Source organism: Chamaea fasciata, unplaced genomic scaffold (assembly GCF_029207755.1).
Source record: "Chamaea fasciata isolate MVZ Bird 193981 ecotype frontalis unplaced genomic scaffold, bChaFas1.0.hap1 SCAF_10, whole genome shotgun sequence".
NCBI classification, from domain to species: Eukaryota; Metazoa; Chordata; class Aves; order Passeriformes; family Sylviidae; genus Chamaea; species Chamaea fasciata.
In genome coordinates this window covers 14,357,457-14,934,172 of record NW_027094095.1, presented here as the reverse complement: position 1 = coordinate 14,934,172, position 576,716 = coordinate 14,357,457, and the positions used below count along the sequence as shown (strand labels likewise).

The 576,716-nt window shown below is 39.2% G+C and overlaps 2 protein-coding genes and 4 long non-coding RNA genes across 15 annotated transcripts; 2 read left to right on the top strand and 4 right to left on the bottom strand.

Moving 5' to 3' along the window:
- Window positions 1-32,258: 32,258 nt before the first annotated feature.
- On the top strand, window positions 32,259-78,989 carry PTBP2 (polypyrimidine tract binding protein 2). 7 transcript variants are annotated; one of them, XM_066192395.1, is made up of 14 exons: window positions 32,326-32,403; window positions 33,971-34,001; window positions 46,301-46,376; window positions 57,015-57,187; window positions 57,607-57,750; window positions 61,309-61,473; window positions 61,550-61,660; window positions 68,417-68,612; window positions 74,446-74,585; window positions 76,001-76,034; window positions 76,480-76,572; window positions 76,953-77,169; window positions 77,268-77,345; window positions 77,484-78,989. In XM_066192395.1, exons 1-14 carry the CDS (start codon window positions 32,396-32,398, stop codon window positions 77,611-77,613), a joined length of 1,596 nt encoding a protein of 531 aa, XP_066048492.1. In that variant the 5' UTR covers window positions 32,326-32,395; the 3' UTR covers window positions 77,614-78,989. The 7 variants fall into 7 exon arrangements, with proteins under 7 accessions (XP_066048496.1, XP_066048492.1, XP_066048491.1 ...); XM_066192394.1 differs by having other exon boundaries at window positions 77,481-78,989; XM_066192393.1 differs by having other exon boundaries at window positions 74,431-74,585.
- A 10,053-nt stretch (window positions 78,990-89,042) lies between these two features.
- On the top strand, window positions 89,043-94,796 carry LOC136294924 (uncharacterized). Its single transcript, XR_010722529.1, has 3 exons — window positions 89,043-89,224; window positions 93,285-93,365; window positions 94,601-94,796. It is a non-coding gene; the product is annotated as an uncharacterized lncRNA (long non-coding RNA).
- Window positions 94,797-141,401: 46,605 nt separating this feature from the next.
- Window positions 141,402-484,925, bottom strand: DPYD (dihydropyrimidine dehydrogenase). Of its 3 annotated transcripts, XM_066192389.1 has the most exons (23): window positions 484,845-484,925; window positions 463,011-463,121; window positions 436,395-436,477; window positions 390,740-390,827; window positions 378,231-378,392; window positions 368,920-369,116; window positions 364,934-365,015; window positions 362,451-362,538; window positions 325,024-325,131; window positions 321,794-321,963; window positions 319,980-320,190; window positions 311,724-311,908; window positions 304,225-304,440; window positions 273,576-273,740; window positions 251,994-252,062; window positions 249,488-249,571; window positions 231,038-231,158; window positions 230,052-230,171; window positions 205,889-206,031; window positions 186,968-187,147; window positions 155,042-155,185; window positions 145,470-145,610; window positions 141,402-142,818 (listed from the first exon to the last, which is right to left on the bottom strand). In XM_066192389.1, the coding sequence occupies exons 1-23, from the start codon at window positions 484,881-484,883 to the stop codon at window positions 142,648-142,650; spliced, it is 3,078 nt and encodes a 1,025-aa protein (XP_066048486.1). In that variant the 5' UTR covers window positions 484,884-484,925; the 3' UTR covers window positions 141,402-142,647. The 3 variants fall into 3 exon arrangements, with proteins under 3 accessions (XP_066048486.1, XP_066048487.1, XP_066048488.1); XM_066192390.1 differs by lacking the exons at window positions 436,395-436,477; window positions 463,011-463,121; window positions 484,845-484,925 and adding an exon at window positions 414,031-414,092; XM_066192391.1 differs by lacking the exons at window positions 141,402-142,818; window positions 145,470-145,610; window positions 155,042-155,185; ... (13 more) ...; window positions 364,934-365,015; window positions 368,920-369,116 and adding an exon at window positions 372,783-374,766.
- A 17,212-nt stretch (window positions 484,926-502,137) lies between these two features.
- LOC136294561 (uncharacterized) lies at window positions 502,138-541,624 on the bottom strand. 2 transcript variants are annotated; one of them, XR_010722450.1, is made up of 3 exons: window positions 541,486-541,624; window positions 503,136-503,270; window positions 502,138-502,547 (listed from the first exon to the last, which is right to left on the bottom strand). It is a non-coding gene; the product is annotated as an uncharacterized lncRNA (long non-coding RNA). The 2 variants fall into 2 exon arrangements; XR_010722449.1 differs by lacking the exon at window positions 541,486-541,624 and having other exon boundaries at window positions 503,136-505,794.
- On the bottom strand, window positions 515,048-529,850 carry LOC136294560 (uncharacterized). Its single transcript, XR_010722448.1, has 2 exons — window positions 529,678-529,850; window positions 515,048-520,606 (listed from the first exon to the last, which is right to left on the bottom strand). It is a non-coding gene; the product is annotated as an uncharacterized lncRNA (long non-coding RNA).
- A 38-nt stretch (window positions 541,625-541,662) lies between the features above and the next one.
- LOC136294562 (uncharacterized) lies at window positions 541,663-544,958 on the bottom strand. Its single transcript, XR_010722451.1, has 3 exons — window positions 544,623-544,958; window positions 541,945-542,059; window positions 541,663-541,808 (listed from the first exon to the last, which is right to left on the bottom strand). It is a non-coding gene; the product is annotated as an uncharacterized lncRNA (long non-coding RNA).
- Between the last annotated feature and the right edge of the window lie 31,758 nt (window positions 544,959-576,716).

The window sequence follows — 576,716 nt, the reverse complement described above, 5'->3', positions numbered from 1 at the left end:
TGTCCGTCTCCAGATTTCCACAGTGCGACACTGGTGTTTCTCATTAAAATGAATCCTGGAGGCACTTTGTTATTGTTTAGACTGTGAAAACCACGGGCGGGTTTTATTTCCCCCTCTGTATGTTTTGTAAGTGCTAAACGCAGGAGGAATTTAGCACATTCTTTAAAGGACTGCACATTAATAATGCATTCTCGACCACAAAAAGAAAGTCAAACTGCTAAATGGTAGTTGTTTAAGTCAACAGCACACAGGAAAAGGCACTCTCCCTTTAATCTTTGCTACAAAGGGATGCCCTTGTAGTTGAGACAGTATCATCTACAAGTCGACCAACTCTTGCTCGATGCACTGCTCTTGTGCCTTTTAACAGTGCTTTAGGGGGTTATTTCAACAGCATTGTAGATGACAAGGCTCGGATTAGCGAAACTTTTAAATTCCATCTTTGTTTTTGAAAAGGCTGCCTGCTATATGAGAGCACTTGTAAGGCCTTTTTGTGCATCTCAGTCTCTTGCCATAGATAATTATTTATTAATGTAAACCCTGCAAGAAAGATTGACTGTGTCAAGAAGAGAGCAAGGAAATAATAACCTAATAAAAATCTACCCTGATGCCCTTGTCTGATTTCAGGATGAGAGTCAGTAGTTCCGTCTTTTTGCCACATTGCATCAGCTAATTCCCAAATTCAAAAGCAGTTCTGTTCAGTAGTGCTAAGACTGTACCAAAACAGTCCCATTATTGGGATCGTGTTCCTGCCAGCTGATCAGGGTTGATAATGTCAGTGCTGCTCTGCCTCTAAGCCTGTGGCAATGCTGCAGTATTTACACAATACAGGGGATTAGGGTTTGTGGAGCCACTGGTGCTAGTCTGAAATCAGCAGTCACATGGATCAAATGAACAGGGGAATACATGCTAGGGAAGTGGTTTGCTTTGGGTTTAGGTTTTGTTTTCACTCCTAGCCCCAACAGTGCTGTATGCTTCTCTCACGACTTGCTTTGATTTCAACGCTTTCTGCCTTGTACTTGGACAGGCAGCACTGCCCCTGCTGCACATTGGTGCTCCAGGCCCTGTCTCTGGGTGTAGAAGCAGCACCCTGGAACATCAAATCTTGGGGCTCAGAGGAAGAGGCTGGAGTGGTCCTCACTGCATTTGGCAGTTTGCTTAATTTCTGATTACCTATACGCTCTGTGAGTCATGACCTTCTGTCTGGGTTCTGACACAGCTGTTTAGGGACCTTGTTGTTCAACAACACGTTTGAACACTTCTGGCATCTGTTGACATGGTCCTCCTCCAGGTTCCTGTGGCAGCACCTCTCACAGGTTTGCTGCTCCCTGTCTGAGGAAGTGCTTTCTCTCACCTCTTGTGAATTAGTCTTCATATTCTGCAAGATACTTCCTCATTCTCACACCACAGGGATAAATTCCGACTAAAACCAGGATGTTGCTTTGCACTTGTTCCACTCACAAGCAGTAGACAGGCTTTATTAAAAACTAAATTTAAATCTTACAGCTCTGTGGAGAGTGAAGGTAGAGCGAGGTTTGCACAGGCTCCTGGCAAACGGAGGTTTTGAGCTGTCAGATTTTGAACAGGCAGAAGTTTTACAAAGGCTCTTAAATTACTTGTAAATGTTCAGTTTCAAATGACTCTGAATATAGCTTCTTTTGGTCATTTTAGGGAGGATTGCTACGACCACACAAAGCATCAACTTCCGAATTTTGTCTTAAAATAACTGGCAAGTCAGCTGTCCCCTCAGTCAAGCTATGTGGCAGAGGGACAGTGTGGCTTCATCGGGTAAGGTTTCTCTTATGCAGAAAAACTTTGGGTTAGTTACAAAGCAAAACTTCATTACTTCCTTCTTTGGTTTTTGATTTATTTTTTATATTTTCCCCCAATGGCAAAATGCCCAGTGCAAATCAAATCCTTCAATTCAGTTTCCAAAAAAGAAGCAGCTATCCTGTATGCCTGAAATATTAATTAAAAAAGAAGCAAAAAGAGAAAGATTTGGACAGATCCCAAACCAGCTACTCAAATATAAATGTCTGCAACTGTCATATGAACTTCTCAGTAAATGAAACTGTAATCCTTCCTTCCTAATGTGGAAATACTACTTGATTAGCCCAATTAAGACCAGATTTCTGACAGAATATTACTTTAGGGTATCGTTTCCTTAAGGATGAAAAGATGCCAATTTAGAAACAACTGTACGTTACTCTTGTTAATAAAAAATAGAAACAAGGAATGGCATAGTAAATTAACCATTGGAATTACACATTGGCTTTGGTAAATAAACATACTCGGTTAAACTTTGTATTTGCACAAGTAGAACACAGATGTATTTTGGTTTGTTTGGTGGTGTGTTGGTTGGTTGGGTATACTATGGTTGGTTTTTACCACTCTATTTTAAGAAACAGTTCACTTGAACAAAACCCCTTATTTGACCCTGGAAGCCTCTATTTTTTTTGTATTATTTTCGTTTGCTGTCATAATGGTCTGTTTGTTGACAAGAGTTGTTTTAGGAGGCCTGTATTTAATTGTGATGTCCATGCATGTGCGCATCTCTGAGCTGCCCATTTACACTCTTGACTGCATGTGATAGCCTGGGACCCTCACTTCTCCCTGGGTTGTGGCTTATTTTAAACACTCTGCTTAGCTGCTCCATGACCAAGTCAGCCTGACATCTCCTTGCGAGTATCTGTGAGTTCTGCACACGGTGCAGAGAAAGTGGGGGAGCTGTGCTCCTTGGAATGCCCCTGGGCAGTGCTGCAGGGCTTCGAAGGCTCCCTTTGGGGTGAGCAGAAGGCTGTGCCAGCGGGCTGTGCCAGCGGGATGTGCCAGGCCGTGCCAGCAGCCTGGGAAGTGCCCGGTAGCTGTGGGGTGAGTGCCAGAGGGACACGCTCTGCTCTCGCCCCAGGCATGGCCATGCTCCCCTCAGCATCTGACACATGGGGAACCAATTTCAAAACCTTTATTGTTTTGTACAATACAGTGTAAATATTTAGCAGGGTTGCTTAAAGTTCTTTGTGTTTGCTTAACTGAATGAAGGCAAGGAACATCAATTTTCTGGGAAGATTTCTGCTCCGCACGATCAACGGAATTTCATATTGAAAGATAGTTTATCCATGCAGTCACGCTTATTTTCCAGTTGCCCAAATTAAGACAATCTATAAAGAAATGTTCATTTATTAGCAACTGGTGTTTGACAGTTTATTTCATGTAAGCCTCCAGCTTTCCTTGGCAAGCTTATTTGCATAATGTGTTATTATGTCTAAATGGAAAACTAAATGCCTCCATGTGGTCTTTAAATGACAAGTGCTTGTCAGCTTCATGCAATATTCAGAAGTAATAGATCCAAATCACAACAGCACTCACTATGATCTACAAGGAGAAAAAGAAACAAAGCCCAAGAAACTTGTTGCGTATCCTTCCCTGACAAATTTACACTTTGGTACAGAATTGTCAATTAGAGTTTTCATTTGTTAAACAGTTGAGTTCAACTGTGAAGGCATTTACTGAAGCTTTATTCTGCACTGCTTTTGAATTTTGAATTACAATTCACACTCCTGTTTTTTTGTTTCCTTCATTTTTTTTGCCCCCTTTCAAACAATGCAGCTCAGGGAGTAAGCTTCAGAAAACCTTGGCAAGGTATACCCAAGAATTTCTGCCTTAATTACTTCTTAATTACTTGTGAAAACATGAATGCTCCCTGACAATAGTTACAATAGCTTTAGAGGATCCATTATGAAGTTAACATCTGAAAGAGTCCTTGGGTCTTAAATTTGTACAGTTATGTATTAATAATTTTTTATATACAGAAAAGTGGTGTGTTTTTGTGTGGTTCCAGGTTATTGGAGGATTCAGTATGATGAAAAGTCACAGTGCTCATGTAAACGTTGTCTTTAGGCCCTTTCCTTGCATGTGTCTGGTGTGCTGCTCTGTCCCTCACAGCCCCTGTACCCTGAGCACACCAGAAACATCAAAGTGGCTTCCACCAAAGAAGGAAAAGTTAAAACTCTGCTTTTACACCAGGGTGGGATGTGGTGTGCTGGCACAATGAAGGGCTGGGGTTCATCCAGGAAAAAAAACTGCTAGCAATTAATGTGACAACATGATACTGTCAAGAGCAGTTGTGACCTTTAGCAGTGCCACATCTCCTTTCTGATAAATGCTATTATTTCCATCTCATGTTAAAGGTTAGAAAAAATACACAGTATTTTACATATAAGATTAATTTTTAACTTTTAAAATAGGTTGTTGTCTTGTTTCCTATTCTTTGTGCTGCATGGAGTATTTTCAGTTGGATTTGACATTGTCAAGTTCTTTTTAAGTTGGCATTAACTGAATGAAATGGTTTGGAGCAGAGGTTTGAGGGTTTTTTTGTGTTACACAACAGAAGTCCAGAAAGAAGATAGGGAGGAAACAGAAAACATTGGAAGGAATATGCTGTCTCCTGGGTAAATCTGGTGCAGGGAGAGAAAGAAATGGCCAGATGCTGCACACAATTTTAGCACTAGTCTAACATCCAGGAAAAACGTACTAGAGTTGGACTGTTGAGTTAGTTGCTTTTGACTGTCCTTTTGGTGTTGCAGGGCAAGAAGACAAAGAGATGTGGCTAAAATGGACAGAAGGAAAAGAGAGGAGACATAAGCTGATGGAAGGAAAATAGCACAAGGGGTAGGGCAAGTAGCAAGGACTCGTGTCACAACTCATAGGCTGGCTTTGGGGTCAGACTGCTTTTAGGTACCATCAGTCACCACCATCTGATCACTTTGTCTTTTAGTAGCTGAACAAAGAAGGCTCAGAGAGATGCCTGATGGTGTAGGTTTTACACTTTGGGAAGTGATGGAGATAATAAGCAGGCAAACAAAAAATTACACCCGTTCTTCTCATGTGCTATTCTTTCTAACCACTGCTAAGCACTGTGGCCAAACAAGTCATCATCAGCCACCCACTGTTAACATAAGTTACTAAAAAGTTTTTTGGGGTTTTGTGCCTGTTCTCTCTGCACGTGCTAGGTCACCTTTGTGCATTGTGTTCAATAAAAAGGGGCCAAATTCTGGTTCCAGAAGCCAGGAGAGGCTGGAAGCACTCTGGGTTCAGCCTGATGTTGGATACCTGGCAGTGGTGAGCTGCCAGGGGCTGGCAGGCTCCTGAGTGAGCCCTCATTAGGGGAGCAGCACCAGGAGTTGCAGTTAATGAGGAGGTGGGAGCTCCGGGCTTGGGAGTGTGTCCGCTGTGAAAGAAGATGCTGTGCTGGTAATTCCCTTTGGGAGGTCAGGGTCAGACATAAAGTAAGGGAACAGTTCGTCAGTGTTATTAAATGATGTTTCAGTCCTAGGCCATGGCTTCCCCACATGATTTCAGCAGCAGCTCTGCTTGATGCAATTGATGCAATTAAAGTAGTTGTATCACTTGCAGCAGACCTGGTGCCAGTGGGACAGGAGGCGTTTCCAGCAGTGATGACCTGTGCCTTGTGCTGCCTGTGGCTGCCTGAGCTGAACTGGGGGCTGGTGGAGGCTGCTGTGGCTCTGCTCACTGGGTTTTGGGACAAAGCTACTCACACAGGGGGCATGTAATGCTCCAGTGACCCACCCTGATGAGGACACTCATTTCCTCCACCTCAGGTTAAAACTTTCACTCACGCAGTGAAAGAAAGCACGACACCAGTTGCATACAGCAGGATGGTTATGTTGGCTTTGACCCATCCTGCCCCAGGCTCTCTCATTAAACCCCGGCAGTGCCTCCCCAGGGCAGGCCCCAGAGGACATGGAAGGCTCCTGCCAGGGGCTCCCTTTGGGCTGGGATGAATTGGGGCTCCCTTGGCTGGCCCAAGTGTGTCACAGGTGCTGGGCAGGCAGAGCAGGCAGCTGATTGGCACTTTGGCCAACAGGAACCATTAGGGGAATGCTCAGATTTCCTGAATAGCACATAAGTTATCCGGGAAAGTCCAAAGACTTGCTCACAAATATGTAAAAAGTAGCCAAAAGGGTATTAAAAATGAGTAATTTCATTTGGTGCATGACCATGCAAATAACACTATTGCCGTAAAAATCAGAGGTAGATTGCACAGACTTGACAGCAGGTGACTTGCATGCTCCATCTCCAGTTGCTCTTTTAGATTCTTTGGCTCAAAATGCTGTGCAGCATCATGTCTTCTGCATCTTATAGCCCAGAGTACTTTCAACAGTTGTTGCAAAGAGTAACATAAGAGTTATCATCTCATCTTGGGATGAGTGGTATTTGTAGGTGCATGAAAATAAGGATAAACTCTGCATCAGTATGTACTTTTTCCCTGCCAAAAGAACAGATAAAATTAACTGAAGGAAATGGCAATCAGACTGGATCTCAGAGTAAAGTGTCCAACAGGGTGAACTTTTCAAAGTACCACCTCTGATTTTACAGCTATTAAAACCCAAGGGCATTTCTTTAAAAATCCTCACCTTTTTTGTGGTACCCTTATTTGAGATTAATTATGTATGTAAAATTCTCAATGAAGAATGCAGCATTCGAGGAACTCATGTTGAGTTTCAGCAGTTAGTCCAGTGATATTAAAATGAAACAGGACCAACTTTGTAGGGGGCAATTATAACACATTACGGTGTGAATTGCACACTGTGATTAAACTCATAGGAGGTACTCAGCAGCAGCATTTGCTTTGAAAGGGACACTGATTACCATTTGTACTATGCATTTTGGTAATCAGAAATCATTATGGAAAATATTACATCAACTAAACAAATACCCCCTTAGCAGCATGAAATATACAGATTTATTTTTTCCTAAGTAGCCTTTTGCATGTAAATAAATACTTTTTTTCTGCATGGGACTAGCACTTGATCAGCACATCAAATTAGTATGCTGTCAAGCTACAGCAGGGCCATGAGCTGCAGAATGAATGGTTTTAACTTTAAACACCTCCTGGGGTTGGGTTTGTCTTCATGACTTAACTTTAGGCTGGTTGCAATGACACTCTAAACCATCACTTACTTGTGATTTATAAAAATAGCCTTGTGAAAGAATTAAAACTAGCAAGAGGTGTTAACGTTCACTTTGGAAGTCCTGAGTTATTTCTATTAAATGGCTTTCCCTAGGATTTAAGATAGCGGAGTCTTAAGGATCTTACTACCCATAAAATACTAATGGGCCTGTGTTGCAAAGGTACTATATTTTTCTGGCATGTTTTGACACCTAATATTTTAAGGGATTTGAAGAGAGCTCTTGTCTAATGGCGTTAACCAGTTTTATTAAGGCATTTTTGCCACTGACTTCTGAGAGTGCTTCAAACAGTCATATGCAGCAGCACAGGGCTTTTGCATCCCCCCTGAGCCTCCTGACCCAGCGCCATGCAAGGGTTTCAGTGCACAGCAGAAGAGAGGGGTCAGCCTGGCAACAGGTCCCACCCACGACGACTCAAAGCAAAAGTGTCAGAAGCTAACGAACCAAAGAGCTGCTCCCTTCCCCTTCCCCTTCCCCTTCCCCTTCCCCTTCCCCTTCCCCTTCCCCTTCCCCTTCCCCTTCCCCTTCCCCTTCCCCTTCCCCTTCCGTAATATAGATAAAGTATAATGCTAATCCTGTAACATTTCTGGCAGTTGGGGACTGTGTGTGATTGCTTTAAAGATGTAAACTCATCTTCACTGTATTGTGATCATTTTCCCCCCTTCTCTTTCTGCCATACCAGTCTGATTGCTTAACATAAGGTCTAATGTCAAGTAATAATAAAGCAATTACAAGAAATACAATTCATTCTAAAGTGCATTAAGCAAGAACTAAATTAAGGCACATAATTAACAACAACCAAAAAAAAATACATTAAGGACAAAATGTTTTAACCCCTATATTTCTTCCAGCATTAACTACCTTGGCATTAACTCAAAACTGGTAGGGAAAAAATATAGATTCTGTGCAGACACAGTAGGGCTTTTACTGATTTATGAAGGGAGATTCACAGATCTGTCAGGCGTGATCCTTTCTATATAGTAATAGACTCTGTTTAAACTGTCATGCTAATTTTTTTTCCTTGTCCATCTGGTCCAATTATTAGAAAATTGTACTCAAGAAGGCTCCAATAACAAACATGAAACAGCTCAATATTTCAAGTTGCCAGTATTTTTCTCATATTTGTTCTTTTTAATTAGAGAGCATACCAAGCTCCAACCACAGGACCCAGGCATTTATTAAGTGATAGAGAAGCAGCACTATTTTATTGACTAATTCCCCAGGCTTTTATTATGTTTCCTAGCAAAATGTAATTTATAGGAAAGTTAATAAAGGTATCCTCACCTACTGCACCTGGAGACAGGACATCTACAAGGGGCAGACATTCAGACTAATAACTGAAATCACAAATCTGGAAGCTGAAATTGGATTTTATTTCTGTGAGTGCAGCAAAGAACAGATGCAGGCTTGGGCATTTAACATCTCTATTCTTAACTGGCTTTGACTATAAAATGAATGTAATAGTTTTTCTAGATTTTCAGAAACATTATGCTAACTAATGATAGTACTTAATTTTTTTAAAGTTTAAATGCCAAAGAAATCATTAAAGTTTTGTTTCCTCTATAACACAACGCATTTCTCCCTCACAAATGTCTAAGACTTTTTTTCTTAGTGACTGCATTCCTGAAATGAAAGAAACAATTTGAAAAGTGTGTTATTCCCAATTTCTTGTCATGCTTTGACTGATTTTTTCTCCCTTTTTATGGCATTTCCTGTATGATTTGTCCACGAAGGGAGCATTGTGCCATGGAGGCATTCTGTGTGCTCGGCTGATGCCTGAAGGGTGGCATCAGGACAGAGGCACACTGAGAAGCTTGGCCCTGGTACATACATCCGTTCCAAACTCAGCTAGAAAAAAAAATAGTACAAATTGGACAAAGGCAATTTAAAATAAATGCATTGATTCTGATTCTTAATAAGGTTAGGCATGCAATTGTGTGATGACTAATTTGTGTGCCTAATTACCATGATTGTATGTGCAAATCAAGTAATTATGGAAGTAAATAACCATAATCATTTATTTTCATGGGTAATTATTCAATTTTATGCACAATGGCAATAATTGGGTGTGCAAATTAAGCATGCAATTGTGCATGCATATTCAACACACACTTGTGTGTCTAATCTTTTCATAAATCATATTTTTTCTGATGATTTTACTTGTTTCCTATCCTTTACTCTGGTGTAGCATTACTGGGACACTCTTGCTCGAGGTAAGGATTTGAAAACTCTTCTATTCCAAGCCTTCCTGGCTTTTTAGTGGTTAATAGTTCACTGCAAATGGACTGCTCTCTTGAAAGATGGCTTTTCATTCTTGGTCTCAGTGTTTTCTTTTCCTAATTAGGCAGGGAATTTCTAAAAGGGAGAATGAAATAGATACATTCCATAATTTCCTAAAATTTCAAATATATAATTTTGCAACCTATTAAGGACATTTCATAGAAAAGGGGGTTTTTTTGCACATGTATACACAAGTTCCTTGGGGTTTCAGACATAATAGTGCCTTTGTCATGAAGAGGGACTTCATACTGCACTGCATTGGAGGAGATGTCCCTAAGCTGCCATTAAAGGCAAGGAAAACATTGTACCTCTTTGCTTACCACACAGGTCTGATTTACAAAAGCACTTTGGCACTGACCTAATTCAATTCCCACTTAAGACACGTAGAAAGAAATCCCATTGACCTCAATACAGGAGAAGCTGAGCGCTTCTAAAAATGTCACCTCACTTTTCTGTCCTAAGACCTGAATTTGTAGGCACATAATTATCTTTAAGCATATATGCTGAAACTCTTGTAGCTGCAGGAGCCTGAGGAATGTTGCTGTCAGCAAGGTGCTGACCCCCAGGGTCAGGTGGGTTATTCCAGTGTGGCTCCAGGGAAGGTCTGTCCCACACAGAGCTGCCGGGCTGCTCCCAAGCCATGCCTGTGGCCGGGGTACAGCGCGTGCAGCTTAGCCCTGTCTGGGTGGCTGTTTAGGGTCCTGTCTGTACATCACCCCATGCCATAGGGGCTGTAGTTTGTCACTCTTTCCTCCCCACCTCTTCCTGAAGCAGGGAGGCAGAGGAAGCACCCTGGCTTCACTCTGCCTGGGGAGGAGTGGCTCATTGATCTGTTTAACCAAGGGATTTAATTTCCATTGTTTGTCTTTTGTGTCCCTTTTCAGTCAGATAGATTTCCCCAGTCTCATTTATGCAAATCTCATTGTTCAGGAATCAGCAAAGGGTAATTGGTCTCTACAGTAATGATCTCTCTGTCACAAGATCATAGCCTTTCATCACACGCCATCTCAGATGTTTTCTAACTAAGCCCAGGTGAAAAGGAGCAGAACTGTTCCATGAAGTTCAGTGTCAGCTGGGAGGTCTGCACGGTGCATGGGAGCAAGTCCCACCACCCAGACTGGGGCCTCCAGCCAGCAAAGCCTTCCAGTCCCAGCCCCACCTGGCATCACACCAGAAAGGATTTCCTAATGGTCAGAACCTGACCTTCTGGGTGGGTAAAAAACCAAAAGTGACAAGACCCAAACCCCACATCCTCAACCTGTTTTGGTATTTCAGAGGAGAAATTAATTATCTTTTTAGCTATAAAGGATTTTTTTTTCTCATTGTGGTATGGTTTCCTATAGCAAGAGGTTGTAAAGGTCAAAACCAGAATATTGCACGTTTTTATTGAGATAAAACACCTTGCTCATGTAGCAAAGCATTTCTCCCAGCTGTTTCATTTCACAGGGTTTAAATTTTCGGGTTTAAAGCATTCAGAAGTGAAAAAAATGAAGGACTCAAAAGCAGAGCTCTGTATAAAACAAAGCTGTTTTGCTGAGTATTCTCCTGGCAGCAGTGTCAGACCTTTGTCACAACTGGGCTACCCAGCTTGGGACGGGACCTGCTGCCTTGGGCAGAGGTGTTGCACACTGTGTCCCTGTCTCTGGGGCTGAGCCATCTCGGCTTGACATGGTGTCACACTCTAACATGCCTGTTTTCTCACAACCATGAGTCCTTTCTGAGCTCCTTCTCTCTGCCAAAGAGGTCCAGATGTTTCTTCATGTGCAGTCTTTAATTGACAGACTAACTTGGCTTTCTGCTGCAGCCCATCCGACGGTTGCATGCTCAATTCTGCATTTCACATCATTGAAAAGCTATGTAATCTATTCTTTAAAAATATAAAGAACAAGAAACTTTCACTTCAGGAGAAGTTTAGGTACACCTTTAGGAAAGGGCTGTTATGGTTAAATGTTATGTATCCTACCCATAATATTGTTACCTTTATATATACATATACACACACAAAGCCATTTTGAATTATAATGTCTAGGAGAAGATAGTTTTCAAAATATCCATAAATGAGGATAATTGAGCAGGGTTCCTACATAGTAATATGGCCACTGAAGTTGAAGTGGAAGGATAAATCACTAATTATAAACAATAAACACTGAATGTTGTCACTTTACAATTCTGCTGACTTCACAGGGCTGCAGCTGCCTTCTGGAAAGTCTCACTAAATGTTTCTTTGTGTAAGAACAATTCTGCTTATATAGCCTATATTTTCCATATTTCCGTATCTTTATTCTGAGTTACTGGAAACATTTGCATTAAAAAAGTATCTTTGTTTCTTAAGAGTTCATCTGCTTTCCTGCTTATCATGCACATGCTGAGAAAATGAGCTCAGCAGCAACAAGAAATGCCTGTTTCCCCAGGTCAGAAATCCTTTTGCCATAATGAACAGGAGTGACTTGGAGAAAACACCTGATCCGCTTTTTCAGATAGATTCAGTCAGAGATCCTGCTCCAGTCTGACAGTATGTGACCTGGGAGAACTTTGGAGAATACAGGACAAACTGAAAATCCAGGTTATTTATTTAGAGTAAAAATTTCCTCTGGCCATTTACAGAAATATTCCTGCTGGAGAGGTACTGGTGTCCAAAAATGGCAGAATAAGCATCTGAACAAGAATCCTAGAAAGCCAGTTGGTTGCTTGACAGGGTTGAACACTAGAGCTTGAGAAGCATCTCCACCTGCAAAAAGGCTCAAAATAATGCAGTTGCATTAGTTATTTCCCTGCCTGGAACAAGTGCCTGAACAGAAGATGGCTTTGTGGTGAGCTGAACTGCAAAGGCAAGTGATCTCTCCTGGTGAGATTGGAACCTTTTGTTTCTTTGTAGCTTAACCAAGTGGAAACAAGGATTTGGTAGAGAATCAAGGATGCTGCCTTGCATGTTTGGAAACAGAACACAAAATAGAGCATTCTCTAGGAAACAAAACCAATGTTAATTTGGTAAAAATATTTTTAAATGCCTTTTTATGGGAGGCAGCTAAATCCACTAACAGTCATGTGTCTTGAAAATTACCACTAATCAAATCATGCCCTTCTCTTCTCCAGTAAAATGCTTTGTGCCCTGCTGTTCGTCACACTTGTCTTGTTACTCCTGATTATACCTGTTTGAGACTTATTCTTTGACTTAAATAGAACAATGCTGTTGTCTCAGTCAGGCTGTTACTTGTTTCTTGTGACCACTTAAGGCCATCCTGCAGAGCGAAATCATTCCTTTGTTTGTACTTTGTTCATCTTGGCTTATCTGATACTGGAACTTGAATAAGTGATGATCTGGGCATCCTGTTTCATATCAGCTTTGTGCTGTTCTCCTGGCAATGGCAAGAGTATTCATAAGGCAAAAACAGGGCTTGGTTGATAAACAGTGTCTTGGGCAGCAGAGAGAAGGGTGACCACTGAGAGAACCCAGCTAAGACCAGTTGGTACACTACAGACAGTGGGTTTCTACTTCACAAGCATTTGAGAAGTTCCCCTCTGCCAGCAGCTAATTGTGCTACCTACTTCTGGTTTTGTGTAAATGAGCTCTCCACTCAGTGGCTGTGTTTCACAGTGTCTCCTGTACTCTTGCAGGGACAGAGGCTGCGCAGCAGGGCTGCAGGTCTCCAGGAAATGCCCCAAAACAGCAATGGGAACAAGTACAGTGCAGGGCAGGACAGCTGCAGAACTCTGCCTCCTGCTTCACCAGGCACCTGTTTGTTTCCTCTGGGTGCCTTGGAGAAGATCCTGGGTCTTTAGCAGTGAAAGCTAGAGCATCTTTCCCTTGTTTCTTACCCACACAATAAATTCAGAGTGCTGCTTGCACAGTAGTATTGGTAAGGCAATGAGGAGACTCTGGGACCATTTGCTTGAGGACAAGATTTGCATCTGTATTTGTCTTGCGATCATTTAGCTATAAAACACAGGAAGTAATCTTTTCCTATGTCATAGGCATGATATAGGCTGTTCAATTAAAGTTTATGAAGCATGATCTGAGATCCTTTTTAACTCAGAGCTTTATAGATATGCAAACCAAGACTTTCAGTTATTCTTTACTGTTTACGATACTTCACACCTTATTTTTTTCAAGTAGAACAGTACCCTGACCAGGAAATAAGTCTGATTTCATGGAAAAGAACATGATTTGAGGAGATAAATATGGTAATTATTATGTATTATACCTTCCTGGCACATAATTTCACCCATATACATGGACTGGATGGTAGGACTTTATGCTACGATTTCTCTCCTTCAAAATATGTCATGTTCATGTATCCTAGTCTGTGGAAATACGTTTGGAAATATTTTGGGATGTAGCATCTGATTTTTCTGTTGACAGTGATCTGCTTGTGGTCATATAAAATACCTCCTAGCTTAGATCTGACAAGGAACACTGAGGATTTGTTTGCGAATGGTTCAGAAAAGAAGATTTACTTTGCTTTGAGGGCAGCTGGGAAGACTCATTTTATTGGATTACAGAAAGTGAGAGCAGTAAATAAAACCTGATCCCCAATATTTAATATATGAGAGCCATGAAAGAACTAAAGATTAACTGTCATGTCAAGATGCAGTAACTGTAAGTCTGCTGGTTAGCTATTTAACTGATAGAATTAAAGGAGGAGCAAACAGAACCCATCTGCCCACTCTTTGTTTTTCAGAAGACCGAGAAATGGGAGCTTTGAATTCTAACAGGCAAAAGGTTTTCTGATCATTTGCCAGCTCTTTCTCATCTCACTGATTTGAGTGATCCTGCCAAGTTACATGAAAACAGTATCTTTAAACTGTCTCAAGATACTCTGTTAGATCATTGTAGCTCCAATATTGTAACAAAAGCACATAATTTTCATCATCAGACCACTGTTCTTCTTTATTTATGTTCACCATTAAACCAGGAAATCCTTATCTAATGAATTTGGTTGCATAGCGCTCATGGCATTATTAGGAGCAGGTGAAGCATCTCCAGTCTAATTCACACCCCCTAAATTGAATCTGAGTTTTTTTGGTTCATACTTTGTACAGATTGAAATGCTAAAGCTTTTTTTTCCTAGCTTCATTTGAGCCTCTATCACGGCCCTAAATCAGTTGTGGAGCACCCATATCAATGAATAAGGTAAATTATGTACATGGACTAAAAATAACAGGGCGATACACTGTGACCTGTAACAGACTCTTTTTGCATTTGTGTGAACCAAAATACATTAGCAGTGAATAACATCCTATTATGGAATCCTTAGAAGTGATACAAAACCAGTTTTGTTGGCACATCACAGTAAGAACTCGAGTCATGACAGCCTATTTGATGGAACAGCAGATACAGTGGAAAAGTTCAGCATTGTGCCTCAGAACCTGCTGTTGTTTTCCTGAGATAACCTAACATCTGTGGCTTGAAAAACCCTCAACATTTCAATCTGCCTTTGGCTTATATCAGTAAGTCCTGTCAATAAATGAATATTTATTTTACTTAAATCCCAGGCAATTACAAAAAGCATGTGAGCATGGTCATAATTACATTATAACTACATTTTCTCTGTCATCTTTTCTTGGACTCTGTGTCAACAGTCTCCATACAAAAGAACTGCTAAAGGCACTTTGGTTGTAGGCTCAGTGCTGCCACTTCAGATTTCTGGCTTTTGAGCTAAGATTTAACCACAAAGCCTCAGCTGAACTTTGTGGCTATGTACTTAAAAGATGAGCTGGCACCTTTAAATCAGTTCAGCCCATGGGCCCAGAGGAGAGAAAAGTCAGCTCCAGAGTGCACACAGATGCACTGAAGCTTTTTCATCCACATGTGGGCAAACTTTTATGTTGAAGCTATATTAAATTGCTAAAGGCAAACAAAACTACTTTGCTAGGTAGTCTTAAAGTTTATTTTTACCTGATGATGACATTTGCATTGGGAGTGAGGTACAGCAGCAGAAAGCCCACAAGGGCAGCATCAATGGAACAGATATTGAAAAGAACAAAAAAACCACCTCTTTCTTTTTAAGTCCTCAATACTTGTAAATGTGAGACCTATTGCTGTGATAAATGAAAGGGTCATGAGCCAATGCACTAGAGGAGGATGAAATAGCACAGCTGTATGGAATACAATACTGACTATCCAAAGTTTTGTTTAAAATCAGGGCAGCCGGTCCAGCCCAGTCTGGCTTTGCCTGGGGTTCACCAAGGGGAAGGTGCACATCGCACTGCCCTGGGCAGCTCTGTGGTTTTGCTGTCTGTGACAGTATTTCTATAATGAGCAGTGTGTCACTCACTGTGTATCTCACAGCCTGCCCTTCCTTGGGGCCTGAAGCTCTGGCTCCTCATCCCGTCCCATCCAGTCTGGCTGCCATGTAGATGGAGCAGGTTCTCCTTCCCTCTTTCAGGCTCAGGTGGTGTTCACAACCCAGTACAAAACCCTGATGTGGATCCCACTGTTCAGGGCTGTCCATGGATCCCACTGTTCAGGGTTGTCCATGGGCTGAGGGGGCCTGTGCTGCTCCACTGCACTCCAGGGGCACCTCTGGAGAGGGGGACTAGGAAAAACTGGGAGCAGCAACGGATGATTAGCTGCACTTACAGGGCTGCTGCCAAAGCGTCTGAAAAGCTTGTTTTAAAAACCAATCTGATTGTGAGTAGGAGTAATTTCAGTGGTCTGCACTTCTTAGCTCTTATTTTGTGTATTGCAGTATGTGTCAGTGAGCAGAACTTAATAATACTTCACCCATATGAACCTTGGTGATTGCATGCAGCTTCAGCAGAATAACAAAATTAATTCTCTGATGACTTCACAGTAGTTTTGGGGAATAAGAAGATGACCTTTTGCATTTATTTTGTACATAGAAAACACTTCAAATTTATTAAAACAGGGATCTGCAGATTAATGTTTCAAGTATTATTGAAAGCAACAATTTTATTTATAAAGATTTAAAATTCTACCTATTTGAACCTCTTAGAGCACATGATTTCAAACACAAGCATAAAAATGTCATATAAGATTCAAATATTATAGGCTTCAAAAATGTACATGCTCTGAATAGCAACTCCAAATAATGTCAGTGAAGAATACAGGTGATGTAAACCTTTACTGGCTTCAATTCTGACAATAAATCATACACCAATCACTGTAAGCCTATTGCCTCATTTAAAAATCAGTTATGTAGTTGAATCATGTTCACTTTTAGGTCATTCTTTTAATGAGTAATTTCACTGGTGTATCACCATACAATGTCGCAGTATTATAATCAATTAAAATAAAAACAACTCAATTATTTAGTAGCTAAACATAACAAATGTTGTTCTGTGTATATCAAAACTTCATTTCCACCAGAACTATAGTAGAGCCTTGTCCTAAGAGCTAGTATAATTTCTCATTTTCAATATTAAAGAATTGTTATAGCTTGAGAGAGAAATTTCATAGAGATGTGAGTTCCATCACTTGTTATAATCAACTGTACAGTCTCCCCTGGAATGTTCTGGTCCTCAAAGCGGGGATTATGGCCAAGGCTTGTACTATGATCTACATTGCTTGAATTCTCTGGCCCACTCTTTGTATTAGAAAAAGGTCCAAGTACACAAAAGAACAGTCTGTTTGTAAGACAGGAAAACTTGTCAGGAGGTTTGCTGATAGCAGATTTCATTTAGCTAGTTTTACTATAAACAACTTAGTCTACAGGTACATTTTGCATTCAAATTTTTTATCAAGATCTTTTCCTAATAATATTAAAATGTGTTTATAAAGCCTGTAAGTGGTTTATATAATAAGATTTTTAATGAGTTGGAATATTAAATTAAGTTGGGTAGAAGTGCTTCAGGTGTTGATATAACTAACTTACACCACCGTACGTCATTAACTTTATCATAAAGGTTAGCTTCTCTTCATGCAACAATATAGTGCTCTGCAGTAGTAATGATCAGCTACTTTGCACTGCAAATTGTGTTTTGTTGACTGTTTAGCAGGATTTTCTGTGGCTGGGATACCTGAGCCCCGCTGCCAGAGTCATCTAGCTGCTCAGCCAGCCCTGGGTGGTCTCAGTCTGGATTCGTTCTCGGTCCCTGTGCTCCTTGCTGCAGGACACAACTGAGAGCAGCCCAGTGTCACCGCAACCCGGTCTGCTAAAGTCCAGCTGAGATCAGCTCTCTCTCCAGTGGAAACTTAAGACAGTCACATTTTCATTCCTCTGCTTGTAAAGCTGAGATTCCTTGAAAGCAAAGCCGTGGAAATAACCCCCTGCGTTTTTTGTGTGCACGGACAGGGCACACCTGATGAAGCATGTCTTAAACTTACTTTGCAAATCTTAACTTTGATTTACCTCGTTTGTATATCAGAATGAGATACGGATTACGCAGCAAACAGAAAGCCAGAGTTTTGCATTCAGTAGTTAATACTGAAGTGTCTGACATTACATGTGCGAGTTAGATTGTCTTTTCATTACCATCTACTGGTTTTATAGGAAACTTATGCTCCTAACTTTTAAAAAGGAGGGGTTTCGCTGCTCAGGGGAAACCTACCTCAGGGCATTCCAGAGCAACTAATCTTCCTTGTGAGCTGCTGCACTCTTTGCTGCTAGCAAAAAAACTCATGTGTCACTGCATGATGTCATGATGTCGTATGACCAAATTGTCTCCCCCATAATGGGGAAAAATTTCTCTTTACCTGGTGGATGAGGGTACAGGGTGTGCTCCAGTGTTTGAATAACTGGCCAACAGTAGATGAGGAGTGAAACAATCCTCTTGGTACTTAATTTGCCAGAAGTTGCCTAAAACAGATTATATGAGAGCCTCTCTCAGAGGTATCCTCATTAATTTATAGGTATATGGTAGCTTTCTCTTTGTTGTCCACATTTTGCTTCACTACATATACTCTTCATCTGCCTTCTCACATTTTGTTCATCTCTCTGAGGTTTGTCATATTTCAAAGTGGCAGGTCACTGAAAAATCTCTCAGTGAGTTGCAAGTTTAACATGTTTTGTCTTGATTTTGATTTTGGCTTCAAGAAGCTTGGGATGGTGTGAGAAAAGCTCCATTTATCCAATACCCTTTGCTGGCCCAGTCACAATAGCTTACCCTGTCTCAAGTCCTTGAGCCACCAAATGATGTTAATGATAAGTACCTCTGTCAAGTGCTGCGAGAACAGCAGCATTATAAATAAAAACAAAGCAGTGTAGTGCTCCATTACAAAAAAAATAGCACCTGGCATTAGCTGAAATTTCTTACTCTGGGGAACCGAGGACCTGCTGGCTATGCAGGCTTGGAAGTGTAACATTATCTGTCAGTCACTCTGGCAAGATCTACATCCTAACCAGAGAACAAAATAGCTAGAAGCACAAAATAGCGCAAATCCCTTTGTGCCATAGAGATGAGTGGCAATCTCACTCCAAACAAAAAAGAAAATAAAATATTTTTTTAATTGATAACATTTGGTTAAGGTATAAGGTATTTATTGCCATATACTCTTAATTAAAAGATATTAAATAGTGTCAGTGAATTGATAGTGCTGAGGAACACAGAGCTGCTGCTGAATATTCAGCAAGGTTAAGTGCAGTTATTGAGGCACCTACCATTGCAGCAAATGGGCTGCAACATCAGATTTTAATATATAGGGCCAGTGCTCTCAAACTGTAGTGTAGCTCAGCTATTCTGCCTCCCTTCATGAGATTGATGGGGATTCTGCTGTGCTTGCCACACTCCAGCGCAGAGCACTGGAGGGCATTCAGCATGTTGAGAAAGGTCAAAACAAGACTACATCAGCTTCTGAACCTAAAAACTCTGAACTCTTTGCTACCTATTAGGACGAACGAACAAAAGCTGTGTTTTGATGTGTGACATCCCAAAGAATTGCTTGAGGCAGATGAGAAAGTTACTGCTACTTAAAGGAAGGAGCAGTTGTCTGGAGCAAGCTTCATCCCTCAATGCAAGCACCACAGCACAGCTCCAGAAAGTTTCAAATTAAGCTATGTCCTCAGTGAACTGGCTGTAGGTTTGGTAATGAAGTGCTCATTCCAGCAGTCATTAACATTTTGATGTCCTTTAATTTGGTTAACAGGAAAAAAATTAATTGTTTATTTTCAGGTACTATGGAAGCTGGGATAAATAATGCTTAAAGAAATACACAATAAGCTGGCATGTGCTACCAGTAGATCACAGTTGCTGCATTTTCAAAACTTGTAATATGCCCTGTTGCAGTATGTTAAGAGATATGGGAATCTCTCTTGGCAGAACATTGAAATAAACCTAAAATAAAGATGGCTCGGTGTGCAAACCCTGATCACAGAGCAGGAACAGCAGCAGGAGGGAAGGCAGCATCTCCCAGGCCTGGGCTGGGTCACAAAGCAGCTGCAGGGAGGTTCTCCTCTGTTTGGGGAAAATACTAATTAAGTAGCTTGTTTACTCCTAGCCAGACACCCTTTCCTCTCCTCAGAGCCGAGTGTCACCACAGGGCTCCAGTCTCACCTCTGTTATCATTTGCTGGATGAGTCACTTCACTCTCCAGCCCTGGCTGGTTCTTTCCTGTGCCCAGGACTCTGGAAGGGACCCCTCCTTGACTGTGAGCCTGGGCACACACTTCTGGCACTGCAGTGTCAGCTTCTGTCTATGCAAAGATGGGTATTATACAGTTTTGACTTACACTGATTTGTAAATATTTTAATTTTTTTGCAGGTCACTAACTACCCTGTTTGACTTTGAAAAAATATTTTTTGTGTATTCCTTCCTCACATAACAATGATATTCTGTACCCTGGCTTCTAGTATCCTGGCTATTATGCTATCAGCACTGATGGGTTTAAAACTAGGAATTAAAAAAGCAAAATAAATGTTCAGCTTTTTGCCTATGACCTCATCTGTGCACACTTATTAATTCAAATATACAAGCTATTTTTTTCTATTTATATTAGAATAAATGAAAGTTGCTCAGAGGATAAGAAAGACCTGTGCTAGTCTGTGAGGAATGTGATGCATAACAAGCAAGGGACTGATCCTCTTAATGTCATGCTGCTATTGATGATGTGCTTAAGTGCTGCTTCTTTCTTTATATGGATGTAGGCTGAGGCAGGGCAGCCAGGCCCTGTGACTCAGGGAACAAGTATGTAACTAAAAGCTCACTGCACCACTGTGGTCAGTATTACACCCGCCAGGAATTCCTTCTGGCTGCTCTACCAGGTTGTGAAAGAAATACTGTGGAAAGTTTCTGTTCCTCAGATTTTCCCCTCATCAGATCTGAAATTCCATTGCAGAAATGTAACAGATTCATAAAGGGGCTTCTATAGTTGCTTTTATTCTTGGTCTTTTCAGGAATGCAGTTTTCTAGTTTTTGTTAAAATTTTAATCAAGGATGAATTAGTACAGTGTATAATGTTTTTCAGTTACAAGTTGTGTTAGAGTTTCTCGTAGTTTAATTACATTTACGTTAGGTAAAAACCTGGATGTAGGAGCAACTCTCCCATCTTCAGACTACATTTACTCTTGTGATGTTTAACAAAAGTCCTATAAATCCAGAATTAAAAACAACTGAAATTCTGCAGCCAGATCTGTGAAGTCAGTGCTGCTTTGCTGAAACTTCTATATCACTTTCAGCTTAATTAAAATCTGCCTGCTTTTATTAATTGACAATTGCAAATGTAGAGACTAGACCAGAATGTAGTTATTTTCTGGCACACTTCTCTCTCCTTTCTGCATATTCTGCTGTCTACATGGCTCACGCAGGTCATCCAAAGGAACTTCTTGCGTCACCATTGCCTAAATTGCGGAGCTAATACAATACCAGATCTTTAATGCTTTCAATACCTAGAGAAATGGAGAGTGGGCATTCCAAAAGGGTTCCAGTAATCTGGATTTATGGATCATTACAGCTACGGACATGGAATGGTGGGAATTTATCCACTAACCTTGAAATCTTGCCCTTAACGGAAACCATGTTAAAGTGATGCATTTCTTTACAACATCCAAAATAGAACAAGTTACAATGGCAGGTACAGAAAGGGAAGTACACTGTCTGAAAATCAAATTTAATTCCTTGTCCTTCCTCTCTGTATGCAGCTGACTAATGAATGCAGGTGGCTAATGAATCCATGTTGTTGGGTAAAGCCTTCCCTCAGACCCTGGGCTGCAGAGAGCCACCAGCTGACACCCACTAGCCAGCTGCCTTTTCTGCCCTCTTCCCTCTTTCATGGATTGCTCAGTGGCCCATTCAAAAATCACATCTCTCTTCACCTCATGTGTTACTGAGTCTTAGCTAATTTAGGAGGCAATTTCAAAGTTGTTCCGGGTGATCAAAGGCCCCTACTTTTTTTGGAGATGCCTACTTCCCTTTGGTAGACTTGGCACTAAAATCCCCTGTACTTAATAGGCAGTTCAAAACTCATTGGCCATTGAGAAGCGATTTACTTTTGTGGTAAGATAATGTCCAAATCTGCAAATCTATACATGTGTCATACTTTATACAAACCTATAATGGATATTAATGCTTGTGGCTTATTATTGACTCTTGATAGGTGCCATGCGTGATTGATTGATTTTTGGATCACTTTAGGATGATGATAAATTTGGGGTGTTTCACTTCACATCATCTGTTTTAGAGATATGCTGATAGTCTCTAAATCAGTTAAAAATCTTGATACTTGTATTGCTAAGTTGACGTTTGAGATGAGTTTAGTAAGGCAGCTCACACACTTTAGACAGCTTAATACATCAGACTGGCTGCACCTCCAGAACTGAAATGGTTTAAAATTTATCTTTCTGACCATTGAGACCATTATATTATTTACTGAAAATTGATCATACAGTATGTAAAATCACCACAAAGGAAGGAGCCTGTAGCTGATCAGAATCTTCTGGAATACTTGGAAATTCAAAATACAATTTTTTAAAGTCCCATAATTCATTTTTTGAATGGGGTGTTTTATTGTTGCAGATAAGAAATTCAAATGCATGACTGTCCAGTTACCAAGGACTTCCACTGTGTGTATTACAGTTTGGAAGATAACATTGTGGTTACATTGGTAGTTTTGGATTCAACCCTAAAGCTCTTTTTCTTCCTCAGCTACTGCACTGGTGTTCTCATGACTTGAAAGTATCAGTTTGTCCAACAATAAGAATATATTATTATTATTATTATTATTATTAGTCTTATAGAGGACAAGTTAGACTTAATTTATACTGGTATGGTATTTGTGATATTTGGATGAAAGCTTATGTGTTAATAAAACTTTACATCCTGTTGTAAACCTCTCCAAAATATGCTTCAGACAAACCTGCTGGGTTTGCTTGTGTCCTTAAAGAGAAAATAACAGCAAAAAGAAAACAGAAGACTGTGAAAATCAATCCTGAAGTTTTTGTTGGCTTTGTCTTTTTGTTACTCTTAACGTGCACAATTAATGCATTGTCCAGCTGAGTATGGTTTCAGCAGAGCACTGGGGAAGGATGATGCAAGTAAGAAGCAGCTGAGTATAGACACCGTGGACATTAGAACGACAGCCTGGTGCTTCACTGTTTCCTGGTAATAAAAATATGTGGTGTCTGAATAAGAACTCTTGTGTACTAAAATTTTCACTTTAACTAAGCATGAGTGACTGCTGTTTCCCTACTATTGAGAACTTGCCTTTAGCAGTGTTAGACAATCAAAGTGCAGAGTTTTTAGGGTTTAGGTCTGTTGGTCCCTGAGCTTGAAGTCTGAGATTATCTCAGCAATATTCTGAATGCAACTGTGAGTGAAAATTAGTGCAGGACAATTCCTGCCTGAACTAAAATAACATAGCAAAGCTGAAAAAAGGAGTGTAGAGATAGGCAAGCAGAGTCTCTACAGCTTTTAGAACCATGTTTGTGCAGAGCCATATTTTGTTCAGCAACACAGGCCTTTAATCGGAGCGAGCTGCATTGCCTCAGGTTGGATTGGAGCTGGGACATCTTTTGTGCCTCCAAATACCCGGTTCATCCTGACTAGCACTTGTATGTGTCAGTGGCCTTGATCCCTTCTCACTCCTGTCAGTGAGTTCCTGTGCCCCGAGGCCAAGGCTTAACTCTGCCTGCCCTTGTGCAGAAAACAGGAGGGATATGACTACCCTGGCTCAAATCCCCTAGAAAACCTGCACCAGGACTGCAGCAGGATTTTGATTACTTACTGCAGGATGATGACTTCTACTTTACATGCACTGTGCCTACAGTGGTTGTAAACTATCAGTTTTGCCCTTTTAAAATAATATTTTACATCTGCTAAGTCACCACATTAGACAGCAAGCACAATATTGGACTGAGAGCTGAACTAAGAAATGTGTAAAGGAATATAGACATGTAAATTTGACACAGGTGATTGCTATAGTCCAAGTCATGAGTAATCAGCATATCACTGGTTTGCATCTCATACTGCTGATGGTATTTATTAAAAGTTGCTGCTATTCATGGTAGAAGTTGAGATGATAGCTGCTGTTTATTCTGAAAACGCAGATATCTTTGTTGGGTTCAGATGTTGCAAAAGGTTAATGAGACATTATGTCACAAGTGGCCAGAAATTCTCTGAAATTTGCAGGCAGACTGTAATGCAGTGTGACAAGCTGCTCTTGTTCTCCAGCTACATCAGCACTCCTAAAGGACAGTAGACTACATAAAAGATTACTCCTGAAATTATAAAGTAAATTAGTTTGGGGGATGGCAAATTGATTTTTTTTTTTTTAAATAATATCCACTCTGGATACAAAATGAATTTAGGAACAGAACGATTTCTGACTTCCATCTCAAATCTGTTGCTCTTCTACTCAGCACCCATTTTCAAATTTTCAGTGGGTGGATGTGCCTTTTACCACTTAACATTTCTGTAACTGTTTATGCTACGTATGAAAGAAAACTGTATCTAATTTGTATAGATTTTTAAACAGAAAATATAACTTAGTCTAGAGAAGAATATTTGGAACCTCAGAAACACTGGGATTTTTCTATTATTTCCAAATTAAAAAGACAAGAGTTGGGTTGACAAGGAAAATTACTGAGGTGCCTTGATCTGTTGCCCCTACTCCACCGTGACGGAGATTTTTGTTTGCTGTAGCAGGTCAGCTTTAAATTACAGCTGACATACCATGAAGTTCCTGTGGAGCATGAGGAATAGAAAAAAAAACCCTGCAAAACATTAGTTTATGGATTTTTTTTTTTGAGCTTTTTTAACCTTGCAGCCTAAGGCATGACAGAAGTCACTAATTCTACTTGTGACAGTGATGTCTCAGTTTCTGATTATTCAGGCACTCATCTACCACACCAGAGCTGCAGGGGTATGCACTTCTCCAAAAATCTCATTTGGAGCATGGGAGTACATGTACCAGTCCCAGCTTCAGCAGAGCTTTGGTATTTCCTCAAGGATTGATGTGAGGCTCTGGCTACACTGCCGGGATAGTTTTAACTGCGGAAACGCTCACCAGTTGAGGTGCCAGGCTAAGTCAGCCCTGGGGGCTGTGTGCTGGCCGCAGGGGTGGCAGCAGGGAGAAGAACACTGCGCTGTCCCCAGCATGGGCTGCTCTGCTCCGCTGCCCACGAGGGCCGGGCTCTGCATCTGCTCGGGCTCCGTGGCTGGTTCAGGAGCAGCCTGGTTCAGGAGTTTCAGGTTTGAGAGGCAGTGCTACAGAAAGGTTTTTATGTGCAGCTATCTGGGCAGATCGTCTTCAAATGGTCTCACAAGGTATTTGTATCTTTCACTTAAATTTTCTGAGCATTGCCAGCTGCATTGACTGCTGTATTCAGTGAGTGAAAAGACTGTAATAGCAACCGAACGTGGTAGTTGGTCCTTGCAACCTGGATTTCTTTTCTGCTATAAGCTAAACCACTATTCACATCCACCTTTTAGCATGAAAGCAACTTCTACTGTTTGTGGTCATTGTTTTATTTTTTTCTAAAATGCAAACCCACATCCCAGCTATAAGCTATTATTGAAGAACTTTGTTGTATAAGCTGTGTCAGTTGGGTCAACTTTGCCTCCTTTGCATACATATTGAATCTACCAGTACTGCACACCATAGAAATCACACGATGGTGAAAATGATATGCTAAAAACTACTGGAGCTGAGTAGTTCTGAAAGAATAATGTTATCTACAATATTTAATACAGAAAGATGCTTAAGTGATCTTAGTTAAATTTGCTGCTAGATAAACAGACCAGTGGGAAAAGTATGTACAGTAAAGCAATTAAAAACCAGAGTTTCACAATGCATCCCCTTAGCTACATTTTCCTAGGGGTATTTACGAAACCCAAATCCTGAAGTGAAGAATGTGTGAGGACAGCATGAAAATATTAATAAGGGAGAGTGGAGGAGACACTATGTTGTTGAATGTTTTTGAGTGGAGAAGCAGTATGAAGGTGGTGGTACTATTGTAGGTTCACCCAACCAAGAGTAGATGACTAAAATGCTGCTTCCATGAGTCTTGTGGATAAGACACAAAGTGGCCACTCAGGCAAGCAAATATGCATTTTATCTGCTAATTTCTGAAATTCTTAATTAAAAAAAGACTGTCTCCCCAGGAGGCTTTAAATTCCAGCACCTTGCCCTGCAAATAATTCTGGCTTGCTGTTGGCTTTGGGTCGGCTGCAGTTCACTCACAGTCCAACAGCTTGCCTAGCACCCCAGCAGTCAGCCTCTTTAAATGATGATAGAGATCCACCCCCCTGCATTCCTCGAGGAAACACTTCAACAGCAGTCATCTTCAAGGCCATGACATTTCAGTGTGGCAAAATGAACACATTGTCTTTTCGTTGTTTCCTTTCTAAGCTATATAGAGTCTATTTACTTTGCTTGTTACAACTTTGCATCTATAGCACTTCCCTGTAAAGCTTTTGACCAGCAAACACTCCATGGAATGTGCTAGTTGGAAGACATCTAAATATAGATTTCCATCCTGTAGAAGTAGTCCAGATTCCAAAAATCATACAATTCTTAACTGGAAAAACATACTGCAAAGCTGCTATTTCCTGTTTTGTAAGAAAAGAAAAAGGCAACTCAATGGGAATATCATTCACAGAAATATTTCCACCAAGCTCCACTCCATGGACTTTCTTACTTACCTCTTCAAAAATGAAGAATTTATTTTTAAGTCAGCAACTGCCTGCCCAGTGATGAAAGAGTATGCTGCCACCAATAGTATTTATGGATTAAAATATTGTAATAATGTATTTTAATAACTTCGTGAAGATGATAAGGATTTTAAATAAGAAATAATTCCTCTTGTATGAGAAGAAGCATTGATCACCTCTATAGTTAACAATGGTGCAGTTATTTCTCTCTTTAGGAACACCCTATACTCTCCCAAGGAAATACTGCTTTCAGTTTTAGGAATGGTTTATTGCTTTCAAAGTTTTCAGATCATTTAAGAGATTTCATTTTCAAAGATTCTCACTCTGGAGGAATGCCCCTTTGAGGATTTCCTCACAGAAAGAGGTGTCTGCTTTGAAGATTTTCATTTCTTAAAAAACAGTCACATTGCTGGGGTGTCCTCTTTGAAGACATTTTCTGTATCACTTAAAAGGTTTCCATTTTAAATATCTTTTGCTTTCACGGGCAGCATCCACTTGAAAATATTTTTCCTCTGTGATATTCTTTTTGATAATTTATACAGCCTTGTAGGAGTTCATAAAATAATCCCTATCAAAAAAGCCCAGGAGCATAATGCCGTTCCTACATGAGGTGCTAAAGCATGAGGAAGAACTTAGGATAGGATAGTATGAGAGCACAGTTTTGGAAAAGTTGTACAAAAATAATTCCATTTTCTAGCATCAAAGGGTAAAGTGGAAAGGTGAGCTCATCTGTCACTTATATGGCCTTTTAAAAATTACTGTGAGACACTTTTAACTCCTTTTAAATTATTTGAGTTCAGAGTTCAAGTTCTGGTATTCTTGAAATCAATAGAAAAAGTCCCATTTCAGTCCAGCTGTGCAAAGAATATTCTTTGAAACTGATATGAGTTTTCATTTTTTGTTTGAGAATGTATTGCTTTAATTTACTACTATATTATTGGAGATTTGGAATCTTTTCCTTGTTGGTGTTGAATTTTTAGAAAATGTGTTCTCCATTACTTCTTTGGTCACCATTTTAGTAATCATAGTTACCAATCTGCAAAACTAGGCAACCTCAGAGCTTGTACAAAACTGGGCTCATTGTGTATATTACATAAAGTCTTCTGTCTGATGTTGGTCTGTGAGTTAGATAGAGGGGAAGTCAAAATTCACCTGAATACAACCTTAAGTTAGCATCTAAGCCTAGTTTGGGGATATTTACTCAGGCTGTGGCTGAAACCTCTGCCGTGTGCTTGCTCCTGCCTGCAGGGCATAGAGCAGGAAAGGCTCCTGGACTGCAAATGAGCAGCTGGAGGCAGGAGGGCTGAGGTCTTGGGGGTTCTCCTCTGACAAAAATGACTCTGAGTCTGTCTAGATCTCTTCAATGTAAAGTCAAACCAGAGGAGTTTAGATCACCTGCAGCAGTGGATCTGCTTGATTTGGCAAAAGAACAGAGGAAAGTCCCCCCCACCAAAGGAGGCTTATTGGGATGAGGGGGTTAATGTTTGCCACTGCTCAGGCACTGTTCAGCACATACTTATTGGGACAGACTGGGCTCCCATTTGTACAAAATAAGAGATTCCAGGGCATTACTGGACTAAATGTTTCAGCTCTGTTAAGTTAGTCATACCCTTGTATTTGTATCAATAGCCAAAATTTAGGCAGCTTCACTTCAGAACAAAAATAAAAATCATCTTGAAGTCCCTAAATTTATTCCTTGTCTGATTGTCAAATGCCAAGAACCTTTGTTATCTGAATACTGATTGGCAAAAGCTGTCATAGTAATGAAGGACTCGCTAAGAACTAAAGCCAGGGTTTTTTTAATTGTGGGTCTTTCACGTAACCCACTCATGAAAATAAACATTATGTATTGATTTTGAAAATGCAGTGCTTAGAGACTTTTTTCCTGGGTTTTGTGACTGCCTGGCAGGTGGGACAGCTCTGCTGTCTGCAATATAATCATCTAGCCTGGTAAAAGCACCACCATTAAGGGAGCAGTCCTCATCAGAACTGTCCAGCCACATTGCAGTCAGGGAAAAACTAGGTTTCAGTGCCCATTGACTAAATGAATTTACTAATGTACGTGGAGAACAATCACAGTTTTGGTGTCAGAATATTTCACTCGTGTCTTGTAGAGGGCCGGGCCAGCACTTAGATAGCCACTTGTGACAATAGAAAGATTGCTACATTTTTTTAGATCAAGAAGCAGAGAAGTTCTACCCTTTGCTTAATAACATCAACAGACACTTTTGCACAAAAAAAAAAAAAAAAATCATTTCATTTTTTTCCCCTGACAGAAAACAGCTGCAGCCATGGGTATACATGACCCACAACATGATCTTTACTCCACCACTTCTCCAAGACAAAACCAAGGAAGCCCTATGGAATAAAAGACGTTTGCAATCACCGTGGCATATATTGTTTGTAATAAGAAGTAAAACTGATCTCCAGTCCTGAAGAAAGTAAATGTACATGTATTTAATACCAGTGATAGAAAAAGGTGAATTTGCTACAGAAAATAAATTTCCAGGTGGATATACTAGAAGTAAGAGAGGGAAAGTGGCCAGACAGATAATCTGGTTGTCATGAGCAGACCTTTGGACCAATGTTCAGTGAAGTACAGGATGAGCTATGTCACATGTTTCAGTGTTTGAAATGGTAGAGAACAGCAGCACTCCCATCCTGCCCAAGACAAGCTGTCTTTCTAGCAAGGATGAAAAAAAATCTAGAAAAAAAATGCTGGAGAGCAGCCTGTGGGATTCAGGCCAGCAAGACAAGTTCTGACCTGAACTTGAAAAAGAGACATTTATTTAGGGTATTGTGCTTGTAAGATCTACACAATAGCTTCAAAACTTAGTTTAAGAAAACAAAGTAAATCAACATAGACTGCTGGGAAGAAATGTTGATTAAGGACATTGTTTACAGGAGCACAAAAAGATGAATTGCTACTAATAAATGTTGGGACTTTGCTCAAAGGCATCTGGGGAATTTATGAAGATGATAAGGACTGGCTTAAGATAGAATAATGTGGTTTAATATAACAAAGACTGGTAAACCAAATGATCAACCTTTTCCCATAATATCCCGAGGATCTGTTGTTCTAAGCAACACCATTTAATGACACTACCATTAACAATTTGGGGAAACTGAAGGACGAGGCTGTTTGGAGATAAGGACAAATGAAGAGTTGTTACTGTGTAAGTGCCTCTAACAGTAAGAAGCATCGTATTCTTTGAAGGAGTCACTGAGTTTTAGCACAGTCTGATTGAAACAACATGATGACATTTTCTTAAAAAAGAATTGGTTGAAATTCTCTGCCCAAAGCTCTTGAGAGAAACTAAGCTGACACAAGATTAACAGGTACATTCTTTGATACATTAATAAATTGTTAATTATTAGTTATTAATACTAGATTAATAAAAGATATTAAATGAAGGACAAGAAAAATGCTCTATTTTGTTACAGTACAGGGAGGTCATTGGTAGTGTACCACAGGGACCTGTGTTGTTCAGCATATTCTTAAATGATCTGGAAAAAAGAGTGATTATTGAGGCGACCAAGTTTGCTGATGATGCTGAATTATTCATGGTAATAAAAACAAAAGCTGACCATGAAGAATTGTGGAAAGCTCTCATGATACTGTGTGACTGAATGATAAAATGGAAAGTTAAATTCTGTGCTGAAAAATGGAAGTAATATGTGAGAGAGCAAACAAGCCAAAATATACATGCAAAATCCTGGAATCTAAATAAATGGCTTTCACACAGCAAAGAGTGCTTGAGTTGTGGGGGTTTCTGTGAAAACACTAGCTCATGGCTCAGTAGGATTCAAATATGCAAATGAGATTGGTATTATAAGAAAGAAAAATATTATAAAACCAGAAAGCATTTATTATGCACCTATATAAAGCTGTTGTGTGTGTAACTTGAATAATGAGAACCATTATGGTCTTCTAGAATAGGATTATGAAAGGTAAAAAAAACCCCAAAACAAATCATTGAAAAGAGGAAATGACTTCTAATAGAGGAAACATGAAATTTACTGGAACTGTTGAAAGAGAAATGAAGACAGTATGATGAAGGTATATGCATTCAAGGACAGCAAGTATAGGCACACAGGAAAAATTATCCATCTACTTTTTTAAAAAAAAAAACCTAGTGGACATCAAAGGAAATTATCAGGCAGTGCGCTTGACACAACGAAAAGAAAATATTTTTCAGACAGTGATTTCCTAAATCGCAAGACTTGTTGTCCTAGAATGCTGTGGGTGTCAAAAAGTGCTCAAGCAAATTCTCGGACAAGCTGTTCTCTGAGAGTGTGGATGCTGTTTTATCCCCAGCAACTCCAGAGACTCAGTCTGGGACAATGTACAGCAGCAAATATCTTTGTGTGCTTTCTAACTCCTACAGTCTTCCATGAAGCAAAAGTTTTTAACTACTCATCCTGCTACTGAACTACACAGATGGTTGTTTATTAGCTGTTCTTGAAATAAAACCTAAACAACCAATCAAAGTGAAACATCTAAGTGCATCAATGATCAAAGGAAATTATATAGGAAAGCAAAATATTGCTGCAGCAGTAAGATTACTGTGATTTTAAGAGTATGGAAGTTTTGAACTGCTGATAATAGTATCTGCACTTAAATTTTAGTTAGAATAAAATGGATAGAGGACATAAGCCTGTATGCTTTGTAATGTAGCAACTGAATGTGGAGGGTTTGCTCGAGGTATTTTACTTAATGGTTGTCTCTTACTGGACATTTCAGCTACCTTCAGAAACATCTGATGCAGGACTCCAGCAGAAAGTTGACAGTTCCTAAGGACAAGAGGGTGTTTTCTGGCAACAATTTTTTTCCTGACTTTCTAAAACATGAGAAAGACAAGGCAAAAACACACTCTAGCAACAGAGAAAACAGATGACCAGATAAACAGATGATGCTATCACAATGTTCCAAATATGGCAGACATTTCACAAGGCATTCAGAAGTGCACAAAAATGATCTAAATAGTATAAAAGTATAAAATAGTATCATAGTAGAAAAAGGCAAAGCTACATGAACAGGAAAGTGAAATACCATACTGCATGAACAACTGATCAAGAGGGTGCCATGGCATTTTATTAGAAATGCACCTAATGCTTCTAACTTTTTTATCCTTTCTCAAATTAAATGCTCTGGGTAAAGTCCTGATTGATTATCATTTTTATTGATGCTTTGTGGGGGACCAGAGTTTTGCTGTATAAAGTCACATCCATTATTTCAACGGGATTCGCAGACTCAGTTCCAGTCTCTTTTCTGCTACACTCAACAGGTACTTCTCAGCCTCCTTTTTATGGAGGAGCTTCTAACTTAGAGGATAAATTGAGTAAGTATTAGCCAGTTCCTTTGTATGCTCCCCTTTGTTATTTTTATGTAGTGTTAGTAGTCAGCTATATAGTCAACAGGTTGTTTTCTGGGAAGTGACTGCGTAGCCGAGGGCAGCGAGCGATGGGGACAAGGCTCCTTGCCGGGGCTGGACCCGCGGCGAGAGCGGGGGTCGCGGGTCCCTCTGAACGTTTTCCCTGAGGAGAAGGGCCGGGCTCCCGGCGCTGGGGAGCGCAGGGACCAAGTCCGGAAACTCTCTCCCTCCAAGAAGTGGGGTCCGGGGGCTCAGCCGCGGCCCGGGCGGGGCGGCAGGGAATGCCCACGGGCTGAGGAGCCCCGGTCCTCCCCCCCAGCTGCCTTCGCGCTGTCCTGCGGCCGCCCCCCGCGCCCCTCAGAAGCGAAGTCAGAACAGGGCAGACGACAAACGCAGGGCAGGCAGGAGGGGCGGGCTCGGGGCCGGGTGGAGAACGCGGCGCCGCCGCCGCTCCCGCCCCCGCCCCAGGCGGGGCAGGCTGGCGCCGCCTCAGGGGCCGGCTCGGGCCGGGCAGCTGAGGGCAAAAGCTTCACCGGTGGCAGGGCGCATGTGCCTTCGGCCGGCGCGTGCGCGGTAGCGGAGGGGGACGCGAAGCGGAGCCCGGCACTCGGCAACGCTCGGCGGTTTCCGTGCAGGCCAGGCCGCCATTTTCTCTCAGCCTCCCCGTGCGCGGCTCCTGTCCCGCTGCCCGCGCTCTGTCCTGCTCGGCGATGGACGGGTGAGTGGGCACCGGGGCGCTGGGAGCGAGCGCACTGCCGCGCTTTGTGCTGCCGGTCGGCGGTGGGACCTGTCCCGGTGCCGGGCGCTCGTTGGCTGCCGGCGGGTGTCTCCGAGGGTGTGGGGAGCGATGAGCTTCCCGCCGCGGGACAGCTGAAGTCCCCGCACAGGCTGGGAGCGGGGCAGGAGGGGGCTCAGCCTCCCCGTAACGCGGGCCCTTCTGTAGGGTCTCCCGTTCAAATCGCCGAGGGCCTTGGGCCGCCCCCTCCTTAAGTGTAGTGCCCGAGACGCCACGTCTCGATGTAAAGAAGGAGCGCGATCTAGCCCCATCCTTGCTCCCCAGAGCCTCTGGCTCCCTCCATCTCCCCCGCCTTTGGCATCTCTCCCCTGGCCCGGGGGTGAGGAGGGGCGCGCTGCGGGGCTGGGGTTTGTTTTGGAGCTGGCTGGAGGGGAGGAGCGATGCCAGCAGGAGCCAGATGTCGAGCTCTTTTGTTTTCAGAAACTGCCTAATAAGCCCTTCGGCTTCCCCCCCTCCCCAGGTGAAAGATGCCTTTGTATATGCAGTGGAGTGGCTGTAAAAACCAAAGAAGGGAAGGTTGGAAGGAGTCGGCCATATGGGACAGTAAGGGCTGGGATGGGCAGGCACTAGACGCCAGGCCTGCTTTTTGTTGGACCTGGAAAATGGGGCTGCTCGCTGTAGCCTTTGTCAGTGTAAATACAACAGTTTTCAGCTTCCAGATCTCCTATTAGGTTGTTTATTCAGTTTCAAACAGAGAAGCCATCTCTTTGGTATGCTTTAAGCATATAATCTTTCAACTGTGAGAGTTCCAAAGGCTTTTTATGGTTGTGATTATAATGGTAGGAGTTAACAAATCCTGTCTGAGAACTACTGCCATTAATGAGTACTACACTGTGGAATGCTCTCCCATATTCTTTTGTGTGTGTGTGTGTGTGTTTTTGGACTAAGGTTTCTTTTAAGATTGTGGTATACACTATGATTGATGATGTTGCAACCTCTAAGTAAAAGATGTACCTTGACATACCTGTTGAAGCGTTTTTCATAGGTGTATCTCATTAAATTTCATATACGTGTAGCTACCAATGCATTGGGGTTTTTTTTCCCAGGCTAATTAAAATAAAAAATTATTGCTTACTGCTGTTCAAAGAGTAGGTCAGACAAAGGTTCAGCTATGTTGCTGAACTAGCTGTTAATAGAGGTGTGTGAGAAGTTTTGTACTTACTTTTAAATTACTCTATTTCCACCCTGTAATCTCATGTAGTCCAGAAACCCGAGTTTCCTAAATAAATTTCCTGGCAGTGCTGCATTGGAGTAACATTTCTTTGAAACTTTGTACTCTTTGGAAAGGCCTATGAACTATGGGTGCTCAGTGGCTTTTTAAAGTTTCTTTTGTATTTCAGACCTATATGTTCTTTGAACATAGTTTCTTGCTCAGGGAAGTTGTTTCCTGTTGGTTTCCTCATTATTTGGTCCTTGGAATACATTGAAAAGTTGGGTTTATGAGGATAAATTGGTTGACTTATGTTCTTGTTCTTTTCTTTTTTTACAGCATTGTAACTGATGTTGCAGTTGGCGTGAAGGTAGGATGTCCACTTAAAAAAATAAGGGGGTAGAGTACTGATACAAAATGAACTACTTTGAGCGTCAGTAATTGCATGTTGGAAGATTTTAACTGGTCATTGTGAGCTGATATCTAGTCAGCCGTATATGCTTTATTACGCAAAAATCCCTAGAGGTAAATTGGAGCCTCTACACAAAAGACTTTTCTAGGCACTGAACTGTAAACAGTGGTTCTGGATTAATGTAGTGGTGTCAGCTTCTTACTTTAAAACTTGATTTATCATACTTTTTTTGAAACGAGACTCCTGCGTTGTTGCATGGGGCCTGTAAAAGTAATTCTTTCTTCTGTCCCTCCCCCTCCTTTTTTCAAAAGAGTTTCCACTGGAGTTAAAAAGGAAGTGACTGTCTGTAACAGGACAAAAAAATGGGAGCTAGAATTTATGTAGACACAGAAGTGGGTGTTTGCTTTGCTGTACTTTTAATTTCTCAAGTTCAGTTATGAATTTATCGTATTTTTATAACAAGGAAAGGGCTTCCAAATAGCTGTTAATTTACTATTTATTTTGCATTTTTTATTCAAAGCTGTCACAGGAATTAGACCAATACTCCACAGTAGCAGAGTGAGAAATAATGGTAATGTAAAGGGATATCGGGCAAGAGAACTTTATTGAATGCATGAGAGCAATTCTATTTCACTGGCAGAAGCAGAAGCTTTCTAGTGCATACCGTCAGCTCTTCCCATTTGTTCGGGGACTTTGCAGCTTTTGCTCTACACCTGCCTTTTCACCTGGAGCTGATCAGTGTTAACTGTTGCTAAGCCCTGCTTTGTCTAGCAGGGCCCAGTTGCTCAGACTCAGTATTGGTCCTGCTGGACTTGGACTAGTTCTGATATAATACAGCCAGTCTGTAGATACAGTAGCTGCTCTGTCAGATGTACCTGTGTAATGTTTCTGGCTAAGTTTGCTTCTAGGAAGAGCTGTGAGAAGTCAGGCACATAGATTGTGGACTCATCCTGCTCCATATGTTCATGCAGTATTGGAGACAAGCTTAAAATGGTTCTCTGAATCCTGAGTAAAGTGTAGTTATTAAGGTACTTCTGTGGGAGCAAATTACAATAGAAATACGAGCTGACATGATTATTTCTCTGTTGCCTGGGAGGACAAAGTGTTAGCTCATTAAAACATAGCAATGTATTTAGTAGTTTGGAGGGATACCTGAGGACGTTCCAAGTCTTTCAGCAGCAAACTGTGCTCCATGTGCACAGCTTCAGGACAAAAATATAAAGTTATAAATTACCTGTAGTAATTTTTCTTCTTTCTAGTGAAGAAGTAGTTTCAGCTTGACCATGTATTACTTGGATCTTAAATTCTGACATGTCTCACTTCAGGAGAAGTAAATTGATTCAGGATCCCTTTCACTCTTTACTGTGGGCAACTTCAGTCCATGAGAATTTGAGTGTTACGAGTTATGTTCTAAGTAGGTAGCGTGGTTTTGGAGCCGAATTTTAAGGTACCAGCCAGACAATGAAAGATGTTTCAGATGGTGTAATTGCTTTCTTCTGTTGATTGTAGAAGTTATATTACGACTATAAGAAAGAAGGCAGGTGTATTGGAGGCGGTGATTAAAAAATACAAGGAAAGGCTCAAAAGTATCAAGAAGTTGAGCTCTTTGCTTGTAAAAATGGACTTGCTGTCTGGTTTTTAAAGGAAAACAGTCTGTGCATGAAAGTAGTGCAGATAAATAAGGGTGATGATATCCTGAAGAAAACTGGTAAATATGGTAGGAATTAGCTGGATTGTATTCTGGAGCTTCTTTGATTATCTCAAGATACTGGTAAGAATGGAAAATGGGATTTCTGTCTAATTGAGGTGTACAGTGTGCGTAGTGGTGGAATGTCAACTTCACTGGTGTTTTGTGGAAGGACATGTGAAACATTTGTCCTTACAGTGGCTGTCCATTGCTCTTGATGGACTGGTGTTTTAAAGTTGAGGAATGCTTAGCCTACCAAGTGTATATAAACAACTGGGATCAGTCATTTGGCCTTCCCTTGGAAGTTTTCTTTTTCATGGGGTGCCATGGGAATGTGTAAGGAGTAAGTTTTGAATGCAAGGAGTTGCATTAGCAGTTTTAATGCTCTTGCAACACTGCTTTTATTATGACTGAATAGTCATAGGATGTGGGCAGGGATTTACCTGTGAGAAGTCACCTTATCCACCTTATTTTTTTTACTTGATGCTTTCTGAGATTTTTCACTTACAGTGTATATGCTGATCACCTGCAAAACATATTTGTGATATATTCAGTTATACTTGGAGAAATCGATGGTGACATATGACTCTTCTGTTTGGAAAATTTGCTTTATTTTGTCATCATCAGTCATGTCAATACAAATTTAAAAGTTATATTAACTGTTGTCTGGCTGGTTGTTCTCTTAAACAGAAAAGTGAACATGTTATATTTTTAAACCCATTCATAAAAAAGTAAGAGAAGTTAATTACTGTAGGCACTATTGTCTTCCTATTAAGGGAGGGCTTTTTTGCTTTGGGGACTGCATGTGGTCAAGGCAAGTATAAAGTAAAAGGAGTGCTTCCTTATAATACTTTAATAACAGCTTCATAATCAGAGTTATCTATAAATTAGGGATAAATTTGAAACTTTTACCATTTATTTGTGTTATATACTTGATTTGATTTAAAACATTTTTGTTCATCTAGTGTTCAGTCTTCATTTGATTTGCATGTTGAGTCACCAGAAATTAACACCAGAAACCACTACAAAACATAAAACTTAAAATGGAGGTGGAAAAACTGATTAATACAACTTGAAAACTTGGTTTACAAAGAGTAAATGTGGGGATTTATACAACTCAAAATATGCAGTGGGGACACGCTTCCTAGCTCAAATCGAGGAGCAGCGTGCTTTAATTTCTGAAAGCATTAGAACATGTCACAGCCCAGTCATCTTGTAAATACAAATAACTCATACTTGATTTGGTCTGTAATGTCTTGTTTTGTTTACCTAAAATTCATGAAGGGAGGGAAATGTCACTGCACACAGTTCACCCCTTACATTCCATTTTGCAAAATAATGCAAAAAGGAATGAGCTTTAGCTCTCTGTCTGATGCTGATTTGTGAACTTGCATTGTATATAAGTGGTTTGTGCGAAGTATACTTGAATAAAAGAGATTAGGGATTCCAGTAATGGTAATATTTACATAGTTCATCAGTTAAAAAAAAAAAAAGATCAGTTCCTCGGAGAAATTCTATACATTTTATAAATTTCTTTGTGCTTAGTTTCAAAAAATTACCATATTATATAAAATGTTTGCTTTTTCTTTTTAAAAAAGTACATTTGAGTTGCTCTGTTCTTACTACATCAGATCCTTAGTTAGGCTCTGGTTATATAGTTTTGAGCATCAGCGTCTAATAACTGTACTTTGAAGTGGTCTCTTGTGTTCTCTTTAGATTATAACATTTTAATCTTGATAACTGATTTGGCACTTGGTGTGATAGAGCCTTTTTCAGCCATTGGATGTATGAAGTATATGATGTATTCTTTCCTCAGGAGTAATTAAAAGAATCTTTGGAGGGATATAAAACATGGTATAAGGAATACATGTCACACAGGTATGGGGAATAACTTAGGTGAACTTTGGGTGCACATTGAAGGTGATCTCTCCTGCTGTATTTAAGTGTGTCCCACTTCAGTCTAACGGATGATCTTTCTCCTGGATGGGATGGGTAGCTGTGCAGTAAATGAGGCTTGAACCATTGACTGACTCACTTTGTGTATGTGCATTGTGTGTTTCACAATGGCTGAGGTGTTCTTCTGACAGGAGAGAGGAACCAGTCATTTCTTCCTGGATGCATTATTTGGTACACAGCATTGGGGAAATTTTTGACCTTTTTGACAGTATTTTGGATACTGGCCAAAAACCAAGCTTCAGCTGCCAAGCATGGACAGCCTCAGTTATAGCTAGGAGGGAAAACTCGTTCCTGTAAACACAGTTTTGTAATGTTTAAAGATGTGGGGATGGCCGCCTTCCCCCCAAAGTCAGGGCTTCGGCCTTTGCAGTGCACTTAACAGAAGAGGGAATTGGCGGTGTGTATTTAGTTGATTATGTTTGGGATGGGTAGAAAATGCTAAGAAGCACTGTCCTAGAACTTTCTAAGTTTTCCAAACAGGAAAGTGTCATCTAGCTCCCCTTCTTCTTGGTCGCTGAAACTTAACAAGGAGGAATATAGTAGTGTGGGGGAGGGACAGTAACTAAAAACTGACAGAGACAGGATCTGATGGAGAGGGGGGAGAGTGTCTGTATGTACTCTTGAAGCGTTGTCCACTTCAGTTTTTTGACTAACTCTCAGCCTTTTTTTGCCAGTAATAACAGAGTTTTTTCATAGTGGAAACAAGTAGATACTGAAGACATGGTGTGACTTTTTTTCCCACTGTACACTGTATAATGAAGATAGGATTGAAAGTCATATTCTAGCAAGTTGTCAGAAGATAAATTTTTCCGCTTGTAAAATTCAGTCTAAACTTATTTCACAAGCCTGTTCCTTTCAGTTTTTTACTCTCTCACTTTTTTTGCCTTCATAGTTGTAGTTTTGGCTACTTAAAAAGAAGAGAGTGATAGTATAAAAAATGATTTATTTATACAGACAAATGACATGTGATAGCCTGTTGTATTTAAAATGTTGGAATTAGAGTTCTGGGCTAACCTTGCATGTCTAATATAATTGCTAGTAAATTAGACGAAGACACAGTGATAAGAGAAAAATGGGTTTTTTGTGAATTCGAGGTGTTTTAATCTTTCATTAGCTGTGATAATGTCTTTAGACAACCTTTGTATTCAGTAATATTTAGTTGTGGTAGCAGCAGTAAACAGCAAAAAAGATGTGTGGAGCATTATAGCAGTGAAGTAAGGCTGAAGTCTGACCATGTTTGAAAGTTTAGAACTGACATCTGGATTTGTCTTTCCAGCAGTGGCATGGGGAACATGTCCATAGTGACAAAAAATAACTTCTTACAATGAAAGATACCTGTTAACAGTAAAGATATCTGGTAACAGTAACTTCAGTAAATTGACCCTGTTGGAAATGACTTTCGTATTTATTCTCAGAACAGCTGACTCCAGTTCTTTTTTTCTTTGTACTTTTGGGTTTTTTTGTAATGCTCATTCTGCCACTGTAACATATGTGAAAAAGTAAGGAAAGCTGAAAATGGAAAGAAAGGAAGCATGTTGAAACTTGGTTTGTTCTCTGTAGTAAGTATGCAGCAATGTAAGGAAGCTTCAGTATACTTGTTTGGTAAGTTTTGATATCTTTCATTAAGTTGAAATCACATAGTTTTCATTTGTAGCAGAACACTTAGGTTTTTTCTTAATTGAGGGGTTGTACAAAGAGAAATGCAATTACCTGCACCATCTCTGAAACATGTACTAATACCAGTATAGAAGTACTCTTCCCATTTCCTACAACTTCAGGCCATGTTTTCACAAGCAAATCAAGCTGCACTTCATTTTTCTGTTGCTGTAATACTTGTGCAACAGATGTTTGGGTAGCCAATTCATAAACCTTTTGTGGGAACTTAACCAGGATAAAGCTAAGCTGTCACAACAGTGAGCTCCATCTTTTTACTCAGATTTGTACCAAAGCATGTGGTTGTGTCAGTGCTTATAACAATACAGAATTAGGAGGACAGAGCAGGATCAAGTTGCTGGGGTCAAGAAGGTAGGATTCTTGCTTTTGGTGGTAGTTGATTCATATGAGGTTGTGGTTTCACAGGCTGTTAATGGGACTGTGATGTTAGATTTAGGGGTTTGGGTATTTTTTACAGCTGCAAGTAAGTGTAGCCATGTTTAGCTTTTCCTAAAATCAGTTTTTCTGTGAATGTGTAATACGAGTATTGAGTTATAGACAAAATAGCATTAGCATTTTAATTTACTAGTGAAAAATAGGAGGTAATTGAGAAGAAAATACCTTCCATGTGGATGACATTTTGAGGTGTAGAAACTGCTACTGAAGGACCAGATCTACATCCAGATGCCATGGTTGTCTGTCTGGAAGACAAAGAATGCATCCAGGTGGTAGCTCCAGTGAGTTGTTCTCATCTGTTATAATTTACTACCAGTAATATTTGAGTGTAGTACTTTCTTTCCTGGTAAAAGTGGAATCGAAAATCTGAAGTGCTGGAATAAATTATTTTGTTGGTGTACTTCTCTTGGATATTTGAAGCATTGACTTATATTAGAAGAGGTTTTTGCCTGCGGTCTTTCACTACAATTGAGTTTGGAAGTTTCCAAATGAGGCTGTGTGACACGGTGTAAGTTGAGATTTAGTTCTTTACTCTTTGGCTTTTTGTTTTAATAGTCCATTTTGATCTTCTGGTGCTTTGAGAAATTTGTTTCTTTTCAACATTGTATTTTGGAAACCTGGACATTTTTCAAGGAAATCGCTTAGACTTTTCAAATTCCCTTGATTGCTCTCTCAATTTCTACAAAATTTGTGTTTTTATTAATGCTTTAATAATTTTCTCCTAGCTCCTTTCTTACTGAAAAATTGAACATGTTAAAATGACATAGTTGTTAGGCTGTATAAACAATTTATGCTTGGCTGAGGAGAATATGAAAATAATTGAAGTAGGGTAAAAAGGAACATACAGAGAGAGTGAGTATGTAAATGTAAAGGCAGTCATATTGTATACAGTTCATACTGAATGAAAAGCAAGTGATGTTGTAAGTGAGCTATTAAGCACCCATGGAGTTCAGGACCATAACTGATGTGATGCCAGTATAGTTACATGGTGTGTTCTTTAAAACGATTCAAGTAGGTGTACTCCATGCATGTAAGGTTCTGGTGAAGTGTAGCAAGCTTACAGTTAAATTGTATGCTTTGTGAAATAATTAAGAACCTGCATGGAGTTTCTTTTGAATATATAGACTTGACTTGTCCTGTGCTGAATGGACCTTCTGTGATCCTGTACATATGAGAGGTGTTACAAATTCCTTAGGATGGTTTGGACTGTGTTCTGACTGTTGTGAGTGTAATCGGAGCATAAGGCAGATCAAGTGTTTTTTCTTCACGAAAGATGATGTGAGGGTATATTTATGCAGTGTTTCATATAAAACTTTATCATGTTAAAAATGAAGCATCCTGATCCCATGTAAACTGAACAAAGTTTATAAATGTTGTGTTTGGGGGTTTGAAGTGTGTTGCTCTGTTGTTTCAAACAGCCAGTCCCCAAAGTTACTTCAGATATTAAAGCAATGTGTTTACAAGGTGTAACTGTTAAAGGGGAATGTTTTAATGTCTGGGTTGGAACTGTCATGTGCTTATTCCTCTCCCATACCACCAGGTTTCTGGTTCTTTCCTTTAAATTGTTCCCAGATATTGTTAGAAATAAAGTGTTTCACAATGCTGTTGGATTTCCTTAAATCACGAGATCTGTCTCCTGGCTTGTCATACCCCTGGGGAAATTCATGTCTGTAGGCTGAGAATAACTGTGGTAAATGTGCAGTGCTGCTGAAGTTCTCTTACTTATCTTTCCTTTGGGGGATGGGAGGAGAGAGGGAAAAGGGAAGGGCAGAAGCATCCTGGTTTTGGGAGAGGTTTGTAATATCAGCAAATATAAATACCACAAATGAGAGTATTTGTAAAAAAATGGTTTTTTTCAATATCTTTGAGTGCTGTCTTTGTATTTTGTAGGGGCAGTTTAAGAAATTTTATAGTTGATACTGTTGACTTTGGTTGAAAAGTTAACTGTTTCTACGAGTATAAGATCTCTGTAATACACTGTTAGGTTAGGTTTAGCCATAACTTCTGATCAGAGTCTCCATAGCCCTGAATTATTGGGAAAAAAGCCGATATGTCTCTGATGTAAACAGTTGTCAAAAAGTATTTTGATGCATAAAAGACTAAACCATTGGATGTAATAAAATCTGGGGAATGTGCAAAGTGTTTAAAGCCTGATCTGGAATGTGAGGAAAATAGTTGGCAAAGACTTCTAAATAGTATATTTTTGATTAGCCTGGAAGCATAGTATGTAATGACTTCCTAAAATTACAAAGCTACATAATATAACCTGTGGTAGCATGAAGTTTTATAGTAGTCTTTTGTGGGGGAAAAATCTGAAATTCTGCTATGTAAGTCCACCTTGCATAATGAGGGATTCTGAGTTGGCTAAAACTTAAAGCAAGGAACCTAGGACATTCATTTGCTGAGCTCCAGGCTTCTTCTTTCTCTTTGTTTAATTGATTTTGTAAATTGTAGTAGTGACAAGTATATATATGTGGTAGAAGTATATGAAATAAACATTCACTTAAGGAAATTAGCTAAAATATCAAAAAAGTGTCTTTACAGTATGTAAAATAATTTTTGTATATATATAAAACTTTGAATTTTCACTTAAATATGGACTAAAAGTCTGACTTGGTCTATTTTTTCTATTTTTTGACAGTGGTCTTACGTGTCAGTTTTACATAAATCCATTTATTGTAGCCATGCATTATACATGCTGTTTTCCCACCGTGCATGGAAATGCTTTCATAGGGGTGTTAACATGGGCTTCAGTGAAAAGGTGGTAATTGACTCTGTGACAAAGTCAGGCTTCACTCACTGCGCTATGTTAGCTTGGCAATTCCCTTGTTTGTTTTGCATACTCATATTTTGGTCGATGCTGGTTTCATGAAGAAATGGTCTAGATAGCTCTGATCTGAGCAGTTGTTAGTTTTTGTGGAAGATTAATTTAGATTAATCTCCTTGACATTGGTAGGAGTAGAAATACGGCGTCAAAAACTTGTGCTGTTGAGGACTAGATGTCAAAAGATGATCTATTAATAGTATATTATAATATACTGTTAATTAGTCTAGTATATTGTACTAGTATATTATAATATACTGTTAATATATAGTACCATATATTAATAGCAGTTTGTACTTATTTTGTTCTTCATAATCTCTTTGCCTCATGCTCAAATGGATATTCAGTTAGTCTCTACCGTGTTGCTATTACATTAACTTTCCTTCACAGTTTATGGTGGAGTACAATAATTGTAGTGGTTTTTTATTTGTTTGTTATTTTAACTTAGATGTGAACATTTTTGCCATCTCTGTATTTGTGATGTTCAGTATTGTTATACGATCTCAAACTTGCTTTGATTCTTTAGAACAGCAGTTTGCACAGACAGGGAAAAGAGTTAAGTGAACGTTGCTCTTGGATCTTCCTTCCTTGAGTCTGATTCTCTGTTCTCTTCAAAGATCTGAGTTTGGTTTCCTTAGCTCTGAAGCATTCAATACAATTAACTAATTTAAAGGTTTGTACCATTTGACTAGAAAAACTAATTAAATATTCAGGCTGCTTGTAAAATTGGTTATGATCCTGAAATTCATGTGTGACATAGCAGAGTGATGAAAAGCTTTGCTCATAGAGCATGGTGTCAGTCCTTTTTGGCTTAGCACCCTCTAAAAGAAGATGCACATAAAACCAAACCCAAGCACCCAAACGACAAATCAAGTAAAGCCTTATCTCTGCTAAATAAATGTAAGTAAAATAAGTTTTTATGTCTTTGTAATTCGGGAGGGATTGTGTTACACAGTAGTGCCAATCTAAGAGCACACATTGGCTTACTTGAGATGCTTATATGTAATTACATGACTTAGACAGCCAAGATCTTCAGATAACCCTTTTGAAGTAAATCACAATAACCAGGCAGGTACTGCTTTTGATTTTGTAATTTAACCACTCTGTGTCCAAGTCCATCATGTCGTTTGTGGCAAAGCTGGTTTTAAAGTTACACATGGAATTGAAGTACAGGAGGGTCTAGGCTCCCTAAGAACCCATTAGGAAAAACAGCCATGTATATCTAATAAGATCATTACTCACAGAGTAAGAGAGGTCTTTGTCTTTGACCAAAAGCTTGGGAAATATGTATGGAATTGAGTTAGTAGAGGTTTGCTATACATTTGGGATTTCATGGGGCAGTTGCTAGAACATTCCATGTATGAACGTGGACATCTATGAATCGACTTTTGAACACTAATTTATACAGATAAGTGAAGTATAGACTTTATGAAACAGGCCAGTGCAAGAAATTCACATTTAATTGGTCTTCTGAAGCAAAAATTTTAAAACTTTCAAATGTAATGACGAAATCTTGTGACTGACTTATGAAGGTATTCATGAAATGTAAAACGATACATTTGTAAATGAAGAGAGAACTATTCATGGAACACAAATGCAGGAACTGAATATCCACTCTGCTGAGTAATTTGTGGTCCTTTTGGATTTGTCTGCTGTGGATTAAGAAATTAACAGCTTTTTGAAAGCCTGATTTGCTAGAAACCAGAAGTTTATATAATCATTCTTGTATTGTTTCATTCAGCAGTTGCTGTTGTAAGTAACTTTCTGAACTGAAGGCAAGTCAAATTTGAGATATTTCAGAATTGTAAAGTTCCTACAGGTTTTGAGAAGAGCCTTCATTTGGTACTGGGGTTGCTTCAGCTATTTATGTAGTAATTGGTGTACCATTGCAAATTAGTGCCTGTCAGGGGGCAGAACATGCTACTGAATGATCTTAATCAGCCGAACTATGAACAGATTCAGTGTCTGCTGCTACTTCAGCCTGTTCAGCTGAGCTGGCCAGGCTGCAGACAGGGACTGTCTAGATGGGTTCTGCAAGCAGAAAAAGTTTCACTGACCACTGAGTCACCTAATACTGCTAGTAATCTTCAACTTTGCAGCATTCAACCCTTGTCAGTATTATGTTAGAAAAAATAGAACATGAAAAAGAAAGAATGTATATGTTTCAACTTACACCTAGTACCTGCATAGTAGTAGAAGGCAATGTAGTTAGAATAACTGAGTTTCTATAACTTACCTATGTTGTCTCTCAGTTCTATCTAGCTAAATTTTTGTAGTTATATCTGATTAGAAATGCATCCTTACATTGAAAAGGATAAGACATGGTCCTTCTCATAGTTCTACGTGATCTTGGTATTAGGCATGATGCAATCTTAAGGCAACGCTTGCTGATTTGATAGACACAGCTATGTTGATCGCTATGTACACTTACAAGCTTAGAGCATTCAATAAACTGTATATTCTTCAGAACTGATGTTGAAAACCAAGTAAACTTTAATGGCTCTATGTGTGCCATATATAAACTTTATATAAACAGATATAAACTTTAGCATGCTATTCTTTGTGTGGACACAGATATAGTGCAGTATGAGAGAAAGGTAAACGGGTTTGGTTTTTATAAGTCTTTCAGCTGTGCTGTCGGTGAAGGTAATAGTCTCAGATTAATTTATTATGAAGTACTGAAGTTCCCTGTAAAACATATTCATTAACTATTCTTGATTCTCTTGTAGTGTCCACAACAGAATTAAACCCATTTATTTTAATAAGGTTGAGTAGAAACTGGTTTTTTTTCCTCATAACCATTTTAGCAGTGACCTGGATTAGTCTTAAGGGTGCTGCAGAAGTACTTTTGAAGTGGGAAAGAACCTTTAAGAAGTTAAAGATATTATTCAAAGGGTGGTTTAAGTACTTTGTTTATAGAAAGAGCACATGAAGATTTTGTAGGCTTTTTGCGAGATGAAGTCTTGAGGGTGAAGAGGGTTGGGGCATAAAAGGAAAAAAGAAACAACAAGGTGTGAAAAGAAGCGCCTCTTCAGCTGTGTCAAATGCCCATCTTCCAAACAATTTGTGGAAAGGGTTATCTTGTATGGTTTCAGTATAAACCCTCCTGATTTTTGCCGCCCACTTTTAATTGTCATTCATTAACTGATATTTGTCATGTTTTAAGAACTACAATGAAGGTGTAATTCCTTGCCCTAAATTGTGTTTTGCAGAACAGATGAATGTTCCCAAAATGAAAACTGATTTCATTTCCTGTGAACATTAAATCTTCTTTTGTTTTTTAAATAGGGGTGTTAAAATTGAGCTAAACTCCGTATTTCTGTTTGCGTAGATTTCCCTTGTAGTTTCAGCTAGATATAATAGTTTAATATATATGTGTATAAAAATACTAAAACTTAAATTAAATGTTACTGAAGTAGAATAAGTATATCTAATTATATTTTAATTTGAAATGCTGGACAAAATTATTGTTCAGCAGTTCTCATTGTGTCTAGAGATGGCTTCATTTCAATGGTGGGTTAAACAACTGTGCTTAAGCTGCTCTCATTTCAGAATGCCATGTAAATATTCCGCTTTACTTAGATTTCAAATTGTTGCACTTATCTGAAAAGAGGAAGTATCATCTTTAAAAATCACAAAATAGAGGAAAAAAAAAATCTCTTACTGTCTCTTTCTTTTTAGAGAGGATCTGACGAACTTCTTTCAGGCAGTGTACTCAGTAGCCCGAACTCTAACATGAGCAGCATGGTAGTTACTGGTAAGTGATGCCCTTTCAAAGGAGAAATCTATAATTTGTACTTGGACTCATTTCCTGTTTACAAGGGGAGAAAACCAGAACAAGAATCCGTTGTGCTATAGAGGGATAAACTATTGGCTTGTATTAGAATGTAGTGACTTTGTATTTCCTACAAACCTTGGGTGTCTGAGGAGAGTAATCCCACAAAACAGGCAACTTTCAGACATCTGCACACTAAATTGTGGGTGGGTGATGGGATGAAAAATTACAGTTGTCTTGTACAGCTACCTTTAAAGTAAGGAATTTCAACCTCTAGGCAAAGGTAAACAGCCCAACTCCTGTGTGACACCAACTTCTCTACACGTGGACATCTACAAGTCTGGGATTACAGGGAAGACCACTGTGCCAGTTTCATAATACAGTGTGGATTCAGGAGGAGAGAGTTCTGGTTCACTGCTAAAGCAGGAAGCTTTGCTTTGGTTCTTCAGTTTGAGATTGCAGTGGTAGAATCTCAAAATATCATAGCAAAGTGTCTGTGGCTGTTCTCAAATCAGTTTTCTGGTGATGCTAGCTAGAAAGGTTTTCACACCAAAATGCCTTCTACTGCAGCTTCTGTATGTTGAATGTGCATTGAGTTCTCTTGTCAGGCTCATTTCAGAGGCCTTGCTTATTCTCTTTTTTCTTTTCAAGCATACCATCAATTTTAGTGGGTTTTTTGTCTGGTTTTTTTGTTGGGTTTTTTTTTTTTCTTTTGCCTTAGAGATGTGGAGGAGTTGATTCATGGCATCAGAGGGTTGCTGCACTTTCCAGTCAATTGTCTGGTTCCCTGTTCTACTGTGCCTGATTTTCTGTAGTCATAGGGTCAGCAGTATAATCACTGATTTTAATAGTAGACTCTTCCCATTTTAATTTATTAGCAAGAGGTTGGGATTCAGGGTGCAGTTTCATGTTACATTGAGGGTGCTGTGGTGACAGCTCTTGCCAGAATGGGTCGCTCTGTGCTTTCTCGTCCTACATCTTTAGCATGAGCACAAAAACCTCCAAATCCATGTTTCTGCTACATTCTCTTGTGTTGAAGTGCTCAATCACTTACGGAGTAAGTTAATGCAGCATTAAACTATTCTAACAAAATAAAGTAGTTTATCCTTGGAGCAACTTACTGATCATTCATGTGATTGATTGCATAGTTGCAGACACTGTGCAGTGCTGAGTGGAGGAGTGTGGCAGCAGTAGAAAACCACTTACAGTGGCAGTTCTGTAACAAAGGTGAAGAGGTAGTCGTACTTTGGAATAAGTCAGTAGTGCAGTGTATTGCATTCATATCCATTCTGGAGCCCCAGAACATTCGTTTCTCTTCCCTGTTTTTCTTTCTTCTGGTTCTGAAAGAGGTCCCTCTTGTTTTCATTTTCTTAGTGTCCTCTTCAGTCCAGGATATTAATTAGTGCTTCATCAGTTTGCTTTACTTAAACAAGAAACTATTATGGAAAGGACTTGTGTGCGTGAGGATTTGGGCGTGGGCAGTGAACATTAAGACAGGACCAAGTCCTAAATGTTACCAAATTTTCCGTATATTTTTGGAAGATACATGGATAAAACTTTAGTTCCAGGATATTAAATGCAAGTTAATTTAGCAAAGAAAAAAAAAGTAAAGGGAAAAATTGAAAAAAAGAATTATAATTTTGAGGTTTCAGAAGAAGAAATACAAAAGCTTGTCTAAGCAGCCCTTACATAGAAATTCTTCCTGAAAAATTCTGAAAATGGAAAAGCGTGTTTTGATCTCATTTGGTTGATGTATGGGGTGGAAGTTTGATGTATTTAACAGAGATGTTGCGTCCCATTTTGTTTTTATTTCCACCCTCTTTAAGCTGATTAAGGGTTTGGGTTTTATTCTTGGGAGTTTCTTTGTTGTGTGTGGGAGGTTTTTTTGGTGTGGGTATGGGTTTTCTGTTTGGGTTTTTTTTGCATCCATAATCATAAATGACTACTCAAGAAATGATCTCAGTTAGCAGCACTTGTCAGAGTAATGGTCTGGCTCTTGTAGTATCAGATGCCTGTTATTAAATGTTTCACATAAGTTCTGTTAATATGTAAAGATGGTTGGTGGAAAAATAATCCCAAACAAACAAAACCTCACAATCTGAATGCAGTGCTTTAATTCAAGTAACTCTCTATAGCAGTCAGTGAAAGGGGGGCTAGTTTGTTTGGGTATTCTATTTTTTTAAACATTTTCTTGGTATTGTATTCAAATTTCATTCTGCCTGCCTTTCTTAAGTAGCACAAAACCCCCCTGTAGAGTAGGATAAATCCACTGTTCAGCTTCTGAATATATCCTTCCACAGCTGTTTTGTTTACTGTGGATCAGGAAGTACTTTTTCCAGACTTGCACAGTTTAGAAGTTCAGATTGTAAACTCCAAAGTAGTTGCATATGAAATGGAAACCTGTGTGTGAATTTTTCTATAACCATATCCTGAAGCCAAATGAGTTCAAGTATTCTTTCTGTCTGAATTGATGTTCTTCTTTTGCTTCAGTTCTGCTATTACTTTGTCTCTTCAGAAGAGTTTAAAACTTTAGTAAATTAAACTTTTTTTTTTTTTTCTGTAGCCAAGGTATGGTCGTGATCAGTCTTTTGCAATTTTTGTAGGCCTTCAGGGAGCCTGTGATCATTTATTAAGTCTCTTGTAAATGAGTCGTGTTGTAGATATCTGCCCATGTAAAACTAATACTTGTTCTTGGCCTTTCATTCTTACAGTTGGGAAGTGTCATGATGATATGAGACTTGGCCATTGTTTTATGGAGAATATAGAAACCTATTATGGTTTTGACTGTGATATTTCCAATATCTGATCCTGTGATATTTTTCTAAGTAGATAGCTAGGAGAACAGAAGAAAGAGATGGTTTGTCTTTGTAATCTCCTGAGCCTTTTATTGGTGAAAGTGTACACAGTCAAAAAACCAGTTGACAATAGCAGTGCCTTAGCAGGCCTAAACTTTGAACAAAATCATGTCAATCACAGCCTCATTTCTTTCTCTGCTGTAGAAATATTAACCTAAACCAAAATGCCTAAGTTGTCAAAAAAACCTGCCTTTTCTTGGAAGGAAGGGGTTTTGGTGGATCAGGGCTGTGTCATTATGGGTGAGACTGAAGATGATTTTTTAAAATGAACATCCTACCTTTTTATCATGGGAACAGTTCCGTTAGTGTGGGTTTTGTTCTGTTTTGTTTTTTATTCGGCTGCCATTCAGTGAGGATACTGTAGTACTTTAATGCTTTTATGAATACTCTTTCTCTAATCTTCTCTCCCAGGGAAAGGCATGAAAGAGGAATGGTTTCTCTGCCCCATAGGGAGTCTTGCAGATGAATCCTTTCCTATTTTTTTGTGAAAGAAATTTGTGAAATTGGTGAGCAAATGTTTGATTTGCATTCTTACTGATAGTTTGAACCACTAGTAATTCTCTAAAAAAGGCTAGCATGTTGGACATGGCTCAAAATACAAGGCCTGATCCTTGGGCATTTTCTTAACAGTTTTGTCATCTGTATCCATCCTCCAGACTGTGTAGGCAACAGTGTGTTACATTAACATCCACTACTGGTGAAGTTATTGTTTTAGGTACTTTCTGTGTCCTTCGTAAAAGACAAGTCTTAACAGAAATCTGGATTTGGATTAAAATTACTTTTATCTCTTAATTCTGAACCCTGTTTTGGAAAAAAATGATTACTGTCATTTTTGAGGAATTTCATTTCAGTTAAGCATTTATATTTAGATATACAAGATTTATTTTTGTTCCTGAACTAGGTTGGACAGTATGGCAGAACATTATTCTGTAAACGTTGAGGGAAGGATCCCATCCACTGGATTAGAATTTGTAGCAAGGGAGAACAGCTTGTAAAGTACAAGATCAGCAAAAATCTTAGCTTTTTTTAAGAAGTTCTTTTTTTATGTTACATGTGTAAGTTTCTGATGTTTTTAACACTAGCTGACGTGAGTATATTAAAGTTGTGTTGTCAGAACCATGGGCCTTCTACTACTTCTTAAACTACTGCTAGTTTTCCTTCAGCTTTTTTGAAAATATTGTCAAAGTCTATTCTGATTTTCTGCCATATCTTGCTTGATTCTGATTTCTTTGGAGAGCATAATCTTCTCATAAAGATCTGTGAGTTATTTTATTTTTGGGTTGGTGCACAATGACTAGGAAGACTCTTTAGGTAAGCTAAAATATGATCTGGTAACGGGATTCTTAGAAACCAGACCTGAAACTGGGACCTTTAAATATTGCTGATTCTTACATTACTAATGTTTCTGAAAACATTAGTGAGGCAGATTGCAAATGATTATGTAACTTTTTTTACCTTTCAGTTCAGTAAATACATAGCTACAGTTGTTTATTCTGCTGATTTTAAATGAAAGAAAAAATTCCCTTATTTTTAAAAACTGGAAAACGAAATTCCTCTGTAAAGGGGTTACTTTGATGCTGAACTTTGTGTGAGGCTGTTGCTGTTCAAGATGGAGGATTGCATAAATGGAAGTTGTAGGATGAGTTATCTGTATAAAGATGCTCATGCCATGAACTCTGTTGCTGAAATCCACACACAAAAAAAGTAAAAATTTTAAAGGATGTACTTAAAAAGTGAAGTATGTTGATGGAAGTTTTATGAAAATTGGCTTGTCAAAGTCAGGAAGAATTGGCAGGTTTTCTTGTTACGGCTGCCATCGATTTAATTGTTCACATTTGTGTGTTTAAAGTTGATCAGTAGAAACATTCCAAAATAATTTTGCAGCTGAGCTCACCAAACTCCTGGAGCTTTGAATGATACTGTTGATCCTGTTTTTGCTTAACTAGCAGGGAATGTTAGGAGTGACTTTGGTAGGTAATTCATTGTATTAACAGAATACTTAGCACTGAGGCATACAAGCTAATAGTATTTCAAGTGCTGTATTTAACTTGGGCAGTAAACATAGATGTGCCATAGATGTGCCATTTTTGCTAGAGCATTAAGTAAAATTGGTTATTAGTTAAAATTAATGGTGCCTAAACATAGGTAATTTACTTCTGAAGTTTGCAAATTGATTACAATTAATAATAATTGGAAAGATTTTAAGAAGTACATTACATGTGATTGGAAAGTATAGTAATTTAATAATACTGTATACTTTACGTATTTCTACAGATATGCAGATTTAGAAACTTGAAAAAATAAAACAATCTCAGGATGGGAGAAATAAAATGTGGCGATTATTATTAATTTAGGTAATTTCTGTCTGCTTCGCTACGCCATGGTAACTTGTTCTACTTCAGTTGGATTTCACTCTAGCCTGGGGTATTTTTACATAGTTTTGAGGACTAAATTGAAGTGCATTAGTTTTAGACTGCAATATTTAACAGCCACTCTACCATACTGTAAATGTGTTATCATAGTTTCTTAGAAGACTCAGTGCTCAGTGCATTTTGAAACAGTTGCAGTCTGTGTGCAGATGTGCCAATTAAAAGCTATAGTTAAGTTTTCTCTGCTTCGCTATGTTTACTTGTTTAAGCTCAAATTCCTCTTAAGCAATAGTCTTTGTAGTGTAAGATAGTTTTAATATTGATTGGTCAAGAATTTCATATGCACATGGCCCAGGTCTGTGATAAACAGCAAAAAAACCCTAATAACAGAATTGTAATTAACGCTGACCATGTAACATGACCTTCAAGGTTAACAAATGTGCACTTCAGACAACTCCATATTCTGTGTGTTTTTATTGTATTTTTGAGTGTAGTATCTCCTTTTCTTGTTCCTTCAAACATTTTGAATTCCAGATTTTTTCTTTAAGTTGAGCTTTTGAAGATTTACATACTAAAGCAAAGGTCCTGTTTATTTGCTTTTGGGAATCTGGGAGGGGTCACTGGATCAGACAACAGCTCTCTTCCTACATTCCATCACTTATATCAGGGTAGGGTACATACAGGAAAACTTTCTTTAAGAAAAGAACTTTCCAGAAATGAGACCACAGTGGTCTCTGTTACACAGTTTGTGATTGTCTGCAGTTTGTTGCTGGTTGGTTGAGGCAGTTGATTGTGTTCAGTAGCCAGTGGAACATTTTAAAGTTTCTGCTGGTCATAACCCACAACTGTAAACTAGATATCTTCAATTGCATTGTCCTTGTCTTAGTCACTTATTTCCTTTCTGGATACATGTCCTATAACATTAAATTACATACATTTAGCCAAGGTAACGAAGGAAGTGCTTTTTACATAGAACAGAACTGAATACTACTATTAAACTTCTTGTCTATAGTATATACAAACTGAAAGTTCCTTTTTTTTTTTTTTTTTTTTTTAAGTTGGTTGTTGGTATGTACTGGCAGCTGTGAAACAGAGTGATTTCTGCAGAAAGGATGTTTATTCATATATTATTTCACTACTGCAGATACACAGGGATTTGTAGCCAATATCTTGTGGTCATTTTTACATTTTTTCCCTTCTTTTCATGAACCAATGGGTGAAAGCAACTTTATATTGTATCCAGATTTTTTTGCCTGTACCCACATAGTTACATTTCTGTATTAGGAGATTGTGTGCTTATGAAAAAAGTTTATTGTACAGAAAAATTATGCATCTTATATAAAGGTCTCAGAACTCTTAGGTCAGATTTATATATTTCTCAAAACAAAAAAAAAAGTGCAGAGACAAGCTCCTCTAGGATGAGATTTTATTTAAAATATGTTTTCAAAAGCAGTTATCAGGAAGTAAGCTATTCATTCATTGCTAGGAGTTATGCTGAACTTGAAGAACAGTTTTTCTGCAAAAATTGTTGCATTGAATATTCATAGTTTGAATGATTGAATGACTTGGAATTACAATATGCCTTGTGTATTCTGCAGTTCATTTGTTGCCTTTTTTATATGGGTTCCTATTTTTTCATTTAATAAAATAGAAGTTTCTATCTGAAAATGCCAGGACCTGAGTTGCTCAGATTATGGCTGTTTAAAGGCTTTGTCAACCTGTAATCATTCAATTTCAACAAGTTGATTTGTGGTGAATTGAAGGAACTCTGTCCAACAGGGATGCAGCTTATGTACAATTATATTTAAATTGTAGTATCCTATTTGGATGGGAGAGTAATACTTTGAATATTAGTGAAGCATTAGTAAAGATGAGATCTTGTTGCCTGATGTCACGTGGAAACTGAATTTTTCATCTCCTTGGTGGAGAAATGCAGAGGACTTAGATCAGTGCTATGGTTGTTACTTTTTATGGTAGTCTGAATTGAATATAACCATTCCTGGTGTTCAGTGGAACTTGGTAGTGCAGGGTTAATGGTTGCACTCGATCTTAAAGGTCTTCAGCCTAAATGTCTCAATGATTCAGGGCTAGGTTTCTAATTTTGGGGGGTTTATATTTTTTTAAACTACATATTTGCAGCTATAACTTGATTTGTGAATGAACTAACACTTCTAGTCATTCTCCCAGTGCTTCTTAAAACTTTTTCCCAATGTAAATATTGCAGCCTGCTGTTTTCTGTGCATATTTATATTTGTTAAAGTGTTAGCTGCGAGACATTTGAATTGCAATCAGGATTTTCAAGTCCAGTGAAATCCAAACTACCTCATGAAATAGCTACTTGCCAGTAAGTCTCCAGTTTAACAGCAGTTTTAGCAGTAGTTATTAGTCAACTTGTAAGGTCTCCTCCAACATCCCTTGGCCTCCCCCCTCCCCTAGTTTTCAGAAAAAAACCCTCAAAAATTTTGTTTAAAGTGCTTTATAGAGAAGGATCTTTCAGGTTGTTGTTGCTTAGGCATAGACTATTTCTACCAAAAGACCATGTTACTCCTCTAGTACCGTGGTCCCCTTGACTTTGCTTTTAAGCTTTATGAACATTGATTCTGCTAATAGAATTTGTTAGGGAATAAGATTGTTGTTTTAACAGTAGTTAAATTCACCTTTCAGTGGCTCTGAAGTTGTGTTCCTGTGTTGTAAATGTGATTTTCTATTCCCAAGTGCAATTTAATGATGCGTCTTCAGCTGAGAAGTACCATTTATGATGACAAATAAGAGACTACAGTTAGAGAGGTTTCATACAGTGCCAGAATCTCTCAGTAACTCTCCTAAAAGCTAAATTTCATTTGTTCCACAGATGTCATGAGAAGTTCACTTGTGTATGTGCTTGCATATTTAGTGTATGATACACACGTTGTTACTGGAGCAGGAAATTATTGTTAGGAGATGCTGAATGGATAACCAAAAGTAGAAAAGGTGTATATTCTCTTTGCATTCAGAAGCTGATGTGTTAATTTCTTCTGTCTTCCAGAAATCCATTGTTAAATCTTTTGGCGTAAATTTTACTTTAAGAAGACGGGTTTTGTCTTTTAATGAATAGTACCAGTTTGGCTTTCATTGTACAAAAGATGCTTTTGCCTATAAGTACGAAACAGCTTTTGTTGTGGTTACTTGCCCTACTGCTAAAAACTTTTTTGGGGCAATTCCATAGCATTGAGAATGCTTGTTGCCAGTCCCCCCTTCCTGTCCCTCCTGCCCCGTTTTCTGATTACCCTATGTTCTTTCATACCTAATTCTGTATTTTTTGCGTATATTATTGTAATATATTTATCTGCTTTTTTACGTAAATGTTTTTGCACAGGCACTTGTCTACATTGCTTTTTTTTACAGTAAGTAAAAGAAAGTTTAAAGTATAACATAGTTGAGGTTTAAGACAGTGTAAAAAATAAAATTATGTGTATACCTGAATTAAGTTAAAGCTCTTAATTGCTGCATAGGAAAAGTTATATATACATATATATATATATATATATATATATATATATATATATATATATATATATATATATATATATATATATATTTAGTACAGCAAAATACTTCTTTTAAGCTTGTTTTTTAAACTTCCTGTTGAAAAACCGTGGAAAATGCCAGTATTAGGTGGCAATGCTAATAGATGCAGAATCAATTGGGTAATACAATAATTACTAAATTATTGTGTTAAATAATTATTAAAGGAACATTTAATATACACATATGTGGGTGATTATATACTGGCCTGTGATTCTTTTACTAGAAATGTTGGGATTACCTAAAGCCTAATTTAAATAAAAGTATTTTTTCACAAACTTTGGCTGTCTCTTTGAGATAGTGTTATAATGTATAATTTCGAATAGGTGACATCTGGCTACCTGGAAGCTCAATCTCACCATGTTTGCCAAAATGGGAAAGGTTAGAGTCCTCTGTAGACTTCAGATCCTAGATCAGTGTGTATTTTTCAAATTTTATTCTTCTGTGTTCCACCAAAATTTGTCTTTCTCTGCAGGGGACCAAAATAAAATACCTGCTATTTCAGGGATTCTGGCATTGTCAGTTGGAGATACTGCTAGTTGAATTTTGCCCAGTCTTGAATGTTGCGGGGTTTTTGTTGTTTTGTCTGCTGCAGTAAGGTGGAAAACACTTCATGTTCTTCAGTGCAAGAACTTTTTAAAAGCTGAGTTGTGGAAATTCTTTTGGAGGCAGGTTGGTGGTGGTGGTACAGGGTGTAGGTATGGAGTTACTGCATGACGTGCCTCTAAGGCATACTGGTTTTAACTAATAGGATATTTCAAATTTTATACGTAGATAAGTCTAAATACCTTGCTTCTTTGGTAGAAGAAAGGGAAGTCGTATCACTTGTTTCACTAATATATAAGTGCATGATGATTTCCAGCACTGATTAATTCATTAATATAATATCTTAGGACAGTATTTTTCTTTAGCTCTTGACTTTGATGTTAACTCCACTGCCATACTTTTAACCAAAGTAAATAATTTTTTCCTGGCCTTCTTTCAAAAGTGAGATTTCTTCCATCCATCTGGTTAGCTGCATATCAAGCAAAAGGAACTCAAATTGGAATTCTACTGTAATTCCTCACAAGAATTCTGGAGAATATTCTAAATAGTCTTTCTGGTGTTTTGTACATTGATGCTTATTCTTCCCTGATTCTGTTAGGGAAATTTATCTGGGTCTTCCCCCAGCCCTGTCTGTGTTGGCTGCATTGTGTTTATTAGTTGGTTTTTCCTTTTCTGTGAGTGAGCTCATAGTTCGTAATGGACATTTTTCTACTTTGTCCTTAAATTGTTGGTTGCATCTGCCTTTTGTGATTGCAGTCCTCTGGATCATCCCCTTTCTCTGCTCTGATCTTTCCCAGCATTAATGATACTTCCAGTCTTGCTTTGTTACTTTGCTACTTTTTGTGTCCAGTTACTTGGTGTGAGCAGTTCTAAAAATAGGTTTGGGATTTATTAGTGGTTTACCACCATTTTATTTCTTTCAGAAAACTTCTGGGTAGCCACTAACTGTTTTTTACTTCTATGCATGTTGGCATGTTCTTATGTGAACCCTTATGTGAGCTTGTTAGACATCATTAATATGTTAATATTCCATGTTGTATGAGATGCTTTGAGATGTAAAGGATTTGCTGTGGTCTTTGTCAGAGGACTAAGTCTTGAACAGTCTACCTTTCGTGAAACTGGCATTTGTCTCTGCAGAATTTGTTCTGAATCTTTGAACTTGACTTAAACCAAATGAGGTGATGGCTCACTTAAAATTAATTTCATGTTTATAATTAAAAGTGTTTTTAATAAAGCATTAATAATATCAGTAAACTTTTCAAATAGAGTCTGAATATGTCTTTCAGCCAATGGTAATGACAACAAGAAATTCAAAGGTGATGATAAAATGGATGGGGCTCCATCTCGTGTTCTTCATATCAGAAAATTGCCTGGGGAAGTGACAGAAACAGAAGTTATTGCTTTAGGTTTACCTTTTGGTAAAGTAACCAACATCCTGATGCTGAAAGGGAAAAACCAGGTAATTTGTTGCTTTCCATTTTTTAATATGCTTACTGTCTGATTTCCAAGTACATTGTTGAAATGCTATTGAAGTAAGTCATAAAGCAGTAAGTATTAAAGAAAAAAAGAGCTTTTATTCATTTATTTTTTAAAATGAATTTACACCATTTTTTAGTAAATATTTTGGGGATACAGGATGGTTGGCAGCTACATAAAGCAAAAAGCTAGAAGATAAATATTTATTCCTGCATCTTCATAGGTTAATTTTTGGAGATGAAGCAGCTTAGCTAATAAAGTTGGTATGTGTAGAATGACATTTTCTGAAGACTGATATTTGTTAAAATGTGTTATTAAACCTTTCTTTTTTTTTTTTAATGTACGGCTAATATGAAGATTACCTGCTTTGTAAATACTGAAAATGACCTCTTTTAATTGCAGGCATTTTTGGAACTTGCCACAGAAGAAGCAGCTATCACTATGGTTAATTACTACTCTGCTGTGACACCTCATCTTCGTAACCAACCCATTTATATCCAGTATTCCAATCATAAAGAACTAAAGACTGATAACACACTTAACCAGGTATATTTACTGTTCAGTAGTATTACAAGTGCAGACAGTAGAAGATGAGGCATGGCATGTGCTCTTGGCTCATGTGCCATATGTTTGAAACATTGGGTTTTGTCCACATTCTAACACTCCTGTAGTCTTACCTGTGATGGTTCCATTTTGTGACACAGAAAGGGGTTTGCTTGCTAAGTGATCTTTCCATTAGGATAAATTTTCTTAATGTTTCCTTAATGTCAAAAGGCAAAGGTTCTGAAGTGTGTTTTTAATAGTTATTTAAAGTTCTAAATAACTTTAAAGTTTTTGTCTCAGTTTATAGACAATAGGATCGTAGAATTAACTTTCTTGTTCTGACATCTGAGATTCCAGTGCTCTAGTGGTAATGACTAGTGCCAGTGCCCAAGTTTCAGTTTTGGATGATTTCCTTTGGATGATCACTTCCATAGCACTGGTAACCTCAGCTTGTGATCTGCTTTTTCTGGAGAATAATACCATAATGATCACTCTAGAGACAAATGTACTTAATAACAAAAAACCATTTTGCTCTCCATTTTGCCCTTGCCTCTCCTGGACCTATTTAATAATAAAAACAGATACATATGTCTTTGTATGTCTGTTTTTAGTAGAATAAAAGAATTAGCAAAAGTAACGTGATGACCAGTTCATACAAACTATAGAGAGACAAAAGACTCAAACCTCCCAGAAGTCTCATGTCTTAGGTTATTTTAAGATTAATTTCTTACGTTGCCTTTTTGATGATACAAAAATCAGTGTAAGTCCCAAATTAGTTTCTATTAATTGTGTCCTCTGTTAGGACATGTAAGTAGTAAACTTACTACAGCTGTTGCCTTTGAAAGCAATTTCAGAGAAATCTGTTTAAAGACATTTTGGTTCAGATCAAGTATCGTGTTTTTTTCCTGTTGGTCTTTCTAAATAGTCTCGTTCCTTAAAATATTTTGCCCTTTTTTTAATAGAGATTCCCTGCCCTCCCAAATGTCAGTTACAAAGAAAAATAAACACCTTAATTTACCTTTGATCAAGTAGGGAGTAAATTCTGTCTTCACTTACAGTGGATGGACATACTCCCTTAAGAAGTGTTGACTTATGTTGTCCTCTGGTGTCTGCTGATATTCATGTGGTGCTTCACATGTTCACCTTTTCAACCTAGGATGTGCTGACTTTTCAACAGCTTTTATGCCACCATGAATATTACTACCCCATCTTAAACCTATATTCAAAGTCTTCCAGAACTGAATTTTAATTTGAGTTTAATTTAGAACTAAATAATAGAAATAGTTACTTGGCAGTAAGCATTCTGTAACTACTATCTCATGAAGCATTCTATGAAACAAAGATGGTTGGACATTCTGTTTTCTGTAAGAAAAAATAAAGATAGTGCAGGTGTTGCTTGTATTCTGGCATTCTTTTGGGTACTCAATACTTAGCTTTCAAATCAGACAAAAAGTTTTTGTCATCAACCCAAATCCATTTGAAATTGTCTTTTTCTGGCTGTTCAGACAGGAAGATGTGAAAATGTTGGAATGCTAGGATGTATAACTAGAAAGATAGAATAAAAAATGGAGAAATATGCAAGTATATTAGTTAAAAAGAAGACAAGAAAAAATTATTTAGCCAAGGGGTACTTTTAACTGCCAGGTCTTGGTTGGAAAGGTTCCACTAAGATGTGTCATTCTGAACTGATCAGAGATTATTTTTACTTACGTGCTCAGAATGACCTGGTTCTCAATAAACAGTTTTGAAGGGGACCATTTTTTATTTTCATTTCAGTTTTGTAATTCTATGAAAATTCTTTTCCTCTGAGACATCAGAACATGGAGAGGAGCATTTAAACCCTGATAAAAAACAAGTATCTCTTAGTGCATTATCAAGATGCAGGAGAATTGAGAACAGAACGACCTCTACCTGTGCTTCTTTTTAGTCATTATCTTGTCATAAATGCATGAGTTTAGTCCTTCTGCACAGACACTGCAATATTTTATTTATTTAGAAATAAATGTACTTTGGGTGGTATATCTGATCTTTTGAACTTAGTTTAAATTTTTCAAAAATAAGAAAAAAGTGTTACATACTACTTAAATGTCTTCAAATTGGCTACTTATATATGATGCTAGATGTTATTTTGAACTTGTTTGACAAAATACTTATAAGAATTTCAATATTTACCATTGTTTAGTCCTGTATTCCTTCATGTACTCACATTTATTTTAATGGAATGAAATATGTATAAGTATAGATAGTACTGACAAAGGTCGTGTGTTAACACTGACTTCACAAGTTGTAGTCTGTTGGGTTGTACAGTTTAAACTTTTCCAGTCACTGTAAGAACTGCTGTTTAATTAATAGGGCTTACAGAAAGAGTAGGAAATAATTATGTAACTCAGCCAAGTATCTGGCCATCTTGAAAGGTGTGTGTTTCATACATTAGGGAAAAGAAATTTAATCAAAAGACAGTTTTACAAGTTATAGTAATTAATGTTAAATATAAAGGTAAATTTTGTTTTCCCAGTTGGTGTTCACTAGGTCTTTTTTTTTCCCCTACTTTCCTTATTCATTGATTTGTTTCAGTATGAGGAGTATCATGTAAGTTGTGAGACATGAAATTGTGTAGTATCTTTAATACCTTAAAAGTATGCAGTATGCATTAATATGATGGTTATTATTTTTACCTGGCATGCTCACTTGTCTCTCTTGTTTTGTATTGTTTTCCTTCATAAGGCAACTGTAATGAAAGTATTAAATGGAGCCCCTTTCTTCTGCCCTTTTTCTTTCTCAGAAAAAGACATCTAATCTTTCTGATACTGTCAGTTTTGGCAGTGGAAGTAGTTTCATAGATGTGTGTTTTTGTGGTATCATCATGTGGTTACTTTTGAATTTCTAAAATCCTGCTTGTGTTTAAAAACAAACAAAAAACCCCATATATGGAGAGGAGTTTGTTTTTCTTTTTACAAAAGAAGTTGGATAACAGGCACCAGTTTGTTTACCTCTCTGGATACTACTTTCTTGACATTTGCTAGTCTTGTGTATTACTTCATTGTGTTAAAACTGAGAAGTTTGAAGGTGTTAGTTTAGAATTCTTCCTTCCTATTAGAGCCTTCTACATAATTAAAATGACAGGGAAATGTTAGCGGAGATACGTTCAAAAGATTGTAAGATGAGTACATCTGCTTTCAATAGGGTTGGGGATTTTCCTTGGTTGGCTTGTGGGTTTGTTTAGTTTTATTTCCTGTAAAGGAAAGAATCTTGAAACCTTCAAAATCCTCACTTTCTTTATCCTTACTAGTAGAACAATAAGCTTTCTACTAGAAAGACTATTGGTGCCGTTTGAAGCCCCTCCTTGATGTGGCATAAGGATTGATGTTTTCCTTTTTGTTTGCTCTTCTCACAGAGTCAGACTGCATTGCACTTAATGTTGTATTATGTCTGTAGCTCTGAGTTTTCAATAAGTGGTCTATTTTGTGTTTCTGGAGTTAACTATATTAATATTTCTGCTTAACATCAAGCTATTATCTTGAAATATTAAGAAAATGTCTCTTTTGTCATTTTTTTTTTAAGCGGGCCCAAGCTGTTCTTCAGGCAGTGACGGCTGTGCAGGCATCAAATGCTCCCATTAGTGGGACCACTGTTAGTGAGAGTGCAGTGACTCCAGCTCAGAGTCCAGTACTTAGAATAATTATTGACAACATGTACTATCCAGTAACCCTGGATGTTCTTCATCAGGTAAGTCAAATTTCACATTAGCTTGAGCTATGTTTGGGAGAAACAGATGTGTAAAACTGTACAATGTTTTTGGCAGATATTCTCTAAATTTGGTGCTGTATTGAAGATAATCACATTCACAAAGAATAACCAGTTTCAAGCTTTACTGCAGTTTGGTGATCCAGTAAACGCACAGCAAGCAAAACAAGTAAGTATAGTTCTCTTTTAAGGGTAGAGATTTTCCTGTACTCTCAACATTTGTAAAATGTTGATTTAACAGAGTACTGCCATAATGATGCATCATACTCCTCCACCACGTGTGTGAATTTTTGAGATTAAAAAAAAACAAGGTGGAAGTTATTATAGAATACGTTGTTATACTGTGTGAAATCTGGGTTTAATGATACTGTATTTATGGATACTGTGTCTCAAGTGTTTTAGACATCTGTATGAACAAACATTATAGTAAGACTGCACAGAGATGAAATAAAATACAAGACTGCAATAGTAAAAATGTCAAGCAGAAGTAAGAATGTAGGATGTCATGGTGATGCATAATGAATTCACCATAAGCAGCAAATTTAGTAACCCTGTTGGATCGTTGTTGGCAGGTACTTTTAAGCATCCAAACAAAGATGTGATTGATGGGTGGATTAATTACAGATTTGTGAAAGTATTTAGTTATAGTATCCTAAAAAAAAAGGTAAACTTGTAACCATAAATGCCAGAAGAGAGAGTACAATTTACTCATGTGACCAGAGTGAGGAAGCTTTGCAGCAGTGATAGGTGAGCAGGATCTTGCTTTTGTTTTATAGGAAACTCTCCTATCCTGAATAGGAGAGGCAAGAACAGGTAGCTGGTTTTATTCATTATAGCAGGAGAGAGCCTATGGATAAATTATGGCAAAGATCAACAGCATGTCATCTAGACCAGATGGTGTGAATTAATTGAATGGGATATGTTCACATTTGTGGCAGTAGAAAAGTTGAACCAAAGGGGAAGGTGAGATTATTATTATTATTATTATAATTTTCAAGAGATAAATGGAATTAATTTATATTTTCAAACCTTCACATCCAGTCTGAATTTGAGGAAGGCTGATTAAAATTGATGTGCTGGTTAAGTGTTGCTTGGCAGCATAGAAAGTGCTTATTGCCTGTAGATGACAGACTAGCTGAGAACTTCACAAAAGTGAAAAGCTCACACCTCAGGCTAAGTTGGCAAATTTTCCTCTTAATAGAGGAAAGACAAAAATGGGCTTTTAATTTTCTGTTGTAAAGAATGAGGACTATATTGAAATAAAGACTTTGTTAAGTGGTGGTGGGTGATCATTTTTGTCCCTGTCAGCAAATGAAATACAGGGCATTGAGTAAAGAGCTGTGAGATGGTCAAGACAGGGCATCACAAAAAATTTAATATGTTTTCAAAAAGCAATGTGTAAGTTTTCATGCTGTAGAGGAAAACAAGAGAGAAGAGAAGAAACGATTTGCAGTTTGATTTAGGTGGTCCTGTGAAATAATCTACTCCTGAAAAGCAGTCTGGAAATGTTTGTAGATCTTGAACGCTATTTAAATTAGGGATGTCCTTTTCAGAGTTGAAACAACACCAAATATTAGATTATGCCTCAGAGTAGAGAGAGATGCAGATATATCACTGTACTACATAAGAATTTGTATGGATGGGGATCTTGCAGGTTTAAAATAGGGGTACAGAAACTAGATCTTAACTTACAAGTTCTGCAGAAATCACTTGTAGACATTTACGTCTATATTTGAAGTATTTGATAAATAGTTGGATGCTAAATGTGTTTGTTACAGAAGGTTGTAATTCAGGCTTGACCTGTGTTTGGAAAACCATTTTTCAGTAGTAGATGTTACTGCTGCTTTTAAAGTGCTTTTCTGATGCAAAGTCTGTCACAAAAGTGGTATCTTTTGACCTCGTTTTTTGAGTCATATATTATCAGGAAAATTAATGGAAAAATGATGTGTGCAAAATGAACTGTAGTGATATGAAAATTATCAGTGTAATTCTAGGAATATATTATAAAAGGAGTTATAAATGAAAGGGTGAGGTATGTAAAAGTGTGAAAGGAATCTAAGAATCTCTTGCTGTTGTTGGCTTCAGACAAACTGATACTAGCTTGTTGGGACCCTATTGGTCTTAAAAAAAAAACCAAAACAAACCAGCATGCATTTGTTTCTCCAGTTTTGCATGTTTTGATTAGGGTACTTGTTCACTTGTAGTAGGTTGTGTGTGAATGGCTAAAGTATATTGAATAAATGGCATGGGTATGCACAGTTATTGTCAGAATGATTTTGTGGTCTTATTGTCAAATTGGAGTGGTCTTAGGTTTATAGTTTCATGTTTTAACCAATCTATGTGTAAATGTACCAAATGTTAAGAGAAGTACCAACTGCATTTATTAAAGGATGCTAAATTGGAAGGAGGGTTTGATTTCCCCACTACCCTCACAAACTGAATAGAGTAAAATACAGTTCTTATGGTTAAGCCACTGTGATAAAACATGAAGTGCCACCAGAACAAAAATACCTAAAGGAAAGAAGCAGTCAGGTGATACGAAAAAAACCCCTTCAGTTTAAATACATCTGGAAGTAGAAGGAAGATGATGTGGTGGCTACAATTAAGTTGCATGGAGTTCAAGATCAAACACATGGTAGAAGAGTAAAGTTTTCAATTTGTTTTCCATCCAAGTTATTGTAGAAGATAATGGGGAAATTTAATTTTCCGGCAGCCCACTTCACAGGAAATCAGAGAGTGGCCTTAATAGAAATTGAAGACTTATTAAGGAAGTTAAAGAGCAATTTGAAAAACTCAAGTGATGTAAGTACCAAGGAGAGATGCTATGCATTTGAAGGTTCTGAGAAAACAGTGACACTGACAAGAATGTGCAATATGAAGCCTCTAGCCCTGTGGGATCTCTTTTGCTATTTGAATGAGCAACTGGTGAAAAACCGCATTCCTACTCCACTTGTTTTGTAAGAAACTCATTTCCTGTAAAAGTAGATAGTGGCTCCACCGATACTTGTTTCATCACCACCCTCTTGTTGGATCATTATAGGTTCCTTGGGTGAAGACTGGGAACTTCAGATTCTGAGAATGGGCAAGAGTAGAGCACATTGAACTGCTGTGCTTCTGCTAATGAAGAAGGCTTTGTCCGTATGCATATGGAGATACTCTAAGCATTAAAAATAGCCCATTTTCATTGTAAACGCTGAGTACTCTCAGCATAAGGAGCAGACTTAAATATTTGAACACCAGTATTTTGGTGTGCCATGGAGAGATGAGAACGCCATTGTTGCTGTCTGCGAAGCTGGCTAATTCAGAGCCTTGCCTTCGTGCAAATGTACTGGAAGTATTCTTGACAAACCATGGATATTAAGTTATTAATGACTCATCTATCGACAATTAACTGAGGCTCGTATGTAGTGCATGCCAGTCATCTTGACCCAGCATAGGTTAAAAATATCACTAGAGGTTCTGTTAACAGTTGGCCAGTTGATCCTTCCTTGGCCCACAGGTGATTCAAAGATTCCAATGAGGTTAGACTGTGCATGTCATCTTTCCAGTTGTTTTGACTCACAAGTTCAGGGTAGCTCTGTGCTGGTAGCAGTCTGCAGAAGATCTCTACTAATCTGCATTGCCCTAAAATATGTAAGAGAAACTTCAGGTAGTCATTGCAGAATGAAAGAAAGGACATCTCCAGATAGGAGACTGAGCTGCAAGGCTATTATCCTCTATTATTATATTAGGCTTTTTTGGACATTTTTAGTTCTAAGGAGCACAATTTATGCTCAGAAATGATCAATAGTGTTCAGGTAAACAGGAGAATGCTGCATTGCATTGTATCAGAAAGTCCAGGAAGCATAGCAACAGGTGCTTTATATATAAAATATGTTAATCTTTGAGAATGGAATGTATTTACATATGCTTTTTAGCCACAGAAACTTCTTGTATCTAAGACATTTGTCTCAAAAGAGGTTACTTTCATTCAGATGCATATCTGTAGGACGCATCTTGGAACACGTCTCTCCCAAGAGATACTTACCGTATGACCTTTAGTTACTTTGAGGTACTTATTTGAGCTGGAATATGTTTTGTAAGTGTTGCTTCCTTGGGTTTGGGGTATTTTTAAGCCTTTAGCTATTACACCCTTCTAAAAATCTTGGGTTTAGTTTTTTGGGTTTTCTGACACAGGCAAGATGAAGAATGGTACTCACATTTGTAGGAGGTCTCATAACTCCTGAGCTCCTTAGTTTGGCCCATGTGCGGTGTGGTTTGGTTTGGTATCACATGTGAAATAAATACTCTAAAGAGAAGTTTCTTAGCAGTAATTAGAGTTCTTGGAGATGATGTTTGTGTGTACATTCACTAGCTGTGAATGGCTGGTGTAATTTTTTTCAAGATGGCAGAGAGGAGCAGTGTCTGGGTGCTTGTTGCACATTCTTTTTGTTATACAAGTAAATGCTCAGGATGCACATTCACATTTGTGACTTTAGATGTGAACAATTAATCTTGAAGAAAATGCTGGTTAGTGAGAATCTTTCTTGCACTGTTAGAGGTGTATGATGCTGCTGGTAGATAGTTGGGGTGAGGGGTTTTTGGTTCTGGTGCTTGAATCCTTTCCTAGAGTTTGACTACAGTGCTTATTAAGAGTGCATCTCATTCCTTTCTGGTTCAGGATGTTCTTTCAGTCTGTCTGTGTCCCAACTACAAGGGATTTCACTTGTGCAGTACCTTTTATATGTACTTTTGGTCACTTTGATTTTGGTAGAAAGAGGAGTTTTTGGTTTCAGTAGAAGTTTTAGTTATTTTTATATAGCTCCCTTTAAACATTGACTACTCTAGAAACTACAAACACAGATATATCTTGGTTTGCTACTTTTTAAGTCTAAAATATTTCCATCAACTTAGCAGCTTTCTGGAAGCCACAAGTCAGTATTTCTACAGTCTTCACACAGAGGTCAAGTATGAATCTTGATGGATCCTGTGATTTGGACAAAGCTAAAAAATAAAGCCTTTCATTCTTGTTCACACCTGTTTTCTTCATTATGGGAATGGGGTTCTCTTGCTGGGCAGTGGTATTGTATTTGACAGTAAGTAAACTCTGGCTGGATAATTTGGACCTTCCTCTAATCCATATCTTAGTGGATTTTAGAAGGTAGGAAGTCTTCTAAGTGATGGCAGATTCTCAGTATAAACTTTTTTAGGTGTGAGTGTTCAAGTGATAATCCTTTCGCAGATACCAACAGGAGTCTTGGATTCTGCTTTGTCACCATGTATTAAAGAGCTAGCAAATTCTGTATGCTGTAATGGTGGTGCCCACCATCACCCCAGCAATACAGAATTATTTAATTAAGCTTGTGTTCTATGAATAAGAACAGTAAATTTTCCTTTTGCAATATTGTATAAAGCATTTTTAAGCTGAGTTTCAGGCATAGGAGTTTCTCTTTAATTGCTCTTTGTTGATACAATGCTTAGATTTTCCAGTTTCTTTAAGTTTTTGTTCTATATGTTTTTAGAACTTCCAAGCTATGGCAAAATAATTCTATTGCCTTACATATTCTTTTACATTGACTGCTAATGGTGGTAGTTCTTTTAAGTGGTTTCATGAGCTCTGGAGATGTCAGTTGTGATAATACGTTTTGTGGGGATAGCCTTGCTGGCCCAGGCCTAGCAGATCCGGGCCCAGGCCTGCAAGATGTTCAGTTTCCAGATGCATCACTGTATGAAAATGGTAGGCACACAAGGTTTGTGCAGTGCTTAGCTCAGAATACTAAGTCCTTACCAGAACCTGAATGTGTTGGCAAGTACACTGCAGATGTAACCCAGCTAACTGCAAGAGTTAGATCAGGTCCAGAAGTGGTACATTTCAGTCTTAACATTTCAGTTCAGACACTGAAATAAAAGATCTGGTGTGTGTATTTGAAAATTTCCTTTATTTGGTTTCTTCAGCACATATATATATATATATATGTAGGGTAGCTTTATAATTAACATAATGACTTGATTGAATGCTGATTTTTAAGATGAGCTTCACTTCCTAGCATTCCCTAAGAATTAAACTGACTTTGTTACAAAAGTTTCTGTATTTTTAAGTCTCATATTTAACAGGTAGTGCTTTGAGTGTAAGGGAGATGTTCCCAAAATGGACTCAAATCCAGGTATCAACTTGCCTGGTGGATAATGGAGATGGAGGAAACATAAATATTTTTATATATGTGTGTGTGTGTATATATGTATATATATAATGTTGGATTTTTAAAAAGTGTTTTCATAGAGTACTATATGTCATGTTAATAGGCATTCTTTCAGAAGTACCAACTAATTGTGAAAGTGGGATTTCTAAAAAGGAGTATCGGTAATATCAGGTTAGCAATAAAGTTGGTTTTCTCTCAGTTTTGGCACTAATTACCTTTAAGGGGAGAAGGAAAGCGTGTAGGAATAATAGATACATAATATCTATTAATATAATAGATATTATATATTATAAAGTAATAGATAATAGAATATAATAGCCTTTATAGATGACTGTCTAACATGGTAGTTCAGTATTGATTTTTTTTTCCCTGTGTCGATTTTCCACGTAAGATTCTTGATTTTTTTTTTCCTTTGAGAAGCCTATTTGGCATTATGTTTGAATTTAAGCTGTGCTATGGAAAGCGGGTTAATTATCTATATTCAACAGACAAAATTTAAGTTTGACAGTGTTAAAATGTCCTTTGGCACTTTGGTGCATAAAAACAGTTTTTAGGTAAGAAGGGAGCATCGAGCTTCCTGGAATCATGTCGAGAGGTTAATGTATTTTAATTGGGGTTAAGCTAGACTGTAAGACAGATAAATATCTATACACTGACCTTGTTTAAAATAAAACAACCAAAAGCTCCAACCTTCTGCAACCAAGTGGTATTGCGTGTCTTTTAAATAAATTGTGATTTTTTTTCAGGCCTTAGATGGTCAAAATATTTATAATGCTTGCTGTACCCTACGAATTGATTTTTCCAAATTGGTGAATTTGAATGTGAAGTACAACAATGATAAAAGCAGAGACTACACCCGTCCTGACCTTCCATCTGGTGATGGACAGCCAACATTGGACCCAGCTATTGCTGCAGCATTTGCAAAGGAGACTTCTCTTCTAGGTATGATGTTGATGTTCTTCTGTATTGCAAAGCCACTTCATGAAAATACTCATTAATCCTTCTAACAGCTTAAACAGTGTCCAAAGGCCCATTCAGGGTTCAGTCTATATTGTGTTCTGAGTTGTGGGACATAATTATATTGTCTTTAGAAGTACTGCAAAAAATGAATGAGAACTTGCCTGACAAAATGATAAATGCACAAAGTATCAGAAAGTCAGGTTAGTTCAGCTTGTATCCTGAAGTCAGTCCTTCCCACTTTCATGTGTTCCTGTCTATGGCCACCTAGTTTGTCAGAGAGACTTCACATGATTTGCGTGATTTCTTCATGCTAATGGTTATTTATAATTTCACATTATGAAACTAATGTTTTGCTGGTTTCCTTCAAAGAGGAAAGATTATGCTCTTTGCTTAAAATACCCCTATGGTGCTACTTGTAGTTTCTGTGAATAAAAGAAAAAAAAATCTTTAGTTGCAGTTCTAGTGCTATGTTTTATGAGTTCTATATATCCTGTCAGCCTTTGAGTTCATCAGAAGTTGGTGAAATGCTCTGAAAAAGCTACAGATATATCTATCTTCTCACTATTACCAAAATAATCAATGCATACTCCTACTCCTGTCAAACTGGTTTCTGGTGAGAACACCTTTCACTCTTTAAAATGTAATAGCACTCAGATATAGAATCATTACTTTTATAAAAGCTGATTTATTATGTTGTGATCATTTTTTCTTCCCACTTAGTCTTTTTCTTATGTTTTTTCTTTCATAATTTCCCATTTTTCTTCTGAAGAAAACATAAGAACAACCTAGATATCATGGGTTTTTGTACAGTCTGGTCCAAACTGAAGTAAGTTTTGAGTTAATGTAGGAAAGCGGCACCTCTGCTCTCTGTTAGGAAAGATAGGAGGCACTCAGTGAATGATGTGAGCCCAGGAAGAGATAAATATTGTAGCTAGGGCTACTGAATGTTGCGCTGTATTTGCCCATTCTCTGAAATCAGGTTACTTGAAGGACACATTTGAAATCTAGTTGTGAAGTACACACAAAGCCAATTCCCCCAAATCCCAGAGCATTGGACTTTACATTTCCAGAATCACCTGCAGCTACAGCAAAAGTTTTGGGAAGTCAAAAATACTGTAAGAACCTAAAGTCCCATGAAGAAAAGTTTCTTTTCTTTTTTCTCCTTTAATTTCCCATAATTTAAAAATTGAAATATCTCGTTTCATGCTTCAGTTGGGAAGGTGGATGAGTGTTCATGTAGAAGTTTGACACATAGACATGACTGCTGTAGGAACACCCTTGAGGCTCTTAGTAATTCTTTTGTCAGCCTGTAATGACTGGAACACAGACATGGGGCTGCAGTATGAGTAGTAAGTAGACAAAAGCGAAGTAAAGCTGCTTATTAATGAGACCCACAATATTTGAGACTTAGGAGATGAGAGAGTAAAGTTTCATGAGCTATAAAACAGTGCCAAATGCAGTTACTTATGTAACTCTAGTTGTGACATTTTCCTGAATCCTGAGAAGTTGATTTGTAGTCTCAGGCTTACTAATGTATTTCCTTGTATATAATACTTACAGTATGTATCAAATTAACTGGTTTAATTTGCTTGGTATGGTGAAATCACACTCTAGCTAGATGCTTGGATCATTTCATTACTATGGATATATTTAATTTGGGTTACTGTACTTTCTGCAGCTATCCAAGTGACTTTAGTGTACTTTATGATCTAATACTGGAGGTAGTAGACTTTCAGGTAGTAGACTTTCAGGTCTGCTGCTTTAGACCTGAAAGTCACTTAGATACTTTCAATTTTTGTCTGCAAAACCACAGAGTTTTCTAACATTTTGATTTTAATCACTCATTCTTTTGTGTATACTAAAAACAAGTTCTGAAAAAATTGTGAAGATGACAGTCACAATAACTAATTAAATACTTTAATTTGTACTCCTTGGGTGGATCTCCATACATGCACTGTTTTTCCAAGCAGTAGAAAAATAAAAAGTACACAACCTGAGTGGCTTTCCTTGCAGCTGTGAAACATTCTCAGAGCATCAGTGAAGTCAGTCATGTTTATTTTGATGAACAGTGGAGATTCTATGTTGGCTTTTTCTTGTGTAAAAACATTCATTGTTTCAAAAGAGACTTAAGGGAGTTGGGTACATTTTCTAACTCTGCTCATGTCCAGTTGGGTGAGCTTGGTATATTGCTAACTCTTCATCCTCTTGTCAAATGGGGATGGTTCGTATAGGGATTTCTGTTGTTATTGTTCTTTTTTTTCTAGTTGACTTTTTGCTGTTTTTACAGAATTTGAGTTCTAGAGCTGAAAACTTTTTGTAAAAAACTCTGTAGAGTAGTTGGTGCCTTAATCGTTAGGATAATTGTCAAAATGGGAATGGTGCTTATTTGAATATGGAAGAATAGATTCTTCCATATTCTTCATTCTGGGCTGCTTACTGTGTAAAAAGGCACAAAATAAAGAGGACAAAGGATAGAAAAATACCAAAAACCAGAATGGATGCTTGTGCTTACAATTAATAGCTGCATTTATTCAGATACTCAAAAGAAGAAGGGTGGGAAGACTTCAAAGTTCAGAGAGTCACGGAGGTTGGAAAACTCTGATGTGCTAAGTATGGCATGAATGATAACAGCATTCATAAATTATGTATGATAACAGCAACCTCCCTCCTAGTTTTTTCAGTCTTAATGTTTATTTCCTTCTGTTTGATATAAAATTTCTTTCTCTAATGTTGATACGGATGTCTTCAGCATATGCTGGGTGTCTGCTCTGCATTATTTACATGTGATTCTCAGAGGGCATATTTCCCCCAGGAAAGAGTGGAGCTCCGTTTTGAGTTTGGTGTGCTGTTCTTTGGGTTCTTTTGCGAGCTCAAAAAGAGTATCAGAATGGCACAGGTCCATCTCATGGTAAAAATTCTTGCTATAGCTGATCTTTTATATGTATATCGTGAGATTGCCGACAGAAAATGCAATAAGGATTCACTTCTTTTTGCTTATGTTACACTTCTATATGCTGCAAACTTGGGTGCAAGTTTTTGTTGTTGGCTTTCTAAAATTGTACTGTAATCCGTATGTTAAAAGTGAGATTTAGGTTCAACACAGTTTTGTGGTTTCAGTTTTAGTGACAGGATGTAGGTCTTGTTAGTCTTGGTGCTTCATCTGCTCTAATTCTAAACCAAACATATCTTGGTTTCCTTCTGGACGAAGTTAAGGCTCCACTTCAGTAAATGTAACTTTATGATGTAACTCCTGCAGCTTTGCAGAGATGTTAAACTGCTGTCTTTCCCAAAGCTGTCGAAAGCAGGACAGGAACGAGTCAGTACAAGTGATGGTGATTACTTGACACAGAGTCATGAAAAGGGTTCATAGCAGGTTCAAAAACCCAGTTCTTGGTCAATTTTGCTCACCTGCATTGAGATGATTACCAGTGCCTGTGGTTTTCATGGAAGTTCATAATATTTTTTTAGTATAGCTTCAATTTGCCTACTATGAGAATGGCATTAGCAATTTGCATTTCAGAAGTCACACAAAAGGATAAGCTGAGAGGGAATAAATAATGTGACATGTATTTTAACTTCATTGAGGAAAAGGCCTCAAAAGGCTAGAAAGAAGGTATATAATATTTGTATGTTTTCATTTATATCCTGAAAAAGCCAAAAACCTGTTATCTGTAGTTGTTGGAAACTAAAATAAAGCTAGTGACAATGATTTCTAACACTACTTGATCATGTTGTCAAAGTAACTTAACATTTCTAAATGGTTTCATACAAGTCCTAAACAATGTGTTACGTGGTCACTTATTCATAACAGGAACTCTTCTATTTTTTTTTTTAATTAAAAAACTTCTAATTGATTAAATCAGATTGGCAAATCAAAGTACAGTGGAGACTGCAGACTAAGAATTCTGTTCCACGGCTATTTGCTGTGGCTTTATAATTTGTCTGACCTTTTCAAAAAATGAGATCTGTGTGTACTAAGTAATCAGTTAAAAACATATCAATCAAACAGATGATCTAGCCTGCATGCATCATCACTCATTCATCTACTACATCCTCACCTGTGATAAAATAAGGTTTTGGAAATCTTTGAGACTGTAAACTGGACAATATTCAATGAGTGTTAATGTTCCTTGAAAGGAGAAAATTACTAGTGGACGAAATGAGCTGGTTTCAGATGAATTATCAGAGGCAATTTTTTTTTCTTCTGTTTTTTACCTCACATATAAAACAATACATATAAAAGTCTCACTCCTCTTCCCCCTCCTCCCTCCCTCCAAAATAAAGTTACAGATATCACAGAAAAAAGCTTTAGATACAAACAGCTGAATTATACTGAACCACAACAAACAAAGTATTTTATTTAAGAACTACTGAAAATAGCAAATACTGATATATGTTACTCACAATTTAGATACTTGTTTAATATTACAGCTGGAAATACGTTGTTGTGCTGAAAATACCTTTTGTGCTTAGGGGTTGCACAGCTTTATCCCTTGCTGTCATTGCTGTCATTCTTTGTTAGCACTTTCCACTAATGCCCCTTTTTCAGGTTCTTGCTGACAATTTTGAAGGATAATAGTTGAAAACACTTTTATAGGAATGATGTTTAATCATTGTTTTTTAACTTGTTCAGTGGGACCAAAGAATGTCCTTGGGAGAGGCTGATGCTATGTAGAATTTTGCCTTTTAAAGTATGAGTTACTTGGCTGTGCTGTGCCCAGCTATGGGAAGAACCATAAAAACTTCACTGATCTTCTTCAGATTCCTTTATTCCTAAAAATGCTGGACTGGCTTGAAGTTTCTAAGGTTTAGGGAGACATGTCTAGACATACTAGAAGACTGGATATATGCTCTATTAAGACCTGGTAGCCTGACAGTTTCTAAAACTTAGGTGATTGCTATTGACCGAGTATAAAATAAGTTGTATTTCTTTCAGGTGGGGATCTGTCATGCCTTACTGTCCTGGAAAAGTATTTTGATACGTCAGTTCTCTTTCACTGAACCTTGTGTGATGTGCTAATTCAGTGTTGATCAAATACGATAAAACTGTTCCTATATAAACTACGTGTAGTGCATATGTATCACAAGAACCTTTCATGAATCCTGGGAGTAGCACACTCAACTCATATCCCAGTGATTTGAGCAGACAAAATCAGTGTTTCTCTGCAGGGTCCAAGTTTCCTTGAAGAAGAAAATGTAAAAGCACAACGGAAGCTTGAGCTGAGGGTAACATGCTTCTTCAGAGAACTGGATTACTTTAACCACAGAGCGTGTAGAGTCTTGAATTTGGAAGGTTGCCTCCCCACCTCATGCGAAGGTTGTGAGAGATGTGTAAACCTCTTCTCACGTGGCCACCTGTACTGTTGGGTATTTAGTCAAGCACCAAGGTGAAGTGAGGAATATATCTCAAATGATGATGGGAAATAAGGATGTAATGATGCAGAGAGCACAATTAGTGTTTATTCTTACTGATTTAATCAACATTTACTTTAGACCATCTTGATAGACTAGACACTTCAAGCATTTTGGAGTGCACTGGAAACAGTTTTGCTGCACAATAATGGTTAGTTGAATAGAAAGTACTTTTTACACCTCATATCTTTGCAGACTTGATCTGAAAAAAAATTTCTGCATTTCTCTTACATTAATTTACCAACCCATTTCACAGCCCTTTGAATGACTTTACAGTGGGATCATCCGCTGTGTAGAGGGGTGTATGCAACACTAGTTCTGATATAGGAACTTGTTTTTTTAAATGACTTGTGTGTGTTTCGTAAAATATGCTTTATTTTAAAATTAGGGCTTCCTGTTGCAGCTGTTCCAGGAGCTCTGAGTCCTTTGGCTATTCCAAATGCTGCTGCTGCAGCTGCAGCTGCTGCTGCTGGCCGTGTGGGAATGCCTGGAGTTTCAGCTGGTAGCAATACAGTCCTCCTGGTTAGCAATTTAAATGAAGAGGTAAGTGAAACAATTTTCTCTTTTCTTTCCCCCCCTCTTTAGTCACACTTCATTTGTCAGTATTTTATAATTTCTTTGCATTTGGCCTCTTACATTTGGATTTTAAGCTCAAAAGTATTTTTGCTATTTTTTTAATAATCCCCAAGGCTTATTTTAAAACCATTGTTAAATACATTCTTTTTCCTAGGTAGCTAACAACTTAAAATATCCTTTGACAGTCAGCTACCTATTTTCTCTAAGAAAAATTTGGCATCTACTACATTTTGAATACCAACTATTCTTTCTTTTATAACTGCAATCATGTGAACTAGAATTTCTGTTTTGTTTCTAATTGTTTGTTGTTTCATTTCATGCTTGTATCTCACATTTTTGAGTCTTAATTTATGTGAACTACTCTAACACATTTTTCTTTGAAGGTTCTCCCAAAGATCTTGACGAGGCACTCTTCCAGTCTCTCTTAGTAATTTTTTTTTCTTTGCAGTTACTCATTTGTCTTAAAAAAAAAAAAAGTGGTGGCAAAGCATTTTCACCTTAACTGTATCTTTCTTGCTAACTCTGAAATCTAAAGGGATTAATTTAGTTTTGCATTTTTACTGTCCTTTACATTTATTTTGATGGCTGTGAAAGCTGGTATGAAATGTGGGAAGTTCGTATCAGTCTAGCTGTTCCATTTTTAACTGGCCTCTGTCACTGTAAATCATTAAGCTTTTTTTATCATCTAGTACAGTTTTGTCATCCACAGTCTTGCATGTTAAAATGTCTTAGATCAGAGTGCCATTTTGAAAGATATTTTGCCTGCATTTCATAACCAGCCATGCTTACGCAGTTAAAGTTTAAATTTTGAAATTTCTATTGCATGCTTTTTTTAATTTATTTTCATGTTGAGACGAAATGCTGTAGTTTACTCTTGATATGAATGTACTTTACCCATATTTGTCTTGGGTGACTACATTTTACTCAGTTTTTCTTGTACAGTACATAAACCAACCATTTTCTGACCAAATTCCTGCATTTCCTATGTACTGACCTATATTTTATTTTTTTTTGTTCCCCACTTCCTTATTTTTTTTTTCTTCTGCATTGCTGTATTCCCTCCCCCATTTCATCCTTTTCCCTGTGTGTTCAACTTCCCTTTCCTTGTCTTTACCCAAATCCCCATACCCTTCCCTGTCATACCCTTCTCCTTGTCTTTGTCTACGTTCCCTGTCTTCATTCCCTATGTTCATGCTTCTGTGCTTGAACAAAATGTTCCTCGGACCAACTTGCCCCAATTAACCGCCTTGAAACCATGATCCATGACCACCTCACCATTCTGCGGGAACCACCCTTCGTTATGGATGATCTGTTCATCTCCGCTCTTCCTCGACTCTTCTCTCTTCTTGTCTTACGCTGCTTGCTCTTCTCTCCTTCTAAAGATGGTTACGCCCCAAAGTCTGTTTACCCTCTTCGGTATGTTATTGTTAGCACTATACTTTTATTATTGATTTGATTTTGTTTTTATGGTTTTTGTTTGTTTGGTTTTTTTTTGTTTCACCTTAATTCTTATTTGTAGCTAGCACTTTGGCTTAAAGTTGAAAAGTATATCTTTTGCTATTTTTCTTTTGCTGTTTAAATCTCTCCATAGACACAGATTTTCTTTTAATGCATGCTAATATATTTTGCATGGTCTTTAATTTTATATCATTCACATAGCTTTGAGGGTTTATCAGAAATTATTCTTTTCAAAATTCACTATTCAAAATCTTTATCTCCTTTATTCATTTGTGAGTGTGTTGAGTTGGAGTGAGTGATCTTGTTGCTGTCTGAATGTTCCATTGATATGTCAAAACACATTACTTAGATGGCTGGCTTTAAAATGAACTTCTTCTTTTGGGTTACTTTTGACTTTGAAAAGGTGTTTATGGTGATGTGCAGCGTGTGAAGATTTTATACAATAAGAAAGATAGTGCCCTTATACAGATGGCTGATGGAAACCAGTCACAGCTGGGTAAGATTAGTTTTCTGTTTATATTCCCATTAGTCTAAGTACTTAGGCTGTGTAAGATCAGGTGAACTAAATGTGTTTATATTTGTCAATCTGTCTCTTATCCTGGTTATCCACCAGATCCAAAATCTTTTTGCATGGACTTGTGTTCCAGAAGGTCTGCACCTGAATGAATACTCTAAATGAATTCAGCAGCGCAATCAAATGTGATGATCCCTAAATAAAATTTAATACTGACAAAGAGTCTGCAGACCTAGTTCTTGATTCTAGTCCTTTAGCACACTGACCCTTTGATTTGCTTGACCGGTTTTCTTCTTTGCTTGTGTGATGTACCACAACCTATTGAAAAGTAGCACTCAATTGAGTAAACTTGTCTTTTTCAGCCATGAGCCATCTTAATGGACAAAAAATGTATGGAAAGATTATTCGGGTCACCCTTTCTAAACATCACACAGTACAACTACCTCGAGAGGGACTTGATGACCAAGGGCTGACTAAAGATTTTGGTAATTCACCTTTGCATCGCTTCAAGAAACCTGGTTCAAAAAACTTCCAAAATATATTCCCTCCTTCTGCAACACTTCACCTGTCCAATATTCCGTAAGTGTTCACTGTCAGTAAGCTGACAACATTTATGTGAATGACAGCACACTGAACTAATGATTTCCTGCTTATGCTTATTTTCTTCCTGTCTGTAGACCATCGGTAGCAGAAGAGGATCTACGCACATTGTTTGCTAACACTGGAGGCACTGTGAAAGCATTTAAATTTTTTCAGTAAGTAGCTTTCCTGCACATAGCTCTAAAAAAGAATTTTGCAGCATGTCTTAAGGAAAAATACATATCAAGTAGCAAAACATTAGGAGCAACTCCTGTAGTGTTCAAGTTCCTAATTCCATTATTTTGTTTCAGAAGAGATCACAAGATGGCCCTTCTTCAGATGTCAACAGTAGAAGAAGCTATTCAGGCTTTGATTGATCTCCACAATTACAATCTGGGAGAAAGTCACCATCTGAGAGTTTCTTTCTCTAAGTCAACTATTTAAAAAGGCAAATAGAGAATGAAGGTGTTTTGCATTGTTTGGTGTTGTCACCTTTTGACTGTTCAGGAAAGTGGGGACCAGAGTTTGTCTTCTGTTTTTTTATTTTTTTTCATGCTGTTATCATTCCTCAATTGTTTTAAAAAACTAAAAAAAAAACTAAAAAAAAAAAAAAAAGAAAAAAAAGGCAGTAATATTAACTGCCATTCAACTGTTGTTTAGATAAACCATTGTTTTGTTTAAAAGATTTCAAGTTAGTACCACATTTTTTCAACTTAGTTGACGTACGTGCCTTAAAAAGGAAAATTAGTACTGCTGGAATTGCATAACTAGTAAAAAGCAAATTTGGTTGTCTGGGGCACATTGTTACATGATAATTTAAATATGTTTAGGCAGGGGTGTGTAAAAAGGTTAAGTTTTTGTTTTCTCCTGCTTGATAGATTTCTTTATCTGCTGGCTTGTCACTTATTTTCTTTTTAATTGGATAAGATGCATTATGCTGAAAAAGTAAAATTATTTTGATTTTTGCTACTTTTTGCTTTGTGTTCTTTTTTTTAAAAAGGCCTTTTGTATTTCATTGTTCTGGTCTAGATTCAGTTATGAATGTAGGCATTAGTTAAAATTAACAAGGTACAGATTATTAATTTCTTAAAGGACGAAAAGTGACTTCTGTGACTTTGAGCCCTACGTGAAAAGCATTGTGGAATCTTAACCTTTTTGTACACACTCTTGTGGGATGTATCATATAAATGTCAGCACTAAGTAATGTCTTGTTTGTGGCTGAATATTTTTCGTAGATGTTTTTGAAGTTGACATGACTTACGTGCATTTCAATATATATTGCCATCTTTAGTTTGTAATTAAGATATGGAATATGGTTGTGGATTTCTGAGCATGTACAGACTGGTCAGGTTAGTGGAGGAAATGGTGCATGTATTTTTCAATGATGAAGAAAGTTTGCTGCAAATGCTTGCAGGAAATTTTGTGGCAGTTTTCTAAAACTGAAAACCAGGTGGGACCAAAGTTTATGTGCCTTTAGTCTTAATTTACCTTGCATTGTAATATTCAGTTTTAATAAATCTCTTCAAAATATTTTGTATTTAGAAATTGATCTGACTTTACTATAAACATGGCTCAGAATCTGCAGATCCAGTTGATTTGAAAGCAGTTCACTGACAGTCTGAACTGTTACCTTGATTCTGTTTAAATGACCAATACTTTTTGAAATTGATGTACTTAGTTTCAAGATTCATAGATTCTGTTATCTATGTAGAAAAAAAAGGTCATGTATATTTTCTATTAGTTGAGTTTTTACATCTTTAGAATTGTAAAATTCAGTATAGTTTGGAAGTGGCACAATTAAAAATTAATTTTCTAACAAAGTTGGGAGGTTTGATGGTTGTTTAATTTCATTTTGTGTGTACTCTGCTTACCTCTGTAGCATGCTCAATAAACACTTCTGTAGCTCTGTATTCACCTTTTCTGTCTTTCTCTGCTGCTTTCTATCTCTCCTCTTCTTTGTTTTTCACTTCTACTGTGCTTCTAAATTCATGTTTATTCTCTGCCAGGGTGGGAAAAGCATAATATTAAAAACTACTATTTATGGCTTTTTACCATAAATCTGACACTGTGAAAAATACCAACTCTATTTTCAGATAGTTACCCCTTTGCAGGCATATGTGCAAATTAAACATTTCCCACCCTGTTATAACTTACTGCTTTAAAGACATAACTTTTATTGTAGTTTGTTAGCTCTCTCTTTCTATCTTTTTAGTTTTTAAGCAGATTTATGCACTAATAGATCTCTCAGGTTTGCCATGCTCTCTTGCTGCAAGTTTCATCTTTCATTTTTTTTGTGTCTGCTAAAGATTTTCTACTAATCATACAGTACACTCATGGGTGAAAGTAACAAAGGATTTCAAATGAGATCTGTGGACCATACATGTTTGAGAACAGAATACTTAACCTTTTCAGAATCAGGGGTTCAAATGATTAGAACCGTTTGGGCACTTCAGTAGCTTTTCTTTATCTTACTTTGAACTGATTGTTGTGGGGTTTTTTTCTCTTTTGATGAGGAAAAGGATTTTACACATTGCCATTTAAGGGTAACTGAATGATCCCGGAGCATTTGGTAAGAGCTGTCGGCGTTCAAATCAAAGCATTTTTCAGTCACTTTGCCAGTACAACAACCAGTGCAGATACAGTGATGTCAGAATGCTTTGTGAACTGATGTCTTCCTTTGGGTGGCTTTCAAATCAGTAAATAGTGATCAGCTTTTGATGGTCATGGTATAATGTAGGGGCTTGCATTAGTCTTAATACATTCAATAAAACGCATTTTATTACACCCAATATATGATTTAAGCTATACTCTAGTTATTGCAGTGATCACCCAATCTGAAGTGCTCGTAGAATCCTATTCATCCATACTCAAAGCTTGTGAATCAGCATCTTTTTACAACTTGAGCACCCAAACGCACAGATGTGACAATTTCCAATGATTTCAGCAGTAGTTAAGGGTCTGACTGATCTGATATGTGATGTTTTTCGTCTGTACAGTATGATGTCCCATATTTTTCTAAAATAAAAGTGTGTCAGATTTCCTTTTGTGTATCAATGTGCTTGCGTGTGTCAACTAGAAATGTGACTGGAAATTTGCCATTCTGTGTGTTCGGCTTGTGCTGAATTATTTCCACTCTAAAACGTGTATCAGATAGCATACAGTGATTGCCATATGTGTCATTTTGAAATAACTGTAAACATCTGCACTGTCTGATTTGTGTACAAATATAGGGGTTTATAAAAGGGTAACTTCTTGCCAGGCTTATTTCCTTAAACAGAAGTTTCTATACTTTTCTCATTTTGAAATTTTCTGTGGCAAAAACCTCAAGGGAAAGAGTATATATTGGGTTTGACTTGTTATATATTCAGCAGCTTTTATTATGAGGTTATATTTGTATCAACCAAAATTAAAAATAATGACAGTCATAATTGTCATGAAAGCATTTTTTATTAATCTGAAGAAAATCACTGTTCTTATGAATACTTAGTCTTTAAAGTGGTATCTTTTCAGAAAATACAGACTTAGTGATGTCCTAACTTCTAGAACTTTCAAAAACTTGTTTTTCATTACACGGTACTGCATTTTGTATAGCAATTTGTACATTTTTGTTGTTATAAAATGTAAATAAGTTTCTGTATTTTTAGCTCTTCAGAATGTGAAAATCATCACTTTTATTAAAATGTTACTAAAAATAAGATTCACGAATAACTTCTTACACTCCATGGAATGTGAGTCTTCAGATCGTTAGTAAAACTTTACCATAGGCATGGTGATGCTCCTAACTCAGTTTCAGATTTTTAAAATAATTTTGTCTTTCTGTCAGAGGGCAGTTGCTGATTTTTGTTTCTTTGTGAATCGTTACCTTTTTTCTCTGGTTGAGCAATGAAATTGGATGGAGAAGTCCAAAAATGATTCTTTGATCAGATAATGTCCAGTGGCAAATACAGTATGAAAATGAAATAACCCAAAACCTTACAGCAATCTAACTAGAAACTGGGGGAAAACCTTAAGCTAAGTGAATACACTTAAAAGTATTTCTGTATATTGTGATTTAACATGTTATGAAAGGCACCTTTGCCCTGCAGGAATAACAGTTTACACAACTATTTGTAGCTTGCCGTTTTTAAAGTTTTATGTTCAGAATTAATTTGATAAGCCATCTTACAAAAACAGTTTCTTTGATTCATTATCAGTTTCCTTATGTTTTCTAGTATCTTGCAGCATGAAAAGATTAATCAGATCTTTCTCTCTGTGGGATTTAAGGCAGTGTGATTTCAAACTCTGGTTTACTCCAGATAATTTGTCTAATTCTGTGCTTAGATAGCATGTGCTTCTGTCGAAACATTAGAAAAAAGAATTGTGTTTTTTTTCTGCCAACAGGAATACAAATCCACTAGTCCCATCTCAAGACATGGCTTTTCCAATATCAAATGTGTTACAGTGAGCAAGGCTGCTCAGAAGGTTTGATTGTGTTAGGTAGGGATGAAGCTGAAGTCCTTGTTCTGTTCCAGATGCTGGGGCAACTTCTACTTTTGTTTTGCTGAGGTGAACAAATTCTCTTTTAAATAATTAAGTAGAATGCCCCATGTCTTGTCCTGTTGTGTGTAGAAAGGAATATATATATACACACACACGCATGACTGCAGTATTTCTTACCTTCCTGGTTTCTTGGGGAGCTGAGCAGCTGCAGCCTGCTAGTGTGATTTCGACCACACAGAGGCTAAGAAGAAAGAATGATTTTTCTGAAACTGTAGGATTTGGTATAGTATTTCCTACTGACTGGGCCTTGATAAAGTTTGTCAGTCAGTAGACTGCACTAATCTTAACTATAGAGAATGATAAGGCATTAATTATTCTGTTAGTGTACTGACTTGCTAGAGCTAGTGACAAAGTTCCTGCCTTACTGTGGAATTATAGGCCGCAATAATGCAGCTTTAAAGAATTTTTTTTTCCTTTAATGTAAGAATTTATTTAGTATCACCTTAATCTGAGTATTTTGAGGTTTGAAATTCTCTCTGGTGCATGTCTGTGGTCTTGAGGATGGTTAAGAAAATCATATTGGTGAGTTCTGCTTCACCTTAAAAAATTTTACTGCTTGCTATATCTGTTCTTTTCTGCGTTGAGTGAATTTTCCTCTGATGAACAAACTAAATTTGGAAGAGGTTTACATTGCTTTGTTTTTTCCCTTTCAAAGTTTACAGCATGTGATGTTTAAAATCTATTCTTTCTTGATTAGTTCTGCAGACGGGCAGCAAAGGAAAAGTAAAGAACTTTTCTTCCTTGGGAAAAAAAAATGATGTGAAAATAAGATAGACTTAAATGTCTCAAAAGACTTAGCTGAAAATAGCACTCATATTATTGAAGAGTTCTGCATGTTTTATGAGTTTTAGCCCAATTTCATTAGGAAATGAGGTATGTGTAATTGCACCATCTCTGTGTGAATGTGCTGTTCGCGAGATAACCCGTCTCTTCCTTGTCGCTCCTGTACCCTTTGGTTGGTGTCCTGTCAGGCAGAGGGGATGAAGGTCTCCAGTAGTAAGGCATTTCTCTTTCTATCCTCATGATTAGTTGGCTTGCTAGGTCAGAGTCCTTACTTTCAGTTCTGCATATGGGCAAGGGAAGGAGATCTGGTGTCTTGTCTTCTGCTGGGAGTTCTCAAACAGGCTCAGACATGGTTTTCTCCCTCTTAATGGGCAGCAGCTTGTGAGGTGGCAAACGTGGTGGAGCCTGGGGGTACTGGGTACAGGACACAAGAAGTGAAAAGGAAGGGTTATTTTGCAGGAGGAGCGGAGTACTCGACAGAGGAGCATTGAGGGTGTTTCAGTAGCTTGCTTTCAGTTGTTTCATATATAAATAGATGTGAAAAATCTATCTATCTATCTAAAACAAGGTGAGACATTGGCTGAATAATTTTGTAGAGGTATTTTACCAACTAGTCTGAACAAAAGTAGTCCAGCTTGTGGGGTAATTATGATGTATTTTCACTTCAGCTCAACGGGTGCGGGGTGTCGGAGCTTAGCTCTTGCATGCAGACTGCTGCAGAAGCTGGTTTTCCTAGAATGAGTGCTTATCATCCCTGGAAGCCAGCAAGACTGAAAGCCTGAAGCCTCTAGCCCTAGGTTAGGCTACATGTCAGGGTAGTTTAGGATGATTGACACTGATGGCTAACCAAAGAGCTAGATAAAGTGAGCTAGTGGGATCCAGGAAGAGATTTGTTAGAGGATTCATCAGGTGACGCATGTGGGGACTGGCATTTTTTGATGAAAAATACAAACTGTAAAATTTCTGACTGTGTTCCATGGCAGGGTACACCAGTGTCTTTTGGGCTAACCCTATTCCCCCTCGTTCTTAATGCCTGGGGCTTATCTCTGACAGCATCAACGCTCTTTGAAGATCTCAGTTGTGCAGCTGAAATCATGCTGGACTAGTCTGTTCTTTTCTGAAGCAAGAAAGGTTTCTGGCAGCTGTATCTGACAAGCACCAGTGATTTGTTGTGTGTGGTGGGACACCAGCCTTTCCACTTTTAAAATACTGGCAGTCCTCAGCTAGTAAAGAGTCCTGGTGCTATATCAACAAAATACTCTTTCATCATGCTGTGCTTTGTTGTTTGAACAGTAACCTTCAGGTATTGACTTCGATAATTTGAGTAAACTTTTTATGAGCAATGTTTATCTTTCAAAATGAGGGATCTTTTCCTTTTTTTCCTCTCTTTTTAGAGAGAGGAATATTTTCCTGTTGATTATAGAAAATGAACTAGAGGTTGCCATTTTCCAGTTCTTAAGCAAATTTTGTTTGACCTTAACCATTTTGATCAGAAGTGTGTCTAACTTGTTTAAACTCTGATAGCAGAAGTCACACAATTTCTTTAGTCTGTATTACTGCTTTGTCATGCTGACTCCTAGACTTCAGGGGAAAAAAAATCTTGACCTAAATCTTTCTCTGCAATTTAAAAGTCTGCTTTGGTTTTTAGAAAGTGGTCATTCTCAAGTTCCTCTTAGATGGAAAATGGAGCTAAACCTCATCTTCTTTCAAGTGTAGTTACATGAAAATACATGGTTAATAGTAGATAACGTCTTCCTATTTGTGGCTCTTCACTCAAAATAGTTCTTATAAACAGAGGTGTTTGTGGTGCCATCCTGTTGCAATTGAAAAAATTGTGCTTTTCATTAGAGAATGGGAACACCCAGCACTTCCGCCTTGCTGTTGGTGAACTCTAAATAGTTTTTTTCTTGCAGGTGCCATGCCTTGTTTGATAATATGTGCAGCCAGTTTTGGGCCACAGAGGCATGTGCTGACAGTTGTCGCAATGGAAGAATTGCCAGTTAGCATTGGCAAGTGACTGGAGTTGCTCAGCAAAACTGAAGTCTATGGAGCGCAAGTGATCTTGCTAACAGATCAATATTAACATTTATTTGCAACTTTCTTAAGGATACCTGGAAATCTTTAAAAGTAGTTTGCTTTTCAAAGCAAACAGGTAAAGTATCTGAACTTTTTTCACAAGAATGTAGACTGTTGGTTTGTATACGCTATGATCTATAAGTTTTACACAGATCTTCTGAATAAGTTGCCCTAAGGAAAGGGATTCCACATTTTTTTTCATTTCTAATTCCAGCTTTTCCAAGTTTTGAGCCATTTGAAAACTTGGATTTTTGCTGATCTGAAATAATACAGCCTTTCATACACATTTTTTCAGTTCACAGCGGCTTCCTCAATTTCTAAAGATGGGAATTCTGTAAACCAGCTTTTTTCCAGGGTTATTTCAAACAACATATCCATATTCCTGCATAGCTAAAGAAAGATACAAAGATTCTTCCTATGCTGGGAGCAGTTATCCAGCTTCCTTCTTAGGCGTAGAACTGCTTGGTAAGCTTTCAGACAGCCTTATTGGAAAGGAAGTATATTGTGCTTGGTGTACCTGGACAGTAGTACAAGCCCTAAACTGCCCTCAGCAAGCCATCATACTTGAAGCAGAACCTGGTTGTCTCCTGCAGCTGTTAGGTTCTTAGGAATTCAGGCCTTGCAGATTCAGTGTTTATAGGACTCTTCAGCACTTCTGAGATCCTTATGTAACAATAGCAGGTTGCATCCATGATTTCAGAACTGTTGGGGTGAGTACTGTAGAGTGAGATTAGAGCTATCTGCACTTCAGGCTCTTGGATTAAGACTGAGTAGCCCTAGAAAAATCTGGGAACCCTTCAGTTTGTTTTGAGAAAGTTTCCTCATAAGAAGTCATTATATTTTGGAAGTTATATCCATTTCAGCTTCACTTAGGATTTAGCAACCTGCTTGAATCCTGAGTAGCCAATATCCTTGTAACACTCAGAGAGCAGCTCTTAAAATTCTTCATTTTTTAAAAAATATTTTTGGAACTTAATGTTATGCTCTGAATAATGCTTTTTTATATAAAAAGTTTTTCAGACCCCTACTTTGTATTTCTGTAGTAAATGTTACTTACATTCATGTTAGTAGAACTTAATAATAGTCAGTGCACAAGTTGGTGAACCTGCAGGATTACCACTTGGAACAATAGGCATTAGTTTTCTGTGCTGGAAAAAATGAATCCAGGGTTCTGGCGCTTAGGAAGGTGGTATCCAGGCAACTGCTGCTGAATGCCAAGATCCTCTCTTGTGCAGACATCTGCCCTGCCAAAGCCGTGTTCCTAGGGAGAAGAGAAAGTTCATCCAGATGTAGTGACTGAGTATGCAAAGAAAATGAAACTGAGGACAAATCCTGTAAATATTGAATCGGTACACGAGAACTTCAGCTCCCTAGAGATGAGACAAGTAGCTGAAAGCTTCCTCTGCACATACCGTATGAAAGGTGGCTCCTGTGGGGCACGTCCTGAAGTTGTACCCTCTCTCAGTTGGTTTCAGCCTATATCTCTGTACTCCTTTTTATAAGACTTTCTTCCTTTTCCATTTTCAAAAATGAATTTGCAAGATTTCAAGTTGCAGTGTTCTGAGGTTTTTTTAAATCTGTCAAGCAGCATTATGCAGATGAGCTGTGTATCGCTGTGAGGTCAGGTGTGATTCCCTTAAAACTGGAGATAATGTAAGACACTGTGAATATAGCTGAGACTTCACTTTTACAGATTAATAATTGTCACAAATAGAGCTCTGATCTTCGGGCTGCCTTAATCTATAGTACAAAACCTCCTGTTGGATAAGTATGTGTACATCAAGTTGCCTTTCTCTGTCAGGGAACAGAATGCCTATTTGCCACCACTCTATTGTTCAGATTCATTACCCGCTCCTTCTACTGATAAAGAGCTGATGTTTTAAACTGGTTGATTTATGAGTTATCAGATTTGTTACAGACTTCCTTATTCTGTGTTTGGCAATTTTAGAAGTGGTAAAATGTCAAAATATCTTACACTTGTTAGCGTTTAAGCACCTTCTTTTGCAATCATTTCAAGCAGTAAGGAAGATGGAACAGTTGCAAGTTTCAAATATTTTGGGTGTCAGCTTTGTTCCAAATTTGACTTTAAGATACTTAATGCTTGTAAAATTGCAACTAGATTTTTAAAGTCTAACATGTACAGCTACCTGATTCCTTGTACAAAATGTGATGATTTAGCTACACACAATAGACATAACTTTAAATATATTGGTACTAAGAATGTAACCTATTTCTCTCTCCTATCTCTTTGTTAACATGGCTGTCAAGGACGGGACGTATTCCAAATGCTCCTCTTGCACTGCAGAAAGCAGCCAGGAATCATTCAGGAGGTGCTTTCACTTTACAGTTGGGCTGTTCTTAAGGCTTGCTGCTATTCAAGGGATTAGTTCTGCTCCTGCCATTCTTGCTTGGGATCTTCTGCCAGCTCTGATGCCTGTCTTCTTGCCCTTCATCTGCATGATTCAACATGCTAAACTGACAACCAAAAAAGACAAACTTCTGCCTTGTCTTCTCCCTCTCCCCTTTCTGATGTTAGTTTTTGCCCTTTGGTGGACTGATCCTGGTCACTGAATGGTTACAGAAATGCTAAAGGACATAGAGCAGCGTACTCCTGGGAGGAGGGGGGAAAACAACTCTGCCTGCTTCAACAGAAGTCAAATACCAGTCAAAATGTAACAAAATCTCATATTTAGAACACTTTATGCTGATACAGTTGTTCCAGCCCTAAAGGCTGGAACTGTCGAAGATTTTAGATACAGGTGGTAATACTGAGTTACTCTAGAGCTTGAGCTGATAAACAGCATGATGTTTACTCACCGAAGACTCCATATGAATCTCTTTAGTTTCTAGACATTATTAATATCTAGAAAAATACTCTATATTACACAGAGTTATAGCATAAATTAACATAATAAACACATCACTTTACAATGACATCTTATGAAATGGTCTGCCATACACTGCCAAAGACGTGGATTACATCAGCTTCATGGGCTTTGTGAAATGTTCTGCTTAAGAAACATTGTTTAACTTACTGTTTTTCCTCCAGTGAAAAAGGAAAAAATAATTGTAATTATGGATTAATGATCTCTGGGATGCTGTTTATTTTGCATGGGGTTTTTTGGGGGTTGTGCTTTTTTTCCCCTCTACCTTTTGCCTATTGTGCCTCTTTTGTTGTGTTTCTGGCATCTCTGCTTTAGGTCCAAGCAGGATTCACCAGGCACAGCTCTTTTGAAGTCTCTGGTTATTATCTGTATTTTCCTGTTCTGTTTCCAGACACACTCTCTTGAAACAATGTGTTAGTTCCTTGTTAATCATGCTAAGAATTACACTTGCTTTTAAATGATGGAATTGGGCTGACATTTATGCCATAAGTTCCTTAAAGCAAAGCTTCTCTTTGACTTTGAGGTGTCAGACATGTTGTAAAGGCCGTAAGAATTCTCAAATAAACACTTCTGATTTTTGCCCCATCAGTGTAGTATAAGAGGAGAAAGACAAAAAATGGTGCTTCATGAGCCAGGGTTTTACTGCTTTATGATGACAGATAATGGTAATATTTACTACTTATGAGCCATGCACATAAATCTACATATTTATGTAGTAATGAATACAGTAAAATATTGTGGCATTTCTACTTAGAACATAATTGCCATGTATATTAACACAGATCTCGATGTCATAGAAAGTGAGCCAAAAATAAAGCTGTTTTACCAAATTGATTCAGTACTATGGGAATATTTTAAGAAGCTGTAATAAGGGAGGTTCTTCAGAAATTGACTGATGTATTTCTGTTTATATGTAATGACAACGTAAAGGTGATAAGCAGTGTCATTCTTACAGCTGATTACATACTGCAAAGGTAGCTGTAGATTAGTTCTTGTACTAAATTTCTGAAGTGTATTAATAGCTTTGTTCTTTAAAGTCAGAGCAGGTTGAAAATTGAATTTAAAAAAGAAAAAGTTCTGCTAGAGTTGGTTTACTCTTTTCTAAAACTTTGCACCTTTTTTCCCCCTTGCTCTGTCATGTCTTGTTTTCCATTTTCCATTTATCTCAGCCTAGATATACCAAACCTTAAATAAAATTATTGTTTTTCTTTTCTCTACCTTAACACCTGCCTGTCATCGCACCATCTGCCCCAAGTTTGGAGCATTTGCATTATTTAAACTGCTTGGTTTTGAAAGCTGCTGTCCTGATCTGTTCTCCACCCAGCACTGCATCCTTGTACCTTATTGCCCTGACATCGCTGCCTTCTTGTCCTCTGAGCCACCACCCTTTCCCTGTGAATGATCCCCACGCTCTTGCTTTGGGCTCCCTTTGCTTGTTGGAGGTGTAATGGTGCTGTGGCAAACCCAGCACCCAAATGCTGTTGTTGGCCCCCTGCAGGTCTGAGCATGCTGGGAACTCTTGGGTTTGGGAGCAGCTTCAGGAACTCCTTGTCTTCTCCAGCCACAACTGATCTTGGCAGGACTTAATGATTCTAAGCCTGAGCAGAGTGAGCACTGCGTTGTGATGGACCATCTTCATCCTTCATGTCCTGTGTATGGAGCACTGGCCCAGGAGACCTCACCTACAAGTGCATCAGAGACTGCAGTGGAGGACTTGAGCAAGACCTTTTGTCTGTTCAGAACATCACAAGATTTACCCGCAGGATGTACAGGTAATGGTGACAGTCTTATTGAAATGAGGGGTGGTAATGCTGTTTGAAGGTGTGTTTTCTATGGATGTATATACAGGTTAAAATAACACTTAAATCTTACCGGATAGTTACAATGATGGTAGCAGCGATTCTAACCACACAACAGAGCTTTCAATTCTATTGATGTGCAAAGTCAAATGAGGGGGTTTTTTTAAGGTTCTGACCCGGTCCCTTCCCATCTATATGGGCCTGTTTCTCAAGCAAATATACCTATGGGATATGGCAGATATGGATATATATAGGATATGGCAGAATTGCTAGTTGGTTGAGTTTTTTAGATCACTAAATCTGCTGCTATACTAAATGAAGGACTAGTAATGAGAAAGGATCAATTGACAGGAGAAAAGGTGATTGCTGGTGTTGAGCAGGGAAAATGTACGTGCTGCTCTCAGGGTTCTCTAAAAACAGTTTCTATCAGCATGTTCTCTAATGACCTTGAAGGTGAGGTTAATTTGATATTGATCAGATTAACAAATGTAAAATCTGGTAAATAAAAGCAATTAATTGAAAATAGTGAGGAGGTTGAATAAAAGTAAGGGGAACTTCAACATTTGGAAGAACAAGATGCTACAGAACTGTTGATGAAGTTATGCATGAGCTTGTGACTCCTTGTTACTTGCTAGAGAGAGCTTTGATACCAGGGGCCTCTTGTGCTTCAGCATTTGATGCTATTCACAGAGAACCAACCACTGAAGCTTAGCAGAAAATAAGGTCTTGTCTCCCAGGATTTCTAGTCAGATTGCAAGCACCCAGACTTACTTTAGAGGCTTGTATTTAATTAGTCCTAACGTGGCCCAGGAAAGCAGAGGAGATTTTGAGCTCACTGTCCGTGCTATGTTAAAGTACTGTGCTCTTGTGTCATGTTTATGTTTTTAAGAGGTAGAAGGATGTCGAGATTTAACGGATCTATTTCTGAGCTTGGGCTGCAAACTTGGGGGTCAGACACATGAGTATCCCTGTGTTTAGTGTTACTCTTGGTCCTTGTCTCTGACCTTCATGGCAAATGTTCTACCTTCTTGCTGAAGATGCACAGTGTGAGCACAAGATATGGGACACCTGTGCATCCTCATTTCCTTGATTTATGCAAATCCTGATTCATTCCTGATCAGCATATCTTTCCACAGATGCTGACGGGTCATGAGAGTAAACCTAGCATCACACCCCCTGTGCTTAGTATTCACGATCCTCGTCTCTCCCAAAGCAAGCCCTGTAGTCTGTACTTTAAAGCACGTTGTGTTCTGGGACGTGCTGGGGTTTATGGAAAGTTTCATAGTCCTAGCAGGGAAGCTCCAGTTTGTGCACTAACATCTTTTGAGTAGAGGCTTTAGGCAGATGCTTTTTCCTACCATTACTACGTATTCTGTCCTTCACATATAAATGAGAAGACGTGCGAAAATCAGCAAGTGAGCCCAGGCCCCAGGCCTTTTGCTTTCATGCAGTGGGCAGAGAGAGAAAATGAAGTATTGTTAGCTGCTTACCTCACTGCCTCCTTCAGCCCATTCTCATCCCATGAGTCGACTGAAAAGCCTTTCACATTTCTGTACTAGAAATAACATTAGCAGGGAAAAAAACCCAACCACACTCCACTCCATACATTGCAGCTGTATCATCTTTTCCCAGGTGCCTGTGTTGCTTTTAAGAAAAATAATAGAAACACTAGTGGGGAAAGACAGAGTACAAACAATTCCCACTCTTCCCCTTGAAGTGAGCAGTTTAAAAATGGGCTTATTTTGTTAGAATTCAGGGTAAATGCTTTTCAATAGATGAGAGATACTTTTGCTCAGTTCCAATGGACTCCACCAAATCAACCTCCCACTCAATTCAATTAATTCCCTTCCCCCTGTGTGTAAGGAACAAGGTTTGGATATAAAAACACTAAATGTAAGATTAAAACGTCTACAGAGATGATCAGAAGGGAGTCTATTTTAATAACCCTCTCAGATTGCTGTGCATGAGATGTGGAAGTAGGAGGTTTAATCTCAGTGCAGTGCCTTTACAATTATAATCAGAACTGAGCTGAGTATTGGTCAATAGGAAATTTGCTCCTCAGGGTAGGGAGAGGACTGTAACAAGAATTGAATCTCAGGATGTTAGTGAAGGAAACCATCTGAAAAGAATAATCAACTGCAGTGGTATGGATCTTGGGTTCACGGAAAGAATTGTTCAAAATTAAACAAAAACCCAGAGCAAGAAACAGCAGAAAATTCACAGAGACTTAGATGATCATTGTTCAAGCAGGAAAAAAACACAGGTTCCAAGTGCATGATGCTTTCCTTTGGTGATCTTCATGCTTTAAGATATTTACAGCTGGTGTCAGTGCAAAAGGAAGAAGTTATTCTCTCTTTCCTTATATCGAAGATTGGTTCCTATAAATCAGTGCAGAGTGTATGAAAATTGTCACTGCTTTTAGGCAGGTCATGGGCTGGGAGACATAAAATGTGCCAACTGAAACCACCATTCTGTGGGTGCCCACCTCTTTACTTGCTAAGATCTGAGTTTCATTTCTTGGTTTTTTTGCTACCTTTTTGGCAGGCTCAATACTCAAAGGAAAGAAAAAAAATTAATGATACAATTAGGAATTTTAGCTAAAAAATAAATTTGGGTTTATCCTTTGTTCTTGGGGTTTCTCAGGGCTCCATTCTCAGCCCTGTGCTCTTCAACATCTTCATTAATGACCTGGGCACAGGACTGGAAGGGACACTAAACACACAGATCTGTTCACAGGTGATAGAAAACTGGGAGGAGCTGTTGACTCCTTTGAAGGCGGGGAGGCCCTGCAGAGGGAGGGCTGGGCAATCACCAACCCTAGGAAGTTCTACAAGGGAAAGTGCAGCTTTTGGCACTGGGGATGGGGCAACCCTGGCTGTACAGACAGACTGGGGAATGAGAGTGCCAGGGAAAGGGACCTGGGGGTCCTGGACAAGGGAAATTGAATGGGAGCCAGCCCTGGCAGCCAGGAGGGCCAAGCGTGTCCTGGGGGGCACCGGGCCCAGCCGGGTGAGGGAGGGGATTGTCCCCTCTGCTCTGGGGCAGCCTCACCTGCAGTGCTGGGGGCAGTTTGGGGGCCACAATATAAAACTGACACTGAGCTGTTAGAGAGGGTCCAAAGGAGGTAACAAGGATGGTGAAGGGTCTGGAGGGGAAGCTGCATGAGGAGTGGCTGAGGTCACTTGGTCTGTTCAGCCTGGAGAAAAGGAGACTGAGGGGAGACCTCACTGCAGTTACAGCTTCCCTGTGAGGGGAAGAGGAGGGGAAGACACGGATCTCTTCTCTGGGGTGACAGTGACAGGATCTGAGGAAATGACCTGAAGCTGTTTCAGGGGAGGTTTAGGTTGGATATCAGGAACCGGCTCTTCACCCAGAGGGTGTCTGGGCACTGGAACAGGCACCCCAGGGAAGTGGTCACAACACCAAACCTGGCAGAGGTCAAGAAGTGCTTGGACAACAGTGTCAGGCACATGGTGTGACTTGTGTGGTCCCGTGCTGGGCCAGGAGCTGAACTCAATGACCCTGTGGGTCCCTTCCAACTGAGCATATTCTGTGATTCATACTCAAAACAGGAAACGGTTGTAGCAGAAGGCACTTGACCAAAAAAAATTCTGGAATTACAGCACATATTCATGAAAATGTTGGCATTTCTGCAGGTTCTGACCATCTATAGTATTTAGCATTTCAGATTTTCCTGTCAGTGTGTAAATATTAACAAGTCAGGATGCTTTTTATGCCAAGGCAAGTGAGGGGAAGCTGTAGCCTTAATCCTTTTTAAACCTGAAGATTTTCTAATATCGGTCACTAATCACAATTGTTAGTCCTCCATGATTTAAATAGTGCAGGAGAGGTGGCCATTTGTTATGCAGAAGTTGAATGTACAGTGTGGAGTTTCCTTCAGTCAAATCTTAGTCACATGATATGATACTTGAAATTGCCACTTCAGTTTAAAAGTGAATCTTGTTTCAAAGAGCTGACAGTTATGATGTCTTTTCAATATTTTTATCACTGCTTCTGAATAATGAAATTACAGGACTCAATGAAGTAGAATCAGGCCTCGTCTTTGAAGACTGTCTCTGCTGAGGAACAATCTGGCAAGGCCAAGAGCAGCCAGGTAACCCTGTCAGTCATACCACATCAGGCTGGGATTGCCTAGGAAAATATGTCAGAAATACCAGCCTGGGGCACAGAAATCAGCAAAACTGCTACCAGTGGGGGAAAAAGTCATTGGAGGCAGGTTGTTCATTTTGTGGGAGGGTGAGACAGACTAAACAGGGTCAAATAATGGGTAGAGGTATGGTGAGGTATGCAAAGCTCTCTATTTTATTGCAAACTGTAGCAATCACCTCCATATGTAAGACCTGAAAGATATAGCAAAAAACTTGTGAAGCTGAATATAAAATGAATATTCTTGGGTGAAAGTAATCTAATTATTTGGGAGTTCAGATGAAGATGATACTAGTTCTTCTTAAAAATAGCCCTGATGCTCTGGAAATCTTGAACAAGCTATTAAGAAATCACTAGATTACAGGCAAATATATTTTTTAAAAATATGCTTCCAGTGCAAAGGCATATGGTGCCACTGTGTCTCAAGCAATAAATAAGCAGATGTCAGAAATGTAGCCTGTGTTTGACTGAGCTGCCTCTGCCTCCCCAGAGCCCAAAGCTGCAGCACGTTTCACGGTGCCTACCAGAGTCAGAACACCAGCTTGAAATACCACTGAGAGGCTGGGGAGTGTCACAGTGCCATTGGCCTCTCCCATGTGTCCACCAGAGCTTATCTCCCTTCTCGGGAATGAAGATTTCCCTTCTTCAGACCAGAAATCAGACCTGGGCAGTGCTCTTGAGAGGGAGGAAGGGCCTGAGCTATACTTTCAGTCATTCTGACTGTCCCAGGTGGATTATTTGGATGATTGCAGGATCATTTGGTGGCTTTCTCTCATAAGGCATCTTTGAACCTATCCTGCCTTAATCTAGTCCTGAATAGAAGTTAATTTAGAGCTATTCAGAAGCTAATTTAGAGAGGTTTACTGAGCTCTCTTCAAGAGAGCAGTCTTTTAAGAGTCCATTTCTAAATCGTGATTTTTCTTTTTACTGTGGTTACCAGGCTCTGCATCAGAGAAAAATATCTTGGTTACTATTGTAGGACATGAGATGGTGGTGAATGGTGGTTACTTTATCTTTTAAGAAGAATTCTTCTTGAAACACTGATGATACCTTTACACAGCATATGTGGCACATCTGTGTGTCTCTTAACCCCACTAGTACAGACAGAGATACCAACAGCAGCTTGCAGTGACCCTTGGATTGCAGCAAACACCCAGTTTTCTGTGTTTTTTTTTTTCCCAGGAATCTCACTGTTGTCGTTCTCGTTACACACATCCTACCAACTGTTTGTCATCTTGCCACCAAACAAGCTCCTGAGGCCCAGTGCTGCTGTTCAGATGAATCCCTGGCCACCTTGCACCTGGTCCTGCCTTCTCCTGAAGAACACATGGGTATGAACACCATGTCCTAGAAGGATAACAGGAGAGGGTTTACCTAGAGAGGTAACCAGATACTGTTTTAAAAAATGTCAGTATTTCCAATAACAAACCTAGGAGCAACTGGTACTGGGTGTTCTGGAACACTTTTTATGCATTTTAATTGCCAGTTATCTGAAGACTTTGCATGAACCTCATTCTAAACTTCAGGCTCTTGTGTCCTGAGGCCATCAGATGTACCAGATGCTGAAGACTGAGCAGTGAATGCATTTGAGGCTATGCAAGCACCACAGAATTGGCACCTGGTCTGTATGTTGTCCAGCTGGCCTAGGATTTATTTTATGAGGGTAGGGCCTTTGGCCAAATTACTGTATCTCTGATGACTGCATACAACTGCATGAGCTGCGGGGCAGTGTAGAAACAGGCAGAGATGAGTGTCCCCTGTTGCTAAATGATTACCAAAAAAACCCATTTGGGGCATTGGGAAGATTCCTGCTCTGGAGGATTAATATATTTTCTTGGTGGTGCATCAGGGTTTTCTGACTGAAATGACTCTAAAACAAGACTTCTTTAGATAATACGGGGTAAGAGCAGGAAGGATACAGGTGAACCTGAAGGAGGTGAGCTTTAGGGCTTTCCCCCAAAATCTGAAATGTGGCACCAAGGCACCCAGGTGAACCCTCACCAGGCTGCTTCTCTTGCAAGAGAAACCTGCAGCTTAGCCCAGGGCAACCCCCTGCTCAGAGCTCTTTTCCACTTCAGCTGAATTGTATCCATGGCTTAATCCCACCTGTGGAAATGTGGCATGAGCTCTTGATGGAATGGTTCGCATTGACCTTAAACTGTGATATTTTAATTCATATTTAGTGTGAGGAAGAAATAAGACCTTCAGGGCTCACATGACACACCTTTCTGTGCCCATGCAACCCAGTCTAAGGTCTGCCCCTAAATTACAGCTGATTGCAGGAGTGTCAGGTTGGGAGTATGAGTCTTGTTTTCAGAGAGAACTTTTGAAAAAATTGCGGTTGGTGAAGAAGGTAACTCAGGCTAAGATGTTTTCCTTTCTGTTACTCCTTCCAGTCAGATAACTAAATTGATTAAAAAGCTGTTTTTAAAACAGAGGATTACTCAGTCTTTTGTAGTCCCTTTTACAAGAAAAATGTGCTCAATAGAAAGGAGCCTAAGGTTTGCAGTAGAGAGAGCTAGCCCTGTAATCTTTGTGTCTATGTGTGGGAAGTACTTGAAAATTGCCTCCTACGGACAGATTAGTGAATTGTTGGTAGAAGAAAGTTTCTTCAAAATTACGCTTTGCATAAACTTTAAACTGCAGAAAACATCTACTTTCCTGTTATCTCCATTATTTATGTACTATCTGAAACAAATGTCAGGCTGACACCTCACAAATTGTTTGCTACTGATTCTCCTATTACTTTACAGATGTTCCAAAAGTTTTCACACCAGCTTCTCAGAAAATATCTAAAGATGAGGGCAGGTTTCATTCTGTAGCATCATTGTTTTGGCAGGTATGAAGAAAGCTGAGTGGGCTGATCACGTGCTTCCCATCTGTCAGCTCATCACTGTTAATAGGTACTTGAAGGAAAATTGCAGTTATTTCACACAGCACTGGAAGCTGAAAGTTCATATGTCAAGGAAAGATGGACATGGAAATAACAGACTTTTTTATCTACAAAAGACATCCCTGTGCTGCCGTGTTGGGGGTAGTTATCTTGTGTGCACTTGTGATCTTGGTCTAATTTGGACTTGCTGATGCTCACTGAAAAGGACATTACCCTCGGTCTGGCCTGTCTTCCTCAAGACATTGGAATGCAGGGCAGGATTTTTTCCAGTAGCGCTGAAGTCCCCCTAAAAGCTGACAGTGCACAGGTTTTCCTGATTCCTGAAACTATAGCTCATTCCTGAGTGCCAGCTGTTGACACCTCTCTCTCAGCCCCTGTGTGCATTGCTGTTTCTTATCCACAGAGGTAAGGGGACAGCAGTTTCACAGGAGCAGGTTCATAAATCCACCATGGATAAAAGTTCCTCCAAACTTGCATGTTGCGCTCTATACCTTTAGTGGTTTTAATGACTGAACCATAAAATTTCCTTCTCTTGCCTGTCTGAAACCCATTCTAACAACCCAGTCAAACTGCCCACATCTGTGGCTTCCTGGGCTGCAATTTATCTCAGATGATAAATACAGAAAGCTGTGCTTAACCTGGATTAGAGGCATCCTGCAGTGTTGGAAACAGCTCAGTGCTCCCAGGTTTGGGTACAGCATGTTACAGCATGGCAGTAGCATGGCTGAGTTGGTAAAATGGGCAGTTTGCCATTCATAGGTCAGCACTCAAATAAACTTGTATTGCTATTGATTGTTAAGAGCAGCTAAGCAAGCTCTTCAGTGTGATTCATCTCCCCTATATTTAGCTGCCTAAAAATTAGACATCTCATCTGAACCAGTCATCTACCATAGTCTCAAAATTAGTCATCAGAGATAAGCAGCTCAACACTACCTGTGTCAAGAGAGGTTTCTGGCAGAGATAGGGGGTTAAGTCATTTCTGGAGGTAACTGTTTTTCTCCACTCTTTCTGACTTAATTTAGTGACTTTGGACAGCAAGGCAATGGAAGCTCTATTCTTTGCTCTGTTTTCTAAAAGTATCTTTTCCATTTCAGCTCTAAATCCTTTTAATTATGAAAAAAAAAGTCTTCATGTGTAAGCACCACCTGAATTTGCTGCCCTGACTTTAAGTTATTGCCTCTTATTTTCTTACTGTTTCTCTGATTGTGAATTAGAATAATTTCCAAGGCTGGGTGAAAAAGAAGTGTTCTTTATTCTTTATTTAAACACATTTTTCCCAGTAATCAATAGCATAACTGCAACTCTGGGTTTCAGTGCTTTCTCCTTAAAAACATAGATCAGAGTATTGAGAAGCTATACATCTTCCCTGTCAAACATTTAATTTATTGTGCTGTTCATTTATAGCTGGAGACTAGAGAACTATTGGTTGACAAAAGAGGATGGATGACTCTTTTATTGAGTCCTTACACAGCTGGCAGAAGATTGCAAATGGAGGAAGGAGATGTGCAACACTCATTTCCAAACTTCTAATAAATCCTGGATGGATCACAAGGAATTTATGCTAACTTATATAACTTTCCAAAGGATTGGGAATTGACAATCATTTGTCTCCTTCACTGTGGTTAAACTTGAGCATCAAAAAGCAGGTTAAGAAGAAACTTCTACAGTGGTACACAACAGCTAATGTGGATATAGACAAATAAACAGCATGATCCATTTCTGACTCAGTTATGGCTATTGCTTTATCCCTCTAAAGTTAAAGCAACATTGGCATTCAAACAGTTCTTATTTAGTGTTATTTATCCCATTGTATGTCAGTGCTCCTTTTCAAGTAAGGATTTTGTGGTGGTGGCCAAGTGATTTCAGTCCTTCTCTGGGGCTCACTCTGTTGGTGTGTGCCCAGGAGGGTCCTGCTGTGGGAGTGCTTTGGAGCCCCGACGCTGCTGCTGCCTCACACCTTCTGCGTTGTGAGGCACTGGGCATCCCTCAGCCTCCACTCCTGCAATTCTCTTCCTTTGATCATTTTGATGTACACAGAAATCTTACCATGGTAGAAAAATACAGGAGCTTATTGGTTTGAACTAATTTCCTGAGTTTAATATCTTTCTGGTTTTTTGCAATATCAAGTTGTATGTTTTATCTTCAGCTTTGGGGACCTTTGTCACTCTGCTCTTTTGCTTTTTCTTACCATATCTGAATCTGTCTGTATCTCTAATGATGTTCCAGGAGATTTCTTTATTATTTCTTAACTGTGATATTTTCTTCTTGAGGGAAGTTCTGCTATAGCATTTAAAATACATCTTTTTTTTAATGATCTCTTGACTGCATATTATCAGTGGGTATGAGCCATGCAATCTGAACTTCAATCTGCTTTGTTATCCAGCAGCAGTAGAAGTCTTATATCCTCCCTCTCAATCACTGGAGGGGAATGAATCCTATTTAGCCACAGCAATTAAAGAGATTGTGATTGGTTTCAAGTTAGAAATCCTAATGGGTTGCTTGGAATTAAGAGCTGAATTCTATAATTCTCTAACTTTCCTGAATTCCTCGTGTTTCATTTTTCTTCAATTAATCTTTTATTTATGTGTTTTAAAGTTAGTATTACAGTTCATGCACATGTGTGTAGAGTGTGTAAAGCACTGGATAACTACTGGCAAAGAGGATTGCAGAAGCCATTATACTCATAGAAGCTCAACAGAGGTGAATGAGTGCATTCTATAATAATTCTCTTCAGAATCTCAGTGTATATATGAAGTAAATGCAAGGAAAGTGTTCTCTGAGCTTTTAAAAATGAAGTGAAATTCCTGCTCGCAACATCTTAAGAAACAGAAACAGGCTGAGACACATTTCTTTTAGCTGCACAAAAATGAATGGCATTTCAATCAATAAACACAATAGTGAAGAGTAACTGGTTGTATGTAGCTACAAATATCAAATACAGTAAGTATTTAGACATAAATTGAAGAAAACAGGGATTAATGCATATTTTATTTTTTAGAAATATAGTTACATAGTTATCAACACTGACCATCAAATTAACATGGAGAATTAATAATGTGTGATTTATTTTTGAAATGAGTGATGCTTTTATATCATAACCTCATTATGAAAGAGTTGGCCTGATAAAATCATACAAAAAGGCTCATAAATGGGACAGCACAAATCAAAATAATTAACTTTACTCCTATTATATTCAGAAAGATTCCTGTTTAGAATAGGTAGAAGAAAGGAAAAGGAATGCATGGATGTGATATGATGTAACAGAACTCCCCAGACTTCCATTCTACCTGCACATCTGACTACCTTTCAGGGAAAGTACTGGGCCAGACTTTGCTATTTAGAAGCTTTTAAATATCTTGTATTAAAAATTTCATGCACAAAAGGAGAAGACCATGGCACTTTTAACACTTCAAAATATCTGCTGTATACACCCCTGTGTGGAACACTTTTTCCGCCTTGTCTTAAGAAGCCTTTTTACAGAAACTGTTTTCCAGCACAGATATCTTTTCTCCAGGCTTCATGAAACCTTACATATAGAAACAAAGCTCCAGCCTGTTATCCAGAGATAACCTTTGAGTTTGTGGAAGTGCTTTCTGAAAAATATTTTCACCCTTATTCCCCAAAGCCAGAAAAAAATTACCTTGCTAGTCTGTTCTCCACAGCTTTCTCAACAAAGCAGCTTATGAAGCCATTTTCATCCAGTAGTAATTCTGACCCAAACTAGCAGTTTTCAGTTTCCAGTGATGCAAAGTTTGAGGTGTGGGATCACAGTGTCCCCGTCTGGGGCTGTGCTGGTTTGCCCACCACACTTGCTGCAGCGTTGGCACTTATCGCGCTGTTAATGAGCGTTCCTGGTAATTAACATGCTATGAATTAGTTCTGTAGGTAAGGAGTCTCCAAAAGGGCAGGATGGTGTGCACTAACTCCTTGTGAGGACTAGGTGAATTCATCAATAGGCATCATTGCAATAACCATGGGTACCCTGGACCTACCAGGACTATTTGAGGCTTGTACTGTTCTGCATTTTATGACACTTGGTGCATTCAACATCTTCACAAGGAAACTTAGAAAAAAAAAGAGACCCCAGTTACTTCATAGAAACATGTTTGCACCTTTTTTCCCCATTTTCGAAGGACTGTGTTGAGAAAAAATATACAGTTGGGAGAAGATCCATTAGAATTAAACTGCAATCATTGTAAACAACAGTAAAACTTCCAGTATTTCTACTTTCCCTTTTCTGTTCCTTTTATTTTCTCAATAAATAACAGACTTGTTCAATAAGTGAAATAGACTGTTTCAGTAGACCATCATGGATTTTATTTTGCTTGTGCTTTTTATATCATGCTACTTTAAAAAATCCATTTTGCCAGGCTGTTTTTCATTTCAGCTTATTGCAAATTATTTGTTTGTCCCGAGTACATTTTGCATTTAGTGCAATAGCTACCACCGAGTTCTTGATGGCATGGGGAGATAAAACATAGGATGGCTAGATACTCCACAATTAGTTCCTGAAATTCCTGTTAGATCCTCTCCCACACTGCCTCCCTTTTAGCCAGGTTTACATGCATTCTCATACTTTTTTCCACAAGCTAAAGTAAGAAACACACTTCCCATCCTAGATTTCCAAGACACACCAGGCAAAACACAGGAGGAGGTTTTGGTTTAAATAGTCTCAGCAACATTGAGGCAACTGATGTTTTATTACGTTTCTTGGTGAACTCGCTATTTATCAAATGTATCCTAACTGCAGAAATATGCCTAAAAAAATAAGTGTTCAATGATTTATACAGAGGAAAGCCTATAAGGTGTTCACTACCTTTTCATAAAGTTTCCTTGCTTGTCTTACATGCCAGCAAAAAACCCTAATGTTATTTTTCTACCTATCTCAGTATTTCATAGGCTCTCCTGCTGTACCCTTGCTGATCTGATTTCCAGTCTCCAATTAGCATGCAGAGCCAGGTTTTTATGAAGTTCAAGAAACTACATGTTGCTTTGGTGTCACAGTCATTTCCCTGAGTGGGTGATAAAGCAAGTCTGTGTTCATACACCAGATATTGCACCCAGCATTGAAATTTTAGCATGTTGCTGCATGGAGTCTCAAGTACAAGAAACAAAGTAACCCCCCTTAGAGACATTTTATGGCCAGCCCTTATCACACAAAACAATCTTTTCATTATTATAGCTTTTTTCATTATTGATATCTTACTTCCCCACCAAATATCCACTGTGATCTTTTTCAGTAAGTCAACATATTTTTCCCCTCCTCAGCAAAACAAAATAGCAAGAAAATATTTTCTGAAGGTAAGAGAAATACTGAAGTTTGCTACATGTGTTTAAAGCACGACTTAAATTTAAAAGCTTTGTTGAATACATTTGTTTAAATGGTTTTAAAGTTTTAAAGGGTGAGATGGATTGGGCTTTTTTCCATTGCTTTTTGGTGCATCTTCACATAGGGATGTATTTGCCTTTTGAGAAGTTGACAGTGTAAGTGGCCGACAAACTAGCTAATAAATCTGAGGTTAATAGGGTTGTAGACAGCCAAGTACATAGGCGTAGGAAGGATCACCAGCCACAGAATGCTGCACATCTAGAAGCTGTCAATACAGAGTATGAAAAATGCAAAGGACAAAGCAAAAGTAGAAGTTCCAGCTCATTTTTCTGCTTGCTGAAGCAATCTCTCACATCAGCATATCCTGGTCCTCTAGGGAAGGCATGTATTTAGGGTCTGATCTTGCTTCTACTCATGCCAGAAAAAAATCTCTTTTTTAACCCTAAGTGTAGAGGATTGGATTGGTAATGATTGTCCCCTCAGAAAATAAAACCAGAAAAAGTAAAAAGGCCTCAATTTATACCAATATGACATGTCTCTGTAAGAAGTAGTACTCTCTGGTGCTTGTGTAGAAATTAGTTGAATTCATTTAGAGGTATTTAGAGATGGGTATTAGAGCTTTAAAGCTGATTATTCTAGTTCTCTTAATTAGTGGACCAAATGTTTGATACAGCTGCTGTGCACTCATGGTATTGAGGGCAGTTTCCATCCAGAGGGGGGGAAAAAAACTTTTGAAGAAATTTTCTGTGCAGTAAATTAAATCCCTTGAAGAAGCTTGTGGCCAGAAATTTGAGTAAGTCAGCATGGGGCTCTTGGATTCAGCACTGATGGCTGTTACCTGTGATTGTCATTGAACGATGCAATGGAATTCTCTTAGTGCCTGAACAAGGATGAAATAGGAAAGGGTGAAAGGATGTTACCATTCCACCAAAACTCTTCAAATAAATGGAAATTGCTAAAGGATTGCATCTTCAATATACTCTCCACTTGTCTGAAGCCACCATAAAAATAGCTGGCTGGAGACTTAAAGGTGTGCACATCACAGAACTGCCAGGGAAACCCTCCCTGCACTAGGCAGACTGCCAGGCTGCTCAGCTGGGTTCTTTGAAGGTATGATGCCCTGAAGGCTCAGTTTTTCCCCTCTTCTTCCCTGTGAGATGTCTCAGATGTTTTTTGATCATGGAAAGACCTTGCCAAGGGGTTATCATTTCAAAGGGAGCCAGGATGCCACACACCAGCTGGTCTGGAGTAGCCGCCTGCCTCTGTTCTCAGAGGTGCTGTGGGCACCATCCCATCTCACAGCCTCCCACTTGTGGCACAGCAGCAGTAGTTCCTGCTGGCAGCTGCTTACAGCTGGGGAGTCCTTCCCACATGGCACAGAGAAGCAAGCAAAGGGATCTGAGCTTGCCAAAAGGGAAGACCTGGGAGAGCTCTGCTCTGACTGGGAGCTGCACTGAGGTGTTTCTCACCAGCTGGCCATGGCTGAGCCACCACAAAGCCCATCCTCTGTGCCTTTGTGCTGCAAGGTTGAACTAGTGCCCAGAGTTGGGATTTTATCTTTTTTCAATAACTTTTTAAAAAAATACATAGTAGCCACATAAGGCCGTAAGTTCTTATATAAATATAAGTCTTGGTCATTTAGAAGGGTGTTCTGCCAGAAGGTGCTGGTGGGAGGTGTTGTGTAAACACACGTAAGAATGAGTGTGTGTGTTTTAAGTACCAGTTTGGGGGCACTGGGGAATGACAGCAAATCTTGATTCACAGTGTTACCTGAAACAACACCCTTGCCCAAAGTGCTTGGATGTGCCATTGACTACGGCAGGAGTTTTAGAAACCATCTGAGAGCAACTTATCGATGAATAAAATCAGGTGAAATTAAAGTTGAGCAAACAAGAAATATGCTTGGAAGTGTTTGTCTCTGACCCACAGGAAAAGGCATGTTAATAAGCACATGGTTGTATTTTCAATGAAATTTGGTTTGATGCTTAAAGGGGAGATGGATAATTAAGACTTCATCTTCCAAAATATTAAATATTGATTTGTAGACATTTAGCAGCAGGCAATAAAGCTCTTCTGAGAACTGGCTGTAACTGTCTAAAAGGTTATAAAAGATTTTACTTCTCCATGTAGAATTTAGCTTTTTTTTTTTATTTAAAATTTATGAAATGAGAGTAAAATAAATCAGGAGATAAACTTCTAGCCCTCCGAGTGTGTTTCAGTTCTGCTTTATGTGGCCTTGCAGAGTCAAAATGGATATATGGGTTTTTTTAAGGTTTGTATTGGCTTTTGGTTTATTGAAGTGTCAGGAGGTTTATAAGCTCCTCAACTCCAATTTTGATTGTTTTATCCAACTACTGTCACTTCTTATCAGTATTAAAGGCAGAAATCAAAAGCATGGGACCCGTGGGAAGTAGCGTTTCAAATGTACACTGCTGTTCTTTTTTGTCACTGTTCTGAACTGTGCCCCTCTGCTCCTGACAGCAAACCCACAATGAGATAAGGAGGTGAGTTTCATACCTCATTAATTCATTTGTGAATTAAACAAAGATATTTTTAGCTTGAGTGTATATCTTTCCACCTGCCTTGTCCTTTCTTTATGACTCTTGAAAATTGCTGAAGTCCAGCATGTCCCATATCACATAGGGCCGCTTTGCTCTAGGAGCTCATTTTTCTCCAGCCTTTCACTAATAGTACACTGGGAATCAAGCCAGTTTGTTTAAACGGGTGAAAAAAGGAATGTTCCAGCTCAGCTACGTCTTGCAGATGCTTCTCCTAAAGAGAAAGTAACCCAGATTCCTCACCTGAGTTTGAGAGCTTAGCCCTGCATGTGGCATTTTGCTGGTCTGAGCAAAGTTAAGCAGATGTTGAGCTCCCTGGAACGGCGGGGCTGCCCACAGGACGCTGCTCTGCTCCCAAGGAGCCAGGTGTAAACTGGTTTGAAAAACCATCTCTACAGAAAGTGAACACCCCACAGGAAAGGAAAAGGAAGAGTTAATTCTCGCTAGGCAGTGCCTGGGTGTGGTCTTTCCTTAATCACAGCTGGGCTACAAAAATATCTTCACTGAGTAAAACTGGAGTAATTTTAACTATATGCTCAGGTCTCCATGGTCAATCTGTGTAGTAATAGCCAGTCTTGTAATAGCCAGTCTTGTAAATCAAGGACTTTATTCATGGTAAACCATTTGTGCAGTAACTTTTTTTTTTTTTTTAGATGTCTGTGCATTAGAAACTGACATGAATTTTCACAGTCATTTTGTTTGGGTTAACAAGTGTATTGAATTTAAGAAACTACATTTTCTATGCTTTATTTGCAGTAGTTTCAAGTTGATCCAATATATTTCAGAGTGTTCTCTATTTTATGCAAACTCACTTTAAAAAAGTGTAAGCAAAATGTGTTCATTTCACCATTGGATCAATTTATTAGGTTTTAAAAGTGCATTTCCATTCTACCATCGACAGCAGTAAAGGGAAAAAGGGAGGAGCAATGACAGAAAATCTATTTGACAGAATAAATAGTTTCTTTTCACGTATGTATATACAAGTGTGTGGGTTTATATGAGTAAAGTAATGGTGATGGCACTGATGAAGCAGACATGTTTTAGCATTATAATGACAAATTGTAAAAGATGACACTTGTTAAAAAAAGGATGATGTTTATTGGAGACTTGATTGTTTCCTACCTTCACAAAAGAGAAAATTGACTGAGACGATAGAATCCAGCAAGTTAGAGTCCAAATTGAAACACTAAGTCATGTCTACATGGCAAGTAAAAAGTAATTAAAAAAGGAATCACCAGTTTTAGAGGAGGAAAAAGAGAGAAAACACAATTAGAAGTCAATACTCAAATCTTACTTAAACACTGCAATTGCAAAAAAGCAGATATTTCATAAATAAGATTTGCAGTGGCGCAAGCAGGGGGGAAAGACACTAGGGTGAAGCAGGCAAATTGTTCATTTGCGCATTTCTTAGTAAGCATATAGACAGTATATTTTTGCTTCCTTAGGTGTTTATTGCATTCCTTACCTTCTTTCACCATTTCAGCTGGGCTATAGACCCAGGAGGGACATACTGTTTATGTTATTTTCATTTTGACCTTTTTACGGTTAAATGTTGCACAGGCTTAAATTTTTTTGTGCTCAACTTTAGCTACTTGAAGTCCTTTTATTTATCCTGTCATCTGTCATTGATGTAACTGACTTCTGTGACAGTGTTGACAGAATTTATCTAAGAGTTTGCTGGATGGCACATTTCATAGAATCAAATATAAATAAAAGGGTCCATCACCTGGGGGATATGGGATTGGAAGTCAATGGGTGTTGAAGGTGCTCAGTTTCACAAAGACCTGTTCAAGAACTCACACAATCCCATCTTACAGATTTATCTCTTTATATATGACCATGTTCATATTCCCTTCAGGTCAGGTAGCAATATGTTGTTCTTCTATTTTTTTCTTTCCTAAGACCTGGCAGATAATCAAATATGTACCTGCATTTCTTTCTGACATTTCAGAAATGCTAAATATTGTATTCTGGTGATAATGCTTTCTGAAGAAGGTAGGAATGGCCCATTTAATAATGTATACTTCATTTACAGTTTGGAGTGTTAGCCAACTGCTTGTGATGATACTACTTCCAGTCATAATACTGATATATGCAGAGTTCTAACTACATTTTTAAATAGAAAAACAACTGAATGATACATTCAAAATAATTCATGGAGAGGAAATAGATGTATTTCAGCATGAGAGAATATTTATGCATTATTTAACAGCAATAATGTTTGAATTCATACATTATGCAAATGCCATTATAATCAGGAAAATGAAAGAACTTGGACTGCTGCAACATCTTTAAATCTACCATTAGGTACTTATTTGTGCATATCATTTAATACTGCACAATGTTACAGTATGTCACTTGAAGAGAGAAGTTATCAGAGACTAACAGGTTATAAAAAAGTAAAGCTGATGAATCCTGATTGCTACCTTGATGCTAATGTCTATAAATTTATCAGCAAACAAGAGTAAAGGCTTTAATGGTAATTTACATAAACTTCTCTTCTGGAGATGAGTTACTGTGGTTTTACACATGGTTCCCACTTTGCGTTGTGATCCGTATCCATCCCCACCCCCACACGACAGACCGGCACACAGTGTGGGCTGACACTGCCAAATTGTATTTTCTAAATGTATCAGCAGCTATGTTCCAAAACTATCAAAAGCAGCAAGCCTGACCATATAAAACCAAAGCTCCTTCTGCTTCCTCTTATCTTCAAGACAAAACATAAAAAAAAAAAAGAACAGAAAAAAAGAAAAAGAAAAAGCCTGTGATTTGGAGAAGAGCATTCATAGATGTTCCCTCTTAGTATTCAGTTCTGTTTAGACCTCTGCTTACCTTGCTCCATAACCCCACACATTTGCTTATATGTAAGTACCCATGCACTCCATTACAGCATTTTGTTCAGCTGTGTTCAAGTCATTTTTTGGAGCAGTAATCTCATGCTGCACTTACAAGAATGTTCTCTTACAAAGGGGTGCATGGTGATGAAGGGAGAGCTAGACTTTCCCCTCTCAGCTGATGATTGTAACAACATTTCTTCAGAATTACTCATATTGCAAAACTCTTAATTTGTAATAACTAATATTTCTGTTAATTATAAAAATAAGAACAAATGGAACTGAGGAACAACTGGACTGGGAGAATGATCTATTTTCTTAACACATTAAATAAAGCTGGCCCATCACTTGTCCAGGAGGTATTTACAGAAAGGGACAGCAGAGGGAAATTTTCATTCTGATTTCCATGTGTGTTTGTTGTGTGGCAAGCAAAAAAGAATTTACATACAGATGCCATCAATCTGGCACATCTCATAAACACTATATTCCCCTAATAGCTCAGGAATTCAGAACAGATCTTGCAACTGAATGGCATTTGGGCACAGTTTGGGTACTCACCAATTTGAATCCAGTCGACAGTCTGGAATTTTCACTGTGATACAGTCTTCCAGAAATGATTACTTTTTATGTCAGAGTGGATGCAGTAGTGTTTGCTCCCCTATCATAAAGACTGCCAGAGCTTCTGCAATAAAATCTCTACTGCTAACAAGAAATCACAATTCAACCAATACATTGTGCTCCTGGCTAAGAACTGGCATGCAAGAATTCATCCTGGAAATTTTTATTTGCAGAGATTGATAGTAATTTTTCAGAATGCAAAATAATGCATGAACTTCCTTTTGTTGAATATTAACTGCTTTTTTTTTTTTTTTTTTTTTTTTTTAATGGCATTGTAGCAGTCTGTTGTTGTAAAGCTGGTTGGGAAGAGAAAGGGATGTGGGGTGCAGCAGTCACCACAGGTGCAATAACATGTGCCCACTCCAGTGCCAGCTGGAGATCTCTAGCTGATGATGAGGAAAAGAGGACTGCACTAACTGATGTCAAATCCATTCATGAGATACTAACTTTGGTGTGGTTATAATAGTCAATGCAGACCTCCCTGTTTTACATGGTTTGACAATGCCAGCTGGATGCTGGCTATACAAGAAGAAAGTGGGAGATGGTTATCACTGCAATTGCTTTATGGCATTTATGGTTGGATGGTTGTTGTGTTTGTGCCTAGGTGAACCGAAGTTTAAGTTCACCTCAGGTGGATTTCCACCTGAGTGACAAAGCCCAGCCTTAGATAGGACAATGTTTGCATCACTTCAGTGCTTCCTCCTGGCTCGTGTGCTCCTTTTGGCCAAGCAGATGGTACAGCAGTTTGCAGAAGCTGTCCAGTGTGTCTGTGTTTTCTCTGTCATTACAGTTTCTGAGATGAAATTTCAGGAAGTGCCAAATCCAACCAGGCCTCTGTATGACTAACAAGGATGCCATCCCCACCACAGAGGAGTGTAGGAACTGTGGCAACCCCTCAGCAGAGGAGCTTGGAGAGAGCAAGGGAGCCAGTGGTGTGGTTAATTCTGAACTTGTCATGCTGTAGAAGTCATCTCTTCTGCCTAAGGCAGCCCTGTTGTTTTGGCAGTGTGGACAAACTGCAGCTGGAGAAGGTGCCTGCTTGGCTAAGACAATGCAGCTGCCTTCTGCAGAGTGACCAGAAACTAACATCAGAACTTCACATTTCTATAGACTTAGAAGAAGGTCTTCCAAATGATGACCAAAAACTCAATCCAACAAAAAAAAAACCAACAAAGAAAAAAACAAAACAAAACAAAACAAAACAAAAAACCCCCCAAAAAACCCCAAAACCCCCCCAAAAAAACCCAAAACACCAAACAAAAAAAAAAAAAAACCACCAAAAAAACAAAAAACAAACCCAAAAACCAAAGTAACTTCTTTGGCATGTGGAAAAGCATCTCTGGGTTATCTCCTTTTCCCAGAGTTTCCTCAGTTGGAGTAGGATTATTGCTGCCATTACTCCTAATAGTTTCTGATTGCACTGAGGACAGGCTCCAAAAACCACTGAAGTCAACAGAAAAATTTCCTCAGAGCCCAAATTACAAATTTATGTGGTTTTTCTCAATTCAAGATCATCCACTGTCTGGCCCCAGTGTACCAGGGTAGGTCCAGAATACTTGGGTTTTGAAACAGAAAAATTAACTTCAACATGAAACTTGGCACGGACTTCAAAAGGATTATCCCAGTCATCTATGTTCTGGCAATCCTTCCTTACAGCACAGTTTTAGCATATGTTAAATTTTATGCTAGTAGTTTGCATGTCCTTATACTAAATAAATATGTACATTTATGTACACTGTGATGTAACAGTGATTTACATCTCATATGACCATCTGACATTGTTTCTCCTAGGAATAGCTGTATCTCCTCAGCATGATGAGGAAAATGCTATTTCAACCTAGCAGAATATTTTAATTTCAGATAGTCAAATTGGTGTGTCTTTAACATAAGGTTGTCTGCAGTTTGTGGCATGGCTTTTGTAACTTTTCTAATTCCTTTAGGTTTTAATTAGAAGCATTCAGCTACATTTCTCCAAAACATGCAAATGCTGGAGCCCCCACAAACAGTATTATTAAGATGGTTTCTTAATTGATTTTTCTTTGGGAGCAATTTGGTTCACTCCCATTTTATTGTGGCAAACGCTGGCATTTGTCACTTCTTCCAGTAACTGATGCTTTCTACTTTAATAAATACACATATTAGATGCTCCTCTCTTTCTCTCTTTGATAGGTGTATAGTGTCACGAAGAAGAAGGTCGCAATGATGTTAAGTTTTCTGCTAAGCAAAGGATAAGAGTGTAAATGAAATCTTGAAAGCTGGGAAATGAGAATGTGCAAGTGTAAATAATGTATTAATTATTGACAGCTAAGGGACCGAAGAGTCCTGTTTAGTAGTGACATCTTCATTGGCACGCTGCCTGACACTATCTCAGGTATTTTTTTTTTTAATAACAGGTTTTCCCCTCCAAGATAATAAGTATTTCAATTTACCAGTGTAACTATTTATATTTTTCATTTTCTTTGGCTTTTCTTTATCTTACTGCAGTCTAGGTGCTTGGTGTGGGAGGGGACAGGGGAGGAGCTAATCCTTGTCTTTTATTGTGGCAAGTGATGTTATTATTGTACAAAATAGATTTTTTTTTTTTGTAATAAAAGAAAAAAGTACTGAGGTGCAAAAGGAGATTCCACTTCATTGGTTATTTATGGAAGCTAAGATATCATTTAGGAAAAGACATATGATAGTTAAGGGCTCAGTTTTGCCAACAGGCCTTCCCAGCAATGACTAGTGCTTAAAATATGCCAGAAGCAGAATTGGTTTCACCATGGCTTTTTGAGCGAGACACTAGTTATATTAAGGAGAGGTGTTTCTGAAGTAAAAGGCTTTTAATACTCTGTACTTTCCAGACATTGCATAAAGTCTAAGAGTAGCAGTGAAATCCTTATTATTTAAATTATTTTTGTTACAAATTAGAGCAGAGAAAATTCCCATGATCCCAAAAAGGTCTTCGTATATTGGCTGTTTGCATAAGGCTGCTAGATGTAAATAGCTAGGAGCTTTTAAATACTGAGATTTAAACTGAAGAGGAAAAAAACCCACCACAAGTCACCAAACAAAAATAACAACAAAACACCACCACCACTGAAAACACCTCCTGATCCTTCTTTGCCAAATGACCTGTGAACTTTTCTCCCCTCAGCCCCCAGGCAAGGGGCTCCATTGCCCTTTGGCAACCCTGTGCCACCTCCAGAGCTCTGCTGGCCCCTGACTCTTGCTTTAATCCCCTCCTTGGCTTTGCCCATAGTTAGATTTTGTTCCTCCTGTGGGTGGAGCACATATTGGATTGGGAAGGCTTGCAAGGCTTGGGCAGACTCGGAGGAAAGCCATGCCTGGATCCCTGCCTGGATCCCAGCCCTGCCATGTGCCTGGGGGGCAGAAGGTGCCACTGAGGGCTGGGGTTAAGGAAAAAGAAGAGGCAGCTACTTCTGATGCTCTCCACACCGTAATATTGTCTTTGCTTTCACCTTACTGAAGAGAACTGGGAGGCAGTTTTCAGTCAAATCCTCTTTCCCCTGAAAAATGCAGGTTCTGATCTGTGGAATTGCTTGGCAAATTTCTGTCAGCCCTAGTGAATTGATAGGGTTGATAAATCCTGGTATGTGGAGACCTGGGAAAAGTGGAAATATTTAATTTCACTGCTTTCAAACCACTGTTTTGATTTATCACATTGAAAAGATCTTCCATGTGAAAAAGTTTGATTTCTTGGTTTAACAAATATTAACATTTTTACTTAGGTTAGAATAAACGAACCATTTCAGCCGCAATTTGCCACTTTTCAGCTGACTCGGGCGCCGCTGGTTTTGGCCCTTGGTTCCGGGGCAGGGAAGGGCGGTGCCGGGCGGGGTCGGTGTGCTCTCGGGAGCCGCCGCCCGCACCTGCCCCTCTGCTGGTGCTCTCTGTGCGGGCACTGCTGTGTGCAGGGATGTTCCCAGCTTCACCACCCGCTCCAAGGGGATATTTTCAGGTGCTGGCATCAGGAGGGAAAATGCAACTCGCTCTTCAAGTCTGTTGCTGTTTACAGAACATGTGTCCCAAACGAAAAATGCCATGTGTGATGCTGGATATAGAGCCTTCTCCTCTGCCCAAGAATAGAACTTTATCAAAATGAAATTTCCTGCTCATTTGAGCCCGTCTCCATAGCAACAGTACTGTACACCTGTGATGTACAGGCAGAAGCTGTTACAACCTCTGAACCAGGCAGAATGAGCCGTGCTCCATCCCCCTGTGGAAGGCAGAAGTACATCTCTGATGTATCCAGGCACATTTGGCTATATGCTACCTATGTGTGGTCCCTATATGCAATCATTTTATTCAGGATTACCCTACTTACATTTGGTAAATAAATACAAATACGCTACTTACGTGAAGTTGTGCACTTGCAAAAATTCAATCTATTCTTGTCCTGAGGGAAGACTTTACAATGCAAACGTTACACAAAACAAAAGCTCGTGCTCACATTTGCTTCTGTAGGAATTTTCTAATTCAAAAAATTCATAAAATGCCTCACTCGTGCAAATCTGCCTTCCTGTTAATAGTACATCATTAAAAGAAAAGAGCAACTGCATGCTGAATTATTTAAATATTATTTTAATGGTAAACTGGAAATAATTATGCACCTTTGGCTATCCAATATTGCAAATTGCTCCTCACTCCATAACTTTTAGTGAAATTGAACTCACCAATAAGAAACAAATGGTTGCATTTTTAAGCAACCTGAAATTATTTCCCCAGGTCATTCATAAGGTAGATAATTACAGAGAAATGTTTTCTTATGCAAATAAAAAATAGTCTGCTAATGCAATGTAAATTATATTTTAAGCTTCCTACCTTTATTAGCTTATTTAAGAAGAGGCAGACTTCAAAGAAGGATTTTATTTGAAATACACGCAGAGTGAAAATCTCCATAATGATGGCTATTGCTCTCAGATATACTGTATAACATACAGATGAATTGTCTGTTTCTGTCTTCTGACGTTTGCATTTTCTTGTCTTTGCTTTCAGACCTGCCCTCTCTTCCCCTCTTAGCTCAGCATTTCCCATTACTGAATGCAGGGCAAGCTGCAAGCAAAAGGAGTGAAATATGATAGATGATACATACATGTTGGCAAAGTTCGTTGCATCAAGTTGCCTGAATTCTTAAGACGACTCCTAGATACAGTGGATTGACTTTTTTTCCCCCAGTGTTTTTATAACCCTCACTTCTATGCCAGTGAAAGTGGGGCTTCTCTCAGGGCAAAATTTTCATCCTTTTTCAGCAAATGGGTGGAAAATGTTGTTTTTCTTTTGCAGGGCACAGAGGAGCCAGGGTGTGGGGACTCCCCCTCGTGCAGGCTGCAGCCAGCACAGGGCTTTGGTACAGCTGGTGACTGGATGAGAAGGGAACTGATCTTTTATCCACAGCTTAAGGACAGGAGGCAACGATCCCAAATTTTGGTGGTATTTGTAACAGCAATTTATTTTTTCTTTCTCAACTGTGGTTGTTTTCAGATTTTCTACTAGGAAATATCTGTCTTATATAAGCTGCTAATACTCTGCTCTAGGCAGAACATGGTGCTTGGAGCTTATGTAGGCTGATTTCAGGGGAACTAGCAGCATTATTGATTTTCATTGGGCTTATTAGGATCAGTGTAACATGCACTTTTGCTATACTAGATTGTATTTGGCTTTCATCATGAAATCTCATTACACTAAAAAGAAATGGAAACAAGTTATGCAAATAAAAGATTTTGCAGGGTACTCTAATGAAATTACTCTGTATCTGCAAAACCACACTTTGTATGTAGGTCATTCAAACCCTGAATGCTGCTGGTCAGACTGTTCTCATTTGCTTTTGAAAATTAAGAATAGATTCTCCAGCCTTAGCAGAATTATTTCAGATTTATGCTAACATAACTGAAGTTATAGCTTGGTCCTTGAAGTAGTTGTGCTGTCTGAATTCTGATGTTGAGTCAGTGGTTTACTAGGAAAGGGAACTTCTAGTTGTCTGCTTGCAGCAGGATGGTGTTATCACATTATAAAGGTGTGAAATCCACGTGGCTGTGGGCACACTCCTAAACCTCCACCCAGGATGAGGAATGAACAACAAGCTTGTTTTCACCCGTTTTGCTCTTGTAGGACTTCATCTCGTTGTGATTTGCCTGTTGGCATTGGTTGAGGCTGCATGAGCTGGCAGCACAGCAGATCTTCCCAGTGCAGCATCAGAGGCATAAAGTCCTCCTTCCTGAAACTCAGAGATCTGGTTATGACCTCAGCTTCCTTCTCCCAAGACCAGTTCCCTACCAAAGCTCGTATGTCCAAACCCAGACTCTTCACCAGTATTCCTGTAGCTGCAGACAGTGCTGAGACTTCATGATATTCTGCTGGCAGGGAGAAGGTGCAGTTGTGTGGTTCCCACCCTGTGAGTGCCTGGACTACTTGGGAGAGCAAAACTCCTCTGCTGTGGGTGTTCTGGTGCCACTGGAATGATGTGCCCAGGGCTGTGCAGGCTGAGGATGGCAGCAATGCCCTCTTGCCCGCAGTGGGGCAGCAGAATGCCTGGGCCGTATCTCCATGGAGCCACACCTCCTCTCGTGACTTGTCAGCTTGCAGGGTTGAGGAAGGGGGTGTGTGCTTTGTTTTTTGTTTTATCGTCTCATTTTCTTGTCACTTGAAATTGGCAGTAGGAATAACGTTCCTCCAAGATCTGTACTTTGTAAGAATGGTTCAAGACTTCTGAGCTGTCAGGAAAAAATATCCTCCTTTGACAGGTTTTGATGGTGCCTCTAAGAATAGCACATTTCCTAATGGTCAGGATGCTTTTCCTTTCATAGATGTTCTACATCTGGAGGAAGCAACATTCTTTTGAGAAAGAGAAAATGAATTTTGAAGAACTCTGAGAAATGACTCTCAGGCTTCCTTTCTTAATACATTAGTGTATTTCCGACCCTAGAGGGTGAGCTATGTCAGGTACCAAAATTAAATCCAACCTACGGGAGAGATGCTAAGAAGAACCAATTCAAGATACAAAGCTGCAATTGCAAAGTTACTTGGGGCGTACACATTTTGCATTATTGACAAATAATGTGATTAATGTGATTTAATGACATTGCACAGTCAGCTCTTAGGCAGTCTTGAGTCATTCTCTGTTGTTCCAATGAAACTGGACTCTTCTGCTTGGAATTGCCTACTGTTTTTGTGGGGATTTATGGTGAAATTTTGGTATGGACTAGACATGAAGGCTTTTTTTCAGAATTTTTCAAACTCAGCAGCAAAATCCTAAAGGGGAAAGCTCTCCTAATATACATGTGACAGTCTTATTTATTTGTGAAAAGGAGTCTCAAACTGCTGAACACACAGATTTATGGAAAAGAGCTCTCCTGTGTTGCTGACAATTAGTATATTTTTCACTTCCAAAATGGTGCTTTCTGCTAATGCTACGGTATAGTAATCAAAAGCACCTAATCCAGCTGATAAAAAATTCCCTGTTGGGCTTTGCTGACCAAAGGAATACAATTAGTAAGACATTTCAAGTAGGGAATTTCCTGCAAATACTGATATTTGTAGACCTTAAGTTAAACTATGGTATGTAAAATTACATATCAAATTAAGAGAGATTTTATTCCTTGGTGTATCTGAGACCCAACTTGTTGATGTGTGGCAGGAGAGATTTTATTCTGTAAGTGCAGGGAAGCTTTTCACTCAGATCACAGCTTTAGAATCAAATTAATTGTGTGATCAAAGCATTTCTTTTTTTACATCCTCCCAAAGCAACCTAGCAAAAAGTAAGTCCCCTAAGTAAGTTAGCTCATGTAGCCAATGGTAACAGGTGCTATGGGTTGTTGTTGAGATGTTGTTTGTTTAATATTAATCTAAAATAATTTAAATGGCATCATAATAGCCTTATTTTATGTCTCTTATTTTGATTTTAAAAATCAGTGCATTCCCCTTAGTGCAGTTAATAGGGTCATCCTGTGAGCCTGTGCTGGTTACCATGCCTTCAGTCATGTGGAATCCAAACAGCCATTATAATTTGTTTCTAAACAGATCAAGAGCTATTTACCATCTCAATGTTTTGTGCACAGCTGGGTGTCTGGCAAACATCCAATATCCATTAACATTTAAAAATTAGTCCCATAATGCATCTTTTCCGTGGCTTAAGGAGTATACACACTGACACATGTTGGGAACCAATTATATTTGCACCACCATTAGTCTGGCTGCATTCAACTTCCCAGTAAATGAGAGCTAATTTAGTTTCCAGAATGGTGTATCTTAAATTCATGCAATGACCTTAGCAAAAGCAGAGTATCTGAAGATATAAAGAGGAAGGAAATGTTCAGAAAGGATAATGCTTCCTCTTTTTCTGCCTAAACCATAAGAGTTGATTATTATGTGACTGTTTCCAGTATCCATGCCTGGCCTTAAAACCAGATTCCTTTAATTCAATACTGCTACAATTCATGAGCAGACTTTGGTTGGGAAGAAATCACACTAATCTGGTAAACTAGCACACCCTCCTTGCTCAGATCAAACCTGCTAATGGACCTTTTTATAATAGCAATTTAGACCTGCCTGTAGCAGGTCTAACTCTTCAGGTTCCCAACTGATTTTAAGTGTTCTATTTTCCTATCAGCAGGAAAATAAGAAATACAGATTTCACAGTCAGTGCTGTCTACATTGCTTGTGAAATATATTCTAACGATGCCACGGAAGTGAAATGACCCTCACAACTGGCAGTTTGGCATAGAATTTTAATGAAAATGGAGAAAGACAACAATATTTTGAGAAGTATATTTGCCAGATCTCTGCTGCCATAAGAAATTCCTTTAGTAGTATCAGAGGGATGTCTGGCTTGGGGGATGAGTGTGTAACACCCTTCCTTGCAGCATGGGGTCAGCTCAGCTCTCAGTAATCAGGTTCTAGACTGATTGACTTCTGCTGCTGCAGCACACTGCACGAGGCTTCTCTGAGCTCACCCAGTCCGTGGCAGGCTGCTTAATAAAGCTAAATTGCTCCTACAAACACAGCACTGTTCAGCATCCTTTTAGAATTAAGAGCCGGTTTTAAAAGAGTGTTTTTCCTTAACACTCATCTGAACAAGTTAGAAGCTCAAGAAGGCAGGAATTTTCTAAATGGGTATTCAGCAGTACAACGCAGCGAGCCTCCAGGTGAGAGGTGCTTCCTCCTGCAGCTGTGCACATCTGCAGTAACTCTGTCCTCTTGCACAGTTGTTTGCATGGAGTTAGCTGTAGGATTCTGTCTGGAGTGAAGCTGCAGGTTTATAAACAGCTCTAAAGTTTAATGTATAGATATAGTTATTTACATATGTTTAAAATGCAGTATTTAATATGTAAAATTTGTTCTTCTGTTACATCCATATAGTTCAGAGTTAGCCTTTGTCAAGTATTTCCTTATGATATCAGCACCTTTTTCCTTTTAGTTTTTGTGCAAGGAAGTATCTTTCAGTGAAAGGGCCTGTTCTTGATGCTGCCCTTTTGGAAAAGTTCACTGTACAGTCAGTATTTACAGATATTGTTTATACTGTCTTCCTCTCAAAAGACATGGCTTTTTATTTTATTGCTTTCAGTGAAACCCATGCTTGTAGTCCCTGACAATAATACATTTTCATGCATCATTGGCAATACAAGGCTTCATTTAGACTATTGATTTACATTCTTATTGTATTAGGACTTGTTAGTGTTTCATACCTTCTTATTGTTTGGTGATTGACCTTTGCAGATTTACAGTACATAAGCAATTAGCCAGTAATAGGTTAAATTAATAAAGAAGATTCCTATCAAATTTGGGAGATTCACAAATCTATCATGTTGTGGTACTGTCCATTTCTTTATATTCCACACAACTGTAGTTATAAGCTGAATTCCAAGTGCAGAAAAGCCTGCTGAAGGCTCCTGAGTTACGGGCAGGAAGAAGATGATGCATGGCGTGTGTACAATTTGCTGGGTAAGTGCATAGGGATGGGAACTGGCAGAAAGGTGGAACTGTTTTCTCTTTCTGTCTTGATAGTCTCTTTTGTTTTTCAGCTGTGGATTTAACAAAACAAAACTAGAGCTAATTTTAATTTTTAATTAAAGTCAATAGCTTATGTTCATTCTGATGTATTTGGTACAAAGAAGAATAAAAGGAAATACAGAGAGAAACTTGAAAGAGAAATGCATTTCTTCAGCTTAATTATTTAGTTTCCAACTAAGAAACAGCTCTGCAGACGTCGATTATCCTTCAGGGATATCTCAGAAGAAGTGAGCAATTAGCTTGATTTTCTGTTGAATATGTAGCTTGTGACTCAGTATGTGATCTATTAAAAAGATGATCATTCCTTTTAAACCATGTCCTGATGTACATAGAGCCTGTTGATGCAGACAGAAGTCAGTGCAGTAATCCAGTCCATCACCGTGTGAGACACAGCTTTTCTGTTTTGCTACACAACAGACAGTGGTAATTTTAGGTGTTCTAAGGACTGTAAGAGAAGGGTGAAAGAGGAGGGTAATGCTCTCCTGTTAGAAAGTAACCTGGGATACTGCTTAACACTCTTTACAGCTTTAAGCATGCTTTCCCTTGGAAGCAGAGTCTAAAAAAGGGGAAAAAGCCTCCTTGGAAAAAAGTCTCCTTGCACTCATTTCTGTAGGAAAGCAGTGATTGTTCTGCCCCCATCAGCCTGGAGTCATGGATGGGGCTGTGAATGGAGATCAGCAGCTTGGGAAGTTCAGGCAAGGCTGCGTGGGAAGGGCTGTGGGGAGGGGCAGCAGAAGGTCTGCCCCATCCCACTGCCATCCAGCCTTCCCGGGGAGCTCCAGGCCTCACAGGATCAGTACTGGGTCACCACCCACACAGCACCATGGTCCTGGCACAGACTGCACCAGGCACACTGGTAAGAAGAAAGCAGGAACTGGAAGGGATATTTGAAAGAGCTGTAAATAAGCACATTTTATATATATCATCAGTGGTGCAAACTTGTCCATGAGTGCATGGAGTCTGCTGCCACTGCCCTGCTTCCAGATTGCTGCTGCTGGATTGAGAATGCCCAGACTGTTGAGCTGGGGGTTATATGCCTGCTGGCACTTCTGTTGCACAGCTGGCTGGAACATATAAACTCACAAAGTGCCCAGATTTCACACAGGAGAAGCAGAATGCACATTTTTGCAGTTCACGTGTTCAGTTTTTTGGTTGTGGTTTTTTCGGTTGGTTTATTTAGTTTGGTTTGTGTGTCTTTTATTACAGTGATGACATTCAAATTCCACTACAGGGACATACTGGAGGGTTTGAGCTTAAAAATGAACCTTAAGTAAGTTACTTGCACGAGGATGAAGTTTGCAGATGTACTGGGTGTACTGCCAGATTTCCTGTACACCTCAGTGCCACTTTGAGCACCTCCACCTGTTAAACTGTGCTGCTCCAAGTGCACACTGAGCAGATGCTCAGGCCTTGATGGGCCTAAATTAGTAGGCACCTGTTCTTCTGACATTGAAGCTTCCATAGTATCTGAAATCTTGCTTCTGGTCTCGTTTAAAAGTGCCACAGTCCTGTCAGGACTGAGCAATGTGGGTCCTAACTTGGATCTACATCTGCAACAGGAACCCAATGCTTCCATGTTCCATAACAGCAAAGCCTGGGTCTCACCCCTTCAAGGCCAGACTGCTCTGAATCCTTTCTGCACCTTCCCAGCACACTACTGGAAGGGAGGAGCAAACCTGGACTGTGCTCTCTTTCCCAGAATTGTGGCAGGATGTTGAATAACCCCCCTTTGCTTTTCTGCAGCTAAATTCCAGGCCATATAAAAGAGGGCGCTGTGCACTGGTGTGGCTGGGGCTGGTGTGGGCACCGTGGGCTCCCTGTGGCACAGCCCCTCTGCTGCTGGCATGGGTTTCTCCAGCCCACATGTGGTGCACAGCAGCGTGGCCTCCTCTGCCCCTGGGCCCATGGAGCATCCTTCTTTAACTCCCTGTGCTCCTTCAGTCCCACCTGGGATGGGCTGTCCAACCTGGGGAGCCACAGAGTCCATCTGTTTGTCAGATTGGACACAGGTCTTTTTGCAGGATTACAGTTGAAGTTACAGCTCATCTATGTAAGAATAAATGTAAGAAATGCTTCCCCACCTCATCCTTTATTTATCTGCACTAATTAGGCATCATGAAAGCTACTGGTGCAAAACAGTCTGTCCTGCTTAAAGATACATATAAAAGAGGATAATGAAGGTGACACCTACTCACTGCTTACACGTAGCCCAGCAAAAACCTCCTGTGTGGTTTGCAGGGCTAGCTGCAGTCCAGAAGCAAATTAGGTGTTTTCTTGTGGCCAGGAGCCCAGAGTAATAAACTCTGCAGACGTAACTCTTCATACAGATGGGTTGTGGCTTCCTGCATTGTGTTTCCATTTGTATTGAAAATTACCCTGGATCTGGCATCACTGGATCTCTGCCAAGGCTAATCGGCCTATGCAGCCACACACTGACTCCTGAAGAGCTCCTTAAATCCTTCTGGCATTGCTGTCCCCAGTGCTGAGGAGCAGCCCAGCCCAGGGTCCTAAGGTGGTGTGGTTTTCTTGTTTGTTCGTTTGTTTCTGGTTTTGGTTTTTTAGATACTTTTATTTGTATTTGTTTTATTATTTTAGAACCTTTGTGGCTCTGCTGGCTTCGAGAAGGTGCTGTGCTCCACAAATGCAGTGAATGTGGGGTAAGGCAAACATGATGTAGCAGGAGAGAGAAAGTGAAGGACTCTCATGGGCGCCTGGCTTTTGGCCAGTGGCAAACCACGCCACTGATTTTTTATTTCCCCCTTGATTACATTTTAATTGGATTCCAGGAATAAACTTCATTGTGAAAACAGGATAAATTTATTTTATAAACAAAAGTGTTTGGGATAGACAGCTCTAATCCAGGTGAAACAGTGCAACCCTTTCCTAGGTTAACTTCAGTTCAGACCAGATACAAATCAGTAAAAATTTGGAAGATAATTGTCCTGTCCTGTTCATTTTATGTTGTAGATGAAAGAGCTTTCCTTAAAGGTTTGAATTTGACACCCATTTTTCTACTTGCATGTTCTCCTAAGGCTGTGTCCTGCCTCTTGGCCTTCCTTTTATAGCTCAGCATCCAAAAGGCTACAAACTGGCCAAGACAGGGTAACTACTAACAGCACTGGGAAATCAAAGAAGTGACCACATTTTAGATATTGTAGAGTGGTTGGTTTTTTAGGGGTTTTTTTTTTGGTCATCTATTAGGAAAGCAGGTTTTAGTAATAAAATTAGTGTTATGCTTGTTTAGTATGCCTGTGATATTGTGGAAAGAATTTTGGGACTGGTCACTGCAGTTATGCAGAAAATACATCACAAGCACATTGCTGGGCACTGTAATACTTGCAGCTCCGAGTAAGAAATAGTAAGATAGACCTCAGCAACCATCTGTGGCAAAATCAATCAAGTCAGCTCTGTCAGAAGGTTTTGGATCTTCTGCTGGGACTGGCCATTTCATCTGCTGTTTCTTACTGGTTGTTTATAGATTGAAAGGTTGCATCAGGTTTCTTGGCTCTCCATACACGCAGTACTTTAAACATATTACAGAAAAAATTTCTGACAGCACTGACAATGTCATTCATTTTTTTTTTTTTCATTCACCAACTAAATATAATATTATCCACTGGATAAAAATGACTGACATTTCTCAGGCTGTCAGCAGCAAAATTCTTGAATCCCCAAATACCTTAACATAATTAAGTTATCTTCATACAGTTTCTTCAGTGATCATAGTGGTGCTACTACTGAGTTTCCCAAGGAAACTCAATCTAGATACTAATGCTATGGATGTGTTAACTCACAGCTTTCCTCCTTTTGGACTTTTCAACTATACCAACCAATTTCAAATAAGTCTGACAGTAAAAATACCACAAAGATATCAAATTACCACAGGCTCTGTGACAATCTTCGATGCCATCACTCAGGAACAGTGTGTTTTACAGTGTCCCTGCAGCAGCAGGGCGTGTGGAAGGGGAAAAGGCTCCTTTTGCAGCTGCTCCAGCTCTGGGACAGGCTGTAGCTGGAGCACAAGCAGTACCACAGCATCCTGGGATAAGATGTGAACTCAGTGCATAGCTCCTGCCACTCCTGGCATGGCTTGTTCATGCATGAAAACCTTTTTTCCAAGAGACCTTAGTGACTTCCAGAAGCACAGGCCATGCCCACATGGCTACCTCTTGATGCTGGTGTTGCCTCAGTATTTGTCTGGATACAAGTGGGCCCCAGCAAGGAGTTCAGGCTGTTCTGCGATGTCTTTTCAGGTGATTAATGATGTCTTTGTAAAGGCCCATGGTACTGAAGTCATACATTGGACTTAGTAGTGTTTTCAAATTCTTTTGGGAAAGAGAGAATGCATTATAATAAAGTAATCAACTGGAAACATCTAGAAAAATGAGCTGGTTCAGATTAGGTCTTTTATAACTGCAAGTTTTTATCAGTGGTTCAGTTCAGTCGTGATTTTTTTTTTGTTTTGTTTTAAATACATGCAGTAATGCCATGCCCAATGCATGTAGTTAAGCAAGAACAAGGCTTCGTTAGGGTTTCTTTATTATTGAGAAATAGCCAGATTGGCCCAAAACAAAGTATCTCAATAGAACTGTTGTAACAGCTATACTTGTGTGTATCTACCTTGCTTAGATGTGGCAAACTATTCTTGTATATGGACTTCATGTTATACATATATGCAGAAGTGTTTGTGTGTAAAGCAAGTGTGGATGCAAATCTCCCCATTCTACTATAAATACCAAACAGTGTATAAAAAAAAAAAAAAGGTTTTTCCAATTAAAACCCCCCAAGAATCTCTTTTGTTTTGATTTTTTTTTTTAATCTTACAGCAGGTATCATCTTTGATAGAACACGTGAGATAGGGCTGCTTTAGCTTCCATTGTGATCTCCAGCCCGGATATGCAAGACTCTGGATGGGAGGGACGGCTCTGCCCCCCTCACATGCTTCATGTTGCTCCTGCCTTTGGCTTTTTCAGAAATGAGTGTTTCCTACGTAGGTAGGGCTGATGTGCCATCTGTTGGGGGGGATCAGCATCCCCAAGCCACAGCCCTGCAATGCTCCCAGACAATGTAGGAAATGTATGACTGGAGTGTAGCGGCTTGCATTTGCATTTCACACATTCAGCTTTGCTTCACACATTCCCCTCTCTCAGACATGATAAAGGCAAGGAACGCTCTATTTCTTGTCAGCATGGATGGATGGCACCCCTAGAAGAGTATGCATTTGAAGCAATATGTTCTGCATCACTGACGTAAGCCAAGATGCTGTTAAGGCAGGGCAGGTTTGTTTTCCTATTCAGTGCTAGTGAGAGGGGCACTCGGGGACTTGGTGTCCTTGAATTTAAAGAAGATTGAAGTGTTGCATTGTTCAGAATGAAGGGGAAGAGGATGGGAGCAGAATGATGCTGCAGCAGACGGTAAACACTTGACTGCAAGAGCTGAATAGGCTTGGCCTACATTTTGAATCTCATCATGGTCTCTTTTATTTCACTCATTTGTACCCCCAACTCTGCAGTCAGCCCCAGGTTTATTCCTGCTGTTTCTCAAACATTTTTCTTCAGATCCGTGTTGCTGAGTGGGCATCTTGGCAGAGAGCAGCACATGCCAAACTGTTGTTTATGAATGAGGGATGCCAGGGTAGTAATGTCACAAGATAATTTCTCCCTGTGTTTAGTCCTTTTAAGATTGAAAGTTGTCTTCATGAGATTCACCTAGTAATCTCCAAACCTTCATTTCATGTGCTGTGGCAGGGCTTTAATGGTCAGTGTGCAGAAATGTTTCTGAATTTCTAAAAGAAAAATTTTATCTGTAGCAAGCCCTGTCCTTTCCCTTGCCCTACCCACCACGCAAATCCATCACTCGTTCTTCATTTCCCATTCCACCTGGGGAAGGCATCAGTGTAGTGAATGCTAAGTACTGAACTCATTTGCAACTTGCCAGAGCCACTTCTGTTATTGTTTATTTTGTGCTTACCTTGGAATAGCTAACAAACAGGGAGTGCATGGGAGGGGGGATGTGGGGGGGGTAACACTTGCGGAGAGAAGCCATAGTAGTTCGCACCATAATTCCTTTAAATATCCAGATTTTTTTTCAAATCAGTCAGTGGAGACCAAGACATATGGAAATTTACAGTTAAAGGTAAGATGGGAAGAAGAAAATACTGGTGTTTTATATCTAGATGATATTTGACAGGAATGACCAATTCTGATTCTATGCAAATCTGAGTTCCTTGCTGAAGATGAAGGAAAGAAATGGAAACAAATTTGATGCAATGCATTTGTAATAGAGAAATATATTCACAGAGCTTGTTATATTTTTCTCTTACAAAAAAGAACTTCAAATAATAGCTAGAATTAAAGATGCTTTGAGGGACTTTTGAACCTTTGTCTCCTTGTGTCCTGTCTCTATTGCACGGATTAGAACAGGAGCAAACAGTGGTGACTTACTCATCCTTTCGCCCTTTATATATAAACCAAACCATTTTTTGTCAATTTATTCAACACCTTACAGTTGATTCCCAAGGTATCTGATAGATACATCTTTGATTCTCATCATCCTTTAGGATGACATCTTAAAAATATATAAACTAAGATATGTTACTGTTTGATGCATAAAAATGCATAAAACAGAGTATAAAGAATGATGCCTCCACTCTTTGAAAACAACAGCATTTGTCAAACTATTTCTAAATTTCAATCCACTAGTTCTGTAGGACAGGTTTACAGCTAAACTTCCAACACTAATTCTTAATATTTCCCTGGTAATCACTGCCCCAATCACCCTTGCCATTTGTTTGTGTTATATGCAGAATTTTGGAAAAAATTAAAAGTAACTCAGTATAGAGGTTAATAATTCAACTGCTCTCTGATTTTAATTTCTTATGTCATTCAGGGACTGAAGGCTCTGCAGTATTTGCATTTGGCAAAGGTGGAGAAACTCCAAGATACAATTGTGTCCCTGTTAGTGCATTAAAAAACGAGAGGCTTCAGGCAATGGACAGGTGGCATTTGGTCTGTGGATGTGATCCCTGGCTTTGCTTACACCCTGGACATGCCCTGCTTATGGCTGTTTGGAGAAATGTTCCAGTCTGCATCAAACAGTGCGACAATGAGCAGGTCTGAAGGATGGACCTGTGTGTGTGAGGTCTTCCCCTCCTTGTAACGTGCCCAGCGAGATCAGAGACTGCAGTCTACCATGTGGCATTTCCTTTTGCGCCTATTAATGCCACTTGTAACTCTGATCAGGGAGGGAGGGCTTGAGGAAGGTAGTATGAGACCCAAGTGGTACATGAGTCTCTTGCTAGTCAAACAGCTAGAGAAACAAAGGACAGCTGATGGGTTATGGTTGGGATTGCTATCCTTGGGACTAATCATGGACAAAACATCCAAATGTGGGTAAAGGAGGGTAGGGGGTTGTCCTGAGGAGACATCTGATGAGGTGGCACTAGTGTGTGGTGCTGTGTGAGTGTTCACTGCCCCAGCCCTGGGCATTACCCCATGGCACAGATTGCTCAGCTGCGCTTCTTGGTGCCGTGGGTTATGTCTGTCCTTCCAGCTCCTGGGGCTGCAGTGGGTAATATCCTGCATGGCATTAAATCTGCTGGTGATCCCCACTGCAGAGAGCATGTAAGAGCTGTGCAGTGCTCAGGGACCAGCAGCAGGGCAGGCTGGGGTAGGGAGAGACAGGGTTGAAGCACTTCTTTATAGTAATGTTAGAATCACCAAATCTATAGCTTAAGATCAGAGCTTCTCCCAAAGAAACAGGACCTTTCCCTCCTCCCCTTGCTCTTCAAGGCAGCCTTCCAAAGGCCTCAACTTTGTTTCACTCTATGTGTTCATTACTACTTTTTAATGACTGAATTTTTACTCAACCATGAAATAATTTAGGGAAAACTGCATTAACAAGCAGTCTTGCTAAGTTCATAATTAAGGTATTTTCAAATATTATGGTGGAAATTAACTTACTGTACCGTCTGTGGAAACAGTGCAGAAGGCAGCAGGCTGTCTAGTGGAATATTTATGTAATACTTGCTGGTATTGGCTGAGGACCTGGACAAATCCACAGGAACTGAGCACCGAGGGTGTTAGTATTGGTGGAACGGTGGCTGGAGCTGATGTCACAGTGACAATGACATCCCTGAATGGATGTTTTTGACTTTTTCCTCTTTAATTATGTTTCCCCTTAATTGTGTGTCTTCGAAGAGGAAAGAGGGTGTCTCTTTAAGAGGAAACTGGTTCTAGAAGGTCTCTCAGTATCAATACCAAATGTCTTGTTCCTCTGCAGCCTAAACCTTGGGGAACCTCACTTTCTCTATTCCCTCTCCTAGGAAAACTGGGAGTGGGGCTGGTCAGGACAAGGGTAAGGAAAATGTTTGGCAAGAAAAAAGGTGTTTTGCTGAAAAGAAATTGTTTAACAGAAATGGCAGGCTTTTTGATACATTTCTGTTGGATAAACCTATGAAAAACCTAACTTAATGTTTTGTTTGGGTTATTTTTGTTTCAGAGAAGGAGATGAAAATTTAAGTCCTTGAAGAACTGCACCCTGTGTAAGAGTGACCCATGCCACAGCAGTTTTGAGAGGGTTATGTGCCTGTGAGAGGGACTCATGCTGTAGCAGGTGTGGTTTGGCTATTGCTTGTGGGAGTGGAGCCACATCGGAGAAGTTCACAGAGAGCTGTCTCCCTTAGGAGGGACCCCACGGTCTCACAGGGGAAGGACTCCTCTCCCAGAGCAGCAGAAGAAAATCTCAGTGATGAACTGACCAAACCCCCTCCCTGTATCCCTGCACTGTCTGTGGGAAGGAGAGAGGGACTGGGGAAAAAAGGTGTTTTAAGGGCTTATTTTACTTCTCATTTTCCTCCTCTGATTCTGCTAGTAATAAAATTCACTTTGCAACCTTAAGTTGAACCTCTTTTGCCCTTGAAATGTTTTCTCCCAGTCCTTATCTCACTCATGAGCCTTGCATTAATTCTTTTTCCCTCTCCTCTACCCAGCTGTAGCAGAGGAGGGTGAGGGAGCAACCCTTGTGGGTGCCTGGCCTTGGGCCAGTGTCAAACCACAACAAACTTCCATCAGTAAACATGTCCTACATGTGCCAGGCTGGCAGTGGGATGGGGTGTTTGAGCTGAGGTTGACCCAAAGTGAACACAAGCGTTTGAAATCCTGGGAGAGAAAGGACAAGGCAGAGCAGCCGTCCTGCTCCTGCCGTGGGTGGAAAGGTGAAGCTTCCCCTACAGCTGCTGTGCTTGGGGAGAGGTTGAAGAGTCACAGCACTGACAACATCTACCCACTTGGAGCTGTAGTGGACACTCCTGCAGCAGGATTTGCAGTGCCTGTAACTGGATGTGTGTGTGCACGTGGTCCATGGATACACCGGCAGGGAGTCAAAATCTCACTGAAGGGGCTGGTGGCAGCAGTGTGGGATAGTCCCCTCTCACATCCCTGCTGCATCAGTCCATGGAAGCAGAGTGGGGGAGGCACTAGGGAGATGTGTTTTAGGTGCATTTTTGAGATGTCAGTGGAGAAGGGTCTTTCACATGAGGTTATGCTGAGCCTAGCAGGGTTAACCTTAGTCACAAAAGGCGTCCACACTGGAAGTGAAGGTGTTTACAACCTGTCAGTGAGATGTGATGTCAGGATGTGAAAGTTAGGAATGGAGATGTGCTAGGTGACTACAGGCATTCATCTGGTTGTGTTTCTGTCAGGCTGGCTTGTGGGGAGAGCAAGAGTTAACAGCTAAAATTGTTTTATGGCCAGTACATGTGGTAAATAAGATTACTTATAATGAGATTAGCCTTGGACAGACAAACCACTGTTGAGTTCATCCTGGTCTGAGGCAATCCTGAAGCAATTGTAGCACCAGAAAGGATGTAAGTGGTGCTGGCTGTCCCAGCGTGCCAGGGCCATGCCAGGAGGTGGTGGCTTCTCCTTTTTGGGTGGAAATACAGCCGCTGCAGGGAACGGGTTCTGTGAGTAATGCATCTCGGTGTAGGAATATGATGCAAATGAATGTAATGAGCTTCAAAGGATCATCTCTGGTGAAAACTGACTGCGGTTACAGCTGGAAATATTTGTGAGGTGCCACGGTCTGAGCCAGCAATGGGAGGTTTGTCAGCAGTGCTCCCAAGTGCTGGGCAGCAGGGCACACCAGTGGACAGAGGTGGGAGCTTTGTGTTTTGCCTGGGAGCAGCAGGAGGTGGGGCAGGGTGTATGGAGCCCCTCCTGTGACCCAAGGGTATCAGGCACTGACCAGCACATTGGGATGGTGGGCACCTGCTGTGGCCTGCAGCCCCTCGGGGGGGGGGGGGGGGGACTGGCTGGAGGCACAGGAATGGATGTTTTCAGGGGCAGGGAAGGGAATTAATGCAGCCTTAAATAAATGTAGTTGGAACGAGACACCTGACAGCATGTGTTTGTGCTATCCTTGAACAAACAGATTTTGTCTGGGATGGATTAAATTAGATATGAGTTTAAGTAAAAATATACAGGGAATAGAAAAAAGCAACCTGGCAGCAAAGTCATCAGAGGAACAGTCCTGCATTTCCACATTATTTTCTCAGTGTGTTGCATACAGCTTCTCTAGAGGGGCCTCCCACAGAAAACAGCACCAAAAGGCATAAACCCAAGCAGGGATTTAGGAGAGCAGGCCCAAACCTCTGCAGGGTAGACCTGGGGTGTTCCCACTGAAGGCACAGTACCACTGGGGAGAGCTGGACATGCACTGTGCAGACATGGCCTCAGACAAGCTTGTATTTGCTGATGTATTCTAAGTCACTAGTTCTGACATCCCACACACTTAAACCATCCATTAGATCTCTGTGGTCTTATGGTGGTGTAAATTAAATGAAATTCTGTCCATGTAGTGCTGTTGCAATGCAGAACTGATGTGGTGGTTTCATGCCAGCTCAGTGTTATCCATCCAGTCTGTCCCACTGGGAATAGCTCAGATGTCTCCCCTAGTCCAAGGTCTCTGCTACAGTAATGCACAAGGCAACAGCAAATGCCAAATGATCATCATTTTAGCAGACAAAATTTACATTCCTAGACCTTGGATCCTTATTTCCTTGGCCAAATCTCACTGTCATCCATCAACTTTTGATATTCAAAATCTAAATAAATTTGCTATTTTTTTTCCAATCAAATATGAAATGATAATTCTACTTTCAGTAATTAATCTTTTTAACACATTTAAATATCCTTTTAACAGAAGAAAATATGATCTAGAAGTCTTTGAAGCCAACCTACTCTTTTCTTTTCCCATTGCTTTTCACTAAACACAATGTCTGTAGTGCCAGACTAAAATTATGCTGCTTAAACTTGATAAAGTACTGCATCAACAACAAAAAAGGAAACTATGACAGAGAAATGAACAGAAAGAAAAAATAAATTCATAGTACGCCAGGCAGGCTTTTCTTTTTCATCTCACATTATGCAGCGTGCAGAAGTATCCAATTTGAAAAACTGACTCAGAGCAAACTGCTAGTCAGAGAGCAGGCGTGGAGGCAGACACAAAACTGCTCACAGACCAGATTAAGTGAGTTTATTGCCAACCCTCCCCCCAGCACACCAGAGGTTTAAGCAAGCTGTGTCCTCCAGGGCAGTCGAGGCCAGGCCAGCGTCCCCCCTGAGCCCCAGCCTCAGCTGTACCTGCCTCGGCCCAGGGCTGGGTGGGCATCGTTTGCTTTGAAGGCTGCCAGAAATAGAGATGAACTAGATGGAACAGTTCAGCATATTAAATTGTCTCTGTGCAAATTGAGAGTGAGCATATGAAGAGGGAGATTGGTATTTGCTGTATTTCTCTTTCTCAGAAACACTATTAGTGATCTCCCACTTCAGCACTTCACTTGTTGGTTAGTCCCCATTCTCCAAATGCCACTATGTCACAGAGGGAACATCAGCCCAGAAATAATTAGTATGGCAATTTGGCACTCACTCTTCAAATTACATCTAGCAGTTGCATGTAAAATTGTCTGTAGAAATCATCTGGCTCATACCAAGAGTTAGTTTAATAATGGAGCTTGTTTTGTTACTGTCACTATTATGTTGAAGTTTTGCTGGTTAAGAATTGTTTTCTCCTTTTTCTGATGGAAAGATCTTCTAAAAAAGGCAAGAGAAACTAAGCCTTTTCTGCTGCAATCTGCTTTGCTGGAGTGAGGAGTCCTGACCTAATCTCTTTTCAAAATATGTGTTCACTGATTGTGGCTCTCTGGGGAGACCCACCCAAATGTTGGGTTTCATACACATTATAGACTATTGCCCCTCTTCCTCTTATCACTAATTAACTATTAATTGGTGCAGAGACTATAGTAAGACCTCCCACTTCTTATGTGACTACTGAGCCTAAACTGGACTATGATTCTTCCTGGTACAGAGGAGGAAAAGCAGCAGGAAAGACTGAAAGACAGCACTCCAAACCTAGAGAGGAACCAGCTTTTCATTACAGAAGATCCAATGCCCTCAACTTGGATTTTACTCACCTCCATCCTTAATGGATATTTTCATGACACTCATGAGTGAAATGCAGAGTATATTTTTCTTTCTGCCAAACCACCCCCCATCCTGAACCTGAGAAAACTTCAGCAAGGGGGATTTTTGTCCCAGCAGGAACAGTCCCCTGAAAATGTCCCAGTCCAGCACGTCAACATCATCCCAGCAGCAGTATTTTGTCCAGCCTTCCAGCCTTCAGCAGATTACTAAGTGACTTAGCAATCAGCCTTTCCCATGACAGCGGGAGGTTCTGCAGCAGACCTTGCAGGTGGGATTTTAAGAGCAGGAATAATAGATAATGATGGGGCTATGTCAAAGGAAAATACATCCCTATAATGTGGACATTACAGGATTTCTGAAGCTGCTTTCAAAATGGATCCAAAGAATATATCCAGCAGTGCAGGGCCTCTGGAAAAAGAAAACAGGCAGCCAGTGTACCAGCTGGCTCCACTAAAGATGGAGAACAGTAAACAAAAAGGAACGGGGTGGTCTGTGTGTGCATGTGTGTTTGTGCTCGTGCCTCTTAGGCTTTGTACACCCCCAGGAGCTTTTAGAGGACAGCAGGTACTGACCATCAGCTGATTCTCTGCAGGTGGACACACACACATCACTAGTGAATGCCAGGCAGTGCAGGTTGGTTTGGGCACCTTTCCTTGACTTACTCATAGGCTTAGTCTGTGACTATGCCCTTGGTGAAACAGATGATACATGGTTCTGAACATGTGGAGTAATGAAAAGCTTTAAATACACACTGTGAATGTGTCTTCACATAGCAGGTTCTTTGGCTGTGTGCTTTGTGGCTACTCCTTAGATTTCATGTGTTGCATTTTTCCTATGGATTAAAAGTAATTGAGCCTATCATGACAGCTGTGCGGCCAAGGAGCTGGGTGGGGAGGGACAGAGGAAGGTGTGATTTTCACTGTCCATTTATTCCTTGGTGTTAGTGCTTGCTTGAACTGCAGTGCAATTAACCAAACACCTGATGCTTATGCATTAGGGCACCTGATGGTGTTTGTAATGGTACTAAGTTATGAGCACTCATGGAATGGGGTGTTGTTCTAATTGTCATACTTTTCTTCTGGCAGTCTTTAGGTCCCATTGGATTAGTAGCTCCTGTAATGATTATGACTGTCAAATTAAGCCATCTGTAAACACTAAAACTTGCAAGCTCTTACCAAATTCACAGCGCTTGGAAATGTGGGAAATAAGTTCTGCGTCTTTTCAGCTGGCTGTCAGGAAAATTCTTAAATGGTTGGCATGTGCCTTGGTCCCTTTCTCCCAGTGCATCCTCTCCCTGTGCTCTCCCAGCCAGTGTCTCCACCCTGCTGCTGTGGGGGAGGCAGCAGGCATGGGGCTCCTGCCCTGCCACACATGGCTGGGGTGTGCTCTGCCTGCAGGCTGTCAAAAGGCTACCCTGAGTGGCCGTGCCTAGTTTATGGCTGTAAGCAAGTCACAGTGAGTTACAGTGAGCCTTCCCAGCAGTGAGGCAGCCCCCTTGGAACACACGTATCTAACAACTCAAACACCAAGGAGTGACTTATGCCTTAAACCAGGCTCAGTTCCATGTCAGAAACCAAACAGGAATGAAAGGCTGGGCTCACAGGGTGCTTTTCATCCTAATGCCTTGCCGCAATCATGGAAGATGCTACAGAGGCTGCTCAGAGTGGTGTCACCAAGCAAATTTCCCATACCTGTCTGTGGGCAGCCCTAGGCTGTGTCCTTGGTGCCCAGCAGCAGTGACCAAGCTTCCCTGCTCATCTCCAATGCCAGCCCACATTCGTCTAGACAGAGTTCCTGTTGGTAAGCATGATGTGTAACTAATTATGGAAACCCAAGGTGCGCTGTAATAACACCTCGTGTGTTGCTCACACCACACCAGCAATGTTAAATGCCTCCAGGCTGCTCTTCAAGTGCACGGACAGGCCAGGACAGAACTACTGAGGAGAGGAGGGAGAAACCCAACCTCATGGATGGGCTGTTGGAGCTCCCTTGCTTCCTGCCAGGTTTAAAGGATCAGCTGGCTGATGTCAGGATCAGCTGGCTGATGTCATGGGCTTCCCTGTGTGAAAGCTGGGTCAGAAAAATCTGGCATGTGTCATAAGAACTTTTAGTGGTGAGAGTTTTGCTTGCTGTTGTCACCATGGCATGGCTGGCTGAGCAGCTCAGAGCCTGCTGTGAGACAGGGCTGGGGGCTTGGCTTGAAAGAAGCAGAGCTGGGGCCAGCGGTGCTGGCTGCTTGCCGAGGGTTAGCAGAACAGAGGGAGTCATTGAGATATCCTGCCCTGAGACAGCTCAGGGCTTTGAAAATGCTTTAGGTGACCTTAATTTTGATTTGGGGTGTGCAGTAATGAGCGAGTGGTGTGATGAATGTGTAAAGCTGACAGAAGGCACTGGCGTCTGTGAAGAAATAGGATGTGCAAGGTCAGGAAAGGTGTGTAGGGTGAAGTGATGTTTCAGAGGCAGTGAGCATGCCAGGCTGACTCATGAGCTGAACTGTGCAATAATCACAGGTAATTACTGCACACCAGCCAGGAGAAGGATTTGCATACACACCACGCTGGACCACAGGGCCCATTTGGGCTCTGGCACACTCTGCTCACAGCTCAGAGCAGACAGGCAGAGAGATGAGGAGCCATTTCCAAACAGAGCCAATATTCTGTTTGTTTCCCAAACCAGCTTCCAGACATGACATTGAGCCATGATGTGCAAAAGTGAGGAGACAGGGAGCTACTGTCTTCAGAGCAATAAAGGGCAGATGAGTGCCTGTGTTCCCCCTCAAAACATGTCTGCAGGACAGAAATGTGCTTCTGAATCTATAGTGAGGAATTCTCTTGTAAGCCAGTATTTTTTTTACTGAAATAAAAAAATGGAAATCCTGAAAAATAATGAAGCCATGTTGGACAGGACCTCTCAGGCAACACTGGCTGTGGCTTAGCAGTTCAGGGGCAAGGTCACACATCTGCCTGGGTCTCCTTTAACAGAGAAATCCCAAGGGATTCTCATTGTCCCAGGGGACAAGTTTTGAGGCTGTGTCCTTGAAGTAGGAAAATAACCATAGTACCTCCACTCTGGTGCAATTAGGGCCCTTGTGTGATTTGGGTTTAATGACCCCTTCCTCTCCCTTGACCTTGCTCAGACACGTGGCTGAGTTAGTGCTGATGGCAGTGAGGGTACGTGTCGGTATGTAAAGACACAGCACAGATGAATTATATCCCAGAGTGGCTCTCTGAGTGCAGAGAAGAACACAGATTCTCTGTGTGCCTGTGAAGAGCCTTCTTGAAAGCAGAGCAGATGTGCAAGTCTTGTGGTAAAGAGCAGGTATCTTCATGCCCTGGGTAGGGGCTGCTGGCACCTCCTGCCTGCTGTTCCTTGTACCCCCATAGTGCAGTTGCCAAAACCCAGTGGTTACAGACAGATCTTGCTGCAGGGGGCCTCCATCAGTACCTCTAACACCATTTCTCTCCCCAGCTGGGCTTTAAGGTCTGTCTGCTGCAGACATGTTCTTTTGGAGATAGTTTTGGAGGTAACCAGCCTTTATCAGTGTCTCACATGACATGATTAGAAAGAGAAACTTTACTGTAAGCAATAATTAGCATCTGTCTAGACTTATATATGGAATGTGCAATATATAAAGCAGATGTATATACACACCCACAACATATTGCAGACAAGTTTGTATGCCTAAAATTTCTTGCAGCAAAATACAACTTCAGATTAAGTAATACCAAATTGTACTCTTTTGGCTATAATATAGATATTTCCAATCTATTTTTAGCTTTATCTGGCTAATTCAGCCACACTTGGGTAGCTGTAAACTTTCTCTTCTCCTTTTATGATGCTGATTTTATTCTGGTACCCGGAGTCTCTCTGGCAATAGCTCTGCCTCCCATTCCATGTTTACTGTTGGAAAGTTGGAATACACTGTGATTGGTATCACAGCACCCGACTGCATGCTGCTATTCAAGTGGGACAAAAGGAAATGCTACCTAGTCCTGGGAGCTGTGGGGAGATGACCTTGGCTAAATGATTCACTTTTAAGACCTCAAATCCATATTATAGGTAACTGGAATGAAGATAGGCATCCAAGAAAAATGAATCTGTCTCCCTCCGAGCCCCATGGCTGGGCACGGGTTCGCTGCCACAGCCTGGGGTCACTGCTGGACTTGGCATGCGGGAGCGAGGGGACACCAGGAGTGATGTGTCAAACATCTGGGCTGCAGCTCACCACCCCGTCCCCAGGCTGGCAGGAGAAGGGGTAAGGACTGGAGGAACCCTTCCCCTTCCCCTTCCCCTTCCCCTTCCCCTTCCCCTTCCCCTTCCCCTTCCCCTTCCCCTTCCCCCCTTCCCCTTCCCCTTCCCCTTCCAACATGTAGTAGTCCAAAGTCTTACCCTACAGCATCACAATATGTAAAAGAAACTTAATCCTGTATTACTTCTAGACAGCTGGCAGCATGCTTTCCATATACAAAGAGAAACAAAGGCATGAGGTGAATATGGCACCAGCACAATCTGCAATGCGCACAGAGCCTCTGTGCTCAGGCTTTTTCTGTCCAGGGTAGGTCTTTCACCTTGCCAGCTACATAACTATCTCCTTCTGGGTCTTTGGGCATTTCTGAGACAATGAATTGCCTAGGAGGCAGCACTTAAAATTTAATTCAGGTAGGGAAGGCAGTGCACATGAATGATACAGACTCTACTAGCCCTTGTAGACTATATGATTTATACATTCACTCAAACAGTAGTGAATGAACAATATTATAGCAGGCAATATGCTATTGTGCTGTTACTTCTATGCCTTGTCTTTTTAATGAAGGAGTTTATACCTTCAAACTTAATTAACTCATTTCTCAAAATCATTTACACATCTGTTTCCAGTAAAACTTAGTTTCTTAACTTCTGAGTTACATTTAAAAAAACTCAACCCAAAACAAAACTGAACCTCTCTTTGTATCAGACCCGTTACTTCATTTGTAATGAGTTCAGATGTGTAATTGCTAATAATGATAGATTCCATGGGCTGAAATTTGTTGTGTCATTTTGCACTGGTAGCTGCTGGAAGGACAGTCAGATAAACAATGGCCATGAGCCTCTGTTGTACTCAGTGTCCCATCACTGCTGCAAAGCAGGCTCAGTTTGGGGTGTCTGTGGTATGTGCCAGGGCCCTTCCTTCACTGGCAGACAGCAAGCTGGAGCTGAGGGGATCTCCAGTTCCTGGCTACACCTCTGTCACCAGAGCCCCCATGGCTACCTGGCACAGCATGTTATAAAGAGCTTTTCCAGCTGACTGTGGGGTCTGTTTTGGTTACTGCTGGCCAAACCCCTGGCTGCCAGAGCACTGGGTGTTGTGGGGTCTCAGCCAAGCCCCACTTCGTCCCAGGCCTCTGCAGAGTTGTGGAGCAAGCATAAGCACAGCACTGGGAATGGCAGCACTTCAGAAGAGCAATGCGGGCAGGGCTGTCACTGCCCCTGCTGTGCCACACACGGGGAGCAACCCTGCTTCCTTCTCCTGATGAGCAGACATATTATTTTAATTAAACTTTTATTTCAATAACCCTTACGGCATGCGGGCATGGCTTGGGGAGCATTAAACCGAAGGTAAACAAAGAGTGTAGCACTCCATCTGCTTTTAACAGCAACACGACTGTTTGGGCAGCACACAGAGCTGAGTACTGTTAGTATTTACTGTAGAACACCTCATGCCAAATTTAGCCTACAAAGCTGATCACAGGCGTGAGGTTTCATTATTTCCAGTGATTTATTCTCTTCTGATGCGAAGAACACCTCTTCTCTGCACCAAATGCCGCTTGTGAAGTCTGCTTTTCCACTTAAGGGATGCTAAGCAGAAGCTAACCAATGAAATGAAGGTAAATTTAATTACAAAAACCATAACGTTCTTCAAAACCAACAGCTCACTCTCTCTCCAACAAGGAAAAATACAAATAGAAACCCTTTGGCAATGCTGAAGAAATATCTAGGGTTGAGGTGAAAGGGGCACAGCTTGACAAGTATGCTGAAAGCTGAGTGTGGATTACCCGCGAGTGCAAAAATGAATAAATGTGCTTTATTCCATTATATTAATGAAATGGTTAATTTGGTTGCTATAGCAACAAGGAACAGCCATGCTAAAAAGCTAAAGGGCCATACATAATGCCAGATACAAGGTCTCTCTAATTCTAAAGCTGATTTTCTTAGCCACAATAGAAGTGATGTGTATTTTCAATATCACCAGCTTTTGCATCAAATCCTGAAGCTAACGCAATAAAATAGTCTAGTAGCATAAAACAGCACATATGTTGGCACCTCATAAAACTTATGAAAGGGGTTTACCTCTGCACAGTTATACGAAAGGATCCACAGAGTGCAGTGTGGGACACTCCAACGAGGCTGCTCCGTGTGTGATGGTGAAGCAGCAAATGTGTTACAATGGGCAGCTCCGACAGGCAGGGAGCAGGTGCCTGCAGGGGCAACCACTGCAGCACTAACCCAGACACCATCCTGATAGCTATTTCACCTTATGGAAAAGAGACTTTATGTTCTTTTCACCTGCATTTTGTGTGATTTTGAATAAAAATAATTATTCCATAAGGTTTCAATGAGGAATCCTGCAGTGCTTGCTTTTGTTTAACATGAAAGCCATGGAGAGGGTGATGCACGGTCTTGCCAAGAGGCCGAGAACAGACTATAATTACTGAAGCCTATGCAAAGGAAAGAGGAGTATCCACTTTGCCCTTCAGAGGAGCCTGGGGCAGCTCTGCACAGCCAGGGTTCCCTGGGAAAGGAGCTGCTGGGGAGGGTCATGGTGCTGCCCAGCTCCGATGCTTTCTCACCAGGCTGGAGCCCTTCACCAAGCACAGGACCACTTCCGTTCCTTTGGCTACCTTTTGTTACAGTGAGATGTATCAAACACCACGTCACCCACTCTGCCTGTGACAAATACAAGTCAATATAGCATGCTCACAGGAGAAACAGAATTCACTGGCTCCCCTTGTTGAACTCAGACTTACAAAATTCAGCCTCGTACACCTGCACAAGCAACATGGGTGACTTTTATCTACAGGCCATCTGGTTTGCATGAGATTGGCAGTTATGTTCCTGAGAAATATAATTTCTCAGCAATTGAACATAAAGCTTTCTGTGCTGAGGCCTAAAACTGTCTGCAACAGGCAGAAGTAAAAGCTGTGATGATAAGTAGTCTCTAGACTAAACAGGTGAGAACAATGTCCTTTAGGATGATAATTAGCTCCAGTCAGTGGCATGTGACTCTAATCAGCAATTGTGAGTGCGACCTGGCGACAGGAGGCATTTGACACCACTTGCCTCTTGCTGAAATGCAATAAAAGAGAGCTCACCACTGGAGGCAGAAACACTGAGGAGCAACGTTAATTGTATCACTATGCTGAAGTAAAATGTTTGGACTTACAAAAGGACAAGGCAGATCAGTGGTTGCCACTGTTCTAGTCAACCTGTACGAAAATCATTTATTAAGTTTCTCCTGAACCTTACACAGTACCTCAAAACCAAATGAGAAACAGCTTTAAACTGTTTGCTGCCCTTAGGGGTCCTGGTTGCCAATATATGTGGAAAGGCCCACGCGGTGCAGACAGATGAGTTCTGTGTAACCTCCACCTCTAGAAGGTGATGAGGCAGTGGCCCTGCAGAGAAAGCCCTGCCATGAGGTGCAAAGGCAGCTCCCTGCAGAGCACGAGGAATCTTCCTGCAGCTATTGCCCTGCAGTGCTGAGGGTACATGGGCGGGTTTGGTATTTCTACAGCACCACAAGAAGCCCCAGTAGTTCAGAGGTTTGTTAGCATTTGTCACAGGATAGATAAACTGAAGGGCTACAATGGTCAGTTGCTGAGCCACAGCAGAAATGACTTTGTTCTGCTCAGGGCTGAGTCCAAGCTAACTCCCATACACTGCCCCAGCATCCACGTAGTTGTGCCATGGGAAAGCTTAATAACTTGCAGTTCTTTTACAGAAAAACAAACAATTGCATTTCCGCAAGGTAACTTTAGTGTGCTTAAGCTAGAAGGGAATGTACATGTGTGTTTACTGTTAAGATTTGGATAGTTTAGGGCTTTCTTTGTGCAGAGGTGGTAGGTGTTCACTTGCCAAGTTGACCTCCAGCTTCACTGCTTGATAGCAATGAGAAGATCTGCTATCACATCACAAAAATCATGATAGGCAGATTCAGACCTCTGAGAAAGAAGGGATAAAAGCAGGATCTACACTCCTGGGCAAGGCCAGTGTGGATGTTTGCATAAGATCCAACAGACTAACCTGGAAAGGAGTTATTAAAAATTGATCTCCCAGAGTAACAACTGGAAAGATTAATTTCTCAGAAAAGAAAGGAAATGGCAAGCACAAAACCAAAGCAACCCAGATGGCCCATAAGCAGACTAATTATATGAAAGACCCAGAAGCAAGTCTGAAGTTACCAATCCAGCTGCTGAGAGTGTCTGCCAGGTTGCCAGATGTTGCCAATGAAAACCTATCTTCTACAGTTCATCAAAGGAGTGGAGCTGCCTGGTGAAGTGAAACCTCTGCCAATAAAAATAAATATTTTATCTAAAAAATATTTTCTACTAGGAATCGTTGAAAAATATAAATTTTTAACAACATGTCCAACCTGATGTTACAGTAAATAAATAATGAAAAGTACATACAGAGTGCATTGGCAAGATCTTATTGATAGGAAATATCTATGCTTAACATTTTATTTCTAGGGCTATAGTCTTGGATTGTGTTAAACAAAGTTGTTTTATGAGGCATGAGGTTGATGGCACTCAGCTGGGGTTTGGATAATTTGCCTTGAATCTAGCAGTTGCTTTTGCCATCTTGAGATAAAAGGCTTAAAGACAACAAAGCTGGAGGAGCCAAAGGTGACGGTAGTAGGCACTGGAAGGTGGAGAGGCTGCAGAAATGACACTGAGCCACTCTGTGGCTGCCAAGTCACCTCTCCCAGAACTCTGTGTCCTCCAGGACACAACAAAGAGGAGCAGTAGTTCTAGGAGGGTAACTTACATTTTGCTCCTGCCAGATTTTATGAACTGAGCAAATGGATGGCTGCTAAAAAGGCTTCCTTTAGCAATTCTTTAAGGATCTGAGCAAGGAGCAGTATACACGTGTCTGCTGTATATACAAGTCTTCAAACTGGATACACAGGCTGCCCAACAGATTCATGCAAAGGCTAGTTTTAACTTGTTATTGCTACGCGATCCAATAAATATTCCATTTTAAATCAGGAAATGATGTATTTTAAAAATCCTGTGTGATTTTTAAAATGTGTCTATTAATGTTGCCAATCCAGTGCCTTGGACATATTTTGTCAGTTCATCCTAGAGGCCAAAACCCAAACTGCCTGTATGGTCTGTAAGCGAGGCAAAACATCTCTTTTTTCCAATGAACATGTATGGCTGCATTGGGATTCACACAAGCATATTTGGCAGTAATTTTTGGCCTGCAGAGCATCCACTAAACATGGGGAGCATTTTCTGTTCAGGAATATGATATGAATAAGAATGTGCTATTGGAGGATGAGCTATGGCACTTCTATCATAATTTAATTTGTCAAATACAGTTTACAGTATTTTATAATAATAATCAATAGCACAACATGTCTAAAAACTGCAAGGGCTAGGGTTGGAGGATGTCAACCATCATCTCTTTAATAATACATAATTCCTTAAATGTGCAACTAAATCACTGAAATATATGAGCTTAATTTGGAACCTCTTACATTTTGAAAATTCATATCTCTTTTTTAATAACTGGCTACAGAATTTGCAGACTAGACCAGATTTTTCTAATTTTTTTTCCTTGGCTCTAAAATGCACTAAATGGGATGATTCCCCAAGACCAATGTGAAAAACATTTAAACTCCAGGAATATGTCCTTTGTGGCTCTCGCCCCTGACTGTTTACACCTCACCTTCCCTGATGACTTAAGACATTCCTGCAGGAGACCTAAATGTGGCTATTTCTCTGAGTTCCTGCAGCACACAGATTTATTGCCGACTGTCAGAGTTAAAAACAAATCAATTTGGGAATGCATTTCCTGAAACCGTTAACTGACTTGACAGAACAAGAGTGGGGCAGAGGGTGGGTAGTAAGAAAGAGGCCTCTATATCATGACCCATTATTCCTTCTTTGGTAAACAAATTATAGTCTTGATTATAGTTCTGATTCACAAAGAATGCCTTTACCTCTCCACGGATTACTTTATAGCCACTGCCGAATACTGAATGTCCTGTGACTACTGAATATTCTTGGAAAAGCTCTGATTTTGCTGCTACATTCATCAGGTACCTGTGCTTAGATACTTAAATTAGGTCTCTTGGCATTGTCTTGTATGTGAAAGAAACCATACCACCTGATGTGGAACCTTCAGGACAGGAAGATAATTGGGTCTGGGGATGGAGGAACAGAAGACCTGGAGAGGCTGCCCTGCTCAGCCACAGGTGACACAGCACTTCTCACCCACAGGGCTCGTGGTAGGCAGGATGTAGAAAATAAGAAGTACATGGTAACAGCCTGGGAGAAGACAGCTACTTTTCCTTGCATCTGCTGTCTGAGAACATAAAATGTTATTTTCAGACCATCTGATTTTGATGTCTTTTTCTGCCCCACTCAAGGGCGTGCTGCTTCTTAGGCAGCTTCTCAGCAGAGGGACAAGCAGTACATGCAGGGACTCTCCAAACTTTGTCACTGACATTCACAAAACAACTTGTTCTTCCTGTGAGTCCACAGTAGCTCACGTAAGAGAAGAAACTACTGCGAGCCTTAACGAAGTTGCAAGCGGATATTTTCAAAGCAGTATGACTGTCTGTTCCTGTTTCATCTGAGTCTGAAAAATCCACAATGATAAACAGGAAAATTAAAATATGAAGAGAAAACTATTAGTGGAGACACTGGACTTGAGCCTGCCAAGCAAGCCCAAAGCACCAGAAAAACAGTGCTGGTGGAGCAAGGACACTAAATGAAATGAAAATGTTCAAATTTACAAATGTGTGCACCTCTGTGTGTGGGGAAGGAAACCAAAAGGAAGGCATGTCAAAGGCAGACAAAGAGGTGCCAGAGAGGGGCAAAGAGCATGATACGTTCTGCACTGTAGGCAATCAATGGAATAAAGTACATGTGAATTAACTCATTAATGGTTCCTGGAGTGAATCTCAGAGATCATGAAACACCAACTGACAAGGCTCTGCAAAGAAAATCTGTTTAGTAAATGCAAAAAGAAAAATCACAAACAAACCCAAGTTGGTTTCAACATTTATTTATAATTCAGTGTTCAATTCATAAATCAAGAAACAAAAGCCAGGGTATCTTTTTAATCAAAGCTTTTGCTGCTCACAATATATGGCATAAGAAATTGAACTGATAGGTCATTTATTATTGTTATGAAACTAAAGGCTTTATATTCTTAAGTGGAGTAAAGCAGACAGCAATATGTTCATATTAGAAAGTTCCTACTGTGAGTGGAAAATGGATTAAAATTGAGATATTGTTTAGTAAGACAGATGAATCTGTATTTATTTTTGGCTGTGAAACTGCTAGAACTATACACAGCACTGGGGAAAATCACCTTGCCAGTTTGCCTGTGTGTCTGTGTTTGGCAAGCGCAGCCTGCAGGGTGTATGGCCCGTTTGCACACAATCAGATCCCTGACCTGAAACATGTACATTCTGGAACATTAATTGCCACAATTAAAAAGTTATTTAGAGGATGGGCTTGGAGCAAAAAATGTTGTCGCTTCTCAGAATCCTGAAACACAACCTGGACTTCCTAATAAGCTATTTTAACTGTTTGCAGAGATGTTACAACTCTTCACTGAGGGGGGAAAGTAATGATCAAACCACCCATACAACACACAAATCTGAAGAGTCCAACATGTGTCAGTGCAAAGCAAATTTATTCCATAAAGTGACTAGTGTGAAAAAGAATTAGAAAGGATTATAAAAATACACTACCATATGTTGTAGTAGTTGAAAGCGATTAATCCAGTTTTTAAATCCTATTTTAGACTCCCTTTCATTTCTGTCTATAGAAAAATATAAGCCACATCGCTTTGTTTGAATGCTATGTAGTTAATTACATCTTCTAAGAAACTCTTTTAAAACTAAATGTAATGTTTAATTACAAAATGCTCTCCTTGAAAACAGTTAGCTTGTACATTGATTTGTAGTTCATTAAAAATGCTTTCTTAATTATATTTTCAGCCAGAAAATACACAGAGATTAAAGAGTCTATAGAGAAGTTTTGAAATCACAGCATGAATGGTAAGAAGAAGGTTACGCTTCAAATACTGGACAACTGACAGCCACGACCACCTTTCTGTAATTTCAAAACTTAATTGTTGCAAAAACAGTAATTGGAAAGCAGCGTTCATTGTAACAGCTATCAGTATTACATTTTTTCATAGGAGCAGATTTGCAAGGACTAATTAGAAAGCAGATCAATTGCATCAAACAAGTGTGAAGCTCCCCTCAGCCGCGGGGCCGGGCGCTCAGCGCGCGGGGTTCACGGCTAAGGGCAGCCCGCGCTTGGGCTGGTAGGGGGTTGTCCTGGAAACCATGCGGATGCAGTCGATGACAGGGCACACGCTGAGGCACAGGGTGCAGCCTGTGCAGCTGTCAGTAACCGTGGGCAGGTGGGTTTCGGGATCAAACTGGATAGCCTGCAACCAGCAACAAACATTATTGATGTCACGCACAAGAAAGGTCAGCATTGCTCCCGTTCTAGTGTCTGCGTTTCCTGCGCTACAGCACTTGGAGACATCTTGGTGTGATTCTGCACTGCAGCTATAGCAACTGTTCCACTGGCAGGGAATGAAGAAAAAAAAACCCTCTCCAGACACTGAAATTAGAGAGGTGGGCCAAATTACACCTCGGCAAAAGCTCACAGGCCACAGGCGCTGGTTACAAAAGGAGGAGTTTGCTCCACGGTATGTAAACTCCCAGAGGGTATTTCTCCTTGATGGAAATATTTCCTAAGATCGCAATGTGCTGGGGTTATTAGTTTACAAGAGACACCAGACCACACCTGTACAGCTTCAGCACAATGCCCATCACAAGGCATTATTTTGGCTTTTACTTTCAGCACAGCATAAACAGTCAAATTTAATAAACAGCAGAGAAAAACACAGCTCATTGTGCCTTGTGTGATTACTTTCCTTTGCAAATCTCTGAAAGGAATATCAGAGTTAGGGGCAGGCAGAGCTTGCTTTAGTTCTCACGTTCCATGCAGCGAATCCTCATTACCAATTAGGGTGATAAGTGTATTTGAATGTGAAATAACAGTTGCAGTCTCAATGATATAAGCTCCTGCTTATAATAGAAATGGCAATTAAAAGTGAAAACAAAAGCATCACACAACCGCAAAGTGTCAATACCTAAAAAGAAAGACCAGCAAAGTAAAAAAATTTAAAAAGCACCAGAAACACTGAGTATCCACTTTGAAGAGTTTAGGAGGGAAAATCAGGCCTGAAAGTTGAACTCTGGCAAACAAGCAGTGCCTTAGCAAATCCCCCTGACCACTGTCAGCATCTGGAGGCGGCAGGGAGGTGATGGGAGGTACTGGTGCTGCTGCAGGTTGGCTCCTAAGGCAGATCTGCGGCATTTGGAGTTTCAGTAATAGGAAGGCACAGAAGTTGCTGTAGCAACCAGCAAGGGCACAAAGTCTGTAGCAACTGCCCTGGATGTCTGAGTTTTACTTTAGCTTGAGCACAAAGAGAGCTCTGGCTCGTGAGTATTTAAGGAGGACTCCTTTCTTTATTTCTCTCTCCCTAACAACAATGCACATCTTGAAAGGGAGTTCAAAGAGGGAGAGGAAGTCAGGACTACAGTGCTACTTTAAATTAAGGAAAGCTTTTCTGTTGGAGTCATACAAGGTGACAGCTGTGTAGAGCAGCATGGATATTTCTGAAAAAAGGGAAGCATAAAGCAGATGCTGCTTTGAAGGTGAGGGGAGTTGTTGATTTATTTGCAATTAAGAATTCCTTTGCAATTCTGTTCAATTAATTTCTTTTCAATTTCCTTAATTAAATAAGGAAAAGGCATTTTTCTTTTGTGCTTAGAAAACCTTCTGGGTGTTTAAACTTTGGTTCTTTTGGTGCTGATTTTTTTTCCAGTTACAGAAGATAAAATTTAGGTTTGAATCTAAACCCAGTCTCTTGCTCTCTAAGGGTTATATGAAAAATATAATTCTCCTGAGAAATCTGATGGAAGGGGAAAGATGAAGACTGCAATGTCAAGAAGAAATTTAGACAGTTAAAAGGCTACTGTAGTAATCTATTTTGGTACAAATACACCATTAATTTTCTTGTATCAGTGGAAAAAACCTTTGCTCTGACATACTTGTTTCAAATGCAGTTGATTTGCAATGGAAGACTTCTTTCTGTGACTTTATGTAGTTCAAGTCATCAGACCTATTATTGGTTAGACTGAATTAAAGATGAACAAAACCTCATGGTATCCAGAGGACACTTGGCGTTCAATTAAAGTATTTGGTTTTGACAAGCTCTTCTCAAACTGAGATGTATGGAAACATTCATATAGAAAATATTTGCTGCATATTGGATTCCATGGAAGTTACGCTAGACCATATTTTGATTTTCTTAAAGAAAAAGAGTCCTCCTGTACTGTCTTTTTGACTGCAGACCAGTCCATCAGCTCCAGTGGACATGGCATGAGATGGCAGCTAGACATGCTGATATATTTCATTCAGCTTGCTACTGTATTGAGCAATCAGAGAAATACTTTGCTGCAAACAGGAGCCTCAGCTCAAAATTGGGCCATTTTCTGGTCACAATGATTTCTGCAAGCTTCAACCTGCTGCTTTAAAACCCTGGCAGTTATCCTGGAGAAAGGATTTGTAACTCAATCAAGATCAAAACAAAACCCCATCTGCCTGAAACTTGAAGTTGTTTGGTTACTCTGAGGGAACAAGAACTGGGTTTCTTAACAAGCATTTGGCAGTAAGACCAGTCCATGTGTCTCCACATCACCTTGGTGGGAAGGGATGTGTTCTTCCCTTCCTCCATCATGTACCTGAAAACCATCAGAATTAACATTTACTGCCATTCAACTTGGGGGTCCTTCATTTTCTTCCTCTTAAAAAGAACCGCAGTGATAGTGGCAGGGTCTGTGCAGCCCAGCTGTGTTCCAGCATGGCTTGTGAGCCAGAGGCTGGGAGCATGATGGGCTTTGAATTCAACATTTTAGGCATCTGTTTTTACCACCTGCTCATTAACAGAAGGTGAATTCTTACTTCCCAGCAGCAGAAAGATAACTCATCATGCCTTTCTGCTAATTACAGCTGTGCTCTTACCTGGTAGCCAGAATCATTACAGGTCATGTAGCATTTGCCACAGTTGATACACATTTCCTCGTCAATCAGAGCCACAACTTGCTCTGTGTTGCACAGATCACCATATGTTCCAATATACTGCAGTGCTTTTCCAATTACATCCTAGGGGGGAAAAAAAAGTTATTGACTCATTTATAAGATACCTAGTCAGTCTCTGCAGCTGCACTGGAGTGCTCTCTACTACTTTAACCTGGAAGATTTGGTCATGCATTTTGATGATATTCAGGATTTTTCTTATAAATTTCCAAGAGGCTGGCTTTCATACCTCCTGTAAAATACAAAGAATTTTCCATAGAAGCACGTTTTGAATGTAGACAGTACTAGAAGTATACATTGTGTACAAACACATTCTACAAATAGGTTACACATTTAGTACACAATTTTGCATGTGCTGTTGTTTTGCCACGATTGGGTGAAACTTCAAGGAACAAAATGGAATGTAAACAGGAGTGACATGCTATAATCACATAATCTATGGTAATTTCTCACTAGCACAGATTTAAGAACTCACAGCAAGGAAAGAAAAAACAGAGAGAACAATAACCGCTCTTCTCTCTTTAGCAAGATGCACAAATGATATGATTTATAAAAGTATTTGCTTATTGCAAATACTGTACAGAAGGAAGCTTTGGGTCTAATCCTGCAAGATCTCTTAACTTCACAGGTAGGAACTTGCTGCATCCACCTTACACGTCAGTGCTGCAAAAGGTATGTGTCAGCACAGCACAACCAAAAAGGAAAGCTCTGATACATAAATTAAATGCAGAAATGAGTCCAACCTTGTCTTCCTAGTCTGCTAAGAACTTGCAAACCCAGCACTACTTTCTGGAAGAATGAGGTCTACCTGGTCTTCAGCACTTGTACAACAGTATCTTTATGCAAAGAGACAAATTTCTTTATTCACTGGATGCAGTATTAGGATCTATGAAGTTGCTCCTAGTGACTGTTTAGGTAGAAAATTCAACCAAATCCTATGCCCAGGAAGAAAGACTGGCATATTGTACTGTTTCCTTGTTCCAGAAACACTCAAATGTTTTCTCTCTGCCAAACCCCACAGTTTCTGCCATGTGAAATACCTTGGTTGCATTCATTCAATGCTAAAAGCCTTCCAGTTCTTCTCAGCAACATGCAGAGAACATTAATGCTCTTTCAGCATAAAACAGCTATGGCACATTTCTAAAGGCAGCATGATGAGTGTGGACAGATGACTGTGAGCAAGTTATCACAGCTTAATGAGTTAACACTCATCACTTGGGCTGTGCAAGCTGATTTTGTGCACGGTCCAAAATCACTGCAAATTTGAAGTAAAAACTGTTTGCTTAAACTACTGTAAAAGGTCAATTAACTACTACAAAAGTGTTTCAGCTAATGCTTTTTACTAGAACAAGACTGGAACACGAAGCCCTTTACTGTGACTCCACTGATGAACTATGATAACTAAATCAAATGTGATCTAGGAACTGCTTACATCCCCATTTTTTCATTTCCAGTTCTTACTCAGAAACATTAATGGATTTACTGGATTTACAGGAGTTTTCAGGTGTCTGCAGTCTGCTGTGTCAGCTGAAATACTGTAGTGGTAGTCTTCATCTCCAGCTTGTTTCAACTCTCATGTAGGCTTGTCTGTTGACAAGCCTTGTCTTTTGAACCTGCTACAAGTTTCAAAATACACATCTGTGTGATCTAGTGGCCCCAGCAACACTAAGTGTGAGCCTCTCTTGTGTGTATACAGGCCCCAAACATTCCACTGCCACAAATACATGTTCCCCAAAAGTGATGAACTGTGTGCTCGAGAATTAAAAAAAATGAGGTAAAACTTGCACAATATACAATTAAGTAGCTTTCCACTGCCTGCCCATGTTGCAAAAGTATCAACAGGGGGAGATTGCTGATAGCGAAGAGCTTTCCAGTCTAAAAAGCCCATATGTTTAAAAAGCATGGGTAATTTTCTTATGGAGGTTCTAGATTCACACTATTGTTTGGATGTTAACAAAACCCACACAGCTCAAGTGATTTGCAGAGATGTACTTCTCAAATAACCATGGAATGGATTGTCTTACTTATGAGAGAAGACAAAAGGAACCTTACAAGATGTTTAGCCTAGGAAGATGATGGCAGAGCAGGAATATGTCTCTCTCTACAAATATACATCAGGGACGAAAAAGGGCTGTTTAAGTTAAATGACAATGTTGGCACATGAACACACGATTGTAAGCCAGCCATGAATAAATTCAAAGCTGGAAATTAGAGAAGGCTTTTTCAATGGGAAAGGAGTGAGGTGGTTAATGCCCTTTCAGGGAAGCAGCTGGAGGAGATGGGGGAGACAGACCAAGGTTTAGGGTAGCATTAGATAGCTCAGGAAATGGTTGCTTGAAACAACACGATCAAAATTGATTTTCCAGCTACAAATTTACAAAGGGAATAACATAAACAATGCATAAGGCATTGTGATTTCTGCATTTTTAACCAAGTCTCACTTCTCACAGCTCACAAAAATATACTTTTGGGGACTTAGAATCCCAAACAGGGAGCATAATGGCACTTTAGAGGCCTGAAAGTGATTTCAAAAGACTGTGTCAATGATTTACTGCTCATTTACACTCATTGGTGTTGTCTTTTAATCACTTCTTTCTCTCAAGCAAAGACTCTATATTTATTCATTTGCAAAGTTTCAAGATATTATTGGCTAAAAAAACAATGGTACTTAAAAGATGTTCTGCAGGTGCACTCTTTTACAGCATCTCAGAGCTTCTTGTTTTCATCAAATCACAAATGCTTGGAACAAAATAAACAGTGCAGCAAGAAATAATCAGCTTTCACTGTTTAAAGCAATTTTACTCCAAAAAGCAACTGTCTGAAATGGCACTATGGGATTCCAAACTTGGTATATCTCAATGGCCTCTGGATCAAATTTGCACTGTTTACAGATTTTTTTTTTTATTTTTTTTTTATTTTTTTTTTTATTTTTTATTTTTTTTTTTTTTATTTTGCCAACTGCCAGACCTGCAAACAGAAGCCAGGTTCTGAAAGTCAAGCTGTGTTCTTTTTGGCTTACGCATTACCAGCAGCAATTTAAAAAACAAAACAAAACAAACCAAACAAACCCAAACTGGAAGTTAAATTTGGTCTTAAGCTGCAGCTTTGTGACAGCAGGAACCTAGAGCACTCTTTTTGCTTACTGTGGTGCTGTCCTCCTCAACATAACCATACTGAAAAGAACTGGGAAAGGAAAGTAGTCCTGCAACTGGAACTGTCAGGGAATTCAGTTGCTATGGAGAGAATCAGAGCAGAATCCATTAGTTTTATGTTATTAATGAATACAGAAGAAAAATTCTCTTTGTCACTAAGCTAGGAAGATGTGGGTTTGAGTATACACAAGGAGAAGATCTTTTCAGCAGGATATTAGTTTTGGAATTCTACAATAGGTGCATTTTAATGTTTCAAACATTTTATGATGATTAGCTTTTCATAGTCATCATATTACTAAACCTATATTTGTAAATACAATTCATGGTTCAGCTCTGGTCCTTGTAGACCTGCTGTGTCCATCTTCATGCAGATGCTTTTGTAAAAGACACTGTGCTCTAGAGATGATGGACATCACAGGCCTCTCATTAGAAAGCCATAAACAGTGCAGGTACTACATATCATACAGCAACTCAAAGGGAACACACATTAGGGAGGTACCTGCCTTCCACCTGATCTTTTCCAGCAATAAAGGTGAGATACGGTCAGAGACCGAGAGATGAAAAGAAGAAATGTTAGAAATAAAACTATGGATTAAGGAATAAAAAGTCACCAGAATCTGAGGGTACATGACCAAGGTCAATTTACAGTAAAGTAGCTTATAAAAATACATAAAACTAACTTTTCTTGAAAGATTACAGATACTTTGCCAATACTTAAAAAAGGGTATTGAAGCTACTCTGGGATTTAGGGACCTCTAAGCCTTATTTTCAGTATAAAGTTGCAGTACTAACTAAAGAGGGCCTTAGAAAATAATTCAGATCACAGAATCATACCATATCATACAATATGGCTGGAAGGGACCCACATCATTGAGTCCAATTACTGGCTGTGCACAGGACAATCCCTAAAAATCACACTGTATGCCTGTGAGTGTCGTCCATTTAAATAAACCTTTGTAACATAATTCAATATGGTTTCTATAGTGAAAATCATGCTTCTTGTATCAATCAAAATTCTTTATGAAGACTGTGAAGTAATAAATTCAAAAAAACCCCTCTTAAAAAAACCAAAATCCCAGTAATTTTAATGTTTGACAAGGCTTCTGACAGAGGCCTGTGACACAAGAGAGCTCTGAAATTAACTAGCCATGAAGTGGCAAAGAGCAAAAAACAAAGGGCTGAAATGCAACGATCAGTGTTTAGAAAAGGTAAAGTATTAGCAGAACAAAGTGTCTCAATTTTCTGGTTTAGTCATGATGCTGTTTAATATGCTTGAGTGTGTTTCAGGAAAAGCTTTGAACCAGAAGACTGTAGACTTGATACAAGTTTTCATTTAAACTAAATTACAATCCAAGGAACTTGCAGGTATTTTATAAAACTAGATGAACAGGTAGTATCACAGTGAAAAAATGCAGTATGACAAGCAGCTTATCAAAGTTGGTAACTTTTGCTAATCTTGCCAACAGATACATTCTAGATTAAAGAAAGCTGCAAGAGAAAACAGGGCTGGAGACACCACTGACAGCTCATGGAACTGTCCTGAACAGAGGCAAACCAACTAGCCCCCATAACTACTGTAGTGCTGTTGTTCTAATTAATCAGCCATGATGTGGAATACTCAGTCATTCCAGTTTTACCAACAGAAGCACAGTGCCCCGGAGCACTGGGCAATGATTAATGGGATGAAATTTAACAAGTCCAAATGCCAGATTCTGCACTTAGGATAGAGTAACACCAGGCAGAATATAACCAGACCAGCTCTGCAGGAAGGGATCTGGGGGTGCTGGGTGTGGGTCAGCATTGTGCCCACACAGCTCAGAGGTCAAAACCCTGTCCTGGGGTGCAGCAAATGTGCCCCAGCTGGCCTGAAGAGGTGACCATCCCACTGTGTGAGGCTCTGCCACAGCCTCACCTGGCCCCACCAGGCTGCCTGCAGCTCTGGGCCCTTCAGAACAATGGGAAGGTACTTGTCCAGAGCAGGGCAACAAAGCTGGGGAAAGGGATGGAATATTCTGTGAGGAGCAGCAAAGGACTTTGGGCTGGTCTAGTTTGTAGTTTGCCCTCTACAGCTTCTTGAGTGGGGGAAATGAAGAGAGAGCTGGTGATCTCTTCTCCCTGGTATTCAGTGATAGGACATGCAGGAATGTCAAAGCTGTTCTGGGGGAGGTTCACACTGGACATTAGGAAGCATTTCTTTACTGAGAGGTTGGTCATGCACTGGAACAGGTTTCCTAGAAAGGTGCTCAAAACCTGTCAGTGTTTAAGAGGCATTTAGACAAATGTCCTTAACAACATGCTTTATCTTTTGGTCAGTCCTGAAGTGGTCAGGCAATTGGACTAGACGGCCATTGTTGGTCCCTTCCAACTGAAATTATTTTTTTGTCTTCTATTATATTGCTGAGCCAGTTGAGGCAGTCCTTCTACCACAGTCAGAGTGGGGAGGGAAAGAGGAGGTTTGGATTTCTAGGATTTCTCCCCATATCTAGAGACTAAAATTTACCTAACCACTCTATATAATGAGAATATTCTCTGAGGCACGGAGAGGAGAGGAGAGGAGAGGAGAGGAGAGGAGAGGAGAGGAGAGGAGAGGAGAGGAGAGGAGAGGAGAGGAGAGGAGAGGAGAGGAGAGGAGAGGAGAGGAGAGGAGAGGAGAGGAGAGGAGAGGAGAGGAGAGGAGAGGAGAGGAGAGGAGAGGAGAGGAGAGGAGAGGAGAGGAGAGGAGAGGAGAGGAGAGGAGAGGAGAGGAGAGGAGAGGAGAGGAGAGGAGAGGAGAGGAGAGGAGAGGAGAGGAGAGGAGAGGAGAGGAGAGGAGAGGAGAGGAGAGGAGAGGAGAGGAGAGGAGAGGAGAGGAGAGGAGAGGAGAGGATTATGGGCTATCACAGGGGAGATTATTTCTGTGATTGATGTTGGAGTATAAACTTGGAAGAAGCGGCCTTAGAGTCCTGTAACTTAGGGGAGACACGTGCATGGCTCCATCTGAAATATGCAACATCTCCACATTTACAATGAAGATTACAATATGGTCTTTTCCAGGCAGGCAAGCACAAGTAAAACTACTCATGTTAAACACACAGATACATGCCAAGAAATATCCACATGGTACAAAATAGTTAAGGCAAAATAGAGCTGTCCTTACTTCAATATTCCTCACCTCTCAAGAGGCTTTTAGAGATTCAGCACAGCACTGGGCTCCATGTGGCTAATGCCTCCCGCAGTGCTGGCTTTTACATGGGTGCTTACATATCACCAAAAAAAGACTTGCATGTGCAAGTATGTGCAAAAGACCATGTAAATGTACCTGTACAAACAAGGGTGAAAAATATTTCAAACACATATTTTGTGGATATTTTTCCAGCAGGTGGAACAGCATGTCATGCTCTAGCTACGAGAGCTATGCCAGAATGTTTGAACTACCAAACAATTTCTACAGCTAGGCTTCTGGAATAAAGAAAGTAGAAAATAAAATAAGCAGATAAATGGTGACTGAAAATTGTGGTATAGGCCCCAAAGGACAAAGAACTAAATTATTAGGAAGAAAAACACAGGAACATAGAAGGAAAGAAATTAAAGCAATAAGGAAGCAACCTGAGGTAGGCAAATACATCTGTGGGAGCTGTACAAAACTGAAACTGAAAAGAAAAGATCCAGGGCACATACCCACGTAAAGCACAATTTCTAATATTACAGACAAGTGAGAAAAGAATAAACAATTCTGCCAAATATCAAAATAGGCAGTTTCAATTAATGTTGAAAAATAGAGAAAACAAAGCGAAAAGTCATGGGAAAAGATTTTGGATGATCACAGAGGGGTTTTAAATTGACAAATAAATGGCAATTTGACAGTATGTGGAATTTATGTAAGTGTTGGAATTTACATATCACCAACCCAACAGCTAATTAGACAGATGAGGAAATTTTAGGGAGACATCAGGAAATTTGTAACAAAAATAACACCAGACAATGCAGGGGTCATAGCTCTTTCAAGGGCACCTATCTCTTCTTTAGGTACAGGAATGGGGTCTAAGAGTGCTCCCAGAGCCTTCTCTTTCTCAGGTTTAACAACCACAAGTCTCTCAGTCTGCCTACACAGGAAAGGTGCTCCTGCTGTTTGATCATCTTGGTCACTCTCTGAGGGCTTCCCTGTTGTGTCTGACTTTGTCCAGGAGCTACTGTACATCACTGCAGGCCTCCGGGAATTTTTCCCTGACTTCCTCTTTATTGGAGTGCATCACTCCTGAGCTTGGAAAAGGTGATTTTTGGATATTACCAGCTTGCTGGGGCCTCTCTTTCCTCCATGGCTTTATTTCATGGTCCTCTGTCAAGCAGATCCCTGAAGAGGCCATATTCTCACTCCTCTCTGTGCCTGCACTTGCTGGTTCTTTCCCCCTTTTAAAATACATAATCCCAGCGGTGCTGCTGCCACTGCTGACGGGCTTGGCCGTGGCCAGTGGTGGGTCTGTTCTGCAGCTGGCTGCCAGTGGCTCTGTCAGGCCCTGGGGAGCTTCCAGAAGCTTCTCACAGAAGCCACCCCTGCAGCACCACCTCTATCAAACCTTGCCATGCAAGCTCAGTGCAACACCTCTGACTGCTGGTTTTGTCATTACGGTGAGAACATTCCCTTGGAAAGAGATGGTCAGACTGAGAGACTGCCAGGAGTCAGCTTTGGAATGCCTGTCTTCTTCTAATGGCTTCAGTCACATTTAACCAAAGGGGTGAGGAAGATGATACCCTGATTTCTCTGGCTGAGAAACTCCTGGGATACCACGCAGAAGTATTCAACATCTGTGTAAACAAATGTTTGTGTTTAGGGAAATTCATTTTCCTCTTCCCTGCAGTGGACTCTCTTTTCTTTTTTTTTAATCTATCTCCTATTACTTGGCTCTTTTTTTGCTTTTCTACTTGGAGCTAGGCATGATAAATGATTGACTTCAATTTTTTAATGCTTTTGTGGTTTTTTTTTTCCTAGTCTTCATGTCTGTTTTTCCCTCTTGCTAAATTTTTCCCTTCATTCAATTTATTTGCTTTTGGATGGTTATCAGTTTTTTGGTTTTCTGCTGTTTTCAGAAGCAAGCCATCTCATTGAAAATGCAGTTATTGGCTGTTGCTTTTTCTTTCTCTTTTTCCCTACATCAATACTCTCCCTGCAAGGAGAACAGAACCACGAAACCTCTGAGGTCAAACAGGCTTTGAAAATGCTCATCATAGTGAGGAAGAAAGAGTAGATTGCTGTTCTTTGGAACTTTTTGTATATTTATGTAAAGGGAACCTCAGCACAAGAGGAGGGGAGGGATTTTCAAAAGCATGATATAAACCAAAATAAGCAATCCAAAAACCTGAGAGAGGTCTACAGAAGTGGCAAACTAATTAACTTAAACAGGAAGATGATTCAAAAATTCTCCTTGTCTGGTTCTGCCATCCTACCAGCTAGCCTGGAAAACTGGATGTATCGGTGAACTGCAAAATTCTCTTGGGAATTATATGGTTTCCTGAGCCACAGCTCATGTTCTATTTTATGCTTGACCTTATTTCTTCAAGAATTCTTACACGTCTGATCATGGAGATATCTGATATTCTCCCATATATAAAGAAGACAGTCAACAAGGTCAACAGATATAATTTTCATATTGCTTTATAAATGGTCTACATGAGAATCCAGATTTTAAAAGAATTACTTTTCCTATTCAGACTTGAAGTTTAAGTAAGCTCTAAAGTGAACACTTAGAATAATTAGCTCATGCCGTTTCATTTTATTGATATTTATTGACTACCTAAGGGAAGGGAAAAGCTTCAATGTATGGATTATGCAATAGATAAGGGTCATAGGCTTTATTTTTACCTTGACATTTACTCATTGTAGACGGTGGATCAGCTACTTAGACAAACATTCTCCAGCTTTAAAAGTTCAATCTCTAAACCTATGACACAGCTTTTATATGTACTGAACACCAGCCTTTGCCATCGATCCTACATGAGGGATGGAGGCATTTAGCACAGTGCAAGTAATCAAAAGCTATCATGCAAAACAGCTCAGACTGTAGCATTCAAACCGAAAGAAATTCTAAACAGTTCTGCTTTGTTCTTCAAGGCATTACGCCTGCTTGATCTTCAGCTACTGTTCCATTGCCTGAATATCTTCATTCTGAAAAATGACATTAGGGAAATACCTACACATGTGCATCACAAATCATTTCCCATCGATTTTGGTTAAAAGCTAGAAAGTCTGCATAAAGAGTTGTCTTTGATGCCCTCTAACAAGCTTAAAAGCAGTAATAACCAACTCAAACTGCTAGAAATGACTGTGCATGTCAACTGCCTATCACTCCTTATGCATGTATTTTTTGTTACCTTGATTGCTGGAATGGGCTTCTTCGGAACGAAGTGTTTTTTCTCAGCAAGCTCAGCAGCCATGTTCTGTGCCTTAAGTTTAATCTTGTTCTCAGCGATTATCTTTTTGCGTTGCTCCAGGTAAGGCCCAAAGCTGGGCAGTTTCTGAAACAAAAATCAGTAAACAGGATTATGCTTAGTAAGTGGGTGTAGTAAAAAGATGAGTCTGATCCCAAGGGTGAGACCTCAAGTCCATGCTGACTGCAACTTGCTTCTTATTCAGGAAGCTGAAATTGAAATCAGTAAGACTGCACCAGAGTGAGAAGTGAATAAAAATCAAATATGAACATTGGGATCTGACTTGGAAATATATACTGAATATTAAAATATTAATATCTCACAGCAGAAAAATAGCTGAATTGCAGGTCAGCATCCAACAGTTTATTATTTCCCCATTGCATTCTTGCTTATATATAAAAATGTATCATGTTAAATAATTCAAATGAATAACTTTATTTCTGTTTCATTTTATACTATGTGGAAAGGTATCATAAAATTCTCAGTTTACATAGAAAGGTTCAAGCAGTATTTTAGATTATTTGTATCAATATCTGAATAAATCAATACGTATTTTTAAAGCTTACAAACATGTATTTGGCAGTGTGATAACAGAAGGCTGTTTTGACCTGTCAAAGTAAGGCTAACAAACACCAAATGAACTGAAACACATTATAATCTCCTAATTTTCCTCTATGTCCCAATTGCAATCTTTTCTGCAACATTTAGTCCTTGAACCCAATTAAGCAAAGTCCAGAGGAAGACTTCACTGAATTGCAAGACTCATGTCTCACCCTAAAACATGGAAGAGCTGGATCAGATTTCCTAAAACACTCGTCTTCGTGAAAAAAATATTCTGTTGCTTACCTGGAAGAGATATGGACAACTGTAGTGTGCTACAATCACAGATTAAGGTGAGCGAAAAATAGTAGAAAAATGGACTTTTGCTTGATGCAATAGACCATGCCCTTCCTCCCCTGAAACTAGTTCCTTATTCTGCAGAAGTATTTTATCCACCTAACTCAAGCCTGTTCAGAAGCTACAGCAGTACTGCAGAAAGCAGCAGGTAGTAACAGGGGATACATAGCCTGAGCAGCTGCTGGCATTAATTCACGCTAATAATACAACCTCAAAGAGCATATCGAACAAGATACAGTATTGCTGTGCTTATCAATTTTTTAAGAGGGAATTTCAATGTGAATTTTAAACCCCAGATTATTTAAAAATTTACAAATTATTATTATTTTTAAATGAAGTAAATCCAGAGAAGGTTACCCTGCTCTTCTGCTAATCCTTAGGAGAAAAATTCCTCAGTGATCTCCATCAGTCACAATACCCAACCCTGGCACCTCAGGCTTCTTGCTATAACAAACAAAAGCTTTCTTGGCTGCTGGGTTTTGGGCACTCTGAGTATACAGCCTGAGGATGAGGTCCTTGAAACACTCTCCTGCTTCTGAGATTTGGTTTGTGGTCTCAACACATTTTTAACAAGTCAGTTCCAGCCTCGCTATGCCCAGGAGCCCTCCAGAGGTGACTCCTGCAGGCTGGGACTGAAGCCTGCTCTGGGTCACAGCCACAGTCTGAGCAAAAGCAAGGCAGGACTGAGGGTGCTGCACACTCCATGTGTCCCACATGTAGGGGTAGCCTGAGTTTGCCCACTGGCAGAGGGCTCTTATTTTGTCTGTTCCACAGGAACTTTGCTCCTGCATGTCATGTTCGAGGGCTTCCTTACAGGCATCAAACTTTCCTTTCTGTGCAGTTGCTGTACATGAAATGTTCTAGGACATCTTAAAATCAGGCTTTGGGAACTCCAGCAAACAGCAGTAAGGTGGTGGCCTTACATACTGAAGTCAAATAAGGCAGCAAAATGAGTAGAAGGAAGAATTTGTCTAATTCCAATCTAATCAATAGACTCTAAGCACACACATATAAACTCGACTCTCTATATGACTTTTAGAAAACCTAAAAAAATTTGCAGAATTCTAAAAATTACAAATTTTGATAGAAAGTGTTCTTGTATGTCTGCTAGGCTGAATCAATTAGAAATATATTTTTGACTATGAATAAGTAGTAGCTGTGTCACTGAGGAACTATTTCCCCTCCATAATTTATGTGCTGATGCCAACAACTTCGGTTTGAGAGGGCTGGAGACCTGATGACAAAGCGTTTTTGGATTCTTTCCTGTCTGGCCAGGAATTGAATGCTGACTTTGAGAGTAGGTAGCAAAGCTAATTTTGCTGAGGTTTTAACTGAAGTAGTAGAGAGAGGAGACAGCTGTTTACAGCTCGACTGATTGAAGATCATCTTTGGGAACAATAGCCAAATCTTTGCAGAATAAAACCTTTATTTTTCCTTTCTCTTATTATTTGCCAAATCTCCCAATTTCTACAGACAGAAACACTAAGAATATTGAAATTAAATAGGTGATCTAAGGAAGAGTGTGGAAAAAATTTTTGTGTATAGGTGAAAAGTGAATTACAAAGGTTAATTAATTTTCATAGTTGTGCGATGGAAGTATTTAGATTTTTATATCTAACATAGCTGCTAGCTGGAATGTACAGCAGGCATTTTGAGAAATGTGCAATGCCTTCATTTCCATAATTCAGATGTTTTGTAATGACATGCGTGCAGTTAAATGAAACCATATAATCCACATATTTTAAAAATAAATTGTGATTATTCTAGAAAACTGTCATCCAGCCTTTATATTTTCTGTGCACTGCTGTTTCTCAATCAAGAATTTGGCTAAATGGAATTTAAAATAATTAAGGAAACACTCGGTCCAGGCTTGGACACATACACAATGAGCTTCCAGTGACTTTACAAAAGGTGACTGTGTGCCCGTACAAAAAGCCTGCTTATTTTGTGTTTGGGGCCTAGTAGTTCACAAGCAGCCAAGCCAAATTTCATTAAACAACACTGAAAACTAGCAATCTTTTCTATAGCAATAAATAATACATGAAAATGTAGCCTCAGGAGCTTAGGAAGGACTTATTGATGGTTCCCCTTATGAGTAATGCACAGACATATGGAATGTTGAGGAGAGTGCTCATTGTTCAAAGCTGTGGTTTCAAACATTTTGCAGTCAAAGGCCATAAGAAATGGCAAAAAATATTTTAATGAAGTATGTTACTGGATACAGTAAAAGTGGAAAATGTTGAAATAACTGCAGAAGAGATGGATATTGAAGAGATTTTAAAATGAAATCATCTCATTATAGGGGACAACTTCCTAAGCACATGGGGGATTTAACAACAAAATTCCCAATGAAAGCACAAGCACAGAGCTTGGTGTGTTTAACTCTCTTTCCTTTTAAAATCTTTACACAGTACTTTTATTTTTTTATTTTACATATATTCCAGTGTCCCTAAACTCTCCATACACTGGTATCTTTGTCATATCAACATCTGCCTAGAAAAACAATTAATATGTGGAGCATAGCAAGTGCTTAGAAGATTGCAACAAGCAGAGTAATTAGATAATTCTTGTCTACTTATATATCTGTAACAGTGATGTCTATAGCTGCATTATTTGTATCCATCTGTCTCTATATAGACATAATTCAGTGTGTTTCTACTGGAGGGATAACATCAAGAATGGAGTCTAAATAAATATATTAAGTGGAATTATTTCATTGTTTGTAATTGCATTATCACAAAACTGTAAGCTTGAAATATTTTGCTGGAGTATTTAACAGAAAGAAAACAAAAATCCAAATCCTTCCCCCACCTCTGCTTCCAGAAGCTGCCTTGTAACTGATGAACTGTATAAATCTTCAGCAACATTGTGATTTTTGTTTCAGTACTTTCTCCAGGGATAAATCATTGATGAATTGGTTCTTACCAAAAAACCTAAATCCTGCTCATTTAAAGATAAGAGTATCTCCCACTAAACCTGTCTCTATTCAGATATAAAAAGGCATTACCCTGCCAATAGAGAACTGACAACTTAATGAATCAACAATGAAACCTTAAGCCAGAGAGCTTTAAGGTGAGTAAGTCTGTTTTGATTATAATTTATTCACAGATCAATCTAAAGGTAATTGAGCATATTATGAACTAAAAAAGGTGCTTGTTTCCTAATGGCTAAAAGTAGAGAGAATCTTCCACTTCAGATTGCTGCAATTTTTATGGGCACACCAGCAAGCAGCCTAAGCAGTGGAACGGGCTGGTGAACAGGGCAGTGCAACAGGCATCAGATGACCCAGACTTTATTTCTAACTTGGAAACTGATCTGATCCTTACTCTGGGAAAATCCATGTATGTCTCCATGATGTAGTCATGGGTTGCTTATTTGGGATCTGTTAGCTCCTAAGGGGCTGGATGCCATCTACTGTTAAAAAACACAGACTTCAGCTGGCACAGTGTATTGGGTTTGCATGGAAAGGTTTTGGTAGTGGTGGGCGACAGGGGTTTTAGGAGAGGCTTCTCCTGTGTCTGACTGAGCCAAGGGCAGCTGGCTCCAATAGAGGCCTGCTGTTGGCTAGGGCTGAGACCATCAGGAATGGTGGGAGTCCCTCTGGGATAACGTGAGTACCTCTCTAGCAAAGGAATATGAGGGAAAATGTGGGGATGCTACTGGATGGAAAAAGGAACCTTGCAAGGGGTTGCAGAGGAGGCTGAGATACTGAACACCTTCTTTGCAGTCTTCACTTCCAAATCCAGCCCTCAGGAATCCTTAACCCAGGAAAGCAGGGAGAAAAAAAGACTTCTCCTTAGCCTTGGGTTAGAGGATTGGGTTAGAGACCATTTAGTCAAATTTGACATCCACAAGTCCATGGACTCTGATGGGATGCACTTACAAGTACTGAGGAACTGCCAGAGATTGTCGCCATCTTTCAAAGGTCATGGCACTCAGGAGAGATTCCAGAGAACTGGGAGAAAGCAAATGTCACACCAGTCTTCAAAAAAGGACAAGGAGCACACAGGGAACAACCAGCTAGTCAGCCTCACCTCAAACCCTGGAAAGGTGATGGAATGGCTGATCCTGGAGGCCATCTCTAGGCAAGGGGAAGACAAGAAGGTCATCAGGACTAGTCAGTATGGATTCACCAAAGGAAAATCATGATTAACCAACCTGATTGCCATGGCCCACAAGCCTTTTATTACATTTTCTGTCCTCTGTCCAGTTGAGGAGGGGGGTGATAGAGCAGCTTTAGTGGGCACTTAACATCCAGCCAGGGTCAGGTCACCATGCACAGTTAAATGTCATCATAAACCAAAAATAAGCAACAGCCTCCTACAGTACTCAGTGGATTTGAAGTGCATGCTAATGAGATGGCAGCAAAAAGAACACTGGAACACAGTAATTTTAACTAAAGGATTTTTGGGGAAAAGTGGTCACAGGATAAAGGAAGAACTTACATAAATAATTCTAGGGATCACTGGCTAATGGACATTTTGGGTAGCAGTATAATTTAGTGATGAGACAACATATTTAAAAAATACTGTTTCTCTCATGTCAATTTCCCACATTGGATGTAATTATCTCATTCCTTTTATACTTGAGTGTTGTCTCCAGACTAAGGTCTGAAGGTGTGTATGTGTTCATTCTCCAATACCTCTTTTGCACTTTCTGCATGTAAACAATTTTAAGTGACACAATGTCCCTCATGAATCTGGAAATAAAACTGAAGCCAAATTGTCTATTTTCATGTACTTTACATTTTTGAATTGTGGAAGTGTCTACTTGCACATAGCAAAAATAGGTGAGAACAAGAATAAAGACTGAAAAATATCTGACAAACTGAACTGCTCAAAGAGAGTACAAATTGCATTGCTGAAATATTCTCTACTGAATGCAGTAGAGATGCACCAAACAAAGGTCCACATATCTAATAGCTATGTTAACAGATGGATAATTGTCACAGCAAAACTTTGCCACATAGTGGCAAGCATTAGCATGTTTTAGAAATCAAACAAGAGGTTACTCTTCTCTATAGCTTGTTTTTCTGAATAGATCTTCCTCTGAAATGTTTTAACCAACAGCTTTCCCTCAAAGAACAGAATAAAGGAAGAGAAAATACAATTTTTCTAAATGATTGGAAGGAAAAAGGTGATCAATGACCTTGGCAGAATCATAGAGTGGTTGAGATTGGAAAGAATGTCTTGAGGTCATCCAGTCCAACTCCCTGCTCAGAGTAGCATCAGCTACAGCTCCACCAGTTTGTCTATGGGAGGCAGCACTGAAAGCCTTGCTAAAGGTAACGCCTATTGCCCTCTAATCTAGCAAGTCAGTCATTTTCCCCTCCATAAATCCATGCAGACTACTCCTTTCCTATGAAGAACAGCTGATCTGTGGTTGGTTTTACTATCCTCCCCAAATGCCACTTTCTTCTGCAAATGAGCAGAAAAGCTGGGCTTCACCCCTTGGCTGCCTTGGCCTCTGGGAAAGTTTCTCACTGGCTTCAGAGAACTGGGGAGACAAAGAGCAAGGTAGGTAAAATCTAAGAGTGAAACATCTTGGGAGGCTATATAGCCAAGTGACTACCTCAGACATAGTTAAAGGTGTGAAGATTGCAGACACGAATTAACAGCTTTGAGGAGAGTAAAATAGGTGAAGCAGGATCTCTGAATGGGAGCATGGTATGGAAAGGCAATCAGGTAAGGGAAACATTAACATTTAAGTGTGGTAGACAGTTGCCCTGTCCAGGTGCTACAAGAATTTAAATCAGGTTTATATAGGTAATTTCATATGTCCTCAGTACAAAGGTTTTAGTAATGTTTAACCTCCATTTGTTCATGGAAAACTTCTATTTGTGGTGTATAAAGTTTTTCAGAGAAAGGAATTTCAATTTTAATCTTTTCTTCCCCCACTTGATTCTGAATCCTTATTTATGCTTTCTAAAGTCTGATGTGCTCAAAATGGATGCATATAATTGGATTCTTATGACATACTGCATGTATATGTAATACTTGCACATACATATTTTAAACTGTGCTACAATTTCCAAGCATTGGTCTGCCTCCATCCTCTTCCAACTTTACACAACAACAACAACAACAACAACAACAGAAAGATTACTATAAAGTTTCCTGAAAAAGTATCTGTATCGGCTTTCTTCCTTGTTCTCAGAGAATACAGTGAAACATGACTCCAACATTTCCAGAGAGAAAGAAAACACAAGGTCCCAGTAACAAGAGCAGCACCAGTAATAACAACAATCTTGTCACAATGTCAAGGTAGCTTGTGTTCCTTCTGGGAAAATAAAAAAAAAAAACAAAAACCCAACAATAACACCACCAGCTGAATTCTGTTCCTCTGAAGGTGGCAAGTAACACACATTTTCATATTCATAGATATATGGAGAGAATATTTTGCACAATCTTTCCCCATAGGTAAACTGCTTAACTAATGAAAGCTATGTGTGGCCATGGGGAAAGTGAAGCTGCGAATTCTTATTCTGTGAGACATTCTTATTCTTTCAGGCATTCAAAGCTAAATCCTCTTACACAGGTGCTTTTCTCTGTGTCAGTCCCATACACTGCGTGGTCAGAGCCCATGGCATGGAGGAACCATCCAGCTGGCACTAGGGGTTCATGTCAACACCTCTAGCAGGGAACCCTGCTAGAGTCCTCCCCACAGCAGGTGGGCAGAGGATAATTCACTCTATCAGTTTCCACCTGACAGAGAGTTTCTTGGGACAACATCAGTTGTTATAGCCCCCGGAGCTGCTACTGTTGCATTAGCAAGATGCCACAAGGACTTCGTCCCATGCGTTAAAGGGTTCTCATGGCTCTGTTTCTTAGAGCTGAGATATTTCTGGCATCAGTGCCTTTAATGATGTGGGAATGCCATCAAAATAAAGGACAGAACACAACAATTATTCAGAATAAGATGAACTCTGCCTTTCAGTTGTTTTCATTTTTTTTCTTGGAACTTTTATTTGCTTGGTAAACAGCACTGTCTCAGTAATGTGCAATTACTGCCCATATACTTGTTCTGTAACCTCTGCTGCCCACAGTGTGTGTGTATACACCATTGCATTTAGTTACTCGTCTATTCTGCCTGCTCTTTAAATCATGATTATTTAAAGTGGGTGAGCTAACCCCCAGCCCTTCAGTAACTCTGAGACTAGATGGAACAACAATGTGTGTTCTAGGAAAACACACTGCAATGACCTCACCATACAGTGCCATACTTGAATGTGCAGATAAAAATATTATTTAAAATAACAATTATTTCTCCTTTTGTAATTTTTCTAACACTGCCATAATTTTCTCTTCCAGCTCCAAATCAAAAATTAATTACTCTTCATGTTGTAACTCAAATGTTTGGTTTATATCCACCAAGCGAGGGAAAAGATTTCAGGATTATAGGCTTATTATAGTGCAGCAACAACTTACATTCTACCAATGTACTGAAGTAATGAAATATTCATCAATAAAACAAAAAAGAGTTAATATCTGAAGCAAGCTTAGACATTTACAATCAAAAGCCAGGATGACACAGATGATAAAGAAAATGCTACCTTCTTGGGCAAAGAAAAGAAGATACTGATACACATTACTGTGCTACTTCATGAACATCTGGCAGTCTGTCACTTAATAGACAACAACATCTTCTCTAAACAGAAGAGACTTGAATTCATCAGGGATTCCTGTAGTACAGTATGTGCTTAACTTAAGTACCTGCTTTCTGTGATTTCCATAGATTACCATATTCATGACACTGTGGAGTGAAAGCATTCTTCTCACTCTCTAACCAGAACATGGAAAAGAAATTAAAACATTGGCAGGCACTTTGTCTCCAGTTTGTTGGACACGTGAGGAAAGGACTTTCCACCCATTTATGCAGATGAAATTCTGTCAGCGAAGCAGCAGCATAAAGAAGATGTCAGCAGAATGGCTATTAACAAATATCTGTCAGGCAAGCAAATATAACTGTATTCAAATGTGTTTAGGAAACAGGAATCAGTATCAGCTGAGCCTTAGTGTTGGAAAAAACTTTGTTCAAATAAGATTTTTTACTTCTAGTGATACATAAGTAAAAATAATCAGTGCAGTATTCACATTTTCATGTGTATCTATATACCATTTGTACACGTATCTATACATTCAGTTTACGCACTTCTTATATCACTGCTGTAAACTACATGATCGCATGGAAAATGCCATTGCTAGATACTCCTATCCACCTTCTCCAAGCTAGCTGGTAACTGAGCTGTTGAGACCAATGCTAAAATCATGTTTGTTTGGATGTAACCATTCTCTTCTGGGGCTACATGTACTGATGGGATTGGCTCCAGCAATCCTAGAACTGTGTTTTCTAGGCCCTTTCAAAGAAGACTCAGAGGTGCCAGCTAGACTATTAAAAGGGAAGAATAAATCTTTTCTTACAACTATGAGAAAGCATGGACATCCTTGCTGCTACAGTTGTTACCAACTGGCCTCTCAATCACAGATATTGCTGACTCCGCAAGGTGAGCATTAAGCTGAGTTTGCTAATTCCACTTGTGCTAAATGAGCTGGGTCAGGGTACCAGGAACAGCATAGCCCTGTTTCAGAACCGTGAGGACCAAGGAAAGCTGCCTGTATAACCCATTTGTATCTGTTCAAGAGCTCCTTGAGCAACTCAGCATTACCATAGGGCCCAGCAAATTACCCCCATGGCCAGGAGGTGAGGAAAAGAGGAATATCTGCATCTGCCTTAGCTCTTCTACACTCCAATCCAGCATCCCCCTGGTGGAAATACAGCTCCAGAGACCCTGCGGTACTTACTCATTGATAGCCTAAGTGTGCACCGTGGACACAGAAAACATTCACAGTCCAACCAATATTGCCCACCAAATTCATGCTCTCAGGGGAATGGGAGACTAAACAGAGAGAGCAACCAGCAACCTCCTCTTCCAGACACTGGCAGAAATCGAGATTCTAAAAGCCACTCTACAAGGCTTTCAGTACATTGAGTAAAATAACTACTGCTTCCCCTGTGTGCAAAGAAAGTGCATTTCCACCATTGCTGTATGTTTCAGCTGCAAATTTGCCTGTCAAGTACTTTCTGCTAGCAATCAAACCTTCCAAAAGAGGTACGAGCTACACTTTTCCCATCTGCTGGATCCTTTGCCGATTTTTGTTTTGATTTTTGTTTATCCTGTCTTTTTGTTTTGATCTACTTTTTTTGCATGGAAGCTCCAGACTTATTACCAAATGTCTATACTGTAAACAGCATATAATTTAAATATATCTAGAAATTAACTCCACTTTTCCCTGGTAGACTACACACTGCATAACTATACATATATTATTGAACTATTAGATTACTTAAATGCAAACCACTGCTAATAATTCCTATCTAAGCCTTCTTCCACTTCAGATTCATTGTAATCCATCTCTTATGGCAGATGAACTACAACACTTATCCTCCTCCTGCACAGACTACAATACTTTCCCTCATTCATCTCTCACACATGTAATCCTTCCATCTCTACTTCGCACAATCCTAATTTAAATGTAAAGTATTCAGTGCAGACAAAAGAGCTCTTGCAGTTATGACCAAGGAGCCTACTGCTGCCTTTTAGTCTTCAAATTCAATAACACAATGCTTTTCATCATCACCTCAATATCCTAAATTCACTATACCTCATGCTAAGAGCCGTAATACAAATAATTCTAGCATTAATAGCAAGTATTTCCACCCTCAGTAGTCAAAACTCCCACTTCAGTTGGTGAGAGGAAGGATAAGACAACACTGAATAATCTCCTATGAAGAGTTTGGCTATTCTGGTTTGATTAAGGCCTTTGAACAGTTTTGAAAATGTGACAAAACAACACATAACATATGAAATAATAATAATAAAAAGAATATAGCTAGATGAAAAAAATTAGAATGGTGCACTAAAGGAAAGTGATAATAATTTTTGTAACTTAAAATCTATCAGAACTTTCAAACAGATCTGAAAATAAATAAGGGCTAAACACTAAAATTAATATTACATCAAACTTAGGAATCAAGTATAAATATGTTACAAAAGAGAGTTTCACTAAACTGATATAACTGCTTCTTATATCACCATCAAGTAGTGAGAAGACACCAATATGGAGGTACTGAAGTAACAGACACTATATAAAAAACAAATGTATAAAACCAGAAGAGTCCTCCCTAGAGTCCAAGTCCCCCACAGTGCCTCTCTTGTATATTTATCTGTCTTTATAACAGCTAAAGTATCATTATATTCTGAATATGGCATTACAATGGTCATATATTCTAAAATGAAATGCTAATTTGATTAGATTTTCACTCAAGTCAATCAGAGGAAGAATTTGATTTTTAAAAATCTAACATGCAAATAGTTAGAAATACAGATTACAGTCATACATCACTGTACTTTTAAAAACTATCTTGTTTTAAATTACTGTAATAGCTTTAAAATGAGTTCTGATCATCTTGGTACTGCAAGACTTCACTGATTTGTATGCACAGTTAGGCTTATGAGTATATGCATTCAACTTGCCCTCTGCCATTAATTATAACCACAATCACATCTTGCTTGAACAGGCCATTCCCTTTTTCACTGCTCATGTGCTCCTTGCAGATAAACAAAGGAGATACATAAACTTTACCTATAACTTTGCACTGTGTACTCATTGTGGCTACTCTGCAGGTCAAAAGGGCTGAGGTGGCACAAGAAACCCTATGAATGATACTTGCAAAGAAACTTCTGTCCTGATCCTGCAAAGCTTCTCCGTTGTGGCTCAACATGCAGGGAGTCACGGGAGTCACACTGACTGAGGCTGAGCCTCCATGCAGTGTTGGGGGAACCAGGACCACAGCCAATGCCAACTCCCTCGCCTTGGGCATGCACACCTGACTTCATCCTTGGAGCTGCACGGCTCCCAGGAAAAGTGAAACAGAGAGCACAGTGGACACACTGTGCTGCTAGAATAAACTGTCTTGTCTCCAGCCATTCTAACGCAGTTCCAGATAACATAACCACAGGATAACCTCTTCACAGGTGAGTGATCCTGCAAGCCCTAAAGAGTATCGCTACTTGAAAATTTGCCATATTTAAAAATCTCATTGTCGTTTAAATTGTAAAAAAAAAAAAAAAAAAATTAAAAAAAAAAAAATTTCTTCACATAATTCAACTTGTTAAAATTATGCCAGATATTTACAGTCATTCAATCTACAGCTCAAACCCAAATCATCTGTGGCCATTTTGACCATTAAGACAGAGAGGGAAACAAAATTTTCTACTTAGTGCAGCTTTTCTACATTAACGCTGTCTACAACAGCTGTGCTGCTTTAAAGGTCACAGATGACATAATTTATGTTATTATAGATAATCCATGTCATCTGTCTGCCTGACTCTTTCTCTCCATATTTTATAGAGGTGCTGTGTATTTCAATGGATAAAGCTCCTAGGAGAGCTTGTCTGAGCAGCTTCCAAAGGCAGGAGCAGTCACCACACAGGAGAGACTTGCTGCTTCTCCTCAGGAAGGCTGGGCCATTTCTTCCTTCCAGAGAACATGCATGAGCATAGGTCTGTTCCCAAATATCCAGTCCTTCTGTGTGCAGAGCAATTCAACAAGCCATGACACCACTGCAGGACAAACTGCAATTTGCTGCAAGGTGATGACAGTGGTAGCAGTGATGAGAAGTGGACTAGATTTTTGTTCCCAGGTTATTTGTATGAATGAACAAGTCCCAGGCTCCACCATGACCAAATGCAGTTTGGTTCTGGGACTTCCTGGGTGGTGTATCCTGACCACACCAACTGCTTAGCTCTCCTGATTTTGTGTACAGCAGCCTGGAGAAGAACTTGGGGGTGTACATCTCAATCTCTCCCAGGTGCTGAGCAAGGCAGGTTGTTACAGGCTGTGGTTACTGAGGGGGTGCTAGTTCTGGCTTTATAAAATCCTCTCTGATAATTAATGGCCACTTTGTACTCATACAGTTTCCTGCCCTTAGAACATAAGGATTAATGTTTTCACTTGCACACATGACTCCAGTGTATCTGAGCTGGACTGGCCCTACACTGCTGGTAATGTACAAGCCTCCTTGGAGGGGCTGTGCCCCTCGTGTGCCTCACACCCCTGCCCTGCCTTGTGCAATGTAATGGCCTCACCATTTACATGCTGCTGTGCTGCACCGTGGGGTATTAGTACAGCTCCTTTATGCAAGAAAAGACTTCAGCAAATTACAGCAGTTGTATTCATAGCATGTTTTGTTTAGTAATCACCTCAGGAGACTGTACAGATCTGAAAAGTGTGGAAAGGTATTGTGAGATGGTTTATGAATCCCACTAATCTTCAAACTGACATTTTCAGGTGTGGGTCTATCCTGCATGGTTTTTACTTTTTAGGGGCTTGGTAATAGCCTTTAGGAGGTCAGCAATTATCCCAGTGCTCCAGGAGTCAAATGCAATTTCATCTCATTTTATTTCATTTTAGATTTATTGCTTGGTCATTTCAAGCAGGTAGATGAGAATGTAATCATGATCAGCTACAGCTTTTGCTGTTCTGTTTCTGCACCTATACAGCTATGGCAGCGATCCCAGCCAGCTCCATTAGCTCTTGCTGATACTGTTGGCATTCTTCAACCACAGTTTTGATAACAAATTGCATTTTCTTCCACTGGTATCCACCCTAAGGGGTGCTCAAAAGATACTGGGGTAGTTACAGTCTGTAATTCTTACATCTAATACATTTGCAAATATATTAATGTTGCATCAGAAACTGAAAAGACTTTTTTAAGACGGAAAGCATATTACCACCCGCAGGTCGGTGTAATGCCTTGTTAAATTGCTAAAAGACTATGCATATGTACAGCTTCCCATCTTCTCTACAGCTGGATGGCTGCCCATCTGACCTGTGGCTCTGGAAAACCTCAGCAGTGAGACATACGCTCTCCTTACTTCCACTAACCTTAATGCTTTTTCTCTGGGTGCTGAGGACATTCGATCAATTAGGTGCCCTCCTGGCTGCACCGCTGTGTCCATTTCCAGCTCTTCTTTGCCTAGAAGACATCCCAGACCTTTAAAACACCATGGAAATACTTTGCTACCGGGGCTCTTAGAGCATGCTGCCTAGCTCAGCTAAGTTTTCTGACTTTTTGTCTGTAACATTTATGAATTGTTTGCCCAAGTTTCATCACATGCTTCTTTTGTTCATTCACTTAATTTAGTTAAAAGCAGAGTATTTGTGAGTTATCTATACTTCCTGGTATTTTAATTTGTTCAGCTTTTTTTGGCAATCAACATTGTCCTGCTGGTATTTTGATTGTTTCTATCATATGCATTTTTGATCGTTTCTATGCTGTACATTTTTGTCAGCAGTTTTAGACTCCCTGAAAATGCCAACAAAGTCTCTGTTGTCTAGTATTTACTGATATTTTAACTATCCAGCTGGCATTCAAACTCTTCCCTCCTTTAGTGCTGCTGCTCTCAGTTTAAAGTTCATGCTTCTGCAAACGGCACCGAAAGTTTATTTTTGGTCTTGTGTAGTGCATCAAAGCCAGATATGAGTAAAGTTATATTTTCTGAGTCAGTTTGTTTTCCTGATGTGGTGAATTGTTTCCTTTTGCTACTGCAAGAAAGCTTTGGCAAAACAATCTTCTTGCCAACACAAAAAATCCCATATGTGAGACAATTACCAGATGATTTCTCTTCTCTGCTTTGTGCTAATACATTTATGTTTGAACAAAATTTTTCGTTGTCCATGCAAACCCTTTCTGGGCAGTTCAGGGCTTGTCTCTACTCCACTGGTGGCCTCATGCCCAGGAGCCCTGCACTGCTGCCGTGCATGAGCTCTGCACTCATGGTTTAGTTCAGACAAGAACAGATTTCTGATGTGAACCTCTTCTTTGTCCCCACACACCACACCTCATTTCTGATGGCAGCACAACTGCAGAGAGCACAAACTGCATTTTATTTTTGATGAAATGAAACCTGAGTATGTGCTCCAGGGATGCGGCTGAAATGAGCTCCAGCTGCTAACGGGCATTTGGCCCATGAGAGCAGACAAGAGCTAGAAGTCCGTAAGAAAACCTGGGATACACACGGTGTGGACACCGGTCTGCAGCATCAACCATTTCACTCTGTAACCCCGTTCCTGTCTGGCCTATTTGTCTGCACTCCTCCTTAATGTAAACAGAACCTCTGGGTGCTCTCATCTGAACCACTGCAACTTTGTCCCACCTACAAACTCAATTCAGCCTCTGGGATGCAATGAACTCATGGGTTAGCTGCTTTACATCATCGGGAAAGACAGGGACTTAGCATTTTTTCAGACTGTCCGTACTTGGATAACACATATATACTGGTCACATCATACAGAAATATGTATATTGTAGTCACACATTTATGTCATTGCACTATATCCTATTATATCTTAGATATTTCTGGAGGTTTTCTAAAAATTCTGATTGGTTTTCTTGATTTTGGAGCCTCAGGCTGCTAGAACTCTTTTTCTGAGTGCAGTTTTCACTAAGATCTAATAGAGCTCATTTCTGTGTCCATCTGTCCATCTTTCATGCTCAGTCACATACTGCCATTACTTGACTTTTTTTTTTTTCCCTTCAGAGTTTTTTGCGAGACACTCTCTATATCCACAGCAGTAAATCAGTGTCTGGGAATGTTCCTGGGCACAAGGATGTTTTCATCTATCCTAACAAAGCATTACAGCATTTTTTGCCTGCTTTTGGCCTGTGCTGACTATCAGTGTCCCAGGCAATTCCTGGAGAGGCTTTGGAAGTCGGCATGCTCCAGGAGCCATTCCCAGCAGGCAGTCTGCCTGCAGCCAACCTGCTTTGGAGACTAACAGCTTCTGATCATCGGCACAGGCTGCTTGGTGCCAGCTGGCCTGAGCACCTAGGAATATTCCCGGGTACATTTAATTTGGAAGTACAGACATTTCTCTCCTTTCTGAAGTTAGGTGCCTATAGGAATCTAATCACTTCTGATGTCAGTGCCCAGGCAGAATGAAGTAGAACAGTGTAACATCCAACGAGTTTCAAAAACTGCTATTCTCTGTCATAAGGGACTTCCTGGAACTAGAGACAAAGCCTAATGCTAATCATAAAAGGTGTGTTGTGGTATGGAGTTATTTATCTCAGGTATCACTGCATTTTTTAACATTTAAGAACACCTCTTTTTTCTTTCTTTTTTTTTTTCTTCCCCCAAAATAGGAGAAGTACAATTACAGCGTTAAAAAAACAAGAAAATGAACAATGTTGCAACATGAGACAAAGAATGAGCTGTATCTTCAACCTAGTCCTAAAGCAAGTTCCTGCACCAGAGATAAATGGTTTGTCCATTCTATGGCTACTATACACCACATGGGGTTCCTTTCACACTCTTTAAAATGCTGCTGTAGTCTTAATTAGGAAGCAAAGAAATCTCAGGATGCTATAGAGTTTTCTTTTTTACACTTTACTGATATTAGTGACACTGATACTGACATCAGCATAGACAGATCATAAAATCGTATTGTTTTGATTTACTGCTCCTTTCTAAGTGAAATAACAGCTTTAAAATTTTACCGTTGATGATTGCTTCCGGCTTCTTTAATATAAGTTACTATCAATTGTTTATCCCTTAAGAAAACTTTGTTTTAAAGTCTTTAAACATTTTCCCAATAGAAATGAGTAGATTTGAGGGATCAACTGACTCCTTTTTTGTAACAATGAAACTGATTTATGTCAAATACTTGGCAGGTCCCAATGACACTACTGAGAGTATGGATCATATGTAAAGACCAGCCTAGGCACTAGTTTTCCTCTTCAAAAATCAGAAACATCCTGAGAATTATAATGGCTTTTGTTTTTCTGAAAATAATACTAACTGAATATTCACAGGTTGAGTCTTGGGGACAGAACTGTAAGCGTATTTTTCTTTCCTTTCAGTATTTAATTAGGTTCCTTGAGCCTGCTTCTAAGTGTCTCTGTTTCTGTTCCAAAGGAAAAAAGAAACCAGATAAAATGGACACTTGTTTCACTTGTTGCCTTCCCTTGCATCATTAAAATATCCCAGCAGTGTCTCTTAACTGATGAATTCCACCTATTTTGCACGTCTCACCTGCTCTCACATTCTCCTCCTTTGGGTATGGGACAGGCTGCTTGGCTTTGGTTTTAAAGAAGATTTTAATTTCCTTCCTGTAAAAACAAAAGCAAGTAGCAACACAGACACACTTTTGCACAGAGAAGGTAAAGCTGGAAAAGTGCCTTTTACTGCCAGGGGGAAAGGCAAAGGCACTACCTGAGTCTGAGGTCTCGTGAGAGTTTGTTCCACAGCTGTGTACGTGCCTGTAACCCAATCCAGCCATCTTACACAGCACCATCATAAAAAGTGTGCTGCTGAAAAGCCAGCAAGCCAAGGAGTGAATGCAGGGAGTCATGGAGTGTAGTCTTCCCTGGGGTTTCAGCACAGAAGGTACAAAGGATCTTTTCACTGACGGTGCTGAAGAAAACAGCCAAGCACTGTTTGCTGTTCTGTGCCTGGATGGCTCATCTGGGGCTTCCACACCACCACCACCACCACTCCTCATTGCCAGCACATGCAGGGAGCCAGGAGAAAAAGAAAAAAAATAAATGGAGGCAACAAAGGAGGTCAGTGCTTCACCTGAGATGGAAGACAGACCTTTCCTTCAGTGAGTACTGAACTTTACAGCTGAACTGCACTGTTGGAAGATGCTGGAAATCCAGCCTAGAAAATGGAGGGAGGATGGTCTGGCGTGCTCACACCAACTTGAGTCCCTGAGCAGATATGCTGCAGCATTTTAAACAAGCTGAAAATTTCCAGAAGATAATTACAACTGCTGCTACTTCATACTTTCCATTCTTTTACCTCTTAGTAGAAGGTAAATCACAGTAATAAAAAAATCCTTCTATAGAAATGCAAAGCAGAACAAAGAATGAAATTGATGTCGCAATTTTAATTTACTACTTTCATTGCTGTTAATTTATACACAAACACTCTGCCATAAGTTCCCCCTGGAAAATAATCCAATTCCTTTCAAGCATCCCCCATGAGGACCAGATACAGACACTGAGTTTCATGCTGTATTTTAGTATGTCTTAAAAGATTTCCTATTTTTTTTCAAGTTGGAGAAAAGAACATGCTCCTGTAGCAAGACAAAGCAAAGCACATTTCAACCCTTATTTGAAGTTTCTGATTGCTGTGATAAGGGTTGAAGAATAATTTAAGATACATCAGCTATAATAGATCACAGTAAAAATTTCCAACGGCCTTTAAAAAAGTCTTACTGTTCTTATGGATATAAAGCCATGTGGGGACGAAACAAAGTTGAACTTTCTGGCTGAGCTCACTACACAACTCACAGCTTGGTTCCATGTAGATCACTAAGCCACATATTATCTTTCAAAAATTCCTCAAGAACTTAAGCCCAGATAAACACCACAACATAAAATTTTCACGGCTATCCTGCCTGTCACACACAGTGGCCAGAACCCGGCCATGGGGATTATCAGGTGTCCCCACTGCAGGGTTCATGCTTTGGGGCAGAGTTTATGCTGCAGAGCATCTCCCAGATGGGCACAGGGTGGCAAGTGGGGCATGGAGGGCCAGGAACAGCCACGGTGGGGCTATTGTGGCAGAGAAAACCGGGAAATATTTTGGACTTCTTTGCAACCACTTCTTAGAAAGTGAGAGACCATAGGCAAAGCTCAAATGTCTCAAACTCCAGCTCATTTTGGAGGGGAAAAATCCCTGCAAATTAGAATGAGAACTGTACATTTCAGAAAGTCCCGTCTGTGAGAATGTAGGTAAGCTTTGGTAATCATCGAGGCAGCAGACTTCCCTACTGCCCTCCTTTGCCTTCAAGATGATCATTTGGTATATTGTACAAAGACAGCAACACTACTGAGGACAATTATGTTGTATTCTCTGCCAGGTTTTCAGAGAAAGCAGGCACATTTTGGGGCATTACTGATTTCAGATTAAACAAAGTATCTGCAGTTTGCTCACCACCATTATTGCACTATTGCCTTCATTTCAATGCTACTTAATTACTTAACATTTGAATTTGTATGAGTGAACCATTTCATCTCTGATCTAGAAATATCTCCCTAAAATCAAGTAAAACATTTTCAATAGGCAAACACCAGAACAGAGTTTTTTACTGCCTGAGCTAAGAATAGTCTTCAGCAATATAATGAAATTATTTGTTCCAGCAAATGTTTACAAGGACATTGAAATAAATCGGTATATTAAAATCAATCAGTACATTAAAATCAAAATTCTTAATTTTCTTAATTCCAAAAAAATTTCTATTCCTTCATGACTGTAAAAGCCAAGTAGAACCCAAATGCAATAAAACAATCCCTAGCCTAAAATTTTAATCCAGTTTTTCAATAACTTCTATTTCTTTGCAGTATTTTCACTTTATATACTTTTATAATACCCTCAAATATATCTATAAAATTTTACAGCCCTTTTCCAACAGCATTTGGGGTGTGGTCTCAAAAGAAGCACATTTATGAGCTGCAAGACAGGAAGAAAATTAAAGTACCCTTATGGGACTGAGGCAGGGACACTACGGTTATGAGCTCAGATTTTGATGTAATTCTTGTTTTCATTGCAATTGCTTTACGGAATTATCTTGTACTGGACTGATAACAGTGTATAACCTCTCAACGCTAGAAACTGAAAGGAAGTTAAGTTGTGGCACGGTCCCTTTTACAGTAGCCACTGTGCATATCCTGGCTAATGCTTATGGCTGGGGACTTCACCCCTTGTGCTGGAGAATCCTAAAGGGAGCTCACCCAGTCAGACACTTTACATTGAGACCTTTCCCTGTGGATGAGCTGGGGATGGTATGTGGAGTGTGAGAGTCTGACAATAGACTGTGTCAAGATTTCACCTAAATACACCTCAATAAATGCTCAATTCTGAACTAAAAATTATATTCCCAGTGTGTGCTGAATTATGAGCCAGTACTCAAAACAGTGGTCAAAACCAAAGGCATCCCCTCCCAAACTGTCATTTAGGAACTGGACAACTAAAGACAGTCTGAATGGAGAGGAATTTTTTTTTTTTTTTAAATGGAGACAGAGAGGCAGACTTGCAAGCTTTTCAGACTGCACGTTGATCAGCGAGATGTTGTTATAAATACCTTTGCAAACTATTCACACTATGCAGACAAAAATAACTCAGCAATAAACAACGGAGAAATAAATTAGGTACTGTGGAAAAATGTAAATACCATTTCTCCTCCATCTGCTTTATCCTAGTAAATAAGTCCCAAAATCCAGCAGCAGGCACAAAAGCCCACCCACAGAACAGGGACTGAAGGCCAAACCAAGCTATGACAGAATTGATAAGAAAATGGCTGCAGTCTATCAAATGAAAGATGATGACTTTGTTGTGAACAAAGAGAGGGGAGTTCTGAAGTGTGAAACATTTATTAGCCCTGTTCTGCGCCAACCAAAACAGCCCTAAGGCCATGCTCCTTAGGAAATGGTGGTTACAAAAGGCACACTCATGCTACAGTCACCAAAGGATTTCGGTTGCTCTTGTTTTAATTGGTAACTTTAGAAGCTTCAAAATATCAATTGGCCTAATGGAAATGGTATGTGAGCTGTTTACAGTTTGGTGATACATTTTTAGTAAAAGGGAAAATACAGATATGTTTGGGCTTATAGAGCTTACTGTGTTTACAATGAGCCTTCTGGTTGTCAATTTACAAATGGAAAATTTTGAAATGACATTTCAAAATGTCAGAAGTGCTCAGCATTTGAAAAAAGGCTCAGTAAAGGCAAGGAAAAAGAGACTAGAGACACTTGCTGGAGAGACTAGACTCTCGGTCTGGATTTGGAAAATATGCCTTTTGGCAGATATTTAATATTATTATTATTAGTTGTAGTAGTAGTAGTAAATATTCAGAAAATATTAAGTAATGATTAGCAGCTAGGATATAATGCTCTATGCTGTAATGATGCTTAATATAAATAAATATAATTGTGGTTTATAGGTTCTAGACTTCAACTACTTTAAACTCAACTGCAAGACCTTGTCCTGATGAATCTAAATAAACCCCTGTATTTCAGTTATATGTCTGCATTTCTCATGAATCCAGACATAATGTATAAAACTAGGTATTTCATGGCTTTTATATAAAGAAATTGTCAACTTGGAAAGAATACAACATAGCAATACAAAAGAATGTATTAATTATTCCAAGCAGTCCAACAGGAAAGACGCAAAATGTTTAATGAAAGAAAAGATATATAATGTGACATATCCTGACCAATATATGGTTTATATACTGACTTACCTGCGCTGGATAGTTACAAGTGTGGAAATCAAAACCACCGCCATGGTATAAACTATAAAAGGAGCCATTTCATTAAAATTTGTCTGCTGAGTTGAATGAAGGGCAAACAAGGTCTTACCTGCATGAGGATTAGACCCACCTTCTTAATAACAGCTAGGGTTGGTGTTCGTAGATATCCACTACCAGAGCACCCAAGTTCAATCAGCCTGAATGAGATCCCAAGAAATCAATAAAATTCTTGCCAGGTCACTTCAAACTATTACAGAGCCCCAGTGTGGAGCAACAAATTACAGGCTGGCTCTAATTTTTCCCTGGAACAACCCAAACACAGGTTTTGGGCCTTAATGAGTTTTGTTCAGCATGAATAGGTCAGCAGAGTGCAGAAATCTCTTTTTTAAACTTCTCCATGTAGAAATGGTGTGTCACCAGCTCCATTCAGGTACTGGGAACAGTTGTCCTGTGCCAATGTATGGACATGCCAACTCATGGACAATGGAACAGAAAGACATTTTTAGTCCATTTGTCCATAAAAACCTCAGGAAGTACAGCTTTGACTGCTAAGACACCCATGTGGCTGAACCAAAACCACACAAGAGTACAGAAAAACCTTCAAGGGCTTTCTATACCAATAAAAATTAAGTAAATGGGAAAGGTCATAATCATGTTCCTTAAGTTTGATCTTACTCTTTAAACAAAGAGACATTTCAATTGCTTACTATTAGATTCTTAGAGCTCCAGTTAATTACAGTAAGTCACTGTCTGAACACCTTATAAAGATCCAGTGGCTTCCATGGGTAACCCCTATTGTGCAGCTATTATGTTGGAAAGGGCAAGGGTCTAGCTTGTGCAGACAGGAAAAGTCTGCAAGTCCAGCACATAGTCCTGGCAACTCAAAATTTCTCCCAGCAGTACTTCCATTAGACTCCATGCAGTCAAGTTTTAAAAGTCCTCCCCACCTTTAATCTCAGCAGCACAGCAGGAAACCTCCATCATTTCTACAAAAACACTTTTCTCCCAATCAGGATAATTTTTCTCCTGCTTTTCCTGAACACTTTCCCCCCCTCCCCCTCCAAATTCAATTCATCAGACTCAGTTGAGTTTTCAGTCTACATCAGAAAATCCCCCTTTCTTCACTGATTGCAAACTTCAAATATTTGTATATCACTGAGTTCTCCAGCTCTTATGTTTACCCGCATCATTTGGGCAGGACACTTTAGGACTTTTAGCTTATTTAGCCTCTGCCCATAAATAATTCCTTTTATACTTCTCATACATTTGCATGCCACTACACTTGAGGCTATTCTTATGGGCCAAATCTGTTCCTAAGAGAATTAAGATACGTTCTTGCAAACTTCCTCTCAAAACTAGCATAAGAATAAAAGAGTTCTTGGAAAACAGGCTGAAAATAAATTCTAAGTCTGCTGTCTATGACCAATACCACCTACTTAATTTTGCACTTTTCTTGCATGGACATTGTGGCCCACAGAACACCGTGTTATCCAAATAAACAGCTTTCTTAGACGAGAACCTTAAAGGGATAAATGATTCTTTCAGAAGGTAGAAGTCCAAGTCTTTCACATCGGTATGTGTGTCTGTGACTAGTACCATAAACAAAATGGGAAAATATAAATAAAAGCAGGTTTTACTAACAATAGCTACCTGTAGATAGAGAAGAGGCCTTTCTGATTGCACAGATATTTCAAAGCCATCTGGATGTCTGTAGGATACAGCCTGCAACTCCATAAGACTACATCTCATGTAATATCAAGCATTTTACCAGGGCTTAATGAATGAAAAGATGGTTAGAAGTACTGCTTAGAAAGACACAATGTTGTTAATAAATGCCTTCTCTCACTAGGGGTAGATTCTAGGGGAAGATTTTAGTATCATCAGGTTCTCAGACTAGTAATTATAGCTTACATTTTGAAAGCCACAACCTTGCTTTCATGAATGCAATTTGCATCAAAATCTGCACTTACAAAATCAGGCAGAAGAGTTTTGCACACATAAATTAATTGCCAACCCATTTTCTAGTGCTTGAACTGCAGACAATTAGCTATCAATCATTACTGACCTGAGCTTTACTCTGTAAGGACACAAAGAGTAAGGCTCTGCAACTAATACCAAGCCCACAAATACTGCAGCATCCTAAACATCCCCAAAATCTGTCTTCACCTGACAAAGAAAATACTCTTTGGTAGTAAATGTTGGTACAGAACTGAAGGTTGGAGAAAGAGGGAGGAGAGGGAGAGGAAAAGAGAGAGATACCAATTTGCTCTCAATGAATATGAAAAAGCTGATCTCTGCCATTGAGGAAAATTCTTGCACCAGCAAGTGCTGACTGATTGTGATGAGGAATGCTTTATCACCCAGATCCAGACACCCTTTCATATGGTGATTATTATTCCTGTCATGACCCTCTGGTCATCAAGCCACAGTGTCTTTTGTCACGAAACAACTATCCAATAAGGAATAATCTAGGAATAAGCCTGTAGCATAATATCTTCTGCTTGCTTATACACACAGCAGGAGGAGGAAAATCTTCTTCCTGTGAGTTATTACCTGCTCTAATCCACTTTGGAAAATAGCAGTATTTCCTTAATTTTGTGAAGCATGCAAACATGTATTTCACAAACTACAGCTACATGAATAGTTCAGCCCAGAGCTGAAAGCAAATCTTAAAGCTCTCTCAGGTAATAAAAAATAGTCCAGCATCATCATCAAATCCATGGCAGCACAGAAATTATCAAATATTCACATTACACTTGATAAGAACATTCAAAGACTGAACTGCATGCCAGCTTGCCTCTATGTTAATATCGTATTGTCTTCTAAAAGGCTGATGTCTGGCCTAGTTCCTGATGCCATTCTTGGAGCAACAGCTTTGACAAACAGAGGTAACACATGTACCAAACCCCAACAAATGCCACATACTACCTAAAACGTTTGGTCTGGTTTAGTTCTTATACAGTTACAGAGACATTTTATATTAACATTGCCATCATCCACATTCATATTATCCAACTACAATCCGCTTTAGAACTAATTTAACCTTCCACACACTATTTCTCTGGTTTTTCCAATTCAGTTCCTTGAGAAAGGGGCTACTCCTCTGCAGCCACAGTGTACACCACATTGAAAGCATCCAGGGAAGAAGGGCTGGGAACCCTAATCTGGGAGCAGAATGAGAAGCCATTTCTGGCCACACAAGCCAGTTTTTATATCCTTTCTGTCTCTACTGCCTATGTAGATCACCTAACACAAGGGCTGTTTTGAATGGTTTTATCCAGCTAGCAAGCTAATCCTAGGTAACAAATACAACAATACATATACAACTGTACAGAATAAAAAATTAATGGTGTTAGAAAAGGATGATGCACAGAGACATTATGTGTGACACTGGGGAGGAAGTGGGGGTAAGTGTGCATGGTTAATATGAAAAGATGTCAAAAAAAATGAAGCATAATAATAGTGCAATTTATCCTTGCTAAACGTACTGCACTGTGCTATAATTAAATATGAAAACCTAAATTTATCTCTATGTTCGGCTGTCATTAACTTAACAGGGAGTGCACATGTTCTAATCTAATGGCTGATTTTTTTCTCCATGTGCAGCATATTAAAATGTATATTAGCCTCAAGGTGCATAAACACAAAATAATAGACCAAAGGTTTTGGCCTGTGGAGAAAAAAATCCATGCTCAAAGGCCGTCAAGTAGCTGGTGATGCAGGGGAGACACTCACTTAGCCTCATTAAGCCGAAGCTCTCTTTTGCTTGTCTTTTGTTCTGCATGACAGCAGCCTCTTTGTTGTATAATAATTCATTCCAAGTTCGTTCCAAGCTACCGAAACTGGTGAACTGTGGCCATTTTAATGAGCAGTATTGGTGGTATGCATAATCTGGAAGCCACGTGGACCAGGCAATCACAGAGCACTGCAGCCAGCAAAATGAGATACTGTCGAAATCACAAATTTGTCAAGTTGTTTTTGGACAGGGTATTATAATAAGCACTAAAATATGCATCTTATTACTCTGCATCTGCCAGTCAAAGATCACTGTAATGAATGCATGCTGCAGGGTATGACCAGGCCGTTTCCCTAAGTAAAACAAACTGCAGAGTACAAAAAAAGAATTATGTATTTTTGGCAGTGCCTGAATTTTTTTTTTTAATCCTTTTGCATCAGGAGTTGGATTTTCCTGGCTTGATGTCCACTGCCAGCAGTGAATGCACTAAAACTGCCACAGCCAAGGAGTTAACGTGAATACATGGTTTCTTAATAGCCACATTTACTGCCTGTGCATCTGAAACTTTAAACTCCATGCTCGAAGCAAATTTAGCATAGAGTACATATAAACCCCACAAAGATTAAACTACTTTAAATACACTTTAATAATCCTAGCTCCTTTTGTTTTATACATTTCTACTGCAAATGGCTTCGCCATTAGGGAAGATACATTTTACATAACCTCCTCTCTCTGTGAGAAACAGCGCTGTAGGTAATCACAACATAAACTTCCATAACAGAACAATTAGAAAAAAAAAAGATTTTAAAGTGGTCCTTTTTTTTTTCTACAAATTCATCAGGCTCATAATTGAACTCAGCTTGAAAGGCTGGGAGGTTCAACAATGGCAGCAAACCTGGTAAATACGACTTGTGCAGTGGGGTGCAGAGTCTGCTCTGCTGGCGCTCCCCAAAACTCTGCTGTTGATACCCCACAGAGAACCACCAGACTCTCACGTGAAGCAATGCCTGGGGAAGCCTTTCATCACCAGGTGAGGAGCTGAAAGATTAAGCAGGGAGCAGAAAGAAAGGACTTATTTCCTCATCTGCCTGCAGATAATGATGCAGACATATTTTGGCAGAGCCTTATTTTTGGGCAACCCCACAAGCATTTGCAGAGTGTGCTGATGCAAGTTCCCATAATATCCTAAAACTAAGAGGTTTCTTGATCAATACTGCCTTATACTTAAAAGGCTTTATCTGGCTGAAAGCCGTATTTCAGGTCCAAGTTTTAGCTAATGGGAAAGAGGATCAAACAGCTCTACTGGGTTTGTGAGGCCAGGTTTTAGTAGCAGGGGGAGCTGTAGGAGAGGCCTCTGTGAGAAGCTGTGAGAAAGTTCCCCATGTCTGACAGAGCCAACACCAGCCAGAGATGGACCCGTGGCTGGCCGTGAGTCAGCCAGTCAGGAATTACAGTAATACCTCTGTGATAACATATTTGAGAAGGAATGAAAAATTATTGCACAGAGGTAATTGCACTTGGAGAAGAGGGAGAACATGTGAGAGGAACAACTACAGACCCCAAGGTCAGTGAAGAACGAGGGGGAGGAGGTGCTGCAGGTGCTGGAGCTGGGATTCCCCTGGAGCCCGTGGTACAGACCATGGTGAAGCAGCTGTGCCCCTGCAGCCCTTGAAGGTCCATGGGGATGCAGGGATCCACCTGCAGCCCATGGAGGAGACTCACACTGGAGCAGGAGGGTGCCTGAGAGAGGGCACCTGTGAACCTGTAGGAAGCCCATGCTGGAACAGGCCTGCAGACCTGTGGAGAGAGGGGCCCATGCTGGAGCAGGTTTCCTGATAGGATCTGTGAACCCGTGGGAGACCCACACTGGAGCAGCCTATTCTTGAAGGACTGCACCCCATGGAACTGCTGTTCATGAGGAACTGAACCTTCTGGGGATGACTCATGTTGGAGAAATCTGGGGAGAATTGGTCTTCCATAGGAGGGACCCTGCACTGATCCAGTAATCAGTGGAAAGTCTCCTGTGCAAAGGAGCGTATGAAGAACTGATCACAGCCCCATTCCCTGTCTCCCTGTGCCACTAGCGGAGGAAGGAGAGCCCAGAAAGGAGCCCGGGAGTGGGGAAAAAGGTGGTTTTAAGATTTGTTTTAACTTCTCATTATCCTGTTTTGATTTTAATTGGTAATAAATTCAATTAATACCCCCAAACTGAGTCTGTTTTGCCCACGATGATAATTGGTGAGTGATCTCTCTGGGTCCTTATCTCAGCCCCTGAGCCTTACTTTGGTGGGTACCTGGCACCCATCCAAGGTCAATCCACTTGCTCATAACTCCTGGTGCTGAAAGCAAAGTATGAAACATCCATATATATTCCTCTCTTCCTAGAAACCCAAACCTACCAACTGAATACATGGTCAGATTTTTGTTTAGCTACCTGGCATGTATAGCAGCCACTGCATTAAGCATGATGTTTATAGCTGACATTAATGGAAGTTTTTACAGAGACACACTGTACCACTTCTGTGATCACCAGCTGACACCAGTGCATTTCTGGGACATAATCACTTCAGCTCCCTGGATTAAGATCAGTGAGCAACTAATAAAAGAGTCCTGTAACAAACAGACAAGGTGAGACAGTAAGACACACAGGGGATCAAACTGCACCTCTGGGGAATAACAGACCTTATTCAGATACCTAATGAGAACAGAGTTATCTTTATTGCTCCTGGTCATATATGTTCCTGAGAAACTCGTGAACATTATTTTAAAACATAATTCTATTAATTTTGTATTGTAAGGAGACCAACTGTGCCCTTCCTCTGGTTTATGCAGTCACCCTAATAACTTCGGGTTGTAAGAATGTGCACTGCATCTTAACTGTCTTCCTGACTGCATCATGCACTTGATCTCAGTTCTAAATTCATTCTGAGGTAAGTGTGCTTTTACACGAGTTCTTCCTTGAAGGAGTCAGTGAGAAGCACGGTGGTGTCATCTTTACTTTGCCATTCTCTCATCTCAGCATCAAGATCTGCACACCGAGATTAGACCTGAGACAGGCTGACGACTTTTATTCCATGCAAAGGTGACTCAGAGTTGATATTAATGACAGACATCTGTGCCAAGGTTTCAAGTGTCAGGTCCTCCCACAGAAAAAAACAAACCCAAACCCCAACTCAATAAACCACCTGAAAAGCAATGAGGAAGGAAGCCCAGAGCTCTGGCTTTGGCCACCTTTGTAGCCTGACACAGCATCTGTGCTAGGACTCTCTTCGGAGCTGTTATGGATATGGTTACAACCACAGGAAAGAATGAGTAAAATTGGTGGAACTATGGAAAACAGTATCATCCTCATTGGAAACCAACGAGGCTGGCATTTCTAAGTGCCAGGAATCTCACTCCTGTTATAGGCAGTGTAGTACCACAGGTCATATGCTGAACAGTGGCTCCAGCAGCAACTGCTGTGTTAGCAAAAGGGAGAAAACTAGTGAAAAGACTATCAGAAAATAAATATTGCTGGCTCAAAGATGATAAATTTAGGGTCTACGTACAAAAATAAATATTCTGCAACAGTGGAAAACAGAAAAAGAGCACTCAAGTTTTCAAAATATTTTCCAGTGCTGTGATGCTTCTGATATTTCAAGGGCTATAAATTATCAGAAGTATTAGTTTCATTAATGCAGGAGGATGAACAGATACTCATCAACATGAATCTCTTTTTCAGCCAAAGCATTTTATGTTTCCTATTTAATTGCTTGTTATATTACAGTATTTAGCACAGTAGTTTCAGTTTTCTCTGTTTAGGAAGGAAATTATTGGGATAAATGTAACACCTGACAGTGATAACTGTTCAGTTTGTCATTTATCTGGTGACTGCATGGCAAGACAGCTTCAGTTTGAGGTTAGGTGTACCATTTAGAAGAAGGTATTTATCTTTTAGCTTACTCTGGTCATCAAATACTACAATATTTCATGACAAGACTCCACTGTATCACTCTCCTGTGGCAACACCCTGCAGTCAGCATCTGTTTGATGCTGAAACCAGGATAGAAAAGGAATTAAAAAAAGAATAGTCCACCATTACACAAAAATACAGACATTAGCATTCAATATTGCACTGTGAATCAGAACAGATACCATTATGAACATACTTATCTGGGAACAGAATGGCTCCTAAATCTGTAATATATTTAGAACTGGTAGAGGCTCAATGAATTTGTATACAATCAGAAAGCAAATGGTTCTTGATGCTGGTGAAAATAATTCTCACTCAGTTCCTCATTATTAAAATGTCAAATATCTGAACTTCCTATCCCTCTGATTGTATTTGAAAATAATAGTAATCTTGTAATGAAAAGGAGCATGATTCCTGTATATTTTTAAATCTACTGCACCAAACCTACAACACATCAAAATCAGCAAATTCACCTTTTTTTTTTTCTTCCCCCCTTAATGCAAATGTTCATCCATACTTGCTGTTTAGCTTCTCACAAGGTCTTACTGAAGAAACTATATTTCATCTTGTGGTCTATACCAACACAAACTGGGACAGCTCCTTATGTTTTTATAAGGCAGGACTTTGACTGTCACAATTTACTTCATATATAACATATACATTCCCACACATTATTTTATCGATGAGAATGTATCAATAGGATATTTTCTCTGTTCCAAACAGAGAGTAAGGACATGCTTTTTAGTGAATTAATTTTAGAGGGGAACTCACAAACGTGTGTTTTGACTTGCTGCCAAGCAAGTTAGATATTTGTGTTTGAATTGAGATGAAGGTACAGTACTTAACTAAATTTACTAGGCACAAGTACATGAAATCCAATATTGATAATAATTTATGAAAGTAAGAATACTGATTCCTACAATACTGCAAACTTAGTTTATGATAACATAATTAGTTACACTAATAACACTGCTTAGGCACAGTCTTGCTAATTAGGATATTATAAATATTAATGATATCAAGTCTTTGTATTTGATTACCCCTAGTAGGATCATTTATCACGGTATTTCCAGTTACCAGAATTACATGATTTTTCTTCCTTTTCCCTTGAATGTTCATTCCTGGACAAACAGCCATCCTGAGCTTATGCCTAAAATGTATCAATAGCTTATCAACGATGCAGCCTGCGTAACTTAAAATGCTATTATTTAGTAGCAATATTACAACGATATAATTCAGTGTTAATACGAATACACAATCAATTATATTCTGTATATCTTTTAAATGTCTAACAGAGCCAGTCACACAAGATTACATAGGGCTTTGTTTTTATTCTTTTTCATGTGACCTGTTTCAAGTTAAGATTCCTTTGAATTATTAAATGCTTCCTTAAAGCATATTTTCACGCAACCTTTTTAAAGTTAATTATTGATGTAGTGACAAGCAAAAAAGGCTAAAAATTACAAATTTTTTTCCTCATTCAAAAGGACATGAGAAACATCTTTGACGAAGGCTGTCTGTTAAGTAAAATACAAAGGTAATACAAAGACAGAACACTGAGTGCAGCTTTAAAGAAGAATTACAACAAATCTGTAACATAAGTTGGAAATGCTATTCAGGTTTCCACAGGTGTTAAAGGAAAGAAGTTTAGCTATAACCCTTTGAGCCTGGTTTAACTGCTTAACATAAGTAGATGAAAATGAAACTGCTTATGTCTTGGTTTATTTTTAAGCAGTGTATTATCCAGAGCTTTAGGAATAGGATTGTCTTTCCTCCTTGAAGGTAATGTTATAATTTTCAGAGCTCCACAGAGAACAACAACAATATAGGAGTCTCTAATCTCCTGCTAAATCCAATTCCAGTCATCAGCAATGATAAGCAGAGATTTGGAGGCGTTTGACACTCCAAATCCTATTCTTTTGTAATTCTTTACTTTTTACAACATTTTCAACAGTCGTACATCAGATTTTTGGAAGGATAATCAATAGGCATGATGTATAACTGAAATCAGTCTTCAAAGTGATCCCCTCCAGTAACCAGAAACAAAAGCTTGGCCTCCCTGCTGTGCAGGTATTTTGCTTAGAGCAGGAGGCAGCCGGGCATCAGCAGGAAGCCAGTTACACCTCCCTGCTTCTCAGCATGGATCAGCAGGTGCCCTGGTGGAGGGGTGAGCAGGGCTGGGGCAGCTGCAACCCATTGCATCTGTCAAAAATCTCCAAAAATGCTTTTGTAGCAGAGAACTACTAGAGCAGAGAGGAAAGACAGTCCAGAGGTAAGGATTTCATGCTGACCATCATTTACATTCCTATTTCATCACAGACTTTCTAGGTTTAAATGATTCTGCAGAATTTATTAAATTGTCTGGTGTCACCGATCCTCACCTAGAACCTTCCTGTCTTGGAGAGGGTTTGGGCATCAGCACACATGAAAGACCACGAGATGCTCAGGTACGGTGACTGAAGGACCACTCCTACCCGATTTTGTGTTCCAGCTAACAGCTGGTCTGTGACTACCTGTCTCAGCTGGTCAGAGCCAGTGCTAGAGGGTTTTTGCATGTCTCCTGAGTGTTGCACCCTGGCTGAAACACCCAAGAACTTCTGGCACAATATTAGGATCAATCTGCAGTGAGTTGAGTTTCATTAAAACAAGTAGTTCCAGAACTTGTTCTAATGCATTTGTAATTTTACATCCTATATTTTTTTTAAAGACATGATGTTATGAATCACATGAAGAGATCATATTTATAGTAAAAATGTTAGCCCATATCAAGTAATTTCAAGTTTGTCTTCTTAAGCTGCCTACATATTTGTTAATATTCAGAAGGAAAATGACTTGGTGACTAATTGTGACAGCAGCAGCGATTAATCAAGGTAAGTAGCAGAAACTACATACAATGATTATGGAATTACATTCAAAACCAAGACATAGTGTTATTATACAGGAATGGCAATAAAACAACGTACCTTTCCCATCAGATCTGCAATTCTAGGTACGGGTTTTCCTTTCTGATGGCAGATGGTTGCAGGACTCTGTCCATTCCAGTCTTCAAGTTCCTCAATGCTTTTCAGGTAAAGAAGAGCTCGCAGTCCACTGCAGTAGTCATCAATAACAGTGAAATCTTGATTTTGGATCGCACTGCACACCTATGAAATGCAAATCAGTTATTAGCACCAACCTGGCAGAGAAGCATATGGAATTAACAAACTCTCTGGATTTACTGGTTATCAGGTGACCCTTCCTGCAACCCCACTGGGATTGAACTACAAAGATTCCAGATTATTGTCTGCTTAATCCTATGTCATGATACCACCACTGCAGTTCAGAAAAGAAAGGGCTCTATAACACCAGCTATACCCAGATTTCCCAGTAGCAGCCCTTGAACAAGACGTGAGGGCTTTTCAGAGATAAATCTGCAAACCCAGCCCCAGATGTGTCTGCTGGAGAGCTGCTGCTGAGCACGCCAGCACACTGCCAAACCACCACCTGTGCTCAGAGCTCTGCTGCAGACACTCAGCAGTATCTGCCAGCCTGCTCTGTTCAGGAAGCACAGGCATAACCAGCTAGGTCCCAACCTAGCAAATCACAGAAGCACAGACTTGCTGAGACCAGAGAGCATCTCTTGAGATCTTGTTGTTGAACCTCCAGCTCAGAGAAGGGTCGGCTACAGGAGGCTACCCAACACTGTATCCAGTCAGGATTTGAATATTCCAAATACAGAGACTACACCTCTCTGGGGAACCTGGTTCGGTGTTCAATCTCCTTTGCAGCTTTTTTCTTATATTTAAATGGAATTTTCTGTGTTTCAGTTTGTGCTCATTGTTTCTTGCCATTCCACTGGATAGCCCTGAGATGAATCTGGATCCAACGGAAGTGTCTCAGCAAACAGCACTCATTAAATTGACCTGTTAGTATGGGGTGAGCATTGCCAGGCACAGAACAGAACAATCCCCTTCTGCCACTCAGTGCAACTGGGAGGCCAGGGCACTTTATTTTAGATACTTTAGAAACAAAGATAGCAATATAGCTTTATAAACATATAAAGTAGTGATCCCTGACCTGCAGAGCTTAATATGTAAACATAAAACTACTGACAGCAGAAAATTGTCTGACCATTTACATGGGTTCTTCTAGAGCATGTTGGGGATATCAGCTCAGACTTAAACCCACAGAGATCCCCAACCAAACTGACAACTGAATAAAAAAACCCCTGACTGTTGTCTGAATGCCTTCTCATTAGATAAAGTCTAATCAGCAATCAGGGTTGATTGAGTGCCATTAATTATCAGTCCCTGGAAATGCTCCGAAATTCCAGATGTGTCAGTGTTTTCAGCCTCTGATTCAGCTTTTATTGTAAAAGCTGAAAGGAATGCTCCTGATAATACCTTGACTCCATGCACACATAGTGAACACAATGAAATAGCCACTTACTTTAGAACACGAATTGGTGCACACAAACATGCACAAACACATACACACCTCTTGGATGTGGAAACACACTTTAGATCATAATTGACATCAACACTTAAAAAACACAGGAAATATACTATTGTTTTCCCCATTTCAGAAATGACAATACAACTTGCAGTCCTGAAGACATATACACATCACATTGGGAAATACCATATACTACGGCTGAAAAGGAAAAAACATTTAACCACCCCCCCCCCCCCCCCCATAAAATAAGCACAATAACATTTTCTATGCAGTGCATTTACATTACAAAAAAAAATCTGTTTCTATGGAGAAATAGTGTGGGCATTAATTAGGTCTGTTATACCTTCCACAGGCTTCAAGACTATTTTTTTATGGCAATTATAGAGAGCATCATAATTACTTCCCATACAGGTTATTTAACTGCAAAACTCCACTGATGCTTATTGAAACCTTTTTGTACAGCAAGGAATTCTCTGGGTTTTTTTAGTGCACAGGTAACACTTTTATTATCTACTCTTAAAAATACTAAAACTGTAAAAAAAATGCAGTTAAAAGCCATGTCATGTCACTTGAAACAAGTTCAGAGACTTTTGTCAAAATCCTGAAATATTTTGACAGGATGTATACACATGAGATACACCCGAGGATACCGGTAATAACCTTATAAATAAAGAGGCTTTTACTGTTTTCCAGCTTGTGGTGCAGTGTTATGAACTGCAATAACATAAAAATGTGTGGAGGATAATAACACACTAAGAGCTAACTATTTGATCCCTGTGATTCTATATGCAGTGCACTATTTATCTTCCCTGGAAAGCCAGGAAAGTTCCAGAACTGAAGGCAAAATGCAATTGTTAAGAAAAATGTAAATCTCTGCACTAAAGAAAGATGTTACATGACATGGAAAGGCTTAGAACAAACAAGAGGTCTCAAACAATCCTCCTCTTCTGTAGAAACCTTATGACCATTGTGCCCAATGGTGTGAATAATTAGCCAAAGACATGCCTTTCACTGATTTCACTGGGATAAAAGCAAGTGCTTATGTTTATGGGCCTTTCTTAGAACAAGAGAACTTCAAACATTAATACATACAAACCCAAGTGAAATAGTTTTGCCATGTTTTTGGCAAATTCCAAAATTCTGAGCTTATGTTGCAGAAATCAGATGGTGAGATCTGTATTTTAGGCTTACAGTATCTTCCATCAATCAGTATAGAAGCCTTTGCTGCATTTTAAAAGGTGGTGAACAAAGTCAGGATAAAAGGTCGCCACGACCCATCAGCCATGACAATTTCTACACCAGAGAGAGGTTTTCAGCATCATACCTGGCTGCCTCTGAATCACCAGTTTAAATGACACTGTGTCCTCTTTTCAGCACAAGAGAAGTGGCAGGGCAATAGACCAGGTGAGACTCAAACTCAGGCATCTGGAAAAATCCCAGAAGAACTGAACCAGCCCATCTCCACGCCTCATTAATGCCCCTGCTTTGGTCCAGCTGCCTGCACTGGGAACAGGCACTTGCCTCCCTTGCAAAGCTCAGTGCTGAGCCCGAGCCCCCTCTGCTGCAGCCCAGATATTGCTGTATCCAAAATGGTTGCTACCACCTCTCATTTTCTGTCTTATTAAACCACCTCAGGAGGAGGTGAAGGCGAGAAGTGCTGTATAAGGGCTGCTATCCATGCCTCGCACACCGATGGAGCAGCAGCAGGAACTGCAGCCCTGCCCGCCCAGCCCCCCTCCTCAGCATCAGGCTGGTACCCCCCGAGCACAGCAGAATGTGCTTCCCTTTAGACCCTGAAGCAAAATGCTGTAAAGCACTGAAACTTCACCAGTGAAAACACCCCAGACGCGTTGTGCCAGAGCAGTGGTCTGTGTCCCATGGCCGGCTGAAGCCACTTACGGATGAGCGCACAGAACGGAGCGCGCCTGGATCCACTGCTTGTGGGGTTTGTCAGCCCAGGTTCTGGCAAGCAGCACCACTGGGACTTTGCACAGCGGGGATGGCACTTGTTTAACATCCCTTAATCCTGAATAATCCAACTGGATCTGTTCAACGAGTAAATTCACATTCAGCTGTTCATTGACCCAGCCTTCCACCTGAAACATTTAGGTAGAAAGTATCTTCTGTGGAAGATGAGAGACTGGCACTGTAGAGCATCCTATGGGACAGAGTAGAGTCCAGGTCACAACAAAGCTGTCAGCTGTATTGCTGACAAGTGCTATCCTGCTGTCTTGCTTGTGTTGGTCTCTAGCTGTGGACTAGAACTTGGAGTAGAAGAGAAAGGGGCTGCATTTTTCCTGTTTAGGCAGGTAATGTGTATTATTTGTATTGCGCAAGTATGCAGGGAGATGAATTTGCATAAGCTTGTTTTCACTGCATTGCCTGGATCTGTCCCAGTAGTAGAACTGCTACAATTTAATTTTTAACATTGGATCTCCTTCCTTTTCTCCCAGATCCAGACTCCAATGATTGCCCCTTATATCCCAAAAGAGACACCTAGGCCAACATGCAATGTATGATCAATGATATTGTGCTCTCAGTATTCTGAAATCTAAAACTGCGTAAGTTGCAACTGTAAGTTACAATTCTAACCTATGCAGACTGAGACGATAGAAGACCCAATACCTGCTTTGCTACTGGCAAACATACGCCAAATTATTTCATTGGGGAATGGGGATTTGAAATGAATCACAGATTAATGCTCTAAGTAAAACTGTTCTGCAAAACGCAACGATGGAAGAGGCCTGCAAAAGTCCCTGCTGATGTCTTTCACAAGAAATGACCAGTCTGCTCTATTGCTAAATAAACATAAAAGCTGAGTTTAACTTTGTCATAGGATCTAGAGACATTACAAGTCTTCCTTGAGGAACTGGAGTAAATTGTAAGGAGACTATTATTGTGTAAAATAATTTTTAAAGATTACAAGATTTTTATTAAACATTCACATGAGTCTGAAACTTTTAGTTCATATATTTTGACGAAAAGTTCACTACTGGTGAGAAGTACTTCCACACTAGTCACAAAGCATTGTAAATGCCTTTGCTGTTAGAATCATTACACAATAGAGAGATGCCAATTTCTGAACTGTTTACTGAGGCAAATCCCCTGCACTGTTTTTTGAGAGCTCTGTGTGTAAGACCTTTCAGTTTTGTCCACAGCCTGTGTTTCTAGAAACAATGGGAAAAATACCCAGACATTAAATTTTATTTCTGTTTCACTCTCTACAAAAATGGAAGTAGTTCCTGTCCAAAATTTGGCATATCCTGACGGACTGTGGGGAAGACACGTGCAATCCATGCAGAATTTGGACAGAGTGCCTGAGGCATTTCCAGCCAGATCACCCAGTAAAGCAATTCCTGTTCAGTGCATTTTCCCTTTGGGAGATCTTGTAGAGGAGGAATCTTTTTCTGTAACACTAGAAGAGGAAACAGTGAAGTCCTCTTCAGGCTGTGCTACCCTGCAACCTTCAGTTTGTACATAAACTCATTATTATATGGCAAAATTCCAGCCGGACAGGTGATGATGGGGAAAATGGTGCCAGAATTGAACCCTAGTCCCTATCAGCCTTATTTCTCTTACATCAATAGCTGGGATTTCAGCAGAGGCCACAGAGGAGATGCAGATCTAAACATGCTTGTGTCAGTTTTTCCCTACACTACTTTCACCTAGTAAGAGGCATTGTGTATAATCTCATATACTGCTGGATCACCTCAAAAGACTGGAGCAGGTCAGAGAATCTAGCTTGTTCAATTAACGTGTTGCTTTGCAAGGAGAGAGTAAGCACTGTTGGTGTGACAAGATCTATGTGAACAAAAATCCTGTAATGTCTGGCAGCTGTTGTGCTCCAATTTGAAATAGTTTCAAAGCACCCTTAGAAGGCTTTGCAAGTGAGGAATTTGTTCTTGGAGACAATAGATTGGAGAAAATTTTAATTTTTACACCCCTCTGAAATATATGTATCTCTCTTCAGGATATGAGTGTAAAATAATTATCACTTTTATGAAAACAGAAGTATCAGTAAGGAGGCAGATGGGCGGCAGTGATACATGGTCTAGAAGTAAGAAGATTGATGGGTATATATTTGTATATACAAATGCAAATCACATAGCTTGACTGTTCTACCATATTAGTTTCCATTTGTTGTAGCTGTACAACATCAAAGCAGTGATGTCTCCATATACTGCATTTAGTGGTAATGTAACGGACTACCAAAAAAAAAAAATCAAAGTGAGAGTTTCTAAGTAGTTTCCTGGCAATTGAGACAGCAGGCTCTTTCATCTGTGCTGTAACTGTGGCAGTGCATTGATTTAAACTCCTTCTGAGATCTCAAATGCTTTTCTATTCGTAGGTCTCACTGGCTGCTTTCTTTTTGCCATTTTTCCCCTTCAAATGATAAAATTCTAGCATTTAGCTGAATGCCATCTTGCTTCCCCAGAAGCTGAAGACTTATTTCAGCTTTGGTTCTAAACTGCACAGGATTTTTAAATAAAATAGCTCTCAAAATGCCATTTGATTAACAAACTGGCCTTTGACTTCACAATTTCTAATATTCTGACCACAGCAAAGGGATAAACAACTATTATTCCTCCGAGATACCTGTGAGAGGGCTTGCAATGCATTAAAAATTGTGCTTTGCCATTAATTTTGTTGACTCTCTTTGAAATATTTTTACTGGTAGGCTCAAATGGTAAACAAAAGGTTTACTATTTTATATGGTAAGATATTTTCAATTTTAGCATAAATCGTCTTTCTGTAGAAGCTTTCTTTTCCTATTAAAAAATTATTCCTGGTAAGTATTGAAGACATAAATTCATCTTCTTGTTGGAGAAACATTTATGAATGCCTGAGCTATTATTTAATGTATAGTTGAAGATACTGCTTTCTTGATTAGGTTCTATTGATTGGGATTCTTATGAAAAAAACCTGAAGCTGTGAATGAATGCAAGATGGTTCAGAAAGGATTCGGTCTGTGCCCACCTGTGTCTCTATATGAATTGCCAACATTAAGTAGGCTAATTTTATTTTAGAGGGCAAGAGCATTATGATAATCTGGGTGAGGCATACACACAATTTAGGATTTATTCTCAAAGGCAACGAGCAAAAATTGACTTGACTAAAGGGAGATTTTTTGGTCCATGCACTCTATATGCTGCATAGCTCTTGCCTATGGAAATGAAAATGTATGCTTTCTAGCTTCTGTACAATAATTTAGATGTGCCCAGATCTCTGAAGCAAAAAGCAGCAGACACTGCACAGGTTGTCTGACACAGTACTCATAATAACATGGCAAGAGCTGCAATGTGAGAGCATGCAGACAAATAAAATCTCCTCTGAGAGGTGTTTCTGTATGTACAACCTTCAGGACACCAATGTCTATGGAAAGGCTGCCTCCATAATGATGGTTCCTCCTCCTCATGTCTCATTGAACACCGACTTACCAGAACGTTAAATGCGTAAATTATCCTTTCTATCTAATTATTACTTCTGCTGGTGGTTTGTGGGATGAAGAACATTAAGGGAAGTGGTTTATGTGGTACAAAGTGGTTTATGTGGTACAGCATGGAACAATCTTGGGAAAAAAAACCTCAAGACTCTTTGTTTTAAAGAACAAATTTGTGAAAAGAAAAAGCTTCCAAAATATTGATATAGTACAGATGGAATTATTTGCTTCACTCACATTAGCTGCTTAAATGACTCTAGAGATACAGGTTAGCAGATGGGATGTTACTTAACAAGTCTTCAGATACTGAATCGACGCAAAACTGAATTGGATGATAGCTGATAGCCATTTTAAAACATTACGATTGAACTAATATACATGAGCTAATGAACTACTGTTTGTTTCAGAGTCTAGAACAGCTTTCAGAAAGCAATTTGAAGGACTCAAATATTACACCTATGAATTGCCTGAATGATGGGGAAAAAAGCCCACCTAATCTTTTTTACTGAGTCCTTGACTTAAAGTCCTAATGAATGGAGAGCTTACTAGTGACACTTGGAGGGATAACACGCAGAAGAAAGATTCAAAGATGCTAATAACTACAGGGTCTGAAAAGCAGGCAACCATTCACATAAGGCTTAAAAAATCCATATTGAGAAAAAAAAAAAAGGACTGGATAGTCCTATGTCGTGTGGGTCTCAGTAAGTCAGTGAAGTATTTCAGATATTTTGTTATACTTCAAGAAATTTCATCAGACAATCTTGAGATAAACTGTCATTCTAATCAAAAGTGCAGGCTAATATCAGTAAATAATGGAATTATTTATTAATTAATAATAAATACTTAAAGTATTTAAAGGAAATTACTTAAAAGGAGAAGAAGGTCTCTAGCCCATGCAAGATAAGCTTATGTGATAAACGCTGTATCTTCCGCAACAGCTTGGATTCTCTCTACAACAGCACAACATAATGCTGACATGGTGTCAAGCAGAGGGGAGCTGGCACTTTGGGAGCATTAGGGCAGGGACTGCAGGTACGGAAATACGGATGCAGCAGCTGGGCAGCAGGAAGAGCCCCACAGAGTGTGCTAAAGCCACAGCAGCCTCCTGACACAGGCTTACAGAGGAGCTTCCCCAGCACCAAGGGGATGGCTACTCTTCCTGGCAGAGACCCCTCAAAGTACCTGATTTTGGGGGCTGCAAGACAGATCTAGCTCACGTCCTGCTCTCCAGCAAGCCTGGGCAGTTGTGAGTGGCCAACAACGAAGGAGGAGAAAAAAGTTGAGAATCCATTAGCCACTTATCAGACGAGGGCACAGCAGGAGATAAGAGCACTATAAGGGCTCCTTTAGGAATGTTATCCAATGCATTAATTCCTATACTACTCAAATCTATTTTTCCTCCCCTTAAGTTCTCCACTGCGAATTAATGCATCTTTGATCTAAATAGCTAAACTGGGTGTTTAGGAGTGGGAAACTGGTTCTTATCAAGGGACCCTGAATGATGCAATTTTGTGTCCCATGTCTTTGAGGGGGGAAATACAGAATAACTCAAGAATTTTCAGGAGGCTCCCTGAGGTAACTGTGGGTTTTTTCCCTGTCAACCACCCCTAGAGGAATGGTTATATTTTCTTATCTCACTAAAGCATTCTGTCAGTTCTTGGAACTACAAAGTGGACCTTTATGCACTAGGTGGGCACACACATGGATAAAAGATCCATGATCATCTTTTCTAAGAAAACAAATATGATTCCACATGCCTTGAGCAGTGAGGGGTCTGGGAAACATCTTCATGATCAGCCATGTACAGCAAATTGTATCATGGTACTGCAGATCTACAAAAGGAATGACGGCTTTGTAAGCAGATGAACTAACTCCCTCATGTAAACAGTCCAATCACATATAGAGGTTCTATAACTATCCTTAAATACCTGCTGAATATCACATCATATTTCATTTATTAACACCCAAAGGTCTCACCTCTCTCTTATAAGTACTGTTGTAGAAAATAAAATCCTTCAGCTCTCCCAGTGGTTCTGCAGCTGCTTGGACAGCATCAACAGATGTGTAAGGTAGACGTAGATTTATCTGACCCATTTCCACAAGCCATAGCCTTCAGCTCCAAAGAAATTTCTATAGCAGGTACCAATTAAGTCACTCAGATCTGGTGGTTTGATGATAAAAGTCATCAAGGAACATTACACAGCAGTTCACAGTGTTTTTAGGTTTTTGTTTTCTGAGAGCAAGCCAACAGGAACACCATCACCTCTAGAATCAAGTGGGTCTGTTATCCCTTTTTAGGAAAGGTGTATTTGTCAGAGATGATCTCTAGGAAAGCACTCTTTTTAGCAAAGAATGGTGTTCTGAAAATTGTGTGGAAAAGAGTTTCAGAATTACCAATATGTGCTGTTTGACAACATCGAATGCAATGGCTCCATTTAACTTGAAAATATCTGTTATGCAATCCAAGTTAATTGAAATGAAAAGGTCAAAACCAAAATATGTTGCAAAAAGATTGAAACAGATTTGATTCACCCAAATAATATTTTTTTCTTTAAATGTGTTAATTCCACACGTTGTTAGAATTTTGATTATCAGTCTTAACTGGAAAACTTTTCCATGCTTAGACTTCCCTGTGACAGAATAACTGTTTTCTCATCACTGGCAATAGTCTCATTAATGCCTAACAGATCCAGGGTAGATCTTCAGTGTTCATCATAGGACACTCTGAATCAGACACAGCAGGGACTTGAGATCTATTTTGATTAGAAGAAATTTGTCAATGAAAAACAGTTCCCTCAAAGAAATTTTCAACAAATTCTATTGAGAGCCATCTACTGAGGGACATCCTCCTGTGACCAGAATTTTGAAAGCTGCAGACTTCTCAAAATCAAACAGAAAAGCAATTTTTCTATCTTGGAACCTCAATTCAGTTCTGCAATGATTAACCCCTCATCCTTGTGAGTCTTTCCCTCTAGTACTCTCACATTATATTTCAGCTAAAATTACTTTCATCCTTTATCAGCTTGCCTGTACGAATTTGTGCAGCAGCTGCTGTGTCCATTGAAGAGTGAGATTCATATGAACAAAATAGGTCTGACCCTGCGAATCCTTCGTGTCGGAGATAAAAACCCACTTCCACATTTCCTTAGGGATTGTTTTACCTATCTCCGTCCAAATAACAAATATCAACAAGAAAAGCAGCAATATAACTCATGATATTGAAGGAAGTTAAACCCTTTCTTAAATGTACTGCCAGCTTCCAAAATGCCAGCTTAGAAAAATAATGCTTTCTCTGGTTTTTTTTTTTTTTTTTTTCTAATTGCATGGATAAAAGAACCCCTCATCAGTCAGATCAAGCTGTGTCAGAGGGCTTGTGCTGTAACAGGAAAAAAAAAATTATTGCTCCCTCCTTCCTGGGCAGAAAATCCACTTTTCTACCACTGGGAAAAGCAAAAGATCGGTGACCAAACTGCAGCTAGCTCAGCGTCAAGCCCCAGCTGAGCTGCACAGCAGTGCATTCCTGTGCCAGCGTGGGCTCCAGGACCATGCCTTCCCTGAGCACAACATCATCCACTGCTTGCTTTCCCTTTCTTCCTTTCACTGCCAGGTACAGCCTCTGACTGAAAGATCGACAAAGCTGCTATGATACAAAAAGGAAAATTTCTTAAACATGTGTTTTTTGTATGACTGATAATGTTTCCAAGAAGAACTTCTCTGATGGCAGAGCTTTGCAATACTGAATGTTTTACATTTTCCCTTTTTGGAAAACAAGTCCCCTGCAGTCACAACACATGTAACATAAAAAAATCCAACCAAAACAACAACCCCACAGAAATTTTTCTAAGTAATTATTTTGAGATGGCAGAGAGGAATAAAGAAACAGCACTTTCTACTGTCCTTATCTTGCCTTCTATTTATTTTCAGTATCCAACAAGGAACTGGGTACAGTTTCAGATTCAATTTCCAGTCACCTCCACATGTACTCAAGGGAACTCAGTCTACAACAGAGCTAGCTTCATGCCTGAGTAAAACAACTTGCCTATAATTTAATCAACAATTAACCAAGCCTCTTGTGAAGAGTCATCTCCATGTTGCATTTACTTTGTAAACTTGAAACAAAACTCACTTGGTGCCAATTCACACCATGTGCTTAACCTACATGGAGAACAGCTCTGTGTGTGCTCATGCAAGAGAGCAGCAGCATGAATCCACATCAGTAGTGTGAATCCACATTAAAAATAGGTGCAGCAGTACTGGGTTTTCAAAGGACAAGCAATATCGTGGATCCCTGGGAGAGATAGAGAAAAACATATTGCCAAAGCAATTATTCTCCCCATCGTCTCAATTCTGAAAGTCCCTGCGTGGCCAGACCCAAGGAAGCAGGGTAGATATCCAGGCAGAGCAGGAACGAGAAGCAGACCCAGTGTTCCCAGGAGAACAAATCCCCTGAAGAGGCCGGGAGTGACTGCTATAGGACAGCATTTGAACTGATGCTCAATTGAGACCTAATTGTTAGTAAATAATTATTACCATACAGTGATAGTTGAAACTATTTTGCATGAAAATTCATTACGAGGATGACAAATAGCAATTGTTACAGAATGAGCTTTAATTCATTCTTACGAATTTATGAAATAACAATCCTATCTATGCAGACTTCATTTACTAGCTGGTGAGATGAGCAGAAATAAAGGAAAGCTAATAGATAATTCCCCTAAGCAGCTCCAAATAAAATGAAGAATTAATGCAAAACTGCACAAAATAAAAGGCATTATTAGTGTTGAATTTAGTCTGTAACTTTACAATGTGCTGATTTGAATATTGCAACTTTTCATTAAAAGTGGCAAAATAATATGTAAGAATCAATAATGAAAACCTGTTCTAATTTGATGTTTTTTACAACAATAACAAAAAAACTTTATAGATTGTTTTTGTTTGACAAATTCTGATTTCCTTCAAAAGAAAGTCTCACAGAAGATTCTCACTATCAATTAGCAATTTCTCTCCCAGTCATCTGTAATGGTGCAAGTGTGGCAGTCCACTAATTACTTTTTGTTTTATTAGCAAAGACAGACAGTTGAGAACAGGTTGAATTTCTGTAATTAGCACTGGGCTAGGAAAAAAATAGAAAATAATGAAATGTTTTCAGAAGTGAATGCTTGGGTATGTCTGTCCCAACTCTTTTCTCTCTTTCACATTCATTTTTCTTAGGACTTTATGTCGACATTTTCAAACAGCACTTTGTTCCCCCTTTTGTTTCTGCATGTACTGCAAATTTAATCTCTGCAGAGAACAGCCACTCCATTCAGTGCTGTATCCATTGAAGACTTTTCTCAGTGCATGGCTCTGTGAGCAGTGGAGCTAATGATATCTGGCTTCCAGCAGCTCTGTGTCTCCTGGTTGGGTTCTCTGACGTCTAATAAGGTGTGACTGCCAATTAAAGCCTTTCCTGTGGCTGACACAGTCCTAACAGTGCTGTCCCATGCGGGTTCTCAGAGGTCTAATAAAGGTGAGCTCATAGTGTGCTTGTGCTTACAGTGAAGGAATGCAGCTACTCTCTCTGCTCTGCCTTTTCTGTTTCTCAAAATTTGTTAGAGTGAAACACTTTCTACCTTCTGGCAAATTTCAGTGAAAATGGCCACAAAAGCTCAAATGTGATGGAAGATACTCAAATGGATGTACAAATACCTATCAAGTTTCTTTGGAAATACAGTCTAAAAACTGCTCTTTCCACAGGAGACTACACTTATCTCAATCAAAAGACTCACGTCTGAAAAGTGGCTTTGCCTTAAGTGGCATTTTCTTTCTTAAAAATCTTTGTGGGTCTGAAGTACCATCCCTTGAATCTTGTCTCATATTATTTTGGTAGCCTGACACTGCATCCAGCAACCTATTCTTCCCTCATCAATTTTAATAATGAGAGAAGAATTAGGTGTAGCCCCTTAACTTCTCTGTGTCATGGGCAGCTTCGTACAGGAAGGTTTTGTTCTTCTACCCCTAAAGCCACAGCCTGTGCCAGAAACCTCACAGTGTCCAGCTGGTGCCCAAGTGTGCCTGTTGTTGGGTTTATCCACCCTTGGAGCACTCTCTGCGTGGCACAGAGCAAAGCCTGCAGCCTGTGCTCCCCCGTGTGCTGGGGTAAGGACAGGCAGGGGGCAGAGGAAGGCTTGGCTCTTTGGCAGTCCAGGCAGGAGAAGCACAGCCTTGCTCTGCCGCACCGATGGCACCCTGTGGCTGTTTGAGACTTGCAGCAATCCACCCGACTTCATTCTCCTCGTACAGGGCTGAGACAAAGGACTCTCTGTCTGCATTCAAAATCATGGCTATTCACTGCAAGACAAAGTATTCTTTCCCCAATGGTTATCAGTAGAAACTTAACCTGTAATTTCAAAACACAGGGCCAGCTCCCTCACTCCCCTGCTCTGCACTCCCATGATTTGAATGTCTTTTAGTTCTTCACTCTGCATTAAATGGCACGAATAGTAATTCCAGGATGAGAATTTTTTGGCCTGATCTTGTCCTCACGTAACTAAGTTATCAGAGCCTTCACTGACTTCAACAGACACTAACACAGACTAAAAAGAAGAGCAATGAAGTGCATGGAGAACCAGATCTCTACTTTGCAGTTCTGTAGTCATAAAAAAGTATAGAGCTCCTTAAAGGGTTTCACATTTGCACAAATACAATAACAATACTGTCTCATGGATCAAGTCCCACGTTTTTGTGATGGAAAAGCCTGTTTATTCACACACAAAGGGCCATCCTGCTGTTATAAAAATCTCTCAGCTAAATGCTTCAGTAAAAAGCCTGCTGAAGAAAAGACAGTAATCAAATTGTCCTGAATCCCTTGAAACTTTTGTTGCAAAGAGGTACCAACAAGAAGTCTTGTTGAAAATGTTAAAAATCCACAAGAAGTCTCACAAAAACGACTGTGTTCCGTGTTGAAGGGAAAGTTTATCTTACAGAGGCAAAAGTCATCACCATTGCTTTCCTGTCATGAGCTGTCCCATTTCCAGAATGGTTTTGCTCTTCCTCCGATCCCTGAGGTCCCACCCCCAACCGGTGCTGGGCAGGAGAGAAGGGCACAGGGCAGATCCAGCTTCATGGCAGCTCTGCCTGTGGTGGGAACACCTCCCACCTTCCTCCCTTGCCTGAGAGATGAGGAGGGTCACAGGGCAGGGCCAGGGGGCAGCAGGTGCACATGGGCTGAACACAACACAGTAAGGACAAGAGCACAGCACCCACAGGAACAGCACTGCAAGGCACTGCATCCCAGCCAGGACAAGAGGGAGATGTGGGAGGATGAAGGTGGACCTGAAAAAGGGCTCAGGGCAAAGCCACAAGCTGTCCCACTGAGAAGCAGCATGCCATGGGTGGATTTTAAATCATTGCTGGGTAGAAAACCTTACAGACATCCACCTCTGCTATGGAGGACATGTGTGACCTCAATACTTTGTGAGGAAAGACATACATTTGAAAAGGAATCCAGACTCTTTACATGAAAATGGCCAATATTCCAGATGAACAAAGTTTTCCATACCAGAATATAATGCTGAAAGGTTCTACCATGAAACAAGTATACTTTAGAAAGTACCCCTTTGTTCTACCTCTTTTTTTTTATTTTAGTTACATCTGCTAGAAATAATGACTACAGAATCTCTTTCAACAAAAGGTCATTTATGTCAATGGACAGAACACAGAGGATCAGATCACCTGCTGTAATTGCAAATTAATGCTCTACTGCTAATGCATTAACTACACAATATTGATCTACAATTGAATCATACAGGCTACTGTGAAGTGATTTTTACTTTAATATTTTTATGCTTTTATTGCTTTTTCCATAATGCATTTTCTCTTTCCGCTGAAATTTTCTATAATTGTTTCCCATTTTAATTTCCTGCAGCAAGATGACTTTAAAAAATGTATGTCTCTTTCAAAACCTTGCAAAAATCTAACAAACCATCAGTGTGACATGGTAAATCACATATATGTTGCAAAACATGCAAAAAATTGATGTACATCTAATTTTGATAAATTGGGGCTTTAAAAAAAAGCTTACTTAAATTAGAAATAAAATACCTCAGCCTTACTGGAAAACTGTAATAATGACATGTATCATAGAAAGGTGCTTCTAGACATTTCTGGAGTTCCACAATTAAAATTGTGTGTGTGGGGAAGGTTTGTTTGGTTGGGTTGTTTTGGTTGTGTTTTGTTTTTTTAGATTTCATGCCGATACTGAAAAGGGGTTGGTAGATTCAGGTATGTTAAAAAAACTATACTGCTATGGAATCAGCTGAAGAATAACTGAAATGTTTCAGCATCTTTAAAGAGAAATTAAAAAACAAGTGGGCTTATTTTGCAAGTGTTTCTGAAGTCCATAAAGGGAAAGAATGCTCTGTTAAATGGCTGTATAAAATCTTAAGCACAGCTACTACTGACTACAATGACCTAGTTTGTTTCCCATACCTGCTGCAAAATTCCTTACATCCAAACCTTCTTGTGAGTAACAGTACTAAGATGTTGCCCTCCATCTTCTAAAGGAGGGGATAGAACATATTTTGATTACCGAAACTCTCTCCCCACACCGTTTCCTAACATACCTGCTTAAGACCACTTGAGGTGGTTATGGCATACAGCAAAATATGGCTTACCACCTGACTCCTGACTTGCATTCCTGTATATGATGATTTTGCAAATGGACCATAAATCCCTGTGTTTCAAAAATGAAAGCAATTGGAAAAAATAATGGAGAACTGATTGCAGGTGAAATATCTGAAGAGGAAAACCTGATCATACTTTTGATGGAAGAATATTTATTATTCATAAACCTTTCCTCTAAAAGATATGCTACATTGCAATTAAATCAACTCACATGAAGCCTCCTTATTATCCTAGCCCATGGATGTCCCGCTCCCATGGCAAAGAAGACGCAGGACTCTTGTTGGGACACAAGGAAGGGAAGCCCAGTGGCCAGGCAAGTGCTGCTGTCCTAGGCTCTTGAGGTGGGCTTCACAGATAGATCAGTACAGCCTGTGCTACTCTGCAGTATGGGACCATGTTTAATCTGACAGCCCCCACCCTTTTCAGGCACTGCTGGGTAACAGGGTGGTGAGAGCAGTGGCACACGCCAGTTTTAAGCCTCTTTGGCACAGCTGAGCACAGAGGTTGCCCCATCACTGCCGAAGCCCAGGCTACTTGCTTCCTGCCTCTGGATCAGTCATAAGGCATCCTCATGTCTTTGGAAATGTGAAGTCAGATCACAAAATGTGCAGTATTGTGTCAGTCTGAGTGTCTCTTCAGAACCACCTCCAACAGTATCCAAAGCAGATACTTTAGATAAGGCTATCGGACACACACAGAATTCCCCCGGTACAGTCCCAGCTTCTACCTGCTTAACTCCGGGACTTGTATGCAGTGAATCTTAAATACTGAATCATTCAGTAGCTCACTTTTTTGATGTTATCTACAAATTCTGTACTCACTCTGTATGTCAGTACTGAGAAAGCAAAACTGAATGTCAAAGCTGTAAGCAGCAGAGGTTGCTGCTGCTGAAGGAGAGAGTTGGGCACTTGATACCAAGGACATGTGTAAGAGATTTAGATTCAGGGAAAAGAATATTAATTGGTTATTTGTATGACCTTGTTTAGAAGGAAAACAGTAGAAATGATTCTCATAATCCTAACTGGGATCCAAAGATGACCTGTGAAGATGAAGCTGTCTTCTTCTGTCTATCACAATGAATCTCATCTGAGAAACAAATACATTTTAGTCTAGTCCCAGTAAGTGCCTTTCTTCTACAACTTTCTAGAGAGATTACTCATTTCCTTCTTCCTTCCATCTATCCTTCCCATCGTGAGGGAAAGACTTATGGCCTGTATTCACAATCTTGCATGAAGCTTACTAAAGGCTTATTTTAAAATGGATGCAATTGAAGTAGTTCAGATCCTTACCTACACAGCCACTTTAGAATCCATTTATCTGAGATTAGTTTAAATGACTTCTCTACTTTAGTGTAACAGAAATAAACTGCTCAAACTGAGGATATTTTTGATCCAGAGGAGTTTAAAATCAGTTCTAGAGATGACTTAAGTTAAACTGGTGAAACCAAAGGACAAAATAAGAGCTTTTTCAGCATCTCTGGGAAAAATCTGTTAAAGAGAGAAATTGTTCTGTAAAGGGCAAAAGATCCATATAGATCCAAGTCACTTGTGGATGCCAGTTTCAGAGAATTTGATTACTACTAAAAAGAAAACAACAATTAATGTCTTGTAAATCAAATAGTCTTTCTCTTGAGCACTGACTGGGATGTCTGCATGAAATTATATTTAAGAATTTCCCATTACCATTGGGAGAAACCAACAGGAAAAGAAAAGAAAGAATAAAAAACAAACAGCTACACAGTCTCATATAAAATAGAAGTGCAAAAGTGACATTAGACCCCTTGATTTTTCATCCTCCAGAAACAGACACAGCAGACATAGAACAGAAAATCATTTCATTCTGTGTAGCTCAGATCATGTAACATTGCTGCAGACAGAGCCATCAAATGTGCAGCTCTATTAGCAATAACAAATGAATTGCATCTAGAGCACTAAAAACAGTTCCTTGCCAAACATAATCTCTTTTGTAGACAAATGCTGCCCTGTAATTTGCACCATTACTTAGTATTTATATGGAAGAAGCTCTCAGACAATTGTGTAAGAAAGGTCAATCTTTTATCTGTCCACGAAAAAGAAAAGTTTGGATCACTTTAATACAACTTAAAAAAAAAAAAAAAGGGAAATGGTATTAATAAATACAAGGAACACAGCAAGTCTATAAAAAAGGAACAGCATTCTGCTTCAGCTCCCAGAGATGCTAACTTTGATGTGCATTAAAAAAATCCAACCAAACCAAAATATTGAGCTGGTGTGATTTTTTCGGTTGTTTTTTGTTGTTTTTGGGGTTTTTTTGTGAAACATAGAAAACAAATGACTGATCACAGTAGTCACCAAAGCTGTGTAAAAAAAATGGTCACACTCAATCTAATTTCAATGTCAAAGTGAATTGTGGGAAGGAAAGCACTCTTGTCATCCCATGGAGTGACACAAAGCCAATATTCACAGGATCCACAGCTGCTCTTGTCTGCGGTGGGAGTGACAGATAAAGGGGCTGAACATCTACCAGAATGTAACAATATACAATGGAACAATATAACATAAAGACCACCTGCTCCTCGGCCAATCTAACACACATGCTGCAATGGTGCCCTGACATGCCTGGCAGACCAGGTAAGGGGCTGATTTTTGGCCAATTTCCTGGCGCCTGTGACACGAGGCCACCAAGGCTTCCTTCCAGGACAGGGACTAACCAACCATGCCAGTGCAGCCAGCAGCTCAAACCAACCCTCAGGCAATGCAAACAGCCTGACTGCTGAATGCAGCTGAGACCTTACCCCAGTGCCACACTGACTGCTGAATGCAGCTGACACCTTACTCCAGTGCAACGCCAGCACCTCATGCAGCAGGTGCAGCGCTACGCCTCCTGTTTCAATGAGCATCCCTAAGGGACACAGGCACCTGGATGAACAAAAGGCACTTTAACCTGGCTCCCTGTGAGACCAACGAGGTGCTCTTTGGAAGCCTGCTCACCCTGAGAAGCCTCTTTGCAGGAAAGAAAAACTGAGAATACAAAGAAGAACAGATATGTTGAGCTTAACTCCGATCAACCCTGTTTGTATGACAAGGGAGAGAGATGTTGAAATTTCAAATCATCTAAGCCACACACATAAGTACTAACAGACTCATGGTTAGCCTTTTCCCAGATTGCTATTGCAACATCCAAAGCTTTCTTTTGGCAGCTCCTCCATGTGACATGAATGTCTCTTAGCAAGCAGCATGAAGTTAAAAACATGAATATTCTTTTCAATGGTAGAAACACCGCACTATCCGAGTGTTTGAAAGGAAGATACATTATGATCCTGATCACAGTTACTTGAATGTTAACATTTTAAAGAAAGAAGCAGTACCTGTAAGACAGAAGCTCCACTGTGCAGAAACTGAAGCCCAGTCTCAGCAGAATCGATGCCTCCAGTTGCCAAGATGGGAAATCCTGGGAGAGCGCGGGCGATGGCAGACACAGCGCGGAGGGCAATGGGCCGGATAGCATTTCCTACAGCAAACCAGGACACTGGATTAGCAACATCCCAATTGACCCTGACGGAACTTCCACAGGTCTCATGGTACAGCAACATCAGGAACTAACATCTAATTCTGAGGTGCAGAGGTTATATTAATTTATAAGCTGACACCAAGTGGGTTTCAAGTGGTACCAACACTTGTACAGCAAATCATGCATGTGGGTGGAACGCAGAAAATGGCAGAAACGTTTGGAAAAACAATGCAAAGCTAGCTTGAACATTTTAGCTGATGCTCAAAACAAAGACTAACAATGTCTGAGACAGAAAGAAATACTTTACCATACAGTACACTGTAGATCTATGATCCATGTTTCTACATAAAAAAATCAGGCTTATTTTTTGAACCTAAATGTTGTCCAAGTTGGAGCAAATATCTCATTTATTTATGTTCAACTAAAAATTGTTTACAAGTGCCATTTCACTGCATTTAACATTTCATATTTTGATAGATACTTCATATCTACTGACGGTATTCAAGTTTTAAAAATATGCCTACAGATCCTGCTAATTAAATGATGGACAGCATAGATAGATTATTTTTTTAGGCTAGTTGGGATTTCTGTAGATAATCCCCACATTATTAAAATGTCTACTTAACTTAGAGAAGCTTAAGGATAATTTGATGCCATCACTGGGCAACACATCACTCTCAGAGGACCTGTATGGCTGTGGCTGTCAAGCAGTTTTTTTTCCCCCTCAGTACTGCAGGAGGTAACAGCAACTAAACTTTATGCACATAAAAGTGCACATACGAAATTGACACATATGAAAGGGACAGCCTAACCCAAGATACACTATTGATATGTTTTCAGGTAAACTAGAGCCTGATAGACAAAAATGTGAAATCTCACCAAAACTGCTTTAAAGAATCTAAGATCCCAACAGAACAGATCACAGAAAGAATCTGGAGTTGAATAGGAACTTTCCCTAGGACACTAGGGACTATTTTCCATTGTTAGGGCTGAATTGATTGTAAGGTGTTTGAAAGGAAAAAAACCAATTCTTTAAAAGAGGATGACTGCTAAGTGTCCAAAAAGCAAATATTATGTCATAATTAATGGTTCAGTCTTAGAGAAATGCTTGAGAAAAAAAAAATAAAAAGAATGGAAACCATGATGTTTGCTCTGACAGATTTACAAATAAAGGTTTTTGAAAGGCATACAGGCCAAAACATACACTGCATAGCTAAAACCACGTAAAGTAATCTCATCAAAAACAGTAGTTCAGGAAATTCTTCAAATATTCAGTTTTTGAAATTGAAGCTAGAAGTAAGCATCAGACTTGCTATATTGCTTCCAGGCTGACACAGCTCCAGAACCTCACTGTGTTGAGGTAGCTGTTTTTTAGAAAGGTGAAAGAATACAGACACTGGTAACTTTGAAATCATGTTGCTACAGGGTAATGTCTTCCCAATCTTCTTTGAGGTATGAAGGTTTGTACACTTCTAACCCCAATGTAACTCTTAAGAGTTTGCTTTCAGTGGGTTTTAAAGGCTTGTAGATCCTTGGTCTTAAAGATATGGTGTAGCAAAGAGTTCCACAAGAAAAAATTTCCAGAATATAATTAGCCCCCTTCTCACTTAAATGACTGTCTCTGTACATGGTCAGTACAGGAAAAGGACCAAATCACAGCTTATTTAAGGTCTCAGCACAATAGGTAATCACAAAGGTCCTCGCTCAGCCCAAAGAAATCAAGCATATGATTCAATGAAGTCTAGTAGAATTAGCAATGAGACTTAGAATTTATTACGGAACACAGGTACTTTTTAGTTCTAGCTGAATTTGATATTCATAATATGAGTTATTACTTACATTTGGTGATTAGCAAATTAGTGATAAATTGGTATGATTGCAAAAGTATTCCATTCATTTATAATTCGCCCAAATGAATTTAAAAACATTTCAGAAGTGCTTCTGATGAGAGTAAATAAGTGGATGTAATGACAATCAGAGGGTTAACTAAGGTCATCCCAGCATTTCTTTTATTAGTCTACATCATACAGAACAAGCACAACATAAGCTGAAGCCGTTCTCCTTTACATTTTTTCATCAACAGTTCAGAAACTACCCCCTCTGCAACAAAAGTTGCTGGGCTGGAATACAGTGTGATTTGCTTGTGACAGAGATCCTACTGCCTAATGAACTGATGAAACAACCTACCAGATTAAAGAAATAAACCAATGCAACCAACAGAAACAATAATAATGCCATGCTATCAAAAAAGAAGGCAAATTAAAAAAAAAAAAAAGGAAATGAACACTCAATTTGACTAACAGTCTCTATTTCCCTACATTTTCATACAAGTACATAGGAAGGTAATAAATTCCATTATAGAGATTTGTGGAGAAGGAGTTTTTTAAAGGTTGAAATAAAGGAGATTTAATGCCAAATTTTAAAAGATCTGTAAGTAGTAGTGGGAATTTGCAGAACATTTTCTGATAAATCCAATGGTATTTAAGAAGCTGAGGTCCAAATCCAGCATGCATTTGAAAGACAGCTCACATGCTAAAAGATAAGCATCTACCACATACTTTGACACGTTGGGATCTGTAATTCCACTAGTTAAGCACCCCTAGCTGAGGAAACTGCTGATATGGTACTCTCCTGATAGAACTGCTACAGCTGCTACCAGATGCTAGATGTGGCTATCATTTACCTTCCTGTAAAATAATGAGATTTAATAAACAAAGCCCATTTATCAAGAGTTCAGGCAGGAGAGAGATATAAAAATGGAAGACAGAAAAAGACCTTGTGGAGATGAGAAGCTACTGTATATTGAAAGTTACTCTTTCAAATCTCATTAATTATGGAATAATTATGGAAAAAATATTTACTATTATAGAAAAACATAAACAATGAAATGATTTTAAGATGTGAAAGTTCCTGACCATTTTTATGAAGAGCTTTGGTTTTCTCAACTTTCTTTTTTTTTTTTTTTTTTTTTTTTTTTTTTTTTTTTTTTTTTTTTTTAAATAAGAGGTAAGACTTTTCAGACTATCACTCAAGGAAATCCAATAGCAAAAACACAACATGAAGGAGAATGAGAACATACATCAATCAAACGTCTCTCCCTTATCAGCACAGGTAGGCAGAGCTGCTCTTGTCCACTGAGGATAGCAGGCTGATAAAAAAACTGATGAAAGATAATATACCAGCTTATTTGTTAGTTTATTTTTCCTTAAGAATAAAGAACCCTTTACCAATGCCAGAAGACACATGTTTTATTATGACTTCGTAAGTACTAGGAATCCTGAGAGGGCCTAATCCTGTCAAACACCAAAAATGCTCACTAGATTGAGGCTTGAAAGCCAAACCTTCTTCCAGAAGACTGGTGTTAAGTTTCAAGCAACTCAGTAGCTTTGGGAATTCCTAGCAGAAACAATTCAGATCTTCTGATCCCAGTGATAAACCAATGGGAGAAAAATAATCTCAGACGTCTTGAGTACTGGGCTGCATTCTCACTTGCAATATATTGGACCAATCTGATATTAAAAGTTTTCAATGCATATATGCAGTAGCTCTAGTGAGGCCTTTAAGTAAAGATGATCCAGGTCCATTAAAAAACAGCCAACAGAGTCAATTCAGACTGGTACTACTGAGACTGAATCTTGAAACAGTCTCAATGGTCTTTATCAAGCTCTCTATGAACAACAGAAACAGATTTTAAAGGAAAGCAAACTGCCTTTGGATAGTACATCAACCCAAACCAAATTGTTGTATCTTTGGATATCAGACCAGATGGAATAAAAATGAATTTGGGTAAATTCTCCCTACTCAGCATTTTCCAGTAAAATTGTTTTTTTAATTTGCATTATATTATATTAAATATTTGAGATTTGAACCACTGAGCCTAAATATTACAAAGAAGTGGCTGATACATAATTTTTTACTAATAAATCATCACTAAAGTCTGCTGCTAAAAACGTAAGCCCCCAAATCTAAGTAGGATTTCCTTTCCTCCCTTTGTAGATACCTTCTTGGAAGAAAACTGACATGGTTATCGCCCAGACTGTTAAAATTAATCAGGCTAATGAGAAAAGAACCTAATGACCAGTTTGGGTGAAAAGCATTATACAAGGAAAATGGTCTGGAAAAGTTCAGGCACCGTAGATATCTGTCCAATTCTTTGGAAAGTAAGTAGATAAGAAAGTTTGGAGATCAGGAAAAAAGCCCAGAAAACATAATTCTTTGTTAAAACATTTTCTGCATAGTGTATATGCTGCTTAATACTGGCAAAGTACTTTACATAATCTGTATTTGCAAACAGTCCAGGGAAACTTGCAGGTTACACACAAACCATTTGCATCACATCCCTTCCGACTGCAATTATTCTGCTCGTTCTTTCTTTCTGCCACCTGTAGGTGGCCACCATAAGCTACACTTATCAAATATCTCATTAGCAGGGTTTTCAATACTGTCATATCCAGATAATTAGCAATTTATTTAAATAACCAATTTCTGTCGAAATAATTGCCATGGAATGCCCCGAACCTACTTTTTATAAACTATAATAAAAGTGTTAAGATAATCCCTGACATTTGCAAATGCCATTAGTTCACCTTTCCTTTTGATAGTGCTATGGCATTATGTTTAAACAATTACCTGATAACGCGGCAGTTTAATGAAACAGTGTAGCAGACACATCCTTCAAAATGACCACAGAGTGCATTTATATGCAGAAGAAAACCCAGTGAACAGACGTGTTTAGAGAGAAAGACTATCCACAGTTGTTATGAGGTCTGCAGATGGGACACACAATATCTAGTGCACTGAAAAATACAGGAGATTCCCAGAAAGCAAGAGCAGAATGAACCTTTCCACAGCTTAAATATTGCACAGCTCAGCACTTCTCAAGATCCAGAGATGACTCTTCTCACTGTTCCCTATCTCTTTCCCGGCCTGGTCATTCCTTCAGTCCATTATTACTCCTTAATAGCCATTTGCCAAAATCCCTAACACTAATGTACTATTTACTCAGGCTCTGGCTATTTCCAACCAAAAATTTTAGTTATTCACATACCATGGGAGAATTTGAGGGAAAAGACCTTTTATGGAACACCTCTACATCACTCAGCCTACAGCTTCAAACCAATGGCTACTTAATGTTTCATGTTATCTAAAAGTTGTGATGGGCAAGGCACCAACTCTACTAAATCAATGGCAAAGGTTCTGCTGACTACAGAGAAGTCAGGACTTTTTCGCAAGACTTTAGAATAAAGTTAATGATTCTGTAGATTTGAAACAACTTCTATCTAACTCTGTTATAGTAGGCTCTTGGAACCATATCAACTGACAGGATTTTTGTCAGCATATTGGGACTATCTTGACACACTGATAGTGTGTCAATAGTTCTTCTGATAACTATTGACCCTTCCTCTTCATTTCAAAGCTTACATCAGATATGATTCTGTTTCTGATACATACAGAATTGAACCCAACCTCTGAGTGGAAAAAAGAGGCAATAATTTTGCTTAATATTTCCTTTATAAAAATTGTGCTTAAGTAGGAAAAAAAAAAAAAAGCTTGAATTTCCATAATCACAGAGAAAAATCAGTGTCATTTTTAGGATTTAATTTTACCATTTTTGAATTAATACAAATGACTATTTATGCTATTTCAGTTAAAAATTCACAAAATCACCAGAGTTCTCATTCAATAGACGTTTAGTACTCATCAGAAAATTCTCTCAAATAAAAAAAGGCTAGAATCAAAGAAAGAGAGAGGGAAAAATTAAATTTTTCTTATCTGTAAGTATTATTTATCCATGGAGACCTGGAGGAATTTTCACTCATATCAAACTTTCAAACTTCAGTACAAAAAACCAAGAGGAGAGATACAAATTGTTTTGTGAATGCTGCAAGAAGTGGTTAAACATTTCCTAACAAAGTCATTCTCTCACTGAAAACTACAGATTCACTAAAAGTCGATACTTCTGGTTGTCAGCATGAAACCTAGCAAAGCATTCTCTGTTGCAATTCATCAAACGTTCATTATTTAATTTCAATCATGGTTTCTACTTTGGTTTCACTTGGAGCTGGAAATGGTCTGACAGAATGCTTTCCATGTTCTTTGGTTGGCTCAGGAAGCCCTTTCTTTGCCTTGATTGCCTTGCTCTTGCTGCCCACCATGACCTGGAGCCCAAGTCAGCTGCTCCAGTGTGGTGGGGCTGGTGCTGCTGCAGGAGGTCTGGCAGCTTTTGCACTGCAACCCTTCCCCGGCCAGGAGAAACCTTGCCTGCTGCCCAGAGAGTGCCAGTGCTGATCAATAAAACAAATAATGATACAACAGCAATGAAAAGGTAATAAAACAGCGCTAACAGACAGGGTAAGCTCACGACATAATACAAGGAAAAGGACATGTGAATAGGACCAGCATAAGAGCCAATGAACAGCCCATTTAGAAAATACTGCCCAGTTACCAGACAATCACTGCAGCCATCACAAAGGGACAAATGAGTTCCTGCCAAATTCTTCCCCTCAAAAGATGCGAGTAGTTCACTTTATTACGGGGTAGGTCTTGCTGCCCTTTTACTCCAATGCAGAGACTGACATTTAACCTGAAGTGTGGTAGAAATGGTTCTGGATATTTACAGATTTGTTCAAAGGCAGCCTTGCTTCTGTCAGCCTCAGCAGTGCTACCTTTGTTTGAGCTGGTTTTAACCTCCATAACAACCATCACGGCCAACATGATCCTGGAACCAGGACGTGTGTATGCCCACGTCTGTGCCAGTGCTTTAGCACGTACATAATTCTAACCGCAAAAAAGCAATTTAGTACAAGCAAGGACTCACTGGAAGAAACGTGACTGCCTGCTGAGTAGGGAATTGAGGCTCCTACACTGTATTTAGAAAGCCAAAATTACTGAAAAATGCAGTCCAACAACTTTTCAGGTCATTTACAAAACCTGACTCATACCTTGTACAGTTTAATAACCACTTGCCTAAGAAGTCCATCACAGAAAGGGAAGCAGAACTTCAGAAACTATGGCAAACTGAAAAAAAACCAGGTGTAGATAACTAGAAAGCTCAGACAAAATACTTTTTTCTTCCTTTACATAACTCATGTTAATCATTGTCCTATTTTGAGGTTTATCTATTTTACTGTCTGTCTATTTTATCTGTCTCATCCAGTTGCTGTTACCTAGTAATAAAGAATTTTATGTACCAATATATTTAGATCCATTTAGATCCACAGATATATTAAAACTACGTCACAAACACAAATTTTTGTGAAACAGAAGACTCAATTTGAGTAGAAAACTCTGTATTTGCCTGTGCATTAGCGTCTACATACACATCTACCATATTATTATTATAACATATCCATATAATCTGTGTGAGCATATATATACACGCACACTCAGTAGATGTATTTCCATATTCACATATACATAAAACAGTGGATGACACGTCCCCTGATAAAACCTGTTATTTCAACACTTCAAGTGAAAAGTGTTAAAATAAATGGCTCATCACATACAATGTGTTAAAATAAATGTTTATTTCAACACTATGTGTATCATAGCCATTTATTTCAACACTTCTCATTTCTCAAGACTCACACAACCAAGAGTAGGAGAACTGATAGCTATACCTAAGGTAGCTGAAGCACACAGCCCTACTCTGCTTGCCATAGGATGAGTAGGAAGTTGCTTGACACGTTTTTTCCTCCCAGCAATAAATGGAAACTATCTACCTTGACTGTTCGTGGGGATCTGCATGTGTCTGTAAGCCGGTGGGCTGTGCCATCGTTTGGAAAGAAGGGCCATACCAGAGTCTTCTGAGATATTTGGGAAGCAGGCTGCTGCTGCCAGGGTACAGTTGGGAAAAGAAGCAAAGCATGGGGGCTTTGGAGAATTTCACTTTGCTGTTTCTGACTCTGACACAAAAGTATCTGTGCAGACCAAGATTTATGTCATCAAGAGCAAAACCTAGAGCTGTTCATACTGAGGGCTGGATGGAATGTGATTTTTGCAGGACAAGCTATAATCAAATTATGAGTTAGAGAATATCTGGGTTCTCACTCTACCCGCAGAAAACAGTTTATTAGGAGGATTCTTCAGCTCAAGACTTGCCTTATTAATTTTAATACAGAACCTGATGGGTCTTTGGAGCAGCAATCTTCCATCTTTGGGTGGTTTCCAAGTACAAATATAGCCATTGGGGGCTTCCTGTTGGTGCACTTAGATTAGTGTCGGCAGTGGACACTAATCTAAATGCACCAACTGAACCAACCAGCTGAACTTACTCCTACAAGCTGAGCTCAGACATTACATTATAAGCCAGTGTTGGCTAGCATCAGTTTCTTCCTCTGCTTTATTTTGAGAGGAAAGCACAAGAAGCTCTCATTTTCTGGTAGCTTCTGCTGGAGCCAAAGGGCACTATGCCTTTATTATCTGTCTCTAAGGGACAGAGGCAGGATGAGGATGAAGAAATTCAAATAATGCACAAAATATGTACAAAACTTCCACAAACCTTGAGTTCTCTCTGAGCAATATTTACCACTAAGTTGCCTGTAATGTTTTCTTACAGCTTTCCTCCTTTGAAAAACTTTAAAAGCATTAGAGATTGTCTAGGCCCTAGCAAGACAGTGTGGCCTTAAGAAGATAAACACTTGGAGGGGTATTCTTTTTCCTTTTTCTTGTACTTTTTCTTTTCTGACATTGCAGATCTGTTGGCTGGAATGGAGAGAGTACAAACCCACAAGACAAACTAATAAAAGGTCAGTGAAAACTTTGCAACCAGCATGCCCTATCAGAAGACTGTTTTACACCCAGACAATGAAAAATTGAGACCACAGTTTCATCAGCTCACAAATAAATTCACTGCCTCAAGCCAAGCCATTTCACAGTGCTAGTTGCCTATATTCAAACATGTCTCTCCCTGTAAAATTATTTTCCCCCCATGTCACTTCTGTCAGACAAAACACTACAACCATTTTGTAGTAGAATAGTCTACACTGCAATTAAAGTTTTCTAGAAAAAGCCCACAATGTTTTCAGCCTTTCACTTTCTTCAGATGTGATTAGTTCCAGAAAGAGCAAGTATCATCGCTCCTTTGTAGGCACTGTAGGTTATAATATTGGTCCTCAGAAGTTGGCAACACATAATAAAAGTGCTTTATTCATAAACATCAATCAGTTTCAAGAATGGCAGTTGCTCACAGAATGGAAATATTCAGCTAATAACTACTGTAGACATTAAAACGCTGTATGACAGATATGTAGTGCTGCTCATTACACAAGAACACTTTCTTATAATTACAGTTTCATAACTAGGTACATAAGTTTCTAAATATTAAGTTCCTTATACTTTTTTTGAAAAAAAATTTCTTTTTCTGAGGGGGGCAGATATTAAAAAAAGGCTCTTCCCCCAGAGGGTGGTTGGGCATGGGAACAGGCTCTCCAGGGCGGCAGTCACAGCACCAGCCTGACAGGGTTCAAGAAGCATTTGGAAAACACCCCTGAGCACATAGTGCGACTCTTGGTGCTGTCTAGGGCTGGGAGATGGACTCGATGATCCTTGGGGGTTCTTTCCAACTCAGCAAATTCTGTGATTTTTTTTTAAAATGAAATTTACAGGATAACCCTTGGTTTTCCCTGAATGAAAAAGACTCCCCCTATAACAGAGAGGTGATATCTTGGATTTAGATGAGGCCTTAGATGTGCATAGATGACAGTTTTAAATTTTCTTTATTTTTCTTCTTTTTATAACCCTCACAACTATAAGAAAATTTCAAGCCAGTTCTTTAGCTGAGAATGTACTGAAAGCTGAAGAATCACAGCTGTAATGGAAAGCAAAATAATTGCTTGTCCATGCTGTGTAAACTACTTGTGGAATAAAGGAAGCTCAAACCCTATTTGCAGAGGCCTTTACTAGCTCTGGATATATTACTGAGGGTTGGTAATTAACACATGGTTATATCAGTCCTGCTTGCAACCAGTCACACAACTCAGTGTTGATTTCAAGAAGAAATTATACCCATATCATTACTCTGCTTTCTGCATTAATAAAAAATAACAGCATTAATAGGCCTAAATATTCATTTGTTTGATGTATTGAGAGCAACGGAAAAGGGTGCAAGGGAATTTAGTGTATTGCTCTGTCAGATCACTTTAATTATCCAATGAGGGTGGCTCAGAGGGTGAGTAAAGGACTTAATTGATGTACTTACTCATCCCCTCAGCTTCCACTGAAGAAAAATGGTAGCAACACAACTCCTAAACTGCATTTGTTGGTCTTCAGTGATCAAAGTAAAGGCCAATTAACAGAAAGCCAGGGCCCACAAAGCGTTTGTTGATTTTAAAGTACTGATCAGATCACACACTGCTACGGCTAAACACACACCAGCAGTATCTGGCACTTACATGGTGCCTTCTAGGAGCGTTTGTCTAAATGCTATACAACAGTGTAATATTTTTATCTCCCAGAATAAAAAGACTGCAAGGGGAGGCCTGAAAATGTGTGTAAAGAGAGCGATTCCACCTGAGCAGAAGAGGCAGCAGTTGGCTCTCCTGGTCACAAGTCCCTTGTCCCTTGTCCCAGAATGTCCTCTTACCTTTATCTCTAAAACTGTTTGTAATTTAAAGGAAAACTTTTTAGAAGTATGCTTTGTAAATAAACACAAGAAGTCTCCCCTCAGAAGTAAATTACACACTAATGTGCCAAGCACCTTACTCTGTGTGTTTTCATGGATGAAGTATTATGCCCATTCACACCACAGCCTCAAGCATGGAAATGACAGGGGTTCACATAAGCATATGGGACTGTAGTTGACTGTTGCTGTCACCCATAACAGAATTATCTTCTCCTCCCTGTTTTTCTCTAGCCAAAAAGAAAACATATCTGATTCACTTTGGGGGCAGTGCCTTTGGGCAAAATTGTTGCTTCTGTGTTTTCTTGGTTATGTAGAATTCTTAGGAATTCTGAAGGTTATTTTAGGCAATCAATGTACATACCAAAATGAAGATATTCCATTTGCATGAGCTACCACTGACATAATACCGCGTGTGGAATACTCGAAGAGGAAGACTCACAAAGGCGTAAGTGTTCTGTGTGAAACTCTAACACATCTGTTCAGCACTGCAAAGCCTGCATTTAAGTCCAAAGCACTAGAAAGCCGAGACAAGTGCATTTTTGGAATCAAAACAAATGATGGTAATTTAAGAAAATACTATGAAGCACACAAAGGCTGTACAATGCCATATGTTGCACAATGCATCTGGTAATCAATTTAACGTATATGCCAAGTTTACTGGGAGCCCAAATTGGCTTAAGTTCTTTACTCAGAAATTCAAAAAGCACACTAAAAGCATTACAAACATGGTGCTCTTACAATTAGTAAAAAAGTGGATTTTTCTTTTTACCTAGAGAACACACAAAAAATTAATCTTCTAAATTACCTCTCATAATGAATACATGTCCAAACTTCACTTTTGATCAACAGCTTTCATAGACCCACAGTTTTAGGACATGGTTTGTTCTACAGTTTAAAAGATAAATGTGATTTTAAAATTATTTTATGCTCAATGTTTACTTCTGGCTTGTAGGTTTGAAATCATGTAGGTTTTATGCTGTCATTTGTGATTCTATTCACAATACACTACTGAAGATGTCATCAAACACAGATGTATAACCAGCCCTGCAAGTACCATGGTCCTAAATCAAATATGAATCCACAGTTACAGTATTAAAAGTACAGCAAAAATCTCTAATTCGAGTGGACAGTATTACCTATAAAGCCAAAATAAATTGTGTAGGATAATAGTTTCCAGACTTGGGTTACAGTGTCAATGCAGAGTGTTGAGCTGTGCTAACTCACCAAGCTTGATCTTGCTTGCCAGAGCATGCTTGTCAATATTTAGCTCCCAGGGAGCATGTCATGAATCTTTACAAAAACTAGCATAAATACAAAATATTATACCAGTTGCTGTGATCCTTTTTCTAACACTGAGATTAAATTGCTGAAATTTTTTTTGAGCTTTTTAAACCAGAAGATGTGTGCCATATACCTACTGTAACAAGAATGTGAGAAACAGCATTAAGGGATTGCAATGCTGTTATTAGGGTTTTTAAAATATATAAAAACACCAGATGCTTACATTAACTGATTGGAAGATATTTTAATGCCAAGCTTAAAATATCACTTTCTCCTGTAACATCAGATTAGAAAATGGACTGGGATAAAATAATGTACACCTGCATTTTCAAAAAGAGAAACCTAAGCTGCACCAGTAAATTCTGCATCATTTACTTGCCTAACCACTGGGATTTCATCCCAAAATGTAGGTACACGCTGCCTTAGGCATTTGACAGCAGTACATACACTAATATGTAAGGAATACACTAACCTCAAATTTCTGATGCATCAATGGAGCGAGAAAGGAAACCACCTCTGAGAATGCCTGACTCCTTACAGGGATGAGGGGGAAGCCTAGGAGTCTCCTAGTGAGGTGCCTGATGCCTAGGGGATAACCTCAGCTGTACTTGGTTAGCACCTCTGCCTCCATCTGCTGTGTTCTCTGAGCTTGCCCTCTCTGGGCCAGCCCCAGAGGACTCTTGGACACAGACACATCGTGGCAGCTCAGACACATCAGCACAGCTCAGGAAGGCAACGCTGGTAGCACAGGCAGAAGAGAGCACCACTGCGGCCTGCCTTCTGTGCTAATCTTTGGCTCAGTGCATCTCATTTTTGAGAAACTGAAAGAAATAACAAAGGACAGTGGAGGCAGCCCTGGAAAAGCCCAAGTTTGGAAAAGAGACTAGGAGTAACTTTTTTTTTTAGGACCGTTTTAGACTATCTCACTCCAATAGTAAGCTGGGGATGTCCTCAGAGCTGTAAAATATTAGGCCTGAAAGAAAAGAAAAATAAACACATGGGAAAGAAATCTGTGTGCCAGCCTCATACAGAAGGGAACTCCGTACTAAAACTCCCCACAATAAGATGGAGCAAGACTTCCCTACATCTGGCAAGGTTAACCTCCGTTCTGGATACCTGTGAAGAACTGATCATCTAGAGTGCTTTTATAAACAACAAAGATGCAAACAACCTCTCTGTTACACCAATAAATCAGAATGTACCACACAGTAGACCTTTTCCTAATATTTCTTGAGAAAGTAAGGTGCCACCAGATCTTCCTTGGAAGTCTGAACTCTTCAAATCCCACCTTCAGTAAGTTCTGAAGACACTTCTCTTATATACAAAAAAGAACAGATTCTTACGAGTATTGTTAGGCAGCACCTTCTCTGCAAGTGCACAAAATTTATCAGTGCCTAGAATTAGATTTCTGTGAGTACTCACTATTGGAAGCTAAGCAGCTCTTGAGTGGGCATATATCCAGAAACTGGTGAAAACACTGCCAATTCTGGGGTACTCAAACAGGTGAGCAGCTGACATGGCCCTAACAGCGTAAGTACAGCAACAGCTGACAGCAGTAAAATAAGCTGGCCCAGGCAAAATATGGACTGATGTCACCATACATTCTTTTGGAAACCAACAGATTGCTCAATAGGGTAATGAAGTATTTGTGAATGGAGAGACACTACTGTAACACAGTTAGCTATGTCTTCACTGACATGCCTGCTTGCAAAAACCACACAGCTTTCTCCTCATTTTGAGCTGCCTGTAACAAAGTTCTTCACAGCATCAACCTTACCTCAGTGCTGAGTCAGGTGTGCTACCACTCATTCTATGGACAGACCTCATGCCATTAAAAACATCCTCTCTATGTATCCACAATGAATTTCTCATTCTGAAACAGAGCTCAACAGTTCTCCCTCTGCTTTCACTTAACCCAAATAACAGTGGCTCAATCCCTGACTACAAGTGTCTTCTGGGATTTAAACGGAACTTAGGGAAGATGGTTACATGGTGCATGTTAATAGGAAAGACAATTTCAATTACCCAGCAATGCAGAAACTGCAAATTGATCATAAACTGGAAAACTGAATTTCTACAGCAGGTTCCCTAAAAGATTTTGTAGGATGTTTGTATATCCTGTGTGTGAGCAGGACATTTATGCAGCTCATTGTATACAATGAGGTGCTTGCAGGAAAAGGCACATTAAAATGCAGATTCCCTAGCTGACTACTATATATTAGATGCATTCTTTTGAAAGGTTAAAAAAAATATGCTCTGATGGTTGTGAAATACATTTATAAATGCTTCTGGCAATCATTCACTAGGGATGAAGTGATGCCCAGTGAAATAAATACAAACCCAGGATCTACCCAGTTAAACAAATCTGCTGTATTTTGTCTTCTGTATTTTATGTGTGAAGTTGGCATTAGGATTTATTCCTTATTCAAGCAGCATACTAAAAAATACAGAATGTTAGCAGGATTTAGGTGAATAAAGATGTATTCCCTGGTGAGTTCATAATAAATCATAGCTAACCAGTGGTTGAACTTTTCAAGGCTACATAGAAGCAGGACAGCAGAACTAATGAGGTAAGTACATCCATCTGGTGCTGATTGGTGTAAACCAATGCCTTGTTCCAAGTTCCATAATTTCTTTTTCTTCTTCTTTTTTTTTTTTTTTTCCTAAACCCCTGTATCTGATTGTCAAAATATCCTGCAACAGGATTACTCACAACAAGCACACCTCCATGTCACTGTGAAACCTTCTCTTCAAGACAATTTGCGACCCATTTCTAAAACACATCAATCAAGCAATTTGTAGGTGGTGGGAATGGTGAGAGCCTCAACATCCTCAGAGATGCATGAGCTGTTGAAGCTACCGATGCTACTGATACAGAGGGAGGAGCTCACACACAATAGGGAAGCTGGGGTGTTTTGTCAGTAGTGGTAGGATCCCCACAGGGATGGGAGAAGACAGTAGTCAGTCAGCCTATTCTGCAAGCACAGCTGTTCTACAGAGAGAAGGAAGAACAGGAAGAAGTTCCAGGAAAGTAAATTTTAAATAAGATGTCATTTTTCTAATTATTTGTTAGCTCCTATTTTGATCTGTAAATGTGATGCAATTTTTTCTGCAATAAATGCAAAAATGTGTTTATTCTTCACATGAGAACATGTCCTCCACAGAATAAAGATAGGTTCTACAGACAATATATGCCATTTGGTGACAAATCAATATGCAAAGTAATACTGAAAAAAATGAACATGCTTGAAACACACCAGGTCAAACTCAGGGGTTTTAACCTCTACTGATAAAATTGTTACTCAGAATTGTTTACAAATTCTACCAGATTCTTGGTTAAGTTTTGAGGTTTTTTGGGGGGGTGAGGGGGTGGAGAGATTACAATCAGAGCTTCTGCTCTGACAGGTACAGTTTATATTTTCCACAGAAGGCACTTGTCTCTTTGATCACTCTTAAGTACCACCTGTACCACAAACCCTGCTGTTGACTCGGGTATGGAATAACAAGTCAGCACGAAAGAATTATGGGCCCCATACAACCAACAACAGAGAGTTTGTAACATTAACAGGAAATCACATCAGTTGGGACCCTACTTTCTTTGTCAAGTCTTTCCTCTGCCTCCTACACTGAAGTTCCCTAAAGTTTCATAACAAGTATACAGGTTTTAATCCATCATATAAATACACTGCAACAAAGCTTTGTAGACCTACAAGCCTACTTGAACACTACCACCTGGAACTATCTCCGTTGTGCTCCAGCCCATGACCACACACCTACCCACTTGTTCTGGAATGACAGAATGTACATGTGCATCACCTGCACGCTGAGAGAGGAAATCTTGGCCCAACTCTAACTGAGTGATGGCCAGCGAAAGGTCAGCAGCCAGAGTGGCCCTTCTAACCAGGCACTGGGACAGTACAGGGCACACAGTTCTCTCAATTTAGACACACAAAATTTGGTAGTCAGTAATAACCTTTCAGTGGTAGGAAAGGCTGGAGAGTTGTCTTGAACGCCATCACAGTCTCTGGACCTCATTCAGGCATCATTTTGAAGTCAAAAGAAATTTTAGTTCATTGTGACTATCTGTGGAAAGAGGTGAGCAAGACTGAGACCTGCTGAGACTTAATGGCAAACAAGTCTAGCAGTAGACTTCACCACAGTTTTTCTTGATTTTTATTATTTTAATTAAATGTCCATTTGAAATTTTTGATAATGTTTTCATTTCTGTGTTAAAATAAACTGACAAGTACTTAAATGCCAAGTACTTTTCAAATAAATAATTCATAAGAGACTGAAAGTAGTTAAATGACCTCTGAAATTAATTATAGCAATCTTCTTACAACAGAAATATTTCAACTTTAAACACAATAATCTCCAGAAGTCATCATACAAAAATAGTCCGAGAGATTTAGGTTTTGGTGTGTCTTTGCTCAAAATTAGAAGAGGTGACCATAAAAGAAAGACACCTTTTCCCCAGACCTGACAGACACAGAAAGACAATCAACTCGTGCTGACAAAGTCACCACCACTGGGTTTGATCTTGCTGATATTACCAGAATGAAAATTTTTCTGTTCCTGAGTGACTTACATCTCCTTATCAGGTCATAGTTTACCTGTGGTACATTCACCTATAGCCATTACTGTAATCAGGCTTAAATACAAGCCCCTGTTCCGCCAACCTTCTTCGAAAGACTCTGACATCTCTTTTACCTTCTCTATTCATTTCCATTCTTTGTTAATCAGACTGTGTCTTCAAGATCCTAACTACAAGAGCACTCATTACTTAATCACGTTAATCTATACCATTACATGATCAGATTTCCCATTTTATGTATCTGCACCCAGAACAAACCTTCGTGTTCTTTCCCCGTGCCCTTTTCCCGCAATCTAGTGATTGATCTAGTAATTTTCTCTTATTTTTCTCATATTATGTCTGAGAAGAATTTATGATTTTATATTAATTGCTTTCTGACACATGCCTTTGGTTGCCATGAGTAAGACTCCACAGCTTAACAGTAATCTGTATATTAAAAATCCCCAATCAACTGTGAAATGAATTTTTTCAACTGTACATATTCTATATGAGCTCTGATATAAACAGTAAATCCAGAGTGTTCAACTGCAGCAGTTTAGAGATTAACCTAATTACAGGCTATTAAACCAGAAGAAACTAGCCAATTGCATTTCTAGCAGCCTCCACAGAACAGCAACAGTTAATGATGATTTGATGGTTTTCCAGGACTTCGGAACAAATACTTTGCTTTTAGTCTGAGAGCAATGCCGGACATTCCTGTCTGATGCTTGGGGGATTCAGCCAACTAACAGATACATTTGGTGAAGAATCTCATTCTAGTCATGCCCTCCCTTCCTAATTTCCCTTTTCACTGTTTTGTCGTCTTTGCCTGTTCCTCAGGGAACCGAGTGATTGATAGCCTAATCCAATGACTGTATTACAGCTGCCTCAACTTGGACTCTTTTCCTTATCATTAGCAGTTAGCCTATGGTTAAATTCACAGCTCACTGCTTGGTACAGCCCCTGAGATTTAAGGGTCTGGCCTTTAGAAAATATTTAACATAAAATTGAAATCTTGACATACTGAGAATTCAGTTCTCTGCAAGGCTTCTTTAATTAATTCAATGTACTGTACCATTGTTCTATATGAGGCTCTGACATGGTGAACTGTTACTGAAGCTCACAGAGATGTGTAATTCTAAATTAAACACTCACTTACCTACACTGCATTTGTTTCCCAAGTACGTGTGCATGAATGTGAAAATTTAAATCCAATCTCTAACAATAATAAACCACAAACCAATTACACCTAAGAAGTAAAGACTCTTCATTCATTTTGAGCTCAGAATGAGCTTTTTTCAAAGAGGAGAAAACACAGCTTTGTTCAAATGCTCTGTGTAAAGACTCCTCCTTCATTCTTTCTCCAGGACGCATTTAATCTTTTGGTGAATGAAATCAATTATGATCATTTTTAATCAACTACAAATGGCACCTGTGCTAAAACTGTGAAGTATTTTCTTTGTGGGAATGAAATTGGCTAGAAAATATTAAAAATGGAAAAAAATATGCTTAGTTCTCTGACCTTATCTAGAGAATAATACTTATTTTTAAATAGCTATAGGAAGGATGTAGACCTTGATCTATGCTGTAAACCTTTGCCCTACTTCCAGTCAGTCGATGAGCTGCAAGCCTCTATGAAAATGGCAGCTGAGTCCCAGATGAAAAATTATGCATCTCATAAACTGCTATTCTGCTGAAATGTCAAGCTATGGCAGGGCTGTACCTCAAACTCAGCACTTGGCATTTTCCTTCTGTCTGCTTTGTTGCCATGAAGCAAACATGAACAGTGAGGATTTGTGTAGGGCAGGTAGCAGGCGAGCTCCCTGTCAAAAATCTATTATTAGGGCTCTGATCTCTCCTGCATGGACCAGTGACGGCAGTACACTAAGAGAAATCAGACTGCTGCAAGGACACGACAGAAAACAGAGGACTCTTTGTGAATCCTGACATAATATATGCAAATAAGGGCTTTTAATGGCTGAGCTACATTGAACAGGAATAATAAAACAAAATTAAAATTGTACTAGGGCATATATTTGTTTTTCACCCCTTTCCACACTGTTTTATAAATATATGTTAATGTAAATAGTCTTTAACTCTTGGTAAATATTTATACTAAACAGGAGTGCCTATGCATACATACATTTTGTTTTGTATCCAGTGATGGGCAGCTTTTTATTCATTTCTATTGACCAAAATCCACACTGCACTGTCACTGACAGAACTGTGATGAGTAAAGTGAATGCTCTTGGTTGGTTTTTTCACTTTTCTTTTAATGATGTGTCATCGAATTAAAATTAAAAGGCAGCCTTTATTATTATAACTTCAACTTTTTCTCTTTCAATATAATTCATACATTTCAGATTAGAATATATGCCTTTAATAAAAATGTCAATATACATTTTAATTTATTAACTCCTGAAAAGCATTCCCTTAAATGTCACAATTGTTCTTGGACAGTGTCTTTCTGCAAAAACAGACAGCTCCACTAACTTCAAAAAGTAAGTAAAATTAACTGTCTCTGCTGGTTTCCAATAATTATACATTCCTGTGTTTAATGACTGAATCCACCACCTAGATATTCTCCTTCTGATATCCCTTGTGGGCAGCTATGAAGCTAGAACACACAGCTTCCTGAATCTCTCTTTTCTGGAAAACAAGCACATGTACTTGCACATGCTGTACAATAAATTTGTGCAAATAATGCCAAAGTACTACAGCACATAATAAATGGACAAAGCAGTAACAGCACACAGACATGAGGTATTTGAACTGCTACTGTAAAATGCTGCAATATTTCTGAAACAAAGCATTAAAAGAATACATAGTGAGTGCACCATAGAGAGATTTGCTTTTAACCTAAGTTTTTTGCTAAGTCCAGTGTATGGTTTTATAAATTTATCCCCTAAGGATTTGGCTTCCAGACAAAAACAAAGAAACAAACAGATGACAAAGAACAAAAAGCCACGGAAATTCGATCAGAAGCTCTGCTTTATTTTGCCTGCAATAGATATCCCATTGTGCTGCAATGTGATGCATTTTATAAAACACATCTGGAATATGGAAACACAGTATGAAAGCTCATGGAAAAAACTTTTTATTTTTTTGAATTTTAAAATATATTTCAAGGAAAGAAATCTTAGGAAAGAGTGCAGCTGCTGACAGTATATTAACATTTCTCTGAGAAACCTGGCAACTTATTCTGGAATCTATAAAATACGAAAATAAGCATTTTCAAAATAATTTATAATAACTAAAACATCTGTTTCAGAGCTAGAGGTCATTATTCATCGTGAGGATAAAAAGCCCCACAATTAGCCTTTTTTCAATAACAAAAAATAAACCTTGCAGATACTTGGCCCATGTATAGGAAGAATTCACGATCAAATCTCATATATTCTACATTCTCAAACCTGAAATATAGCTAGATCCATTCTAAAAGCTTCATACTGGAAATCAAACTGTCTCTAATGCTCAAACTCATATAACAGCTATACAGCTTGAAAAACTGTATCTTAATTTTAGTATTTTTTCTTTCATCATAAGGGCTTATTTCCTTAACCATATTTTGTATAGAGTTCATTAGGACAATTACACTTTTTGAAAAATGAGCAGTTCCTGTAATTTTTTTTTTTTTAAATGGATGAAGACTAAGGGATCCTCTAAAAACAATGTCCTCTCAGAAACAGGGCCACAAAAATATGCAGGGCTACCATAGCTTTTGGACTCATCCAATGGTCCACAGTGAAAATTAATTTTCTTCAGAAAATAACCATATATCAAAATTAAAGTGAAATTTTTCCTGATTTTATTTTTTTTCTCCTCAGCAGGATATAGATAAAAGAAGAAGAAAAACTGGAGAGATTTTATAATGCTCAATATTTTTAGGGTAAACTTTGAATCCAGAGGGTCCAGCTATGACCTGGGCTCACACCTGGGATTTAAACCTGGCTCTCCCAAGTCAGGCTCATGTACAGGTCAGCAGCCTGTGCTAGTATGAGTGTGTATCCTGTGAGAGTTGTTTCACTTTGTATTAATAATTCAATATTTGCAGGGAAGTGGAGAAGAGAGAGACTAATCCTACAGCCTAGTAGTCAAACATCCACCTGGGATACTGGGATCCCTCCCTGAAAAAACCACCCAAGAAACAGGAGGGTAGGAAGGAGGAAACGGTGATGCCTCTTGGGGCTTAGTGATTTTCAGCTGATCAAATTAGATCAAAACAGGAAGGTCACTGCCCAAGCACTGGCTGGCAAGAAAACATGGGCTGTGACAACTCAGAACTAAATGGGGGTTTCAAAGTAATCGCATTCAGTCTCTCCTTCTTCGAACAATTTAAAAAAAAAAGTTAAAAAAAAAAAAAAAAGAGACAAAAGTCTGTTCTCAAAACACCTCAGGATTTGGCAATGACGTTAATAATTTTTTTTCTTATTATTTTTGTGTATGTTAGATAAATCATAGGAAACTACCTATAATTTAGTAATTTAAGAAGAATTATAAAAAAAAAATCCTGCTTCAATTTCTCTCATTTAGAAAAATGAAGAATGAATCTCCTGCATACAGCTGCTTCTGCATGATGCAGACAAGAGAAGGGATGAAGAGGCCAAGGGGAAATTTTCTATGGAAAATATTTTTTCAGTACATTGCCACATAGAAGGACATTTCTGAACACTGGAGGACAGGGAGGTCTGTCAGTCAAAATGTCAGGCAGCTTCTACGCCACGGTACTAACACATCTTTTTGTTGGAAACTTTCATCAAACTCAGTGGGGGAAGTTTGTACTCATCTGGAGAAGGCAACCTGCACTGCCCTAACAAACTGTGAGCACAGTAAATTTATAGATCTCTGAAGAACACTGGTCCTTTAAGAGACCAACTTCTTGTCCCATGACCTGGTCACTGCCGGCAGACAGACACAGGGGCTGGATAATGCTGAGCATCACCAGAGTTCCGTCAAGGAGCATTTCAGACCTCACCAGCACACCTAAGGGGACACTGTGCTGGGACCCCCGCAGGGCTGGGGCCAGCTCCCACCTCACCCATGGTCACACAGCACCCTGAGTGTGGCACCCCAAAGGATTGGAATTCCTGCCTCACTCTCTGTACCTCTGAGCCATGTGAGCTTCACTGCTAGTCCAGAACATATGCACACGGAAAAATCCAGAAAGCCTGATCCAGCTTGGCTGTGTGCTGTATCTGCCCTAGGTTTGTGCACAACAGAACAACAATGAACCAGCTGTGCTTTGGGAAAACACGCTGAAAATGAATCAGACTTATTGCTTCTATAATAGTGCTGTCTTTCACTTCAAAAATTAATTCTCTCTCTCTCTCGGAATTATTTGGAAAAAACAACAAAAACTTACTGACTCTATCAGATAATAAAATAAAACAAATTTACGCACATCAAAATAGAAACTCAGTATGTTACAATGTGAAGCGACTTTCATGCCAAGACCACAGAGCACTTCCCACCAAGCCTGTGGGCATGTGGGTGGTGTTCCTGCCATTCCACAGACAGGAGAAATAGAGCACGGAAAGGTCAAGTGTCTGGCTGCAAGCCACATGTCTCCGCCACGGCACAGCCGGAACAGAAGTATGGCCACCCTGCCCCTTGCTCTGACAAGATGACACGCTCTCCCACTTTTTGTCTTCTTGTAAGCATGCTAGCTCTCCTGATTTAAAACTGCTTTCCTGCTTTTGGAAATCTGTATACTGCTAAACCTGACCGCTGAGCAGAAAGTATTGCAACATGCTGCTGAGCTATTGACTTTATTGGCGCCGTGGCTTTCTTTTGTGAAAGGAGTCGTGGGATTGGGACCCAGTGAAGACTCTTTCAAAACATAACAAATTGACAGCACTTCCAGTATTTAAAATATTTTTTACATAAGCAGATTTGCATCATAGGTAATAGTGCATCCTAAAATGTCATTTTCTCTCCCTTCTGATACATATAAAACTTCAGGAAAAAAATTTATACTTATACACACTAACACATATATAAAAAAAGTATAGAAAGAACTTTTCCTTGGGTCCATTTAGTATTGTAAACCACAGATGCACTGATACATCCTCACTTAGAACTGGGCATGCAGGGACCACTGTAATTTACACTGCATACATGTTTCAAATTTGTGACACAGACACACTTCTCATAATGCAGCCATTTAATAGATTTTATTAGGCAGAATTATGGTAGGAAGGAATATTCACAAATTGCGACTTAAATGAGAAAATGTGAATGGTGTTACTTACATAAAATACTACTGCAATAGTTCTTTTATTAATTTTTAATGCGCAGTACCCACTGTGACCTCCTTTATTCTTTTCCTGTCAACATGGCAGGCTAGAGAAATTGAAATGGGCTGTAGCCGTTCTCTTCTTGTTCCCCTCTTTCTCCCATTTTGCATAATATTAAAATATAACATCTTATTGGACTGTCACTGTGAAACCATTATGCGATAGGCATAATGATTTTTTTTGATTGTTATCACTTTTGTACTTTTCAGCATTCTCTAAAAAATTCCAAATTCTATGTAGTTATCTAAGGCAATAACGCAATTTGCCACTGAATACACTCATCTGAATTAAAGTTAGCTTAAAAGTCATCTTTTGCTACATTTCCTATGGTTCTCTAAGGATAACACCAGTCACATAAAATAAAGCATATTTTTGCCTGTCTGGTCTCCTCTGATTACATTTTTGGGGTGAGGCAGGAGGCGGATCTGATAGAATATAGTGTTTGACTCAACTGGGAGGATGCTATTACTTCTTTTATGTATATTTACTGCTACCTCTATCACCAAGGAGACTAATCTCCATACCAGTAAAGCCGAGAAGCTCACAGTATTGTCTTTGCAGGGCCAAGTTTATGTTGTCACAGCAACAGAGTTCACAGGGTCAATAGATTAATACATTAGTGTGCACCGGCACTGAACTGGGGGGTAAAAGTTTTGCAGCTGGTTTGAAAATTAAACTGTGAAGCTGAACTTGAAAATATGGGCTACACAAGATATTCCTGTATATCTTGAGAAATAGGCTACAAAAATATGCATATATTTGCCTAATGCTGTCTATCATTTTTACCACTGTGGGAAGAGGAGGAAATAACCTCTCTAGAAAAGGTGCACTTACTGGGAAGGAGGGAGGAAGGCTGGAGATTGGGCTATGAAACATACACTGCATTTGGATTGTTGATATTCCCCCCTGTGATGCCCTTTCATTAGCCTCTGTCTAACGTGGGGCCTGACAATTGTGACAGGATGAAAAATTTGAGGAAAAGCGAGGGTCACGAGGGAAGAGATTTCCTTCCCTCTCCAGTGACCCTATCACAGTATTCTGATGCAGTGCTTTACCATTAAGGAAAGGGCAACCCAAGAGCCTTCACACTTAATCTGTTCCATCTGTCATGACTTAGAAACATTGACCAGCAGTGAGCTTTAAGGACTCAGTGCGACTGCAGACATGATATTCTAGCCCACTACAAGGACCTCCTGATGTTTTGAAAGCCTCCAAGGAAGTACCATGCATCAAAAAGGGCAGCACCTACCTGACATGCCACCATATGTGGTCCTCAGTCCTCGACCAACTGCTGGCCAAGGTGTGCTGTCTGCTTTCAGTCCCATCAGTCCTGACACAGTGTTGGTGGCTGTAACACCATCTGCGCCACCTGTGAAAGAAAAGGTCAGTCACTTTTTGTGAAATCGTATGTATAAGAACGAGAGAGGATAAAATACGAAAGAAAACCTGTGAAACTCTGAGATGACTAGAAATTCAAATAAACAGCTGGAGAGCAAAAGCAACAAACTGCAAGGGGATGCACAGAAAGGTCCTTTTAACTGATCCTGGGCTAATAAATTTAGCACTAGCTTCAAGACAGGCTGCATCAGCTGAAGGAGCTGTAAGGGCTATAAGACAGCATGTGGAAATGCTGGGGCTGAGACAGGCAGATGTCTGCCCTTCAGCTGCGTGGGACAGAACCTGCTACAGCAGTTGTTCAACACCTGAAGGTACCTCAAAACAGTGGCCATCTCCTCCAGGCTTCTGTGCAGCAAGACAAAAGAAGCAATGTGATAAAGAAACAATTACCATGGTTCTAAATGATGAATTAATACACCTACTTGAAAACTTATTTGCTGCCCTCTTGTATTTTAAGCTCTAAGGAAAAAATATATAAACCTCAAGTAGTGAATTTTTGTTTTTTCAGAACACACACACACCATTTTCACAACTAAATACAGGAATAAGGAGATTTACAGTGGGATGGTAAACATAAATATGACAGAAGTAAAAGCGTGTAGGGGAATACTATACAATTTATTGCTAACCATCCAACGTGGTTCTCTTCATATATTGCTCTTTCCTAGATGCATGACAAAATTAGGCAACCTTTGATCACTGTGCTTATTCTAAATAATTCAAACAAAATATTTTCATATCAGTTTCTGTTGTTATCAATTATTCCAGCAACATTCCTGTTTTACCCCATGCAGCAGATTAGTAAATCTGCCCAACTTGTGCACTGGAGTCACTCACCTTCCTGCGCAGCCATTGCAATTTTCACAATATCAGTGACATTTGGGGTCAGTTTGGCAAAGAAAGGAATGTGAACAGCTTGTCTAACCCAGCGACAGATGTTCCGTACCAGCTCTGGATCCTGTTCAAATAGGCCAGATAAATATAGAACATAATTAAAAGTAATACGAACAAAAGGTGTATTAAGGAAATAGAAAACTGTGCTCTAAGTGGCTATGCTGCAATTTTGTGAAATTGCACATCAGAACTGAACTTCATCTCATTAGTTAACTTATTTCAGATACACCAAGTAACTGCAAATCCATTACAGAAATGTTAGTTTGTGAAAAAAAAAAAAAAATTTCAGAAGACAAAGACATCACAAAATGTTCCCTTCTCAGAGAGAGGAAAATACCATTTTGGATGACAATTTTACCCATTTATTTTAAAAATTACTTTCCAGTCTTAATGACTCACCGGATGTAAGGTACATTAAAAACAAGCAGTATCCCATAAAATAATGTGAACCGAAAGCATTGTCTGATCCTGCCTTGATCAGAACAAGGATGAATCGAGGTTGCAGGGCTATCAGAATGCAATTCAGCATTTCTGAACTCTGAGAATAACTTGAGATGGCCATAGTGTAAATGAAAGATCAAAATCTTCTCTGTTAAAGCCAGAAATCGAAATCTTCAAGTGTTGGCTTTTCCTGATTTGCAGTCATTTGCTTCTCTTATGGAATACATCTCACGTAGACAGTAATCAACTACCCTTTCCACTGAGGACAGTTCAGTGGAACTAACACCTGCATCTGGCACATACAAGGGTTCTTTTTCAACGTAACTCTTGTTTTATTATTCTGTGGGCAATTGATAATGTTCTTCAACAAACACCTTAAAATTTGCAATAGGGATGCATGTAGCATGTGGTGCATATTCTGGTTAAAAATTGAATGGCGCCATTAAAAGATTTAGCACAAATATTACCTGTGGGTAGGTTAATCAGTGCTGCAGCAATTATTTACATTTACTAAGTCTTTATCACCCTCTCAGATAATTAAATCTGTCATATATGAATAATCTTCTCCCATTTGGATATTGTAAAAACTCAGAGAGCTGCATTGCTATGTAGTAACTGAGAATGGGATGAGACTAAATGAAATTTAATTTTAAACAATCCAGTAGACACCAAGGTTGCCAATCTAGTGAACACACAGGAAATGTCCCCATGTCGTTTTTCCTTTTTACACCAATGGTTAAATACAAACAAAAACCCCACAGGCTGTGTTACTAGAAAGTACACAGTGCTTGACATGAATAGTAAAATCCTCAGACTTAGCTCTAGCATCCCAATAGAAACGGTGATCTCCTGCCCTGAAATATGTATGAAACTCTGCACCGGCAGTATGAAAGTAGTTGCAGCTTTGATTTTCATTTCTGTTTTGAAGTTCCTTGACGCCCAATGCAGAAAAGAGAGACCCTCTAGAAGACATGAATTGTATATCCTTTATGTTAATTCTTCTCCTTAGAAATCCTTGAGATAATGTTCAGGATGTTGGCACCACATAACTCATTATGTTAGCTTCGTTGTGCTTGTAGTGCTGCCATAAAAATTCTTATTCTAACACACACTAATGCCTTAAAAATACAATTATTTCAAACCACATTGAATAAATTTTTGGGAGATGACTTTCATAAACTCCAATTTTCATCCTACCTAAGACAATTTAACTAGTTTATCTTCTGTAATAAACAATAATTGTTTGGTGTTTTCCCCTGAAAGTAAGAAAAGATCTTTATTTTCAATCAGTTCTACTTCTCATACACCAAGATTAATGTAATTAATGCAATGGAATGGTCTTCTATTTCTCATGCTAGTAAACAGGTTAAATATCTGATTGCACAAGCACATGATTAGAAAAAGCCCTTTTAAAAGGCTCACTTGTATCGGCCTTGGAAAATTGCCCATTTTTGGTCCCCATAAAATCACAGGTAAATTAATAGGAAAATAATTCAAAAATTGAAGTGAAGGAGGTAAAGTCTTTCCTCCTATTTCAGTTAATATTCCAGGGGGAAAAAAAAGGAATGTTTAGTGAGTAAACACTGAAACAATGAAACAGAAGTTAAAACAGTGCTTTGTTGCATAGTGAGACAATTACTGATAGAAATTGGAAAGGTGATGAATTTTATACAAAAAAAAAATAGGATTCTTATTAAATTTGACAACTCTGAACTGAAACAGGTATGTCTGAAGGCTATTTTCCCCCCATAATGTTTTGTCCAATTAATTTGCATATATAACTAAATCTTGTATGAAGATAATGCTGGCTAACTTTTAAAAATGTCAGTTTACCCTTGTGCCACCCCCAAAAGCCACAAAAACATGATGTATCTTGCTGCTTCCCTTTACAGTGCAAGTCCTACAAAGGAGTTGTGCTGGAACATTCAGATGATCCGTTCTTCCATCCTCCTCCTCTCCTTGCTCTGCCTCCAGACCCTCCTGCTCAGGTTTCTCCTGTTTGCAGGAGCAAACACCAGAGAGACACCTCAGCCCATCCTCTCTCCCGCCCCAGCAGTGACACTTCGAGTGCCCAGTGGTCACAGCCTGAGCATGCCTGCTGCCAGAGGGATTTCAGCCACCAAGTCACTGCCTGAGAATACCAGAGCTTTTGTGCTCTACAGACAACTAATGTATTCACAAAGAGGAACATTATCCTCACTTGGTTTTGTTTTAATTCACATTTTCTTCTTTAGATCATTAAGAGAAGTTATTTGTCAGGTTATAAATTTCAAAATTCCCTACTATATCCACCCTAAGGACTTGAAAAAATGCATTTTAAGCAATCAGATGGCTGAAACCAGAAGATATTGATGTCACTGGACAAAATTTTCATAGGAAATGAATAAACTACACTTGTATAATCCGTGGGAAGTTCACTGGATGGTGCACAACCTCTCCATAGAAGCTTGCGCACCTTTAGACTAAAACCAATTTGCAGAGGTTACACAAGAACACATTTTTGAGAAAAATAAAGTGATTAGATATTGAGAATTCACTTCTAAACGCAATCATTGACTAAAGAAATGCAGCTTAAAACTTAAGATTTCTGAGGATAATTATTTTTCTCATTCAGCAAAGTTTTAAACTCAGGCACAAATTCAGCAAGGTGAGTAGCATGATACAAAAAACTACTTTTGAAGAAGTATGTACAGGCTTCATTTTGCCTAATTCATTTGACTGATTGAGGACCTCCCATCTACTTGAATTTCTGAAAGACTGACCCCAATTCACAAATTGCTTTTTCCAATTCTTTCTTGGATTTATAAAACATTCAAGGGTGAGCATATAACTTGTGAAAGACTGAATCTTGAGGCCAGTAAATCACATTATAAAACATACTGTCAGTGCTAATACAACATAAATATCTTTTTTTTTACCCCAATGTAAGTTTATGAAAGTGCCTGCAGCTTTTATCATTGATAAAGCAGTTGAAGAAGCCTGCATAGTCAAGAAATATTTTCTAAAAGCTTTGATATGTAAACTGTTACTAGCTGTAAAAACAGCTGGGCATTTGTATTCACAAAACCAACAATATGAACTAAATAAAATATTATTCTGCTTAATTTAGTAGAGGATTGTACTGCTTTTGGTTCAAAGTCTACCATGTTGCTAGAAATTACCTTCTTTCATTATACATAACTGGGTTTGTTGGTTCTCTCATTAATAATGATACAGCGTGATTGTAACAGAATGCGTAGCATAATTTTGCACTGTGTGTCAATCCGGAAGAATGAACAAATGCTCCAATGGATTGTAACATCCATTGCCAGCACACTTTGTTTATCTGCTGTGTTTTAATTTTTTTTTAAACAAACCCCATCTAAATAAAAGCTTGGTAAAATTATCATCGGCTAAAACATAATATTGATTCATGCACTATACCTACAAGAATCTGTCAGTAAGTTAATACCATATAAAGTCTCTTCTGGTATAAGCTGTACATCAGCATGTCTTCTGTTTTCCTGTTAATCAAATAATGCTTGTTTATTCCAAAGGCACAGGAGATTTGAATGTTACAGGGGTTGTCTTTTTACTTCCCCTAAGCAACAGTACAGAATCATTTTCCTGAATATTCATTATAGCCTTGGGCTAGATGAAGCTTTTAATCCTAACTACTCATTGCCAATGGGTAGATATACTAGAGGAAAAACAACTATTCACCTTTTTTTTCTAAATGATCACATGATAAGCTTAACTACAACCATAACTATAAGTCCTCAGAAATTAAAGCAGCAAGTTGTCTACTGATTGCATTTGGCATCAGTAATGAGATGAATCCCCTGTCCTATCACCCCCAAGGCAGATACATCCTGCATGTTTAAAAAGCAGTGTGAAAATGCTGTGCACAGAGTAGGTCACCTCTCCTTGTGTTTTATGGAAAGGAACAAAACCATGATGAGATTACCATGCAAATGTCTGGCTGCAGATTTTTGGAAATTTTTTTATTGTGACCTATTTTAAGTGTTCTTTAAAGGCCCTCATTTTTGCACTATCCTGTTACTGCACAATATTTACACTGAATTCAGAACACCTCTCTGAGGTAGAGAATTACTATTATACCTGTTCAGTAAATGGAGAGAGGAGAGTCAGACAGCCTGAGGTGCACCTCCTACAACTCACCTTGCTTTAGTGCCCAGTTTTGCAAAAGTCATTTGCGTAAGGACTTGAAAAGGTTTGGCAGAAAACTGCACCTGATTCTCTGGACTACTTTAAACCATGAGATACTTTACACATTAAGAACAGAAATATTTTTAATACTTGGATTCAAATAGATTTTCAGAGCATTTGAATTATGCAAAAGATCGAATTGCAACTACTTTAGTGTAACAAACGTGTTTGTGAACTATGCAAATACTCCTTGGGAAGCATGTGTGTGAGTGGATCCACATACACCCGTGTGCATATACATAAAGAGAATACAAATAACAGTCTGAAACATGTCATAAAAAAACCCCAAAAACCTGTTCAGAATTTTCCCCAAGAGCTTCATAAGAAAGGTTAAGACTCAGTAGAGCACATTAGTTGATCTTGTCTAATTAGTACTACAGAAAATGGACCATATACTTGCAATTTTCAGGATGTCCCTAAATAAGGGTGGCAGTTCTGTCTCACTAAGAACAGGACAAGGACACGTACAACTGTGAAGAACGAAAATGCAATTTTTCTCAGACAAATTCTTGACTTTACATATGTATGAAGGCTTCATTACATAGACCTACTGGATTTATCACCATACCTCATGTTGATGATTTATGCTGGTCCATTATTCTGTGATGATGGGAGGTTCTAGAGAGCGCAAAGAGGGTTGCAAGATGCAGTAAGACATTGCATGTAAAGTCCTTAAACCTCATCTATCACTGACTACAATGACCTAAGCAACAAAGTTCCAGAAATTAGAATACTTTCTTGTATTTAATGCAAGAGTAACTCTAATCTTCTTCATACACGTCAAATCTTTGGTGGCCACAAGACTATTCTGATGTGTATCTGTTGCCTATGAATTTTATGGCTAAATAAGGCATTACATCAGCATGTTTGCAATTTTAATTGCTGATACTACGTTACAGAGGACTTTTTTTGTCTTTTTTTTTTTTTTTTTTTTAATTTAGCGCACATGAAGCTGATATGGAATTTCTTATATACAGCTAGGAAAGTGTAGGCAAGTGGCACCAGAAGTTCCTTATGACTTCATTTTTCTCATGGCTGGTTTTCTTTCTGTACTGACTTTTCAGAAAGAAATCTTGTATTCCTGTTGTATCTATGAGCATTGCAGGAATTTTTTATATAAAAAAATGTTCTACAGTTAACTTCTCATTCTGAGCAGTAGATAGATTTTTCAAAACAATATCTCTAGCTATGGGATAAGGAGGGAGTGCTTTTATGATTACAAGAATGATGTAGCATAAGAAAAGCTTTTTAGGTGAGAATTTGCAAGAGTCAGCTGTTAAATTTAATACATGTGCTACTTGCACTGTTTCATTCAACAATAGTCTACTAGGAAAGAGTTAAACCTATCCTCAGTCAAATTGCTGTCTGATGGCCCAGGAGAACTCAAATGCACCCTCATCTGAAAAGCTAGAAAGGAGAAGAGGATCTTTCTCCATCTACCAGTAACCTCCAAGCAGCAGGTCAGCTTTCTAGACCACCCTACTCTCCCTCTGAACATTACAGTGGCCCTACCTGCCACAACCTCCAGTGTGGAAAAGCAGGGGTAGGATGCATTTGGAGCAGCTTTAGAAAGTGAGTAATGATCTTTTCTACAGATCCCTCACATATTCAATCCAATTATCAGCTCAATGTGTACCCATAGATCTGCATCTTTTACAGAGATCCCATAAATTGAATAAGGACGTACTAGCCTGAGAAGCTGTTACTTTAAATATATCTATCCCATATTTCTTTTCCAGATTAAATATGGATCCAGAAAAGCATTAGAAAATCATAACTTAAAAAAATACTCAAAAAACCCCCAAACCAAAACAACCAAAAGAGCCCAACTCTGTGTGTGAATTAGCTATTCATTAAAGTATGAAGAAAAAGTAAAAGTATGGGAATTCCAGCTTAAAGCATTGCAAATCAGTATCTGTAGCCTTCAGCACAAATATATATATATATGTTTGCGTGTCTATGTGTATTTTACAATTTGTCCTTTACACAGCTATTTCTTCCTCCTATGAGAGGCCCAACATTTTCTTCATAAAACTGTCTCAAAACCTACACAAAATTTCCACAGTACCTAAATACAGAAAGAACTACAGTCAATCACTATAGTAGGAGTCACCATTGCAGAATCTCATGGTTAATTTTACTGCCTTATTACATGCTAGAAAGGAGCAGTTTAGGTTGGTCATCTGTCCCATTTCAAACTTAATTAAAGCTAACAATTTGTTTAAAGCCTGTCAAAATAAGGGAAGGATTTCCCAGGATAGAAGATGAATAACTCTCTGCTTCTCATCTGCAGTGAAAAATTCTTTCTCATTTCTCAGGAAATTTGACAGCTTTTGGTCAACATCTATTGACCGCAGCTGTCAAAAAGAAAGAAATGAAGCAGTTTAACCTAAGGCAGGAATAACAGTTTTCACGGTTCTGTGTGAACCTATCTATATATATTAGGAAAAATTAAAAAAACTGGCCTAAATTACATCAGAGGCTTTGGGTTAGCCTGGTCAGCTTCACAAAAATGTAGCTGCTGGTTGAGAGCTTATATCCCTCCAGCAAGAATCCATGATGTGACGTGATGTGAAACCAGCGCCAGACAATAAACTTCTAGAGATAATGACAGAATTCAGGACTCCTTTCCAGTCCATACTGCAATGCTTTGTGGCATGAGATCCAAAGTGTACTAGTTCAGCCAAATAAAAAAAACCCAACCCCCAAAATTCAAAATCTCATTAAATATCTTCTATAAAATGGTACACAAAAATCCCATTCAGGCTAAAAATTGAAAACATCCAAACATGAAGAATTTCATATTTTTTTCTAGGAGAATAAAAATGTTTAATCCCACTGAAGCCTTCAGCTTTTATTAATTAACTTGCACTTTGAAACAACAGGTCTTTTCAATGTGAAGGGAGATTGTAGAGGTGGGGTTTTTGGAAGCATTTCTAAAAGATCAGAGATTCAGAGGAGAAAAATTAAGAAAATTCCACATAGTTACCATTTAACTAAAGTACCATAGCAACAATGTGCATTGTGACTATTGTTCACTGATTTAATTCAAGGACATACTTATTTTCTACTCTCTTACACAATTTAAAATGCTCCTTTCTTTAAAAAGTCTTTTGAAACAAGTCTATTGAGTAAATGAAGACATTTATGTTGTTTTTACACAGCAAAATGTTCTCTTTATAATTTGAACAAAACCTAATATTTTTAAACTAAAAAGATATCATATGACTTATATAACTAAGCATGTCCTACTTGTGAAACATGCACATTTTTGCTTACAAAATACTGCACTTTAAGATGTAGAAGTATAGCTTGGAAAATTCCCATTCATTTTTACAGACTATGTTTGTTCTTTTGGTTATAGACTTATCAATTAGGCAAAAAACATTACCACTTGAAGACCATGTAAAGACTATACTCCTGTCTTTAAATTTAAATAAAAAACCCCCCCAACCTTACAGAGAGTAATGACTCCCAATTCATAGATGTTTTTGCCAAAGTAAAAATCGAAGTGAGAACTGAGAGACCTGACTGAACTTTCTTTTTCTTCTGGTAAGTTATAGGAACTAAAAAGCTCCTGTCACCCAGCTCCATTCCTAGATACTTGGACTTTATTAATTTAAAGTAAAGCTCCAAGCAAGGTGTCAAAATTTGATCAGCTGCTCCTTCAGATCTGTCACTGCAAGTTCCACTTGGGAGAGCCTAATTGAGATTTTCCTTTTCGTCCAGTGATACCAATGTGTCACTGGGCTAAACCAAGTCCCTCTGGATTAGGTCTTGGTTTTGGTCATGGCTGAACTGAGAAGTCATAACTCTGAGACCCTGTCTATACTGAGATCTATACTGAGAGAAATAATAGTGGGTGTTGAGAAAAGCCAACAAGAGACCGGGGTTCCTACTTCTCAAAGGAGTCACAGACTCTTCTCAGACTACTTTGAGAAACTGAAAGAACAAATTGGTGTACATAAAAAAACCCTTTAAATTTAAAAGCATATAACAGAATAAATCTTAAAAGACACATAAGGGGTTCCTACAAAATTAGAATCTCAGAAATTTTTTCCATTTTAGCAGGTCCCTTTCTCCTTTTTCTTTCTTACTCTCTTTCGGAATCACAATTATTTCTCCCTACATCAGCTCTTCAATTACAACTTTTGAAAGATGCTAAAATCACAAGACAAAAAACCTTTGATTGCCTCACTTTATTAAAAAAAAATTGGAAAAGTAACTTGTTACAGAGTTTCTTTATTGTACTACTCTACTGGAGCTGCACAAATGAATGATGCTTAACATATGTCGAATAACAGAGAAAAATAAGCTTAACAAAAAGAACCCACTCCAACAGGTTTTCACATATCTAATCTAAAAGCTGCCAATTTTAACATAGGTCAGCATCCAAACTCAAGAATACATCTATCAAAGTGCTGTGTGGGAGATCCTCTTTGGATATCTTATTAGCAGGATGGCACTCCTACATCCCTTCTGTCATAATGCCGCTCCTCATGACTGAAAACCCGCGTGCGGACAAGGTCAAAAATGAGCTGGAGATTTTTGATTGACCAGTACAGAAAAGTAAAAAAACCATATATTTGTGTTGAGAGTAAGAACAACAATTAGAGGGATGTCAAGATCAAGCACAACTGAGAATTGAAAGGTTGGTTGTTGTCTTTAGTCAGCTTTGTAATTACTCCCTTTTCAGATTACAAAAAAGCTTTTTGTTTCCTCCCCAGCATAAAGAGGAAAACAACTGAATTTATTTTGAAAACTGATTCCTCTCTCTGTGCAGGTGGTTGAGCCATAATGTTTTTCCTTATTCTGAATGTTTGGGGTTTGTTTCAATTATTTTTAATATAAAAATGTTATTCTAAGCAAGCAGAAGAAATATCTCTGTTAGAAACCTGTCTACTTTAAAAATTAAATATAAAACATTTTATATTTGTTTATAGTTACCTTACATCGTAGGGAAAACTGTCCATTTGTTTCACTGTGATATGTCTGTTAGAATTTTAGCAATGAGTATTTACAGCTATTGATTTTAATGCAATATTAAAGGCATTTGAGTCAGATGATTTTCTTTGGTTTTCAGAATAAAGATCACTAACAGTTGGCCTGTAAGATTGATGCACAGATTGGCAGTCCAAATTACCAAATTATTTGTTCCAATATCAACTGGGCTCAAATATTCCAAGTGAAAAACACGAAACTGCACATCTACCTTTAGTAAACTTCTTGGACACACTGACTCGAAAGATTTATTTAACAGTGCTGGTGTACATAAAGTGTTGACTAATAAAAATGCCTTTTTACCCCCGACAGAACAAAATATTTTATATTGGTTGTTTCTAGCCAGCCAAACTAATGTTTCTCATAGCACTGTAAAAAGTGGTATGCAGCATGATTAAATAATATTTCAGCTCTTTAGTTCATGCAGAGGTCACCTGCTAGAAGGCATAAGGGTTTGATTAGGTTTACGTCATACGTGAAATATTCTAAAGGGAAGCACAGAACTCAAATATGTCAAGGCTGCAGCTACAAATAGCTTTCTCTTGTGGTCAGGCAGGCAAGCCCTGTCCTTTCTTATAATAATAAGGCAGAAAATACTAAATAATTGAGGAAAGCATAAACCTTGGAAACATGAAACTAGGGAATTTAAAACCTATGCTTTGAGAAGAATCTGCCACTCAGTTTTAAAATGGTCATCAAGTGGACATGTATTCAGATTTGTTCTACTGTAAAGAGCAAGCTTCCCAGCAAACAGTTTAACTTTCCTAGGAGCTGAGGCTAAATTTAAAGAAATTTGAGTCTAATCCTGTGTCATAGGTTTTGTAAAGAGTATATTATTCTATTCTATCTGGGTGGAGCAGAATTGCTTATCTTTGCCCAAATGGGCCAGTGTCACTTATCAGATGGTGGAGTGCTACTTATCTCTCTTCATTGTTTCACTACTTCCATGGGAATGTCTTCTGCTGATGGACCATTAAGAGCTCATCAGTGACATGACACATTACAGTGCACTATTGTAAGCTGCTCCACACAGGGCGGAGGAGCCAAACCATCTTAACCTAGATAAAAAGGAGCTACAGTCCCACTAGGTATCCAGTTTTTCCACCGGATCCCTGGAGGAAGACTGGACCCATCTCACCATTACTGGAGCCTTTTTCTTCAACGGGACCATCTCTACTCCAATAGAACCACATCTGCCACTCCAGGAGGGCTTACTTTGGACTGCTTCCAACACCCTGACCAGCAGGGCGTCAAGTTGTATTTCTGACTCTGTCAAAGTTTTCTAAAATTTCTTGTTTGTTTATTTGTTTGCTTATTCTTCTGTACTACAACATCTGTATTTTTATATCCCTAGTAAAAAACTGCTATACCTATTCCCAAAATCTTTGCCTGACAGCCTTTTAATTGCAAATTTATGATAATTTAGAAAAGGAAAGGAGGGGCTTACATTTTAAAAGAGACTCCAACCCTCCCTGGCAGATACCTCTCTATCTAAACCAAGACATCCTGAAAACTCTCATGTAGGCAGTGAAGAGACTAGTTAATATATTGCTAAATAACTTTATCAAACACTGGAATAAAACTGAAACCATAGAAAGAAAAAAAAATTAATATGCACCAAGATAAACTATCTTAAAATATTTTATTTTACCCACACAGTTATTCATTAGTGATCACTTTGTTTCCAGTAAATCCTGTTTACCAGATAACATGTTTACAAAAAACTGCAATGCCTTATGGTGCAATTACATATCTAAAGGCAATCCAAAGGGCATGGACATTTGCTCAAGTTTTCTATATTTCCCTCTTCTGAAAACTTCTCAGGGCATTAAAATATAATTTCAAGAACAAGCACAGGTTGCTATTTGTTTTGTTGGTTCTTTTTTTAAAGGGTTGTTTCTTTATGGGAAGCACTCACTATAAACTTCATTGCTGTTAGGCTATTGAAGTGTCATTAAAACAGCCGAACAATGCCAGGTCACTGACACTGTGACCAAACTAACCTTCTCTGTGACATCTGTCACCCATAATGTGAATTTCAGCAGAAATGCTTCCATCATTGTAAGATTGAAAATAAGTGTAAACCCAAATTGCTTTCATGTCTTCATGATTTTCAAGGAAACAGAATCACTTTTACATTTGCTAAGGAAATACATTTTGTAGAGAATGCCTTTCTTTCATAAATATAATTCACCACACATAAATAGTGTTTAAAACCTTATTAACAGCCATAGCATGTCATTAAAAACTTTCAGCAAGTTGGTAGTGCTGTTAACATTATTGCCGAATTTATAATCCCTTTTTATTTTCCATTTTGTCTTTTGAGTAATTCAATTAGAAATCCTTCAAAGCAATAACAGTGGATTAAATGTTGTCAAACCACAATATGAAATTACAGAATAGAGTTCTGATGATGAATTTATTAAACTTTGCATTTCAATTCATTTCTCCTTGAGTGTATAAAAAGCAGAATTCTTTAGACAAAACACCAATTAACTGTCGTACCTCATTATTAAGTATTGTCTCCTTTTAAAAGATAGAATATATAAGGACATAAAGGACACATTCAAGAAATCCATTTAAATCACAACGTTTAATTACACCTGAATCCTGCAACGGTAACAGAAAAGAAATTAATTCTCAGGTACTGGAGGAAGGTGAATGATGTCACCCACCCAGTTGTGACCATAAAGACAGCAAGCTTCTCCTGCTCAGATTTCCTGTGAAATTGCTCATGAATCAATTTTTACTTTAAAAGCAACTCAGCAGAAGGGTTTAGTTTATGAGGAGAGTTCTAAAGAACGAAGGAACAGAAAAAAGAAAAGAAAGATACATCTTCCAACAGAGAAGATTGAAAACTAATCCAAAGAAGTTAAACAACAAAACTGAATTATCATAAAGGATGATGTTGGACCGTGATCAGTGTGAGACATGAACATAAGTCCACAAAACACATCTCCTGACCTGTGAAAAAGTGTGCTTAGGTCTACATTTGTAATAGTTGAAGCAGGCAATCAGCAGCATCCCTTCTCCCTGCATACCCCAGATTTCCTCCCAGCAAAACAATCCCCAGTGCAGCACATCCCTGCACATGCAGAGTAACAGCATCACCACCTCAGCCAAGGAATCGTTGTTTCTCAGGAACTGAATTTCTTGCCTCTGTTGAGCTTTTCCCTCAGCTGAACTATCAAGGCTCCTCTTCATATCCATGTGCTTGGGCAGCAGGCAATTCCCCTCCTCCCCCCAGTTACCCAGTTTTATGGAACTTACAGCGCCTTTGAAACGGTTTGGACACTGAGAAACATGACTGGAAGAGGTCATTTGGTCAAGAAATGCCCCAAAGCAAGAGAGGGCAGTGGCAGACACAGAGACACTGAGATCAGCTAGGATTATATTCTGAAGAACCAGCCAAAATGGATAAAAGTGGCCAGTGCAAGAGAACAAGAAGATGTACGAATCCTGAAACTCCACTGCAAACACCAACATGAACCTCGATCATGCTGGTTTATACTGGATTTTCGGTGACAATGTCTACACTGCTGCTATAGCCCAGTGTAGCACCACTCTGCTGTACTTCGCATTAATTTGTTGCAATAACTGATATAGAAGAGAAGAGCGAGAACTAATACTGCCTGCAGGACTCAATGAATTATACTTAACCAGCATATTATTGTAGGCTGATAGTAGAATGTCACATGAACACAGATATAATCAAATTCTGTTTGGGGCATCATTTATTTAAAATACTTCAAGCTCCTTGCTGGCAGAGCAACTGCGAATTAGCATGCTATGCTGTGCACTTCAATTAAAAAGCAGCCTCATCTTTCCCATTTCCAAGGTACAGCAGAGCAAATCTAATTGTGCCATGCAGTCAGCTCTCATCTTCGCAGAGTAACCAGGGCTTTGGGGTTTTTTTTCTTTTTGTTTTTGACAGATTTGTCATCTTCTGAAGGAGGCAATGTAGGCTTTTATGAAACTTGTCTCCTAATTGCAGGCAATAAACATAAGCACAGCCAGCAGCAGAGACTGTAGCAAGTACAACTGAAGTAAAATGAAAATAAAGGTAAGAAAAGAACCACAAAGCAAGTTCATTTCACATATGGTCTGAATAGTTAAACCACCAGAATCTGGATTTTAATGCTCACAAAAGACATATACATTCCTTCTTCAATATAAACAAAAAAAAAAAAACAAACAAACCAAAAAAACCCCAAAATTTAAAAAAAACCCAAAAAACAACAACAACAACAAAAAAGAAAACCACACCAAAACCAAAACAATAACAAAAAAAATAATTCCCCAAACCTAGATCTTAAATGCTGAGACAGCTAAGATTTTTTATATTTTGGAGGTTAGAAGCTATGACTAATTAATGAGAAATAGTTATATGCCAGGATGCTATTAACTTTTACAATATTTGCTTATTGCACTAAGGTTGAGATCTTTGAATATGAGATTAGTTGCTTTTGAATTGAGACCTTGTTCATACTGATTATCTCACTCCAAATGAACATCCAAGTCCTTGTGCTTCTTTTTATCCAGTACTCATTTTCTATTCCTGGTACAAAGAATACAGTGCCTTTGGTTAGGTATTGAACAGGGTGAATTCACAGAAATGGTAGTCTGAATGAACTCCAGGAGGGCAGGAACTGAAAGGTCTCACTCGGAGTGGTACTAACACCACCACCAGTGAGCTTGGCCACAGCTTTGCCTGCCTGAGCCCTAAAAACTCCAGAGATGGAGAGTACAGCTCCACCAGACAACATATTCCTGATCTGCATCACCGTGTTGGGGAATTCTTTTCCTAATGCGCAATTTGAAACATTCAGCCAGCAATTTGCCCCTTGCTGTATTGTCTGACGTGACAGAGACTAATTTTCCCCTCTTTGCAGCTACTCCTGCAGCATTGTCACATCCTCTCAGGTAGTTGTAGGCTACTCTTTCCTTCCCTCTGTTGTTTTTCACTGCCCACTAGGCCAAGGAGACCCACTGATAATTTTGAAGACTTTGGTTGTTACTTGTCCTAATCGATCTTGTTTTAATCTTGTTTCTTGCGACATTCACATTACAGCTCTCAGACCTGGGGTTTCATTGTAGCAGGAATGCAAAGTAAACCAGATTACTGACTCAATTTAACCATTTATTCATTCCTGGCAGAGCAGCTGGAGAGACTTGTTGACCTTTAGACCAAAACGACAAACACTTAAATTTGTTGGTTTCACATAACATTAATAATTCAGAATAGTCAATGCAACTTTTTAGAAGGATAAGTAAGAAAAAAAAAAAATTAGAACATCTTTGCATGGTTTCCATGAAGGACAAAACGTGCACCACAAATACACCACCACAAGTTAGCTGTTGAAATTGAGTGCTACCATCTCACATGCTTGATTTATTATTTTCATAATTTTATGCTAAAATTACTATAGCAATCAACTACAGTGGGCAAGTGACACTGTCATTTTTTATTCATCTGATCTTCACTATTTTACCTTTATGTTTACTATTAAATGTTTTGTACACATAGGCTACCTGATTCAAAGAAAATCTGTGCATTAGTGCTGGTAAACTTAATGACAAAGTCTCTTACAATTTTTAATTATATCCACTTTTACACAGTTGCAGATTGTTACAAAAGAATACAGACCATAAATTTATTATCATTAATCAGCATTATTAAATATAATTGACATTTTATACAGAACCAGCTTTAAGTAACTTATTGGCAGCAATACAGATGCTTCTTAATATTACCCTCTGGCTAGCTATGCTGTTTGGGCGCCAGAGTGTCTGCACTAATAACTTGGAATTAAAATCAAATAAAAGCTGAGAACTGTAATTCAGTATAAAACAAACAGCCATACTTAGTACCGATTTTTATATATATAATTTGGATATACAAGGATCTATTTTAATTTGCAGTTGATATAAAACAGTGAAAGCGTTTGAGACTAGATAACAAAACAGGATAGAGAAGAAACAAATCTGATGTTCCCAGATTTCTACACTTACCCTGTAGGCACACCGTAGGAATTGGAATGAGAAGAAAACGCAGACAGTGTAATTAACCTTTCCTTTCCCTTTCTTTTTTTAAACAACAACAAAAAGGCGGAACATGTTAAACATTATAAATAGTAAAAATACACATTTTTCTGCCATTATTCTTCATCTCAGCAATTTCTGTAGTTTCCTGAGGATTTAATGTGCTTAGGCATGAAAGAGACCTAATCCTTGAAAAAAATTCCTATGAAGACATGGATTATGTTATCAAAAAGATTTAAGAAAACCTGCTTCACTGTACAACCAGGAAAGCTGCTCTGCCTCTCAAAGTCCCATGCCCTGACTTCCAGATATTGAGTGGTGTTTTTTTTTTCCAGGGCATATCTGAGCCCTGTCTTCCCCACATCACCCGTGTATGACCTATTTGACTTCAGTTCTGGGGGGGGAAAAAAAAAAAAAGTAATACTAAAATAACAAAACACAATCTAGTACTTTTGTATCTTCTGACGGGGCCTTCCAGGGGCCACCATACATGGAAGCCCTCTGAAGGGCTACGGACAAATCTTGTTGCACATATCATTACTTAATCCTGTTTATCCCCATCCTTTGCTTTAATAATCTACATTTAAGATCACTATAATTTAATTTTAGCCAACTCTGAGGAAGAACATCAGGATCTGGCTCTCTAAATGTGGCTTGTTTTATTCATTCATTCATCTAAAGAAGTTGATTCTTTTCTGAGCTCTCATTTTCATAAGACAGTTAAAAAAACCAGGAAAATAGTTAAGGGAGAGTAGAATATATCAAACATTCCAAAGACTATCCATATTGTATGGGAAAGACAGAAATTTTATTATTATAAAAACATATATGTATTTGTAAAATAATCTTCTTTCTTTATGGATCTGATCTTCTCCATGGAGAGTCACAAATCCACACAATAGCCCTGAGTGCTCAGATTTTGCATTTGCTTCTCTGATTTTACAATAGCTGAAAGATATGTAAAAACTCATGCAGCCAGACAGCTCCCTACTGACTACACATCTAAGCAACTTTCATGCATACATTACTCCAACCACTGAAAGATGAAAACAACACATACCAAAAAAAACCCCCAAAAAACCAACAACCCCACCACCAAAAAAACATCCAAAAAACCCCATGCTTGAAAGGAACCTGTTCCAGTTTCTGCGTGGAACCTCCAGGGCTCGCCCTGACCAGACTGCACCTTCCACAGCATCCTGCCTTCTCAGGCAGGGACACACCAAACTACTGAGTTATGCCCTGCAGACTGAAGGGAGGGAATTTCTTCAAAAACTTACAAAGATGGCTAAAATAGCAAATTTTTGTTGAATGCAATTCAGGGAAAAAAAATTAATAATAACTACTACTGTTTTGCTAATGTAATCTGGAGGGCTTTTATGATTCTCTCCCATTTTTAATCATAACTTCAGTAAACGACCACTGGCCATAAAAAGCATCCAGATTACTTTCATTAAAAATAATAATCTACAGCATGGACCAGACTGACATAATTTTTTTCACAGAAAACAATAAAATGCCCAGGGCACTGTGCCTGACAGCATTGCTATGATAAAGCTATACAGGAAGTGTGTATGCTTGAAATGTTACTCTGATTAAAGCTCCTATTGCCTCCCTAGTTTTAGAAAGTAAATGGTTTAGTTATCCAACTACACCTCAGTTCTTAAAAGTTTTTTGCTTAACTGAGGAAGTGAGGATGAATTAAGATGCTTACTAGCCAAAGGGGCCAGATGAATAACAATATGTCGGTTTTAGGGTGTATAGTCATGATGCCCACTCTGCATCCCCTTCCTCCTCTTCTTCTCCCTGTCCCCAACATGTATTAAGATGAGAAATCAAACAGGCTTCGTAATTCAGAAACTTTGATGGTCAGACTCTAGAAATAATCTCTCCTGGAAGACTGTGAACCAAGATTTTTCAGATACTTTAAATTCACCACATTTGGGCATTTTTCAGATCCAAAACAAATTTCAAACCATGACCAAAACACGCAAAATATCTACAAACTTCAAAAGGATGTTAGTATGAGAATTAGGGTTTGTATGTGTATATTTTCTTTTCATGAGCAAAGCCACACACATTCTCCTAACTGAAGGCATAGCATGTACTGATAAACTCTGCAACAGATTTCTACATGGCAGAGATATTAGGCATGGATAATTCCAAACTCAACCATATAAACTAACAAATATGTAGGTTACAGAACACAGATTCTTATAAGAGAAGGTGTTAACTGTACATGGTATTACCAGAATATATGGCCTCTTCTGTGATTCTGAAATACAGCTAGGTTCATATGTTAAAGACTGTGAAATGAAATGGTGTATATCTCATGTCCTCCAAAATCATTACTGATATATGCAGTAATTACTAGCTCGTGATTTAAAAGACATCTACAGGGCACTGAAATGGAAATCAACAAATTCTGTCTAAGTGCTTTTTTGAAATTTTTTGTTTTCATCATACTCCTTGTCAAATACATAATGCATTTTTGTTCTCAGCAAAACTAACCATTTTGTACATTCTCAGCTCCTTTTTTTTTTTTTTTTCCCTCTCATCACTAAATATTTAAACACATTCAACCTAAAAATCTCAAGCTGGTAATCTGCTGCTTGTGTCCTGCCCCTTGAGGTGTAACTATCAATGTGACAGAGCAGGATTGCTGGAGAGACATTAAAGAGATTGTGATCATAGTCTTACCTGCCCACAGGCAAGTCCCATGCCTCGCTCCCCCATACCATGAGGACATGATAAATTTAACTCCAGCGCATCAGCACCAGCAACCTATGAATCATGTGAAAATACAAAAAATGAAAAATAATTTCAAGTAATTTACTCTTTCCTGTCGTATTTACTGTTCATGTTAAATAGATTTCTTCAGACATTTGACTTATTTTTCTTTTTTAAGAGAAAAAGCTATGGTTATGATACCCTAGAAAAGAAGCATTGATCATTAGAGATAAAAACTTCAAAAACTGATGTGGTTTCCAAAATTCTTAAGGAATTAGAGCGAAAAACAAAATAAAAAGATGTAAGCAGAATAAAGAGTTGGTTCTGGAAAATGTTAAAAAATTAAATGCAATTACAAGGCCTAAGAGCAGCACTAAGAGTTCTGGCAGGCAGTGATACACAGGTGTTGCTGTGCTCTGTAGAGAACTGTAACTCAGTAATAAATTTTTCCTTTATGCTTTAATGGATTCAGTCTCCAAATTTTCTGCAGCCACCTCTACTGTGCCACAGCTTTCATCATTAAATAAATTTGTTTCTGAAGAACAAGAGGTTAATAAAAAAAGCCTAAACAAACATATGATTCATGCTAATTCCTGTTCATCGCCCTCTATTAGTTACAATTAAAATGGGAAGGAGCCGAGCTGTCCGAGGGCAGCACACAGACACACTCCTCTTCCTTTCTGAACTGCTCTGGCCTGACACCAACATCCCTCCTGTTGCCTTCCAGTGGCTCTAACTCGGGTTTTGTTCTGCATCTGCATTCTGTTTTTGCTTATTGAACTGGAGTAACTTTCCCTGCTGTGTGGCCATGGTTCAGCAGCTCCCAAAGTGTGTGAGCAGGGAGAAGCCATCCATCACTCCCAGGAACCCTCCCTGCTCCGGCCGGCTCCGCGGGCCTGGCCATGCCGGGGCTGTCGGCCTCCCTGACAGGCTGACCTTTTGGATGAATAGGTCGTCCTCCTGCTGAGACACCATGGTACTTTCTGGGGCTTCTGCTCTTGTGAAAGCCACGTCCATTATCTACCTCCTAGGTACGATCCTACGTGTGAGATTAAACATCCCTGCTCTTCAGCTGCGCATCCTAGGGTGCCGCAACTAGTGCTGCTCTCCACAGCGCAGACACCAACAACTACTTCCCAGAAGGATGCTCTATCACATAGGTTACACATCATTAACTGCATTTAAAGAACCACGTTTTTTCTAAAGGGGTAACGTAAATACAAGCACGGATTAGAAATATGTGTCCAAAAAGTACCACCGGCTTAAAAAGCCAGGAGCAAATGGCACAAAAAAAGCCATTCATCTTAATCAGTTTAAAAGTGGCACTGCTCCTGTCAAGCATAGATTCCAAAATATGATTTCATGGTAAATTAGGTAAATACAGGTATAAATTGAAATAGTGTTGAAGATCACCAGGCTAACTAGTGATAATGTTCAATTTCACTTCCCTAAGTCCCCAGAGTGACTTTTTTCTCATAGGTTCAAAACGCTCCAAGAAAATCAAGAAGTGCCATCCCATATAACCACAGGAGGGCTTAGGACACTGAATAAAGCAACAATGATGTCCAAACATTCTGCCATATGAAAAGACAAATTCAAAATATCCACACCTCTATTCATACATATATTAAAGCATATTCATAATTTAAACATTTAAATCTGAGCTAATGCTAGCAATAACGACAAGGTAATTTTTTTCTTTGCCTAAATTTGTTAATACCATGCTTTTAATTTCCTCTAGATACTTTATGTGGAAAACGCACTTCAATTTAAACACAACAACTTTGCTTTCCATTCAGATATAGACACCCCTCTGAATGAAATTAGTGCAGTCCTGATAAATATTTCTTATACTACTCCCTATAGACACAGGTACATGTTATTAAATATTTTTCCTCAAATTGAATAGAAACTTCAGGTACATAGTCTGTTTGCATTTCTGTTGGATTGGATTTATATTATAGAAAGCCTATGGACTGCTATTATATATGCCGAGTTTCTCAGCTATCAGTTTTGAAAGTCTTTATTAAAACTAGAATAGCATTAAATGAGCCCTTTATACTTTAAATATTCAAGAGTTTTATATTCAAAATTTCTTCTGGTGTTGTCAAACTAGTGTGCCTCTAGGCAAGGTAAGATCAAGTTAGGCTCTCAAAGGTAGAATTAAATTTTATCAGGGCATCTGTCATAATATACAGTTTGCTTAAAATGCAAATAAAAAGTATATAGATTCAAAGACTAAAGGCTTTCCAGGTACTGCTTAAAAATTCAAAGGATCATTTTTATGGAACAGATTTCCTTTAAATTTACATTTCCATCATTTTAATGAAAACACAGAATAAACAAATTATAATGGACAAGTTTTAAATTCTCATTTTTCACTTTGAATCTATTTCTTTCAAGAAATTCCTTACTGCAGCTCTTGTTTTCAAGGAGAATAAAAAAAAAATGTGGAAACACATTTAGGAACCATTACCTCAGCCATTTTTGAAAGTTCAGTCCAGTCCTCCCTGTTATAGCTGCACATGATGCTGGCAATCAGAACCTGGAAAGAACATATATACATTATTGTAATATTGTACACTACTGTGACTCGAGACAAGAACTGCACAGCCTGCATATGGGAACCGGCAGCTGTCTGCCAGGAGCTAGAGAGTGAAATACAGCTGCAGACTTCACTGGGGACAAGAAACAGTGAACAAACTCATCTATCACATCCCCGGTTTTTGAAGGAGGTCTATCCATGTGCATTCTCTTTGTCACGTGATGCAGTGAGAACAACGTCTGTCCTACACACAGAGCCAACTGGAAACTGTCAGGCATACCTGTTCCTGAGGTCTGAGGAATGAAGTTATTATTTACTATTAATACAAATGACAGCAGCATTTTGACTATTTAGAGGTCGGTAAGGCATCAGTGCATGAGTTTACACTCTAACGTGGTAGTGTATGAACACAATACTCCAGCTGACTTCAGGAATCCAAGATACATCAAATCCAGACCCTGGAGTCTCTTACCATGCAACTTTAGGACAGTGACAGACACCCACAACTATTTTGTGACCCACGGGCAACTGGGAGGAGTTGAAATCTGCAGGACTGAGAGAATGGCCCAGGGAACCTCCAGCCTTTGTTTATCCACGATGCACATTTTATTTCCTATTCACTGACCGGCCCCAGTTCCCCAGAGCTATTCTGTGTAATTGCCTTTCCTTGTCGTTACACCAAGCACCTTTCAAGTCCAGGTTCTGCCTCTAGCTGCTACTCCCTCTAAAATATTTCTTGAGGTTCACGTTTTTAGGTAACATAAGTTCTAATAACTTTCTCTGGGGTGTGAGAGGGCACACAGACACACAACTTGCCAGTTGCATACAGTGCTATTTACTGTTAAATGAAAGTTATCTACCCCTTCTGTCAATGCCCAGCTCAAGTAACAGTGCTAATTTCTATTTTACACTAAAATAAAATCATGTGTTGTGGACCCAAAGATTGAAATCCTGAAGTTGATACATCTGAGGTCAGATCAGCAGAGAAATCAGCCCAGGAACTCCTGCACAAAGGACTTTTTAGAAGGATGATATTTGGAAGAAAAAAACACAACAGAAAACTATATTGCAGAAGCTAAAAGGTTAAATCAGAAAAGATATTATAGAACTTAACAGAAGTCTACTAGCTCAGTCTGTGTTCAAAGGAAACACTAGGAGAGGAGAACAGAGAAGCATCTGGTCACACTCTTGTTTATTTGGCCCTCTTACATGAAACTTTCACATGAAAGTTTGATTGACAGATAATGTGACATTTGATTTTAGTCTTTTTGTTTTCCAAACAAGTTTTACTGTCTCATTAATATCTAGGGTGGGCTTAATCTGTCACCCCCTCATTTTAACACTTCTCTTGAACTTTCCCATAATGCTGAGAGTTAATGACTCATCCATTTCAAATACTGAAAAGTATGGTGCAGAAAAATTGTCCAACACACACAATTGCTGGAAACTGTAAACTCCCAAATTACCTCTATAAGAAGAAGGAGATATTCAGTATATTTCAGAAGGGAGAGAAACACACTTTGAAAAGTAAGGTAGGCATGGAGAAAATGTGACATGGTGAGGTTACATTCTATTAATTTAAAAAGACAATACCATGTATCATCATCATTATTTCCATTGTTTTACTCTGATGATTCTCTACAATGAGCCCACGTACCTGCAAACTGCCCAACCACCCACCCTTCTGGCTGCTGTTTGCAGGATGGGAGTCTGGTGAGAAGGGAAGTGTTTGATGAAGTTCCTGCCTTGCCTGCAGGTGCCCATTTGTGCTCACCCCTGGCATAAATATAAGACCAAACTTTTCATTAAGCACACACAATCATTACTTTTATTCCCCTCTGACAGGGAAAAAGAGTGTCTTTCCTATATCATAATTTTTTAGATTGGGAAAAATCTTATATAGCTGTAGAGGTCAGATGTTAATGAAACAAATTCTGCTCTGTGTCCTCTTTGAATATTCAAGATAAATTGAGGGCTCTGAAAATAAACAGAAATCTCTTTTAAAGGACTTTAATTTTTAAAAGTAAAACTTATGACAAATCTGTCTAAGAAATTATACATGAGAAAAATGTAAAGCAACTGGAATTTATCTAGAAACTGTATCTTGTCAAATTCATGCTTTTTATAAACTAACTAAAGCAAAAACACAACCCAGAAGCTCAGACACTGACAACATGATAAGGATTTTCACAGTTGCAGTCACAATCCAAAGTACATCAGAAATCTGCACAATTGAGCTTTAAAACAAACCAAATTTTTCAGTGGGGAAAGTTGTAAGACAACAAGGGCGGATGACTAGATTCATAAGTAGTTGAGTTAGGTTACATCAAGTGTTGCTAATGAAATTTGAAAAAGCTGCTGAGAGTGTACAAAAGATGTCTCAAAGAGCTGTTAATTAATACAACGTGTTAATTTACTATTGATTAGTTCTAGGATTCATGTTTAAAATTAAGCCCATACTTTTTGACAGAAGCAATGGTATAGAATAACAAAAATAATTGAAAACAAAAATTACATTTTTGCCATGACTGTTCACAGGAAAGCCATGAACTCAGAGGGAATAATAAAAATTTTAAAATAGTAGAGATTTTATTGTTTTCTCCCCCTCCAATGTTCTCTGATAACTTGAAAACAAACTTAGGTTGTTTAGGTTGTAAACCTCGTTAAAACATGGAAGAATATCCCCCAGCACTCTGTGCTAACAAAACTGTCCTTTCTCAAGTGACTGTTCTTCCCCAAAACACCTTTACAGTTTTTTCTTTTGGAATCAGTGCCCATGAAAAAGAAATAATCACTGTCACATGTGAACATTTAGGGGAACTATCTGTGATGCCTGTGGTTTGGATCTACTCCTAAAATCACACATGGAAATTTATAAAGAAAATATAGACTATTATCTCCTACTACCTAAAAGAGAATAGCAAGAACAAAATAAGAATTACAAGCGATAAAGGCAGAGGTTTTATTGGAAAGTAATGAATGAGAACTGTATCACATTTCAGCTTCTTAGTCTCCTCTCACTTATTTTTTCAGTGCCTACAATGCCATGTACCACATTACCAACCCTGCAAATTTAATAGCCCCAAACAATTGGTGTGCCATGAAAGTCCAGGACATGGCCCAGCCCGGGAGCATCTGTGGAGAGCACATCCTTTCTGTTGATTCCTGGAATTTTCAGTGGCAACCTGACACGAGCTTAATTACAGTGGTTTGAGCCACAAGTGTGACGCTGTACCACGCTTCCCAGCTTACCAAAGTAGACTCCTGACAGATCTTACAGTGAAGCTGCTGCTAAAGTGTAGTAAGTGGTAAATGAGGGTTGACTAAATTGCAGCTTTGTCAAAGCTCGAGTGTGGGCTGCCTGCAAACTGTGCGTGATTGAAGCACAGTGGGACCCCTGGCCCATTCCTTATTCCAGATCAAAATCATCGCAGGTATACGCTGTTCCCTCTTCTCCTTCATCCAAACTGCTATTTTGCCTGTTGTGGGAGATGCTGCTGCCCCGCCCCACGCCGGGGAGCCCCGCAGCCCTGCCGGCTCTGTCCCTCCCTGACCATCTCTGTGACAGATGTCACCAGACAAGGGCTTTTCGCCCCGGCACCACACAGACAATTTCTCCAAACGTCTACAAAGGGACAAATGCACGTTTGCAACATCACACACCGTTCTGTGTTCAGCATTTTCCTCATCATTCACGGAACAAAAAGGTCCACAATAAAACTTGTTTTTTGTTGGAGGGAAGGGAGGTGGAAAAGGGAGGGTATGTAATGTACCAGTTAGGACACCATTATAAGATGAATATACTGTAGCTTAAGCAGTAAAAAGCTACATTTCACACAATTCTGTGACTAATGCATTAGCAGTTGTTCCACTTAAAAGAACACTGACAAGGTACTTCTCATAATCCTTAAAATATTTTTCTCCCTGTTTTTAATAATCCCCTGGAACCTTAAACTAGAATCTATTTCCCTTGTGAATGTTGGTTTTTTTTTCTCATCCATTATCTCTATGTGGATGTCTCATGAATTCAATAGAATGAAAAGAAATAAAAAAGATGAGGTTTGCCACCGTGTATGTTTTCAAGTTATCTTTCTTTCCTAGCACACAGAATCGGCTGCAAGAGGTTGCAAAACAAAAAGAAGGAGGGAAAAAAAAAACACCAACCAAAACCAACAACTGGGTCTAGTTTGGGTCACATCTATTTAAAGCCAGAGAGCAGTAAAACTCTACACTGACAATTATCATTTATCCTGTACTACTCTGCAGGGATTAAGGGAGTTTCAGTACACTCAAACAGTCTGAAAAAAAGTCTCAGTGGTCTGGATCTAAATGAGAACACTGTCAATTCTTGTAAATTTAAGAAAAAATCTCAACATACAGAATAAAATCACAATCCTGTATCCTCCTGCCTGTGATAACCATATTTATTTTGGTCATCTCACACTGGCCAGAGCCTGTATCTGTCCTGAACCTAATCTTCCAGGCCTGAGCATAATCTCCCTGCACTTCAGGAAATCCAGCCACCATAATTTCTGCTTGCTCTTCCCTGCCTGTCCCTTCTTATTGCTGCACCAGACTTGAGGGCAGTTAGTTCTCTATCATGTCCACAGATGCTCTGTTTAGACACTACTGCTGGCCACAACACCCCTCTCTGATTTCTCAATCACTGACAAAAATCCACAGTATTTTTTTTTTAAGTGCACAGTCCTCGCAAAAATAGAAAGAGATTCTTAGCATTATCTTTAAAGGCTGCTCCTCTGAAAGCTGTAAAATCAAGAGGAGCTTTCAAGAAGGCTGAAGGACTGGGTTTTTTAACAGCTATTTGTTTGGGAACAGAGATAAGGAACAGGATAATTGGTGTGTAAAGAGGGGGGACAGAGATCCAAGACTTACTATTAAGAATCAGATTTCAATACCCATAGAATTACTGTTGATCAAGCTAAACTTCAAAAGGTGTATTTGTTCGGGTCAGATGGAAAGACCTAGAACTGTCTTTCAAGACATTTTTTTTTCCTCTAAAACAACACAGTACAGCCTTGCCACATGACCTGCGTAGTCTGAACAAACTCAAACATTTTAAATCAAAATTCCACAGGAAGCATTTAGTAAGAAGGAGCTTGGTAGTGATGATACAATCTTCCTAGAGCAATGGCAAAAATAACATGTTCAGTTCAACACTCACCAGCGGAAAAGCACCTTCATCTACACAAGCAGGTAAGGAGAGGAGAACTTGGCAGCTGCATCACTGTTTCCCAGCATTAAATCCCCCATCTGTCAGATTGAGGGGTACCTACACTCAGTTCTGACCCCCACTGTCTCTCACCCACGCACCGTAACAAGCTGATGCACTCAGTACATTTCCTGAAGGTCCTGCCCAAGTGCAGCTACAAGAACACATGGTCCACCAGGTACTTGGTGAGAAGTCCACAAAGAGCCCTTTATAGGGCACTCATTTGCTATTTCAATGACACAATAAATAACCTTGCAAATATCTACACGGAAAAAAAACCTGCTGCAGATGGACTTCTCATAGTTCTTCACACATGAGTCAAACATATCGGCCATAGGCCAGACTGCCCTCACAACAGCTCTTAAGATGCAGTCTCAACAGCAAAGAGCTAGCAGTGAGGGAATAACAACAGCCACATGGGATTTTCAGGTTGCTCCACTCGAGATGCTCCACTTCACGAGACCCACACCAATAGCCTTCCTCACTAACCCTGTCTCTTACACAGCACCAGGTTCAGGATGACTCCCAGCTGTGCCACATTGAGCCAGCAGAAAAGTTCTTGGAGGCTTTGTGCTATTCAGTGCCACCTGTGGTCACCCTCTGCCTTTCAAAATGGTCACTGGCTGATGAAATGATCCCCCTCAAAAAATAGAGCCAGAATTACCAATATACAGGACACTTTTAACACCCATTGTACAAGACAAGAGTACAAGCACAGCAAACATTCTGTACTGCACAAATTCACTCCAATGTGCAGTATTGGAAAACAATGGGAGCACAAACATTTGCCGCTATAGAAATAACCCTCTGGAAACCAGCTTGATTTTGATCCCTTGTATGCTCAGCCTGGTTTCTCTTTTTCTGTACACTCCTGCAAATTTTGATTTGTTGCAGAACTGAAATAAAAATAAGCTTCTTATTAAAAACTACCTAGAACATCAAATCCCATGCATTAAGAAAGTTAACAATTGTAAAACCTGTCATGTCTCTGAGAAGCAGAGGAATTATCTTGTTATCAATTTAATAATGGAACACTGAAGTAAATGATGCCATCCACTGACACCAGTAACACTGTCTCTCCTGGGAAATTCATGTTGGTAGGAACTGTCAATCTAGATGGATATGGACATATGAAACATTGTACCTTCAGTCCATAAATCCATTCTTTCTGCACTGCCTTAATAAAAAGATTCTGCATGATGATAAAGACAAGCAATGCAGAATGTCTTGACACTGCTGACCTGCAATTCTGCTTCTCCTCTCTCTTCTTTTTTCAGGGAATTTACTCTCTAGTAAATAATTTAACAATCTCTAACCATCCATTGTTTTCCTTCTTCACTTGCACTTAAAATACATATATTTGAGTATATGAAAATGAGACATGTAGGCGTTATTAGTACATTTATTATTCAGCTGTAGCAAACCTTCTGAAAAAAACACTTTCTGTGCCTTGTTACTTTATAGTGATATATCCTGTTCGTTTTTTAAAGGAAGGGGGAGTTAGATGCAACAGAGCAACAGAAAAACAGGCCAAACCTTATCAGCACACAACTAAGTATAGAAAGACGATGATAAAAGTTTGAAAATGCTATGATTTGCTTTATGTAATACATAAAAAAAGCACGAGCAGAAAACACCAAAGATTCTAATCCCAGGCTAAAATGAGATTTTTAAAGGCAGTTCTTTACATATGATGACTCTGCTTCTATCAATGAGATCCACCTATTTAATGATATTATTTGATGGATTTCAGTAAGTACACTGGGCTGTACAATTCAAAATCAGGCCTAGAGTTGCTAAGTTCTAACACCCCCAAAACATCAAAACCCAAAGGTTATGAACAAACCCTTTTCTTCGTAAAATAATACAACACTGTGTCTTTGATGGGTGCAGAGAGCTAAACAGGTTGCACTTGAGAACTTGCTGCACCTGCAGGGAAAACAAGGGCACTACTTGGTTTTGTAAGTGCCCCTCTACCACGTCAGACTCAGCACCATATCAGCACTGCCAGGGCAGCAGTGGAGCTTGGTGCCCTTGGCCCTGCTTACACAGAAATGTACAGGCACAGATCACAGTGTGCATAAATGAAAAGCTGATGAGAGTCCTGCTAATTCGCAATGCAACTGAAAAAAAAGTGAATGGTCAAGAAAAAAAAAAGACCCGATGCATCTCTCATGACTCAGGGCACTCTAATTAAGATGTGGTAATTTCTGAACAGTGAAAAGGGAACATGGAATAAGAGTTCCTCAAAACATATGTACAATGAAAGAGAATATAGCACCTGTATAGAGCACTTAAGGGAAACTCAAATATTTAACATTATTAGAAGAAGTATGTCCACTTCATGACAGATTGTTCAAAATTTCAGTACTTCAGATAAACCCTTCAAATTACATTGAAAATTACCTATGTGGCTTAAGACTTCCCTGGAAATTTGATAGAATCTCTGAGATTTTATTTTTCATAGGAAACCTATCCTAGTTCAACTTTTAGTCTCTTTGGTAATGAGTGAAAACAAATACATGAGTGCATGGAAATAAAGGCTGAATCCAAGAGAAGAGTGAAGACAGATACTAATTTTTGGCAGTACTTCTTTCTAACAATGCCTGCAAGCCCTTGTGGAATTGGCATGCCTCAGCTGTACTTCCGTGCTTTCCACACTGATTTAATATGAAAAGAAAGCAGAGGAGGCCAATACATTATTGGAGAAGCTAACAGAAAAAGGATGTATCTAATTTTATCATATTTCAGACACGTGTTATGACCTGTAGCAAAAGCTTTTCACCAGGATGCTGACACATTATTGATTCTCAAGACCACATAAGGAAAACAAGGCTGGAAAAAGGCTACACAAATTTGTGATTTTTTTCCTCCACCTTTAGAAATTTTTCTCTTAGCAAATTCTCTGCCCAGATACACAAAGTCCTTTTAACCACATGTCCTGAGGTGACTTTATGATGCTTGTATCCCCAGTCGACTGTTGTGTTTATGCTGGACATTAAGTCCTGCACCATTAAGATTGGTTCTGCACCTTTAAGACTTGCCCTAAACCATGACACCACAGTTCTTTGAGCACCTCGATAATTGTTGATCTCTATTCTCACAACAGCACGGGCAACTCTCTGCAGGGTGCCCCTCTGAGAGGGGAAGCCAACTGAAGACAAATATGTTCAAGGCATGTAGGCTGTTCCCTCGGAGGGAATGAGCAGCTGTTGACTGAAAGGAATTCTTAAGATCCCTTCCAGACCTTGGCTGCTTCTAGACAGAAACAGATATATTTCCCCCATTACTTAGCAGCAAAGCTGCTTAACTTATTAGAACACAAATTCAGCAGAAAATATAAAGAGACAAAATACAGAATTAGTAACTTCATCACAGTTTCCTAACTCCTGCATTCCATCAGCTGGCAATTCCCCAGGTCAAATCTGTCTCTTTGCCTCTCTGAGAAGTCCGTCCTGTCTCTTCTCTTGTCCCATCACCCCCCAGGGCTTCTTTTAATTCACTTTGTTGGATTTTGAAGGCTCAAGAAAGCTAGCAGTATTAGTGTTAGTAGAGGAGAAAACTGTGACTCAGAGAGCAGAGAGGAAAAACTCCTCCCTTTTTACACTTCACAGACCTGTGATCTACGTCATCACGTGACATTGCTGGTGCCAGAGGGATGCTTGGAAGGACTAAATGATTTTGTCAGCCAGGTTGCATCCTTCACAGCTCACCCACTCTCTCTCCATGCACCATTATCCTCATAGAGATATACTGAAAATCAGTGATAATTTACCTGATTTAGCACAATCCACTCTTCAGTTAGGCTGTTCTGAGAGGTGAGGGTGTGGTAGTTAAGATGTGTAGGAACAGTCATAAGGCTCATCCTGTCTTCAGGAAGTGTTCTGATGACTTTAAATGTCAAATGCACGGGGGAGATCTATCAGTCCCTAAATACTATTTGCATTTAAATACTAAATATAAATACTATTTCTCTAGGTATCAGTCTAGTTTATGGGACTTCACAAAGAGAAGAGCTTCTTCACAGTCCCAAACCTGCCTGATCAATGAGGCAGGCTCACCTCATGATCAGAGACAATCTGCAAATGTTCACAGGGCTAAAAGCATGGTATCTTTTCAACGGCCAAAGCAAGACCAGTGGGATCCCCACCAGAACCTTTCATTTGGAAAAAAAAGTTTCATATATAAATAATTCTATAGTGAAAATTATAATAAAGTAGTCCATTATCAAAGAAAGAAACTCTACTTTCTGTCAGGCACAGAACTTTTCAAGAAGTGAAGATGAAAATCCGTGTTTTCTGTTGATCTCTTCATATATATTTCCTATCATCCCCTGGTATTTCCTAGCCGGGCCAAAAATTCAGCGAACAACAGTGCCACTATGCACTGAACCTCCTGATGGCAGGTCTGCAGTGCTCCCATCTGTGATATGATCAGAAAAATCTCATGAGTGGGTAGCTCTTTTTTTCTGTGCAAACATTAGAATTTACTAAAGTAGCTAGCTGTTATGTCTGATGACCCAAGTAGTTTTTTGGCTACACTCCAGCGGGAAAGAAGATAGAAAATTAAGGGCTGTAAGTTGGCAGTTACCTTCTGACTAATCTTTCCTCCTCAACTGCCAGTTCGATCCACCTCTTCATATTTTAGGGAAGCTCATGTGAAGATGCTGAGAAACTGAAAGAGGCCTTACTATTTTCACTGTATATTTGGAAGTTTAATAAAATTGTTACCTAACTTGTTCAGCATGCTGCTATGTGATTGGAGATTTTAAAATTAAAATGCATTGAATTTTCTACAGCCTTACAGCCTCATTCAAATGATCATTCAAATGAAATGACTGGAAGACCTAAAGTTGGTGAGATTTTTATCAATGACCCAGCTGTGAGTGTGTGTGTTCCCAAAAAGATAAACTGAAAATAAATCATGTGAAGTGTGGATGCCTTTGGCAGAATCAAAGGCAGAAGTCCTCCTAGGAACCAGAGGCATGCTGACAGCACATTGAGAGAATGCAAATATAACACATACAATTTTAATGCCCACCCTTCGCTCTAAGATGCACACACTGCACACAGGTAAGAATTTGGGGTACCCATAAAATCGCACGATCTTTAGATACTCTCATCTGAGCTGTATATAATTTAAATGAAACATTCTGCAAGCATATTCAGATTTTAATACAGTTATATAGAGAGAGCATAAATGGCTAGGTGGCCAAGAATGGTGTAACTAAGAATAAGTCTATCATGTTACACTGCAAGAAAAGTGAAGCAGATTTTTATAAATGCTGCCCTGAAATTTGCGAATAGAGCTTCAATGTATCTTTTTTTTCCAAACATAAGATTTAAATTAGCTATTATGTATAGACAGAAAAATCAATGTAACTATAATTTTATAAAAAAACCTAAACATAAAAAGAAGTAAAGGAAAATTAAATTTGAAATAGATTAGGAATCCTGCACTTAAAAATGCGAGAAAGATGCAAAAATAACCAGTGAATAAGCATTCTTCCTGAGATTTGTGAGACTGGGAAGTGTAGAGGCAGGAAACAGGAGAGTAAAGCACTCTGTTGGCTTCTTAGTTTACAGTTAACCTACGCGGCTCACAACAAAGGATGTATTTAAGTCACCTTTAAACGAGCCTTTAAAATATTTATTTGTGTTTAAGTGTTCAGTAAATAAGTACTTACTGTCACACACTTCCCTCAACACTCAAAAGACCATCTCCACCAGCTCTGCATACAAGGTTCCAACACAAACAGGTTACTGCTGATTTATGAGTTTCCACACATAGGCACACCTGCAACCAGTGGCTGCTCCAGTGCTTTTTCAAACCCCATAAAATGGGAGGTAAGGCTGGCTTGCCATGTCCAATATTGAAGAAATTCATATTAACTTGAGTCAGCCTGTATTTGCTGCAAGTTCCCAATAGGGGTAGTTACACACTGCAATTTTCTATCCCATGGGCATTGGCTGGCATGTCCATGTTCACACAACTGTGTATTAGACTAAGACTGTATAAAGAGAACAAGATTGCTTTTTGGATCCTGCTGGCCACCTCATTTTGCATGTTTAGCAGTTGCTTCTTTAAGCACAGTTTATTAGAAGTACAACAACAAAAAAAAAGCCAAAAAAAACAACGAAAAAAATCCCGCCAAATAAAAGCAACAAAAAAGACCCCAAAACAACCAACCAAACAAAATAATTAAAATATAAAACAGGGTGAATTGAGATCTAGAATATGGAATTGTGACAGATATGAGAAGTTTAGTAACGAAGACTATGTAAAAGTTTATGGTCACAGTTCTTAAACACAATGTGCATGTAAAGTTTAGAAGCTACCAGCAGTATTGAGGGTGTAGAATAAGATCAGTTCAGAGCCCACTAAGAATTCTTCTAATCTACATGTTCCTCTTGGTAGATAAAGAAAAGAAAAAACATCTTGGAACACTTTATTCCCACATTTCGCTCAGAATTTGAGATCTTTCCCTAGCCCCCCTCCCCAGAAAGCACAGGAGGCTGGGATACAGTCCAGCTGCTGTCAATCACACTGAAGAGCTGGCTCTAATTGTGATAGATTCAAGCATGTGCCTCTGCCTTTCTTGTCTGAGCTAGAACATGTCTGCAGAGAGCCAGCTCTCCTACTACCAGCACAGTTCAGAGCAGCAAACGCCGCACTTGCTTCGGAACAAAAATAAACAGTTTGGTGGTAAAACTGCATCTACACTAGGTTCTGCCAGGATAGCAGTTAGATGCCATTTTATTTTTAGTATTCCTAGCCTACATAAGTATGTGAGCAAGCCTTTTAAATATAGACTTAGCCTTCATATTTTTCTTCATTAGAGCTCTAGGAGAATGCCTAAAATGTAAACCACATCACAGAATATACAGAACATGGGCTACAGGAACAGCATATACTTACTACTTTGATCAGGTATACATTCGCTTTCCTATTATTAATGTACTATAAATATTGTAATACAGAAGACGAAAAAGCAGAATTATCTAAATCACATATGCTCACTGCTTCATAAAAGACTAAAATAGTATCACAGACAGTAAAATGAATGTCAAAGGTACTGTGCATTTTAAAAGATCAAATTCTGTAACATAGCAAATTGCCTACAACAAACATGAAATGGAAATTAGGAAGACGCATTTAGGGGATATATATTTTGCACAGGTAATCTGACTAGCAGAATTTTGTCATTTTTAGTAACTGTAGATTTTAATTTTGATGGATTGTTGACTCTTAATAACTTTAAAATTTTGCCTTTATTTTTAACATTCATTTTGTAAGATTGCCACAAGGTCATATCATCTCCATCCAATGGCATCTACATCTTAATATTAAAACAATAACTACCCAGAAAAGGGCATTTCCCAGGGAGTAATGACTGGCTGGGAGGAGTTGATGGCCTGAGGCACTGCTGAGGGCCATTAACCCTGGCCAGTTATTAATCACCAGGAAATGCCCTGCACCAAGGTTGTTATTGCTAATTTAAGCACAGATTGAGGGGGCGAAATGGATATCTGAGCATACAAGGGGTTTAACACATGATGCCATTTCCTTTGTTGCAGTTTATGGAGGACATTTCTACAATCTACAGTCCTGACACCCAACCAGATCACACAGATCTTTTTGAAGCACTCCATTGTACACACAGTAACTCACTTAACTGAGAAAACAGTTGAGATTTTTAAGAGGTTGTCTCTTCCCTCTAAATAATAGTCTGCATGTTCACACTTTAATAAGACGAACAGAAATATGCAACTCTTCATGGCACTGTCAGCAGAATTACTTTCTAGAAATATCTTTTTAATCATACTGTCTTTATGTTTAGGGCATTTCCTTTATCAATACTCCTACTTAATGACCACTCACATATCTCTGCAGAAAAGGAATTTTTAGCAGCAACTGCCAAAGCACATCCTGAAGCAGCTTCAGCTGATGCTAGCCATTAAGGAGTTTGTCTTTTCCAATAATCAAGAAGACTGGGTCATTTTCTAGGAGATGGTTGGTGAAGTATTTCAGAAACTGCCTTAATTTTCTCCTACTTCTTACCCCAAGGCTGAAGTTTTAAAGATGTGTTCATAGTCCACAGAGAACTGTGAAAATTGTTCTTTTTTTCCAGGGATCAATAAATCACTTTTTAAATCAAAAGAATATTCTTAGCATATGTACAAATAGTCTTATGCCTTACTGAACTACTACTATTTTTCAAACCTTAGCTGTGATAGTAAAACAAACAAAATAAGTCATGGGTTTATAACATGCATATGAAGAAAGTACAGTTCTGCACTAAACTAGTTTGACAGGTTTCTCAACAAAGCAGTAGTTTCCAAGTGCAAAGCATAAAAGACCTTCTCACATTTTTCCTTTAAGTCCTAATTTGTCACCAAAAACATGTACATCTGAATCACAAGTTGATTGTAAAAATCTCACTGAACTTACCATGTGGTCCTATTTTCAGTTACAAATTGAGGTTTCCAGCAAGAGATATGTGCTTTCCTAAAATAAAATTCCCTCAAATTGATGGCCAGAGTATGTGTTCCCACTTCTTTGCCAGATTAATAACCATATTTTTGAAAAGTTTAGAAAAAAAACAACACCCAGTGTGAATCCTGTGCAGTTGGGATCAAACACTATGACATGTACTGCATGGTCATTTGAACATGCATGACCAGATACTGTCTCTGGGTAAATTTTCAGCAGATTTTCTTGTATTACTGTATGTAGGATTGTCTGAGGTGACCCTCTGGAAATACAGCAAATCTTAGTAAATTGAAAGTAGCATTTGAATTACAAACCCCTTAGCACATCATTTCAGACTAGTACAAAATATATCTATATCTCAGCTTCAGTTCAAGTAATGTAGTTACATGCTAATCAGGTTGTCAGAATGTAATACAGGAACAATGGTCCAAAGGTTGAGACAGGACTGGGAGGCAGACAGGGTTTCTGATCCTGGTTGCAAACCTAGGAGCTCCTCTTTATGCACTGACAGCATAAACCCCCAGGAATGGGTTATGCAGCTCAGTCCCCCTTCTCCCACAAGCACCAGCAGCAGCTCCCCAGGGCAAGCCCACTGTAGTATTTCCCTGAAAAACTTGCCCAGCTTTTAAGAAATCTGTGGCACAGGAATTCCCTGAGTCAGAGGTGATGCTTTCAGATCATTTTTCCAGTAGGTTTTTCTCAGCCTGTATGTACCTCTGGGACTGGCAATGCCCCATGAGTATGAGCTCCGCAGTTGCTGAGCCATGCGGTGGAGAATCTCCTATCAGTCATTTCCACCTATCACCCTTCTGGTCCCAATCCAGAAAGATGTGAACCACAAAGCATATCCAAAATGTGAAGGAAAAAAAAGAATCAACATGCTGATATACTGGTGGGTTTTGCTTTGTTTTCTTCCTTTTCTAGAAATTCTGTGTTTGATAAGCTTTATTTCAATGTTACTCAGCATTAAGCTGAGATTTTCATAGTGCTCCCTTACTGTAACCCTAGTATAGTTAGCTTACAATCACTCCCTGTACATAAAAATGTATCATTGGTTTATCCATACAACCTCCATATTTTCCCCCTGGCAGTTCATTGGCCATTCAATCAGTAAAGCAAGATTCTTCACAAACCTTTATGTCAAGCTCTCATCTTTATCTCCCTACATTACATACTATTATCAGGAAAGTTTATGTTCTGAAAATTCTCTCTCTTTACCAGATTGTTAATAAACATTTTAAGTAGCAGAGAACACAGTACAGATCCCTAAAGAATTTTCCTGAAGCTCTCTACCCATTGTGAAAATTGACTAGTTTTTCCTTAACATTGTTTCCTATGTTTAACTGGTTATTTATTCATGTAGGTTTCTTCCTCTAATCTTATGAAGCCTAATTTCATTCAAATTCCTCGGTGAAGGACCCTACCAAATACTTCTGGAAACCCAAGTTCACTTTTATCATTTGAATTTCTCTTGATATTCTCAAAGAACTTTTTTTTTTTTTTTTTAAGGCATAACATACTACAAAGGGAGTTCTTTACTCTTTTGTTTGTTTTCTTTCTACTAGTTCTATTTTTTTAGAACAGCTTGTACCAATTTGCATACAAGGATTAAAGATTTTAAGCCTGTAGTTCCCCAGATCTCTCCCAGAAAAGATATTTTACATTGACTCCACATCAGTTTTCAAGGCTGAAGCAGATCTGCTATAGCCAACATGATTATCAAAACATGCTGGTAGATGAGATGACAGATGAGAATTTTCCTGTATTTTCTCTTTTTTCTTACTAACACCTAAGCCTCAAGGAGTGAAAATTTACACCACCATATTTTTTAGCTCAGACCCATCTCTATTAATATTCAAGTCACGTGAGGCTTAAGCAGTTTTTATGTGTTGTGGAAGAGCCTTTCCAAAAAATTTCCTTCCTTAGAAGCAAATGTGATCTTGAAGACACAATACATCAACATTTCTGTTACTAGCCTCTGGTTTTGTTCACTGTGTAAATCGGACTTCTTGCTGAATTCCTCCTTTCACTGAACACGGGAAAAACGCATCCTGCTGGCCTCACAAAGAGCTGAACCAGGATCAGGAGCAATGAGGACACCCTCAGGATGGGGGAAAGTGGAAGCTTCGTTGGAACACGTAGAGGTATGTTGTCAATGTGTCTGCTGTTTTTTCGGGGCAGCTTTTTTCCTTCTCTTTTCTAGGAAGTATTTTTCTTTACTGTTTTTCATCCTCCCTTTTTCTTGTGGTGAATGACAAAGAGAAAAAGGAAATGTGGTCATGTGCTCTGAGATCTCTTCCTTTCTACCCACCACAGTAGCCATTGGAAGTGGAAAAGTTATGGCCATTCCTGTGCTCCACACTCTCTGGGGCTAAGTGATTTAGTTCCTGGACAAAGCAGTCAGGGTGAGTGCCTTATTCCAACCTCACCTTCCCTTTTCAGCTAGGATTTCCTCTGATGTTCAGGGAATGGGCCTACTGCCAGTTTTCTGTAGTGAAAGGGATCTTTTCCATATGGTGAATTTAACAACTGCTGTGTGGGTTTTTTCACCTCCTACCAAGCATCCATGACGGCTGGCTTTGGGAAGTTCAAGCTGCAGCAATAACAACTTCTGGAGCTTTTTTAATGTGATTTGTGGGCCTGAAATTCAGATAAAGCAACCCAGGTAGCTGTTCTGCACTTCTGGCAGTGTGCAGGCTTCCAGGCAGCCCAGCTTGTGGTTCTCTCCCCTTTTGCTCTGTCCTTTTCAGTTCGCATTGAGAAGCATCTGGACTTTCAGCAAAGTCCTCTGATAAGCCTGAGAATGCAGAGCATGTACCCTCCCCATTAAGGTGACTCCACACTGGTTGATGCTGGTACCAAGTGAGGTCCACATGGGCATGGCCCTACCAGATTGTGTAGAAAGTTTTATTCCAAGACTGTAGATATTGAGCTTGTCAAGACGCATGAGGTTTATCACATGGAAATACAACTTAGTAGGTATTTGGAGTACAAAGTACAATTTCTCTGTGATGGAAAGGTAAAGCTATCTATACTAGGCCTAGGAAGAGCAAAACTATTGCCTTTTATAACCTGAAGCAAGTGCGTGACTGGTATCTCAAAATGCAAATACTATGTACAACATCCCACAGGCCTCTAAATATCCATTAAAAGCAAAAGTTAGAATAATACCTGCAAAACTAAACAAATTATTCCTAATACCTCTAGTGAGAAATCCAACTTTGACCTTCTCACAGTAAAGCTGTGAAGCCTATGAATCCTTTGTATCTTAAAAAGTTCCACCTAATGTCCCTTAATTTTAAGTCTTGAGGGAGATCTACAGCAATTTTAGATATTCTGGTCAATTCTTCTCAGTAACCAGAACAAAGAATCTATTATTAGTGCAGACTTGGAGACGAAAATGGTTTATATAAATATAAAAGTGTTGCTCCCAGTCTGTAGATGAAACCTGTTTTTAAAACCTGAGCTGGTCCAACACAAGACTGATATTTAGGGCACCACTTCAGGGATCACACTGGCAAACCAATTAAACTTCCATGTGCAAAATATCCAAATAACTGTTTCAAGTCTATTCCTATTCACCTTATAACTTCATCCCTTTGAATATTGCATGTTTCTGCACCAAAAATTATCTGTCGGAGCAAAGCACTCATATATGCCTGTTAATATTGTATTTTTCTTCTTCTGTAGCCCTTTATCTTCTCCTACCTTCACAAGGTAGAATTAAACCCAATCTGGGTTTGTTACCTAAATTTAAAAAACAAATCAAACCAAGAAGCCACAAAGACCAAATCCAAACAAAACTGGCAGCCCTATTTTATACTTCTATGGTAGAAAAAAAAAATCATAATATAAAAACTAATTGCACCATTCCAGGAGATTAAAAAAAAAACCCCAAACAAATCCAAAAAATCAAAAACCAACAAACCCCCGAACAATGCTACAAAGAAGATGGTTACCAGTCTGGGATCCAGTGATCTGTTCTCACACACTCTGTAGCATGGCTACTCTCAGCAGGTGTTCCCGGGACATTCTGAACAAAATGTTGAACAAAAATACATCTTGAACAGCTTCAGCCTTGAAAAGCTGCTCTCTGCTGAGTAACTGTCAGAGAGAGTGTCAGCAACATTCCACAAGCAGCAGAACAAACATTAAGACAAGAGTTTTCAGCTTAGTTTGGGGGTCCACGAGTACTTACTGCTTCTAGCAGAAGAGGTTTCTCAATTCAACGCATCATGACACTGATATCTGAATCACAGATTCAGTGTCACAGCTGACAATCTGGTATCCTAAGTACAGTCCCTAGAGTCATGCAGGAGATCAAACTCATTTCTGTTGAGCTAGGAGGCCAAAAACTTACTTTTAAGACTTCACTATACTAACATATTAAAAAATATTAAAAAATATTAGATTTGGCATCTTCTTTCAAGATCCCACTTCTTTTTTGTGGCACAAATTTCTCAGACATTTGCTTGTTTGTGATGAACTTCTCTTAGTCTGGTAGGAAATGATATTTCCCCTGCAATCTATTTCATGAAGTGTCCTGTCAAAGCCCTTATTTGTACTGCTGTGACCTTGTGTACATACCCAGACCCAAACGAATTTGCATATTGAGGTTTTTAATTGATTTTCTTACTTTATTATCACCGACAGGGCACCAATTATAGGAGATATAGAAAGACTATCTGGCAATTGCATTCATCACCTTCTTAGCGAAACCTCAGTACACATTTTTCTGCAGAGAAGTATTTTACTATTTTCAAACCTGTTCTTTTCAAGCTTGGTCTCCTCAGTGCAAATGCTAAAGGGATTACAGCTCCTTGCTTTATCAGATCACCAGGACATACTGCCACCACCAGTATTCACAGTTCCCAGCACAGATAATGGCCAGATTGTAGCTATTGTCAAGTATGTGAATATAAAATTTAACAGTAAGTTCTCCTCCTAGGCTTTATAATTTTTTCCCCCAACTTTCTCAGCCACTTCTCAATAATTAAATTTTGCAGATGTTTGCCAACGCAAAAGTCATTTTTTTTTCTGCACGGTTTTGATTCCTGTTCATATCATTAGGTGAGTTCTATTTGGCTGAATTTGTATTTCCTAGGTAAACAAATTTCTTGGCTGTACCATACTCTGTCATTTTTCCAGCCATGTTTTGGCTGAAAAGTACACCAATACACCACAGAATCGGGTATCTCCTTGGTGAATAAAATATGAAAGTGGGACTTATTGTGACATTAGTATTAGCTCTTTTACCCCACTAACTAAAGCTGTTCAACCACTGTGTGTCCCACTTATGGCCTAGCCATAAACTGACAGCTTTATGCATTTCCCACCGGTGGCAGGTTGATCCCAGTAAGCAGCCTTTGATAATACTTTACCAGGTAACATACCATACCCAGACACCTTCTGCTTTCTCCTCTGCTTGGGAACTTATAATATTTTATTCACTGCTGGTGGCACTGAAGCAAATTTCTGGTGGTAGCAGCTTTTCCCTCATCCACTTGAAGGGGATTGGGGTCAAAGGGAGAAGCTAACAGAAGAAGAGAAAGTGACAGACTCCCAGTCAGAGATATTTGCAAGCTACAAGCAAGAATCAGAAGACAGAAGAGACAGAGAATGAGGCCACCCACTACACAGGTTGAAGACAGTCCAAGGGAGACACTAGTTCCTGATTTTTAGAGACAACATGCCACAGTTAAGTGACATTGCCCATGGAGCTGTGACTGGTTGTCCTCTTCTCCACAACCCATTGCAAAATTCAGTTTACATCCTAGCCTCTGCTGGGGGAATTTAGCTGCCCTTTATGGTTTGCATTTTGTGGGATCCAGAAGCTGTTGTGGGATCATCTTCTAGTGAGGTGGCTATTTTGCTCATGTCCTTTTCATCTGTAACATAAATCTTACTAACTCACTTGTATTTCACAGCAAAAGTAATTAAGTGTTAAGTTTTGATTCGCTTCTAAGATTTGCCTTAATAATATAAGTTTTTTTACTGTAATCACTCGTGTCCTCATCTGTTTGGCCTTTCATTTGAGCAGAAAATGTCATTCTTTGCTTTTTAATTAAGTTCATGCAAACAGTTCTCAGAAACTGGTTTTGGTTTTAATAAAACACACAGAGTTGAAAAACCATTTCTAGAGGAGTGAACAGCAATTGGGTGAAGAAAATTCTGCAAGCTGTAATTATACGGAATATCTCAAAATAAGCACCAAGAGACTTCTCCTCAGTGAACAAAATCCTGTTTTCAGTTAGCAACAAATTTACCATTATAATTATATATATGACAGCTCTTAGATGAGTTCACAGGCATGTTTTAAAAATCCCTGTAAGCAATGCCAAGGTCTGCTGCTGGGTGCTGCTTCCCCTATGCCCACACAGGCATTACCAACCTCAGAGATGCCACAGTAGCAGCCACAGCCAATGTGCAGAAACTGAATTCACATTCTCAAAGTAATAACTCACAGAAAATGAGGGATGATCAGAAGATGTTCACCCCAGGAACTCTGGAAGAGTGGGACTTCTTCATCCCACACACAACACTAGGCCTCAGAAAATTCAAATCTTCCTTTTGAAATGCTGCTAGTGCTTTTCCTCACAGAACAGAATGGTTTGATCTCAAGCATAAAGTGCTGTGAGGGATTTTTGGTGAAGGCTGCAGTGGGATAGCATTCCCACAGCAGAAATGGCCAACAGTCTGCCTGCATGCAATATCCATATCCAATGTGCAATGCAAGGACTTTGACAAAGGATGTTAAAATCAAAATCAGAATATTATAGGATATATAGGACATTATCTTCTGGCTCATGCTTTCATTATGATGAAGCTCAGTCACAGTAAATAAAGTGACGAGAATCTCAGCAAAGAAACACACAGTCCATTCACAGGGAAGTAGAACATTAAACATGCAGCACATCTACTGTCAATATGAAATGTTTAAACACTTTTATACTTGCTGATGTGCACATTAAAATACCAGGAATAAAAAACCCCTCTTGATTATTTTCATGTCATAATACATTCAGGAATGTTCACTTATTTTGCTCATAGCTGAAGCATGGAGGTAATAACTTCAAGACAGAAGACATGCAGGCTCTGGGATTTCTAGTTCTATCCATTCAAGATAATGATTGAGGAGAATTTTACTTTCTACCTTGCTGTCCTTATTCACAAGAACAGTAGCTGAAAACCACTTATACCAGCTAGCTGGTGTCATTGCTCCCAACTGTGATTATTACCTTTGAGACAGATATTCCCCACAGCCAAACTGGCTCTAACAAAACTCTATCCTTGTAGTGAAGTTAACTTTAAAGTATTGGGCGTTTTTTTTTTTCCCACCTAGAGCACTCAATTGCTTACAAAAATATTATAAGCATCTTTCACATTTGGACTAAGAATGAAAAGAACACATATTTGTTTTATGATCAAATTCAATTCACAGTAACAATTCTTATTATAAATTACATATGGTCTTAAATACAAAATTATTCACAACAGAACTTCTGAGCATCCACACTGGGATCAACTCTTTCCCTTCATATTATCTACTTGAAAGTAACCATCAGCCCAACTAAAAATTCATGACTGTCCTCTGCACAACAGCAATTTCACAGAACCTTTTGTCATAAATATTATTTGGTTGGGCTTTTCTGGTTTTTAACAGTGTACTTGTATGTCAATAAAGCAATCTGCATTCTACAGAATAAATACTAAATATGTGGGTTTCACAAACCTTTAAACTAGAGATTCCAAGTAAGCATGTTGCATCTTTATGATTAAGTGGCACTTACATGGTTTGGAAAGTCAGTCTTCAGTTCAGTAATGCTTTTACACCAATACGCTGCTGTTTTCTCGCTGATCAATTCAATGTTCAGAAAAGAGCCTTGGCCTGGGCCATACAGAGGACCTGAAGTGGTTCCGCGCACAATCCTTGGAGAAACATTGGTTACAATATCCTGCAAAATAGGAAATACTTTCAGATGGATTTTGCAAAGTGAGGTTTATGTTGATGATGTATACTATATAAGCTAAAATGTACCAGCTGTTTTAAAAATCTACTGCTATTATGAGCAAAAGCTACAACTATAGGACAGTTCTCTAAATTAGCAGACTCTCCAATTAAATTCTTTATATCAGAGGAGAGAAATGTTTGCTCTGTGTGTGAAATGCCATGATAATTATAAAGAAAATGCCAATATTCTACACCCACGGACTGCCATACAAAAAAGCATTCCAACAGTGCTTCTGTGTTGGACAGAGGGCACACAAGATCTTGTGTAGAAACCTGTGTGGGCCTCAGTCCCAGCAGACATGGGAACTATGCCCCACAATTCATCTAAGTCCATGTCCTACACCCACGGGTGAAGCTCAAAGAGCCTCTTTGCTGCAAAGGCATGGGCCAGGCACCAGCAAAAGTACACCAGTACATCAAACTTCACAAATAAAACTACATGATTAAAAGAGAGAAAATCAAAACACAAAACCAAAAAATAGTGAAAACAAAGATTAATATTGTAAAGTATGACATTTCTGAAGGTCAGTGTGAGGTTAGCAAACAATTTTAAAACACGCACTAAACACACAAAATGTTGACTTGTTTAGTAGTCTTAATTAAGCTGCAATGTCACCAGATCTTTATTAACAAAGAACCATAAATTCTGACATTATTTAAAACTAAAGAGAAACATAGACGGCAAAATGTTCCTTTTCCCAATTTCCAATTAAAAATAATTTTGAGTAAAGGTCATTTATTTACAAACGTATCAGAATTATTTGTTTAAGTACCCCTCCTCACCATCTTGTCATTTTTAGTGAGATAACATGAACCTCTATTAGTATATAGCAATTAAGGTAAATTTACATATTTTAATTAAGAACCATCCCATATAAAACAATTAGGGTAATAGGCATACTAACTGGATTTCATAACATTTGGACGTTTTTCCAGCTAGATAGACAGGAAACCTTAATTAGCATTAATTAGCACTGATCTGCATATGTTTGATAAGGCATACCCTTGCCACAAAAGATTATTTATTCCTGAATCTGCCAAATGCTGCAGTTACAGAGGATAAAGGGACTTTTCTTCACATTGTATGTAAATTTGAGGCAATCTTAATTTGCCTATAAAGTTGAATTAATTGTTATACAGTAAATATGCACTAATATTTTATATTGATAGGTAGTTTTATGTCCACTTACATATGTAAAATCGTACAAGGTAATCTCGTCAGTTCATCTATTTTTAGACCTAGTAAGTCTGGAACATGGACACCACATTAATCCCCCATTTTCTTATTACACTATTTTCCTTCCATCACAAAATCTTCACCTCCCTCTCAACAGTTAAGTTATATTTTCAGAAAAAAATAATTCAGAACACTTTCTGAATTTATGCAAACCAAAACCATACAGCAAAATGCACTCCCCTCGCTCCCTAAACAAATTACAAAAATTGCAGTTTATGCAGAGGAACCATTTACATCAGTTTGCTCCACATTATCCCCTTGAGCATTTCAGTCTTTTTACATTGCCTCAGAGGAGCTTGTGCTTTGACTTCATCCTAGAAAGCTGTTTGTGCGCGCTGGCCATGATGCCCTGTGAGCAAACACACAGCCAGTGACTGGCAGTCCAAGCCAGTCCTGCAGGCACGGGGTGCACACAGGCAGCTGCAGTGGGGAGTTACCCTGACCATGCTCCAAGGCAGTCAGCAGCTATGCAGCTACTGCAGCATGGCACTAGGCCTGAGCTAACAGCCTGTCTGCTGGTGGGAATTATTACTCCTGGGTTTAGGGCAAATTATGATGATGCACGTGGTCTGACTTCCATTTTGTGGCTTGCTTGTGTGCGTGTTTGCCAGATAATGCTTGGAGCCACCAATGGTACTGCTTGTTATCTCACTATGTGCAAGCCTTGGTGTTCTTCCACTCAGTGTCATTTTACTACAGGTAAGAATTCAAAGACTGAGATAATACAGCCCAGATTATACCCCTCGTGAGGCTCTCTCAAAGCTTCTGTCTGCTTCCACATAAAAACACTGAAGTTTTATTATCTGCCTGGGGTCTCCAGGCAATCTCTTCTCCCTTGAGAGACCTGGCTTAGACCCTACAACTGCTGCTGATGCCCCACAGCTTTGACATGCTCTTTGTCAGAGCTCAATTATAATCAACATCTGAGTGACAATTTCTCTTTCCAGGATCCCAAAGAGCTGAATTAGGGAATGCACAGACTTTGCAAACTGTCTCAAAAGCAGCCATTCTTCACTTTAATGACCACAAGAGATACATGGAGCCATATGAAATAGTAAACACATATACATCTCTCTGCCTATGTTTCCTCACAGTTGAATTTTCCTTGAGATTTTGTGAGATCCTTTTTGGTGCTCAGGGACCTTCCCCTCCCATTCCCCAGAAGCACAGATAGCAGTTTCTTCCCATGAAGAAGAAGAGGCTCCCACTGCCTCCCCACTGCCACTGTGTCACAAGACCTCTCTGGTGTGTCTGTACATCACTTTACCTTTCCTGACCAAGCAGTTTCTGCTTCCAAAAATCCTTCCTGGCTTTGAAATCCAAACATTACCACCTGGCTGCTTTGTCTTGGTTCCTTGTGGGAGGGATACGCTGTCCTTATTTAAGATCTAGTTCCTTATTCCCCCTCCTAGTTAAGAGTAAACTAGATGGAAAGAGTCTGTAATGACTGACACTCTGGCACTCCTCCTGTCTCTTGTTAGCACATGACAGCCCCAGGCACAGGAAGACTCACAGTTCATGGAAACAAAATGGAATTTATAACTCATGTGATGATTCAAGGAATCTGTCTGTGTACATACAAAATAAAACCACACAAGTGACAGAACAGAAAATTGTCTCTCTGAGATGAGTGAGAAATACCTACAGAGAACGTGCCTTACCAACCTCTTCATTTTCTGTCTCCTGCCATGGCTATGAGAAGGTGGAACAAGGAAAGAGTTAGGCAAAGAATGTCTTGGCTGGCTTAGCCAACTTCATGGCCCTTAGTCTCAGGAATGAATTTTACACAATACCACAGGTTGTTTCAGTAAAACAGGAGATTCTGGTGGCTGGCCAATTGCTATTGCTATCTCCAAATACAGCAGGTAACAGCAGAGCAGCTGAAGCAGCCCTTGTGCTCCAGTCCATGGGGTTTGTGACAAACCACCTTCTGGAGTTTAAACTGAACACTGACTTTTCCCATTTGCAGGAACTGGGCGACCAAATGCTGGCATTGATAATTCCTTTTCTTTTCTGAAACCTTAGTTTTTTTTTTCCTTTTATCCCAACTATAACCCCTTTATTGTTAATAAAATAAACATAACCCCTTTATTGTTAATAAAAATTACCGTGTGCATAAAAAGCCACCAGAACTGAAGCTAGAAGCCTGACAGGAAGTGCTTCAGGGTTTGAACCTAAAAACTTTATTGGTTCTAAACAGAGAAACGACCTGAGCAATGAGTTGGTTTGGCTCCTGATGCAGGTGAAAGGAGAGGTCTGCATATAGGAACAGAAGAATTTCTCCAATGTCTAAAACAAATCAAGTATCTAAGTTGCTTGTTCACGGGAGGAAATGTATGGTCCTTGAGAAAAAACAGCACAGCACTTTCATGTATTCTGAAGACCAAAGAAAGAAGACTTTTAATAAGGAGCAACTAGGGGAGAACAAAGCTTATATCTTTCCACACTAAAAGATCAAGATTTGGGGGGGGGGGGGACGACACCAACCCCTGAAAAAATAATTGAAAAAGATAACAGAAAATACCACATTAAATTAATTTGTTTCATGGGCAAATATTACAATTCAGTGTGGACTTAGGGATTAGGGAAACTGTATTCAGTACTAGATAACAGCAAAAGACCCTGGTTTGGGGGTTAATGTAAATGAAAAGAAAGACTGACAAAAAATAGAATCAAGGGCCAACTGTGAATCATGAATATTTCAGTTACTGAATTTCTTCCATTGACTCAAACCTTATTCATTACTCCAGGACAGCACAGCAGAAACAATCAAAATAATTCAGCAAATATCTCTACTTCAGGACATCACCAAAGAAAGTGGTGTTACACAGACAAAAGCACTAATATCCTGCTGCTTTTGGATTCCCCTCTTCTGTGTATAACCAATTCTGGTATTCTAGTAACTTGAGACTGAGTTAATTTGCATTACACATATATTTCTGTTCCTGTTGATTAATTAATTAACACACTGAAAAGATGACCCAAGGCATTGATCAGGCCCCATTTGCTCTAATAATCTCTGAACTCTGCAATCAGATCATTGAATTCTAAACTACTTAAGTCTAATGGGCTGGGAGATTTGAGACAACATTTTAAAGATAAAGTCCAGACACTCAGCATCTTAGTCAACTAAATTTATTTAGGCATGTATCAATCTATCAGTCCATACGTTATTAGTCATTCTGGATTTTGTTTTGGTACACACTGTCCACATTTGCAGTTGGTGACTGCCACAGATTTTTGTACTGTAAAATCACAACCTTGCTGCCTATAATGGCCAATGAAAGCAGGATAGCAGGGGCATTTCAACTTTTAGGGCATCCAAAGGGTTGTTGGGCACAGTGCTAGATCATGCGGTGAGTACATCCATTCTGTGTTCCTCCTAAACCAATCAGCAGAGAAATAATTCACACTGTGAATATTAACATTGTCATCTGAGGGCATGGAAGTTAATGACACGTAGAAATTAATCAAGCCATTCACTTCTCTCTCTGAGTTATTGTTTTAGGGGAACCAAGAAGACAGCATTTCGTTAACAGTTCACTTTTTTATTTTATAATCATGTCTCCCAGAAACCAAAAAAAGTGGGGGAAGGGGGGGGGGTGTAAAGAGAAAAAAAAAATATTTGGAGAAAAATATTTTAAGAGGCCAGTTGGAGAAAAGCAGTCTCCCAAGAGCTGCACCACCTCATGCCTATTCAGTTGATGTAGCTATATTAGAATACAATGAAAGATATATATAATAATATAAAAAGAATCAAGAGAAAAAATCTGTATGATTTTTCATATCAAAGCTCTGATGTGTTTCTATTGATTTGCAGAGCTCAAAATATTCTTTTTCTGCCCAATTTTTTTTTTCAAACTATGTCAGCTAAAAGTACGTTAATGAACACTTGAGATAACAGGGTTGCTGTGGGGAAAAGAGGGGTAAAATTAAAGAAAACTGGAAAGTCAAAAAAACTGCAGTTAATGTAAATGCTAAGGGGGGGATAAAACAGAATATGGAAAGGAATTGAAAGTTACACAGTTATGACTGTATAGAAAATTACAGGGAGAAAATGCAGTTGCTACTCCCCAGATGGAATGCGGTCAACATGCCCAACTTCCCACACACAATACATGCCCCACCCAAACAAAACAAATAGTATAAAAGTAAGTTAAAAATGGGGAGAAGATAAGGAAGGCTCCACCACAACTCCTGGGACTGGTCGAAGGGAGCAGTCTTCTCCCTCGCAGGGATGGCTATTGGGTATGAACTGTATTTTTCTGTACACTGATTATCTCAAGCTAGCTTTTGTTAGGAATTAGGTCTTATCAATATATTGCTTTGAATACAATCTTGCAGCCAGATACTATCACCAAAAATCTTTGAACTTTAACCTGTCACAGTCTTCTACTCTATTAATAAAGGATGTAATTCTGTACACTGTTTGTGGGAGTTCTTCAAAGGCGCTGGCAGCTGCTGGCAGTGGGTCATACACCCAACTGTGGAGCCCCAGGAAGGGCTGTGCGACCCTGAACATGTCAGTGGAGCTGCCCTCTGATCCAGTGACTGTTCAGCAAAGGGTCCCCATAATGGGACACTTACAGATGGGTGGGGCACAAGGGTGTCGGCTTTCCTGGGGCACTGATAGACTAATCAAACACAACTGGTTTGAGAAAATCACCCCTTTTATATGACAGTTGTTTAAGAGAACACCTGGGCATTTTTATCCTGAATATGGAAAAGAAATAAATTAATTGTAGCTTTAATTAATATATTAAGCAATTGTACAAGTATTCATGCCTGAAGTACAGGTGTTCTGCAATGTAAATGGCTGCAGCACAATTAAGGTTTCAAATAAGATCTTTGGATTTTAAAAATACATTTAATCATGCCCTAACAAATGTTAACATGAGTTTTCTTCACTCTGAGAGCCTTCTAAGAGACACAGAGAACTTGCCTAGTAGCGTTGACCCCCAAAGTCAATCAAAGTCACTTCATATTCAAATTATTAATGTACTTCTTAGCTTTAACATATGAAAGCAGATAGGAATTAGTGACCATTTTCAGTTTCTTTTCATTAATATGAGTAAAAAGATTAAACACAATGAGAAGATTACTATTCTAACAAAGTTAATTTACTTGACCTTTCTTCCTTCTAGGAAAGGAGGGCGTTATGCTTGCCAAGTGGAGTATGCACCTGTACATTCCTGGGGTTGCTGGTCACTAAATGTCAAAGTGAGCACCAAAACGGCCACAATTGCCTCTTGTGAGGAGAGATCTAAATAAATATCTTATTCAGGTAATTTTAGTCCAGTATGTCAAAACAGCATATCTAAAGTCAGTACACAGTAAAGTGCAATGTAAAAAAGCAGCTCAACTCTAACTTCCTACCTTTCTATGTTCAATACACCACCTTCTTTAAATGAGTAACAAAGCACAGTAGCTGAAAAATGCAGTTATTTAACCAAATTATGATGTGCCTTTCTCCCCAAGATTTCAAAATTATATTGAAAGGTTGTAAAGACTTCAAAATCTAGTATGCACAATATGTTTTTTGAGCTTATTTCCTAAATGCTTTAATCACCCCCCAACATCAAGATTCCGTTTTCCCTAATTACCACAGTTGAAGTTCCTTAGTAGAACTTTATTGCAATTTCACCTATGTGAAAACATGGAGGAGACTTTGCCTTTTTCTGCCTAATATCACAGTAGTTAAAGCATTCTGGAAATCTGGCTCACTGCTGTTTGCACACCCTCATAGATAGGAACGGCATCACAGACTTATGTCCTCGTAATTCCCTGCCAAATCTCACTCAAGGTCTTGTGATGATTTGCCTCTTCTGTGACTCAGCTGTCTAGCCAGACTGTGTCTAGTATCACCCCTTCTGGAGTTTTAACCATCCACAAAAGGCAAGTGTAACCTGAAGCAACAATACCACTGCACACAGCGCTGTACCTATACAACCTTTCCGACTTGTTCCTCCCCTCCTCTCCATCAGAACTGAGACATACTACATCTCAGCAGGGTTTCTTTTGTGAGGCCTGAAACACTGACTTGCTCTCCTGAATTTTCCCAAGTCAGATTTTTTTCCTGCTGAACTGGAAGATGAATGCACGGTAAGGACTTCTACAAACACAAAACCATTCCAACAAGACCTTATCTAGAAGAGTAGGATTTTTGCAAAACATAGGAAGATTTACTGGCTCATGTAGAAAGGCAAGAAAATTTGCTTAAGATTTCTGTGCAAGGAGATGCAGCCACTGGCTGGCAGCTTCCAGTGCACTAAACACTGCTATGTTGCCCACATTACTGCCTGTTGAGTTTCTAACACCTGCATTTACCATTTTTTCAGTGAGGGAATAGGCTAGACTTTATTCTTCCCAAGCACAAAACCTCATCTATGTCACTTCCTCACTCTCTCCTCTTTCCCTCAGTGCACACAGAGTCATTTTTTAAAAATGAAAACCATCCTGACAGAAAAACTTAGAACATCCCACCATGCAGAAACTGCTCTAATCTCTCCACCTCCAGGTATGAAAAACATAGTACCATAAAGACATCTCTTTTTTTTTCCATTGCTTTTGTGAATGAAGTCTACACCTAGCCCTCTTTTTCCTCTTCATTGCTCCCCTTTTCTTGAAGACAGATAGTACATTATGATAATATGAGGCAAAATAATTATTTTTCAGTTTCTTCACCAAAATATGAACTGAATTTAAAAACATATTACTTCCTCAGCCTTCCAGCATTTTTCACATTGGTGATTCAAAGCATAAGTGTTCTGATCTCTCCACCAGTACAGAACACATCTTGAAAAGGAACCTTGCTGTAACCTACAATTGTGCTTCTTCAGCTTTTACATACAAGATCTATTACGCTACAGAGGGGAAAAGGATACTTTAAAAATATTATCTGTCTTTTCATGTCTGTTTGTCCTGTGTTTGCAAAGATGAAAGTGCCCAAAACCATACTTCTGTTCCAGAAGTCTGGAACACAAACAGTGCTTGCAAATATCCTTAATATCCTACTCTATTTCTTGACTGAATAAGCTGAGTTATGCATACTATTTTTTAAAAAAAGGACCATTATCTCATAAATGCTCTTACAACATTAAACTATCACATTTGTGTTTATTAAACCAATTTAACACTACAGCTTCAGCGAGTAAGCTGGCTTTCCAAATCACTAAGTTAGCACAGAAAACTGCAGCCCCATAAGGGAAAAAGCAATGTGTCAGGACTTTGGAGAAAAACTGCTGAACCACTCATATTGTGTGAAAGACAAATGACAAGTTAGAGGCTTAGTTACCACATATTTAATGTTTTTCTATACTGTCTCATTAGTGCTTTAAGATTTAACCATGAGAACGCATGAGAAACTTCAAAATTTACAGACACCAAACTTCATTCCTACCTAAGCTTTTATCACTGCTGCTTGCTCAGCACACCTTCCTTACTAATGCAATTCCCAGACAGAAGGCCATCAGTACTGATAATTTGTGATAAAGACAGCAAAATCCCAAGCTCCTTAGATAATCTCACTAGATCAGTGTATTAAATAAAAAAAAAAAAAAGTACTCTCTTTACTTTAGGATAATTGTGGAACAATCCCTTCCCCACTGTAAGTCAAATAGAAACGTTTTGCTGCCCTCGCTTAAAAGAACAGCCATCCCCCAAACTTTGTTGATTCAGAGATGACAGTTCGTCTCAAAGTCACAATATTATAAACTTAAGCTTGCTAAAATAATAAATTGGGAGATTCAAATGAAATACAAATTAGGAGTAAAAGTACAAAACAACAGAATAGCAACTATAATGTTTATGTCAAATCCACAAATATTTTCTAGTTGAGTTGTATATTTCATAAGCAAATTAGGTATTTGATCTTTGCTGACAATTACATTTGCCTGAGTGTTTTAAAAAAAAAACACTTTTTACAATACAAGGCCATATTGCTTTAAAATGAAAACATTTAAATTTTTTTCTTTTTTTTTTTACATATTTGTTTGTTTTCTAGGCATTAGAATATAAGGGCACTTTTACTGTAATTACAAAGATAATTTTTAAAATGTAATATGTCCTACAGCACTTTGTCTTGACAAACAATTACGAGATATCACATTCAACAGAATACAAAAAGCAATTTCGATCACAAGGTTAAAATTAGTCTTTGAACAAAAGATGCTTTCAAAGCAAATCCAAATTCTCATCAGCTTTATATCAGTTTCTCTGTGAGACAGGGAAGTGAGGGATGGAAAGGGGAGAAAGAAAAAAAACTGAAGGACATTTTAAGAATTTCTTGCTAGCGATCAGTGTGAGCACACGTTTTATCAGCTTTCTGATAAAGGTCTAAGTAGAAGGACATGATTAAATTTCTGCTGTCAAACTGTATTGTGGTCAAAAACAACACCCATCAAAGAAGAGTGAAGTAGAACTTACAGTTTTTGAAAGAAAGTTGAATCTCCATGCAGACCTTCACTTTTGGATCTGGTTTTGCAGCTCAGGGTTATTGGGTGGACTTGATGATCCTAAGGGTCCTTGTCAACCTAAATAATTCTATGATTGTTGGTTCTTGTTGTTTTGATATAGTAAACTACCTAATCAACGAATGGTTGCTTTAGCTAACTGATGAGAAAAATGTTCAGTAATTGCCTTAAAACATTAATTTATTTTTTCTAAGAGGTCACAAGAACAGAAAACCACAATGCAAATGATGCAATGCTTATGATTTGAGGAGAAGAGAATGAAATAAAATAGCAGTACATAGGTAAATAAAATACATGCACTGATTGCAGCTTTTGATCTGTATCCTAAACTGGTATTTCTGTACCATGGCTTCTAAGGAGCTGTGTACATTCACAAAGGCGGAAAATTAATGCAGAGTAACTGAAATACAGTACTTCAGTCTATAATGCTTACCCTTGGGACTACAGTAGATTTAGATCATAAAAACTTAGCTTGCCTTAACAGACTATTTTACAGACATCTAAAAATATTAGTCCATTTTCAGCTGTTAGGGAATATCATCCTTTCTAATCTGTGGTCAAAACTTGTTGCGAAGTAAAGGTACTTAACGGACCAAATAAAGGAGCAGCAATTCTTAAGACTTCTTTCTAGATGAGTGCTATTGAATGGTGCCATGAAATGAGAATGAAAACGTACTTATAAATAATGGTACTAAGAAAATCAGGGAGGAAGCAGCATAGGTAAGACCCCTTAAAAAAAAATAAGACCCAGGAAAGAGAAGGAAGAATTACATCACATGTCTGCAGCACCAAGTTTGAAAGAGTCACTAAAGGGAGTCATGCTTACAAGGAGAACACAAATTCTCTTCTCGTAGTTGATGGGGAGGCCAAATTAATACAGTTTTTTCAAACATCATCATTAGAGAAAACTCAATGTTAGTTTCTATAATACTCTTCTCCAATTACTAAACAAATTACTGTAAGAAAGCAATAGGGCAGCATCAGTATCGGGAGATTCCTAACAGGATGAGCTAGAAGTCAAGACATAGAAGACCACAGAATGAGCTCCTCTAGAAGAAAAACAGAAGAGAATTGCCGTTCGTCTCATAATTCTAACACAGCAATACTAATTGCTGCTAATTAGGCTTGTAACTTCTTACTGGAAAAAAGCAAAGAGGTAACTATTTATTTAAGAGACAACACTACATGGATTAAAAAAGCTCCTGTCAACAACTCTGGACACCTGTACCAAGCTCATTTATTGCCTAATTAAATATTAACATGTCCTGATAGAATCTGTGGTATAATTTTAATTACTGTTTTCTCACAGGGAAGCCATATAATCAATGTATTTCTAGCTGTTCCTAGAGGCTGTTCTGTAAAACTCCATTAGTAATTGTGAACCATCACTAAAATATTTTCCTCCAGATTTCTATAAGTAAATCAAGACTATTATATTCTCCTTGGAGGAGGGGAGACTAGATGCCTTCCTTCAGGGGAAAAATATATGATTTCTTCAAGAATAAAAATGTTTTAACTACAATCCTATTTAAAGACTTGTTAAAATTCTTGCACAAAGAATCAACATCAGGGAGTTACAGATCACCAAAGTTATATTTAAATTTATGTGTAATCCGAAGTATTTTTCTTGCTGGATTGAGTAATTAGGATGAGAATCACATTACTTCCTTCAAGCATGTATTTAAATTTTCTGCTGGGGATGAATTGCAAATATTGAGGTAAGTCTTGAACCTACTTATGTATTTTCTTTTTCCATTAGGACTAAGAATGCTAAATTCTATAGGCATTGATTAAAATTCCTGTGTATTTAGGGGTCAGAAATGCAAGGAAACAATTCCAATTGTATTTGGGGTGCTATTTAAATAGCTACGTATATCCCTTTAAAAGTATCAATTCTCCAGGTAGCACTAAATAATTCCAAGGTGTAGAAAAAGAGGTACAGGGAAATTGGAAGTATTTAAAGGACTACTGTGCTTTACATTCCAATGATAATCTAACCATAGATTACCACTTTGATAACTGAGCTCTTGAACATTAACTTTGTTTTGAACATACTCCTTTTATCTTTTTCTATGTAAAAGTCTCTGGAAGTCAAAGGGTCTTTTGTAAGAGCAGGGATTTCAAGGCTAAGCCACATTCTCAGAGCCTGATTATACAGAGATCTGGATAACATAATCATGGGGATAAACAAACCATGAAACTATCAGCCCCTGTGAATTTTAACTCAGCATTTGAACATCCTGTAAGAGATTCAAACCAATTTAAATTCAGCACTACATTTTCGACAGGATCTTTAAAATAGATTTCGATTTTTACTGGAGGTCTCATCTACCTTAAAGTTCTTTAAAAACCCCTAGCATTTTCCTCTTTGTATTGGCTACCAGAGTAAGGACCCACATTAGAGTATTGCATGCAAACTGTTAGATTTTATGTTCACAGAAATAAAAGTAGTTGAACTACTTTTCAGAATAAGTTTAGGCTAAATAAAGAAAAATCAAATAATTGACAACATTCTTTCAAAATAACTTTTCTATGAGTCAACTTGCAAAGCATCTCAAATCTTGCACTGCAAATGAAACTATCATCTTTAATTAGCTACCATTTTTGTAATGACTAATACGTTTTTTCTGACCCTCAGAATCATGGAACAAACTGGGCTGGCATATTTTGATTGAAAAGGACACTGCACTTCTCTGGCAGGATAGCTCATACAGACAGAACTTGGGATAGGATGTATACATCCCAGGGAGAGCATTTGGGATGCAAACCTTGGGTGGAGTGAGCTCAGGAAGGGTAGAACCAGCACACGCGGGTCTGTCACCAGGAGATGTGAGCTCCTCTGAGAGCCCCGTGTGATCAGCCATCAGTCGTCAGGATGGGCACCACACATGGGCTCAATCATCTAGACAGAGATGGCTTTTTCCACTTGAGAGCTTCAAAGTGGAGATTTCTGGCCCAAAGGGCTGATTCTGCTTTTCCAGACTGAGCTCTTAATAAATAAACATTCAGTGTTTGCAGATGTTATACCCTCTCTGACAGGCAGAAATCCATGTAGAGAAGTACTGAAGTGCACACAGAATTTTTATGCCAAAGGACAAGCCCTGTTTCCCATCTGCTTGTGGCAGACACAGAGGCCCAATCTCAAGTCTGGTTTTCCTCTACATTTACCTAGAGTTTTCAAAGCAGTAGCTTAGTCAATGCCTATTAACTTTTTTTAATGCCCATGAAAAATGACATGTTCTATTGGCTTTTTAAAATCCACCCTGTGGGACATAAAACAAATTTAATAAAGCAAAAAGATCAAAGCTCATTAAAATATTCTTGTAAGAACTGAAAGCGGCCATGATACATGGAAATTCCTAGCAGGACCATTCTCCTGTTTACCACTGAGGAAAAACATGATTCTAAGCTAAGCATGTCTTTTTTCATTAAAGGTATACCAGGTCCCAAACCCCAGCCCTCTCTGGAGTCATTGCTCAGGTCTGTCAGTTAAGTAAATATGCTCATCAGAGGATCTAGCAGCACACACAGATAAGGTAGATACGAAGTCCATTGCCCTTGAAATCAATAGGAAGGTGGTTGTTAGACACTATAATTAAGTTAGGGTTTCATTTGGGAATCTGTGGTAAATGTTCCCACTACTACTGCCACAGGGGTGCAAGAAAGTATACGACAGCTGTGGCTGGATCTCTGGCACCATTAATGGCACAGCCAGCTGAGACCTGCTACAAAAGGCTCATGTATGCTCAAACCTGGAATACTAAGAGTAAATCTAGAGCTAGAGAGGGCAGCTTGACTTGCAGGTTCTCTGCTTATTCCAATAGAATATTGATTTAAAATTGGGCAAGGATTCAAAAGCTTTCTGATGCTAAACACAAAAAGTCGGGGACAAAAAGATATTTAAGGGGGAATGAGGGGTTTAGCCCCACAAGTGCTTGGTTAGGGATAATTATACTAGTGACAAATAGAATGTAGGGATTGTCTTTGCCTCCTTTTTCCAGCCATGGAAATGTGGAGTTTAAAGCACAGCTCACTGCAAAACATCACTAAGAAACAGGATTACTTCCATAGGCCAGTTCACAGGAACGGTCTCACTCCAAGGGCAATGATGCCAAGTTTGCATCAGAGCCAAGGAGAGCTCTGACGCCCAGCGCTACCTCACACATCCAGGAATTACTGAGACTCTTCTCAGCCCAAAGCCTATCCCCACGTATGGAGATTAATCTATAGAGCACAGTCAGTGCTCACTTACTGGCAAAACAATTAAGTATATAGGAAGGTATAGAATATATCTTTCTGGTTTTGGAGGCATAAGGGCTCTGGATTTTAACACCTCTGCTATTTTACACAACCTTCTCCTAGTGCAGCCAGTACAGAGCAGGGCAGACTTCTTTGCTGCACACCTAGAACAGGATGGATAAAATTATTTTGTGCACACACCAGTACAGCAGGAACTCATGGGATTTAAACGGGATTTTGTAAACTACAATGCAAAACACTGTAGGGCAGATCCCAAGAGGATCGACAAAATCTGACAAATTCTTAAACTACACTCACACAAACTAGTTACTGTAGGACTGTATTGTAGTTGTAGTGTTATTTTAAGATGGAAACCAATTGGGCATTATACAAACTCTTAATGCCACATATCTTTTCACAATTTATAATTGTGTATTTTAATTTTATTTAAACATATATGTCATGTATATGCATATTTGCAAAATAAATTGCATAATATAGTTTGCATAATCCATAGTTTAGTGAAGGGGTTTTTTTTTGGTATGCTTTAACTCATAGCTTCCTTAAGGGAAAAACCTGTTTAAAATCTGACTCATACCATTATTCTGTGATATTTAGTGTCATTAGTATAATAAGCCTTCTTAACTGGGCCAATTCCTGCAATTAATTTAGTTTTCATGGTTCCCACCAACTCCAATACTCATTCCAATATGGCTTCACTGCCAGATCTGAGCCTTATTGAAATAATACCTTTTTGCTTTTTTTCTTCCTGTGACTAGAAGGGTTCTGAGAATGGCTAATTTCCTAAATGTTGTACATGTCCAACCACCAACAACCCAGCCCTCTGTGAAAGAACGTGAGTTCTTTAAGTGTCTTCTCTTTTACTACAGCTATTCTGTTCTGCAGCAATGAAACAACCTACTTGTGAAAATATGTGCACCTACTTTTTATTTACACACGCTAGATTTTATACCACGAATTCACCTAGTTTTAATTATGCATCATTGCCTAGCAATACAGGAAACAGAGCTCCCCTGATCTTGATTGTGAACACTAGCATCTCAAAATTTTTTTTCTTTTTAAAGTGAAGACAAGTTACTGCATTAAAAATAAATGAGGTATTTTTTGTCAGTTGATTGGACACTGAGTACACATAATAAATCACCAAGAGCATTGTATGCTAGTCTATGTGCTAACCTTGAGCTGCAGTTTATCTATTGCCTGCAATTCAAGAGACAATAAGGCATTTTACCCAATCAGCTGATCAGCTGAAGGAACTCAAAAGACTGAAATGGCTTTGAAACACACAGGCTTTTAGATATCAAATTACCTCTGGAACCCTCTACTCAGAAGTAACTCAAACAAAACCCATTTGAAATACTGCTTCAATATTCAAAAAAATCAATAATTTAAACCACAGGTTGAACATTTTTACTGCTTCCACTGCAGACTGTCATTTTTTGAAATGAAAATGCTAACAGCACCAAAGGGGAAAGCTCCGGCCAGCCGAGATATGTGTGTGCAGGCGTGGATTGGCTGGAAATGCTGGCTTACTTTTCCTCCCCCAGTTAGGTTTACATAAGATCTCTTAAAATAAACAACTCTCATTTCCACCACTTGGAAAAAAAATGTTTTTCTTTGTTGCACTTGATGTTTCTGTCCCTGAGAGCTCAGCTATATCAAGACACTTCACTGTAAACACACGTGCTGAATGCCAATACTACATCCTCAATTACGCTATGGAGTCATATTATTTTGTATGTAACAGGCACTAACATCGTGGTTTTGAATACCAGCGAGCAGAGTGTGAACTCTTAATTAACAGACAGAAAAGCAGGAATGTGGGTGATGTGTCCCAACATTCACAGTAGGAGCAGGAAGCAGTCCAGTGCACATTGCAAAAGCCAAACAAGTATGGATGGTCCACTGCCCATGATACCTGCTCATTTAGGCAGAGAGCTGGCTGTCTGGAAAAAGATTTCCTAAAAGACAGGGAACACACGTGAGGAAGAGACCTGGTACGAACGTGAACCCTTGAACATAACTGAAGCAAGCTAGACATGGAGGATGTTGGACACAGAATCAAGTCTCTCCTCTGCATAAATTTAACGATCAGGTATATTTTTAGCAGAGCTTGAAATATGTCACTCTCTTTCTGTAGAAACTGTTGGTTTTTTGGTCATTTAAAATCTCATTAAATCCTTGCACTCTCTGGAACAATTTTTTTAAATATTGTGTTAAAGGAGGGATGTAAGAAACACAAAAAACACCACCCAAAAAGCAATGAAATAAACATCACAAGACAGAGCTTATGTATCTACAGGTATACAACTCCCAACACACAGTAAGAACAATTTTTGCTATGGTAGAAAGGATCACTTTTAGTATTGTAGAGAGGGGCATAAGAAAGAAATCATAAGATTGATGGTCCTTGGTTCAACATTTCAATACCTTACCCAGATATATTCTTATTCTCTCACACATTTTTAGAGCCTTCTCTAACCATAGTGTTAAAATAGAAATGAAAATGTAAATTATAGTATGAGAGTAAAGTTGCTCAAGTAAAAAAACTATGTATTTGTATATATGCAGTATTATTGTGAAGTGAAAATTAAATTTGCATTTCTGTTTTGAGAAAAAGAAATTAAAATATACTACTGTGAATTTTCTTGCTGATAGATTTGTTCAACTGAGATAAATGCAGATTTTAGCCTAGAATAAGAAATGATGAAAATATAACCATTTAAGAAAAGTAACACTTAAAAATGCATACTCCAAAAATTTTGACATGGACTCCAATACTCTGTTCTTCTTAAAGGCACAAAAAATTTCTGGATATCAAACAAAAAAAATCCACAAATGTCAACAGAGAAATTGATCTGAGTTTGAATATATCTAGAATATAGGAAAATAAAATTTTGCTTATTTATGTGTTTGAGACCTGTGATACCTCCATGTGAAATCACCTATTTCAGGTACTCCTGTCAGTCTTTAAAATATACCTCCTACACAAGAGCAGCAATCAACTGACCTTCTGAGAACACTCTTCTTGGCAGCAGTATAAACTTAAACAGTATAATAAAAATCCAGTAGCAATGAGAAGCGCAATATTCATCCTTTCCTCAGTTCTTGCAAAGTTAGGGAGGAAAAACAAGCTCTTCAAGTTTGTGCTGGAGTTAAGGGATTTGGGGGCTGTTACAGATCACCGTGGGCAGGAGCTCCAAGCATGTGCAACAAGAGTGTTCTGTGAACTGCCAGCATCTCCTTCCTCTCCAACCAAGAGCACCCAAAACAGACAGTATGGGCTGGGGGTAGTTTTGGTTCCCTTGGCAGAATTCAAGCCATGAAGTTGGTCACCACTGACAATACTTGGGTAGATTTAAGACCCAATCCTATATAGCAGGGGCTGGCAGAAGGTTAATCTTGAAATATAAAGTATGGATACTCATGGTACAGCTTGTATTCAGAAAATAAAAGGGGTGTTGGCTTCTGGCTCTTATCTGTTGTTGCAGCTACAGCCTGAGATGGAACTACACCCCTCAGCTGGAAGGATGGATAATTCTCATGCTGTAGCCTCTGGATGTTTCCTCTAATGATCCAAGCATCATTCCTATCTTGTCTGGATTGACTTTTGCTCAGCATGCTTTCAACCATGCCCTAGACTCCCACAAACACTGAACAATGCAATCAGCTGCTCCAGCTAAATCAGCTCAGAGTTATAAAGCTGAGTTTCGACATATTGAAAACACTTCAATCAATGTCATTTTACTACACCTTCTCTATGGCTTGTTATACACATTAAATAAAAGGGTGCAAACAGGAGCCCTCCTGAAGTGCTCAGGGACAGAACCATCACAGGCAATAAAGCTGAACACAACGCCGACACCGCACAGACAGCGTGCTCCTCTCACTCCATTGTTTAAGCATGAGGCTTGAAAACCAGGAGCACGCTTTGGGACTGACTGCATTAGGGACATTTGGGAAATGTTTCCAATTTTTATGGATTCCAGAGACATTTAAGATAGACCAACAACTGCCTATGAAAAAGATTGGTACTTTTAAAACAAATTATTTCTGAAATAAATTGGCTATTGATGCTGTTTAACAGCAGCATTTTTGTCATACAATTTTTATTACAGAATGTCATGTTGCAATAGGGCTTTACACACATACATTTACTATACCATGTGAATTACTAGAAATGCTTTTCTATGTTTGTGTGATTTATTAAAACATAAATCATAATAGCATGTGCCAGAAATTCCTTTTGAAGGATATAATAAGGTAACAATTATCCTCTGAACTCCTTTCTTTGTCTTCAGAGAATAAAATGCATTAGAACATATCCATTTGCTGCCCCATGACAGAAAATGAAAGCAACTGTGATGGTTGCACTGTATGCTTTCAGTTCCTGCAGTTGGCTGGTGAAATGAGCTTTGCTCCTGAATATGCTGTCAGAGGCAAAAACAATAGTTTCTCCAATACTTCTAAAGAATAAACTTTAAAAACAATATGGAAAAATTAATTGAAGAGGGTTTTTTTTACATATGTGCAGATGGATGTGGAAAAATCCTATATGCAAATTTTAAATGTAAATTTAAAGTATATTTCATCTGAAAGAAAATTATGTACACAGGGCCTCCCTGTATGATTTTCACTTGAATCAATGTACTTCACCTTTTTCGTTTTATGCAACAATTCACAGGATCTGATTCAGGGGAATTGTAGCATTTTCTTTTGTGGAAACATACACAGAGGAGCAACATTACAAGTTTTGTTATAATTCCCCTCAGAGAAGCTTTAAGGCCTTCTAGATTAGTGTGTGAGTGTTTGGAGTCCTGTGTCTGATGACTGGCCCAGTGAGAATGCACCTAGTGTACCATGATTTTACCTTATTATTTTTGAAGGAAAGATCATAAACACCCACTACATAGAAGATGCTACATAAAGGCATTATTAACTGTGCAGGTAAGTAGAAGCAGCGAGATCACAGGATAAAATTGGCTTTATTAATTCAAAGAAAATATAATTTAATCTCTCAAATGTTGTTTGTTTAAAAATTCTATTTCTATGGGAAAAGATACCTATATGTGGTTTAAATTGAAAAGCGAAAAAATGAAAACCAAGTTTCAGCAGCAATCCAGAATTCACTTAATTTTTCTTTTTCTTCCAGAAAGACACTGTGCCCAAACCACATACCCCAAATGCTTAGGTGTAAAATGATGGGGACCTCTGAAACCAATGTGATTTCCAAGAATCAAAGTGGATATTAAGTTTCACTTTGTTCAAGCAACATCAAAACATTGTAAACAATTAAGTACATATATACATGCACACTTACTTTGGTTTAGCTCATGATTTATACAAAGAGCTATTTTTTCATAGATTTTGCAGCTGGGTAGATCAAAATTAAATCACAATGTCATGCAAAGACCCAATCCTGTGTTGTCCAATTTTAATTCTGCAGGGTATTTACCTTTGTAATTAACTTCAAGAAAGTCCACGTACCATGCCGTTTTCCTGAATGAAAAATTTAAGTCACAGCAAACTTATGCTTTGGTGAATTTGGTGTCTGTACTCCTCTACCACCTGGGTTCTCTCTGCTTAATATTCCTGAATATTTGGGTCAGAATCTGGAACCTAGATTTTCATTAATGATATTATAGCTATGCACAGTGTGCACGTTATGACCTGCTCATAGTCTGTCAGAGTTAGGGACGGACACAGTGCCAGCTGAAGTCCATTCAGAATGCCACACATGATGGTTACGATGGCTGGCAAGCATCCTTATTAACAACTACACTTTTTCAACAGCATACATACAGCAGTTCCCTGGAAACAGGATCATTTTGGGGCTCCGCTAAATAGATCACTATACCATAATTACTGCCACGGTCACACAGTTTGGTGAAATTCTGTACATGAGAATTTTGATACTCTGTGTATATCTAAAGTTCAAACTGACTAAAAGAAAAGAGCACATGTCACTGCTTTTCTAATATTACATGCTTAAGCCTTATTTTATTTACAGCTTCCAGCAGCTCTCAGCTCGATTCCTCATTGTGCTCGCTGCCACGTAGCTGGAGAAGGCTAACAAACCCCTGCGTGTTCACATGACAACCTTTGTGCAAACGCATCCTTATTCTGTCATCTACTGGCAGCGTGCTTCCCAGTCATGTTCTCTGCCAGTCCTTACCAGTTTGCCAATTACACAAGCTGCTTCCCAGACATCAGGCAAAAATTCCATAAGACTGCTGTGCGAGCGTACCCTAATTAACCATCAGCTTAATTAGACAATTTACTGTGTAATTAGCAGGCAATTAGTCAACACCTCTCAGATCTTATTGACTGCTGTGACAGCCTTCCTTAGTCTACACATTCCCATACGCTTCCACGACCATGATCCCAGCCCTATCCTGTACAACAGAAACCCTTGCAAGGGAAGGGAAATCATATTACATAACAAGGGAAGAGGGAGAAAAATCAATATATAGCCTATTCATTTATTGAACTGTCTTCTAGCCCAGACTTTCTTTTCTCTAGGAGTAGAAGGTCAGCTGCTAACAAAGAAATGTTCAACTATAACATTAGCTTTTACGTCTTATTCATTTGTGATGTGGTTAAGGAATTTAATTTTTTTTTCCTCTTATGCACTAACCACTGCACTAAATTATCAAAGAAGTCAGGGAAGCAGAAGTTAAAGAAAAAACCACAACTTTATAACTTTCTAACATATTGTAGGTTTAAACGTATGTTCTAGAACAGTGAAAAGGTGGTGATAGATGCATTTGAGACCTATAGCTTGCATTGTAATTAACTGCTTCATAGTCTAAAATGCACCAGGAAAGCCAAAATAAAGCACAAAATTGCAATACTCAATAATAATTCAATAGCGTTAGTGCAATTCAGTACAAATAATTTTTGAAGCAGTATCAAGTCCTCTACACAAATGTAAAGTTGTCTGTCCTTATAATACAAGATGTGAGAAATTACAATTAAACACTAATATAATAGGGATATTAAGGGATTACTAAAAATGTGTTTTCCTATTTCTTTTTTCTATAGACTGAAAACTGGATTTTGCAATTAGTATTGACAAGAGATTTTTTGGACATTTCTTAAAGTAGTAATTCCAAAGTTCGCAGAATGGATACACTTGTGTCCTTCTGGAATTAACTCTAGAAGATTTATACACAAAAATTCTACACTTCCTGACTGAAGAACAGAATCCCACAACTGCTATTGTAGTTAAAAAAACTAGATAGATATGTATCTCAAATAATGATAAGGAATGTTATTTAGAATACGCTCACATACATATTTGGATTAGTAATAGGTATTTTAACATAAGAACCTGTCAGGTTTTTTAAACATATGGGACTTCATTCTGCTTTTGCAACAATGTCAATCAGGAGTAAATGCAATTATATCACCACGAGATTCAAAAATCAGCTCTTTGCTTTCTTAACTTCTTGTGTGGGCAAATCAGACGTTGAACACAGCCTTATCCTTCTAATTCACCAAGTGGGAACCCAAGACCTGAGATAACTTGAACACTTAAGAGAAGCGTATTGCTTGTACGTAGAAGCTACACTGGTATAACCAAAAATTCCTTGAAAAGTGATTAAGCTAAAACCTGTAAACGAGTGTGTGGAAGCACATGCCAGTTCAGACATAGTTCCATCATTTCAGCTAATGCCTGTAAAATTCTTAACACGAGCTGTACAGCACCAAGCACACACTTGACACTGATCTCAGAGTGCCCCTGTAGAGCCAGTTTGGGCCCACATTTCTGCAAACATCTTGCAAGACTGCATGGTCCAACCAGGAATCTCAGGGCAGTATCTGCAGCATGAGGTGCCTGAAGGTCTCCTCAGCCTGTCATGGTGCAGAGCAGAAAAGCAGCCCCCCAACAGCACGGCTGCCTTGTAACACACCCAGCTGGGGCAGAAGGCAGCACTGGTGCCAGGAGAGGAAGCCCAGCCCTAGAAGGTTTTCCCCAAGGCAGCTGCAGCCTTGGCATGTCACTGGGCAGAGGTGGGGTCCCAAAGTGTCACCTAGGCTTTTCCAGAAGCCAGCATGTGCCACAGCAATGAATGCAGACCTCAGCAAAGTTGCCGAACTGTAAATCAGAGCGACTGAATCATGAAAACCACTCTTCCTTTATTCAGTACCTGAGTAGGCCTAGACTGAAGTCTAGATGGTGTTCTGGATCTATTTTTGTAATTAGAATGTGGAAATGAGGGGAAAAAAACCCCCCAAACTCTGACACATGCATTTAACCAAGTAGGGAGAGTGAAAAAGCCAATGACTTGACAGAAGGGAAACTTGTGAATTCTATATTGACAAAATAAAGATTCTGCTTTTTCCAGAATGTCTGTGGTCAGCTATTAAAGTGTATCATAACAATTTAAAAAATAGGAAAGTTGGTAATTTGCACTAAAAATCAAAAATGTTAAGTATGGCTTTATGCTATGATTTTCTTAGGTGTGTTTCAAATATAACTATTAAGAAAATTATTCTGCTATCTTTTCTAATAGATTATAAAATATATTAAAGCCACTTAAGAAAGTTAGATGCAGTTGGCTGGCACAAAACTAAAAGGTTTGCAACAAATCTGAATGGAGAATGGAAAAAAATGTGAAAATTCTAAATTTCAGAATTACACTTGCCAATTACTAGCTTACATTCAAACTACCTTTTTAGCTGAATTCCTTTCAGACAAAACATTACGTGAGTCATTTTCGGGATCAGCAGCAACCTTCCAAGAACATACCAAACAACCACAGAAAAATGTAGCTGAATAGTATTTCACACAATTATGTTACATATTTGCTTTTTAGAATCCTGTTTATTCAGGATGTGATATTCAGAAATGTTGAGTACTTTAGACACAGCCAACAGGACCTGCAGATCCTCAGCAGTTTTGGAAAATCGTGCATGTGTGCTCTCCTTGTCTCTCTCTTGATAAATAATTGCAGGTATTTTCAGAAGAACGAGGTAAACCAAGCAAAATTTGTAAAGAGCAAAGCAGCTTCTTCAATATAAAAAGAAATACTGTTCTGATTTTTAACCAATGTAAAATTTTCATCCATGTTGTTTGACTGACCAGGTGATAGTTGCACTACGAATAGAAATTACGTCCTTTTTTAAGTACTGGTCACTACCAGAACAGCACATATTATGCAGAGCAGGAATGAACACTCCTACTTTTGGAAGCTATTTGTTACATAAAGGCTTATGTAGCAAAATCCTCAGTATTGCAGTCCGCATGCTCTTTCAGAATTACACTTGAACTGCTCCTCAGTTATGCCAATCTAAGTGCACTATAAGTTTCATTACAATACGCAAGAGTTTTCAGATTAAAAAATACCTTAAAGACTGATTTACAAGCCTTTTATACATAAGCTGTCTGAAATATTCAAGCTCAAGATTAATGTTCACACTTACACTCTGTGTATGTATATGCACTCAGGCTACACTGTTTTAAACCAGACTCCAGAAGAAAAAGACAGGAAAAAGAAACAACCTCTAAATACTGTGTAAAAAATCCCCAGATGAATAGAAACCAAATCCTTTAGATATAACTGAGAGTCCTGCAGCCTACCAAGAACCAGTTTTAGACACGTATCTGGTTTTACTTTTGCTGGCCAGCTTTGTGTGCAGCTCTGAGGAAGGTAAGCCATTGCCAGCTTAGACTTTGTGAACTTACACCACGAGCTCTCGGCATAAGGCATAAAAGTTACAGCCATGCTCACTCTGCTCCATGAGGGTGAATGGCAGAGAAAGTGGTAACATGGGAAGAAAACTGCTGATCCTCTGCTTGTAAAAATCTGTCCTTTAGCACAGATGAGGTTTACTGACTCAATGTGCAACACCCCTGCATGACAGATCCCTCTGTCTTCCACTGATGAATTGTCACATTGTGCTCCACGCCTTGAGATAACAGACTTCTCCATGAGAGACTCCGTGCAGAAAAGAGACTCCCACTGCAGAAGAAGTGCAGCATTTCTGTGATATTTAATGCTACAGGAAGAGTGGGACTAAACATTTCCCCAGAGGTTTAATTTTTTATCACGAACTTGTAAGAAGTTTTTAATTTCTAAAGTACTAAATACAATCACAAAGAGAAAGAGAGAGAAACTTTTCACGGATTGTTGTTAAACTCTTGTTTTAAAAATGCAGTTTGTTATCTTCAGCATTTGAAATATTAATTGGCCAAAATAACCAGAATTATTGATGGCAAAACCAGATTTTGAAATGGTCCAAAGTGCTTCACTTGGAAATTCACTGGTGTCAAGGTGTGCACCTGCATCAGTTTAAGGTGGGCATCTACCTGGTGCAGACTTCAGCTGTGGTAGGAAAGGCCTTGGCTTATCAACAGTGACTCTGTTAAAGCTCTCGGTTCTGGGATCTTTGGTCCCTCACTGTGTCCAAGCTGTGCTACATCTCTCCAGATGGATTCTTCCAGGGTGAAGAAATGCCATACCCCTACATTGCCGGGTGTATGGACTGAGGAAAAAGAATGGTTAAATGCAGTCCTTTCCAGTTCCTCAGACAGCAATTTTGAAGCTTTTGAAGTTATTTGCATATAAAGAAGTCTGCAGCCTTCTTTAAACTGGGTCAGAGATAGGGTGAAACTAAGTAGAGAGATGAGATCAGGTCCTTAAGTTGAATATATCAGAGAAATACTTTTTCTCAGGGAGAAAGGAGAAAACTCTCTTCTCCTGCTACTCAGATTCACAGAATTATTTGTTCCTTTTTTGTAGCTAAATAACGCATTTTCTGTATAAAAATAAAATGGCTTAACTACAGCATTTTAAAAGATAATAATTATATTCTATAGCACTTCTCTAGCATAGCCTTTTACCCCTCCTGTTAAACTTCGCTGATTTTATGCACTGATCTAAAACTACAGAAATTATGAAACAATGAAGACGGTATTTCTTATTAAAATTCTTTCAGAAATATTGAACAAGATGAAGGACATAAACAACTCCTAGGAATACTAAAACCAATAATAATAATTTTCAAATTTGCAAAAGAAGAAAATAATTTAACTTAAAGAGTGTTGTGTGCTAAGGAATCCCATAAAATGCTCATTTATCTGTTCAAAAAGTGTAGTTAATAAAAGTTGTCTAATGCTGTTTAGTAGAAAGGCAAACAGCCCCTTTTATATTTGACATTAACAATCTGATCATTTGTCTCCCCAAAGAAAGCCCATACAGCTTTCATACAGACCACACAATAAAGAATAGTAATATTTCTGTTTACTGAGATATCAACTGGCATTTCGTTGCAAGTCAATGGTCTATCTTTGCTACAGCATACTAGACCTCAATCTGGCATCTACAAATGTCAAGAGTATAAAAAAAAATTATAAGATGGAAATCAAAAGCATGTTCTAAATTCCTAAAAACCAAACAAAGTTCACCTAGACATATTTGCTGCAGAAATCAGTACAATATTCAGCTGTCAATCTTGAAAAACAATGAGGGAGCGATGCTGTCAGTAGGACAGGATAATAACATTTCAAGCAGATGTTCAGGCGGGGCTCTAATTCTCACTGAACTCCCTTGGTAAGCATTTAATTTCTTTATCATATGCAAGCTAGGCAAATTGTACTTCATCAAAACTGTATTGTGAAATATTAATATTTCATATTATAGCAAAACTCCATAGAATAACCTTTGTCATATTAAGAACATCAGAATTTCAAATGTCATGGTTCTGCATTTTAATGCATCTTAAATAGCTTTTTGGTTTGGCACCATAAATTATAACTAGTTTAATCTAAATTACTACGCTGTAATATCATACAAAAATATACATTTTGTAATACAGATTCACTTCTGTGAAATACTAATGTTATGGAAAACAATGCATCATTGTACCATGATTTTTTTTACCACCTTCGATTACGAAGCGAGGTGCACACAGTGCAGATGTACAGAGAGAGAACTAGCTGGAGCCTGAATACGTATATTGTAATAACAGCACAAAGAAATGCAATATATACTGGGCAAATTAATTAATTCTCTGCCAGCATTTTTTTAGAAATGGTTCTGAAAATGTATTATAAACTCTACATCTGTAAACTGCATAAACATATACTACGGCTAGAAAGTTTCCTCCTCCATGGTTTAGATAAAATTTAACCTAGTTTTAATTGTAGCTTTGTATTTAAAATCATCCATGCAACTTGTTCCATATGTAATGAAAAAAAAAATAAACATTAAAAATGAAGTTAGTCTGCACGTTGATTTCTGCTGGTTCTCATAATAAAGGCAACTCTTTCTGCATTATTGAAAGTGACAGCATCACAAATCAATGCATGTCACAACAAAATAAAGACAGATGTATCTGATTAATCAGAATTAAATTTTAGAAGTGAAGGAAGCATCTAAAAATCAAAGCAAACATTTCTGCTAACCCAGTTGTTTTTTCATCTTTCTAAACAGCCTGTACAACGAAGTGAGAGAACAACAAAGCCTGAATTGAGCTGATAAACTGCTAATTTCTTCTATAAACTCCTCATTGTGGTTGTGAATATGGCATAGGGATATACACTCCTCATATAACCGTTGACTTATTTTGATTCTATGTTTACACGAACTTTCTGATTACAGGCTTTAATACAAATTTTCTGTTCTAAACAATACTCACTAACAAATTCTTAGTGAATAAACCAGCTCAGTTTAACACTTCTCCTAAAACCCTCCCACTCACAGTTATGTGTCTAATTAATGAAGTATCTGTCATTCTGCGTGTAGTTTTGTGTTCATCTAAGCTCTAAAAAAGGTAATAATTGGCATCCATTTATTGTGGATTCTATGATATGCAGCTCTCCCATTTCCCTTCAATACCTTGCAAACAGAATTTACAAATAATATGTTTCTGCATACAGTTATCTGAACAAGACAGAAATACTATTTGAACCAACAGAGCAATGAGCTATTGATGCTGCAGTCAAAAAGGGAAGACACGAATGTAGAAAAAGGTGTGTGAAGGGACACTTCTATTCTGCTACCATTTGTCTTGCTTAGTGATTGTCCATTTCAAAAGCAGTTATTCCCTTTTCTGGAAGAAATCAAATCTAGTTGATACTAAAGCAGCTGTGCACAGATGTTTAATTGAGTAAATACAAGTCACTATCTCCCTCACATACAGGTACAGTCCCCTATGATTAATATTTGCTCTACACTATAATATCCAGCACCTCCTAAAGTATGTAGATCATGGTATACTTCGAAGTATAAATATCCCTAAGGAATTTCAGCTACTCCTGACGTTAGCTTTTTTGTAGGTTTCAACAGTAGTAGAGTAGTATGCAAGAACAAACTTTTCTGAATCACTCGCAGTTGAAATGCTCACCCTACAAACAGAAAATGCTACAAAGGTTGTCAAGAAGACAAGTATAAGCAAGGTATGTGGGTGTTTAAAAAGGGAGTGAGCATGGCATGAAACAGTGAGCTCTGTGCTAACTCCCTCTGGGCAGCTTGTGAAGCTTTCAAGGTGAGGCCATGACACATGAGGATTAGAAAGACTCGGGGAGTAAATCACGGTCCAGAGGCTGAACTCCAGCACTGTTACCCAACAGCTCCTCTGTACAAGGCAGTAAGGCCTCTCATGGGCTGCAGGGATCCCTGGCCTTGTGTTTTAGAAGAGCTTTCTGTGCTAGATGATGAAAGAGAGAAAAGGAGAAGTAGCTCATATGAAATAAATCCTGTGTCTTACAAGAATCATAGCTCTCTAGCCTGAGTCCTTTTTATTTCTGTCCTTGGATCCCCTTCTTCCAAGATTTATCATGCCTTTTCTCTCTGACCTTATTCCATCACACCACAGTTAATGTATGGAAATTTGTGATTGGACTGTATATGCTTTTCACAACCTATATGTCACTCATACTTAGCCTGCATCAGTCAATTTTGCCGTAGAGCCACAGAATGCCCATGGTAAACAGAGAATTCACTGGTTTCCCCTATCAGTGTCTGAACACAGTGGCAAATTCAGCCTCTGGTTCTGGAGAAGGGAGAATTTCTGCTGCTGCTAAGTTCTCCATGGCCACACCGGCTTGGCAAATGAGAAGAAAGCCCACCAGTTAAGCCTTACCAGGACAGATAAAATGAGGAGATGAGGAAAGAACACAGAATCCTACTTGAACCACATACAATCAAGGCTGAAGTGGAAAAGCTTCAGCTGCCAAAAACTGTGTCTAGCAAGCTCTCTCCCTCCCCAGAAGTTCTTCCACTCTTAGGAACTACACTGTCTGGGGAGCTGCTCCTCCTCCTCCCACCACCTCCAAAGGCTTAGATCAGGAAATCTTTGCTCTTGATCCTGCTGTATAGTTTGCTTTGACTAGCTCAGTCTGAAATCCCCACCGCTGGTACCACAGCCCAAGGGAGCATTCTGTTCCCAGCTGAAAACTGCACAAGATTTATGTCTACATAATCAGAAGCTAAGTTTAAAAAAAAAGTTAGCATATTATGGCAACCTGTATTTCAAACTCTCTACCAACAATTTGTTCTAGCATTAAGTCAACAAGAGCAGCCTTTCCGTAATACTCAGTTCACATAAGAACTGCTGTACCTTACTGAGCTTTTCTACTCATTTGAAATAGTAATTTTTGAAGTATTAAGTACTGTATTACTCTGATATATAAAAGCAATTTCACTTCTGCAGCATCTCTCAGCCGAGCGTCTCAAATCGTGCCACAAACACAGCTGTGGGAAGTGCAGTACTAGGAAGAATACAATAATAGAAAAACTAGGCAGCACTTGGGTGGGACACAGTTCTACTAGACACAACACAATTCCAGAGTTTAGGCAAAGTACTGTTTCCTGCTGAATATTAGAAGGAAGCTTAAGCAGAAATAACAATAACTGAATTAATTAGATAGCACTTTTCTGAACTTATTAACTTAAATAATACCTGCAATATCTCATTGCAGCAAATATTTAAAAAAAACCTTGAAAGATCTTCATCTGAGTCACACCTCCAGAGTATGGCATCCAGTGAAACACTTCGCAGTCGCCATTTCAGAAATGACTCAGAGTCTGCTGCTTAGTATAGCACCAACATCACTTCCTACAACATGCATGTCTTTCCTCCTTAACTCCCACCCAAGCTGGAACTCAGCCTGTGTCTGTTTAGCTCTTGAGATGCACAGTAATCAACGTGCAGTCTGGCAGGACTACCAGTATACCAGCAATAAAACTGATAAAAAAGTAAGTCTCAGTACTTGCTATGGGTTTCCCGTAGGCTAGGCACTGAATAATTACAGCTGATTGTATGTTACACATGTAAGTCAGTTGTAAGCATACTTGAATGACATTTATGGCCTAAAAAGTGTTTTAATAAGAAGCCCTGTGAAGTAGATTGGAATGTCCACTGCAATCCAGAAAAACACTTCCTCAGGGCTAATTCAGGTATAAGTGACAGCAGAATCCAGCCTGACATATTTTACAGTATTCTGCAGCAATACAATATTTTGTCCTTAGACCTTCCTCATACTAGAGGGGCACCCACTATAGTTAATTCACCTATGCTGCTTACCCCATGGAAAGCTGGTGAAGGAGCCAATCCACCTTTTCTCTTCTGCTCCACCCCTTAGTACCCTTGTATATCCCGGCTCTGAACCAAGAATAAAAGGCCCTTGTATCCAAATTAATATTTAGATATGTTGCTATTACTCACACTGTTATGCAGGCCTAGGTTCTAGGATTCACCTTTGCTTTTCTTGTCTCCACAAGTCAAACCATATCTACATCTCAGCCCAAAACCTGTTTCTTTTCTCTGTGATCTTTCACTGCCTAAACTTCTTGCTCAGTCTCACTTCACCATTTTGAATGCAGGAACAAGAAGTTGCAATTCTCCTGAATTCAAACAAGCAATTAGGCACTTAAAACTACACAAAATATTTTTTTTAAGGTGCCACACTGAGCCATAGCCTTCAAGACTTAATTCTAACTCCTTCCTCCTCCAGTACAAGTTACTAAAGGTTGAGGTCATTGTGCTCTTCTCTCCACAGGCTTGGTTTTATGTTCCCTCCATCATTCTCTTCCACTACCCACCCAGCCTCCTCCCTGCAGCCACATTATCACATTGCACCTCCAGTTCAACGGCTTATCTTGGCAGCCTGTGGCACAGAATCCACCTTTCATGAGTTGTGTGACAAAGCCTGATCCTACACAGAAAGCATTTTCATTGCAGTATTTTTTAAAAAAAAGGATTTTTTCATTTAATAGTTGGCGATTATTAAAAGTTGGGGCAATAAAAGGGAAGAATTTAACAACAAACAGAAACAGAAATTGCACTGCACTGTGGAAAGCTCACAGATTAGTTGAACTTCACAATGTATCATATCCTTCCCACTATCTTTACACTAGTTGGATATAACAGAGCCACTCCCCAAAGATTCAGATTTTTCAATTATACAAAGATACGGTTACATGGAAAATAAAATTAAAATATTTCCTCACCTTATCCAGGGAGAATGTTTTAGTGACAGCAAAGCCCCATCCAGCTTCAAATGCTCTTCGAATCATTGAAGAACTAGTAGCAGGGGTTGCACTGGCAAGGCCAAAAGGATTTGGAAACTTCAGTCCAGCCATTTCTACACTGATATCCACTAAATCTATAGGAGTGTAGAAGAGAGGTAGTTCTGGAACTGCAGAAACTGCAACACCATACAAGGACTGTAAAACAAACAAACAAACAAACAAAACAACACTAAACCACAGAAATTTTTTTTCTGATCTATTTTTATAAAATTTATGATTAATCCTGATAATAGAATAATTAATATAATAACCCAAAGTTTAAATATTCCATTTTGTGTTCAGACTTGCAGATCAGCAAAACATGCACTCACCTTGTAACATCTTCGGCCCAAACAGTCTTCATGCTGAAATACTATGCTGTGCTGGAAATAACTGAATGACAGTAACAAAACTAATGAAGAAACAGTTATTTTACATCCTGTACTGATAAGCCTGGTTCAGTCCAAAGGCTTGTTCAGCCTTTCTGAAGAGCCACCTCTATTCCCTACAGCAGTCAGTAACAGTGAGACTGAAAAAACCCAGGGTATGCAGACAGACCTGTTCTAGTTCTCTTCTCCGGTGCCAATCTATACAAAGTATAGGAAATGGTGAAAAATGAGGGAAAGCATCATGTGGGGAGCCCTAACTCCATGTATTCTGAACCTCTGAACCTTTTTGCCCCACTTAGAAAGATTTCATATAGCCTACACAATGGCATACCTATGCAAGACTAATATTTAAGTGTAGTAGTATGAATATACTTCAAGACTGAAAAAAGTTAGTCTGATTGCCATCAAAAAGGCATCCATATTATGGCTGCGCCTCCACAGCCACTTTTGTTTTCATTTGAAAGAGTCTTTCCTCCAAAGAGTCAGTGAAAAGCATTCAACGCATATGTGGCACCCAATAATATAAAAATTGAAGAGAGAAGAGCTTTTTCCACATATGGATACTGAACAGCATCCCAATCAGGCTGTGGTGGGTAGAATTTAAATCTTTGTTCACTCAAATGGCTGACTCAATAAAATCACAATGAAATAAAGCAGGAACTTCCAACACAGAGAAGCCCTATACTCTAATAAGTAACAGCTAAGAGCACAGCAGTTTCTTCTATCGTTAAAAAGAAGAATTTTTTTAGCAGGACAAAAAGAACCAGTACTTGAAGTTTGGAGAAGATTTTCTGTAGCAGAGTAACAACATCAGCCCCTTCAGGAATTGCTGCCTTTTGGGGTTTTGGATTACTTTTTTTTAAGGAACTTATTTAGTCAATTTTTACCTGTGAAAACCGGTAAGCACAGATGGGATGAGGAGTTTTTTGTCTGTTTTAGTGCCTTTTGTTTCCTAGGCTGGTTTAAAACCTGACAGTTCACACCTGTTTGGTTTTGGGATTGTGCGGATTCCCCTCATACTATTCTGACCCCAAATCTTTGAATCTTCAAACAAAGAGGATACATTTTGGGGCCAAAATTTCTGATGGCTTAAAAGCACTGAAAGTAGTGGAATTGCCGTAGCCTGAATGATGCAAATCTGAATGAGTCACTAATGGTGGGCATTTCTGAGAAAGCCAATTTTTAAAGATCCCTAACACTTGGGACCAAACTCACTTCAGTATCACAACCTCTCCCATCTGGAGGCCAGTGTGGTTACACTTTATAAAAAGCCAAACATGCCCCATTTCTTCCTTCCTGAGTGCTCACTGCTTTCTCCACGTCATACTCCACAGGGCTATTTTTTTACACCAGGAGAATCTGAGTTCCTCAAAACCCAAACAGCCTGTCATTCTACATCTCAAAAGCTTTTGTTAACTGATAAATCAGAAAAAAAAAGGGGGGGGGGGGATGAAAGAAAGTATAGTTCTTTTATCACTTTGAGTTTGATTTCATCCTTTTAAGTTTGGTTTTTGGTTTTTTTGGGTTTTTTTAGCTGTTCTTAACTAATATTTTAACTGCAAAATGTTGTTTGCAATGCCAGACCAGAAAATCCTGAATCACACAATTCAAATTAAAACATTTTTTAAATGCTAGGATTTTTTGTCTCCCACGTATCTGAAAGTGGAGAAATTCATTGAAATCAACACTGATATACTGACCTCTTACAAAAATCTCTTTGATTTTCATTCTGTAAGAATGACATCAAAGAAAACCTTAAGGAAAATCATTAGGTCAACTCCACACTTTGTGCACATCTGAGCAATAAACCCAATTTTCTACTTTGATATAATCTGCTATGCAAAATTCTTCAAATGTTCTCTGTGAATACATTTCAGTCTGAGGATTGATCACAAACTACTCACAGCTTGTACAACTGTAAATATCATTTGCTATAGACAAATAGGCAGAGAGTGCTGAATATGAAGCTGCAGTTCCATTGTACTGTTCCTTTGCCCAAGCAGGACAATTAAATCTCTAAAAGTTGTTCTCACCTAAAATGAATGCTGCTTGAGAGTGATTCTTAGTGACATTTCTGTGGTAAAATAGAAAATATATCCTATACAAGAGAAAAAAAAAAAAAACAGTACGAAAGCAGTGAAAGACTTTTGAAGCATATGCTTGAAAATAGCCTTGCCTTGCCTCCTGCATGCCATCATTCAAACCAGTCTAAAGACACTTACCAAACCATATTTAGGGGCCCATTTCTCCTGCCTTACTTCCCTTCCAAAGAGCAGAACCACAAATAATTCCACCCACATGCACTCAGGCCCCACAAAAAGTGCCTAATGGTTTGTTAATGATGAAGTGACCCAAGTGACCAGTTGCAGAGGAGAAATACAAAAGATTTCAAGGGAATAAACCAAGTATCTAAAAACACACGGGGGCAAGACGCAGCTGAAGGTTCAGTAGTCAGTGGCAACACATCTTTGAAGATTTATCTCCCTCCTTCCTTTTTTGCTTTATTTTTTTCCTGTTTTTTTCCTTTCAGCACAATGCTTATAAAATAAATATACTTTATAAACCTTGATGCATTGTTTTCTACAAAGCAAAATTTTTTGCAAACAAAAATGTTATATAGCTTCCTGAAAGTGAAATCATCTTTATAATGAAGGATTTCCCTGATATTGCACAAACAAATAGGGAAAGAAAGCCTGCAGGCAAGAGCTTATTTATAATAGCTCTTCTCTTGATTTTTAGAAGTAGAGGACAAAGTGTGGCCCATTCTTATTCTTAATTTGATGCCAACCAGCTGAGCAAACAATATTGCAGGTACTTGTTGCAATCCTGACAATTTTTTGGAGACTGGAACAGGGCAGTGAAAAATCTCCAGCACACTGCAAGTAGTGGGTTTACCTTACCCTAACCATGACTGGCCCGAAGGCAAAAGCACACGAGCTGCAGTGCAGGGCTTGAGAGACAGGAACTCAGCTTTAGACCAGATACAATTTTTGACATTAATTTTCTTCAGATGGAGAAAATTCCTAACCAGAGTGATATGGTCTAACTGCATTTTCTAGCCTTTAACAAAGACAGACTGTGAAAGCAAGTAGTTGTATTACTGTTATTTTTCACAGAGAGCTTTTTCCACAAGTCTTACTGCCTGGAAGAGTTTTCCTGAATACTTCCATCCTGCTCTGGCTTTCTTCATTTTCAAGTCTGATCCTAAAATATGTCTTTTCTCCCTTGCTTCTGCTATCCTCTCTCCAATTATCCATTGTTTAACTTTGTGATAAATATGTTTATATTATTTCATACAATCTCTGAATGGTTGTGGTTGGAAGGACACCTGGGGACTATCCCATCCGACACCCTTGCTCAAAGCACAGTCAGCTACAGCAGGTTTACTCAGGGGTCTGTCCACTTTGACAGAGATTTTCTAAGTTCTTTCCTGGCTTTCTCTTTCTGTAACACATTGCTTATTCACAGGCAAGCAACTAAATTACCAGGCTTCCTGAATCTGCCTTTAATTCACTTTTTTTGCAAATGGTGCTTTATTGCTGCATGCTAATGTTTCATACGCTGTTCTGGCTAAACAAAGGGACATTCATTTTTTTTCCTGCAGTTATCCTGAAAAGAAACAGAAAAAATAACTGATGGCTTCAAATTCAAGCTTCCTGGGAACCTCCCAATTCTAGTATTGATTATGAAATAATGTATATTCATGCATGCTCAAGGAATATATGAGAATGGTCAATCTTGATAAAGAATCAACACTATACTCTTCAGATACAAAGCCCATATATTTTCTGACAGCATAGGTAAAGAAAAAATAGAAAATATAAAATCATGGTTCAAATTAACACCATGATGTGCTCAAAATTCATCTTGAATAATGTCTTAGTGAAGTGCAATTTATACCAGTTGGGATCCAGACCTCGATTCTCTAAATGTATCATGTACATTTCAGTCTAGGAAAAAAATAAAATAAACTTCCACACTGGAAGGTTACAGTAAAGGAGAAAATCGATTTAAACAAATGAAAACTTACTGTGATTTAGCAAAAAAAATCACTTTTAAAGAGGGATTTTAGTGAGAAGAAGATGGCAGCTTGACTGTCATATATGGGAAAATAGCCCACAGGTAAGTTTATCAATAGAGCAGGAGTGATGCATCAAGACTGGCATGATAAGAAAATACTGGAACTGTCTTTGCTCACAAGATAGGCATAGAAAATCAAAAGTTAGTCCTGCAATAATTGTGAGTTACCCTGAATATAACTATTATACAATTAAATCCATTCACTTATCAAAAAGAAATGAATGGTAACTGAGGCCTGGAAGAGACCAGCAGCCTATATTGCTTCTACACAAGATCATAAAGTCGCTGTTGGAGAAAAGCGAAGGTTTGCAATCCCCAAGCTAAATAAATCACTAAGATTAGTGAACTGAAATTTTTACTTCATTCATGGAATATCAAAAGAAGGTTGAATTGTGAGAAAATGTGAGTAGTAGAAAGTTGCATGAATTGGGCTGATTCTGTTTGGATCTCTAAAGACTTGCAAGGAAGGGTTCTAGGAAGACTGACTGTATTTCCTAACAGGTTCTACTACAGCTATCCTTAGTTAGGCTTTGACCGGTCATGTTTATAGAAACTAACCTGACACAGCTGCAGGCAACAATTTTTGAGATGAACCTATGCCTCATATAGTGGGAGGAATATGTTAAGAGGCAGGAGATATTTAGGCAACTAATGATGGAAAGTTTCCAGCATAAGAGCAGCCAAGAAGCTTCTGTAAATAACTCTCAGTATTGAACATAAGGCATTTCTGCTGAAGAGTCCTGGAGTCTGGATCTCACGCCTGACTTGACCACGTGCCAGAGCTTGCAGTGACTGGAGTTTCAGGGCACATATCAGCCCCATCTGTTCGCTTAGCCTTTTGCCTGGAGTAGGTTGGGATACATGCAGCATGCTGTTCAAACACTGCATTCTGCAAGGAGTCAGGATGGTCGGTTTGAGTTACACCCTTTGACATTGTCTTGGATTAGCTGAGAAATCCTATGGAATAGTTTTGTTTTGATGAAGACTGAATGCATCACTTATAGATCCTGGTGCTGAGATAGTCGGTGATTTTGGAAATGGCTACCTACTCCTTAATTGAAACACAGACAGTATCAATGAATTTATTTAAAATTTAATGTGTACTTGATTCAGATACTCAGTTCACAGGATGGCTGCCTGCTTTAGAATCTCACAGCAGAGAGAAAGTAAGATGTTCTGTAAGGGTATTTTTTCATTTACTTTTGGAAGTTTCCAGAATACAGTTCAGCTGTGAACTGAGTGAATTGCTAAACTGCTCATGTGCATACACATGAGCACAAAGGCAGGCACACGTGCACACACCTGCCCCGATAAACAGCAGGGTAATAAGATCCTTCTCTTATCCTTCTCTAAACAACTTCTTTAAAAACCAGCTCCTCCAGTTACTAAAATTCCTACCAGGTCCAAACAGTGGTGAAGTACATTGCCAGGTTACAGCATTTTGCACCACACCAACCAGATTTTACAAGGGCTGCACATCCAAATAAATGCCCTTGGGCAATCTATTCATCTAACAGCTGGAAAGGTGACACTTGCCATTTGGAAACTTTCCTGTGAAGATTGCTGTAAGGCTTTCCCATTAGCTTCCTGGTGAGACTGTAAGGTTGAATAAGCTGCCTTGAAACCTGCAAAGGGTAACAGAAATGCTCTAATATCACAAGTCTGCTTGATTTAAAATTCTAATTCTCATGCCATGACTATTCAGATTTTTTCCAAAGTACTAAATACATACCAGAGGGGAGAAAAAAAAAAAAAGCTTTGAAGAGGAAGCAACATGATAAAGGAGGGTTTTAAAAAGGATGCCTGTATTTCTAAGAGGTTGAATAAGGAGACAGAAAGGAGGAGATACCTTCTCTCCCCTACCACAGTTACCCAAAATCACTGTGCATTGAGAAATTAAGCAAGCAGGTCAGGGATTAAAGATGTTTCACACTCAGCATTTTCATAGGGTCTAAGAAGGCAGGACACAAACAGCGCTTAGAACAAGTGCGAAAAAATATGCACAGATACTAACAACAAGCTTTCGGTTGAAGTATTTTTAGGAAGTGAAATCAGACCCCAACAGCATGAAATTGCACAAACATGCAATCAGAGAGGCTTTGAGCAGATGGATGGGGGAGAAAGACATTGAGCTGTTACAGTCCCAACTTCAGTTGTTCAAATCTCTTTATGTGGGAGAATGAATCATGTATCATGTTTCTTAAAAGTTCCCTGCACTACGAACACACTTTTTGTCAGCTGGTTCTCCAGGCTGTGTCTCTGTCTTGGGAGGTTTCATTTCAGCTCCTCTAGACTTTGTGCTCTTCTACTAGAAAAATCAGGACAGAGTCAGCAACATGCAAGGAGTACCAAAGGGAGACGTGTGGTTACCACATTTTTCAAGCCTATACGTCTTACATTTCTCAGGTAAATTCTCCCTTGCTTTATTTGCCTTGTGCATACAGTGTTTAGTTTTCATCAATCTCTTGTATCCAGTTCATCAGTCTCATCAGAGAAAACTTAGGTTCCAGTGTAGATATTACAGAGCATTCTGTAAACTGTTAGTAAACTAAAAATGTCTTCCCCAGGTAACAACATTGGCAGTAGTTAATTTTATGCACTACCGGAAGATTTTACTTTTTAATACTCACGGAGCTCACTCCTTTTCCCCAATTACCCAATTAGGGCTTCTGCTCACAGTGTCTGTTGTGCAGGGAGGCTTACTACTCTTGAGTGGAATTCAGAGCTGGGGCCAAGAAAATGTTGCTTGAATTTTAGTGTTAAGATAGTATAAGAAAGCTGAGCTCATCTACCCAGACACTAGTATGTGACCCAAGCAGAATGAACCTTTAATGTTCTAATCACCAGATAATCTATGTATTAGCTTCTCAAAAATTTGCATACTTAATCAAAACCATAATGAAATTATTTTTAGAAGTATCTAAAAGCAGATAAAACTGGGAAAGAGAAAAATACTTTTGAAGAAGTCACCTGGATGTATCTGTGCATGTACCAGGAAGCTTGTTTGCCATCGTTCACGGATTCCACTGTAGTGTTGGCAACACCACCAATGTCACCCCCCGCAAACACCCAGGGCTCACTTGTTTGCATAGTTTCTGGGTCTACTTCAGGGAGACCCCATCTGTTAAACTTGATAGGTGCCATGGCCTCTCTGACTGTAATTAAATAAATGACAAATATGTTAATAAAAGAAAGAAAAAACTGTTGCTAAAATCTGTCAAATATATGCTGATACAATAAGAAAATTTAATGTTGAGAAAGATATCTCTCATTAAAGTCAAAGCCATCCTGACTTAATATTCAAACTCAGAATAACCTGGAAGAAAGGCTCACTTCAAAACTTGTTACACATATTAAGAAGAAAACCATAAAACCACAATCAAAATTAAATGTTTGCAAGAAGATATTTTTTATCTTTTTCACAACCATTTCTGACTTTTTTTTAGAGCATGTATTAAGATAGCTTAAGATTTTTCATGCTGTTAGAAAACAGCACATATAGGCTTTTTGCACATGAAATATTATTGTCCTCCAAATAATGCTGATGTGAAAACAACAACAAAAAAATTATACTGCATGGCATTATATGTATGTCATCAAGTACACATAAATGCTCAGAAAAATATTCTGTTAATATTTTTTAAATTACTATATTCACAAGGCACTTCAAAGTAGCTTCATGAAGAGAATAAACTTCTCAATAAATATTTTCAGCAAATTTTGATGGCATCTATCAAAATAGGAGGTGCTATATAGCTTTGTCTGCAGTAACTGAACATTCTGCAATAAAATGCAGCTTAAAATTGCAATGCCCCTCAGGGACATACCACTAGCAGATGCAGATTGCCAAGGTCAATTAAACTGATGTAGTTGCACTGTCATAAATGTAAAAGAGAAACCTGCCAGTTTAAGATGAAGATTTCTCCAATACAAAGGGCAAAGTTGTAGCATTGCCCCAGCGCACGCCTCAGCACAGAGAAAGCTCCAAACACAGCCTTCCCACACACCACAGCGATGGGATTTTCATCCAAGCCCCTGTGTCTCCTTTCACCTCCAAATCATATATTAGAAGTGCATCTCAAAGTGGAGGCTATGTATGATCAGGGGAAAATAATTAAACAGGAAGCAAGGCACAAACATTGTCACCTATTTGTCCCACCCACGCACTCCTCCTCAACCATGGCATTTACAAACATATCTAGAGGACTCAAATTCAAAGGAACTTTTTGCCACTTGTTCAGAAGACTGAGACAGAGAAGACAGCTCTAAGCTGAAAGACTGTAGCAGATTTTCTACCAGAAGTATTTAACCTATCTGCAAGACCTATTGCTTGCACAGTCTCTCCCACCTGGCATATACCCGTGGCTTAAGTTGACAAAAATACTACTTGGGTAGCAACAAACTCAAAAACTTAAGAAATTATTTCCTGTAAAATATCTAAATTACTGAAAGATAAAATGGAACAACTTTAGACTGAGACTTTTTCATCTGGAAAATGAGGGGTTTGGTTTGTTTGGGTTTGGGTTTTTTCTGTTTGTGTGGGCTTTTTTAAAGGAAAGAGTTGGCTGATAGCAGTTTTATCAAAAATCCTTCAGAAATCAATACATTAACTTTCTCTTTGTGCCTCAGACTGTCTGTACTTCAAGAAAGCTTTTGATCATCTTATATTTGTCATATATAGGATAACTTATTGCATGCAGTGGTACCATCTCAGCATGTGGTCTAGACAGCTCTCACAAGTTAAATATGTACAGGCTTGTAAAGACATGTTTGGAAAAAAACAGAGAAAAACTTGGTACTGCAGGATTTGGTAGTGGAGATTCAATAGATGACTTCTGTCTGAGACAAGACTGAACCACAATAAAGGTGTTTGAGGACAACATACTGTTGAAAATGTGGTTTTTCAAAAGAAATTATATCAAACTGGAAGTTCTGACTACTTATTTCATCTTGTGGAAAAATACGGTATTACCTCTGTTAGCCTTTATCTATTACATTTCTCAAATATCATTGAATTGCTTTGTTCTAAAATAGCTGTCTGGACATAATTATACCAAAAGCTTTTTGAGTGTGAAGATGCCCAACATATCTTCACCTGGAACATCTCTGGGGATTTGTCTGCCTGATCAGTATTTTTAAAATCGAGAAAGAACATTTCCCTGGTGTCAAGGTTGATACAGTATCCAACTGCTATTTCTTTCTTTCTTATAATCTCCAAGATTTAGGTTATATTAAAAAGGGGGCATGGTTCAAAAGCGTTTTATTCAAGAGCTCCTAACACCCTCACGATTTGGATCTGATACCTGGAGCAATTGGGAGGCTGAAGGGGCTGCCACCGAGACCACCAGCACAAAGAAGGGGAGAACTTCTGCCTTCAGAAAGGCAAGTCCCTTCTCCGCCCCTGCAAGGGTGAGAGACAGCCCAAGAGCCAAAGTTGAGCTTGAACTATTGGTTCTCTGAATTGGTTTTTGACACTGAACAAGAAGCAAACCAGATATTTAATGTTTGGTGCATGATTTGGGACAGAGGTAAACAGTATCTTTAAAAAACCTTTACCCCTTTCATTTTCAGTCTTCAAAGTTTAAAACTAACATATCTTTTCTCTTGAAAATTCAAACTACAATCCTGTGTTTGTGCTGCTGTCTCCTCCCCAGCCTAGAAAGATATATATCACTTGAAAAGATCCTTCTGGATGAAAGACAACATACAATTTAATTATTCTACTGCTATCAAGTGATGCTAACAAAAATAACACCAAACAAAAGGACAATGCTGAATATATTTTCCAAATTTGCTATATTCACAGAGCAAACACAAATGGAAACACAGCAGCAAATTATAGCATTTGCAAAAACAATATTAAAATATAAGTGAATACAGAAAAATATTTTAATTAACAAAACAAATCAAATGGAAAAGATTCCTCAAATAAAGCTTTAAAAGTGAGTCTCTGTGTGACTGCCATGACTAATTATGCATCTATGTAATGTGTGTTCAATTTGGGCTTATTTAAATAGCAGAAATGCTCATTAGCTGCAGTATATCTGTGAAGCTTCAATAAACAGTTTAATGGTTTTTATGTTTAACCAATTTTGTAAGTTCCTATAATTTTTGCTTTAGTAGCTCATTAATGTTATTTTTGATATCCATCTTACAGAATTCCTTTAAAGAATAGTAGCATTACTTCTGAAAAACAGAAATATACTGTAACTTTTAAAATCTAAAATGTATAACTACAGCTGTCATATGCACTAACAGATTAACTGCTGACATTGCCCAGTCTAAATGTCCAGCAAATAAAGGCACAATCATGCTTCCAACATTCTCTACCCCACCACTGTCCGGAACAGGTTTAAAAAGTGGTTTGACTGCATAAAGCTGAGTCCAGTTACAGTGGGAGAGGGTCCAGCTGCAAGCTGCTACTGACTTGTTTTCTGTCTGTCACCAGCAAGCAGATGTGTCTGATGTCTATCAACTCAAAGAGCAGAATTTCTGCCCTAAGTAAACAGGGCTTTAGAAATCATCATGAAGCCACTTCTGAATATTGGGAATGGGTAACCATTTCAGAGTGTGGAACTGCTGCACACAAATTCATTCAGTAAACCAATTTGTGGAGAAAAATCCTATTCCAAATGACTCAGAAGAAAAACACCTACCGATTTCAATAGGAATCTTTTGAATGTATTTTCAGTTTTATATAACATTTTTTTTTACAAATCTGGTAACTCAAAGCCTGTTGGTGTGAGGCAGATGCTGTGCTAGCAGGCAGATGCCAGGGCATTCCCAGCTGGCGTATCACAGCCTCTCTTCCTCCCCTTTACTCTTTCGTTAGATAGTCAAGGCTTCAGTACTCTGAGGTCAAAGTTACCTAGTTGTCTCAGCAGGCTCTATGAAGAAACTCAACAGTCCTTCCAAGTTCCAGAACTCCTGGTTTCTGTGCCATTTGGAGTTCTGTATTTGACCAAAGGAAAACTACAATCTTTTTCACTTATGAGGTCAGAGCTCTATAAACTTTTTTTCCTTTATTCCCTAGAAAATGCTTCTCAAACTGTAGAAATAAAAATTAACTGTGAGTGGGTTAAAGCATAAAATTGTAAAAAACTTGGGAAAAGTTATCTTTACTGTATGTTGAGCTCTTCTAAGGGAGCAGTAAGCCCAGGGTTTGCTGCTGCAGTTTCCAAGAAAGATCAGAATTGCACTAAAAGTAAAACCAAATATCTGGAAGTTGTGACGGATTGCCGGAATTATGAAATGAAGTTTTGTCCTTCAGTCACGATGCAATTGCTAGCTACTAACAACATTTTCATAAAACATATTTTGGTTCACAAATAACTTAGTATTTCTCGGATTGTTTTACAAAGGCAGAACTTGAATTTTCCTTGGACATTTTTTCATTTCCCTTTTTTGCTGTCCCAAGAAAATAAAATAGACATTATCTTGCTAAGATTCAGTGTTCTGGTTACATAGGAATTCTTCCTCTTTACTTCTGCCTTCTAAAAAGAGCGTCAAACTAAACTTAGGTTGCCAGTTCCCTATCCTAGCTTAGTCCTTTGCTCTGTACTGAATTTTTAGTGCATTTTGAGCATTATTTTCCATACTTTCTGCATGGTTCTCCTTGGAAATTCATGAAAATAAATCAGAACAAGGGCATTTGTTACAAAATTTTGCAATCCAAAAGTATTGTTCCCTTTGCTTATCAGAAGGAAATAGATTAGGAAAGGGATATTCAAAGCTGAGACTTTAAAACCAATGGGACTGGTGTTAAGTAGGATGTAGAGGCTGAACACAGTGTGAGGGAGCACACAGAATTGCAATTGTATATGCTGAGCAGTTGCAATTAGGAATGGTGACAGAAGATATTTCAGTAATTCACTAATACATTGCAAGCCTCAAAAATAAAAAACGAAGCAAAAAGGAAAAGTACAAAATTCCTCTTATAGCTCTTTGTTTTTGTGGGTGAGTTACGATGGCATGAAGGCTCTGGTAAGCTTAGCAGTTAAAATAAAGCAGCTTGTACTTGCAAAAAAATGTTTCTTCAAGAAGAATCAAAACATTTTTCTTACTCCATCTGCAGTAGTTGGATTTGAACAATTTTTGGGCTGTTTTTTACTGGTTTTAGTAAAATGGTAACCTTCTTAAAACAGTCTAGAAAGCAACTCCCCTGTTTCATCTATAAGCAGCTCCAGGAGCAGAAAATGAAACTAGGAGTCAATTTTTTAAACTAAGCGACCCATTTATAAGATTCCCAGTGGGAGAATGAATACCCACTGGAACTGTTGCTTAAAAACACAGTCAACATTTTATTTTAACAAAACAAAAATTACTAAATGCCTATTGTGAACGCATGGAATCTCAGTTGCACATTTAATAGTTACCATGCAAGAACAGGAAACATCTTGTTGAGGATAATAGACTAGAAAAAACTTTCTAACCTATGAGCTATTTCTGCTCAGTCACCCACACACTTATGGCTTCTTATAAAACTTTCCAACATGAGCATCAAGGCTGCCCTGAACACTTTGTTGAACTGGGGCTAAGTCTAATTTTAATCTCTCTATTTTTGACAGTATTTTCTTTATTCTTTTATCAGCAGAACCTGTTTTTATAGGATATAACCTGCTATCTTAGCCCATACTAATACTGCATTTGCAGTTCCCCGAGGTGCCTTACGAATTAGGTCAATTGATAGAGCTCTTTGTATGAGCAGCAATTAACATGTTTATTCAACCTGCACCTGAGTCACCCAGTCACAGAATAATTGAGATAGAAGGGCTCTCTGGAGGGTGCCTATTCCATTCCCTTCAAAGTTAGATCAAGTTCCAAGTCAAATCAGTTTGCTCATGGCATTGTCCAGTTTTGAGTACCTCAAGTATTTTCATCTCTCTCTTTTGATGGACAATACCCGAATTTTTTCATCTCTTGAATACAGAAGTGTACTTCATTTACAAAAAGCAATCAACCACACAAACAAAAAACCACAACAAAACATTCAGATGATGTTTTGGTGTTGTTTTTCTTTTTTTTTTTTTTTAATTTCTTTTTTGTTATGTCCACTGAAGTAGTCTGGAGTTTTGGTTGTAATCCAGCTCAATAGTGAATAGCAAATTTGACATTCATTAAGACAGCTTAAAAAAAAAAAAAAAAAAAGACTTAAAAGCAACTGAAATGGTTTGCTCAAAATAAGCACTTTATGCACTCAAGTCTTAGTTTCTTTTCACTTTCACAACATTCAAAACAAATGACTTGCAATTTTTCCTTTTTATTTGATTGCTCTTCTAACAGCAGTTTCACCCAAAATCCAGCACGAAACTGAGGTGTTTTGCTCACCCCCAAAGTAAATGACTCTCTTCTCTCATGATCAGCTCACTGCATGACTGTTCCCCTCCCATTTTATGTTCCTATTTAAAAACCTCTCAACAATTAATTTAGACTGTGAATGCGCCCTAGGAAATACAAGACTGGCACAGTACTATGGCTAAGCAACACAGTAAGTTCAATCTTTTAATTGAGGTAATTTTTAACGTGGGAGAAAACAGAATCACTTCAGTATCATGAGGTCTATGAATCATAACAAAATATATTGATTGCATAGGTTAATATTGATTTACCACGAGAGTCTAGAAAACCTCCCAAAAAAACTAAGCACAGAGTTTTAAAAACAACACCAACAAAATTTGCCAAAATTCTCAGTCGATCAACGCCATTGTCAGAGTAAATAATGAATCTCTTAAAAAAACCCCAAACCTAAATCTTCTTCTTCTTGCTTCCTGGAGGTTAGACTGAGCCCTGAAATATGACCCACACAAATGCCAGAGTCTTTCCACAGCAATGCAGCTCCAAGAGGAATGGGAGTCTGCTCTCTCCTGTGCCCTGTAGAGCAGGAGGCAGTGGCAGGCCAGCAGGCAGCTCTTAGTAATGAGCACTGTAAATAGCTGAGTGCAGTCACTGTCTAGAAACAGCCTAGGACGCAAGAAACTACCCCAAAGCATTAGTAGCACATGCAAGAGAATATTGCCCTTGGTATTCACTTCACATGTTTCTCAAACTACCAGGCTGATCTTTCTTTTTAGTGTAGAAGATGGTGTAGACTCTTCTCATGGTTGCATGCTGGTTTACCATTTTATACAACTGGACGTTGAGCAGGGAGTGCTGAGCACATCGTTCAGGTTTAGAGCCTGATTACATCACTTTGGATTGACCATTTTCCCTGATTGCAAAGGTTCACAAAAGTACATTAGGCTAAGAAATTTTGAATACCAAACTTCCTGGTCCTGTGCAATCTGAGGCACTTGTCAAGTCCTCTGTGAGAGCATTTATACCCAAAGGACCATGACAACATGTCATGGGTTAATTAGCTGGCATGACCATGCCCTGGAGAGGCAGACACATTGTTCACCAAGGCTTTCAGAACCTCCTAACCTAGGTGACTGTCTCCAAGCTGAGGACCTTCTCATTTTATCAATGTATCTTCTGCTGAGTCAGGCTTTTCAGCTTCTGAGGCACGATATATGTGCCTAAACTCCTAAAGTCTAACCTAGTGTCAGAGGAGAACAGCCTAAACACTGCTCAGAATCCATATTCTTAACTGTATTCATGTTCCTCTCTCTGCTAAATGCAGACAATTCATCCAATCTCTGAAATGTCACCAGTGTGCCAATTTCTGTATCTTTAATACAGAATTAAGTAATTGCTAATTTTTAAGACTAAACCTTGTAAAGAGCAACTAAGAAATATCATGTAAGAGAGAAGTCAGTTCTCTTATATATGCACGAGAAATAAGTAATACCCAGACCAGCTGAACCAGAATAATGAATGTTTCAATGCCTGTTTAATTTGCTAGGTTAAAAAAAAAAAGATATTTCAGAGATCAGATCAGTTCAGCTTAAAGATGTAATATAATGAGCTTCTCTAGAGTTAATTAATGAGACCAGAAGAAATTCCCAAGAGTTCCTCTGAGATCCCACTTGCACTGAGAAGAAAAATATATGCTGAGGAACCGTACTTCTATGCTAACTTCCAGCACTATACAGCAATATGCAGAGAACTGCCACAACACCAGACCCCCAAGTCCTTTTCTAAAAGATGTACCTGAAGGACAAACTCCTGTAAGAGGACCAGGAATCACAAGCTGAGTAACATCCAGAAGATCAATTTCACAAAACTGTAAAAGGACAGGACATGGCTGCAGCTAAAAGAACAATCTGTATTTGCAGCACTCAGGGTTACCTTTATTGTCACTCAAAATAGAGCCAAAGGCACTGATGACCACATCGGCTTTCAGACGGACAACCTGATCCTCATCTTCTGTCCAGTTCCCATCGCTGTCTTGTTCAGTTCGAACAAATTCCATAGCAACAATTTGTCCACCCTTTAGAACAACTTTCCGAGGAGAGAGGAAAGGCAGAAATTCACACTTCTCTTCCTTTGCAAGTTCCATCTGTAGAGTAGAAGCAATAAAATATATAACTTCAACATGCTGCATTTTCCTGGAAAAAAACCCCAAAGAAACCAACCAGAAAACATTTTTGGACTCAATATGTTAACATGGATTCTTCTATAGTAGAAATCAGCTGTGTCCAGTATGCAGACAGTCATCTTACTGCTAGCTTCAAAGCCTCTCATGCTATCAAATCAAGCAGTGGCAGTAAGGAAATTTTCAAGGCAAATATTTCTCCAATCTATTTTCTTATTTTTTCACTACTTTGAATATGTTTAACTTCTTTGAGGGAAAAAAGATTTCTCTTCTATATATATCTGTGCCTTTTAAGAAGTGGCTTTGTATTAACTTAGTCCAAGCCCTGATTTGTGTTTACTATGACTTTAAGATTCTATTAAATGCTGACTACCATGTACAAGCAACAGTTTTCTGAGTGGCAATACAGACCTAAGATCTTCTGAATCTCTGTGGTGGTAGAACTGCTTAAATCAATCATCTTCAGAATTTGACTTTCTCTACTTACACAACTTTTTTGAACATGTACATCCTACCTGACATGATTCTATCATGGCCATTACTAAATGAAGCTACTTTTATTTTACTGTTTTCACGGCCCACTACATGATTGGATGGGTACAAACACTGACAACTTTCAGAAATTTACCCAGGCTTCTATGAAAGATTTTGGTTCAGATTATATGAAGAATCTGAGTAGTACATGAGTCTGTGCAACACCTTAGGTAATCTCATTGTGTCTAGAACTCTTGACTGAAGTGCAACAGAAGTACATCATGCACCAAGAAACCCGCTGTTACTTCCTTTGCAGCTCCATACCCCTTCTGGAAGATCTAAGGTTCCCACCTTCTTGAAACAGACAACCAAACTACGATAAACCTCATGATAAAGATCCATTAGATGGTGCGCTATTCTCAAGTATATAAAAGTGTAATGTACCAAATAAATGAAAACAGAAGAAGAGCACCAAAATAAGAAAAAATAATCTCAAAAAAAAACTCCTGTAGTATATATAAATTGAGGAAGCACAATAAATGCCAAAGTGCAAAGCCAAACTAAAAACCAAACTGAATGCTGATACATGTGATGAATATCATTGCTCCACTGCCACTGGCAGCGATTCAAAGCCAAAATCACTGTAAGTAATTTTCTTACCATAAAGAAAGGAAAGAAAGAAAGCCTCACAAGGCAATGTCAGAATCACTGAGATTCCTTAAGCCAGAAGGTATCATTCTAGGATATAACCATGATCTCAAGAGTCACCTACAACACTCTAATGGCTGTTTGATTCCAAGATTGAAAATTTTGGTTCATTTCCTAACTTACAAGAAATTCTGTCCCCTGCTTGCAAATACATCTCTCTGACTTATCAGGAAACAGATACAACAGTGGAAAATTATTTAAATAGAGATCATACAAAGTGAGCCTTAGATCTTCAATAAACATTCATACATTTTAAGAGCATCTTTACAAACAAAACCTTTAGCAGATGTCTGTTAAGTACAGACACACTTAAAGTATAGCACACTTTCAGGCCACATAGAAGTAACTAAGACGCCTCCTCAGAAATGCTGCTATTCAATTTTACCTCTTCTGGGACAGCCCTGATATGAGTGAATCCCTTCCTGAAGACCACAAACACACGACGAGCTCCGCAGCGCAGAGCAGATGTTGCACAGTCAAAAGCAGTGTCTCCTGCCCCAAGTACAATCACAGTTCCGTGTATTGATGGCAATGGAGAGTGACAGCCACACATCCCTGAAAGATAAAAGGAAAACCCCATTTTCAAGTGGAGAAACCATTTCTGCATGACAGCTCAAAAGGTACTTGTACTCAAAGCAGTGTAAAATTGCATCTTACAGTTTTCAAGCATGGAGTGTCACTATCAAATTATTCTGCTCCACTGAAAGACAGTTTTATTCCCCCTTTTAAGATGTGCTCATATACATAATTTCATAGTCAGTACTCTAAGCAGCTGCATCTTTCTATTGAGAAAGAATTCAAATGACAACATATTTGTAGGGCTGTGGGTCCTGTCAGGTTGAAACTAGAATTTTGAGATGTTTTTATTCAAAAAGTAAGTTTCTTTCTCATCAGATTCATTATCCTCCCAGATAAAAACACCCCCGAAACAGAATAAAACAACAACAAAAAGATGACCAGTTGTTGATAGTTATAGTTTCGTCTAACAGAATACCAACATCAGTCCCCTCAGATTTCTATAAAGCTGTGTTCTGGTTGTGACATGATTCTCTGAGGTTATTCATCAGCTGAACATGAAGAAAAAGAATATTGTTACAGTAATTCCTAGTTTTTCCACTGGAAGAAAATGCTTAATCTACAGTAGTTTTCTACAAATCATTTGTAAAACATTACATGGAGAAAATGACAACATCATGTGTTTATCATCTACAGCTTGTCTTTGATGATTCAATTAAACAAGAAATAGTTAAGTGAAACAGAACTGTGTCTGCTCCCTGAATGAGACTGCACTTTATCACATGCTCAAGTACAACTAACTGTTGATTAGGGAAATGGTTGTAACTTGAAAAATAATGCCATAAATAATACAAAGCTATATTGTCACCTAGTCCAGGACAGTTCCAGTCAGGAGGCACTAAGCTGGTCATTTACCTATCGTACTTTATCTCAAGGATCCTACTATAGCAGATTTTCACATGTAATCGTGGAACACAAGTATTATTGAAGTAAACAATCCTTTTCATTTAGACATATAAGCAGAGTGAGAAACAACATCCTAATATACCTATTCTCTCTTCATTTGAAAAATGCTTAATGTAAAACAAATGCAACCATTTTCTGCCCCTATGTATGTGGCGTCACATTTACTATTTATTTAACAGGATTCTTAGGCTAAAATTCTCACTGAACTTTTCTCATTTATTTTTAGTGAACTTAATACTTCATAAAAATTGAGCAGTGGAAAAAGAGCAAGTGAAGCAGCGGGCTGGCAGCCCAGAGAGCCATTAGAGTATGAGTCCAGAAAGGAACAGTCAGAGCAGCCCGCTTTGCTCTTGGGAACACACTCCTAAGGCAAATTCACAGCTATGTATTTGTGAGGGGAAACCCTTTTGGAGGAAAGTATATTAACAAGTGCCATTCAGAATTAATAAGCAGGCAGAATATGTATTTTACCATGAATAAGTCTATTATGTCTATTATTTAGATAACTGTCACAGTGAAAAAAGGAGGATAGAGTAGGATATAGTACATGTATATTTTATTCTAAAATTCCATGCCTTAGAGAGCAAAAGGTGGCTACAGCTACAGACAGACACTAGGAAAATTAAGTAAAAGAGACCATGTTAATTAACAGACAACACCAAAGAGCTATCTATTACTGTCAATCACAAAAGGTTAGTTCTTCCAAGTTCATTCTTTTTTCCATTATAGACTTATTACAAAACACCCCCAACATATTATCACATATGCTAGCATATCAAGAGGGCTGCTTTGCAATATTTTGAAATATGTGGATCACAGTGTATAGATCCTTATGCAGGCAGGTGACTTACAGTACACAACTGCTACATATTTTCTCAGAATTCTACAAAGTATTTTTAGTCACATTGTTTCAAGAGAGGACTGTTTTCCAGAATTTACTTTTCCTTTTTTAATCTACTGATGCATTGCACTGTATATTCTCAATCTGTTTTATTTTTATACATCTCTGTCTTCAGTAAGAAAACCCAAAATCTCACCCTTTTCTTCCAAATCATTTAAGAATACTTTGAGCTTAAGAAAACAGAAATAAGCATTTGATGAAAACAGAAAAGAGATGGGACAGATCGAGATGCAGAATTTAACTTCTGAAACATTTTGCATTAAATGAGGTAATAAACTTTACTTTTATAAGCAGAACAAACTGCCACAGAATACATATACCTTGAAAGTGTTTAAGAGAAGTGTACGAAATAAGCAGGCAATCCTATATGATGCTAAAAGAAATTTCTGAATGCTGAAATGAAAATCAGTTTGTAGATAAAACAAGTTCTATTAAGTCATATGTAAAATATCCCATTCTGTCCAAAGTGTAAAAAAAAACAACTGGTACATCAGTTTTTTTTGTCTGGGGACTCTAGACCATAAAGAAATGTGGCATAGAAACCACATATTTGGGGCTTATGATTTCATATTCAGGGACACTGAAAGCATCTGCACTCCTTAGGGAGCAAATGCAGCTATCTCTGTGCCCAAAGAAAGATGTGAAACCATAAAACAAGACTGCATTTGGTGCCTATGAACTGAGCACTTTCTTATTAACTCCTGTCATACTCCTGTTGTCCTGAGTCTTAGACTGTAAGTTCATTGGGTAAGGAACTAGTGCTGATTTAAATGTGTCCGTAAAACCTGCAGCACCTGACTTGGGATGAAGTAAAAGAATTTATCAATAATCTACACATCAGCTTCTTATATAAGACATAAACACCCTTTTAAATATCAGATTTTTTCAAACCACCTTACATATACTATTTTTATCAAGATACTTTAGACAAAGAAGAAGCTTATGTCATCTTTTGACTATAATTCAAAATAAAAAATATAACTTATTAGGGGAAATTATTTGCCATAAGTTTAGATTTGCATTTATGATTATTTAGTTTATAATCTCTGGGACTAAATTTGCTGACCATGCTCCTGAGGTTGCCCTCATCAAGAGAAAACCCTGCCCCAGATATATTCAGTGGAAGGTACTTTGTAACTGGATGTGCTGCTTTGTAGCCAGACAGTTCAATACAGTAATAACTGCTAATGATTTATTGAATGTGATTGCAACAAGAATATAGTACCACACACCTGGTTTACTTGCCATTGCTACCAAAGGTAAGAAGTCTTTAGATGTGTAGAATCCTTGATTCATTCTCAGTCCTTGGAATATACTGTCTCTGTTTGGTTCTGGCAAACCTGAAATAGATATTTTATGGCACATCAGAACTACACAGGCAATTTTAGCAACCAACATATATTTTGAATTACACAAATATTCTCAAAAAAATTATCAAAACAAGCACTTCTACAAAGTCTCTGATGTGTCCAAAATATATTGCAAATGATCACATTTGTAATCTGCAGCTTATATAACTGGTGATTGTTTAATAGCACAGGCACTGAAAATGAGGTTCGTCAACAACGTCCGTACTCGTGGAACTCAAAACAAATGCAGGGGAATGGACCAAAGACGACAGGGTGCAAAAGCAGATAATACAAATGAGGCAGTAACAAACAGCTTAACTGATGAGGGGAAGAGGACAAATGGCAGTGCTGTAGGTCTGACCTGTGAGTATTTGTATGCCATCATTTTTTTGCCATTCTTGATTATTTTCTCAAAACCTTGAAGTCCTGATTGGCTGACATTTAGTCCTAGTTATTAAAAGCACACTTTTAGACAGAATCCGTAGGATACAGACAAGGATTTACTTCACAACTAATAATAGCAACAAATATCTTTCAGTCAAAAGAAAGCAGCAAAAATCATCTTCCAGTTACCAAAGAACATCATCTCACTTTGGTGCGAATGGTTGGACAGCACAAAAAGCCAGCCCAGCTGACAGACCAGTTAAACCATTTTATTCATGCAAATACAATCAGAGTATTTGCAACAGTCTCAACTTTCATATTTACATCTAAAACCCCATAATATTATCAAAAGTATGCTAATTAATAATTACACACTGAAATGGAGTAAATGTCAACAATTTTTCTAAGAAAACATACTAGCACTGAGGAATCCTCAGAACACGCAGGAAGAACTGGAGCATACAAAGCAATCTGTGTTCCCTCCATTCTCAGGCATGGGTAGCAGCAGACTAATATTACTCCTCTTTGAGAAATACTGGTCTGGAAAACCCTAATAACACAATTTTAGCATCTACAATAATGCAAAATTGCATGTTGAGGAGAACTTTTCCAAATAAGGAAGGTTTGGGATCTTTTTGTACTAATTAAGCAACAAAAAATCTTTCTCATCATATGGCCAAAACTACATAATGAGAAAACTTAGCACTTTTTCATGAGTTACCTCTATGAAAGAAGTTTTTCAAACCTCTAGAACTCTGAATGAAGTTACTATAATACTAGAAAACTAAAATACATTTTTAGATTTATTAGTTTCAGTGAAGCAAAACAAAATATATATACCTCATATATATTTATATGCATTCTCAGTGAATTCAAAATGCTTAGAAGACAAAGAGCAAATAAAAAAATTCTGAAATTTGATCTCTATTTATAAAGAAAACTTGTGACTCAGTTGCTGAACACCTGACTTTGAAACAAACACTGATCTATAGTTGGATAGTGAGAAAAATAAAGTTTAAAAATACTAGCACATCCTGAACTTCAAGACCTTTGAATGCTGTACTTTCTGGGTAGACTGGAATTTCAGCTAATGAATAATGAATAATGGATATCTTAAGAGGCTGCCAGAAATACTTAGTACTATTGAAAGTACAATATGTAAAATGCATTAAAGAAACTATTTTTAAAAGGGCATAGATTCTCCTCTATGTATATATTGCAAAATCATCTGTGGAAAGAAGAGTACCTCAGAAAAAGCTCTCAGTGACTGCCTGCAGGCAGAGGACAAAGTAATGCAACCATTTCTATGGAGATATCCATAAACCAACTCAGAGGCCTCACTTTACTCTTGGGAGAAACACTCTTGTCATTAGTGGGATGTGCAGCCTGCATTAAAGATAATTTCCTTTCCACCTAATATGTATTTCCATTCAAACCCAAAGAGAAACCCTCAAAATATTTTTCCCACTTATTTTTTGCTGCTTTTATCATCTCCTAATGAAAACTATTTGGTCTCTAACAGCATCAGTACTTTAACTCCCACAGGCTGAATAAAGAATATAATAAAGGAAGTGTTGCAATGTTCTTTGTCTAGGTTCATCACTACTCTGGTGTCACTGAAATCAAAGGAGTTGGATTAAGAATGCATTGGGTTCAGTATTTGGCTGATATGACCAAACAACTGCCAAAGAGGTAGTCAATATACGTGGCATTATCTGCTATTTATTTTACTATTTTCATTTTGCTGAAAACTCCCTGAAAAACAGTTTTGTGATATTTACATTTGAAGGAAACGCAGGGAATTTCTTCTTTTATACTTATAAACACTTAGCACAGATTGAAGCTCTTTGCTAAGCACCTGCTGGAAGTTGTGTTGTACCGGATTCTGATACATCTCCTTTTACTGTTCAGTATTTTCTATTGTAATGACTGCATTTACTTTTGTTAAAATATATTTAGTACTTCTTCAAGCCACTAGGCAAGGTAAGAAAGAGGCAGACTGAGGCAGACAGAGAAAGAGATCAAGAACAGATAACATTCACTTTAGAGACACCATTTCATAATAAACATCCACCCCACAGAAGTGTTCTTTACAGAGAGATCAAACATTGATAAATAGCCAACAGCCTCTTGGGAGAGAGAATATTTAACAAAAAAAAAAAATAGCTGTAGAGGAAAAAAGCAGTTTTGAGCAAACAGTTTCAGAGAAGAAATAAAATTTTAAAAAAACCCAGACACCTATGAAAGACACAATTTAGGTCAAAATAATGAACCAAGAGAAATACTCTTTGAAGATAAATTAGAGAGATCCTTTAGAAAAAGGGAATTCACACACTAGTACAAAATAGCCAAGAGCCACCCAAGAAAAAATCCTTGGGAAAATACGAGGTCTTTTCCCTAGCTTTTAGGCTGAAGCCAAGTAAGTCAGTTCTCTGCTCTCCAAACCCACTTGCAAGTCATCTAAAAAGATTTTTTTATTTATTATTTAGTATTTCATGTTCTGCAACAATCTATCACTATCCCACATCTCCAGTCTTTAAATAACCTATATCAAAATCTAGTGATAACGATTATTTCCTCCCCCTGCAGTGAAGCACAGCTCTTTAGAAGGGCAAGCAAGAGGTGGCAGCTTAGAAAGGCAGCTCCCCTGGTGGTGTTTGGACAGCCTCTGCACACCCTTATACAAGCAGAGGGCTATGCTGAGCTCCTCATCTTCTGCAACCACAGCCCTGGGCTTCCTGAAGCCTCAGCTCCTTTGCTTGCTGATGCCAGGGAACAAGCTTCTGAAGCAACTGATATCCAAACCACGCAATGAAGCCTCATGGGCTGTGGAAAACTGCATTTACTAAGAATAGAGAAAGTAGAAACATTGTGAAAATAACAGCTTGCATGACAGATCTAGTTCAGCTTTGCAAAAATCTAACCTAGACAGTCCCAATCTGGGTCAGGTGCAGCACAGAAAGCAATTCATCTTGATTCCTGACCCTTTGGTTTGCTGTGCTCTGCCTTCCACCTCCAGATGCTCCAGCTATCTCTCAGCAGGCATCACTGCTCTACTTTGTTCCTTCATTTGAACCCCACAACTCCTTCTCCAGTGTGCAATTCCTCAGCACCAAAGTCTCTCCCATGTATTACACACCACATACTTTCCAAAGTCCTTTACCACTATAATCATGGCTTTGAAAAACATAGACTTTAACTTCCTATTTTTTTATCCTTTATATATACATTTAAATATATATGTATTAGCAAAAATATCATCTGCCTCCTCCATTAAGGTCTTGTACTCTCTGTTCCCACAATACTGATGCGTATCAATTTTCTTCACGCACAGTCTCAAGTCCATTGTCTCCTTTTAAAGAAAATTTAGATACAATTCCCAAGTCGAGCTGAGATATGAACTGCTAAATTATTAGAGCAAATATGTCAGATGTACAAGGCAATGTACCAGAGTGATGCATAGACACTGTAAGGGACTGGCTTGCAGAGCAGGGCACCAAGTCCACTGAGATGCTGCACCCAATAAATCCAGGAATGTCAACACATCAATCAGCTAAGTCTGCTACTACTGTAACTGTGAGCCTGATCTGGAAAGGGAAACTAAAGCAAGTACAGGCACTGCATATCTATCTCTATTTTGATCAAACCCCCTCTCCCCAGCAACAGCTATGCTTCTGAGCCTGAACTTACTGTTCGGATTACTTAAGTCTGACAAGGGTGGGCAAATTTGCAGTTTCAAGTAAATTTCTCAAGTGATCTTAATAACTGACACACAAAAAAAGCTCTCATCCTTGATAAGGGTCAAATGTAGCTTTCACTGGCAGCTAACTAAAAACGCATCTCCAGAAAAAAAAAAAAAAAAAAAAAAAAGGTGAAGGGTAAATATACAGGAGCCTATAGGGACAAAACTAACTAGAACCTTATTTTTTTTTCTCATTTTCCCCACATCAAACAACAAAAAGGTTTGTTGCCCTCATTTTTAATTGTGATAATACTGAATTTTGGTGGTGAATGCAATCTGTGTTTGAAAATACCAAGAGCTACTTTTTAAAAGTGAAGACACTTACTTTGTACATTTCTTACATTGAATCTTTCAAATTTGTTTTGAAATAACATTGCATTCATAAATTTATCCAAATTCATTCAGAAAGATACAAAATGTGATTGACTGGCTATACATGTTCCTTCTAACCTTTAAAACAAGGAAGCCAAACATCAAACCCCATTCACCAATTTATGGATTTTTTTTTTTTTAATGTTCTCTTGCCTTACACATCTGGAGCTAGAAAGTTAGAGGGCAAGGACATCTTTCCACCTTTTTACTATTTCCATGCTTCTGTTTCAGAGTTAAACCAGATTTTTTAAAACCACAATTACAAGGAAAACTCTTCTTTTGTCCTTCACAGCGTCCATTACAGGAAATCCTAGGATTGGGTGGCAAGCCTTTAACTGTCAGATATTACTGAAAATGAGGAGAAAAATCCATGAATCCCATACAAAACTGAAGAGAAGAAACATGGGACTGATTTTCTGCATATCTGCTCTGGTGGCAAGGCAAATCTTCTAAAATAAGAGCTGAGAGGCCGAGCCCAGACAAGCCGAGCCCCAGCCAGGTACTCAGCACAAGAAACTTGAGCACACTGTGGCAAGGAGGCAGCAAAGATTATGCAGCAGCCGTTCTGCACCTCTGGCTGGGAGAAGGCTGTGCCACTTCATGTGTCAGGGGGAAAGGAGCCACAGAAGGCTGAAGGCCAGAGATTGATTTGGGTTTTATAGAGGAAGTGACATTTTCTGATAAATTATTTTTGTTAACAAAGTTTGTTTATATTTTTTGTTTTAATTTTCTGAAAAGGATACACTGAAGTAGATACAGAGCTAAGTTAATTTCCCTCTGAAGGTAAATTCTAAATCTACTATTTGTCTTCTGAAAGGGTCCTTTTGAATTAACAGAAAAGCAGCATTTTTGTCCCATGCCCCTGCCTTTTTATACACTTAGTCTTCCAACTTGCTCCTTGTGTGCCCATACAAAAATATTTCAGATATAGTACATCTGATGACATTTCACACTTGCCCAGAGACTTGCAGCTACAGGTACCATATGGTTAGACTGTGACTACAAAGGTGCACGGCACACTGTAAAACCCAAGCACATAAGCACTACTTTAGTATTTCTGAATGCTCTGATCTTCTTGAACAAGTTTTTTCTGTGGGCTGGGGAGCTGGAGATCAAAATCTATATATTTAAAGCATTTCTATTTAATGTCACATGATCCGTGATATGTATAAATTAGACCATGAATTTTAAATATGCTATCTTCTTGAATGATAACACTGAAACTAAATTTTCATAACTGTGAAATTTATAGTTTTAGCTAGACATGATAGAAACTACTTACATGCAGTGGGATATGCCCTACCTATTTGCTTCAAAGAACCCACATTCACTCATATGCATACTGCTAACATTGCTGTCCACAGATCAATACTGCACAATTTAGGAATGAACTATATTGATAATGCATGACACAAATACAGCACTTAAGCTGTGCCCCAGAGCTAAACACACCACTACAACTCATGCTATGACATGCACCATGCATGGAACAGACAACCACTGGTAGCTAGAGACTAACTTTCCCTGCTTTTTTAAAGGTTGGATACTGGGCATTTAGCCTTTCAGAAAAGTTGCAAATACTCTGCAAGTGTTCAGCTTTTCTCAAGGTCAGTCCATTAGTGATTAGCACTTCAATAAATACTTTTGAGGCTTGTATTTGTAAAGAATCTCTCTCATTTTGCTGGAGATTGTTTTTTATGGGGACAGCTTTGTTACTTCCTGTTGTGACGTTCAATAGAATATGTTTTCTAGGTGGTTGATTTTTTTTTTTGATATGTATGTCGATGGAGATAAGTGTTTTAATTACTTTTTTAATGTCTATGCTTTTGTATTTTCTCCCTCTCTCCCTTTATTTCCTGCTGTTGAGATTACTGCCTCATCTCCACAGCAGGTGGCTCCTTCAAATTTGTTTTCTCTGTAAGCCTGGTAGATTAATTTTGTAATATAACTGCTCCTTTTCTGTAGTTTCTATTAATGATTTATTTTCTTTGGAAGAGGTATGCTTGCAAGGTTTTCAGGAGTTATTCCCTAATGATGGCTAAAGGTCTCGTTAATAGAAAATTAAAAGTAAAGGGAAAAAAGTAAAAGAACTACACTAGGGCTAGCCTTCTCTTACCCTCAAGTTAGAATGAACAGTGTGTACAGCAAATGTGAAAACACCCTTCACATCTACCAGCATGAGCCATACACAATTGCTGCAGGGCATTCTAAATTGAACAGCTATATCCATACCATGGCTTTTAAAAACATCTGAATAAGTAGTTGAACCTGGAAGCAATGCTGTCTGTAGGTCTCACACCTTACTTTGTTGCTAAATTAGACACAAAGACAAGTATCTGAACGCCTGCAAATGGTGAAAAAAGAATAGGAATGAGGGAGTCAGATCATGTAGAACTAAATTTGTTTCTATAATTCAATTTCTTTTTGAGTACCAATTGTCCAAGCCCAATTTAGAAGTAGCTGAAATTCTCAGGAGCTAGACATCAGAAAGTGCATATGGGAACAACAGGCAGAGCCCAGAATCAATCCCTGTGATTAATGGAAATTAGGATTATGACAACACAAGCAGTGTTGTCTGCCTGGGCATGGAATACAAAACACTGCAGCCTTGTGGTCTGCCCTCACCACATTTAGTGATCCCATGACTGGGATCAGGCTGACATCTGATGTTGGCCAAAGTGTCCTAAGGTGAATCATGACTCATTAGCTCCATCAGATGTAGACTCCACCCCTCATTTGATTTTATTATAATCAGTCCAGCCTTACTCAAGGCTTTAGTGTACCCTCTACAGCCTACCTCTAGTCTTAATTGCTGTTTTTCATTTTATTATGGACATCTTATGGGACCTGTGCTTTGAATTTTAATGGGGCAACACCCAAGTATGACCAAAATACCACATTTTAATGAAAAATATCAGTGTTCCAAGATGATAAAGCAAAGATCAGGAGAAATTATGCAATGATTTTTCAAACCTCAATACCTGGCTCTTCATTTAAGCACCGTGAAGACTTTGAACTCAACATTTTCGGCCCTTATCCGCTAAAAGCATTTAAAATGCAAACCTCAGAACTGAAGTATACAGTATCACTAAGTGTTTTTACAATGTAATTCTTTAAAGGACACACTAGAAGAAGTGATACTAGGTTGTACAAACACATACAGATTTCTAAATTAAGACACAGATGGTAATTCTAGCCTTTCTTCTCTCTGGAAACTGATACTTAATGTTCCCCATATTTGAAGCAATCAAGTTGAGGATGTTAGGAAGTTAGCTGGTAGCCCTGGCGAATGAACCTGCTGAAATGTGAAGATCACTATGAAGCAAACCTTATCACAGAGAAGGATGAATGCAGACGTCTGCTTCCCTTCCCTCTGGTTCTGTTCTGCCTGGTGTTGTTTATTGCGCGACTTAAAGCACTGAAACAGTTTGCTATGAATCTTGATTTGTAGAACATAAGAGTTCTGTAAATTGTAATACAGAGTAACTGAAGAAACATCTGCTGTAAAAAATAAAGTGGAATATTGCTGCAAACCTTTCTTAAGTCATCTTGGCAACATTTATTATACTGGCGACAAATTTGAAAAGGTCACTAGCGAAAATGCATTTAGCAGTCTGAGTCCAATCCATCTCTACCACAAGAATGTATCATTCCACCCAGGAGCAGAGCTTGCTCCGGTCTGCTTGCAACAAAGCTAAACTGGATTTTAGTCCTGACTGGAATTTGGTCACTTCCCACCACAGACTTGAGCTGTCATTTTTCAGGAGCATTCTTGAACCAGGAAGGCTGAAGTTTCAGATATGACATGCTAATATTGTGAGTTCCTTTCCCTCTTCTTTGTACAAGTTTCTTCCCAGCAGTAACCTGCCAAATCAAAGACGGGGAGGCTGTGTTTCCTCCAGACACCAGCCAGATCCTATTTGCCAGTGTGACACACTGCACCACTCTAGAGGAACAGAAACTGGTCCTAGTGCTTACTCCTGATCAGCAAACAGTGCTGAGCCGCCCCAAAGCAAGATCACCTCCACAGGGACTTGCAGGACACAAAAAAAAATCTGGCATCTCAGAAACCATGCCACAGTAAAGTGATTTTTATCCAATACAGAAAATCCAAATATGTGGAAGTGAAAGCAAAATTAACCGGATTGTGAGACTGGGAATAACAGACTCCTGAAAAGAAAGCAGAAAATACTACCATACCTGTTTGCAACAGAAACAATATCTTTCCCCAAGCAGACTCGTTATAATTTAACTGTCTAATATGCCCTGTTTATAAGCTGTCATGCTGGTATTTTGAAAAAATCCGAGCAAATGAAAATTTATAAAGGGAAAATAAATGTTAGCATAGAAAAGAACTCTTCATTTAATTTTTCATTTGAAAACATGGGGAAAAAAATCTTGAAAAGTTGGATCAATAGAGGCTACTTACAATAAATACACAGGGAATGGATAAAACGAGAGCAAAACTGATGATAAACATTCACAAAGAAAAAACAACAAATACTCAGTTGGCATCATGAAGAAAAATAAATACTAAGCCTCTACACTATCACAAAGCAACAGCTGAAAAAAACTCATCAAAGGCAGCAAATTCATCCTGTAGAAATATATGAGGAGTAATTAAGGCATTAATATTCTGGAATAACACCTTTGTCAGACCTCAGGCACTGTACAGCAAGGAAGTTGCAATAAGGTATACTGAGACAACATCAACTTACACTACCTAAAATCAACCAGAGTTGTTGATATATTAGGAATATAGCCAATACATGGTATCTGTGTTGCAATTCTAAACACTGATTTTTATAATATTCTTTCCTAAATCTGATGGAAGAGAGCAGTAAAGAACCACAGAAATATTTAACTACAACCAGTTGTCTTAAACCCAAAACTACCCTCTGCTGTACACTACTTCTACAACTCCCATTCTGTTTCAATATAGTGACTACGAAACAATAGACTGAGTCAATCACAGCTTTGCACCCTATATAACTGGATTCATATGAAATATTTGTAAAAATTTACTCCTTCAGGAAGAAAATCCCACAAGCCAAGTAGCATTTGCAAAATACAGAACTTTCTGGTCATTTCTATTTTTAAAACATAACAAGGATTCATCTCTTTTTTTATTTTCATATGTAGAAGTCATCAGTGTAATTCAGCAAGGTCTTCTTTTATATTTTCGTATGTAGAAGTCATCAATGTAATTCAGCCAGATCTTCCAAAGGCTAGTGAGCAATTAGCACTCTATGTGAAATTTTAATACAGGAAACAAATATTTTTTTCCCAGTTCTTTGGTAATGTATTATATTTTCTCATCTTAAATCTTAGCATCCTTATATACTGCTTTTTTCCACCTGAAAGAACAAAAAGATACTATAAAACATACTCAGCAACTCTTACTGTATCATTCACCTACACTGCATTTTTTAATCACTTCAGGTAAACCATCTCTACATATATTTTAAAATGATACCTCAAGAAAAGACTTCTAAACATTATTCATTTTCCTGCAGCATAGATCTACAACTGAAAACCTATCATCAGTGCATTCTGATGAAAAGGTAATTATTAAATCCTTTTTTCCCTTTTTCTACAGCACAATATTTGACCTATGATAGAAAAAGCCGTCCCATCAAATTTCCATTTATTATTTCTACCTGAAGGGCTTTGGCAGCTCACACAAACATAAATCTCCATTTGTCAGGTTTAAACTGTACCTGTCCCAGATGCTATGAGAGTTCATAGCTCTTGTCCCTTAAAAATTACCAAATAGCATCATGCAACATAACCTCCCAGCAGCCTCCCCTGACCCTTGCAATCAATAACATTCGTAACCTGTATGTGCACAGTTAAGGAGTACAGGAGCCATGCACTATCCCAGTTAACCACATTGAGCTGTGATACTAAAATCTGCTCCCTTGTGTCTGCTGTGATCAATTCTAATCTCTGCACCAAAAATAAAAGAACACAGCCCCTTGTTTCCAAATTCATCTGAAACGGATGTTATAGATTTGTAGGTTTGCACGGGAGCTGTGGATATAATACAACCAGCAGTTCAAGGAAAGAACACATCTAAGATATCATTCATTCTCATTACCCTCAGTATATTTTGGATCTTCAGAAGCAATGAGAAGCAGAAGAAAATGTACGTGTACTGACTTAAGGCAAGCTGAATTTGTTAAAATAACATCAGGTAACTGTTATTTGCTAGAGCATTATCCATTACTCCCAGGTAAGGTGGAGGTCAGTCTCTCCATTATGATTACTTTGCTTAAAGGTTTAGTAATAGGCTGCCAATACTCATTTCTTCTGGAAATGTGTCATATACAGTAAATTAAACAGAAATTCCCTAGAAATAATAAAGCCTAGCTCTGCTCAGTTAAAAAGAAACAACTATTATCGAAAGAAAGAATAAATCACGTTTTTGATGGTATTTGTTCTCTCACCTCCAAACTAATTTTATTTAAAAGCTGGCAAATTTGCCAGCCAATTAGCCTAATTAGACAACGGCATCTGAATGTAGAACAGGAAGAGAGCAACTTTAGAAACCTACTCCAGTAGAAAAAGTGCTTTTTGAATCTGTCACACTACCAGAATTCATGTTTCCAGAGTTCTCGTAACTGCATATTTATAGACTTGCCTATATTGGCTCCTCATCAGCAGCTCCAGTGCCATGAATCATCTATCAAAACATTTGAGAAGATTTTCTTACTCATTTCTTTAAAGCAACATACTGAAGAGACACTTTCAACATGATTATGCTCCAGTCTTCACTATGAATTATGAAAAAAAGCACACAGAGTTTTATAATTGCAGGTGAATAATAAGGTATGTGTCATCAGAGGCTTTATCTTCTCAGATTGTCACACACTGTCAGTAGAGAATACCCTGCAACAAATATGACATTCCTGTAACATGCTGGAGGGTCAATGAGCATTCTCACTCAGGTCATTTACCCCCTACACATAAATGTTCTTATCATTAAGCACATATTTATCTGCCTTTCCTTTTAAAAGCAGCTGTAGCAAGGAGCTTCATGTAAATATCCTATTAAACTGATACTCTTCTACACAGGTAGATCAGCTCAGAAACATTACAGCTACTGCACAGCTACCCCTTCATACTTTTCCATACTGGAAATAACTAAGCAAGTTCATGCTTTGACCAAATCCTGTTCTGAGTAAGAATAAATGACAGAAAGAACTCATGAATTGGCTAAAGTTTTTGATCTATCAACTAAATCTGAATTCTCTTCTCAAGAGCAGCATTTCATATAAAATATTACCTAAAGACAGAGTGTCCTTCTTAACTATTTATACCATTTTCATCAAGCGCCTGCGTTTTCCTTGGGCATTTCCCATACTGATGACAGGGCATTAAATCTGAGACTTCGGGTCAAAACTACATACAATGCAGTTGAACCTCAGATGCTGTAAGGCTACTATTTAGAAAACAGACAGAGAAATGGTGGTGCACATCTCCAGAAGCCTCCTCGATGACTAGCAGTCAGGAACATGAAGTGAAACATGGTCACTTAAGATTGTGTGTCAGGTACTTGGCTTGTAGGTGCAGACATCTGTACAGGGATGCACAGAAGCTTCCACCTCTTCAACTTTTTTTCTCTTGGTGGCAAAGTAAAACATTCAAAATGGGAGTTTTATACTTTTTTTAAGCAAAAAAAAAAATTGTGATAAAAGCATCAGAGAGGTAGGACTGTATGCCCCTTTTCAGTCCATGAAGAAATGTCTATGAGAAAGAGATGTCAGAAAGGTAAAATGAGACTTCTCAAATTACCTGCAGTGATGGTGCAAATACTGTCAAGGGGGCATTTGTTTCCTCTAAAAAGGTATCCAACACATGCTAAAGTCAGCCGAGGCACACAAATCTACCTGGGAGTGAGCATAATCCTTAATGTCTGCTTGGTGCACATTTTGTATTTGCACTACTACAATAGGAAGATTCTCTCTGAACAGAGTTTCAAATGGTAACGAAAACAAGATCAATAAATAGAAAATCAAGTTACACAGTCCCAATAGGTCCCTCTAACAAGGATTTATCTCTGAAATGTTCATGCTTGTCTAATGCTGCTGCTTTTAATCCTTTCACACCAGTGGGTCTAACACGCTTGCATTAGTGCTAATGTAAAAAAATGAACATTTTATACAAGGATATCCTCTCTCCCCAAGTAAACTGGTTAATACCAAAGAAAGCTTTAAGAATGTAAATTATTTTCCCCATGTGGCTGAAAAACTACAAGTTATTAATTTAAAAATTATTAGCATATAAAATCATTATTATCTCTGCAGTTAATGTACAGTTCACTGACAACCTTTTGGACCATTACAATTAAGAAAGGCAGCATCTTTAATGAAGTTACAAAATACATCGTTTAATAAATAGAAAATTGTATCTTTAATTACTTTAAATATTATAATCCCATGAAAAATTATTTCATAAACCTCAAGACAAATTATGTCAGAGATGGAAGATGTATTTTGTTCCTCTATGAATCCTAAACAGCAGTTTGAATTTGCTTACAGGTTTCTCTTGTATGTAAAATCTTCTCTTGAAATTGTTTTCAAGTGCCTAAATCCAACAGCACTAGCATAAATCTAAGATGTAGCTTGTGCTATTCTTTCTTCTTAAAACAGATTTAATTTCTTGTCAAATGTAGAATTTGGCCGTTCTAGTAGATGCAGCTTTTCTATTAATCCATCAGAAGAAAACTGAAAATAGATTTCAGTGAGAGTCACAAACACAGCTTCATTGAAACAAAGACTATTTGGGGATCCATTGAATTCTATGGATTTGCTGTTGTGTTTTGAACTAAAAGGTAAGTTTTGTTCAAAACTGTCAAAGGTTTTGAGGATATGCTATAATGCCAACATGTAAGCACAGACTAAGCTAATTTTAAATATTCCTCTTTTTTTTACACAAATTAATCTTTGTACACTATCAAGAAACCTTTTGCTCTCTGTCTATAATTAGAATTAACTACTTGATATGCTCACCAGTACCTGAAACGGCTGAGAGCTGAACAATTACAAAAAAGTTTAGTTGTTCACAGCATTAGGCCCTTCACTGTGCTTTGGATCCAGCCCAGAAAAACATCAGTATTAAAATGCATTGATTTCTAGATCACTACGAAAAAATTAATACATTCAACTTCAATTATGTCAACATCAACTTGTCACTGAATATTTTGACAGTTTGGAAATCCTCAATTAGTTATCGAACTTTCCTGGGCTAATCAATAAATAGGGAAAGCAGACATTATATCCAATTTCTTTATGCTAAAATATTGCTACATTTTATCTACGTCTGCCTCACCAGAAATTTTGCCCATGCAAAGCACAAAGGAGAAACAACTCATCAGTGTAATATTACAGTAGTAAAACTGAATTTTTAAAAAGCAAACTTTTTTAAAAGCTTCTGGCAGTAGTAAAAAAAAAAAATTACATAATTACATAATTATATGCAATTATAAAATACGACCACAGATAACATGTTGTTTAGAGTTGAAATGAAAGCATGCAGAAGATCAAAAGATAATAAACTTGTTTACTTTCACATTAGTGCAAAAATTTTTGAATACAGAAACCCATCTAGAAACATAATTGGAAGTCTTCTGTGATTACCCAAGTGCCAGAAGAAAATCCTAGAAAGGATTTTTGTAAGCAAGTTGGGTAGTGAAAGTCAGATACTTTTGTGAAAGCACTCACAATAAAATCAAGATTTGAAAAAGGTTTCCCGGCAGAAATATGACATTAACTGTAACACAGTTACAGGTGATACAGACCAAACTGAATACAAGTACTTCAAACAAACCCCTTCCTAGGTGTGCACCTAAATACTCTGATTGATTTGGGCCTAAGTACCTTCGGGACCCATCCCTTGTCTGCCAAAAGATCTGTATGTCTGTACATTACTGATGCAGAGGAAAAGAACCTCAGGAGTGCCAGGAGAGTCTCAGAGCAAGCATTCTTATGTATTCAGAGATGTTCAAAACTGGATATGGTCCTAGGCAACCTGCTCCAGTTGACCCTGCTTTGAGCTAGGGGGCTACTAGATGATTGCCAAAGGTCCCTTCCAATTATTTTACGATTCTATGAAATATGCCCTGGTTGAGGTCCTAAGCCATGGAAAGATTTCTGAGTTTTTCATCTGGGATTTGAAAAATCCACTACTACAGTTAGGTAAAAGGAAAGTATTCTCTATCAGGGCATAGGTACCAGACACTCATAGAACAGAGAAATTCAACAGTTTGTGTATTTCTATCAGTTACAGAGCTCTCCGAGCCAGTGGCACTGTATCAGGAATCAGACTCCTTCCTCCACCCACGCTACAAAGAAACAAAGCTCAGACATGGAAAACTAGAAAACACAGATCTCACACAAGGGTCAAGAGCTAATTTCTGAAATGTCTTCTGTCCAAAACCTCCTTCCATCCTTCTAATTAGTACCATGCACACTTTGCAGAAAGCACATCTTGCTACTCACAGTCTATTTCTGAGTAAATGATGGAATTGGGCTTGCCTTATTCAACAAAATGACTCAATAATCTTGTAAAATCAGAGTGTTGGATAAGGGCAACAACTTTAAATCAAACACTGGATACAATTTTCCTCTGTTCACAGATAATTTCAGTTGTTAGCATTTAAAAACAACTCCTCAAATATCACTATCTGCAGTTGTGGACGTTTGCAACATGTAATAACAGTAATTCTATCTCTCATGTCATTTCATAACAGGTTACAACTGATACTGATCAATGCTGGAGCTTCCTTAAAGTCCATGCCAAAATTCCACCACATAGATGGAAAAATTTGATTTGTACATCCACTGTCCTACTGATAAAATTACCTTTCAGAAATACAGCATAAACAAATCAGTTATATGGAACCAAGCCCTTTACACAAGCATTTTAAATTAGTTTTGGTTTACATATAAAATTAGACAAAGAATGACTTTAATTAAACTTAGCAACAACAACAGTTGTGTGAGGAGAGGGACTCAGATAAACAGAATCATCTGCTAAAACAAAGTCTACCTCTGATTCTGCATTCTTTATTTCTGATTATAGTATGCATATAAAGAGAAAACAAGTATTCACTTATGCATTCAAATGCAAAATCAAATCTGCCTGTAGAAGGTATAGCATGTGGGATGAAAGTTCGTTAACCCTGCACTGACAATCATGTCACCAAGCACATGCACAGATACAGCTCCATACCTTTAAGTACACATCTTTCCAAAACCTCATGCTCTCCAATTTTTGGTGGGAGGGATTATGGTTATAGTAACTCTTGAGCCTGAAATCAAATGCTGAGCATATACACATGTATATATCAGATAGCCTTTTTTTTTTTTATTTCCACGCTCATTTCTATCACCAACTTAAAAGAAAAAAGCCATTTTCAGAGACTGGTAGCTCAGGAAAAAAATAATGAATTAAGCTACATTTCAGAATATTTGAATAAAAAACCATTGAAGGGGCAAGAAGTGAAACAGTTTCTAAATGCAGTCTTTGCCAGATAAAAAGATATTATTATTGAGGAATCGTAGGGGAGGACACTTCACTATTTACTTATTTATTCATTCAATCATTTACACCGATAGTTTAGAACACTGGGCTGAAAGCAAAATTCCTAATTGCATAAATTTTACAGAATGGGGGAACATTTATTAAAAAAGGGTAAATCATACATCCAACTAAACACCTGGGAAGAAATTAACAGAACTATACATTCAGCAAATGAAGCCATGAGAAAGATGCCATAAATAAAATGCTGCTGTGATATTGAAGAAAAAAGGAAGAAAACATAATATTTAAAATTTTTGAAGCCTTCTAATTAAATGTATAGTAGGTGCAATGCTGAATTTCTGACCGTACAGCAGAGCTATAAAATTTATAAAATGAAGGTATTGATACTATAGCAATACCTTTCTATTTTCACTGCATGTAAGAATGCAAATCAGGTAAGCAGACACCAAGCCATACTCTATGCTTGGCTGCCTGAGTTATTTTGATACCAAGAGTAACAAATAGCGCTTGCTGTTTGTCGCACTTTCTATTTGTAAGGTGCTACACAGTCAATTCTCAAAATATCCAGGAGCCAGATAAGAGATCATCATTTATCCTGCATTTTACAGATGTGCAAAGAAATGTAAGTGATTTGCTGAGGACCATACAATAGAAGCAAGTTTGTGATGGCTCTTGGGCAATTCACAGCATAGGATTTTAAAAGGCTTGAAGATTAGATGCTCCAGCTAGAACTTTCATGGTGTGGGAAGCATGCAGACTACTCCCTGCCTCCAACCATGCTAGTGCAAGCACTGTCTGAACACTTATCCCGCTTCCAACTGGAGTGCTCGAGGAACCCAGACCACCCGTGCCCCACACAGGAATCATCCAAGGTGCTGAGAGAAGGGAGCAATATCCTTGAAAGGCCACTGTCTATGGTCTTAGAAAGGCCTTGGGGACTGGGAGAGCTCCTCAATGACTAGAGACAGGAATTGAGCCCCCAACATCTATTATTGTAAAACACTTATTTTTGCAACTCTTTTCCCTGCATTGCTTTAAGGAGATGGATTACATCTACAGACTGCGTTACATCATAGCTATTTTGCGAGTAGCCTGTACAGACGTGACACAGGTAGAAAGACTCATGCATATAAGTGGGCAGCTGTTACCTTTGTCTTTGGGAAAAACATATGATTTCTAATAATAAAAAAACCAAGGAATAATATGCTGTCAAAGGGATATTCAGAGAGCAAATCAAAATTCACACTTAATTAAAAGTCTCCCTGTTTCCACGACTCCACACAGAGTAGTAAGAGCTCAGCTGCAGAAGCCAAGCGGGAGGTGACTCTTTAATGAAGTGCACATTTGAATGAGATGGTCATTTGGTGTCAGCACAGACAATGGCAACCTTCCTTCAGGATTACTACTTTTCACTATTCGACTTTTTTTGGACATGTCTAATTATATAGCTTCTCTTACCTGTCACCTAGCAACCTTAGCTAGATTTAATATGTTTTTTTTAAAAATCCCATAATATATTCACTGACATAACAATATGCTTATTCTTAGAGATTAATAAGAAACACAGTCTAAACTGGTGCAAAAATCAGAATATACACATTTCCCCATATTTTAACTTACTACAGCTGACCACTCAGGAGAGGTTTTCATGTAAATACTTTTTTCTAACTTTTAGATCTTATTTATTTGGTACACATGACAATAAATATTTTATGAAGGACAGAAAGGATCAAAACTCAGTAAAATACGTATTCCATTCAGCTGTTCTTTTTCTTTAAAGAGAAATCTGACATCTCGATTATCTAAGGAAGAAAACTACTAAAAATGTGGTGAGAACAACTATATGAGCTTCTGTTTTATTTTAATCCTTCCCATTTTTATAACCTTTATGAATAATCTCATGTCTTTCCACTTTTACTTCCCCGATTTGTCTTTTTTCCCCAGTTTATGTATTCTAACTACTTTTTCTTTCTTTTTATTTCCTTAATTTTTTTCAGTTCCATTCATTACAGAAATTCCTGTCTCCCATTTCTCTACTATTGTCTTCTCTCCCATTTATCTATTACTTTTTTTTAAACTGTCCCTCATTTTGTTCAGGGTTTTCCCCTTCAGCCTTTCCTTCCCAGGCACACATCACGTGTTGTCTCTAGAGCAGCTGAAAGCAACAAGACTCAAACACAGCTTGCCTAAGGGCCCAGGGATTTGTCAGCTACAAGATGCTTTAGAGAAAATGTTTTCTTACAACTTAGTTATTGCCTCAAAAAAGCCAGGCAAATTTAAAGCATGTTTTGTTGGTTCTTTAAAATACAGATAATGTGTATTAAAAAAAATCAAAAAAAGCAACAAAAGCCCCCAAACGCTAACAAACAACGCAAAAAAATCCAAACACACAACCCTCCTCATTCTCTAACCAAGTAGTAAGTAGGGTGGAGAAGTAATAATTTGCATTTGATTATTTCAAACTGTTCCAATCTGTAGATTACTGCAAGGCATCAGTGGGGCTGTGGGACTGCCTCGCTGAAGGAGTTACGATGTTGTAACAGCTTCATATGGCAGTATCTGTCCTTGACTGCGACAGTGAAGACAGCGTGGAGAGTATTCTCCACCAGATCAGGTATGAATACTCCTGATATTAGCTAAAAATACCATATATGGTAGATGTTCTATTGGCTTAAATTTTTAAAATTTAAGATTGGCTAAATATTTAAAAGATACACAGCAAATTTTATTTTTTTTTTTCTACATAAAGTGCTTTAAGCATTTTTTTTCCTCAATATTATTTTTCTCCAATATTACAGATTGTTGTACTGCAAACATTACTCTCATACTGAAATCCATGCCTGGTAGGGTAGAGCGGTAAGCTGACACTGTCTGCTGGAGTAAACCCAACATTTGCTCCCTATACAGAAGGCAAATTTGCCTTCAAGGAAACCTTGCTCATGCTTCAGTCATTCAGACACCACAGAGCAGGGCATGCGTAGTCACTCCAGACACTGTATCAGAGCTGTGGAGACATAGCCATAAATGCCAATGGAATTAATTACATTCTGTTAAGTGAAGTTTGTGCATAAGCTTTTGTGAGAACAAGGCTTAATGTTGTTTTTAACATGAAAACACTTTACAGAACTCCTCCCACACTTCTCAAAACTGCATCTCTAATTATGGAGTGTGGAGCTCTACTATAAGTGATTGATGTTGTTTTGCGTGTTGTTATGGAAACAAACCAAGTAGGAGTTTCTGATTTGCGTATAGAATTTTGAGTCAGATTTTACAGTAAATAACTAAGCTTTGCAGTGTATAAGCAACAACACCATATGGCCATTAATCTCCACTGAAAGACTATGTCCCTACTTGCCACTACTCGTTAAAACTAAGGTCTTTCGAGGAAGAAGGTAAAAATCAATGGACCTGCTCTATCTTGTCATTGGTCAGTGAACAACAAAATGTGGTTGTCTCAATTAGGGACAGTTTATTGGTGTGAATATTTGACAAACTCATTCAAAACATTCAAAAGAAAGCAGTGTTTTAACTTAAACTTGAATTGACAAATTCTGCAGCTCACAGGACACCTGCCTGGGGACGCTACAGCTACACACAGGAATTAAAGGAATGGAAGTACCAAATGAATGGAAAGTTCAAATGAATGACACATCTAAGTTAAAAGTTATTGATTTCTGGTACTGAACATGTGGGATGTGGGCACCTTCCAAACAGAAAACGAAGACCAGTGTTCCTCAAAGAGCTTACTATGCAATAAACCGAGGTTTGCAAAAAAAGATTGCAAGTAACTGTAAAAGCAAAGCCACAGTAAGAATGAAAACATCAGAGGGGTGTGACTTAGTAAGAAAAACAATGTTAATTTTGTGTAAGTTAAATGACCTAGATAGACCAGATGACGACTTCTGTCTTTTCCATTTGTGCATGTAGAGATGAACTTCTGCCCTGCATATCTGAATCCAGCCCTGCACCGTGGCCGTTCTTTCTCGCGGCACCCAACAACACGACCGACTACCCCTTTTCTTTGTGTCTGCAGACTACTGCAATTCCACAAGAACCCTCTCTCTTACCAAGAGGCATTACTGATTACTTTAGCTCTTACTTTACACGCTCCTAGACCCACTCCCTCATTTGGGTCCAATGCACGTTCCTCCCACAAATCTGCCATTCTAATATTGCATTTGTTCCTTATTGAAAAGTCAGTCACTTCACCCCCAGTGGGCACAAAAGCTTCCCTTATATCTCTGGAAGCAGCAGGAGAAGAATGGAAATTGCCCCAGCCCTCCTTCACGACCTTCTTATTCTGGCTTTTGATTCTACCACTGATCCAAATTTTTGTTGCTTGTATTTTTGCTCTGAGGAAGTGCAATGTCACTCTGGTTAGGGTGACAAGCTTCCTCACCCCTTTGCCGACTAGAAGTCACTTCTGCCTGGAAAAACACTAATAATGAGTCTCTTCTGACATTAGATATTTATGCTGCCCTGGTGCCCTTTGCTGCATCCCTGGGTGATTTCTAACCAGGCCTTAATATGATCCCATTAGTTATCCTCCAGCTTTGGGGACATCTAATATCCACTCTGTCTGACTGGGTACAGCTACAGATATAACCCCTACATGCCTCTGCTGCCTACTCCTAACTCTTACTGCTAATCCAAACATCAGGCTGGAATCTGGCTGAAGGACATGACTTAAATAACCTTCCTAGTGCACAGACCCACAGTTTGTCCCCATCTGAATAAGCAGTGTGGTGTCTTTACACAGAAGCATTCAACAGGACTAGGCAAAATAACCAGCAGTCTTTTGTTTAGGCTTGTTTGCCTGACCCATGTGTTAAAACCTTTGGGCCAAGTTTCTTTTTTATATCAGAAGGGAAAGCAATGCCATTAAGATGGCACAGAAAGTGAATCATAAAGACTTGTAAAATTACAAAGTCAGGTAATAATATTATAGGCTGCTTCATAAGTGATATAATTGCAGTTATTTTTGACAATAAACATCCACTGAAATTAGGATTTGAAATACATATAAATGTAGTCCTTGGGCTGTGCTTCTACAATCTCAACTGAGTACTCAATTCTCATCCAAAAGTGAAACCAGGATTGAATATCCAGCAGCCAGTGTTACTCCTCTATAGTAAGAATAACTAATACAGAGGGAATGAAATAAAAAGAGCTAGCAATGCATTTCCCCCCCAGCATATCAAGCAGGTTTTCATATGGAAGCAGTGGTCATCAATCACTACCTCATTACCAACCTGTCATCTGGGTTTAGGCTAAATGTATTCTGGCTTGCTGCCATACTAAATGTTCAATGAAACATCCTTAAGGCTCTCTACAAGTTCAGCTGAAGTCACACATGCTATACATCAAAAAGGAACATTAGCGTTATCATAGCTTAATAAATAGTGCCATTCTGGCAATGTAATCCTATGTTCTAGAGCTATCTTCCATTCCCAGTATTATACTGCTTAAGTAAACAATCTTACTGTCTTGTGTGAAGTTTATTTAGTGATAAATGCATGGAAAGATAATTAGTCATACTGTTATAGATACACTTCCATGCCAGCTGAAGAACATGAGCAAAAATAGCACAGGATTTTTAAAGCACACAATGGCATAATGAACTTTATCTTGCAGCATTAGTTTATAATTCTAGCACATGATAGTTTATTATCAAGGTTTCACTGCACTGGGAAACAATGACAGCTGAAGGACCCCAGATCAGTGTCTTTTCAAAATAACAGTGGCTTGAGTACAGGACTCTGCATACTCCTGGGATGTAATACAGCCACTAAAATGGCTGCAAAATGTATTTCAACATCTGTGAATACTACTTACTTTGTGAATAACTCCTGACTTAAGGAGGTATCCTTACATTTAGTCACTCATTTTCATGCACATTTGAAGCACTAAGTCCTGAATCTGTTTTAAATTTTAAAAATGCCAATAATATATACATATAGATTCTACAGTGGCAGAAGCTTCAAGAGGCACCATAAACCAAATCCTAATAACACATTTTTAGATACATGAATCAGTTTATTAACTTTTTTTTTTAATAGCGAAAAATAATCTCAAAAATAAGGAATACTTCTTGGGTCCTTGTATAAAATCCTTTGTAGACACTGCATTTGTTATGCAACAAGGCCCTACTATTCTTTAACCAAAATAAAAGAAATGGCTCCAAAATGTTCAAAGACAGATTTTCCAATTGATTTTAAGTATGTCCCTGGAAACCTGCCTTGACTAGTGAGCTGGGCTTGTTCTATGTAAAATACATGGAACTTACCTACATGTGACACTGTTCCTTCCCCTTGTGTGTGATGCAATTGAAACAGCAGCTGGATCTCCCCTTGACAGAGTCCTTTTCTGACATGTTCATAGGTGCACACATACATAAGGGAAGGTAATCCACTTTTTAAAATTGAATTCTGACAAACTGGAGAGAGAGGATCTTAAATGATTCTTTGGTCTGCTAGTTATATCAAGCAAGAATAAATTTGCTTAAACCAGGCTTTTCTTTTCCTGTTCTCCTGCTTCATCTTCTAAGCCTTCTAACCAGAAATCAGTCTTGGGGCAAATTTTGTTGTCTGCAGAGTCTTAGCAACAAAGACTGAATTTCCAAACTTAAAACTGGAGAATGAACTTGTCCTTTCAACTTTGAGTTGTCTTGCTTTTTGCTTGCCTATTCCACAACCACTAAAGTTATCTTGCGCCTTTAAGAAAAGGTCTCTGCCACAAAATGGGGATGATCAAATAGTTGTATTTAGTGCTTAGAAAAGGTGATATGCCAAGAAGTAGTAGTAGCACAGTTCTGGCACTCCTGAGAGCAGTGATAGTGTATTTTGTGTGGTTCCTGCTCAGAACTGCAAGGAAAAGCCATGATAAGGTTTTCCTTTTTCATTTTCTATTCCTACATATATACAAAGGGCCAGGCATCAAATTTGCTGCACATATTGTCTAATAATACAGATCAAAAGCTGGCACAGATTTCACTGTAATTTTTCTTACAAAGATATTAAAGATAAAAGATTAAAAAAAAAAAAACCCAAACATGATGCATGTAAAACTGGAGTGCATTAAACAGTTCCATGCTTAACCACAACCTTAATTCAGTGGCATTTTAGAGGTCATCTGCAACACAGTGAGCCAGTTTAATTCAGAAGCTGCAAGTAATCACTAAACAGAACAGCAAAAAAGGACAAGAAAAGATGCATTAACTAAAGGTGTACTATGATTTTCTTGTGAAATTGGTGGGTAACAAGGGAAGGGGAAAATATGCTTGGCTTTCTGCATACTTTTTAAAAAAGCAGTCTGCAAACAGGCTTGCAGCACATCTGACCTCTTCCATGCTTCACTGCTTATAGACTTAGCTGCTTGACCAAAGAATCTGGATCCAGATTCTTCAGTACAGAAATTATCACATTAACAATGCTTTTGACAGCTTTTAATCCTGAAGTTTCAATTTGGCTGCTATCCTACATTATTGCAATGTCCATGAACCATCACTATAAATTCTAGCTATCTACTTCTTTAGGTTTGATTAGTTTGGATTTTGGAATTTTTTCCCCTCTCCTTCTGTAAATACAAATAGGTCAGGATCCTGAGAGTGCTCAGAGGACTTAGTATCCAGCTGTTGATCCATATGTTCTCTAGGCCAACACCTGCTGCAGAGATGACACCAAGACCTCATAGTTGGCAAGCTGCTCTAACTCCAGTCAGTCTGTAGGTTGAAAGGTCACTCCTTTAATGTAGTCAATTTGTGGCTTCCACATTAAAGAGAGGGAGCTGTCACTGCTGGAGCTCTGTTTTATGAAATCCAGTGACAGTAAAACCTGATGCCCTCCACTTTCATAATAGCTTTAACTGTCTAGTACATCTTAGAAAAGTAACTCCTAGGGCCTGATGAGAGGATGAGCCAACCTCTCCATGAACAAGAGAACCTTCTAACTCAAAGCTATGACATTACTTAAGGACTCTAAAGAACTGGCTGGAGGCACAGTCCAGGACAAGATTAATTTCCTTTTCTTTCTATTTCAGATAAAATATGAAAACGAATTGAGGATAAAGATGCTTTTTTTTTACCCTTTAACTGCCTCTATATTGGATCCTGAAAGATCAAAACAAGACTAAAAAGAGATAAAATGCTGTGAATAAAATCTACTCAAAAAGATCTTAAAAAAACTTCAGATAAACAATTTTAACCCTACGTAACTAGATATTTTTGCCATTCAGTACTAAATTACACACACAAATCAGTGTGAATTTAGGTTCAAGGGACATTGCAGTGTATCATCCAATTTTACGATAAATTGGCACACCTTTATTAAGACCTTTATCAGGTTATACTTTTCTTGCACAACATAAAAACATGTATTTTTTTGACTGGCATTTATAAACATATAAATAATCAGTGATGAATCTCAAGAAGAAAAATATTTTAGCTGCCTACTGAACTAGAACAAAGAAGTAAGAAAGTGAATAAGGTATATACACATAATAGGTGTAGATTTATGGAAGAGCATACATCAGAATTTCCAAACATTACCTACTACAGAAAAGTATTTCACAATCAATGACTCAGCATAAGAGGAGAAATTTGGAGAGCAGACTTCATTTCCACTGCCCCACCTTTCCTATTTCCAAAACTAGGGAAAAGACAGTTTTCTCTGATCCTGGAGTCAGGGCACTCCAGCTTGTCTGACAGACTGCAGTTTGATGGAGGTGAGTCTGCAGCATCATGAGCTCTCCGTGCTCCCAGCTCCATGGCAGCTCTGAACAGAACTGAGGGACCTGCCACCAGACCGACAGCCACGGACACACAGCACAGAACAGTCCCTTTATGAACCAAAGGCAGGATAAAGACTACCCAGCAACTACAAGACTAAATTGCAAGTACACAAAAGTAAAATCTCCCAAGTCATTGTTCATTTTCAAACACCGTGAGTAGGGAGAAAAGAATCAGACATTGGTTCATAGACATGTTCACAGGAAATTTAACCAACTTTAATGACACTGCCTTTTAATGGCACCACAAATGAATTAATTTTCCTAATTTCAATGTTAAAATTGCATCAATACATTTTTTCTCTCCTATTATATTGCTAGGAGAATTCTTTCTGTCCACATGTACAGTTGGAACAGCTGTGTATGATGCCAAATGCAAAAATTTAAGGGATGTTCCAGCATATTAAGTTTAACCCTCATTTCTGTCTCAATGATAGATGCAAGAATTCCAACTAGGTTGATTTTATGAGGCAGTTAAATGATTTGTATTCAGACCAACATTAAAAATTCCCAAAGTGACAAAGTGTACTCGAACAAAAATACCCTGCTTGTGACATATCCTTTACAAGTAATGTGTTTTCATTTTTCACATGTTGCATCTCATTTATTTTATTCAGGCACACACAGTTGAATCTACAAGATACAGTAAGCTTCCAATACCTTTGAAATAATAAATCATTTCTTACAGATGTTTTCACCCAGTGCAAGTCTGCTGCTCATTAATCAAACATTATCAGTATCTATCACTGCCCAGTGCTAAACAGGAAAGGCACCTCATTTTGAGTTTTGACTTTTATTCACTGGTTAGTCCCTGACCCTTCTACTACTGCATGCTTATTAGAAACATCTACTGCATGGCAGATCCTGCTACATGGAGTTTTAGAAGGGGTATTATACAAGCAGAAGCATTTTTTCTTTAAGAACCAAAGGAAACAAAGTCAAGCTGCTCTTCAAATTGGCAACACAAATGCAATCAAATTGTCTTCAAAGCACTTTTCGAACATCTAAGTAAAATATAACCATGTAAGCAAACTATTTCTGGTCTAGATCGTTTCATATCTGAAAGGTTGAAATAAATATATATTAGGCACTATGCAAGATACATTTCATTTCTGATAAATTATTAAAATTTCATCTCAGAAAACAGTATGTAGGATACAATACATCTTTACCAGCATAATCCTGCAGGGGAAAATCTAAAGAAAATGTTTCACTGTGACTAAGAAGTTATCTGACAAAAAACTGCAACTTCCTTGTGATCATTGATACATTGCTGGATTCATGCCAATAATGCCAAATGAAATCTACATTATTTCATCTGCTCTATTGGTTGTTATACATCTTTTTCAAAATGCTGGAATGGAAATGGAATTGGGTAAGCCACAATAACTGCAAGTGCTTCGGAATGAAGATTTCTGTAGCTTCAAGAAACATTTGCCAGTATGAACACAGTATGGCTTCCCCACAGCATTCTGCAGTACTGAGCACTTTCATAGTCCTTTTAGTGCTACATTTCAATCTTCCAACATGATTTTAGAGAAGAATGAACTCAGTCAGGATGCCAATAGCCAGAGTCCAAAAGTCTCATCCTCAGCAGACCATCACACCATACTGCTTCCTTCCAGTGATCTATTGTGCTGCGCATGATTCATATTTTTGTTATTAACCAAGTGAAAAATTAAAGGCAATGAGCGTGCTTCAGGTAAAAAATTACTATCATCTCCTGCCACAGCAGCAATTCACTCAGCTCTCCTTTAACTAAACATTTTGTTTGCATGTTCTACATCTTTCTGAATGAACATTGAATGCCACACTTGTATCTAGGATTATTCACCCTCCAAGGCTGATTAAACATATTCCATTCTTGGCAGGTCTAAAGAAGTGACTGAGCTACGATGTGTTTTTTCTATGCCTCAATACAATAAAGGGCACATTCAGCATATGCAAAGGCCCATATTTGCATATGAAAAATAAGAAACCAACTTGCCAATGCAGAGGTTGTATTAAGACTCTTATGTGCCTACAATTTAAAAAGTGCTAAGATTTCAGAACTTCCTTTACTTAGTTTTTGTTGGGATTTCCAGAAAAGGCTGTGCACAAAGAAGGCGTAGATTGTTACAACTAGGCGGATTTCTTCAAATTCTACCTATTGTGGGAACGATTTTTTTTTTTAATGCAAATTAACACCAAGCTTTTTTATGAAGCAGCTACTACAGAAAGAAAATGGGCAGGAACTTTACCCCAGTGATTAGTACAAAGACCACCACCACCTTATGCTTTATGCACAGAATGGTCACTCTACCTCCTCTAAATGCAAATTTCTTTCTACAAGAGACTTCATTCAGTCAAGAACTCAAACTTTTAGTGTAAGAAGACAAGCAATAAAAATGTAAACAGCAGCTATTTACATACTTGGTCACCTAAGTATGTAGTCTTTTTGGCAACACTTTTTTGTTTTGTTTTGAAGAGACTCTTATCTAACTTGGTGCAAGTTTAACAAAACATATATATTTCAAGATCACAGAATACACTGAGGTGGAAGGGATCCACAAGGTTCAATTCTTAAGTGAATGACCCATAAAGGGCTTCAACCTACAAACTTGGTGTTATTACCACCATGCTCTGACCAACTGAGTTAATCTCAGGGTCATAAATTTCTCACAGATAAAAGTTTGGCCATCATTTTTCACCTACAAAAGATTTGTGTTGGGCCATAATAGAAGAACCAAACCTGTGTTTACCAACAAACAGAAATGCCATCATGTCTAAGTCACTCAGATATTGAAATACTGAATTGTGATACTTCCAATGTCTAACTACTAAGCAATAGGCTACCTATAAAATTAGAGTAACTGTTTCCTTTGGAAGTTCTGTTCTCATTTTAAAAATCAAAAAACCCTATAAATATTTCATTATTTAGAAATTTTCTTTAAAAACGGTTATTAATCTAATTTCAATTTAAATAAAAATCAGCTACTGACATTCCACTATCTACTAAAGTGTTAGAATCTATTTAAATACATGCATCACACCCAAATAAACATCTATTATCAATGGTGACAAATAAATAAAGAATCAATTTTTTAAAAAAATAATCCTATGAAATCTGAAGTGAGTTACACCATCTCCTGTTACATCAATGGAACAGTAACAAATAAAACCTTGACATCTCTTAGAAATGTAGTAATACACTGCAAGTGTCTACTTGGTGACCACCATTTCAATACAGTGGCAATACAGTTTATTAACATTAAAGATTAATTGGCTGAAATCTGCTGATCTTTAAATTCTTATTATTCTTCCTTTTTCTTCCTATGAAACTGATCACCAGAGATCATTTGAGGGAATACTGAGTTATCACACTAGCTATTGAATGCATTTGCACTTTTTCTAATGGTTCGTATTCAGCTCAGTACGTTTTTAGCACAAATTAATGAACAATAGCCCAAGGATTTCAGAAAAAAACAGTATCAAGAACAACATTTGGAAAACAATTTCCTCTGTTTGATAAACATGTAATTTGTATTAGCATTATCCAAACACTCTAAGTGCTTAGTGTGTTTATTTCTGTGTGTTAGTCTTATAAACAATTTTATAAATCAATATACAATTTAGCATTAACACACAGAAGACTCTAACAGTACAAGCATTCAATCTTAATTACTATTTATGCCCCACACCTTTAGACATCACCATGTGTCAAATTTTGAATATGGTTTGTTACTATAAAATGCACACAGAAGACTATCTATGTGACTCTAAGCACAAGAAATGACAAAGTTGATCTCAAATTTATAGAACACACCAAGATACTACATAAACCCAGAGAAATATCTGTATGCCTCTAAGCCTTTTATTTTGTTTTCATAAATACATGCATTTACAGAGTTATTTTAAATATCACATTAAAAGCAACCATATGAGTGGCCTATCTGAAAAGTATAAATTAGAATACTAAAAAAACAACTTTCAAGTGTCATGACCATAGCAAGTGGTTCAGAAGTCTGGACAACCTGCATATATGCAAAAGCAGAGACACAGCAGCGCAAACATTTATATAGCTCAGTTAAAGATGACTTAATATAGTGCACCTCCACAATTTCTTTTTTTCTCAGATATTTGCTCCCTTTAAAAATTTCAATGGCATTAAAACTAAAGAAGTGCAGAGGATGCACCTTCCCATAATGACGGAGGCTACTGTATTGGACAATAAACGTACCAATGCTTCTGGAAGAGGAAAGCTTTTCAATTAATGTGTTGAGCTTGAAGGGAGGAGTGAGGGATTCCCTTGGGCACAGACTGCAGGCCAGAGCAGGACTCAGAGGGCCCTCAGACTGTGAATCCCACCCAGAAACAGAATCACTAGTGAGTATGCTCCAATTTAAATGAAGAACCAAAACCAGACCCGAACACCGCCAGGGTTTCCCCCCAAAATGAGGTAACTGCCTTTCATTTTACCAAACTGCTCCTAAACCAACCGAGGCCTGACCACTGAGCAATGATGGAAAGGGAAGCAGATGACTGAGAAGCACCAGACAACCACTAGGTCAGATGGAAGCCCTGAGCCCTGTCCATGCCCAGCAGTGGCTTCCACGGCACCACTCACATGAAGCAGAGAAGTGGCAGACCAAGAAGATCTAAAGCAACCTCTAAAATCCTTTCAACACATGCTACAAATCCACAGCACAAATCCAGCTTTGTCTTAACTCTGTCAATTCAATTCAACAAGGCGATACCCCCCTTGTTGAGTGGGCAGTGAAAGGAATATGAATTCAGGAACATTATATTTATAAGACATAAATATGACAGGAAGACTGCTAAAAACTTTATTCATTAACACAAAAAATTGCTTGTCATCTTCTCACCAATACTGGCACAAAGTAACTGAGACTGTGATACTCTTTCTATTTGTGTGCAATCTTAAAATAAATAAATAAATAAATGCAATAAGCCTAGGTTTTTAACCAGTGTTTTATATTTTGCAAACAAGACAAAGGAAAGTAGGGAATTTCTAAACCTCTAAGACTTTGTATTATGGCAGTCCTCCTACAGCATTAGTTAGAACAAGGTTTCAAAAAGTGTCTGATTGCATTAAACACATATGGGACCACATACACTTTTCTTACAAAAAAAAGAGAGCTCAGCTAAAATAAATGGTATGGATCAACTCACAGACTGCACTTTAGAAGGTTGTTGATTCTGTGCCTGAATGTTAATGTGGAAGTAAAAAGATGGCAGCAAAATTATTATTTGTACATCTAAAAGATGAAAGAAACAGTCATGGAGTGAACTCTTGGAGCAAACAAGCAAAGTCTTTTCTTAGATGTAAAGCATTCAAGTGTGTAACATCAAGATAGGAAATATACCATATAACATCACCATTTTTGTTTTCTTTTTTTATACACCTCAAACAAAAAAATTGCTTAAAAATATATGCTTGAATAAAAAAAAAGTGATAAATGTTAGATTACATAATCCACTAAAATATGAAAAAAATTAACTACTCTTAAAACAATAAGAATCAAACTAATTTTGTCATTATATTTAGATTAGCAGTTCTTCAGGCAGACTGTCCAGCACCATGGAAAAGACAGGAGAGTGTTTTATAAAACATGAAAGAGAGATGGTTATGCTATGCAGCGTTTTGGTAGAAAAGATAAGTAAGTAAGAGCACAAAAATCTGTGTAATTTACAAGTGAATATCATAAGGATGCCCAAGGGCAGATCATTAGTATTTTTTGAAAGTGTCCTAAGACTATTAATAATAAATAAGCTGTTTTGTGAATCTTAGCCCTAAAAGCTTTCAACTGCCTAGTGCTTTCGATGTAGATACAGGAATATTCCACCAATATCCAGAGCAGTACCAAGGACTAAAGAGCTGAAATAACAGCTTACTACAAATGTCAATAGTAGAAAAAAATGCCTCAAGCATAAAAATTCTTGGATTGATGTACATTGTTGGTCTCCAGGAAAGATGCTGCATCGGAAATAATAGCAATTTCAAATTCCTGCTACAGCATGTAAGAATAGGTTCTTTCACAGAGTTCCTTTTTTAATATAAGTATTTGGTTTTTAATAACAATGCTTTTTACATTAAAGAGTAGCAGAAGATAATACAATAAAGATGAACAAGTTTTTTATTAGAACCTACTGATTGTATAACTCATTTAGAATAAATATCATTCACATGGGACATGAAACAAGAAATGTAGTGTTAAAGGAGGAGGTATTTATTCTCCAAGTTGTGAGCCACAGGCTAAGGCTCCCCAGGAGGCAGATTATAAAGAACTCCTATACTTGTCTCCACAGACTTGTGCAGATCTTCTTCCTTGGGACCTCACTTAAGGCAGTAGCAGTTCAATATGAAGTTTTGATCCCTTTTTGTACAAAGTGCAAACACATCTATCACTGGCCTTCTCACGGAATCTTTATTTAAAAAACAATGGTTTTAAAATTTAATTTTAATATTAGTCAAGGCGCTGTAAGGCAATTATGAAAAATTCGAATTAGCTTTCCCCAGATCCTGCCACTGGTCTTCACCACTGCTGCTCTTCAAACTTGTCAAAGTACTCTGACTTCATGACTCATCTCAATTATTTCATTCTCATTATTTCTAATACCAAAAGCTCACAGCTTTGTGCAGATACATGAATTTGAATATGACGGTTTGCAATAAAATATAGTTTCAAGAGTTTTCCCTGGTTCTGTAGCCTTTAATGTCTTTGACTGTATATTGATACCAATGCTTAAAAGGACGTTGTTGTCACCATTTAAAATCCTTGTTAAAAGCACCTTTTTTGCAAGATTCTGGAACAGTCATCTCTCTTGTCTACCTGGGGCAATGAAATGAACCCAGAAACTAAGCCAGGCACAATTTTATTTTGAATATCTAGCTGATCATGTTTCCAGCATCATTCCTTCCTGCGCTACCTTCCAAGGTATTATTTTTTCTCCCTTATTGGTTATCTTTTATCTGCCAGTCTTCAGGCTTTGGCTTCCTTGCAGCAAAACCTATACAACTGCTAAAGTGTCAAAATATTTATGAAATTATAAAATAATACAAAACAATATCAAAAAACCTCCAACAACAGACCTGGTGATCCTAAGAGCCTAAGGCTGCACAATGCCTGTCCTAAAGCTCTTTCCCCAAGGTGCACTGCCATTTCCATGACTTGCTATATTACCACTGAGACAAACAGCTCTTCACCAAGGGGTCTAGCAGCTTCCTACAACATTTGGGAACAACACAAACACCAAGAAACACAAATCAGTTCTGAAAAGTAACCAACTAACAGATAAATCTTGGATATGTTTTCAAATAACTCTGCCTCTAAAGTCCTCCTGTGGAGGACGTAAGTGAAATTGTAAGTGAAAAGAAAATTCAGAAATACAAGGTAAACCAAAACCACAGAAGCAGGCAAATAAAAGTCTGTTCACAACCTGAAATGAGAACTATTTTGAACATGACATATTTCCTCCATAAATGTCTGTGCTGGCCATGGGCCTATGGGCCCCATATGCAGATTTCATGTCCTCCAAATTTAGTTTATGAATCAGGAGTACGATGCACAATTTTTTCCTATAGCACAAGCAAAATGAACATCTGTTCACTTTTTGCCATGTAGGTTTATATCTGTGTGGGTGGGTGTGAACAGAGCTCTTGATGTGTAATAGTCCTCCCATCTGCACACCAGGTGGCACTGCATAGTTAATCAGAAGATAATAACAGGCATGAGGAGATTACTTACTTTTTGGGGAAGAGAGAGTAAATCAATCTCAGAGAGTTTTTTTTAAAACAAGGTACATTAATGCTTGCACTTTAATTTATTTTTTTTTGGTGTGTAATTTCACTCCAATCAATGACATGATCTGATTATATCATTGTTTGAATGTGATGTTAATTAACTATGAATGACTGCAATTACGACAAAGGTTCTTTCCACAAGGAATTTCATTTATTTTCTTTTTTTTTTTAATGTACAGTTTTAACCCTTGCAAGCAGGATATACTATTTAGAATACATCCAAACAACAATCTGCTTAGATTTACTTGGTACACTCACCTAGCCCACCATTTCACAGTATTTAACAGACCTCTGAACACCCATATACAATAAAACTAACTTTACAGCAATACAGCAGCAGAAGATGGAGGAAGAAACAAGCAAGCTTCATTACTCAGTGAGAAGTTAAGTAGAAAGTTAGTGCTGCCAGTTTAAATCTACAAACACTGAAGATAAAGTGCTTAAGCAATTTCTGGGAATGGGGGCTTTAGATTTTTTTAATACCAATTAAAACAATGTTTGAGAATATATTTTTATCCGATATTCATATAAGGAGAATGTAAATGTTATATAAAACACCTATGTTATGATAAAATATTATAGAATCAGGATAGAGATTTGTGTAAAAGTCTGTGGAAAGTATGTTTATGGTGACAGCTTTTCTATGTAGTCATTTGAATGTCACATGAAAAACATCCTTAAATACTTTAAATATTCAGTTCATTCATTTTTATTCAATTAAGTAGTTCTATAAAGAAACTGTTTTGTATTTTCTCTTTCAAAAAGGATATGAAATGCTTTGTAGAGTCTTAAAAGACAGAATAACAGAATCCTATTTTCCAAAGAATGCAGCAGAACTTCTAGAAGGATGAGTAATAAAAGCCTGGTATTTCTGCATTTGCTCTGATAGCCATGAGAGACACATACACATAGCTTTTTTTCTCCTTTTTTTTTTTTTTTGGTGGTAAAAATCATATTCCACTCTGAAAATCCATGAAGAGACACAGTAACACAAAGCGTTCAGACTGTTCTGTTCCCCGTAGGATACCCTTGGCTGCCTTCCTCTGCTGTCTCTGAGGACCATGTGCTCTCTCCTCTAGCCCCTCACCCCTTCATTGATTTCCCCTTTTGCTCTCAGCACGCTTATTCTCTGTTGCCCTGAGTCTCTACAGTGTTTACAGAAGGCAGTAACTGATGCAAGACCTTTTTTTCTTTTAAAGCAAAATTTTCAAACTGATTTGTCAGTTCAGTTACAAATTCTTCACAAACTCTTCTTATCAAAAAGCAGAGCTGATTCAAGGTTCAGTACATTGAGTAATCTTTCAAATCAGGACAGGATGGGATTTTTTCTATGCTTCTTTTTAAAGGTTGGTTTCAAAACTTCGAAAGTTTAATTGGGAGATTTAATTCCTAGTATTTAATGTTTGTGAGTAGCAAAATAAACCCAAAAGTTTTGTAATGGGAAGAGAATTGGAATTCTAAGATGAAAATTTTAAGGACTAATTCTGCATCTCTAATTCTTAATTTGCATTTTTAATTGCCCAACGAAATAAGACTAAGTGTAGAAATTGAGCCTACCTAAATGACAATGGAAAAAGGGAAACTCCAAGAATATTGTTCCTCCCATTGTTCAGCTGCTACCTTTTGGTCCCATAAAGATTATTATGCATGCCACTGTCTATTATTACTTTTGACATAAGAAACTGAGATTCATGAACTACCCCCTAATAATTATGTTAGCTGTAATCTGAAATTGTGACTGCTGGAGAAAACCAGAAACATGGTGTATCTCTTACATTGCCATTGCCCAGTTGGATCCTTGCTGCTTATCCAGGTAACTATGAAAGCTTTTCCTAGGATTTAGTCTTTCCTAGCCCAACATAAACCTTCATAGCCTCAAACTCCACATCAGTCTTCACAGCCTAATTGGGAAAGGTAAGATGGAGGTAAGGTGTGACTCACACTGAGACCCCAGAGGTTGTCAAAGGTTGGTGACACTGGCCATCTGCTTGTTTTCAAGTCTAGTACATGGTATTTTCTCAACTTTGAACCAGTGACTAAATGTACCAGAACTGCCGGGCTGGAGAGCATCTTTCCCCTTAAGATAAATCATTGTAGCCTCAATGCCTCGGTAAGCAAAGAATTGAAGCAATGCACCCTTTTTTATTATTACTCATCTCAAATAAGTCTGTTAGCCTGTATCCTTTTTTGTGAACTTAGGAATTCTTTACCTTTCATGTCAGAAACACAGCGAATAGCTGATTAGAACACACTTTTAACAGGTGTCCAAACAGCTCTCACAAAAAGCCTTTGTTATTAGTTTTTCTTCAGTATAGTCACTCATTAGAATGCCCAAATCCCAGTCACCTATGTTTTACCATCAACAGAATCTGCAGCGGAGGGCACTTTCCCTACCACACACAATACTCCCACAGGCAACAGTTTTTCCCTGATGCATAACTGTGTGAAAAATAGTTTTCAAAGTTCTCTTTGCAACTTCACCTGCCCTCGGGTAGCTGCTTATTTACAAGTGCTTCTCTGTTTCATGAATCACACACGGTCTTTTGTACAATCCCAACTGATAAAATCTTGAATTCCATCTCATTTGCAAGACTAAAGGTGTGCTCTTCAAAAACCACACTGCTGCAAAAAGTCCTCTCACACTGTACTCTCCTCCTGTCAGGGATTTCATTTTCTTTTACACACTCATTCACTTCTTTTTTCCCACTAACAGGGAAAATTGAAAACTACCACACTTCTTTTCCATCAAGGTATAAATTCATTCAGAAGCAAATTATAACAAAAACTAAATGTTCTGTTTTAAGTAAGTAGCTCCATAATTATTTTACCCCTATGATTCAGAGTAATGTTCAACTGTGGTATTTCATTGAATATGTTTGTTCAGTAGGCAAAGAACACAAAAAGAAATGCAGTTCAGACTCATTATGGAAAAACGGCTGTTGCTGAGAGCTTAGAAAAGCTCTGTTGCATTAATATGGTTAACTCCACAAATATGCAACCCCTTGTCCTCCCACTCTCACTACCAGTATGCAAGGCCACATTACTGTCCAGCACCTTGCACAGTACTGCAAAAGTGAGATGACAAGCAGACAAGGAGGCACAGAAAGGGCACCATAAATGCAAGGTAGCCTCCAATAACAAAACTTTGTAGGTACACATAATCCTTCATTAGCATTTTTACCCTCTGTTTCCTAGTACAATCAATGAACACATGCTTTACAGGAGAATTATGCTTCAGAAACATTCTCTTGTTTATTAAAATTCTGGCTGTGTCCTTTTACCTAGCATCTGTATGGCAAAATGTTGTCTGTAGATACATATATAAATGTATTTCTAACCAAAAATATTTTATATTAGAATAGCTTTATTAAGGTCAGAAAATAAAACCAGATACATAAACTAAACACACCAATTCTATGTGAGGTGCTCAGTGGTCATTTTTGCTGACACTAAACTGAACTGTTATTCTAAGCTTCTGAGTCCGAAATGCAGAGGAACAATGCTGATGTTAAAAAAAAATGACTGAGAATTTTTTCCTAAGTGCTAAACTCACAGAAAACAAATGCTTATGAATTAATTCCTCATTGCTGAGGAATTAAAAAATTCAAACTGTGGTTTGAAAGACACAGACGAAAACAGAAAAAAAATTAAGTCTCACTATTTGCTTTGTATACAATTACATCAAAATATGATACATCAGAATTCCTATACATGGAAGTTCTCTAACAATGTGAGGATTTAGGATTACATAAATCACAACACTCTGTGCTATCATTACACGACAGAATGGACCTGCAAAGCTTATTACACTGCATAACCAGATGGTAAACAACAGTTGTCGTTGTACTAAGAATTACATCTCTGTAATCAATAATAGGAAGGAGGAACAGTTGGACAACTTGTTTCCTATTATGTTCACTTAGGCAACGTCTAGATCAATAAAGAGCATTAAGCCTCATACCAACTGTAGACAATGCCTGCTCAACGTGCCTATCATATGGCGGCAATGGGTCCAGATGTACTTCAAAATAATTGTAAATGGATAATAATTCTAATCTAACATTAAAAAGAAGCGATGATTCAAACAGCAGAGAGGTGCAAGACTTCTCTATTACATGAGAGAAGACAGACCTGTGATGCCAGTTTTAGTGAAAGTCAAAATCAGCTTATTTTGTTAACCCACTCTATAAGAACATTTCACTACAACCTATCTGAAGGATGTTACACGTTTTATATGGATGAAAGCAAAAAAGCAACCAAGCATGGTATCAGTGGCTTACATATAGACTCAGTAATTGTGTGGGTGTAGTAAGCTGTTCACAAAAATTGAAAACTAAACTTGTGTATCGCTCTAGGCCAATATGGCGATTAATTACAAGCAAATTTTTAGTTCATCCATTTTTAACTATCTAAACAAACAATAAATCAACCAATTCAGCTACATTCACATCTTACCTAAAGATCTGTAATATAAATCTGAAAATTTTAATAGCTGTCTTAAGGTCACTAGTTTTAGCTTTCTGATTTAAAATTTTTTCTTATATTCCATACTTCCATTATTCATCAAATTAAAGCTTTCTCCCATCATGTTATTAACAAAGATACAAGTTCCAGTTAATTCCTAGGCAGTCCTTCAATTTCAGTGTGACAAAACATGGGACTTTGAGCCCTTCTTACCTATTCCAATGAAGACTGCTTTATAGCCATCCTCCTTCAGGGTACGGAGTGTCATTCCATCCACTGCAAGGCCTTTCCTAAAAATTATCTGAAAGAATTAAAAATTGCTTGGTAAAAATTGCAATTGTAATGAAGCAGCACATTCTGCATGGTAAACTAACAAAGGTTTTCAAGATTATGGATGACATAAGTTTTGATTTAGACTTGCAATTGTTAATTCTAATTTAGATAAGAAATAGTGTCCACAGTACAGTAATTGGTGATCATTTATTGAAAGAAATAACTCAGCAATCAAAACACATCTATAATCTATACTTGTTTCTGATCATTTACTTTTTGCTTCCAGAAGCAAAAGCTGAATTTTTTCTTTCCAGAGCCATTCTGCACCGCCAATCCTGCTCTGAGCAGCCAGTGCACAGGCTGAGCACCTAGAGGAGTTGTAAGAGTACAAGAGACAGGGAATGATGTTCTCTGCGTGTTCAGGCAACCAATGATGGCAGTCCCTGTGCAGAGGTCATGCAACTGGAGATATGTACACCTTTTGTTCATCACTCCTAACCCCAAGGCCTTTGAGCACAAAAAAGTGTGTGCGATTCCTCTTCTGATATTTCATACTTCTTGACATAGGTATGTGTGTTTTTATCTCCACATCTTAGACTCTCTGAACTTGAATGCTTTCCCCCAGGTTTTTTATATCACATGTGATTTTACTTTACAAAATGCAGTGCTGTTGTGTAAGGTCTCTACTTTGTGATCTTCACAGTTTAGCCTTCAAGTCACTGTGCGTCTTGTTTGTTATTCAATCCGCTTGTATTTCATTTCATATACTTTTCAGATTGGGAAAAAAAGCAGAGGTAAAATAAAATTGGCACTACTTAAGAGTGACTTTCTTTGTGTTTGGAGATTTAGTATAAATTTTATCAGAAGTGAAAAAGCCATGTACTATTGCAATCCTTAAAACAATACAGACTCCATCCTCACTTGCAACAAAAGACATTCCATAAATTGTCATTGCATTTTTTTTATCCTGTTGTGTACATATATTATGAAAACCTAATGAAGGAATTTAAATAGCAATACTATTTTATGTGAGGATTCATAATACTTCTAGGGCCTAGCTCTGTAACCCTTATTCAGCTGACTAATTCTTACTAATTTCAGTGGAATTACTTGAAAAACAGCACTACTGAGCATTTACACAACACAGCACCTTCCATCAAAGATTTGAAATGCTTTAAGTAAACACCAGAAAATATTTCCAGCTTATAGAGGTATAAAACTAAGGTACTTATTTAAGCAGCTTCCCAAAGGGTCAATTGCAAACCAATGGCAGAGGTTTGAAGCACATTTACATTGAGATTCTCTACTGCACTCCAGAACTGCAGAGGACTTACAGGTCAAGATGACACGGTGGCTCCATTCTGGAGACCTTGTCATAACCGAGCCCTGGGAATTGAGGCTGGCAGAGGATTTCCAGGAATTGATGCCCAGCAATATTGTCTAAAGGTGTCTCAGGGCTCTGTTTAACACCATCCCTAACTAAACCACCATTCTGTCAATCTTTTTAAGGCTTGCAAACGAAACTTTAAAGTAGGAAAAAAGACCTGTAGCACTTTAAACCTTATCTTGCATCTTACCAGCATTTTTATAAAACCTGGGCAGGATAATGTTCTCACTCAGGTCTTGTGAAAACAGTCTACTACTTTTACAAAATGAATCAATATGAAAGATTCCAAGAAGAATTTCTTGCTTAGCTGAAGGCTTTAGTAACATGTTAAAAATAAAGTATCCCTCCTGATACTCAAAACCTTGATCCAGTGATACATGCTAAGTTTGTAACTTCTATTAAAATGTGCAGCAATTGTAAATACCATCTAAATGTTCAGCACAAGTCCTAAATTAAAATAAATCACTGTTGCCATTACCTATAAACAACACACACTTATTTAACAGAATGTTTAACTATTTCTCTCCAAGCAGTTGAATGGACTGTTATTGTTTATAACAGATGATCATGTTAACACTTTAATTTGATGCATTTTATTTTAAAATTAACTTGGATGCAAGACTGTATAATAAACCATTAAGAAAAAAAAAACTCAGCGAGAAGGAACAAAAGAAGTATCAAATATGAATGGTTCAAGTAGTGCCAAACTTGCATGAAAAAAACTTGATTAAAAGAAATCAAATCATTCCAATAGCTACATTGAACCCCTAAAGCAATTTAGGAATTTGTTTCTTACAGACAATTAATCACATGCAGACATGCCAGATGAGAACTATTGATTGCCCTTTTCCAAACTAGTGGCATTCAGACAGGAGACAGACAAATGCCCTGAGCAAGAGGGAGCATCTTCCTGCCTCTGTCTAGCATAGCTTTTAATCGTTCTTTACTAATGTGCATGACATTTTGCTGTTAATCTTTGGCAGAGTTCTTGTTCTTTTCTTTGAGCTATACATAGGCAGGATATATTTTTCATTACCTTCACTCCAAGATCCTTCATCAGCTTGGCTTCAAAATCCACTACATCATACGGCAATCGAAACTGGGGAATTTCAGACATACTAAAATAATAAAAATGCTTGTAACTTATAGGAAAACAGGATTTTTAAATTCTATTATTAATATTATCAGCTAAAATACTTATACCTTAATTAATTTTGACATATGAGAATGGAAATGTGCTGAAATGTGACTCTTGACTTATTTTAATTGTTACAGTGACAAAAAAGCATTATTCATCCAATCCTAAAAATACAGGCCAGGAAGGCAGTACCTAGAGGCCAGCACTGCCCACTCCTGTAGGTGACTATTTAACATATGTTATATTTGAGTTCTAAAGGACTTCAGGTCCATTCCCTTTGTTCACCAGAATATGTAACACTAAATTTAAGACACCCACTTAAAAAAAGACCTCATGGCTACTGAAAGCAATGTGACATAGCAATCTTATATTAAGCTATCCAATAAGAGAGTATCAAATTTTCTATACAATTTTTAAGAAGTGTTACATATGCTATTTTGAGCTATGGTATTTAAAACTGTAACTCCATAACTTTGTAATGATTTTTCAGGATGGACAAATACTTCATCAGCTGTTGATTTCATGTCTGGTTTTTGACTTAATGTTTATTAACTGGCATTTTTTCCTCCTAGGGAAGACTAGGAATGACATCTTCAAGTTCCCAGAATCACAGAAGGGGAAAACTGTAGTGCCAGTATAGAATCTCAGTTTATATCTACCGATACAGATCTAATACATATATATTTATCTCCAGTGAAATGACATCTATATATGGCAGTTCAAAATTCCTACTGTAAAAACGTTGCAGATAAACACAGTGAAGTTATATTTTTAGAAATTTTGTTCAATGAAGATAAAAACATAAATACGCAGAAAAGTAAAGGCTTCTCCCCAGATACTTCTAAGCTTCAAACAGTCTAATCTGTTTTCAAATTAATGAATCTTTAATATCCGTAACAAAGCAGAGGCACAGGAGATTCACTGCAGCTTATTTTACATATTGATATTGACCACACCGTCTTCAGCATCTAACTTTGTCAGGCCAAAAAAGTTTTATTTCTTTTCTGCTGTATCAACTTTATTTATACTGATAAGAAACTGGTGTTCTTCCTTATTTCTAATACTGCCCTTTTTAAACCTTTCTTGACCAGTGTGCAATGAGAAGTGTTGTAAATATCAGATATAATGAATCTGTCAATACAACTTTCATAAGTCATGCTAAATAAAGGTGTCTGAGGCAGAAACTAATGTATCAATATGATTCTGCAACAGAGATTCAATAAAGAAATCTAATCACAAAAAGGAAAGTTCTATTTTCTAGGCCACCTATGTATTTGTTGGAGGCCTGTCATTTCCACAACATGCTCCCAGAACAGCACTGGTTGTGTTACATCACCGTCAGAATTTGTAAACACATTTTTTTACTCTTATTAAACACTTACTTAGTTTTACGCTGTGAGGTATACCCACATGCATGCACATTAACTATGAAAAGAGGTTTTTTTGAAAGTCAACCATACATCAATAATTCTGATGCAATTTCTTTTAGCAGCAGCAGACGGTCTCTGACTCTGCAATGGAGAGACAGAGGGGGAAAAGAAAATGGGGCAGAGATGGAGGAGGGATGCAGTGGATGCAAAGTGTCCCAAAAATTCACATCCACCTCAAATTTGGCCCAAGTCAGAGGTGCTTGGACAGGTGCTTGGTGTTTCTCAGTGATCTCAAATTACTGTTGCCCAAGGGGCAACCCTCTAGCCTAGTCAAAGAAGTATTTTGGTACATTGTAAAGCAGTGGCACAGAAAGGAGCAAAAGCAGTAAAGCTTATTCATGGTCTCTGAGCAAGAGCATGGTGTTCTCATACCTACCCTACTATAAAGCATAAATTTTACACAACTGGTGAAATGTAGGAAAACCTGCCCATAAATATGAAAAATCCAGACAGATTCAGGGATCCACAGATTTATGTCATATTTAAATATCCCACCACAGGAACTGTAATGACTAGACACTTTTCTAGTGTCACAATATTATGAAAATTAGCTATGATGCAAGAAACATTCTAGTTAAAAAAAAATCGGAAATAACTTCAAGGCACAAACACTGCCATTATAAGCAGCTGACTCCAAATACAGAATTGATTTGACCTCCTTAGAAATTTGCAATAGTTTATGAAGCCTTGAAAACACACTCATCAATAACCAAAATTTGTTAAAAGATGTGCTGCAAAGACCTAGAAATGCATAATGGATGACTGCTGCCACAGTCCAGCCCCACTTCTGTTTCAAGATTAAAATAAAGACAAAAGAAACTGATGCCCTTAAATCACACATGAGCATTTCTACAGTGAATGGAAATAAAATTTGATCTTGATTGATACATGTTAAAAGAAAGAAGTACATTTTAAAATACACTCCTTGACCATTAAGGATACTAACAAAACTGGTAAAATTCTGTACAAGGCTTTTTGCATTAGAAGAAACAACAGGCAAAACATTACTTTAAATTCAAGTTAAACCATGAAGAACTTAAGATCACACTGCTTCAAACACACAAGCACATACTAAGCAACTGCAACACTGCACTACAGCACTGAAGCAGCTGCAGGAAGTCCTGCATTGTATTGCCAAGTCAAATCTGAGTCCAACCTGTTACCAAAAAGAGCCTTTTTGTTAAAAACCTCTTATTAGTTCTGACCAATTTACAGCAAAAAAACTGATTTTTATCTGGTATTTATGATAACATGTGGTACTAAACAGCTAAATAGGTATTTCACATACTAAATCTGCAATCCTCTATGGCAACTAGTTCAAGTAAATCTTCACAGTTAAATGCCTATGGATTAACACCTTGGTAATTAGGTAGAATAATTCTGAACCTCACTGGGAAAAATGCAAGTAATCAGTTCAACTTCTCTAGAACTTATTCTCTTTCTTGCAGAGCACTGAGTAAGTATTTGACATTATGACATTATGGATCAAATTAATTAACCGTGTCAACTCTATTGATCTCAGTGATGGTGCATCAAGAAATGTTAAGTGCATCGCCTTTCTTCCTCTCTCTGTTTCATTACATTTTTATTTTTTAAACATGTTGTGTGAATGCATTTTGTACTCTTGCACATCTTACATTGGAGAATTTAATTTTTATTCTGAATGGCTTGGTATCCACTAGTCAGTGTCTGAATTATCTTACACACAGGGATTCCAACAAACCTACTAGATTTGATCACAGCCATTACTGCAGTGGCAAAAATTAATTTTCTAGTGTAGAGGACTGACAGCATGCAAATATTAGCCAAGGGTTTACTATACAGGAAAACTGCAAATATAACTTCTTTTATGTACTTGTATCTTTGTGAAGTTGAGAATGGCAGGGGGTTTATTTCACCCATATGGTATGATCTGCTAAAGCTGCATCCATGATTGCCACTGTCACCTTTATTTGCACAAGGTATCCAGGAAAGCACTCTAAACCTAAAACTCTCCACAAAATTAATATCTGTCTAAAGCATTTTAAACATTCTTTCACTAGGGCTACAGGTACTTCATCTTGCTTTAAGAGTTTTGGATAAGGAGAACTGGTTCCTGACACAATTTTATAATATTCTATGATTCTGAGTCAGAAATGCAGATTCTAATATGCTAATTTGATAATAACAATTAATTTGATAATAAAAATTGCACCCTGGAATTCAACAGGTCATATGAAGAGAATATAGGAGATAGTCACCAGATTTTCAGTCAAAGCTTGCCCGTAACTGTACCTCTTTTAACATGAATGATTAATTATTTAAATAAAAAGTTATTTTTACACATCTGAAATCTTCTATTCTCTTCCTTTGCTAAAAATGAAGGGATCACATATAAACTATGCAGGTACAACATTTTTCGCTATGCTTTCTACAACAATTGGAAACAGTGCTTTGCTGTCATTGTTTCATTACCTTAAGCCCCCAAGGTACTCCTGCTTTTCAAATATGGTGATGTTTGAATAGCCCAGTCGAGCCAAAAAGGAAGCACAACTTAAACTTGCAGGTCCTGCACCAACAAGAGCTATCTTCACCTGATATGCTTCAGGCATATCTTCTGGAGGAGGTAAGGAAGGGTTTCTGATCTGAGGAATATTCATGGCTTTGAAAACCTGAAAAGCAACAAAATCAACAGGTTAAAGACTTTACATACCCTCCTTAAATTTTTATTATGACTGACATGATGGAAGCTTCTGCTAGTACTGTCACTAGCTATGTAGTACACAGCTAGTACTATATACAGTGTAGCAGTGTAGTAGAACTACTACACATAGTACTGTCACAGTGACATGTCTGTGACACAGATATATTATAGCAAATTCATAACAGTATAGAGGTTTCCAAGTGACATGATCTGTGCATTTTTGAGGGATGTTGTATTTGTAGAGTTTGATTCTTCTACGGGTCTTTTTGTCTTAAAAATTTCTGAAGTCAGATTTTCCACTACTGCAAATTTTACAGAGAAGACAGAGCCAGACTACCAGTAACAGAATAGGAATGCAAAGTCAGCCAGATGGCAGAGAATCTCTGCAATGCCAAAAAATTTCCCTGTAAACAAATTATTCTTACTAGTAGAAAAATACCTCTGCAAGTAATGCAAATTATTACAGTGCCAGTAAAGGGGCTTTGCTTCTTCAAGAGACAAACTGCATGATCCTGGAAAACTCAGATATAGCCTGAATTTTAGAGGTGGTAGGTGAGAAACTTTAGGTGGGTTTGAAATGTCTTTTAGGAATCACACTTACTTATCAGCGCTATATTTTCATTGGCAACCCATACTTTAGATGCCTCCTCTTAGATAATTATAATAGGACTTAATTTCAGTTTCTTATCTATCTTATTTAATTCGTTGTCCACTTTTCAATTTGGTTTCCAAAAACTGTCGACATACCTGAAAGTTAGACTGTTCTCTCTATGCTCCAATTACTCACTCACTTGCATATTGGTGATGACCTGCACCAATCCGTCGTGACTATTAAAAATACCTTGGAAAAATCTCTGCCCACTGTTGTGCATTTCTACAGAACCCAACACAATGGGCTGCTAACCTGGTTGTAATGTCACACAGTTTTTCAGCTTTGCATTAAATCAATTCTTTACTCATGTATACAGATAAGAGGTGAAGGCAGGAATATTCTGCATTCCTCAAGCTAGACTTCACTCTCCTCTGCACTTACATAAATTGTAGGAAAAGGAATTGTGTCTCTGTCTTGTGTGATCTACAAAAGGAAAAAGAATAGACTTACAGCCTTAGAAGCAACTAAACATTATAAGCATGGAAGAGCACAGGTACATCTTCTTTTTACTTTAGGCATTAGGGGAAAAAATTTTTAACCCGAGCAGTATATAATTGTAGCAGACAAAAGAATTCAAGAGTGCATTGCATGGGGATTCTCAGTCATATGACAAACACCATCAATCCAGCATCTCAAAAACTGCCAGGAGACTACACTGTTCCCCACCTACTTCAATGCAGAGCTGTGTTCCCTAAGTACTAACTAGACCTCTAAAATACATACACTGTCATTTGTCTTAATAAATATCATATATAAACTATTTAGAAGCTTAGCGACAGATTTCATTTTCCTTAGAACTCAAGAAGCAAAGGGTTTTCAAGTTAAACTTTGGCAATTCCACTCATGATTAGAATTTTTCATTTATATTTTGAATCAATGTTCATTTTCTTCATGTGCACTTGAGCACTCATGCTAGGTAAACCAATGATTAGTTCCTTCCCTCTCTAAAATTTCTGTGTCAAACTCCCCCAGTCTTTGTAAATTGACACAGCGGTTTAACAAACTGCATGAAGCAAGAGACAGATAATTGTTTTAAAGAAAGAATCATTTAAACCTGACAATTCGTACAATATGGGAAAGTTTAATATGGTTATTAATGGATTTCACAGGCTGAAAAGCTCATATTGTACTGTGAAACTAGACTATGATAACCAAAATGCAATATTTCTAAAATGTCTGCGTTGTTATATTCATAAGAAATTGCTTGAATTATACAAAACTTCCATTAGTCTCATGTAGTTTCAAGAAGGCTATTCAGTAACAAAAATTATATAACTTGCATATTTAATGTCTATATTGAACACTCAATACACATATGCTTAACAAATTTACTACTAAATTTACTTTATTGTTAACATAACTATTTTATATGTATTATAGAATAGTCATACCCATCAAAAAAATGCTACACTGAAGTTCCACACTACTGTAGTGCAGTGTTAAGCTTCAGAAACCAAGCATTCATGCAGAAAATCTTAGGAGTTCAGGCTGAATGGTCAACTTTAATTCTGCCTATTTGCAAACAGGGTAAAACTGTCTTTATGCAGCACAGCCAGCTTGTGTGGCAGTATCTTGCCATCTGGAATTCAGTGGCAGTTTTGCATATTAAGGCTGGCAGGGTAACTGTGTGAAAATAGCAAACTGCTTTAATGCATTTCAAAGGATTTTTACTCACCTCATGGTGAAGTTTCCCTGTCCTGTAAGTCACATAATTAAATACCACTTAATTCCTATGCATAAATCCTTTGGTGGCCAGAGACGAGTAATTGGCGAGCAAGTGTTCAGTGGCACATTACATTGAACTGTCCTTTCTGCTGCTTCTAACCTCTTCAGACTATGTTCAGGATGCAGGTAAGATTTAATACTATTACTCTTCTTTCCACTTTTCCTTCAAAAACATGACTTCTTTCTCATTTGGAGTTTGGATGGAGTTTTTACTTTGTTTTCCAGGGCTTCTTAACCAAGACCCATTCAGGAAAATGAGACCAAATGATGAATTTTGAAGCAGAGCCTCTCAGTAAAAAGCCTCAGTCATCATCCTCATGTCTGCCTTTGCTTCTGGCTCTCTCTCACACACAGTCAGAAGATATTAGATAGATTAATAACAGACATTAATAACATTAGGGATTTATTCTTCCATGTTTTATCAAATATGACACAATTATCATTACTTCACTGTCTAGGGCCTATTCAAATTAAACCCACATTGATTGTGTCCACTTCTAATGCCTCATGTCCAACAGGATATCCCAGCTTATAAAACATGGAGACTTAGTCCACAAGTGCCATCCAATTCAACCAACCAAAACAGCCGATCTATTCTGCTAAGTTCCAACAACTGAAAAAAATTCTCTCTTGATTCATACATTTTTAATATATTATATATAGTTCTCCTATTTGCATTACTTCACTGTGTAAAGGTGTGAGTGCACTTGCTCAATGCTTTCTACAGCATGGTTCTCTACAGTATGAAATCTAACAGTTTGTTGTATTCTCTGCTGTAAATAAAGCATCCTCTCACTGCAAAGGGGTTGGTTTATGTTCCAAAACATTTAACAGAGAGAGTAAGTCCAAAATATATAAAAATAACACATAACCTGAGTTTGTACTCAGGTTCCACATGTCCCACTTGAGCAAACTACAGTGGTTTCAATTGCTGAGCAACCAATTCCAGTTTAAATTTCCTGGAAAGTTTTAGCCAACTCATTTTAGCTGCTTTTCAGAATGCAGATAGGGAAAAGCGTATTGTCAGCCTCATGTAATAAAATTCTTCACTGCACCACTCTTGTATTAGCATATTTTCATGGAAAGTTGTGACATTCGGCAAAGAAGAGCAGGTGACTCAGAGAAATGCATTTTCCTTATTAGATGAAAATAATTTTATGGCATAGTAGGCATGACATTTTAAAAACATTTAAACATCTAAAACATTTTAAAGCATTAAAACAGGCTAGAACTGATATTCAGAATTTCTACCTCAAATTTTATACAATTTAAAATAAATAAAATAACTAATTTCAACCAGTGTGGCACTTAGAACTATGGTTTAGTTGACAAGGTGTTGTTTGGTCAAAGGTTGGACTTGATGATCTTGGAGATCTCTTCCAACCTTAATGATTCCATGATCCCTGGCAGATTCAGGGCCAGGTTGGAGGGGTCTTCGAGCAACCTGGTCTAGGGGAAGATGTCCTTTCCCATGACGGGGGAGTTGGAACTACATGATCTTTAAGCTCTCTTCCAACACAAGCCATTCTCCTATTCCATGATTGCTTAAAATTATTTTTGGAGTATGACAACATATTAAATAAAACAGTAAATAGATTGAAAGTTTAATCTCAGTGTTAAAATGTGAAAAAACTTTGTCTAATCCTACAAAAAGAGACTATCAAAACATACTTTGTATATTCAACATATGCACAGAAGGACACATTTCAGAAGGACAAACAGAAGGACAATTTAACCTTTTAGTAATGCAAGTTTTGACTTGATGACTAGATCTTTTATATTCTTCAGATATAATGCTTGGTGGTTCCATGCTTAAAAGGCTCTAGAAATAAGTTTATCAGTTAGATTTACAGTTAAACATCCTTCCATAAGGCAATGAGATACAAAACAGCTACTGACATAGACATTAGAATCTAGCTGGGATTAATTTTAGTGTGAAACACATCAGTATACACTGAATTGTTACCACATTTTATTAGTCCACAGACAGTAAAATACAGGCAATGAAATCAGGAATATTTAGGAACTGGTTTTATTAGTTTCACACTTTCCCACTGGTTTCCATGGATATTTATCTGTAGGCTGGTTTACATTAATATGGGGCAGTTGAATATTTAAAGAAGAAAAGCACGTTCTGCCTATCTTTTATTGCAAAATAAAGCAAATTGCATGCACAGCAATCTTCTTGAAGTTGTCAGATTACATGATCATGCAGCTGATTCCATTTAATTTGCAGTAGATAGCATAGGATGTTACATGAAGTGTTTTTTTCCACAGACATGTGCTAGTTATGAAACCTTCTTGATCTTCTCTCCACAGTTTAAGAGCTAAAGTTGCAATATGTCAAAATTTTATGGAAGTAAGTGAGTGCCTACAAAACTAGGGCCTAAACCATCTTATTAAAGACCTTTTAAACCTCTATTATTCTAGTCCTAAGACATCCCATGGATCTAGGACATTGCAGAGTCCAAATCTCAACATTTCATGAATCCCACCACTAAATGGACTTAGCAATATTCATGCAAATACCTAAAAAATAAATCTTTAACATCTGTAAAACAAGCTGTAGAGAACTTTGTATAACTTGCCAAAATATCAGCAAAATTTTCAGCATTGGCCAGAGAAATCGGAAGTCCTCAGAGTCATCCCCTGAACTATTGTAGAAAGCTACACCACCCCCTTCAGAGAAGCCTGAAATTTTATTTATTGTTATCAAGGATTTCAACATGACTTAAGAGACAAAATTACTTAAAGATGTATTAAAATGAATACTGACAAATAAAGGGTTTTTTCAATTTGTCCTGCTGTCTTAGCTCCTCAGAACAACTCTCCTCTTGCAGATGCAGCTCATGATGATGCAGCCTGTGATGATGCTCAGCTGGGTATCTCAAGACCATCCAACATCAGGAGTGGCAGCCCCATGAGAAGCCCCACCTTCTCCTCACAGGTACACAACAGACTGACCAGGGCTGTCAATTTGCAACTCAAAGAGGAACCCTAAGCGGTGCCACTCCATGGAATCCCTCCGGGAAGACAATTCTTCCTTGACTGTGATGGGCTGGGGCAGAAGGGAGGTTTGGCCCTCAGGTCCCTCACCAGAACACTCCTTCCAGCACAGGTACTCTGCTGAGATGTCCCTAGGTGAGCAGCGAGTAAGCTCATACAATCCCTCTTTTCAGAAAAACACACATCAAATGTCCTTTTCCAATTTCTTTCTGCTGCAGCAGCAGTCACAATGTATCTGCAAAGGGGAAAAAATCGCTAGAACTGTAGCTGGCACAAGAGCCACAGTACTAAATGATCTAGTGTTTATATCTAGTACGCAGAGATTAAAATAATACCTTTTCTCTTTGGCTTGTGCTCCATCATTCAGAATGATTAAACACAAAAGAGAACTTTTAGATTCAATACTCTATCCAAAAATATAATGATTTGAGAGTTTCTTACTAATACTATAGAAAATGAGGTAATAGACCTTGCTTCCTTTTCACTACAAGCTTGCAAACTTGTACTTGAGTAACCAGTGATTTTAGTTCGTTTGGGGGCCGACAGCCATATACCTCATGCTTAGACGTATTGTCACTGCAATCTCAGTATATTTTCACTGAACTTGTGTTCAAAAAAATGGATGTTTCCTAATTCTGAAGTACTTGGGCAAAGGAGACAGATAAAGACATTTAATATAATTTTGACCTGTGCAGTAGCAGGTGTAACCTGAGCTTGACACTTGTCATTTATAATAGTGAGATTTAATCCATGTTATTCTCTAGATGCAACAGTTACCATGGTAACTGCATCCCAGTGTACACATTCTACATCACAAATACAAACGGACATTTCCTTTTTTTCCACTTAAACATTTAATTGTCAAAATTCACAATTTTCTCAGGCTGGATTACAATTCACTTTGAGGACGAACCAAACATAGTTACCAAACTATTTAAAAGGGCAGAAGGAGAATGCAGGCAGCATAAGGTGCCAGGTTTTTTTACTGTTCTACCGTATGCAAGACAAATATTTTACAATTAGGGAGCTTTATCTGCAGTATGAACAGATGATCAGTCATTGTTCAGAAGCACAAACGGGCACACGTCATACCCATATATTTTCCATTTTAAATCCACATTTCTGCTTTACTGCAATTTTATCTATTATCTCAGCTAGCAGTTTTGCCCTTTTATTATTGTTCACTCTCGAAATGCATCAAAAGTATGATCCTCAGACTAGTTCCAAAGGAAAAAAAAGCCTAAAACTGGCTTCATGCACAATGCATTTTCAGTAAATAAGTCCCTGTGGGACAAGTATTACACCATGCATAAGAATCACCATGCAGTTCTCATTAAGACTAACACATGTTGCATGCCTAAATTATATAATTTGCTAAGTTACTTGTACAGGTAGAGCTGTGAACACTCTATCTGGGCCAATTCTTGTATGACCAGCAGTACCTTACAATTTTCTTCAGTATTATAATCTATATTTTTATAATGATTGTTACTTGGAAGCTCTCATGCCATTATATTTTTTTCAACTACACTTACTTTCACAGTAAAATTTAACTGAAAAGTAAAAAAGTACTAATTGCAAAAGTGACTGCCTATTATTACTAATTAAGAGTGCTACAATACACACAAATTCTATGTTAAACAGCAGTAAACACAAAGGTTATTTACCAGTTTTTTTACAGTCTTTTACATTTTTTACACACTAGATGTATAGAAATATAGATAGCATGAAAATACTAAAGATAATAATTTTTTTGGAAATTTTCTTTTTGTTGGAGTGCCATATAGGACTATATAATAATTTTATTCTGTTAGAGCTCCTGAAACCTACATAATTTTAAACAAACTTGAAACATTGAAAACTATTCATTCTCTGCAGTTTTCATATCAATCATTATGTTAGGACTGAGCTTATTTTAATAGATTTCTAAAGATTTTTGAAGAAAAATGGCAGATATTTAGCATTATCTATCAAGCCATAATTCCTCTCTATTAATCATAGAATAAGGGCTAAAAGAAGACACAAATCAAATTATAACAGATATTACTTGCATTTGGTTCCTAAATAGTAATATTTCACCATAGTATTTATGATCTACTTGACAACTGTTTAATCTTTTTTGTTTGGTCAGTGGGTTTGGGGTTTTTATCTTTGGTTTTGTGGGGGGTTTAAGGAAAAAGAAAATTCTTCTGCTTTGCAACAAATACTAGCTTTTTATATATACAGAATAAAGGCCACTAGAAGAAAAGCTAGTAAAAGTGTTTCTTGTCTGATAAAGCGCAACTATTCAACATACACATAGAACTAACACAGTTCAGTGTCTCTAGTCATCCTGTAAATGAGAACTTTGGATTCTTACACTTGTGTGTTCAAATCTCAAGAAAAATGAAGTGGATAACTACTCAAATGACAGAGAGGAGAGAAGATTCAGCAGCAGCTAGCAGAAAAGTTTATCAGGTGCTCCAGAAGATTTAGAAGTCTCCTGGAGAGAAAAAACGAGGGATACAAACAGATAAAAGGAGAACAGCAGCAGCAGGTAGTAACATTTGCTCATCAAATCATGACCTACAGCCATTGAGAAGAGGGTCTAACCTAGAAGACTGAAGTCTAAGCATGACACCTGAGGAAAATACTGGTCATATGGACATCACCTGTTACTTCCAGATTGATCTGCATTTTTATTTTGGTCTGTCCTACAAAGTTGTTTTTTTCCCAGGTTTTGCAAAGTTGACTGGAACTTCATTGTATGTTTGTAAGTAAGATCAGCTAAATGGCTCATGACACAGAACAGGGACATGAACATTAATTAAGGACTGTTTAGAAATGTGCAATCTTAACACATTTTTACCCAATGTTACTTCAGATAGATCAGATGAGGCACCACCATCTGAGACCTTGAGTTAGGTAAAAATTCTCCATGCCCTCAAAAGAAGTTAACAAATGAGTAGTTGCCTTTGTCTTTCTTCAGATGGAAATTGGAGCATTGAAACTACATAATCACAAGAAATGCACAAGAAGCTCAACAAAAGCCTCATGCAAAGAATTTCTAACATGAAGCAGCAAGTAACAACCTTTGCTTCAGAAGCCAAAACACGCACCTACCTTTATGAACTAGTAAATTTACATATATATGCTGTGAATCTGTACCTATATAAATAGATACACACAGTCATATATTTTAGGTCAACCTCAAACTATGTATTTACTTTGCTTTGGAAAAACAGGACAACAAAAAGAAAAAAATCATCTGAAGCTTATCCTTTGTCTCAAAGCCAGTATAAACACACATTAATTCTGCTACAGAATCTACCCTACGCCCAGAACAGTTCTACATCTCCTTAATATGCACTTACAGATACATCTGCACTTGATCTTTTCCCCTATGCAGCCTATTTGAGTAACATCCACAATTTCACCTGAGATAAGTCTTTCATTATAAAACAAATTGTCTCAACTACCAGTGTGTCTAAAGAATCATCTTGTTCACAAATAACGTTCCTTATGTTCCTGTGATTTACTGCATTATGAAAGCCTTTCTAAGCATTCGAGTGTGCTGTAAGAAAAAGGATAATTATCCTAGCTTTCTACATCTTTATTTTATCAGTATCAACTTTTTTAAAAAAAATCATTAACAAAGGCAACCACAGGCAATGCTCAATTACATACAAAGAATTAAAGACATTTTCAAGTCCTCCCTACCTCAGTAGCAAACTGCTGCAATCCACCAATATTAATTGGTCCTTCTTCAGTGGCATACAAATTGCAGCCACCAACACAGAGATCTGATGTTGGACACACCATTCCACATGTCAGGCCAAGTGGATTGTCAGAAAGAATCATTTTGGCAGCTCCATAGTAGTTCTGAGGGAAAAAGAGAAAGGAAGAAGAAATAAAAATGAGTTACATTCCAATGAAGCAAAAATTCAAACCTTCAAGAGAGAATTTTTAGTAGATATTATATAAATATATATGTTAAATAACACTGGCAGTACTTAATGTACTAACGTGTTATGTAAAATTCCATCAAAGACACTGAGAAGAAAGTCAGCAAAAACTGTGGATTATTCAAAGGTAAACTTTTGGTTTTTAGCTTGCAAAATGGTTAAAAGCATGTTCAGTCTGAAGTGGTTGTAGGATTTTTAGTAGCTTAACAAATCTACCTTCAAAAACTACAGTTGCTGCATATTGCACTTGAAAATATTCTCTCCATTTCTAGGTCAATTGGGCAGTAGCTGAGTTGCAACCCTTGTCACAAGTATGACCAGAAAGTGCCACTTAGATTACCAGTTCTTTATAACTCAGGAACGAAAAGCTTATTTTACACATCTGTGCACACCATCTCTGTGGATATTCCTGTCCTTCACACCAGAGCAGTAGTGCCAATTTTCCCAGACACATGAAGAGAAGACTTTCCATGTAGCCACTTGCAGATATTGCACTACTGAATTCTTTTTTGAACTCTTTTTCTCAACATGTGCTGATCAGGGCAAACACTTATTCTCCTGTTTCCTTAAATCATAAACCAGGGAACTGATTAAAGATGTTACCTACAATTCACAACTTCAAAGATTCTCAATATTCAGTGGACTTCTTCAGAAAGGAAGAGTCACCAGATATATGAAAACTAGCAAGAATTCTTCCCATAATAAATCTCCAAGGAATGGACTTCAGCAAGTTCCCAGTGTCTGAGGCCATGAGAAAACAACCTCTGATGGTTTTTTCAGATGGATAATTGTCTTAAGAGGAAGAATCAGGGGAAACACTAGGAGTGACCTGACACATTGTTTAAAGGGAGAGAACTATCAATAGCAGTTCTGCACCTACATTAATTATATCATACTGTAATTAAGGAAAACTTTTTACATATTGTATTTTATGGTGTATTGTCAGTACAGAAGTGTAGTTAATAGTAGAGTGCAGTTCTTCCTTCATTTAACCACTTTTCCCACCCCCTCTAAAAGTCCCACCAAGGGAAGTCCATGAAGATGTGTTAAATTCAGAGTTACCTTTTAAGATCAGACAAGAGTACCCCTTAGAACTAGGACAGGGCTGAGGTTCCACAAAAGCTTCTTTAGTGAGAAATTAATGCTGGGATCTCATTTCAGCTTTCTCCACACTAGAAGTAACTGAGAGGCTGAAAAACACTATGTCTCCTTCCTCTTCCACCACCTCTTTCATATTCCAGTCCTCAATAATCATCACCAGTAAGAAACTGGTTTTTATAACAAGTACCTTCACCAGTCCTGTCCTGTCCCAGGACAGCTGACCCAGAACCGAGAGAAGATGCTCAAGCACTCTGAAGTACCTGGCCATAGCAGACCCCGTGCAATACCTGCAGCTTTCTGTCAAGCAGGTTAATGAACACAGAAGTGTTTTTTAAAGCAAGTACTCTGTCACATAAGAGTAAGAATCAACTTAGGAATAAAAAGAGCAGTGTCAAGATCGGAAAATTTAACCAAAAATGAGTAACAAGAATTTGGTTTGGGAGGTTCAAATTCACTACAGGCATATTATTAGACTGAGCATGCAATTCTCTAAAGTTAAACCAGATCATTCAGACACATACAGAGATTACCAAGAAAATGCCAACATTCAAGAAATGTATTTGCAAATGTAACTGGACTCCTTGCTTACAGCTGCTGGTCTACTGCACACCACAAGTCTCTGTCCATCACCTGGAAACAGAAATGCTGCCTAGGTGTGCTTTAATGGGATTTCCTCAGACACTATTAAGCCCCACAACAATTCTAATCCTGGCTGAACAAGCAACCCCTTTATACAACTGTTCTGAAGAACTTTAAGCCATTTCCCCTGTGGTGACCAGTAAAACATTTTATTATCCTCAATTCTCATTTATTCTAATGTAAAGGAATAGTTGTTAAACTGAAATTGTATGTATTAGCAAACAGTTTTGTTCTTCCAGATTAATGATACTGTTTTGATATCAGAGATTATTAGGGATGCATAAAAAAACCTGTAAAGACACTGCAAGCACAATTTGGCAGCAAATTACTGAAGTCCAGTTATATTGGAGATGTCACTGACACAAATTTACAAACAGCAGAGGTGACAGTCAAGGGAGGAGACCCACATCTTTCTGAAGCACCAGTGAGACCAGCCTTGATACCCTGCAGCATCTTAAGTGGCACTAGATGCCTGTTCCTCAGGCAATTACATATAGCCATTCCTTTCTCCTACTCTAAAGGAATAATTACAAATCAGAACAGGTGATTTTTCTCACTAACTCAAAGACAAAATGGTTTTCAATGAACTTTTGTTCTCTTTTACCTTTCACACATATTAGACATACAGTTTTCCTTCCTGTGTTGTCCAGGATCCTTACATTCATTATCTTCAACTCTGGTTCAATGGAAACAAAGTGCATTTCTTTTCAAGTAACTTCATTAAGGATTTTCTACATTTTTCAGCTTTGTAATTAAAATCTATATACAGACCTACTTATTATGCCTAGAAAGCAAAGCTGTTAAATATTCCTCTTTTAAAATGAATTTTCTTTCTTATATATATTCCCACTTGAGCTGTGCCAATACAAGCAACATCAACACAGCTGGCACATCTTACTTCTTTTGCGAGCTCAAACCAAACTTTGAGCACAGCTATGCTACAGAAAGACAGGGTAGGTTAAAGCACAAGTGACTTCAGAGAGAAAGGCCCAGGGTCAGTACAGGTATGGGACCAAGATCACAGTTTGTTAAGCCGATATTTAAGGATATCCTAAGGAAATCTGTCTCAGAACACCATACCAGAGTTTGGTAAGAAGGAACCTGGAACTGAAGACTGCAGACTCAAATGGGGTAAGGCCAGCTGCTGCTAAACTCTTACTTTGGGAAAAACATGATGGAGAATATGAAGGTAGAGACCTGATTTGGGAAGTTTTTAGATATTGCTGTCATGATCGGGAGTTCCTGCAGCTGCCACTACTAGAGATAGCACCTGACAAAAAAGGAACTGCATCTCTTCAAATAAGAGTATCAAAAACTATGTAGTACATGTTGCCATGCTAAATATTAAGACCTTCAATAAATTGTACCAACTGGTATATCCTAGTCTCAGCGCCTAAAATAATTTTAATGATAAATTAAGAGCCAGTCACATTTGAGAACAGCAGTGCTGTTACACTGCTTTACTAGTATGTTCCAGCTGTGCTAATGTGGGCACCTCTAGAGATAAAATGGTTCAGAGTGGACTTGGTTTCCTGGTCTGCCAAAAAATAATTACCCTGTGCTAATTTTACCATAGGTAAACTTACAACATTCTCTCAAAAGAGCTGCAGTTCCCATATTCTCCTCTTCTACCTCCTCTGTTCCCGTTGCCACTGTTCCTGCTCACCACCAGTGAAAGGATTTTGCCATGTGCTGCTACCACAACTGTGCAGTGGCTCGAGGGCAAGTCCACCTCCAAACCTCCTGCCTGCCAGGGCACAGTGCAGTGTGGATGCTGGGCTCTGGGCAGGACTTCCTGTGCCTAACTCTGAGTTGCTTCATCTCTTTGTCCTTCTATTCTATTTAATCATTTATCCTACCTTTACTGTGCAATTATCTAACATACCAAACAATCAGAAAAACGTTTTACAATACTTGACAAAAACTAGCAGATAAATTCAGTAAGTCTAGTAAGTTACAGTGAATGATATTATACAAATTGTGTTACAAAGCTACAAAGCACTGTAGTTCAGCAATAAATGAGAGTTTGTAGTATATGTATAGCATCTTAAATGTCTAGTTACACAAACACATTGTGTTTATGCAGCTTTATCCTTTTTAAGCTGAAAACATGTATTAATGATCATTATATTTATCAGTGGCATTAAAAGTAGAATATTCATAGACTATTCACATCTAAAAAAAATAGTGATCACTTCGTGTCACAAAACGAGCGTTTAGCAGGCTGCATGTAAAATAGACATGCAGAGATGCAGACCTGGCAGGCTGGTAACTACGCATATGTTGTACATGAGAAAGGATCATAATTAAAGGGAGGCTGGGTTCATTAAAATGACACAGTTACTTCAGTGCACAGAATAATGCAAGCTACCTTAACAGTTTGGAGTAATTTTCGTAGATGTTTAAATAATAAGATGACTCAGTTGGCCAGTTTCTTATAGACGTCACAGAGGAAGCAAGTCTAAAACTAGAATGTTTCTGAATTTTTTAGTGAGATAAATGTCTGCTCCTGCCTTTGTTCATGGAATCTTTTTTCCTGTGCACTTCCATAGAAATAAATTAATCTAACTCGATAAGATGTTTTGTGGTTTCCTACATCAAAATGTCAATAAATACTACATTGCTAACACAGGGAACAAAAACAAGCCTTAAACAGATATCAATAATCAGAGGAAAACAGGCAGAGGAGGATCTCCACATGTATCATTTGGAAGCATTATATAATTTGCATGCAAATTAGACTGTTTTTTACTTGAAAAAAAACTATTAAAACACAGAGGATCAATACTGAGAGACCAGAAGAAATTGCCTTTACTATCAGGAAATGCTTATAGCATCCTTTCTTTCAATTCAATTCCAGAGCTTTTAAAATAAATTCATTATGCATCAGGGTGTTTTGATATTGCCGTTTTCTCAAAAACAATGAAGAATATGCATTATTATGCTTTATGTAATAAAAATTAATACACTGACTTTATCAGAATTTGGAGACAGCATGAATACTTTAAAAGGAAAGAAGAAAGAAGTCATAATTTCTTTTTCATCTGGATTTAAGTTTAAAAAAGGGAGACACAGCAAAATACATGGAAAAATATCACCACCTCCCATTCTAGTTCATGTTCTGCACTGGCTTTAAAATTTACTCAAGATGTATTGGATTAAAATATTTCCACAGACTGAAGAGTCACTATTTAAAGTACGTTGTTATATAAGGAGCATTTTTCACACTGACACACACCAGTTCAAATATAACAAGAAACGCCCTCAGTCTGTCAGCCCCCCCAAATATCTTCCAAAGAAGAATGAACAAAACATAACAGCAACTTATCAAATCATACATATTCTATATTATAATGCTGATGATTTTTAATCAATCCAGAAATCTTTCACATCATTTGACTTGTGTCATCATAACAGGACTGTAATTTCACACAGTGTCACTATCTTTTTATGAAAAAGAACGGAAGAAATATCTTGTACTGTCATTTTGTCCTTTGTAGTCTAGAATGTGAGAGATTCCTTAATTGACATAGTGTCATCGCAAAAGTCTATTCTACATAATTACACTACGGCAACTGAAACCAGCTGTCAGCCATTCCATTACACTAAGTACAAACAGACATCTCAAGAAAAGTCACTGCTTCATGTGCATCAATTTAACATCATTCCTAATTTTTCTTTTAAATGCTTTTCTTTTCCTTACTATTTTATTTAGTGACCTGAAATATACTACAATTAACAGAGAAAGCTGAATAAAACAGCACTTTTGAAAAACCCAGGGCCTCAAAGTAGTATTTAAAGATTAATTGTGATGAATATCTGTATCTAATTATTACCAGTCACCTAGCAGCTTTCTGACTTCCACAATCCTTCACTGTATTAGCAGTACCCCACCTACAGTATTTTACATATGAACTGTGAGTCGTCATTTTCTACAGTCTTTGCAATGGCATATAGATGTCTTTTGTTAATTTAGTCAGAGTTCCTCTGGCACAGAAAAAACCCCATCATTCTGTTTTTCTCACCTGTCATAATCTTATGCCTCTCAACACCCTTTCTCTGTGGCAATCCTCTCTTCATTTATTTTCTCTTAGCAATTCCACAACTTTTTGTATGTCATAATCTTATGCCTCTCAACACCCTTTCTCTGTGGCAATCCTCTCTTCATTTATTTTCTCTTAGCAATTCCACAACTTTTTGTATGTTGGTTTCCTCTCTCTACACACTCTTCATTTTTCTTATTTCTAGTGTATTAACACAAACACATTTTCCTTTACTCCCTCAATCTCCCAAACTTCAGATCCACCCTTATCCCTTGGTATCCATATCTATCTTCCAGTTTGTTCCTTCTCTGATTTCTCATTTGAAAAAACAGAATTTCACTCTTGAAAATCCTACACAATTTTTCAATGGTTTCATTTAAACCTAAAGATTCCTCTGAAATCCTAAAACTTACCTCCATATTTCACAAGTTTCTCTGTACTGTTCCTTCTCTGTACTGTTCATTAATTTCTCCCTCCTCCATTTCCCTCCCAGTGCTCTGCACAGCCCAGGGACAACCTTTTACCTTTTATCCAGAGGACAGCATGGCTATGCTGATTTTTGGGGATTGGGTTGTTTTAGAGTTTGTTTTCCAATGTGGGGTTTTTATTTGGTTTGGGGATTGTTGGGGGCGGGGCACTGGGCTCTTCTGTTGTTCTTTTTTTTAATGCTGGCCTCCATATAGTCGGTTAAAAAGAGTTGATGTGTCAGTGCAAACCAGCTTATCTTTATTATTAAGGAATATGGGAGAAGATGGTCTTTCTGAAGACAGAAAAAACTGTAGAGTCAATGTCAGGAATCATTGTAATAATGCACCGCTTGAAATAAAAATGTGATAGCTAGTCACAGAGGGCTACAGTGACAAAGTGAGTTCTACAAGTACAGATAACACAAAAGATACCTCTGTAGCACCAGTTCTTAATTACAGACTGAGACTATAAAGGCTGAGTCACTCACTCCTTATGCCTGTGCTGTGTAACAAAAGTTGTTATCCTTGTGTGCACCAACAGTTGTTTTTCAATGTACTACTCAAACCATAAAGGCGTCTGATAATAAAAAGCTCCAAGACTCTCTCACTGAGCAGTTCAAAGGTAAAGCATGTGAGGAGCTGCTGCTTTCTAAAGGGCCGCTTCTCTGGCACAATTCAGCTGAACAGAAGAAACGCTGCACACCCTACAAGTGTTCAGGCTGAGAGATGCTTCCAGGAAATGGTAGGCTTTTCTGCTGCTGTAAAACATTTGTTTGTGCCAGTCCTAAAGGACAAGTGCTAAAGGTCCATTTTACGAATTCCTTCTTGCTTTGATACATCAACACATGGAAAGGAGGGCATACAATCCTAAAAATCATTCCTGGTGCTACTTCAGGGCTGGGGGGCAAAGCTTCTCCTGCAGCAGCTGAACGTTTGGACTTTTTTTAGCGTATTTTTTTTTTTTAAAGAAATAAACAACTAAGAAGGCATTTGTTCATTATAAAGGAATACAGGTTTTGCAATGTGGTGGTATTTAAAGACAGCTGGAAGTCAGAATAGTTGTTTGCCATCTTCTGATGTTTAGAAACAAAAATAGCAACGTGTACCTGGTGAATTTGAAGTCTGATCTCTGAGAGACACAATTGCAAGCGGTCTTTATGAACTGAGAAACACAAACTGGGAAGACACAATGGAATAGATTGGACCTTTATAAAGTGGAGCTGTAATCCAGTTTATATGGAAAAATAGAATAGAAGTTGTGGCCTAAACTCTACTGAGTCACAGCAGCTAACACAATACAGCATAAGTGACATCCTTTCTCTCAAAGAGGCTCAAGGCTCATTGAGTCTGGCAATTCAATTACCCTCTCAACCCAGGAACACCCTCCTCCCTTGTCCCTCTTCTACTCCAGAGCTCAGGTCTAATGGCAGAACAGCCAGAACAGCTACATTGTGCATGGCCTGTAAATATCTAAAAAGCCTCAGGCTTAAGAGAACAAGAATCCCTGACCCTTTATGATTGCAATAGCCATTTCCCAACAAAACAAACCGCATAGAGTAGAGCTTTTTAATACCTGACAAAGTAATACATTTTCAGTTTACTGCTGTCTAAATAGTCCATATTAATAATGAATCATGTTTAAATAAATACCTGCATGCAATTCTGCTTACACAAGGATAAGGACAGGGAATTTATTGAACACAATCTTCTCTAAACGAGTAGAAGGGCAACCAGCTGAAGCAAGTTTCTGAAGTGGGTGATGAGAGATTCAGGAGGACATGGACTTCAGTAAGTCTAGAAAATGCACCCCAATTCCCTGAATCTACTGACCTCAAACACCTGTATGTTCTATGTTTCACCTATTTATTTCTTCTAGAAGCTACCATACATATTTATAAGCTTTTGGATTAAAAATGGAAGTTTATTTATAAGATGAAAGCAGCAATAACAAATGTATCATATTTAAAACAATTTTCAATAACATGCAAAATATCCTTGACCCTCTTAAGCAAGAACTTCAGCAACAATAATAAAGAAATTTTCATCAAGCTGAATATTCAGACTGCTGAATGATAATATCGAACTTATTATTTCAATAGAAGTTTAACGAAATGCATAACAAAGTAAAAAACTACTTGCTGGTTCCATTAAAAACTATCAAAATTATATGTCTTAGTATTCAAAGGCACACCATTCTTGTCTTGCTCTAAAAGCATATGGTGCAGGTACCACCACAGCAGTGGAATGAAACAGAGCAGAGGATACCACAGGAGCAGCCTGGTAGCGGGCTCTCACAGAGATTCTGCCAGGTCATGACTTCAGGTGAATCATTTCAACTTTTGGTAACCCCCTCTCAACTTCCACCTTGTACCTTTGACAGAAAGCAAGAAGTTTCAAAATGCAGTACTGCAAAAACAGCAGTACATACCTATAACTACAAAAAGATTCCATTAATAAAGTAAACCAGAAGAATTTCCCGTTATTTTCTGAATAACAGAATTTGTTACAAGAGATATTTTATAGCAAAGGCATCAGGAACTGGTACATCAAAATGAAAATTCAACCCAGCAGACAGCAGCCATCAAGTCAAGGCTGGGTTCCCTCCATGCACTGTTAGTTTCCTTAAGTTTCTTGGGACACAAACTACAGGAGGCATAGCCACAGAGGCTAAAAATACAGAATTATAGAACGGTTTGGGTTGGAAGGGGATCTCGAAGATCATCTAGTTCCAAACCCCCTGCCATGGGAATGCAGGACTCTCTAGCCTTGTTTCCCAGCCCATGAATTCAGCTACTTGCTAAGCATATCCTCCCTGCAGATTTTACTAACTTCTAATTTTGGGAGGTTTGTTTCTTTGGTTTGGTTTTCTGGCTGTTTAGTTTTATAGTCAGCATTAGACTGTTGCAGAAAATTGTTCCACAATCATGCTATGTAAGATTTCTTCTTACAGGGTAAGAAGTGAAACAAGAACATAAGACTGTATGTAAACTCACACTTGAAATTTGAATTAACAGCAGTGCTGATTTAGGCATGCAATTTTCCATCCTAACAACCTGAACTGCAGAAACCAAATATCCAACTTTTCCAAACTTCCTGTGTGTGAATGTTTCCTGCTGCCCACACAACAACCAGACACAAACATGAGGTAAAAGCAGTTACCAAAGCTGTTTTATACCCTTTATCATAAGTTTCAGAGTAGATACAGAACATATAGACAGGTAGGGGTAGGGTCCAAAACTACACCCTATGATTACATTTCAACAATCTAAGATACTTTGGGTTATGCACAAAAAAAAAAAAAAAAAAAAAAAAAAAAAAAAAAAAAAAAGAAGTTGTATCAACTGAGAGAATAGTAGTAAGCTGCAATTCTTTTCTGTAGCAGGATTTTCTGATAAAACACCAAGTGATCAGGTCACCTGCTCAGGGGAAAGCCAGCATCTTACCATGCATTGCAGATTCCAGGAGGATTCAAAAGTCATCATCAAACAACCCAGATTCTACAGGGTTGATCCACCTGACCATCTGACAGGTTAAATCTGGCCCTATAAGAATCAGTAAGCATGTATTCATTGGCTTGAGCAAGGCAGACTTTACTTCAAACCCTCAAGGCAGTTTACTAATATTATTCCATTGCTAAAACACAACTCTCAAAGCTCTGCAGTCACTCCACCTTTATTGTCTCTGCTCTGTAATAGAAACACAGAATTCAAAATGAGTCTGCCTTTAAAACCACTTAACCTTTTCATCAGTTTGCAAAGGGACATCATATTTTGGAGGCTGTCAGAGTCTAAAAGACCCACCAAATTTACTGTACCAGGATGCTGATGCTGATTTTCTGACATGCTCTGTTGCAGGCTTCAATCCATCTTCCTTGGTTGCTTATTCCCAGCTTTATGTTCTGGTAACTAGGCCCCTTTTCTTTCCTCAACAACACATCACCCTATTCAACCCAAAGCAGTAGCACAATGAATCCTCCATAAGAAAAGACCATCCTAGTAAAATACTTCCACAAAATTTGCTTTACGTTTCCTAAACAAACTACAGCACAATGATCACAGAATGATTAGGTTGCAAGAGATCTTCAAGACCATTGAGTCCAACCCACGCCCTAACACCTCAACTAAACCATGGCAATGAGTGCCATATCCAGTCTTTTTTTAAAAGCATCCAGAGATGGTGACTTCACCCTGGTGACTCCCTCGGCAGACCATTCCAGTAGGTTATCACCCTTTCTGTAAAAAACTTTTTCCTAGTATCTAACCTATATTTCCCTTGGCATGGCTTGAGACTGTGTCCCCTTGTTCCGTCAGTTGCTGGCTGGAAAAAGAGACCAACCCCACCTGACTACAGCCACCTTCCAGGGAGTTGTAGAGAGTGATAAGGTCACCTCTGAGTCTCCTCTTCTCCAGGCTAAACAACCCCAGCTCCCTCAGTCATTCCTCACAGGGTTTGTGTTCCAAGCCCCTCACCAGCCTCGTTGCCTCCTCTGGACGCGCTCAAGTGTCTCAACATCCTTCCTAAACTGAGGGCCCAGAGCTGGACACAGCACTCAAGGTGTGGCCTCACCAGGGCCCAGTACAGGGGAAGAATGACATCCCTGCTCCTGCTGGCCACACTATTCCTGATACAAGAAGATGAGACAGAGAGTAGCAGCTTCATTACTGCCTTGTACCTTTCTCTGCTCAGTTCGCCTGCTTCACAATGCCTGAAGAGGTAAGAAGCAGCAGTATGCCAAAAACTATACTGTGGTTGCAAACAGATGCCTGCATTCATGAAAATAAATGCAGCAGTGACAGGATACAGATTATATATGAAAATAGTCTATATGCATATACTGAGCATAATGCCAATTACTGCAAACCACAGCAACATGTAGTTACGTGATAATTGATACACACATTTTAATGTCTCCTCTTAACCTAATGTTTCTTGTTAAGGTACAGAATATACTGGTGTCTTCTCTGTACCACAGTCTAGTAAAAGCAATTCGGCTGTTCACCTGCCCATGGAAGTGCTGCTGTTGCCCACCCACTTCACTCAGCGTTACCTGTGTTGGCCCTTTCAACTGCATGTAACAGTGAGAAATGTTAGAGCAGAAAAAGCAGACAGATAATCTTTATAGCATCCTCAGTAGATTATGAGTCTAGTTGGGCTCATATAGATGTAAGTCACATGGCAGCTGATCATTCCAAAAATGGGAAGTAAGCTTTAAGAGGTATGGGGCAACCAGTATCCAGTCATCTCTAGGCTATCCCAGACAGCCTAAAAATTCCTGTCACATCAACTTTGCAATAACCTTTATTTATTTCTATTTATGAACATTAAAATTAATTTGTAAACCACAATTTAGAACAATGTTTTTAAGATTTCATTATGCTCATTGTATAGTAGCCTATTAAGAAAAGGTATGGTACCTCCAAAGAGGGGAACCCGTTTATTTCAGTATGTTATTATGTTATTATGTTATTATGTTATTATGTTATTATTATTTATTTCAGTATGTTATTAACAGTCCCAGTGAGTGACAACACTTGAATTAAACAGAGCCTCTTACTATAAAGGACAAGATAATATTCCTTGAGATTATCATCTTTATTCCAAATTTCTGCCCATAGGAACTTTAAATTATAATCACTTCTAAAAAAATATAGAAAATCACGAACCCCCTCCCAGACCTTTAATGAAAGGAGAGGTTTGTAACTATAATACCTCAGGTAGAAGAAAGGTTAAATAATGACATTATAATGTTCAGGTTTTTTAATACCATTTTATTTGAAAACCATCAAAACCAAAAACTTTATAGAAAAAGTGACACGAAGAAATAGATCTGCACTATACACTATGTGTACTAGCACAGAAAAATCAAAATTAGCTGACTCAAACTTCAAAATGTCTGTTCTAAACACTTTATTTTGAAGACTTTTGAAGATAAGCCTTGAAACGCAATCTCACCCACGAAATTGTGAGTAACTGCTCTTATCTTGTGCCATGTACAACTGCAAGCCCGACTTTACCTTGTTTGCAATACTTGTGATGAATGACTTGATGTCCAGATTAGTTGGGCAACTCTTCTGACAGGGGGCATCTGCACACTTTAAGCATCTACAGGAAGAAAAGAAAATGTGTCAAGGAGACATGGAATACAAGTGCTGCCAATAGCATAAGGTTTTCAAGTTAGCATGCTAAAAGATAAGTTATAAAGCAATAATGCACAACACTTTCATAGAATTTCTATTTGAAACCTCAAAGCACTACATGATCATTACTGACTGTCATCAACACAGATCAGTTAGGTTTTGTTGACTGTGCTTTACATAGGAAGGCAGAGGGTATCATTCACAAGCACACAGAAACCTGTTGAAGTATTAGGAAAACCTCAAATTGCATAGAGGTAATTTTTGCCCTAGAATCCATGATTGTTAAACTTCTGACCAGTTCATTTTTCTATTTGAAAAAATATGTGCTGTGAACCTAAATTTATTATCTAAGTTCTGGAAGGCTCATGATGGATTAAATGCAGAATGTTGGACAATCAGACATACAAAAGCAACAGTATTTACACAAAGGAAGGAATTACTTTTTACTGTATGTCCAAAGAGTAAGACTAGCTGATGAATTTTCAAGTTACTTTTCTATGAATTTCCTGTCTCTGACTTCTGAAAACAATTCAGTAGTCTTATACATACTCCCAACCAAAATCCCTAAGACCTTCTTCCCGTCATTTCTAATGACAAAACCTAACTAATAAGGTGACAAAACAACCTAAGTAATAAAGATTGATTTTCTGTTTCTGCATAGTGATACATGGGGGTGTAATGATCTGGTTGCTTGCACCAGTCCCATCAAGGATTAAGTTTTCAGGACAGTCTACACAACTTGTATTAAGCAAACCTAAAAAAAGGATAAAAGTTAGCTGAAGGAGTAAAATGGTTCTCTATTAGGCACAAAGGTATTGGTACACAGCCTTGGTTTTATAGCCCAACGATTATCATAGGTCAAATGCCTCACGACTTGTCTCAAAATTCATTAGCCCTTTTGATACTGCTTTAGTAACATTCAGAATCAATGCAAATTGTGAGTTTAACAATCCATGGAAAACGAAATAAAATTTGGTTTTTATGTATTATTTGAGCCCAGATACTTACATAAGTTCCACAAGTCCACCTTAATTATTTTTATTCAGTGCTAGGTAACAACATTGTGGAACTGGCTGGGACAGAGTATTTTAAAACACAGAAAAGCAACAAGAGGCTAGTGGACTATACACAAAGAAATGAAAAGCACTTTAAAAGGAAATAAATGACTGGAATACCTGCAGCAAAACACTGTTCTGACTTTGTCAATCACACACATTTTTTGTTGTGTTTTTTTTGTTTGGTTTTTTTGTTGTTGTTGTTGTTTTCAGTTAAAGGTGGTATACGAGAGAAGGGAAAGCTAGTTAATAAAGGATTAATCAGCCCTTCATCTTATTATTAATTATCATCTAGCTGGGTATTGCAGATGATATGGAGCCAGCAAAATTTGAAGGCACATGTGGTAGTGGCTGTTTGCATGTTCTCACAAGATTAGTCAGGGAAAAAAGGCCCCAGAGTATATACTTAAAGTAAGCAGGTCTCACAGGCTGCAAAAGATGGGAAACCCGCAGAAGCCAAACCTGGGTTCAACACCACGCTGGGTTACTAGTTCAGCTAGGTGGGATGTCAGAAAGGCATCGGCAGGTTTAGCTGTGGCAGCTGAACATAACACTGCCCAGCACTACCTGTGACAGGCACATGTTAAAAAGGCTTTAACAAGGAAAGATGGGACAGGGGGACCTCAAAAGGTTCTGGCCAGAACACCGAAGTCATAAGGATGCTTTTAGCATTCTAAGAAGACAAGAATTTATCTTATTTGAAAGAAAGAAAAGTTCTAGTACTAGAAGCAAGCGAAAAAGGAGATACGCTAGGCAAAATAACACCAGTATGAGGGCTCAGATGAGCAGTTTGCCTGTGTAGGCAGTAAGGAAATAACAGAACTCAAAAATCATGCAATTAAAAAAGACATCGATTTCATTATGACTTTTTACTCTTCACTTTCCTCAGTGTGATTTTCTTTAAAATACAACAGTCCTGTATTCAAAATCAGAAGAAGCACACTGAACATAAAATACATTCTGTGGATTATATATAGAACAATCTCATGTCATAACTGCACGGCACTTGGCAGGATAAGCGGCGTACAGATTACTCGTTCAGACTAGCAAGCATCTTTACCAAATTCTCTTTTGATTTTTGAGCTGCTTCACAAATAACAGCTGTTGAAAATGTCAGCTACTGGGAGGGGCAGGTAATGCAAACTTGAATATGAGCTTTGGGGAGGAGGGGAGGGTGCCATGAATATGCCAGTCCAGACTTCCTCTTATAATAATACCATCTTCCAGGCACTCTGCAGACTAAAGTGCACCAGGCTGCCATTAATCCCACTTATCACCATGACAGCTCAGTAATTACACTCCTGCTATAGCTAGGTACTGTAAGGTACTGTAGTCCTAATAAAACATCAAGCACTGTGCTGAATGCATGCTGGTGAGGTGTTTTATTAAACTTGGGGGGTTGATCACCAAGTGACATTAGTGTTGACCTATTTTTCTATCTGATAATAAATTATCCTTTGACCATACCATCATAGATATTATAGAGTGCATTTACTGTACAAAGGAGCAAAGGTATCACGTTCAAATCAGGCAAAAAGAATAAATAAAGTAGTAGAGTTACGAACCAGAAAGTTATTATATAAATTGCTGCAAGTGATTGATCCTTTCAAAAATCACAGCCAAAATACCCTGCTTAAGGGAATACACCAACAATTACCATGAGCTTTAGTTCCACAGGCATATGCCCCAATGGAGAAACATTAAGTATTATACTTCCTTTCTTCTTCTTCAACTGTCCTCCCACCCTGAGAAATCCCACCTTTCATTTTATAAGGGTATTTTATTACTATGGTTTTGGTTCAAAATATTGTAAACAAATTAGAAATTTAGATTAAAAGTTTCTAATTCACCCATTAGATCCCAGCAAATTAAATGAAGAGGTGCATGCTCACTACTAAAATAAACCCAAACAACCAACATTTTGGACTACATGCAGATCTGTGCTAATCTGAGAATATATATCTCAGCATTTCCTAGTAAAAATATAGGAAAAATCCTACCAACTATCAGAAAACACCCTACACAATCAATTTTTCTCCCATTGTTCATGGAACAGCACCTCCTTTAGAATTATATAGGCTGTTTTGAATCTTAAAAGACACCACATTCACTTCACATGCATATTAATTTCCATATAAAAGGCAACACCACAGTCTTTGCACTGCAGAAGATAAAAGGAAGCCATAGCCAAGACTAATTTTCAGTGAATAGTTTTTGTTGCACAATTGTTGAAATATTACCCAATATTTTATTTCAAAGTTAAAATATCTGACCAACAGTTCCATTACCAGGTATAGGCCAGCTCTTAACACACTTTTGCTTCTAAACAAAGAAGGACAATTTATTTGTATTGTAACCTAAAAATGCAGTCAACAATTGTCTGTATAACTGGCAATAACCTCACCTGAAGCACAATCACATGAATGCTGAAAGGCCGGGGTGAAACACATAATCCAGAGTAATATTCCTCAACAAATTGTAGCTGATAACCCATCAAATCTTCATGTATCACAAAACAGACCAAATAACCTTTATTATGGTTACTGTTGGCAGAGGTTTCCAAGCAAATTGAATCCTAATTCATTTATGCAGGTTTCTGCAGGATATAAACAGTCAGTTTGAAAAAAGGCTTCCAGCTCTACTACTTGTAGAAATTTCTAAAACTTTATCCACAGCTCAGAGAAACAGCCCAGATGAAGTTCTGTATGTACTTCCTCAGGCTCTGGTCAATTAACTTTAAGATAATGGTAGAGCTAATTGAACCCAGTAAATAAGAGCTTGGTTTGAACAGGAGACCCAACTTTGACTCAATCAAAGGCTCTTCTTAGTTCCAAGTCTCTTGCACCACCCTAAACACTGAGCTGGGGACAGTAAGCACTGAAATAAGAAAGATGCATGTCAGGAAGAAATGAATCTATTTTTTCCAAATAAATCTAAATCCCAAGTTGAATGCCCCTTGCCTCTGATGGTAAAAGTAAAGAGCATTACATAGATTTTTCTTTTGAGGTTCAATCCTTTAACTATTTAGAGCTAATTCTGTAGAATTTAGGCTTTCTTCTCCCCATTCGCTCTTGCTTCTTGTTGTACTGAAAGAGGGTCAAGGACAAACCTAAACAGAGATTTGGACATATACAGACTCATTCAAAAAAGGTAAGGGATGCCTTACTTAAACGGTAAGCCATTGGTAAAAACCTACTGTTGGCAGCTGTGGAGGAAAAAAACCTGTTGCCATTATTTTTCTAATTAAAAATAAACAAACAAAAAAAACACACACCCAAAATAACATTCACAGAGAAAAATCCCACACGCTTTTGTCTTTGTGTTCATTGCATTTCACACTGGATAGAACAAAAGGATTATAATGTAACCAGGAGAGGTTTTGCCAGGTTGAAATACCATAACAGTTGATACATGGGTTTGATGAATACCAAAGACAAATGATACTTACAGGAACATTCAAAGTCAAGAAACAGAAAAAGGAATTCTCACATATAAGGCCAAGAACTTTGTTGTGTAAGTAAAGTGTGGCAAAGACAACAAAAATTAAAATCAACTATGAAAACAATTTTGTACTACAGAAGAGCAAACCTAATTGCCAAGAAACACCTCTGAACACAAAGGGCACCAGAAGCTCTACAAAACACAGCAATACAGACAAGTAGATATCCTGGTCCTGGATATGTAATACTGGGTGAAAGGCAGCAGTCTTTTAGGTTATTCTTCAAAATGACGTGAAAAATTCTATTTGTGAGAAACGCCCAGCCTGTTAGCAATGCACAGGAGCCATAAGAAACAAAACATTCAGTATCATGTAAACTGGCAATACTAGTTTATCTCTAAAGAAAGAAGGAAAGACTCCCACATTGTCGCTTTTGCCTCTTCAGTCACCTCAAATCCTGCAACCCTCCTATAGATCCATAAAAAAATGGCACTACTTCTCTGTCAGTAAGTTCACATGACCAGAGGAAGTAGATTTTAAATAGAGGCACTCAACAGGATTAGAGACAGACATGGCTGCTGGCAGTTACAGGACACGTAAGGGAGGTGCTTTTTGTCAAAAAGAAGAAATGATCAGAGTTGAAAGTAGGTCTTCAGACACAAAAACCTCCTACCCTAGTGCAGAATAATGGCACTTACAGACAAGGTTATTTTTGGACACTTAAGAGGTGGTGAATCATATGGACATAGGCTCCAAATCATTCTATTCATCAATGCCTCATCTTTCTCTTTTCTTCTTTGGCTCTCTACACAGCCAAAATTCTTTTCTCATCTACTTCTGAATCCCCTTTGAGTGCAGGAACTCTCCTCTCCTCTTTACTTCTGCTTGGTTGTCTTCCTGCAGTCTTTCTTCCCCATTCATCTGAAACTTTTCCACACCTCTGTCCTGTAACTTTTTATCATCTTTCATCATAACTTCATTTTAATGGACAAAGCTGATAACATAACAAAAAGGAGCCACTGTCTGCCATCAGGTATCTATGACAATGGTGCAGGAAAGTGTGCACCAGTCACTTTACAGACCACCTTCTGAGTTGTCAACTACCATCCAGCCCTTCAGAAACCTCCATTTCTGCACTAAAACTGTCACTGCCTAATGCCACATCTTCTGCATACTATGGACAGTGCTGTCTTGGTCTGTGATCAGGCACTCAAATGGAGCCTAGCAGAGGAAGAGCAGGTTGGTGGGATTTCCTCTTAACCCTTTGCTGAGCAGTGGGAACACAGCTGGGCTCTGGGCGCACAGCACCGTGGGGAGCAGCCTGTTCAGTTCATGGGAAGTTATATTCTCCTCAAATTCCTCCTGTCATTTTACCGGGACACAGAATTTTTCACCAATCATTTTGCAATATAACCTAAAAGATTGCCGCCTTTCACCCACTTCATTTATATAACTTGTATATCATTACTTTATTCGTATTTCTCCAATTTATAATGCAGCTGAATAAAACGGTTATATAAATTAGAGGGATTAAAAATAGACAGTTCCGCTTACAGAATACTGTAGCAGAAAAACTGTATATCAGCTGATGTCAAATCAGAAAAACTGTATCATCCTTTTGACATATTAGAAATCAAATCTTTTTTCATATTGATGGTGAAAATAAGTTCAACCATCTATTACAGCACTGTTAATTCTAAGCATGGTCCCCTTTTTCTTGTTTCATAGTAAGCATTATGAAATTGCTGTGTTTTCAACAGCCTTAATGAACATTCAAAAGTCATTAAATTGTCCCAGAAAAACTATGTCTAGTCAAAGGTTTCATTGTCACCAACAAAATTTAAATCTTAAATATTTAAATCTTAAACTTTTAGTTGCAAAAACAAATACTTAAAAGTCAATCTTCAATTCTCTGTTAACACTGATTAAATTTCACACCATATATTAATTAGTATTTTCTCAACATCATAGGAACATCATATAGTTTCCTGCTTATGGTAATACACCTGATAGTACCCATACTATTCCAGCAGTGCAAAAGACTCACAAGAAACCCACTTGTTGATAAAACACTGATAGCACCTATTCAGACCTTGCACTGTGCTCTTCAAGTCCTTGAAAGCAGCACCTTACCTGCCAAATCAGCCACTTGTGGCCCAGCCACACCTCACCTTCTGGAGCTTTTTAAACGGGTACATTTATGTTCACCACAACAGTGATCCCTTTCACATAAGAGACAGCTGGTACATGATGTTCAATATCCTTTCAATCCTCTATAGACCGTAGACAGAAAGGTTGACAGAACTGACAGTTTTTATTATGGCTTGTCCTGTACACAATAATCTTTTCACCTGGACTATTCTCCCAGAAGTGTTACAGATATTTTGACTTCTATCAAATATCCTTTCTAGGGTTTTTAGGAGATAAGAAATTAGTTTTATGTGGCATGGTACTTGTCCTGTGTAAATTACCTTTCCAAAATATGAAACACCTGTTGTCTGTTTATCTTAATGTCAACAAAACTCCTCTGGGTTCACTTCAGGAATGATTCACTTTACAAGTTTAGTCAAAGATGCTTTTTCTCCCCAAATGCCTTCATCATTTATGCACATCTTACAAATGCCACTCTCTTCAATACATCATTAATATTGGGGACACAAATCTACCATCTATTTGCACTGAAAACATAGATCAAATTTAAGAATAACATATATAAACAATCTATGATACAATACAGCCTAATTAAAATGCATTAATCGAAAATTTAAGAAAATGTTCTCAATTAAAAACTACAAACCCAGAAGAAATGGATTCCCTCACAACAGCACCTGTCTGTAGGCAGGTCAGCAATTCCACCACAATTTACAGAAGAGTGATTTAAACAACAAACTTTTGTGGAGAATTAGTCTTGGGAAAGGCAGTAACAGCACAGTAAGTTAAAGCTTCCCTTTCTAGGATCTGAGCACCAAGAAGTTCCCCAGCTCTCTCTTTTCCATCACCCTGCAATTAACCACAGATCTGATTGAATGCTGATCTAGAACCCTGCCACTCACAAGTCAGGCTACACTGCTCTCTGTACACAATGCATTCCCACCATTTCCCAATTCATTATGCTAATAATAGACACTGAGAATGTGGGAGAAAGGGAGAAAAGAGGGCAAAAGACCAGGAGGGTTTTAGCTTTGCTGTTGGTGTCACCTGAACATTTGACCCTACACTGGGCATAATCGGGAAGCAGGCAAAAGCACAAATTAAATAATTGAATTTCAGATTAAAAATAAAAACTTCAAAGGTTCCAATTGCTCTTGTTTTCAGATTTGCAGAAACAAAAAAAGAATTATCAGTTTTGGCTGCTACTACAGTTTAGGACTCCAGAGAAAACTGACAGGTCAGTCACCTTCCCACTGTGAACCAGACAAAGACGCTTCTTCCAATGGAGGAGGTAAGTCATCGACCCCAGCTGATCACCTTTTGCCAAGTTTTAAAACTTGGAAAGAAAGGCAAAGTTTCCTTAGTAAATAAAGCTCAGTCCTTCCAGACAGTGAACACTCCAATTCATTATGAGACTGCTTAACTGTGCTCTATTTTAATATATGTAGGCCCCAGTGGGACCCAGTCAGACCATTCAAGTGCTTATAATGAAAACACTTAAGCAATTTTTTAAGCCAGCCTCATGTAAATCTTGCAGAAGTGAGTTCCCAGCACTTCAGCATCCTCATTCTTCCTCATCTTAAAAAATTGCTGCAGCTACAGATTTGAGAAGGTTTAAGATACTTTAACAAGTAATACTGTAACTTGTTAATTTGCTCAGTCGTCGAGAGCCAGAAAAAAGGAAATCTGCCTGATTTTCTATGCTGCAAATAATTGATACATTTTTTAGTCATAAGAAAATAATGTTACCCTGTTTATAATATACAAGCATCTATTTTAAAAGGTGGCATTTTCTTGCATGCTTTGATGTTTAATATAATTATTTGGCTTTGCTTTTCTACCTTAAATTTTCTCAAAAAGTAAAGATTCAAAACCAGCATCCCCTCAGGAAATGAGAAAAGCTTTATGACACAATTACAGAAATCACAGAGGGAAACTAGAGAGGTGAGCACAGAGCAGAGATAAACCCTAAACAAATTACACTCAGAATCAATGTTGCATTCTTTATACCTTGAGTTTAAAGATATCACTAACATTTTAATAGTAGATAGCAGAAAATTCAGTCTTAATTGTTTGCAAAAGGAAAATACACTAACTTATTAAGACTAAATGACTGGTCTTGTTGTGCTACATCCAGATTTTGCTATAACCACATTCACTGGGAAAAATTTTATAACATTCATGCATTCACACTATGATCATATGAATAAACGACGCAGCTGAAAGTCACTGTCCAGACTTCAAATTATGTGAAACCAATATATAATTAAATTTGTTTTAGTCTCCCCCAACTGATAACAAAACAAAGCAATTTAAAAAAAAAAACAAAACAAACAAACCTAAACAGAACTAAACAAAAAAAAAGATATGGACAGAGCCTTTCTGTAGATCACCAAATAAATTTAACACCTGACCCCCGTAGCAAGGCTGCCCCACAGACGCACCCCTCTGTATACTTGTACCTTTCTACAGTTTCATTCTTCGAGTGTAGAAATCTCCTACATGCAAATCTCCTCCATGCAAACTACTTAACTGGAGAGAGCTGTTCAAGCTTCACAGTTTCACCAGGCTACATGACCCATCAGGTTTACACTGCCTTTGCAATTTCTCCTAGTATGCTGAATAATGGCCTTTTAAAATGGCAAATCTATGTCTGCTTATCTATCTAGTTGACGTTTCCCACAGAGATAAGCAGACTCTAAAAATTTAAGAGTTCATGTCTGTCTCGAGTTATTTAGGACTAGAGGAGTAACATGAGTATTTATTTTTGCTATAAATTAAATCCTTACTTTAAGCACTTTACCAGGTACCCCAAAATTAGGATAAATAAAAAGGACTGTAGTTAAAATAACAGTACCCAAAAGATCTGAAATCCGAAATATATGCAAGAATTTCCCAAGTATAACCACATGGAAATCTTTTTAAAACATTTTGATTTCTGAGCACCACAGCCTGGCCTTTTAGGTCAATGTATATTGGCAAAGAAAACTACATCTACTAGCTAAACACAGAAAATACTCTGGACTCAATGTCAAGAAGGCTTTGGGAGGGCAACTAGAGAATAATCAGTGTTTGCAAAAATAGGACAAACATTTGTTGCCAAAAAGAAGTCACAAAAATCTTGCATTTTAGCTTTCACTTTTACAAGCCAAGCAGGGAGAATTTTCACATCCTTTTAAGAAAATTATATAAAAGAAAGTATTTGTCACATTTCCTCCCATACTGAAGTTAATGGCATAAGAATGAATACATTTTCTGTGATGGCTCAGCAGTTAAGTGCTGTCTGAAAAATATTAAAAGAAATGTGGGGGTTTTTTCAGAGAAACACAGCTTTAAGAAATTTCAGGATGCATAAAAAAAATCATTAATCTGTTGGTTCATGATAGCTTGATAGATCACTTGTTCTTGAATTTGTGGCATTGCTCTTCTTTTGTACATGCTCAAATTGTTAGACCTACATCAAATACAGCAATCCCAGGACTGTAAATGTAGTGTGGCTGATAAAGCACACTTTTCCCATTTCCCAAAGGCACTGCATTTTGAAAAACCTGCTGGAAGGATTTAAATATTCTCTTTTGGTAGATAGTTTTGCTTGCTACAAATGAGCAGATGTCTGCCTTTTGGCAATTCTTTTTTATACAGTTATTTGAAAACAATTACAGAAAAATATTAAAATTTATATATTAAAAAAAAAACCCACAAAGATCTGCATTTCTCAGACTAATCACACAGACATTTCAGAAAGCCTAGGAATCAGTACAAAATGCTTCTTCTCTTCCACCTTCCATTAGTACCTCCTCTACACAAAATCACAGAGAGTACACATTACCAACTCCACAACTGCTCCTGCATCCCAGACTTAGATGCTCTGATTTTAGCAATGCTCTTTCTAACCCAGAAGCATTAGGGCTCAATGAATGCATCCAACCACTTCCAGAGTTTCATACCTCAAGATTTACAGGATACTATGATGCATCTTATGACATCAACACAATCACATGTATGGCTTACTCACCAGTGTCAGTCTTCTTGAGCACTGGGGGCTGCCAATTCTTCTCTTTAGTCCAGGTGAATGCCCAAGTCTGCTGGCTGCAAACTCAGACAGCTCTTACTAAATTTCTCGGCAGTAAGAATCCTGAAGCTCTGTACCCATGCCCACAAATTAAGCCAACAAGAAAACCTCCTTGATAGCTTCTACTGTCAGTCTGCTCCACTCCTGCATCCCTGGCTCCAGGACGTCAGGAGGCAAGCCTACCTATTGCTCCCCCTGTCCTTGGCGAGGATCTGATCGCAGGAGAATGTACTCCAATTTGGGGTCACTGTCGACCAGTAAGAGTTTTGATTGTGAATGATGCTGCTGCTTTATCAGATTCCTTTCTGCCAGGACTTGCCCGGTTAGCAATTTTAAAAGCAGTTAGCTCACTTTCACAAAGGTATCTTGATACTGGCTTCCAAATCTTAAGCAGGAGAAGGAAAGACACTTTGGTTTAGAAACCCACTCCAACCCCATTTTAGGTATATTTAGGGGCTGTATTTTCTACAATGGGCTGGATGATGTTAAACATTCAAGAAAAGGCTCCCAAAGATACTAGAACTACTTGGGTTTCGTCTCCAGCCTCTGACTGAAGTTAGTTCAACAAAGAATATCAATATAAATTCAAACCAACTCTTAGGTGTTTGCTGTGCTGTCAATATGTGTTCAAGCACATAACACAAAGCAGTGGAACAGAGGACAACAAATGCAACTAAAGAGTGTTTAGTCACTTCTAATTTAGTCAAAGCAATTTGTTTTTCTCTTAGAAGCTTAGAATAGCAGAAAGATAGAATTATCCACTCTTTAATTTCCCATTTCACTAAGGATGCGAAATGTACTACTAGTCACCTTATGACTGGAAACAATTTCTTCAAAATAGCCTCTACTCATTGTTCCCTACACTGAAGTAATTTTTTGCATAACCAGATGGGATATTTTTCCAATTTTAAGAAGTCTGTCTTTTTGGAAATGAAGACAGGAGTGAAGAACAGTAAAAGCTCTATCTTTTCTTCATCCCTTCACCTCCTTGTCCATGACCAGCCTCTTCAGCCCCTTCAAAGAGCAGGAGCTTTTCAGACAGACAGGAGTTTGATAGGTATCACTCAAAGAGAAAAAATTAAAAAAAAATAATTCCCATAATGCAAAAAACCATTCAAATCAGAGTAATTAAGAGCAGAGTTCCTGACAGTACTTTGGAAGATCTCTCTACAAATCCACTTTGGTGCTTTACACACGCTAAGATCCAGAAACCTAAGTTATACTCTTTTGCTTACAAAACATGACCAGGCAAAACTCTGTCCTCAATTCAAAACAAAAGCAATTGAAATATGCACCATATATTACATATGGCAATATAACCTTCTCAGTTTCCAGCAAAGAGAAGGGAGTGACACTGCTCCGGGAAGATGCTCTACTGATAGCTCAGCATGATCTTTCCTAAAATATACTTGAATATGTTTACTAGCACTGTGCAAGATGATGTACTAGCAAAAACAGTTAACACTGAACGACAAATGTCAAAACAGACTAAGAACATTATGTGATATATTATTCTTTCTTTATTGTGTTTGTTCACTTGCTAATTTGCACGATTCAGTAATTCACAAAAGAGTCTCCCTATCATTAGTGCAAATTAGTAATTTTCTAGCACATAGCTAAAAATACACATCAAATTTATACTATACATTGCATGTTTGTTGCTTTTGAGAAGATGAAAAATATTACATGGTCAAATGTAATTCCTGGGTGATTATTTTGAACTTGAAAATAGCTCTACACAACCTCCTGACATATTTCTCAACATCAGCCTGGTGGGAGTATATCACTCACCAGCATTTTTCTGCTTAGCATAAAAATATAAAGCTATTTTTTTCTGAATAGCTCCTGATCGCACTACTATTCACATACTTTAAACTGAAGTCATTTCTTCACTGGATGAATCCTATTACTACCACGTCAGTAACACTATACCTGTTCTAATCCTTCTCTAACACACACTTTTCCCATAGTATAAGCCTAAATCACTGTATAGAGATAAATCTCAAATAGATGCAGGTTCCATGAAAAAGTTTAAACACCATATTTTGGTTTTAGATTCAGACAAACAAATCATTCAGCTATAGTTCACAGTATTGCTTTGCAGGCACCATCATTTTTTGAAGGATGTAGGGTTCTTGTTAACACATCTGCCTCATTACTACAGTCTGTGCACTATTGAGAGAATACACACACTACAAATAATATTATGAATGTTTCAACTAAGTTTTATGTTCCAAAAGAACTAGCAATCCAGACTTATTTTCAGATGTTGTGATTTAGTGTTACCTTTCTATTAAGACAAAAAAATAACAAGTTCCAGCATTTTCAATATTCTTACAAGATAGGCAATGAAAGGTGTGGGACTCAACCCAACTCAACCAGAAGAGCTGAAATTAGTTTAGTCATCAGCCATGAATTATGTGTGACAAATGCCCTCAAGTATTCCATCTTTTTACACAGTCAGTTCATAATGGTTCTTGCTAGTATCTATTAAATATTTTATGAATTTATCATGAATATAAAGTATGACATTACTACCTTATGCTTGGAGAAATAAGAGATTCAATTACTGACACACTGTATCCAGAGGTGGGGAAATATAAGTGGGAAAAATCTCGATTAAGAAAACAAAAATCCAACAGTAGCAAGCATTAACTAAACACAAACACCTTGCTAGGCCAAGTTTTTCATGCCAAACCTATTCCAACTGGCCAAGTGTTTCAGAAGCCAATGCTGGGACCAGTACTTACCGCACAGAAACCTACAGTTCTGCTGCAAACACACTAATATTAAATTTGCTGATTTTCAGAATGTCACATTTTCTGTTTAAACAAAAACAGGTATTCAAGTCCTATTCCAAAATGCAAATGTTTGAATTTGCATTTTGTTTTATGAATGCTGTATTGTACTAAATCGTTATATTGGTACATCCTGGGTTATGTGACAAACTTACTTCTAAATACTGTTTTAATAAAACCGGTCTAAATTTTTCTGCCCAGCTACAAACTGCTGATCAGCAGCAATTTTTTGGTAGGCTCAGAACCCAGCCTTACACCATAGTCTAAAAACAGGTGACAACTTTTGCCTCACTAACCAAGAGACAAAAGTGCTGATTCATGAACCAAGTATCATGAATCAATGAGCCACTTTTCAAAAATATTGTTTTGTAAACCATGACTTCCTGCTAACATAAAACTTTGCTACATTGTGACTCCTGTGATCAGTGTTCATCCTGAAAATGGTCTGTTACTGTTTTGAATGCAGAAATCTAGTTCCTTAAAATATAATGGTCTTTGACTTGTTTTGAAACATCTCAGCAGCCCTAAGAATGTAACTGACTCTCAACTCAGTGTGTTGTCCAACACAGCATTGTTCAGATCTACCATCCTTGGGGAAGTGGACCAGCAAAGCCATAACCCTTCACTTTTCATCTGGAAGTAATAAAGCTAGGTCAGTGCCCATAACGACATGTGAAAGAAATAGCTCTGTCCATTCCTTATTCTGGCAGTTAATTTAGGCTCAGTATAATGTTGACACATTTTCTTTTGCCCACAGAGACTGTGAAGTGCCCATCCTTGGAGGTATTCAAAACTTGGCTGGACACAGCTCAGTACAATCTGCTCTAGTCAGCACTGTTCTGAGTAAAAGGATTGGACTAGACAACCTCTCTATGTCCCTTCCAATCTCAGTAAGTGACTCTGATAGTACAAGGGATAACTAAACCATATGCTTGAAGGTCATTTATCCCTGCTTGCCCTCCCAGGGTCCTCAGAACTATGCTAACCCCATCAATACAGAACTCAGACAAGGCAAGTTCACTCCTGTACAGGAGACTGTGTTTATCTGCTCACATTTACTCAGGCAGTCACCCTCAACAAAGCATCTGAGCGCCTCTCACTCTTGCTTTGTACTCCTCTCCCCATCCAAGATGTAAGACAATGAAATCTATTTCAGTTTTGACAACAAATGACTAAGGCACAGAATGCTTTGGCAGTTTTCAACAACCTGCAGCACAGAAATCCCTTGCATCCCAGCCTCCAAGGCAACATCAGGACCACCAAGTTATCCCTCATTCCTGGGTGCTCCACTGGACTATCAAGTTCAATGATATTGTCTTTCTTAAGTTAACAAGAGCTTTCTGAAAATTTTTATTTAAAAGCTACAGTGATCAAGAGAATAACTTTCGGTCTGTTGCTCCAAGCAAACAAAATCATTATCCCAGGAAGTAAACGAGAGTCTGTCTTTTACTTCAGTGTACCACAAGGCGAGGTTAGAGCAACATTTTTTTGCTACTTTCACCTGTATTTATTCTGAAGAGTGAAGGCAATTCAGGAGTTACCTGGAATTTAGGCTGTCACTGAACATCAGCAAGACTGCTGAGTGTCAGATAAAGAATTCTTGTCACAGACATTAATATGACAGTAAAAAAGAAAAGTTTTACTTTTAGACTTCTGTTGAAATTGGAGGCCTATTGATTAGACATTTTTAAAGGAAAAATAACCTGCAAACAGAACCAATACATTTGGAAGTCAGAGATTCAGCTCCTTCATGACATTTTTAAAATCTCCTTTGACAAAAGAAAATGGCTTAATAAATAACGTCATGTTACATTGCTTTTTTTTCATATCATATATTTGTGAATGAACACTGACTGGAGTACCAAGGTAATTGTATTTAACATTTGCATGAGAATGAACTGAAATACAGTTATTAAAAAAACCCTATATTCATGCATGTCAGAAGAAACAGCTGTTTTCTAGTATAAAATCTCATAGTATAGAATATATCATTTTCAACTTCTGTTAGATACAGATGAAGTCTCAACAGATCTCCATTATGCCATATAATACTTTTTCTATTTAGGGTGGCAGAGGTGTAACTTGTGAGATATTCCAAGTCTCTAAATTTTGCTTTTTTTACTGCTCAGAGAGGTCTTATGACCAGCACCGTTGTAAGTCCATGAAAATTTTTGAAGATATGCCATATTCCTGTTAGTATTAAAGTAAATTCATATTCAGTATTTAACACTTTCAGAAAACTTACTCATCTTATTTGTATGGTTCTTTAAACAAAAAGCACAAAGTGTGTTTGAAATTACCAGTAAACAGGAAAGACTGGGTATCTTTACACATTCACAATATTCAGTTCACTTTATGGTGCCCTCTCCTACACCTAAGTACAGCAGTAATTACTGCAATAAAGAATATACTCTCACACTAATGAGAAATCCTGCAGAGGACTTTTTGAAATGTCTTTCCCTTAATGATTCTCTGATCAACTTGCAATAGCAATCATACAGGGAGTATCTAGTAGGTTCTGGATCAGCTTCATGACAAAAAAAAAGGTGTAATTTAGCACGTGTACAAACTGCATAACATTAAACAATCATTTTATTTTACACCTAAGCTCTGGGTCTTGGTGTTTGGGGATTTTTTTAAAAAAGAAAATACCCCCCCCCCCAAAGATTAATGCATGTTACCAGACTACATTCAAAATATACTGAACGAAACAGTGATCTGTACACTGTGATTACTCCATGGAATAAAGTTATTTAACCTGCTCAAGTATGCCACCAAACACATCAGAAACAGTATTAAAATGAAGCGGGGGGTTTTTTCATTCAATAGAAATCCAAACACTATTTACAGGTTTTTTCCAGAGAGTAACACAGATGTTTTCCAGCTGTATTAAACACTTTGAAGACATATTCTGAATGGTAGACTCTTGCTTCTTGTCTGAATTTAATATTAGGAAACTTTCTTGCTACACTGTTGTCTCTTGGTAGTCACTACACAGTGTAATAAAAGAAATAAGGATCCCTCGTGTTGATAAAATACAGTATGTCTGAAGGGAGCAAGCATGTACGCATGTGTTTAAAATAGAATGCACAAATCAAATGTTTTATTTGGACTGGGGCTGGCACAAATCAGTAGCTAACAAAAGCGTTAGTGCTATCCCAAGGCTGCAGTCTGTAAATAAACAACTTTGAAAAGAAACTATTCTGAAGGAAACCTCCACTCTCACCTATCATACAAAGCATCCATCTGTCTGAGGCACTCTTTGTGAAACTAAAGCTTGACTATGGTACCTAATAGTTCTATTGAATGACTCCAAAGTTATTCAATAAAAGGGAATTTATTAGAAGGAAACAGGACCCTTCCACCTAATAAGACTAAAATTCCCTCAAAATACTTTAGCAATCTCTAAATTAAACCATCTGTGGTATTAAGAGAGGCTCAGGGATGATAAGCCTCAGAGTTCCCCTATTTTTAGCCAGAATGTTACACAAATCTTCCTGACAGAGCCACACTGCCAAAAAGCAACTAAACTCCAGAGAAGTCCTTCTGCCTCTAACCATCAGTCCCTTCTGAAACTTGCCTTTTAGTGCTACAATTTTCGAAGTATTTGCAGCCTACAGGCAGCCAAGCTAAGTGACAGGGAGTGCTCTAAACTTGCAGTACCAAGTGAGCTGCAGAGTCTGTGTTTTAATGAAACTTTGCACTAAGGGAGGGTAAAGTCTCCAAGAATGTCCTTATGAGGAATCAAGTGTGAAGCTTCTGCTGTAGGGAAGCCTCAAATTCCAAGACATTAAATGCAGTCCAGGAGAAATGCAAGAAAGCTAAATTTTCTGTGCTTTTTGAACTGTCCCTAACATCAGCAGCTACTATATAAACCAAAACTTTGACTTATATCCTGGTTGAAAACAAACAAACAAACAAACAAACAAACAAACAAACACACACATTCTTCTGATCTCTATTACATAATGTAAGCCTACCTTCCCTTTACATTTTCTCTCACCTTTAAAGTATCAATCCTAGTGTAAACAAAAAGTTAGAAGAATGAACGCAACAGAAAGTTCTTGCCAGCTTTCCCCTGCTCCAGAAAAAGCCTGGTGATGCAGAGGATGCTTATAGGATACTCTCAAGGTTGCCAGATCCAAGCCACAGCAGACCCAGGAATTACATGAGCAGCTTTTCACTTGAACAATGGTCCTTTACCTTGACTGCCCAGCACAACAGCAGTGCTGTAGTGCCACATTCAGAAGAGCAGCGTCACCCTACCAGCTAATTAAAAATCACTGGTGCTTATGAATCTCTCTAAAATAAGTATATGCACATCTTAAATGCTGTCCAGCAGGCATGTTCAGCATGTTTGCAGAATTCTAACATGTTTGCAGGAAACAAATGCAGTTATTCTCCCTTCCAGAAATGAGTAGGCAATCTACAGATTTCAATGCTAAGCATTTATCAAAAACCATTATCAAGAACAAAAAACAAGGAAACACAAAATCCAGAATATTCCCAGATATAAGTCACATTTAGATGTATGAAATGAAAGCTGCTGCCAGTTAACAGAAGATGCAGACAGAGTAGGACTCTGTAACCCGCAGTACATGAAGTGACTTTTTCATAGAGCATAAGTACTTTGGGTTAATTACTGCTAAGGTGGTTAGATATTCAAGTTTTAATCAACAGAGCCCTACTCTGCTGCAGATGCTAACATCTGTAAAAGTTCTACCTCCTTCAGGCATTGTAGCACCTGGAGAAGCCACAGGGAAGGTAACATGGAGTCTTCTTGACATTACTGCAGCAGCTGTCAGCCCAGGAGGAGGCATATTCTGACTTGCACCAGACAGCAGCATTGTACAAACCCACACGCCCTCTTATTAAATACAGTCTATAAGCAACACTAGGAAATCTGTACTGAGAACAGACTTACCATATGATAAAAATATCAGAATTAATTAGTGAGATGTACTTTTTATTTTTTTACTAAAGCTTTTAATTTTGTCACACCGGTATAGACCTTGATTTGGCAATTGTTTCATGTGGCAGATATCTCACTAACAAAATCATACCATTCATGGTGACATTGTAACTTCTCTCTAACAGTGCAATATCTTTGATTTAAACACAAATTTTAACAGGACTGTTGTTTAAAATCACAACCAAAAAGCTGAAAAATATTTATTACATTAACTTATTTTCATGACTTCTCTTTTCAGTGGGACAAAAATGTAGGCACTAATGAAAAAAACCTTGGTACAAGAATCCAATAAAGATATACCAGACACCACAGACACTACAAAAAACTGTTCATCCTTTGCCAGTCCAATCTTGGAACAAAGGACCAATGGTTTCTTCCTGTTTGAAAGCACATCCCAGCTGCAAGATGAGCATCACAAACTTCCCCTAAGTGAGTTATAGAGCTGTAAATACAGCAGAATCAGTAAAAAGAAAGCACTGCAGCCCTTCCCACGTGAAGGCCATACCAAGCCACACCACGATCACAAAAAATAACAAGCAAAAGCTTAAAATATTGGACATGTATTCACTGGGATTTCTTTTACAATGGTATACTAACAATAATGATCACTTTTCCAGGTTAAATTCCCATCCAGTTGGCCTGCACGGAAGTAAACGCTAATATCAACAAACTACACCGCAGCGGCAGAAAAGGTACAAAGCAGTATCATCACTCACAGGTTTTCATTTGTTGTTTACTCAAATCTGTTCCAAAGCCCTAGCACATTCATAAGAGAGGTATTTTCATCGACAACGTGCCTAGGAATATCTGGAGTAACAAAAAGTGAAGAAGAACTTATGTTCCCCTCAACTTCACAATACCAGAATGTTAGGAAATAAAAACAGAGTGCAAGGCTGGTAACTTCAATATGTTTCCAGATCCACTGCAATAACAGAATAGCCTAGCATGTCTCATAATATTTTGTAAACATGCTGCAAATCAGTGTAGCAAGAACAATCTTCCTTGTTCTTTCTTACAATAAACTGCTGTTAGGCTCTTCCTAACTCCACAGAAAATACTCTCTGAGCATTTCCACAGTGCTACAGTAACTAAATTGAATACTAAGAAGTGTAGTACTAATGTCATGTACTAACATAACTCGGAACTTGAAATTTTCTGATACCTTTACAAGTGAATCTACTTTTACAGGAAAAAGAAACCAAATTTCAGACTACTGTTCCACAAAAATCTGTAGACATTACAATTTTTAGAAGATTTTCTAGAAGTTTAAAGCTGTAAAAGACTTATGAAACTTACTCTGCAGAGAAGATCAACTTCTTTATTTCAATCTTTACGCACAGTAGCTAAAGCTGACAATTGTCAATCTATTATAGTCAATCACCCATTGATCTCAATGCGGTAATGCAAAACTAAAGAGACAGTAGGTTTTACAGATTAGTGGATTTGTAGATACTACCATTATTTGTTCAGTATCACATTATCATACTCAGCTCACACTGAGGGGACAGACACACCTCTCGCTTTTTGAACACTGCTTTACTGTACTATTTCCCTTTCACCCATGGCTCTGCAATGCAGAGTATTTCTGGATATGTCTGCTACAATTCTCACTGTTCAGTGCAGATTCCACTTCCAGTCTCTGTCCAGTAGATCCAGTGAGATGATCACTTACTAAACACATCCATACACCATACATAATATAAATTAATAACAAATGCACCTAAAGCAATCGTCAGGCCTTACAGAACCACATCCCAATGATCTCAGTGTGGAAGGCAGCATACACATCTCCCAGTCATTGCTTATGCTGCTTCAAATCTCCACAGCAGCCTTAAACAGAGATGACATTGGGATGGCTCCTATCATAAAATCTCTCTCCCATGGTCCAGGGCCAAGTAATGTATCCAGATGAATTATTTTGATGACTTAATGCTAATACTGAAATTATGATATAAAACAAGCTGTTAGAAGATGTGCGTATTCAAAACTCAGAGAATACAAAACTAAATCCCATTTTACTTCAAAGGAGACAAAGTCAGTTACCCAGGCAGATACTCAGTTATTGATCCACTCTCATCTGAAGATTTTGAATCAAATTACTAAATCAAGAAGAGGTAGAGCTCAAATATGTCCAAAGCAGGGAAATTCTTGGGGGTTCCTGATGGATATGTAATTATTAACATGGATCTTAGACTCTCTGTGGTTATCGTTTTCCATTTGCTTACACTTGTGAAAAACAGAGGCCTTGATATACTAAACAGAGAGATGTGAATGGGTACATAAAAAATACTTGTGGATACAATCTAAGTGGCCTTGAAGTCTAAACTGAGCCCAGCCATCCTAGGTGATATCCCCTTGAGCTGTCTCTAATTCACCTCAACACAAACAGGACTAGAATGATAACAGTTATCTTGAGAATTACAATATACCTACTTGCACTGCCACACAAATCAGAATTATCTTTCCTCAAATCATCCAAGTGATTTTAACTATAGAGTCAGGCTTGAAGATACAGAAGTAAGATTGGCTCTTCTCACCATTCCAAAACTTTTGAGGTATTTTTAAATATCCTACCTTCTAAATCTTACATTCAGCAGTATAGTCTCTCATTCAGAGAATTAGCTTTTATTTTGACTGCTTGATCTTTTGTGTCATTCAGGCATGTGCTACTCCTTTTCCATGAATTCAAAATGCAAGTATTGAAGCAGTATTTTTGACCGCTGTTTCATCTTCAAAGGCAAGACTTGGGCTTTGAAGACTCAAAGTTAACTGAAGCTGACTTCTTCAACCCAACTTGGATATTCAGGTTCCTAACACACACTAAATGAATGGACAGAGTAGGTAGGGAGATATGTAATAAATTCTCAAAAACACAGCCAAGATGCTAGCTGCTAAGACTTTAGTTGCTAAATATCTGACAGGATCAGAGACAAACCAGAGCCATGCCTTTCCTTTACCAAAGGTTACCACTATGCACTTGCCCATGAGGAAATAAATTTAAGCTCTACTTTTTCCATCTGAAAATAGAAAAAAAATCAAAACAGTTTCATAGCAACCATTATCAGACAACCTATGTTCAAGCCCTAAGCTGTGAAAGTTCTAAATTCAGGCACTTACTCAAAAATCAGGAAGAGCAGGGATTTCAACTCATATTTAACACGTGAAATACTTCGTAAACCTCTAAACTATTAGCTTTCAGTATCAGAGAGTTTCTAAGCTCCCTCTGAACATCTGGCTTGGTTAACCCGTCAGGATCAACTTGTTGGAATCAACATGGAACAGGAAGAGCCTATTTGGAAATCTACTGCAGAGTTCAGTGTTGAGAAGCTCTTTTATGGAAGTGCAGCCTAAGTACTCTGGCAGCCTTTAGGAGCTCTCGGGCTTTAGGAAGGTAAAGTGGCAACTCCTAAGTGACTTTAATAATTCCTCTCCACTGTATCATAACTACCAGGGACTTTATCTGACCTGGTAATCTAAAAGATATTCTCACATGTTCTCAGCCTCCTCAATATAAAAACTAATTAAATCATCAGTCCATTTCTTTGAAAAATACTATATACTGTTCAAAAAACTTGAAAAATACATATATTCTTTTGAACAGATGTGCAGCATTTCAAAAATCCCATTTCCAGAGAAAGAAGGTCCAAATGGATACTTCCAAGGATGCAAACTAGATGCTGTATTCAATAAACATATCTATTTCTGCTTAAAATGATATGAAGCACTACAGACACTGTTTTGGTGCTATATATGGTACATTACTCATTCTGAGAAATAGTTAGCTGAGTATTTTACAAATGTAAGAAAATAGCTACTTGCACATACATTTGTGATTCAAAGCCTTCATTTAAGCAATGACACCCATCCATCTAAAGTATGCAATGGTGCATGCTTTTTTATAACAGTTCTTTACATACAATGAGAAAATCTAAATATACAACATGTTTATAGCATATCAGGGAGTCTTTCTAGTACATCAGCCTGATGGTGATGTTGGACGAACACCTGACAGCACATCAACCATTCCATCATTCATTAATATTTATCTCTGCAGCTTTCAGAAAGAGACAAATGATCTTCCCTTGGAGACCAGCACAGTTTGACTGTACTGATGGGTGCCCAGTTTGACCTCTAAATCTCTGGGGTGCATTTTACAGCAAGAAAAGATTAAGAACTGATTAAATATCTTGTTTCCTCAACAACACTATAGAAGGCATTTAAGGAATAAATCCCCCAACAGTTGTATGTTTTACTATATTACCCATAGTAGTAAAAATGATCAAAAAGTATTTTGATAGACTTTTGAAAATAAGTTTCTATCATTGGTAGCAATTTGGTTTTTGTCTCAGATGTTTACCTACTGACAGGAAGTATTCAGACTTTTTTATAATGCCATGAAATTTGACAAAACCACACTACCAGCACTATTATTACAACCTCTCAAAAATCCAGTGTATCCATGATCCAAAAATAATAATAGAGTACAAGAAAGCCATGCAGGTTTTTACATACTTCCACGTAAGCATCTTTCAGTTTTGAGGCACAGAAAAAGCATGCTTAGCCTGATCTGAATTGCTGCAGTGTTCTTGTTAAAAATCACCATCTGTCAGAGATTATCCTGTTTTACACAGAGGGAACATGCATTAATTATTAATCCTACTCTTCACAGAAATGTACTCACACAAGATCAGGACTATCCACGGTGTTACAGGAGTATTAATGTTCTTAGTAGGTAGTCTCTGGATGAAACTCGGGATTGATCCATTGAGAACTTCCAGCAAATGAGCTGCTTCAGAGCAGGTCACTGGCCACATGGCAGGGCATCATCTCAAAATAAGCAACAGCTGAATTCCTAGGGCTTGAGCCTGTCTCCATGAGCCAACATAAATACAACATACAGTACAGATAATACCTTTACTGACACATGCACTGTGGCTCTATGCTGTGCACACACTGAAGCTCATGTTAAAGTTTAAGCATAAGAATTTGACTTTGTTTAAAATTCAATGCAAGAGCAAGAGCTTTCTCAGTGTTGGCCAAAGTGCTCAGGACTTTGCTGAGTCTTCCATGTATGCTGAGGGAAGGAATTCCTAGCTGTAAAGCAGCACACTGATGTGCCAGAGCTTACTTATCCACCATGAGAATTTGAAAACTGGCAAAACAAGAAGATAAAGCAAGCTTGTCACAGATCTTAGTGAAGGGCACTGAAAAAGGTTCATTCTTCCCCAAGGAATTCTTTAATCACGTGGGGATTTCCATGGGGAGCTGGTATAGATCACCTTTTTGCTCCAATACAGTTTTACCTATTTGGCATTGTTTGATATACAATGCTATATATTACCTTCAGTTAAAACTCCACTACTGCTGAGCTTGTTGCCTTGGTCAGAGGTGAACTGCCCAGGCAAATCACTTCTCATGAACTAACTTCTTGCAGGCTTTAGTACTTCAATGAGAAAAAACATTAAGAAAGACTACTGAAAAAAGTAATTGTGGGGCAGGGGGAGAGAGAAAGAGACAAAGAAATTTATATCATATAGAAGTGGCTGGTACAAGACAGGTCTTAATACCAGGCTTTATTTGATGCAAAGGATGCCAGAACCTCTACCTCATAACAAAGAACAAACCTGAAAGTTGATTCTCCAAACAATAAATAAGGCATGTCAGAACATGAAGGACTCTTCTGGCTAAATACAAAATATACTATTGTCCATAAATCTCAATACTTTGATGCAGTTTTTAAGGTAATCTCTTATGTTACAATGTCTGTACCTTTCTGAGAAAGGAAGAGGTTAAAAATCTTGCTTTCTGAAAAAACAGAAAAGTCTCCACTGAAAAGCTGCCTAAGCTGCCAAGGATGGAGGGATAGTACTCCAGTTGGAACTCATTACAGACAACATAGGAGAGCTGATCCAGCTTTTTATTTACTGTAGAGGCAGAAATGACATGAACATCTTTCTATGTAGACCTAGAAAAATATGTTGGCCCTGAAGCCAAGGATCAGAACATTATCAACCCTGCCAAAATGAAATAGGTTATTTGGTTTTTTTTTTAATTTAGTGAGATTTGGCACTGATTTATGTATTTTTCCCTGGAGAAACTATTTATATTCTTCAGAGCACAGATGATAATTGTTAATTTTCAGTGGCTCTGCATGAAGAAATAGTAGGTATATTATTTTGAAACAAGAAAACAAGAGTTTTCAATTGGTATAGAGCCACAATTTCAGTCAAGCCATTTTAAGCGTTTTCCAGAAGGTGGAACTTCCAAGGAAAGCTTTTTCAAGTAAGGACCTGGCCAAGGTGCTCTCAGTATCAGCACTTGTGACAACCAGGAAGGGGCATGCAAATTTCACATTAAAAGTTCACCTTCCACCGAGTGAAACATAACTAAGGACTTCTCCCGTTCTCACATGGTTCATTTTTTTTTCCAGGATAAAGTCACAGCATGAAGCAAAATGTGCTGTCAGAACATAAAAAAACGAGGTATCTTGTCCTGTGATGTCCTTTCCAGAGACACTCCTGAGAAAGGATTTTACTCACTTTTACACACCACCACTCCAATACCACATCCACTTAGGTGTACTTACACTTCATACTATAGCTCAGGTTGTATTTCCAGTTCAGATTAGGCTGCCTGTGTGTGACAGGGCCACGAAAACCTGTCAAAGGACCTTCCCAGGACTCTGCTTACAGACCTCACTTCAGAGGCTTAAACTGACCATGCAGCAGCTCTGAGCAGCTCACTCAACTGAGTGACTCAGTTATTACGTGGGGTTTGACCCCTTGTTAACTACCACATCCTAATCTGCTTCCCTGGCAGCCAGGGCTGGACCTCAGTTCTCAGGCTGTTTCTGCTGAGAACTTTGACCACTCATCAATCACACAGAGATTGAAGAAGAAAATATAAGATCAGTCTGGAAAGCTACCACCTTTCCTACAGCTATTCCATAAGCAAAGGAAGAAAGATTACAGTGCAGACCTTGTCTCAGTCCCTCTTCGCTAATGAACTGCTAATGGGACACAGGGACCTACTAAAAAGTAACCTCGAGACAAAAAAAGAATTTAACAAAAGGAACAAAAGGCGACAAAATTACCTGCCTAACACCAAAAAATCCCACTCCTGTCTCCCTGCTAGGATATCTGAAACTGGTCATCATGGATGAGGGGGAAGAAATCCATCAAAATAACCAGCAAAAAGCATCTTCTTACTTGAAAACATAGGAAGAGATCTAAACTTCCCTGCTGTTTTAAAACAACATCTATCTCAAAATGCAGCACAGAATTACCATTATTTGTCTAGCAAAGCTAAGAAATCATAAATAAATGACATGAAAAGCAATAAAGTAATTGACAGTACCTATTTGGCAATAAAATTATTCTTGATTTTTGCTCTATGCTTGCTGGAGATTTTTACGCAAGCAGTTGGGGTAGTAGGTCGTAGTTACATTTTAACAAAAGAGTCCATCATATCGTTCAAAATTACACTCTTAAAAAAGAGAAAAAACCCTCAACAATTTTATTTTATCTACTTATATTAAAAATCCTGTCAACACATAACACTTGTCCTAAACAGTGTCTGGGTCACCAGGTATACAAAACGCAACACTGGATTTTTCTGACATACTTCTACTTCTGGGTCACTAGTGGCTCCAGTAGAAGCTCCCCGCAGTACCACACACAAGTACCCACTGTGATCTCCAAATCCTTCCAAAACTGGGACAATGACCACCTCTGGTGGCTCTAAACCTTCATGACTTGCTTTCACAAGGCTAACTCCTATCAAAGTGTGCAAGGATTGCGCCAGATCTTCAGGAAACTCTTGCTAAGCCCAAACTGTTTCTTTCAAATGTAACTTGTATGAGTTACAGATTACTGCACCTGGGCAACAATGTGGCATCAAATGCATAGAACTGAAAAAACTGAATGGGGGACAGAGAGAAAATTTTGAAACAATCAGATATTTCAGAGTGTTCTCACAAAGCCTTACTAATATCCATATTAATTAGTGACCTCCTCATACTGCAATAAATATACTTGTCACCAAACCACTAAAAAGAGCAACAACCACATGATAAACAGGAGTCTTTCCATGAAGTCAGTCCATTAATTACCACATGCTTTTCCACCATTATTCATCACAAGGATAATAAATGAGCCAAAACATAAGGTTTATTTATCTTTTGATTACTTCCCCCTAGATCATCAGTTGCAGAGGTTTTACGGTACTGTTATATTCCATCAGTGCAATGAAAAAAAAATCAGAACAAGAACAAAACAGAACATTGCTGAAAAATACCCCAACTATTGCAGCTCAAATCTTGGTGATACAGTACAGACAGACATTTTAGAAATGCTCACGGACACAGACAGCTCCTTCAGAATGTTGTTCATATTTATTCCTTCACAGAAACAGGCCCACCAAGCTGTTCTGTATTTCTGTTCTTGCAGTGAAACAAGAACTGAAGAAACAGATTCCATTTGGAAGCTACTGGCAATTTAAAACAATACTTAGAAATTAATTTAAAAAACATTCTTTTGCGTAAGAATATCTGAAAAGTCATAACTCAATTGAGAAAATGCTTTCTTCAATTCCATTTTTTTATATTCGATAAAATATAAACTAATAATTTAAATTGGGGGAAAACATCAGAGGGTATCATTCCATTGGGATTATTTGTCAATGAAGTTTCACTAAACTCTAAAAAAGAAAGAAAACTTGCCTGTCATCAGAATTTTGTTCTTCAAATTTATCTTGCTCTCAATTCTTATAATAGTGAGTTATCTTACACATATATATTTTCTCTTGGTTATGGACTTACTTAATCAAGTTTCATTTGCTCATTCTTTTCATGCAATAGTAGCTGTGATGTTTTTCTAAATGGCACATCTCCAAAATATTCTTTCTTTAATATGTAAACACTAAAAGCTCTTGAATTCTCAGCAATTTTGAAAATCTGGTTATTAGCCATTTATCTAGAATAAAAATTTTGAAAGGTTCTAATGGCAATCTATCCACATATAACTGCAAGTTGCACATCTAAGCTCTCTGTAGGAATTTTTGAAAATCTCAGCCTGTGGGTAGAAAAATAAAACTAAAACTACCTCACAGATCTTACCTTTCTGAAAACCTATAAGCTGCCCTGCTGCCCCCAAAGCATGCTTACTTTTTCCTGGTTCTAAACAAGCATTACAAGGAGCCCCTGTGCCAACTTCACCACACAATCCGACCTGGTCTTCTGCCATCCTTAAGCCTCAGCAACTGTTCTGTTTTAACCAGGGTCTAATGTCCAAGGCCAAGGATACATTAATTTCATCTTATATACTGGAAAGAGCATCTTAACCTTGCTCCACAGCTTTTTTTCCTACCTGTCAATAAGAATAAATGTAATCAAACATCTCTTCACCTGTCCCTTTTACCAAACCAAAATGGCAGCAAAGAAACCTGAAAGTGTCCCATAACAGATGTAACTAATTCAAACCTCCTTTTTTGAAGGAAGGTTCTGACTTTGATCCTGGAAGTAATGAAAGAGTAACAGTGTGGTTATTATTTTACTAAATTATCACATAGCTGCAGACCTGATTCCAGGTGATAATGGACAGCCTGTAGTGGATTTTGGTTTTTAGTCTCTTAAGTATTGCTTTTCTCTTTTTCACCTTTTTTTTTTTTTTTTTTGTGAAGATATAACCATATTTAGCTTTTAATTCAAAGCAGAGCACTAGTTTATAGCACATAAAGATGTCTCTGAAGCACAAAGTACTGAATCAGAGAAAGGAAAGCACATCCCATCCTACAGTGGTGACATGAGTTATTTGCATAGTTGCCACAAAAGTAATAATTACACTGTAACTCAATAGGAACAATGGTAATTTCACAGTAGCTCATGTTGTTGTTATCACCCTATATCCTGATAACTGTGAAATTAATTTGTGGCACCACTGTATGTGTCAGCTTTAAGCTGTTCCCTAGGTAACATTACGCTACCACAGAGAAGGAATGCTTGGCAGTAAAATGGGTAGCAGCAGATTGATTATACCAGAAGAATCTTCCCTCTACATACAAATAACTTGGCAATCAGAGACAATGATGAGAAAAAATCTTCCCCACTACTTTATTGTCTTCTTTTTTAAATACTAAAAAAATTTAAAATAATTAAAGGTATTAACTGACTGTTACCTATCCAATGGAAGAAACGTAAAATAAAATGAGCAAACTACCAGACTATATGTAGTGCCACTGACCCATTGTTTCAACTGCAGCCAAGATACAGCATAAAAAAGCTAAAAGTTTCCCTTATCTTCTTGTAGTAATTTTCAACATTAACCACCAAACTGTAATTTTAAATATAAAGGCAAATAAAGCACTAAGACATATTTAAGACAGCAACAACAGTTCAGGTTATGCTTTCAGAAATAATCCTCACTTCATCCGAGTGGTGCAGTCCTTTCACCTCCAAACACTCAAAATTATTTTGCACTACAACTGTCAGAAAAGAGTTCCACACTAAATATATAAGACAACACTGCCACACAATGCACAGAAATAATTACAAATTTACTGGTGAAAATTCAGTGCAGTAATAATTGAAGGTCTGGAAAGCCTTAAATTATGAAATTTAACAAGGGAATTAATGAATGATTCATAACAATAAACAAAACACCAAGTTTAAACTTCCAGTCACTCTGCTTTGTACAGCAGTAGGTATGAGACTTTGGATTAAAGAAAGATGCTATTTATTTTTTGGGGAACTTGGATTTCTTTTTTTATTTCTAATTCAGGCCTGCTTGTGACATTGGAAATGCATACTGTAATGACTTGTTCTCTCACTGTATGTTTGTCTGTCTGTCTGCAAGGAAATAGGCGAAAAAAAAATCACAGCATGTTACATATACTGACTCAGTGATTCCACTGGAGTTTTTTTACTGAAAAAGCAGCACCATCTCAGTGTCAGCACTAGTCATCAAAGGAAAGCAAGGTGTTGAGCAGATACTCTGATCCAGGATATCCAGGGACAAGCATGTTTTGTCACTCTGTGGTTTTGATCTCTGACGGATCCTCTTCTCGTAATTGCTGCCCCCAAAACCCCTGCCAGGTGATGTTCAAATGGGGGAGGTGGGTGGCGGTTGGATTGTTGGGGGGGTTTTTTTACAATCCAAAATAGAGCTTTCAAAGCTCTAAAAGCAGCTGTAAGAGCCTAAAACCAGCTTGGACAATCCCAAATGTGTATTCTTCATTAAATATTGGCACACACTATGCCAAATTATGTCACTACTGAGAGGAAAATTTTAACCACCCCATACTTAATTATTCATCAGAAAGGCGCTCTGATAATTATCACTATTGACCCAGGAATTCATCCTATATCCTTTGCCAAATCAGCATGTACCCTGGTCCACTCAACACACTCTTCTTTCACTCCCCACTGTGTGAGGCAATTCTCATGCACAAGGACCCTTAAATGCTGACAACATACACAACACACATTTGTAGTCAGCAAGCTCACCATATTAACCGCATGGAGAATTTGCTGGTGCTCTCAATGCTAGTAGGAATTACTACGGGATATCAGTAGTGATTAATCCCCAATTTCAGTCCCATTAATAACTGTCTGCAGTTTGCTTTGCTGGACCTGTGCAGGGTCTTGATGCTCAGCTAGCTCAGTAGCCTTTTTTTTTCCTCCAACCTGACACTACCTCTGCCTGCAGGAGCATGGGCCAAGGCTGATGGTTGGCTGATTAACCCCTGTGCATCTCCTCTGTTCCTTATTTTCTTTTATACAGTCTTCACATGTCAGTGTTGAAACAACTCCCACCAGCTGGAACAAACCCAGCCTCTGGAACAACAAGTACTGCCAATGACAACCAACCTTTCATTTGCTGGATCAATGCTGCCAAAGGCATTCAGAAATGCTTCAAGAAAGGTGTATATATGTACGTAACTGAAGACCTTTGGAAAGCTTTAAACACTAGTAGTAATAATCATCTTTATTGTATGCCCAAACTTACTACCATAGAGAAAATGTCTGTGAGCAAGAGGTGACAGATACCCTTCTAAGAATACTGACTGAAAAATGAGCAGTAGGGATTTAAAAAAAAAAAAAAAAAAAAAAAAGAGAGGAATTTTACCTTTATAATCATAAAATCAAACCAGGTCCAGTACAGCTGGTATTTTTATCTATGATAGCATTCAATAGCCTGTTTGGAACTAACAGCTCTCTGGGCTCTCTGTGATTCACAAAAAGAAAACCCAATACCGTTTTTAGTGTGCACTGACATCCTCTGTTCCAAGAGTGCAGGTAAGGCTTAAGACTAACTCCTTAATTGTGAGCTATTTGTTAATGCTCTACAAGTGGTGGCTGTTCCTCACCACATTTGAAACATGAAAAGATATACCACAGAGCTGTTTATAAAGCCACTGCCATGGTATTTTAAATGTATAACTTTTGCTGAGGACTGTTTAAAGCTGTAAAGAATAACAATGTATCTTTAAGACAATTGCAGTGGGTTGATGCCCCAGTGCAACAGTGATATTTACTGATTCAGGGAATGGCTTTAAAGCAATGTGAAAACTAGTCAAGAATGAGACCAACTGCAAAAATTCTGATTCCTATCCAAACCTCAGGTCTCTACAGCAAAATGACTACCAAATAAGATGCCTCGACATTTCTGGTTTCTCCCAGCTGCCAAACGGCTGATACATTATTACTTTCCACACTTGAAAAAGAAAGGAGACATTCTGTCGCTATCATGCATGTATTTTCAGTTAAGATTTTGTTTTAGATATATTCTTCCTCAAAAACTAGAACATTTTTGGAAGAACAATGTACATAATCTGATCTAATTAATGGAGTACCTCTTTCCGATTTCAGAAGATACAGCAGGATTTTTTAAAGGGTGTACCTGATCTTTTACCAGGCAGAAATTGCATCTGATTACTAAAAGTACAATTGCCACAAATGTAGCACCTACAGAGAAACTTTTTCAAATCTCTCTAGAATACCATAATATCTCAAAATAAAAATGTAAAATCCTTGCAATGAAATGACATCAAATACATTTCAAAAGACAATTGTCGCATACATTCAGCAAGAGTTATTAGCTGGCACGCAAAGTCTTGGAATAATTTCCATTGCGCTTCCATCCAACTGTAAGCTTGACGCATTACCTTGGAAGAATGCCATGTTTCCCGCTGTGCTAAACTTACTGAAACAAATAGGAAAGCAGCATTGCTGTGTTACATCCCTGCTTTACTATTGTGTAATTGGACCACACTACAGGAACAGCACTTTATATTACAAACACTGAGTTAACAGTATCAACTTGTGGCTTCGTGCTCCCAGCACAAAAGCAATGAATTCTTGTTTTACATCAAGAATTAAATGAGTATGATAGAAGAGATAATATTAAGAGAAGTTGCATTTCAAGGCTCTGTTTTCAGTTTTAGTTTTAAAACAAAATAAATTTTATGTGTTATGACATTGTTATACTAGCAGGAGAAAGAATAGTTAGCAATACCAATAACAAAAAGATTACTCAGACCTTTCAAAATCAGATGTAAAGTCTACATTCACCCAGTGTACCCAAATAAAATATAGGAATAAAAATTGATCAAAGAAGCAAGGAGTTGGTTTTACACTTCCTGAAACAGATTTATTTCAACTAAGAAAAAGAGAAAAAAAATTCATTCTGTGTAGTCCCTGCTTGACAAATGCCTTCCTGTAGCATAAAAGGAAAATCAGAGTTTTCATCTGCAACTGGGTGAAAAGCGGGTCTCACTCCTCTGAGGTGTTAACCAGCCTCTTCCTATGATTCCGCCCACAGAAGGATTTGTGCCTAGAATGCCTAATAGTGGAAGATCCCTGAAAATGTCTGTGTCTGTGAGCAGCGTGGCCCAGAAGCAGAGGGTTTCTACAACAAAAGAGCTGGCATTAAGCCTAACATAAGCCTTCCTGAAAAGTGGTCATTTCAGCTTACTTCTAATCTAGTCCTTTAGGCTTGAGCAACCACCATGGACATGTGTGTCCCTGCAGCTTCCCCATCACAGCTCCACGGATGTGCCAGCCATGCTAGGGACAGCATGGAAGCACTCACCTGCCTGGAGCAGCACCTGGAGCAGCAGCACATCCCCCGCCCGGCACACACTGTCTGCAGCCCCGCACAGCCAGTACCAGAGCCCGGGAGGGGACACCGAGGCACCTCACAGGCAGGACATGACTGAACGTGTGACTCCACACGGGAGCCATTTGTGCTCATCTAACTACCCAAAGAGGGAAGCCATGCCAGATGCTGCTAATTGTGCAGCTGCACCTCAGTGCAGGCTGAAAGATGCACCCAAGAAACATCTCCTGTTTAGGCTACTGCAGCCCCGCAGCCAACGGTGCTCAGCCATGCTGCCACAGCTCTCTTTAGTGGAACACACTCAATGGACCCAGAATTGCTTTTAAATGTATAACCATTCCTGTTCAAGTATTTTTAAACAGCTCCGTATAGTTCTTTAATTACAAGAAGAATAATTCCCACCCCAATTAAATATTTAATCTGAGAAGCCACAATGGAATACCCTTCAGGAGAGAAGAGGGTTAACAACACCAGCAGTTGCCATGCAAGCAAATTTGCAATGGGAAGGCTGAGAGGTGGATACTGTGAGGCACAGTCCAACATGTAACAGCCAGCCATGAGCCAAGAAAGCCACTGTAGCTCCCTGGGAACATAAACTGTTCTATACATGCTCAAGTGCATTTTCTCTTCATTAGAAAAACACAGATAAGCAGGTAGACGTACTAGGAAATCCATTTTTTGCTCAAACAAGAAGATATATCAGGTAGGATAAAAAGAAAAAAATATTTTATAATTTTTTTTTTTCTATTTTAAAATGCTCCTCAAAGAGTGTTTTCTTGTCTTTCTGGTAATACTGTCAGATACCAATTTAAAAATATTTTTATTCACTTGATACATTAACAATTGCAAAGGAAATGCTTGGTTAATACTAATTAATGACTACAAATGAGGAAAAATTTTCAGTAGGCAAAATAGCAGTAAGAAAAGTATTTGTGGCAATTATCAGTACCATTAAACACTACTACTTGATAGTAACAATAAAAGTAACAGTCTTTACAAAGATAGCAGCCATAATTACTTTATTAAATTTAAAAAGTACTATATATAGTAACAGTAATCACTAATTTTAATGTGGCAATAATAGAAATATTAAGTACTATTGAAAACAGGAGTTTAAAAAATAGTCCTACTATTTTAAAATAACTTGTTTTAAAATATTATTGTATTGTAATGGTATCAGATTATAAATCAAGTCTTTTGTAATTATTCTGATGGAAATCACATCATATTCTTCCCATTCTATTCCATATACAAACCAATTATTAAAATTCATTTGAATGGGAGCAATTCTATGGTGATATTTAGAATTGTTCAGGGTTTAACTTAGAGAAGAGACCTTTTTTTTTTTCTTCCTGGGGGGAAAAAAAAACCTCACAACAAAACAACCAAGAAACTGCAAAAACCACAAATCACGCTGATTTTCGTAATGTACCAAGCCAGAACTAAATACTGAACGACCTAAATACACTAAATACATACAAATTGAAGCCTTCTGCAAATGCCTGCTCCACAAGGAACCTTGTCACTGCCAATACTCTGTGCACCTTACAAAGCACACCCCAGACAAGCAGTCCTGGGCATTTAAGATGGCAGGAGACATCACTCGAGAATAGTTTGTTCTTTTATTCTCTGTTATACCTCTTATATTTGTCTCACTCTGTAAGCAGCATCTTTGTACAAATTGTTGCCTGAGATTCTAACCTTCCCTGGTACTAGAGATGCCTAGAGATTTAGTAGCCTTGCCTTAGGCACTATCAGTGAAAGCCTCTGGGTGGTCTCCTGAAAAACCTAAAGTGGTCTAGGGCTTAAATGGCTGCCCATTAACTTTTCAACAGCAAGCTCCAATTAAATAGATTCCTATATAAAGTATCTTTATTCTGGAGAAATGAAGATGGAAAACGGCTTCTGTTAAATTTTGTATCCAATTAGCTAAATGTATGGTACTGATTCCAGTATATCTTAACAACTGTCTTACTGAAAAAAGTCCAATACACTTTACAGTCTTACTTTCAATAAACAGGTGGATTCCATTAGAACATTAAATTTAGATAATCTTTTCTTGGTCTCCCAAACCACCTCAAGTAAATAAACAGGATTTAAATTCAGAAGTCTACAGGGGAAGGACAGGATTAATTTTGATGGAAGGTAAATATCTTAGGGCACAGCTGGACCCACAGTTTAATCTCTGAAACACCCTCACCCCAACATACAAAACATTTCTAGTAAAATGGATGTTTGCTCTTACATCCAAAAACCACAACAGCCAGTATAATATAAACCTAGAACTCTTGAGAGGCAGCAAAAAAAAGTAAGCAGCAGTAGCTAATAAAAGTCATTATAACCAAGGGGTTCTAAACACATGTCATGGTTTAACCCCAGCCAGCAACTAAGCCTCATCAAGCCACTCATTTGCACCCTCCTGATGGAATGAGGAAGAGAATCGGAACGGTAAAAGTGACAAACCTCATGGATTGAGATAAAGACAGTTTAGTAGGTAAAGCAAAAGCTGCACATGCAAGCAAACAAATCCAGGAATGCATTCTCTATGTTACATTAGCAGGCTAGTGTCTTGGGACGAGACAAAAGACTAACTCTGAATGTCCACCCCACCCTTCTTCTTCCCCCTCCACGCCTTTCTGGGATATCCCTTGGGTCAGTTGGGGTCAGCTGTCCTGGATGTGCCCCTTCCCAAATCCTTGTGCACTCCCAGCCTCCTTGCTAGGGAATAGGCTGAGGAACAGGAAAGGCCTTGACTGTTCAAGTGCTGTTCAGCAATAGCTAATACATCCCTGCGTTATCAGCACTGTTTGTAGCACAAACCCAAAACACAGCCCCAGAGCAGCTACTGTGAAGAAAGCTAACTGTGTACCACCCAAATCAGCACACCAACATAATCAGAAAATATAATGATTACCTGGCAACAATGAATATACAATGGAAAGATACACTACCTAATAATGCAATTTTGAATGAAGATTGTATTTTTTCCTCAAAGCCTGAGCTTTGCTTTGTATCCTGAACTCCAAAGAAAATGTGCTCAAAGACACCCATGGCAACAGAAAGTCCAAGGACAACACAAAGGAGGAAGAAAGATTACACTTTTTCAGGCTTTTGAGAACTACAGTAAATATCTGAAAAGAAATAAGTACAGATATTTTTAAAATGACATTTGTAAAGACAGATTGGTTTCTGACTGTAGACAAAACAGTAGGAAATGGCCTTTGTTAAATACATGTGGAATGTGGTACTCTCAATAGGCTGGCTAAAGATTAAACTAATGACTTCTAAATAAAACAGCACGAGCTTCGATATCTTCCACTAAAACATCTGACTTCTTTGCCAAAGCTGCAACACACCCAGCTTCTGTGTACATCCCCAAATTTCATCATGGTTTAAAATGGTAAAATGCACCTTCTACCTAAACCATCCAAAGCCCTGATACCTAAAATCAAGCATCAATAATCCACAAAAAGCCATAGCTCAGGGCAAAACCACCAGCAAATTTTCTTCACTCATATCTGTACTTTTTTTTTTTTTTAATTTATATGTCATGAACCAAAACCTTTTTTGATGTGTTTAGGCTAGTGGTCCATAATGTACACATTGTATCTCTGGAAATCCAGAGCACTTTTTCCTGAATGCCAATGGTAGTAAAGAACAGATTTCAGAAATCTTTTCAAACTCTGCATTTTAAAAAGGAACGAAGAGGGAACCCATGGAGGGAACTCCAAATTCTGTAGTGTAATTTTCTACTCTGTTTGCACACGAGTGGCTATTAGTCACTGAAAGGTATGATGCTGCACCCCCTGCACGCCACCTTCAGAGTCTTTGTGGTAAGCCATCTGTCACAGTGGTTTTCAAAATCTCTTTCACCACCAACATCAGACATCATCTCCTGCAGTTTGTTAAAAACCAAATTTTGACTGTAATCCAATTCTTTTCTTTAAATCATAAAACTAAATGGTTCAAAACCAGGCTCTCCTCAGCAGAAGTGACAAAAAGTAGGGTTTTTTTCTCCTCTCCCCTTTGAATTATTCCTTGGGAATGTGGTACACAAATACAGAAACGATGTACTAACCATACTCAGAACAGATCCAAAGCATATTTTGGTGACAGTAATACATATAAAAGAGTATGTGAGAAACACACAAGATTTTATCAAAAATGTTCATGTAAGACGTTGCCTATAGCGCATTTCAGTATATAAATGAAAGTAGCAATGATAAGGCAGTTTCTATATCTATGAATATTATTTATTTTGCCATTTTACTATATTGCTTTCTATTTTGCTCACAAAGCTTTTGTTCTATATCCATGAAAGGGTTATATACACTACAAGGCATAATTCAAACCTCTGATGTAAAGTAACTGCAAATCTACATTGCTGATTGGAATAGAAAAAAAAATTCAATATCCTTTCATATTTGCCATTCAGAAACGTCATCAATACAGTATTTTAGGTCAGTGAAAGTTGTATTTGTCAGTCTGTCCTCGCTAGGTGACTAAAGGAACATTCAAAGGAAAACAATCTAACTTATCTTGATCTCCTCCCCTGTAACATCTAAATAAACCAGACTATCACTGGACAAAAAAAAAAAAAAAAAAAAAAAAAAAAAAAAAAAAAAAAAAAAAAAAAAAAAAAAAAAACCCTCATAAATTAAAAATGAGAAATTATATACAGTATTTTGAACAAGCTAAATGCAGCAATTAGCTAACAAACTTGGAAATTCATCTAATTTTTACAATTTCTGTAGAAAGTATTATGAAGCTGATACTCAACAGAACAGTCTGTATCACAAGCTTATAACAAGGCACTCTATATTTTTTTTATTTATACTTGAAAAATATATATAAGGCAATGCAGTTACATTCTTTACTGAAGAATTTGAACATTATTACTAGTTTCACAAAATTTTCAGTGAGTTATACCTGACACTTGAAAAAATGGACTTAACAGATATTAGAACCTTCTTTTTCTTTTTAATTGCAAAATGAATTATGAAGTTCATTAATTCTCCATAGAAATGACAAAGACAATGCAAGTTCTAATAATTATCACAAAAAAAATTACATTAATGTCATGGGTTCCTATACATGCTTGGTGTTACAGCTCTGCAGCATCTGTCTGCAGACAAAAATTATTCCATGGTGGCCAGATTTGAGCAATTCATCCCAGGCTCTCAAAGGGTGGCTAGTGAGTGACTCAGAAGTTAGTTAGCCAACGAAGAGTACGTAAAACTGCATGGGAACAGCTTAACAGTGCCTTGTTAATGCCACTAAACAGCTTCTAGCACATAAGCAGCTTGGTTAGTCATAGCTACCCTTATCCAGGGCAGCCTTGCACTATGAAGGCAGACGGCCAACACTTCGTCAATGCAAGTGATATTGGCAATCTGTCTGATCTGTAATGTAAACTAAGGATGATAGTGAAGTTCTGATTTCAAAATGGCACTCAAAATAAACTCCTATTAACCACACAGATTTTTACAGTACTATTAAAAGTTCTCAAGTGCTTCTAGCATTCTGTATGCATTTCTATGTCACCAAACGTGAGTAGAAACACTAGCATTTTACAGCATCTCCTTATCTCTATATGCTATTAATAATATGGTAAATTTATAAAGTTCTGAAGATGCATATACAGAAAATAAAATCTACGGAGAGCAAGTTAAACATTCTCTAAACTCCACAGTTTTATGGGATTTTTTGTTTTCACTCTGAGAACACCTCTGCAGTTAATTTTTTTAGGGAATATCTCTAAGTCAAATGCAGTCTAAATAAGGGTCTAAATCAATAAGCCAATCAGTGGCTTACTTAATTAATATGTCCTCTGTGGCAGACGATGTTTGTTTCTGGGTGCTGAGATAGATACATCAGAGGAACACGAGCTGGTCACCCAAGAAGCAAAGAATTGTGGCAGATTAGAAGCAGCACAACATTTTTGTTAAACAAATAAGAAGCAATCACTTGCTTTTCCCCAAAAAGCATGCCCCAAGCAGCGTTCAAGTGATTGCACTAGAGATAAATGTAAATACAGAAGAAGGTAGAAGAGAAACTTGAAATTACTCCCTCAGGCCCAAATAAACACACTTACACAAGGCTAGTGGCTATTTTCATAAGCATCATTAAGTTTGGAAAACATCCCTGAGATCAAGTCCAACCTTTGACCAAACACCACCCTGTCAACTAAACCACAGCATTAAGTGCCCCATCCAGTTGTTTCTTAAACACTTCCAGGGATGCTGGCTCCACCACCTCCCTGAGCAGCCTGTTCCAATGCTTGACAATCCCTTGAGTGAAAAAAATCCTCCTGATGTCCAACCTGAACCTTCCCCGGCACAGCTTGAGGCCTTGCCCTCTTGTCCAGTCTCTGATTTCCTGGGAGAAGAGGCCAGCCCCCATCTTGCTACACCCTCCTTGCAGGCAGTCGTGGAGAATGGTAAATTCTCCCCTGAGCCTCCTCCTCTCCAGACTGAACCCCAGCTCCCCCAGCTGCTCCTCACAGGACTCACCCTCCAGACCTTCCCCAGCTTCACTGCCCTTTTCTGGTCACCCTCCAGCCCCTCGGAGTCTTCCCTGAGGGGACGGGCCCACAGCTGGACACAGCACTCAGTGTGGCCCCACTGGTGCCGAGTATAAGGGACAGTCCCTGCCTTGGTCCTGCTGGCCACACCATTCCTGATCCAGGCCCGGATGCCACTGGCCTTCTTGGCCACCAGGGCACATGCTGGCTCTTGAACAGCTGCTGTCAGTCAGCAACCCAGGTCCTTTTCCACTCTGCAGCTTTCCAGACACTCTTCCCCAGCCAGCTGCGTTGCAGGGGTTGTTGTGACCCAAGTGCAGGATCCAGCACTTCACTGCATTGAACCTTACATCATTGGCCTCAGCCCATCAACCCAGCCTGGCCAGATCCCTCTGCAGAGCCTTCCTGTCCTCCTGCAGATCAACACTCCCATCCAGCTTGGGAGTCTTCTGCAAACCTACTGGGGCTGCACATCATCCCCTTGACCAGATCATTCATAAAGATAATAAACAGGACTGGGGCCAGTACTGATCCCTGGGGGACACCACTGGGGACCTGCTGCCCACTGGATGCAGCTGCATTCCCAACACTCTGGGCCCAGCTGCCCAGCCAGTTCTTAACCCAGCAAAGGGTGCACCTGTCCAAGCCACGGGCTGCCAGCTTCTCCAGAAGAACACTGTAAAGCACTGAAGGCTTTACAGAAGTAAAGAATTTTGGAATACTGGAATTCACTACAACGACTTCCACCTTCCCAGAACATGAAGGATTTATTTGAATAGACAATCTCTGAGACCTGGATCGAGGCTTTACTTCTCTTAATTTACCTTTTCTTTCAATTTACCTGAGATTGGTCCTATCCCTCAGAACAATTTAAGAACAACACAAGCAAGCAAAATTACATTTAACATGACATTTTTATTGTCTTTTCTTCCTTATATTTCATGTCCGTGTTTCTCTAACTTTACAGCTCTATGATGCTTTTTAAAATGGGAAACCAAGTCACCTGACTCAGAACCAGAATATGAACCCATATTTGCACATTTCAGGCCCAAGCCCTAACAAGTTGGTATAGTAATGTGTTTTGTAGTTTGCACTGCAGACTTGTTTTGTTTATGTGTTTGAATTTCCAGCTTTTACTCTGCAAACTAATGAATACTTGTGAAACCTTGGAACTTCTTACACTGCAATTTTCTTGAGTTTTGCCCAGTCATAGAAACTATTTTTCAAATACATCTGAGAGTCTAGACCATATTAAAAGAAGCCTGATTATTACTAACCCCAGCTTGCACAGTTGTCAAGACAACAGTGAATAACATCATTAACAGAAACTGTTTCTAGCAAACTGGAAATCACAGTTGAAGCCTCACTCCCTTGTTCATATTATCCAAAACCATATGCAAATATATGAATGTAAAAGAAAATTCTAAATGAACTTTGGTATCTTTCATACTGATTCAAACAGATAAGCAAACTTTCCCATTTCAAAGTACAAATAAATATGTTTAAATTTTCTTTTAATAACAAGACGACTACACAAAAATACTCAGCTTTAATTTTCACTTGCAAAGCTTTCACACATACTCAGTGTTCACAAAACAGACCATATCCATATCCACCTACAAGTAGGACCCATTTACATATTAACACCTCACCAGCCTCAGTGATTGCTCACTGCCTTAACCCACCATGGTAGCTTACCAACTCAGTTGAGAAGTAAGCAATTGCAACACTAGATTCAGAAAAAGTTTTGTTTGAAATGCTATGGCTTCGTTTGTCTCACACCAGGCTCATGAAATGTACACTAAACACAGGTCTAAAACACAGAGTAACATATATACAGTGCTCAAAAGCAATCTACCACCTACTGAGTGGTGACACTCCTGGTGACACAGGCTGGAGGAACAGGCCTACAGAAACCACATTAAAAAGCAAACAAACACCAACCAACCCCATGAAATCCTGCCCCTGGGGAGGAACAACCCCAGGTACCAGTGCAGGCTGTAACAAACCAGCTGGAAACCAGCTTTGCAGGAAAGGCCCTGGAGGTCCTGAAGGACAAGATGAACCACGAGACAGCCCTTGCAGCAAAGGCCAGCAGCACTCAGGGCTGCATCAGGTAGAGCATTACCTGTAGGTTGAGTGGAGATTCTTTTCTGCTCCCCAGTACTGGCGAGACAAACCTGGAGTGTTGTGTCCTGTGCTGGGTTCCCCAGGCCAAGGGAAACAGGGATGCACAGGAGTGAGCCCAGGGACACTGAGGTGGTTAAGGGACTGGAGTGTCCGTCATATGAGGAGACCTGGGGACATGCAGCCTTGAGCAGAGAAGACTCAGCAAGGAATCTTACCAACAACAGAGCCAGATTGCTCTTACCAGTCCCCAGCAAAAGGGCAAGAAGCAACAGGCACAAGCTGAAGTGAAATTCTGATTTAAAAAAAAAAAAAAAAGCAGGGGGTGGGGGGTAAAAGGGGGTATTGGTGGCGTTTTTGTTTGAGTTTTGCTGTTGTTTAATGTGAGGATATTTGCCGAGACAGTTTGTGAAACATCCTTCCTTGAAGATATAAAAAAACCTCATTGAACACAGCCGTGAGCAACCTGCTCTACTTGACCCTGCTCTGAGCCAGAATTTTGGTCCAGGTCAATGATGTCCAAAGCAGGGTATGTGCAAGACAAGCCATGTCAATGTGGGAAGAGAATATTTTCTGTGCAATTAAAAATTAGGTTTTTTAAAAATTAAGTAGCCTTTATTCCATCTTTATCCCTTTTTTTTTTTTATTTCCATTCTTGGGTGTGTTCTATAATGCACATAAAATATTAGCAATACATTAGTGGTAATACATGTATAAACATACAAATATGGGGGATGCATGCTCAAAAAATATTTTGCTGATATGCAATCAATAAAATGCAGAGACCACAGGTTTAGATCATCCTGAACCCCCCAATTTCATCAATTCTGATTCTCTCTCTTGATGAAAACAATGAATGCCTGTACACAGAGTGAACGGATTCAGCAGGAAGAAGAATTCCTGCCAGACAATGTCTGCTGCTTTTTGAAATTTGTCCTTTTTAAACCCAGTAACTCACTAAACCTTACCTTCGCAATTTATTACTATCTACTTTGATATTAATAACTAAGTTTGGAATTCTGCCACACTTCTAAAAGTTACTTTATAATTTGAGGTGGCAGGGGTTTCATTAATTTTTGCTTAATTTTAAGACTTCTCAAGGCTACTCTACCCTACTTTCCCAGAGGAATGCCTACTGCAGCAGTCCACATTCTGGTTTCACCACCCATGAAAAAACTACCAGTGTCAGCATCCAGCTACACCACTTCCTGCTCCTCAAATACTTATCTCCTTGTAGCAGAAAAACCAGTCTAAAACTCCATTAAATCCAAGATGAAGCTTTCCTGATGATTTGGATCCAGATTTTTCTCAGTGATCATATAGTAAAAACAAATTGAGCTTTGTTTAATGAAAGATCAGTGCTTTTACTTATGCAACCTGACATTATAGGTATACAGCTATATTTTTCTGCCAAGTTGCTACATAAAATACCCAATTAATTTATCACATACACATTCAAGGTAAGCAAAACAATAGTCTGTCCATTTATAAGCTCCAATTCAAAAAGCTAATGGACTTATATTGTTTACTTCAGCTTTGCAGCTGCATTGAAATATAGTAATAAATAAAACATTTGGAGTACATTAACAAAATAAGCAAAACATTAACTGAATTGAATGTTTTATGATTTTATATGCAATCACAAGTAAATCAAATTCTTACAACACTATATAGCAAATAATAGCAAACTACTATCAGCTCATTATCTCATTCAAAATCTAAACCAAATGTAAAGTAGAAGTAGAGAAAGTTCGTAGGCTTTGTGGTAATTTCAAAACCCTTCAGAAAGTTTATTCTGCATACATCTATATACATAAACAAGAAAGATAATTTTCATGTAGTCCTTAATTTGAATACTGAAGAGCTGGAAACAGAACAAGACCCTTCTTGGATATTAGTATTTGTTTATGCAGAGCACAGTGACACTTGTAGACTAGAAGTGTACTGAAACCCATATTAAATTGACCATTTTTCTCAAAGATGAAGTTGAAATGGAAGATCTCATTCCAAACAGGAGCACTGGGAAAAAGTGTTCATTGTATTTCTCATCTGGCAGACCAGTAGTACCACTCTGGGAAATCAGAGAGGATTTGGGCAGACTGCCCACTCAACTTAAGGCTCATCTGAGATCCACATATATCCACTGAGCTATCCAACTAGGATTTTTTGTTGCTTTAGCTTCCATGCCCACATGATTTTAGTGCTTTTGTCTAATGTGCAACCCTCTCCACAAGCTTCCCTTACCCAAAGCAGGCAGGTACCTCCTAACACTGAGGTCAGCATATCTATGTCCTCCCATGCCTGGCAAAATGTCCACTCTTGTCATGGAAAGGAAAAGTGAACTTGAATCTATAAAAATGTACCATCTGAATTACATATGTACAGATAACCTTGGAATCCAAACAGAAAAATGCAGTCACCTAGTAAATGAGGTGACTATACAGCAGTTGAAAGAACCGTATAACCCAAAAGAACAAGTGTCTTTTACACACATTTAGAAAAATATGTACACCTACATGCATATACCTCTCTAAATCAACATTTTGCACCTTTCTTGTGGCACTCAAGTATGTTATAAAAAAGCACAACAGCATAAATTTAGTAAGTTAGGTATTTTCTTTATCTCAAAATAAAAAAGCAACTAAGGAAACAACCAACCATATAATACTGACTGCAATTAAGAGAATTCCAGCACTGCACAATACCTGTCACTCTTCCCAATCAATAACTATTTCTCCGACAGACTTGTACACTAGCAGAAATAGCCAGGATACAAATTTATGAGATAGTAAAGTGCTTTTGCACAGCAAAGAATCATGAGAATCTTCTAAACAGGCTTTGTAACAGAAACATGACCTTTGAAATGCCAAAGCTCCCCTTGCTATTCAATGTTGATCACTGAAGAGCTGTCAGCTCCCAAGTTTTTAAAATACTATCCCTGCTGAGTCATGTATTGCAAAACATCACAAGCCTGAACACTGTAACAGGACAGCAGCAACTTGCAATCTAATTTGTTGGAAATACTAAAGGTAGCTTCATTTGCCAAAAATTCCCCAAATCTTTACTTTAAATCACTTTCCATTTACTGACACTACGTGCAAGATTTACGTATACAGATGACTGATCACACTGGGAGAAAACCCTAGAACATATGAAGCATACAGCATATATCACTATTAGAAAGGTGAATGCCATTATTTTTACAGTAATTTGCAGCACTGGTAGTTGAAATCTTCAGAATACCTTTTCAAACAGTCAGTGTACATGAGATGAGCATCACGAACAGAAGTCATGCAAATCAAGTCATTCACAGACATCCATAAATTTAAAGGGATAACGGACACAGTCAAAGCAAATATGTGCATTTATTTTTTCATGTAGATTCTTAGGGGGGTTGTTGTTTTTCCTTTTTTTTACTGCACTGGTTCAAATATAAGAAGTTACTCTGATATCAGGCAAGTGAGAAGAAGCACTGTGTTTGCATCATTACACTTAACCATCCAATTTCAAAACCTTTAGAAGTGCAGCTTATATAATTTTCTAATTCACAGATAATACTATAAATAACATCTTCCTGATTATTTGGTGAGTTACTTTAGAAAACCTGCCTTCAATTCTACCACTTTTCAGCATAGTAATCACTTCCTTTTCCAGCCACTATAGCTGACAAGTTTCTTTGGAGTCCTGTACCCAGATACTCCGCAGTGCAAGTAAGGATGGCAGAGAATTCATCTTCTGACTAATTTTAACCTCCTCTAATAAGTATTAAGTGCAACAATAAAATGGTATTAAACAAAATATACATCTCTACAACACATAAAAGACCAGACAGATTTTTACGCTCCATTATCAAAACCAAAATCACGTAATTTTGGTGATAAAATCAGAGTACACAGGAACTACATATATAAAAAATCAAATTCAATTTAAAGCAAATACAGGTTTGTTCAAACACCATTGTACAATTGCTTTAACACTTACAGAATTTAGATGAACAATATTTTCATTCACTCACAGTTTAGTATAAATATAAAGCAAGGCACCCCTTAAGCATTTTAAATAACAAATTAAACATTTACATTTTTTACTGTGCAGTCAGGCTTAACATTTATGCAGCTTCAAAACCAAAGTACAGCCTCAAGGGAAGCCTCTCCACTGACAAATTAATACCTTAGAGAATAGAGCTGAATGGTGGCAATGAACTCATTTGTTCCCCCAATAATGAAGAATGACTCTTTCTTTACCACATCTGTGACTGTTGCTATGGTGACCCAGACTTACCTCATTGCTTCTCGAAGTGCTCCTCGTTCACTAAGAGTCGTGTGCTTGATGTCATCAAAATTATTTTCCAGTTTCTCACAGTTCTGCAACAAATGGACACATCCATGTAAGGATCTTTGTACATGTATTAACAGTATTCAGCATCACGCAAACAAAACTGATTTATATTACGTTACCTCAAATTATGCATTCTGTTTTAATTACATGGGAGTCATTAAAAAGACATTGAAAACTCAGATTTAAAGTAAACATGAATCTTATTATAAGGTTGTCCTGGAAATCATCTTATACATTTTCCATAATGAAATTTATAGAATTTTTACTTTTTCTTCTGTAAATTTTTTTTTTTCATTTGTCTCTATGTGAGGCGACAATGCTACTATAACACTCAGACGGGAGAACAGAAACCCAAATGAGCATTTTAGCATTATAATAAAAGTTATAAATTTTGTCCCAATGAAACAGGCGGTGTTGTTGGAACAAACCAGTCATATTTAATTCTTATTTAATCTAATTTTTAAAACATAACAGAAATTGAAAAGATTGTTTACAGACCCCTCAACCACAATGTTTCTTACAGATTAGAGCTCACCAATATTTCTAAAAGTAATATGAAACCAACAATTTTGTCACAATAAATGAAGTAAAACTTTGATATATTCTGTAAATTATTACTAAATGTATGACTGGTTCCATTAGTTTAGAGCACTGATCCTTATCTTCTGCTGCCACAAAGACAGTAAAATTGATTCAGAAGACGCCGGGAAGTGCAGCAATTTGTGTCTGTGCAAAGTGAGTCTGAAATACCAGCGAACGAGAATTCTCTAATCATTTGCATCTTCCATAGATAGGGTTTTTGTATTCTCTTGAGGCATCATCAATACAGGAGGCTTTTAGGTTATTACCCCTGCTCTCCACAACAACTTTCTCCAGTACCAAAAGTTACCTCTGGGAGGCATAATTTTGCCATATGGGTGTAAAAGAAACAAGTTGCAAACAGAACTGTCCCCATTCCTAACAACCTCGAGGGCAGGATTGCCAGGCTCTATATGTAGCCAAAATTTTAAAGAAATTATGGGCACTATTATTTGGTCATATTGCTTTCATAGCATTTTAAAAGTGAATTATTTTTAAGACCACATCTTAAAACTAGTTATAATAAATACAATAAGAGTTACCTATTGTTTTTTCTTATTTGCATTGATTCTTTATTTTTATAATTACATTCAATCTGAGGCTACAAAAGCGTTACTGAAAAGGAAATTATTAGATTCTTGTAAATGACCTAACAAGATATTTAAGCTTGTCCAATTAACATTTAAAGTATCATTATTTTTAGATAAGATTATAGACCTTTTAGTACAAAGTTTTAATGCTTTAACACTACAGTGCTGAGCAGAAAAATTAACTGAGCTACACATATTTAGATCTTTTGACATCTTTTATCTCCTTTCTAAAAACTACACATGACACAGTAAATCTTGTCCCACAGTAGAAGTGATTTGTTTGTTTGTTTATATTACTATCAGTTGTCTTTTGCATGGCAAAATCATACTCCAAGAGTCAAAGGGATTCCAACAGAAACATGGAAGTTGTACAATGAAGTATTCCATTGTTCAGATCAGTATACACCGACATTCAGCTCCAAGCACTTACAGGCAGGCTAGTCATTTAAAATCTATAAAAGAATTCCAAATCAACAATACTGATTCATGAAGGATTCTTGGTTCATCAATACTAAGATGCAAGTACCCATGCAAGCAAAATTAAACCTCCCATCCCCCAGGAAAATAGAAGCCAGAGGAAACATAATTTGGAATATTGCTCCAAGAGCCAATGTTTTAACAATCCTGTGTCACCAGCACCCCACAACAAGTTCAGAAAATCGGAGCATCACACAATTCATTCTTGACCTTGTGACAGAAAGCACGTAAAAATGACAGACGACCCAAACAACACAGATTTTTATCGAACACAATTAACTCATCTCAAGATTTTACAAGCTAAAATAACTGGTCCTGTCCATGTAGAAAATGCTGAAATAAGTTCAGTTGCTATTTGTCTATATAGACCATACTGTGCTAATAGGCTGAAGGACAACAAAGATGGGCCCACATCTTAAGAAAATGCTGTGATCATTTAGCCTTACACACAAAACACTCCATCTCAACTATACACCCAAAATAAAAATTACCAGATAAGCCACAACAAGAAAAACAAAAAGAGAAAAAAATTACAGACTTGAAGAATAGATGCTGTACCAAATCACTTGGCAAGGATATGAACTTACTTCTACCATTTCTGAGAATTGTTTCTGGACAGTATCTTTCTCAGTCACCTTCAGCTCTCTGCACGGCACATTATTATGCATGTTACAGGTACAGAAGTTGGGGAGCAAACTGCAAAGTCATTAGGAGAAAATGAGCTAAAAACTGAGCCAGAAGCAAACTCCTGAAGGGGAATGACCTCATAGGACCATGTCATCAGTTACTGCATTTGTACTCAACAGGAGAGTAAGCAAATGCTGATCACACCCACCTTTTTCACTTCTGCAAGCATGCTTGATCCTCTCAGAGGAAGGAGAAAAGGGTGTCTAAAGTACCAAACATAGGCATAGCTACAGGTGCATGGATGGCACTTCGTGTGTCTGAGTGTCAGCTCACATGCAAAACTTGTAGATTATCTGAAAGGATATCAGTTTCTGAGAGAGGCTACCAGTACCAATGAAATTGTAAGAATGAGAATACTCTGAAGGATATGTCTGGGAAATAAGGAAACTTCAGCAGACCATGACCACAGAGAGATCTGCATTCTGAAGTATTAAATCAGTAGCAAAAAGTGAGCTCATTCCATTATCCATGCAACCAAATAATTCACATGTATAAGCATATTGCATAGAACAGTGTATTTTGGCCCATAATACATCACAGATTTAAGTCCAATGAGCAATTCAAGTCCAAGGTGTTTCATTTTGAGCAGCAGCTAAAGTAAAAAAATGAAAATGCAAGCAATGCTTTTGGTGACCCACTGCCAAGTGATTTTTTTGTGGGTATAGATACAGTCTAGAAGTTTTAATTCTATGATTCGATAATTATATAGTAGTCTGTATGTTATCTCTTTGGCAGATCTATAGTTCTGCATGATACTAGATTAAATATCATCCTTGAGAAGTTTGGGAGGAAAAATAAGTACAGAGTTGCAATTAGGGACGTGGTCATCATAAGTCAAAATACCATTACATGGAAAAAAGCCACATAAGTCTAAATACTGCTTCTTATAGGATTCTAGGATAAATACTTGGAATTCTTTCAGTGTACCAAAAAGCAAGAGCAGGAAGCAAGTATTTATATTTTATCTATAAATAAATGGCTTATTTATCGTATGAGATCTTAAGCTTCATGACAACTAGTTAAAAATGGAGATGTAGACGGGATATTCACAACTATCTGTGGCATCATGCACAGGATACTGGTAAAATGTAAAACCAGAAATGAGAAAGATGAATAATGAGTGTATGAAGATGAGGAAGAAGGAAAATTAATGAACAAGCTGAAAAGCTTTTCCTCTCATAACCACAAAAATATGACTTTTTCCTGCTACAATTTATTTTTGTTAATAAAATAAATCACAAGCTTTGGGAGCAAAGACTATGTGCCCACAATTCTGTATTGTCAGTTATTTCAAGTGACAAGTCCAAAGTACTCTGACACCGGTTGAAGTAATGTTCTGATTTAGGGCAAATTTGGGAGGAAACTTCCAAAGCGGTCCCTCTAGAAATCAGATTCAAGCGGCCCCTCCTCAGCTGGTTCGGGAAAATATTTCCTTGGAGAAAAGTGGAAAAATCTGTTTATTTAACAAGCAAAGTATTCACAAGCAGAAAAAAAATGAATAATATTTAACAATAAAACCTCTCGCTGTTCTGAAGAGATGGCAAATTCAGACAGTCCTTGTCCTGGGCTGTAGCTCGGCTCGCTCAGTCTCTCATCACTCCCTCCTGTACTGGAAAATGCCACGTCCTGGCCCTGGCAGGCCACAGGTGTGAGCTCCTGGTGTTTTTCTGCATTTTCAGTCCAGAGCAGGGCCCAAGAAAAAGTTCCAAGAAAAAGAAAGGCCACAGTCTGGGGAACTTCTCTGCCTCAGCTAGCTAAAAACTACCTAAAAGCAAAGAAGAGCTCTCCCCGCTGTCTGTGCTGCAGACAGCACATTCTGTGAGAAGGAATTGGGGGAGCAAGAGCAGTGTCTGCAAACAAACCCCGTGCAGCTTCTCCCCTCTTCACTCTCAGAACCAGGCTTAAAGGTCCAGAACTTAATATCCAGCATAAACAGAACAGACAATTGGGGATACAAGCATCATAAAGTCACCCTAGGACAAGTAACCATCTAGCTCTAGTAAGAATAGAAACAAAGAAACCCTCTAGTTTTAAATAAAAACCTAGGGTATTCTGACAAAAGTGAAGTCACACTTCTTAAAACCCATCTCTCAACATTCATCATCTTAGCCTTCTTGCATATGTTTTTGTCTTGGATGAAAAAGCCCTCTTTGTTGACTTATTGGAAAAGCAATTCTACATTTGAGTCAAGTGAAGAACTTTGCAGAAGTAGCTCAGAAACCAACAGCAGTCTATTGCCTGGTGTCACAACTGAGGATCTTCCTAAATCACAAAATCCCTGCTGCCTCTGCTCTGCCACCATGGGAGTAAGAGTCAGTCTTGAGAAGACCATAACTCAAACTTGCCCATTCTGTGATACAGTAGGGCTTAATATGACCCCACTCCCACACTAATCAACCATAAATCTTCCAAGCATCAAGAGTGGGATCACACCAAGCCATATCCTGCTACTTTAAATCTATCCTGAAATACTTCACAGAAAACTTCCCGAATTACAGATAACGTCTCTACACACAGTTTGAGATAGCGGAGAAATAAAAATCTTTTGTACTGACAACAGTGCAAGACCTATTCTAAGGCAGCCTGCACCACTGAAGTTGAGTAGATCTCTTATCCTCGTTGATACACTGCCAAATAAAAAGCCCTACTTGACATACCATCTCTCTTCTGTGAAAGAGGTTTCTAAGGTTAGTACTACAAATTCACTGCTTCTGTGTGGTTTTAGAAAATTTTCTTCGAAAGCTTGAGTAAATCTCACATTTTTAATGTCAGACATTCTGTGTATTAAACATAAGGAATGCATAGCAATTGAAAGACAGAACGGCTCTCACCTCTTCAGTTCGAATTTACTATTACTGGTAATGCTAAAACAAATCAATTTATCCTGTTTTCTTCTTTGTAATCCATGACAAAGGTTCCTAGAGTATGTTGTGTCAATTTCCTCCTGTTTATGCAGACGGATTTAATTTATTAATTTATTAAGTGTATTTGTATCTAGATTTCTGAGTCCTTAAAATGAGACAACCTGGCCCAAATTCTGAAGGATTTACTAGCTCACTGTGATATTTTAACTAATTATTTTTAAGGAGGTAGGTTCCAACAACAGATTACCAAAACTTTAAACACCTACATCCAGGACAGATTCAGCAGGAAGTTTCTCAAATTTTGGTCCAAAAAGTCCCTAAAACTTCAAGTTCCATACACTCTACAAGGGTGCCCAAACCAGCTAGCTCTTCTGAAAATGCTGGCCATACTGTGGAAGTCATCTCCTTTAAGCAAGTTGTAACAAAAAAGCTGATTAATTTCGGAGGACTGTGTAAAAAAGTGTAGAAAGCTGATTTTCATATTGATCTTCTTATTGATATCTATGAAATGTTAACACAAATAATCACTTATTCCAGAAATGTGGACTATTTCATCAGCAGAAAACTTCAGAAATAACGAACTTGTGTTTTATAAACCTAAAGCAACTCTCTAATAGTAAACTAAACTGTAATATATTGCTGCAAGGATAATTATTAAGGGAAAACACAGCTGACATTTTCTGATTTATGCACACAATCAGAGACGGAGTCCAAGGACTGTGACATAATTATCTTCATGCTAACAATTTTTGTAAATCTCTTGACAGAATTTTAGCTAATTTTAAAATGCCTTCTGAAGATTAGCACTTAAAACTGTTGGGGAAAATAGCACAATTTATTAGCAAGGGTATAATTGTAAACCTTCCAAATACTCATTGTGAATATCATTTAGACAGTAACTCCTGCTTTAGCAGCTGGTATGTAAGACTCCAGTTTATGGAATCTTAAAACAACAGAGAGAGTAGAATCTAATTAAACAGGATTACATGCCAAAGAAAAATATTAAAAACAGACTAATAGTCAATTGTTATGAATATGAAATAGCACATCTTTTTATGTGAACTGTGCTTTACTTCAGTTAAACCTAAATATTCTTAGCAGACTCCTCTCTTGATTTGGAACAGACTGTCTTTCTACACTGAAACAACACAAAAAGCTAAATGATTCCATTGATCTTCTCTCAATGACTTAAGCTCCCATCTGCTATAGGGTAAAATGACTTACATATATTGCATTTATTCTAATGTTATTCAAGAGCCAGTAGCTGTATTCCATACAGGAAGCCTCCTGAAACTGTCTTCATACTGAGCAACTAAACAAAACTGATGCCATTTGCCAGAGGGCCTTACCTTAAGAGCAATCTTAAAAATTAAACGCGTAAAAGGATTGTTTGAGTCTATCTGTAACATATTATCCTCTCTGCAATGTCTGCTTACTAAATTCCTTCTTCCTATTTGTTGTGACTCATTCTCAAGGGTTGTTTTTTTTTTTTCCAAAAAGGGTGAAAGAGCAGCTTTAAACTGCTAACTGACCAGGTGTTCACAAAGGAAAAAACAGATCCTTTAAATTTTTTTTTTAAATACATACAATATTCCTAATATCTGCATATCTAATATGCAGAAAGTATATTGAGCCCTCAGGTATTTACATAACATTTGACTGCATGCCATTCATAATATATGAACATTTGTTACAACATTTTTTTCATTACATGATACAACCACATTGGCAAGACAAGCTCTTAGAATAATACAGATATTAGTACACCCAAAAAAGTAGAATTCCAACAGAAAACTAGCCTAAGTGTTGCAATCAAATAAAAATCAATAGAAAAATCATTATATAGAATTGTGGGATGCTTTAATCAATGCTTTATTAGCATAACCATGTTAATTTTCTCAGGGTTTTTTTAGCAGTATATTAATTTAAGGCACTAAAAATAGCACATATGCAAACTCAAGAACAAGCATCGTATTTTCCCCACAAACTGGAATATAGTGCTAATACAGGATTGATACCAGGAAATACTGACGCACGCTCTGTTTTCTGAAACTCCAAGTGTGGAGTTCTGTTAATAATTATTACAGAAATACCACAACTTAAAGCAACTGAAAATTCTGAAGTGAAAGCAGACAATTTTTGGATTTTTTTAACTTTCCCCCATTCAAAATATGACATATTTAATCCTTAAAGACAGGTAATCATACAGAAGTTAATTACTTGTTAAACATAGTTAACACTTTAGTTTGCAATTTTACTGGGGCTGTGGAAGATGTTCAATTCAGGGATGACATTCTGCTAACTTCCTTTTCATGCTGTTTCACGCACAAATTTCAAGTGGCAAATTTATCACAGCCTTCATGTTCACATAAGGGTATGGTATCTTGCTTGGATTCAACCTGCTGTTGTCAGAGCAGATGCAGAGACCACGTGTTTTGGCAATGGATAAACACATCAGATAGTAGTGATACAGGGAGGGTGAGGAAAAACATTCTGAAAGGACCAAGCATACAACACAAAGAATAGTAGACCAAGGAATTCAAAAGAATAAAGAGCTACAAAAGATATGCAAGGAACCAAAGACACAGCTGGAAATAATAATAGAGCAGAGAACACAAGTGATGCCACTAACTAGACAGGACAATTTATAATGCTCCTTTCTCTTGTGACTCGGCCTTAAAAGACAAAGAAAACTTTCAGGGAGGGAAAAAAAAAAAACTAAAATCTTTGCCTCTCACATTTTCCTTTCTTTTTGCAAAACAAATGTTAAACTTAATCAGCAGATGAATGAGAAGACTTGGCAGAAACTACTGGTCCCTCTGCATCTGAAGGGACACTTGTAAGACTGCTTCCCTTTACGGGACAAGGTTCTGTAGCAGGGAACAATACACATCATGAATATCAAAAGTTTCATCTTAATACTGTTTCTTTTTCAATGTGGTTGTAGTCCTGCCTTTTTCATCTTGGAGAGCCTGGTATTCTCAACATGAATTTACAATATAATTCTTTAAAAGAATGAAGTTTAAATAAAGAGACACAGGCTCTTCACAGAATTTCTAAATGTACCATTTCTACTTGATAGTGAAAATATAACTAATGACTAAGAAAAAAAATATCCCAAATGCTATACTCCCTTCTTCCCCTATTACTTTCACATACCTCAACCCTGCTTGCTTTTCCCTTGGGATTCTTTACTCTGCTTAGGCAAATATTCCGTTGACTCATTGAGATTAAATAAAATGAGAGTATGCAGGTAAAGACCAGACTCATATTGAGAATTAACATTTACAGAGCTCATAACCAGGGAAAAAAGGAAGAATCTTTAAATTGTAGGTAGAACTGTACTCCTAAGGAACAGATTATGTTCTTGACCTTCAACAAAGAGCATAAGGAAAAACATACCCAAAAGCCCTTGTTATTTTACAACCCAAATGATTAAGAATTTAAGGAATTAACCCCACATGTTTGAGAGTACTGACTTAGAGGACAGCTCTTCTTTTACATGCACAGCTAAAGAATTATCAAATATAAAAGTTTTCTAAAAATTAAAGTTACAATTAAATGCTTAAACACAATCCTGAAACAGTATGGTCCTGCCTTATGTAGTGGAATTAAAGCAAAATATATGTAACAGGCTTGCTTCCGCTGATGACACCTCTCATCTCTTACATGGAACATTTTATTGTCCAACATCAGTATTTTTCAGACAGGCCACAACAAAACAGTTTCTTTCATCATGCTTGTTGCCTCAGTATTTTAAAAAAAGTAAATAAAAATTTTCCCAACCAGTTCTGCAGAAGGTAATCTGCTTCAGCTCTTTCTCATGGGTTTGCATAAGATTCTTGCCAAAAAAGCCTGGGTTTGGGTGGGGTAGAGTTAATTTTCTTCACAGCAGCTGCTCTGGGGCTGTGCTTCATATTTGTGCTAAAAACAGTGTTGATAACACAGGGGTGTTTTAGCTATTGCTGAGCAGCACTTGCACAGCATCAAGACCCCAAACAAGGAGGCTGGGAATGCACAAGGATTTGGGAGGGGGCACAGCCAGGCCAGCTGACCCCAGCTGACCACAGGCATATCCCAGACCATATGGAGTCATGCTCAGCACATAAAGCTGGGGGAAAGAGAAGGAGGGAGGTTCAGAGTGGTTACTCTCTGCAATATGGTTGAGTGAGCGTGGTGGTATGTAGTTGAAGGTTGGAGTTGATCATCTTGGAGGTCTTTTCCAACTTTAATGATTCTGTGATGGTGTTTGTCTTCCCAAGCCCTCATTATGTGCAATGGAGCCTGGCTTTCCTGAAGGTGGCTGAACACCGGCCTGCCACGGGAAGTACTGAATGAATTCCTTGCTTTGCTTGCATGTGCGGCTTTTGCTTTATCTCCTAAACTGTCTGTGTCTCAACCCAGAAGTTTTCTCACTTTTACCTGACTGCCTTCCCCATCCCATCGGGGCAGAGGGGGTGAGCAAGTGGCTGTGGTGGTGCTTAGTTGCCAGCTGGGGTTAAACCACAACAGCGAGGTCATACCGAGGTCCTTCTCTCCTAATCCTAAAGATCATGTCTGAGATCGCATCTTTCTATTGCCAGTTATACAAACACGTGCACTGCTCCCTTCCATGTACTACTTACCAAATTGTGTGCTCCAAATTCTCTCCAACATCTAGAAGACTTACATAAAATAGTATTTAAATCCCCTGGAAAGAGCCTGAAAAGATGCTAGCTGAATGCCAACAGCTGAGGAACTGTACCAAGGGATTAGACTCATATACAGTGAACACTGTATGATTTGTGACTTCTGGGTACCAAGCAACCCAATGTTACTGTCTGGTAGAAGGAGTGGGAAAAATCCCATCCTCTGTCTGCTTGGCTTAGGAGAAGAAAACAGCAACATGTGAAATACTTCAGTGCTGTGATTGAAACAATTCCACAAAAAATAAGACATCTAAGATATCACCAGGTATCTGACCAGGTGAATTATCCGGAGAAGGGTATATACACTTCTGTTCTGGCTTACCATGTTATCTAAAATTAGCATCAGTATCACATTGCTACTTAAGTAGCTATGAAAAAAAGCAAAATATGACACTGAGACTAAATTTCCTCAGAGGAATAATTGGAAATATTCAATTCACTTGAGAAGTGTCTATCCAAGTCAAAGAAATAAGTATTAGAAAAAAGGCTGCAGACAGTAAACCACAAGCCTTGAACCAAGACCTTGGTGCAGCGGTGTTACATGCTGGCATTTTGTTTCAGATTTTCCATCACTATCATAGCTCATGAAAGCCTGAAGAACAAAAACAGTAATAATTAAATAATTATTAAATAACAATAAGAATTCTTAAGTTCATTCATTAACTATGGACACCATATGCAAACACCCAACAAAATGTTACCTCAGCGCTTATGTTTTTAACTATATGTTAACTCAGAAGTAACTGTAGGTGACAGGAGACATGCCAGGAAAAGACACGTAAGTGAGTTGACAAATCATATATCTTCGGAAAAAAAAACCAGACTGTAATTTGTCTTCTATTTCCATTTTCTTTGAAACTCAAAAGACATGTCCTTGTGCTGACATGTCCAGAAAAGCCAAGTATTTAAGCACATTTTATATGAATTGCCATCTAAAATAGCTAAATCAGCTATTCTGATTTAGAATTTTCTAAAATATTCTGTTTTCAGAATACCACATAGAAAAAAATTGTGCAAAGACTACTATAATTACATGCATCCCTTACTGTGCTTAGCAATGACCAGTATCTCAAACCTTATTGCAAAAGATACAGTAAGAGAGAGACCTCAGACTCTGTAATATACATGGAGTCAGAAAAAAGAAATGGAAGTGCAAAATAAAAAAAGGAAAGCATGAATAAGAATGCAGAAAGACTCACAAACCTGTTTAAGAGTCAACACAACTACCTATTTTTAAATATCATGCATCAAGCCAAGTTAGTCAAAACAAAAGCTTACACTCATTGCTAAGGAGGAAAGTCAAGTCTTGGTGGGGAGGGTGTGGGAAAGGAACAACAAAGTAGGACAGTACAAACACTTAAAAGGATTTTTCCCCTCTCAAAAACATATTCAGAAAATAGAGGTATGAGGCTATTACAATGGTTGCAGATCCTATGAAGTTATCACCATCTGTTGTGCCATCTATTTACAGACACACAGGCATACTCAAAAATTAGGGAAAACTGCTCAAATAAGTGCAATCTTCTTTGTAGATACCATGCATGTTTACCAAGCTTTAGAATTTTCCAAAAGAAATTTAAGAAAATAAGTGGTATAGATTTATTTTCTGTGAGAAATTACGTGAACAAAAATCTTCCTATACACAGAAATGAACAGGGCTTATGTGTAGCTACATCTTTTAGCAAGGCATTCAAAAGAGCATTAAGAGAATGCTGCTGCAATGCTGTTTGTTTATTCACATGTAGCTTGAGAACAACATCCAGGATAAATATAGTGCCTCAGGTCACATTTCCATTTACTGTGAGAAGAGCACTAACTATGCAATACCCCACTATGGCACTATGCACTCTTCTAGTTCTGTATCTCATTTACTGTCTTCTTTGTAAGGTTTTTACTTCTTGGGAAGTTTTCATGTTGCAATCTGAATAGTTTCCTTCTCCCAAAACCTTCTGGTCTGCCTTCAGACAGCTCAGGCTGCTGTATTCCCCCTCTTGTCAGGCTGTTCAAAATTGCTGTGGTCAAGCTGAGGTGAACAACACGAACATGCCTCAAAGCACCAGCCAAGCACCTTCTTAGCAATTCCCAAGCAATCAGGGCCATACGGAGCCAAGATACACCAGAAGAGAACTGCAATGCAAGACTCTTAGATTTGAATTTGGCTTAGCACTCATTAGAGGAGTCTAATTTGGGTCCCACAAACAGTGCTCAAGACATTAGGACCAGGTAGCACAGCTCCTGAGCTAATTAAATGGGTCTCTCAGCCAGGCTGACTCTGGCACAGAATTTTCTTCACATTGCTATGCTCTTCATGCCTGTAAATGGCTCCAACTATTGCAACTGAAGGCCTTTTAGTTCCCTGAACACTGCACAGAACAGACCTGCCCCTGCTTATCGTGTTAAACTTGGAGAGTATGAACAACCCACTGTGCAACCAGTGCTTGACCTAGCACCCTCAGTATAATCACCCACATTTTTTCAATAAATTGCAATAACCTTGCTTTGAAAATGCTATTTAGAAACAGACAGATTGAATAATTTGTAAATAACATCAAAACTCTTACTTTAAATTATTTTTCCTCTCTGGGAAATATATTGGACTTATTAATCAGTCCCCAGCTCCTGAGTGTCACTGCTACTATTGTGTATGTGCAAACAGAGTAATAGGAATGAACAGGATGATGCAAATCAAAAAGAAAAAAAAAATCATCATTCTTTTAACATCATTACCAAATTTCTCCGTTTTCTTCTTGAAGTCATTTTTATCTCTGATTTTTAATTCTTATTCCTATGCAGCAGTTGCCATTTCCCTTGTGTATACACTGTTTGAGCTTTCAATTTTTAATTTTCCTCAATAGTGCCCTATCTTTTCTATTTTTTTTTCATAACTTGGGTTTTTTTCTCTCCTCCTCTTATTTCCTCATGCTTGTTTACTTTCTCTCCCCTAGTCCTTACTAATTATTTGATGTCTCTTGGTCATTTAATTATGTGTCATGGCTTTTCCTTTCTTACATTTTTATATTGCATTCCTTTATTCCACTCCTGCAGTTCTCTGATTTCTATGTGCTTGCTTAACTATTACCCAAATGGCTCCAAGCAGGACACACTCAAACTGAAGAATAAATAAATTAAAAGAAAAATACTATCTGTGGCCATGCGGTGTTGCCTAGCAACACCCTGTACCTCTCCACAGCTTTTCTAGAGCCCTGGTGGCAACAGAGCTTTTCAGACTTATTGCTACAAAAATATGCAAGATCCTTCCCACATTGTTTGGCTATTCACTGTCAAATAAATGCAGAGGAAAACATAAATGAGGAAGAAGAACTCCAGAGAAAGCGTCAGCAACCAGGAAATGGCCACCTACTCCGATGCATGCTGCCCTCTTGTCTCTGATGTACTCCGTAAAACACGTGAAACTTTCATGTTATTGCTGTTCACTAATACTACTACTGTTACAATCTTTGACAAACAGAATGTAAATAAGATTTCTTATGCAATTAAAATTTGTTAAATTCAACCAACTATTAAACAGTTACTCTGGATGCATTACTGGCTGAGATTCATTTGCTTCTTCTGAAAGCTTTACACTAAGAAAAAAGATAACCTGCAGATTGTATAGGGTAGAAAAAATGGTCCAAGCGTGGTCAAAAATGTAGTGGAATTATAAAGAAAGTGAAGTTTGTCTCCAAAACTTATAGATTCAATAATAAAAGACTGTCAACGTTTAGTACTTCTAATTACTTCAGACATGACAGAAGTGAAAGCAAAGTGAATTCTCCCCCCAACACTTCACTTTAAAATGCAAGTTTATGGGTTCTGTCTTCAAAAGTTAGAACCAAATGCTCATTAAGTCCACATTTCTCAAAGTACTGATGATTCAGCACAAGCTGGACTGAGTTTCAAAGATACCAAGCTAGTTTTTCACCAACAGTCTTTTTTTTTTTTTTTAAAGGATATATGGAGTCTTGGAAGAGGAGTCAAAAACCAAAACTGCTAAAACAAAAGACAACTACATAATTTAGCTAAGGACAAACCTATGATGAAGCTCCACAAAACGATGAAAATGTTAACACTGCATTTCTGAAGGGCATCAAAAATCAGCATTCTTGCTTGGAAATGTTACATATAGCTAAATCAGCCTCAAAGGAATTTGATGTCTGCATAGCACTTCCACCCGTAGCAAGTGAAAAGAAAGCAGATCAGAGAGAACATACCTTAAAAAGATATTTAACGCCTACCAGCTACAACTTGCTACTTAGTAAAGTCAGGCTGCAAACGATCCACACAAATAAACAAAGGACAGAAACTAACATTCAGGTACACAATTAACCTCATTCCCAAAGTAATGATCATAAAATTAAAAGGCTGAAGTAAGGTACATAGAGTTGGCTAGAGAACACAGAAGAACCCATAGATCATACTGACCATAAAACAAACACAGCCTTTGCACAGTCAGGACTTAAATTTAAAACGCCTAAAAAAGGTTTCAAAACTTTATTTGGCTCCCGCATATACATGAAGCAAACCCAGCTTTAATTACACAGTCAGATGCTATTTTACACAGAAGTGTTTCATGACTTCAAAAACACAACAGAGAGAGCTCACCTAATCATTAGCCTTTCAACGTTTGGGCTTAGTGTGCAGCTTTGTTTACTGGCCACTAACCAGATTCTTACTTGAAGACAGACCCATTTTTCCCCATGAACATTTCAGTGACACTCATCACTATGTAACTGATGTGATTTAAAAGCAATTCATTCTACATACTATTAATTTTTCCTTTTAACAGGTAGCAATCAGCATAAAGAGTCAAATACCCGAGCATGCTCAGTCAGACCACCCCAGTCCAAAACACTATAGCATACAGGAGACTGCAAGTGACAACTTAGACAATCACAGTTAACCTCTTGCTTTCACATTCAGTTCACATTCAGATTTTCTTACCCAGTTCAGGGAACCATCACCCTCTGATCAGCTGGTATTCTTAGATCCTCTTCTTGCTTAATTCCAGGCATTAGGCTGCTAGTCATTCCCATCCTCAGCTCTTGGCTGTACACCCTCCTAATTGCATTACTAAATTTATTCTTATCTTTTTTATTCTAAATTTCAGTGTCACACAGTTCTTTATGATGTTCTAGTTCCTTCTGTATTGACAGTGCCTGTCGACTTTCTTGTAATATGCTCCTAATATTTATGTCAAGCTCATTAATGAAAACATTAAATGTTATGAATCTGAAGACTGATCCTCCAAAAAGCTCTGCTAAAAGCCCAGCAGATCTTTTTTAAGCACTTCTCACTCTCACTTCCTCTCTAGCCAGGTCCAGTCCCGTGCTACTATTCTAATCTAAGCAGATGACACTTCATTATTAATTGGCAAAAATAAAAACCCAAAACCCTTGTTAGTGTGTCACGATTTATCCCAAAGAATAAAGCCCAATATGCCTTATTCTATCTTCCATTTTCCTTACTGCATTTAATAAATCTCTGCTTCCAAGTTTGTTTTCAAAATTCTGCATGCTGCCAATATGAGACCAACAGAGCAAGAGTTGCCCATCAATTCTCTATCTTTTAACACACACCAACTGCATTGGCTATTCTTTAATCAAGAACTTGCTCTATTACAAAGCTTGTAATTCCACATGTCAATTTTTCTGAGATACTTTTATGCATGTTGTTCTGTCTCTTTGATTTCAAACATAAAACACTCCAAGTTTCCCTTCTGGCCTGTCTGGGGTCTGCACTTTTCTGTCCATTTAGCCACCTCTTGATTTATTCCCATTTAACTGAAACTAGGACAACAATTTACAAAGACTTCAGACAATACCTAGGACGTTTAATCCTATCTTCACACTGACTTTGCTTGTTCTTTTATTTCTTTTAGTTTAAATAGCTTAAGAATCTTCTACTATTTGTTTTATATAGCTGAATAACCTTTTACTATTTGTTTTAATTTCTTTCACCCAGAGTGACTCAACTTGACTTTTGAAAGTTCTCATTTTTTCCTCTGTATTTCCTGCTTTGCCAATCAATCCCATTTTATTCAACTCCTTATGAGTAATCCTCATAGTCTTAATATTCTTTTCGAAGTTGTTTTAAAGTTCAGTGTGAAACTATTCATTACAAGTTTGGATTCAAATTCCAAATAACTTTTGGATATTTCAATTAGTAATAGTCTTCTCAAAATTAATGTCTTTGAACTGTTTAGCTCAGTTCAGAGATCAAAAGTTTTCTTAACTTCTGGCTTTGTCTAGAAAACAAATTTCAGCAAATCTTCCATAGAATTTATACTGAACTAACTTTCAAAAAATTGATGAAAATTATATTCTGTGTTTATTCTATGACTTCATCCATTTGCTAAATTTAGGGATAAAGTCCATTCACATTCATACCAAAATTGGTAAGAGCTGATACTGTTTTTAAATTTCTATATTAGTGTTTCTGATGAAGTGACTGTAACTAACAAAGTTTGTCAGTTATCACATCAAAGAATACTTGCACACTACCATTATTAGGATCTGTGGCTTACAGGGTGCATTTAAAAAGTCAAAGTGTCTTCCAATCAATGACTTACCTCTGTAATAGATTACAATCAATTCCAAGTAGAGAAAGTGGTGAAGGTAGAAGAATGAGGATGGTGAACTTCAGAAAACATAATTTCTGGTATGTCTCCTGAGAGTTATAGTGATCAGTAAAGGAAAGCAGGGGAAAGGGCAAACCCTACAGAAATTCAAAAGAGGAACTATTCCTAAGTGAAGAAAATAAAAAGGAAAAAAAACAAACAAACAAAAACAAACCAAAAAAAAACCCCAAAAAACACAAAACCACAAACAAACAAAACAGAACAAACAAGAAACAAACAAAACAAAAACTCACCCAAAAGAGTGTTCTTAGCACACCTTTATGATCATACTATGCCTACCCCCAATGGCCTGGAAATCAAAATCATAAAAGCAGGAAAACTATGACACATACCTAGAGTAGATAAATTTCTAAATATAAATGAACTGCATAAACACTGTGGGAATAAAAACAGAAAGTTATGCAAATTTAAGTTAAAAAGGAAGAAGAAAAAATTGCAACATGGTAGTAAGAAAACTGTTCTATATACATGAGAAGCGAGAAGAAAATGAAGAGAAGTACAGATTGTGTACAACAGAGCAAATAAGTGATGCAGAATCAACAGCCCTCCCTGCTCTCTATGAAGAGAGCACGATATAGTCACAACTACAACTAAAAAAATATATATATATTTAGCAAGAACATGGGATTAAGCACAGAAAAGAAGAGGTTTGGTAATTTATTTTTTTTGTATCAGACTGATGCAGCTCATGTATCACTGAGTCATCGAGGAACCAACTGAAGCAATGGATGGACCATTATCAATTGCACCCACTGGAAGGCTTGTGGTTTCAAAAGGTCAGAAGAGACATACATAATTCTTCCCTTTACAGAAGGGGATTAGGGGGGAGGGGGAAAAAAAAAAAAAAGAAAAAAAGAAGTGAAAATAGAAATCATATCCCCAGGCAGAGAAAATGGAATACATATATTAAAACTCATATTGTGATATAAAAAGCGCCAACATGTGCATGTAAACCAACGTTAAATCAATCTTATTTTCCATCCTTCAGAGGATGAATGAACTCAAGAATAACTGGAAGGGAAGATGTGGCAAATCCAGAATATTTTTTTTTCCCCAAGTATTCCACAGCATGCTTTCATAAGCCAACTAAAAATGTAGACTAGATTAAAAAACAATCCAGTGAGTGTGCAACTAACTGAAAAACAACCCCTAGGTTGTTTTCTATCACCAAAAAATAACCCAAATCAAGATGATTCACGATTCATCCAAGACCTCAGTGATTAGGTTAATTGGAAAAAATTAATATACTAATGGTTTCTACTGTCATAGTGTTTGGTGGAATAAGGGAAATAGGGAAAGAAAGAGATATTAAACATTTCAAAAGGGAAGAAGAGAATTTCAAAATTGAACCAAACTAACGGGTCAGAATTTGGGCCATATATACAAGAAAATCTAACACTCTTGCAGAAGCAACAGCACATGGCTGATAGTTCAAAAATGAGGTAAAGAAATTATTTCATTCTAATTGGTGCTAGCTAGGTCCCAGGTGAAAGACTGTGTAGTTTTTCATCATCATGATTAGAAAAAGATGTAAGAAATTAAAATCCAAAGAAAAGCAAAATTAACAGTTTCAAAAAACGTGACTAGGAAAGAAGATCTGAAGGAAAATAGAGAACCGGAAGCATATCGAACAGAAATCTTCTAATATAAAAGAGTCCTGGAATGGTTCGGGTTGGAAGGGACCTTAAAGATAATCTAGCTCCAAAAACCCCCAACCTGGCTTTGAATACTTCCAGGGATGGGGCATCCACAGACAAACAGACATATAGAGAGATACATTAAAGATTTTATAACAGAAATTATACAAAAAGTCAACAATCAGCAATTGTTCTTGAAGTAGTAGGAGAAGATAATCATTTGACCTTCAACAAATAAAACACAGTATATTTTAGGAAAAACTTTGTTGCATTGATGAAATACTAACATGAATGAGCAGTCTCCTACATCACATGCCAATAGAAATGGGTTATACAAATACCTGTCAAGGACAGCTGGATTTCAATCCAGAAATTCTCTTAACTCCCGCACCCAAACCTTTATTTTTATGATTCTATGATTAGATTAATTTCTATTTAGAGTCATTGCAAAAATTTAAAACTGCTGTGTGGAAACACTATAGCATATTCGTAGTACACAAAAAATTAGTTTATTATCCTACTCTTAAGTGACCTTGATCATAAAGGTTCAGTTTTACACTTGCTATTTTTTCCATCTGTTGCAGTATTAACATAAAAAACTTCACCAGTCTTTTCTGACTGGTGCATATCCTCTAAAGCACCTATACAGGAAGTCATTTGGATGCTTCTTAATTCATGTACTTGATTCAGCAATGTTAATAACAATCTTCTCACATGCTACATGAATAAAAAACAATACTTCAGCTTATTTTTTTCAGGAAAAAAAGACATGAAATACAACTTGACAATTTTCAAACGGAACACACGTGGCAGGATCCTTAGCTTTACAGAAGAAAACATCTTCCAGTTCAGTTAGCAACTAAGCAACATTGTAGTCCTATTCTCAGCAGTAGAGGAGAAAAGAAAGTTCTGCTGAGTGATTGTTCCAGATAATTGCTGTTGAATCAGGAGTGACTGAGGATAGAAGAAATAACTGGACAAAACACATATGTGTAACTCTCTGAAGACAGCTGGAACTGCTGGAACAGGGACATAGCCAGAAAGACTTGTGAGGGAACATGCCTCAGCAAGGAGCCCCTAGCATCTCTGCATACTGAAAAATTCCCAGAAGATTATTTCTGATCACTGATTCTCAATGGAAAAAACTATGTCTATATTTTCAACACTATATTCAAACAATGTATTAGCTTACAAAACAACGAAGTTTTATAAGAATGTTGAAAATCCCAAATAATTCCTGAGATTCACCACCAAAAATGTAGGAGTTCCTGAAACCAGGACATTACTGTAAATAAAGAATACTGAATATTGTAAGTGATGAGGCAGTTACCTGCTCTGCACCTGAGAACTGTACATTGTGATAAAAATGCCACAGAAACTGACCAAGAGAAGGTTTTTAAAGCTTCTGGACAATTGCATTAAGGTACTTTTGCAACCTCCAGTCCATTACACTTTCTTGCTTCAAAGCGTGAGGATGTCAGTGTTTTTTATTAAATATAACACTATGATGATTTTTTAAAAGGCAATGCTTTTTCTGCCAGCCCTGTTCATTCATACTTAAATCAAGCAAATCTTTTTGTACGCATATAAGACTGCATTTTTGATATGCATAAAATGTAATGGACTGGTACTCAAAAATTTTGTCCAAATATGAGGCAAAGTTGCAGACAAATTACAAGCAGGGTCTTGGAAGGAATGCTTCAGTGCAAGGTAATATTGGACAGTGCTACAAGCCCTGCTTAAAATACAGCATTCAGCAAGCTATCCTGCTTCCTTCACACTAAAATTGGTCTCCCAGCTCCTTTTGCTTCTACTGAGTGGTGTCACCCAGGACTTAGATACTATAAATAGATCTGAAGTGAGTAATTACTAACAGGCTAACAACGGCACAAGATTCTCCAAGAACAGTGTATAAACACAATTTCTCAACCTAAAGCTCATGACCATTTCTAAACAGAATGGAAAGGGGCCTTCACTATAGGAGGGGGAAGTCATCAAGTAGAGGAAAGAGCAATCTTGTTTTCAGCATAGGCAATAGTTTACAAAAGAAAAAAAAAAAAAAAGGTGTGAATAGAAGGTTTGAAGAAAGAGAAGCTAGTCTTGATATTTTTTCTGTTTTCCAAAAAAAACCAGTGTAAGAAGGCACCTTTATCTCCATCCAGTAACCACAGGAAAGTATACAGAAATCCACATCTGAAAGAATGTAATACTAAGCAGAAGTTGAAAGTTGACAGTGAAGATGGTTTCTGATCCTATCTCTACTCTGATTTGCTCAGCTTTAATGAAGGGGAATGAGTTGGACTTACCTAGAATTCAGCACTTTAAGGAGAGAAGTATTTTTCATTTTGTCATATGTGCAAAACTCAACAATTTGCAACAAACACTTTCAGTTTTGAAATGGTTAGGATCAGAAATACACCTGGAACTGAATGCTGCTCACTAAATGACGAATGCTGCTCCACAGAAGAGGAATCATCCAACATCAAATAAGAGGAACATCAAACCTGAAGAACTTTGAACAGCAGCAGTTAAAAGGTTAGAGGTGGTTTTGCACAGCACTCCAGAAGAGCCATGGGGTGAGAAGGAACCTTTTGTGCAGTACTCAGAAAGCATTTGGCACAACTCACCATCACCTGGTATTTGCAATTTAATACACAGAAAATCTGCATAAAACCACTAATTTGTTGCATCCAGGCAAGTTAGGAGCTATTGAGATATTCTAATGAAAACACCTTAAGATATTGAAATAATATAAAACACAAAATTCAAGGAAATTCATAACATGCATTTCTTAGAGCAAGTATAAGCGACATCATATATAAACATGTAAACCACTTTATTCCAGTGAAAGGGCTATAAATGCCAGCATATGCTATCGATAAGAGAAAATGCAGAGTAATTAGTTAATCTAAAAAATGCATGAGTAGGAATTTGACTGCTAAATGATTAAACTGGTACATTTTAAAATGTGTATTAATATTTAATTATTGACACTATGAGAAAAGAGAAAATCTCTTGATGTTACTTCTCAGCTTTTTCTGATACTCAGTAACACATGTATTATTCATATGAATAGTTTGTGCATATACAGTCAATCACTAGTTAAATAAAAGAATCATTCTCAAATTCCCTAATCACCTCAATAGATCCTAACGCAATATTTTCCACATTTGGGAATCAGAGCGTTTTATTTAAGAAATCAGTCTGGCCATGATGAATACAGCGCAGCTCGAGCAGACATCAGTTCAAAGAATCAGATGTCAAAGTGCTCCCTCTAATGTCCCTTAATCATCACACCAATTAGTGGTTGAATAGTGATGTGATTAAAAAGACTGCTGCTATCCCATACCTATTCAGGCTAGTAGAATTCTACATATGTTCTACCAATTAATGTTTGAATAGAGCAGCGATTAGAGAGACATCTGCCATTGTATACCCATTCAGAAAAGAGCTAAACTTGCATATTCATATGCAATGAAGACAAAAATAAATATTTGCAAAGGTAAACTATACGTTTAGATTATAAATATAATTGAGTTGATTTCCTTTAATGAGTGTTCTCTATTTTACAATATTTGGGATTATTTTTTATTTATAAATATAGAATCTTTCATCAATACATGTCTAGGAATGGACAAATTATTCACTGAAAAGGCATTTATTCATTAAGGTTCCTGATTTCAGGCCTTTGGTGTACTGGGTTTCATATCTACTCGTTTGCAAATTGCACTACTTCTGCTTAAATCTATCAGTTATTTGTGAAATGCTAACTTGATTATTCTGTAAGCATGATACTTGATTAGGCACAAAAATCATATGAACTTTTTCCACCTCACTGGAAGTCAATACTTAGAATAACACACTGATTATAGCTGAGAAAGATCATCTTGTTTACATATTTTTGTACGCAACTTGGACATTTGTACATCAAGAGGTACTTACATACCTTTTTTTAAATAATTTCTTTATACAGTTTATATATAGCAGTGACAACCACAGAAATACTAGCAAAGTAAAAAGCAATTTGAGTTTTAGCAAGCTCCTATTACTACTGTTTTAAGGGACTACCCTTGTTCTCTGAATGTAAAGAGCAACATGAGCTCTTGCAATAAATTGCAGGTCTCATGCTCCATCATTAGCACAAAGTAATCTGGTAGTTGCAACTTAATGCTGCACAAAAAAAGGCAAGGTGAAGAATTTGGTTTTCTCTAATGGCTGGAAAGAATTATAGTACAATTAAAGTCTCTTTCCCAAAGTGAGCCCAAGCCAAAAAGGAGGGGAAAAAAAAAAAAAAAAAAAAAAAAAAAAAAAAAAAAAAAAAAAAAAACAGGTGAGCATCAAAATTATTTTGTTCATGGAAGAGAAGCTCTTTTTGCACAATGCTGATCAGGCTTAACATATGTAAGGACAAAGAACAATGCTACTACTGCCAGAAAATCAATACTATTACAGGCTATGGCAATTAGCTACAAACCAATTTAAACCCCATTTCCTTTTCACCTTCTTGTCGTATTGAAATACTTCCAGCATTTCCATCTGAAGCAAATGTTACAAATCTTTCTAAATGCAGAAACTGAAGAAAGTCTGAATACATAAATGATCTATATCAAATTCTCACCTATCCTTAGTAGGTAACTACAAGATTTCATTACCAAAAAGAAGGCTGGACTAAAATATCTCACTGAATTCTCCAGTGACAAGTCAATTTATAAAACTTGTGGAGGTGAATTTCATTTAAATTACAAACTTGCATATGTACAAGATAAAACAAAATGCATCCCACAATGCTTAGAAACCCTATTCATAAAGCAAGGAAATCAGTGTGCTGGGTGCAATGCAAATGCACAGTGTGTGCCCCCCTAGTTGGTGATCTAAATGTAGGTAAGCATAAAACACATACAGAAATGAAATGACAAAGAGTTGGAAACCACAAATGAAGACACTAATCCGAAGTCTAAACAATCCTGAACTACTTAGGAAAGAACTGAAATCAAAGCAAATCCTCACAGTTTCACAGTTGATCCCTTTGCTTTTGTTTTATCTGTAAATTGGTTATCGAATGTGACTAAATTTTACACCCTTCTTTAATATTCACTATCTCAACAGCCATTTCAAAACTCTTCTACTTTTAATTTTTTCTGGACAACAGAAATCTTTGTTCCCCCAGGTAACTAGAGGCATTTGTTTATACCCCTTTCCAGCATGACTCATGAGAAACAAGTGTTAATGCTTAGGTCTAACACTGTTACTGAGGGTGACACAGCAATAAAGAGTTTTCCTACTCTGACACAAATCTCTGAGTTAAAATTTCTGAAGGAAAGCTGACTAATCTTGTACCTACAGTTATAAATAATTTCTACAGCAACACTTGGTTGCTAACATAGTAAATAAACAATAGCACTCATTGAAAGCATAATTGAACCTTCCTTTAGGAAAATACTTTTCCAATGCTGAGGAAAGATATTGACATTCCATTTCCACTTCAGAACTCATTAAATGGGTAACCCAAAGTGTCTCAGAGCAATCTAGGAGTTAAAATTTCACTTGTGTAATTATTCTGAAGAAATATGTAAGTCTGCCATCTGGAAGTGTATTAGACATTACAAAGTCACTGTGTGCATGCCTCAGCAGATGCAGCTTTTGTTCAGAGTTTTGCGGGTTGTTAATTTAATTAGTTTTGTATTTTCATACTCCCACCTTCCTTTCAACAGTAGTTCTGCAAAGGCAGCATCAGAACAGCCTTAAAAGAATGCAAAGCTAAAGGCCAAATTCAGATTTTAAGGAAATGGAAACAACTAAAGTTCATATGGACTTCAAATGCAGCTTGACCTATCCATTAGCAGGCCTAAACATTATCACCAGTGGCTCTTCAGACCAAAACAGAAAATTGTGTTTAATTAATCCTTTTCTGCATTAGCTTTCTGAATTTAAGGAGTTAAGGAAAGGATTTAACCATTTTATTTTTTTATTAAAACCACTCAAAAAATGATCTGAAGAATGTAAAAGGTCTCTTATTTTTTACTGATGTCTTTTATGTAATGGGAGACCAGAGAAGTATTTGATTTTTTCATTTTCAGGGCTTTTTCTGCTATGGTAAGCTAATAGTAAGCTATGTGGTAAATCTTACACAGTAAAAGTAAGCTACATATCTCTGAGTGAAGAAAAAATTGTCAGTTTTAAAAACTAGGATCTCTACCCATCAAAAAATAAGGACTATCCCTTTAAAGATCCTTCTAGCACTTTACATTTCTTATAATAGCATGCAAACCAAATTATGTGATGTTTCTACCAAACAAGACATAATAATGCAGTATTAAAACTATCTGAGATGAAAGTTGTTCTAACTGCACATGTACACATTTGTTTCTTTCTAACTTTTAATCCTGTAAACTGCACCCCATGAGCAGATTCCTGTCAGGGCAGGGTGCTAATAACTGCACAGATCTCCAAGCAGTATTGCAGAACTATAAAAACAAGTTATTTATTAGATTGTAAGCCTATGCCAAAACATTATCTTGCAATATTTGACAATGTTCAGAATTTCTTTCAACTGAAAATCCAGACAAGGCACACAAGCTGGCAATGAACCCAAATCCATGGTGTTTGCACAGCCCAAGAAGTTCAGACTTGGGAATCCAGGAATATTTGAGACACCATGAGGTACACACATACAGCTAACAGCAGGAACATGGGAAGAGGGACAATTTCTTAAAAAATTATGCACTTCCAAAATCAACAGCAAATATCAAACACTTAATGAGTAAACTGAATACAAACACCAAGCAAGGCTGACATGAAGAACAGCTCAGGGATAACAAAGCGTGATTTAAAAGCCTAGACGCTTTAGGAAATGTGTGTTAACACACCCATTAGTAAAATATCTCTGTGAATGTTACAGTTTAACTAACCAGGATAATTTACATTGGAACAGCTAATTAGGTTACTACACAGATACCCAGCTGCCCTGCTGCATGGACACCTGAGCTTCCTAACAAACCACTTCTGCAAACAGAGTTTACAGCCCGGTATTGATTTCAGGCCACCTGAAAACATGACAATGTAAACCGCAGCTGCCCAGGAGCTGCTTGCTAAGCAGCCCAACACTCTCTGCAGCAGAAACAGACAGTTGTGGGCAATATCTGCATCAGACATCCCAAAATAATCATCCAAGTTCACAAACAGAAGGTTTTCATGCACATAAGTTTCAAGTTCATATAACATTACCTAAGCCAATAAACACAAGAAAATGGGAATGACAGCTATAGCAAGAAAGAGATTCTTATAGTCAATACTATAAAACAGGAAACTGTACTAACAGCATTGCTGAAATACTAAGGATATCCTGGGTTGGTCCTCCCAGCAAGTATTTGTTCTTCATACTGGATTTCGTGATTTTTAAGAAACTGAGGAACTGTGTGGCATTTTTAGTTGGGTTTGTTTTTTGTTGGGTTTTGGATGAAATATTTTTAGTTACAAACAAAATCAACTTCCTACCTGAGTTTTCCTTTTTAGTGGGAGAAAGTGTTTTGACAACACTATGAAAAGACCCCAATATCATTATACCCATAAGGGAACTAGTACTCTACTGAAAAGATTTCTGAATTTAGAGGATTATGTAAGACAACCTGTAGGAAGACAGCAAAAACACTACAAACCTTCTAATCAGATGAGAGATCAAAGAGACAAAAAAAGTCTGATAGGATTAGTCAAACATCACACTGAGACTAGGATTTCAAATACCTAGAGAGAAAATGATGATATCTAATGGCAGAAAGATATCTGCCATATCATCATATCTCCCAAAAAAAGAGTATAGACAGTTTACAGCAAGAAAAATATGTATTCCAAAAACTATTTCCTGAAAAATACCATGCACAAAATTTAAAATCCAGAGTCATGCTTTAATCTAAGCTTTATGCATTTATATATAAAATAGGTACATATGACAGGCTCCCCTATTTCTGTAGCAAAATAAAATCAGCTTTATAAGTCTCAGAAAGGATAGTGAAGTGCTGCTCTGCCCAGTGTGACTCTTGGAAAACAGAAAAAGGCGGGAGTGGCAGAAGAGGCTATCCAGGGAAATCAAGGGGCTCAGCATGGCTCAGGATGTGATACTTGAGAGGGATCAGACTCCGTAACAAAAGGCACAAAAGTTGCATCAAACACTTTCTAAAATCACCAAAAATGAAGAAAGTATAGAATGCAATAGGTTCTGAAAAGTAAACAGCTCATCACAAAGTAAGTTTGTATCTACAGGAACAAACTAGAAGCCAAATGCAGCTACTGAATAATACAAGAAACTCTTAATTTATTTCTCCCACAGCTGTGATTTCAGCCTCAATGATTGTTCCAGATGCGATGATAAACATGTTCCAGATGCAATGATAAATGTGCACTTACTGAACAGTTTTTGTCAGGATTCCTTTTCCATTGCTTCTTGACTTGTTTCTTTGTTGCAGTTGAATGAAGAGTTGCATGTGTTTGTTTTCGGGGATTTAAAGCCAGAATGTTCTGTAGAAAAAGAACATAAGACATGAAAATATAGATTAAAATTTCTATAAATGTTCAAAGACTCTTAGATCACATTTTACACACTTATTTACAGTGCTAGGTAAAACCAAATGCAATTATTCAACATTATAGCCCAAATCCATACTAATTTGTTTAGATTTGTATTGTCCACACCACTTAGATGACGAATATTTAAAGACATTTCTAGGATTACTAGAAAATAGAATTATGTTTAATAGCTTTAATAATGGTTTCCATTCCCAGATATTTTTTATGTACAGCATATAGAAACACATAATTCTGCTTCACTGTATCACTCCAAGTAACACTTGTAGAGCAAAACAAGCAAAAATATTTTTAAATATCTGGGTTATTTCTGAATGTTTCATCATTTCAGTATAAACTCCAACTTCCCTAACAAAATAATCTTCTTCTAAGCCTACAGAGCTGATGAGTTAACTCATTTATCTTAAAATTCTTTTGTTTGCAGGGACACAAATCTCAGGAACGTTGCCACGCTTTTAAGTCATGGTGGTGGTCTGACAACAAAGGTAGAATGAAGTTTGCAATGTCTTTCACTATCCCAGTGTAACTCAACAAATTAAATCCAACTTTTGGAACCAGAAGTCTTTTTCAAATCAGGCAAGTAACAGATTTCCATAGCAAAAGTGACCTCGTTTATTTCAACAGATTAGTGTGAAAGGCATCCAAGAGAAAGATCCAAACTCAGGTCTGTAATGGAGAACAAAAACAGGCACATTGTTGGTTGTAACTTTCAGAATTAGTTTGCAAGTTTACCTATAAAAAAGCCTTGGCTTAACACTACATGTCTCCACTGTGGTGAGTGGCCTGTGTTTATTCTGTTACTATATGTCAAAGATGTGTGAGACTGACTTACAGAAACACGATGAGTGTGATGGGGTTATGAATATTATTTTGTAATTCTTCCTACTTTAAAAAATCTGCTTCAGAGTGTGATAATGATGAAACAGTCATCTCTTATATCAAGATTTTATTGTGCTGATTATGGGGACTTTTCATTTTAAATGTGAAGGAGTTACTTTCTATTCAACTCTTTAACGCCTTACTCTAAACTGACTGGTAATGCAATTTTCCCACAAACCAGGAACCTCACCTCTTTGAAAATTCTGCAAACAACAACATAGCCCAACACAGTAACTCCCAGCTTGCCTGAAGCATAGAGATAAAAAGTGAGGTAAAACGTTCAAAAAAGACTATTTAGCAGCCTACATGCTGTTGACTTTCAGAAAGAGTTACAGGGTGTTACTGGATGTGCCCCTGCAATCCCAGTAGCAAAGACTCTGCTCCAGTTCAGGGCCTTCCCCAGATGAGTACCTCAGGCAAGATGTAGCAACCAAACACATTCAGTGGTGATTTATGCCAATTTATTTTGCCTTTAATTAAAACAGAGCAGGGACATCCACATAAGGGATATCTCAGTGGACACTTGAATTTCTCAGGTTGATCGAACTCAACTGTCAGAGCACTATCTGTCTGTTGAGTGCCCAAATTACCCAAGCTGGGCAGTAGGTTCTGAATCACATAAAAACTTCAGCAAAATTTTGTCTACTCTCTTTTGTAATTGCTTAATGCTTGGCCATGAATATTATAATTATTTTAGCAAACTGAAATGAATTGCAAATTTCTAGCAATAAACTGTAACAGATGTACTCCACTGGGTACAGCACCAGTTGGTCTAAAACATGGAACAAATGGTGGGGCAAGCCAAGGACGGAAGAATCCCCATATGTTTGCTCCTGTTGGAATTCTGCAGCAGGAGCATGGCTCCAAGCGCAACAGTTGCAGAAATCCAAAAGGACTACGTAGCACAGCATGTCCCAGAATTAAATCTGAAATAAAACTGGCACAGAAAATACTAAATCACATATACAATATAAAAATTGCTTATATTTCCACTACATAAATAATATTCTACCTGCCTAAATCTTGGATTGCTGACCAAAGTGGCTGATCTAGCTAGCGGTCCCTGGTGTTTAAGAACAACTCAGAAGTTAACTGCTTAAATGCGAAAATAATGTAAATGCTCTTGGGTCATTTGAACTGTCAGAAGTTAAATTAGTGAGGGTGTTTTCTTCCTATTCATTTCAGTTCCCTAGTTGGCTTTTTACAGCTTATGGCTAGTCAGACATTTAGTAAATTTAACAAATAAATTCAGATGGGTCAGCCAGTAAGTGCAAAATTACTAAGAAACTTCTAGAGTACGTATTGCAAATAACAATGAATACACACAACTAAACAAAAACAAACCACTTGGATATGCAAGAGAAGAAACCTGAGATCTCGAATCGCTCAAACACACTGGTCATATGAGCAGGGGAAGAGTTCATTGGTGAGGAGAATTATTTGGGCACCTGCAGTCTTGCTTGTCTGAGCCCCATGCTTATTCTGCTACATAAATTCTCATTCTTGCCAGATGAGTTGTTGTTTGATCCCTCCAGATGTTGAAAGGGCAAGACTCAAGTTCCCTAACAGGATGCGGGTGCATAATGCATCCCTTTTCAAAGTACTATAAACTCTGACTTTCCCATTAAGATGCTATTTGTACAGTAATGCAGAGCCTATGAATTATATCTTTACAGTTTTACATAACTGGCTCAATTTATTTCATTAATAGTAGATATAAATCCACTACCACTAATGGCTGCAAATCAGAATATAAGCATACTTTATTTCAGTAGAAATCCATTGTGGTACTCTGTTGATGAAGAAAGAGATGGGGCTGTGGGTAAGGACACAGAGGGAATTGAACCCATGCTGACTTTGTGACAAAAGCACAACACGCACAGTCGAGTTAAACCTGCAGCTCTGCACAGTGCTGATGATTATGGGCACCACCAAAATATCAGACTTCACTGTTTCCACAGATTAATTTGAAGACTTCACTTTGGGAAAAAAGCCAAGGAGCCCATCTCTGTGGAACGCAACTCAAACATATTTTGCAGATGACTCCCTCAAATATAATTACCTTAAGGAATTCCTTTAATAATTACCCACGACAATAACTTCTTTCAAGTCTTTTAAAAAACAACAATTATTATAAGCTACAAAATATAGAAGAATGGTTCAATTTCAGAATACATCCTCTTCTAGAAAGGAATGTATTTGTTACATCTAATAGATATTGATTTAGGTTGCAAGTATCTTAAAATGCAATAAACTACTCATATGTAATGTACATCAAGAACAACTAGCATGTATAAGTCATAGCTACAGCTTTTAAATTTTGAGAATTTAGTGATAGATGGTTATGTTGATCTGTGCCAATAGCAACACAGCTTCTGAGATTAAATTTGCCATAAGCTATTCATTAGATGTTTATTCCTTAGCTTCTACTTTAAATGGCATAATTAGGAAGTATACACAAAAAATACTAGCTCTAATTTTCACTACTATCTATTAATGAAAAGGCTGTAAAAGTTTTAGAACAGCATGTTATATCACAGTCAGTCATTTATGAGGAATTTGAATTAATATTACTCCAAGCAAGTGATTTCAAAGCAGTCATCCAGGATAGGATACACTCTCCAGTTGGGAGTCCTGCCTCTGGTATAGCACTTTCAGGTAAATCAAGACAGGTTTGGCACATGCTCTGCAGTGACGCAACATAAATTTCTAAAGACATTTAATTTTGCTTTTAATTTCATTGAAAGTGTCACACACTTTTTATTCTCATCTCATTAAGGCACTCTTTCTCTGAAATCAGAAGAAGCTATTTCAATTAAACGCAATTCTTAATTAAGTGCATATTCAGCAAAATAAATTATAAAGTTATGGAAGCACTATGCTCATTGGGAATGCTCCAAAGCCGCTGGGGACTGGGAGGCAGGCAGAGAGGGGATGTTGTTAAGAAAAAAAAGTATGATTTAAAGAACACAGGTGGGACTGCAGTAACTTTAAGACAGTCATAAAAAAGTCCAGTGAGTCTAGCAGCGTTTTTGTAAATTATGTGACATTAATTCAAATTTTGAAAGCTTTTCTTTAAAGCACTTTGGTGTGAAATCTTTGGCTTTTTTTTTTTCTCCCCAAAAATAACAACCTTAGCAAAGTGTCCTGGTTATGTGGACTTGATCACTCATTCAAACCAAATCTGGAAAAATTCAATACGTAAAGATCACTCTTCTTCTGGAGAGCTGCCTACTGAAACCAATGAGTTGTACCAGGAGTATTTAGCGCTTAGTATTCCTCATATTTGTTACTGCTCAATCAAAGCCAAAATAAAGATCAGAAAATCTATCTTCAGGCTCTGCCACAGGTTGTGATATTAAAACTGTGTAAAATTCTTTAAAAGACAAAGTAAATATTTGCTCATTTCAAGGATTCTGTGGACTTCCTGTAGTTTGTTGGGAAGTTTCCTGTGAACAGCCCCAAAACACCTCCCAGAGTTCACCACAGATCAATAGGTATACTGTCACAGTGAAGCTGTGGAAAACACAACAGTTCACATGCAGACTGTGGTAGGGCATAAAACAAGGTCCCATGTGTCAGTCTCCTTGTTTTAGCATACAGCTCATTTCCCTAGCCCTGCAATGCACAGGCTATATCCTGATTTAATCCACTTGCTTCACAGAGCCTCCTCACCCAAACACTTTTATATACATCAATTAAAATTCGGGAGTAGGCCAGGCATGCTAGGGAATGCATGTGGAGAGCAATTTAACCCACCCCATTCTATTAATCTACCCAATTTCCTTAAAAAGAGTTGTAATCTCTCTCACAGCAAGTAACATTAAATGTATTGCAAGATACATATGTTCACCAAGTGAACATAATGAGAACATATTTATTTTTTTCCAAGAGTAATGAGCATACTAAACAATTAATTTCAAAGCTATGCAAGTGTTAATTCACTGACAGAAACAAATTCCTGGGGCTTTTCTACTAATATTTTCTAGTATATCTGAACATGAAACTAATTCTATAATTGCTATTCAGTCAAAGGCTAAAGCACTCAAACGTATTTTTTTTCATGAGATTAGATAACCCACAATAAGAAACTTGGTTGAAAAATCACGTCAGTGTAGAAGATGATGACCAAGGCATGAACTCCTATTAATATCTAATCTGAATTGCCTAATTCACATTTTATTTCTCACATCTACTCTACTTCTTGGAAAGCTGCATGACAGCCAGATGCAGGACTTTCCACACCCTGTAAAGTCACCATCACACACGGATGTTTCACTGCCAAATCAGAAAGGGCGAGTTCTAGTCATAGGAGAGTTTGTTACACGAGAAGATAAACACAAGATTTCAAAAAGTAAGTATCTGTGGTGTCATGTCTTCCCAAAGCTAGCTCTATGTTATTTTCCATTATTATAAGAATACAGGACAATGTTGTGAATCTCTCCCGCACGCTTATTCATGACAGAATATCCCACAAATCAATACTTGTGTCAAATATGTATTTCCTTACTGAAGATCAGAACTGATGAGAACCTTTACAAACAATTTATGTAACCTGGCTGATAATGTATCAGGAATTCATGAATTCATGCAAAAATTTCAAAAAGGTGAAAAGACCATGCTTTCACAGTAGTAGAAATTCACATTTCTGAAGCTCTCAGGCACAGAAGTGCAGGAAGATGGCACTTACAGAAGAGTAACATGGGAACCTTGCCTTTGTATCATTTCTAAAAAATGTTACTTCTGTTACAGCTTTTCCCATTACTCTGCAGTATGTGCTTCTGCTCATTACAAACAGCAAACAAAGGGATGCTGCTCTGAGACAAATGGTTTTTAACACTTCCATCCTAATTGAATGATAGCTTTGTGGTCTTGTATCTTCTGTTCTAGGAAAGAGAACTTGGACCTGCCAGCAAGATGGGAATTTTATTTTTTCAAAAGTCCAGTACTTTTTAATGCATCTTGAAATCCACAGCATTAGAATCATTACAGTATGTTTATAGGAGAAATACTTCACTGTAATTTTAGAAAACCTTTGCTTAAAGGCGGCAAGATCACTGTGCTACTGCAAAAGAAGACAATGACATTTTAAAACAAAAAGGAGAAACCGGCAAGTTTCCTCTCGCCTTACTTGCATGGGCTGTCAAATTTTGTTGCTTGAAAATTAAGTGTGGGTTTGGGGTTTTTTTCAATTATCAGACATTTAATAATGTTTTATAATACGACTTCACATACACTTACTGTTTATAGGATACAATTAACAAATCCTTCACATTTCCATTTTATTTCTACATGTGTCCTGGGTTGAAGTATATTCTATCACCATCTTCATGAACTGTTGAAACCAGGTGAGGCAGTGCTCCCTGCCTCCTCCACTCTGGCTTATCTTCTGTTAATGGGCCCATCAGCACCTTTGCTACACAGCTCACAGATAACCCCCTCCTGGACTACCTCCTGTTAATGGGCCCATCAGGCCTTATCACATGACTCACCATCCCATTGTGAGATGCTCTGCCCAGAGGGAGGAACCAAGCATTCCAGCCTGGATATAAGCTGAGACTCTGAACACCAGAGGGGCGCTTACCCACTGGATTCCCAGAGGACCCGAGCTACCAGACCTTTCTACAGGATCACTGCTTCAGGAAGACCACCTCATCTGGACTGCTTCCATCACTCTGCTCAGGTTGCATTCTGACTCTGTCAGAGGTCTTTTGTATTATTGCATCTATTTTATTTTACTTTCTTTCCTTTTTTCCTATTAAATTGTATCTCTGACTTGGAGCCTCTCATTTGTTTTGCTTTCAAACTACTACAACATGCTAATTCTTTTCTTTTCCTTTTTGATTAGGATGCTCTGGTGTATACACAAGTTAGCAGAAAATCTATAGTCCCATTGTCAATTTTGCATTTAACCATTGTATTAAACAGTTGCTACTGAATTTTTTTGTAGAAGTTTGCACAGTAGTTGCAAAAAGGTAGGTTTACTTGTTACTTGTTCATGTGGCAACAGATTTAGAAAGTCAGTACTGATAGATAGTTGGCATGTTCTTGGAACAAGTACAAGTGTTCACATTTGTTTCAAGCACTGAATGTACTAGATCTTTTGGATGTATATTGTTACTCTCATCCTTGCATTTCAAGTTCATTTATTGGACTTTGAAAACCACCTTTTAACAAAGTTTTCAGAACATTGCTTTGCTCAGCTAAAATTACTTCGGCTGATTTTGCCAATGATTAAACTTCAACAGTATTAACTTTGCTAATTACTCTCCTCTGATCAAAAGTTAGTAGAGCATTCACTTGTCATTAACAGACATGCCTCTGATGCAAGTTTGGGTTTTGCTTAAGCAAACACTCACAATTTAGGGTCCAATTCAAAGATTCAATTATGGGGATACAATGGCCTTTTTTTGGTTCTGACCAAAGTTTATTTTCAAAGGCAACTGAGCTTGCTTTGTCTTGTGATCTGTTTGTCTTGTAGAAAAATAGAAGTGAGATGCAAATGTATGTGTATGATAACGATCGTTCTTGCTGTGATCCTTTCAGTAAATGACTCTCAGTGTAAATGAGCAGTTACCAAAAAACCTTTGTATTCCTCATGTAACAGAGCAATTTAACGTACAAGCTTTTGAGACATAGATCAATTTTATTCTGTGGAAACCAGAAAGTTCGGATATACCTGTGAACCAAACCTAATATTTTTCTGAAGTTTTAAGTTTTGATTTGTAAAGGAGGAAGATGTTTTTGTTAGGAAGATGAATAAAGGTGACTTTGAGTGCAACAGGTATGGCAGACTGGGGACTATGTATATGCTTACTTCTAAAGTAACAGCAGTCATGAAGCTAAGAATCAAGGCTGTGACAGGAGTTGCTCTGGGTTTTTTGGGGGGTTTTTTTTGCACTTGGCCAATTAGTTGGATGATTAAAGACTGTCCAGTTAGGGAGAAAAATTACAAAAATAGTAACTGTATGTGTACAAGGATAGCTGTACAAAATTTTAAAACCTTCTACTTTCAAAGGCTGTAAAGTAAGTAATGTTTTATTCAGCCAAATGAATACATATAGTATGGTGGTTACAATATAGTGAATTCAATGCTGAGTAAATTGACCAGAGCTGTGCTCTGAATTTGCTATGTAAAGGTTAATATTTTTGGACGTGGTGTATAGTTTATAATGCAAAAACATGATCTTATCACAGAGTAGGGTGTCCCTGGAGGAGCCTCAGAACTGATCTGGTGTTGTGGTGAAGTCTGAGCCTGCTTTAGGTTGTATGATATACATATAAATGTATATGCTGTGTAAAATGCATGAATAATTCACTGATACTGGTACTACTCTGATACTTCAGTAAAGCCCAGAGGCGAGTATTTGCTTTGGTTTTCCCTGTGGGGGTCAAGGTGCTTCTGCAGAGATGAGTTGTGTCAAGGAGGTTTGCATGTGGAGTTTCCAGGAGCATAATTTACCACCCAGAGCCCTTCTCATACAGGAGAGTAGCTGGTTTCTATGGGAAACAAGCAATACTTTTTGGGGTTCATTTTAATAAACCTTTTAGACTTCACATTAACACCTAGCATAAATGCATTGCTGAGGTAGAGAAATCAAGCTCTAAATCTGACAGTTAAGGTAACAGCACAATTATGTAAACTGTGCATAGGGTTGTGTAATTTTGCTACTTTGTAAATGTGTAATGCATTAACTTTGTTTATGTAATAGTGCCAGAAGTATAACACACTTTTGTTAGCATAGACATATTCATGACTAAGACTTTCCCGACTTTTGTGGGAGTGATTTAGAGAACTGCTCATTTTGTTAAGACGTAGTATTTACATATTGCAGGAAAATCTGAGGACCAAGAAATTCTGTAGTGGTAAATACCACTAAGTACCTAGTAATGGATCTAGGACTACACCTCTAGGATACTGGTATGCTATGAGGGTGTCACAGGGCAAAATGTCATTCTCTAAATATTGGAGGCTATGCAAGGAGTGAAAGAAACCAGAAATGTGTTTGTTTCGCTATCAGCAGTTTGTCTTGTGGGGAAATCTAAAGCTATGTGCAAATGTAAAGATGAAGATATAGCACTTAAATGCTATCCTAAAGGCATGTGGCAGTGCACAGGTAGTACATGTTTACCACTAGGTCATCCACTGGCCTCAGTTCTTGCTCTGTTTTGAAACTCTGAGCTTGTGTGGCTCAAAGAAGAAATTTGTCTTGTGATTAAAAGTTGAGTGTTTTTCCAGCTGGGTTTGAGTTCCCCATGTCCATATGCACAGAGGGATGGAGAGGGTTACACCTTGTCACACTATGATATATTGGAATAAAATATGTTCACAATCAGCTTGTGACTTTGCTCATCTGTGCATCCGTTTGTCTCAGTAACAGAAAACATACCTGGTAATTTATAAAAAGAATTTCTTGGGGTTTTCCCTTGGATTCTCTTAAGGCTGGCCACATTCTTCTCCTGACATTTGTGCTCATTTCACATTTCATCAAGCTTTCTCTGGCCTTTGTTGCTTCATGGAACCACAAAATGGTCTGGGTTCAAAGGGATCCTGATGTTCTTCCAGTTCCAAACCTCTGCCGTGGGCAGGAGCACCTTCTACTTCACCAGATTGCTCAAATCCATTCAACCTGGCCTCAAACACTGCCCAAGCTGAGGCACCCACAACTTCTCTGGGCAACCTGTTCCAGTGCCTACCACAGAGACTGAAATATTATAGTTTATGACATTAACATTTTCATGAAAGACTTTTGCCTGTTATAGCAGAACTGTGTTACAAAAGCTGCAGAGAAGACCACCACACCCTGAATGGGGTTCTGAGAGACCCTGAACCATTCCCTGATGAAGATAAGACAAAGTAACAACTCAGGGATGGGAACATTCACTAAGTACAAGCCTAATACCTTCAGGGTGGAGAATCCCCAGGGCTATCAGCTGGCAGGCTCTAACAGACCCTCACACCAAAGGGTGGGGGAGAGAGGCTTTGGGTGTATGTTGGAAAGCCTCTGGTCAGAGGCAGTGACTGCCCATCCTCTAATGTGCAGAGGACTCTTCACACCAGAGAAAGCTTCTCCACAGCAGAGGGGGTATCATGGCCATCAAAGGCCCCACCACAGGGGTCCCCAGACACTGCACCAGAACCCTACAGCACGCTCAGTGTTGAAAGGGACAGTGTCAAACTGGCCCCTGCAAGGGAGGCACCTGGGTGTCCCACCTGGTCCACAGCATACAATAATCCATGGGATTCTATACGCTCTGGCGTGTGGCAGCCTCAGCGGGGGACTCTCACCACCAAGAACACCGGATGCAGGGGAGCAACCAGACATCCTTGGGACCCTCAGATGGGTGACAAGCTTCCACCTAACCCCTGTCACCCTCTCCCTGTCTCCCCACCCCCCACACACACTCCTTTCTTTCTTTTCTCTTTGCCTCTTTTACTATTAAATAAAACATACCAATTTTTTGGCACCAAAATATAACCTCATTTGGTTTTAATCTCGTTTTTGGGTATACTTTGAACCTTTTAAGTTCTTTCCAGTTTATACACAGAGACTTCGCTTTCTTTGCTTTTCTGCGTTTAAATTGGATCCTAACACCCTCCCAAGTATTGAGTTTCTTCCTTAACATCTCATCTAAACCCACTCTTCCAGTTTCAAGCCAATCTGCCTTGGCCTACCACGACACGTCCTTGCAAAAATAAATAAATAAATAAATAAATAAATAAATAAATAAATAAATAAATCAATCCCTCTCCAGCTTTCTTGTAGGCCCCCTTTAGGTACCAGAAGGCTGCTCTAAGGTCTGTCCTGAGCCTTCTCTTCTGAACAACCCCAACTCTCTCATATCTCTTCAGAGGAGAGGTATTCCAGCCCTCTGATCATTTTTGTGTCTCTCCTCCGGACTCACTCTAAAAAGTCCCCATCTTTTTTATGTTGGGGACCCCAGAGCTGGGTGCAGTACTCTAGGTGGGGGCCCCACAAGGGCAGACTAGAGTGGGAGAATCACCTCCTTCGACCTGCTGGCCACACTTCTTTTGATGCAGCTCAGGATATGGTTGAGTTATGTTGCCAACTCATGTTGAGCTTTTTCCACTTGACTTCAGGTCAGCTCTTCTTTTATCTACTGTTTGCTACCTTTTCCTGAGTGAGGGCATACATTCACAGACAGGGAAGATTTTTAAGTAGAGCAGGTGACTGACTCCAGGACTGGAAGTTGCACACCCAATTAAGCTTCTTCTTACAGCACCTGAGGAGGGGATTCACAGCTGCCAGTACACCAAGCAGGACACCTCAGAACAGACACGCTTGGAAAACAGTCTAATCATTACCTGAGTCACCCCTGGAACAAGACCTCCATCCCCATGTTCCTGCCTTGCCCTGCACAGGATGGAAGGCAAACCTGGATGAGAAGTGGAACTGATTCACTGTTCAGCTAAGGTTATAAAAGCAAACCAGAGTACAAATGTGACAAGAATGCTGCTCTGGCACTAGAAGAGTTTTAGCCCAATTCTCAGGACTTCTCATGTATTTTTCACTAAGGACTCATTGATTGAGTGCATAAAGACCATTATACTGCAAGTTAAAAATTATCTAACTTTGCTTTTGTGCTAAATACTTCTTGGGGTTCCTAAATCAACTCATCCTATCTCCTCACCTAGTGCCATGATTTAGCAGCATGGAAGCTATTCTGCTTTACTTAATAAGTGGTTCTTATTCTACAGTCTTCCAGAAACTCTTTCTGAGCATAGCCTATTCTAACAAAAGAGTACTGGCCCTTCAGTAAAGTATTGGTTACTACTGAGTACTGATACTTTCCTCAGACTACAGATACTTTGAGAAGAGATAATATTTTCACTTTTTCTGTTCTGTATTCATTTTATTTCTGCATTTCATCACCAACATTCTAGAACAGCTTCTGTTGTGGTTATCTTCTTTGCTTTTTTTTTATCCTCTCAACTCTTTTGTCACTTTCTCACTTCCATCTGTTTTGAAAAGCTACGTTCGTGCTTACTAAAATCTTTCAAATTTTGCATTTTCAATTGGAAGTGAAAAAAGGGCAATAACAAACACAACTTTAAAATGGAAGCAGAATAAGCCTGGGAACCACTTCTAATCCCCTACCTTGTGTTCCTGTAGCATACACACACATCCACATGCAAGTGTGTGCATGAATTTGCACAAGGCTACTTTGTCCCTCTGATTCTTAAGTCTGTTGAAATTAAGAGAGAGGTTCATCTTAGCACTGATGAACAGATTTGTTAAGGCTAAACTTAGATCTCATAATCACCTGTAATTGTATTCCAAAATGCTACACTATACGTGATCTTTTGAGCACAGATGCTCACACCAATTACGGATAACAATCCATGGGAGTTAGTATACAGACCTAACTAGACACCAAGGACAGCAGGCTCTAATTTCATCAATAGAAAACCAAGGAAAATCTGGTAGTCATTCCCATTTTTGCCCTGAGCAGTAAATCAGCAGTATTCTTCAATACTAATTTAATTTAGAATTAAGAGTTTTCCTTAATATGATGGCTACACTCTATCTCGCAAACCTAATTTTTTACCTTAAAATGTGACATAATATGAAACTGCTGACACAAATAATTGACTGCTTTATTATAAATAGAATACTTGAAGTTATTTTTAAATGCCTCATAAATCCACATTAAGTCTACTTTATTGATTTCAGAAAAGTTCATTTTATTTTCATAGTCATAGTCCATGATCTGTACACTTAAGAAAAAACATTTTTTTCAGTTTTAACTGTCATTGAAATATCCTTCATTTCAAAGATATCAAGAAATTATCACTATTCACTTTCAATACAAAGCCTCTTACATTTCAGCTGTCATTTTCAAAAAATCATACTGAAAATAGTGTTTCTAAGCAGAGTTCAGTTGCAGTGTAATAAGTAATAATTTCATCAATTAGCAGTATTCAGCATCCACTGAGAGTTCTCTCACTATTATTTTATTCATAGAGTCCTTTGTGGAAGTAGCATACTAAAAAGATCCATTTATCCTTCAAGGTTTTTCATAAATGTGTCATACATCTTAGAAAACAATTGGTTATTATTCTCGCTCAATCTAAATAACTATAATAACTTCCAGGTGTAAAACCTCTCTTTATACTTCCAATCTTCTTTACTCCCATTATGGGTCTACATTTTTAATAACTTATTCTAACACTTCTACCTACGTTCACAAATGAATTCTGGAATTTTGCACGGATGCTAGACATGCCTGGATGTAAGGGTAGTCAGCTTATTGTTAAGAGCAGAATAGAGTTGGGTTTCATAGAATGCCCTTCACAATCAGTGAAAACCCAAGGATTTTATAATCAGTAAGATCCTAGTATAGATGCTAACAGTGCAATGACTGGACAGGAAAATGCTGTGATTATTAAACCCAGCAATAGCTTGCTTTCAGTGCATATTTTATTTCTCCTTCCCCACAGATCCCTCCACATATTTATCAGCACTTTTTTCCTCTCTCAGAAGCTCATCCTGCCTTCTGTCCTCTCATCGCAAGAGTGCAAAGGGCTCCCTTCAGAGCACAATATTCTCATTCCTTAATTGACTGTCAGAGATGCAGTTGGGCAGCACGAGGACCCCTCTCAAGGCTGGGCAGACAGCCCTGCACAGAGTGCACGGCACAACAAAACATCCCTGTCTTAGGAGACATTCATCTCCTGCACAGCAGCCTGCTTCGTTCTCTCCACGTTGGCCAAATATATTCTTGACTGAGAAAAACACAGCCAGGATAGTTCATTCCAAAGGACGTTCCAATTTGAATAAGGCCTCTCAGAACACAGTGTACAAAATCACACAAAAAACCACAGCAAACACACAGCAATAGATTAATAAATAAACTAGGTACCACAACAACCTCTCTGCAAATGGCATGCAGTCCAATCTCCATGATAAATATAAACCTAATGTCATTGAGTATGTGACTAATACTTGAAGGAAGAGTGTCCTTAGGAAGAACACATCAACTAACATCAAACTTTCAATTTTTCCACCTTCTACAGTCTCAAAATGGTGTGCACAGGTACCTCTATTAAAAAAAAAAAAAAAAAAAAAAAAAAAAAAACACAAAAAAAAAAAAAAAAAAAAAAAAAAAAAAAAAAAAAAAAAAAAAAAACAACCCAAAACTACACACACCAACAAGACACGTATATCAGACAGGTTGGCTGCCTGGACACTTTGGTCCATAATTACATATATAATTGTTTTTGAACTAGAAATTAAAATGTCAGAACGCACCACGATTGCCTTTAACTGATGACTAGCATCCCATCTAAATGGAAATATTTAGATTCATCACCTAGATACCTTTTTAATTTGCTTTCAAATAGAGTCACAGGCAAGCATGTCTGCCTTCTCCCATTTGCACTGCTGATGTCAAGTTGAACTGGAAAGGCCAACCATTTCAATGAACTAAAATAAACGTAATTTTAAGGTCAAGTCACTTGTAACACTTCAGGCAGCAAATGTCATACTGAAAATAAAATTGAACCTTGGCTTGAGCAGAGATGAAAGGTTTGGCATTTCAAGGACTTCATTGTGTTTATCACTTTAAATCTACAAATTAAATACCAACATCACATACATTAATATTTATCAAACTAAGAATGCTTTCTGAAATGATAGCTTTAAATACTGGAAGCATTATTAAAAACAAAATACTTTTATAGGTGGGCTTACTCTTAATTCAAATAGTGAAGTCTCTGCGAGACCTAAAACCACTCAAAATTCCACATTGGCTAAGGGAGGCATCTATGGGCATGGTAAGAACCCAGATGTTTCACAGGAAGGTCCAACTACTTTTACAGAAGAAAGAAGTGAAACTACCAAACTCAGACCACAGCATAAGAGAACAAGGATGTTGGAAAAGTAGATTATTTCATTTGTGATTTATGATTTGGATAATATTAAGAGAAAACTCCTATACATATCTTAATATAAACACTCCTCAAACTTACATTCTTTGTCATTTCCTCCTCACTGTGTCTTCTAGTTTTTGTTGTTACCGTTGTTTTTTTCTACCCCTACTTGAATCTTATGTTCTTTGCCATAAGCAATAGCAAAAATATACGGGGGTATTTACTACAGTTGTAAGAGTCTATGAACAGAAAAAAAAAAAGCAATTTAAAGTTTAAACTATAGACCCAGTCTGAATCACCTGTTATTTCATAAAGGAATACACGTGGTCAATTGAAAGACAAAATGTTCTTAATTCTAAAAAGCAATATTATGAAAAGAAAACTGGAAAATTAAGTTCAATTCTCCCACTTACTTCTTTAGTTGCTTTCTTCCCCAATCACCATTTGACCTGGATATACATGACTTTTTAAAAAATTTATATTTTGAATTATGGCATTGCATAAAGACCAAGAGGACAAAATGCCCCCCAAGATCTGTGTAGCCAATCTCTGTTGGCACGTTTCACAAACTGATGCTCTGCACATGTAGAGATGCCAGAGATTTATGCTGTGCTGATTTGCAAAAATTCTGCCCTTAGTATAAAAATGACAGCAAATGAAAATGAAAAGACTTTGAAAAACATGCCCACACAAACACCACCCTCTGTGCTTCTGATAAGGCATTTATGGCCAAAGGTTCCTAATCCCAAATGTTTGATTTCTTTGCCAAATCACATACTTGCCGAAGTCTCATATAAAGGCACAAATCCTGCTCTTCTCAAAGGCGACAGCACAGGGCAGGGAGCAGAGTGTGTAACACTGTACTGATGAAATAAAAATGGAATAGAAATCATATGCTAATAAGGGGAGGGAGGTTGCCAGGCAACCAGGGAGGGAGAGAAAGCAGTTTTTGATTTGAACTCAGTGCTGTCAAAGGGTTAGCATAGCCAGAACAAACAGGACAGATTCAATCCAGCTTGTCTGCAGCCACCAGGAATTTCAGCTTTTCTCAATATTTTAACTAGAAGTGTGTTCCCAACCCTGTGCCAGCTACTTTTGTGTTCCCTGGGTCATTTTACTGACACTGGAAAAATGCTATAGGATAGGATGGACAACAGAATTTTTCAAAGTGTTAATCTGAGAAGCAGCAGCTTGTGTCTTTGGGTAGCACAAACTGCACCACGCATGTACACTGGCCAGTAGGATGGAGAGCACTAAGCAATCCTGGGTCCAAGCAAATCCCAGTCCATCAGACACAGCCACACCCCTCTGGGCTGCACTGAAAACTGGGCAAGTCCTGCCCTGCTGCTAAAACTGCACCCCCTCAAATGCATCTCAAATGCCTGCCCTGCAGTGCTGCACTCTTGTCACAGCTGATCGGCAAAATTCTGCCTCGTAGGCAGCAGCTTCCTATATCAGCATGTAGTTATATGTTCTTAGAAGATGTGACATTAAGCAGAGGAAAAAGTAAAAATTCCAGTTCGGTCTACAACATAAAATCATTATGAAATTCACTTCTGTAACTAGAAGAAAATGAATTTCAGTTCCTTCTTGTTTTCAGAGTTGCTAACTGCAGTGACTACTCGTAAGTCTCAGCCATAAGAAGGGTGAGAATAGCAGTTCTCAAGTGAAAGACTTTACAAAAAGAGTAATATTCTAAGGATGGGAGTTTAGCTCATAAGTAACAGTAAAACTCGAAGGCTGAAAAAAATTAAAAGCACAAGTCAATTATTTTTTCATGACATAATTGTTTTGGAGGGCTTGACTGCTACAGTCTGGCAGACTATCAGCAGTGGAGGCAAGACCATACATAATTTGTTGAGCATCAACAGGATTTGCATATAAAACATGAAAAGATAAAATGTTTCCTACAGAAGACCTTCCTTCCTACTTGCCAGATCAAATTTTAACCTCATGAGAAAATCATTGTTCAGTTCTCCAAGACAGACATGATAACTGTGGTCTACAATCTTCCACGAGGTCTAAGCAATCATGCTATAATTGCTGTTCCACTCAGCTAAGAGTTCTTTACAATAAAACCACTAAAACAATGAAAAGGCTTGAGAAATTCATTAAGCAAAAACAGCTAAATAGGAAGTTTTGTTTTTTCCCTGACTGCTTGTCAAATGACCCTTGGAAGTCACAGTCATCAATCTGGAACAGCCATCTGATCATCACAACAAGCTATAAAGCAGTAGCATAAAAACATTCTATGTATTAAAGCTTCATTATGGAATTTTAAAAAACTAACAGGTATCTACAATAGAGAGAGACAGTAATAACTGGGGCAGATCAAAGAAAGCTAGTTTCAGTTATTTATTCATGTAACCTCTGCCTAACAACTTTGTGTAGCCATGCTGAAGTGGCCCCTGCTATCTTGCTAAAGGTTTCCTGTTTTTTTCAGTATTTTTTATTTTTCAATCCCTGCCCTGCTTCCCACTGTATGCACACCAAGCCTAGATCTCAGACATACCTTTCTACCTGCAGTTTTTCCACTGTTCTTGTCCCTTTGCATTGGGAGACAATAAATCTGACAAGTGAAACTTGCCTACCTTGCTGCCCTAGCCCATGCTTGGTAACAGTCACTAAGTATATGCTAGGCAATGAAGAACAGCCACCACGATCAAACCTGCTATTTAAAACACTATGGAATTTTCAGGCTGTACAATAATGCTTTCCCAAGGCTTAGGAGCACTTCCCAAGTGACCCTTCCATGCAGCAGGAAGCATGGACAAGGGACTCTGTTCCCCTGGTTGACTCTGGAACCAGCTGCAGCCCTTGAGGGCAGGTGTGCAGTCAGTACCATCAGTGGGCTGCTCAAACAGCCCCTAATGTCATCCCACATTCACGAGAGCCTTCTCCAGACAGCAGTGTAGAACTTGCTGCTGAAGAAACTCAGAATGAACAAACATGCTGCCTGCTGAGCATTGAGTAACTCCTGGAGCCTCTTGTATTCTCACTAAGGTCAGGACCCAATGGGCACAAGTCTGGCCCTTAAGAAACATTTCTCTGGACCCTGAAGTAACACCAAAGAAATACGTGGATGAATTATATAACTTTTTAAATAAAATTATGTGATTTAAGAGCCATTTATACTTCCTGAAGCTAAATGAAGAAAAAGCATAACACAGTTATAGTGACAATGTTCATTACATTATAAGTTAAAGTGACACAAATTTACCCTGAAAATTCTCAGACCATTCCCCGATTGCAATTTCAGGGCATAGCTCTAGCCCTTCACACCTTTCATGTATTCTCACAAGTCAAGCATCAGTGCTGGGGTGAAAACAGTTGTGACAGCATTCCAGGTACTCAGCTGCTGGTCTAGCAGGGCTCACAAACACCCAATTCCCCTTTAAACATATGCAACACAGGATTCAGAAGGAAGGATAGATCTGTGAAGTGCCAGCATACTGCCTACCGGCTGTAAGAACATAACGCTGTTTCATACTAGGTTGTGTTGGGAGGGCTGGTTTCAATTGTTCGTGAATGTTCCAGGTTTGTGACAAGTGTGGCAAAGCCATTCTGCTGCGAAGAAGCCCTCAGGCAGGAAGGGTGGGAGACCTACACTTCTCCCCAGATGTAGTCTGGGTGGCAACGAGCTGGAAAGCATCCACTACCCAAACATCACCGAGTGAAAAGACGAGAGACTGCAGAGCAACACTGGAGCGCAGTCGGGAAAACACAGCACGCAGAGAACAATGCTGAACAATGGCATTCAAGATTCTATTCGACACTTAACCATTTTGCAATTCATTATTTTTCTGAGTACTTGATTTGACAACTTTAATTCTTCAAAGAATCCTGAAGATCGCAATAGATGTAATTACATATGGTTTACACACAATCATAGTCAGGAATCAGGTGAAACAAAAGAGAAGGCAAAAGAATGGAAGACTTTCGTTCCCAGAGTATCACTGGGAAGTTTACATGAAGTCTGTAAACATTTTCTGTACATTTAACGGTTTCACATTACAAGTTAGTAAGGGAATGCTGCCCTCATAGTGTAGATTTTAAAAACTCTTGTAAAGATTTAGAGAGATAAAAAACAAAAATCCAAGGCAAGTCCTTATACCGTAAATCCAAGGTAGGTACTTCCACATGTAGCTATTTTTAAACGAGCTTTCTTTGCTTTTCTTTAGAGTATCAGTGTCCAAGGAATATTAGCAGTACACTTTGATAGTTGACTTTATTTAAAAAAAGGCAGTGCTTGCTTGGGCTTTGTAGAGTTGCCAGTAGTTGGGGGAGAGTTGTTTTGTTTTGGTATTTTGGGTGTTATTTTTGTTTTGGCGTCAAAAACATAAACTTGAGAAAAGCATATATTTAAATCACAACATGCCTAGTCTTCCACAATCTGGAAAGCACATTTTAGGAGAACAACTATTTATGTAATTTATTCATCTTCTTTAGTTAGGTCCAGAGGCTGAAGCTGCTGGCCAAGCCAAGCAAGGGGGACAAGATTCTTCAGGGACAGTTTCCTGGAATTTTTCTTTTGTCAAATAACTTGGAGAACCACCAGTGATCTTAGTTACTTCTAGCACAGATTCTTGGCTCTTCTTTAACCAAGGACATGTCTTTTTATCCAGCCTTAACTATTTAAATACACTGTAAAGTAGTACCAGGACTTCAGAGATCATTTTTAATATTTCATTATATGAACTTGAATTTGAGTTACTAACCATTGAGATGAGTTTTATTAAATCATTGGTTCAGTTTTTATACTGTAGCCAAGAAAGTGACCAAAACATTTAAGTTGTGCTGCCAGTGCTCATGTTGATAGACTGCTCCACTCAATAAACAAATTACTGACAATATTTATCTACAATGATAGGATTAGCTAATAGGCACTGTACCTAAATCAAAGACAAAGATAAAAAACATTTTTTGAAACTGCAGTACTTCCTCCCCCCCAAAAATAAAGTTCTATGCAGGAAAAAAAAACAAAAACAAACAAAAAAAAAAACTAACCAACAAAAACCACACAGGGCTGCAATGCTGCAATTAGATTATCAGTAATTATTGATATATTCATCCAGGAGGCAAACCATACAACGACTAAATTTATTCGAACAGATGGAGGAAGGACAGTACATTTGTTAGAAGTACATTTGGTTAGAAGGAGACTGCGTTGATTTCCTTGCTAGTTTAAATGACTGCTGAAAACAAGAATACAGGAAGATACTGACCAAAGTTTCCATCTGAAACCTCAGAATAAAGCAAACATTAGCCTTTTCAAAATCCATCAACTCATCTCCTAAATCATGCAGAACTGCATACTATTACCAACACAGGATCCTACCATAACATTGTCCTTTGAGTCTGAGTCAGTCGTAAGTATCTAAAAATACAAAACAATGCAACACATGAAATATTTTGCATTAAAAAATTAAAGAAAGTACTCAAAAACCTGAAGAACTAAAATCAAACCTCTGTCATAGAAAAATGAACTTTAACACTTGAAGAAAAATCCAAGATTGGCTGCTCTGAAAACACTGAGCTGGTAAAAGACAGACAGTGCTGATTTCATAGCACAGTGCCTCCCTAATTGCCAGGAAGACTTCTGTGATAGTTCATTCTTCCCATCTATTCCATGTTTCAGTTTTATCAGAGTATCTGTAAGACCATTTCTGGACATTAGTCATGGTTTGAACAGCAGCTCAGCTAGGAAATGGACTGGACGCAAAAACTCAATACAAGAACTAATGACAAAATTCAGTCACAACTGACCTAGAGATGTGTTCAAGTTTTTGCTGTGTGTATTTGTGCATTATGTCAGGGCCTCAATGAGTTGCAAAAGCTCAACCTAAACTTAATATTTTACACTTTAAGGTATACCACAAGAAAAAGTTGTGTCAGGCTAGAACAAGACTATCAACCACAAGCTCATTAATCACTGCTTTTGTTTTACTAGACTCTTCATAAAGAGCTGAAGTTTAACAGCCAAATGTGAGGTTCTGTGAAAGGTGGGAAAATGCAACCTTGAAGTCCAACCTTGCAACCTGTCTAAGACCAGCAGGAGCTCACCACGTGTGCCACTGCACCAGCCTTGGTCAAAATCCACCTCAGCTCCGCCTTCCCAAGGCCAGGTCCGGACCCTACTTCCAGCAGCCTGTACGACCTGCAGCAAGGAATGTCATGCAAAAGGTGAGAAAGCCACTTGCAGCAAGGGCACCACTCCTGCCCTCCTGCTCAGCCTTCCATGCAACTGTTTTGGTCCGCGGAGGCTGGGTGCAGCCCGTGCGCGCAGCTCGACCCACGGCGGGACAGCGATGAGCCGGGTCCCGCACAGCTCCGCTGGCCCACAGGCAGCTACGGGACGCTGAGCCCGAGGCCGCGCACCTTGACACCGCCCAGGGCTCACCAGGTCAGGCCCCCGAGCAGCCCTGCCAAATCCGGGAGCCCGACCTCACCAGGAAGACGGGGCTCGGTCACACCCTGCCCTCGAGTTCGCCGGGGAGCGACAGGAGGAGGCGAGGGGAGGCGCCGGGCGCCACCCCCTCACGCCCCTCGGCCGGGCGCCGGCCCCGCTCACCGCGGCGAGGACGGGGACAGGGGCACGGCTGGAGCGGAGCGTCCGGCGCTGCCCCGGTGGCCACTGCCCGCAAGGGCTGCAGCTGCCCGGGCGACAGGACAGCCCCAGGGGCCGGCGCCGGGGGTGCCCGCGGCCGGTCGGCACGGCACGGCACGGCACGGCACGGGGCGGCGGGACGAGGCTCCGGGCACCGCCGGCGGGCAGCGGCGAGGCACTTCCTAACGCCGCCAAACTTTACCGGGCACCGGCGCCGCCGGGCACAGCCCCCTCCCCGCTAGCGACAGCCGCACGTCCCGGCAGGGCGAGTGGGTACCTCAATGTCCACCGGGTCCCGGCTCAGCACACGAGCCATGGTGTCCGCACCGCCTTCCCCCGGCTCCCCGCAGTCCCGGAGTGGAAGGGAGCGGAAAGCGGGAAGAGGCGGAGCCGGCAGCCCGGGCAGCAACGCCCAGGTGGGCGGGCGCCCCCCGCGCCGGGCCGGGGCTGCCCCGCCGGGCAGGGCCGGGGCGTGTGTCCCGCGGGACGGCGGCGCCCCTGGCCCCGCTCCCCGGGCCTGCGGCGGGCGGCAGCGGCCACCGAGCGCCGGGGACGCGGCTCGGCAGCGCTGCTCGGGGGGGCTCCCCACACACCGCCCCGCCGCCGCACCCTCCGCGCAGTCCCTGTGCCTCGCCCCGCGTGTGCACCCGGCCTCCTGCGCCCCCGTCCCTGTCATTTCCTGGTGGTGGACGAGAAACTGAGCGGGGAGGGTCAAACGTCACCCTGGCTGTGTTTATCCACTCATGCAATCCCACAGGAGCAGCCTGCACGCCGTGGCTGCAGCCAGCCCTGCTGCGCTTGGGATCACTGTCCTGCCCAGCAAAGAGGGGTGGACGCTTCCCAGGGTTGCACTTTCCCAGCAGTACCGGCCCGCGCTGTCCCTGAACCTTCATCCTTCTCCCCGCAGGGACAGCGAGCCTTCCCACCCACTTAGGAGACTCCCCTCGCAGAAGCCATCCAGCAGGTGGGAGTGGTGCGCGAAGGTCAGGTCACTGCCTACGGAACGCTGCGACTGTTTAACACCAGAAACACAGTGTTTACGGTATTACGGAAACAAACTGTCCCACTGCAACAGGCCTAAACCGAAAGAAAGTATTCTCCATTTCCGGAGGCAACAAAGACACCCAAACCAACCGAAGAAACCGACCAGCCAACCAAACACTGTAACATCTGTTTCTATAGTGCAGTTTCATTTGGCCACATCTATGATTCCTCAAAACAAGATCACTTTTATCGCCATTTCACAAAGATAGAGAAGTTTAAAACTAATCTTTGATTTTTTTTTTCCAATGTGCATGTCAGGCAACTTCGTGGGTTCTTCTTCCCCTTCTTAAAACACATCTCAGATCTGCTCTTCATTCTCTTTACAGCACTCATTTTATCCAGGTAACTTTTATTCTCCCCCTTTTTAGTACAGCGTTAAAAATAAAAAAAAAAATAAATAAAAATTAAAAATGGCTTCTCACTCCTATTTACTTTACAAAAAGCCTGGAAAACTGTAAGTAGCTTCTGAACACTGATGACCCTTTGGGTGCAGTAGAGAATAGGTTTGCCATTTCCTTTCACATCTCCAGAGATAATGCCTCTCACAGAATAGCATGGAAATTTTTCTTTACCTTGTAATTATTTTATTTCTTTCCATCTCTGTAAATGAGCACTTCAGAGATGCCCAGTGGAGAGGTATTTTTTTCCCTTGTAAGACATGAAGAAATAAGGTTGTGGTCTTTTGTGTCTCAAGTGAGAGCTATATTTTCTCAAGTCTCTGCTTCAGCACTATTGCATAACAATTCTTACTGATTACAATCACCCATGTAAAGCAGCTGAAGTGTTGGCAGGAAAATCAGAAGCAGGATCTCCTTCATTGCTAGTACTTATCGCTAACAAATCCAAGTCTTTGGTTCATTTCACTAATACTGACATTGCTGAACAGCTCAGTGGTCTGATGCTAGCTGGGGAGTTTTCTAGTTGTGTTCGCTCCTGACCTACAGCACTGTATTTACTATGCAAGCACATTAGGTGCTAGTCATTTTCACAAGGAATATTTCCATGTATATGAAATAATAAACTGCTTTATGATGAACCACTTAGAGTTTGCCTCCATTTGTTCCAAAGAAGCATTTTCATAGAAGAGACTAGCAGCACTCACTGCACTCTTCATTATACACATCTTCTGCCTTGTTCTGTAAGTTGGAAATTCTTGGTTACCCCCATGTAATCTAGTAACTCAAATGAACCTGACACCTGTAGGATTTTTGATCAGTGAAACAAACAAACAAACAATGACATCATTTAGATTTCATGGAAGTAGAAATTTTTCCTGCAAATGAAGCAAAACTTCCTCTGTCAACACACACGGGTCAGAGAAAGGGATTCCGAGACCTAACCATACAGTGCTTTAACTCACAGCTCCTCTTATTTCTGTTCCCATGTTTCTTAGAATCAACTCATTGTCTTTTAAGCATGGCAGTCAGCCAGTCTGTATCAGCCTGCTGCTGTTCGCCAGCTTTTCCCAGCAGTTTGGGAGAGCTGACCTTCCGTGGATCACCCATCTGAACCCCGGATTCTTAGCTGTGGCAAATAGTGCTTTTATCAGCACTGCACATGTTTACAGCTGAACTTTGTTCCAGGAAAGAAATGGACAAAAAGAGGGGGACATGCAAAACATGTATCAGGATACAAGTATTTAATGTTTTCTAAAGTTGAAGTTGTAAGAAGTTTTAAGAAGAGGTGTTACACAGCCCAGATATGGTTTAGGCTTTTTTCATTAAGTGCTAAGCCTCTGATTTTAATTTTTTTCTCCTGCCAGCAGGATTTTTAAAGCAGCAGAAACAGAGCAGGGATACTAAAGACTTAACTTTCACTTCTGACATGAAATGCTGTTGAGGCTTGGTTGAGTTATAGGCTTTTGAAAAATTGCCATTAACCTTTTGTTCCTGATGCTCTTCAGGTAAAATTTGCTCACATGCCAAAGAAATAATTGCATGTGAACTTTCTCAGAAAAGCTCCAGGCACTCACTGCTACGAGAGCAGCTACAGCCTTGTGCTGGGAATGGTTGCCTTACTGGGAGGGCAAAGGAGGGCAGGGCAGCAGACGGTGAGAAAAGCCACGTCCTTCAATTTCAAACTGTTCCAGGAACACAACCTGCAATCTAAAACAAAGGATTCCTCCTCCAGCCATTGCAGTAGTTAATCGCCAACTTTAAAGGGTAAACTGTAAACTCTGAAAGTTCAGCATTCAAATTCTGGCAGTGATGTATTAGGGAGCCTAGAGGTCTCCATGTGCTGATACGTGGTACAAGCAGCTCCCCACTTTTTCATCAAAACTGCCCCTTATTCACATCAGTTCAAGTACTAGAGAGAAAGACATTCCAGACTTTAATTTGCTGTGTAGTTGTACCTTGAACTCAGTGGGTACTCTTCAATCCCATGCTATTTTTATTCCAGGATCAGGTTCCTCACTCATTGCATATGATAAAAAGTGATAGTTACAGTCTCACAGCTAGCATCTCCCAAAATCTGAATCCTGATTTAGCTATCCAGATTGTTCATTGTGCTTAAGCAAGTTCACCTGTGAAATTCATGGGATTTGGGAGAGCCTGAAGTGAACCCAGGTTGCTCTTTTACTACTTATGACAGTGCAAGGGTTTGTATTTCAGTTATTCGCTGCTTCTGCCCTCTTAGTTTGGCTCAACCAAATTCAAAGTAAAGGTGATATATCCAGTAAATGCCACGAAACACACAAGCTGCTTCTGAAGACTCACAACAGCTGCTCAGATTTTTTTTTAATTTTTTCCTTTACTCTAGGAGTCATAGTAGCAGAGGTGGTGACTTTAACAGGACAAGGTAAATCACTGTTAAAGCTGAAAGTAGTGCTGCTGATTACAGTGCCAGGTTCATCAACATGAGAAGATTTGTGTTGCGTGTCTACAGTGTACTGGCGTCAAGGAAGAAACAAGTGTATACACATGAAATAGTATTAAAGGGAGAGGTTTTACTGTACTGTTTCTGAAAGGTGCATAAGTGAAGAGCCATAACGTAACTATGCCACTGTTTGTCCTTACTCATCTTAATCCAATACAGAAGGACTTGAATTCAAGACTTAATTTAGGGAAGCTTGCTCTGACTACCTCTCCCAAATAGCAGCACTGATGTTGCAGTATGTAATTACAACTTTGTGCATTTCTTCACCAATTTAGGGGAAATGCTCAACCTGAAACATTCATAGTAGTGAAGACGTGCACGGCCTTTCTAATCTGCTTGTTTGCAACTGGATTTACTCTTCAGTGCTCAGTGCTCCTCAGAGAGGGCAGCTAGCTACACAGGATCACCCAGGGTATGGCACAGTGCAGGAGTACCAATGCTCTTTAGGTGTGAGATACACATAATTATAAATGCTGTTAGGAGGAAGCTCTGACCATTAGTCAGACATAGCCTTTGGGCATGGAACTGTAAAGCACAAATAAATAAGTAACAAAATGGCCACCATGTGGGCCCAAATGCATTTAAAACTACAAATGAGCTGTTCTTTAGTGAGTCCACTAATTTATTCCAGCCATCTGTATCAGTGTAAACAAAAGCTTGTCTCCTAAAGTGCTTAATAATTTTTAAGATGTAGCAAGGACCACAAATTTCAACATGATCATCCTGGGGGAAAAAAAAAATTAATAAAAATGAACCCACATATTTTCATACCACAAACATCTTATGATAACCCCTATCATGCAATTCAAAGAAATACTAAAAAGTAAAACTTGTTCCTGGCATGACATATTTTTTCCTATTTAAATTCCACCAAATGTTTCATTAGGATATTTTAAGGGATGGAAAAAGCTGGCCAATTTTCCCCACTCCAATCCCCAGTGACGACATCTGTAGACAAATTCTATATTTATTACTAAGCCTGAGAATTGCTAAACTGATGTACTCAGTTTGTACTGCTCTGAGAATCTTTTCTTGTATGTGCCCGAGTTTATTTTCAGGGTCTTCTGATATTGCTGGACCTTAGCTAAGTGAATAATCAAGAAATCTGAGTGTTTATAAGCTAAAAAGTGTACACATTTAGCATGATTGGATACAAGAAATTACAGAACTCAGATTAAGATGGGATTTTGGACCACTAAGCATGAGGGAGAGAAAGCTGTAAGTATTTTATAGGAAGAGTATGTTGGACTTAATTTTAGAGATTCTGAGCAACCACTCAGTTACATGCAACAAAATTATCATTTCTGAAAAAAAACCCAAAATCCATTGTAATATTTGAAATTTTGCAATCCCTTAGTTGCCTCTGAGACATCTCATAGTTGTTGTGGTGGAAGGGATGTCACATTCATCTTTAAGCTTGAGGTGTTAGAACCAGAGGGTGCTGCATTCCAGACATATACATCTCTAAGGTGAGACTAGAGAAAAGTAAGTTCTATTTTGAAGGAAAAGACCATTTAACCTTTTCACTGAGGCTCAATACAGGGTATTATTTGCATCTTCTACATTCCCTGTAGTAGCAAGTTTCTGACAAAGGTGAGGTCTGCCCTTTGAGTGATACCTGGTTTGGAGGCATTTCGTTGTGCAGCAGTGGAGTAGGAAAAATGATACCAGGCTCATGCAAGAGCCCTGTAAATGTCAACTGGCTGGATGCAGTGTTAACTGACCTTCCAGTCCTCCCTCCTCTGGACAGAGAAGGCACTGGAGTCTCCAAGAAGTCAGACTGCCAAGCTGTTATAGAATGGGTTTACTACGTAGCTAACTTCTGGCAATAGCAAGTATTTCTTCATTCCGGTAAATGTTAAAGATGGTGAGTTACTGTTTATCTTATAACCATGCAAAATTAACTGCTTCTGTGCTTGCAGTTCCAAAGGGAAGCATGCAACAAGATCAGAGGAAGATCTGCTCTCAGTCTCCAAAATAGACAGACACCACCAACATATTCACTGAACTATTGGTATGAATTCATCCCAGCATCAGGAGGAGATTTATTTATTTTAAGGGATCGTGTAGTTTTGTTTCTTTTCAGAGATATTAACATGGTACAAACCAGCCTCTTGAATTATTTACAAAATAATACTAGTTTTTAACCATTGATCTCTATAGTTGCAGCATAACTCATTTCAACTTTGATAGCTTTCCAAATGCCTAATGCATAATAGGATTATTAATTATTTTCAATTCCTTAATGCATAAAACAAACATTTGACAAACAAAATGGCTACTGTTCCCTTTTTTAAATTACTGTTTTTTTAAGAAAACTGCCACCAGGATAACATCCTTGAAACAAACTGTGTGTTTGTATCATTCTAAATTTAGTAGTTCAAAAAGGAACAGAGGTTGTGTTTTTCTAAAAAAATACAGTAATTGACAGTAATTCAATGTCCTTATAAAAAATTGCAATTAGCCCTTTGTTTCTGCAGTACATTTTTTCTCTCATGGCTGAAATCCCACCTTTGGAAAATGTCTGGGGACCCTGTGGACAGGTAACTGGGTGGGGGAGGTAGGGTACAGTTAAAGGAAACTGGGGACTTATATTAGCATCTTAACAGGAGCTGTAACAGTAGGGATATTATAGGGTAAATCACACTTGCTGCTCCCTGGATGAAAGTGGTTGGCATGACCTGAAACCTATTCCACGATGATTCCCCATCATCTGCTAATGGGCATGCAACAGAGGATGAAGCAGAGACAAGACGCCGTGGCCAGGCTCTGTGGAAATCCTTTCAGGGAGGGGAACTCCATGGTGCTTTTCAGCTGATAAACCACACACCACCTGTCAGCCAGGGGAGACAGGGGAAGATGTCCCACTGCTGACCCAGCAACTGTGGTGAAATCCCTCTCCTTAGATGACCTTGCATCATTAAAGCCTAATAATATTATTAACACACTTCTCAAGCCCAAAGTTCCCCCCCTCACTGGACATGTGCTCAGTATTCTCTTTGACTGTGTCTTTAAAAGGCAAGTAAGAGAATTTCACACCAATCAGTAACGAAGCTGATTGTTAAAGTAAGTCAGGAATGGTGGAGAAGTTAGGGAAGACTCCATCACAACTGCTGGGGTCAGTCAACAGGCTGAACCAGTCTTCTCCCCCATAGAATGCCTAATGGGTAAGAATCATACTCTGTGCATGCTGAACATTTTATTCCTCCAAGTGTATTTTTGCAGACAGACACCATCACCAACACCCTTCTAACCTTAACCTACCACAATTTTCTATTAATAGTGTTATTCTGTAAACTGTTAGTGTGAATCCTTTGTGGACACCGGCAGTTGCTGGCAGCAGGTCACATACTCAAATGAAGGGAAAGACCTGATGGGTCTCTCTTACACTGCTGGTGTTTCCCTAAGTCAGTTGAACCACCCTCCAATCCAGCAGGACTGCTCAGAGAAGGATTCCCCAAACGGGCCACAGATGGACTGGTCAGGCACGAGGGTCTCAGCTTTCCTGGAGCACTGACAGACAAACACTAAGAATCAAGTAAAACTCCTCCACCCTAAGGGTTGAGGAATTCTCCCCTTTTCACGTGACACCAACCTTACTTGGTAATGCCTATTGACCAACAGCAGCAGTTTTAGGCTGGGTTAGTACCTTTAGAACACCTCCAACTATGCACTGTGACCAAACAAAAAAATCTGCCAGTCATTTGAAAACCTATTATTAAAGCACTAATGAAAGCACTACAAAAGAAAAACCATGGCAAATGATAGGAGCTGCATGCTAGTCTCATCATAAACCAGCATGGTAGGCAGGTCTACCAGAGAAGTCTTCGTTTTAACAGAGACAGCAAAACAAAAATAAAGAAGTAGTACATAATTTCTTGCTTAGAAATGATGATTTGCAAGTTACATTAGTTGTTTAGCTGTGTTAAAACACATATTAGAAACACATATTAGTTTTATATCCTTAGACATCTTCCCATTTAGTAATTATACACACAAAAATCAACATTCTTTCTCTTTCCATGCTGACTTCAGTACATACTGGATTGCCATTAAAACAACAGACCTTTCCTCCCTCCACCGGTGTTGTACATAAACATTAACAGGACTCTGCACATTTTTAACTGTACTCTTTACATGCCTGCCAGTTGCTTCCTACAAAGTTCCATTTACATGGAAAAGATTCATTTTTACTGTCCTGTAACTTCAGCAGTTGTGAAATGTATTGCTTCCATTGCAAGATTTAAACATAGTTAAAAGACTATATATTGAAAATCATTTTCTAATAGAGGCAATTGTCTTATACAGGTCTTTACAGTGCTCAGTGAAAAAAACCTCAATTATAACTTGAATTTTATATTAGTATTTAACAGCCATCAACACTAACAGACACAGGTAATTTACGTGGATGCTTTGTTTAGGCTAAGAAATTAAATACTGAAGAAAAAGTTCTATATTGCTTTAAATTTGATAAAAATTTGCTGTAAAATAACATAGTACTTGGGATGGAAATTAAATAGAAGCCCCAAAAGCACTAACCAGCACATCTTTTGCTCTTTAGCTTCCATCAAATAGGGCAAAAAACCCAAACACTTAACCAGGTTTTCCACGGGATAGTTCAAGAAAATCTCTTCCCTACCTTGCTATAGAGACGATTTTTACCTGGGACCTTTACACTGCATAGAAGAAAGCAGATTTCCACTTATAATCTCAGCTGTAGCTGTAGCCCCCAACTGATGGTGTGAGATGATGTATAAAGACCATCCACAATCTCAGCTGTTGGCTGGAGAACTGATGCTCAATTAATATAAATGACTTCTGGTACCTCCCTATGTCCTTGCTGAACTACTAGGCTGATGGCAAGATGGCAAGCCAGTCATCTGTCTTGGACAGTTTTGAGCTAGTTCCCGAAGCTATTTCTGAACCAGTGAAATAGGCTAACTTTACAATCAACAACATTTATTGCTTTCTTAGCAAGGTCAAAGTGAACAGAAAAAATTAATTCCTAGCCAAGGTCCCTGCAAAATATGGGCAAGACGTTAATTCACTGCCATCCTAGCCTAAGGTAGCAATTGTCAATAGGACAAACAGTCTGCATCATCATTTTCTCTCTAATTTAATCAAGGTCATATTAGATCACTACATCAAATCAAGCAGAATCAATTTGATTAAAAAAAATCTGAGCTAAACCAGATTCCTTTTGGAAATTCACCCTTTACAACAGACATTATCCATCAATGTAGGGCATCTTATTTCCACTGAAAATTACTACTGCTACAGAACACACATCATGATTTAAAAAAATCTTTCCCCACCAAATGAGACAAGATTACATTACCTAATCTCATGCTTAAATTTGTGTTTCTTTACTGTGTATTGCATATAAGTCTCACGCTGCGAAACAACAGTTTTCACAGAAACGGAAAGATATATCTGACAAAAGAAGTACTGTGTTATACTGGATGTCATTTACTTCACACAAATTTAGCCTTTAACACGAGAAAAAATAGACAAATCATGGTGCTGTGGAACTGCCCACTTCTTATACAAATGGATAAAAGGTTTTATGTTCTTCTGCCTTTTTTTCCCTTTTGGTTGATTAGTTTTGTTAGGGTGTTGTTTGTGTTTTTTAAGATTATGTCCAGTAGAGCTCCTTCCCAAAACTGTAAACCAATGATCACTTTTGTTGCAGTATATACAAGTATATACAAGATTTTACTCTAACTGCACAATAATCTATTGCTATGGCAACTTTTAGCTATGCTGCATTCTACCTTCCTGCAGAATGCTTATGTGGACTACTTCCACAACAGCCAACCAGGAAAGTGTGATCTCCACCTGGCTGGGCCACAGATATAGTCCTTTTAGCCCACACAGCAAATTCCTGCTTCAAGAATTCCAAAAATCTGAAAGACCCCTCCCATATGTCTCATAACACCTACATCAGTGGCTTCCATAGCCAAACCTTCTTTTTTTTTAAGTTTGTCAAATACTGACCATTAGATCATATGGATACTTGTAATTTCACACCTTTTGCAAGAGAGAACCTATGTCACTGGATATTTGTTATAAGCCTGAAAGGAGCAGAGTATCCTAGGATTTAAAACGCCTTTTTATTTTTTAATCTTTTTTTCTCAATCACAGAAGAAATTAATCATAATCCTACAAGCAAAGGTATTGTAAATACCAAAGTCAATACAGCCTGACAATACAGCCTGACTGAGGAGCTCCCACACACAGAGCCAGCCAGAGCTGCAGTTGAGCCCCGTTGTAATAGCCTGGCTGGCCCATCTGTTTGGCGTAAGCTTGTTTGTGGCTCTCCCATCATATCCTCAAACTGCCAGCTCTGAGTTTGGGTTATGGGCTTTGCAAGCACATGCCAGCCATGTAAAGGTAAGCTGCCCCCTGCTCCCAGTAAAGCCATGGGATCACAAGTTTCCTTGGATCTGATTTTGCACCGCTTGAGTAATGTGCCACCGAGCAAGTATTACTCACTGCAGATGTAGTTGTGATCTTGTGAGGGATGAGCCCTGGCATCAGCAGGATGGATTTGGAAGGATACAGACAGACTATGGCAGAGAGAGACATATCTGCTTTTGTTTCTTCCAGTAAGAATTTTCCTTTTAAGTCTGTTCCTCCATCTCGTACTACTTGCACGGAATGAAATGATGTAGGCTAGAAACATTTATGACTAAGTGTAACCTCAAAGTGTTTTGGAATAGGAAGAATACACTTGGGACTTACGTGTCAAAAGTTCTTGATAGATCTATGAATTTTGGTAAGCTGTATTGTAGGGTTTATTTTTCTTTTTAAAGTGGAAATAAAGCACTCAACAAAACCAAAAATGCATAGAATCCCTTTGGTCAGAACACATTTGGTTGAAGGAAAACACAGTTTGCCACTTAGAATTGCTACAACCTAATTTATTTTTTAATATAAAATTTAGGACTCTTATCCATGGATTGTAACTTTTAATTTCAAAATGAATTGGGGGGGGGTGTTTTATCTATCAACTATAAGATGTTGTATCTTTTAGCACCAAGATATTGTAATGAAACACTACTTTAAGATTTAAAAATCTTTATATCACTTTATATATGAATTTGTAATTTCCTTTTGCCCATGATTGAAGGGAATTTAGTTTTTTTCAAAGCATATCTACTACAGCAGAATGTCTGTCTAGGTGTTTGATGATAATTAGCAAGAAAATTAGCCTGCTAGAAATATTATTCATCAAAATACCATTGAGTCCTAGGGAGATTGCAAAACCCTGTTGGAAAGTTTCTCAGAGACAGGCTACTTGGTTGTGTCAGGTTTAAATCACATGTAGTATTGATTAAAGTCTTTCTCAATTAACTATTGCCAACTTAAAAGGTAAACCAGACCTTTCATGTCCCATTTTAATGGAACATCTAGGTCCAGATTCTCAACTCTCTTAGGGCTGTTTTACTACACCACAGCAGCCCATAGGTTGCCAGCTAAATCTATGGTTGCTATTCTACCATAACACATACAAAGAGAAGAGAAAAGTACTCAAAGTATGAGTCTATTTGAGCCAAGCTTTAATACATAACACCTCAGTTCCTACTTGAGTAAACGAGCATCTGAAATTTCTGCAATACAGATACCACTTCTGTCATCAATATACACATCACAGTAGAGTCAGGGTTTTTTTATTTATAACTTTTTTGAAGTGCCCCAAGCACACTCCTGGGACTGCATGTGCTTCTTTAGTGTAAGCTTTTGCCTTTAATATACCTTTCCCATGTTTTTTTATCCCCTTCCCTTCTCTCCTTTCTACTACCTGTTCTTCATTCTCTTCACTCACTTGCCCATGTTCCACGTGGAACTTTTGCTTTGAACTCTGTCATAGCATCAGAAGCCTTTTGTTTTCTTACTCTTCTGTGATGAACTGTTTATCTTTGAGTAGAAATTCAAGCTAGTTTTGTTAATATTCGAGTATGGCTGCTTTTTGCAATATTAATTTTAGTAAATAATGGGTCTGCAGGACACAAAGCTGACTTTTAAACCAAAGTAAATCTTAGGATGTTAAGGAGAACAATCACCTTCTGTCTGATTGATCCTGAATCTTAAGGGATGGATCACATCTGCTATAAGAATTATTCTTCTGCTTGGAGAAAAGCCAGAGGACTGGAAAATTAAAAAAAAAAAAGAGAAAAAGAAAAAGAAAAAGAAAAAGAAAAAGAAAAAGAAAAAGAAAAAGAAAAAGAAAAAGAAAAAGAAAAAGAAAAAGAAAAAGAAAAAGAAAAAGAAAAAGAAGAAAAAGAAAAGAAAGAAAACCAAAACTCGTAACCAAGCATCCTTCTGATAAAGATGCTTTGAACATAATTAAATTATTCAAGCACAATGCAAGACACAAAAGGGTTCTTTACACCTCTCATTTCAGGTGGTTTCACAGTTTCCAGGTAAACATGGAAAAAATCGAAATATGCTCATAGTGGGAAATGTTTCTTCTTCCCCCACTTCTATGGGTGAGCATTAAGAAGTATTTCTTTCCTATCAAGTTACTCTAATCTGTGTTACATTTCATCTCCTGCTAGCTTGACTGCTACATGAGGGCCTGAAGCTCATACAGTGTAACCTGTGATTAATTTTTTTCTGTTTCATAGGGAACTACAATAGTATGTGCTAAACTGCTGCTAAAAGTACAGGAATTTGAGCATCTGCAGGACTTTCTTCCTTATGATTAGCATGCCTTGACATGTTCCTTGACACATTCAAAAAAGAGTAAACTAGTCTTTTCTTTAGTAAAAAGGGTAATGAAAAATTTAAACTGCTTAGGATGTAAAGCTAAGCAGTTCAGAAGTCTGCCTGTCTCTGAAAAACTCAGTGCAAATCAATTATATTTCAGAACTTGACACAACATCAGAAGGCAAGGCCAAAAAAGAAAAAAAAATGAAGTCAAAATGCAGATTCATCAGAGTGACTTTCAGATACAAATCGTAATTGTTATCAGTTAAAGAAGAGAAAAACTGTGACAACAGGAATAAGCATAAAAGGATAATGTTAGATAGCAGAGCTGGTGACTTTTTCTAGTTCCTCAAAAGATTTAACAGTTTAAATACTAGTAAAGTGAGGGGGGAGTATTTTTTCTATGACCTGAATGTTATACACAGCATAGAAAAACCATTACTACACTCTAAGCAAAGGTATCAGGAAAGACGATAAAAAGTGAAATCCCAAACATTACAGGTCAGCTGTAAAACCTCTAGAATGAAGTTCTCTAAAGCAGTAAGACTTCAGCAGAAACTAAAGAGCTGACTGAAGAGATCCTCTCCTCACACTGGAAAAAGCCTTTCATCTACCAAGGACCTGTTCCTGCTCACCTTGAGCTTCACAAGCTTTCCTGTGCCTGCTAGGCAGTAATTGATTTCATTGAGAGCAGGTAACTTAAATTAGCAAATTTAGCTCCAATTCATGACTAAATATGGAAATGCCTATCAGAGGGAGTGACTGTTTTGTATTTGTCGTAATCTCCCTCACCCCTGGGGTGCAGTAGATGGAAAAAGGAGATTGAGCTTTTTTTTTTTTTTTTTTTTTTTTGGGGGGGGGGTAATAAGAGAGTCATAGAGGAGGATGAGACCCCTGTGCTTTCCCCTTACAGTCTGCCCCTTGCTCGAAGGGGCCTTGCCCCAGAGCTTGTGTGCAGTGAGTGTACGAGACAGCAGCTCCATACTCCTGACTCACCACCTCCAAAGTGAATGTAGGCAGCATTAGTAGAGATCCATGTGATTTTGTGAGCCAGGTGAACGCTGCTGAACACCTGCTTTTCGTGCTTTATTCCCAAACTCTGCCCACAGAACCCAGTGGGATAATGTGGATCATAGTATTGCTCTATGGTTGTACAGAGATGTAGCACCCATTGATTCTTCCTGCGTCTTCTTATGGTCTTTGTACTCATCACTCTTCAAATTACATGATATGATGGGACCTGTTGTAATCTACTTCCCCTTTTATGTCTGTTTCCACTCTATAAACAACTTTTGAGAGCCTCTATTTGCCTAATTAATAACATAATAATGAAAACTAAAGTGTGAAATGTTTTTTTAAGAACAGCAAGAAGATCATTTTATTTCGTAGAATCATAGCATCAATTATTTTACCATCTGCTTCTTTTAATCGCATAGATTTGGCTATAGGTGCACTTGTATAACCTCTACACGGTGGTACCAGAAACATCCATGGTTTTACCCTGCCTGCCCTCATTGTGCAATAAAAATAAGTGATCACTCAAAATTCCTGTGTATATAAATGGCCCTTATAAATGCTGGTTTTAGGGAGGAGTTTCCTGTGGTATTTCATATGCAATTGTCTTCAGGTCTGTGGGATAGCAGAACCTCTCTGCCTCACCTTCCGTCTTCCTGCTCTCCAAAGGATTGCCTCATGCTGGGCAATTGAGAAGGTGTTGGTGGATAATTATGAACGCCCTTTTGTGCCAACACTTTTCCTGTCTTTTATTTATTTATTTGAAGAATATTACAGATACACTATCAAGGAATGACACTGTTCATCTGGTATTTTTGGCACAAGCAGAAAATGTGACTTAAGGCTTTCTGATAAATTCTATAAAATGGATTACTTGAGCAGAAGAATGTGTTATCTATGGGTATTTACCCATGAAACTAGAGACTAAAATTCTGATATAGACATGTATCTTTTCCAATATATTTCTATCAGTGCACTGATTTGGCAAATATTTAGACCCAAAGGTCAGGGCTGTTCATAAGTCCCATTGATTTGAAAGTTGAATGTCTGCCCAAGATTAAACACAAAGAGGAATGCTTTCCTAAATCAATTTACTTAAGTCTGTATGTAAGTGCTCTGTTGAATCAGGGCCTAAAGTCAGCAACATATCAGGAAAGATAATGAGTTTGGGCCAAATATGTGTATTAACAGCCAAAACATACAATGAGACAAGGGATATAATTATTACTTGGATTTGAACCAAGATCCCTAAATGCCTAAGTTAACCAGATCTTTAAATTTAATTTCTTTTGAAGCTCTTATCTTAAATCTAAATGATGAGACAGGTTACATTTACCCGTACACACTGGGATGGCCCTTCCTTGTCTTTGCTCTGTATCTGGATCTGCTTCTCGCAGAAGTCACAACATTGGCAGGAAAGACAGTGCCTGCCTGAGTTTATCTTGCTGGGATAGAACAGAAGATAAACCTAAACTCCAGGACTGGAAAGGGTTCTGGACCCCACTAGCTTGGGGTTGAAATCTTTTGTTTTCTGCAGTGTCTTCAAACAGAAGTTTATTTTGAGTTTCTGTATAAAGCGAGTAGAAAGTCATCCTAACAAACACAGGAGATTATGAATCTGGCAGAGCACAATGTAGATCAAAATGGTTTTAATCATTACTCCCTGTTTTAATTACTACTTGACACATTATCTCTATTGTCCTTTTACAAGTCTGTCTTTTGAATGAAATATTAACGGCGAGTTACAGCTGAAAATATATGCAGTCTAGAAAGAAAATGGCTTTGAACTATTTGAAATGATTTATTGTCCACATTTCCTTATGAATATTTATTTGCCATAGTGAAAGCAATTCAATAAAGAGAAAACATGAGGACCAGTTAACTGAACATTTGCATACTCTAACAGTTAAAAAAAGGGAAAGAAAAATAGTATGCTGCATTAGAATGGTGTTAATGTTTGGTTTTCCTGTTTCCTGTAGTTCATTAATATGCAAGATTCAGATCCTGAAGAGGAGATATAAAAATAGTCTACAAGTATGTGTCCCCAGGCTTTATATATTCCCATTCAGAAGGAAATAAACATGTTTGTAGAGGGATTTTCAAGGCCAGGGTGGAGACTATAATTTTGTTTCCATACTACTGCAGGTAGCTGGCTGTATATCTTGCTTTTTGCATCATATGTAATCTGTGTCCTCATCTTGTCAGGACCAGAGGTCCCTCATTCCCTCATTCCCTGGCACTCCTCAGAGAAGCAGCAGGCATACCTGGCTATCAAAACAAGACATGAGCACGCTGGTTATTTTAGTGTTTAAGCATGGCTGTGTGCATCAAAATCAAGACCACGCACAGTGATGCTTCTTCCCCTTGATCCTCAGTGGAGGAGCAGAGTTTTTCGTGGTATGCGCTCTCATTTCTCCCTGCTTGAATTAATTTCATCGACCAAAAAGCACTATGTGTTAGACTTGGAATGAACTTTGTTCCTCAGAGCTTCTTACTGATATTCTGATACCCAGTCACAGATGGGGCCTTGACAGATTTTGTACTGATTTTCATGATTCCTTTTCTCTCTCTCTCTCTCTCTCTCTCTCTTTTTTTTTTTTTTTTTTTTTTAAGTAGGATTGCTGCTGCTTGAGAATTCACATGCAAATGGAGATGTTCACTGGCACTGCTTCACAAGGAAGCTTGCTTGGTTGGTTTTTAGAACTTATAAACTGAATATTGTATCAAAATGTATTTGGAAAATAATTGTAGCCCTGGTTTTGTGCCTGAGATGTTTTGGTTTTCTGAAATTCTTTTCCCGGGGAATTTTCTGTAAACAAGAGAAGTGTTTTTGTAACTGTACCTATGTTTACATTCTTTTCCTAGGAGGGACTTCTTGATGTCCCTCTGGCCTGACCAATGTGATTGAAGAGGTTTGTCTTTGTTCCACCGATCAAATTGGTCTGTGTAGAATAATATATAAGGGAGACACATCCCCAAAAATAAAGGAGTCATTTTCAGCCTTCTGAACTCAGAGTCCGGGTCATTGTGGTGTACAACAGCGTCAGATAATCCTAATATAAAATAGCTCTTGAGAAGGATGGTTACAGTAGTAAAACACAGACTTCGGACAAATACAGAATTCTCTATGCATCAATATTCCATTCTGAGTAAGAATGATAATAATACTATTTATTTATAGTAATTATTATGATTATTATCTACCCGAAATCTAGCTGTGAGGCTAAATCATTAATATTTTCAAATTATTTCCGAGTCCTTAAATGGAATTTACCCTGAGAGTACTAAATATAATAATTTTCTCTGTATGCCTATTTTATTTTCCTTTGGAAGAAACACACTTAATGTGTTGTTCTCTTTACATTTGTCTACATAAAAATTTTAAAATTTCAGCTGTTGAGCTTTTCTAGAAGTTAATAACAAGAAAATTTGTCATTATTGTATTTATTGCTTATTTCTTCCTCTTCTGTCACTGTCTTTTACCCCCACATAGATATCACAATATCATTATCATCTGGGAGCTTGTTACTGCATGTACAAATAGAGAAGTTGAGACCTACACTTGCTGTTTAGTTCCTTCCCTGAATTTGGAGTAGACAAGTAACCACACACTGGTTCTCTGAAGTCAGAGCTCTCTTGATGTACCATTATAAGTGTATTTTGTGTTCAGGGAGTTTAAGTTGCACACAGTTAGATGCTACCTCATAGTAAATGCCTGGATATATTTTTAAGTATCTCAAATGATTTTTTTTTTTTCTTCTGCAGTTTACCAGATTCTGCATTTATTGGCAAATGTGTATCAGTTACTCACAACTGAAGCAACCCAGATCCATTTCCTCTCATTGTTATCTGTTGGATAGCTAGACTCTAATGGCTGAAATCTACATCTACCAACATAAAAGCCACAGGGTATGACACCGGTGTCATGTGGTTCCAATCAGCCTCCTGGTATTATAGTAGCACTTTTATTTAACTGTGTTTCTACTGAGTTCAGCATGCTCAGCCACACTGGCTGTTTTGCATAGCATCTGCACTGTATATTGTGATAATTGAAAACTCAATACAGCCCGGAGGCACTTGCACAACAGGACCGGAGTGGTATGGGGCATAACTCAGAAGAATAAGGCAGGCAGCAGCAAGCAGGGCTGAGCCAGCCCCAACACATCTCCAGCAGCAGTCGAGCTGGGTCAGGCATCCAGCAGCTGGGAGTCCCATGGTGTGTGGCAGCTCTGGGAGCAGCAAACACCCAGTGCAGTGCCTGGGATATCCCTCCATCTGCCACCATGGGGCTGTCATCTGGAAGCACAGAGCGTAGGCAGAGTCCGAGGTTCACCTGGAAAAAGACAGGGACAGATCAAAACCAGATTCGTGACCATGCACTCCACTGACAGCTCCCATTCTGCACATGCCCTTCCCAGAGTGGTTCCTGTTCCTAAAAAGTCATCTAGGCATTAGCAGAGAATAGGTCAGATATTTTTTCTAGTGTTTCAGAAGCGTAGCATATATCAATAAATGTCACTTGCTATTTGAATGCTGAGAATGAAAACAAATAAATTAAATGACTGGACTAAGCCACAGCATTTCTTCCTATTAGCCTATGTAGAAAGAAAAAAATGCCTCTAGTGTAAAAAGGAGAAAAGAAGAAATAATGAAAAAACAACTTGTGGCATGAAGAAGCTGAATACTTCTTGCCTGTCCTCTTGGCTCTATCTATGAAAAGATTTTGTCCAACAACCTCAGCCAAAACTATTTAGTGAGTGATTTGTGTGTCTGGCTGATGAAGCCCAGTTTTCTCGGGACAGCTTTGCAGGGTTTCCAGGAAGCAGACAAGTAGGTCTCTGCAGTGGGAGTCACAAGCTTTTCATGTCAGTAGCACACCTGAGCTGATGGGATGGTTGGAAGGAATGAGATGTGGCCGTACCTTGTAGCAGAACTCCCAGAAAGTTGCTGATGTTAGGTTGTCTCCACAGACTGAAGATCAGCAGCTTTCCATGAGTCATTTGGTGAGGAAGGAAGGAAGGAAGGAGGACTAGTCCAGGAAACTTGGTCTGTAGGGCTGTAAAATTGAGAGAGGTTGAAACATTCCACCCATTGGGGTTCTCCCTTAAAAGTATATTTGTGTAAGAGATTAAACCACCCAGTATGTCTTTATCAACACACTTATAGCCCCCCTGAGGAGCAGATCACACCGGTTCCTGCCCTCCCTGGCATTCTGGCCTTGCTCTCCATTCTGCCCCTACTTGCCAGCCCCAGCAGTTCAGCTCCCAGCCTCCTGCCCTGCTGAGCCCCTGCAGGACACCCACACCATGTCACAGGGCTTCACCCACCATGGGCTCTGTGCCACCTCTTATCCCCGAGCTCTGCCTTCCAAATGCCAGTGCCTCTGAGGCACAGGTACAGTGGGTAGGAGTGAGAATCTGGGATGTGTTCATGTTTTCATCTCCAAACTTTCTGCTTGAAGTGTGGTCTTTAAGGGCTCCATTAGATCTCTGCATTAGAGGTATGATTATGTATATTTCCTGCTCATGGCATAGTGTTAGTTAATAATTTCTAAAGTTATTTTAAATTCTCAGGCAGTGGAATCTAATTATTTTCCTCTGACTCTTCTCTTACCTTTTTCTTCTTCTATTTAGTATAAGGAGTCATCAGTGGTGAACTGATTATAAGAAACTAATTTATATCATCAGTTCAGTAGTAGGACATACTTCTTAAATCATCTAAGATAAATACTTTTAATTAAGCAAATGTCCTACTCAATTCACTGTGGACAATCCCATCATAATGGATATTACTTCTGCATGCTAAATCTTAATCTTCATCAATACTGAATGCACAATGCAAAACCATTATTAAAAAAAATAGGCTTACTGTAATATTGCCATTTTGAAGCTGCCAGCTTTTATATTCATTAATATGATGACAACAGACTCCCGGCTAACAAATTTTACAACAGATCAGAATTTTTATCAGATATGTATATGAGATGAAATCCATGCTAGCCTATTATTTGCAGTTTTTATTAAAAAGTTAAATTGGGACTATTATAAACTCTCTTTGGATTCCTTAATAAAAAAAAAAAATTAAAGTTAAAATAGAACGAGATTTCCTGGAAGCATTTTAAAAGGCTGCAACAGCAGTAAAGTCAGCAGGCACCACACAGCACAAGGAAGTATTTACCAACCAGAAGATGAATGTCTCTTACACTAAGAGTCTAACGGGTTTACTGTATATAGATTTTTGAGAGACAGAGAGAGGAGAAAGCAAGAAAAACTCCAGGCCAATGCTTTCTTAATCTAAGACATCATATTGCTTCCTGATCAAAGCTTTCAAATTCTGATGTAAACCGACTTCTTACTCTTGTGACCAAAATCTCCTCTCTTTTCCCTCCTCCATCCATCTCTTCAGGCTTGGATTTGGAAGTCCCTACTCCAAAGGAAGAAAGCCCAATCCCTATTGCTTCAGTTGTGGTGTTGAAACCCATTAATATTTCTCTGGCAGGTATTCTGACCCTGGTGCCCTTGAACATGCTTAGAAAAACATGGGGTATTCCTGAGCCTTTCCTCCTGAGAGGATTAACAGGGTTGCCCTGGAGCCAGCCTGAAGGTGTTTTAATAGGTAATAGGGGTGGGCTTCACACCTGACTTCAAGTTTGCCTCACACTGGCCCTGCTCAGCAACACAGATGCAGCCATTGAAATTAGAGGGTAAAACATGGCTCTGTGTATGAGTTAGAGCATGAATCCTCGGAATCTGGTGGAGGATATCTCCAAATATATCCTTCCTCTACCAGGACAGGCATCCCAGTGGAGGGTACAGGGACTGGATACCTGTGCAGTTTCTGCCACTGACTTCTTCTCTGACCTAGAGAGTTAGTTACTTAAGCTGTTTCTCCTTCTCTCTTTCTTTCCTCTCTGGCCCCTCTTGTGGCTTATAAATTGTCTGAAGAGACTGCAGCACTCTGTGTGGTTTTGCTGTGCTTAGCCAAGTAGGTCCCGGTCTCAGTTGGGTCCTGTGGCAGTATCATGGTAAAAGTAAATAAATAGATAATAGCGGTAACAGCAGTTATCTTTTTGTGTGTGAACAATAGGTTCCTAATGGAGGAGAAGCCTCTTCTCTGAGTTTTTTTTTTATCTGCAAGTTAAAGTCTGTCTTTCCTCACTCAACTGAACAAGATACTGCTTTTGTAAATCAGACAAAACTTATCATATAAAGTGGAACACATCTTTGATTATACTGAATACTATCCTGTCTGTAATTTACTCTTGCTGCTGCAAAGGACACAACATGATTAAGCTAAGAAATGATAGACTGAACATTATGTGTCAGGATGGTAAAAGATTTTTCCTATCTAAATAGGAAACAATCAGAAAAAAACAGTGCAAATACACAAGAAAGTGTTTTAACGTATTATAGAGAAGCCACCCTGCTGTTGCCTTATATTGTATTGTTGCTTATATTGCATTCTTTGCTCAGATTGCTGCAGATACTTCTCCTGTAGCCTACAATATTTATTGTTTGGAAACTACAAACTGTCTTGATTTTTTAATGATGTGAGTACCCTTCCTCCATAAGTTCATATGTACTGTTACCTGCTCAGTCTGTCATCTCTTCTGCCTTCCCCTGGGTGAGTCCAGATCCTCCCAGTGACATTTCTCAAATTGTAGATCTGTGCAGTGCATTTTCCCGGAGCTGTTAAAACCGTTTCTGCTTTACTGAATGACAGTGTTTAGAGTACCAGCCATCACTCACTATTTGGTATACACCAGGTACTCTGCACAGGGGCAGAGGGGGCATTATCCCAGTTTTACAGACCAGAGAAACAAGGTGTTGCATTTGGCAGCAATTAGTCCAGAATATGCCGCAGAACATGTGAACAGGAGACGGTCCAACACATCTTCAGCTCACATTTTATTCTTTAGTGTGTTACTGCTTTTGTTTCCTCCAATATTCCCAGTTGCACTGTGCCCTCCTAACATGATCTCAGAGAATGATCACAGTAGAGCCAAGTGCTTTTGCACTAACACATTCAGATACTGCAGCAAACAATTGTGAGTAACTTTCCTAATTTTGAAGTGTGACTTTGCCATGTATAGTACTTAGCAACTTCTACCATGTCTCTGATGATTTCTGGGTCTGCTGCCAGTAACATTACATTCCTAGCAAAATCAGTCCGTGGTATTTTGTGCTCGTACTGCAGTGGTAAAGTCTGTTTGCTCTTCCCATATAGATGTATTTTTGACAGGAAGAGCAATTCTATAAGCCCAGGATGAAAAGCCCATCAATCGAATAGGTACCACATTACCATGGCAACAATATAATGCTAATGAAATTGTGACTGTTGAACCTGTTTTATGGAACTCTACAAAATGGGCTTTATAAAAGGAGAAATCTTGTTGATTAGTAAAAGTTTCAAAGCATGATGAAAACCTGAGAAACACACGTGCTGTGACTTATTAATCATGTTACCATCCTCGTTTAAGATAATAAATTACTCTTTGTATGAGGAATAGTGCTCTCAAAAAAATAAAATTATATGATAAATCTGTTTCTCCAGGTTTTAACATGCACCACAGAAAGACTTGCTCACCTCTGTGCCCTGTGGTTCACTGGACCAGTTGGCATAGGCGTGTATTGAGTCATGCAGTCTTTGCTGCATATTTAATCCCTCTCAGAATCTGTAAAGTTTATTGCTACTGCAGCTGCAATAAACACCTTTCTGTAAGAAAAATGTGGCTTAGTTTATATAAAATTATTCCACAAAAACATATCCTTTTAGATTGAACCCTACACAGAGAAGGGGTGGTAGTAGGAATGCACTCTCCACTTCCCAGCTCCCTTCTTTTTTCCCATTTGGCAGTTTAGTGTCATATAGACACCCAGAACAGAGGAGAGAGCCACCCCAGCTCTCAGTCCTCAGGACAGCAGCTCTTGCTGAAGGCAGGGTTTGATATTGTGCCTACTTTTAAACAAAAAAATGCTGAGCACTCGAATTTCCTGGTCATTCTTATCTCTGGACAGGCTCCTGGGGAGGTGCCTCACCTTTAAGTGTCTGGGACTTCAGCACCAAGGTTTCTACAGCAGGATTTAATTTTTAGATAGATAATATATAGAAAATAGGTAATATTCCTCTTTGTTTTCACCTTGGGAATAACAGTGTGTCTCACCCTATGGAGTCCATCTCCCAGTTTGCCAGGTAAATCAGAATGGAAAAGCAGGTGTGCCAGCAAGAATTGAGCTCAGTGTGCATTCACTTTGTGGTGTTGTCTAGGTATTTAGTAGAGACAACAGGGGAAACACTGCTCATTTTAGTGAAGTCCTGATCTACGTGGCACGGAAGTCAGCAGAAATCTTCACAACATCAGATTTGATGGGCTTTAAATCAGGGCTTTAAAGGGCTGTTTCTGAAAGCTCCGTGTTTGATCCTATTTGGAAAAGGAAGCCCTGTCTAACATTTCATTATTTCCATGGTTTTGGGGAAAGCAACACATCGAATTTCTGAGTTGATAGAAATATAATGCAATGTAATTTCCCTTAATATATATTTTGCACTGGCTGACAGTTTTATTAAGCAGAAGCAATAATCATCATTATTCAGTGTAATAACCATCTCATTAGAAATGGTCTAATTTTCCCTAATTTTAATTTACCTCTCAGACTAAGCTGTTCTAAAATTACTGAGGTGCCTACAGTTCAGTTTCATAAGACTTCAACAGAAACATAAGTCTCCAGAAAGCAACTACTGACTTATTGATGCTAAAATAGTGATATGCCAGACCTTTGTGAGAGAAAAGGAAGTACAGAAAATTCAGGTTAGGAAGTTGCTATATCACTTTTTACTTCCTTACTGTCTTGTAAGTAGCACTTTCTGCCCACATTTTGCACAATGATAAATTGTACAGTTGCCTTCAAGCCTTGCATGCGCTATCCTTTAATAAAGGACCTGGCTAAGGATCACACCAGAGACAAGCAGAAATATTTCTTGGAGAGACAGAGAAGGAGATGAAAACACTGATAGTTATAATAAGTTTCATTATCATCCAATGAAAATAGGATGTAAACTGTGACATCCAGGCATATTGTATATGTCAGGCAAGCAGATGTCAGCAGAAAAAATGTAGATGCTAAACCTTACCTAATAGGCTTACTCTGTGGATTATTCTCAGTGAGCAAGGCTGTATTAAGTGTGGTCTTGTATGTAGCTATAGTTAATATAGAGGGTATAAGAAACATGCATTCATAAGTGAATCTGGGGACATTCCCAGCTGTGCTGAAGTTAATGCTCTTTGATATACTTTGGAGCATCCTAAAAGCACTTTGCGTGTCATATACATCTACAGACATCATAAACAGCATTAGGGCATTTATACAGCTTTAGTTCCAAGATTTCAAAGGGCACTCTGTTTTCTCTAAAAATGTGCTCAAAAATTCTATACTCAAACAGCACTTGTGCATGCAAACTGCTACAGCAGCTTAGTTACTTGATTTGGTTGTGCCAGTTCTGAAAACACATTTGATCAAAAGCATTTTGTTGCAATCACAGACATAAGTAACCTCATATGAACAAGGAAGCACTTTTCAGGTTATATTATAAAATAGACAAATTATCTAAAGGTTTTGTTTATCATCAGATGTTATTCTGTGTAGGTTCCGAGTCATAAAAAATAACTTTTTTTTGTTTTCTGGGGTTTTTTTTGAATGTTCCCCTAAAATAATACAGAAAATGCAGTCTCTTCTGTGGAAGCACTCTACTTATGAAATCTCTTCTCTTTGAAATTCTGAGCCTTCTCCAGCTGTAGTATTCTTTGCTCAGCTATAAGAACACAAAGTACAGCCATGAAAAGCATTACACTATTATCCCAAGATAATTTGATAGTCTGTAAATGTATTTTCCTGCCTGTGGTTCCAGACATTATGCTCTCATTTGAAGTAATGATTTGCAGTTATTTATACAATTCAAGTTAGCCCACATTGGTTTCACCCTGAGCATTTTACCTGCATGGTACAAACATGGCGTATTTGTAGACTGTACAAGCTAGACTAGATGTGTGATTTTTGCAAGCCACACTCGATCAGCAGTGCAATGGGATGCCTAGTGTAGACAGCCAGCTCCTGCAGGAAGTGGTGCAGTGACTCACTGGCAGCTGTCTCCTGCCCACGTCAGTGTTATCACAACCATACATCAGCAGGAGTCTGCCGGACATGTTGAATTCTAAGTTCTGACATAAAACCATAGCTCTGATCTGCTATGATCAGTAAATACAGCATGGCACTTTCCAGAAGTACTTACCCTGCTTTTCTCTTCTGGCTTCTGTGTGGATGTAAAAACTCACCTTACATTCCTCTTGCATTTCTGGAGTTTACCATACCATTCCCCCAAAGCTGGAAATGAGTGGTCCAGTGCTAACTGGATAGTTGTTTCACCCCCCATGCACCCACATTTCAGCATTATACCCTTTTTTTGTAGAATTTGCAATGTTAGTGAATGTGGACACAAGGCTTTGGTTTTGCATGGGCTCAGAGTTCACCTCCCTTACTCTCACCTGGGAACCTGTGTTGGGAACAGATTTACGTAAGTGACAGTAATTTGCTGTTGGCTTGTAGCTGGTCACCAGTGGATGGAGCACTCTGTGGTGCTGGCAAGAAGAAAGTCTCATTTGAATCCCTGGTTTTCCTCCTCTGGGAACCCAGGGTGAATTCAGAGGAGCCATGCACTGGTAACATTCATTGGGCTGCCTGCTTTCTGTGGGCATCAAAATGCTCAGCAACACAAAAGACATAAAATATGATTTCCACTGTCATACATTGCCGAATATCACCCCGGTTCATATTTGATATTGGTAAAAATATAAATGTCAAGGGAGTGAATTACAGAAGGGTGCAGTTCTGACTTGGGGTGGTCAGCAGCCAGGCCAGGAACTTTCACTTCTGCCTTCCTGCTTCCCTTAACCTCAGCTGGAGCAGTCTCCAGAGGGTGTCTGAGTGAAGTGTGAAAGATAAAGTTCAAATAAAGCAAAGGGGGACGGTAAATATTTAGAAATTGTTGCGTCTCTCCTCTCTCATCTGTTCATGGTATCTTGGATGCCATAATGACAATTCAGTCTGCTTCTTTAAAAAAAAAAACAAAACTAAAAACACCCAAAAATATTTAAAATACTACTTCTGTTGAAAATCTTTAAATTCTTTTATTTTGAGAGAAATATTAATATCAACATGTCCTTCCAGGACAGTGTCATTTAAGAACAGCAGCACTTTGAAAAGTGCAAAAATCCCAGTTTACCATCCTGATGTCAGTTTACGATAACATTTATGACATTAATATAATGGATTATGACCTTTCTTGGCTTGTCTGACTGACAGTTATTCATATATAATGCAGTACTTATCACCTTGGTCCTTCCATAATAATAATCCCTTCAATTTTCTGAGCTGTGTCATCAAAACATGTACTCATAAGTGTTGATCTCATCTCTGGGAGAGTAGCATTAGGAGCTCCTTTTGAGCTTTATGTCACCTAAAATCTAGAGTGAAATTGAAGACCAATTGCAGAAAAATACCCTGTCCCTAACTTTATCACACAGTCTGCATAATGGCCCTTATGATTTTAAATGATTTACTGAGTCCTGTCAAAATGCTGTGCCTTTCTGTGGTGGAAGGTTTTGAAGTTCAGAAATGCCATTATTCTGTAGAACTGGAGCGATCTTGAGGAAATACGCAATAGATGGTGTGCTACAATTACTTACCTTGACCTTCCTATTTTTTTTCCCTCTTTAATCTCCTAAGGATAGACAGAATAAAATACATTTTCTTCAATATTTAGAGTGAAAATTTGCTGTGCAATTTGTACCTGCTTTTCTCATGCCCATTTTTACTAAACAGGGTGTCAAGATACTCTTTTTAGATTAGAAGTTTCACACGAATCATATGTAAAAGGTGAAAGAGGAAAGTGAAAATTCTGTATGTTTCCAAGCATTGACCACTTAGCAAATACTAATGATGTTTGTGTGGGTAAGGGGTCACTCAAAAATCCTGGATTAGACACCAAGGCCTGTCACAGTCCTGCTCTATAACTGTGTTCCTTCCCTCTTTGCACTGGGCCTCCCAGTCTGCTCAGTGGGCACCAAGACGTTCACTACCATCCGCTGAGCGTGGCAGTCAGGATGGGCTGTTGCTGTGGCAAGCAAAAGATGTTCACGCCTCATGGTCAGGTCTGCTACAAAAAGCTGATCATTCAAGTCTATTCAAACAAACCTGGGAATTGCATGAGACACCTCACACCAGCAAAGCAGGAGTGGGAGCAGGAGCTTCCCGTGCATGGAGATGACACCTGCATCTCCCCGAAGCGTGGCAGGCTGTGAGGAGAGCCACAACAGCATGCGGTCTTTACATACTGCAGACGTTCTCAGGCATGCAAGGATCCTTCAAACAATAAATATTTAAAAGAAACATTAAGTCTTTAAGCCGGCTGAACAATTCCATATGCCTTAGAGCCACACAGAGATGGGACATTCCATTCACAGTGGGGCTCTGCTTCCACAGCCTGACAGGCCTGCCTCTCCCAGGAGGGCTGAGGCTCTCCAGCCCTCACAGTTTCCCTGGGGCTATGCACCACTGTCATCCTGGCCCAAACATCCCATCTACAGGAATGTCAAGTTCAAGCAAGGACAAGCCTATAGCACTGCAAGGCAGCCCTGGCACATATCTCTGACTACATTGATACATCTGTCTTCTCCCCAGTATTTTGTCAAGAATGTGACATGTGAAGTTTTTTTGTTCCTAATTATTTTTTTTAAATAAACCAGCACTGTGACAGGGTAGATGCACGCAAGGCAGGAGTAATGCTGTTCTGTGGGAAGAACAGAGGTGCTCTGGTGCTCAGCTGTCACCTTCTGAAGCTGTCTTCCACATTCTGAATGGAAATGGTTCATCAGCGATGTATCCTGGGCTGGCTTTTCAGGCTGGGTGCTGATGAGCAGCCATTTCTATCCCTGGGCCTGGTGATTAGTTTTATTCAGCTGAGAGACAAGTACTTGGACATTTGTCACTGTTTCTTTGAAAAAATGTGTGCATGTTTTCTTGGGCTATCAAATGGGACATATGGGAGCTGTATTCCCTCTTTCATTAGATCTTGGAAATTGTGTCCTCCTGAGGCAATTAATTAGCATGATGTTCTTGGCTGCTAATGTTTGATTTCAGATTTCAGTGGCAACAGACTTGGCAACAGATTTTATGAGGATGGTCTAATGCTGTAGGTTATCAGCCATGGCCTCCACACAGCTTTCTTCAGCCGCTCATCTTTTGCAGAGCTCCTTTCGGTGTGCAGACAAGTCCCATGGTTTCTGTCCATGTCTTAGGTTTCTCATTGAAAATTAAATATAACAGCACTTTCCTGCTTCACAGGACAGGTGCAGGACAGATTGCACCTCAGCAGAGGCCAGGCAGCTGCAATCCTCTGCTGCCCCAGCTCCATGATGGAGAAGATGTTCTGCAAAGCTTTTCTTTGATCCTTCCACAGTTTAAGGCAAAATCTTTTACAGTAGAAATTTGTCAAATGAGCACATTTCTATTTGTTTACTTTCAGTTTGACCACTGTAGATACCTGCAAGCTGTACACACCTTTATCTTTGAAAAGGACATCTGTGGAAAAAGACTAAGTGAGCTATTTGATGTAGGCTCATAGGTAAGGTACAGCCCCTCAGCTGGTGTCTTCCACGTGTGATCATTTCCAAACTATACCCTTCTGAAATCAATGTGATATACAGCAAAACCGCACACTCCTAACCTATGAATACAATTCAAAGATATAATCTAGACTGTTTGCTTTGGTTTTATTACCTCAATTATATTCATAATCTTATATAATTATAAAAATTCATGGCTAGAAAACAGTGTTAGTTACAACTCAAAAAAAATGTTATGTCTCTCTCAAAGGGCGACTCAAGCAAAATACAAAATATCTATCGAGTACAGCTATACAGTAGATAACACATCCTCTGTGAGGAAGAACATATGCTTTTCTTTAGTATCCTCTGCACAATAACAGAGGGCTGAATTTTCCAGAGCAATGGAGAGGACGAACCTATTTCAGAACACCGAAGTGCTAGTGATATTTTATAGATGCATTTTTTAGTACTGTTGTGAATAAGTTGTTGTGTGTGTAGGAGCTCACTTAAGTGGTCACTACTGTATGTGATTTGAATTCATGAAAGGCATTTCACAAACCTGTTTGAAACAGATGTGCTTCTACCCTGCATTTAAAATAAAATTAATCCATGGTCTTAATTTCGGTAACCTTTGCAGTCACTAATATCCAATCATGAATACAGTCACACACTTTTTATGCATGTAGGAAAGGCATTAGAAGAAAAGAATGAAGACAAGAAGAATGTATCACTAAACAGTATCTTCAATGTTTGATATTCCTTCCAGATAGCTCATTCCCGTTTACATCGGATGAGAAAAACATTAAATGTAGTGTTGCCTGGTTTCACCTGATGCAGACAGGAGTTCTAATTCAAACACTTTGAGATTGAACTTTGTTTTCATACCTGCCAGACAAACTTTCACTAATTAAAACCAACAAAAATACAAGCAGTATAGCTGAATAACTGAAGCTGAATTTATCCTATTGCTACTACCCTTATTATCCCATGTTATCGTATTGCAGTGTTTTTTCAGAATGCCTTATTCCTCCTATCAATTCAAGATCCATTTCCACACACCCAGCATTCACCTCCAGTGCTCTGACTTTCAAACCACATCTTCTGCAGACCACCAGGAAGGAATTTGCAGAACACTGGGTGAAAGACACTTCCTGTGCAACTAATAAGGAAGGTAGGAATAACATTAAAGCTCTGACTTGTGCTTTAAAACGCCATGAATTATCCGCCTTGCATCCCCGGTTGCACAATTGCACTGAAGTACTGCCGACACCGCCATGCGATCGCAGGCTGCCTGCAGCAGCCGAACCTCACAGGCACTTTGGACCACTACAGCTTTTTGCTCAGGCTCCTGATGGCTTTCCTGGGAGCTGATCACCACTACGGCTACAGAAGAAAGCACCAAGCTAAAAGCTTAAGCTCTGCATTACACTGATGGTTTTACTTCAGCCCCTCACATACTGCTCTCTTTGAAGCCATAGGACCTCCCTCCCCATTTAAATCTTTAGTTTTGGCCTCAAAGTTACACTTGCCCTGAAATTATTATCAGGTGACAAGGACAAAGTAAAATGCCTAAAAAGTGAATATTTTATCAACCAGTTTCGAAAACTGAGGAGAAAAGATATATAATATTTCATACTCTTCTTTTAAATGACTGATTTGAAGGCATCTGATGGGTGGGTGTCACATCTATATCATGGGAACAAGAATCTTCAGTTGATGCTTGGTTGTTGTGATGGAATCTTATGATCTGCTGTATGGATGGGAGCGTAAGTTTGAAAATTAAGATCCAAAGAAGCTGCATAAGAAAAATCCTTATGATTAAAAATTGAAGAACATTGATCTACATTATTGACTGACAATTGTAAATCTTTCATTTTACAAGAGAGCTGCTTTCTAATTTGTACACAAAAATCTTCAGAAATATTGCCTCTTTTCTGTACAGGTTTTAAAAATATATTTAACTGGGTACGGCATAAATATTTTTTGCACGTTGATTATGGGGTTAAACTAAGCAATACCAGCATAAGAAAAAAAAAAACCACAAACAAAACCCATATATTACAGTGGAATTGCTTACAGAGCACACAGCCAGCCTGAAGGGAGCTGCCCTTATGACAAATGTCCATGCATGATGTAAACCTCCTTTTTGGTGACGGTGTAGTAATTTCCATTGCAAGTGGGCACTATATTTTTAATTGATTCCTACCAGCAAAGTCTGTAACCTTCACTGATACGTGTCCATTTCACAAGGTTATTGACTTTTGACATATCTCGTTAGATGTTATGATGAGACAGATTTATTTTTTTTTTTTGCACAGATTGATGTCTATTGATATTACATTAGTTCATCAAGGTTACAAATCACACGGCATTGCACTACATTTCACATTTTCTGCATCATGACAAGAGGTTTATAATATTCACTCTGGGACATATAAAGTGCCTTCCACCCATCCCTTGGATAAATAATTTAAGAAATTGTTGGGAAATCATACCTAATTAGTAGAATCTGCACTCAATAAGTGCCCTTTGATTTAAATTGTATTTGTATTTTGATAGGTATTGATTTTAGGAGTAGGGGAAATGAATAATACATTTTGCATTTCTCCAGTGTTCACAGCAATAATCTGACAGAAATAATGGAGGAACACTCCTGGAAGTGGCCTCTTTGGGGACCTCCATGACTTTCCCTAGAAAGCCCATGGGACAGTTAAAGGCACTCCTGTGTGGAATGGCCTGATCCCTTTTTTCCCATTGATTTGCTGCATAATCTTGGACAAACCACTTAGCCTCTCAAAGCCTCTCCTTTTCTATCAGCAAAATGGAAACAGAATGGTTTCTCATCAGTTCGCAGATGGCCACAAGACATATGGAGAAAAGCAACAGATACATCCAAGTAGGTATTATACACATCCTAACCGGCACTGCCACATGGAGCACAGAGCCAGCCAGTGAGGCTTCCTGTGGGCACAGGAGAGTCTGGCTCCCCATAGCAGGACCCACGGTGCCACCATGGACCTCTGAGAGCAGCATGGTGGGGCTGGGCAGCACACAAAGAACACACCCTGCCAGCCTCCTTCTGCACTCAGTTCTGCCAGCAGGAATGTTCTGGTCAGCTTGGCTACTTGTTTTCCTGGGTGAATTGATACAAGACTAATTTGGTTTTCTTTGGATGCTAATCCCTCGGAGTGAGGAGGGAACGAGGTGAAGTTGTGCCATGCAGATAAGCTGGGTAACAGGCTGCTATCTTCCCGAGGCAGTGCAGCTCAGCGTGCAGGTAGGCAAGGGTGCTTGCATGAATGGCCAGGGGTGAGGAACACAGACAGACAAAAACATCTCTGAGGCTGAAAACAAATCAGAATATATAGGTATTTACAAACACCGATTTCCAACACTCCAGCAGCTGTAACAAACGCAGACTTTATGAGATAACCATAATTATAGAAAAGCTTTATTTTTGGTTTGGTTTTCTTTCACCCAGTGTGCCAGCTATGATTTGAAAGGAAAACCATAGGCTCAACTGCGCAGCACAATAAACCATGGCATCAAAGCAAGCATCAAAGTGGCCCCTTGGCTGCTGGCAAACAGTACAGTCAGAAGAAAAGAGACAATGAAAATACAATAAGTAGAAATAGCGCTTTTCCCCCATAACATAAACACCATAGACATTCTTTTAATACAAAGAGAAGCAGGATCCAATGTGACAGCTTTATATTTGCCAAGTATCATGGGAGGACTGTAAAATACATCCTCCCCAAACCAAGCCAAAGGAGCAGAACGAGCCAAGATGTTCTCGTCAGAACAAAGACAGCCCTTTTCTTAGGTCTCAGACAGTTAGCAGGATTAATTTCACTTTTTATTTATTTTAATCATCATTTCTGTCTCATGCTAGCTTCAGCAAGATGTGCCAAAATATCTATTAGTGCCTGTCTGCATAGGTGCAGTTCACTGCACCAAAATCACTTTATGGTTTTCAAATTACAGAAATTATATTTAAGACCTTTTTTTGAATGTATAACTTAAAAAAAGATTCTCAAGTAGACAACTGAGAGCCAGGACTGTGCAACTCTGAAGCAGGGGGATTGCTGTCACATGGAAGAGCAGATGACTGGTATGTGTTTGTATCCTCAGCCTCTCAGAGGGGGAGATTTAAATAATGTGTAGTGGGTCTCTTTGTGATACTTTTCCTTTCTCTCTTTTTTCAGTTATTATTTTGCATTCTTTTAGAAGTATTACCTGTACATTAAGTCCTATATTCATATAATCATGACTGACATGCAACTTTTCTGTCTCGCCCTTCTACCTTGCAGATTTAGAGAAATTGAGGCCTGACAACCCACAGCTGAGGTAACAGGAACAAACGGCTGAAAGCATGAGAAGGGGGCTGCACAAATATATTTTTACCCTTCTTTCATTCATCTGAAGATTTTTTGTGGGAGCCTTAGCCAGTAAAACAGCACCCATCACTTTTAGGTTCCCAAGCAGCAGGGGCACAGGGGAGAAGAAGTATCAGACACACACAGTCTTTATTCTTATGCCTGCTGTGCCCTCCCAGATGCAGTAATTCACCCTCTTTGTATCTTTTCATAAAAGACAAGCGATATTAATTATCCTGAAGTATTTTTAAAGAAGATGAATATTGGAGGAATTCTTACTTATTTCACAAGACATTCAGCTTTCCATGTAAAATGTAATGATTTTCCATGTAAAGCTAATGATTGTAATGAGTTTCATTTTAAGGCAGGTCCCTCCTGGGTAACCTCTCTAGTGAAGTCTGATTCCAGGTGAAGCCAACAAGAGAACCATATTTGCTTTTATGAATGGTGAAATGGTCCATGAATCTCAAATAGTATTGCACCCTCTGTTTTATAAATATTTTATGTGTTTTTCTTCAGTAAATGCATATATTTTGCTTTTTGAATCTCAGGGCCCCTTTTGAGCCGTGTGGCTCATAGAATGTTAATAGAGAAGTAGCAACATGAAACTGAAAATAAATGCTTTTAACAAACAGGGAAAGTATATTTCACCAAGGAAAGTATGGTTTAAAATAAAACAGACTCCTGCAACGTCTAAATCCTGCATATTTTTTGCAGAGCATGCCATAGCTATTGACATGCTGTTGGTTTTATATGTCCCAGGATGCATGAATTATTACTGTCATTTGACATTTTATATTCCTAGTTCCATAGCCTATAGCAACACTTACCGTCAGCTGTGGTAGACTATAGCAGACCTCTGGCAATGCCTCTTATTGATCAAGCACTGCTCACTGTTTGCCTGCTCAGTAATGCAAAGACATCCTAATTCTCTAAGACAGAAAACCCACAAGTTACTGCGTTTGGGATTTCTAGTCCTTTCAAGAGACCCAAGACATGAAACACAGATTACAGATACCTTCTCCCCCGCTGGGAGGCAAGCTGAGCTATCTCACAAGCTCTAGGTACTACAAAAGAAAGCACATTGCATGGTAATACTAAAGAGAAAGGCAGGATGCTAACAAATGGTGCTAATAGAACTGGTTATGAAAGCGACCTCAGGAATGAGAGGTGCTCTGCTGAGAGTCAATGGAGTTGGGCTGCCAGCTTTATTAACTCCTTTCAAAAGGACCTATACAAAGTAATACAGCGAAAAATTATGTCAGAGGTGCTTGTGCTTCTGATTTGAATAAAGGTAAATTTGCCCAGCTCTTACTTAGGTGAAATTCCCCCAAGACAGCAAGAACCTGAGTTCATGTAAATAATAAAATAGAAATTACAGATCACAGGGCAGCAGAACATACCACAATTGACCATGCAAAGACCCAGTGCAGCAGTGACTGGTTTCTGGGCTTAGCAAACACACCCCCCAACACCCTCTTGAGTGGAGGGAAAGAAGGCCTACCCTTGGCATGGGGCAAGTCCTGTCAGGAAATGCAGCTCACCACAGCAGCATATCGACCTCAGCCTCTGCCTCGAGGAGCTGGTTTATCACCTGCACCCTTCTCCCAATCCACACTCCTCCCCTCTCTGATCTCTCTCTCCTCCTTCCAGGGAGAAGCCATGGCCCCAGCATGGCTGCCCAGCACAGCCCTCTGTATGGAGTGGGTCAGCAGGGAACAGAGGCTGTGTCCACCTGCTGCTGCCCAAGTGGCTCCTCAGTGGGTGCATGGTGGCCGAGCCCCGGCAGTGGTGTGCTCCACGTCTGCATGCCCTTCCTGCCCCCGCAAGTGCGCTGTACAGGGGCAGCCAGGAGCCAGCTCTGACCCACACCTGGGACCTCTGTCAAAGTTGTGACAAAGCCAAGGTAGGGGACATGCTTAGCTTGGCCAACCTGAATCACCAGAGAATTTATGCAAGACCGGTTTGGCTTCTGCCAAGACTCACAGCTGCCTTCCTCAGGGTCTAGTCCCAGGGAGCATCCTGGCCCTCTGCCCTGGGCCCTACACAGGTCACGGCTCACACTGACTCAGGGCACGAGCACCCACATATTCCCAGGGCTAGCTGCTCAGGGACTGAAACATTATAGTAACAGCCCATCCACGTTTGCTTGGCTAAGAATCAGCTTGAATGTGATGCTTGTGTGGTATCCATCCCAGCATCCAACAGTAACCTATCCCAGCTGGTTGTGAAGTCCCATGTGGGGAGAGGCCCTGAGGGCCTTCCCTGGTTCTGGGGACCCATCAGACTCAACTCTCAGGGTGTTCCAGATCTTGAATCTGACCTCTGCAGCCCAGTCCCCTCAGATTTTGGCTTTGCTCCTCACCTTGGCTGCAGAGAGAGTGGCTGCAGCACCCTCCTGGAATGCTCTGCTGGTCTTCAGGAAAGGGCTTTTTCTGCAGTTATTGCTTCTTGTCCCACAGCTTTAAGCACAAGAGTAAGCCTGAAGCACGGCAAATGAGTTTTCTGCTTGCATTCACCTTTCTGTTCATCCTCTGCCACTGTTCGATCCTTTTGTTCCACTTGCCTGTCCCACCAGTGTTACTCTGACACAAGGGGCCCCCAGCATCTTTTTTTCCTCATTGAATCTCTTGGAAAGCATCATCAGGTCATGAACCATTTCCTCCAAACACTGGCTGCATCTGCTGCCTTAGCACAATGATGAAGTTGCTTATACAGTCCAAACTTCCTACAATGAAAAGCCACACCTTTTCAATTTATCCAGTGAGTTTTTATGATCACATGAAATACAGCAGCACAGTTCTGCACCCGTAACATCCTCAGAGCCACTTAACAGCACAGCCAGAGAGCATGATTCCAGTTGAGCTCAGCTGAACACAGAAGGTGACTTCTGGTGCTGAAGCACTTCATCACTGGGGTAAGACAGGCTGGTGAGGCAGGCAGCATTTGACTTGCAAAGCCTCTTTCTTTGACCTCCTGAGAGGGCAGCATGGCTGCACGTGAGTTAAACCCTGGCCAGCAAACAAAAACAATTTGCTTTGCCAAAATGTTACAATGGTGGTTTTGTTCCTGTCTTTTGAAGGCATGAGATTTAATAGGCAGATCCTATAAGCTCCTCAGCCAGCTTGAAGAAAGCTGGTTAGTGACAAAGACCATTGGCATTCATGCAGTCCCACTTCCTAGACTGCATTGTTCCTCTTTGGTTGACTTCTCCCAGAGAGAAACCAGTTTTCTGCCTCACCCCTGGAAATGACGGAAGGTGCAAACTCCAGCAGGCTAAATGCTGATCCTCCCTGCTTCATGAGGCTCAGCCCACTGGCCTCAGATTCTTATGGTCAAATCTGGCAGAGCAAACATCTGGAAAATGCAAACAAACACCCCAAATTCAGATACCTGGTCATAACAAGGACACGAAGGCTGTTTGTGCTGCAGTTCATCCTCACTAGGGTGGGAAGAGCTGAATTCCAAGCAGGACAGTCAGAGAGACTGCTACAGGCACTGGTGGGACAGGACAGAAGTGGCACAAATTGCATGGCCAAAAGCAGCCATTGGTGCTTCATGACAGTGCATTATGTGTGTAGGTATTTAGGTTTAGAAATATACACACACACTTACACACATGCTCAACTACACATCATATCTATGTATGGGTGTACGTATAGGTGCATGTGATGGTATCCTACATTTTCAGTCCTTTTTTCAATGCGTCATGTGCACCTGTGCAAAAAGATCAAAACTCCTGTGGATAATTTATCAGCTGAAATAGGAAATTTACAGCCATCCAAATCCTTACTTTTGAATCTTTCAGTGCTTTTTTGCAATTTGGGAAGAGTCTAATTTTGACTTATTGACATCAGTGCACTTTACTGAGTAAGAAATACTAACTCCTACCATGGTTTCCTCTGAACCCTCATAGGAAGAAACAGAATTATTGCATTTATGCAATAACCAGACATCAGATGTAGCAGTTTTAATAAAATCAAATGCCTTTAAATAAAATACTTCATATAATTTGATTTATTTGTAGTCTTGCTTCTAAGATTAAAAATATCTACTGTCTTCCTATGATCAATAATCCAATTTTTAAGGGGCTGTTACTTTCATTATAAGCAATCCAAGCTACTAAAACCCTGTATACAGACATATTGTAAAAGCCAAACTACTTTTTACCCAGCAGGCAAAAAAAAGAGACATAAACAGGTCTGAATTGTTGCAGACATAAATATTTTAGACAGAGTAGAAAAACCTTTGGGAATTTGAGACCATAATTAAGCCCCTTAGCAGACCATTCAGTAAACCACATCCTGAAGGACCCTGTGGTGGGTCCCAGTTGTGGAGTGAGATGTTGAAAGGGTGTGAAAGGCAGCACACCCTCTTCACCCAGGGGCTGTTCACCTGTCACTAAACAGGTCACAAGGTCAAGAATGGCTTCATAGGTGTGCCACAAGCATTCCCTGCTCCTGTGTGCAACATGGTGTGCTTTAGCTGACAGGAGAAAACAGAGAAGACACATTTCTCCTTTGCCTGCAGCCAGCTGGCCTTTCTTCCTCTCTGTTTCCACCTCTTTCTGCCCACCTCCCTCATCCAAGCTCTGTAAGCTTCCTATTATTCCAGACATTAAATAAATTTGTGTTAAACTATTACTGTTGTAGATGCTCTTTTTGTCCTTCCACTGATCAGTAGGAAGTAGACTTAGTGGTGCCACCCTAACTAATGAAAGTTTATTTAAGAACAGCTCAAACCCACTAAAAATTAGTAGCTTGATCCTACAGACCTATACTTAAGCCTTCAACCTCCAGCCTGGATTGATCACTGTGGTGCCCAAGAAAGTGCTCCTGGCAGACCTCACACTGTCTCAGATGCATCTTTACATACATTAGTTGCATAAAATAAATCATTATCATTGCACCAAACTATCTTCCAGCCTCACCACGTTAAAGTTTCAGGACCTGCTCGGGACTATGCATTGCTGATAACTGTGAAAGTGCCACTCACAGTCACCCTGAGCTAGACACTGCAGACAGGCTCATGCAGCAACTTGGAAGCACAACAGTATTTTTAACATCCCAGAAACAGTTACTGCATCATCTCTCTTTATGGCTTTCCTGGAATATTCTTTTTATTCTTTGGTTTGTATAAAGCACTGTGTCTAGGACGTTAACTCTGTCTGCTCACACCCGAGGGGTTATTCCTGCTCAATGAGGAACGCACGAACTTCCTCTTAAACATGATTTTAAAATTGCACTGATGATGAGGACAGCAAAGCACGAATTGTGATCAGAGTATTTATGAGATATCTGCTCTTTCTGTGAGAGTAGGCAATGTTTCTGATTACTAGAGGACAAGTGTACTGGTCTCTCCAAAACACAAAGATTTATAGAAGACGTGCTCTTAACACTTGCCAGCCCAAATCCAGAATTCGTTCTCAACATGTTGGAAATGCCAAGCCAAACTCTCTCAAATCTTATTTTAACCTAGCTTTTTATGAAGGCTGAATCTCATCGACAGGTCTTCTTTTACTATCAGTAGAATGGCAAAACTCCTCAGGTTGCTCTTTCACAAGGACACTATTAGTTTACTCCATATTGAAGTTTATTGGGCTTTGGCTTTTTATAAGGCAGCAGCAAGTAATTGCATGGAACATGTGTTTTCATTGTCCCCATCTGTAACTGTAAGAGGGTACAGTGAGAGCAGAGATAGTGTATAAACACTTTACAAAAAAATCTCTGGACTTGATAAGGATGCATTGATTTCAGTCATCTGATTATCACTGAATCTTTATATGAAATCACTTTATATAAATGTATATTTTATTTTAAATACTTCGCTCCTCTAAATCACAATCACTGATTTGTTTTTTTCTTTCTGACCGTAGCAAGAAACATCAGCTAACTCTCATCTTAGAAAAAAAAAGTGAAAAATAAAAAGAGGACCTACAACCCAGTGTGTAGCCAGATAGGACATTACTTCATCTTTTGTCACGGTTTGGTAAACAGTAAACCTGCTGAGATTTAGCTGGGAACTGGTGCTTACTCATGTTCCTTGTAGACCTCAAGCCAGCTGAATGTGGATGAACATCAGACAGTGCCTGTGACCAGCCGCAGCTCATTAGTGCAGCCATGGGGCACATTCGCTCCTGTGCTCTCCTACTTTTCATTCCCTTGTTTCTTTTTGCTTCCCCTTCCTTTCTGCTTTTTCCCCCCATTTCTTCTCTTTGTCTGCTATTTCCAGTCATTCCTTTCTGCCCTGTTCCTCCTCTCTTTTCCCCTTGCTCAGGTGTTCTGTCCCTCTCCTCTGCTCCCTTCAGGAGAGGAGAAGTGGGTAATGCTGTAATTTAGTGCTGATTTCTTACCTACCCTGGGACAAGTAGCAAAGTAAGGAAACAACACGTATTTTGCTTGAAAAATCAGGTCCTTTAGAACCCCGATTCAATCCCTCCAAAAAAATAAATCACTTGCGGTTTTTAATAGGCATCAGATCCCAACTCAAGGTACCACTCCTTAAATGCAATAATGAGTCAGCTCGTTCTAGAAGTTGCTGCATATGGAAAACATTTTGCCTGTTATTCATGAACAATTCTACAGAATTAATCACAACCATTATTTAGTGAGCTCTGTCACATCAACTTTTCCATTATTCAATCCCCTTGTTTTTACATACCTATTCAAACCCTGAAAATAAAGGCTTCTATTACCTTAAGCATATCTTTCTGAACATTTTTAAAATGCAGTAAACTCTTGGTTTTCTGCCTTAAGTCACACAAAGGACAAGGTAATAAGAGCTAACAAGGGTTCTCACAAAAGCATTAGAGAGACTATGGTGCTACTATCATGTTTTTAACATGAGGTAGGGTTCTGCACCTCAGATTTAATACACACAGACTAGTTGCAAGTACAATGGCATTTGGATAACAGCATTTAGAAGCGTGAAATTACAAGTGTACTGACAGGTTTTTCTGTGCCTCCTCATAGCACAGAAGCTGCTGCTCTTTGTCCCCCACATCCCTTGTGTCAGAAGCAGCCCAATACTAATAAATCTCAAATACACTTTTGAGATTCATAGCAAGGGCTTCAACATCCAGGTGGAATTTATAAACATGTCTTAAAATTGTTTCTGCGTCATGCTGGAGAACAGACACAGAAGGAAAGGTCTCTTTGCCCTGTTACTGGGCATCATAAATGAAAATACCTTCCTCTGCCTGGGATGTAATCCCTGATATGTGCAGCTCTAGCTGGATGTGAAGGGGGGCAGGTTCCCAACTCTTGCTGGAGCAGCCCTGGGCAGAACTGCATGTCCCTTTATGACCAGCAGAGATGGGGCAGCCCTGCAATGCCTTCTTCTAGCTCACTTGGGAAACCAAAGATCTTTTTAGGACACTTACTGTAAGTATTTATGAGTATTTATGTAAGGTAGCAAGCAGTAGGGCTTAAAAATCTGACAGTGCCTAGAATTCACAGGCCTCAAATCTGCTACACAATTAAGATTTGGGGTTAGATTTCTTTTTAGGCATTTACATAACCTCAGAAAGTGCCTTGCTCGGAGCTGTCAGTCAGAGAGGTTCCAGCATAATTTCTAAAACATTAGGGAGTTTCACACCCAATGTATTGCAATCTGTTTGGATCCGAAAACTAGAACATGCTGTAGTAAACAGTTTTGTTCCTGATCTCATTTCATGTAATTGGACAGGAAAACTGAGGTATCAGAGGCTTGAATCCTGCCTGGAAGAACAGCACTGGGCAGGGAGGGAGCTGCATGATTTACAGAACCGGATTGTGACCCCTCAGCTCATCAGACCAATTCCCTCTACCTTTCTTCACCCACGTGGCAATCCGGTGTCCCCAGCTTTTCACTGAGCAGCAGGTTAACTCAGACAACTGCAGGAATTCGTTTAATGCAACAAAAGCTTTTGTCTTGTGAATATCAGGCTTAAATCATTGTATGGATATAACCTCTGGAAATCATACTCAGTCTTCCAGAGCTTTAGAGTAGCTATTTGGAATCCATGAGTAGAAAGATTGGAAGTTCCTAAAGAGAGAGGTCCTTAGCTGCAGTTTCTTAACCAAGACTTCCCTCTCTTATGATTTCCAGTGAGTTTCTCCTCTCATATTCTAAAGGCAATACCAAATTTCGGGGGGGTCACTAAACTTTTAAGAGTGCATTAGTGTAAATAATGTAAGTATAAATATTTACCATAGAAAATTATTTCCTGGCTTCCTCAGTTTCCTTCCATGGAAACCCTCGTACACCACACTGTGCTTTATGGATGCACAAGAGAAAACCCAAGCTCGATAGCCCGGGGGCCCTGCCGGTGCCCTGGAGCCCCATCCTTTGTGCCGGGCCGGGCGGAGCCGCTGCCCCGGGAGCTCTGCTCGGCCTCCTGGAGCCCCGCACTGCTCCCGGGGCATCCCTGCCCACCCAGGCCCTGCGCACACCTCCCTCCCTGGCCCCGAGCAGGAGTGCTGGAGCCCTGGCTGTCCCCAGGCTCCCCCCGTGCCGCCAGGCAGAGCCACGCTAAGGCAGAGTAGTGCCAACATCAGCACCACACCCTGAGATGAGGAGCAGCGGCAGGGGACAAACCCAGGGGCCATGGCATCGGCCTTGAGCACGTGGTTATCTGTTGATTTTCTGGGGGGTTTCTGGGGTATCTGTTCATGACAATAATCCACCACCCTGACAACTGAAGCTCCCCGAGCTCCCAAATGTCCTGGCCCCAGGTGACCCCACCTGGCCCTCTCTGAACCCCTTCCACCCACTGCACAAGCCTTGTGTTCAGCAGCTCCTTGTACCCATTAACCTTTAGCTGAGTGCAAAGAGCTGTTGTCCAGCCAAGAATTTTTCCTTACACAGGAGACCCATTTCCCCCCTCTTTTTTCCCTTCAGCTTAAAGAAATGAAAGGAAATAAAGGAAAATAAAGGGAATTGTGAAATTAAGTTTACGACCTGCATATTTATGGGGGGGAAAACATTCTCACTCTGCACCACTCAGACTTCCATGCTGCTGTAAAGGTACTGTGCTTGATCCTGGGGAGCTGATAGAACACTTCATACTGCCAGCTTGCTATAGCAACTAACTCTGGGCAGCACTGGAATACTGCAGTTATTCTGATCACATGTGCCTGCACATATAGGTGCACACTTGAGTGTAAAACACAGCTCTACTCTTAAAACAAGCATGTTCAAATTGCATCATATTAATGGAGTATCTTTTGGCTTGAAAAAAAAGTCACCTATTTTATATCCCTTATCAACCATGATATCTAAATTTGGAGCATCCTGGTAGCATACTCACTGATTTCTCAGTCAGCCTCCTGTATTTTCATTCTGACAGTATTTTTCAACCCCACCACCAAGAGGAAGAGCAAGTCATGATCTGACATGTTAAAAACAAGAGCAATTGCTCATGTACCCCGTGCAGCAGAACTGCCATTCCACTGAGGAAAGCCTGACAGCCTGCAGCTCTTATGCAGGCAAGACTCCCACAGAGGGGAGCATGATTGCATGTCCCTAACACTGTCACACCAGTCTCACAGTTTGGGGACAAGTTTTTCTGCATGGACAACATTTGGGTATTTTGTTGTAAAAGAAGAGAAATGGCTAAAATACAAAACATCCCAAAAGCTGTCAATAATAATAAGAATAATAAGTCAAATCAGCACCTTTTGGTTTTCTATATAAGGGTACGTTGAACTACCAAAGGATGATAGATCTCTTTCTTCCAAAGAGAGCCAGGTAATGGATCTTCCCATACCTCAGATTAGATGGGGCTATTCATATCCTAATACTTGTGCTACATATGTATACTTTCATGTTCTTTTTGAAAAGCTGCAATTGAGGCTCCAGCTGGGATGGCCCAACCCTCAGAGCAGTTTCAGCCAATGCTGAGGTAACACCACAAACTCAGCAGGGTTGCCCTGCATGTAGACTGCTTTAAGAAACTTTGGTTCCCATTTTTCATGCTGTCCTGTCTTTCCCCCACTTTCACCTTGGCACAGGGAGCAAACAGAGCAGCACAGGCTGTAGAGTGCTCCTATACTTAGTTCCCTGAGCACAAAGCAGACATGCAAGAGCCTGGAGCAAGGATCTGTCCTGAAAAAGGCTGGTATGGAATTTGTCACCAGATACATAAAGCTGCAGATTTTTTGTTTTTACCCTGAAGGAACTCTGAATCAAAATATCTAGAAAAAGTGCAATTCAGTAAAAATTGGATCATCCTTTTCACCATTCTTTTCATCTCCTGACTTCTTGATCATCCTTTTCACCATTCTTTTCATCTCCTGACTTCTTGCAATAGCATTTTGGAAAGAGCTTCTCTGAGAGACAAAGAGTGTTCGTCCTGGGGAACCACTGCCCAGCAAGGGCAGAATCCCTTCCGACACCCCCAGGCAGCAGATGCATGCCACCCCACGTCCTGGCTTCCCCTGACCCTGTGCCCAGAGGACCCACTGCAAAACACTTCATCAGTTCACACAGGCATCGGCATCCACCTCAGTCCAGACATCCAAGGAGCACCCGGAACAGCAGACATTGCAATGTTTAAATCTTCTAACAAATAAAACAATACATGGCAGCAATGTTCCAAATGAAAGGTAAAACTCACAGTTGGAGCAGGCACTGTAGGGTGGTGGCTCTGTGCATATTGCAGACTCCATCCTGCTGAGAGGGGCTGCGGCAGCTGCCTGTGCCTCTCCTGTGGGGGTCAGCTCAGACCTGCCTGTGGCAGAAGGGATGCCACACAGCCTGGTCACCCCCCTGCCACCAAGGCAAGCCACAGCTGCTCCTGCCATCACTGGCTGCATTAATTCCAGCCATTAAAACATTGCTCTGCAGGCTTGGATTTTCATGTCAGAATCTAGGAGCTACACAATAACCCTGCAAACCAAATTATATGGCTGAGACCCTCTTTCCCCACCAGGGCAGAAACAATTTTGACCCCCGTTTGCCCTCTAGCAGTCTTTTCCTACAGGTGAGTGGCCCACACTGCTTCACTGCAATTAACCATGGCCGTGGCTTTTAGTAGCAATTTGTTTTCAATTACCTCCTTCAGGCAAATCTGAATGACTACCACCATTTTTTTCACATTTCTTTCTGCTGCCAAGTCTGTATCAAAGTGCTCAGAGCTCATCAACCATCAATCCTGCAATACTCCAAAGAAAGCATCTGTTGCCCCTGGTGAAGGCCAGGGTAGCCCAAACCCTGTGTTGCTTGGCTCAGCACAGACCCGTGGGCATGGACAGAGATTTCTCCCCAGTGAGAAGGGCAGGTCTTAGTGCCACAGAGACACCCTCGTGTCAGCTCTGCCGAGTCCAGGGGAAGTGCATACCTACAAACAAAATCATTATTGCCTGGGGCTGCAGTGCCGGCAGGGGAGTGGCAGCAGCTCCCGTCCCAGCTGAGCCCTCTGAGGTGCTCACTGTTCCTAATGCAAAGGCTGCTCACACAGGCTGCCTTCCATCCCTGGAGCATCTCCACCACTCTAAGGTAGCAGGGACCAGACTTAAGCTGATCCTAACAGGACTTCTTCCAAGGTGGGGAAATGAAGAAAGGAAACTGCAGCACACTGTGGATTCTAATTGCATTTGCTCTGCAGGCTCTGAAATGTCAGTCAAACAAATACGCCATCGCCTTTACTGCTCTGCAGTTGCCATTTACTATTTTACTGGGAAATTGTCCAGGAAAGGGATACTACCTAGAAGGGACCATTATGCTAACACTGGAAACCAGCAATATTTCTGAACAACCCCATGGGCCCATTATCTGTTCCTACACTGCGGAAAGACAAGAAGAGCCAGAGCGAGCCAATTTGTGTTTGCGGTAGCAATTGCAGCAGTAGAGGGGATGGAGACAGCCCAGGACCCAGCGGGCACATCTGAACTGGTGCACGCTCTGGAGCTGTGACAACTCACATCAGAGAAGAGCATGATTCAGTGAGTGAAGAAGAAAAAAAACCCCCATCTTAAAATGAGTTCTTTTATGAGCCTGAGCTTCATTATGCAACTTTATCAGAGTTTACGAGAACTGGAGTAAACGATATGAAGACGCAGAACATGCTCACTCTCCAGCTCTGTGAGTCCACAAACCCAGTAATTTCCAGGACTTACAGAGATCATGGGGCAGATGGGTTTTGCTGAAGGGACAAAGCCCCTTTGCCTGGGAACAGCCCCACTAAAACCACCTCTTTTTTCTCTGGGAATGCCTCTTGCCCTCTAGAGAGCTCCATTCCTGCTATAGGCAGCTCCTTGATACTTAACTACCACACTCCTAGACTTGAAGTGAGTGATTGAAGTATTTAATATGCAGAATCATTCTGAATCACCCTGTTTTACCACTATGTTATTTCTCCTCCAAGTCAAAAAAAACATAACAAAGGGTACTCAGCCCAATTCGACTTTAATTCCTCACTCAATCCCCACAAAGAAACACAGATCTACCTGGACCAGATCCCATCAACTTCAAAGCAAAGCTCAGTCTGTCCATCCTTCCCTCTCTTCAGGCAGTTAGTCCCAGAGGGCGGTTTCAGACCTACTTACAGATTCAACCTCTGTGGGCAGGGTGAGCAGGGACTGTGCCCAGCACAGGTGAGGAGGAAACCATCCATTGCCAAAAGAGGCAGCTCCCACCCTTCTGGAAAATGCCTTAGCCAGGAAAACCTGTGCCCTTCACACCAGCACCTGTGAAGGCCTGCTATTTGCAGAAGGTTCAGCAACCATTTCAATTCTGACATTTTTTTGGTTTTCATCATGTTGTCTCTGGCACTGAAAGCACAAGTAGATCAATGCTCAGTTAAGCTCTTGTGTCAGGGCACCCTGTCCCCGCTACTAGGGCAGCACTAACAAGGCCACACAGTGTCCTGAAAGCAGGGGGCAGAGATGGGGTCATCACCAGCAGCGCTGTGGCTTTCTGGCACAGGGATGGCTGTTCTGCTGTGGGCTGGCGGCTGCATTCTCTGCCTCACAGGGATGTATATCATGAGCATTTGGTCCCTTCCTAATTTTTTGCATACATTTTGGCTCTAGGTATAGTTTTTGCAGACATACAAGCTGAATGAATGCTATTTTTTTTTCCATTTTCAACAAAACAACTGCCATGTTTTATCACCCTTTTCTCTCTGTCTCCCAGATTGGATTTCTTTAATTCACATGGGTTACGCATTTTCAAAAACCACATTGGCTGCAGTAAGCTGCGCTTGAATCATCATTTAGAGAAGTGAAGATTTAATTTCATGGTGGAATTAAGGTTGACATTTCCTTTTTATTTACACTACGCCAAGGATTAATAAGGTTACTATAACCTTAATCTTTGATAGCTCAACAATAGAATACTCTGGGATTACTACAAAAGCTGGATTTTAACCCTTTTAATCCCGTTATTGTTGATAACCTTATCAACACTCTGCTCCAACACAGAGGTGGAGTGGAAGGACCTCAGACTCTGAAATTCCTTACCATGGAGCAACACTCATAGTTTAAACAGAAGAGCAAGAGACAGTTGCTTGGTTGAAGCCTGCAGTGAGGTTCATAGTTTGCAGTAGGGCTGCAATGCTGCTTTTAAGTGCCTTGTCAGAGATCTTTGCCAAGAAAAACATTGGTCCAGTGGCATATGTTGGCGGAGCAATGCAAGGTTGCTCTAATTCCCTTACTTTGTTTTTCCCTCCTCCCATGCGACAACTACTCCAAGAATCAGACTGCCAGTCTGGCAAGTTGAGATCCAGAAACTTACTGCTAATTACCATGTTTACAATTCCCAACCTGTCTGTTGGTGCCAACAATCAAACTGCATCCTCTTGAGTGCACCAAAAGACACTTGCTGGCAGTAGTTTCCTAAGGTTCCAGGCTGGCTACATTAATTATTGTTAACTTAATTTTTGCGTACTGAAAAGCAGCTTTAATTAGCGATTCCATGGATCAAAATCATCCTTTTATGAGTTTCAAGGAATAGCAGCTCAACTTATTGACTACTTACCAACCTATGAGTCTTTTATTTGGAAACAAAAGTGGTAACAAATTTATATGTGGCCTAATAAATAAAGTAGGCAGAGGTTCAGTAAAAATCACACCAGGAAACAAAAGGTTATGCCTTCCCTTTGAATTAAAAGAAGCAGCTCTAAAAAGGCAGGTTGGATGTATTTTATCATCTTCAGTAAACATTTGACTGCACAGAATAAAGCCCATTCTGAAGGTATATCACTGAATCAAAGTATTTAATGAATTAAAAAACCTATTTTATGTGTATTTTATGAACTCGGTGCAGGGCAGAGACTGAGCAAAGAAGGTCCCCTTTGTGCCCTGTGAGTCCTAAGCCTGAGAGTCCTGAAGGCCATCTGACTACTCAGTTGGGATCCCCTTTTGTTAAGCACATGCTTCATCCCTGCCAGAGTCAGCAGAGCACACAGGGCTGTGCAGTAGCCGGAAACAGGCTGCCCACTAAAGATCTGTGCCTGGGGCCATGCCTGCAGAGCCTGCCCAATGCCCCACAGTTCCCCCCCACCAGCAATAAATTTCTAACCTGGATTTTCCATGGCAGTGGGATCCAATCTCCATGATGCTGGCTTTAAAATGTTAGTCAGTGGATAGGAACTGCACTACACTGCCTCTCTGAAGATGTTTTTCTCTGTTCGCTGCCTGGCACGGAGCTAAAAGACAGAGAGCAGAGCTAGCCTCAGTTCTGCCCAGATGCAACCTGGTGCTCCTGGGGTGGGCAGGCTGCTGGCCACAGCACAAGGCTGCCCTTGGTCACTCTGGCAGCGTGTGGATGCTGGTGCAGCCAACGCCTGTCTGTGCTGAGGCTGCAATCAGCCTCATCTCTTAGAGGTAGTTTGGTGTGTCACAAGCACCTGAACATGGACAGTTTTACGAGGACCTTGCATTCAGACTAGAGCAGCATCATGCTCGTATCTGCTTATAATAACACTGGTCCTACCTGGTTGAGTAAAGATAGGCCTAGGTGTCTGACTTCAGGCCCCTTTTCTAAAAACTTGGTCTAACTGGTTCCCTAACAGGCCACGGTGAGACTTTCTTTTCTGCCCTGCAGCAGATTATCCACCACCTCACCAAGACCCAAGACACCAACTGACTTCCCTGCCCTTCTGGCAGTGTTTCACGGGCTGCCAGCCACTGCCAGGCCCCTGCTCTCGCACCACAGTCCTAATCTGTGAGGCTGCAGTGGGCTACTAAGGAGAAGATAACCCAGAGCAAGATTCAGGCATATGAAAAGCAGTATGGGGTAGAGGAAATAGAGCCAGAGCAGGGAGTAAGCCAAGGAGACAGACACTAAAATCAACAGGCATTTTAACTTACAGGGGAAGAAGGGAAGGAAAATGAATCAGTGCTCCCAGAGGAGGCAGTCTGGATCTACTCTGATCCTAAAGCAAGAGAGTGGAAACAGGCATCTAGGAGCAGTTCATTTATACAAGCCGTACTGAATATACCGAGCAAACTACCAAAGGAGGCAATAAACCTGCATCTTGGAGAATGGTCTAAGAGGAGTTAGATTGGCACTTTAGAGCAAAGAGATATTTGAGGCTGCAAAGGCAAGCAGCAGTGCACGGAGACATGTGGACACAGCTCACGTGGCCCACGCTATTGACGTGTTTTTCCTCCCCAACCCAGCCTGCTGAGCTTGATTACTTGCATCTTGTATAACTTACATAGTCTAAAGAGAGTCGGCCAATTTCCACTCAATTTATAATTTAGCAAGCAGAGGAGCTTGATTCTTCTAATTTACATAAAACATACATAAACCTGAAAACAAAATAGCTTTAGAGCATATGGGCAAAGTACACAAGAGCCACAGAGGAAAGCAGGAGTGAAGAAGGATATGGAGCAAAAGCACTGTCTAGATTGTGCTTTGCTAAGGGGTTCTGAGTACCTTATTTATGATAAATATCTCACAGACAAGCAAGTTTTCATCATCACTGACATGTGTTGGTGGACAATCAGAACACAGACGTACCTAACCGAGGCCATAATGCTGAATAGGGCTTTTTTACTGCATCTTTCTTTTTCCAGGTAAAGAAATATTGTTGAAAACCTTCTTCAACAATATGGCAAGACAGCACCAGTGTGTATGAAGGTAGAACTGCCTTCCTCCCATTCCCTCTTGGGCATGTCCTTCTCTCCTGAAGAAATGCAGGGAGCTCTCACCCTGTGGGTAAATCCAAGTCACCATTCCACTTCCTAGGGAGCAGCAATGAGGCTGTGCTCTTGTGACCATTTCTCCTGCATTCCTCCTCCATGACTGCTGGGTTCTGGCAGAGCCAGCAAAGGCATTCTCTGAGAGGAGACACCGCCTGCCAAGTGTGGAAGCTGGTATTCCTCCCGTGGCATGGTAGGCTCCAAATCGTGCCTCTCTTCCCCATTTGCCTGAGGAGTCATCCTGGGTACTAACAATAGACTCCATGGAGGCTGGTGGAGCTCAGGCTGCCTCACCAACTTCTGTCTGAATTCAGTCATTTCCAGTGAGCAATGTATAAATAGATGCTGCCTCATTATTGATGTATATTGTGCAAAGGGTTTAGCCAGGGATGAAGCTTGCCTGCTTTCCTTTTATGGATGAAAAGCGGGATCCCAGAGCCTTTATGTGAGATGTCTGCACATGTCAATCAAACCACACCAGGAGGAAGATTCTGTGCTCTTAGGTCCATGTTAAATGGCAGCCACATGGCCACAAGTCCATGGGAACAAAATGCAGGTGTGTATAGGCACACTTACAAACATGCACAACAAAACCAAATGAAAAAAGAATTCTAATGGTTGCAGCCTAATTTTTCTGTTCCTTTTCAAATCCCAAGACCAGGTTGTAGTCTGGGCTACTCTGACACAAATCTCATTTGACATCGTTATAAACCACCGATTTACACTAATGGAAGAGTTAGACTCTGATTTAGGTAGCAGACCTCAGTGGCTGGCCCAAGCCTGAGCCTCTCAGCCCTGCAGTCTGGCTGTAGCACATTGATATTTGCCAGCTAATTTGATCATGAACTCCAGCGAAGGCGAGCTATCGATATTTCAGAAAGCCATTCCTCACACTTCTGAGCAGCAAACGGCCCATCACTAAGAAGGCCAGACCCTTGTCAGCATGAGCTGACTTATATGAAATGAAACACTGACCTCACTGCTAGCTCCAGAGTTAATCTCAGACGAGAGATTTTATTAGAGAAAGCAGAGCTATTGTCCTGAGCCTCTCTGCAGGGCACATGTTTAAGTTTTGCATTCAAGAAATGTGGAATACTTAAAATAGAGTTGCATTTGATAAAAAATAAAACCTGAAGACTCTAGCTAGGTATTGCGTGTGTGGATTGATTGATTTATTTGTTTTCCTTGGATTTCTCATCATGCCCATTCAGCATCCTTTCCCTTGCTGGAGTTTTTCCTTTCTCTCTACCAGGGAGGCTGGAGCAGAGTGAGCAGCACTGCCTCACTGCAGTTCCAGCAAAAGAAAACTAAACATGTCTATGTTCATCTCTAACCAAGGGTCTGGACTGGTCCTGCCTTCTTTGCTGGTAAGAATTTACACAGACAGAAGTGACAAGCATCTAAACAAGAAGAGCAAAAGGGAGTGGGTTTGGCTCTTGCTTCCTAGGGCAGGACTTGCTGATCCAGTTCTCATCAAGGGGCTCTTTGAACAACTGAAGGCAAATGGATTTATGTTATCACATGTGAAACACATGAAGGGACAGTCACATGATGTCATAACACAACAAAGATCAATGAGCAGTCAAAACAAAAAGGATGATACTGAAACCTTGAAAGTAATTTTGTTATTGTGTTCTGCATAACTCAAACCCTGGCAAACATGTAGGGAAAAAGGTCTCTTTCTTATAAATGGAAAGATCACAACCTCTTAAGCTGAGGTCTGAGAAAGTTTCCACTGCTCTCCTCTATAGTTCAAGACCTTCAGAAAAAAAAAAAAACAAAACTACATGATCCTGACATTTCTAAAATAAAAAATATTGAGAAAGAAAATCCATTCCATCCCCTCAAATCTTTTGCATCTATTGTAAACAGGAGGCAGGACAGCAAGGCAGCGGAGGAAAGTAGGGGAACAAGAAACATTTTTTATCACTGTGGTCATTTTTAACAACCAGAGCATCAAGACTTTAATAAGTGTTGCTCCAGTAAAACAGCAAGTAATAAACTGTAAAACAGAAGAATGTATCATGGCAAATTGATGAAGAGGTAATACGAAGTGCATCTTCTTGAAGTAACCAGGTAAGTTATCTCCTGAAGAATGATTGTTAAAGGAAGAGTTTCCAGATCATGGAAAGCATTAGTGCATCAAGCCTCCCTGCTCTTACTATTAAAGAAATAACACCTAAATTAAAGAAATAAAATAAATCCTTAATAATGCAGTAATTAGTGATGCCTTTTTGATTTTTTTATCAGCGTCTTGTTAGGAGAATGTGAATATTTGCACAGCTAGTACTATCAGATAATCTAAAAGTAGTCATATGAAATCTACATTATCTATGTAAATGACTCTGTAAGATGCAGTGAGATGGTTCTTTTTTTGGTAACAGGCTGCACAATTGCATGCTGTACTGTTCTGGTTCAGAATGTTCCTCTTTCTCCAATTAGAGAAGACCAGCCCCATGTTGATCACTTTATCTTTGATTTCCAATGATTTAAAAGATTGGCTTGACCTGTGATCATTAATAAACTTTGTGGTATTGTCCCAGTTTAGTAAGGGAACTGCTAATATTACAAACAAGGTTATGAATCAGCAGTTGTTAATATTAAAGTCAGCTATATTTTTCCAACATTTCATGCCTCATGCAATAATGTGGAAGGAGTGTACACTGCATGCAACTCAGATGAGCTGATACAGAGCAACACGGTGGTGACAAGTGACCCCAAAACAGAAAAAAGAGCTACTTAATCTGGAATACTCTTGCGTAGTTTGGAAAGTGTAAGTTACCTCTTGTGGGCCTAGCCGTTTCTTTCTAGTGGTATAAAGTGTGGAGAAATTATTGGAGCCATTTCAGCTCCATGGAGTTGTGTTGCAATAGTCAGAGGCATGGAGGCCTCCCCAGATGGCTCTCCAGTCCTCCTAGGGTGACTACTGCTTGCTGTGTCTTGGCCAAGTTAATTTTATACCTCCCAGGCAAGGGCTTTCCTGCCTGGAGATTGCTCTGTTGCTTTATATCATCCCCACTGGCTAGAGGGGTCTTGGATTCACTGGAAAGAAATGCTTCTTGATAGCCATGCTGCATTTTCTCCGTACATAGCTTCTAGGTCTATTTGCACACACCAGGCTACACTGCTTTCCTGCAGACAAGAGAAATTCTGAACCCCCTGAAATCAATGGAAAATTCCCACTGGTTTCTGCAGGAGAACGATTTCAAAAGCAGGATACTCATTTCATTTATCTATACGGCCATTATTATGTAATTTTGGCTAGGTATGCATAGTCATATATATGTGTGTGTGTGTACATATAAAAACATATATAAACCACCTTTCAGCCATATATTCAAGGCTCTTATTTTTCCAATCAATCGACCCGCTCTAGTTTCTGGAATATTTCACGGAATTTTTTGTTGGCTGCTTATAACTAGATACTGCTTTTCCAGGAAGCAAACTACCAAACTTGTGTGATATTCCAGCCCTGGTTTCAACACTTTTGGTGCATACTTCTAGCGCCACATTGCGATGCCTCCTCACTTACAGTCCCTGGGGCCTCACCTCTTCTCTGCTCTCTAACTCTGAAAAGCTGGGTCACATCTACTTTCTACCATCACCTCCTAGACTCTTCTCTTTACCTTCCTCAGGATGCTCTCTGTCCTTTGCAGTCAGACTCTTTCCATCACCTCTATGAATTCTGGCTTGTTTTTTTCACTTTTAGACTACTTATTTTTGGCCCGTCATTTAAATTTCTTTTGAGTCATTGTTATTATCGAGCCAACATTTATAAATAGCTCTATGCATTGCAGGTATGTGATAATCAAGTCCTTTGATTTTTGAGCAATTTGGATACTAAATGCTAGCAATAAAAAGCATGTAATCATCATGGGCGTTAGCCCAGGAAATGTTTCTACCATTAAAGCTTTCAGGAGGTAGATGATGTTTCTGGTAAAAATTTATGGCTCTTAATAATGAGTGTTATGATTTACCTTTACAACACTAAATGGTGAGATGTCATAACAGCTACGGGTAATACCTGGGGGCGATGCTTTTCAGAAAAATAGTAATCTATTAAAAGGAAGAGAAGAAAAAGCCTTTTGTGTACATAAAGACGTGATTTATTTCAAAAAGCTCATAAAAATCCAGTTGCGTACATTATGACTAGTGTGATGTAAAAAGGCAGAGGAAAAGGCTGGTTAGCTTATTCTTACAGCTGCAAAGTATGTGTTGTGTGGATGTACAGATATTACTGTTTTCATTTTCCTCAAGAAAACCCTATGAACACTAGAAGCTGCCTAAAATGACACGAAAGACAATAACTTGTTATGGGAAGAAAACTTACAGTCCCCTCAAAATCATATGTAGTCTTAAAAGCATGAAGTAAAAACATGTGCATAGCTGTACACATCTATATGCAACAGGGTGGGCATTTATTTTAGGCAAATTTGCAGCAGCAAGAGGAATCGTAACACAGGTCATAAATACGCACTGCAACAGCACGGCCCCTGCTGAGGTGAGTGGCTCTTGTGCCTCTGTCAGGTCTGGGAGAATGAGGATTTTCTACTCTGCTCTAGCCTCACTTCAGAGAGCGGTGCCTGTGTGTATACACGTATATTTATTCCATTCAGGGATATATACATATGTAAGGGTTGTAGTTTTAAATATTTTTTGAAAGAGCACCTGAAATCCAATGGCAGTCCCTACCACTTAATTTAGGGTACTGCTAAGCAGAGAAATGCTTCATGCTATGGGCAGACCCAGGCAAGGCTGTGCCCCTGCCTGCACAGGACAGTAGGGCCCAAAACTACTCTTTGTTCTCCCACTCCCGCCGCAGGGCACGATGTGCCCGCTGTGCTCAGGGACAGAGCCCTTTGGGCAGCTCTCCACTCTGGGAAGGGCTGAGCAGGGCGGACGACAGCCAGTATCACCTATGCTGCACCAGGGCTGCTGCCACACCAGTGTCTGCTCTGCCATCAACCGCCCGTGCCGCTCTGGGGCCCTGGCGTGACAAAGACTTACCTATGGCAGCAGCCTTCGAGGCTACTCCAGCAGAGAAAATTACCCAGAGATATAAATCTTCATAGGATTATGGCCTCTAAAGACAAGGCTAAGTTCAAGTAATTATTTTTGGGGTAATTTTTAAATTTAATTTTCTACCGGGACGCAGATTAAAAAAACCCGTTTTAAAACAGAAATTTAGCATTCTGAACTAATTACATATGCCCTCACCAAAATAGCTGTTAATGCACACTTGGTGCTGCCACAAACCTCATCCTAAAATGTCTTAGGAAATGCTCATACTGGTACAATTAAACCTCCTTATTTATAGCGTAATTTCTTAGTATGTTCCACTGTAAACTTTTAGTGTAATTTTTGCCGTTAATGAAATATCATTAGACTACTAGAGGCAGAGAGGTTTTAGAGTTATTTTTTAGCACACAGGATTTGCAATTTCTAAAGCAAAGTAGGAAGTGTAGCATTATGAAAAATCCCTTTCACTAGGGGTCTAATCTTTCCCACAGCGAAATCAATTGGGAGTTTGCTATTGCTTTGGATAGTAGGATTTGGCCCTAAATATTTTGGATTGAACATGAGCAAGTTTGCTTTCCTGAGCAGTCCTGTGGAAGCTACGTGCATTGCCAGGATAAGACCCATAGTATGAATAGTCACTACTTAGAGGTCTGTTGTTCAGAAATTACCCTGTCTGTCCTTCAATATACGTATGTGACAGACCCCTGGAGTTGCTAATATATGGGGGGAGTCTCTCTGAGATCATGCTATTGGGAAACATCATCCAAGAGTCCACACTGAGCATTTACACAATAATCTAGAATCATTTTGGTGAGCATATCCAGTATTTCTCCAGTCGGATCTTACACTTCCACTCTTTTACCCAAATAGAATAGCAATTCCCAAAAGATTTTAGAGAAATCTACAATCATCAAAATGTTAATTTTGACAATGACAAAGAGTACATGCATTAAAAATGCATCAGCCCTGTCATTAAGGCATTATTCAGCAAAACCATCTCATCATGCTTTACAGAAAGCAACTAGAAGACACCAAGTATAGAGAACCATTTGCTAAGCTTGTATTTATGGGTGCCAGTTCAATACATACTACACAAGGTACTCAACCAAGCAAAGAGCAAACAAATCCACACCCTTTATGTAATGAAATGGGAACTCTTAATAATATTCTAAGTCATGACTCAAGGGAAAATGTCACCTAAAAGCTCTGACCAGAGAGAGGTTTGCAATACAAACCTGGATTTTAAAATAATGTTTCCATCGCTGATCCTGCAGCACTTGTGAATGTGACTGTGTTACGGTGCTCAACTGACTGATTTAGCAGCTGATCATGTCTTTTTAAAGCATAATTTAACATTATTTCTGAGGCTGTTGAACATACTAAACTACAAGGAAAAAAATCTGCTTTCAAGTGGTATTAGAGAAACACAAGGATCAGAGTGCTAGCATCAAAGATGTGTCTAAAGAATAACAGATCCACACGTCTGTGTTACAGCGAGCACTCCACTCACTACTAAAGGCAACAGACTAAGATTGCTTTGGCAGTTGTTGGAAATTATTAAGTAGAACATCGACAGCCTTTCAATCACTAAGCAAGAGACAGAGAGAGAGACATTCTCCATCAGCCCACCTTGCGCTCTCAATGATCACCCCACGTCTGTCTTGTCCACATTAAAAATCATTCCTAGCCCCATCATAGCTGAGGTTGGGGAAGAATGCATTCAAAAAGGCTGTCTTATCACAGGATTCCTGGTCTTCCTTTAAAATGGCTTCTGATCTAAATCACTTAGGGCTGAAATCTGGTCTCACAATTGTGACTACATGGCAACAAGACCTGGGATCATATGGGCATGTGGAGAGGCCTTGAATGGCAAAACACGGGGATGATCACACCCTGCTCCTTTTCTCTGCCAGGCTTGTGGGCAGAGGAGCAGGGAAAAAAAGACTGGAACTATGAACACTATGCCTGGATTTTCCTAAGCACACCATCTGAAAGACCGATCAGGTTTTAACCAAATCCTGTGCCTTGTTGCTGAGATTGGAGAGAAGGACAGGTGCACTTTTTCTGTGTTAAAGCGATGAGGCATGTCTTGGCCAGTTATGGGAATCAACACTCCCTTAGTTGTGTCTCCCACCTGTCCAGCTGCAAGTAGCATTTGGGGAGTCCTGAGCTCTTGGAAAGGGCAAGAATAAGGCACTACGTGAGCTGCAGAAGGGAGAAAACCCATCAGCTCTTGCCCTGAGCATGTGTCTCAATCTGGGGCCTCAGATGCTTGGAAAACACTGCTGGCCTGGAGCTGGTGTGAAGGCGGATTCTTAATCCTGCCCTCACCAGGTTGCAGGGTGAGGATAAAAGACCAAGAGAGGCATTGCTTTCATTGAAAGCAACCGGCCTCAAACTGCTCCCCAGGAGCGGTCCCCTGGACGGCCGAAGCCCTCGGCAGCCGGGGAAGAGGGGCTTCCCCGGGCGTCGGGCGCCCTGCGGCCGTGCGGGGTGTCCCTCGCCTCGCTGGCACGGGGTGCTCGGCACCTCCCCGCCCGCGGGCACCCCCGGCCCCGCACGGCTCGGCTGCTGCGGGCGCGGGGCCGTGACCGCCGGCGGGGCGGCAGCCCGGGCCCTGCCGGGGCGGCGGACGGAGCCGGGGCCGCCGCGGCCCTGCGGGCACTCCGCGTCCCGGTGGGAGGGACCCCCGGCAGGCGAGGCCGGCCGCCTCGGTTCCCCCATCCGCGCCCCACGCCGGAGAGAGGCGAGGGGCCGCGGACGGAGCGGACTGGGGTCTGCCGACCGAGTGCCGGGGCACCGGGGCTGCCCGGACGGGGCGAGAGCCTTCCCCGGGCCCCGGCGGAGCCTAAAGAGCGCTGCCCGCCCGGCCGCAGCCCGCAGCGGCCCTGGCTCCCCCGGGCACCCTGCGCCGAGGGGCTTGGCCAGCCCTGCCACGGCCCTCCCCAGCCCTGGGCTCGCTCCCACGCACACACACACACCGGGCACCCCCCTCCGCAAGAGACAGGGCGCTCGAGCTCCCCCCGCCCGGGCAGAGACACAGAATGAAACATTGCAAAGCGTAGGAAAAGATGGAAAAGGTGCTACCTTGGCAACTAGAGGAGGTGAGGAGCCAGCTGGTGGGCTGGGGGCGGTCGCGCTGCCTGCCTGCCTGCCCGCCGCCGGTACTCTCCTCGACTACGCGTATTCTTAAGCAATAACAACGTAATCCGTATTATCCACCCAAGAATACCCGTCACCGAAGAGAGTCAGAAAGCTGCTGCTGTTGCTGCTGCTGCTGGTGGTGGTGGTGGAAGTGCTGCACCGGGACAATAAATCCATAACTATAATTCGCCTCTAGAAGAAGGAGAATCCACAAGGGTTGCCGGGTGATCTTGTCCCATATCCAGTGGACGCAGAACCTTCCCATCCTGTGGAAGCGAGCGAGAGGAGTAGGCATTTAATACACACACGTACAGTCCCTCTGCTCTCCTGCTCCCTTACTGGAGTGGGCAAGAGCTTGCAGGCGAGGTGAAAGGAAATAAATCAAAGTAAGGCTGAGTTTACCTGGTGATTGCTTGAATTCTTCCTCTGTGCTTCTCTGGTATCCTATTCCCTAGCTGTATGCTCCATCAATTCTCTCTGGGAGCTTGCAAGAGATGTCATACGCAGCAACAGATTCCTGTAAAAGAGATGCACGGTTAAGCACACAAATATTACAAATCTGTTTGCATAGGTGGGCTTGGGAAAGCTCCGATAAAGCAGCAGACGCGCCTGAGAGACTTTTCATCTGGGCTTTGGAAATGCATTTTACAAGTCCTGAATCACACTGACTCGATGTGCTACCAAGAGGAGGGAGGGAGGAAAGGAAAGCGATGGAGAGGAAAAAAAAAAATCAAAGAAAAAAAATAGCAAAGGCTCCGATCTCAGCAGAGGCGCTCCTCTGTCAGGCCTCCTAACGCCATAAAAATCTAAGGCGAAAAAGGCTTCAAAGTACAAATTCAGCGCACTCCGCTCCCCGCGTGTGCCCGAACGGAGGAGCCCGGCGGCTGCGAGGCGCCGAGCCGGGCAGGCGGCTCCGCGGCGGCGGGCGGGGGCAGCGGCAGCGCACCTCCGCCCTGACACCTGCCGCCGCCCTGCCAAGGTCTGCTAAAGCCGAACCGGGGAAAAAAAATAACAATAATAAAAGAAGTTATTTCCGAATGGCGCCTGCGGCTCTGCCTGTCACCCGGAGCAGTTCCCTTATCAGCAGCGCTCGTGCCTGGGGGAGGCGGGAGGGGGAAGCTTTGTCTGATGATCTGCCGCGGTGATAATAAACGTTTATTGTTCGCCAACTAAATAGAAAGGATCTCTGCAACGTCATGGCACAGCACACTTCGCCTAGCGCTAAGGAACTTCTCCGTGCTATTTCTCCCCGGCTCCTGATGCTAAGAACAGCTTCCGTGTGAGTGGTGGGGAGGGGGCAATGAAATTTGCACCGCACGGTCCGAACCCGCGCAGAGCAGGGGTACTCCGCACTTCTTCAGCCATGAGTAATTATGCAGCACACAGAGCTCTCATTATCAACTGCACTCGGTGACTGACCAGCTTGTTGATTAGATTCCAACTGAAATTAATACAAGATGCCTGCTTTTTCTACAGATTTCTTCCTTAACATGAGCCCTTGCCTCCGCTGACGTATTACCACTATGCTTCCTATGAAAACATACGAGAAGACAGCATTTGTTTTGTATCACAGACTCTTGCTTGAATTTGAAAGAAATGAGAAAAACAAAGAGAGAAAGAGAAAAAAATACTTTGATAGCTACATTACCTTAAATAATTAAAAAATATTTCCAACACACTCTCCTCTATTTTAATCTCATTTTAGGTGTAATTTCCTGTATCCTCTAACACTGCAAGCTTTCAAGTCATATTCTAAATGGCAGCTGGAAAGTAAATAACAAACACTGTAATTTTTCCCCGCTGTGAAACTGAAGGCTGTAACCCCATTAGCTGGCGTTGGAACTCAAATAACTGATGCAGTGGGTTTCCTTCAACTTGAACAAAAGCCGTTTGAAAAAGTGAAATGCACCGAGTCGTGGCGAAAACACTCTATACTGATACCCTAGACCGATATTGTCCTAAACTGGGAGGCGCTCCACAAATGCATCGAGAATTAGGCAGAAATCCAAACTTTGCGTAGGGTTGGTTTTTTTGGTGTTTGTTTTGGTGGTGTTTTTTTTTTTTTTTTTTTTTTTTTTTTTTAATATTAAAGAATGCGATTCTCGGGGAAGAGCAGCCCCGCGCGGCGCCAGTTCTGTTCTCGCTGTGTCCATCTGACACTGCCCTTCCCCTCCCCGAGCAGCAGCCCCCCCACTACTCCCCGCCAATACAGCGTCTGCCGAAACTTCCCGTGCCCAGCCCCGCCGCCACCGCCCCGCACCGGCCCGGCCCGCCGCACCCCCCGCCCGCGGGCCCCTCAGCACCCGCGGCGACGGACAGCGCCGAGTGCCGGCCGCCGCGCCGCTCCCGGGGCCGCCGCCGCCGCCGCCGCCGGGGCCCTGCCAGCCCCGCGCCGCTGCCCCCGCCCGCCCCAGCCCCGGCCCCGGCGCTCCCGGCCGGCCGCACGCCCTCGGGCACCGGGGGAGCGAGCCCCCGCCGCGCTGCGCGCCTCGCACCTTCTCCGCGCCGTGCGGGAGGTGCCCGTGGCGGCGCGCCGCGGCACTAAATACCTTTGTTCACCGGCTCCGGAAAGCCATGTTTATCGGCGCTGCCGCCCCGCTCCGCGCCGAAAGAGCCCGGGTGCCGGAGCGCCAGCCCGGCGGGGCCGGGGAAGGGCCCCGGGGGGCACCTCCGCCTCCTCCGCCGTGCCCGCGGAGGGGGACGCGCACACCGCACACACACACACGGAAGGGAGGGGATCGGATGGAGGGAATTAAACAATTAAGCTATCAGGAGCGGAGCTCTGAACAGAGCTCGGGCTCTCCACGAAAAGCAAATTTCAGAGGGGGAGAATATTGATCCCCTCCGTCAATAGAGAGGCACGATGTCTTTCCGTGTGAGAAATTGCTCTGAATTAGGGTGGTCGCTGGTGAAAGGGGAGGGGGCACAGGAAAAAAAAAAAAGAAAAAAATAAAAAGGAAGAAAGAAGAAAATATTCATGCCCGCTCAAAGGGAACCTCTTTTTAAAATCGCTGGAAGATCGCTCCTTTTGCCACCTACCCGAGTAACCGCCAGAAATCCACCTCTATTGAAGCGCTTACCCTTTAAATCCAGGTTTCGAGCAGAACTCCAACTGTGTGTAAAGCCAGGGAGTCATCTGATGTGTGATGGGGAATGGGCTCTGGGCAGCAGAAAGCAGCTTTCTCTCCTGGTGCCGGATTACCATGTTAACAAACCCCGTGAAGGGACCCCGGCGCCTCTGGCTGGCCATGTCTCGTTGCTTTCACACATCGGCGGCTGCTCTTGCTTCCCATGTCCCCGGCGATCGCCTCTCAGATGAATGTGGGCTTCCAGAAAAGAAGTCGGGGGGGAGAGGAGGAAAAAAAAAATCGCCTAATGCAATCAAATCGATCTGATCTACACCATCTGTCGCCTGCCACTACACACAAGCGTTAAAATAGGAAAACGGGAGACACTGACAGCTCAGGAAGGTTGTTCTGCAGAGTTCATTTTTAGCAGAGCATAATTGGGTATGGACAGCATACAGTTACCAAAGCTGCTGTTAACCATCCAGTAGAGGATCCCGAACATGCTAATGGTGGATTAATTGAGGAAGATCTGACGTGCAAGCTTCATAGTCTCTTATTCATGACTTCCCAACGGGAAAGGACCAATGCCGTGTGGGACTATGGTAACACAGAGTCAAAGAGCTGCTAAGAAAATGGCTCTGTGTTCATAGCACCTCTCTCTGATAACAAACATATGTCGACCAGAACCGTTTAGCAGGATGGGGAAAATGAAATTTTCTTAGCCGAGGTTAGCAATTCCCATCGCTTGCACTTAAAGACAAGTGAAAAATGGACTGCGGGTCTAAGGCGCTTTCAAGTGCTGGTCTCAGGCTTTGCAGCCAGTGAAAGCAGACGGATCCTGCTCAAAAGGGGGGGGGTTAAACCCCACATTTCTTACTTCTTACTGTAACCAAAGTGCATCCTTAGCAAAGCTCTAAACAAGTAGCTCTGCTAATTTCATCAGGAATGACGCAAGGTCGTTTTAATGCCAGGAACCCTTTTGACTTTTTCCAGCGGGAATGGCGCTTGGGCAAGACATTTCCGATCACTGAAATTTGACATAATCTCAGATAAATAGGGGGGGGGGGGGGGGGGAGAGGAAGGAAGGGGGCGGCGAGTTGTGAAGAGTCGGAGTATTCATCCAGATCTGCAATCACCCCTGCTGCCAACACTCCAATTTGGTCGCGTTTTCTAGCCTTTCCTGAATTATGAGGTTATAGAGCCTCATGTGTAATTATTAAAGCCATGTATGTACACAAGCCACAGACGCCTACGGCAGCCGCGTCTACACACACCGACGGGGAGACAAAGTGCGCCCGTCGGGATGCTCTTTTCCACTCCCTGATGAATCCGTTGCCAGCGGGGAGAAGGACCGCTAGGGCAAGCGAAGGCGAGTTCCCATCCGTCCGCCCCAAGCGCGGGCGGAGGCGGAGGCTGCGGGCAGGGCCGGGCCGGAGCTGTCCGCCCGCCCGGTGCTGAGCGGCGGCCCGGCCCCGCAGACAATGGCCCCTCTCCGCCGCGCAGGGCGCCGGCCGCCCGCCGCCTCCTCCTACAAAGTCTGCGCGGTCGCCCTGACAATCGCTACTACAATTAGGAAAGTTCCCCTTCGTTTCCACCTCTCCTGTCTGAGTCGCAAAGAATAATAACGCCAATAATACGAATCCAAGCAGCCGAATGTAAACGTTCCGGTAAACAATTATCGTTTTAGGGTAATTCTGGAGTCAACCCCATGATTCTCCTGGAAGTTTGTGTTAATATCTTTAAAATAAATCTAGCATTTATGAATTAGATTAGCCTTGAAAACGTAGCCTAGAGACAAATCAAACACTTTGCCCGATCTTTTGTTTCAATATACATTAATTAAGCACTGCTGCCTACCTACACAGCATTCACGGGTCCCGGCCGCGGCGCCGAGCCAACGAGCCCCGCTGCCTTTGTTGGCATTTGCGTCCAACTATTGCCCTCTGCAGGTCAAGTCCCAGCTGCGGCGAGAGCTCCGCCGCTGTCGAGAGCTCTGCGGACGGGCTCGGCGCCCCCGGGCCCCTCTTCGAAAAAGATCCAACTTTCGTTGGGTTTGGTTCTTCACCACGAGGACTCAGACGTGTTTTCTTTAGGAGGGGCTACGAGTGGGGAAATCCGGCACCAGCACTGCTCAGGCCGTCCTCAGCCTCCATTCCAACCCTGGCCAGGAGACGAGAAGACTAAACAAGGCGACGTGCCACTCTGAAGACGTGTGGTTTTCTTTCTCCCCTTGTCTCCATAAGACTACGGCAAGCTTCCTAGTCAAACATTGCCCTTCCCCTGGGTTTGCAGAAAAAGCAGAAGAACCCAGCACCAAACAGGATGGAGCAGGTGTCGACACTCAGGATCCCCCCGACTTCTCCAGTCGGGCAACTTTTCTTCGGGCACAACTTGAGAGTTTGCTTCTCTCACTCCCTATCCCAGGGAGACCTCACGGAAAGCCAGGCGGGCTGCGGCGGCGGCTGCGAGGAGGGAGCGCGGCAGCAGCCCCTCCCTCCGCCTCAGCCCCTCGGCCCCCCAACCCTAAGGGATGCTTCCTGCTCCTGCCGGGACAGCGGGAACTTTGGGCACCGCCCGGTGCCAGTGCGGCAGTCACGCTCTGCCCTGCCTCCGCACGCATCGGCACCGCTTACACGGTAACGAACAAAATGCTGTGCCAGAGAAGAAAACCCAACGAGCTCACTGCTACGGCGATCTAGTTAGGGGTTTGCTACTTAGAATTCAGGAGATTCTTTGCCTAATAAAAGCTGGCCGCTCCCTTTCTTTTCCCCATCGCACCTACACACGGGTTTGTAAGGATCCCGCTCTAATATCCTCTCTCCGCTTCCTGCCCGGGGTTAACACTGTGCTCGGGGAGGCCAGCACCGCAGCCGTCTGCTCCCGCAGGCTGCCTGCGCCGCGCTGCCCGGCGCGCACGGCCGCTATCGCCGTTCACACAGGACGGTCTTTTCCCGGAGCCGCAGCGAGGCGGGGAGGGTGGCTGGGCTGCGGTCAGGCGGCGGACCCAGTCCCTGCCGCAGGCGGCCCGGGGAGGGGGAGCGGCCGCGCACCCCGCGCTGCCGCAGAGGCGGACACGCGCCGGCCTTTTGTCTCCCGGCAGCCGCCGCCCATCCCGGCCGGGGACTGCCGCTCCGCCGGTCCCGCTTCCCCGGCCCCGAGCCGCTCTGGGCGGAAGCTGAGCGGGGGCGTTCTCGGCCCGGCCGGCCCGTCCCGCACCCGCGGAGCCGCGGCAGCGCCGCCGCGGTGGGGGCTGCGGGCCGGCGTGGGGAGGGCGCTGCCGGGGGGCTACCGGTGCCTGCGGAGCGGGGCCGGGTCGGGCCGGGCCGCCCCCGGGCGCAGCCCGCCTGCGCGGCGCGGGGCGGAGCGGGGCGGAGCGGCGGAGACCCCTGCTGGCCGCGCTTGGGGCCGCAGCCGGGTGGGGCCGGGGCCCACCCGAGGGGCGCCCGCCCCACCCGGCCCCGCCCGAGGGGCGCCCAACCCCGCCCGGCCCCGCCCGAGGGGCGCCCGCCCCACCCGGCCCCGCCCGAGGAGCGCCCAACCCCGCCCGGCCCCGCCCGAGGAGCGCCCGGCCCCACCCGGCCCCGGGAGCAGCAGCGCGGCGGGTGAGAAGTAGTGCCCCCACCCGAGGTGACGGCAGGGGACGAGAGTGTGGGCACAGGCAGGGCAGGGAAAGGAGGCGAGCCGGATCAGTCACCCCTTCCCGTGGCAGGGAGCCGGGAGTGCCGGGCTGCGCCAGCATCTGCACTCTGCTGTTCCAGCAGCAGGAGCGGTCGCCTGCCCTCGGGAATGAAGGCACTGAAGACACTGCCAGCAGGCTTCTCGGCAGCTGCCCCCTCCAGAGGGCTGCGCCGTGGGGGTAGGGTCCAGCCTCTACACAGTGGCTTCAGCCGTTCTAGAAGAACGCTGTGTGTGGTGCCCTGCCACCTGCCCCTGCTCGCCCCTGCTACCACCCTGCTCTCCCATCCTCAGCAGCCAACACGAGGAGTTTCTCGTTCAATGTTACCTTGACCTGTTCCACGTCTGCTCCTGCATTGGCTTTTGAAAGCAGGGAAGGATTACCTAGAAATGTTAAATAACACCTCAAGTGTGAGGCTGGTGAGATAATCAGGGAATTGAAGAGGCTCTGAACTGAGGAGCCTAAAAAAAAATACACATGACGGAATTTGAGAAAGAAGAAGCCAGTCATAATGTTTTTTCAGAACATCACCTGATGTTCCATCTTGGTGATGTCCTGGCTTTTACCTGGGGACACCGGACTTGCATGGACTGACAGTCTGGTTCTCTTGGTTTTCTCAGGCATGATACCCAGTTCACAAACTGATTGAGATCCATTTAAAAGCCCTCTTACTTTCTCTGGCTCTACTATTCCCCTTGGAAAACTGCTCCAGAATCTCATAACTTGGCTTAAGATTTCCAGGCTGTGTTTATTAGGGACCCGTTTATATCCATTTGTTCAGATGCCAATTTTGTCCTTGAACCTAATTAGTTCTGATATTTACTCCCCTCATAGTGTACTAATATTCCTTCTCGTAATTTCTTTTGTTTAAATCAAGCTTTTCGGTCTTGTCTCACAAGATAGAATCTTCATTTCCCTGATTATACCCATATCCTAGCAACTTATAAAAACTGGGTCATGACCAACACCCAGAAATTACAGTTTTCAAAAGGGTTCATTATTCTATCCATTTTCAGTTTGACCAAGACACAAGCAGGGAGAATGATTAGCATAAGGTCAGACAAACCACAATTCTCCTGACTTCAAGTTCTTTTGTAATCTATCAGGGACATGAGTTCTGAAAGGCTTGTGGTTTATAACTTGGCATTACATCAATGCACATTTATATACCTATATATCATCTTCTGGAGGGGAAGAATGGCCTTGTAGTTAAGAGGGTACTTTAGAAATCTGGAGACGTGGCTTTGAATGCCAGGTCTGCCATAGGCAACAGAGGTGATTTTGACTAGTCCTTTAGTCTTTTGCCACGTTCACCACTTTTAAAATGGGGACAGCAATCTTCCTATTCTTGCCTCTTTTTCTTTTCCATATACTCACTTGCATTTTAAGGTCTCAGACCAAGCACCTCCTTTCTGGGTACTGCTGGTGCCTGGCACTCTGAAGTTGAAATGTGTCTGTGACTCTTAACCAGCAGTTAAAAATAGACAATAGTCTTATAAAGTCTACTTTAAGGGTCTATCAGAAAAGCTGTTAGAAACCATGGTAGGAACTGGAATTTCTGAGGTCTTCATCCCTTTGATTACATTAAAAACATTCTCTGTCATTAAACTAAGCCCAGGGACCAGCAGTAAAGCCAGAGACATTTAACTGAAAATCTGCATCCTGGCTTCTGGTTTTCAAGTCTCTCTACCTGGTTGAAAACCAAGTCAAACCTTATTATTATTATTACTACTATTATTATTAAATTAATTTAAACATAGGTTCAATTTAATGCATTTTCTTCACCAGTGTTCAATTCAGAAGCAAATTTTTTAACAGCTAATACTGTAAAGAAACAGAACTGGCCCTGGAAGCCTCAACAGCCCCATAGCTGAAGTGGTTCTGGTAACAACAAATGCTATCATTGTTCTTCCCCAGCAATCCGACTACAGAAGGTTAAGACTGAGCACAGAAACAGAGAGCACTCTGTTGAGCTGAGGTGAAGCAATGATATTTATGGGAGTAATTATCACCGAGAAAAACTGGAAAAATATGATTACAGTGAATTGTAACTCGCTCAGATATGTTCTTCGTTGTTAGAAATAGCTCAGCTGAGACCAAACCAATATGAGCAACAGACTGGGAGTGTCAGACACTGATTCTCTGGAGGCTGATACCATCAGACCCTCTGAGCAGAACATGATCCAGCTTTAGCATATTAGAGAGATTGGTGTCAGCAGCCTGCCTCTCTTCCCAGCCATTGTACTCACTTCAAGCAACCTAACAAAATGTGAGCTGCTGTGCTCCCCACTGGAAAAGCTGAGCTGGAGATGCTCTCCCTAAAGACCACTGGCAAGAGAGGCAGCTGTCTCTCAGAGCTGAGCAGTTCCCCTGCACAGCAGCTGTGGCTGGTGGGTGCTGCTGAGCAGTTGGCAGAAGATGCTCAGGTTTCAGAGTGTAGCTGTGTAGGTGAGTAGGTGACATGACCATGCACAACACCCATCACTGAGCTGGCACTGCCTTCCCATTCGAATCCTTTCTGGGCTTCAGCTGCTCTGTTTGACACATGGGTGAAACCTTTGGAGAGCTCCTGCCATGGGTGCAGCCATGGACTCGCTTCAGTGTGGGGAGTGAGGAGCACCTTGGCTGGAGGATGGGTTCTGCTGAAGGAACTACAACTGCCCAGAAACCTGTAACGGGGAGCTGAGTCTCAAAGACCTTAGAGGAAACGAACTATAAGCTCTGCAAGCTTGGAGACTTGTGTTGAAGGAGAGGATATAGCTAAGAAAAGGAACCCTCAGAAGCTGTGATTGCTCTGCAGCATTTCTGTGAGGCCTGTGTGCAGAAAGGTCTGAACACAGCTTGTGCAGACAGACTTTGTGCCTTCATATTCACCTGAAGTTCTGGCTTAATGCAAGTCATCTGCACCATGGTAAACATCTTGCCAAGTGAATTATACTTGGGAAGACACTTTCACCACACTTTAATGGCTGCATTTTTTACACGTTCCATGCAACTAATATCTTCCAACTGATTTTTAGAAGCAATAACCAACATTGTGTAAAAACAAAAATATCACTTAAAGTAATCAACTGTTTGCATTTAAACGTACTTACCCCATGGATCAGATGCATCAAAGAAGTTCTTCAGGTGTCTTGAGAGCTCTGTAGGTGTTATTGCTGCTCTCAGTCTGTGAGAAGCATTATAAATGCTATTTACCTTTTAATTTAAAAAAATCTTGCAAATTAAAGACATGCTCTCGCACATCAAAGTTTAGTTAGCATCCATTTTTATTGTGCAGACTATGGCTTTCTAACAACCTATTGAGCCCACAGCCATCTGAACACACATTGCTGCTTTCCTTTTCCCCTACATTTTGGGGGTCGTGTTAGGTTTTATTACATCCAAGTGGGAAAAATTCTGTAACTAACTGCTAATACTTAAACAGATCTCCTGCTTAATATTCTTTCTGCTTACAAACCCCTCAAAATACATTGGTGTGTCCTGACAAAGGCAGAGGAGCAGTTTTGGACACTTGTGTGACATACATCTTACTATCTTACGTAGAAAATTTGACAGTGAATGACAGAACACCTTAGAGGGATCTAAGAAGATGATAAAGGCAACAGCTTTCACATGAATACAGAGTCTAGTTCCTAACAGTTACAAGCTTTTTTTACATGCATCCTTGTAATTTGACATTTATAATTCACTGTAGTGCTGAATCTCTGTCATTTTCTCACCATCAGATTCTCTATATGTGGATGTACATGTCCTTTCTAATCAGTATACCTATTTGAACATTAAATCTCATCTCTCAACCTTATTATGGTGTTGCATATTGATCTGTTATGTATCAACAAATGCTTTTGGTATCACATATACAGTTCGGTGTTGCCTCCTCTCTCAGAACATGTGCCTGTATCTTCTCTTTTCCTGGTTGTAAACCCATTTTGTAAACAAAAGCACATTAATTCACAATGGATTTAATAAAAGGTAAAAAAAAAAAACTATCCTGGAATCCTGCAGAGAAACATTAACCCTTGAGATTATACACACACACACACACACACACACACACACACACACACACAGAGTGAATCTTCTATTGTGCATAGCATCTTCCTCGTAGGGAAGATGCCTTTTCTGAGGCACTGATGCCTTTGCAACACTGATAAACATTAGATATATTTTATCCTTGGAGAAGCAGTACAGAAATATTGCAGAACTTGCTCAAGGTAAGCAAAGAAAACAGTGAGACAGCTGCAGACAGAGTAAGCCCCGAGGTCTCAGCTCCTGACCTGAAGCCCACTGGAAAACACAATCAATATGAAAATCAGGTTGCATCTGCAGGCCCCAGTTCCAGGACTGACCTTTCACTGCTCGCTCATCATTTTGCATTAGCAACTTGGGTGGTGCCAAGCCATCACCTGATATTCCTGTTTATTAGTTAACTTAGTTGAGATTTAATTCAATTGAAATGAAACCTTTTCCGTGTCATGTTAAAACAGGCAATGAAGGACACACCTTTTATTAACAGTCGTACCGATACTGAAGACAAACAAAGGATTTATTTTAGGGTTTTAAATACTATGGCTTTGTATTTGAAATAGGCGATATTCAAGTGGTTGTACTGATTAAAGCACAGAATTAGAACTTCCCTTCTACTGGTATTTAAAAAGATATCTATGGGAAGAATTCAAAGCAAACTTTTTACAGCTTTCAGCTGATCAGGAAAAAATGTATTATATACAAACACTGCAAACCATTTAAAATGCTCTTAATGTAACTTGTGGTTTTGACAGATAACAGGTTTACATTGAAATGAAAACAAAAGCCAGTAGCAGATCAGAAGAACTTGCCCATACAGTTTAGAAGAGTACACAATGGGGATAAAGACTATTTTAAAGAAAAAGAGAGCAGCACATGGATGTCAGTCCGTTGTTCATACCATTCAGCAAAGAGCTGGGAGTGCTACAAGCAACCAGCTCTGTCCTGACAGCCTCAGACTGGGAACCCAGGGCAGATCCTGCACTGCCTCCTCTAAGGGTTTCCCATTTAGTCATGCAGTATTTTCAATGGGGAAGGAAATCTGCTCAGGACATTACTTTTACAAATATCGATCTTTATTTCTGCTGATGCATAAAGCAGATGTAAGCAGCACAAGAGAGATTTTGTTTATGTACTTTTTTTTCCTTGGGTCTAGTTATCGACCTACAAAGTTCTACTTGGTTTTCACAAGTTTAATACAAGAAATGGAAGAAAATAAGTTTGTTTTTGCAGCTCTCTCGTTTGAACATCTTTCTCAAATTACCTTGATGGTGCTGGTTGGCAGTTTACCTCTTTATGTGGCTTTTAATGTTCTATAAAATACAGTCCTAGTAGCACCTAATAAAAAAAAAATCTTATGAAGAGTTGCCCTGGAAAATAAAAATAGCATCAAATAGCATCTAAATATTCCTAAATACAAAATGGAAAGCAAGTGATTAATTTATTCATTTTTAATTCAGATGAAAATATATGCATCATATTTTATATTTATACTCTCACTGTGCTTATATACATGTATATATGTTAATCTTTAAGAACCACACTAGAAATCTCTTCTTTCCTTTAATATCTGACTTGGGAAAAATTCCTATTCAGTCAGTGAAGATTTTCAGTAAGCAGAAAATGATTAAGGATTTTAGAATACATTGCCTGGGTCAGAAGTGTCTTTGGAAATAAGACAAGTCTGCGAATTTTTAGCATTTTTTTCCACAGCAGCTGAATATGAATTGGAGGGCTTCCAAATCCAAGAAGAACAATGCATTGCCACAGCCTTACTCACAGAAAGCCATGGAACAGTCCCAAAGAAAAAGCCAGAAACACTATAGCTTCATCGCAAAAGTTTGTGTAGCTTAAAAAGTAGGGTAAAAAGTTTTTTCATGAATGTGAAGTATATTTTTCCTTTGAAGATAATCTGTTTTTTGATTAAAAGTTCTCCCGGTCCCAAGTCCCTGTTTTGCTGACTTTTTTTGCTTGGTCAGGCTTCCTATTGCCATTTCTGAGATCTGGGAGTGTGAATCTCCACTTCGAACATCCTTAAATGCAGAGTTCTTCCAGCATTTTGTAAGCCTAAATCAGGCCACGCAACAAAATTAACTCTCTCATTCTGCTTCGTGACAGAGAATCTGTGCTTTGCCCTGAGGCAGGTGGGCTGCCCCCGGGGATCAAACAGCCAGGCTTCTCAGAGCCCATGCCTTAGCTTAGGTCTGCAGTAAAATGAAGTGCACTTTGTACTTGTGAACATTTACATACAGTGTACGAGAAATGCTGCAAGAGAAAGTTCAGTAGTGTGAGCCTATGTATCATTCTCTTTGATATATCTCTCCTATATTCTCATCCTATTACTTCAGATCAGCTCTAAGTCTCATATCTAAACAGCCAGTCCAAAGGGAAAGTGCCTATTTACAGGCTGGATTAAGAGCTTTAACAAAAGGCGAGGAAGAAAGCCATTCATTTACTATATAAGAAAAAGAATGTCATTGTATTTTATCACTTGCCAGCATCTTCCAAACCTTTTCTTTGTGTTGCTCCCCTTCCAAAGAGAAAGTAGAGTGGGAAGTTCCTGTCTTGAAAAATGGATCAAGAAAAGGAAAAAAGCATATTGTGCGACTTTCCCTTTTTGCCTCTAATAGGTTTACTTTTGCTTCACCCCTCAGGGCTCCTGCATATGTGTTCAGCTGAAACCCCACACTGCTGCCATGTTAGACCTTCTCCCAAGACTTTTTCTTTAAGAAGCAGGCATTTGGAAGAGAATGAGAATGGAAAATGAGGGAAGTGCTGGAATGAGGGAAGACTGAGTTCCCTAGCCAAGCCAAGGAGCAGTCCCTATCCAGAGCACAGGCAAAGGGAGAAGATGCCCCAGCCACTGGTGGAGGGGACAGGCAGTGGGCAGAGGAACACACGGCAGAGCAAGAGATGCAGCAAGAGAGAACCAGGCAGGTTCAGTCCCAAAGGGTCAATAACACAACACATGGAGTGAATGTGGAGGGCAGCAGGGAGCCTCTTCTCTCAGGCAGCCACCACACAGCACATTATGCCAGGGCCTCTGCAAACAAGCCCTGCAAGTCCCCAGAGGTGTAGCAAGAGAGGGATGGAAAAGGATTGCTCCATCTTGGATTATTTATCTTGGGGGACAAGCTAAGACAGAAAACAGTTAAAGGTTAGTTTAGGATAATCAAAACTTCCCAGTTTTGAGATACCTAAATGTTTGCTTTAATTTCTTTTTCAATCTATTTGTTTGCTATAGCACTTTTTGAAACAAAATCCATAATTTCTAAATGGCTGAAGTTGAACATTTGTAATTATTCATGAAAACAAAAACCCTATTTTTTTAATAAAGAAGAACCAGACTTTCTCCTACAAAAGCTGTGATAAAACAGAAGTCAGAAGTAAGAAAGGATGAACTTAAAATTATTTCCAAATTATTGATGTCAATGGAGAAAAACTGAAGGCAGGCAGAACACAGTGGAACCTGAGGCAGAGCATTACTTTGTGACTCTTTACTCAGGCTCATACCCCAAGTCTGGCTCAGATTTGTAAGGTTTGGCCTGGGCAAGCTTCTAAATGCCAAGTTCTCATTAACTTTTACTTCTTGCAACTTGCCCCAAGCCTGTCTGCAGCTTGGTGAGCTGCACCAGTGCCTGCACCCTCCAGCCCCAGACATTGTCTGGGCATCGGGGCCCTTTGGCAGCACAGCCCTGGCAGGCCCTGCAACCCCTCATTTTTTGTACACGCTCCTGTGTCTCCTTACAGCTCCAATTCATGGCTCCCTTCCTCAGCCCCAGACCTTTTTTCACCTTCTGGTAAAATTCCTCTGCTCCAAACTTGACCCTGGCAGGCAGACTCAGGCAAAGTTTTTCCCCAGCCTAATGGCCTCTTCGGTGTGTGTATTAACCCCAATCACCTGCCTGAGCCACCCAGGGTGAATGATCCCTCATTACCTCTGCTCTGGGAGATGGATATCACCATCCTGAAAGCTCAGGGTGGGTTTCATCTCTACAGACACTTCTGTGATAAAACAATTAATCATGTCAACCAGCATTTTTTATTAGAACATCAGTGTGGGCAGCATATTTTTAATAGCATTCATTTCTCATCGGTGCCTGTTTGGTTCATCTTACTTACATTCTCACAATTAACTGAATTATCAGTTTCAGAGACTGAAGGGAATTTCTTCCATGTTCTTCCATTTTTCCTCAATTCATCACAACATTGGCAGGGATTCTTGAGGCGTTTCCTTCTTATCTGTAATATGACACTTCCGCAAACTTTATTTAAGAGAATTCCTACCCTAGAGTGTGGATATCGACCTTGTTGCCACCTAATCTCTTTTAATGGCTTGTTGCTATTGTGGCATTTGATCTCCTGCTCTTTATCTCATTAGCTGTGAGGCTCAGAGATGCGTTGGAGGGCCTGTGGTATGAGGTGCGGTGTACAGCACATACTCAGTAGGAAAACACTCGACTGCATCAGGAGGGAACTGGCTTTGATGGCCAAACTGGTCTCTTCCCTAAAGAACTTTCAAGGACCTCTCCCATCTTCCATTAGAGCTGATGTAGCTCCTCTGGCTTATTCCAGTAGGAGATATACCAATCCAAGATTATGGCTTATTCCAGTAGGAGTTGTACCAATCCAGGATTAAGGCACGTCCTTCCTTCTGCTTTCCTCCATTCAAGCATGAAGAGGCACATGACCAATGGGAGCTCCTTTCCCAGAAACAATAAGAGAAATCCTTCATTTTATTGTGTTTTCCCCCTCATTGCATGTAGCTTCTCTTTTGCCTTTAAGTCACATGCCTTTTTTGCAAAACGAGAGAACTCATCACAGCTTTTAAGTGGTCATAGGCACTGCAATACCAGGTAGTGCATTCCACGTTAAATTGGCATTAGAGTGAGGAATGAATACAATCTACCCAACAAATACTTTATCGTGAAAATTATTAAAATTCATAGCTTAGAGGTGTGAATGCTTCTTTAAGAAAGGTACTTATGTTATCCCCAAAATAGCACCAGTATCATGTGATGTTCCAGTTGCTATGGTTACCACAAATTTGTTATTTAATAGCAAAGAAAATAGATGCACAAAACATGCTAATTATAACTGGTACAAATTTTTCTAAATGTTTTATATGAATATGCATGCATGTTTTATGCATAAGGAATAGGAATGCCCTTTTTCAAATAATTCTTCAAGTTTTTAGAAGCATTTTAGTAACTGGCAGGGAAGTACATTCTGTGGTTCTCAGCAGCAAAGGAGAAGGAGACTTAAAAATTGAAGATGGGCACTTTGTCTAAACCCATGCAGTTTTCTATTCAAATAGCAGAAGAATCCTGAAAAAGCAAGAGGTTTAAATTTGTTGAACCTTGTACTTTCCCAACCAAATTTGCTTGGTTTCTTCTCTTTGCAACGTTGAAATTGCAAAGAGATTGAAGTGCTGAGAAACAGTTGCAGGGCCATTTGAAGTGAAGTTGCATTTTATGAAATTGTAATGTTAATATGACCCTGATACAGAAACCAAAGTGCTCCAGTCACTGCCAGAATCAATACTGCTCGATGCAACGACGGCCTCGCACTGCCTGGAGCTCCTGGGCTCCCACCTGTGTGCAGCAGTGCACTGGCTCCACGGGCTGGTCCCTGCTGCTCCTGCTGGTGCTGGCTCACAGCAGGATGCACCTCAGTGTGCCCCACTGCCGCAAGCTCCTGCTGCAGGGTCCTGCTGCAGGGCCTGGGGGGGCCTCCATGGGCTGGGAGCTCAGGTGGCACTTGGCAGAAGCACAGGCTGTGAGCACAGCATGGAGAGATGCTGCTGTGGGCTTGTATCTATTGCAAGGAGAAATACACGGGCTGGCTTTTGTTGTGCAGAGGAGAGATAGAAGGGATATGTATGCAAACAGATCTCATATAATTGCCCTTTCCTTTCAGTTCTCCACCAGATGCTCCTAGAGGTAAGTCTGGGGGACACAATGCATGCAGTACATTAAGTGCTGGAACTGTTAAAACTCACCAGCCTGACAGGGTCCTGGGGAGGAGCAAGAGAAATTCCTTTCCTTGGGCAGTCTGTGGCCATGGTGAAAAGACTCTCAAGCCTAAACTAAACAAAGATATGATAGCGAGTTGTGGGGAGAAAGTGACTGGCTCACGGCTGGTGCAGGAAATCTGCTGTCAGTGCTGGCAGTTACACCGTGTGCAGAGCCAGATGTTATTCAGGGCTCTGCTGGGTCTGTGCCGCACCACCCAGAGCTGGGCAGCCCTGGCCACTCATCCCACTTCCCACCTCCTCCCAGAGAGAGGAGGGTGGTGCACATGTCTTTGGGGCAGGAGTATCATATGGCAGACTCTGCCACACTCGGGGGTCGTTGCTGAAAATGTCACCACTGTCACTTGAAATCAAGCCCTCTCCTCTCATAGAGGCTTTTATCTCTTCCCTTGCGAGGCCGCAGCAGCCGTGGGCAGAATTAAAGTTGTGTGCGTGCATTTTGCTGCCAAATGGCCGTACTTAATGGCACTGAGACCGAAGGCACTTACTGATGCTGCTGCTGCTCTCTCCCTTTCACAGCCAGAGCACATGCTAGCTGGCTGCTGTATTTCAGATGTTGTAGAGCATCAGTGATACCGACTGAAAAACCTTCTCTGTGGCTTGGCTGTCATGCCGTGATTGATATCAGCTGTAACAAGAAAAAATGTTATGGCACTGTAATTCTGCTTGATGCAAGGCAGTCTTTGATCTTTACCATTTTGCAAAGATTATAATATACACTTAGTTTGATAAATAATACCCTTTCACCAGAGTCATGTAAAGTGGAAGAAAAATTGGCAACTAAACTTTGGAAACTTCTCTGGTGCAGGTGTTGATGTTATCAAAGCAGAAGGTTAAATATATAGGATGAAACCTCACTTGCCCACTTATAAGCAGATGTGAATAGTAAGAACTTACTAGACCAGCCCTTTTGGTCTTGTTTTTATGCTTGCATGTTCATCATCACAGCAGGAGGGTGGCCAGCTACTGCCAGAGGCACTGCAGCCAGGAGAGCAGTGAGGGAGCTGGGGGCTGCTGGGCCAGCTGATACTCCCAGTCTCGCACAGAAGCAGAGGGGAATATTCACTCTGGAATATTCTCTGTAGAGAAATTCACCCAGAGAAATTCAGAGCTGTGGGACTCACACAAATAACAATGTTCACTCACTCATCTGGCTATGGAATGGACCCTCAGACAGGGATGGAGGCTCAGCTCTTCCAGCCCTCTAGGAAAAACAACAGACAGCATATGACATCCCCAACATCTTTTCTTCAAATTTGAGCTCTTTAGGTGAGCTGGGACTTAGGTTTCCAAGTGCCTTTCTAAAAATTCTAAGAAATAACTTAAATGGCATGGGGTTTTTTTTCTGCTTTTTAATTTGAATGGTTATTTGGATGTGGCAAAAATGAGCAAACCCCGGCACCATAGCCATGAGAAAGTGTTCTCATCAGGTAATCATTTATTAAAACATTTTAACCAGCTGGTACGAATATGATTGTCACTGGAAAATGACAGGGAAATATGTGCTTCCATCTGCACTACCAAGCCAGGAAACATTCCACTGTAGGAGTTTTTTCTTCATTATTATTGCTCTTCCATACCCAGAACAGTGCACCTGAACACGACCCCTCCCTTGGTGGGGTCTTGGGTAGGGAACAGAAGCCTGAAAGGGGAGATGCAGCCCCATGCACTCGTCTGCCTTGTGGTTTGTACTGCTCTGGGCTGCTCATCTCAGACTGCAACTCTCACACAGCCTGAGGGGCAGTGCCGTTTTATTTCACCCAAAGGTGAACAGTCTTTCGTGCAAACCTGTTTACAGCTGAGCTCAGGTTTCTGGCAGGGGTTTGCCAGGGCTGTCTCAAAGGAATGGGCACATTGGCAATGGGATTTAGCATCCAGTGGTACTCTGCCAAATCCATGAAAGATTTTGCATGGCAAGAACAGGGTGTAACTCCAAGGCCATGATTATTTTCCATGTAAATGTCTGTTTCAGTTTGTGCTTAAATGATTATCTGTCATTGATTTGTGTGCCTAACTACAACTGCTTCAAGCTGTTTTCAATTATTCTGTTCTCAATACGATGCAATCCCCAGGATTAGCCATACCGAGTGCCACAAACCACCTTGCAGCAACAGAGTCATAAACTGAAGAGGATAGAAGGGATTTTAATAGGAGATTAAAAGGAAGAAGTGACTCACTGGATGAGAGAAAAGAGGGAGTGCGCAGGCTTTGACTGCAGGAGAGCTGCTTTGTGATGCCTCTGAGTGCACCAAGGACCCCAGGTTAATATAATAATTCTTCTTTCCTTATCATGCAGGTTTCGGGTAATGATTTCATAATTAGGGGTGTACTTAAAAACAGGTTTTAAATGAAGCATGTGTTCTGTCTTTACACCAAGAGGAGACGGCTAGTTGCAGGCTAACATTGCACAGGGCTTGCTTCCTTGCCTGCTGAATTCTCTTTGCAAATTTTATGCTTCTTTTTCTGACTTTCTAATTGAAAACCTGCACTTTTAGAGAGAAACTGTATTTCTCCTTGGCAGTCCTCTCTTTCACCAGGACTGAGATTTTAAGAGTAAACAAGGCTCATCTACACCAAATCCTCCGGAGGGGGTAACCTGAACTCTCCCAGACCTAGCACCTAGGTGATACATAACACTGCTTGTCAACAGCTGCTCCAAGGTTTATCAAGGATTGGTAACACTCCTAAAGCAATCAACATCTCAGAGTGCTCCAGTGTTTCTCTTTACACATACTAGGAAAAGTCTTCATATACTTGGGCTAAGATCCTTATTGTTGCTGAGTAATTAACTACCTACACTCCTGCGGTAACCGTTTGTGACAGTATCCATCAGCTGGGAAAATGTAACTGTTATTGAATTTCTAAGAACAGCCATTAATATTCTAACTTTCAATCAATTTAAATATTTGAACTTTTTGAGTGCACAGTCGAGATGAATAACATGGAGAAGCACACTCAGACAGATTAAATCCTCTATGGATTCTATCAATACAGAGAGTAGAAAGAGAAGTTATTTGTCTGACATACAAATATATATATATATATTTATTTATCAGATAAAATCAAATGTGTTATCACTATCTGCACTCTGCTATGTATATTTTAAAACATTATGAGTGGATAGGTACATACACAGCAGCAGTTTACAAGAGATAAACATCATTAATTTCCACAGAGCTATATGTTTTCATGGACTTCTTAACCTTTTAATATTAAATAAAATAGCAACTACAGCACTATTCTATATGCCTGGGAATATCACAGTTTTGAAACATTTCTGTTTAAAATACAGAAAATGCCCCTACAGTAACGATTTGGAAAGTGAGGAACGTGGCTTAGGGAGTTGGGGATTGGATTCCCAGCTGATCTTCAGGACTTGCTTGATCTGAATTGATTGAAGCCCCAGAGGGAGGCACAGCACCAGCAGAAAGGATGCTGGACCCAATTTCACCTGCCAGGCTGCCCTGGCACAGCTTTCTACCTGACCAGAGTTTCTGGGCATTGGAAAATCTGGTGACAATGTGGTGCGATAACTCTTCTTCTGGAGACAGCTGTCTCACCTTGTATGAGAAACTATTTCTTTTTCTAGGCCAACATTCAAAAAGCTGTCAGATCACTTTAATCTGTTGAATTTTGAGCAAATTCAAATAAAATATGCCAGTCTCCAAAGCAGAGACAAACTCTAAATGCCCCAGTACTGAATCTATAAGATCAATAAAACAACAGGGATGTCTGCAGTAGCTTTTTCAGAACACAAGGTAGTTGACTCTAAACAAAGCTTTTATATAACTAGACTTCTCCCATGGTACACCATATCCTTGTAATCAGTCTTCAATCTCTTCTCCAACTTCCAATAATAATAAGATGAAATGAAGTTTGCCCGAATGAAAAAAAAAAAAAAAAAAAAAAGAGTATGCACAAAGGACCAAGCATCCCCACGGGGCAGTGGTGCAAAACTGTGAAACAGGATGTCTGATCTGATGTTCCCCTAATGCCATATCAAAGGGGGAGTGAATGATTATTTTCCAACAAAGAAAGGTAGCCAGCTGCATCTCAGTTTTTCTGGTGAGGTTCAACATATCACTACTTGCAAACTGAAAAGGAAAATGGTCTGAATAGAAATGATTAGTTGAAGGGGCATGGTAAATAGCTCAGGTACATGTTGGAACTCCACCAGCACAAGCATTTCAGAACCTATCAAGCTATGCTCTTTGACCTTCCATGCAGCAGGATTGCATCTTTCGTGTCTCGAAGTTCTCACTGACGGTAACCATTTTAAAGAAATCACCTCGTTTTTACACAGTCTAAAGTGTACATTGGTAAAGAAGAATTTTCTGAATGCAGAAAAGTGAGCCCAGAGTTGTTTTGACGTGACTCAAAGGCTGGTACAGGTGTAACAAAAGGAGATGAAGAGATTTATCTTACCTTGTGACTTGTACTTGCTTATTAAGACACACAGTAGAAAACCCCAGAGGCAGCAAGGTGCTGGGGGGCACAGTAAGCAGCAGGTGGAAAAGACACCCTCATGGAAAGGGGATTAGAAACACCTCCCTGAAAGGACCCAGGGGTGTGTATGTACAGTGAATGAATCAAACCTCCGAGCACCCAGCTCACTTGTGCACTGAGAGAAGGCTGCTGACACCACAAAGTGACTAAACACTGAAAGAGATGAGAGATGGCAAGAGGGAACAGAAAGAGATAGGATGCTCCTGCTGGTGGGGGCAGCCCCAAGCTGCTTCAGCTGTGGCTCTTGCTTATGCAAAGCTTGCAAGATGTGCAGGAGGAGGCTGGTGGAAAGATGGGGAGGAGGGAGCATGTCTCTTTCCTACAGCACCTGAACTGCACCGGTAAATACAGAAATGCTTCAGTAAACACAGATATAGGGCACAGCCTGCAGTTCAACAACCTGAAATACCACTGTGAAGAGACAGCAAAAAGGAATGGTCAAAGTACTATCACTTGTCCCTGTTCTCCACAGCAATGGCAATGTTTTAGGTGCTCCCAAGTTCTCCAGAGTAAATGCCCCTCAGGAGGCAGGAAGACCTGCTGCCCTACCAGGGCTGGCTCCTGCCCTGTCCCCACTCACCCTGACGTGCACACAATCCTTAAATAACACAGCTGTGGGAGTGCTTTGAATTGTCATGATAACACCAGAAATGTCTCAGACTGATGCCCAAATGTATGTATTTCATGAGAACTGGGCCATTTGCTTGAGAAAACTCTTGAATTGAACAAGCAATTTATAAAGCAAAACCTTTTTTTTTTTAATTGAGTACCTTGCCATTGGAAAGCAATAGAGAGTCCTCACCTTATCACAGAGCTCCCCTTCAGTCCCCGCCCTGGGGCTGCTAGATAGCTCATTCCTGTGATATACTTTAACGGGTGTCATTCCTTTTTAATAAGTCCAAACAAAACAGTTAATAAATCCAAAGCGCTTCCTATCAATATATCTCTAATTCTTGGCTTTCACTTCTTCAGCAGCGCTGATCATCTTCCTGAAACTCGTGGCATTCTCATAACTCTCTTGAAATAATGATCTGTGTTTCAGGCTTTGATTCAGCACTGACGCGACTTTTCTGCATGTTTGGCTGCGCAGCGTCTGCCGCTGAGTCACATCTGATTTACACTTGAGATAAACGGCATCATCCAGGGTAGCCTCTGACTCTGAGAGGAGCACCCACTAATCCACATTGCCAACAGGGTTTTCTATCACCATCAGTCTGGAGCACGCCAGCCCGGTTCTGGTCTCCATGGAGATCGTTATGAAATGTATTAATCCATCATCTGTTGGTTCCCAAAAGGATCTTTTGGGAGTTTAGCACCTCCATGGACCTCACACTCCCTGAAAGAGGTGATAACTATGGATTTCTCAGCATGAACAGGGAGGATTCTTTAAGAAGTGGTCACCTTTGCCATGGCTTAGGGGAAATCTCTGCGAGAAGATAGCTCTTCCACGTGTATACAGTGAATATACCTTTCACAGTATTTTTTCCCTCTTTTTTTTTTTTTGTTGGCAGTCCTTAACACTTTTCTCCTCCCACTTTCTGGTGACATTGCAAAATATCCACGCTGAAGTGCATTTTGTTAGCTAAGTAAAATGGCAAAATGGTGTATTTTAGGTGGAAGTGTAAATGATATACTTGCAAGAGCTGGTCAAAACCCAGAACCTGAACAACTGTTCATGGAAAAGGCAGCTATTTCACACCCACTGTAAATGAGAGCATAGTCAGGTACCAAAATGTGCCAGAATAGAAAGAATTTAAAAATCCCCAAACCTAAAAAAAGTCAGTTGAAATTTAACAGTGCAAACCTGAGATTTCCCGAAGAGACTGTAGTGTCATGCTAGCAGCAGCTGTGGCTTGCACTAGCTGGATCCACAGAGACCCCCTGTAATCACCCTTTGCACAGCAGGACCACCACCAGCTGTAGCATCAGCCTGACTGGACCTTCCCATCACAGGAAGCTCCCAGCAATGTCCTCTCAGCTTTAAATTCAAGGTTTTAGACAATTTGGTACTGAATTTTGAAACTCAGCATCTGAGGGGGTGGGCCAGGGAAGCTTCTGACACACCTCAGGTGATAAGTTCCCCCAACATATTCTCAAAATTATGCAATACAATAGCTGAACTTTACTGTGATTTCACTTTATATTTACAATGTATTTTATTGTGCTAGATCTTACTTTAAAGATAAAAAATTAATAGTTAAAATCCTATTCTCTACATCAAAGCATCTCTTTGTGGCTTGCAATGAAACACTTTGACTCTTACCTAAGTTTTCTGTTCAGACTGTCCAAGAATTCAAGTGTTTCATTATAACAGAAGTGGGAGATGCTTTGTTCTAGAGAATAAGAGGCTTCAAATATTTGCTTAATAGCTATCAAAGCTAATTATTCAAATAAAAATAATAATATGAAAGTTGAGGCTAATAAAACAGTAGAATATTAAATAAGTAATAAAAGGGACTGGGTTGATAAATACCATGCCATATTCAAACACTAATAATATTAATGAAGAGTAACTGCTTATATTATCATAATGTGTATGTGTATGAGTATAATGGACTTCTACCTCATGAGACCTGATTGTGGGCTGAACCTCAAACTATTAGGCAAAATAGAAAGATGATACATGCTCCTAAAGCCCTAAAACAAGGCAACAGACAGAAGTGGGGCACAGAAAACAAATGGTGTTTCCCTTACACAGGGAAACAGGATGATAGAGAGCAACAGGACAGACAGCAAATGAAGAGCTCAGGGCTAGTTAGGAAAAGAGGGCCCAGAGACTTTCACTGTGGGATGGGGAGGAGGATGCAAGGTGGCTGCTTGCAGGATGGTCCCCTCAAAAGTGGGAGGAGATGGGGGTGCAAGTCTGAGCCCCCAGCATGAGGGCAAGTGGAGCTGGCATCAGGGTCACCCTAGCTGGCAGTACTAAGCAGCTGTTGGTAACTGGAACCAAACTGTGATAGAGCATGAAAACAAGGACAAATAGGTGACTTTTGGTGCAATGCTGAAAGAGGAGAGGGAAGAAGGATGGACATAAAAATGGGACATGGACGGCTTATGAAAATAGTACTTCCAGTGTCATTTTAAGTGGGCACCAAAAGACCTGTGTTGCATTTGTCAAGGCTGTATAAAAAGTGTGTTGCACTAATTGAGACATAGAAAATGCTAGACAAGGGCCTCAGCCATGGGGATGGACAGGAAAGGCAACATCTTAGTGATGCTAAGGAGCAGTCAGTGGGATTATGCCATATCCTGGATGTGAGGACCTGAGAAAGGGTCTCAGTCAAAGATGACACACAAATTACGGGCCTGAGTGACAAGCAGGGTGGTGAGGTTGTCCGCTGTGATCAAAGAGGGGACTAGCAGGGGAGACATCCATTGGGGAAGATTAAAAGTTCTGTCTCTTCTACATTGGGCTTGAGTTGACAGACTGTCGCTTACATGAAATGACAGGGAAACAAGCCCAGGAATGAGGCTGGACTGAGGAGACAGGTCGGGAGCCCACAGGTAGATCTGCAAGTTAGTTGTGCAAGGACAGTAGCTGATTTTGTGTTTGCAGATGAAATTACCCAGAGATGCAGGAAGGTGCAGAAAGAGAAGGCAAAGAGGACTAGGTTCTGTAAGATGAGCACAGAAAATAATAATGCTAGTGACATAGCATAAAATGACGCTGAAACAATAAATACACATGAATAATTTAATTCCAAAAGTGCTTTTTGTTTTTGACTTTATCTAATTTTTCCAAAGGTTCATTTGAAAAATATCCTTTTTTTTGGAAGAAAATGTCATCAAAATTAACGTGATTTCATGTATATGTCAATTTTGACCAAAATCTTATTTTGCAGGGGAAAAATGTTTCAACAACAAAAAAACCCCAAATTCAGAGCTGTTTGCTTTTAGCTCTAAACATAGATCCTACTACTGTCAAGTAACATCTTTCATTATCTTCTTTATGTCTCAAACCACATTAAAAAGAGTCTAGAGGTTTTGCTGATTCTGTTGTAATCAATCCTGTCACAGCTGTTATTGGATTTATCTCGGGATCTGAACACCGGCATTTTTCATTGTTGTTTTACATTTTCTTTATGACTGTACAGATAAACAATCAAGAGTATAAGAAAATCTAAAATATGCTAAAGTGAACAAATATATTCAACGACTATAAAATTATCTATAAAGCTTTCTTGGGTCCAAATAAACATCAGTGACTTATTTGCTGGACTTCAATGAAATGCAGGTCTATCCAGGTATGAGTTAATGTTAAAATTATATCAGAGTAGAGTGGGGTCATACTTACCTGGCTTCATTTGGTATAGAAGTTACTTTATTTATCAAAATAATAGCATGCAAGTATGGCAGAGCCAAGTAACACCATGAATGAAATCAGGCAAGATTCTTACACTGCAGAAACACCCACCCAAACCCGAGTGTCACATGTGCTTCAGCCTTTTAGAGCCCTATATAAAACTGCTCAGCTGATGCACAGCACTGCTTATAAATCATGCATACATCTTGTAGGCTTCAGTGCAGTATGGACAATAAAAGGGAATTAAGATGCTTAATGAGGTGAGATGCTTCTATAAACTGATGTCTGTCTTTCCTTATTTCTCACGTCCTTTAGGATATAATTTTCTTTCTTTTTCTTCCTATCTTTCATCATTTCTCTGACTAACAAGTATCCCAGGTTTTCCTACCAACGGATACGATTAGTTTCAGCATTAGGCATATGCAAAACATCCATCTTCTCATTTCAGGTAGTATATGTGCCCTTTCATAACATTACCAGTCTCCCTGTATGTGTTAGACAGGTTTGCATGGGCTATCTCTACTACTGCTGTGTTATTTCCCCAAAGCATATGCAGCTGGTTAAAATTCCCTGACTAAAGCTGCCCTCCCTGCATGCGGGGGACAGAAGCTGATGTGCCTGGCATTGCCTGTGGCTTTCTGCCCCCTCACTGCCCGTGTGCCATTAGCCAGAGACACATATAATATCATGTCAGTTGCGTCATTAATAAAATGACAAAATAAAACTTGAATTACCCCTCTCGGATGTGGTTTACTGGAGCATTAATACATTTCTTGGGCTACTGAAGTCATTCAGCCTTTGCAGTCATGGCTCACAATGCACCCGATGTATTATTAATGTCCCAGTAAAGCACACCCTGTTGTGTCTTAATGCTGTGGCATAAGATGCCTGGAAAAGTAAACAGCTATGTAAAGCAGAGAGTGATGACTGTTAGGGAGATGAATGGGGGACGTTACAGCTTCGCTCACCGTGCCTGTGGCTCCAGCAGTCTCAGGGATGCCTCGGTAAGGTTTCACTGTGTAGATTCTACAGAAGGGTTTTTTTTTTTTTTTTTCCTGAGTGTTTCTAAACATCTATTATTTATAAACCACGGCTGCTCTGCATGATACTTCATGGGTAAGTAAGGGAAACATTTCCTGCCCTGAGGAGGTTATGCTGGCTGCTCTGGGTGCCATGGCCATGCTTGGGGCCAGGCAGAGGTGCAGGCAGGACAGCTGTCGGTTTGCAGCTCCCGACCCCACTGTGCCCACCTCCCCACACGGGCCTTGCCACCCCAGCAGGGGAGAGCATGAATAAACAGAGGCAGCAGCATCATTCTGGGCTGCTGGCATTTCCATACTGCTTATGCAGAGTCTACATCTGAGATAAGCTGTACCTCTCTGAAACAAGTGCTCAGATAATCTGTATCCTCATGTAATTCGCTGCTATGCCTGCTGCCGCAGCTGCTGCTACACAATTTTCTCCCTCCAAAAACAGCTGTGGATCCAGCAAATTTCTTCGGTGTTGGAGGACAGGAGCAGCGGGTGGGAGGGAGGCAGCCAGGAGGCAGAGATGAAGGGGACAGCCAAGGCACTGTGCAGAGAACGGGAGGGAAGAGCAGAGAGGAAGAAGGAGCCACTGTGGGGAGTGCACTGTGTGCACTACCTGACACTCATACAACCCACATGCTGCCTGAATCAAAGCATCTTTTATAAATAACCCCTGGGAAGAAGGTCTCCACAATGACAGCTGAAAAGATTCAAAGCAAAACATATACAGCAAAGGCAATCCTGTATCTGAATATGAGAATTTCCATTATTTGCCTGATGATGGGTTACAAATATCCCCAGAATGACTCAGAGAAGCCTTCTGCAGAAGTCTGCAACCTGAGGGTCAGGAATTCATGAGAAATATAGACAACCTCCACCTCTGAGGTTGCAGATTCCCAGAGCAGGAGGAAGCCCATATCCAATAGAAGCAGCATAGGATCATGCCTTTGAGAAAAGCAAAGCCACTGAGACAGTGTTAATATTACTTCTTGCATTTTTTTTTTTTATATTAGTGATTTTGGCCCAGTTTTTGAGTAATGTACAATCCTTTCTTCTTCTAAAAAAAGGCAAAAATGTGGGAAAGGAGTGGAAACAGACGACTATAGTTTGGGAGTCAGACTGAGAAAGAAACAGCCAGCATGTACATTCAGTATACTTTGTGTATGTCACCAGGGGCTCAAAGGGTGAAGCTGGGAAAATAACATAAACTTGAATTCTGTGACTGAAAAAAACCCATGGATTTTTTTCAAATCAGATTAGTCATTTGTTGTCATTGAACTCCAGACAAAGTTTTGCTTCAGGTTTGGGGTTATTTTAACCCTTTCCATAATATTTTCCCCTCCTTCAGTTCAGTTTGGAATTGAGAAACGCATTTCAAAGCAAAGAGTCAACAGGCTTGAGTTCTCTAAATATCAGAGTGAATTGTCTTAAGGTTTCCAAAATTTCTTGTCCCCTGCTACTGTGTCCCAGGTATTTTTCCTTGGCTGAAAGTGCTTTTAGTCTCACCCTAACCTATTTTGATTTTCTTGAAATGCTGTTTTTCAAAAAATTTACTATTCATCACTCCCCCCAAAAAATTTCAATCTACCCTTCCTCTTGCCTTCCTGTGGGCCACTCAGCTCAGCCCTTCCATGCCTGACTACCCCTAGTGCTCCTAAGGCTCCCCTCTGGCATTCCAGCACTCCTGGGACTAAAGTAAAGATTTGGAGAGGAGTAAAGCCAGCGATTTTAGATGGAGGGGATAGAAGCTATGACAACCTGAAAAGGGAAAAGCCTGGAACACAGAGGGGTTATAAAGCAAAATACAGTAAAGATATGACCTGCTTGGTGAATAAAGTGCATGGGAAGAAGACAGTCCCCACTCTGTGCTGTAAAAAATGTTGTAAAAGAACTGCTGAACAAATGAAATGATTAAATCAATATATTCTTCTCCTATTTATAAAGCCTTTGCTTCCAGTAGTTTTTGAGTTCAATAATGTATGTGCTGTGAGAAATACAGAACAGTCAATATTAACAGCTCCCCTCCAGCTGCAGTTAAACTTATTTTAAAATAATCTTCAAATTTTCATATATGAAGTAGATGTTTAAAATTGATCAGCGTTCAACATATTTATATTAAAACAGATCCTTTTTTTATCAGGTGGTTGGAGATTTTCTGATAGTTAGAGCCATGTCTTTTAGTTATCAATATGTTTTGTCCTTTGATGAGTAACTGTCTTCTATGCAGAGTCTGCATGCAAAAAACTCTTCAGTCCCTCGATATCCCCGCTTTTAACCCCTTGTGAAAGAGAAACAGCTCACAGACCTTCTGTATCCTGAACTCACAGAACAAAATGGCACAGTTCATCCACGTAAAGGGTGCTGGTCAGCCCTCATCCTGACCCTTTAATGACATATTGCTTCCAAACAGAAAGGTGCAGAATAAGTGAAATCTGTTAACCTTTGCAGTGTGTTTGTGTGCTGCTATAGCCTAATCTCTGAAAATCAAAAGGGTGTAATTTTTTTCAAGTACCAATTTGGCAGGCCCTTACCCCCACTTAACTCCTCTCCATGCTGCCTGCCCAGGGCAAGATTTCAGTGCTGTCCAGGAAATCTCAGTCTGCCACCACAGACAACAGGCAACCAAGCGCCTGCAACTTCCAAGTTGCCAGGAGAAGTTGCAAAGATCACTAAACTCTGAGTGACAGGTGATCGATATGCTGAACAATTAGTATCAAATATACAGTAAATGATGCATAATATCATTGGTGAAAAATGTTCTATTTAGGCAGAATGTAGATTGATGTCAGAAAATGCTCTTCAGTGTGTGGAATAATCAAGTCAACTGCTTGATGGATGTACTATATAGTCTATTTACATAGCTTGGATTCAATACACTTACATGATATTTGCATCAGAAACATATCTATAGTCAGCCAATGGGAAAGAATACATGATTTTAGCAACATGCTTATACATTAATAATATTACTTGGCAATCTGATGTTTCAAGACCCAGGGTGAATTACTTATTAAAAACCCATATACAGCTATCTGTCTTTATCTTTCTTTCTGTGTGAGCCATAATGGCCTTGATTGTTTTCAAAATTACATTTGGCCAGGATATGACTGTTACATGAAACCTCTTAAACCAATATCATTTCCCTCACTGATAAAATACATTATACTGCTGGGTGCATTGAGCCAAACCATTAACGAAGGAAGCTTAACCTAACCTTTGTGCTTCTGACCAGCCGTTCAAGCAAACTAACATTTCAGAAATTGTTTAAAAAGTGGAATTGACATGATTATAAATTTTTATATTAAGTTCACTCATTTCTTGGAGCTTCTCCTATCACCCTCACTTCTAATGGTTTGAATTTTGCAGGAGACTTAGTTACTTGGGAAGATACAAGGAAACGTTCTCCATTTAACATTGTTTAGAAACGCAGGCACAAGATAAATTAGCTAGATAAGGTCAAATTAAGCAAGGTCCATTTTAAAATTTGAATTCAGGATGCATGAGAAGGAGCAAAAAAAACAAGATGCAATGGAAGTCATGGAAAAACCTAAAGTAAAATTCTTCATAATAACTGAGATGCTATTTTAATAAAGCGTCTCAACCCGTGCCTGGTTCTAGGAAGAGGTACAGCTCCCCAGACCTGCAGGCCAAGACAACAGAGCTCATCTGATAGGCAGCAAGTGACATAATGTCAGTGAGAAACACTACTCTCACAACCAGCAGATGAAGCCATTTTCTGAAGTTAATATTCTGCTAGATCCCAGTGCTTCTTCGTCTCTGCTCAGGTGTCCATCATGAAATCTCCTTGCAACAGAGAGAGAGGAGACTGACCATCATTTTCATGCTCAGCAAGAAGAACCACAGAACACAAGTAAAGGAAGGGCAAAACTCACCTGTAGATATGAACAACACATATCTCCTGCATGGCACTTTTTCTCTTTGGGTGTCCAGTGGCTTTAGGAGCAGTGTTGTGGTCTGTGAGGTCTCAGGGTAATGGTTTGTCCATGACAGATACCAGTGGCAGTGATGCAAGTGGACCATCTCAGGACCACTAAGTGGGGGAAGGCAGAACTGGGGATCCTGGAAGAAAAGCCATGCAGTTCATTGTACATGCAAACCAGCAGGCACCACAGAGCACTGCAGTCTCACCACAGGCATCTCAGCTCACCAGTCTGAACAATTTCCAGACCGTTTCAGAGGCTTGCTATTTCTAATTTTTTTGCTTGCCTTGTTTTTCCTGTTTGTCTGCTCCATTGCCATTTCTGCAAACACTGAGAGCACCAAGCATATTCCTGACAGGAGTATGTAGGCAGATGTAAGACAAAGTGGCACACTACTAATTGTAGGGCACGAAACTTATGCAGCAACTTCTGTGCTTGCCAGGACAGAACTAATTTTTGTCTGTACAGCTGTAGTTTTTATCAGAGCAGATAACCAGTTTCCAGCAAGTAAAGAACTATTTGTATGGGAATCTGCTATAGCAGGAAGGCTCTGCAAGCATTTTGGGAGGCAAAGCCAGAGAAATGAGCTAAAGCATAGCAGTGTCATACAAACACATATTTAACCTGTATGCTCAGTAGGCACTCAATACACCATGCTACACCATGGCGGAAGAGGGGATGGTCCTGAGGAAGATTTCTTAACCTTTACAGCCACCATTTATTCTTTTTCATGCTGCATCAGCCACCTTTGAAACCGGCAGAAAGAGAAAGGGGAGAATGGTGTTCAGAGAGCTGCAGGAGCTGCAGCTCCCCTCCCCTGTGTCACCCCACAGGCACAGTGTGACACAGCTGGGCACTGTGGGGCCATGCCCATGCCCAGCCATCTTCCCTGCACAGCAGCATGCTGCAACAGACAGGGACAGGGAGGTGGCAGGAGGCAGCAGCAACAAGTAGCAGGCATCCAGGAGAACAGGGGGTCTCCATGCAGCCAGGACATCACGTGTAACTGCCTGGCAGGCTAGAAACCAGAGGCACTCCCCACACCACATTTCCCTCCATGTTCAGAGGAATTCACCTTCTTACAACACATCAGAGCAGCGCCTGATCCCCTCTTTGATCTCTTCCCCTGTCTGGAAATAATGCTTTGCATCTGAAATCTGGCTAACGGCTCCTGCTGAAATGGAGTGATGCTCTTAGTGCTCTAGTTAGTGCTGTCAAGCAATCTGAAATGGAAGCTGGCAGTTGTCCTTCCAAATGGCTATTGCTATGTGTAGCCCAGAAGTGGTAAGCTAAAAAATCTTTTTGTATTTGAACTCCTTCCAATTTCATTCAGCAGGATACTGGCAGGCCACTTTCTGTGTTAATTATTTCTGTCCTGATTGCCTGGCCACACAGAGCACTGGATCGACAGTATCACACTTCACCATTTGTTACTTCTTCCAACTGAATGCAGACAGAAATTGAAATAAAGAAATTTCACCTAGAGAAAAATCTCCAAAAGTCAGGAAATGGGAGAGAAGGTGCCAGCGGAGTCAGAAGATACATGTATCTCCCAGATCAACACCAATAACTGCAATTTTGGAAATCTTTAAGAGTAGAAGAGTGACACAGTATATTACTCACTGGAAAACGCTTAATGGGTCTGATCCTGAAATGAATTACACTGGCTTAAATCTGGAATGTCTCCAACAAAGTCAGAGATTAATCAAGAAGAACTTTTAATGCTTGATTAGGAAAGACTGCCTCTGCATTGCTGGCAGGTACAAATGAGAGGACCTAGGCATAAAATTACCTCATTGCTCCCACAAATCAGCGAGCTAAATGGCTACATCTTGACATTCGCACCAGCAGTAAATTATAGTCAGGCACAAAAATCTTGCAACAATTAAATGTGGGTGCAAATCAGACTTCAAACCAGAGTGTATTTGAATCCTGTTAACACAAATATTACCTTCTAATGCTCTCCATAGTGTCATGTCTTTGGGAGAGCACAATGAATGCAAGAGGCAACGTTGTCTAAAAATACCACCTTGGAAGACTGCTTAGTAGAATTTGCACCAGAACTTTCCTGCCCTTGGCTTCTCAGTGAGACTACTGCAATATTCCCAGCAAGGGAGAAGGAAATGAATATTTTCAGCCAGGGAGGTTGTCTACATGAAGAGGAGTTTCTGTTTGTATAGCACACAAGTGCAGGTTCTGACTGTACCTGCAGAACAAGGCCAGTCTGAGAACAGAATTCACACATGCCACAGATCTGACTTCTTACTAGCTATCCTACCGGCCACTGAGATAGATATCATGTAAGATAAATCTATTTCTCACACAAGCCAGGATCATCTGTCCTAAAACGAGTTAATTTTGTGCGGTCTGTGGTGCATGCCCTGCAAAACAGCAAGCACATGGAAAACTGAGAACCCTGAGTGCACATACCACACACTAAATCCAGACAGAAATGAAACTGCTTCAAAGAGTTGAATCTAATCAGCAGAATTCTGAAATATAGGAAAAAAATTAAAATAAGCGCAATTGGATACTTTCAAAGCAGAAAAAATTACAAATATCCTCAATAAATTTTAAAATTAACATTGAAAGAGTCTACGTAAGAGTCTACCCAGCCTCCTTCTGAAGCACAAGCTTCTTGTTTTGACAATGTGTGAAACAAAGTGGTGGTGAAAAATTCATTAACCAGTTAGTTAAAGCAAACCCATAGCCTTCGGCTTCATTGCTGTTGGGTTAATAGGATATTTTTTAAGAACACAACTCAGTGTCTTGAAAGAGACCAGTTAACATACAAGAAGTCATGAACATGTTCTCGCAGAAGCCTGAAGAGTCTCTTTCGGAAAAATACAATGGAAGTATGCTGCTGCGTTGTTGCATCAGGGCTGCTGACTTTCCACTCACAACTATTGAACTGGTGCTGCTGTGGCAAGAGCACTCCAGAAGTTAATTGGGAAGATAAAGACCACTGCAAAGCACCAGGCACACCACAGCACGTGGCTTTCTGCCTCCCACACTTACACTGCCAACAGTGCCCTTTGAACCAGAGCTTCCTGAAGGACGTTGGTGTCACAAAACCAGAAACGTTCCTCTTTGCGCTTCTTCTCCTTGCACAGTAATTCAGTTGAGGCTGTTGATAGTAGAATTCTGAGTGGTAATTAATCATGAATTTGTGCATGGTTGCCAGTGAGGTGGCAAGGAACCCATGCTGCCCCACACAGCCCCATCTTCCACACAGTAGTCCTGTGTCCCCTCTGCTCCCAACCCCAATGGTCTCAGCATGGGAGATGAACAAATACTTGTGTTTAGCTAATAATAAAAAGAAGAGGAAGGCAGGCTGGGCAGCAATGGCACTTACTGTAGTGGCATGAGCTTACTGGTGTCCTGCCACAGGCATCCCCGGCACACTGATGTGCCACCCGGCTCCCCAGTGCAACATCTCCCTGTGACACCCAGACAGTGTGTGTGTGTTGGCCTGCCTGTGAGAAGGAGATAAGCTCATTAATGATCCTGTGGTGTCCATTTTGGTTCAGGAATTTTGTGGATACTGAGGTTAGAATTTCATCTCTTTTCCCTTCATGGATTTAACTAAATCTCACCCAGGATTTTGAAACATGCCAGGATTAGAGAAAAATCTCTTTAAACATGAGCTTATTTCTGACACCAAAATTTCTCCAGCTGGGATCAGCAATAACAGCATCAGTTTTAAGGTCTCCATCTTTATATTGGTTGGTGTTACAGGGCATACAATCTGTGCCTGGGAAGCCTGGGCTTTGCCTGAATTTAGCTGAGCTCCGGCTGCTCGTTGTGGTAAAAAGCCAGTGCTTAAATTGCCTCAACCTTCAATCCAGAAGTACAAACTGTGTGAGGAGAAACACCATCAACTAATTAGATTGTAAGCTCCCTTCCTCAGAAAATCTTTTTTATCTCAAAGCTTAGGAGTTTGGATGTAGCATGGTTTGGTTGTTATCACTTAGCAAAGGGAGAGTGTGAGTAAAAAGTGGGTCCTTGTGGAACACCTGTGTGCACAAACTTTAAAACACCCTTGAAAAATGTAGCCAGGATGCTCTGCTGTCTGTTCAAGTTAACTATAGGAAACATGTCCCACCCATGAGATTAAATGAATCCATAGTGAAAACCTTACCCATGGAACAGAAAAGCAGCTGCAGCTTTACAGCTGCCAGCCACAGGTTGGGAGGTGCAGTTACTCTGATGGTTCACCTGTGGCTAGCAGCAACCGGCCTTTTGCCCCCTCTGGCTTCCAGCTGCATGGTAACCCTGTCCCATCAGACTTCCTTGCAAGCACTGGCCAATTAGCACAGAAGGGTTAATTGTCATGTCTTAGTGTATCCAACAGACCCTGCTGTACCCAGAGAAAACTGCCCTGGGCACCCAAGGCAAGGAGTTCCCAACCATGCGGGACCTCTTTCCATAAAAGTGATGCTGTCCAGTCTCTCAAGACAAAAGTCTTTCTTTCCAATACCTTGCATCTCGTTCTGCCTCCTCTGGGTCTTGGGAAGAAAAGCTTTGGCCTGGCAGCTCCACACAGGAGGTCTGTGCTTCAGCCTGGGAGAACGGGAGCAGGTAGTGCA

Coding starts and splice junctions, on each gene's coding strand:
- PTBP2 (XM_066192392.1), top strand. Junction 46,377..57,014: donor GAGCAGCATGGTAGTTACTG/GTAAGTGATGCC, acceptor TATGTCTTTCAG/CCAATGGTAATGACAACAAG. Junction 61,474..61,549: donor CCCTGGATGTTCTTCATCAG/GTAAGTCAAATT, acceptor TGTTTTTGGCAG/ATATTCTCTAAATTTGGTGC.
- DPYD (XM_066192389.1), bottom strand. CDS start 484,883: ATGGCTCGTGTGCTGAGCCGGGACCCGGTGGACATTGAG. Junction 206,032..230,051: donor CACATATGGTGGCATGTCAG/GTAGGTGCTGCC, acceptor GGTTTGCTGTAG/GAAATGCTATCCGGCCCATT. Junction 187,148..205,888: donor GTGGAGCTTCTGTCTTACAG/GTACTGCTTCTT, acceptor TGCATTTCATAG/GTGTGCAGTGCGATCCAAAA.